Here is a 576716-nt window from a genome sequence, read left to right on the forward strand (position 1 = left end):
CACTTATTTGCAACCGTAGGTTTCTAACACTTGCTATTTATGGCAGCAGAGTGCCAGTTAGCAGAAACCTAACTTTCTTATTTTCATTTAACAGTTTCACTTTTTTTTTTTTTCTGTTGTGAAAAGATAAAAGACTCTTTTGGTTTGAAACTGATTCTCTAAGTTGTATCAGATGTGGCTTAGAGGGTGACAAGCATATGAGGATCTACTTAGAAACTAACTGGAAGATGCAGTGGGAGGTGTTGATGAATTAGTGTGGAACAGTAATAGCCCCGGTCTACAGAGAAGTAAGCCCCAAAGTGTGTGTTTAAGTGTTCATAAACAGATTTATCATAAAGAACTAGATATCGTAAGGGAGAAGGCTGGCAGCTACTGATATGGGATAGTATACTCACTCCACAGATCCCTGGTCTATCTTCATGGTTCTGCCTTTCCAAGAATGTTATAGTTGAAAACATGTACTAGAAAGTCTTCTTATAATGGCTTCTTCATTTAAAAACGTTTATTTATTTGTGTGTGTGTGTGTGTGTGCGCGCGCGCGCACGCGGGCACGCGGGCACGCACCAGTGTCTGTTGTTGCTGCCAGACACTTTCAACTCCTTTTTCTGTGTCCAGTGTATCTGAGTGGTTTGGGAGTTGAAGCTAAGCTGGTAGACTTCGCAAAAGTGCATCTTTAACTGAGGAGCCATCTTTTTAGGCCTCCCTTGTCAGCTCCTTCAATTAGTAAGCTACACTGAAGGCTTCTCCATGTTTTATCATAGTCTAATACACAGGACAAATTCGTTTTGTTTCCTAAATTCAGTGGGTTTAGTCCATAATCAGTTGTCTCTTTTGGACCTGTGGTGAGGCAATAGAGAGAGTGAACAGAAGAGGAAGCTGTTCGCCTCACTGTGTAGAGACAAAAGACCGAATCCTAAAAGCCTGTTCCAGAACATGGCCCAATGATGTCACTTCCTTCATCATGCCCTGCCCACCAACATTTCCACTGTCTTTTGATGCACCACAGGCTAGGACTCAAGGCCTCAAAGGATCTATGGGGAATGATTCAGATCCAAACTAGAGAAGAGGAAGGCAGGAGCCATGTCGTGTACTTTTTAAATCATTCTAATCGAAACATGGTTGGAACTTTCATCATTACTCTGCTTCGTGGTGGAGATTAAATTGAATCCAGGTCAGTGGTAGAACAGCTAAAATATCCTATTTAAAAGACTATTCATCAGTTTTACATAAGAAGCAACAAACACAGAGTTGTTGTCTTTATTAGCCTTGATTTCAGTAAGAATAAGGAGAAAGTAAAAGAAAAAAACCTCTGTCTCATTGATACAGCAATGAAGCAGAGGAACTCAAAGCAAATTTCAACCCTATTACCTTGAAGGTTTTACGTTTGATGTGTGATGCTTGTACTTACGCACTCATCATTCCGTTTGCCAAGTGCTTTCATTATTATAATGGGAAATTTTTTTTATGTTCTCATACTACATCTATATATTTTACACGTCTTTTATCTAACACATTGGATGTAACCTGATAATCAACAAAGAGTAAATTAAATTAAATTTCTGAATTTTAAACACACTTAAGCATATCTCCATGCGTATGTCATTATTGTGTGTAGTGATTTACCAATACTATTTACAGCTTAGAGATCGAAAACACTTAGATTTTCAGAAGCCAGTAATTTCAAACTCCTATTTAACATAAATTTGTTTTGGATGCCACATTACTTGCTCAAGTGAATTATAAATGTGTAATCAATTTGGAGACATTTCAAAGTTGTGTCAGTGGGTAATCACTAGAACTGGGATCATTGAAACACTTTATGGTGACATAAAGCATAGACAGAGATTTGACCTGTCAAGTGATCATGTGTAGACTGTGATACTTGGAGGACTCACAGAAGGCAGTTCATCCCACTCAGCCCTCATGGGGAAAGGGAAAGGCAGAAAGAGTGGTGGAGACTCTCCAATATAGCTTTATCTTTTATATCAACTTCCCACTAAAAAAATAATTATATAGCACTTTAAAAGTCTAAACGTATAAAGAAAATATCTCCCATTTTGCTCCTGAAACAATATTTAGTATCTTTCAAATACTGCTTTGCAAAAGATTTTGTCCAGATTTACCACTTCTTAGTCTTGTTCAACTTTTCTTCTTCCATTTCCTCCTCTTAGGCCATCTTCTATTCCTTTCTTCTCCTTCTTTCTCATTTTAGTGCTGGTAAAATGCACCAGTTAATGTCATTTCATTTTGCCCTAACTACCTCCTGCTCCCTTGTTCTCATCAGCATAATGCCATCAGTCAGTATAATGAACCAGTGGGATACCTTGTTGAAGAGTAAGGAAAACAATGTCCCTGTGAACTAAATAATGACACAGGGCTGGTGAAGTAATAGACCCTTGAGGGACAATAGTGAAAGTGTAATACTGGTCTTGCCAATAGAGAGTAAACAGCATCTGGTGGTCCTTATTTATAGGTTTGGAGAAGAAAGCATTTGAGAGGTCGATAGCTGCATACCAGGTACCAGGAAATATGCTCAGGAGGGGAAAGTGCATCTGGCGCAGCAGCTGCAGTTGGAGTCACTACTTGATGAATTAAGATAATCAACTTTAATTCTCCAAGGTCTATCTTACTGCACAGGCAAAATCCAGGAGTTAAAAGGAGACATGGTAGAAATTTCCACTTTCTTATCTTTCAAATCTGTATGGTGCCACTAACCTCTGAAATGCTTCCCATCTTACACTGATGCTCACAACAGCATATGGCTTTACGTGGAGTCTGGGGTCCGAGCTCAAGAGCTCATGCCTGCATGTCATTCACTTTATCCATTGTGCCATTTCCATAGCCACAGAGCGAACACAGGTGCTGTGGAGGTCTTTTCCTGAGGAGAGTTTTACCTTCCTTTCATTTGAGGGTTTCAACATCTATTAACTTGGGCAAGTCTGGACACTGGTCGAGGGGCCATGATTCTCTGTTGCTATAATTTGAGGTAACATTGTTAATTTGCTCTGGAATTTTTCTGCTTATATAGGGCAAGCCAAAACATATCAGGGTTCTCTTCTTTTTCATTTTGGGAACTCCATGACTAATTAGCCATTGCCAAAGTATGACACATGTAAAACCATGCTAACATTGCTTTGTCTATGCTGTCCATTTCAGTAAAATTACCTTGTCTTTGACAATTCAGTGCTTTCATGTGGCCCTTGCTACTCAAAACTCCAATTAGACATATTATATTTAGGTTATCTGATCGATTGGGCAGTTGTGGCTCCCACTTATGGTGAGGTATACAAAGAATAATGTCAGAAACGTTCAAGTATACCAGTTTTCCTCTTGTAATTCTTTTCAATATAGCATCAGTGAAGATCACATCTTCTATTATGAAGGAGCGGCTTTTACTTGGCAAATCCACCCCCAGCATTCTAATGTTCCTGAGTCTTTGAATCCCTTTATCAATAATAGGCCACAAGATATCAGGCATCTCCAGCTCATTCACATCAAGACTTCTTTTGACCCACACTTCAACCAAACAGTCAAATAAACTGGCAGCTTTTTTTTTTTTTTTTTTAATTGTGGAATGTGCGATGTTAAACCTAGATTCTCTGCTCACTGGACCCATATAGGTAAACTGAGCTTGATCACCATTATCCTACACCCTTACAATCCATTGCCACACATATGATACAGACCTCCGCTGGTACAACTTAGCTCAAGCAGTTCTTTAGGGGTGCAGTGTACCTCCTTGCGGGTTAAACCATGTTCCACACTTCCAAGGGAATACTGAGCCTTGGATCCATTTATCGGGCTACAGAAAAGATGGGTGAGGAGGGTGGCCCTAGAGGTGCGTCAGCAATGACTCACCTGGGATCTGTTTGGGGAACAATCACTGCTCCATAGATGATGTGGTTAATTCCCTAAGGCAAGGGAGGAGACGGCAATGCTGCAGGGATGGGAATGAATGCATGCCTCACTGAGTGTAGGAATGATTCTTCCTCTGGCAAAATAACCCATGGGAATCTGGAAACTCAAAGTCCTCAACCTGAGGGTCTCCCCACTTATCTCCATTCTTTGAGGCTTAAGCATAATCACTTGAGCCTAGGAGGAACCTTGACATTCAGATGCATTTAAAAGTTTTATAGACAGAGACACTTAAATTCCTTGCTCCTCACTGAGGGTCAGTTTCCAAGGCACTTGTATTTTATACTTCTCTAAACAGCTCACATCGTGGAGTAACAGTGTCTTCTGAACTACCAGGAGAGCTTTAGTGACTATAGGTTTGTCGAGGTGGATACCCAGCTCCAGATAGCACAAAGTATACTAAAAATATTCACCCTTACATTTATATTGCTCAAGCACTACTCTGGACAACACTATCTGTATAAGTTGGGGTGCTGAGATAAATAGAACTGATTATATTAAATTTAGTAAACAATGTGATTTTCAAGGTGTGATCAATTTAGTTAGGTTCAGTTTGCAAACTCTGACCTATACTCACTAGACTCTACTCCCCGATTATATTTGTGTGTTTCTGCACATATATATCCATTATAAAAGATGATATATTATATTTGCTTACATTATAGCTAGTAGTGAAATATGGCTTCTTCATACTAGTGAGGCTGCAAAACTGATAGCTACTCAATCCACAAAACTGGATGCCTCAGCAGTCTTAAAAAGGTGCTTGCCTGAGAAGCCTAAGGATCCAAGTTTGATTTTTCAGAACCTACATAAGCCAGATACACAAGGTGGCACATGCATCTGGAGTTTGTTTGCAGTGACTAGAGGCCCTGGTACACTCATTCTCTTTCTTTATCTGCCTCTTTCTCTCTTACTCTCAAATAAATAAATAAGAAAAATTTTAAAAGAAAACATTTTATCAAAAATATATAGTAAAAACATTTATATCTTTATTTTATTTATAATCCATCAACATTTCATTCTATCCCATCAAATTACTACCTGATTTATTTTTATTTATTTATTTAGAGAAAGAGAATGGCAGAGATAGAGAGAGATGGAGAGAGAGAGAGAGAAGAGAGAGAGAGAGAAGAGAGAGAGAGAGAAGAGAGAGAATGGGCATAGCAGGGCCTCCAGCCACTGCATACAAACTCTAGACACATGGAACACATGGTGTATCTGGCCTATGTGGGTCCTGCAAGTGCTTTAACCACTAAGCCATTCCTCCAGCCCCATTGATTTACTTTTAAACAACCTATGATATTTCTGACACAGAGGGAATATATGTAAACATTTTACCTAGTTTCTCTGGCTTATTTTTATGGTTTTTTTTTTGTACTTTTTATGAGTGAGAGAGAGTGAGGAAGACAGAGAGCAAGAGAGCAAATTGGTAAGCTAGATGCACAAGGTGATGCCAGTACACAAGGTCACACACGTGCACAAGAGGACACACATCTGGAGTTCAATTGCCATCTTGTGCACACGGGCGACCTCACACACTCGCATCACCTTCTGCACCTAGCTCACATGGAATTTAGAGAGTTGAACATGGGTCTTTAAGCTTCACAGGCAAGTGCCTTAACTGGAAAACCAACTTTCCAGCCAGTGGCTAATATTTTTAGACAATTTTTGAATCAGGGTTTCCCTGTTGCCCAGGCTGTCTAGAATTCATAATGATCTCTTTCTTTTTTTTTTTTTATCTCGGCCTATCAAGTGCTGAGATTAAAGGCATCAGCCATCAAGTCACTTGGCCTATTTTTGGCCTGATATCTAGAATCAAATTTATTATTGTTGCTATATAATTTTACATTTATTGGCAGCAAGCAGATTTTAAAAATATTATATGTAATATCTCAGAACTGAATAACATTTTTCAAAAAGTACAGCAATACAAAAGGCATACTTGGCAATGTTACTATAAGTTAATACATTGATTAAAATGCACAAAAGTACACAAATATCTCTTATAGTCATAGAATTGGGCATTTAATAAATCAGGTATACAAAACAATGTCCAGAAAACCCATGAGGAAGCTAAAATTTTGTTATTTAGGATTTTCTTTTCCTTACTTGACACTGAAAGCAGATTAATGACGAAAGTCATGTTCCTCAGCTTCCTGGATTCTTGCTGGGAGGCCCGCGGCAAAAGTCAGGTGACTGAGAGAGAAATGAAGGAGTGACCCATGAACACACGTCCACTACAAACACAGGAGCAAAACCCACAACATGAGTGACTGGCTCTTTGAGAAACCATTCAAAAGTTCATCTTATTTCCATAGAATCTTCAAAATACACATGTGTGCGCGCACACACACACACACACACACACACACACACACACCAACAGTAAATTTAAAGACGTGATAAAACAAGCTGGAAAAGATTTTGAGCTGCCATAACACAGTAACATATGGAAGCAGACGTGTGGAAATACAGGCTTGTGAGTAAAACTGGTTACACAGAGTCCCCGGGCCTTAATCTCTTCTATTGACAACTGTGGTTTCCCTTATAGAAAGAGGTGAGAAATTAATTTTTTATGTATAGGCACACATGGGGAGAACAGAGAGTTTTGCATCTTCTCAATTGCCTGTAAATAATCATAAAATAACGCTTATGAAGTGCTGTAATCTTCCACCTTTCAGAGCCACAACCATGTCATTGTTCAAGGCAAAGGTGATTAACAGAGCCACAGATACACACACACACACACACACACACACACACACACACACACGTATACACAAGCAAACATATCAAACAAAGTCAAGATTTTTTTTTTGCATTAATCGGGCTCTGGTTGTTATTCCTAAAATGCTTTGTTGAAATAGGAATCTTCTCTCCCTGCTCTTCCCAGCCTTGTGGGCCATGTGCTCAGAATGCCAGCTGTTCAACTGGCGTGCGCGCTGACTTCCATGCAGAGACTGGTGCCAGTTCCGGTTAAGTTGAAGCAATACAAGGGATTTCTAACATCCTTAATCAGACATGCCCATCACAGATAAATGCTGTCCTAATTTTCTTCCTGAAGTAAAGCTGGCAGGAAATTCTAAAGGAGAACCATGCATGTCATGGGGTTTAAACTTGCTTAGGTTGAGAGAAAGCCATCTTTGATAACCTTAATCCCATAACTTACACGTAGCATTTTAATAGTAACTATGGAATCTTTGAAATAAGTTTTATATGTTAACTATCATGTTCTCTTACTTGAATCCAATTTGAATTTAATGATCGAATATCATTCCTCATGGGAGCTATTCAATGTTTTCAGATATCTTCCACACAGTGTTCAATTTCTTCAATCTTGATTGGTGAAAATTTAATTCCTTAAATTATGCTTAATGCATTGACATTGTTTTCCCCTTTAAAATAGTACACTATTCACATTATCCACACAATTAAAGCACTGAAAATCAAATATCCAAAACTTTTAATTCAAGTTGAATTCAAATGACATCATTATGAAAGCCAAATAATACTTCATGGGACTAGTAAGATGGTTCAATGATTAAAAGCATTTGCTTGCAAAGCCTGCACATCCCGTATTCCTCAGCCACTCATGTAAGCTAGACGTGAAAAATGGAGCGACTGCCTATTGTCTGACTGTAGCAGCCAGAGGCCTTAGTGCACACACGCAACCACTCACTCACACATGGACGGTAAGTAACTGTGCACTGAAAGGGTCAACACACATGGGGTGCATGAGACAGCTTCTCTCACCATCTCATGAAGAATGAGCAAGAGTGCTTCCTGCCATTTTTGTGCATTATTTCTTTCCCTGACAATATGGGGATGATGCTTTTCACTGGGGTACTCGGATCTCTGTGAGCACCACAGACTGTGTTTCTTACAGAAGTACTTAACAGGAAGAGGCATACAACTGTTATTTACTGCATACTTCCTTATGGTTCTGGCCCAGGTAAAAAGAAACAAGTGGAAGTTTATATAGATATAGATAGATATAGATATAGATATAGATATAGATATAGATATAGATATAGATATAGATATAGATATAGATATAGATATAGATATAGATATAGATAGATAGGTATAGATAGATATAGATAGATATAGACAGATATAGATGCAGATGCAGATGCAGATTAGATAGAGATGGAGATGGAGATGGAGATAGAGATAGAGATAGAGATAGAGATAGAGATAGAGATAGAGATAGAGATAGAGATAGAGATAGAGATAGAGATAGAGATAGAGATAGAGATAGAGATAGAGATAGAGATAGATATGGTTGATAGCAGGAACCAAATTAAAAATAAAACTAGTTTCCATGTAATACAAGGTCACCAGGATCTGGCTTACATTAATGTGTGGCATTTCAGTCTTCTTCTCAGAGAACCCACTCTGTATATGATGGGCTTATTTTATTTAAGCATGCTTGTTACTTTAAGCACTGGCTTACTGTGAACTCTTGCTGTGTTTTAAAATACCTTATATTAATGCTATACAGAAATGGGCAATAAGAGGTTTTTCAACCAAAGCGTATGACCTTTAAATTTAAAATGATGATAAAAGAAATAGTGCAATCATCTGAAATTCTCAAAAATTTGGTATTCCTGCTTATGAAAGTCACAGCAGATGTTGCAAACCATTTAATTAAGATCTGAATTGGTCATCACATTTGAGATTTAAAAGAACATGCCTCATTTGAAAATAATTCGTTTCTAAAGAAGTGTTTTTACTTTGTGATACTTCCAATACATTCCTTCCAGGCACTTTTTTTGCTATTATAAAAAAAGAAAACTAAATTGTTGCAATTATCAATAGGTGGTTGCATCTTTAAAAACCCAGGAGATAAGACAATATTTGCTTTTGAATTTTCATTACAAGTAGCCATAAATACTTCATTTGCCTGAGGGCATGCTGCCTGTGGAAAAATTAAGATATATAGAAAAGTTTTAAGAGAGGAAATATGTATTTGGCTTACCGAGGAAAGTCAGCACTAGATGTCAGCGTTAGACGAACATGGAGACCCCACATTTAGATCACGATCTAAGTATTAGCAAGCAACTATAATAAAAAGTAACACCTGTGCTGGAGATATGGCTTAGAGGTCAAGGAACTTGCCTCCAAAGCCAAAAGACCCAGGTTCAACACCCCAGGACCCACGTAAGCCAGATGCACAAGGTGGTGCATTTGTCTGGCGTTCATTTGCAGCAGCTGGTGGTTCTGATTATACCCAATCTCTCTCTTTCTCTCTCTACCAGCCTATTTATCTCTCTCTCTCTCCTCCTCTCAAATAAATAAATAAAAATAATTTAAATAGCAATACCCACTCAAGGAACTTTGTGAAAACATCAGGTGAAGATGATGGCTGCACGCGTCTGTGCATTGCTGCTCCCTGTCCTGTGTCTCTGCATGGCTCTCTGGGTGTCAGAGAACAGGACCAAAAAGGTACTGTGGTGACCTACAGAAGGCAAAGAAGGAACTAGGAGCTGCATGAAAAACAACTGAGGTGGAGAATGAAAAAGTCAATGATCTTAAGCAGAGTGGAGAAGGGTTACTTTACAAATAAGATACAAGAACCCCAAGCAAAGCCCAAGAGATGACAAAAGGAACTCAGACACTGATAAAGGCTTCGTGCAGCCTCTGAACCAGGGTTGAATTTTGTCTATTTATACATGGAAATCAAATATTATCCCCAAGCTAATTCAACAAGAGTCTACTAAATAAGTTGTTCCTCATGCAAAGGAATTGCTCAATAATATTGTTCTAGTAGACAAATTTACTCTTGAGTATAAAAGCTTATTAATTTCAATGAAGCTGTTGTGGTTTGAAGGTACAATATTCCCTATAGCCTCATATATATGAATATTTATGTCCTCAGCTGATGGCAGTTTGGGAACATTGTGGATCCTTGAGGAAGTGGAGACTTGATAGAAGTGGGTCACTGAGGCTTGGTGTGGACGTTTTATACAGCTACTCCATTTCCTGTTTGCCCTCTGCTACCTGACTCCGCCTCAGCGTGACCAGCTGCTTCTCACTTCTGGTGCCATACTTTCTTCATCATGGTGGAATGTTTCCTGTAACTGTACAGTGATTTAAACCCTTTCCTCCATTACGTTGCTTCTGGTCATGCATTTGCTCACAGACATAAGAAAAAAAAAAAAATACGAAGGAACTTTTTTTTAAAATTTTTTTGTTGTTTACTTTTATTTATTTATTTGAAAGTGAAAGACAGAGAAAGAGGGAGAAAGAGAGGGAGAATAGGCATGCTAGGGCCACCAGCCACTGCAAACAAACTCCAGATGCATGCACCCCCTTGTACATCTGGCTAACGTGGGGAATCGAGCCTTGAACTGAGGTCCTTAGGCTTCACAGGCAAGTGCTTAACCACTAAGCCATCTCTCCAGCCTGAAGGAAAAATTTTTAAGGAGAGTAATTAAGTATATTTTAATGCACAGCATGGTACAAAGTTGTAAGTGAAGAGTGCCTTGCCTTCATCTGGCCCAAAATCTGTTCCTAGGTGCTCCTTGTTAAGATCCTACAAAGACAAGACCAGTTAATGATTGTGTGTGAGTCAGTGTGTGTGTGTTTGTGTGTGTGTGTATGTGTGTACTTTTAGTGCAGATGCCATAGATTGAGCACACTGGCTGTGTGTGCAGGAATCATATCAGAGGGAATGCATAACCCGGAAGGACAGAATTTGAAAGTAAATAGTTTCAGGTTGGCTAATGAAGACGATGAGAATTAATTAACCACCTAAATGGGCATGTGTTTGTCTTTTTCTTCCTCTTCCTCCTCCTCCTCCTCCTTCTCCTCTTCTTCTTCTTCGACTGACTGCACACAGTTTAAAATATTAGAAGTAGGCAAGAAGCCTTCTGGTCTGTTTTAGAACAGGAAAGTGAATTACCATTGTTCAGCGATCAAGTGAGTCCCTGTGGTTGTTTTCTCTCTCATTTTCCTCTCATCTCTGAGACTATTGCCCCCACACAAACTTGTGACAATAGTAACAATGAGAATTCCATATTCTGATGAGACACTGTTGTCCCCAAACCGTAGGAAATCAACCTTTCCCTGTCACCCTGTCATTCAGTATCCTGTGCTGTGTTCTAGGTACAGGCGGAGCTCTAGGTGTCCGTGTGTCCATCTAGACAGAGAACTGGGAGGAAGAAGCCCAGGACACTGGAACACACTGGGCAGTCAACAGACACGGTATCACTTAACTTTCTCAATGCCTGAAGGAAGTGACTGAGGGTGTGAAGGATGAAGGACTTCCTTTGGCTCACAGGTGAAGAGGGTGGACTCCTTCATAGGGAGAATATGTGGCAGAAGCAAATAAAGGCGATGGTAGTTGGAGTGTGAGGTGACGTGCTCATATCTCATCCCTCAGTGGTCAAGGCATTCAGCAGAGTACCACACCAGAACTAGATCCTTCCCCAAAAAACCACTTTCTCCAGTTTAGCACCACCTCCTAAAGGTTTCACAAAATAGAACAGCCAGCTGGGCAGTGTTCCAACATGTGATCCTGTGAGGGACAGTTCACATTAAATCTCAACAGAGAAGAGGGGACTCAAGAACAGAGCTAGTAAAGCTGCTTATTACATCTTGGGCATACGTGTCAGTAGTTACTGTGGAGATGTGATTAATGGGCATGAGATCCAAAACAAGAGACAATATCCAAGGCCAGACTGGACATAGGGTAGCACATGATTGGAAAGATCAAAATAACACTTGCAAAAGGAGTAAGTAAATGGAGCAACATTGGGAGTAAAGACGGTGAGCATGGGTTGAAGCAACATTGGGAGTAGAGCCTAGTGAGTATAGGTCAGAGTTTGCAAACTGAACCTAAATAAATTGATCACACCTTGAAAATCACATTGTTTACTAAATTTAAATGAGATTTATGTCATTGTAGTAAAAATGTATAAGATACTATCCTGAAGTATTAAGTATAGGAAGAAAAGGAATTAAGTCAATGCGACACACATATTAAAGCTAGCTGACAAAGACTAACATCAGATATCTTTAAAAGTAAGTCATTTCAAATAATTTTGAAACAACAGGAAAAGGAACAGCCTCTGAAAAGAAATAAAAGTTAGAAATAAGAACCCAATAACTAGGAAGCAGAGTTAAAAAATAAAAGAGAAATGGGAAAGGGGAGACACAAAAGGAGGTCAGAAGAAACAAGAAAAACTACTGTTTTACTGATGGAATGGACATATCATGAGGAGAGACACAAGGGAACATCATAGGGTTATAAAACTGCCTTATATCTACCTTTCCGAGTTCTCTAGTTTGACTATACACTAAGTTTATGTAAGATTGATGAAGAGAAACAGCCTTTGACTTACTTGTGCAAAGGGATCTCATAGACTATGGGACTCAAGAATGGTGCTGAGGCAATCATGCATAGGGAATGGCTGAGCTTCCCCCTGGGCTCTACTTGTCTTGGAAAATAGCATGCCCCATCCCTGGACAGTGCGCTTGACAAGCTGTTGGCAGTCCGAGACTCCTGCTCTACAGAGATGCACACAGACAGTGCCCCAAACAGTGAACCACGTCCTATCCAAACATGTTCTTACACACAGCGGGAGCCAAAATAGCAGGGGCCATGCAGTCTGGACTGGTTTTGGGTGCATGTCCAATATGGCAAACTATGTTCCCTAAGTGAACTTTTAGGTAGAAACCCATATTTATCATGGTATGCCTATTCATGTTCCTTCCCAAGATGCGTTGTAAAGGAGTGGGGACAGAAAAGAAATTAAAAAGGAGCGATGAGCAATACCTAGGGCTCTTTAGTACTTTCCACCCGAGTGCCCTAGTCCCTGGAACATTTGATTCAAGCCTTTGTCATTTTACTTTTAATAATGATTCCTGTTTCTTCACTACTTCTGTGTGCCCTGTCTTCAGCTCCTTGAGTAAGAGGGCAAGAATGGAAATACGCAGACAGACGCCACTGTGAAGATAACCTTCTTCATAAAGTCCACTTCGGACAGTGGAGTTCCCCAGCACCCTACTTAGCCAGAAGGGCTAGGTACTTTGGGTCCCGAGGTGATTGTCAGGCAAGTTAGAGGAGAGGGAGACAGGCGAATATGGATATGTGGGTGTCAGCATCTTCTTGTTCGTCAGATAAGTCTGTCGTGATAAGAGCTATATTTGGAAAACTTTCTGAGGAACGGGAGACAGCCCACCCAATGTGATGTAGCCTTTATGCCCGTGTTCGCTGGATCGATTCCTCAGGGAGGAAATGCATGAAAAATGAGCTCCCATTAGACGATGTAAGTTCCAGTAGAGAACGGGGCTCCAGGAGCGCCTTCTCCAGCTCTTTCACCAGTGTTCCCAGTTCCAATTCACCAGGGCACCAGAGCATATACACGCTGTGGGATCTCCCGCACTGTTCTACATTGGGCAAAAATGAGCCCAAATGAATAAAAGAAATCTAATGTGGACACCAGGGGACTTGCGGGAATACAACAAAATGCCATTCGTGCCCACAAAGGGGACCGCTCTGAGCACTAACTCCTGAGGCGACGGCGCGCTTCCATATCCGTGAGTGAGAAAGGGCAAGGACCGCGAGCCATCCGTGTCTCCAACGCGGCAGGAATGCGAACTCTGCAGATGCTCATTTCGCAAGGATAATGAGCTCGGCTTGCACGTTTTATTTTCAAATGTGTCGGTTTTGCACTGCAACAGTTAGGAGAATATTTTCCAGTAGGTCTCATGATGGAGAATTTTCCCTCATTGTAAGATAATAAAATATTGGATTGCAACATTGGAGCCATCAAATGCCCACTCTTATCTTCAAGAGGATAACTTCCTCTTTGCATAAAACTGAGTAGATAAATACACAAGAGGATGAGCTCATTACACAACCAAGGGTGAACTTGGAGAATAATAAAGTGTGGAGCTAGGCACATTTATAGGCTGAGTGAGATGAGCAGGGGAAGGGACGTGTTGCAGTCAGGTTCGCATTGCTGGCAGAAATCACCCAACCAAGAGCAGCTTTAGGGGGGAAAAAGAGAGTTATTTTGGCTTTCAGACTCAAGTGAAAGCTCCAAGATAACAGGGGGGAAAGATGGCATGAACAGAGGGTATACATCACCTCCTGGCTATATCAGGTGGACAACAGAAACAGGAGAGTATGCCAAACACCAGCAAGGGGGAGCTAGTTATAACACCCATAAACCCACCCCCAACAATACACTGCCTCCTGGAGGGTGTTAATTCCCAAATCTACATCAGCTGGGAACCTGGCATTCAGAACACCTAAGTTTATGGGGGACACCTGAATCAAACCACCACAGGAGGCAGCCTTGTTTCTGAACATAACAGAGAAACAGTCAGAACATAAGAATCTAATAAGATTTCCTTGTTTCTTCCTTTTTCCCCTTTACACAAATGTGCAGTGTGATATCTAAAGATTTCATCTTGGCATCACATGAGCTATTTTATGAGCATGTCTGTGTAGTGAATGCTGTGAGGGACTTCTTCTGCCCGGTATGTGCACAGGGCAAGACAGAAGCAGCCTTGCAGCAGAGCGAGTCTGAGCTTGGATGACAGCTTAAATGAGGAACTAAGACAGTCCTCTGAGCAACTACTATGGTTTGGACAAATGTCCCCCAAAAGGCCAATGTGTTAAAAGGTGTGGTCCCAGGATGGCACTGTGAAGAAAATGCAGGATCTTTAGAAGGTGGGGCTTCGTGAAGCATCTTTAGATCACAGAGAATTTGCCCCTGAAGGGGGCTGGGGGACTCTGGAGCCATTCTCTTTTCTTCACTTCTTGGCCATCAGCTAAGCAGTTTGTTCTGACCTGTGTCTTCTTGTGTTGGCATCCAGCACAACTACTAGACGCTGGAGCAATGGGGAACCCTCTACGTAGAACAGCCAGAATAAGTTTCTTCCATATCATTAACTATGAAGATAGGCTTATAAAATTATTCATGGGAGTTGGAAATGAGAGTTTTGATGCCAAAATGTATATTTTAAATGCCTAATCTCTTTCATTGAGGCCTCTAAGTGTATCCCCAAATAAGCCATTTATTAGCCAAGTGTGCAGGTACGTACTGGTGACTTACCACTTAGGAGGCTGAGAGACGTTCACGAGTTTAAGGCCAGACCAAGCTACATAGCGTCAATGAAAAAAAAAAATCTTAAAAAAAATATTTTATTTATTTATTTATTTGAAAGTGAGAGAGGGAGGGAGGGAGTGGGCATGCCAAGATTCCAGTCCCTGCAAACGAGTTTCAGACTCACGTGCCCCTTTGTGCATCTGATTTACGTGGCACCTGGGGAATTGAACAGAGAGCCTTTGCTTTGCAGGCAAACGCCTTAGCCACTAAGCTACCTCTCCAGCCCCAAAAAGAATTCATTATGAGTTAATTCTGTTGATAATTTAAATGTGTGATTGAAAGTTGACGAATAGGAAATTGACACAGAGCGTGAGACCGCAGACGACAGTAAACCTGTGGAAGGGGCCTTCGAGTCGCTTTGTAGGCGAGGGTAAAGAAGTGAGAGGAGCAGGCTAGAGAAGGGTAGGATCCCCAGGATGCTGAATGCAGGGCTTTGGGAATGATCCTGATGGAGGTTCAGCACTTACAGGTCATCTGTCAGGTTATCTGATGGCTCAGATATTAATGCAAGAATGCATTCACGACAAGGGACTGGCATGACTGCTGTAAGCAAGGCGTGCAATATAAATATTTGACTCAGAAAGAAGCAAAGAAGAAAGAAGTGATTTTTTTTTTTTCAGCTTGGCCAGGGAAGGAGTGTGTGTAAAGATCCAGCCAAGGAAGAATAATCTTGACACAAGCAGCCAGGTGCTTTGTGTTGGAATAACACAAACATGGATAAATGTATGTCAAAACCCAGAGAGGCAGCCCTAACAGCAGTGGGCTCAGAGGTAAAAATGAAGATTTGTTTCAAAAGCCTTTCAGGGTAAACTATTTCCACAAGAGTCCATGGCTGCTCTGGGATCACTGATGCACAATGCATTCAGCTGATGAAATGAGCTGAGGTGAACATATCCATGGTTCAAGTTGGCGGCCAACTTCAGTGCTGTACACTTGTTGCTGGTTTGCAGGCATGGTGAGTTTCTGCATCACAGTGGCTTCTCCTTCATTTCCATGGAAAGCTTAGGAGGCCAGCCAGGGTGCAGCAGTGCCCAGCAGCCTTGATGGAGTGTTGCTTGAGGCTGCAATGCAATGCAGAGCCCAGAGACCCAGACGTTCAGAGTGTTAGCAATGTGAAGCCTACCATGGGAAGCTTTAGACATAGAGCAAGCCATCCCCAGGGACTGTTCCAGAGGCTGCCCCATGTCATACAAGCAGGGCTGTTCCCACCTGCTGGGACTTACATTCTTCAGCCAGTGCCATAGAGACATGGTGCGCTAGTATTTGGTGTTTTCTCTGCTGGGCTTCTTCATTTACATGCTTGGATTTACTCTTATCATATCCCCATTATTTTCTTGAATGAGAATGTTTTACCTTGTGCTACTACTGTATCTTGGAACTATATAATTTATCTTTTCAATTTTTTTAGAAGATATCACCACTAGAAGTGGGTTGAATCTCAGAAAACACCAGCAAGCAGAAAAAATTAAGGTTTGGAGAACTGTTGGAAACTAACTGTCCTTTGCAGTTTGAGATGCATGGGTTCCTTTAGGACCAGGGATGGAAAGTTATAACTTGAATATGAAATGCTCCTCAAAGGCCAGTGAGTTAAAAAAAAAAATGTCTCTAAACTATGGCACTGTTGAGAGGTAGTGAATCATCAGGAGGTAGGGCCTAGTAGAAGGAAGTTGTAGATGGCATGTTGGGTGTGATCTTAAACAAGATACTGACTCCTTGTAGCCTCCATTCACTTCTTGCTTGCCAGGAGATGACCACATTCCTCTGGTACATACTACAAACATGATTCTCTTCCTTCTCATGTGTCAACCAACCATGCAGTAAAACCTCAAAAATTGTGAGTTAAAACAAACCTTTCTTCCCCCCATCTCCCAGGACCTGATAATATTCAATAATTTTCCACAGTGAAAGAATACAAGAATGCATGAAATTGAAGAAGAAATTGAACTGTCAAAATCTGGAGAAAGAGAGATGTGATGATCATATTGTCTAACCAAACTCAGAAACTCCTGAGGGACTGAGGTAGTAAGGGAATCATTTTGAGATGTTCTAGGTTTCTTCACCATGGCTAGTTGATGGAGCATTAATGTTTTAGCTACTATTCCTCATTGTTGTAATCAATTATATGACAAGAAGCAGCTTGAAGGAGGAAGGGCTTATTTGGGCTTATAGTTTCTGGGGATCATGGTCAAAAGAGGAGACAACTGCCACACTTCACCCCACAGTCAGGAGGCAGAGAGAGTGAACAGGAATTCCCCCAGAACATGTGACCTCACAGCCTGCCCCCACTGGCCACTTTCTATGGCAAGGCTCCACAAATTTACCACACTGTGCCACCAGTAGGTGAAAAATATGTTTCAATACATAAGGCTCTGAGGACTATTTCATATTCAAACCACAAAATGAGGAGAAATTCAGAGAAGGTATACACTTAACTGAACCACAGACCAAAACAACTAAACACTTCAACATGCCTGAACGTTTATAGGCTTATGATTCTCAAATCCAATCATGTTGATGACCATATCTAGTTTATGAATAAACGTTCCAGATTTCCAACCCAGGCAGACAGGAGCATTTTCTCTTAGTGGACTACCCTCCCATTCTCAATCTTCCAGTCTTTTCACCATAGCACTGGTATTACATATAGCCAACAAAGAGTCGATGTGGTCAATGCAAGCCTTCCCTAGGAAATACTAAACCAGGAGTGTTTGTACACATGCGTGTGCCACTTAAATACACTAGATGTTTTCCAAATTCTTTCACAGTGTCTTTGCCCTTTGTTTTTTTAGATTCCCTCTTTCTCTCATCTTTCTACACGTGTATAGTTTTGATGAACCATTTAAATAACCTTTCCCTCATCCATATATCTTTCCTTTGACTACACTACTGTTACCCTCCCACCTGCTCCCCCTCCCCATACATAAGATCTGCTACCTTGCCTGACCTCCTCTATTTGCCCCCTGTCATGAGCTCCTTTCTAGATGTCTGAGATTTCACCAACCCAGAATTTTTAGAATTTTTTTTGATCAACCCATGTTATATTCTCATCCTGTGACTGACATTTAAAGCTACACGCAACTTGGCTTTAAGATCAGATTTTTTAACCAATAATATAAGGTACTCTTTTGATTACCTTTATGAAGAATTAAGTAGTCCTTTACTTCATTCTTAGCAGTATCTTTTCTCTTGTGCCCATTCCACAGTCTAAGCTGTTACACAAAGAATATTTTCATTCTGATGTTATTGAACCTCTTTGTGCTGATTGCTATGTTAATTTTGGTGACAACTATAGATCAGTGTTTACAAGCTGTGCATAAGAATAAAGGAATACAATTGTTAGTAAGACAAATTTAGCTGTGTTGTCTCAAGTACGAAAAGTGAACGTTTTCACATGACAACAATGAACTGTCAAGGGACGGAACAACGCAGTACTATGTTTTCAGAATTTTTGTCTATTTTTTCTAGGTGTATGGTTATCAATCAAGATTGCCTCTTCTCAGGTGTGGTGACTCACATCTGCAATCCCAGCACTCAGGGAGCTGAGACAGGAGGATAGGGGTTCCAGGCCTGCCTAGGCTACATATGGATAGTTTGTGTAAAAACAAACCAATATAAAATGTCATCCTCTGGATTTGTTGCATTCAGTATTTGTTTGAAATGAGATTTTTCCTAATGTTCTTAGATGTATGTTTTTTTTCCCCTGTACATATTTGATTGAAAGATACAAAACAGTATTTTAAAATAGTGAAAATTTCTTGACTGGAGGCCATCCCCCTCACAATAAGAATATCTAAAGAAAGAGATGCATTTTTAACATGTTGCAAGGCAAGAATGTGTGGCAAGAATGCCTCACAGAGAGTTATGTAGACTTTAGAGCAACGGCACTATTTCCTTTATGAGGTAATACACGACCTAGGGCAGATGCAAACGTAAAGGATCCGTAGACAGTAAACATCAGTGACTTGGTCAGGTACCAGAAACACTGAAAAGAGCAGAACATATTTTAAGATGACTGAATCAAGAGAGGGCTAACATGCCAACTACAATATATTTTAAGCGTAATTCACATTCACTTATTGTATACACTTAAATGAGTATATAACAAAGGTATTTCTTCAATAATAGTATCAATAATTTGTATAAATATCAAAGTCACATATTAAAAATTAATCAAAATAGAGTGATATTACCAGAGTTCCAAAGCAAAACCTGGTGCTGGAAGTCCTAGCAGCCTATGCTTGGCCACATGTTCCCAGTACACCAATTAAAGAGGTGAGTAATGGTGAAAAGCACAGGAAGATATAATTGATGTGGCACATTGGGAAGGCAAACAGATACAGGTGTACTGGCCCTATGCCTGTCTTCATGCTCTGAGATAAGCTTTAGGCTTCCAGGTAGAAAAACTGCAACAGGAATATCAAGAGGTATCCATTAAGTAGTTATGACCAAGGTGTGGCTAGATGATAATTAATTCAGTTCTGGTTCTATGAGGTGGCTAGGAAAAGCCTTTCTTGCTTCAAAGGAGTTCATTGATCTCTACAAGATGATTACTCTTACTTCAAAATACAGTCCCACCATCAAAGATAATTTCCCAAGTTTGAGGATCGTGGTGGTTTGAATGTATGAGCACACAGACACAGGCTTCAACTTGAGTCTCCAGTGGGTGGAACCCTACTGGGGTCACTGAGGGTTGACCTTAAGGCCAACTCTAACTGTTTGTTTATGTGGTGTTGGCAACTAGGGACATTTCTCTGCTTGGATCTTTGGAAGTGAGCCAACTTCCTCCATCACTGACGATGTACCCATGGAACTCGTGACCCTGAAGCAAACCCTTTCCTCCTATAAGCTTCTTTGGTTGGGAATTTGTCCAGCAACATGACACTAACTGCAACAGGTGTGATCTGTCCTGTGAAGTTCTTCTGTTCCTGGAACTCAATGTGGCAATGTGACTTAGGACGGTGACTAGAGACCTTCAGCTGCCTTTTGGGGATTTTGAACAGGAAATTTTAAAGACATGACATTGTCTATATGTATGGAAGTTGTCAATAAAATTGTAAATAAAATAAGAATTAACAATAAGATGCTTTTGTTCCTCCATCTGTGAAAGAGAATCAATGTTCCAGGGCCTCTAGCCACTGCAAATGAACTTTAGACACACGCACCACCTTGTACATCTGGCTTATGTGGGTCCTGGGGAATAGAGCCTAGGTCCTTTGGCTTTGTAGGCAAGCAATTTAACCACTAAGCAATCTATCCATCCCTAAGTAGCTTCATTTTAAATGTGTTAGTCTTTCAGGAATATTCCTTTTCTACATTAACTGGGTTGATTTATTTGATTACCTTCAATAATGTCTATATAACCCCTTGTCAGCATTATATGGAGAGTTAAAGAAGTCACATAAATACATCGTGCGTTAATCAGGGTCCTCTAGAAGAAAGAATTGACATCATACAAAGAACCTATTAGATTGGATTGCAGCATGTGGGCTGAGCAGTCTAACAATGGCTGTCTGCAAGCTGAAAACTGAGAACTCAGTAGCTGGTTGGTCCATGAGGCCAGGTTCTTCCATATTCCAATCTGTCATTGAAGGTCCTGAAGGTCACTGGAGAGTGGCTGGTCCTGTCCCATTGGAAGGCTGCAGAAGCTGGGTTCAGGTGTCTGTGAAGGTAGATGCACTAACCAGCAAGTAACAAGGGCAGCCAGGAGAGAAGTAACTGCCTTTTCCTGGAGCCCTTTATGTACAGCTCTCAGTGGAAGGGCCGCTCACAGCTCGGCCAAGAGGCATGTCTCTTACTTGATTTCTGATCTGATCACGTTAACAGTAGAAATTGGCCGCCACACATCATAAGAGCATGTTTGGTGCCCTCCTGCTTGAGACCACAGGATGAACCAGGAGAGGTGAAGTCAGGAACAGAAATGCAAGCGATCTGCAGGCATATGCACCATGTATGTATTACGTGTTACTCAGGTGTAATCCCAGCATGAGGCAGAAGGGTGGCAAGTTCAAGGTCAGCCTATGCTACATAATGATACCCTGTCTCAGAAAGAAAATGAAGATACCTATACAACAATGAACCTTTGTCTCTCCATGAGAAAACAAAGCAAACTACAAACGTAGATGGATTTATAAGTATACAGGGAAGAAGAAGCGTAAATAATGATTAGCAGGAACTTTGAAATTAAGTATTAATATTTCTAATCTTTCCTGCACTGTTCTCTGCTGGCGGCCACAGCTTTACTGGAAGCTGTAAAGGGACGGCTAGAGTTCTGTTCTTCATGGAGTCTGTTTCCTCTCAGAACAATGGCTGTCACAGGGGTTCCTCCCTTGCCACCAGCCCGGCTGTGCTCCTTGAAGGGAACTAAGGAAATGTGTTTGTTCTTTCTTTTAGTAAAACAAAAGTAACAACTACTTTATCATCATCCTCGATATTCCTAGGAAGAAGACAGTGCTTCATCATATGCAAGTCACTTAGCAAGGCTTGTCTACACGGCATTTAAAGGGCAGGGATGTGTGGATGAGTGTGTATGTGTGGGTGGGAGACAGGGAGACACTCATTGTGTTATGCACTTTACACACATAGGTCTTAGACCCTTTGAGTACATGCTACAAGTTTCTGCCAGTTGTATTTGATTGCTATTGATTTTATTGAACTTTTAATCAATTTAATCCTCTTTTGTAACCTAAATCTCCTTCTGAGGACTTTGTTATATATTTGAGTTCATCAGCATCAACTAATCCCTCAGGGAACTTTAACATGCTAATATATTATAAATTTTTCTATTTATTTGCAAGGAGAGAGAGAGCAGAAGAGAGGGAGAGGGAGAGAGAGAATGGGTACACCAGGTCCCCCAGCTGCTGCAAACAGAAATCCAGATTCATGTGCCACTATTGTGCATCTGGCTTTATATGCGCACATGGGGAACTGAACCTGAGTTGTAGAGCCATCTCTTCAGCCTATAATATGCTAATATTATATTTATTATATAATGATTATTTCTTAATATTTCCCAGTCATCAATAAAAAAATCTGCATAACAGAAGAAGGCAATATTGCAAACTTCATACAGGTTATATGGTTCTTAGGCATGAAAAAAATCAAAATTACATATGTATATTTATTTATTTGTATATGTGATTGCTCTATATAGATAATGTAAAAGAAGAAAAAATTACATATGCTACATACAATATTCATATAAAATTGCCTGATATGTAAGCCTAAAAATAAAGCAAAACACATGAAATGCAAAAGAAACTTAATCACACATCATGGAGAACGTTTGTGAGCATTGGTAGGGTCTGAAGGGACCCTTAGGGAGGCAACCCTGAATGTGCAGAAGAGTCCTCACGTTGACTGGGTTGTTTCCAGGCACAGTCTTACATTATGACCTTCCAGAACATGCTAACTAACGCTGAATATCCTTGGTGTGCAAGAGCTGAGCTCCAGGAAGAGCACGACACGTAGGCACAGGTGCAAGCAGCCCTTGGCCTCCAAGCCAAAACCTCCCTCTGCCAGCCTCTCAGGCTTCCTCTTCTGCTCCCTTCTCTTCTTTTCCCCATCAGCTCTACAAGAAGGAGTGCAGACGGAATGGATGACAACCACTAGCCGGGAGCAGGAACTTTCCTATTGCATCTCTTAAAGCATCTTCAAGATGGATGTAAATTTTGTAGTTCCTGCCATTACATGTCCATGTCCACATCATAGTAAAATATAAGATTTCTAAGTAGCATAAACATGCATAAGGCCCTTCTTGAGCCTGTAATACCACCTAGTAGTTCAGGGATGAGACGATGGCTTTCTGCCGGGTGACAGTGGAGAGGAAACAGTTGTTAGGAAAATCCTCATAACTTGGCTTACAGGATGGGAAGATATCTGTTTAGTATCACTTAGAACCCAGTTTCTTAGTTAATTTTGTGTATTATTAATTTAACCAAGAGTTATAGGATTCCATACTGCACTTAGAATGCTATAACAAAATATCAGATGCTGTATATAGCTTATAAAAGTAATTTATTTCTCAGATTTGCAGAGGCTCTACTGTCGAAGATCACAGCTCCCTCGGGGTACATGGTTGATCAAGGTTCTTTGCATGGTCTCTGGTGCATTTTCTCTCTGAGTCCTTTCGTGGAGGATGAGGAAAGTAAGCTCTCCCAGCCCTCTTTGATAAAGACACTGAACTCATCCAGGAGGGCTATCCATTCATGAACCAATCGCCACCCCCAAACCCCAAGAAGACTCCTTCTTCTTCTATTCTTATTCTTCTTCTTCTCCTCCTCCTCCTTCTTCTTCTCCTTCTCCTCCTTCTCCTCTTCTTTCTCCTTCCCCTCCTCCTCCTCCTCCTCCTTCTTCTTCTTCTTCTTCTTCAATAAAGTGTTGAGGATGGCCTTTTGCCTGCTAGTCAGGCACACTGCCACCGAACTACACTCCCTGTCCCCCAAACATTTGCTCAGACATTTTTATTGAAAAGTAAGATATCCTCATCTTTCTAGAGAGGTTTTGTTTTATGGTGATATGATTTATACTCCCTTGGCCCAACAAGTGCAGCTGGGTGGGTTTCTCATTCCTCTTCTACAGATAGATACCAAATGAGAAGCAAAGGCAGCTCAGCTCATGTTGTCAGTACCAAGGCAAAACAGAGATAGGGTGAGGGGGCTGGAGAGATGGCTTGGCGGTTAAGTGCACAATTGTTTGTGAAGTCTAAGGACCCCAGTTTGAGGCTCAATTCCCCAATACCCACGTTAGCCAGATGCACAAGGGGGAACAAGCCTCTGGAGTTCGTTTGCAGTGGCTGGAGGCCCTGGCCTGCCCATTCTCTCTCTCTCTCTCTCTCTCTCTCTCTCTCTCTCTCTCTCTCTCTCTCTGTCTGCCTTTCTCTCTGTGTCTGTCACTCTCAAATAAATAAAAATTAAAAATAATAAGAAAAGAAAGAGGGTGAGGGAGGGAGAAAGGGAAAGAAGGAGGGAAGGAAGAAGGTGATACTGGGAAAGGGTGTGGTGCTCCTCAAAAACCTAAACTGTTCAGTCCCTGGGGTGCATGACTGCATCAGACTTCCCTTGTCTGCAATGACCTAATGTCCTGATACTTTGCAGAGTAAAACTGACTAGATGTAGACTTACATCAGAGGGAAAACTTTATTGACTATAGTTCTGCAAATATTATTTCTGTTTCTTTTAATAATGAACAAGCCTTAAGTTTTATCAAATAATTTTTCTAAACATATTGAGATTACCAGAGTTGGGTTTGTTTTGTTTGCTTTACTTTTCAATTTGATTAGTGTATAAAATAAATCTATTGATTTCTAAAAACACTTCATTAGTCTTAAATTCTTGGATAAATGGAAAACAAAGTTGCAGGGACAAATGATATGCTTCTATTTTATTTTATTTTATTTAGCTTGCTCTCATTACAGTGGTAGAATTTTGTCTTCCTGTTTACAATATTCTCAAAGCCAAGATCCTCAGTTCTCCCCTCACTGGCTTAGCAGAGCATGCTCAATGAACTAAATTCCTCAGCTGGATGGCCCTGAGTCACCGCTCACTTCTGAGACAATCTAACTGACTCAGCACATAGTAAGCACGTGTAAATGGGACTAGCAGGGAATCACTTCATCTTGTTCCTTACTTTCAGTCTTCCTAACAATTCCCTCCGAACAGAAGCTGAAGGTTACTTTTATAACATCCATCCTTTAATACACAAAATGGATGCTTTATACTCCTTTCATTTCCAGGATCTGTCAAATGGGCCTTCCTGTGGAACGTGAACCAGCTGTCTATACCACTCTGCTTGTTTGCTGAGAGCCTGAATCTTAGAGTTGGGGATTTCACATTCCAGTGGCTCTCAGAAATACAGCGGTTGATGAAGTAAAGTGCCATACCCACTTATGGTTTTGGAGAAGTCATCTGAGATTCATGCATTTCCGCAAGGCTCACTCAAAGTTAATAAAAGCGCAGTGGAGGGTGGTCTGCCATGCTCTTTGTTTTATTGTATCCAAGCGGAGCTTGGCTTGTACATTTTCAATAAAATATCATGCTGCTTCCATTACAAATTCCAATTTACATGAATTTACACCTCAGTTCTCAGGGTTCAAGATGGGCCCCAGCTTCCAAAGCAGCAGTAGCCCAGCAGCCAGATTTAAATTGCTGTCTTTTTTTTTTTCTGATTTCAAGGGAGAAGAAATAAAAAGACAAGTTTTATTGACTACATGGCTCCCTTTTCTGATAAAATACATGTCTATAACTGAAAATATGTGCTGGTATTTTTAATGCAGCATTGCAGTTCATTCCTGTGTGATATGCTGCAGGGTCCTTGCATAAGTTGTCAAAATAATGGTTTGTTTGAAAATGAAGTTCACAATAGCCTGAAGAACAGTCTAACAGAAACCCTTCCTTTCCTCTAAAATCAACAGTGTACCAATTCAGAATGTGGCACAGTTATAAATAGTATAGAGTATTTCTAATAAGGTTTTCTTAAGTTAATTTTTAAATAAACAGTAGGTTTCACTGTGACATATTCATGGATATATATATCACAGTAATTTGCTCATATTTTCCCTAGTTTACTCCTTTGTCCATCATCCCCTCACTCAGTCATCTTTTTCCTCCATTCAAGTTATCATCATTCTGCTTTTACATCATAAAAATATCATACACACACACACACACACACGAAATAGATTCTACATGTAAGGAGAATAAGCAATATTTATCTTCCTACTGTTGCCAGTATTTGCTCTTGTTCTCTATTCTTTCACACCTGTCCCATTTTATCACCCTTTCTACTTATGTCATACAAGCATATATTGACAGGTGTATTTAAGTCTATATTTCATATATGAAAGAATATGTGATATTTGTATTTCGGGGGCTGGGTTATTTTAAATTTAGCATGGTGATTTGAAATTCCATTCATTTTCCATGTGTAATTTCATTCCCTTAAAAATTGTTTATTGAAGCCAGGCATGGTGGCGCACACCTTCAATCCCAGCACTTGGGAGGCAGAGGTATGAGGATCACCTTGAGTTCGACGCCACCCTGAGACTCCTTAGTGAATTCCAGGTCAGCCTAGGCTACAGTGAGACCCTGCCTCAAAAAAACCAAAGAAAATTGTTTATTGGAGGGCTGGAGAGATGGCTTAGTGGTTAAGGTGCTTGTTTGTAAAGCCTAAGGATCCAGGTTCAATTCTCCAGGCCCCACATAAGCCAGATGCACATAGTGGCACATGTGTCTGGAGTTTATTTGCAGTGGCTAGGGATCTTGGCATGCCCATTCTCCCTCAATCTCTCTCTTTCCCTGTCTCTGTCTCAAATAAATAAAAATAAATCTTTTTAAAAATGTTTATTGGAGAGAGAGAGTGAGTGAGTGGTAGAGAGAGAGAAAGCATGGACACACCAGAAATTCTTTTCACTGTAAATGAACTCCAGATGCATATGTCACTTTGTGCTCTTGGCTTTTTGTGGATACTGAGGAATTGAACCTTGGCTGGCAGGTTTTGCAAACAAGTGCCTTTAACTTCGACTCATCTCCTTAGCACTTCATTCATTATGGTTGAAATATACGTATACATATATGTGCATTTATAAAATTGTCTTTATCCGCTCTCTGGTTGGTATGCATCTAGGCTGTTTTAATATCTTGGTGTTGTGAATAGCATCATAATAAACATTGATGTGCAAGTGTATCTGTAGCGTGCTGGCTTAGATTCCTCTGGATATATCCCCAGCATCGTCATATGGTAGTTCTATTTTTAGGCATCTCCTTATTGATTCCCACAATTCCTGTACCAGTTGACACTCCCACCAGTAGCTCACAAGTTTTCTCTGTGTCTTCATCTTCACCAATAACTGTTGCCATTTATTTTCTTGACATACATTATTATGACTTTGTAAGATAGAATCTCAGTATAGTTTTTATTTGCATTTCACTGATGCCTTTTTTTTTTTTTCAAATAGTTACTGGAAATTTGTATTTCATCTTTTTTTAAAGATTTTATTTTTATTTATTTATTTATTTATTACAGACAGACAGAGGAAGAGACAGATACAGAGAGAGAGTGAGAGAGAAGAAAAATGGGGACGCCAGGGCCTCTAGCCACTGCAAATGAGCTCCAGATGCATGTGCCACCATGTGCATCTGGCTTATGTTGGACCTGGAGAATAAAATATGGGTCCTTAGACTTTGCAGGCAAACACTTTAAGTGCTAAGCCCTGTATTTCATCTTATAAGTATTACCTATTTCATTCACAAACCCATTCATTGAAAGGAAGGTGTTTTTGATGCTAAGTTTTTGCAGTTCCTTCAATAGTGCAGATCTTGGCTCTACTGGTGTATAATTGGCAAAGATTTTAGCCCTCTTATCTTGTAGGCTCTCTCCTCACCCAAATAATTTTCTCCTCCTGTACAGAAGCTTTTGTATTTCATGCAATTTATCTTTTAGTTCTTGGGTTTTTTTTCCTTTGTTATTGAAATTCTTTTCAGAAAATTTATAGACATAAAATTATGTGTGTGTGTGTGTGTCTGTGTGTGTGTGTGTGTGTGTGTGTGTGTGTGTATGTGTGCATACTCATTCTCACCATGCTTTAATCTAGCAGTTTCAGAGTTCCAAGTATTGAATTATAGGCTTTGACCTAGTTTTAGTTAATTTTCAAGCCTGTTGAAATATATAGATCTAACACCATTCTCCCAAATGTGTCTAGTTTTCCAACACTATTTGTTGAAGACACTATCTTTTATCCAAAGTGTGTTCTGGGAATTCTATCAAAAATCAGGTGGCTACAATGTTGTGCAGTTTCTTGTTAATCCATGTTGAACTTTTCAATATGAACTCCATCTTAGAGTAAGATAATAACAAGCTTGAATAAAATATTAATTTCAAGAGCATTCTATGTGTAAGTTCACTGAACCTCAAGTATCTTATCTGTGGCATCCTGGATATAATTATGTCCAAACTAGGTTCAAGAAATTGAGACAACCTGATGAATCATCTTAGATATTAAGCATTGTAACTATTTCATCTGCAAACAAAATGAAATCAACCAAATCTACACCTTATGTGAAATTCAAGAACTTTAAAGCTGTATAATAAGTATATTAACTAGTGCAGATTCATAATTTCCCTTTAAGGAATAGACTTGCCATATACTATCACTTAAATACTGTAATTTTCTATTTATAGCTCCATATATTTATATTTACCGATTGTGTCAAGTGGATTCCAAACCAACATACGCTTTTGTTGTTGGAGTATTGACATTAAATATAACACATCTAATTGCTACTATATTCCAACTTTATAGAACATATCTTGCCTTTTTATTCATCATCTTTAACTTATTTCTTCAAACAACCAAATGGCATTATTAAAAGATCCATACTGATAATGTTTGTCTTTAAATGAAATATATGAATTGTAATCTAAAGAAGACTTTCTTGCTTTTTTATTGAGGTAGGGTCTCACTCAAGCCCTGGCTAACCTGAAATCACTATATAGTCCAAGGATGACCTATAACTCACTGCAATTCTCCTACCTGCAGAGTGCTGGTATGAAAGGGATTCACCACCACACCTGGCAAGAACTTTTTCATTTTAGAATTCAGAACCACCCTTGTACTTTATATGGATTAATTTTGTTTAGCATTATTAGATAAATAAAAATCAGAAAGTTATACATAATTTTTCAAAGGATTCTACAAGTAAACAAGCATATGAAAATTATTAGAAAGAAAAACAAAGACAGAATTTAAAGAGAGCATTTAAGGACACAGTGAGTACATTTCGTAGTACTGTGCATTTGTACTTCTGCAGTTCATTAAAAGACAATAGAGAAGTAAATGTGCTTTACAAACTTAGGTAGGCATATCACTCTGCAGACTGAGGTAGATATATCATCTTAACTACTCTTCCAACTTTATTGGGACCCATATCTTTTTGCATATCATATCCTGGTTTGTGTTTCTTTTAAAGTTTAATTAGATAATTACCAATAATAATTACATTTTATTTTTGCTTTACAGGTATTTTTAAAATACAAAATAATATTTTTAGGACTGGAGAGATGGCTCAGGGGTTAAGGTATTTGCTGCAAAATGCAAGAACCCAGGTTCAATTCCCCAGGATCCAGGTAAACCAGACACACAAGGTGGTGCATGAGTCTGGAGCTCGTTTTCAGGGGCTGGAGGCCCCAGTGCTACCATTGTCCTCACTCCCTCTCTTTAAAAGGGTTAGATGTAATTTCTGTCCACAGCACACCTGTCTGCCTCTAATGTTTGAAAATATTTTTTAAAATGAATGGAGTATGCTGGGTGTAATGTCAAATACCTTTAATCTTAGCATGTGGAAGGCAGTGGTAGAAAGATCTTTATGAGACTGAGGCCAGCCCAGGACTATAGAGTGAGTTCCAAGTTAGCCTGGGCTAGAGTGAGACCCTACCTTAAATACAAAACAACAACAACAAAAGGGGGTGGAATTCATCGCTTTTTCTTAGGGCAAAGCACTGAAAGAAGTGAAACCAATCTGCTATTTGTAAAGTGCACTGGCTATATTTGTAAATGGGACACAGTGTGCTTTTGTGTGCATTGCATGAAGAACCAAGGATAGTGAGCTGTAACAGGACAACCAGGAGCCCCAGTGTAGCATTTCTTGGTCTGAAAAACACCACTTCCAAATGATTTGAAATGAACCATTTCCTTGTGTGTTAGGATTGTCAGTTTGTTGTAGGTCATTCATAATCATACCCCCATAGGTTGATGGGAAACCAAAGCCCTTTCATGTGAGAAGAGCTCTTCCATTTCACTGAAAGTGACCAAGGATATTAAAATTTATAGTCAGAAGCCCAGTGTGGTGGTGTACGCCTTTAATCCCAGTGCTCTGGTGGCAGAGGTAGGAGGATCATCATGAGTTGGAGGCCACCCTGAGACTACATAGTGAATTTCCGGTCGGCCTGGACTGTATGGGCTATAGTAAGACCCTACCTCAAAAAAAAAAAAAAAAAAAAACAACAAGACAACAACATATATATATATGTATATATATATGTATATATATATATATATATATATATATATATGCAGACAGTGAAATATTCTACCAATGAGCTATATACCTACAAAGAGATAAAAACTTGGATAGTCCCAGAGGCTTATCTTTAACAGCATGGTGTTAACAGCAGAAAACTGAACTCGTGGATCTGAAGTGATTGGAAAGAAGTGCAGGGGCTGGTGATGTGGCTCACCAGATAAAGTACTTGGTTCCTGGAACACATGTGGGGCTGGACACAGTAGTGTGTCTATAATCCCAGTCCTGCTATAATGAGAGGGAAATCAGAAGCAGTGGCAGCCATGGGCAGTAGTAGGCCAACTAGCGTGGAGAACACAGTGGTGAACAATGAGAGAGCCTGCTTTAAATAAGGTGGGAGGGAAAGTCCAACACCTGAGGTACACACACACACACACACACACCATACACACATATACACACATATACACCATATATACACATACATCATACACCCAGCACACACACACACACACACACACACACACCATACACACATATACACCATATATACACATACATCATACACCCAGCACACACACACACACACACACACACCATACACACATATACACCATATATACACATACATCATACACCCAGCACACACACACACACACACACACACACACACACACCATATACATGTACACACCATACATGATCATGAAGACTAAAACAAAAACTAATAGGCAGGAGCAAACTGGACTGAGTCACTTTCCCTCTCCAAGAAGGGCACCTCCTACATAGGGTTTTTTCCTAGTACAGTCACATAGATGTGTGGTGGGCATGGATTGCCTATGTTTCTTTAAGTTGTTAATATTTTTGAAGAAGAACTAAGCAAGATTGAGGCCTTTTACTTTCCATTATGGAGAGTAAAGGAACTCACAACACTCTTCCCCCTCCCCAAGGACTTATAGACAGTGAATGGTTACTTGGGGAAGAGGGAGACAAAGGGATAGAGAGAAAGAAAATGAGAGGGGCAGAGATTTTTCTCCAGGGGATTGGACATTCATAAGTTGCCTGATTTCCTGTAGGCATTGTTTCACCAATGATCCTGTTAGTAACCCTGAATAAGCCCATTGCTTCACCCAGCTAGACCTATAGAATCATTTGATTCTATCAGTTATGCTTCATTTTGAGAGAGTAAACATTTGTTCACACCCCACAGGAAAAGGTCGTGCCCATGGAGTTCAATGATTGTGAGGGGGGCATTTGCATCACTTCTTCTCTGGATGATGAGGCATGCACCTGAGGCTGAGCAGCAAGAGGGTGGAGCGGCCGTCCTCTCCTGTGTGGCATGGAGTGGCTCACCTTCCTGCTGCAGCAGCATTTGCATCACGCTGGCTGAGTGAAAAGACACACAACTAAGGCAGCTGCTGCTGCTGCTGCTGAAGTATCTGTGGGGTCTGTGGGGGGAGCCCAGGGTAGTTATCTTCCTCTTTATGCTATGGAGTGGCCTGACCCCTTGGTGAATGGAATTCACCACATGAGTATAGGGATGTATCCTCAAATGACTAAAGAACTAGATACTATATTTCAATCCCTAAAAGTAACATGTATAAAACAGGATTGTGATCAGACTGTGACATCAGCCTCATGGTCTTTTCTCCAGCAATAAGATATGCATCTTCCCAGGAGGAACTTGCCCACATAAAGAGAGGAATTACAATAAGAAAAAGACATGGGGGTGCTCTCCTTTGCACTAGCTTCTGAACTTGTGAGGGAAGTGGGGCACAATAATGATAAGATGGAGGCTTAACACAGGATATATAAAACCTGGGGCAATATGAGGGAAATAATCCCTGGTGAACTATCTCAAAGGGTCACTGGGGACACTTGGTTATTCCCTTCTGAGATCCTCATGAATGTCAGGGTAAGGAAGACAAAGAGAAAAGACAGGAATTACTGAGGGATCTAGTCATGACAGAGGCAATGTTTGATGACAAGTTCATTGGGACAGATGGTGCTATGTTCACAGAAAAATAAATAAAGAAGTTGGTTCAACAGGGACTCTGGGACTGCTGGAGGACTTCAGTGGCTGTGGTGAGTCCCATGGTGACACATGGTCCTTAAAAGTTAGGGGAGACTCCCACTGACCTTAATAGTGGAATGTCAATGGCATGCAAATCAGGTTTTTAAGTGATTAAGCAATCAAGAAAGAAGGGTTATTTTTTGACAAAGTAGACGAGGCCCCTCTGGCTTCCTCAGAAACAAATGTAACAAAACTTGGTCAAGCCAGAGTTTCTAAGAAATGGGAAAAATGGATAGAAGCCAACTTTAGTACTTCTGAGCTTCTAGAAGACACAAAACCTAAGCAAGAGCTTAATGAAGGCATAAGTGAGAGAACAATATAGGTGAAATAAGGTCATCCCAAGGTATACTATTATACCCCAGGGTAATAATACAAGAACCATAATACAAAAAAAAAAAAAGAAGCCCCAAAACACATGTTAACATTCACACTGCAAAAGATGGCACCAGGCATAGCAAAGAAACATCTACCAGTACAAGATTTAAACAGAGCAAACATCATACTCTATAGCTGCAAGTCCAACATCTCTAGTCAATGACAAATCTCCAATTCTAACAATTCTAACCACTAACAAGCCTCTGGAGTTCCAATTCCTCCCTTCAACTAGGCTACTCACAATCCTGGAAAACTTCATCTGGCCAACATCTCTCCTTTGCAGCCATTTTGTGGTACCAGCATCTCCACTTTGTCTCCACTGCAACCCATGATCCAACTTCAGGGCTCCATTGGGTCTCCATGGAGGCATCCAGCAAACCTGCTTCACACTGCCCATGGCCATTTCCAAAACACAAGACTGTGTTACATATTCAACGATCCTTTGTTTCTTGCATGTCTTATCATGCAAAATATCAACTGGGGTGCCAACTTGGAAGAATAGGAAACTCCTTAAGCATTCAGTCTTCTCCAAGAGTCTACATTCTTCCTTTTGCCCCAGTCTCAAAGGCTGTAATCACTCATACAATTGTAGCTGAACTGGCAGAAAATTACAGCCCAAAGATTTAATTTTTCTCTTTACCATGTCCCTTGCCAGTCCATTTCTATGCAATGCAATCCTACACAAATTATCAGGACATGGGCATAACAACAAGCCTTTCACACAAACTGTTTCTAGCATAGTCCAAGTAAAGCTCTTTCTCACAGTCTATAGTTCTTTCTGCATTCAGGTCTTTCAACTCTGACTAGAATAGTCCATTAAGCTGTACTTGTAACATTGCAAGGTGTCTCTTAGGCCAAAGTTTCATCCACATTCCTCTTGAAAATCAGCTTCATCAGGCCAAAGCCACACACTCTGTTTTCAAGCAGCAAAGACCACACTCTTGCTAACAACTTTGCTGTCGCAGTCAGGTTTTTGGCTTGTGGGGAAAAAAGAAAAAAGAAAATAATAAAAAGGCTTATTTTGGCTTACAGACTCTAGGGGAAACTCTGTGATGGCAGAGATAATAACAGCATGAGCAAAGGGTGGATATCACTTCCTCACTGACATCAGATGGGCAACAGCAACAGGAGAGTGTGCCAAACACTGGCAAGGGGAAACTGGCTATAATACCCATAAGCCTGCCCCCGATAATGCAAAACCTCCAGGTGGCCTTAATTCCCAAATTGTCATTAGCTGGGTACCTAGCATTCAGAACACCTAAGTTTATGGTACATACCTGAATCAAACCACCACATACCATTAGATAGAATCCCCAGAAGAAATGCATGAAATTTATCAACAACTGTACAGAAGCAGGAGCCTCAAGGAACTGAAGGAGATGGTACACTTCATTATATTTTAACTATATTTTATCTTTGTTCTTATTTGTAATGCATGAAATATTTTTCTGCCTTGTTAATATGATATTAATCTTTGCTAACAAACAGCTGTTCTATAAATGTTCATTTAAAATATGTCAAAGTGTGTGGGGGGAATTAACATGGGATTTTTTTTTATAATCATGGAAAATGCTAATAAAAATTTTTTTAAAAATGTCAACGCTCATCTTCTATGTAATTATTTTTGAATAGTTTATGTTTTAAGAAATATAACCTATGAGAATCAGTAAGCAATTTTGTAAACATACACCTAGGCTCAAGATGTTTACCTATGTCATTATCCAATAAAGAATTCTTAGTTACTGTTTATTTTTCTCATTTCCTAAAATAATGCCTGTCTTCTATCAGAGTTTAGTAACCACTTAATAGCAGTGACTATGAATAATGAAGCCAATGGTTTTTATGACATATATTGTTTCTTTTGGAAAAACAGAAAGTGCTGTTAACTAATGAGCCACCTTCCAAGCCCCTTTGAAAAGATTGTTGACAAGATGTCCTACTATTCTCTCTCTGAATGTGTTTATCATGAATATGTGTGTGTGTGTGTGTGTGTGTGTGTGTGTGTGTGTGTGTAGAGAGAGAGAGAGAGAGATAAAAATACACACAAAAAACCCAATTATATGTATTCATATTACTATTGTGTTTCATATTTTCTTTTTTTATTATTTTATTTACTTTTTATTAGTTTTCTATTCAGCAAATACAGGCAATTTGGTACCATTATTAGGCTCATACATGACTTACCCCCGCCCCATTGGTCCCTCCTTGTTGATGTATATGGGTTGTGTATTGTGGAGTTAGCCCACAGTTATTGGTACGATAAATGTCTCTGCATATCCTGACTCAACATGTGGCTCTGACATTCTTTCCGCCTCCTCTTCCTCAAAATTTCCCTGAGCGATGTTGGGTTCATTTTTGGTCTGCTTCAGTGATGAGGTGTTGGGGGCCTCTGAGGCTCTGGCTCTCTGATTTGGTAGGAGTTGATTTTTCTCTGTGTTGGTCTCCCCCTTTGTGCTGGTATCCAGTTCATCAGGAAAACTTCAGCCTGGCTTGTTTTGCCAATTTTCCTTAGTTTCAGTCGGGGCCCTTTTGAGGTATGATGGGGTGGCTCTCTCCTTAGGATCTGCATTTATCTGAAAAAGAGAAGCAGATTCTCTAATGGAGAGTAAGTTAGCACCAGGACAAATGAGATAACCCTTACTTTTTTTTTATAGAGAATTTAATAGGTGTAGGCCCTCTTGTAGCCCATGATTGATGGTAGCTTGATATTGGAGAGTGGGGTTATGTTTGGATATGGTTCTGACTTGTTTCCCAGCTCCAGCTATGGGTCCCATTCCACTGAGGGGATCAGTTAGCCAAATCAGGAGCAGTTGGTTCCCCACCATGGCCGTGTGCCACTATTGCACTTGTGTGGGCATCACAACATTTTATTTGTTGCTAAGTAGGTTACCATGAGTTGCTTGGACAGATATTGGTCATTTCCCCCCGTCACCCATGTAGCACCTACTGGCTCTAGACACGCCGACTGTCTGGGGACTGACTCTCTCCTGGCTTCCAGCCATGCCATTCCATTTTACGTGTCAGCTGCATATGGTGTCTTCAGCAATAGGGTCTTACCACTGACCTTTGGTGGGTCATCAAGTGCTCTGACAGAAATCTGTCATTCTTTTAGGAAACACTGTAGGTTTCTCTGATCAAAAACTCATTGTGGATGATAGCCCCATGCTGGTATTGGGAGATACAGGTCACTGTCCACTAAGAAAATGAGGACAAATATCACTAATATACAGGCGTTGGGGGGGGGGGGAGAGGGAGGGAGGGAAGATGTAGACGATTTGGGTTAGACTTGATGCTGCCCTCTCCAGTGTCTGGTGGTTCAGGTGCTTCCTGTGAGGGCCTGTGAGGGTGAAAGTTCAGCCATTGTGTTTCATATTTTCAAAGATGAAAATAGTGTTATTACCCTCTAATTTTACATTTCTTTCATCACAGTTTTGATAATGGATATCTAGAACTGCAACTCTATTTTAAATATTTCATCTTATTACATGATTGAATATAAGTCAGAGTCATACAAAATACTTTCTGTATATAAAATGTAAGATGTTGTACATGTTTGATAACATGCTAATTCTATGGAAACTATACTTTCTGTCATATTAATGCTTTAACTTTTTTTTTTATTTCTTATATATTTATTTACTACAGACAGAGAGAGGGGTGGAGGAGAGAAAAGAAGTGAATGAGAATGGTCACACCAGGGACTCTAGCCACTTCAAATGAACTCCAGATGCATATGCCACCATGTGCATCTGGCTTACATGGGATCTGAAGAATTGAACCTGGGTCCTTAGGCTTCACAGGCATGTGCCTTAACTGCCAAGCCATCTCTGCAACAGAGCTATTTAATTTTTATTTCAACTTACTTATATAAAAAATTAAGCACAATATGGCTAGATGTTTAATTAACTGCCAAGGATAATATTAGTCCTAAAAATGGAATATTCTTTTTGCTACATAGCTGAACAGTATTCCTGCTTGTCCCTACCTTGATATTTGTAAATTGTCAATTAGGCTTATGATTTATGAGCAAGGCAACTTTGCGTCCTGCTCAGCACATCTGTACTTTAACCCAGTTCCAACATGACCACTGACCAGGCCTCCTTGATCTTTCTAAACACCTAGAAGTGAATTAGAGAGTTGCCGGCCATTGTTTTTAATATATTATGTTAATCATTGTGTCACTAAAGGAGCAAGCATAGACAAGTTGAAACCTGTGTATGATGCAAAAGTTTAGTGTGAGTTATATACTTGCATATGTTTTAGATGACTTTTAAATGTTGGCTCACATCTTTTAGTTATCAATCTCAGATGTTTCATTCTGATCCCACAGATCACTAATGGATGCTTTGAGAACATACACAGTGATGACCTAGGAGTGAACTTATGACTTCAATATTGGTGATTATTCTTAAACTTATATTAAGTGAATTGGCATGTCCTGAGTGAATGCCACCTTGTTGATGGGATTAATATAAAAAGAGGTAGCAATTGCCACCTCAGTAGGACATTCTAGGAGGTTTTATTTTTTCCATTATTGCTATTGTCATTTATGAATAGTTCTGTCATGAGACTAGTATGTACTAGAGAAAATGTGCTACTTTTAATGGAGAATAAAACTGTATTATCTTTCTGATGGAGAATAACCAATTATTATTAGGTTTTCCTGCTGTTATGGTAGCTTTCTTATATCATTGTTCATATCAAATGCTGGTGTAAGCAATCAAATAACCCACTTTTTCAGTATAATTTACTGAGGTAGTGACAGTGTTCAAAGGCTGAAGATGGTAAAGACCTTTAATATTCTCAAACTTTTGAGTGAATTTGTCTGCCTTCCAAATGTAACAGGTATGAATAGATAGCAAATTTCTTGGGATTTTAATGATGAGATTTAGTTCAAATCTTTTTTCTATGAGATTAAATTTCAAGGGTGAAACAAAATTTGTAATATGCCTAACTGGAAAATATCCCATTGCATTTAAATGAACTTAAATAACATTACATGACAGAAATATGTGCATCCTCTTAGTTGAAGTAGAAAATAATGATAAAAATATAAAGATAGGTTTATCCACCAATATTTTGAATTATAAAATTTATTTTGTTCTGAGAAGTAATCTTATGATGTTACAACAAAAATGAGAAGCTGAGACAAAAGAAAAACTGAGAGATAAATTTATGTATATTTTATTTCATTTATTTATTAAATCTTAAGGTTTAGCCAGTTTTAATAATGCCAGTTAAAACCCATAGAAATCTTTGTTTACAGAAGACAGATATCAATTTCAGAGAATTTCCACAATATGTGAAGGAACACATGGAGTCCTTGTAGCTAAGGAATCATTGATGACTTTGACCTCAGAAAGACAGAGATTAAAGTAGAACATGGAACCTGGTTTGCCAGAACTCATAGTCAGTGTTAGGAGAGACCCTCATTGTGGCCTGTGGTCTGGATAGCTTGTCACAGTGGTAAAGGCGTAAATTCTGCCCAACCTGCAAACTCTTTAAGGGACATACATGGTCCACGTATTTGTTGTACAAGACTACTCAATTGAATATGTTTCTAAGAATATGTTGAGTAGAAGGTAAGAAAATATTACAACTTTGTATTTTTAGAAGGGAAGGCATTATGAAGAAAAGAAATAAGAAATATCGAGAACACTCAGTGTCTAACACTTCTGCCAATGCTTCAGATTATATTAGAAACAAATAAAATACATGTTTACAGCTTCTTTAAGATATATTCTAGGTGATGCACTTTCTTCAAAAGTTTTGAAGCACAATTATTGATGTTTAACATTTAAACTTTTTGATTTTTTTATAAGTATATATATCACTAAATTGCAAACTAAATATTTTCTATCTTCCCAGTGTAACTCTAAAAACACAATCTCAGTGACTCATGCATAAAATGATTTAGATGAATAATTTATGTACATAATTAAAAGCAAAACCATTTTCACTCTGCATTTCATTCTGAATGTCCATCATCATTAGTAAGACAAAGAAGTTGTCACTACTCTGCATGCAAGCTGATTTTAGACTCCATTGTATTATCTATTTTATAACCAAGGTTCCATTCTTTTTCAAAAAAATAGTAATAAAAATAATGTTTAGGGCTGGATAGATGGCTTAGCGGTTAAGTGCTTGCCTGTGAAGCCTAAGGACCCCAGTTCGAGGCTTGATTCCCCAGGACCCACGTTAGCCAGATGCACAAGGGGGTGCACGTGTCTGGAGTTTGTTTGCAGTGGCTGGAGGCCGTAGCACGCCCATTCTCCCTCTCTCTCTCTCTGTGCCTCTTTCTCTGTCTGTCACTTTCAAATAAATAAATAAATATAAAACAAATTGTTTTTAAAATAATGTTTATATTTCCTTGAAAGTTTCAAATACTATCTTAGTCCTAAAGTTGGTTACTGGTTAATTTCCTAGAATAAATTTTTCTAATAATAATTAAAGGATGTTACTTAATATTCACACTTAACAGTTCTAAAAAAGTGTTGTTCAAATGTCTTTGTTTCACTGACATTCCCATTATATATTTACAGAAAAAAATTCTTGTGTCATGATCATGATGCAGTCTAATAACACTAAGTGGCTATGCACTCAGATGAGAAACTGAGTTTATATTTGGGGAATTACAAGTGATGGTCAGATCTCTCTCTCTAATAGGAAGCCTCAAGAATAGATATTGACTCATAATGTTCTTTACTATAGTAACAAGCAAAGGTATTTCCAAGATGCAATATACTTATTCAAGTTTTTGTTCTTTTTAAAAGTATAGTTAGTTGAATCACTCCTTGGTCTCATAACAATGTCAAAACATTATCCAAAAACCATGCCGGTTCTTAGGCATGAGTTAAATTGTACTTTAAGAAGTCACAAATATACATATTTTATGGCATTCTAACTGTCCTTTTAGTAGAAACACTTAGGGGAGGATTGAACTCAATTGTGTGAACCTGAAGTATTTTGCCCTTGTTTGCTCACCATTGCCCAGAAATATTTCAATTCCTGTATCCTGAGGTCAAGAAAGAGAAGTTAAAACCACTCAGAATATTACAAACAATGCATTAAGAACATAGTGGTTGAAAAAATAAAGTGCGTTGTCTAGTCTAGCTGGCTGCAATAACAGAAGAAGCTGTGTGAGCTTTGTCGAGTTGACAAGCTAACCAGAAGGATGAGCTAAAATTTAAGCAGTGGAAAACTGCATAATACAAAAATGCATTTTATAGACCTGGCCACACTTCTTATCTATGGAGTGTGTAAAAGGATTCATTATCAGGTGATAGCGGGGCAACGTAGCCCTGTTTGGGGACCATAAGGGATGGTATGTCTGAAGAGCTGAGACCTAAATGTGGTCAGGAATTAACTAGGTGAACGAGCACAGCTAAAGAGCTCTCTGGAAAATGGGAATGGCATGCACGAAGTCATAAAGACAGAAAATAATAAGAGGAAAAAGAAATGAAAGTTCGCAAGTGAGAAGAGGGAACAGAAAACATGCTTTAAATTTAAATCTGTTATAAGTGTTGTATAGCAAGTTCTTCCAACAGAAATATTCCTTCCTAGACAGAAGAGGGTATTTCAGAAGACTGAGGTCGAGTGTGGGAAGAGTGAGGCTTAAAGGCCAGAGGACTACTCCCCAAGGAACACTGAACAATTCTTGGGACAGACTCCAACCAGTGTTGTATAGCAGTTTCCTCTGAATTGAAGCATCCTACCCTTGGGGTGGTACACAGGAACTCAGAAGATAAGTGTGGAAGAAAAGGTTGCTGGATCCCTCCTTAAAGTTATATAAAGGTCAAACTACTGCTGGAGGTACCAGACTCTCCCCCCAGGCAGCTGTAGGAAAGTCTTTCAATGCGCTTCCAGAACTGTAGCTATCCCGAGTCATTACTTACATTGGGATAGCTTTTTCAGTGGTGCAACTTCCATTGAGTCACCTATGCTACTGAAAACATGTCACGTGCTCTGTAAGTAACCCCTAGAAATCCATTGCTTCACAAAGCTCGTTTTGGTGCATTCATACTTTGCTCTGTCCTCTGTGATGTATCTGGGGTGAATAGATATGTATTTATCTCTAATCCAGAAAAAAAAAAATGTTTCAAAATGTTTCATATGACTTAAGTCAAACATGCCTCCATACCAAGAACATAAACAATATTTATATGAACAAAAATATCCGAAATCTAGGAAAACAACAGGAGAGCAGGCAGAGTAAGCTACGACAAGCTAAACCATGAGTACTACAAATTTTTAACCAGGGGGATAGGTTGTGAATCGCGAATGTTGTCTCTTAGATCCCATCATACAGAGGCATGACTGAGAAGTACACTGTGAACTTTAGGTCTTCCACCAAGTACCTCATTTCTCACCGTACTGGTGTTATACTGCACCGGAAATTACTTCATAATAACTGCGTCAATGACATCAACCCCATGTGCTCCTCATCTGAAACATAATATTATGAAAAGACAAAACCAGGCTGGGAAAATGGCTTAGCATTTCAGGCATTTGCTTTTGAAGCCTAAGGATCCTGGTTTGATTCTCCTGGATCCACGTAAGCCAGATACACAAAGGGGTGCATGATTCTGGAGTTTATTTGCAATCTCTAGAGGCCCTGGTGTACCCTCTCTCTTTTCTCTTTCTGTCTCTTCCTCTCTCTTTCTCTCAAAAATAAAATAAAATAAAATAGAAAAGATTACAAAAAACCCACTGGAAAGATGGGAAGTAATAATTTGACCAAATGTTACCAAGTAGCTATATCAATATTGTTAGCTCTTTTTGATCCACACCCTTTTCCCCACAAATAGGTCTGCACCTAATGGCTAAGCTATAGGCACACCTTCATTCTTTATTTTGGTTGGATTTGGCCAAAGATAATTTCAGGACAGAAGATGGAAAGTGAGATAGTAAAGTCCAGTTTTCTATTTGGTATCCATGAATCATGGTCAACTTGCAGTGGATTCTGACTAAAGCTAATAGATTCTGACAAACTGTCATCCTAAACGCATGGCATCCCATCTCTCTGTGTCTCTGTATCTCTATCTCTCCCTTTCTGTCCTGATAACCACTCTTTCTTGTCCTTCTAGGATTAGCATGTTGATGGTTCTGAGTTTTGTTAATTCTGGCACTACTGTACTGAGTATTTTCTCCTCCATCACTGCCTACTGGACAGAGTTCCAGGCTCTCCCAAATCAGCCATGCACAACTTGTCATTGTGTCAGGCCATCCTTTGCCAGTTTATTGACTCATCCCAAGAGTGTCAGGAAACAGACATGGCCAGGACACTTGCCATTGACCTGATCTCATGTTTGAAGACCTTCTAGGTGTGTGTGGGAAAACCAGGACTGAGTTACAGTCTGCAGTGGACCACACCTGACACAGATGATCCACAGCCAGCAGTGGATCACACACGAGGCGGGGAAAACATTTTGAGCTGATAGCAACTTGTTCTACAGAATACAAATGAAATGATAAGATGCGTCCAGCCTTACCCAAGCTTCTGATGGCCCAAGTACCCAAGGAACAGAGAACTGGAAACATACTTTTGACACCTGGTTGATAAGTGAGGTGAAGTCAGAAGCCTCCCATGGCAGGTTTGAACACGCTTTGGTGTTCCAGAGCAGACACAGCTAAGGGTCATCTTAGGATCCGAGAAGAGTTTCTGCTGTGTGAGTAAGGGGACACTGGCGAAACTTGATCTCACAAAAGAGGCTTTCACATTTTTCTCATATCATCAACTCATTTTTCCACAGGATAAAATTTAGTCACATAGTTTGAGAATTTCCTCAGGTAAACAATGCACCAAATATGATTCGTACTATATTTCCAGGTAAACGCTTATAGGAGGCTTCTAAATTACCCAGATCCACCACTCTCGTTGAATGCTCATAATAATATTTAGAACCCTCCACAGCCCACGGAATCTGTGTGCATTCATTCACCCCTTATAAGTCATCCCGTCCTTCGTGATGTTGTAGACAAGGAGTCCGCAAGCAAGGATGATAGTGGACTGTGAGAGGATTAAGGAAAGGTAATGGTACACAAGGCTGGGTTAGGTAAAGTGAGCGCATTCACTTTGGGCGCTGTTGGCTTGAGAACTGAAATGTAGATGTAATGCTTACATAAGCTAGGTCATGATGCAAGGTATGAGGTTCAGGAGGGTTCGCTCACACTTGTGAACCCCAATTTTTGTGTCCTTACCCTATTTTAACAAAGAATTTTAAAATGTATTTGAGAAAGATAAATTATGAATTATTGAGTCTATTTTGGGAGAAATCACAAATTGGGAGGCTCATTTAAGACACATTAGGATCTAGGACAAGGCTGGAGCAGATTCACAAGCATGTAGAAGACAGGAACCAGAAGCCCATGCAAAAAAAAAAAAAAAAAAAATTAGGAGTGTGTGGAAGGCAAAGTGTCTATGCCAAGCCTGTGAATGGAAGAGTCGAGAGAGAGTGGGGACAGCTTAAACAAGCATAGCAGAGGAAAGGTACCAAAGCAGAGACTGTAATTCAGGTAAGAAATGCCCAGCACAAAGATTTAAGATAGTGATTACACCCATAGTAACCCTGAGTTAAAAAAACAAAAAACAAAAATCATAGATATCTAGCAGACACAGGATTTAGAGGAAATGCCCATGTGGCAGATCCAGAGTGAGAGGACGTACTCACATGGCAGACACAGAGATCAGTCACACATACAGTCAAAGTGTCAAGTTACCCCCAAAGCATGACAAAGATATACGACAATCAGAGAAACCCAGGCTGAGGGAGAGCACTTTCCCTGTCCCAACAAAGCTAAGGTGGAGAGAGGTGGACTGACATGTGTGCAGAGAGATGAAGTCACAGGACAGAGAGCATAAGTCCATACAGACAAGCCTTTATAGTCAATTAAAAGTGGATTTGGGGGCTGGAGAGGTGGCTTAGCATGGGCCACTTGCCCATGAAACCTAAGGACCCAGATTCAACTCCCCAGAACCCACGTAAGCCAACATGCTTGTCCTGTACCCTAAAATCCAGTCAGTGCTGGCATATCCACATCCAAATGAGAGATGCTTCCAAATGAATGTTGGCAAAAGGCAAATTAGATCTTTGCCAACTGATCAGAATCCTTGACACAGATATTTAATAGATACAATAGTAAGTGACAGTACAATCAGGAGAATAAACCAGTGATGGAGGGAGGGAAATGGATTGCTAAAATAGGCTAGGAGAAGAAGGACTGCCTCCATAGACCAAGATTCTCGAGGTTCCCCTAAGTTCCTTCCTCCCACCAGCCCTAAGCTCTAGGAATTTTTAACATTAAAACTAAGGCTAGACACTCAAGGTAAAGGGAGATCAGCAGATAAACAAGCTGCTCAGCCAGAGACCAACAGAGAATAGACATAAAACATGTAGTCCAATAAGTAGTCGCATAAGATTTATAAGAATCAACTGCTTTCCACCTACTCCTCTGACAACTGACATGAAGTACAGCCAGTGGAGAAGACTTCAGATGTTCAGGAAGGACCGTGACTGAACTGAAATCAGTCAGGTTGACTGAGTTGCTATGGAAATATTGTGCCACCTTAGATGGCCAGATATGAGGCTGGGCCGTGCCAGGGAGCTTCAGATGAGTTGTGACATCACCCTCCTCTCTTTTCAAGCTGCTGCTTCTAAGAAGGTTGTTGTATGTGCACAGGACTAGTGGCTCCAATTAGAGCCACGTGACAGGAGGTGATAGATCCCGGGGCGGAGATCCTGCCCTCAAGGATCTTTTGATTTTCTCTCATCTGCGTGACTCTGAGCCGGATAAACACCTCTGCTAAGGGTGGCACCCACTCCTCTGGGCTGATTGCCACAGTCCCAGGCCCTGGTATCGGCTTGACTTAAGGCCTCTTAGGTTCACTGTGTTTCATTCACTAGCCGCAGGTTACTGAACTATTTATCTTTCCTTCCCTGTGTCTTGTATTACTCTTTATTCCACCTCTTGAACTCTTCCCCTTACCATTTTGAGTGAGGTATCTATTGGGTTTTTGTTTTATTCTGTTGTTTTTCACATCTCTGACTGCTAGTTAGGGTCATTCACAGGGCTTTTATTGAATGAATTCGAAAGACAGAACTGTACGCCTGCTCCAACACTCTGCCCCACATTTGAACAGCTTTCTCTGTGTCTCGTGTAATAAAACATGTTTCTTTAGTTAATTCGACCAGAAGAAGGGTAAAATCCAAAACACAGAAATGAACACTCTCCAACTAAAAGGTTTTTTTTTTTTTTTTGGATAATTTTATAGTAAGTCATCAATAGAACAATAACAACAAAGAAAAAAAAAGTAGAGAAAAGAAACCCACAAGTATGATCTGAAAGCCACTTTGAAAATTTTAATTTCTGGTTTTTCATATGTATGTGTGTGAGTGGTGTGCACGTGTACATGCATGTAAGTGCATATGTGTGTATGTGGAGGCTAAAGGTTGATGTTGGATGTTAACCAACAAGTTAAGCTGTTTATTTACTGAAGCAGGGTCTCTCACTTGACCCCAGCACTTCTGGGCTCAGCTATTCTGTTTAGCCAGCTGGATTGGCCCAGGGTTCCACTCCTTCAGTCTCTACTTAGGTGTGGTTGAAATAACTGCTCTATATTCATTTTTTTCCTTCTAATGTTATCACATATAGGATAGATCATGCAGTCCTTCACTTTTTGTGAACTCTAGTTCTATCAGTTTTACAGCATAGGACAAGATTTTATTCTTTTAAAATAATAATTAAAGTGTTTTCTTTACCCAGCCATCTCTTGATAGCCTGACTCCATATCTTCCATACTGTGAAGAGCTGAGCAGTTACTATGGTGCTTGATCTCTTTCTCTCTCTCTCTCTCTGTTCTCAAATTTAACTTAAGAACATAAAGTCAAAGATTTTCATATTCAGGAGAAAAATGTTTAACATGAACAAAGCAAAAATTCTAAAGAGCATTCTTGGCGGGAAGAGAAGCCACACATTAGCATCTTCATGAACGGGAAGGATGTTGCCTTCAAAAAAGAGAAACACGACACCCTGAGAACATAAAAGAGCCCATGAGAATCACAATTGTGACACAGAAATAAAATCCAAAAAGCAAGTAAGATTTAGCACACAGTATGCGGCAGTGAATGGTGACCACAAGTGTTCCCTGTGAATGTCCATCTGCCCACAGCAGCTACTTTCTAATTCCAGGAGTCTGGAAGTTGGCAGGTGTTGGCATGCTCCAGCTTTCTGTCCTGTGGTGTACATGGAATGTACATGTGTGCTTTTTCCATTTTTTAATATATGGTAAAACTGCTAGAATTGTGACAACACACTTTAAGATACTTTGTAAAATACCTTGTTTTCACATCAACACAAGTTTAACACCAGAAGTCAAAACAAATTTCAAAGTAGATAGCAAATTCTGTTTGGAAATGGTTATATAAATATTGCATTAACACAGAGAAGCAGTATCCTCTACAAGAGAAAAAAAAATAAGACCTATATTTTGGTCTAAATGACTTTGTTTAAAGGAAAGTCTCTAAAAATTATCTATCAAGAATATTGCATACATTCTGTGACCGGGTAAATAGAGTAAGAAACTTAAGTAATAAAAACTGTCTAGTTTTTATGTAAACACTGAAATAAAGCCAGAACTGTTGGTTGTAAATAAAAGACCCATTGCTGCAGGGGTTTTGGGGAGTCCTCTGTGGTCATCATCTTATTTTACACGAGATAGAGTCATGCTCTCTTCTCTGTTACCCGAGTCAGGATGAAATTTATGCCTCAGTGAAATGAATTTGGAAAATTACACACTTTATTTATTTATGCACACAACCCTCAGCCTGGATTAGGAGGAGAGAATGAGAAAGGCCATGGTGAGTTCTTTTTTTAAATAAAATATAGTTTTCTTATTAGTTGCATACACAGTGTGTATACAGTCATACTGGCACCATCGTTAGCCTCCTCCCTGCCCCCACCCCACAGGGACCCTTCCCACTGTGGTTTGTGGGTCATGCGTTTGGGGAGTAGCCATCAGCTATGGGTAAGAGGCAATGTCCCTGTGCACAATGACTCAATGTGTGGCTCTGACATTCTTTCTGCACCCTTTTCTAAGGAATTCCCTAAGCCATGTTGGGTTCATTTTAGATCTGCTTCAGTGATGAGGTCTTGGGAGGCTCTGTGTCTCTGGATATCTGGTTTGGTAGGAGTTGAGTGTTCTCTGTGTCTATCTCCTTCACCCTTGTGCTGGTACCAGGTTCACCATGAAAGCAGCATTCTTGCTCATTTCCCCAATTACTCCTGGTTTTAGCTGGGGCCCTTTTGAGGTATGATGGGCTGGTTCTCTCCTTAGGATCTGCATCCATTTGAAAAAGAGTAAAGAATTATCCCAAAGAGAGTGAAGTTAGTGCCAGATAAATGGGAAAACCATTGTTACTTTAGAATTGTTCTTAAACTTCAAAGCTCTACAGCAGAAATTGTTTTACTTAAGCCTTCAATGAAATAGCATCTTCCTAAACATGTAACAAATAGCAAGTGTTTTAAAAAAATCTGAAAAATATAAACTATATTGGAATAAGGCCATTTCAAAATCAATATGAACTGGAACACTTTTATTAAACAAAATACCAAAATTATGACAATATCTTCCATATGTTGAACATGATTTTCTTTAATATTAAAAAGAAGGAAAATATGCCATGTATCTGTTGTATATATTTAAATCTTTTTTCCATGGAACATGAACATATGCTTGTGTATGTGTACTTACAATGCAGAGCCATCTATGCTTCTGCCAGGGCCACGAGTCCCTGGTGTGGGACCCAGCTGTCACCACTCTTAATGGGTTAGGCACTCTGCCCTCTGGTCCTTCAGGGCAGCACTCCATTTCCTCTCATGTGCCACCTTCCATGAGTTCATGTATACGAGTGGAAAATCACAAGTTCTAGACTTTATCTTCATCCTCTTTGGGTATATCTGGTGTAGTAAGCCCATGAAGAATATGTGTGATTGTGGAAAGCAGAGGAACTGGTTGTCTGGCCTTTCCAGGGGACATGGGATTTAGCCTATTCTATGAAAAAGTGAGAGGAAATCATTTGCTTTCTATCACACTGTTGCAATCAGGTTCATATTGCTGGTAGAAATGATTCAACCAAGAGCAGCTTGTGAGGAAAGAAGGTTCATTTTGGCTTACAGACTCAAGGGGGAAGCTCCACATGGAAGGGGGAAATGATGGCATGAGCAGAGGGTGGACATGACACCATGGACAACATCAGGTGGACAACAGGAACAGGAGAGTGCGCCAAACACTGGCAAAGGGGAACTGGCTGTAATAATCATAAGCCCACCCCAACAATACACCGCCTCCAGGAGGTGTTAATTCCCACACCCCCATCAGCTGGGAACCTAGCAGTCAGAACACCTAAGTTTATGGGGGACCCCTGAATCAAACTACCACACACATCCACCCTAATTCAGGAAAAAGAGAGGATTATCCTATATCTTACTTAGGACTTTAAAAATGTAATTTTAATTCAATAATGATTTCTGCACAAAACTACTAGTGACATCGTAGATGCTGGAGCTCATACACACAATTCAGATGTGATGAGAGTTTCGTTTTTTCTGGTTTTATATTTCTGGGTAAAAAGACTGTAACACAGGCCATGTTTATGATTATTCAACATGTAAATAGGAACTCTGAAGATTCTTCTAACATCTCCATATTGCTATGGCATTAAGAGAACTTTTCTAATGTCATGGTATTCATGTTAATAGACTTTTGTCTAAAGATAAAAATATTTAAAGTAAGTGTAATTTCTGCATTTGTTGATATATTTATAACATTTTCATTTTAGCATGTCAAACTACATTAATAAACGGAGAAAGAAATAACCTTAATTTCCTTGAATAAAATTAATGTTCTATGTAATTTCAATATGTACTTTATTTCTTTTTGTAATTATATTATAGTTCTGCATCTGAATTTATAAATGAGAATAATCTATACTATATATTTCTTATAAAGCCCTTATCCTATTTATTGACTAAAGTCACACTGTGTTCTTCAAATTACATAAAAATGCTTCCATTTTTACTTTTTTCTTTACTTTGGAAGAATTGATCAAATATCTGCATATTCTCTTGAAAACAAGCCTAGTGACAGTTTATTTTAGCAGAATTAACTCTCAGCACAGAGAAGGAAAATTTCACCTTCCTGTTCTTTGTTTTTAAATATTGTATCTATTTGTTTGCAAGGAGAGAGACAAGAAAGAAGGAGACAGTGAGCATGGGTGTGCCAGGGCCTCTAGCCACTACAAACAAACTCCAGACACATGCACAATTTTGTGCATCTAACTTCCGTGGGTACTAAGCACTCAAGCCCAGGTTGTTAGACGCTGCAGGCAAGTGCTGTAATCATTGAGCATCCCTCTAGCCCTGCTCTGTGGTTTTGATTATGCTGGTGTGGCAAATAGCTGAGAGCCATATCTTCTTCCTTTCTTTCTCTCTTTTTCTATGTCTCTGTGGCTCTCTCCCTCCCTTCCTGCCTTCCTTCCTTCTTTCTTTTTTTTTAAGTTTGATTGGGTCTTACTATGGTATATTCTAGGCTGCCCTCAAACTTAGTATTTCATCACAACCATCCAGCTGAGAATACTAAAATTACAGGCGTTGGCCTCCACACCTGGTTCCTCTCCTCCATTTTCCATGAAAATGTGAACGAGTTGGTGGCACACCTCCTTCGTCTTATGGCTCGTGACTGAACGCACCTGGGGCTGGGCTCTTCCTGACACAGTGATGTATCTGGAGAGCCTGTGCCCATTCAGATTGGTTCCACACACTTTTCCATGCAGCGTGCTGTTACTGAAGTTATAAAATGTGCTGTTTATATTTTCCTTCAGAATATCCTCTTATTCTTTCAGTGTCTGGGTTGTGTGGTAGCATTCTCTTTCATTACTAATGTTGGTAACTTATGGGTTGCACTTTTCTTAGTCTAGGTTTTATCAAACCTATTTTATAAAACTTGTCAAAGTATTCCACTGCTAACTTCATGGGCTCATTTTTCTCAGACTAATCCTCCCTTTCAGGACAACCGCCTCTGCTGTGCAGCTGCACGTGTGTCCGCAGATTTTCAAAGCAACTAGTTCACACAAGTCCTCACACCACACAGGGGTCTTTTTCTTCTTTTTTTGTCTCTCCTTTTTAATGGTTTTGAAGGTGGAAAATTCTGGTATCCCACCCACCAGTTATGCTTGTGTTCTTTGTTTTTGTTTTATTGTTACTGTTTAAGGGGCGCTTTCATGTGTCTATCCTAGGTTTTGCACATATATTCTTAATATTTTTATTTTTATTTATTTAGTTATTTGACAGACAAAGAGGGAGAGGGAGAGGGAAAGGGAGAGGGAGAGGGGGAAGGAGAGACAGAGAGAGAGAGAGAGAGAGAGAGAGAGAGAGAGAGAGAGAAGGAGAATGGGCACACCAGGGCCTCCAGCCACTGCAAACAAACTTCAGACAGCTAGGCCCCTTTGTGCATCTGGGAAACGTGGGTCCTGGGAAATTGAAGTTGGGTCCTTTGGCTTCACAGGCAAATGCTTTAACCACTAAACCATCCCTCTAGCACCTGAAAATATATCCATATAAATTCTTCCTAAATAATTTAACAAATTTGTTAAGAAAAAAAGTCATTTTTAAAAAATTTTACCTAACTAAATATTGGTTTAGACATGTGAAACCTTTTAATTATGATTAAGCTTTTAAAGAAATTATTATGATTTTATTACTCATTGCTGGGTATGCTGTTGTATTATTGACCACTAATAAATTTAGAAATAGTTTTAGCCTAATTTTAACATTTTTTCTCATATTTGAATATAGTAGCAAAATTCACTGAAACAATGTTAAATTATAGTGGACATCATTGGTTTTAAAAAATAAGCCTCTAGCATTATCCTCAGAAGTGCTTTGCTGGCTTTAAAATGAGAAATATTAGCACATTTATCATGTTAAAGAATTCCCCTTCAATTTTCATTTTATTGAACATTTTAAAAATGAGTAAGAATTCAAGGTTGTAAAGGCCACTTCACATGCTATGGAGAAAACTGTATTATTTTTATCATGGGTTAAATAATATGATGAATTATGTTAATGCCTTCATGGTACTAAGACAGTATTATGAAGTTCCATGAATAAATTCCTCTTCTTCTTGACATATTTTTAACATGCTATTAAATTTTGTTTGTAGAAGTTTTAATTAGGAAGTGACATTGTTATATAGAACTTGACTTTCCATAGAGTTTCTTGCTGTAGTGATCAGATGGAAGATCAGCATCTCCCTTGCTCCACGGCCATTTCCTTCCTGGACTTTTTTTTTTTTTTTTTTTTTTTTTTTTTCTTGGAGCAGTTTGTAGGTAATTATAACTACATTGAGAAGGATTTGCTGAAGTCTTGTATGAAATACCTAGGTTTGTTCATTTTTTGTAAAAGTCTTTAAATAAATAAATCTTTCAGTTTTCAATAAATTTTTCTATTCAGGCTCAATTACAGCATCCTAGAGTTTCCTAGAAAATTTTATCTGAACAGCTAAATTTATTTTGAAGGAGTTATTTGAATGAATCTCCTACATTTATGTATTTTTTTTCCATATTGGAGTCATTATTTTCCACTCTTCATGTCCTTTATATTTCCTGATTTTCCTCATCATGAGCATAGAGATTTATCTATATTGAAAACTTAAGAACCACCATTAGGATTTGTTCTATAATTTCTTTTTTGGTTCTTTCCATCATTTTGCCTTTATTATTTCTTTCTTTTCCTACTTTTCCTTTTTTATTTCTTATACATATGAAACATTATTTTTTTTTAATTTTTTTTTCTTCATTTTTATTTATTTGAGAGTGACAGAGACAGAAAGAAGCAGATAGAGAGAGAGAGAGGGAGAGAATGGGTGCTCCAGGGCTTCCAGCCACTGCAAACGAACTCCAGATGCGTGCGCCCCCTTGTGCATCTGGCTAACGTGGGTCCTGGAGAATTGAGCCTCGAACCGGGGTCCTTAGGCTTCACAGGCAAGCGCTTAACCGCTAAGCCATCTCTCCAGCCCTGAAACATTATTTTTTAATTTTCATTTTTCCATGTGTATCTCTGGAAGGATCATAATAAGGTTAAGAACTTTCTTCTATGGAATGGAGAGATAGCTTAGCAATTAAGGAATTTTCCTGCAAAGCCTAAGAACCCTGGTTCAATTCCCCTGGACCTACATAAGATAAATGCACAAGGTGTCATATGTGTCTGAAGTTTGTTTCCAGTGGCTAGAGGGCCTGGTGTGCCCATTCTCTCTCTCTGTCTCTCTCTCTCTTTGATAAATAAATTAATTGAATAAAGGAAAAAAAATAACTTTCTTCTAAAGAAGCTTCTTTATCTATTTTATTCATTTATATTTATTGAGAATTCCCAGGCATAAGCATACAGTACTTTGATCAGAATCCTCTCACATATTACTTTCTTTTATTCTTTTCCTCCATCCCCATTCTACTGAAGCATTTCTTTTTCCCAACTACTCCTATTGTGTTATGATGTCTCCCCCACCCTTTCTTCCTTGTCAAAAAGTCATCCAGACCTAGTGATACAAACAGTCAACTGCCGCTGTGGGGACATGAATGTGACGGCCACTTCACTCCACGTCTGGGTGACGGTGTCCTAAAGGGCTCTTCCCCACCCACTGGCTCTTGCATCCTTTCTGTTCCCTCTTCTCTGATGTTCCCTGGAGCCTTAGAGGCCAGGGTTGAGATGTTTCTTTTAGAGTTTATCACTCAATAGCCATCTACCACAGCCATTGTGGTAAATTTTGAATCTGCCCAGGATCCACCACCTTTTGCACAAACAAGTTTCCCTGGTTATTAAAAACATTTAAAAAGAATCTGAAAATTTCAATTTCATGTGTCTTCATAATAAAAAGTTGATCAGTAATGAATGTTTATACAATTTTGAAATAAACTATTTTTTAGAAAATATGAGTGTCTGACTTTACTGTATGAGTATGTTTCTACCCTTATATTTTGCTTATTGAAGTTTACTTCATGAAAATGGGCTATGAAAATTTTTGTGTGTTCTGCAGAAATACTAAAGTAGTCTTTTCAACAAGAAGGGCATAGTCACTCTGACTGAGGAAGAAACGCATCACATGTATGGTACATCTATTTGGTAAATATGAATTACTTATATCTTATAATTTAGTTATTTGTTGACATTTTATTTTGTTGGTTTGGGATGGAAATAAAATTCCATTTTGTTTATTTTCCATTGTGCCCTCTGTAGTTTCCATTTATGAAGTGAATGTGGTGTTTTCTGATGCATGGACACCCATAAATGCTTTATCTGCAGTGCCAGCTGCGTCTTTAATTCAGGAAATATTCTCTGGAGTCCCTAAGGTCTGGCTTCTCTTTGAAGGTATTAGGATCTTGTCAATTATTTTTAAGTTGTTTTCACTAACTTTATGGATCCTAATTTAGTTTATTTCTCAGTTAATTGTGTTTTGTGGGTCTTATAAATACCATCACATTAATTATTTGAATTAATTATAATTTTGCATGTATGTTGACTAAATTAGAATTTATAGAAATAGCAGGTATAGTTAGCCTCATGTGTGTCTTAATATGTTAGATCTCAAAATATACTGTTTATTTAATTGCATTTATTAAAATTTCCATTCATGTGTTTGCTTTGGAATATTTATAGTTCCTTTTAGTTATGTTCAAATTTAGGGAAATCCTTGAATAACACCTTTGCTAAAGTAACCATGTTTCTTTTTTTTTTTTTTTTACTTTTAGAATCTAATTTTTGTTTAATTATATTCAAATAATATTCTTTGATATGCATAAATTGCTTTAAATTAATAAGTTTGTACAATATTTGTTTTTTGACATTATTCTTTTCCTCTAATTTTAAATAGTTTTCCTTCTTATGCAAATATAATAATACTTTATGCTATTTTTAGACCCAAGAGCTGCTTTCTTTAAGTCTCATTTGCAATTGAGCTTAACCAATATTTATTGTCACTCAGGTGTCCTTAGTCACATTTTGGATGTTAAAATTATTTCTATTAAGTTATTTAGTAAGTTCTTTTCAAAGTATTCCACTGGCTTGGGAAAATGCACAATAAACCACATGAAGATATAACTACTTATATCTTAGGTGTATTATAAGCAAGAAATTTTCACTATGGCTTGAGTGGGATAAACTTTAAACATAGCAAATGGTGTAGCTGTTTTGTAACTGAGTTTGAACATTCTTGGAAAATGAAATATGTATTTATTGCATAAACTCAGCTGCCATATCACTCACTATTTACACAGAAAACAATGACACTTGTTGAGAATACATTTTTTTGTCTACTCTTTAGAATTTTATTTCCATGTAACTTTACAACATGTCAATCTTAATGAATTTAGATCGTTCTTGTTGTTTGCAAATAGATCAATCAAGCAATGCCTTCTAATAGCATGTGACAGATTTATTTGTATATGCACATACCATATGCCAAAAAGATGGTCAAATCAAACATTGACTTGCTTGTTCATTGAGCTTAGACACTGTGCTGAGTCTATTTCCAATCTACTCTAACTTCTTTGTTACCCCAACTTAATGTAACCCAGACTCATCTGCTTCCCTGTTGAGAATGATCCTGTCTTACTGGATTCACACGTGGGGGACATCTACACTCACTGTGTCTTCAGCTTCTAAGCACTTCTGCTGGCAGGAGAAGCTGCCAGGCACCACAAGTCTGCTGTCGTTTCTGTAGGAAACATGGTCCATGATGGAGGCTAATCTGTCCAAACATCCAGTCCTTTAGTATTTCAGGAATAATATTCATCTGACAATCAAATTACTACTAATACTATTTTGTTTCAATTCAAAGTTACATATTTTCAGATGGCATGCAGTAAAAAGATCACAGTATACTATTTCTGATCTTGCTGATCTTCACCAGTGAATCAAATTCTGAGCAACAAGAGACAAACTGCAATCTTCGAAGGGTCATTGTCAGATTGCCGCTTCCATGTCCTCAGGAAATGCATGGTATTTGTACTCTGATGAATCTGAATTCTGAGATGGGGGCATGCTTCAGAAATCAAACAGTGCTATGTATCCTGCAGAAATCCTTTAAATTAATTATAGTGATGAGCTCTCAGAAAATGCCTAGGTCAAAAAGGAAAATTCTTTCATTAATGATAATTATTTCATAATGAATTTGCAGGCTAGGTGCGTCTGATCATGGTAGAATGTCTTTAGTGTGAAGGTGTTCTATATAAACTTTTCATAAACTTTTCATTGAATACATTCACAAGGTAAAGGTAAATCAGGAAATATAAAAATCTTGGTGCAGAAACTTAGTAGTTTATAAGTAATAAGATCACAAGAGGCTCATCAGCTTTTCCTACCCCAGGATGAACTAATGACCCCCACAGCACAAGCATCCATCTGGTATACCCCACACTGATTGCTTGTTCTGTATTGGGGAAGGAGCTTGTATCTGCCTGCTCTTCAAGCATGAAAACAAGTCTTGAAGTAAAAGGAAATTCTCAAGAGTTAATTGCCATTACAGTAACTTATTACAGGTGACATTAATATTCACATAAGTAAAGAAATCAGTTCAGAAGCACTCTTAGGTTTGTTGGAAGGCACAGGAAGTGGTAGAACTTATATGAAACAAAAGAGTATATTGTTTCCAACAACATAAAGAAGACTATGCTAATAGCATATGTATGTAAATCCAAAGTTCCCTAAAGCACATGCACAATGGTAAAACGGCATAAAGGTAGAAAGGACAGAGAGGAACTGACAGTGTGGAGGAGGAGGCTTTAAATTTGGCCAGCCAGGCTAAATGAGTCAATAGGTGCAATAGTGGCACATCTTTCATAGTGGAAAATAACTGCCTTCTAATTGGACTGGATACTGCTCCATGGCAGGGAATACATCCCTAATACTAAAAACCTACAACAGGGGAAGTCATGAGCCCTAGGAGTATAATGTCTACTTATGCCTGGCTAAATGTATATACCATGCTCACTAAAATTCCCAGCAAGCACTTCACTTAATGTTCATACCCATGCATTAATGCTACTCTCACTTTTGATTACAGAAGCTTCTCTTTTCAGATGGCAGTGACCTTAGGATGATTCAGAAGGCACCATGGTGCTGAGAAGTGACAGAGGAATGCTCACACTGAAATATCTCTATCACACCTTTCAAGGCTCAGGGTCCATTGCAGAAGAGGTGGCAGAAAAAAATATAACAGCCAAAGGAAGGGTAGGAATCCCTACAATGTGCTCCTCCCGACAAGAAATGGCCTAGATATCCATGACCTCACAGTACCTGACACTACCTACACAAGACCATCATAATAGGAAGAAAAGATGATGCCATCAAAATAAAAGAGAGACTGATTAAAAGAGGGGCGAGGATATGATGGAAAGTGGAGTTTCAATGGGGAAAGTGGGGGAGGGAGGGGATTACCATGGGATATTGTTTACGATAATGGAAGTTGTCAATAAAAAATAAAACTAAATTTAAAAAATTTAAAAAAATAAAATGGAAAAGAAAATCTCTCATAAAATGGGAAAACTAATTACAACCTATAAAGCTTTCCTAATGTAAATACTGAAGGGTGTTCTGCTTGTAGAAGAAAGAATATCTTACATGTTTTTCTTCAGAGGCCAAAATAAAACATCATGTTTTCTTATTTCTTCCCCATAATAAAAAAAAAAAAATCCCATTTAATTTAATTCTAAGCCTTGAGAAGTGTTCCAATCACATCCCCAGAGGTCAGCTGGTATTTTATTAATAGCATTAGTGTCTACAACTGCCACTTTTTAGCTTAATTTTTCCCACACCTGTGTCTCAAAATTGAGATATGATTGATATTCCTATCTTTCAGAGCATTACTATTCCCAAAGATTTGAGGACTTGTAGTGTACACAGGATCAGAAATTCATGGAACAGTCAGTCTGGCTCAACTGCAGTCAATGGCCATTGTCAGAGTCCTGTCTAGGTAATCTGAGGTGTATGGCCCTAACCACCTTCCCGCTCCACCTCATAGTGGTGAAGAGGTGCGATTGGCGGCCTAACCTCACGATGTTGGTAAACGGAACAGGGGCCTGTTATTTCAATTGTGAAGCAATGTATTTTACTTCTTTCTTCAAGAAGGGCATTATTCTGTCTAATACATGACTGGACTGAGCTGAAGACACATTTTTCTCCGCTTAAAATTAGGATGCTATAATGTTGACATTTATGTTTGTGATTTAATCAAAATAGTTTTATTATTTGGCTATTTGGCTATAAATAACAAAAGTATCTGATAAAATATCTCAGAAGTAGAAGAGAAATAACAGAAAAAGTAAATGTTCTTGTTTGTTTATGTAGCTCAGGCTGGACTTGACATTGGGGTGCTCCTGCCTCAGCCTACTGATTGCTGGGAACATAGCTGTTGGTAACATGCCTGGCCAAAAGGTTTCATATTGAGCTTGTTCTTCACTTCATTCCTCATGGTGACAATCTATTCCTTTGACATAACACGCTGCCCTCCGCCCTCCCCAGCCAATCATCACCAGTTTGTTACAACTTCTCACCCAGGGATAATTGCTTCTCAAAGCAAAGGTGATATGCTGGTATGAGATGAAAGCCTTGTCCTTTTACTTTGGATAAAAATTACTTCATTTGGGGGCTGCAGAGATGGCTGAGCAGTTAAGGCATTTGCCTGCAAAGCTGAAGGACCTCAGTTTGACTCTCCAGGACCCACATAAGCCAGATATACAAGGTGGCACATGCATCTGGAGTTCATTTGCAGTGGCTGGAGGCCCTGGCACACCCATTCTCTCTTTCTCTTTCTCTCTCTGCCTTTTTCCCTCTCTCGCTCTCTCAAATAAATAAATAACAATTTAAAAAAATTAAAAATTACTTCATTTATTTTCAGAAAAATGTAACATCTAAATTTTGTTCAATTTCTTTATCATTGTATATACATGGAAGGTTTCATTCTAGCTGAAGTTCTTTTTATAATCCCAGACAGGGGATTAGGCCTTTCAGTTGGCCTTGTGTTTTGATATTTAAAATACTATGAAACCTTCTGACCTGCATGGAAACTTTCAGTTGTATTGAGAGTTGTCATGGGAAAGAAAGGGAAATCAAGTTAAATAATTGAATTTTCAACGGAGATTGTCATACATAGTACCATCTTTGATAACAAATAAAAACATACTGATTCTTTAAACTGCTTTAGTTCACAAAAACCTGTGTTAATGTGTAATTTATGTAATTATCATAAAGTGGTTTGTATTCTAGTTTGGATTCTCAATATATATATATAACATATGTGTATATAGAATATATATATATATATATATATATATATATATATATTCACAACATTATTATTTTAGTTGTTAAACTAATATCTGTCAAGGGCTCCTTTTAATTTCATAGAGTCCACACAACCTCCATTATATCCTTGTCTGTATTATGGAATGTGCTCAGAAATCATGACCTAGAAACACATGGGTGATTGTGGGTTGTTTGTTTCTGTGAGACTTTTTGATTTCTTTATAAGATAGCTTTACCAAATTAACATTTATTTTTAAATTCCAAAGGGCAACCCTCAAGAGATACGCATAAAAGATGCATTTGTTACTGGGGTACTACTTCAGGTGTCCTCTGCTATATTCAAATTTGCTGCTCTTGTGAGGACTCAAGGGAGTAATTTCACATTACATCTCTGTATTCCTTTCCTGAGAAAATGGTTTGTTCTACTCTTGAGAACATATTTTCCTCTTCTCTTCCACCCATAACAATTTTGTAAGACTCATGATGTCCTTCACCTCACTAGCCTTTACGTGTTTTCTAGTTTGCAGCCCTGTTGAATACTATAGAAATACAGCCGCTATTCCTATAGGTTATGCTGTAGCTTTATTTTCCTTAATTTACCATAAAGATGAAGAGTATGATCTGTTACCACTTTTAAAAAGTAAGCTCAGAAAGATTACTGAGCACACTGTGTTGGTTGAAGCTCTGACAATTACAACCTAGCTCAGATTCTAACCTGTAATCTCTACTCTCCTTTGCCTACAAAGCTGGAGGTCAGAAGCAAAAAACAATAAACAAACAAACAAAAACAGCTGGACAAGTTAAATTATAACATATTCTAAACCCATAAGCAGGATAAAGCAGGGATGGAGAGATGGTTTAGCATTTAAAGCATTTGCCTGAGAAGCCAAAGGACCCAGGTTCAATTATCCAGGACCCACATAAGCCAGATGTACAAGGGGCAGAGGCACCTGGAATTTTCAGTGGATAGAGGCCCTGGTGTGGCCATTATTTCTCCTCTCTCCCCCTTTCAAATATATATATGACAAAAAGGAGGAAGCAACAGGTCAAAGCAAAGCCTAAGGGGAGGAGAGGCTGCACAGATAAACCTGAGAGTGGAGAAGAGAACGCACAAAGAAACCTGAGAAGGGAGGAGGGCAGAACAAGGAAAGCCGGGCACAGCAAAGAGGAAGGAATGGATGCTCATGTGTGGATAGAAATAACTCAGACTAAGGCCCCCATGACTGCCAAGCTAGCTGATGGTGCACTCCTTCCTTTGTGTCTGCCAGCAGAACCAGCTGCTGAGAATTCCTGCAGACACTCAGGGGACTTAACAGCCACTCCCAGGCTCTTTTCCATCTATCCTTCATTAGGCCCTTGCAGAAAAGCAGAAAGGAGAACTGCATTCTAATTGAGTTTCTTCTTGTAAGGATCCCCTACTGCCTACCTTTATCTAACAGAAAATAATAATAGTAATAATAATAATTTCAGCATCAAGGGAAGAAGCAGCAGATTTCCAAATGCCCAGGGCACAAATGGAGACCTGTTGCCGATAAGAGATGATGAATGAAAAGTCAGACTATGAGTACTGAAGGAACAGAACGTTCTGTGACTCGGAGTTTGGTGTTTTTATAGGGTTCCTGACAGTAAAAGACAAGTGGGAAGCCCTGTTCCACAGATGCTCCATGAGAAATACCCGGCAAAGCTTGCTTCCCTTCGGCAAGAGAGGAGGGTGTGCTGATGGTAGGTCATCTTCACTGGCACCCCAAACATCCAAGCCAAGGTGGCCTGTGAACTGCCATGACAGCCAAGTTTCCTCTGCCTTCCACAATCAGTCTGCCAGCTAAAGATACAGGTAGCTGGCGGTTACTCCTGACCTCTGGTCTCACAGTGTGGAAGTGACCAAGCCATCCTCACGCAAACTGTAAACTATTGATGCTTTTTAGTTACTAAAGAGATGGAAAGACAAACAACTTCCCTGAAAACTGGAGACGCAAGAGAGCACAGAAAGCCCCCTTAGCAAGGGCAAATGTGTAGGAGCTGAAGCCAACTGCCAGGAGCTGTAGAGACAGGTACGCTGGCTGGAGGCTCCGTGTGAGTGTTGAGGAGCGAGTCATCAAAACGTCCTTCAGAAGATGGATGAATGAACAAATTGTCATATTGATATAAATGAAAAGTGTCAGCATGTTAAAATGAGCTTCCAAGGCATCTAAAGCAGGGGGATGTTTTCAATGTACATTTAAGGAAAAGAAGATAAGCAAAAGAACAAAGCATAATGAAATTTCAAATACATGGGATGCTAGAACAGAAAACTTTGAAGACAGCAACAATGTCAACAGTTTGCAGGGACTTGGGAGGAGGAATGTGGGAGCGGGAGGAACAGCTTGGATTGTTACAGTGCACCACCAACAGGCATACCACGATTAACCATCACTGCATTTATGTCAAGACCTAAGTCCTCAGAATAACCACAATATTCTTCCATTCATCATAGCAAGTGTTTCACATAAACACTAATGATGAGGGAAACTGTATATATGTATATATGGTATATTTCTGTTTATATATGTGTGCATGAGGAGAGGGAGAAGGAAAGGGAGAGAAAGATATTGTGGGTGTGGATAAATACATATTTCTCTCTCTCTCACATGTGTGTGTGTATGTGTGTGTGTGTGTCACTCAAGCAAAGAAAGAAATCTTAAACTTATAACTAATTTGCTAAAAACACCTCATCTAGTAAAGCACTGAAGAACATGAATACAAAATCCAAACATGGGTTGTATAACTGTCACAGTAGTGCTCATCTGCAATCTGAGGTCTCAGGAGACAGAGGTAGGATGATAAAAAGTGTGAGGCCAGACTGATGAACTATGTATATGCAGATGGTGGTTTTAAATTTTAAAAGAGAAATAAAAATGTTAATTTACTAAAATGTATAGGTATAGAATTTAGTAACAGAGAAAATTTTTCAGAGACTTATGAGAAATTCACACTACTTGAGAAAAATTAGTGCACTTGAAAGGATATAATATAAATCATATAAACTGAATCAGAGAAAGAAAAGTGAGGACTTAAAGGGAGAATTCAGAAGGATGGACAAAACAAAACATTTTACTACACTTAGAATACAGAAGCAAAGACAGAAAAAATACAAAGGAAAAGATGGTTGATAATGAGAAAAATTAATGCAAGATATCAGAACACAGATCCAAGAACCACAGACAGCCCCAAAGGGAGAAAATTCTTAATATGGCATACTTGTATCTAGAAATTATGTGAAATAACAGAGTAGCATCTTTGTAATGTTGTAACAAATTCTGAAATCCTGAACTGTGTTCAGTGAACCTTTTTTTGAATTAGGGTGATAAGAATTCCAAATCAAATGAATAAGTACATGAGTATCCATATCCTAGCAACATGAACTTTAAAATTTTATTTGGACAGTGTAGTAAAATACTGTATATAAATTAGATCTATAGAAATATATTATATATTATAGCTTAAGAAATGAAGGTAACAATATTAAAGCACTTGTGTCTTAGTTTTAATTTAAGAGATAATAGGTAACAAAGAGTAGTAAGTTTTAAGTATTTTATAACATGCCTGTTAACATTTCTGACAATCTAAATACAAAATTTAGAAGAAAATAAGTGGAAGAACACTATTATAAAATTGTATATAGTACTTTTGAACATTAATGGTAACAGATTCAAACCTTATAAGTTATGGGGCACCACTTTAAAAAAGCAAAAAAAAAAAAAAAAAAACAAAAAAAAAAAATGTGATAAGTTAATAAGCCATGGCGGAGAAAAAAAAATAAAACATAAAAATACCATTAAGTCAAAAATGGGGAAAAAAAAGAATAGATAAACAAAACTAAAGACCTCAGGAGGGTGGATTAAAGGTAGCCATATTAATAATATTACTGGGAAGCTGCCTCTAGGGAATCCAGTAAAAGGAGCGTAAGAATAGGAATCCAGTAAAGTGCCTTGCTAGTGCATACACATGTATCAGTTCTGTTAGCTGGAGAACCAGCCGGCCTGGGTCCATGCCCGAACAGGACACTGCATCAAACCACAAAGACGAAGCCAGGTTCAAATGGAGACCCCGTAATGTTCGAGAGGCCAGGACCATTGCAGAACCAATAAGTAAAATTACAACAGTTAAGTGGAGCTGAACACCAGATGACAGCCTATATATGATAGACAGTTTGAAGAGTTGCAGGAATAGACCCAAGCCCTGGCCAGCCCCAGTGATTCATGAGGAGCCTCAGATGTTGATATAAAGAGGCAGGATTTGGTGTTTGCCCTTCTTTGTTTCATTTGGACATTTACATTTTTGTTCTGCCTCCATTCCTCCCTTGTCAAATAAGAATATGTTCCATTGTGTGTTGGGAGTATGTAAATTTTTTTGTCATTATTAACACACAGAACACACTGACAATTAGGATACTATCTTGCATCTCATGTAGAAACTTTGTAGTTTTGAATAGTATGAGACTGTGGTAGTTTGAATGTATGTCCCCTATCATAGACTTGGGTGTTGGATGTTTTATTAAAGCTTATAACTTGAGTCTGCAGCTCCATGGCTGGAGGAAGTGTCTCTGGGGACAGATCTTGGGGTTCTGTTCAAAGATGTATTTGGGGGCAGATCTGAATTCCAACCGAAAGGTGTGTGGGGAGGTCTGAGCTCTGGGGTCCTGAGTGCTGCTACGTTGGTGTTGTTGGGTAGTGGGGTGCCTCTCTCCACTTGGCTTCATGAATGGGAGCCAAACTCTTCCACTATTAATAGACCTTCCTTGGGTCTGTAAGATAGAAATACATACCCTTCCTCGCCTAAATGGTGTCTGATTTGAAAATGTGTTCACCTCAGCAACAAGAAGCTGTCTACAGTGGAACTATGAATGAGTACAGAGGTTTTGAATGAAGAATGTCAGGCTTATCAAAGGCTGCAGAGGCTTACAGGCTAGAACGAATTATGACCTCACCATGATATTGGAGCCAGAGACAGAATGTTATGGTTTGAACATGAAATGTCCCCCATAGGCTTATGTATTCGAATATTGGGGCCCCCTAATTGCTTATTCTATTTTATAAGATTGTAGAGACATTTGGAAATGGACGTTTTCTGTAAAAAACAAAACAAACAAACAAACAAACAAAAAAACACTGCTAGAGGTTTGGCCTTGAAGTTTGATAAACTCCCGTGGTGGACTGTCGCTGTGCCTCCCCCACCACGGTGTGACACGATTTTCAAACCATAGCAGCAAATAAAACTCTCTTCCCTTACTTTTACTCTTCTAAGATATTTGGTCATTGTAACAAAACAAATTGATACATCCCTCTCTGTTTTCCTCAACCTACTACAATATCATAGCCCCCTTATGCCCAGAGTTTTGATTTCCATTTTTTCACACTAATGGACTGAAACATTATGCTTATAGTGTTGTTTTTTTTTCTAGACCTAAATGTAAGTTTTATGATAGCATATTGTTATAATTATTACTTTTAATCATCAGCTGCTAATATTTTAATGAGTCTAATACATGAACTAAATTTTATCATATAAATAGATAGATAGATAGATAGATTTATTTATGTGTGTGTGTAAATCATACTATATCTAAGGTTCAATATCATCTGCAGTTTCAAGTATCCGTTGGAAACATCTCCACAAATAAGAAGGCGGCGTGTAGTGTGACGGAGCACACAGCACAATAGCTGTGGTGCTTATATCATCGAACACGCTTGCCAACACTCCAGTTATTGTGCGATCAAAGAGCTGAACCCAAGTGGGAAACACTGAAAGCAGAAGTGTGTACAAATTCTACCTAATTAAACCTAACTTAAAATAAAATGAAGCCTTTTTTCATTTTCTATGCCCTAGAACAGGATAAGCATTTTGTATACAAAAATAAAACTTCCCTTTGTGTGAAACACCTGGAGAGTGGGTTTAGCTCTCCTCATCCTCAAGTGTGTAAACAGAAAGAAGGGGTAACATTTCCCTCAAAGTATAATGGTTTAGTTTTTAACACAAGATACAACATTGTATGTATAGTGAAGTCCAGGCCAGCTTGGGCAACAGCCAGACCCTACCTTGAAAAAAATCAAAACAATCAAAACAAAATATATACATGAAGTCAGTTATATTCTAAGAAAACACTGAATTTTTCTTTGCATTGAGTAGAACCAGCCAAGCAAGACAATTTTAAACTTGGTTTTATTTTTCTTCTTGGAAATGATAAAAAAAATATTATGCAGCATAGTGTGATTTCAAAACCCTGGAAGTAGCTGTTATTACTTCACAATTGCTCAAGATTATACCTGTTTAGGAGCATGTTCACGAAGCATCCAGAGTCTGTTCAGAAGCTTCCAGAGCCTTCAGGGATCTTAGCCCACCACAAAGCTACAGCTGCATGCTGCACCATCCCAGCATGAAGTGTGGAACCATTTGCACTCAGAATTTGTATTGAAATGTGAAGGAACTTCTAATTAACATTTCATTTTATAATTTTAGTATTTTTATATAATTGAAGGAGAAAGAAAGAGAGTCAGAGAAAGAATGGGCACATCAGTGTCTCCTGCCATTGCAAAGGAACTATAGATACATGTGCCACTTTCTGTGCCTGTCTTTATGTGTGAACTGGGAATTGAACCCATTCTGTCAGGTCATCAGACTTTATAAGCAAGAGCCCTTAACCACTAATCCATCTACACAGCCCTCATTTGTTTTGATATCAATTTCTTACTAAGTCTGCTGAAGACAAATTTATATAAAGTTCACAACAAAGTAACAAAAATCAGCAACATAAAACCCTTCATTTCCATAAATGAATTGCTGTAGTATGTTTAAAATTTGAATTTAACATGATTTTTAATATTCATTGGTGAATCTTCTTTCTGGTTAGTGGTTTAACCATTAATAATAATATAATTAAGTATTAATTTAGGAAACAAAGGATGATGAGTACATTGAGAGTTAAACTGCACAATAAATTCAAGGCCAAACTATTGGAGATATAACACGGGTAGACTACTTGCCCAGCATGCACAAGGCCTTCAGTTCAATTTTCAATACCATAAGAAGAAAATACACTTACAAATTCTATCAGTCATATTATAGCCAATCAAATTCAAGAAAAAGAACAACCTCAAGCTAAATTCAAGCTGAAACAAGCATGCCTTCACACTTGAACATCAAGTAATCACAACAGCAATGCCAGAAGTTCTCGGAAATGGAGCAGTATGCTGGGTTTTCCTGATCTCATCATTCTTAGGGCATCACTACCAAAATATCTATCTCTAAAGGTTGTTCTACTAAAGAGCAGTTAATTATAGCTATTTAATGCAATCTCCTCAAATTTTAAGGAAATATGACAAACATTTATGTTTCCATTTCTAATTTTTCAGACTATCAGAGTCCTTTCAAAATGAATAAATTGTATGCATTTAAAAAAGAAATTTCATATGGTGTGTAATTTTAATCTTTAAGTTATATGTGTGCTTGAAAGTATTACACTTTGGTAAATTTTAATAGCTTAAAATATTGAATCATACTTATAGTTTTAATTACAGGTTTGTTTATGCTCATTTTGCCTTATTTCTATATTTTTCTAGTGTTTTTTTTTTTTTTTTTTTTTTTTTTAAGGTAGGGTCTCCTGTAGCCCAGGATTACTTGGAATTTACAATGTAGTCTCAAGGTGGCCTTGAACTCACAGTGATTCTCCTACCTCTGCCTCCTGAGTGCTGTGATTACAGGCTGGATTTCTGTGTTTTAGTTGCATATTTTTTGTTTTCTTACTCTACTGAAGATAATAACCATTTCTCTCCCTTATGGTATGACATTTTCTCTAACATAGCTGTTTTAGTTTTATTTGCAATTTTATAATTTTACATACCAAATGATTTAAAATTTTGCTATTTTATTACCCTACTTGAAAGAATTATTTTTTTCCTGAAACAAATATTAATAATGACTTATATATTTGATATTTTACAATATTAATTATTCATTTATGGATTGGGTATTTTACTTTATTTTAAAACTAAATGCATATTTATTTAGTGTATAGCATTAATACATTTCTGTATGAGTGCATAGGCCTATAGAATATCAAATAGTTAAAACACAGACTTATGTGTTGTAAACAGGACTGCTATCAAGAAAATAGCTGTATTTGAACATTGGTAAATACTGTGAACCTGTACCAATATTTCCCAACAGAGATAGCTGAGGGTAGTAATGGTCATGTTTCCCGCAAGGTGACAGACATGGATATTAATGGTCACATGTTTCCCTCACAGTGACAATCATGGGTAGTAATGGTAATATTTCCCTCAAGGTGACAGTCATGGATACTCTGAGTTAGGTGCAATTTGGTGCAGTTTAATCAAAACATTTCTTGAACATGCTAAGATATACCTTTTCATATCTTTTCTGTATTTCTGTGGGAAATACAACCTCAGAGTGCAATTCGAGAAGTATTAATTACTACTATACTATCAACTTTATAAAGTGTGTATCAAATCAAAGCTAGTCAGTATGCAGGGCTCTACCTGATTCACATACTCCCTGGAAGGAGACTTTTAAAATATATTTATGTTTATTTATATATATATTTATTTATTTATTAGAAAGAGTGAGTAAAAAAGAAGATGGATGCACCAGGGCTTCTAGCCACTGCAAACAAACTCCAGATGTGTGCCCCACTTATTGCATCTGGCTTACATAGGTACTGGGGAATCAAACCTGGATCTTCAGGCTTTGCAGGCAAGTGCCTTAACCCCTAAGCAATCTCTTCACACTGTGCTGTTTGTTTTTATGGCTTCATTTCCATGCAGGTGTTGTTTAGAGTCATGAGAAAGTGCTGTCTAGTGGAGTAGTGTACGTGAACCACTTTGCATGTGAACATTAGAAAAGATTTAGATGAGCTCTGCAGCTTACACAAAAACTGCTTTCTTTCTTATTAGGAAGAGGACTCACTTGTAACCATCTCCAATAAGTCTCTCATTCTGAGGTTGTCTTGTACTTTCCCTTTCCCACATTTTACAGTTGGAGAAGCAGATGATCATGAAAAATTCATGGGTTTTCCTTCAGCACAAAGAAAACATGAAGCCTGAAAAATTTATATAGCTCCTTCTACTGGCTATGCACATGTAATTCTTACGTCTTCAAAACTCAGGCCCTTTTAAAGAGCATCCTAGTCTCGTGCTTTGCCATTCTGGCTGGAGAACCTTGAACTTAGTAAGTCCACCATGAAGGTTACTAGATAGTGTGGTGAAGTCCTTACCTCCCCAGCTGTTAAGGGGAGAACAAGGGAATTTCAGATCTGCTATTTCCTTTTTGCTTCACAGGTGGTATTTACTCCATACAAGTACCTAATTTCAGTCTAATTGATCTTTTTCTCATGATCAAGGGATTTGTTTCCTCTAAAATATTGTTTGATCCCCAACTCAGGGAAACACTCTTTAATGTGTTCTTGGAAAGTTGTATTCAGTCACCATTAAGATTCAGTACCACAGTCTACCTAGAATTGATTTTGTGTGATCTGTGAGCTTATAGTTAAAGGACATTTTTAGTAGTCAATAGACTCATATTTTCTTGAAAAGATCTCTCCTTACTGTAACTTTGAAGGTAATTTTATCACTATAGTATATTCATGCTCAATACTTTCTATTACTTTTTGTTGTTGACTAGTCTTAATCCAAAGATAAGTTACCCTAATTATTGTAAGCCTAACAATGTGTTTTTATCTGTTAGTAGAAACTGTCCATGTATGTTTTCCTTTTTAAGGTTTCCTTGACTATTCTTGAACTTCCTTGTATGTTTTATAATTCTTACCAACAGGAATTAAGTTCTGTTGGTACTAGAATGAATCCTTTGTTGAGAAATTATTGTATAAAATTGACATCTTTTCAGTATGCTGTTTCCAAAGTAGCAACCTGTTATGTGTGGGTCTTTCAGCATTTCTCACAATACTATTTTGTTGTGTCCATTGTTGGGAATTTTCATACATTACATCATATTTGATCTTAGTAATGTTATCTGATTAATACTATTTGAAGGTTAATGGGTATTTCATTGTGGCTATGTTGTGAAATAAAGGTTTTTGTCCACCGAATTTGAGTCTAAACATCATATTAAAAATTTTACTCTTTGAGTCTTATGTATATGCACATCCTTTAGACTTCATGTTCAGTCACATAAGATGCTGATATTCTTGCTTTCCTATATTTTATGTCTTCTTTTTCAACATTTAAGTCATTTGTCTTCTATTTATCCTATTGAAGAGACATCTGGAGGGGTGTTTTGTCAAAGTGGGGATAGTTTCTCTCACAGGTGGAGCTCTCCACAGAGCTGTCATGTTCCTGAATATCTTATAGATAAGCCACAGCTGCCCTTTTGTTCTAGATTTTTTTCTTAAACTCCAGCACATTTGAATTGTGAATAGCCTTGAAAACTGAACAGCATCCTCATGAGAACAGAAAGATTAGTTTGCTCTTTAGTGTAAGAAAAGAAATGTCTCCCTCCAGGGCAAATAGTAGGTTTGCTTTCAAACTCTACAAAACATTCCATTCCTTAACCTCAAGGTCAATGTGCTTTGAGACAAGCCTACCTTCTGCACAGCAGTGGATGGCTGCACTATGGTTTTGGCCCCAGACACAGGGAGCAGGGGCTGTCAAGAAAGAAGTTTTCCATGTGTGGCGGGGCATGTGGATGCAACCCTCCTCATCTACCCTCTCTGCTCTGTTCTGTCAGCAACATACCCCTTGTCAGCTTGTAATCGGGCCAACATCCCCATCCTTCAGGAAGTTTCTGATAATTTCTCCCATCTTCCCTCTATATCCTCCTGCATAGTTTGTTTCTGAATTTTCTAATGAGTTTGGAAATTTTCCTGATGTTTAAAATATTGTTGTCTATGTAAACTCTGCTGAGGTTGGAGAACATCATTTATATTATTCCAATTAATTTAGGGATTGTGTTATGTCCTTCCTACTATATTCTCTAACCTGTTATCATTACTTGGGACTGTTGACAGGAAAATGTGTCCTAATATGATTTACAGAAGTGTTACATATGTTATTTAAATAATTATTTGAATGGTGTTGCTAAGTTCTTCTACATCTTTAGTGATTTTTCAGTGACTTCCAACAATTTTCGAGAGATGTTTGATAAAGTTCCTAAGAGCACGGTTTTATCTCTCTAATCCCCCTTACAGATTTGTCACATTCTGTTTTGTAGAGCTTTAGGTCTGTTCTACGGCACATACATATTTAGGATTGTATAAGTGTTCTTGACGGTTTGATCTTTTAGACAAGTGACCCAATTTACTCAGTTTTCAAATAAGCAATCAACTGTGTATTGCCAGTCTTGGCCCTGGTAATTTGCTTTGCTTGGAAGTCAGCCTTACCTTACATGATATTAGCATAGCCCATCATCCTTGCTTTCTTTTAGTGAATATTTTCATGATAAACCCTTTTCCATTTTCGTGCTCTCTTTTTGCCTATATCAATGTACATAAAATGAGCTTCTTATGGATGGCACAGGAGTGTGTCATGTATTTTATAGCATTAGTGTCCCCGGTGTGTATTTAGATCATTTACACTAACATAATTAAGGATACATTAGTAATTTTATTTTATTTTTCAAGCTTTTCTTTCCATGGTTCATTTTCACATTCTTATGTTCCTGACTCTCACTTAAATTCTGTTGTAATTTTAAACTTAATTTTATGTTTTTTTTTTTTTTTTTGTAGTGTTGGCCCTAGGGTATATATAATGTCCTTTTGGTGTTAGTTTACATATTTTCATGCATACAAAAACTTTCCTTCCATTGGTTCCCCTTTATCTTCTCCAGATCATAGTGGAATCTTCTCAAACTGCCATTACATATCCACCATGTGTATGCTTCTTCAACAAATTCAATAGGAGAAGCTGAGGCTGAGGAGATGGTTTGATGAATGATTTCGTCTTTTTCTCAGAACCAAAGAGTGTGACTAATATGTTCCGAGACTGTGTACCTCATTTAAGCTACAGTTTTAGCTGAATTCTTGAGATATTATGACAGCAGGGGCTGTGGACAGTGTAGTCAGTACTGCCAGACATGGGGAGGACTTGATAGACACTCCCAAAGTGGTTTCCTCTGCCAGGAGAGGGCAGTACTGCTTCCCAGAACAGTGGTTAAAATCCTGACTACTCAGCACAGGGAAGTGGGCACAATCTTATAAATCTGGCAAGGACAGACTTCTAGTGTCCCCATTAGGTTGCTGCTTGAGCAAAGGAACATAGTTCTGTATTATTCTTTCTATCTTTGCTTTTCTTTGGGCAATGGATCAATTGTAGTCCAAAAGGCTATTGCCTTGCCAAGTTTCTACTTTCTACTCATTTGTCAAGAAAAATCAGGCTTACTTCTTCCTTAAGGTTTTGATTTTTGTTGGGTGTGGAGGTCCCTATATCAGTGTGGTAGCATGTTTGGCATTCTAACTGTTGTATGCAGCTGACAGAGAAGAGGCAGGACACTTACTATTGTGTCTATAGGACCAAGGTCCTTACTCTGTCTTTTATTGCCTCCTTCCACAAATTACTCATGCTTGTTTCACATGTAGTTTCCTAGATTTTTGGCTACGTTTGGAAAGTAGAATAGAAGAAATAAGCCTATTCCATCTGCCTAGTGATTTTCTTTAGCTTTTATGGTCATGAGAAAGGTAAGTCTACATTAAACCTTTTAAATAACATGCAAGTCTCATATGAATACTGAATTTATTTCCATCTTTATTTTATTTTTTTCATTTGTAATTATTTGCATATATATGGGAGAGGGCACCAGAGCCTCTTGCTATGGCAAACAAATGCCAGCTGCTTGTGCCACTTTTTGGATCTTGCTTAGGTGAGCATATTGGGAATTAAATGTAAACCCTCAGACTTTGCAAGCAAAAGCTCTTACTGGAGAGACAGCTTCTAGACCCTTATAATTTTATTGTTTTTATTTCTGTTCTTAGCTTCTGGACAATGAATTGCAATGAATGCTTTTCTTAAAAAAAAAAAAAAAACTTTATTGACAATTTCCGTAAATATAGGCAATAAACCATGATAAGTCCAAGCCACTACCCCCATTTTCCACCTCTCAAATCGACCTTCTATAGACTCCTCTCCCTCTTCTAGCTAGTCTCTTAACTATTTTGACATCATAATCTTTTCCCTCCTATTACAATGGTCAAGTGTAGATAGTGTCGTGCACTACAAGGTCATGAAAATCAATCATTTTGTGTCTGGACGAGTGAACTGTAAGGAGTCCTACACTTACTTTGGCTCTGACATGCTTTCTGCCACCTCTTCAACAATGGACCCTGAGTCTTGGAGGGTGTGATAGAGATGTCTCAGTGCTTAACTCTTCACTGTCACTTCTTCTCAGTACTATGATGACATCTGAGTCACCCCAGTGGTCACTGTCACCTGAAAAGAGAAGCTTCTCTAACCAAATTAAGAGTAGCAATAATATATGGGCATAAATATTGAAACAGTGCTTATAAGGCAGTTTGATGGGTGCAGTATGTGCACTTAGCCAGACAACATTTTGTGAATAATGTTGTGGGAATTTTAATGGAAGTTGCATTAAATTTGTAGATTGCTTTTGGTAAAATGGACATTTTTACAATGTTGATTCTTAAAAATCCAAGAATATGGAGTATGTTTCTGTTTCTTAGGATCTTTTGCAATCTCTCTTTTGAATGTTTTAAAGTTTTCACTGTAGAGATCCTTCACAGCCTTGGTTAGGTTTATTCCAAGGTGCTTCATTGCTTTGGCGGCAATTGTGTTTCCCTGATTTAATCCTCATCATATTTGTTGTTAGTATATAAGCAGGCTACGGATTACTGTGTGTTATTTATGTATTCTACCATGTTGCTAAAAGTGTTTATTAGTTCTAACAGTTGGCTGGTAGAGTCTTTTGGGTCCCTTACATACAGAATCATATCATCTGTGAAAAAACATAATTTGAACTCTTCCTGTATAATTTATACCCTTTTGTTTATTTCTCTTATTGCTATAGCTAAGATGTCCACTACTAGAATTATAATATCCTCTTATTGGATTGTAAATATGATCAATGTAAGGTGGTCTTCTTTATCTTTCCTAACTAATGTAGTTTGAAGTCTATCCTGTCAGGCTTTTGAATAGAAATGCCTGTTTTGTTTCCTAGGCCAATTTTCAAATACCATTTCCAATCCTTTCAACTGTACAGCAGTATATGCCTTTTATGGAGAGGGTAGTTTCTTAGAGGCAAAAAGAGTAGGGTCCTGCCTTTTAATCCCATCTGCATCTGTGTCTTTTAGTTAGGACATTGAGACCATTTATATTAAGAGTTATTATTGAAAAGTATGTATTTATTCCTACTATTTTTGATTTCATAATGTGTGCTGTTTTTCTATTATTCTTTGGACTTACTATTACTTTAACATACACCTTTTTCCCTTTTTTCTCATGCATGTGCTTTTCTTTCTTTTCAGTCTGAAAGATTGCTTCAAGTATTTTCTGTAGAGTTGGGTAGCTAGTTTTTGTTATGAAAAGTCCTTATTTATCTTTCAACTATGATGGCTAGCTTTGCTGGATATAGTAATCTTGGTTGACAGTTGTTGTCTTTCAGAATTTGGAATACATCATTCTCTAAGTCCTTCAGGCTTTGAAGTTTGTATTGGCTAATTCTGTTATCATGATGGCTCAGACAAGGCCAAGCAAGTAGGTCTTCGAATGGCTGAAGCAGATTGGAAGATTATGTGGTTGCTAGTAGCTCTTAGTTTCTCCTGCTTATCTGATGGGATTAGTAATTACTTTCACACCTCCAGCTTTTGATAGAAGAGTGTTGTGTGCATTTTCTGCTCTCCACATCCCTCAGGCTGCTTTGGTATGACTACTGTTCTGCCATCTTGAGCAGACATCTGTAATGCTTCTCTTCAATCCTAACTTTCCAACATATACATTAGGGCCATACAATTCCCTTTTACCTTCTATTTGCTCTATCATTTTATTCATCCATACCATCAATTTTACACTATCTCAAAACATTGGTAAATTTTATACATAATTTCTATTGTAACAATGGCCAAGTTTAGTATTTGAACAAATCTTAGGAAATGCTCAACAGAAATGAATTAGATAATAAATCCATGGTTCTAATCTCTTGCTTATAGAAATATCATGCATAATTTCCAAGAAGATAGATATTATCCAGTTATTTATTAATGTTTGTTCCATGTTTGGTTTTGCATAATTCTGCTGTGGACAACATCCTGTAATTGAGTCCCATTGTTTGAAGCAAATTGGAACTTCTATTACACATTGTTTTACAAATATTCTTTGTGCCTTGTGACATAATGGCTTGATTCTGTTCTGTGTGTCCATTAAGCAAAATTTGTCAGCTGTGCGGTGCAAATCTTATGTACTGTTACTGATTCTGTGTATACTCATTATATTTGCTAGTGCTTCATATGCTTAAATCTGTAATCCACTCTGGCTATTACAGCTATGAGTACTTACTTCACTCATTTGTGTTTTGAGATAGTTATACTCTGAGACATTACTTAAAATCTTGTTATTGTTGAATGGTGCTTTTCTTGTATAATAATTCTTATTTTAATTATACTTTTGATATTATTACTGTCACTACGTGAACTTTCCTTTAGTTTTTGAATGTATTTGACCATCTTCACATAACAGGGATTTGGGGTTCTGGAAGCATGTATCAACTCCAAATCCTGAGTTATTATCTGTTTTAAACAAAGAATTGGAATAAACAGATAGAAAGATAATTTATAAACTATTACAGTTATTCAGGAAAGTAAGGGAACCCAAGGGTTAGCCCACAAAGCAAGGAAAGGGGTGGATACACACCAGTATAGGTTTGAGAGCCCATGTGAGAGCTCAACATGGGCCTGGGGTGGAGGCAGGAAACATGGAAAGGAATTTTCTAAAACATCCTTAACTTTAAAAAAATTAAAAGGCCATGAAAATAGTAAAAAAAAAAAAGGAATATTCTTTCCCACTCTCACAACCATATGAACAGCTAAGGAGCCAGGTAAGGATTAGAGCTTGGTCCCAGAAAGTCTATTTGTAGATGGGGGCTGTATCTGCAAGACATTGGCAAATCCAGGGACAGCAGAAGAGCTGATTGTCTTGGATTCAGAGAGGGTCCACACCTACATATCTGGGTGAGGTGAGAGAAGAAGCTGATTGGGTTAGACTGGGACAAGTATTGAATTTTAGTTCTGCTGATGCAGCAGGGTGACTACGTGATGTAAGATTTCTCTCTCCATAAGCCATTTTCATAAGCTGCCTAACAAAGCTATCTGACCCCCTTTCACTTATATTTTCATTATTTATTTATTTATTTTTATTTTTATTAAGCAGAAACTTCTTATGGACATATCATGTGCTGGTACCATCTTCCCCCCCACCCCACTTCCACCATTCTGCTAAGGGCCCTTCTCAGTGGGATTGTGGCTGTTTACCCTGGGTTTGTGGGTTATGAGGTGTGAAAGCATCCGTTGGTCATTATATGGCAGGACAATTCTTCTGGACATTCCCACTACCTTCTACTCTGCGGCTCTTACCATCTTATCACACCATCTTCTATAAAATTCCCCAAGCTGCAGTGTGTTTTAAGTCCACTCTAGTGTTGTGCTCTCAGCAGGTTCTGAATTCCTGCTTTGGTGTATTCTGAATATCCTCAGTGCTCATCTCCATGCCCCTGGTGCTGGCTGACGGACTCACCACTGAAGCAACGTTCTTGCTCACCTCATCAGTTTTTCTGCAGTTGTACCTGGACCTTGGCTGATGTGCACTGGATGATTCATCTCTTTTCTAGCTGTCTTCTGAAAAAGAAAAAAAAAAAATCTCCAACCGAGAATGAGGTCAGTATAGATTCAACCAGATAAGCCTTGTTAATTAAAAGAGATTTTTCTGGGTGTAGCTTTCTTTTGCCTGAAGACTAGTGGGAGCTTCTTGTTGGAGTCCATGATCTTAGTCTCCATAGGATCGTGACTGGGTTCCCAGTTTCAGCGATGCATTCCTTTCCACCAAGTGGATCTCGTAGGCAATCCAAGAACCAGTGGTTGCTCACCTAGGATGGGTGCTGCTGTTGCAGAGCCATGTCCATCTTGACTGGCTGGTTCCTTTTGTGTAGCAGTGACCCCTGCTAGCACACAAGGTTACTGGCCATTTCCCCCCGGAAGTTCATGTCGTAGCACTTTCCAGCACTATACAGGACAGACCATCTGGAAACTGGCTTCCTTCCAACTTTCGTCCAGATCTTTCAATGTTCTGGGTTCACAATGTATGGTGTCTTCAGCAACAGGGTCTTTTACCTCAGGCTGGTAATAAAACACTTCGACAGAAGCCTGTCATTTGAAGCTCTCATGGGTCTCTCCAATCAACATCTCAGTGTGGGTTGATATTGATTTCTGAGGCTGGAACCTAGAATCTAGAGCCAAATGTTTTAGGGTTAGGCTTCATCCCTCACTCTCCAGGTCCCTACTTACCAGAAAACTCCTTGTATAATCCTGTTGGGAGTTATATCATTTAGTCTTCTATCCAGGAAAATATTTTCTATAGTAAAAATTCGTTTTGGCTGTAGTTTTCTGTGTTTTTCACCTTCCACTACCATCCCCCTTCCCTGAAAACCCATCACTACTATCTGAACCTCTACTTGTCTTTCAGGTGAGCCTACAACTCAAGCTGTTCCAAAGTTAGAAACTATACGTGAGGAAGAACATGAGACATTTGCCTTTCTGTGCCTGTGTTAGTATGATCTGTCCAATTCCATCCATTTTCTTGCAACTTTTACTGTATAATTTTTTCCTTACTATTGAGTACAATTCCATTGTGTACATGTGCCACATCTTCATTATCCAATTATCAAATGATGGGTGTATGGGTGGGTTTCAGTTCCTAGCTATTATTATTAGCAGCTATAAACATGGCTGAGCAAATATCTCTGCAGAAAAGAGTGGAATATTTAGGATATATGCCCAGTAAAAAAATGGCTAGATGTGTTGGTGGCTCTTTTTTCATCTTTTTCAGGGGTTGCCATATTTATTTCCATATTTGTTGTGCAACTTTGCACTACCACCAGCAGTAAATGAGGGTTCCTCTTTCCCCGCATCCTCACCAACATTTATTGTCTTTTTTAAAGAGTGTTTCATTTTATTTTATTTTATGATGTTTTATTTTATTTTATTTGTTTGACAGAGAGAATGGTCATGCTAGGGCTTTCAGCCACTGCAAATAATCTCTAGACACATGTGTTACCTTGCACATCTGGCTTACTTGGGTCCTGGTAAAACAAACCTGGGTCTTTTGGCTTCATAGACAAGCACTTTAACTGCTAAACCATCTCTCTAGTCCATATTTTTTTGTCTTTTTAATGATTGCAATCATTACTGGAATAAGGTGGAATTTCATAGCTGTTTTAATTAGCATTTCCTCAGTTGTGAAGAATGTTAAACTTTTTCTTGAGTATTAGCCATATGTATTCTTTTTTCCATTAAGAATGCCCTATTCAGTTCTCTGACCTATCTTTTGAGTGGATTATTTGATTTTTTTATTGTTTTTTTTTTTGAGTTATTTGTAAATTCTAGATATTAGGCCCCTCTCAGCAGTATAGCTCTTGAAGGTTTCTCCCCATTCTGTGGGTAGTCTCTTGGGTGTTTATAGTATGTGCAAAAGCTCTTTAGCTTCACGTTTGGTTGTTTTAAGGTATTTCACAGTTTTATAATATTCTGTTCGCATGATTTTTCAAACTTACCAGAGGTTTGGACTCCACTCAATTTCTTCCAGATCTGAGTATTTTTCCTCACATGACTGAGTCTGTTAGTGAGGGCTTCTAGAGTGGCTTGTAAAAGCTTTATTTGATTTTTGTTTTCTGTTGTCTTCTCTAAATTATTTTTGAGGTCCAATTTCAGTCATGGTTGATTGTCTTTATATGCTTCCTGGAGTTTAATCTTGTATTAGACCATGTCTTCATTAAGCTTAATCAGCTTATTGTTGGGATCTTCTATTGGTGGACTTAGCTTCAATCCATTTATCTCCCTATTCAAGTCTCTTTGGTTTCCCTCAATTAAATTGATCCTAGTGACAAAGGCTGTGTGGATTTCATTCATGCTATTATTGGCTTTTGGAAGATTTGCTTGCAGTTCAGCAATTTGCTTGGTCAGGGTCACATAGCTTATCATTTTCATTTTGGCATTCAATTTCTGTTATTGCCTCTATTTTTATTGGAGGCTTCCATTGTGGGACCAGGCATCCTTGGTAGAGATTTCACAGTTTATTGACTTTCATTTTTGCATTGGGGTACATGCATCTTAGAGTAAAAGTCTTATTGAGGAAGCAGGTATTCATTGTTGTGGGCTCTTTGGTGAGTGCTCTAATTTAGGGTTGAATGGGATTGGAGTGAGATGGGGTTATAACCACAGACAAGCAGGCTGTGCTAGTTGCAAGTGCACCAGCAGCTCCAGAGCTCTGGGCTGGTGGCTGATACAAGAGTTGTTTTGTAGGTCTGAAATCTCTTCAGCCCATGGTCACACCCATACCTTGCCTGTGAGGCTCAGAAGCAGTAGTACTTTTCTTTACTTCCCCACTGTGGCCCAGCTGAGTAGGTTGTGGAGAGGTGTCCGCCTGAGAGTGCCCAGTGCTCCTGTTTATCCTGTTGGAGGCAGAAGCGAGCTGCTAAAGGGGCAGTGGGGGAACCTGTTGGGAGATTGGGCCACAGTGTGTGGGTTCATGGTGGAGCTGGGTTCCACAGACCTGGCCTGCAAAGTGGCCAGTTTGAGGATGTCAGTCTCTGGAAATGGCCCAGGTAAGAATGCCAGAAGGTGGAAGCAGATGGAGGCATGATTTGAAGCCAATCAGTGCAGGTGGCCAAGCTGGAGATTGCTTGCCTGTGTCTGCCTGCCCCCCAAGACCAGGCTTTCCCCTGTTTCCTGCCTCCAGTGAGCACTTCGCCAGAAGGTATCTCTTCTCGGGAAGCAGGCTTGCTCCCTCTATCAATGCATTATTAAAGGTAGGACAGAACTCAATTTTGTGACTCATAAATTCTGGGGGGCTCCTCCTAAACCCCAAAATCCTACATCAACAACATATGTAGGGATCCAGTGGTCCCCTACCTGCCCCACTGGGGAATAGGAAGCAAGGGCCCCTAGTTGCACACATGTGCGAGTTCTCAGCCAACATACACCAGCAGCAGGGGTACGTGGATCTGGGGGTTCATGTATACTTTCAATATTTATACAATTTTATTCATTAGTTTTGTACTCAATAAGTATAGTCAAGTTGGCACCAATGTTAGCTTCCTCCATGTACTTCCCCCTCCACAGGGACCCTCCTCTTTGGGAATATGGGTCGTACATTGTGAGGTTAGCCATCAGTTATGGATAACGGGCAATGCCTCTGTGCATAATGACCCAAACATGTGACTCTGACATTCTTTCTGTCCCCTCTTCTGCAAATTTCACTGAGCCATGTTGGGTTCACTTTAGGTCTGCTTCAGTGATGAGGTCTTGGGAGCCTCTGTGTCTCTAGGTATCTGGTTTGGTAAGAGTTGATTGTTCTCTGGGTCTATCTACTTCCCCCTAGTGCTGGTACCAGGTTAATCAAGAAAACAGAACTCTTGCTTATTTCCCCATTTATTCTTAGTTTCAGCTGGGGCTCTTTTGAGTTGTGATGGGGTTTTTCTCTCTTTAGGATCTGCATCTATCTGAAAAACAGAAGCAAATTCTCCAATGGAGAATAAAATTAACACCAGATAAATGGGATAACCATTATTATTTTAGAGAGAATTTAATAAGTGTAGGCCCTCTTGTTATCCACGATTGGTGGGAACTTACAATGGAAAACGGCCTCATTTTTGGATATGATACTGACTTGATTTCCAGCACCAGCTAGGTTCCATTTCACTGAGCAGATCAGTTAGCCGAATCAAGAGCAGTTGGTTTCCCACCCTGGATGTGTGCCACTATTGCACTTGTGCATATCAGGTTGTTTGCTGCTGAGTAGCTTAGACCATGAGTTGCTTGGACAGATATTGGTCATTTTCCCCCAGTCACTTATGTAGCACCTTCTGGCACTAGACGTGCTGTGTGGGGATTGACTCTTGTCCAGTTTCCAGCCATGTCACTCCATGTTACATTCCAACAGCATGTGGTATCTTCAGCAGTAAGCTCTTACCACTAACTTTGGTGGGTCATCAAGTATTCTGACAGAAATCTCTCTTCTTTTGGGAAACCTTGTAGGCCTCTCTGATCAAAAGCTTATTGTGGATGATAGCCACATGCTGGTACTGGGAGTTACAGGTCAGTGCCCAAGAAAAGAAGGAAGAAAAAGGTAAGTAATATACAAGAGATAGATGAGAGAAAAGAGGGACAGAGAGAGAGAGAGAAATGGGAGAAGATTAAGGTCAGTCATCTGTCATCATTCCCTCTCTCCTCATTAATTGTTACAGATTCAAGTTACTTACTGCTAGAATTCTTTCACTTCCCAAATGAGCCATTTTTATAAACAGTTTTACTTGTAGATCCCTAAATGTCTATTCTTTGGTGTCATGATTTGAGTATGCAAAATCCCCCACAAGCTCAAATTTTGAGTACTAGGTTCCTCTGGTGGTCCTATTTTAGGAGGGAGTAGAAGCCCCAGAAGATGCATGCTGCCTGGGGAAAGTAGATCATTACAGGTGACCTTTTGAAGGTAGCAGCCCTACTCCAACATGGTGTCTGTTCTGCTCTGACCCCTGGTCTTTATGGGGTAAAAGGCCACCAACAAATATCCAGACACTTTGCAGGATGCTGTTCGGCCACACATTCTCCACCAAGATCAATTGAAGCACTCTAAAACCATGAGGGAAAGTAAACTTTTCCTTTCTTAACTTGTTTCTATCAGGTGCTATGATCTGATTAAGTCTGAAGCCATTTGTTTTGCTTTGCTTTTGTGGCTATCTTTGCTGGTTATAGAATTCTGGAGGTTAGAGGATTCTAGGGGTTTTCTTTATTTGTTTTGTGTATGTGATCCATTTTTCCCTTCTTCATGGTGGTGGGAACTCAACCCAGGTCCTTGTCATACTAACCAAGAAATATGTATCACAGGAAATTTGTAACTCTACCAATGAGCTACATTCCCCAGAGCTGTGAGATGACTCTTCCGTCATTTTAATTTTTTTGTTTACTTTTTATTTATTTATTTGAGAGTGAAAGAAAGAGGCAGATAGAGAGAGACAGAGATTGGGCATGCCAGGGCCTCCAGCTACTGCAAACGAACTCCAGATGCATGTGCTCCCTTGTGCATCTGGCTAACTTGGGTCCTGGAGAATCGAGCCTTGAACCAGGGTCCTTAGGCTTCACAGGCAAGCACTTAACCACTAAGCCATCTGTCCATCCCTCTTCCCTGTTTTTGACAGGGTTAATATTTCCTTCTTTTTGTTCTTATACTCTTTGGGGTTTGTGATAGTTAATCATCCTAGTAAATTTAACTGGATTTAGATGTATGATAGAAACCCATCTCTGTGCCTATGAGAGCACTTCCTGAAAGTTTTGTTTTATCAGAGAAGATGGGTGGCACCATTCCATAATCCAGAGTCTCAGACTAAATGATAAGGTGAAAATTTTCAACCTAGTTAGACATTTGTTACACATACTGTTTTCACCACCTTGACTGCAATGTGATATAGCTTACAACCTGACAGTTTTGGGGTTTTTTTTTTGTATGTACTTGATGTCCTGGTTAATTTTTCTAATTAATTTCTTTCTGTGAATCATATCTGCTATGTCTGTAACTTTGTGACATTTTCTTCATAGTCTCTAATTGGCTACTATAATCTCATCTAGTCTACATTTTCTTTCATGTTATTATTTCTGTCTTTAGAAGTTGCACTTGATTTTTTTTTATATTTCTCCACTTATTTGAATCTGGATTTCAAACAAAGATGGTTAGAGGTGCATGGAATACAAGAGCAATATTACACAGACAATAAATTCAGAAATGAAGATGACCACAGAAACTAGGACGTCACAGCATCTGTTATAGACACCGTGCATGTTGAAGGAAGTGAGGGAAAAGGTGGACGTGGCGAATCTGCTGTCTTGAAATCAGCTGACCATGCCAGCTTCATTGAAGCAGCATTTGTACTATACACCCTGACTCCGCTTTGTGTTTTAATTTTTTTTTTTTGCCTTTATAATTAAAATGCATCTTTTGTGGTTTTGGAGTTTGGTATATCTTTAAGCTGAGGGTTAGTTCCTTGTGTATGACTACAGATATATTTAGGTTTGCTAGTTTTCAAATTCGCAAATTTGCTTTTTCTGTAAAAATTTTTTGGTTTATTTTTATTTATTTGAGAGCAACAGACAGAGAAAGAGACAGAGACACAGAGAGAGAATGGGCATACCAGTGCTTCCAGTCACTGCTGAGGAACTCCAGATGCATGCACCCCCTTGTGAATCTGGCTAATGTGGGTCCTGGGGAATTAAGCCTCGAACCGGGGTCCTTAGGCTTTACCGGCAAGTGCTTAACCACTAAAACATCTCTTCAGCCCACAAATTTGCTTTTTAATCCATTCTTGAATTCTTTGATGAGTTGAATGTTTATAGTAGTCTATGCTAAAAGCTATTCCGATTTTTGTTTGAAATATTCTTGAAGGATTAATAGACTTCCCTGAAAACTAGAGGGAACTAAAGAGTTAATAACTCACCCAAAAACTAACAGGCAATAAAGAAGTCACAGAGACATGCAGCCTTGACAGGCCACTCCTGATAGATAAACTTCCCTTAGCTCAGAAAACCTTGAGGGAACAGAAACTATCTGCTGGGTTATCCTCCCTAAACAATTGGTCTAAAAAAGCTTTTTCTGAGCAAGGACACAAATAAGTACAGTTCCTTATCTATTTCGCTTGGATCTGCACCTGGTCCAGTCTGTTTTTATCTTAGAATCCTCCATATATGCTTGCACCCCAGCCTGGCCCAGTGCTTCAGCTTTCATCCCATGGAAAGGTTGCTGCCCCCCCTTAACAAACACTTCTGTCTTTAGAGATCAAGTCCGGTGTTCTCTTTTGCTTTTTTCTTACATTTTCCTTACAATTTTTAATCTGCACAGTAACTTTAGTGCCTGTATATTATCATAATTTTCATGAACTCATAACACTTCTCTTGCAATGCAATGACTTACAGAAGTGTGCCCACTCACAACCCACTGTCTCCACGGGACTGCCTTTATCCTCATCATTATTATTTTTTTTTCGAGTTAGGGTCTCACTCTGGCCCAGGCTGACCTGGAATTCACTATGTAGTCTCAGGGTGACCTCAGATTCATGGCAATCCTCCTATCTTGGCCTCCCCATTGCTGGGATTTAAGGCATGTGCCACCACGCCTGGCTATCCTTAATATTTCTACATTTACTGGGTGTTCCATAATGGATGGCTACTGATCTAACAGCTGACTTTCCTTGAGAATTCTTAAGGAAAAATGAAAACAGACAATATTCATTGTTCTCAATCCCTTTCAACATTTGTAGTTTTTCGTCTGCTTTCATTTTCCTTACCCAGGAGAACTCACTTCACAAATTATTGTAGTGAAAAGCTGCTCATTAAATATCAGAGTCTCAGGGCTTCTTTGGCTTGGCTTCTTTCTCTTGCTTCCCTTCAAGGATATTTCTCTGTTGTGTTGCTGGGCCCTCCTTGCTTTTGCTGTGAAAGCTGGCTTTCATGTTATTGCTGTTCCTATGTGTATAATTATATATAAATGTGAGTGACTGTATGAATATGATTATATGTAAATCTGTATAACTGTCAACTCAATCTTCTTCTGGCAGACTTTGTCTCGATTGGATTTTGTTGAGCTTTTTGGACCTGTCTGATATTTTGACTTGGGAAATATGTTTATTAGCTATTCTTTTTTCCCCACTCTAGTTGCCTTCCTCTGGCTCTCTGCCTGGGTCAAAAATTTCATAAATGCCAGGCATGGTGGCACACGCCTTTAATCCTAGCACTCAGGAGGCAGAGGTAGGAGGACTGCCATGAGTTTGAGGCCACCCTGAGTCTACATAGTAAATTCCAGGTCAGACTGGACCAGAGTGAGACCCTACCTCACCCCCCCCCCCGAAAAAAAAGCATAAATATTTGAGGCCAATACTTGCTTAAGGTCATCAATATTTTGCTGATTTTTTCCTAATTATTCCTCCATATTACAATGTTTATTAGTACTTTCATTTGAAGTTTCCATTATACAGCTAAATAGAATGGATAAATAATTCATAGATCCTGTTTTTCAGTTTTAGCATTTCAATGTGATTTCTATGACTCTGTTTCCCTATCAATATTGTGCTTTCTTCACTCATGTCCATTGTTTACTTTATTTCTTTAGATATGAATTTAATATGAACTTAAAATAACTCTCTTCTAATTCCAATATTTTCATTGATGCTTTTCTTTATATTGTTATTTTTCTAGTTATTTAATATATTTGCCCAAATTTTTGGTACAGTGCATTAAAGAATCTATATTTTTCACACCTGCCCTAAAAAGCTATTTCATCTTTGAAAGTAGTGAAACTGCTTGTTTCTGAAACTTTAGCCAGGTGATTTAAATGGATTTGCGATCTCCCACTTCAATAGCAGGAGCTTCAGCTCTGCCCACTCTGCTCAGGGAGTGAGAAGCACCTCGCCGGGGTAGGCTGTGTACTCTGCTCAGCTGTGCTGCCCAGCAGGAAGATAGCCACCCTGACCACTCATTTGCTTGGCATTTCCCAGAGATCATATTATCTCATATATAGACACTGTCCGTTTTTTATTATCCAAGTTTAGCATTTCTGAAGGTAGCGTGGCTAAGCTGAAGCAGATACTTTACTCAGGCCAGCTTCAATGACACTGACTTCCCATCCTGGTTCCCAGAAATGTTCTTTCTAAGGGTCTCTCAAAACAAGGTGTGGAGGGATTATCCCTTCTCTCCTAGTCTTTGGAAGAGCTAATGAATATAATCATCGTTTCATTTGGATACTCAATGATTAGTGGTGTCACAGCATGTTTAGAATTGGCTCTTTGTATTTTTTAAATTATAAATTTATTTTAATAGTTGTAGGACTATTAAGTAATTGAAAAATACAGGAATGTTTTAAAATACATTTATATAGAGTTAAATATGTTCGACTTATTCAGACATAAACAAATGCTAATATCCTCTCCTTCAAAGTGTCTTCCATTGTGAGGCAAATATTCTGTCCTCAGAGAAGCTCTTATTTATGAGTCAGAATAAAGAGGTACAGAACAGCAAGGATTAAGGAAGTATAGCACCCACATATTCATTCTAAAATATTCACTTGAAGCATTTCAGTAGCTTCAGAAAATAATTAACCCTGTAAGTGCCTTTTTTAAAACACAAATACGATAAAGAAAAAATACAGGGAATCAAAGTTGGCTATGAGAAACCAGCCTTTATGCATGCTTAAATAGTAAACCACAAATAACATAACAGAACTTAGGAGTATATTTGCCCTCACTTACTATTGCACAATCATTGTATGCGCATTCAAGATTTCAACTTGAATTGGGTCTAAGTGTTGATGGCAGAGGTATAAACAATGTGATCCTGAATCATTGAAACAGATGGCTGGACCTGTTTCTTCCATCACAAACAAAGCAGCTCAGTTTCAAACCTGCAAAGTGGACTGGAACAGAGCCAATTTAGTGGCTCAGAAAGTGTGGGCCGGATTCATTTTTCTCTTGCTTCCTGGACTCTGAGTATTCCTCAGTGACAGCAACCTATATGTAGACTAACTCCCCATGGCCAAAAGGAGTGTTGGGACCCCAGACTTAATGTAAATATGAAAAGATTTTTCAAAGTCTCTACGGGAGTTCATGAAGAAGTTCTGATTCCCAGTGCATGGTCACATGTGTTTAACATGTGTTATGGCTCTTGAAAGCCTAACCGTACTACTTGGTCACTCAGAATGGGTGGAATAACTCTATGTCACAAAGGTCAGCAGTACAGGAGGTTTCTGTGTACAATACAGGAGGATTCTCTGTGCAGATGACTGGAAATAATGACTCTAGGCCAACAGAATGATAAGGTAGACAAAAAGACCAAAGGAATTAAAGCAAATGAACATAATCATTTTATTTATGAATTGTAATTCTCAAGTCAACCTATTCTAGGAAAAATATTTGAAATACATTGTTATGCTATCTTGTATAATGGTGCCTTCTTTTATTTGATTTTATATATGAGAATTAGTAGTTAACTAATGATCAACATTATGATATTTAAGGAGTTTTTGCATATTTGTATGGGTGTATACTTGAAGACAGAGAGGGAGAGATAGAGGAAAAGGCCCATTTGTTTAATTGTATATGTAAAACTATACTAAAACAGAACATGTCTTAAAACTTTTGTAATATTTAGCTATTTTGTGAGATCTGGATAATTCAAAAATAATGACAAAATGTCTGTGAAATTTGGACTGTTTGGTGTGTAAGAAAATGCAAAAGTTTCCAAATGTTATTTTGGAAATGAAAAAGTTTTCCCCTTCCTGTCGAATGCAACAATGTTTAGAGGATTTGGTCAACTGGCCTAAAGCCTTAGAGGAGAGATTCTATATTCCTTACCTGACACAAACTACTTAGGCAAAGAAGGACTTATTTCAGCTGGTGGTTTCAGAGGGTTCAAGCTTTCATGACTAGTGCAGGAATGGTAGAAATTCACTGTTCGCAGTAAGCCAAGGAACAGAGAAAGGGGGAGTTCTGACAATCAGCTGAAGCACTCATCTTTTTTTTTTTTAATCTACCATATCGCTAACCACTGTATGGCTCCTCCCACCTTCAGGGTAGGTCTAGTCACTTCATGAAGTCTTTCTCGATACGCCCTTACAGGCACCCCCACTGTTGTGCCTCACCAGCCTCCTACTATATTCTGAGACCTTTCGAGTTCACAAAGAGCATTAGCTGTCACAGATGTCGAGCAGTGAAGTTGGATTATAACAGGTAGTAAACAGTGGCCCAGAGAGCAAGGCCCCAGAGCTGGAATAAGACACGGAAGCCACAAGGGATGAGCAGCTTTCATGGACCTGGATTGCTTGATATTTGAGCTGTGATTGTACTTAGTGAAGAGAATCAAAACCATCATCTCCAAGTCTGTTTGGAGGCATTGAGTTGACATGCATAAGACAGTCTACTTTAAATTAACATTACAAGTAGATAAAGAGAAATGCTGACCATCTAGGTAGTATGCAAACTGTTCACCAATGATTCCTTGCAAAGAAATAATTCAATGCCCTTCCATTGTGTCCAATTAATTCTGGTATTGTCAGTCAAATACTATTGGTAAAAGTGTCTGTAAATGTTCTTGTGCTCTAAATCTCAACTTCAAGTAACAAATAGCTTCCTTTTATGGTATTCAAAACTGTGTCTCCTAATGCTGTATAGACTCTGGATCTTACAGATACACCAGAGGTTTTACATGCATACTTCATAAGTGGATAGTATGTGCTAACAGTATGTCTAGGAGCTCTAACTCTTTGTTTCAAATTCCTATACAACAACACTAACCCAAATGCACTATAAACGTAACCTGTTTCTTTTTGGTTGGGTTTGTAGCTGGATTACTGTAAACAGTTCTCTACAGACCATGAGCTCTGTGGCTGGCTTATATCTGTGGTTGATTTCGGCCTTGTGCTCTCTCTATGTTACAATCTTGCTTTTCCCTAGGAACATTATTTAACCCCAAGACTTTTGTTCACTACTGCAGGTATATAAATTGTAAGGAAGCACTGTCAGATGTTAGAGACTTTTAAAAAATGGATTTTTACTTATTTGTAAGCAGTGAGAGAGAGGGGGGAAAGAAAGAGAGGAGGAGAGATAGCGTGAGATAATGGGTTCTCTGAGGCCTCTTGGCACTGCAAATGAACTCCTGATGTGTGCACCACTTTATGCATCTGGTTTTATGTGGGTGCTGCGGAATCAAACCTTGGCAGTCAGGCTTTGCAGGCAAGCTGATTAACCACTGACCCTTCTCCCCAGCCCCTTAGTGAGACTTGTTATTCACTTGCCTCTCATATCAAATTACCTTATGATTGAGTTGATGCTAAAATGTTCTTGTTTATTTTGAGACAAAATAAAAAAAAAAAAACAGGTACTTGCATGACTCGTGTTATCACCAGAATTTTTTTTTTTGTTGTTTCTAAAATGCATTAACATGTAATTTTGCTGGACATGGTGGCACACGCCTTTAATCCCAGCACTTGGGAGCAGAGGTAGAAGAATCACTGTGAGTTCGAGGCCACCCTGAGACTACAGAGTGAATTCTAGGTCAGCCTTGGCTACAGTGAGATACTACCTCAAAAAAAAAAAAAAAAAAAAAGGGTAATTTTATTCCTACTTCTGCATTAAAATTCCTTTGTAAACTTAGTTTGAAGGTTTTGTGTCACATGAAAATTGACCAAAATGCAAAGCTCAAAGATAAGTGCATGTAGATTGTTAGGGCAATCAACTCCATGGGTAACTGTCTTTCACAGGAAGAAAAGCCAGAAAGTCAAGGCTCTGACCCTGCCGGGACAAAGCGAGCCTCCTCAGCTCTCCCGCCCTCCGCCCATTCCAGAGGTGACAGCACCAGCCCACGAAAAGGCAGTCTGCTCGCTGGACACAGATGATAGAAAAGGCTCTGAAGATAAGCTGTGTCACTCACTGGTTGTTCTTGATTGAATGTTAACTGGTTATTGATTGTTATAACTTCACTATTATTCTGTAGCTCATTTACCCATTCCTGTGAAGATTCATTAGGGCTTTTAGCACTTTTCAGACATCATTAATACCGTCATACTCATCACTTCTATTTATTCATCTGCAGATGACCTTGTCTGTGAATTTAAGTTGATAAGTGGGAACCACATTAGCTCATCCCATATGAGATCACATGGCTCAGTCTTTACTATCTGCTACTTACAGTTTACTGTAGTTTTCTGTTTATACTGCTTATGGCAGGATTATTTATTTGTATAGAATTTCATGAATGAAACCACACTGAACAAATAAGAATCCCTTTCCTGCAGAATAGTTTGCTTCCCTGGAAGCTAACTTGCTAGTTTCTTCCCTGGCATATATGAACCTGGGCTCAGAGCTGCTGTATTAACCTCCCCCCCCAAGAATGCGTCGTTTTTCTCCCTAGCTAGTTTGCAAGAATTGGACATTCCTCTGGAAATTACCTGCATGAATAGATCAGAAGGTATTCCAGAAAAGATTCCCTCTCCCTGTGCCATTTTACAAGAGAAGGAGCCCTCCATGCCTCTGACCATTGAACAGCAGGAAGCTTGCATACCTCTGGCCACTGACCAAAACTTTAGTCAGGCTGAGAACCCTCCCTCATAGCCTAATCCCAGACTTGAACAGCTTAAAGTCAAATGCCAAAAGATGACCACAATCCTGTTCAAGCTGCTTGTGAGAGAAAAGTCACCACTGCTACAACATCTTTCTGTCTCTTCATCCAATGCCTGAACACTGAGCTGGTCTCCCAGCCTCCGTGGAAGGACAGACACTTAACTCAAGCAGTGCCAGCTAGTAAGTCCAGTTGGCCTTCCTATAGATCAGTTCTCCTTACTGATTTATGGAGTACTTACTTGCATGATGATGAAGGCCAGTTCCCTTCTTCATTTCCCCTTTGAAGGCCACAGACACCCCTGTACAAGCCAGGATGTGTCCCACGGATACTGGACTGTCTGTAACTATCACCATAGGACAAATTAAAATCTCCCACTTTCAACTTAGAGAGAATATAGACTTGCCCATTCATGATGACCTCTTATCAAATTCTTGCTGAGGAGGAATAGAGAGCATTAGAGCCACATCAACCAATTAGATTTCCCTTGTAGTCACATGGGTATGTATCTGTCAAAAATTAACATCAAGCTTGCATCATTTAGATGTCTTGAAAAATATAAAGTGAACAATTACCATTAAAAATTGACCTAGTTAAATTAAAAGTAAAGTCATTTCATAATACTTAAAACAATTTAAAAATTTATAAACAGTGAAAAAAATTATAAATATATATATAATATATAATGTTATATATAAAAGTATGAAATAAAAAAGTTAAAATGTCAGATTAGATTTTGATATGAATGATCATGATCAATGAATAATTGTTTGTGTTTCTCCAAAAAAAGATAAGGGGTTAGAGAGATGACGTACCTGTTATAGTGCTTGCCTGCAAAGCCTAAGGGCTCATGTTTGACTCTCCAGATCCCACATAAACCAGATGCACAAGGTGACGCAACCATGTGAGGTTGCCAAGGTGGTGTAAATGTTTAGAGTTTAATTGTAGTGACTGGGGACCCTGGCATTCCAGTTTTCTTTCTCTTTGCTGCTCTGACATTAAAAAAAAATAAAGGCAAGTTGAAAATTAATAAAGTAATAAGTCGTTCTAGAAAAAATGATAAGAAAAGGAAATCCAAGTCTTAGCTTACCTGTAATAATATATGACAGAATACACTTCAGTGGACTAATAAGTTGAATGTTGGGCTAGAGAGATGTCTTAGGAGATAAGGCACCTGCCAGCAAAGCCGGAAGACCCAGGTTAGCTTCCTCACATCCTACGTAAGCCAGATGTTCAAGGTAGTACATGCATCTGTAGATTATTTACAGTGGCTGAAGGCCCTAGAGTGCCCATTTCTCTCTCTCTCTCTCTCTTTCAAATAAATCAATAAAAATACAAAAACGTTGGAATGTTTACAAATAAGGAGCAATTTCATCAAGTATGAGCATTTCAGCATTTCAAAATGGCCCAAATCCTAATTTATATTATATTAAGTGGCATGACATGAAGGAATTCTGTTTTAGGGGTAGAATAATATATATCACATAATCAAAATATATTTTTAATTTTTCTGTTGTGTATTTTTATTTACTTATATAAGAGTGACAGACACAGAGAGAAAGAGGCAGAGAGAGAGAGAGAGAGAGGGAGAGAATGGGAGCACTAGGGCATCCAGCCACTGCAAATGAGCTCCACACGCATATGCCCTCTTGTACCGCAGACTAATGTGGGTCCTGGGAAATCGAGCCTGGACCTGGGGTCCTTAGGCTTCACAGGCAAGCACTTAACTGCTAAGCCATCTCTCTAGCCCTCAAAATACTTGTACTCTCACCATCAGTGAACGAGGCCACTTCCTTCCCCCATGCTCATCAATATTTATTGTTGCTTGATTGTTCGATGATTGTCATCCTGACTGGAGTAAAACGGAATCTCATACAATTTTTCAATTTGCATCTCCTTGATGTTTAAGGATGTTGAACATTTTTAAGTGAGTATTATCCATTTATATTTCTTCCTTAGAGAATCCCCTCTTGAGTTCCCTGCACCATGTTATTGAGCAGATTATTTAAGATATTTTTATTGCTTAGTTTTTGAGTTCTTTGTAGATTTTAGATATTAGGATTCTATCAGTGGTGTAGTTGGCAAAGATTTTCTCCCATCTTTTGGGTAGTTTCTTGGCTCTGTTTGTGGTATGATTGTCTGTGAAAAGCTTTTTAGCTTCATGATATCCCACTGGTTGAAATATTGTTTAATTTCTTGGGCTACTGGGGTATTATTTAGGAAGACTTTCCCCAATCATATATCTTGTAGAGTTTCCCAGTTTTTTTCCAGCCAGTAGTTTAAGAGTTTCAGTTCTTAAAATGAAGTCTTTCATCCATTTGGAGTTGATTTTTATTCACGGTGAGAGGAATGGTCCTAGTTTCATTTTTCGGTGTATGGTTATCCAATTTCTCCTGCATGATTTGATGAGGATGCCGCCTTTTCTCCAGTGTATGTTTCCAGTACCATTGTCAAAGATCAAGTAGTTGCAGCTACATGAACTAAAAGCTGTGTCTTCAGTTCTTTGGTTCATATGCCTGTTTTTATGCCAGTAACATGCTTTTTTGTATGACTCTGGGTTTGTAGTATAGCATTACTATGGTATGGTGATACCTCCAGAGGTGTTTCTTTTGCTGAGGATATTTTGAGATATCCAAGGCCTTCTGCCATTCCATAGGAATTTTGAGATTTTTTTTTCTATGTCTGTGAAGAATAATGATGGGATGTTTATTGGTATTGTATTGAATATCTGTATCTTTTTTGGTAGAATTGCCATTTTCAAGATATTAAGTCTACCTATCCAGGATCATGGGAGGGCTCTCCATATTCTCATGTCCTCCTCAATTTCTTTCTTGCATGCTTTTAGGTTTTAATTATATAGGTTTTTCATATCTTTGGTTAATGTTCTGCCAAGGTATTTGAATTTTTTGTATGAGTGTGAGTCTACTGAAAGCAGGACATGCTACCTGATTTCTTTCTCTGTGTATTCATCCTTTATTTATTTTGTGCATTTCTTTTGTGTCCTGGAACTTTGTTGAGTGAATTTATCACCTTTAGAAGGTTGATGGTATCTTTTTCACTTATATATAGGATCATATTATCTGCAAACAGGGAAATTTTGACTTCTTCCTTTCCCATTTGAATCTCTTTTATTTGTTTCTCTTGTCTTGTTGCCTGGGCTAGGACTTCTGCTACTGTGTTGCAGTGGTGAGAGGGCCACCGCTGTCTTCGTCCTGATAACAGTGGTAACTCCTTGAGCCTCTCCCAGTCAGTATAATTTAGGCCTTAGGTGCTTTGTATATAGCACTTATTAATTATGTCTCTCCAAGGTTTTGGTCAAGAAGTGATATTGTATTTTCAAAAAAAATTAAAAAACCCTTCTTTGTATCTATATAAATGATCTTGTCATTTTTATGTTTAAGTTTATTTATGTGGTATATTACATTACTCAATTTCTGTATGTTAGATTTGCCAGAGGTTTATCAATCCAGCTCACATTTTTTCAATTTTCTTGTTTTCTTACTTTCCAATTTATTAATTTCTACTCTGATCTTAATTATTTTTTTTTTCCATCTGGAATTCTTACATTGGTTTGTTTGTCCATCACATTTAGATGGATGATTAGGTTATTAATTTAAAATCTCTCTGTCTTTGTTATGAAGGCAATTGAGTGCTATGAATTTTCCCCTTAGGACTGCCTTCATTGTGTCCCATAAGATTTTGTATGTTGTGTTTTCATTATCATTCATTTCTCAAAATTTTACAATTTCGGCAAAACAAGTAAGGGTGCTGTTTTTCTGATGAACCGGATACCAGCACAAGGGGGAAGGAGACCAACACAGAGAAAAAAAACTCCTACCAAATCAGAGCCAGAGCCTCAGAGGCCCCCAACAACTCATCACTGAAGCAGACCAAAAATGAACCCAACATGGCTCAGGGAAATTTCGCGGAAGAGGGGGCGGAAAGAATGTCAGAGCCACATGTTGGGTCATGATATGCAGAGACATTTATCGTGCCAATAACTGTGGGCTAACTTCACAATGCACGACCCATATACCTCAACAAGGAGAGGCCAGTGGGGAGGGGGTAGGTCACAGATAAGCCTAATAATGGTACCAAACTGCCTGTATTTGCTGAATAAAATCTAATAAAAAAATTACAATTTCATTTTTGCTTTCTTTTATGATCCATTCATTGCTTAATAGTATGTTGCTCAGTCTCTAGGATCTATTACAATTTCTGTTGTTTATCTTATTGATAACTCTAGCTTTAATGCATTGGTTAAATATCATGCAGGAAGTTATGTCAATTTTCCTTAATTTATGGAGATATGCTTTATGCCTTAATATATGAGCTATTTTGAAGAAGGTGTCATCGGATTCTGAGAATATGTATTCTGTAGAATTGGGGTGGAATGTTCTGTAGTTTTCTTTTAGGTCTGGTTGATCTATGTTTCTGTCATGCTGTATTATTTTCCTGTGGATTTTCTGTTTAGATGATATGTCTATCAAATAGTGCAGTATTGAAGTTCCCAGCGATGTTATAAGGATTTATTTAATTTTTTTGTCAAGTAGATTTTGGTTTATAAAATATGATGCACCTGTGTTTAGTATATGTAGATTTATCATTGTGATGTTCTCTTATCTGATTGTTCCCTTGATGAGTTATGTCATTTTTTATTGCATTCAGTTTGATGTATATTTTTTTCAGATAATATAAATTCAACCCCTTGATCCTTAGTTCTATTTGTATAGAAAATTATTTTACATCTTTTCACTTTGAGAAGGTGTTTATCCTTAGGTGTGAGATGGTTTCTTGAAGATAGAAGATAGAAGGGTCCATTTTACTGATTCATCAATTACCTATGTCTTTTGTTGTATGATTTATAACCACTAATAGTTAAGGACCATATGACAGCAAAAAGTGTCACTAAACAAAATTCTAAGTCTAGGATAAAAAAATGACATGTGACTAAGGTATGAACTTGAACATTTTAGGAAATAATCATATATTGAATCACACCATGGACTTTGTCTACTGCCACACTCAATATTGAATAGCATTTAAATGTATATATGAATACCTTGGACCTCTAGAGAGGTTTTCACACACTAAGCAGCACATTTCAGGCAGTAGTTAGCCTTTCTTCTTCAGAAAAATGAATGCCAGTTTCTCAACATCTAAGAACACAGATCAGAGTTTTCAAGTTCACCTGTAGGTTGCCTGGTCTTTGGCACTATTGAGTTCTTCCTGGCATCAGAAAAAAAAAAAATTTGGAGTGACAGAGAGGCCTGCTGATAATAAGGCAGTAGTGAACAGTATTCTCCATGACTCTTAGAATTCTCTGTCTCCTTGTGTTCATGCATAAGTCCATTCTGCTTGGTTGTGGGTAGACACAGGGGTAAACCTTGGCTATCACTATAATACAGAACATCACTCCCATGATGGAGATACTAACAAATAGAGCGCAAATCAAAGAGTGAGCTATGCTACTTGCATCTGACTTAAAGGAAAAGCACATTACACCTGAAATCTCAAAGAGCTACTACACTCATGTCCTAGGGAGGAAACTGACGGCTGTGTTGTGAGGAAAGAGGCAGTCAGAAGGACCTGTATGTAGTCGGTAGACATTCAGGACTATGTAAGTGACATCCCACAAGAAAATAAGGACTTCCGTCACACAGCTGCAAGAGAATAGTCCTGTCAACATGGGTGAGACTGGAGGCGAAACAGGACCAGGATTTAGCCACAACATGCTCTTACCTCAAGGACGGGCCTGTGAAGCTGACTCTCCTTGCTCTGAAGTCCCAGAGCTCCAGTCTCAGTTTTCAAAACTCAGCTTATTTGACATAAAATGACCGGCTCAATGGCTAGAAATGAGTTTCAGATCCCTCCTGGTGGACTGTGGAATAGACTGAGGGTGTCAGCGTCGTCTGAAGCATTCACAAGCACGACAGAAAGCTCAACATCACATTGAATGCATCTCATATGGATCCTCAAGGAGCAAAGAGATTGCTCACTTCCTTTTTTGTACCACCATCTTGTCTTGTCAGTGAATGGGCATATTAACTTTGATACATAGGTCCGTAGATGAATAAGTTTATTGAACCCCTCTTTCAAAAAACTACTTTAAATAAAACGTTAACCATTTTATTTGTGTGTGTCATGCACAACGTAACCTTATAAAGTATGTAAGTTCATTCATATATCTATATGTATATGCACATGCATGCTTATATAATATAAAGTTCAGTTCAAAATTCCCTAAGGAGATAAAGGTCAAACCCACATGGTTGTCAGACAAACATTAATTATTCTTTTTTGCTTTTGGGGGGCAGGGAGGAGTTTCTAGGTAGGGCTTAATCCAGCCCCGGCTGACCTAAAATTCACTATGTCATCTCAGGCTGCCCTCAAATTCATGGTAATCCTCCTACCTTGTGTGCTGGAATTAAAAGCATGTGCCACCATGCCCAGCTTCATTATTCTTTTGCCTATTAGATGTAACCTATTTAATTTTCTACTTTAAATTAAATTTTAGCAAAAATTATCACTGTAAGCATATATATTTAATGTAAGTATCCAAAATGGTATGTAATAAAACTCTAAGTTTATTAAAATTCATCAGAGATACAAGAATCTAATACTACTTAAAGTCTTATTTCAAACAGAGAATAAAGGGAAGATAAGAATATAAAAATATATAAAAGATAAACATATATTCCATCCCTCATATATAATTCATCCTTTCCTACCTGCCAAAATATTTTATCTGAAACTTCCACTCTTCTTCACAAAACACACTTTGTATTCATCCTGATAGTATCCATATATCATGCTCTCCTTTCTTTATCTTTAATTTATATCATCCCATTAGGGTAGGATAAGCTTTACCATACTTTGATTTTATTTACAGACAGGTCTTTCTCATTTAGTTCATGGGAAGAATAAATAGCACAACAACCCTCCTCTACCCAACCTGGACTGTATCTGTGTGTTTTATCCTGAGAACCACCAGTGTTTCAGGTCTACCAGAGAGCAGTGCCAAGTAAAACCAGAAGTTCAATGACAGCAGTGACAACTGCTGGATTAGATCAGATATGGTTTTGGCAGTCTTGCCAGTCTCTCAGTGTCAATAAAAAGAAAATTATTCTATAGCCCCCCTTTCCCTGGACGCAGGCAGGCCCTCGCTTCCCGGCCTAGCACATATGGCTGTCCAGACATAATGAAGAGTGTCTCCAAAGTTCGTGGACTCACAATGCTCTGAAGTAGGATTGTGGAGTCATGAGCAAAAACTGTGTGAAGAAATGAGACCACATTCGATAAGATGAGGGGCCCGCATAACCTAACCTATTAGAATAAATTCAACTTCAGTGTTTCATTTGACTCAGGATTTGATGACTCTTTTTGAATCTTCTTCATTTTACTTTGGTTTTAAGAATTGTAACTTGTTTAGATTTTTTTTATTTTAAAAAGCATAAGAAAGTGGAAGGTTAAAAACCTGTTTAAAATTTATCTAGTTGTTTAATTTGGCAAGTCTGGAAAGTGTTATATTATAAATTTATTCACAGGTGCTAGAGAGATGGATTAGCAGTTAAGCACTTGCCTGTGAAGCCTAAGGACCCTGGTTTGAGGTTAGATTCCTTAGTACCCATGTAAGACAGATGCACAAGGTGGCACATGCATCTGGAGTTCGTTTGCAGTGGCTGGAAGCACTGATGCACCCATTTTTCTCTCTTTGTCTGCCTCTTTCTCTATCTGTCACTCTCAAATAAAGAACATAAGCAGATGGGGTGGGAACAGCTCATCTTGATTCTACAAACAAGATGTATTCATTGGCTTTTGAGAACCCAGCAACACAAACAAGCCAGTGCTCACCAAGCACCAGTTATCCCAAAGTATGACAGCCATGAAATAGTGAATAGGGCAAACTGTAGCCCCAAACTCTATTCTACGGAAAGTCTGGGGTGGAACCAAGAAAAGTTAAAAATAAAATTCTAGAGCTGTAGAGAGAAAACTCAGTGGTTAAAGTCACTTTCTTGCAAAGTCTGCTAACTTCGGTTCAGTTCCTCAGCATTTAAATATAGCCAGTTACACAAAGCAGCACATGCATCTGTAGTTCATTTTCAGAAGCAAGAGGCCTTACCATGCCCATTAATTCTCTCTCTCTTAAATAAATAAATAGTAAGAATTGAATAATAATAAAATTCTAAAACAGGGATACAGCTGACATGGAAAGTGATTATCAGCTGTAGCCCCACGGCTCCTGTAGTCTTAAACTCCCCAGAGTCAATGCTTGTGTCTTATATAAATGGAAATTCACACTCTCCTTCACCGCCAAAAATAAAAATAAATAAAAAGCATTTCAATCATCTACCAGCACTATTAGTGAGGACTTAGGCTCATATAGTTAATTTAATTAGCTTTTTATCCTAACAATACACAAATTGTGTTATGCAAGTTCATTTTTCTCAAAAAAAAAGAGTTTAATTTGCTTAATTCACTTCAAATATCATGCACTGAGTATTTGTTTCAATCCTCCTGCTATTCACCCACAGTAAATGGATTGGTATTAATTTGTCTCTATCTTGCTATCAGATTATTGTTGAGCATATGAAATGTACCATTATAGATCCATCAAGAAAAAAAAAAATCTGTGTAAAGATTATGGAGTCTTGTTTGATAAGAGAAAAAGAAGAAAAGGGTGATAAGGAATAATTATCTCAAGTAAGGTAAATTAAACTATAATTTATTTTATTTGGAAATAATGCCATGTAATGTGTCTTGGATGGTCCTTTGGAGAAAACAGATGCTCTTATGAGGGCTTCCTTGGCCTGTGAGACTGGCATCTTTGTTGTCTTCACCATCCTTCTCCTAAACAACTTCTGCCATTTGCTGGCTAAACAGAATCCACATTGCCTTTTCTGATGTCTTTGGAATCAAGGATAATGCTTTAAGATTTAGTTTCCTCTTTTTTTTTTTTTTTTCCCTTAGCATTTGAACGTTATAGGAATTAAGTCATGCATGGTTTCACCTGGCAAATTTTAGAAAGTACAAAATCCATCTTGCAAAGCATGGCTCTCGTGTGCGCTACTGTGTCCTGTAGCTCAAACACTGAATACCCAAAAATGAAATTGAATTACTGATGGCAAATGATTACTCTGATTCTTATAATTCACAGTTAAGCTGGTATGAAGGTGATTCCATTGCAACAAAATAAATAAACCATTTTGTTATATTCATAGAGAAGTTCTGTGTGGAAATGCCCTTTATTTTTACATATTCTGTAAATGAATCCAGTTCCTTTTATAGTTTAAAGACATTAAGAAATACAAGAGGAGAGCCAGACATGGTGGCCTTTAATCCCAGCACTTGGGAAGCAGAGATAGGAGGTTCACCATGAGTTTGAGGCTACTATGAGAGTACATAGTGAATTCCAGGTCAGCCTGGACTAGAGAACCTATCTCAAAACACCAAAAAGAAAGAAAGAAAGAAAGAAAGAAAGAAAGAAAGAAAGAAAGAAAGAAAGAAAGAAAGAGAGAGAAAGAAAAGAGAGAGAGAAAGAAGGAAAGAAAGAAAGAAAGAGGAAGGAAGGAAGGAAGGAAGGAAGGAAGGAAGGAAGGAAGGAAGGAAGGAAAGAAGGAAGGAGGGAGATAGGGAGGGAGGGAGGGAAGGAGGGAGGGAGGAAAGGAAGGCAGGAGGGAAGGAAAGAAAGAAAAGAAAAGAAAGAAAGAAAGAAAGAAAGAAAGAAAGAAAGAAAGAAAGAAAGAAAGAAAGAAAGAAAATAAAAGGGGAAACTGTTGTCAGCTAAAGCTCACGGATTCTAGTGTTAGTGGTCAAATGAACCTTCTGATTAGTCAATTGGCAGAAATAAGGACTTCAAAAGAGTGCATGCCTTTTCCTAACAGTGGAGCCAACCTTATTATCCTCTGAAGTAGGATTTTTCTTATGTTGTTGTGACAACAAGAAGTCACTACTGGTTGCAAGTTTCTAGGAAACCAATCCAAACATTCTCTCATTAAAATTGGGAAGGACTGGTGGCTACAGAAGGACAGAAGGACATACAGACTGTGTCTCCCTTCCAGTGCATATTGAAGTACTCTGTATTCCTTAGACAAGCCTATACTACAGGAAATATCACCCATTTTAACACTCATTTTTTCCCATTATATAATTTTGCCTGATACTCTGGAAATCACTGCCTTTTTCTTTTCCCAGAAATCCATGAAGGATAACGCTGCTTGCACAGGCAGAAGAAAGGTCAGAGTGGCCAGGCACTCATTGAAGCCATTGTTCCCCAGCATCCACGGCGTAGAAACAAAACTGCACGTTGAGAATGTAAGAACAGACATATATAATCCACCCAGAAGCCCTCAAGATCTCCAATATGGACAGCTTAGGACTGTGTTCATATAAGTGTGAACATAGCTAATCCACTCAGGTACCCTGGATACCTCCAGTGTGCAATCACCCTTGGGGATGCCTTCCTCCTGGAGATTGAACTACCCTTTCCTAATCAGCCTCAATAAACCTAAAATTAAACCTAGTCTTTTCAGACCCCCTTAGAATCTGAGCAGATATTGATAGATTTGTAACTTAGGAGAAAAGTGAAACATTTCATATTTATTAGAAAATTTGTGTCTCCCTTCTAAGCACTAGGACTAGTATGGAGGTCAGATGATTAGGGCTTTAAATACAGGTCAATAGTTGTTACTCTCAGAGAGACAGTGACAAGCATCACGATGCAAAAAGGTGGCCAGATTTTCACATGTTTCACTTGCATTGGGGATGACAAATGTGACCCACATAGGTAAATTTTACAAATCACTCCTTCTCCCTCCTCAGGGAGGCATTCATTATAAATTTTTCATATATTCTATATAGAATTATTACAAACATTTACAGATTTCATTATATTACATATGGTAATTTTCTCTAATACTTAAATATTACTTTTAGATTCTGTCAGAGAAACTGACTCAAGGAAAAACCTGTGGGATTGCTGAGGGAACTGCACCCATGTTCCTCAGCTCCATGCTAAGGGAAGTGCACCTATGTTCCTGAGCTCCATGCTAAGAGAACTGCACCCATGTTCCTGAGCTCCATGCTGAGGGAACTGCACCCATGTCCCTCTGTGCTCATGCCCCTCAGCTGCTTTGGCTTCATTTCTCTCCATGGCTCACACATTGCTCTCCATGTCACCACTGGCTTCCCTGAGAATGACCACTATACGCTCATGGATCAGATCATTCATGCAGGTCTCCTCCTTATACCTCTCTGCATTGCAGCTTGCTGCCCCTCTGACTCACTCCTTTGATGAAATGAGACACAGTTTGACTTCCAAGCCCCTAGACATATTGCTCTTTATTTTTTATTCCAGCCTTGTTCCATTATTCAAGGATGGATTTTGGAGTGGAGCTAAGAACTTCAATAGGAATTCAGAGGTTTGCTCCCTTAGACACTCAGGTACTCTATACTGAACACATCCCCAGGGAATGACAACAGCCAGAAATCTGACATGTCTCCTTCTTTAGTCAAGGACTGACCATCTAGTCAGGCATTCCTTTTACACCTACCATGAGCCAGATACTGGCACAGAGGATGCTGCTACAATGGTTCCCAACGTTCTGCCCTGCCTTTCTCTTATGAGGATGGCAGCAGCATGCATGTGATCATAAAAATTAGACAATACAATTTTATCAGCTTTTACACAGCACAAATAATAGTCACTGAGAATTATGAATCTTTGGAAGGAGAGTGGACAGTTTACCTGAGCAGATGCTCTAAAGAACTGGCCTCTAGTGCCATCTAAGGATATGGAGTATGAAAATAATTGCAGGCACCAAGACATGGGAATCAAATTAAATTTGTGGAACAACAGATACAAGACAGGGGGAGTTAGAGGGAAAGATTCAGAATGTTTAAAATTGTACATGAGATAGGTGGGCAAGGTCTGGTCATATGGACCTGGAAGACATGAATATCAATTCCCCTTTTGCTGCAAATGACTAATCAGAGCAGTAGAAGGAATATATCGCTTGATCTGATTTTTAGTTTAAGAAACTCATCCCAGACTTAGTACAGAGGCTAGGCTAAAGAAAAATGATTTGAGCTTGGATACACTTGCATATTAAGCCCTGCCCCCCCCCATCAGTGACTTCTGACTAGACACATGGGAGAATGACCAGCTCATACTTTGGTTTGTGACTTCATTCTCTTCTCTCCCTGCGTGGATGACGCACCACAGGGAAGCTCCACCCAGCACCCTCACTGCTATACCCAAGTGTTCATTAATATGGAAGAAAGCTCAGCCAATCATGTCGGAAACTTGAGTCCTGTGTCCCACACAGTGATCCAGAAGGGAAGGAACAGAAGTGACTCCCTGACATTGCTCCATTGTCCCTTATGGCAGAGCACAAACAAAAGAAGCTGTTCCTGAGCCCCAGACCCAGAGGGCCAAGATTAAAGACTGCCTTGACCCAAATGAGGGCGTCACCAAAGATGGAGTTCTCATGTCATCCGTAAGCTGCATGCTGTGGTACAGCTGTGGTTGCACAGCGAAGCCTTGTGCATGGGGCAGGGGCTTCTGTGAACCCCGGCAGGGTGTGACAGACAATCCATGCTCCATGAAATCCGGAAGTCACGCATGGACATCCAAATAGAGTGAAGATGAATAAAATCTCCCAATATTCTCAGAAACTCACCTTTTAAGATCCACAGACTAAACACAATCTTTCCTACTATCAAGCAAGTATGACTAGGCTAATTTCTCATACTAAAATTTGAATAAACTCCAAAATATTTATTTTCTTAACTCATACATGAGATAAACAATGAAAAGTAAAAAGATTCGCCAATGAATCTGTGTTTTACACCTACAACTTGCAGATCCTCTGTGTTTTACACCTACGACTTGCAGATCCTCTCTTCTAGCCTTCCTCAGAGAGTCAGAAGCCAAATCTGAAGTCACCACTGTAGCTTCCTGCTGACAGCTCTTACCTCACACTTCGACACTGTCCCAGCCATCCCTCGTTGCTCTGCTTGTCCTTCACGGTAGCCAGAGTATGGCTTATCTGTAATTTATTTTTCATTCATTAGGAACCATTGTTAGGATATGCTCGTCAAGGAGCACATAAAAAGGCATGCTCTGATTCCTGTAGGGGCCAGATTTGCAGGCAAGGTGAGAGTAGAGAGAGAGAACGCAGAGGCTGAAAAAAGCATCTTTTTTACATCTCCTTTACTTGGCAAGCAGATGGTTGGATCCTTACCCAAGTGTTGTGAAGAAACAGCTGGCAAATCAAAACACAGTGCAAGTGGTTAGAAGTGCTTATGAGCATTCGGAAGAAACACTATTTTTGAAAGAGGGGGAAAGTTCTAGCCATACTTAACATGCAAGTGATACTCTTGGATCAGGAAACTGGGCTGTTAAAGGTGCAGCACACAAAATCAGGTTCCTGTTCAGATTTTCAGACTCCTCCACAGGCTGCCATTGGGATAAGATGCAATGAGTCGGGTGGACCTAAAGGAAACTTAATTTAGTGACAATAAGAGAATGGGTAAAAGACAAAGAAGACAGACAAGGAGAGGCAGAGTACAGATTTTAAAAAAGAGTGCCCATTCTTCCAGGATTCCTTCCTTTTTTAAAAAATGATTTTTCTCATTATTTTATTGTTAAGGGAAAGATAGAAAGAGAGAAAGAGGCAGAGACAAGTTGGGCAGGAAACAATAGGCACAAGAGCTTTTCAGCTGCAGTGACCAAACTCCAGACACTTGCACACCCTTGCGTGCTTGTGCAACATTGCACACTTGTCTCACCGCATCTGGCTACGTGGGACTTGGAGATTCGAACATGCATTCTTGGGCTTTGCAGACAAGTGACTTAACCACAGAGACATCCTGAGCATTTAGCATAAAGCACATAAGCCCCAGGAGCAACTTCTTTCTGTGCAGAAGCTGGATGTTGACGCATAGATGCCCGGGAATCCCAGACTGGCACCGCAATCTGAAGTGTGAAATCATCAGTACATATCACTCTGACAGGCGACACAGAGGATCTGCAGACCCCCAAGGAAGGTGGTGACCTCCTAGGATTCATGAATGAAGAGCACAAATCACCACCAAAGTGTCACAGGCCAGAAAAGTGACCAGAGCTACTGGTGGGTGCTCTTGAAATCCTCACTTCAGCGTGGCCCATGAAGTCTTGTAGCTTGAGCGGGCATACTGTTTGAACGCTTCCTTCAGTTTCTCATGTGTTGGAGGCTTCATCCTCTTTGTGCGGGTGTGGCATGGTCTGTGCAGGGTGGTTTATGTCACAGGGAACACCCCCTCCTCAGAGACTTCTATAGTTCCCATAGGATCCCAGTTAATTCCACGGGACATCTTCCTCCCATGACCTCACCATAATGCCACCCACCATGAAGCCCTTACCAAAGACAGATAGATCTACCAGATATTAGACTGTTCAATTCCAAAGCTGTTACATGGGCCTCTTTTCTTTCTAAAGTACTCATTGTTAGGTTTTCTGTTATAGCAACAGAAAGTGAAAAAAAATTGATTACTTAATTTGCAATATAAAGAGAATAATACATTCCCTATATCTTAAAACATACAAATTGTCCCAAAAATGTTCTATTTTTTATTTTTTTTAATAATTTATTTGAGTTAAAGAGAGAGGGAGAGAGAACGAGAGAGAGAATGGGTGTGCCAGGGCTTCCAGCCACTACAAAGGAACTCCAGTCCTGTGCGCCTCCTTGTACATCTGGCTAACGTGGGCCCTGGGGAATGAAGCCTGGGTCCTTTGGCTTTGCAGGAAAGCGCATTAACCGCTAAGCCACCCTTCCAGCCCCAAATGTTCTGTTTTTTGCTGGAGATGATCCATAACACCATAAGTTTCAAAGCATGAGTTTTTCACCTACAGCCTCAGATATTAGTGAGGGAACATAGCAAAGAGAAACAGGAAGTGGACATTTGATACTGTGCATTACTCCACATTCGGAAGTACTGCTGCACTTTCCTCTGCCATTATGAAAGTAATTTGGAGTTCTGATCTATTTATTGAGTATCCAGTACACATGTTCTGTTAAGATATAAATAACATTTGATTCAAAATATAAGATAATGTGAAGGGATAATTTACAGGCAGGTCTGGATAAATTTAATTTCTAAATGTAACTTAATATCTAACTTTATCCCTAAGCAGAGATTCCACCTTAGGAACCGCTGGCCAACTTGACTCTTGCAAAATTAACACCTTTGCAACTCCAGACACAACTTTCTGGAATTAAAACTAGTTAGTTGTGAAGAAGGAGTTCAATGGAATGTGAAAGGAGACAAGAGAAGGTGATGGAAAGTGAATTTGATCAAAATACATTACATGGATGTATACATTAGCAAAATACAATACATATAAGTATGAAAAATGAGTAGTGGAAAAGTCTATATTCTTAAAGATATAATCACTAATTTTGTGAAAATTAACATATTTTAGTTTCATCCACCTAACTACTCTTTTCTCCGAGTTTAAAAGAAAACAAATACAATAAAAGTGGAATTTTTCATGGTTAGAAAGTTCTCCTTTTTTTCCAGCCTAACTTCACCTCCCTGCATATTCCACGTGCCGGCCCGGGTCTGCCCAGCGAGCAGCCCTGCGCTGTGTTCCGCGTGAGCACGTGTTCCATGCGTGGCGTGCTCTCCAGGAGTGCAATTACTCTGACCACCGATGTACTGAAAGATCTGTGCTGATATGTGCACACTTCCAGTACAAGCACATTTTCATTCTCTGAGACATACGGTCTCAGAATGAAGCTCAGGGGCTTGGGGATCAAGCTGGAGGCCTTCAGCTCAGTCCCCAGCACCACCCTTTGGGAGAGTAGAGGAGTCACCCACAGGAGGAAGGAAGGGAGCAGGGCAGGGAAAGGTGGGAGAGGGAGGGCGTATGTAAGATCCCTCATTCACTCACACATTCAGCCGCGTGTTCTTTATCGCCACCTGTATGCCAGCCCTATCGAATCTACTAAAGATACATTAGTGAGATTAGTGAGCAAGCCAGAGAAATTTACCCAGGAAATGAATGTCGTACTTTGAAGATAATATTTAGCAATGCATGGTGGTGCACGCCTTTGATCTCAGCACTAGGAAAGCAGAGGTAGGAGCATAACTGTGAGTTTGAGGCCACCCTGAGACTGTATAGTAAATTCTAGGCCAGACTGGGCTAAAGTGAGACCCTACCTCAAAAAAATTTTTAAAAACCAAGTAAATAAATAAATAAACCATTGATGTTGCTAGATTTTTACAAAATATATAAGCATGTCGAACAAACAAACTTAGCAACTATTGCCGTAGACTCCCTTGTATGGGGTGTAATAAACAGCCGTATCCTCCACTTCTGGGCAGTAGTGTTTCAGGCGCTATAGTATTCCCCTTTGCCATCTCATACTTCATAAACATATTTCTCCTTGACCTGCTGTGCACATCTCACACTTTATTAGCTGGTCACCATTAAACCCATATGTCAGAGCCAGAAAGAAAGGACAGAAACAGCTGAAAGACTGCGAGAAGTAAGAAATGACAAGTGTCAGGAAGCTGAAGATTAGAGCTGGAAAGGAGGATGGGCTTGGCAAGGCCAGCGGGCTGTGAGCAGGGAGTTACGGGGAAGATTGGCGATTGCCGCTATGCGCTGGCTCTGCTACTGTTCTTTCAAAGTTGAAGCGCAGACATGAGGATATTGTTTCCATGGAGCTCAATAACTAAGGTGCTTGCTTGCAAGCGTTAGGATCCAAGCTTGATCCCATTGTCCACGTGAGCGCTGGGCATGGCTCCGTGTGCACTAACCCCTGGAAATGGAGGCAGGCGGATCCCTGGAGTTTGATATCCAACCAGTCTAGCCTAATGGATGTGCTCCAGGCCAGTGGGAGAATCTGCCTACAAAGAAATGGATGGGTTACCTGCAGACACCCAAGGTTATCTTCTGGTCTACACACATGCACACATAGTCGCCCAGGCATCTTGCTGTCACAGACTGGTGCCCACACACATACACACAACCTTGTATATAAGACACAAATAGATAGGCAAAAGAAAACAAAAATAAAATGGCCAAACGATGCTACTGAAAGACTGACATGCTAGATGGTTCTGGCTTGGGCTGAGGAATGGGGTGGTTAAGCCTCAGCATAAATAAAACAGAGATTTATGTCACAACATGACCAATAAGAGTGAGTCAGTCATCAGTAGAGAGTTGTGTTTAAGTGACAGGAAACCCATATAACATACACAGTTCCTTCCTTGGCTAGAATAGTAATGGGTTTAGAGAAGTTAGAAGGACAGACGAATGACTCATAACATATAGATAGATAGATAGATAGATAGATAGATAGATAGATAGATAGATAGATAGATAGGCTTTGTAACAAGTTACCTACTATCTTAGGGTCTTCTGGAATACAGTATATGGTAGTATCAGGAAGGATTATGTTTATATTAAGATAAAAGAAAACAAAGTAAAGAATTTGAGGTTGTATTTCTCATGTATATTCTCCCACCAAGGGTGGAGGATAAGGAAAGCCAGCATGTGGGGCGGCTTCAGAAGCATATAGATTTGCAGGAGTGTATGTTGTTTCAGGAGCGTATATTGTTTTAAGAGCGTATGTCGTAGGAACATACACAGTTTTAGGAGCATATATAGCTGTGTGTGTGTTGTTGTAGGAGTGTACACAGTTGCAGGCTTATATATCTTATATCTGTAGGAGCATAGAAAGTTGCAGCTCTCCCTTCCCTAAGCTGAACAGCTGTTAGAGAGGGGTGTTTTTAATAACCAGAAGTATTAGACATGTCGTTTACAGTAACGCAGCAATTCTCGATGGCGCAGTGCACGAGGATAGGGAGAAAATGAGCCAGTGAACGCTGTGGGCACAGGTGAACAGTGGCAGAGAACCAGGTGTGGAGAGACTGACAAGAACGTCTAAGCCCTAGTTCAACACCTGTGCTAATTCCAGGGAACCCTCGGTAGCCGGAGCATGACAGAGCGGTCCCCTTTGATAACTAGACAGACGCCGGCACTAGCAGTATCCATGAAAGATGTTACAAGGGTATAAAACTTAAGGGACAGTATTCGTATGTCACCTTTCACAAGCTTCGTCGCTCAATCAATATTCTCTAGCTTCATCCGGTGAGCCACCACTCTGCTAGGAGTTAATCGTGAGGCCTTTTCTTTCTTTTTCCCGGGAAATGAAGCCCGAACGCCTGAGCTCAAATACAGCCAGCCAGAGTCCTGGAACATTTTTTTTGAAAACTGAAACAGGGTGTTAGGAGTTCAGAAATAGAAGTTTTGAACCCCAAACCCTAGGTTTGGGTTTGTATTTAGACTAAGAATAGGGCAAACCAGACTGAGAAGGATTATTGTTAAATTTTTATATTTATGTAGGAAAGTACAAAAAACCAAGGGTAGTAAAATGAATATACCCATATGGGCTCTGTGGAACCTAAAAGAAATGTGAAAAGAGATTTAGAGAGAGAGAGAGAGCGAAAGAGAAAGTGCAGAGATCTCCTTCTATGTGGAGGGAAGGGCGGAATAGAGAGGTGTCAGCGGAGTTCCCCCCTCATGCCAGCCCAGAAAACAGGGAGACTCACCAAACCTGGAAGTTCGGGAGTGATGAACTGGCAGCTAAGAGAGCTTGCCTTCCCCTGCTAATTGTATTTATGACCTTAGTATAGCGGGCTTTACCTTTTGGCTCAGGTGAGCTAGAGTGATATTTGATTGGTCTGAGCTAGGGGAAGGCTCAGGAAGAGATCAGCTATGGCACCAAATTCTGGGTACCAAACTTGACCAACCACAATATCAGGATTATATTTAAATGCTAGGGAAGGAGACCTGACCCAGGAGGAGCTCAAAAAGCAGATCTAGGGAACTCCTTTAGGCAAGAGATAAGAAAAAGCCAGCTTTCTCTCTGATCTCTAGCAAATCCCAAAGACAGGCCTGCTTTTTATTCTCAGGATCCCAGTCACACTAACTGCCTGACGAAGCTACCTGACTCCCTCGCAAAGCCATGTATGATTTTGTTCTGAGGATTTTATTTCTGACAGTTGCTTGCATGAAGCTTCAGGGGCTGACTGGCCAAATAGCAAGCTGGTGAAAATTTGCTAACAATGCATTGCTCATTACAAGTAGACTGCACCTGCAGGTTTCAAAGAAAATGAAAGGGTTCTACATCTCAATAGCTCCCCGGCCCCCAGCTGTCTAATCTGTCAGCATGTCCAGTGGGAACAGCTGCCCTGCCCATTGCCTTCCTCCTGTCCACACCCAGTATTAGCAGCAAAGGCACAGTGATGCCTTTAACCTTCCCATGCACAGCTACAGTATTGCCGGGCACGGTACCCCGGTCATGAGAGGAGCTGCCAGCTTCCAGCCCCTCCTCGGTCACAGCAGCTTCGCCCCTCAATGATAAAAACAAATGGCTTTTAGACCTACTTTCAGCTTTTGCTATTTTTTTCTAAGATTATATCAATTTATTTCATACATCTCTGCCAAGTAGACTTTATTTCTCTTTCACATTCTCAGTTTCTTAAGCATTATGTTTTCCAAATTCAACAGACATCTGCATGAGTGATTTGGGAAGTCAGAACGTATTAAGATATGATTCTGGCAAACAAATGCTTATGTCATCATGGGCTATGATGCCCTTGGGCTTGAATGGCAAAACTGAAAGGGTTTAAATTCTGACTACAGTAGTAATAATAGCCTCATGACCTCAATTATGTAGCAAAGACTTTGAAAAGTTAGTATATGATCTGTAAAAGAGGAAAAATGTTATTTGTTACTGAGCCATTGTGTGAGGCAAACATCTAAGATAATCCAAATGGATGGTCAGTGGAAATTATATTACCTTAATTAATTTTTCAGTTGGTGCCATATCTTCCATTTATAATATGATTTACATTTTTCCTTGTGGTTACATACTATAAATTTAGACACCTTATGCTCTGCCCATTCCAAGTTGCACATAATCGTTGTGAGTCTAAGGTCCTCTGTGTCTCCCTCACTACCCAAATCTGCTATCAGTGAAGAACTCATGAAATCTATAGTACCAAAAAAGTGCAAATATATATTTTTAATATTTTATTTACTCATTTATGAGGGAAAGAGACAGATAGAGGGAAAGATAGAATGGGCATACCAGAGCATCTAGTCTCTGTATACAATCTCCAGACACATGTGCCCCCTTGTGCACCTGGAACACGTGGGACCTGGGGAATGAATTGAACCCTGGTCCTTAGGCTTTGCAGGCAAATATCATAACTGCTAAGCCATTTCCCCAGTCCCTGGTGCAAATATCTTATTCCTCACTGTGCTCATGGACCAGAAGCACTTAACCCATAATAAAGATTTCCTATCTGGATACTCATTTCATTTGATAACTGGAAGAATGTTCATTGTTTTCTTCATGTTTGGTAAGACATTTCTTCTTGTTCTTCCCTTTTTAAATTGAGAACTGGATTGTAGTAGTTTATTGCATATTTGACATATCCCCACGGCATTATAGTCCTATGCTCCCTCCTGTCCCCCATTCCACAGAGGGTCCTCCCTCTTCAGTGGGATATCAGTATTCACTGTGTTCATGAATGCACTAGCCAGTCTCCATGGAGGAGGACAAGGCCTCAGGAGACTCCTGTCCACCCTGCTGCTCCTACATTCTTTCAGTCCTCTCTCCCATGCTGTTTCCTGACTCTTGGAGGCCGTTAAAAGTCTACTTTAGTGCTGAGCCCTCAGCGTCCCATGATTTTTGGTTTGCTGAGCTTTGAGTGTCCTCAGGGTCTACCGCCATCTTCCTGGAGCTGGTTCTCAGGCTAGCAGTGAGAGCAGCATCATGTGTAGCCCTCTATAGTGTTTCTGCTCTGTCAGATGTGAGAGAAATGACCCACCACTTGCTAAGCCACTGGCTTTCTTTTACTGTTGTGTTGATGGGTCTTGGGCCTTTCAGGCACTCACTGTCATCCAGAAAAAGCAGGTTCCTAGCCAAGAGCTTGCTTGTAATCTCTCTCTCATTTTATTTTTTATTTTATTTTATTTTATTTTATTTTAGCTTTTTGAGGTACGGTCTTGCTGTAGACCTGGAATGTAGTGTCAGGATGACCTCAAAATCTTAGTGATCCACCAACCTTGGCATCCCAAGGGTTGGAATGAAAGTCCTGTGCCACCATGCCTGGTGGCATCTCTTATTTCTTTGTTATCTGCCTTTCTTTATCTAGGGTCAAGAATTAGTATTATGGTTTGGATAAAAATGTCCTCCAAGCTCATGTGTTAAAAGTTTATTCCCAAGATTGAAGACCTTTGGAACCTTTAAGAGCCAGGGCCTGGTGGGAGGAACTTACATCTTCGGAGCTTCCCATGAAGGAGGCATTGAGACTCCGTCCTTCTGTGTCCTGGCCCCTAGGAGTTAAGCAGCGTTGCTCTGCCTAAGGTCCCTACCAGGATGCTCTGCCTCAGCAAAGGCCCAAAGTGTCAAGGCCAAGGGATAATGTACTGAAACTGCTGAACTTATCAGTCAAAGTATCATTTCTCATTTTACTTCAATAATCTCTTGTATTTTTTCACAGCAGAAATCTGAGTAATATACCTAGTGTTTCCCAGAGCTCATTATATCTCCCTCTTTTTCCCAGCTATTCTCAGTCCTTTCAGTATCTTCACAGTAAATGTATGAGCCTCTCCTTCCATCAACCATAATACTTTCTGCAACTTTAAAACTCATAGTTTTACATCTACATACATTTCCTCTTGAAAGAACATGAGATATCTCTGAATGACCTTACCTGCCTTTTCACCATTACAACCTAACCTCTGGAAGATCACAGGCCATCTTTATAAAAATTGTCAATTTAATGGTTGCCGATATATGGTATAATACTGTATATTTGTTGCCTTATTTTATAGCCTAAATTCACATAATCAATAAAGCTCATTAATTTTCTGTCTTTGAAACGTACTAAGAAGACAATTTCTTCTTTCTGTCAATGCCTCATTCTCCAGATTCAAACCATGTGCCTCTCCTTTTCTATGGCCTTGAATTATAATCTCTTCTCTTGCCACCTTTTCTGTCTTTAAATTGGTAAATCTCCACTTGTTAATCAAGCCACCCCTCAAAGTCAGAGGGCAAAGCATGCCAACCCTCTATACAAAATGCTTTCATATTATTGGAAAATGCCACGTTCCTACCTTCATCTCCTGTTATTTCACCCCTTGGTCACATCATTACCTTAATATCCTGTAAACACTCAAAATAGTCCAAATAATAAACCAGCAATTAATGTCATATTAAATGGGGAGGAACTACAAATACTCACTCTGTGATCTACAGGAATACAAGAGTAATAATTTTTATCACTTTTATTTAATACAATACTGAAATTACAACCCAGAATAATTAGAAAAGAGAGAAATTAAAGATATCTAAATGGAAAAAAAAATCAAATTGTCAATGCTTATAGATCATGTAGCATAATATTAAATTTTAAAAACTCTAAAGACTCTACAGAAATATTCTAAAATTTCCAAGAAAATTCAAAAGAATTATAGGATATAAATTCAACAAAAATGATTTAGACTCAGGGATGTAAGGGAGAGACCTGATTAATTTGTAGATCCAAGGCACTGACCCCAAAAGCCAGCTCACCTAGTGTGCTAGACTATGTAGGCAGCCACTGTGCATGAAACTGGATCAGATGCGTGTTCCTTCACTGCCAAAGCAGGGTAGCATCTGGCTTCATTTCGAGGTCCTGACCCTAGCTGGAAATGCCTAAAAAGAAGCCAGCTTTCTTCTGAGTCTCTTTAAAACAACAGCCATTAATTATAATCAATGGAACAAAATGAACAGCCAAAACCTTCAATTTGCTACACTGCAGGTATGATATTTTTATTTTAAAATATAATGAAATGCCATTAAGTCATGCTGAACTACAATATGTTAATAACTTTAATAAGATAAATAAGAAATTGTATCCAAATGTGACATTTAAAAATATATTAATATGTTATTCATTCCATTGTTTCACAAAATTCACTTTGCTTCAAATTTATCTCTAGAAATGACATAAGTTATAATAGTAATGCATAATTTTAAATAAAAATAATCACTAACTAAGGCATCTAAATTGTAATTGAGTTTATAAATAGACAAGATGTGCAGGAAAAGATGTGCTTAATTTTTTATCAAAAATTATTTCAAATAATATTCTGAGTTCATGGGTGCCCCCCCCCCCCACTGGCCACTATGACTATCCTCACTGCAGGCCTGCTCCTGTCTGTCCCTCTCCAACATTGTTGGGCTCTAGGTCTCCCCTGGGTACTGAGCCAATTCTAATGTTCGGGTGCACTGGGAATTTACTTACTGTCACACTAACACAGATGCCATCTTCGCCTTCCTATACACCAGATATATTCACATGTTGAAAGAACAGTAGTTCTCTGGCCCTGCATGCTCTCACTCATCAGAGCCTGTCCTAATCACCTCCTTCATCACACCTTGAGTACCTGTGCTATTTCTCTGTCTTCTCTTTGCTTGTCACAGGCAGACAATAAGCTCTTGCAGGTCAGAGAAACTCTGCCTTTGAACTTCCTAATCTGCCCTATATGTGTCTCTTTAAACATTATTAAATTATTTAAATGTAAAGAAGAAAAAAATGCAACCAACAAAAGCAAGGAATTCTACATACTTAACTGCTGCAACCTGCAAGTAGATTATGCCACTTGCCACTTACCCATCCACTCGTCGGTTTAATCCTCAGTCTATCCTGGTGAAGAAGATTATTCTAAGCAGTTGCATAACTGTTGTGTGATTAAAGGATTAGTAAATGTCAGAAGCAGAAAATAAACCATGCAATAATCATTCTCATCTTTGATGCCATTTCACAAGTGAAAAGACTCATGAATCAACAGTACCTGCTTATCTCTGATGTTGGTCATGTAATCTTTTGCTGAAAGCTTAAATTGGGCATTCGTTTAATATCTGATATTTTACAAATGCTTTAGTCTACCACAGAAAATAAATAGGACATTTGTGTTCTGACAAAAAAGAGATTATAATTAACAACCAATTTCAAAAAAATAAGATGCAAAATTTTAAAAGGCCATTGTCCTTTGAGGCCTTTAACTCAATAATCTTATCTAAATTAATAAGCAAGTGTATACTGCCCCTAGTTATTGAAATTGATGACAAAGTCATTCTTAGCTCCAAAAGAGCTTCAACATCCACAAACCAGTGGTTCCTAAGATCTTGTCTAACAAGTAACAAAGAATTGTAAGCGTTGTCATGAAGAAGGGTAAGTCATGGAAAAACGAGAGAGTCAAGTAAAGTGAAAATAAAGCAGAAAAGCTCCCAGATTGGTAGGGGTCCCAAGTGAAAACATTCACATGCTCACTTGAATCAAGTCTTCTTATAACCTTATGTATATAAATTTGCATCTAGTTGGGCTGAGCATCGTTGCCAAGTTCAAATGTGTATAGGGGACCTTGGATAGTTGGTGGACCAAAGGGGAAAGTACAGACTCGGAAAGGGCCTGCTAATGGGGGCGGGGGACCTACAGACCTACAGAAATCTAAGAAGAAGCAAGAAACTGTTCCCTATCATCATCTTGAATCAGACTGGAGTCCACTTGTAGTCTTACCAGAGTAGTGTGGCATCTATGTTTTGTGGGCCTGTGTCCCTAAACTGACTACCTATAAAAGAAAATATCATTGCTCCTATTCTATATCAAAATGACATGAGTGTTTCTTGATCATTCTCCTTCTCTGACTGGAATTTCCCAGAGAACCAGCTCTTCTGGCCAAGGGCAACTTGAAAAGTTGCATCTATTTCCCAAATAACAATCCAAAGACTATACCCATCGGGACATGCCCACCCCTTTATAGGTTAAGCTGTTGTGTTTTGCTATTACTTAGCCATTTAGAAACTTTGGGCTCAGTGGCGATTGTCTTTTTCCTCATCTTCCTCTCATAGCCCTTGAATTGTAGTTGTAAAGCTGGCTCAGGCCTGGCCTCGTGGGGACTCTTTGGCTCTTCACAGAAAGAAGTTACCCATCAGACTTGTGATCTCACACATTTTCCTCTTCATGGGCAGGGCATCTGTGACACAAAGAATTTGCAGTGTGGCTATCCTCACTGTTCTACCTTCCAAAACTACGTCTGGGGTGTACAACGTGTACTCAAAGCTGCCGTTGCAGCAACCATTTTGTCAGTGTAATTGCTCAGTCCATTACTGACGTTCTGTTACATTTTAAGTTCAATGCCAAAAGACAGGGCTTGCTATGGGAGCGAAACGTAGCCCCTGCTTTTCAGAAGTTTAAATTCCAACAGAAAAGCGAACAGTTGAACATGCAGTACTGTTTGAAGCATAGTTACAATTATAGAAGCAACATTAGGAGATGAAAAGTGATTATGTCAAGTCGTAAGTTTGAGGAGAGTTCACTGGGGCTAAAGAGTAAGTGCCCCCGAAGAGACAAACGAAAGACTCTTCATGGAAGTCCACGTGAGTCAGGAGAACAAAGAGAGTAAGGGGCTGACGTTCTGCAGTTCTCTTCAAGGGCGCGTCCCTAGTGACCGCAGACCTCCCACCAGGCCCTGCCTCTCTAAACTTCTGCCAGCCAACAGTTATGTCACTCCTGGACCATCTTTTAACACATGGTAGCTCAACATTCACATTACAAAATGCATAGCGCAGTTACCTTGTGAAGTTACTGCAGGAGCAGGCACATTTGACTGAAGTTGTCTCTGTGGCCTTTCCCTATGCACATACCTGCAATCCTGATCTTCACGTCTTTCAGGGAATAAGGCCCCCTCCATGATCAAAAAAACGACAAGCCATTAGGACTTGGGCTTTGGGCCAACAACAGTCAATAATCTTTCCATTTATTCTTGGACATTATTAGAAGTTCTCTTCAAGTTTTGAATGTAAAGACAGTGGATATATACAAATTAAAGTATTACTTTACCTATGGATGTTATTTATTTATTTGTTAGGTTTTTGAAGGTATGGTCTTGACATGGAATTCACTATGTAGTCTCAAGCTAACCTTGAACTCACAGCAGTCCTCCTACCTTGACCTCCTGAGTACTAGGAAGCCATTTTGATTGAATATTTGCTCTTGGAACCACAGCAGTGAGGAAAAGAGTGGGGCAGGGTTGATCTTGTGATGACAGAGAAATCATACAGTTCATGCTCAGGCTGAGGACCAAAAGCTGAGTTTGAAGGGATGATTTATAGTGAGTATGTCTTACAGGAGTCCTTCTATTTATTTAAGGTACCACAATGTAGCTTTCTATAATCATTACAGATAGTATAGCAGAGTTTGCCTGTCTCTGCATTTTTTTTAATTTTTATTAGCATTTTCCATGATTATAAAAGATATCCCATGTTAATTCCCTCCCCCCCCACTTTCTCCTTTGAAATTACATTCTCCATCATATTACCTCCCCATAACAATCATTGTACTTACATGTCTCTGCATTTTTGCCAGCATTTATGATGTTTTCTTGTTGCTAATAGCAGAGCAGTTTGAATACAGTCAGTAATTCTCAGTACATCTCAAATTAGTTATATTTTGAATGTATTTACCCCAAGAAATAATGAAAGTTTAAAGTGATGGATGTGCTAATTAACCTGATGTGAGTATTACATGAATCAAAACATCATACTGGGGGCTGAGAGGACAGGTCAGTGGTAGAGTACTTTCCTAGCACACCCAGGTCCTTAGTCCAATACCTAGCACTGATAAATAAATAAATACATAAATAAATACATGCATAAATTAATATCAATACATTGTGCCTTGTTCATATATATAATTTTTATGCTTTTAATATTCTATTTATTCATATGCAAGCAGAGAGGAAGAGATAGGGAGGGAGGCAGGGAGGGAGGAAGAAAGGGAGGGAGGGAGACCATGGGTGTACCAAGGCCTGCAGACACTAAAAATGAACTCCAGATACATACATGTACTGCTTTATGCATCTGACTTTTGTATATATATATATATCTTATGTGTCTGTCAAAAATTATTTTATAGGAGGCAATTTCTTCAGTTGAAGTAAGTTATGGTGCAAAATGCATGACCATAAATTTCTCTAGTCAATATATTTTTCAAAAATACTTTTTGTTGTAATTCAGAATTAAAAACTTCAAAGAAAATAGGGATTTCAAAATTATCAGTGGGCTCAACCACCACACTTTCCCCAACATACCAAAAGATTATTTTACTTCTCCATTAAGCATTTGAGATTGCACCTTGATAGGGAATTTATTACCTATATTATTACAGCTTCAAAGGTTCATCCAAAAATACCTTTCTTAAATTTAGCTTAAATATTCACATGTATATTCTACAGAGTAGTCTTATTTCTGTTTTTTTGTGAACACAAAACCATTTCATGAAATTCAAATACGTATTATGCAAATGAAACTGCTTAAGAAATTTAGCAACCTCAAGTTTTTCATTTCTACCCATATCATCAAATTATATTGTGTTCTTTTAAGATACAATGATTTTTTACACCCACATGATATCCAATGATGGTTGTGATGAACAAAAAAGCCAAGAGGTACCTTAGATGTAAATAAAATACACAGTGAAACAAGAAAAATTGATATTTGAAGCTGAGTAAGAGAAATTAGGTACTAAGTATGCCAGAGAGGAGGAGTTGGTTGGTGGTAGGAGCAAGTTAGAATTTTTTTTTTTTTTTTTTTAGGATTATGTGAAGAAATAAATGAAACTTTGAATGTTTGACTCAATATGATGTAGTTAGATGGAAGAATTTAATTAAAGAGAACATGTCCCAATATTTTGTTTGACAGACACCAAATTCCCAATGTGATCTTTGCATGTGAAGTCATTGAATCTTTACAGTAATTCAACAAGGCAGGTATTGGTGCTTCCATGCCCAGATCAGGGAAACGAACACTTGCCAGTCACTTATCCAAGGTCACCCGGTAGGTGAATGAGAAGTTAGGCTTAGTCTCTGCTCAGTGGTGAGGCTTTTAGTTACTCTGAGTTAAGTGGATTGACTCTTGCCAAATTTCCTGCTTTTTTCACATCCTGTCAACCAGGAGTAACACTACTTAAGGAGGTGGTACACGTTTACTCTAGAGAGTAAGACTTGAAAGGATTCCAGACAAAGCCCTCAAGATTCAATCAGGATGTAGTATAGAGCCCTAAGCAGGTAATTTCAAAGATCAACAGGATATGTTGAAAAAGAAATTGCAATACAAGCACCAAGAACAATCCGCAGCAAAGAAGGATAAATAAATACAAAACGTTTTCCTATAATCCATCTAGTATACAGCCAGAAAAAAATCAAATAAATCAAAGCTTCAAGTCTCAAGGAAGAGTAGGACTGAACAACAGAAGTATTTATCTCCCGCGTAAGCTTTTCTTCTGTGAAATGGTTGCACTGCCTCTCATCAGCTCACGATGAACTGCTGTCCTTTGGCCTGAGCCCTGGAAAGTGCCCCACCACCAGAGCTCTGAGACACAGGTTCTTTCCCTCTGAAAAGGTTTTAATTGATCTTCAACCTCACCGTGGCTGCATGCTGGAGTCATTTATCTTTTGGCCCTGTACCTGTCATCTGAACATCACCCAGCATCATTCACATCCAGTTTGAGCTTGATTCCTGGCTAGAGTGGAACTGTGCTTTGTGAGGCACAGATTTCGTCATAATCAAAGTTACCCTTCCCCTTCCCTACAACAATCGGAAGATAATAGGAATATCATTAAAGGCTCCTCATGACGTCTTTAAGTCACTCTATATATTTATCATAATAGGCAAAAGTATAGAATATTTAGTCTAAAAACCAAATGAAGAAATAAGAAAGAAAGAAAGAAAGAAAGAAAGAAAGAAAGAAAGAAAGAAAGAAAGAAAGAAAGAAAGAAAGAAAGAAAGAAAAAAAAACCCACTGGTGTGCTATGTATCCTCTCTTTCTCTTCAAGTCTGTCAGGGAATAATCCTGTATGGATCATCAGGCCATGATGAGTCCATATTCTTGCCAGTTTACATTCATACCACTCAAGTCATAAAACTGCTTTGAGTTTCAACTTTGCATACTAGAACTGAATGGCTCTAAATAGACCCCCATATGTCTCTGAAGAAGGATGAAGTCTGCATGGTACCCTAGAATCCCAAGGAAGAAAAGTCATACAGAAATTCCACCCACTTGGTCGCTAATGATGTGTTTGTTTAGTGTATGGAAATGACCAGAACCAATGTCAGACTGACAATGGGGACAGCTGCGGACTCTATATTCTATGGATACAAATACTTAATTAGGTATATGACCTGAAAATATTACCACCAATTTTAAGGATATTTCTTTCGCTTAGGGTCATAGGGAGAACTGTTCTAATTTGAAGACTTCTAGCTTTATCAATATTTTCTTTTTAATGCCTTTTAAGCAATGTCTTATCACTCATCCCAGAAGCTTTATTTATGTTCAAAGCCTGATAGTTTCATACATTGAAATTTCAATATCGTATGTTGAAAGCACGAATCTTTATCCACTAAAATGTTATGTAATTTTATCAAATACTAGTTGACATATTGTGAGGGTCTATATCTAGATGCTATATTTTGCCACACCTGCCTGACAGTGTCCTTTGGAATTACCACACCATCTGGGATGTTGTTGTTTTACAGAAAAACTCAAAACCAAGCAATAAGAGTCATCCAAACTTATTTTCCTTTTCAGAATTTTCTTCTGTCTTTCATAGAAATTTTCAAATATTTTTGTCTCCATCTAAAATAATACTTCTTTTGGGATTTTGATTGACATTTCTTCGGTCTTTGCATTTATTTAGAGGCAAATAATATCTTACTATATTGAGACTTTCAAACAAGTTATTCTCTCCATTTATTTAGTTTTGTGATTACCTTCATAAACATTTGCAGATTTCTCTATAAATCCAGTAGATAGAAGACAAACAGGCAGACAGATAGATTTATACCTGAATATTTTTCAGATATTAGAATTTATAGTCTTTGTTAAATATGTTGTTTCCATTTATGAATGGCTTGCATATAAAAGCACATAGTTTCCCTGTGTGTGGGTATGTGTGTGTATGCATACTTTTTATCTAGAGTACTTACTCAATGTACTACCCTATCTATGAATTTTTGATTGATTCCTTAGAATTTTCTTGAAAATAAGCATAACATTTGTGTCATATGCTTATCTCAGTTACCAGCTAGTTTGAATTTTAGTGAAAGAAAGAGGTGTGACAAGAAGAAGGAGAGAGATCTAAAAAACTCCAAATAAGTGACTTCAAACTCTGATTTCCTTACCCAAAACATCCTTGGTATTTACTGTTCAGCCTTCTCTCCCTCTCCAAGTTGTATGTTTTCAGTGAGAAGCAAGCGTGAAGTAAGCTTTCTCTCTCTCCCTCCAAATTGAAACAGGTCACTTGTTTTAATGATATGTTTTCTAAAGAAAACTTGACTTTTCATATTTACTATTGAGAATAGGGAGAAATTCACAAGCCAGCCTCCATGGTTGGGAAGTACCCTTCAATGTGGAAGTTACAAGGAAACAAACCCGGAGATCTGAAATCACAAAGTCATGAGTTGTGGTTATTTCTAAAATGAGCTCCACTGCTAAGGCATTGTTTTTCCCTGTTTGTAGCATGAAACGAAAAAAAAAAAAAAAGAAGAAGAATATTTTGAGATACTTTTGTGTCAAACTTAAAGATATTTTCAACACTGTCATAAAGAACCCACAAGTGTTATTATTTCAGCAAATTTTAGCATTTTGCCTCATTAAAGTTTTCTCCTCTTTTTATTCCATATTCATTACTCTTATTTACTTTGATATTCAAATGTTCCTAATCTAACATAAGACCCATTATTATTATTCTATTTTTCATTATTACTGAACATCACTTTTAATTTCATACTTACCTTATGACAGTAAGATGTCCCAGTCCTAAGCCATGAAGCCTATTATTTCTCCAAGTACCTAAAATTTCTTTTACTGAGAAATTTTATTTAGAAACCATGCTCTGGGTAAGTTTTTCATTTCGTTATTTATTTTCTGAATTGCCCTATCAGTTTAAGAAGGTGACTTTGATTGTGTCAGTGCATTCCGGTGGCTTCTTCCTCAACAGTGGGCTGCACCTGGGCCCCAGTGCCATGGGGTCCTCTGCTGCAGTTCCTGGCAATGGGCCAAACCACCCAACAAGTTATGTGGCTTCATGCTTCCATCCAAAGCTCCACAATGGAGACATGTGCTGAGGGTCTCAGGTTGAGCCAAATCCTAGACCTGACGCATCCTCCTGGGCCATTCACATCCGGGGCTGCTGCATGTCAACACACTCCAGAGTTCTGGTTTAGGATCAGCCAACAGAGGAACATGAAACTATCACCAACACATGTGCAGATGGGAAGTAGCCTTTGCTTATATGATTAACAAAAGCCTGACTGTCAGAGAATAATGATTTCCTCTCTGACTGGACAGAATTTCCATCTGGTACTGAATACCTAGTCAAAAGCCAGTGGCAGGGAAGGTCATAACCCCTAGAGAGGAAACGACTTCTGTTGCTTGGCTAAGTGTGTATGATATGCCCACCAAGTTGCTCTGTAAATATTTATGTATATGCCCCTAGATTAGTGCTGTTCACAATTTTGGTCAGAGAAGCTTCTCTTCCCAGATGGTAGAGACTCAAAACCTGTACAAGTGTTGAGAAGGGCCAGTGGATTGTTCAGCACTAAACAGGGCAGCTCTATCACATCCTGCAAGGCTAAGCAAACGCTGTGGAAGAGAGGTCAGAAAGAAAGCAAGAGTTAAGGGAAGGGGGGCACTACTTTGGAAAGCTGTCTTCTGGGCATGAGACCATTATTGTATTCATGACCTCATAGAAGTTGTCATGACCTGCACTAGATCTGCTCAATGCTGGGCTCATCATGAATGATGAAAAAGGTCATCATCAATGAAGGGGGAAATGCAATAAGATAAAAAAGAGGGATTTATGAAAAGAAAGAAGTTAACTCAGTGGAAGGTGGCAAAGTAATGAAAGGGGATTACGACCAAAATAATCAAAAGAAAGAATAATAAACAGAATGATAAAGAGCATAGCCATGCTTTCAATTCCACACAGCATAATTCATTCCAGTCTACCATAATACAAACAATTCCTTCCTTTCCTCTTGCCTTCCTTTCTAACAGTGAGAACTCCTAATAACCTAATCACTTGCTCAATTATAATAATCACTAATCAACACAAGTAGGAAAATAAACTAGATACAGGAGCTCAAAATACATTAGAAAGCCTTTTTATCTAGTTTTACATCACACACATGTTCAAGTCATTTGGGACCCAGCATGGTGGCTAACGGCTCTCCGTCCAACAATTAGGAGGCTAATGCAGTAGGACTGAGAGTTGGCAATCAGTCTAGGCTATATAGTGACACTACATCTCAAAAAATGTGCAACTAAATGATACAAATAACGATATTTGGCCAGGGGTGGTGGTGTGTTCCTTTAATTCCAGCACTCAGTAGTCAGAAGTAAAGGATCACTGAGAATGCCAGGCCAGCCTGAAACTACATAGTGAATTTCAGGTCATCCTGGGCTAGAGTGAGACCCTACCTTGAAAAAATATATAAAAACCAAAAGAAGCTATTTGGCTTATTTCAATTATTGAGTAATTCTAATTCAATGGACATAAAATTATGTTCATTTGTTTCTGATCATATTTCATTACAGTTCTATTTTCCTATTGCTTTGTTTTCACTGTTATCCATGGAATATCTACTGTTTTTCTTCTGACTCTGAAAAGAAAAGTCTTCCTAGTGTCAAAACTACAAAATTGTGTATATTAAAAAAAAACACACTTAAGACCTACTGTTTTCACATATTCCCCATCTATGACTAACCTGTTTATCATGTTTCCAATTTTCTTGTTTTTTTTTTTTGTTTGTTTGTTTGCCATAGATGCCATCCCATGTGAGCTAATAGGAATAGCCCACAGCCTTTATCATATTTACACAACACTTCATTACCAAATGTGCCAAATGTTACTCAACCACTTTTTAAAACATTTTTTGTTCATTTTTATTTATTTATTGGAGAGTGACAGAGAGAGAAAGAGGCATATATATATATATATATATATATATGGAGGGGGGGGAGAATGGGCACACCAGGGCTTCCAGCCACTGCAAACAAACTCTAGACGCGTGTGCCCCCTTGTGCATCTTGCTAACGTGGGTCATGGAGAATCGAGCCTCGAACCAGGGTCCTTAGGCTTCACAGGCAAGTGCTTAACCGCTAAGCCATCTCTCCAGCCCCTCAACCACATTTTTACTAAGAAATTTAATATATTAGTTTATTGAAAATTAGTCATATTCTCATTAGGTCATACTACTTTTTACCCTCACCCCAACCTACATTTCTGATAATAGAGTACAGTAGTTCTAATGTAAAGGATTAATTTATATTTTATAATTTTGTCAAATTGATTAATTTTTATTTTGACTAATTTTTTAATAATAAATAGAAATATTTCCTCTGCAATCAGATCATTGATGAATATATACTTAGGTTTTCTTCTTGGGGTTTTACAGGTCACAGCTTTGTATTTATATTTCCAGTTCTCAGAGGCACTCAGAGTATGACTTCTCAGCTATGCCACCATTATCAGTAGGGCCAGAAAGTTCTTCCCTATAGAACCTGTTCTGCACCATCAGATTTCTTTCAACATCTTTCGCCTTTACCCACTGGGTACCAGTAGAAATTCCATGCAGTGGTGTGATTCAGGTGTCCCCCATAAACCTCAGTGTTCTGAATGCTAGGTTCTCAGCTGATGGAGATTTGTGAATTAATGCCTGCTGGAAGCAGTGTATTGTTGGCGGTGGGCTTATTTATATTATAGCCAATTTCTCCTTGCAAGTGTTTGGCACTCTGTCCTGTTCCTGTTGTCCTGATGTTGGAAAGGAGGTAATGTCTGCCATCTGCTCATGCCATCATCTTTCCCTGCCATGATAGAGCTTCACCTCAAGACTGTAAGCTGAAATAAACCTTTTTTTCCCAAGCTGCTCTTGGTTGGTGATTTCTACCAGCAATGTGAACTTGACTGTAACACTTCTCAGTTATCACATCTAAATATCCCTGGATTCCTAGGTTGGAAGGTGGGCATTTTTCCAGTTAGAAATGCTGAGATAGTATACTCTTATGCATATCTTATAGACACAATTTTAAGATTTTTTTCTTTCTCCAGAAGAAATATCTCTTTGTCCCAGGATCATTTATGTAAAACTCCATCTTCGTTCTACTGATATGAGAGGATGCTTTCTTATGTATACAATTTGCATTTGACCTTGGGTCTATTTATTACTTGTTCTTTATTTTCAAACTTTTTGATTGGCACAGAGTAATTGTGCATGTTTATGTTGTTTAGTATGATAATTTGATGTATCTGATATAATCTGTAATGATCACATCAAGGTAATGAGCAGTTCTGATTTCTGAAACAATTATCAACTATTTTGGTGAGAACCTATAATCTCCTCTTTTCTAGTTCATTTTTAAATGTCACTATATAAATATTACAGTGTCAACATTGTTATAGTCACTCCACTGTAAGTGAACACCAGTACTGACTCCTCTTACATTTTGGTAATGTGCATTAGTCCACTTCATGCCAAACCACTTCTCAGCTTCTCACAACCACAATTCTAATGCCATTTTTATGATTTGGGCTCCCACACTTGAATGACAATGGGATTAGTCTTTTGTGCCACCTTATTTCACTTTCCATATCACATGAATTTATCTGTGTTATGGAAAATTACAGGATTTCAATCTTTGTAGCTGAATACCATTCCATTGTGTACATGGGACACAGTTTTTATATATCATTCATGGAGAAATAGCTCTGTTGATTTCATACCCTTCAAAATGAATAGTGCTACATTCCACAGGAGAGCAGAGACGTCATTGGCCTATTTCATTACTTTTGATAGGACACTTGGTAGTGAGAGTGGTATCACATATAAAAGCTGGATTTTCAATATCTTTGGCAACCTTCATGCTGTTCTCTGTAGCAACTGTACATATTAACTTTCCAACACTGTGTAAGAGTTCCCTTTCTTCACATCTTCACAAGCATTTCTTACCTTTTGCCTTTTTTATTATAGCTAATCTAACTGGGTGAAGGTGACATCTCACTGTAGTTTTGATGCCCTAGATTTTTATCCTGCTTTATATGTCTTCCTTTATATTTATATTCAATCCTATACTCTTGATTATAGAATTCTAGACTTTTTAAATACTTAATCAGATTAGTATATCCTTCCAATTTTATTTTTCAAGACTGTCTAATAGCTTTGTATGCTTTTAAAGTTTCCTAAAAGGTACATGCTGCAATTATGTTAAATTTATAAACTTAGAGAAAGCCAACATGAAAAACTAAAATAGCATATAAGATGAAAAACAATGGCATTAGTTCAAGTATAACCAAATACAGACATTATCATTCAAAGTAAGAAAAATCATGCCTGAAAATAAGTCTGCTGATTAAAATTATCACATTATCTTTTGTTAAAGAACATAAAATGAATCTTAGATGTAAGACATTACTCAACTTCAGTGAGATGATATCAAGATACTAGAAATTCCATATTACAATTACCCATTCCTATAAAATGAAGAATGCAGGGCTGGAGAGATGGCTTAGTGGTTAAGTGCTTGCCTGTGAAGCCTAAGGATCCCAGTTCAAGGCTCCATTCCCCAGGACCCATGTTAGCCAGATGCACAAGAGCACGCATGCATCTGGAATTTGTTTTCAGTGGCTGGAAGCCCTAGTCCACCTGTTCTCTCTTTCTCTCTCTTGCTCTCTGCCTCTTTCCCAATCTGTCTTTCACTCTCAAATAAATAAATAAAAATAAACAAAAATATTTAAAATGAAGAATGCATACATACAATCATAATGTATGATACAAAAAATATACCCTAACCAAAATGTATTGATCAACTCTAAATGTAGTTTAGTTTCAATAAAACAATCAGTGAATCTTCTAGACTAATGCTGTAGATTCACAGAATCTAGTAAAGCAAATGGATAAGAAAAAATCTTATGTACAGTTTTTTAATTTTTTTTTTATATGAGAGACAGGAGAGGGAAAAAGAGAGAGAGGACAGGTAGAGAAAAGGAGAATGGGTGCTGGACGCCCTCCTATTGCTGCAAACAAGCTGCAGACACACGCAATCCTCTGTGCATCTCGATTATGTGGGTACTGGGGAATTGAACCTGGCCTAGCAGGCTTTGCAAGCAAGCACCTTTAATTGCTGAGCAATTTCTATAACCCCATGATCTAGCTTTTGTTTTACCTACTTAGGAAACCACCTACTATATTTATATAAAAGCTTTAAATGATCTCTTCCTATCTCCATTCTATTCAAGATACATTTAGAAAAGTTGTCAGGGCTGGGAGAGAGCACAGTCAGTAAATGGCTTCCTCGCAGGCAGAAGGACTTGTTTTCCACCTGCAGAACCCACGTAAGAATGCTGATATGGTGGTTTGAGTGTAAAGTGCCCCGACAGGCTCACATGTCTGATAATTTAATTCACAGGTGGTGACACTGTCTCAGTAGGCCGTGGAACCTTTAAGAGATGGAGACCAAATGACCCTGGAGGGCAGAACTTGAGGCTTTGCAGGCTGAGCAGATTCCTTCTCTCTAAGCTTTCTGCCAGTGTTGCAATGTGTCTTCAGCTTCCTTCTCTAGCCTGCCACGGTGAAGGTGAACTGAATCCTCCCGTTCCTTAAATTGCTTCTGTTCGGGTGTTTTATTATATTCTCAGGAAGTAGTGGATACATGCAGGAATGCTGGCATGCTACTGGAAGGGAGAGACCTGGCTGGAATCAGGAAAAGAGCCAGAGTCCAGACAGTTAGTCAATCTAGCCCGGAAAAATGCTACAGGAGCTGCTAGGGAAAAGTAGTCAACAATGGTCTGACCAACCAGGTGTCTAAGCTGCTCAGAAGCAAACACCCTGACAAGATGAACATGCAAATACAATAATGGCACACAGCCTCAGTGACTAACCAATTATTTTCTCATTGACTAAGAGTTCTGCTCAGTGGAAAAGAACCCGTATCTAGATGTGGGAACCAGGCAAGAATCAATCCTATGGAGACAAAGATTATGCTGTCCAATGTCAAGATCCCACTAGTCTTTGGCTAAAAGAGGAGTCACAACCACCAAACACTCCCTAAATTAATAACATTTATCCCATTATTTAACCTGTGCTGTCCTCACTCTCCAATGGAAAAAATCTGTTTTTTTTTTTTTTTTTTCTTTTTCAGACTTTGGCAAAACCAAAGAAGATATAACATCCCTCACACTTCAGCCAAAGCCCAGCTGAAACCCTGAGGACTTGGGGAGACAGGCAAAACTTCCATGGTGAGCCTGACAATCAGCACCAGGGTGAAGAAGACAGACCCTGATAATGGTCAACATGAACCAAAGCAGAAACCCAGAGACACCTAAGAGCTCATAGCTGAAGGACGCTAAAACACCCTCATCATGGCTCAGGGAATTTTGAAGAAGAGGATGTGGAAAGACTGTACGAGCCTAAAGGCACTGCCTCCTCCCAAAAACTGACCGGTGCTCCCACGATGCATAAACCCAAACTCCACGGGGAATACCTGCAAGCCCACTGAGAAGGTCCCCAGTGGAATGAGGCAGGGATGAGGGAAAGTGTGGTAGCAACACATCATGTATCCATAATATATATGTTCGTAAAAAAATAAGTTCTCTGGAGCTTACTTGCAGTCATTCCAGCTTAACTGGAAAGCTTAAAGCCAGTGAGAGAAGTCATCATAATCCATCCTTTTGTAGACATTGTTTTTCTTTGGACACTTAAGAATTACAAAGTGTCTCTTGTCTAACATGATTGGCTATCTTGGAAATGTTAAGGTGCCATGACTTTTAAAGACATATATTAATAAAGACTTAAATTTGTCTACACAATTCTCTAAGATTTATTGTAGGACCAAAGCTTAAATTTAGCAAAGAAATTTATTTGGGAATTAAAAGTTTGGTACCATATCTTTCTTTTCCTTTTGTTTTGGTGTGTGTGCATGTGCATGAGTGTATTTTATGCGTGTGTGTGTGTGTGTGTATGTGTGTGTGAAGATGCGTGGGCCTCATCACACATATGCAGAGGCCAGAAGTGGCATGAGGGATCCTGCTCTATCACCTCCCCCTTAGTTCTTTGAATAGGGTCGCCCATTGAACCTGTCTCTTCCCCATCACTGAGTTTATAGGCACGAGAGGCTCTGCCCAGACTTTTACATGTGTTTCTTTTATATTCTCATTGCTGTGACAAATCAGTATAAGGAAGGGTTTGTTTTGGCTTACAGTTTGAGAACTTACTTCACCATGGAGAGGAAGCTATAGTGGCAGAAGTTTGAGCCAGCTGTTCATATTAGGCCACTGTGAGAAAACAGGGAGTTATAAATGTTCATGTTTAGTCAGTTTTTCTCTTTCTTATCCACTCCAGGACATCAGACCATTGAATAGAGTCATCATAGTCAAGGTGGGTCTTCTCACCTCAATTAAACTAATAAAGATAATTGCTCACACTCATGCCCAAATGACTCATTTCCCAGGTGAGTCTAGGTCCTACTAGTCGACAATGCAAATGAACCACCACAGTGTGGGTTGAAGGTGTGAACTCAGAGCCTCATTCTTCAGAGGCAGCTTCCTACCCCTCAGAGCCATCTCCCTACCTTGCCCATCCCTTTCAGACTTCTTAAATCACCACCACACCATGCTATTTTTCAGGAAGCCAATAAATTTTAAAATTTTCCATACAAATTATATTGTTTCTTGCTAAATGATTTCAAAAGCACCTTTTAAAGTTTGATAATTTATTTGAAAAATGATTAAATGGTCATATAATGTCAGTAAATTTATCTTTACTATGTAGGTACAAAGCCATTGCTGCACATGCAACAAAAAAATGGTTGTTTTTCCAAGCCTGATGTTGTCTGTAGCGTCACAGAGAGCTCTGCTATTTGGAAGAGACAAAAGAATAAATCACTTTGCAAGTTGTGACCTTTATTACTTTGACCATTAGCAGCAAATTAAATAAATGTCTCAGAAATGATTTCCCTATCTATTTTATCATTCAGTAAATGAGATTCATAAAGCTTTTGCATTTTCAATCTGTCTCAATTTTCAGGTAAGTTTATGAGATCCTCTCTTTGTGCTTCAAATACTCAGTGCTGCTTAAAACATGGATGAAGGTTTTCATTTTAATCTTCTTTTTAATGAGTTTCCAAGTAGCATGTAGAAATAGTTTCTTTTATTTCAGTATTTGTATTCCCAAATAATCACACATAACTGTCAGATTTCATTCCATTGTTTATGTATTAAATAAACATTTTATCTAAGTTGTAATTAATTACTTGGGATTTTTTGCCTTGTGCTGAAACTTTTGCAACAATAATATATGCTTGGTACATTGTCAAAGTGAGGAAAATTGGAACTAAAACATTAAACAAATTGCTTTCATTGTATTATTAATTAGTTCTCCAGAGTATATATGAAGATCTTGGATTTAATTTATGACAGCCACTTCAAAAGACCATTTTCAACAAATGCTTTCTTTCAGTGTTTTAAAAATTCAACATTTAGATGCTAATTGATATAGGATATAGCAGAGAAAAAGAAAGGAGTGAAAGAATGGAGGGACTGAGGAAAGGTAAGAAGGAAGAAAAGGAAGATAGAAGAATAAAATTTTGCCATAATTTATGATTTCTGAATACACATACTATGGTCTTCAAATTATTGCTGAATCCTATATGCGATTTGTTGATAGGAGGTAAAACAGATACAGTAAGGGATGGGTTAGGACTACTCCCTAGATGGAGTCACTATGTGGTGACAGAGACATAAGGAACTAGGTTATCCACATTCATCAAGAAACCACCCAGCCATTATCTCTTCCTTGCCAAACAATGCTGCCCCCAACCCTGTCAAGATTCCCTGCCCCCTTATCTTATGGTCATTGTTCTGGTGTCATACCCTGGCTATGTTAGATCTCCCCCAAAGAAACTTACAAAAAAAAAAAAAAAAAAAACTTTTCCTTTCCTCACCTTCCCCCAACGGGAGAGCCCTGCGTAGCACACTATCTGGAATTTCAAGCTGGCTGTCCTCCGCTCTTGAGACTCAGTCCTAACAGCACAGCCCCCTCACCACCAAACTAAAGCTTCCATCTTTGCCTCAGAATGGTTTCCGTGGTCTTGGTCAGCCCCAAACCTTACAATACAATGTTAAAACTATTAAATATTTATGCAGGACTTGCTGCGTCCCTTCTAGTTATAATTCCTAACAAGTATGGTATAAATTTTAATGGTTAAATATGAGTAGAATTTAAATATGTCCAATTATTTTGTTAAAATTTATATATCTGAAGACCCACATGGCTTGTTTTCAACCCTAAATGTTTTGAAGAACATTCTGGTTATATAAGATATTATAAGCAAAGAAAACAGCAATTCTCCATGTATAACAGAAAATGGTATAGACCTCAAGGAGCAAAGAAAAAATATATTAATCCTGCCATATAAAAGGTGTATTCTCAGGTCACTAAAAGCATGTCACGATTACTAGTGAGCTAGTCTGTGACTCACTGCAATGCAAGCCCGGGTGTTTCACCAAAACAGAGGAAACCACATACCTCAACTCTTCCCTGCAACCAAAGCATTTTGATTCCCTTCACTTTTAGCAGGGTATATATCAAAAGGATGGATTTATGGAGAATTATGTGTCAGGAACCTGCTCGCTGGAGGCAGCTGATGAGTCTGGGCCATCGAGCTAGTGAGTGCTTCCCAGTCTCCTTCAGTCTCCGGGACTCTGTGTGTCTCTGTGTTCGAGGTCCTCGGGGTTATGTGGCAATGGCTGTCCCAGTGTGGTGTAATCTACATTTTTTAGTCTCTGGACTTCTACAGAGTTGTAGGGGTCTACATTGGGCACTTGCTTATTTTCTTCAACTTTATTTCTCTGTAAAGCAACATATTTGGATTGTAGAAACCCTTGGAGAAGTCATGAAATTACTAATAGATGCAAGCATGTACTTTGACCATGACCTGTAAGAATCCGAAATCGAAGACCTGAAATGTTCTACTCAGTCCAGTATCATGGAGAATCAAATGGCTGTCATTGGGAGGGGCTGTGCTGTTCAGTTAAATCCATCAGGATAATCTTTAACACATTCCTTTCCCATCACAGTGATTCTGTTCTTTGTTTCAGTAATATGGAGTTCTTATGGAGATAAGCATGCTTGATGCAATTCTGGCCCATTTCCCCAATGTCTGAGTCCTGGTGGCATTAATCCATATCCATGTATGTGTTCACACATGCATGCACTCACACACATGCTGATCGTTACCAATCATGTTTCTTTTGTAGGAATCAAAGAGGCTTTGATCTCTGTGCATGAGCACACCATGGATAAAAGCATGGCCATTATAATTCTGGCAATTCTCCCCTTTTACGAAGAATCATGGGGGCATTAATTTGTGTGTACTCCATGTGTACACACATATGCACATGCACACGTAATTGCCAATCATATCATAGAAGGGATAAGCAAATACAAGCTAAGAGTAGTAGAAAGCAAAATAAATAAAAGGAAAATAAATACTTTTTAAAACATAAATTTCTTATTTTTCTGCATAGTAAATAGTGTATTATTTTTCAGTTGTAGCCAGTGCAGAATATGTATATACTATATACTTGAAAATCCTATGGACCCCAGTGTTCAGCACTTTCTGCGTTACTATATAAACCACAACTGCAGTGGTTTGAATGCAAACTACCCCCATATCTCCATGTGTTTGTGTTTAAGCCTCATACATGATGCCCAGTTGGTGGTGCTGTAGACAGCAAACATTATTGCTGGAAGTGGTCACAGGGGCAGACGGCGAACACTATCTGCCCACCCCATGGGATGTTCACTCTAGCCCACTTCTGCTGCTGCTTCTCTCCTGCTCTGGCAAGCTGTGATGCCCTGTTTGTCTGTTTGCCTTGTTGTTCCCACCATGAAGAAGCCACCGCTTGAACTGTAAGCTGAAATAAACCCCTCCTTTCCATTTTCTGTTTCTGGTAGGTGTTCGGTCCCCTTCACAAGAAGGTGACTGCTACAACAACCCATGTGTGTGTTTTCTTCATCATCTTCCCCAAGTATGTGCATCCTTCTCCCTACATAGAGCACAGTGACTGGAAGGCTAGAACAAACACCCCATGTGTAATGCATCTGAGAAGACAGGACTATCTGCCACCTATGGCGAGTTCTTAGCTTTTCTCGACCCTGTACACAGGTCAGAGCAAAAAGTCCATCCTTGATATCCTGCTGGGCTGCACTCACTTCTTTCATTACTGTAACTTCCTTGGGAAGGAATTTCAATGGCAGGTTTATGTGAACACGCATGAACTTGTTCACGGCTCACAAGGTACCAGTGTATCTCATTCTACTGCCTCTGTTTACCCCAGAGGCTCACGGTCGTGCTTCCTGATGACACCCTGCAACAAAACAAAGCTGTGTGTGGAAACCTTGGCACCAACAGGCATCACAAGTCTGGATGCATGAAAGCACTCACCAGACAAGAAAGAGCACACTCACTCAAGATCCCTGTGTAACGACAAGGGACACAGCACAAGGTCCCAGAGGCCTTAAAAAGCATATACAGCTCTGCCATTGGCTGAGTCACAGACACTATTCTAGGAATTTTGGCTTTTCAAAAGCTCATTAAGGCAAAAACGCCAGGAAACATTGTGATCCTTTAACACTTTTGGAAAAACACTGACAGTAGATCTATATATAAGAAATGTATCAGTAACTTCCACATGTAAATCACTTCTCTAAATTAAGTTGTGTGTAAAGCTATCTGTAAACTGGAAGGCTCTATGTACTCAGCATGACTCATTAATAGGTTAGTCTTTATTTAGCAACTAGTAAATGAAGTACCACCAAATATAATAAATAATAAATTTGTCTTTGTCTCTCAAACATGCACAAAAATTTGTAGTGGAGTTAATTGGGGGAGAGATCATTCTTTTATTCCATTTTGATGGAAACAATAGAAGGCCAGGGAATGAATTCACTGAAAGGATTTTAAATGTCTATAGATCATGTGAAAGTGATACTTGCCCAGAACTGCAGATGGTTTTAAATGAAAGGCTTTTTATCAATGGAATCATGATGAGAAGACTACTAAAGTTATTTTTGTGTTAAAGCACTCCCATGCATCAGTAAGTAAAAAATGTGAACTTACACCATATTGATTCTAAAATGCACAATGCTCTGAACATCACTGGATTAGACAATGAGCCCAATCCATGTTCACAGCAAACACATTCACGTGGAAGACTATTATGTGAGCAGAGGATGAGAATCACTTTAAAGTTAAGTGGAAATAAAAGTATCTTCCTGAACTTTGATGCAAAGTATCTCTGATGTGAAAGATGCCTTTAAATCGAAGTCACCTGAGATCTCACTTGAGCTGAATTCACCTCAGCAGATCACTCACTGAAGGCATTATGGATTCTGTCCTTTACTCTGCCACGTGCATCCTCAACAACCAGCCTCACTTCCAGACATAAAACCCTTCTGGGCCACAACATGGTAAAGAATGTGACCCCAGACCTCCCTCAACATGCTTGGTTGTTTATCTGACAATTTCAGATCTACTGTTTCAGATGAGTAAGAGACCTTAAAGGATTTTTTTTTTTAATCCTTAAACTTGGCTGCCAACCTACTACAAACAGCATCTAGTACCCTGGGACCATGTACTTCATTACCTCAGTGACCCAGAAAAGAAAACTGTAAGACATTCACACATACAGATGACTGAGCACTTTTTGTAGCTTATTCTTGCACAAAAGACCATGAATAATCAGGTAATTGTATGTAAAGAGAATGATGTGAATAGCAACATACTTGATTTCAAGTTTTATTATAGTTTCATAGTAAAATAACTAGAAAAGAAAGATAAAAAACAACAGTATGACACTGACACAAAACAGATTCCCAGATTAATGGGAGAGAAATACCCAATAAGGGATTATGCAATTTTAATCACCTGATTTTTGACAAAGGTGGCAAAAATACACACTGAAGAAAAGCGATCAAAATGATCAAACAGTGGAGGAACACTTCAAGATGTAAGCACAGGTTAAGACTTTGTTGATAGATTCTGGTCATTCATCAAATCAGGCCAATGATTAAAGAATGGGACCTGATGAAATGAACAAAGCCTTTGCACAAAAACAGAGAGGGAGAAGGAGAAAGAATGGTATGTTTGGTACAATAATGTGAACAAACATTTAGTTTGAAGTTAGGCGTATATAAAAAGAATTAATGATTTAAACATCATAACCAAGTAAGGTCTATTGTAGGAACACAAGGTGATTTTATTATTTCAAAAGCCAATTCATACAATACAGCGTATAAACAAGATAAAAAGTTGCATAAGGGGTTGGAGAGATGGCTTAGGAGCTAAGGCATGTCCTACAAAGCCTAAGAATGCATGTTTGAATCTCCACGTCCCACATAGCCAGACTCAGTGATGCAAATGTTCAATGTCTCACATGTGCCCAAGGGGGGCACATTCATCTGGAGTCTGTTCACAGTAGCTGGAAGGCCCTGGCATGCTCTCTCTCTCTGTCTCTCTCTGTCTCTCTCTCTCTCTCTCTCTCTCTCTCTCTCTCTCTCTCTCTTTCTCTCTCTCTCTCTCTCACCTCCTCACTCCCTCATTCCCTGCCTAATTTATATATGAACAGGAGCCTACAGGGATTGGATTTTCTGGTAAGAATGGCCCTGTGGAGATGGAGGGATGAAGCCTAAAACTAAAACATTTGGCTCTGGCTTGTAACTCCCAGCATCAGAATTTGGTTACAACCCATGTTGAGCTATTGATCAGATAACTATGAGGTTCCCAAAGTAAGTAAGACAGGCTTCTGTCAAAGCACTTAATCACCCACCTGAGGTAAAATGTAATACTGTATTGTACTATTGAAGACACCACATGGTGCAAACACAGAACAGAGAGATATGGCTGAATCTGGACGTAAGCCAGTTCCCAGATGGTTAGCCCATATAGTGCTGAAAAGCAATAAATGAGCTTCCAGGGGTAATGGCCAACAATTTTGTGAGCAATCAGTAAATCCTGCTATGTGAAAGCAACCAGTCTGACCAGATGTACACAATTGTGCAATAGTGGCGCCCAGCCTGGGAGGGTAACCAATGACTCTCTGATTATGAGATCTGCTCAGTGGAAAGAACCCATAGCTGGAACTGGGAACAAAGTCAGGATCCTATAGAGACCAATATTATGGACTCCAACAAGAAACTTCCACTAGTCTTTGGCCAAAAGGGAAATTACATCCATCAAAATCTCTCTAAATAAGCAATGTTCATATCTATTAACCGATCTTAATCTCACTCTCCATTGAAGAATCTTTTTCTCTCTTCCAGAAATCATTGAGAACAAAGGACAACCAAATTCTATCAACAAGACAAGAATAGCTAGCTTTCTCCATGGCAGGAGATTAACCACCCCTGGCATAGCAGTTTGGGCCCAAGTGAAACCACAGAGGATTTGGTAACATGAGCAAGGGTGCTGCTGCCCTGGTGAGCTTGACAAACTGCACCAGGTGATGGAAACAGTGAAGATGCTCAAAACTTACCAAAGAAGGGCTTAGTGGTTAAGCGCTTGCCTGTGAAGCCAAAGGAACCTGGTTCCAGGATTGATTCCCCAGGACCCATATTAGTCAGATGCACAAGGAGGTGCACATGTCTGGAGTTCGTTTGCTGTGGTTGAATACCATGCCATGCCCATTCTCTCTCTATATATGTATCTGCCTCTTTCTCTCTTTGTCTGTCGTTCTCAAATAAATCAATAAAACAAACAAACAAACCAAAAAATAACTTACGAAAGCAGAAATAGTGTGAGAAGTGATTGCAGTGGAAAATGAAACACGCCGGTAGATCACCGTGCTTCCCCTGCGAGAATGTGGGCCAGAAGAGGCCTGAGACCATCCACGTTTGCCCTCGAGAACCCACAGAGACAGCTGGGGGCTGCCGTGTCCCGCCAGTGATCCCAGTCTTGTACAGGACAGAAGAGACCAGAAATTGGCAAGGCTGGGGTGACAGGAAATGAAAGAAGCAAGATCCGGTGTCAGTGAACAGACTCCAGCTCAAAAAGACGCAGGTGGAAGAGACAACAAGCCCTACAGCCCGTGTTTGGCTCTGGCTGCCCCAAGCGACTGCCAACCCCCACCCAGCAAAAGCTCAGGGGAGCTGTGAGGGCACTTAAGGGCATACACCACAGTTGCCATGGTACACACACACACACACACACACACACACACACACATACAAAAGAAAGAAAGAAAATGAAATGTGGAATATGAAATCACCCTTTCATCTATTTGACAGATGAGGAAATGAGTTCACAGGGATGTTAAGAAGTCAACATGCATATGATTAATATGAAAGGCAGTCAGAATTTAATTCCACTTCTCTTTAGACTATATATATGGCTTTATGAAAGTGGGGCCCACAGAAAAGAATTCCAATTAGAATTATCTCATATTTAAACATGTCTCTTTAAATATAGAATACATATTTTCCTTATGTTTTAAGTAGGTAAATAACATCATTTAAAAATTTTAAATGGCTTAAAATTTTAGTAAAATTCTCATATGTAAATATAAATATAGACAGGTACACATATTTACATACATTTAAAATTTTAAAAACAAGTTGGGATGGTGATTCATTTGCCATTTTGCAAACTTAAAAATTGTATTAGTGCTGGAAAAGATGTACACACTTGTACAATAGTGGATCACAGTCTCTGCGGGTAACCAACTGTTCTTTGATTGTTCATGGGGCCTGCTCAGTGGGCGAGAAGTCATACCTGGTACTGGAAACCAGGTCAGATTTCCATAGTCAGGAAATTAATCCTCCAGAGAGAAGACCCACTGCTCTTTGGGAAAAAAAAATGGTTGGCCCACCAAAAATCTTTCAAGTAGTTTTGCATGTCCCCTTTAGCCTAAGCTGTTCTCACTCCCAGTTCTGAATCCCCTTTGTTTTACAGATAGAGAAAACGGAGGAGGGTAAAGATCCATAAATAAGGCAAAATGATAACCTACGACCCACCATGAGACTTGCCACCTCTTCCACATCTACCAGAACCCAGGAGAACTTGCAGTGGCAGCAGCAACATGAACACTGCTCTTACTTCTAGCCTGACAACCAGCTCCAGGGTGATGTTGGCAGACATAGTAATCAAGCCCAATCTATAAAAGCAGAAATCGAGAGGCTACAGAGAATTCAGAACTAAATCAGACTGACAACAGTCCTGTCATGGCTTAGGGAATATTGTGGAAGAGAGAGCAAAAAGAGTTTAAGAGCCACAGACTAGGTGGGAATACCCTCAGGCAAGGTTCCACCACTATCCCATTGGGACTGGTTGAGGCCTTCATGACCCACAGTGAATCCCATAACCTCACAGAGGAGGGCTCCAGGGAAATTGGGAATAGATAGGAGAAAGAGGAAAAAAGAGTATAACCTGTTAAAAAATAAATAAAATTTCCATTATTTAAAAAGTCCTCCATGAGGGACATGTCAAACAAGATGACATAAAACTCTTGATATTCTAGACACCTGACTGTCTCATCAGGGAACCTAATTGAAAGGGCAGGTTGTCTCCCTGCAAGAGCCTTAATGTGCTTTCCAGTGGCACTGTGTCCAGTCATAGGATCAAGTCACAGGTCCCTTGTTAATGTGAGCTTCCTCTTCAATAACAGATTAATGGTATCTGATCAGAAATATTGTTATTTCAATTAAAAATGGAATTACTCTTTTAATCCCAGCACTAGGGAGGCAGAGGTAGGAGGTGAGATTGAAGATACTTTGAAACTACATAGTGAATTCCAGGTCAGCCTGGGCTAGATCTTCAAAAAAAATGGAATTACTCTTCCCAATTACTTTTTCTTCCTCATAATGGGAAGTATAAAATTTGAATTATACTGCTTTCACATTTGGAGAAGAAGATGGACATTATTCTGTAGTCTATTATTTGAAGCATATGAAAATGTTAATTTCATGACTCAAAGCTAATAATATCAACCATATCTTGGCAAAATTACCATTTGTCATCTATAGTTTCCACTGTATGGGTTTTCCATGTTTATCATTCCCATGCAAGTATTGGCCATTTTAAATATATATGACCAGCCAGGCATGGTGGCACACACCTTTAATCCCAGCACTTGGGAGGCAGAGGTAGGAGGGTTGCCATGAGCTTGAGGCCACCCAGAGACTCCATAGTGAATTCCAGGTCAGCCTGGGCTAGAGTGAGACTCTACCTTGAAAAACCAAAATAAATCAGTATGTAAATAAATAAATAAATAAGACCATTTTAATGATATCCATATGATGAAGCATTTCTTCCCAAGCAATTGAATCCTCTAATCAGTTACCTTTAAGTAGGCATGGCTAAATGTGTGAATGTAAAAGGTAGGAGTTACTCATATGAGATTATGAGAAATATTTTTGTTTAAGTTAATAAAAAGGGCAAGGGAAAATTTGAAAATATCACCTTTCAAATGGAAAGATTCAATTATTTTAATACACACACACACAAACTCATACACAAACATACTTCTAGTTTGGAGACCTGAGAGAATTCTTTCCTCTGCTAGACATGCCCTCTATTTTATCTGAGCCTCAGAAATGGAAATGTTGCCAGCCATAGTGGTGTACCCCTTTAACTCCAGCACTCGGGAGGCAGAGGTAGGAGGATCACCATGAGTTCAAGGCCACCCTAAGACTACATAGTGAAGTCCAGGTCAGCCTGAGCTAGAGTGAGGCCCTAACATGAAAAATAAAAAAGAAATATAAATGTAAAATAAGGTAGTGATATTTCTACTTGGGTCAGATAGAGATGTATAATGTAGATCTGGATGATTCTTTTCAATTATAAATTATTATAAAATATGTATGCTCTTGTCTGTCTAGACATTGGGCAATTATTCCATATTTTACCACACAAAGTAGTTATTAAAACATCTTAGAAGGAATATTGCAAAAAGATCATTTGCATTATACATTGATATCCAAATTCAAATGTAGACATTATTTTGTCTGGCTTAAATTAATACTTTAAATCCATATAAAGTATAGTAACATTTACTCCAATAGGTAATGCTTATTCTTCTCTATAGACTGAGGACTTATAGCTTAAAATTTCCCTCTTCATCTTTCTACAGATGATTATTCAAATCTATATCAGCTGTGTTGTGTTTTTAAGAAAGTAAGGAGAAATAGTTACTGATGTTCATTTTCTTGTATTTAGGAGTTTCTTATCCTTCTGAACAGTAAAGATAAACGGACTGAAGGGAGGGAAAGTGCTTAAGAGGAGGAATTAACTTCCTGTTAAGTAATTTTCATAACTTATGTTATTTTTCACATATTTGACTTTTAATTCTAGTATAAAATTTAATAGAAGTTGCTTTATAAAGTAATTCCCAATCTTCACCTTTCACTATCCTTCTAACCCAAATCCTTGTTTGAGCTGCAGATTGAGAGCTGCTTTCAGGGCCGCTCTCTGTGTTTAGAGAGATATATTTGATCTGAGCTCTGAGCCAACAATACATATAAAAACAGAACATTAGACTGGTTATGAATTTAGGAAAAGCATATAATTGTGCTTTCATTTTTCTCTTGGTTTTATTCAAATTGCTGCATTAAGTAGACAAATCAATAAATTCTTGGATGATATCTTACATTTCAGCAAACCTAAAGAAATGGATTTGAGAGTGATGATGTCTGCTGAAAACTAGTCCTTTGCCTCCACTCAGCCTTGGAACCAGCTTCACTAAACTTCTTCCTGAGCATCACCTAAGGTGGCCTTGAAACTGAGGCTCATGACTCTCAGACCAAGCCAGGACCATGGAATCACCTGTGCAAAACTTGTATCTGAGTGAAGAGTCAGGAATCTGATTGTCTAGTATTTCTTGTTATCAAAGGTCATTCTGGTGAGGAAGGTGGTTTGAATAAATTGTGGTGCCAATCAAGCAAAATGAACCTACTGTAAAATGCCTGCTTATTTACTTACTCATGGCAACTAAATTAAAATTACCCTTCCATGTCTTGTATTGTAAAAGGCACAAATGCTCTGTACCTTTCATTAGACAGAAATGCAAATAAGCAAACGTAAGGGATTATCAAAAACATGTCCTATTTTCGGAGACAAGATGCAAAATGAAGAAGTAAAATTCTAAATATATCAAAAAGGAAAGGTTAATAAGGGCTATTAATACATGACAAAAATGTAAGCCTCCCAAATTTCTTCAAGAATATTTTTTTCAACTTAGATGACAAATATTTGTAATATTCCAGTTCTGTAGGACAGTCAGAGGCCTATGCTGTCTCAGCTGGTTTCCCTTCTCTGATTTTTCACATGGTTGAAATTAAGGTGAATGCTAGTCTTCAGAGCTGGTGATGTGCCTGGCTTTTCCCTCTAGATTGTGTCCCTGTGGCTGCAGCCATGGTTCTCTGCTGTTCCTTTTCAGACATGTATGTGTGTGTGTGTGTGTGTGTGTGTGTGTGTGTGTGTGTTTTAATCTCCATTTATCCTGAAGTCTCCTGTTCCCCAATGCCCTCCCTTTTTCTATTTAAATGTCACATGTACCCTTTGGCCCTTCCCTCACTCTTCTAGTTAATCTCCTTATACTCTTTGTTCATTCCCAAAACACAAACTTTATAGATTTACCCACATTTGGATGGATGGATGGATGGATGGATAGGTAGGTAGGTAGGTAGATAGATAGATAGATAGATAGATAGATAGATAGATAGATAGATAGATAGAAGATATATAGGTGATAGATATATATATGGATACAGATACAGGCATTACAAGCTAAGACTATGCACAGGAGAGAACATGCAGTTTTGAGCTGTCTAAATGTGGGTCACTTCACTTATTATAATTAATTCTTTCAAGGTCCATAAAAATTCGTGCAAATTTCATGTTTTCATTTCTCATAGTGTTCTGTAGAATTCAATTGTCTATGTACAGTTCATTTTCATTACCTCTTCATCTGTCAATGAGCATCTAGGTTTATTCCAATTATCAGGTGTTGTAAATAGTGCCAGAATAGGCGAGGATGTACAGTACGGAGATAACCTCCATTCTAATCTTTGTAATGGCTCTACTAGTTTGCCCTCTCATCTTCCAACAGTGAGGAAGAGTTCCTCTTTTCCTTTATCTTCATCAGAATTTGTTTCCAGTGTTCTTGTTGATAGCAATTCTCACTGGGATAAGGTCATATCTCAATGTGCTCTTAATTTGCATTTATCAGAAGAGAATGGGTGTTGAACATCTTTCATAGTATTTATTGACCATTTGTGTTTCTTCTTTGAACTGTTTATTCATTAGTCCATTAGTCTACTTGGTGACTGGCAGTTTTATTCCGGGGGTGTTTATTTTTGGCAGTACTTTGTTAATTCTGGCTATTAGCGCTTATCCTGGAATACAGCTGCCATTTTCTGCCATTGTTTAGTCTGTTTATACTCTGTTTCTTTTACTGGACAGAAAGATTGTAATTTCATGTAATCCCATTTGTTAAACCTTAGGTCTATTTTCTGTACTGCTGGAGACCTGTTCAGAAAGTTTTTTGCCTATATTGAGATGTCTTTTTAATTTTTGTTTTTCTGTAGCATTATTAGTGTTTTAGGTTTTAGACTCAGGTCTTTGATCCACTTCAATTTGGTATTGGTACAGGGTGAAAGATACAGACCCTGTTTTGCAGGTGGGTATCCAGCTCAATGAGGAGCATTATTGGAATTTCGATGGGGATTGCATTGAATCTGTTGATTGCTTTTAGTCAGATATACCTTTTCACTATATGAATTCTGCTAACCCAAGAGCAAAATGTTCTTGCTTCATTTCGTATTCTCTTTGGCATATTTTTTTCAATGTGTTAAGTTTTGAATTGTAGCACCTTTCACGGTTTTGATTAGGATGATTCCTAGATATTCACTTCATTTGCAGCTACTGTGAATGAGATGTTTTCTTGTTTGATTTTGTGTGAGTTGACTATTGGTGTGTAAAAAGGCTACTGATTTTTTTTTTTTGTATGTCGATTTTGTATCTTTCAACATTACTAAAAGTATATGTTAGTTCTATTTTCTTGTAGATTTTATTGTTTGTTTAAGTGTAGAAGCAAGTTGTCTGCCAACAGGGATTAATTGGCTTCTTCCTTTCCTAGTCTTTCCTTTTGTAACTCCTTCTCATTGCTTTAGCTAGGACGTAAAGCATGATATTAAATAGAAGTTGTGATGGAAGACCTCCTCAAATCACTCCTGATTTTAGAGGAAATAGTCTTAATGTTTCCTTTTAGTGTAATGACGGCTGTAGAATTGCTATATGTTGCCTTTTGCAACTTCAGAATGAATCTACTTGGTTTGGATGCATAAATGTGTTAATATGTCCTTGATTTTGGAATATGAAAACCATTTTGAGAAATGTTGCATCTCTGCTCATCATGGAAATGGATCTGCAGGTGTTTTTTTTTTTGTGATTTAGAAATCAGAATATTAGACATTGAGTCTTATTACCCCTTACTCCTTAGGGCTTTCTTTTGAGACCTGGGCATTTGTGGTGATGGTTCTCTCTACTCTATTTGGTTGTTTCTTTTGCCTTACATAGGTTTTATTTGTTTCATGCAGAAGTATGTTTCCATGAGTTTTTCTTTCTTTCTTTTTTTTTTTTTTTAAATGGGGATAAGCCCAGTGTTGCATCATGCAGATTTTTTGGAAGGTTTGATTCTGATCAGCTGAATGGTAACCTTTTGTGTTGCTATTGTGTGTCCTTTGATAACTTAAAAATTAACTTGTAATAATGCAGCTATTAATATCAACATAGTGTTAGATTAACTTAGCTAGGAGGGCTTTGACAACCATATTCAAAAATAATAACTACATCAATATTAATATAGGTAAGTGAACTGTGAATGCCAAATCAATTGGCCTAGAAAGATGAGAGAGCAAGAAAGGCAAGGAAAGAGAATAAAAGAGCACTAAAGAAGATAAACAGACCAAACAGAAATCAAACTAGCAAATATTGAACAAATAAAAGAAAGAAAGAAAAAGAAAAATGGTATCAACAGAACCCAACAACACTGAGAGGGAATTTGGTAGCTTAGTTTTCAGGTTGCTAATTAGAGGGTTCAAAGAGAACAAAATCAGGTATTACACCACTGCTTCAGCAGACCTGGAGGTCAGCATTCGATCTCGTCTCATCCAATCAGCTCTCAGCCCCTGCATATGTGTGCTGGCCTCTTCAGGAGTCACCCCCTGAGTCCAGACCAATCACCTCTCCCTGGCTCACCTGAGCCAGGCCTTGGGGTGGGGGCAGCTATACTTCCAGAGTGGGAAGAGATTTTTTTTTTCTCTAGTTCCTTATTATCTTTTAGATTTTTAAGCTCTGAACCTTTTAAAAGCTGTTTATTTATTTATTATTTCATAGAAGAAAGAGGAGAGAGAGAAAGAATTGGCATGCCAGGACCTCCAGCCACTGAAAACATCTCCAAATGCATGCAGTATCTTGTGCATCTGGTTTACGTGGGTCCTAGGGAATTGAACCTGGTCCTCTATATTTGTAGGCAAGCAACTTAACCACTAAACCATCCAGTTCTGACCATTTTTTTTAACTTCCCTAAAAGCTCCTTTCAAGTTTCCCTCCACACTCATGTTCAGCTTTCTACATAGGTTCTTGGGCTACATGGGTATATCCAGCCCCTCCCTTGATTCACAGACTCTACTGAATGAATGTAATAGTTTATAATCTATCCTCATCAGTCTATTTACTTCAATTATTTTTTAAAAAAGAAGACAAAAACCCAAGGTTTGTAGCTTAAGGACTTCCCATGAACTGCCAAAACCATGTAACACATACCATTGACAAAATTACACTCAGTACAATACCAAGAGAAAAGCATTAGGAAAAAATGAAGAAATACAGAAATACAAACCTACAACAACAACAACAAAATGCACTTCTTTTTCCTGTCTGATCTCAGATACAGGCTTAGGTGCTGGAGAAATGCAGATGTTTTCCCACTGAAGGCCTCCAGAGTGAGAAGCTGGGCTTCCCTATAGCTGCTGGGCAGGCACTGAGGGAGCTATGCACAGGGAGCAGGGCCTGGCAAGGGCACCCACATGGGTGCCCATGCCATCTGGTGCCAGCTTGAGGTGCTGGGAGCAACTGTACACAGATGGAGTCAGATTGGGAACTGCCATCTGATCGCAGATGCCAATCATGGTGGCGGGCCCAGGGACTAGTGTTCACTGCCAGCTGTGGAGAGCCTCCCTTAAATGCCCGTGATCACTTGATGCCTGGGAACAGGACCCAGCACCATCATGCCCCCTCATGTCTTTGTTCTGTTCCTCGAGGTTGACTCTGCTATGGCTCCTTTGGCTCGCAGTGACCACTAGGGAATGTGAGGTTGGGGATTTTCTGCCCAGATTGTGTAGTTGTTGCACCTGTCCTGGAGCTTGACCTGGTAGCTTAGCCAGACAGAGAAACCCCGAAGCCTGTTCTGCATAATTCTCTGTGTCGGCTGGTATCTGGAAATCCTCCAGATCTGCTTGCCAGGGTGTCTGTTCTCTCTTGGGCAGGCTGTCCTTGGCCTGCTGTTGCTGGAGGCTGATGCTTCAAGGCCTCTGAGCTCAGAAATTTGGCCGTAAGCCTGATAACTGGTTATGGATATGTCTACGCTGCTGGTTCACCTGAACAGAGGAGCTGCCCTGGACCTCTGTTTCTTCTGAATATTGGCTCATCTACTGTATAAACTTAGTATTTGATGAACAATCAAAATGAAAGCAAAAGGGTCAAATCTTCCCAGCAAACAAAGATGTAATTTTGAGATCCTACAACTGAATACAATGGTCATCTTTATTTTCCTAATAAAGCTGCTGCTCTAAAACAAACAAACAAACAAACAAAAAAAAAACATTGCTTGTACCTACCATGGAAAACTCTTTGCAAATCATACATTTGATCATTTTGAGAGTGAAAATTCAACAGTTTCTATACATAGGTGATTGCTTTCATCTTGCTACTGTTCTAATGTGAACACTTTGAAAAATGCTGAGTGCACCCCATGCGCAGCATGCACTCCTAAAATGCCAGCTGATTACTGGTTGGATTTGATTTAGGTGACATCCCTTAGAAGTGAATAGATTTTCAATGAAACAATTATGGCTTGACAGAAAATAGATGAATGAAGGAAGGCACAGTGTGTCTCCTTGTAGCCTGCAAGTAAGCTGTTGTAAGGTCTATTTTTAGATGGAGCTAGAATAAAGTACTTACAGTTGACTCCTGATAGTATAGCTCAAAAATAATTTACAAAAATACAAGTAGTTTTAGATGGATGCAAGAGGCACTTTGAGGTAGTTGAAACAAAACCAAACCCAATGTATCTGAATCTAATATGAAATGCCAGCAGCATTTCTGGAGAGACTTTATAAGGAAGTGCTCAGCCATTAGCTTTGTGGATCACCCAGCCCGTGGCAGTGCTTTCTTGTGTTAAAGAGTGAGGATCCATTTCCAGAATACTTGGTTTCATGTCTCTGTGCAGTTTCCTCACCTGCAAAATGGGATATTATAAATCAGGTCAACTTCAAAGTGTAGCTATGAGAATAACGTGTTCACCATGTCTGTACAATGCTTATCATAGTGTAAGGGGGGGGGAGAATCTTTTTTTTTCTGAGTTAGTAAGTCTTCAGGACAATATTGAAGTTTGAGAATGAAAAAAATTAAATTAAATTAAAAACAGGCAGATGAGCTGGGCCTGGTAGCTGCTGTGAAGAGAGATATGAATAAGAGAAAGAGGGAAAGTGTGGCTTTCTGAGGTACAGTTCTGGAAAGCTGGCAGGCTCACCACTGGTCATTGATGAGCAACTGCATGAGGGTAGGCTCAGCAGACAGAGATCACGAATGCCCAGAGCACCAGGGCAAGCAGACATAGGATTGGGCCATAAAAGAAGGAAAGATGGACCGGAGAAATAGCTTAGCACTTAAGGCACTTGCCTGCAAAGTCTAACAACCTGGATTCAATTCCCCAGTGCCCACATAAAGCCAGATGCACAAATTGGCACATTCACATGGAGTCCATTTGTAGCAGCTAGAGGTCCTTGAGTACCCAATTTGCCTGTCTCTCTTCTCTCTCAATCTCTCTCTCTCTCTTTCTCTCCTTGTAAATAAATAAATAAAATAGTTTTAAAAACAGAAAGGAGAGAATGAGGCAGGAAGTCTTCACAGTGAGGGTCAGTAATCACTGTGTCAATGAGTAGCCAATTACTGTGTGAGTCAGGACACAAGAGATGGGATATAATGCTATTGAAGGGAAGCATCAGCCATCAGTGTAATTTTAGTCTGGAATGGTCTAAATTTCTACTTAATTAAAGTTCCAAGAATATGTTAATGACTTATGTAAGGCCCATTACCACTTTCTTGAGTCACTGACATTAAATAAATATATTCAGAAGGTTAGAGTCATGATACCATTGGGATCTCCTTCCACTGGTCCTCATTCCCATGCATAATCTCCAGCCACTAAAGCTTGTGATGTACATAGTGATTTTGTTCTACCTAAAATTGTGTGACAGGTAGAATGTCAATCTATCTAAGAGTAGCCTCCCAAGAACTGTGGCTCCTGACGTGAGTGCTTTTATTGTTTTTGTCTTATTTGTTTGTTTTGTTTCTATATTCTCTGAAAAATGCTGGCTGCCATGTTGCCATCCCTCCTATGGGCAAACCCACATACCAAATATCTGAAAGAGAGGGGGGTAAAAGAGGCTGTGAGTCCAAGGAAGACAAGTAACTGAATCCTGTCACAACCACTTATTACAATCTTATCAAGACTTCAGAGGGTAAATCTCAGCCCAACAGCCTCTGTGCAGCCTATTGATACAAACAACTCCAGCTTGGCTGCACCAGGATCACAGCCAGTAAGAGACAATGCGTTCTGATGTTTCAGACTGCCAAACTTAGGACAATATATTACACGTCAGTAGATCATACGGAGCGATGTTTAGGTTAAAGGAACATCAGGGAGGGGCTCACTCAGCGATCTTACCGTAGGGGCCATTTGAGGAACAGAAGAGACACAAGCAGTAACACAGGTCTTGTAGTTCCTTTCATGATAGAACTATTTGACCTAGAAGTTCACTAAAAGCCAATACTCTTCTCTTGCCAAAGGCTGTGAATAATTCTCTAATCAGTATTTTAATTGTCTGTGGATGTGAAATATAGAGATACTTTATTAATCCATCATTTTCTACATACTATACTGGTTGCTGAAAATGTAGTTATGGCTTTGCTCTGGCCTGAGTGCTTAGTCCTGGGAAAGAGAAACCATAGCATCAGCAAAGAGTCAATAGCCACCAATACTGTGGATGCTAAAAGAGCAGTAGAGTACCTTCCACCATTATCATGGGAAAGTGAATTCACACAGGGTTTCCCAGAGAAGGCAGTGGAATGGAGTCTCACTGAATGACGAGAATTTACCCATGTTGTAGGAAAGGTTATTCCAGCCTGATATAGGTCCACATCAGATGGTCAACATGCATACAGATATGATCTGCTTAGGGACCTGAAAGTTATTCAGAAAGCCAGTAGAGAAGTGTGTAAGTGAGCCGGGTAGGAAGATTCAGGTGTGCTGAGACAGAGTGCGGTCATTGGCATCACCTGCATTATTCTTCTGCTGACATTAGTTCATGCTGTTGCTGAAAGGCTTGTATATATTTCAGTAGACTTCTTCAGAAATATGAAGAGAACAATGAGAAGAATCAAATCCAGAGATCCTTCCAGATGCATGATTTAAGAAATGGTTTTATAGGCAGAAAGGGGCTATTGGAACATGATAGAATATATTGTGTAAATAAAATTTAGGGATTTAAATAATAAAATCAGGACTGTTTAAATAGATAGATAAAATGTCTTATAGGTGGGATAGGAGATATCCAAGCTAACAGGATAATAGCGACAGAGTTCAGGGAAAAACAATGAAGCCTATCTCCAGCACCTCTGGCCAGCTTCAAAGGGTCCCTCCCTGAGAAGTACTCTAAGGCAACGTCACTTTTCCACTAGTCAATGTCTCGGGTTTATGGGTGGTCACACACGGATACATTAGGTTTTAGCAGACTGCACTGTGGTAAGGAAGGATAATATAAAAGCCTCCACCTGTTCTAAGAAGGGGTGGCTGGACAAGGGGAGGAGACATGGGACACCAACATGGCAACTCCAGACACTGGAGACAGCTCACTGTCTGTGTGGCTTGGCTCGAATCACTCTCCGTTCTGCTAAAATAAAAAATAAATAAAATAACCTCTGTCACTTACTCTATCTGTATCCTGGAATAAATTCACCGCATTCGAGAATGCAAGAGCAGAGATTCTTTCTACATTTGGGATGAGAGAGAATTTTAGATAGGGCATCTTTCCATCAGTAGAAATCCAGGGGGGGAGGTGACTTAGAAATATGCCCTTTAAAACTGCTCACCTGCTCCCTAAACAGTGAAAGCCAAAATTAGTTTGGACCACCATGCTCATCCTTGCTTTAAACTGGCACAAGAACACGGGGCTGCTAGAGTCTATGTTTACTCAAGGAATGTGTGAATGGAGGATGAAGGAAGTTGCCAGAAATGGGAAAAAATATAGGAAGGAATGAATTAATAAATGGAAAATAAACACTCGAGATTAGAAATCTGAGTGAGACAATAATGGAGGAACCATTAAAAGAGGCAAGACTTAAAGAAATTCAGAACTGGATACTTAATCACAGTAAATTCTACATTTTCTGTCTTATTGAATTTTCTAAAAACTTTTATATATGATAAAAGAAAAAATTACTCCATTTGTGAACTAGGACTATTATACATAAATAAAAAAGTCTGTTGTCCAAATGTTATAACTACAACCTCTACACATGTAGACTGAGCCAACATGTTACTGAAATCTCTGAGCTTCAAGTGACTTGGCGGTAATTACTTCCACCAATAGCAACTATTCTAATGAACATCAGCATGGGTTCAATGAGATATAAAGCTCTGACTAGTTGTTGACACATAATAAGGGAAAAATTATTAGTAGGAAATTTCTGTATGTTGTGTAAATGATAGAGTAGAAATGCTAGCCTCAATTTATGACAATCCTTTGAATTAATATGTTAATGAATATGTAAAATCAGTGTTTAAGACATCAACAGTTTAGGCGCAGACAGCTTCCAGTGTGCTTCCTGATGTTAAATCACACTATTTCACAGTGCATTAACTGCTTCCACCCTAGCATTTCCAGCCACATGAATTTATGATGAGATTAATATTGGTCTTGGGTTGTATTCTACTTGCTGTAGAATTTATGGTGCATCAGAAGTATACAAAATGAAGTATGTGACTATACAATTCAGATAAAAGATGGTCTACTATTCTCTAATATTGAAGCATGATCAGCATTTACTATAAGCCTGACAATTTAGAACAGTCTAATTTATTGTTCTGTGGTTGCACATGACATTACAAAAGTTCATGTGTAATCCAGGATGTATTGATGACAATCAATCATCATTTTTGTATAATTTAGCTCTCAAATATATTTCTAAAATAGTCCTGATGTTTTAGTTAGTTTCAACTTGGATTTCAATAAGGCTGTAGGTATGTTCTCAAAACGACACATCAAAATCTTTATTTTTATGAACACTTCATGTTTTGATTGAGGCATCAGTATTTTCATTGCACTGGTTTTATCATACAGTTTCTGAGGTGCATTTGATTGCCTATAGCCAACCTTCTGCAGTTATAGGTTTCCACCCATGGATCCAACCAACCACTGATTGAAAATATTGACTAAAACTTTATGTCCATCCTGAACACTTTTTGTCATTTATTTCTCAAAAATACCCTTTCAAAATTATTTACAAAGCACTATATTATACTCGGTACCATAAATAAGCTGCAGGTGATTTAAGTGAAGTAAGAAAATATAAGTAAATTAAACATTATTTTATATAAAAGACTTAAGCATTCATGGATTTATGTATCCACAGACATTCCTAGAACTACTCACTATCCCAAGATACCACTGTATTGTTATTAATTATGAAAATAAGATAGTAGTCATTTGATTACATTTCAGACATATATGTAATAAGAGAGCTGTGTTTCCTTTTGGCAACTCCAATATTAACTCACACTCACTAATTTAATATTTGTCCTATTAATCACCTACCTTTCAACTGTGTCCAACATGGTTTCTTCGGTCAATGTGACACCTACTTTCTGGAATTGTCTGTGATGAAAGCCTTGAAATCAGTAATATTTATATAATTCTTTTCCACATAATTTGCATGTAGCAGAGGTTTGAATTTTACAGTCTTAAGAACATACAAACCTAAACTTTTCTAATGGTCTGTATGGGACAAGAAACATTAATAAACATTTCTTAGCAGAATACATACATACAAACAGAGTCAACCATATATTAAAAAAGTGCGAAACATTACCAATCATCAGGGAATTGCAAGGTAAAATCCCCATGAAGTATTAGCTCACACCTATTAAAATGACATCAGCAAATAAAACAAAAGCTAATTGCTGGCAAGGACTTAGAGAAAAGGGAGTCCAGGTTCAGTGTTGACGGCAATATAAATGATGAGAGGTATTGGGGAAAACAGTACAGAAGTTCCTCAAAAGATTAAAGAGAGAATCCTTGAGGGTATATTTGTTTTAACCACCTGACATCTCTATGAGAAAATAAATATTATTGGCTCACAACTGTCAAAGCTCTTGCCTATGCCTCTTACATGACCACCTATATATCTATCTATAATTTTAGTTTGTAATTTTTATTTACTTATTATTTATGAGGGAGAGAGAAGGAGATACATATAGATAGAGAGAGCATGGGCATGCCAGGGCTTCTATACACTACAAACGAGCTCCAGACACATGTGCCGCCTTATGCATGTGGCATTACATGGGCAATGGGAAAACAAACCTGGCGACTTAGGTTTTCAGGCAAGCACTTTAACCAAAGAGTCATCACCCCAGCCCTTACTTTTTCATTAAAAGCATGAAATTCATTGCTACAAAAGTTGAACTTATAATGAGCATGTGCTATTAATGCATATGACTATAAGCCATTTTGATATGATTGATAGTTTCATGTGAAAAAAGGAAAAAGCAGGTATTTCTTAACCTACATACTAAAGAATTTTCTCTCTTAAAGACTCTTCCGAGGTTGCTTTTCAATGTTTTACAAATGACATAAACTATTAAAGGTAATACAGATAATATATGACAACAAAGTTGATCCACCATTGAATCACTCACAGATTTCTGGTTTGTGATCCAAGTTTTTTTTTTTTTAAATTTTAATATTTATTTATTTATTAATGAGAGAAACATATAAAAACAGAAAAAGAGGGAAAGAATGAGCATGATAGGGCCTCCAGCCACTGCAAACTCCAGACACATGTGCTTCCTAGTGCATTTGGCTTACATGGGTCTTAGGGAATCAAACCTGGATCCTTTGGCTTTGCAAAACAAGTGCCTTGACTGCTAAGCCATCTATGCAGCCTACAAGTTTTATATGTAGTAAATCAAACAAAAACAAGTTAAGGAAATCTTAGTAATTTTCAGGTTTATTTGTTCCTCATGTTTCCTACCTCCTAAATTAATATGTCTTCTATTCCCCCTACTGTGCTCTGGGTCACTGCCTCAGCAACTTTGTTGTTTTCATTAATAAATTAGTACATGATGTATGCATTTTTCCTTCTCTAAAATACCATAATTAAATTTTTCATCACTTACAGACTTATGCATGAGAGTTTATGAGCATCTACTTGTCTCTATCTGTTTGCTTACACATAAAGGAAAACTAGTGCACCGTGTTGTTCTACACCATAAAATGTCCAATGGTTGTCTTCATCCATCAAATTAATAGTGCAATCAAGAGCACACAGCATTCTGGGGTTCTGCCCACCAGACTCCCCTTGCCTGACAAACAAGTCTGCACTTTTTCTGCTTAGATTTCCAGCCTCACTGTTCTCCAAGAACCTGAGATGAGATCTAACCTTGCTCCTGTGTTAAAGATGCCAACTCGAACAGTTGAAGCAGTGAGGTGTGTACCGCAGCTCTCATTGTAAGGATACCTCAGACAAAAGCCAACTACGGTAGCTTTTCTGCTCATGTGAAACCACCTTGTTCTCAGGTGCTAATTATAAACTACTGTAGAGGTGACATCCTCCAATGCACATGCTTACACCTTTCTTGGGAGTTCTGATGGCAGCTCTAAGGGAACTGATTAAAATGATATCATTTGTCTGCCTGACACTGTTTCCTTGTAGTCTGTTTTACATTATTAGGCCATGGTGTAGTCTTCACAAAGCTAAAGCTTAATCTAAGTAATGAGCAACATTCATCAAAGTCCAACAGCATTAATCAAGTTTCAGACAATGCAATCGTTTAAAAAGTTTGCTAATGACTCTTTCAAGTGGAAGCGAACAATTTGATTCTAAGGTGTTTTATCACTATTCATGAGCACCTACTAGAAATATTAAACCCTAGGAGAAAGGTCAGCCCAGCAGCCTTTCACAATTACTATAATAACTTCTTAAACAATGGTTAGGAAGTGACTATCTTTGCATAATGCAAAGTAGTGTCCAATGTCTTGGGTCATAAGAATTAACCTGTCAAGCTTCACCTTAGGAGTGCACAAGTTGCTCTCTAGCCAATGAAAGAGGCCGAGGCATCTACTTTCAGTCACCAAATCAGATATGACGGAATCTCAAGTAAATGAAAGTCTTTGACTAAAGTAGGCACTTGAGTAAGAACTGCATGACTTTGCCTGCCCATTATTTACTTACTGCCTTTTGTTTACTTTCCTCGTCCTTGTGGTAGAAAGGACAATAATCCTATACACAAATGTCTACATCCTAGCCTCAGGAACAGGTATCTTCTATGAAAAAATGACTTTGTAACATGTGCAAAAATTAATAAGATCTTAAAAGTTACTAGTTTATATTCAATATACAAAATAATAGGCTTCCTTGTTCTAAACAATCCACTTCCATTATATATCTTAAAATTGTGCATAGGGCTGGAGAGATGGCTTAGCAGTTAAGCGCTTGCCTGTGAAGCCTAAGGACTCCGGTTCGAGGCTCAATTCCCCAGGTCCCACGTTAGCCAGATGCACAAGGGGGCGCATGCGTCTGGAGTTCGTTTGCAGAGGCTGGAAGCCCTGGCGCGCCCATTCTCTCTCTCTCCATCTATCTGTCTTTCTTTCTGTGTCTGTCGCTCTCAAATAAATAAATAAATAATTTTTAAAAAATTGTGCATAATGAAAAAATGTAGCATTTGTCTGAGTCTAGCTTGTTTCATGTAATACAATGATTTTAAATTCCATCCAAACTCTTGCAAATGATATGACTTTATTTTTCATTATGGGACAATAGCACTTCATTGTGTCTATACCACATTTTTAAGAATATTATTTATTTATTTATTACAGAGAGAGGAATTGGCAGAGAGAATGGGTGCACCAGGGCTTCCAGCCACTGCAAACTCCAGACACATGCGCCTCCTTGTGTCCTAGGGAATTGAGTCAGGGTCCTCAGGCTTCACAGGCAAATGCCTTAACCACTAAGCCATTAATTTCCCCAGACCTATATCAAGTTTTTTGTTATCTGTTCATCTGGTTGAAAATATCTTGGCTATTTTAAACAAGTCCATGATATATCCATGATATATGTGGATGTGCAGGCAACCCTATTATGTGCATAGATTAGAGTAGTATAAATGGATCATATAAAAGTTTTATTTGCAGGCTGGAGAGATGGGTTAGCAATTAAGCCACATGCCGGTGAAGCCTAAGCACCCAGATTTGATTCTCCAGGTCCTACACAAGCCAGATGCTTATAGCGGCACATGTGTCTGGAGTTGGTTTGCAGTGTTCAAAGGCTGTAGCATACCCATTCCCTCTCTCTCTCTCTCTCTCTTTCTCTCTCTTTCTCTCTTTCTCTCTCTCTCTCTCCATATATATATATTCTCAAATAATATAAATAAATATATTTTTTAAAATTATATTTTCCTATACATGTTTATCAGCATTTGTTTAAGTTAGTGATCTTGAGATGGGAGGAATACCCAAATGGGGCCCTGCAGGAAGGCAACAACAACTAAAGTAAGAGAACCGGAATAGTGATATTCTTCTAGTTGTAAGCATGGAGGAAGGAGTTACAGAGCAAAGAATGTAGATAGTCAGCAGAAAATAGAGTACAAGTAAATGAGGGTAAGGATGGTACCAACACATGCTGTTTACACACTGAGTATGTACCTAACTATTAAAGATAAAGTGATTAAACATGTAATAGAAAATAAAAACATTATGTAATTAAGAAAAAGAAAGCAAGTAAAGGGATAGATACTCCTTTGGACTTAAAAAGGAGCACAGGTCTGATAACTTCTTGATCTTAGCACAGTGTGAATTGTTTGGATGTATAACCTCCAAGCACTAAGATAATATATTTGTGATATGGTATGCCATTACATTAAGAATGCTTCTCAGGGTTAGAGACATGGTTCAGTGGTTAAGGCACTTGCCTGCAAAGCCTAAGGACTCTTGTTTGACTCTGCAAATCCCACATAAGCCAGACACACAAGGTGATGCAAGCACAAAAGATCACACATGAGCACAAGGTGGCGCATGCGTCTGGATTCCAGTTGTAGTAGTTTAGGCCCTCGTTCACCAGTTCTCCCTATCTCTCTCACTCCATCTCTCTCCTCCTCCCTCCCTACCTCTGTCTTATAAAAATAATAATAACAATAAAGCCAGGCAATGTGATGCACACCTTTAATCCCAGCACTCATGAGGCAGAGGTAGGAGGATCACTGTGAGTTCAAGGCCACCCTGAGACTTCATAGTGAATTCCAGGTCAGCCTGGGCTAGAGCAAGACCCTACCTCAAACACCAAAATAAATAAATAATGACAATGATAATAATAAAACAAAAAAGAATGGTAATCACATAGCAGCCATTGTCAATATCAACATATTACTGTGAATGTGTTGCATTTGCATCTTATATACCACCTTTTATTTTTAGTTTGATTAACAGATATTAGTTGAAAATATTGACAAGGCTCAGTGTGATTTACAAAAAAACATATATATTGGGGCTAGAAAGATGGCTTAGCAATTAAGTCATTTGCCTGCAAAGCCAAAGGATCCCAGTTCAATACTCCAGGTCCTAAGTAAGCCAGATGCACACAGGGACACATGCTTCTAGAGGTCATTTGCAGTGGCTGGAGGCCCTGGCTTGCTATTATCTCTCTCTTCTCTCTCTTTTTCTCTCTCAAATAACTAAATTAAGATATATTTTAAAAACATACATACAGCACACATAGATCAAATGCAGCCTCTCTTTCTATATCCCCCATCCTTCCCAATTATGAGTCATCATTGCTCTACCATCTGAGCATTTTGTTGTTATTTAAATCTTCATAAGTAAGAATATGCAGTATTTGTCTATATCTGGCTTATTTTACCTAATAAAATATTCTTTCTTACTGGCCAGAGCTTCTGAATATTTGACATCCTGCAATTTTTATTTTCTTTTTTAAAAAAATATTTTATTTATTTATTTGAGAGGGAGAGAGAGAGAAAAAAAATGGGCATGCCAGGGCCTCCAGCCATTGCAAATGAACTCCAGATGCATGAACCCTTGTGTGCATCTGGCTTACATGGGTCCTGGAGACTCAAACCAGGATTCTTTGGCTTTGCAGGCAAACACCTTAACTGCTAAGCAATTTCTGTAGCCCCATGCTGCAATTCTCATGAGAGCTGGTGTTTCCAGGGCTCAAAACCTTAGTAGAAAAAAAAAGAAAAGAAAAAAAGAAAGTTTCTTATTACGAGAGTCAGGGGATGTTTTGACAAGTATTATTGCTGTAGTCCTTGCTCATCTTTCTTTTAATTACACATGGGACTAAATCAGAGCCATTTCTTACCGAGTAAAGAAAAGCCCCGGGCTGGTGTGTTGAATGGCCTCCACATTCTTCTTCCAACAGTGCCATTCACTGGGAACAGCTACAGTGGCTGCTTCACACAAAAAATGGCTTGTTAGTGTCCTGATTGTGGTAAAGATAATTTGAGCAGCAGATATTGGAACAGGCTTTCCTCTGATCTATTCTCATTGATGTATACAGAAAGAAACAATTGTCTCCACTCCATTCCCTGAATTTTCACATAATAAGCTCAAATCACAGGGAGAAAAATCCACATTTATTAACATAACAAGCAAAGCTTCAGTAAGGAGAGATTAGTCTATCTTGGTCCCATTTTATATACCAAAGGCAGTCATTTATAATCAACTGTTTTAGCTAGAAGGCCAAGATCTTTGTTCCAGAAAAGTGTTTTTGTTTTCCCACACTCATTGAATTCCACCCCAAATTAACTATTCCCTAAAGATTATCTATATTTCCCATTGTTAGAAGTCCCTGTGGAAAAGAGAACTCCAAGTCTCTGAGTTCTGCTAGGATAGTACCAGTTAATGTGGGACTGTCTTCGAACCCTGATGAATGGTGTGCCTGTTCTCTGTATCCTGTTTATTGTGATTTCTTTTTCCCTCAGACCTTTAGATTGTATAGGACAGCTTTCTTACATCCCCAAAACTATATGCTATAAACTGAATAAAAATGATCCCCGAAGTAGGAAATCATATTGTCAAATAAATGGTGAGGCTTATCTATTTTTTTTTCTTTTCTAATCACCAAGTTTCTTTCAATATGTGGAGAAATAGAGACCCCAGAACATGGGAGACACATACATGTCCCCAGCACCAAGCACATGTCTTCTGCCTCTCCTTTGATGCTGCTAGCAGCGCAGTCTGAGTCTGCTGCCATCTGGTCCCTGCCACCCCTCAGTGCAGAAGGGAGAAATATTTGAAAGCTTCTCTGATTCATTTCAGCCTAGCCATGACTGATAAGGGTGGGCCAGAGTTCAGAAACACATAGCTTTATCCAAAATGCAAGGGCTACTCTTCCACATGCTGGAGGAACTGAATACATACACTGGCATCACTGTTCCAAATCTGATTAGACCATTATCATACCTCATAATAGTATCTGGCTACTAAACCCATTAAAGTACATGGGCCAGGCCATCTGGATGTTCACTGTTATGTCTCTAATTTCACAGACCCTGTTCCTTTTCCTGACTACAAGGACAATTTTACTCTAATTGATGCCGAAATTTTGGATTCAGAAGAGGTCCTCTAATTTTGTGTCCTGCCCTACCTTTAACAAAAAATTGAAAAAGATGCACTCAAGAAGGATAAACTATGAATTATTAAGCTTATTTATGGATAAATGACAAATTCTGTGGTTTATTTAAGGAGAACTGGGATATAGGAAGAAGGCTAAAGGAAAGTGATAAGCACCCAGAAAGTAGAAAACATGGATTCACATGGAACGCATGGCATAACTTATGGATCCATTTAAGAGAATTGGCTGGGGCAGAGGCATAAACACATGGAAGAAGGAATCTAGGTGCTTCTGTAGGAAGATCTGGAAAAGACACACAGCAGCCACTCTGAGCTTCGCTATGGATGGAAGCTAAGAAGAAAAAATGGTGATGGCTTAAGGCAGAAGAGCAGAGGGAAAATGTGTGTTGTAGCCAGATCCACATGACTGGCAGTAAACACCTGACCAAGAGCAGCTTGTGGGAAGGAAGGGTTTATTTTGGGTTAGAGACTCAAGGTAAGCTGTATGATGCCAAGGAAATCAATGTCATGTGCAGAAGTTGGGCATGACCTCCTGGCCAATATCAGGTGGACCACAGCAGCAGGAAGGTATGCAAAACACTGGCAATGGAAGCTGGCTGAGATACCCATAAGCCCATACCTAATTATACACTTCCTCCAGGAGGCTAAAATTCCCAAATTGCCACCAGCTGGGGAACTTAGCATTCAAGACCCAAGTTTATGGAGAACACTTGAATCAAACTATGACATCCCTTCCCTGACCCTCATAAATTGATAATCATCCATGGTATAAAATACTATGCATTCAGTCCAACTTTAAAAGTCCTTTTAGTTTTAATCAGGCCCAATGCTGGTCAAACATCCCCATAGTCCAAGGTATTTTAACTGAAATAAAATACTAAAAAGTATTTTAAAAACCCATAATGGCACAGAATAAACATTCACACTGCAAAATATAGCATTGGGCACAGCATTAAATGATTCAAAATAAACAGGAAACTCATTAAATTCTGTAGCTCTAAGTGTCACAACTATAGTCAGTGACAAGTCTCCAAGACTGATAATTTTATCCAGGCATGAATATCTGGAGATCTAATTCCAGCCCTCTAACTAGGCTATTCACAGTCCCAGAAAACCTCATCTTATGTGGGCAGCTCTCCTTGGCATCTATCCTGTAGTCCTGGCAACTCCACTGGTCTCTACTGCAACTCATGGTCAACCTTATGGCTCTACCCAGGTAAACCAACAAACCTGCCTCACACTGCCCATGGCCATTTCCAAAAGGCAAGTTGCTGACAGAAAACACCTGACCAAGAACAGCTTGTGGGAAGAAAGGGTTTATTTTGGCCTACAGACTTAAAGGCAAGCGTCATTAAGGCTGGGCGTAGTGGCACACACCTTTAATCCCAGCACTTGGGAGGCAGAGGTAGGAGGATCACTGTGAGTTCAAGGCCACTCTGAGACTACATAGTGAATTAGTAAATTCCAGGTCAGTCAGCCTGGGCTAGAGCAAGACACTGCCACCTTGAAAAACAAAACAAAACAAACAAAACAAAACCAAAAAATAAAAACAAGGCAAGCTCCAAGACAGCAGGGGAAATGATGGATGTCATGAGCAGAGGGTGGACACATCACCTCCTGGCCAACATCAGGTAGACAAAAGCAACAGGAGAGTGTGCCAAACCCTGAAATGGGGAAGTTGGCTGTAACATCCACAAGCCTCCAACAATACACTGCCTCTAGGAGGCTTCATTTCCCAAACTGCCACCCGCTAAACATTCAGAATACATAAGTTTATCAAGGACACCTGAATCAAGCCACCCCACTCTCAAAGCAGAGACGAAGACATTTATTTTGAATTTTCTCAACTACGCCAGTTTTATTCACTCCACAAGACATAAAACAGTAACAGCCTATGTAAGTTTTTTATAACTCCTAAATGTTTTTATTATGTCAAACTATGGGTGAAGACCGTCACTTTTATTTGTTAACTTTCACACATTTGACAAATTCTGTTAGTCTCAGGTACCTTAGAATTAACATAGAGATTATTGCCTAAGTGTTGACACTAATTAATAGTCTAAGCAATACAGTCAAAAAAAAATTTTTTTTGTTGGTTTTTCAAGGTAGGGTTTTGCTGTAGCCCAGGCTGACCTGGAATTTACTAGGTAGTCTCAGGGTGGCCTCAAACTCTTGGCGATCCTTTCTCGGCCTTCCAAGTGCTAGGGTCAAAGACATGTGCCTCTATGCCTAGCTGTACTGTCAAATTTTATGAGTCACTTTGTTTTAATTAAGGTTACAGACTTTCCTTTCTTTTCTTTTTCTTTACTTTTGTTTTTTATTAATTAGTTTTGTACTCAGTGAATACAGTCAAGTTGGTACCACTGTTAGGCTTGTCCATGTCCTATCTCCTCCCTCTGGCCCCTCATAGCTGAGGTATATGGGTCATGCATTGTGAAATTAGCCCACGGTTATGGGTAGGAGAAATGGCTCTATGTATCATGACCCAACATGTGGCTCTGACATTCTTTCCCTGAGCCATATTGGGTTCATTTTGGGTCTGCTTCAGTGATGCGGTGTAGGTAGCATCTGTGTCTCTGGGTATCTGATTAGGTAGGAGTTGGATTTCTTCTTCTTCACCATTGGGCTGGTTCACAGTTATGATGTGTGTTTCTGAATCTCATGGGCTTATGAAGTGCCTAGATCATTATGAAGGAGACAAAAGGAGATGGCTAGATACTTTTAGGCAGTTTCAGTTTAGAACAGGCCCAGAGAAAAGAGAAGTCACCTTGCCCTGGCATGAATGGAAACCTTAACAGTACCGAAACTTGTTTCTGCTCTGGATGCATCTGCAGTGCCCCCTGCTGGCAACAGTCCTGCATACTACCTAGTGGGGCTGCCCCCCTGGGTCTGCCCTTCAAATCTACAAACCACTCAGGTATTCCCCTTGCATGCCGGAAGATGGCAAAATAATCCATTTTCTACTGACGCTAAAGATCTGTTCTAGCCCTTTTAGTCAAGAGACTTAACAATCATAGTCACCCACAGTTTATGGACACTACACAGGCTGTAGACCCATCATTAGAGAAAATACCCATATGGCAGATCTAGAGTGTAAGAGAAATATGCATGTGGTAGATTCAAAGACTAGAGGAAAATCATACATGTAATTAAAGTGACAAGTTACCCCAAAGTATGAAGCAAAGTCAAGCAGAAATGCCACTCAGAACAAGAAGTAGTACTTTGCTCTTCCTGCATCCAGCTAGGCTGTGTGTGGACCGGGGGTGGGAAGGGGAGGCATACACTCACACACACACAAGCAGCACAAGGTAAGGCAAGGGGACTAGAACAGATCTTTATAGTCAGTAGTACAAGGCACAGCAGTTTCAGCCATACTCTGGCTCAAGGGATCTTTCCCTGTAACATATAATGATTATTTCCAAGAAAGTCTATCCATCAGTAGGGCTATCCAAAAGCCCCAATACAGAATCCTACTGTCTGACACAAATACAATATGAAGTCTCAATACGGAAGAAATAATCATTGTTTTGAGCCACTAAGATCTGGGGGTTGTACATCCATACATAAATTTATTGTCTTGACTGCTGTACAGTGATGTGCACACAGAAATGAGAATTAGAGTGTGAAAGCAAGTGTGAGTCTAGTTAGTGAGAAGGGACATAGAAATTAGCGAATCATTAGAAACAGCCCAGATGCATTGCTTGTGGAACTGGGCTCTTTGCTACTCGGATAATCTAGAGTTAGAGTACTAAACCTCCATGTGCATGACAACCTATCTCTGTCTCTCAGCCAGATAAGCTTGCAGATGTGGTAGAAGATGTGTCTTACATATTCATTGATTGAGAACATAAATGATGAAAATATACCTGCTATCACCCTAAAATGCATCAGTGTTTTTTATTTCAAACCACTTAAGTAAGCACTGCACATTAAGTAAATGAATGTACATAGGTATGAAAATCATTATTCAGTCTTCTAAAAATACATTAAGTATGAACAAAGGTTAATAATCTCGGATAACATTCTGTTCTCAAGCTGGGGAGATGGCTTAGCAGTTGAGGTGCTTACCTGCAAAGTCTAAGGTTGTAAGTTTGATTCCTCAGGACCCATACAAGCCAGAATGCACAAGGTGGCACATGTGTGTGTCTAGAGTTCATTTACAGTGGCTGAGGTCCTGGCATGCCCATTCTCTCTCTCTGTCTCTCTCTCTCTCTCTCTGTCTCCCTCCCTTCCTCTCTGATAAATAATGAATAAAACTCTATTCTATACTATAAATGGTTATCCCTTACTCCTTCCAAAGGACACACATCTTAGTATCTGGCCAGGAGTACCTTCCATAAGGCATTGTGGGAGAGCTCTGAACACATCTGTGCTCTCAATATCCCTTTCCTGCTTAATAAATACCCAAATACTATTTCCCTGAGACTTCACTATCTTGTTATTTCCCTAACTACTCTCCACAAAGGCAGCTTCTTTTCAGAATATTCTAACAAACCTAATGCGCTCTGTGTTTCTGAAAACCACAGACAGAAACTAAGTATCTCTCTGTGACTTTTCATCATTATGCTTGTCCTGGAGTTAGCACGGCAGCATAAAGATGACATGTAGGGAGGCTAAGTCGAGCCTGTGGTCAAATGTTCCACTTTGACATCATCTCAGCCCATTTCGCTAAGTTCATGGGGTTCCACCTGTTGTCAGTATCAGACATAATTTAGAGCTAAGAGCCAGGCCTCAATTTTCACCTGCCAAGACATCAGGCTCCCAAAATAAGTCACAGCAAGTGTAACCAAACTCATAAGATACAGGTTATAATAATGAGGGCAGTGTTTACTGGTCTGTCCTCAGAAACATGTCTTTAAGGGTCTCAGGTTGCTGAAGTCCACTACTCGGTATGAATGCTCCTTGTATGGTACCATTAATCTCAGTAGGGTGTTTGTTGAGCCTGATGGAAATGGAAATGGTGTAAGATGTACAATACTAAAGACTTACACGAATATAACATATACATTTGCCAAATAAGGTAAACATGGTAAGCTAAACAGTTGTAGATAGACAGTGACAGTCACATCTCATCATCTTAGTATCAGTGGCCAATGCTGTCCTCTCTACGTTGTTTCCATCCAGACCGAATACACATCTCCTTTTCAGGTAACTCAGTCTGTCTTTTCATGCCTACACCCAGGAGACCAAGGATTGCTGGCCCTTCATGACTTCAACACGACATTGCTTGCTAGCTCATAGCTTAAGAACAGTCTGCATTTCTACTAATACGATAAAAATTTTAAGCAGAGAGTCGTGATGGCATCTGTGGCCATCTGGAAATCACTGGTAATTTTCAAGGTGTATTTTACCACTACTGCTCCTTGTCATGTAATGTTTATGTGTGTCTAAGAGCCTTCCCTGGTAAACTTTGAATTAAAGCCCACTTAACAAAGTAAAAACAAATTGCACGTAGCAATTGATAGAAGATGTTATTTTTCCTTGAAAAGAATGAGTCTAAAATAGTCATAAATTCTATATCCATAGGTATTTGATTACTTTTAAGTGTAATAGTCATTAAAAAGAAATATTACAAGGATGCCAAATCAAACTATGAGTACAAATGACACTGTGCATTTTTGTGTATAAAAAATTAGTCAATATTCCCTTTAAAATATTTCCTAGGGCAGCAAACAAAATTAAAGGTCACAGGGATTTTTCACATTTTTGAAGTTATGAAAATTCATTTGTGTTACAGATATCTTCCTGTACAATTAAACAACTTTATCTCTCTCTCTCTCACACACACACACACACACACACACACACACACACACACACACACCCTTGTGATAGTTACATGCTGCAATGATAATATTGGTACTAATAATAGCTAACATGGATTAGGTATGAGACAATACACTCCAATCTGCTTTTCCATCTCACCATACACAGGTACACACATACACATATAGTAAAATAATGACTGTACAATTCACAATATACAGTTGCTCAACGTGATTTTTCAACTCTGAACTGGTAAATGCAATGCACTTTCAGTATAAACAATGCTATGAGTTTTGACCAATTACCAGAAACTGAAAGCCACAGTAATCACATAAGGGAAGCCTGTGTCTTTACAATGTGATACAATGCTCTGAAATGCTGTTCAACTCAGAAGTATTAAATATTACCCACTTATGGTATCTTCTGTTTATGATTAATCAGGATTTAATCCCATTGCATTGAAAGTTTTGCAGCTTCTGTATTCCAACATCTTGAACCAATGTGATTTTCTTTTGAAATTTTACTAATTGCATGAGTAATATTCTAACAATAATAGAGAAATAATGTAAAAGAAGCATGTCCACAGAAATACAGCTCTTAAGCTTTTTGCTATACATTAATTACTTAGAGCACAATCAAGTTTATGACATAAATTACATTATTTTTCATTTACTATTATGCAAACCTGTGAATATTGTTGTATTGATTATGCTACCCAATAATTCCACCATACTTTGAAGTAATTATTCTACAGTATTATATATTCATATACTCCATAATATATTTATATACCATTCCTATCTGATCCACTCTCTTTGGACATATATTTTAGTTTCTGTTTTATCACATAATGTTCCAAATGCCTGTGATAGATACTCTATAGTTTTGAACGAAATTGAGTACTTTTCCTAAGAAAGTAATTGCTGATATGAACTCATGAATTTTTATGCCATATTTTAACTTATAAGTGTGTCAGCTTACATATTTCTCCCCAACAATCAAGAGTAAATGAAGCTTCACCTTCATTTGGGAATGCCATCACACGAACCCACTCAATTCTACAGACCCTTGATTAGATAAGTTGGAGCAGGAAAGACAAGATGCACTAACAATCTAACCTCCAGCAGCCCTGGCCAGTGGGGTGCCAAAAATGTGCAGCTGACCAACAGCAGGTGCTCATGAGGAGAAAACTAGCATCTAAAAAACTCAGTGGCACCAGCAGGGGCTTTCTGCTTAACTAGAGATGAATCTTAAAGAAAGATATAACACACCCAACAAAGCTCAGAAAATTCTTCAGAAGAGGGGTTGGAAAGGCTGTAAGTCACAGGTTGGAACATTCTGCTCACAGGCATTGCCTTCCCCCAATAATTGACTACTGCTGCCACAATTCATAACGCAGAACCCCATGAGGAACACCACAACCACTCTGTGGAGGGCCCCCAGTGGAATGGGGACAGGGACAAGTGAAAGCATGGTACCAACACCTGATATATCCATACTAAGTATGTCTATAATAAAAATGAATAACACACACACACACATGCACACGTGTGTGTATGTGCAGGTACCATTAGTTAATTGTTTTATATTTCTTTTTTTTTTTCAGTCTGATGCCATCTCCACGGTAGTTGGCCCGATTAAAAAACTGCATATATTTGAAGTACACAGTCTGACAAGTGTTGATACATGCAGATTCCCAAAAACTTGAATCAGTTTATTAACAGAGACTGAGACAAGTTTAACTCATGAAATGAGAAATGAGCTTGGTGTTTTAAACTAATTTCTAGCTATGTTTTCCATGTACTATTTTGTGTTCTCCAAACTACAGACAATGATGCAGTTCTTGTGGAATCACTGGGATGACTACATGTCGAGAAGATAACGATGGTACTAATAACAGGTAGCATGCATTAGGTATGAGACAATGCATGCCGATTTGCTTTTCCATCTCCTCAGACAAGAGCATCGTAGTGTGCTATGATCATCCATGATCTGCCACTGAGAAAATGGAAGTTTAGTTAGGTTGAAATGAGGCAATGCTTTTCAGAAATACCCTTCCAAGCAGGGGCAAAGACCTGCCAGAAACACCTTCCTTGTTCTTTCATGGGTAGATTCCTTCTACACTTTGTCCCTTTCTGTGGTGTTTAATGTATTCATGTCTGGCTGTATTATTTATGATGATAGAGGAAATAAATGTTTCTCATTTAATATGAATGTTTTGATATTCAGTGATTTAATGTTCCATTTTAGATTTTCAATTTAAAATGCGCAATATATGATAAATTTTAAACCTCATTTGTCGTTTCCATTCTTTTCTTTAAAGCTTAAGAAGGCGCATTTTTTTCATATTGTCTCAAGTAAAACACAATGGACCATTATGTTATATTTAATCAGTCAGATGTAGGAATACAAATAGCATGCTTTCTTTCATATACAGCATCCAGCTAGATTTCATGTGTGCGTGTGTGTGTCATGATAGTATAAAGGGGAATGTATCAGTTACGTTGCATTAATGAAGCATAGTAACCAACCAGAAACAGCCAAAGGGAGTAAAGGGCTCATTTTGGCTCTCATTTTTGAGAATACTTTCGTGATAGGGAAGGCATGGCAGGAACATCCTATCCTCACTTTAGTAGAGAAGAAGTAGTGCTGCAAGGGGGTTGAGCTTGCAACACCTTAAGATCTGCCTCCGAAAGAAAGAAAGAAAGAAAGAAAGAAAGAAAGAAAGAAAGAAAGAAAGAAAGAAAGAAAGAAAGAAAAAACAACCTTCCAAAACAGCACCACTAACTGAGGATTAGGCATTAAAACATATGAGATTATGAGGGATATTTTATATTCAATCCACGCCATTCTAGTCCAAATTTATTCATGGCCTTCTCAGGATGAAAAATGCATTCAGTCCATCTTTAAAATTTTCCAGAGTCTATATCAGTGTTAACACTGCTCAAAAGCCCAAACTCTGAAGTCTCATCAGCTACTCAAAGCAGTCTCTTAATTGTGAACACTAAAAATTCAAAACACAAATTACATACTTTCAACAGATAATGGCACAGAATAAACATTCTCATTCCAAAAAGGAGAACTGGGGCACAGCAAGGAAAGGTTAGTCCAACACAGAACTGAATCATTAAATCCCACAGGTCCATCTCCAGTATTTGGGGCACGTGATAAAATTATCTTGGGTATTTCATGCCATGCAGTTCTGCTACCTGTGGCTAGATAGCCTCTCTCATGGGATGGACCTGCTCTAAGCTCACAGCTCGCCTTGGTGGGTATCCCATGGTCTTGGCATCTCCACGTCCAGGGATCTCCATTGCTACTTAAGTCTCACCTTCATAGTTTCACACCGTGGCTTCAGTAGGCCTCCTTCAGGTATTCTGACCCTCTTTAGTGCCTCCCTGAAACTATAAGGCAATACTCCATGATCCCTCATCCTTGCATTTTATTCTTTCAAAACCACAACCACATCATCGTCACTTCCCAGTTCTGCTGCCGGGTTGGCATAGCATCATAGTAGTTTGTGTATGCTAGTTCTAAGAAGCAGGAACCACCTCTGCTAGTCTCCCTTCAGATGTTCTCCTTGCAAAAGCATTTGACTGCTAGAGGGATTACTTAGTAGTTAAGACTCATGCCTGCAAAGCCAAATGACCCAGGTTCAATTCCACAGGTCCCATAAGCCAGATGCACAAAGTGATGTATGCATCTGGAGTTGGTGGGCAGTGGCTGAAGGCCCTGAGTACCCATTTCCTCTCCCCCCCAAGCTTCTTCATCTGTCTCTTAAATAAACAAATAAATAACATTTTTTAAAGCATTTGAATTCTTACACACTAGAGCCTCCAGAACATGTCCTGCCCTCAAGACATCTTTCCTTCTGTCATAGTGCAGAGCTGGTGTCTCCTCAAAAGTATTCATCTTTTTAATTGTTATAGCTAGGTTGGCTGAAGCTCTGCCTGGAGTTTTGAAGGTACTCACATTTCTTTCCTTGCAGAACTTCACACTTTTCACATCTTTTTGTTCTGCACTTTGTTCTCTTTCACTGTATATCTGAATTGTAGCAGCTAACAGAAGCCATGTCCTGAAATCTCCTCTCCCAAGCATATTTTTTCCATTGCCTTTAAATTTAACATTGCTCAGGTTCCCAGGACATGAGCTGAATGCAGCAAGATTCTTTGCCAGAATTTCACTCAACTGCCTTTATCCTAATTCCTAACGGAGTCCTTGCTTCTTTATAAAATCTCATGAACTGAGACTCTTTTAGCCACTTTTTTTTTTTTTTTTTTTGGCATTCTAACCTTCTAAACTCCCAAGGACCATTAATGTCTGCTTATAGAAAAGTGGGGCTTTATAAGTTCAGAGTTCCAAAATCTTACATATTATTCCCATAAACACATTATAAATGCTTCTGGACCACATAGCCTGCCACACTCTTCTATATTAGTTACTTTCTAGTTTCAGTGACTGAATACTAAGAAGAAAAAAGGTTTAATTTGGTTTAAAGTTATGGGGGGATGTTTTATTTCTGGGAGACATGGTTGCAGGAGCGGGAAGCTGGAATCTCACTGCAGCAGACAGGAAGCAGAGAATTACTAGGAAGTGAGTTGGGCTACAGAAACCTCAAATCCAACCACCAGATCCACTTGCTCCAGCAAGACTTTTTCTAATAGTTCCAGAATCTTGCCCAACAGCCACCTCCAGCTGGATAACAAGTATTCAAACACACTCAAGCCCCAGCATCACTGCATGAGGTTTGTCTCATTTTTTCAGCTTTGTGTAGATAACTGTTGGATTGGAATTAATGCCAGGAGATGATCATGAACAAGGGTGAGGGTCCCTTCACAGACTCACTTCTGCAGGGGTTTTCAGCCTCCCTCTCAATCTTATGTACTAGCAACCTTCTTAGTCTACTCTTTTCAATTTTTTAACTTTTTGATTTTTTGAAGCAGGGTCGAATTCTAGCCCAGGGGGACCTTGAATTCATGGTAATCTTCCTAACTCAGCCTCTGAAGTGCTGGACTTAAAGGCATGAGCCAACATATCTGTCTCACTTTTTCATTCATGTGTGTTGATGTGTGTGTGTGTGCACATGTGTGCTCACAAGCACATGTGTATGTGCACCTGTGTATGGGTATACCGTGGCCTCTCGCTACAGCAAACTAACACTAAACACTTGTATCACGTTTCGCATCCAATTTATGTGGGTGACTGGGAAACTAAGCCTGGCTGGAAGGCTTCACAAGCAAGTGTCTTTGGCTCTTAGGTTACAGAGACATGTTAAAGTAGTTCACAGGTGATGATCTTTCACTTTGTATACAGTAGTGATTTCAGCCCTGGAGCTACTTCTTGTAACCTTAGGGAGCTTTACATAGAAGGCAGAAGACAATTAATGTGGCCTTTCATATTGAACCATCTGTATCTTTCAAAACATTTTTCCTTGATTCGCCAATTATTCTCTAATTTATTTGCTTGTCAGTATGTGGTCATGTTACAATATTTTAAAGTATTTCATGGTTCAGTCTTTAAAACATCAAGTGTCAAACAGAAAAGTGATCCATTTCTCCTGAAAATTAAGACAGAGAAGACAGCACTCAGAGATTAGTTTAACTGTACACATACTAATTCAGTGCTCACCAGTACAAAACATTAACATTTCCTTCATAGTAATAACCTTTCCATGTCCAAGGCATTTGTAGAACTACCATCTGTTATCTGTGCCCCCACAATGACACTCCTGCTTACACTTCTGACAGCTGCTATGATTACATGTATAATGTGTCAACTATAAGCACCTATCTTTATCATTGTATGTGGCAGAGCCACAATTCAGAGTCATTAACTCTGGCTAAAAAACCATATTTTTATAATCTCATATATAACCATATTGAGAAAGTTGCAGGCAGTACAAAGATAATAAGAATAATTATCTGGAATTTTTAAACCACACAGGAATTGGATCTATAATTTTATAAGTTCCTTATGTGCATAAGATATACCTACCACCTATAACATATTTTTGCCTTTCAAGTAATTATTGTACTTTAAACAATGTGACAATAGTATTAATAACTTCAAATCCTCTAAATAATTTACCAACCCTGCCATATTGATTACCCATGGTTCAGTGACCATATAATTTTAAAATCAATATTTTAATGGTTTCAGTTGATGTCTGAAAAGTTACCAAAAGAAATTCATTTATAATTCCTGCACCTCAAGCTACTTTTGTTTTCATTAGAGTAAAAATATTTTTAAAATAAAATACACTGCAGAAAAAAATCCTATCAACATAAAAGACTATCACTTATAGCTGCTTCAGCAAAATAATGACCCCAAATTAGACAAGATCACCAAGTTTTAAGTTTGGAGGGACCACAAGAGTCAGCTTTTGTTAATACTTTGAAAACTGTACCATATTGAAAATAAAACAGAATCACTATTCTGAATTCACTTTAATCCACAAGACCATTACTCTTTATTTAACATGAGATTACAGTTATAGTAGAGATAGCTTGGTCTTTAGAGCAGAAACCTGGACATGACTCAGGGTTTCTAGTGTTTGTGTTTGTTTCATAGATGGTCTCTTTTAGATAACTGAGTTGGTCTTTATGAGATCGAGCTCCTGCATTTTCATGGTGACTTTAACAATGCGCCTCCTACAGGGCCATATGGAAACATAACTGACACTGACTCCACAGAGCTCCCACCCAAAGAACTTGGCTCCCATAAATGCAGTGCAGGAAGTTACCACCCTCATCTTGGCAGTCTTTTCTGCACCCATCTACTGTCAGTACTGGTAATGCTGGTCCTCCCTGTTAATCTCCATCTGTGTCTCCACCCTGATTATTAGAAACAGCATCACCATCACCCTTCTGTATAACACTCTTGTTATATCACAGTTATTGGAGATGTAATCACATCATAAACGTAATTATAAGCTGGGCATGTAGGTCATGTTTGTAATCATAGCAGCTGGGAGGGTGAGGCTAGAAGTTTATGAGTTCAAGCCCAGCATGGGCTACACAGTGAGACCTTGTCTAAAAAATAATAAGAATCATCACAAGGAGAAACAGACCTGTAGGAGGTAGGTCACCTAGCATTGCATGGTTACTTATCTCATACCTTTGGTCTCTTAATATAGAATTACCCAAGGACTCAGATTTTGAGGCTTTTCTGCAAGGATTATCTATCAATTCTTAGTCAATTAGCCATGATTAATCCCATACGCTTATATGCAACTTATGCACCAATAGAATATATGCAAGGGTGTCCATATAGGTATATATGCATATATGTATCTCAGACCATAAAAATGATTCATATATCTCAAATGTAGTAATCTTAAAATCTTCCGCACTCAAATGTAATAATCTTAAAAGAAAACCTCTGAACTTTGTCCGTGTTGTTTTCCATAGCCATACATTTAAATATACAGCTTATTATGATGCCAGAGTTTCTAAGCCTACTCCTAGTACTGCTAATTTTTAAATAAATTTTCTATGTTCTTGTATTCTTTCTCTGCCCTACAAGACTATCAAGACCATGAGATTAGAATTTTCTTTCAGTCGTGCTTATTACTATATCTAAAAAACCTGGAAAACAATACATGACAATCAATAAATATACTTGTAATAGATGGATCTTGCGGTGAGTACTAGCTCAAGTCACTAGAGGTACAGACATGGACATGTGGACAGCCAAGGCAGTGGACAAAGTATGCAACATTCGTCTAAGATATATGCTTTGGAAGGAGAAAGATGAAATAGGAAAAAAATACTACATGAGGATGTCATTATAATCACCCAGCTAAGAAAGAACATAATCTATATTCCAAGGGTACAAAAACAAGGCCAAGTTTAAGAGGAAACATGAGATATCACTTAAGTAGTGTGTTAAATGATTGAAAGTTAAGTGCACTTCCTGAACAAACATAAGGGCCTAATGTTCTTGAGATAGTCAGAGTTCAGACCTCCAGATCCCACACAAACAGCTGAGCATGGCCATGCACACCTGTAATCCCACTTCACGGGGTAATAGAGACCCTAGAATCAAAAAAGCTCCAATCAATCAAGACATTCTACCTCAAACACAGGACTGCATGTGTGACAGCTTCAGGTTCACTGAGATGAATTTCCTGACCAGGCACAGTTATGGAGGAAGGGATATTTATTGAAGCCTACAGATCCAGGGGAAGTTCCATAACGGCCAAAGAAGCCAGCCTGCCTTCACAGGTCTAAGCAGAGAGAGAGAGAGAACCACCAACCCAAAAACCAAAAGCCACAGCACACTTCAGAAACTCCAGCTAGGCACACTTTGCATATCTTTAGATTGAAATCTGAACCTACCACCACACCTTAAGATCCACCCAGTGACATAGCCTCCAGCCATGTGGCTGCAGATGCAAACTACAAACAAATAAAAAACTAAATATGTTGGGGGCCATCTGTTCAAACCACCACAGCATGGAAGAGTAATGGAACAGAATATCCAGTGTTCAACTCAGGCAACCATAGATAAGAACCTCCAGTACCATGAGCATATGGTCTCCAAACCACACCATAAACACACAAAACACACACACCTCATTACACATATAAGCCACAAAACTAAAAATTATAAAGAAATTGCAGAAGATATAATTATTACATAATTTCAAATCTTAGAAATATTCAAGATAATATCATTTTTAACAATGTTATAATTACAAAATTTATTAGTTCATTAAGAGTTCTATAAAATTAATTAGGTATAGAAATCAAATATGAATTTAAAATTATGTGATTGTTTTGTACAAAAATGATTCTGCATTCAGAGATCATATAAGCATATCCCAAGGCATTTTTTTCAGTCTTAATTGGTTGCAAATATAAAGTGCTAGTAGAGTATCCTATTATTCCTTGAATTATAGAACATGTACCCTACAAAATAACACAAAGTACATGGTACAAAATGTCATTAGTACCAGACCTGAGAAACCCAAGTGCTAGACTTGCTGAATTTATGATATCTACCACATCGTCATTCAAAAATCAAATCCATATTTCAGATAAGAAATTCTTTACTATAATATTTAATATTCATTGATTAAGTGTTTCTGTTTATGTAGTAGTTGAAAGAATGATTAAAGTCATCATGAAGCTACAGCTTGAAATGTAAGACACTCAACTTCAGCAAATACATTTACATGTGTCTTAATGAAAGACAGTAAGTTAGATGGAATGGCAGAAAATTTGGATGTGGATGGGAGGTGAGGGAAAATATTGGGAATGGCTTTTGAAGTGACAGGTGAGAATAATTTCTGTAGGGAAATAAACACTGGATGGGACACTGGTCACAGTTGGTTTAAGCAGTAGTAATTGCCCAGAGTTCCAGGAGACTCATGTGAGCACGGCTGTGATTAGAAGTAGGAAGAGAGAAGCTCTGAGGAAGTTTCTACGAGTGATCATGGGGCGAAACCACAAACACTGTACGTAGTCCAAATACGAAAATGCTATTGAATGGGTGCTTATTATTGTGCTTATTGCTTCTTTGACAGTCCCTCATGTTTCTTTCCTTAGCAAATCCTGATGACCCATTCACTGAAAATCAGAGGCCAGAGTGGAATGGGGGACTCTTCCCACACTTTCCCTAGACAGACTCTTTCTGCTGTTATACAAGAATGTATACACACTAGGATTTTATGTTGGCTTGTATTTTGAAGGTTGTGATGTCCAGTAGTTTGTAGAAGCATCTGCAAATCGTTCATGCTCTACAGCGTGTGGTGGAAGAGGAGAAGCAACCGAGGCTGTGGTGGGATGCTTGTCTGAGAAAAGAGGAGTGGAGACGTCAGTCGAGGTACACTGAGGGTCAAAGCTAGTGGGGAAGACTTCATGTACAGTGATATAACTTCAGGATAAGTAACTCAAATTTTGTGAGAATTAACTCATTCCTACCAGAAAATAATAATAATAATAATAATAATAATAATAATAATAATAATAATAAATCTCTCTACTTGACTTGATTCCCTCCTAAAAGTCCTATGCCTTCTCAATGACCACAATCAATGCTTAATGGCCACATGGGTGCCTGCTTCCCACAGCTCACACTGGCACACGTGTCCTAGCATCGTGCACATTGTTCCCAGGAGCCTCACAGGCCTTGAGGAGCTACTCCTGCGTGCTTCCCTGGCTCTGCTCTGCGCTGTGAAGACGGCCTAGCCCACACGGTGCTCGCTTCTGCTGGCGCATGCGTGCATACTGAACTGCTAAGACACCAGGGAACTCATACACATGACACAGTGTTAGGAATGTTGAAGTGGAAGTATTATCAGTGATCCCAGATGAAGCCGTGCAAATTGCCAGAGGTCAGCACTTAAAGGTCACCACACCAGTGCTGACATAACAACACGTGATGAATTTTCCCTCAGTTTCTCATACTCTCCTTTATGCTAAATGAAACCCACAAAATTGTTTTCAAGACAGTTTTCTCATGTGCAGATACATGGAAACTGTACCCCTTGAGTTTCTATGGAATCTAAACTGTATTTCCATTTCCAGAAGTTTCCAATACTTCAATGGATGTTCCTTACAAGAGCACTCAATAAAAGCTGATGGCAGAACAAGGAAGGTTTTGTGAGGGTGAAACTGTTCTGTACGTGTCTGAATTAATTTGGTCCGGGAGTGTGGATTTCTGCTGTTAACACTGAACACAGTGAGGTCTTCAGAAAACAAGTTAAGAAAAATGTTGGACATTCTTTATACCCTTCTTCATCTTTCCCGGATACCTAGACTACCAACCAAATCAAGCATCCAATGAAAGAGCTCTCTCTGTTGTCAGTTTTACCTGATTTTCCTTCACATTTAGGAATCCATGTGACAAGTACAATAGGTTGGCTTGACATGTCCTCCAAAGGGCTTATGTTCAAGGAGTGGACCCCAGTCTGCACCACCCCTGGGAAGTGGCCTACGTTTTACGGGATGGAGCTTCCTTGAAAGAGGTGATGTCAAGGGGGAGTGTGCTTTAAAGGATACTGAGACTCAGCCCTTTCTTTGATTACTGGCTCATTCCGTGAGCACACCTCTTGGCCACATGCTCCTGCCAGAACGCATGGTGTTGCCAAAACCACCAAAACAAATAAGACACGGAGAAGACCCTGAAGTCCTGAACCAAAATAAACCTTTTAACGGAGTGGGAGTACAAAGTGTGAACAGTGGGGAGCCCCCAAGATGAGAAAGCGAAAGAATACGAAAGTTGACCAGAGAGGCCGCCCCACCCCCGCCGGCTTATTGGCCTCGCCCCGCTGTTGCAGTTTCACTGCAGGCTTCACATTTCTGCAAAGCTTTTGGAACCTGCTCACCCGTCGTCTGTCACATACTGTTGTAACCCATGCTTGCTTATATTCTAAACTCCCTAACAAACTTGAGTCCAGGGCTGGTGCCAGTCCACAGAGATCCCGGTGCCAGTCCACTGGCTTAAATAAAATTTCTCTCCTTCACCTGACTTGGCTGCTGGTCTCTTGACTGCCATAAATTCCCATAACACCTCCCATCTTTATAAATTTATTCTTTCAGGCATTTTGTCATAGCTGTGGAAAGCTAATATACTCAAGTGATTTTATTTCAAACACGAAAATAATGACAAAGAGGACAAAGATTACTTCTCTAGTCCATAATTCACACAAGTACCCATGATACTTAAATGGGAAGGAAGGAACTCACCAAACATGAAGTGGCAGCCCTTGCCAACTCTTTCAGTTTGGATCTCTTGGAGGCTTTCACTAGTGTAGTTGATGACCAAAACACTGGGATAAAGAGATATAAATAAAAACAAATATTCAATGAATTTGCACAGGGAAGGAATACTAAAATACTGTTACTAACATAGTACTAAAATAAAATCTTTTTTTTTTTGCTTGTCTCATTTTTGTGAGGAAAACCGAGATATTAGAAACAAAATGCCTTAGATACAATGATAGACTAAATGTGGATTTTGTTCTAACTCATAATATCATGTTGTTAGTAGGTGGGAATTTTGGGAACTACTAATGAGGTCATGAAGGCTTAATGGGATTAGTTTCCTCATAGCAAAGATCCCAAGGGCTCCATTTCTTTCCCAGTATTTTGGGTCTCAGCAGGATACTTTCCACAGGAATAGGAGCCTTCCAAGCCCCTTGATATTTGGGCCTCCCAGACCTAGAACAGTGACTTTGTTGTACCAACTCAAGTAGACTAAGACAGATGTTACTCTGACCCTGGCACCTCTTGGTTGAGTCATTAATATCAATTTCTCTATTTGCTTATGTTAAGTGGCCATGAGAATAAGGACATCATTCACTTGCATTGAGAAACAATATAGGTGAACAGTTTCACTGCAGACACAAGTTTCAAAGCAGTGCAACCCAAAGCACTGACAATAAAGGACTTTTACTGTTGACAGCGAGGCTATGCAGAAAGTACATCTTGTGGAAATCTGTTATTCAATGGCCCCAGGCAAACTTACATCCACATAAACCCAATGTCCTATATATGTGTTTTTATTTTTTCCTACACCAATTGCAATAGTGATTATACAGGTTGAACAATTATCCAGTTTGGGTTCACAGGTCTTTAAACATGAGATGTAAAAATCAGAAAACTGCATTTAACTAACCATCACCACGGAGATGATTATGCAGCATTAGGCAGTACAGTAAAAGTATACTCAAAGAGGTGGAATCAAAGCTTTCCCACTATGCCTTCACCCACAGCCACGTTTAGCATCTGTGATTTCCATTATAGTTGATTAAATGAAAAAGAAATAAAAATGTCCTGATGAAGTTGTGGCAGACGTTCACAATTCCAGTTATTAGTGAAGTAGAGGGACCCGAAAACCACAAATGTGCGCAGAGAGGCAGTGGCGACTTCAGATCAGTGGTTCTGTGGCAGGACACGGTGGAAGTGGAGTGACAGCTGCTGTGGCACAGGCCCATGCCCTGAGTGCAGACCAACGTCACTGTCACAGCAGGGTGATGGAAATGAGGTCACTCAAGGGATACTTTAGGTCCTGGAGGGAACATTCCCTGAAGATCGACGGCCTTGGCATTTGATGTGCTTGATCTCATTTTTCCAGAAGGACTTGCGTGGCTACAGCAGGATGCAGATCAGCATGGAGAAACGAGAAATTTCTTCCACCTGGCTCCTAATTCACCCTGTGTGATCCTCACTCAAAGTTCCTGTGCCAGCTCTCTCTGAAGGACAGTGACTGGATGACCAAAGCTCTCTGAGGGCTTTCATAGTCTGAGGTGGGGAACTGCCCTGCAGCTGGCCGTTGCACCCCCCGCAGCCTGTGCTGCTCAGAGCCCAGGACCAAAGTTACCAGCACAGCTTCCCTCGGCTGCTGGGGGTGCCTGGCAGCACCCACCTCACACAATGATCCAGGAAACCCTCCACTCATACACGTTGGTAGCACAAGACTCTGTCATACTGAAGTACACCCCCCCCCACTCTTCTCTGTCATCTTCATTTCCTTCTTCCTGGACTCTGTTTTTCCATGGCCAAAGCTGTTTTCCTAAGGTTCCACTGTGTTTCTAAGTGCTGCCTGATTTTTCTGGCCTTCATAATTCTCCAAACTCTTAGCCCCCACCCTCCCACCCCCACATTGCAGATCTCCCCTGGTCTGGTCTTTGGACTCACAGCTGTCCCATGATATGCAGGGTCAGCCTCATCTGCTAGACCAAGTGGAGTCCAGTTGACACAGTGTTCTGATCATGAGAGCAACATGGGTATGGTGATACGTGTCTCATCATGAAGCTGGTAAGTTCTGAATTCTGGTCCAATTCTGCTACAGAATGTCTCTGAACCATGAGAGAAAGCATATGCTATATCTAGAGAGCATTTCTCTCTGCTACAAACAAGTCTTTTATGACATATTTTCCAGTTCTAAGAATTTTAGGTGCTGCATTTGTAAATGAACAGCTGACAAGCATAGGCCATGGGAGCTGATAACTCTCAGCCTGAAATAGAGCGTTAGGGCTCAGTGGTGCATGCCATTAGCTTCTTACAGGACAGACAAACCCAGACCTGTAGCCTAGTGGTAAATTTGGTCCCTGAGAAAGAGCTGTAACAGCATTTGTGTCTAACTATAGTAACTCAGAAGAATATATTGGAATTGAGAGTTTGCAAACAGAAGTCAATAAACATCACAGTGGCTGATGGTGCCTGGAGGAACCAAGAAAAACCCAGGAAGGAGAAGAGAAAACAGTCTTTAAACTTGCCAAGAAGAGATTGTGGTTGAATTCCAGAGACTGTAGGCTCCATGAAAACAAGACAAAATAAGAAAAGAGTATGAGAACACCATTAAATGATATTACCCCCTCAGCACAGTCAGAATTCTAACAAGCGGGACACTTCTGTGAAGAAGAAATGTGGAAAATTTTCAGCATAATCTAGATTCCAACCCGGTAGCTATAAGTAGGGGTTCCAGGAGCAATGGTGTGGATGCGTACTCTGTATCTTCTAGCCTCTAGCTGAAACAGGCTCTATCTTTCTCAGATGAGGTCCTAAGCAAATCCACCTATAGTCTTGGACACATGAAAAGAGGATAATTGCATGTGTATCCCATAGAATAATAGTGGTCACATAAGTTCTCAACATTTTGAGGACTTGACAAGCTTCAAAGGGCTCACAGCCTCCAGCTTCCCAGCCCGTCACCACCTTCTCTAACCCAATACCCTTCTCTCTTAATCCTTCTGGCATTCTTTGCTCTTCCCTCCTTTAAGTTCCCCACCTGCCTACCCTAATATGATTAATTGTCTATCAAATACCATGCCTGGCTCTTCCTCTCTTCTCTACTCTATGGTGCTATCTAGGACTACTTTGTGAGTCTATTAAAAGTTCTGGATATCTCATGAGAAAATTCACATATGCAGTGATGTTTATAATTTGTATATGCCGAACCTGGAAATTTCTCATGGATATGTCTGGCCAAATGGCTAAGTCTTATTTCATGTTATTTTTACATTCACTTTGTTCACAACTTGGCTCCTACATGTCTGTTTGACTTCAGGTAACCTCTTCATCAGAGCAAGCTAGGAAGAGTGCTGCAAGCCATCGACTCCCCCACCGGCCAGGATGCTGTCCTGTGATGTATTATGAAAATGGATGCAAACAGAACTGGTAGGCACACATGAGCACACAGAGATAGTTTTCATCTCCTTTTAGTAAATGAAGAATTGAAAGTGCAAAGTATGCTGCCAAGGTATTTGCACAAAACAGAGGCTTCTAAAACTTAGGCTTAGAATCAATAGTATTGCCAGTCCTCTTCTTGGCTCTGAAACTCTTTTTTTTTAATTTTTAATTTTTTTATTAATTAGTTTTGTATTCAGCAAATACAGTCAGTTTGGTACCATTATTAGGCTCATCTGTGACCTATCGCCTCCCCTTGGTACCTCCTTGTTGAGGTATATGGGTTATGCATTGTGGAGTTAGCCCTCAATTATGGGTAAGATAAATGTCTCTGCATATCATGACCCAACATGTGGCTCTGACATTCTTTCCGCCCCCTCTTCCACAAAATTTTCCTGAGCCAGGCTGGGTTTATTTTTGGTCTGCTTCAGTGATGAGGTGTTAGGGGCCTCTGGGTCTCTGGATGTCTGATTTGGTAGGAGTTTATTTTTCTCTGTGTTGATCTCCTTCACCCTTGTGCTCATACCTGGTTCACCAGGAAAACAGCACCTTTGCTTATTTCACCAATTTGTCTTAGTTTCAGCCAGGGCCCTTTTGAGGTATGATGGGGTGGCTCTCTTCTTAGGATCTACATTTATCTGAAAAAGAGAAGCAGATTCTCCAACAGAGAGTAAGTTATTGGCTCTGAAACTGTTAATGGGCCTCAAAGATGAAGGACTAGTCAGATAAACGCATCAGTTGTCATAAGCTTCCTGATGGCATGCCTATTTCAGTCTGAAGGCTAAGTATCAAAAAAGATGGGTTTTATTTTAAAGTATCTAACTTGAAGCAATTTCACCCATAACTAGAAAATGGGACTCACTGACTACTAAGGACACTTGGAGTTTGTGGAAAGGCAACCAGAGCCACATTGTTTCTTTGCCTCTGGCGGTAGATAGAAGTGGGTCTATGCTTGGTGACACCAACCAAGGGACTTCCTTTCTTCTGCTTCCTTGTCAGTATATTATATGGAGAAGAGCCTCCTCACCAGGACGGGGACAATGATATGAGTCTGCTAATGTTTGTTATCATGCCTGACCTAGGCTTCCAATGAATTGGGATTTACCATTCCCCTCCCCACCCAGCACATACACATAATATTCCTTCATCCTATGCTCCCCCACCAGCCTCTTTCTCCACTTGACTTGAAAAGAGTAGTGAGCCCTCGCCTGCACTCTGATTCCACACTGAATATCTCTGTCTACAGAGACATTGATTAAGCATTCTATGAAGGGGTGAGGTTACAATCTCATTACCAGTAGCAATTAAAATCCACTTAAAGAGAATACTGTTTGGCAAGGGATGATTCAAAATACTTGTGATCATGGAACATAGAAAAATAGCAACATCTGTTCTCCAAATAACATCTATACTCATAAACCAAACATTTTCTGTTGTGGAAGTCATTATCTGAAAAGGTTCTCTTGATATTACTTGTTTGTGTAAAATCCCCACCACACATTGAGGGAACTTAAATTTTCCTCTCTCATACTCAAGCTCTCTCTCTCTCTCTCTCTCTCTCTCTCTCTGTCTTTCTCTTGCTTTTATTAAAAATATAGCATCATTTTAATCTATATGATATTCCTGTTATTTATTCCAGCAGACTGCTCAATTTTATAAACATATTTGTTAGTATTTTTACCTCTAAGCTGGGCTTGAATATGATATTATTCTTTCTTATTACATGGAATGAATATCATCTGTTAGTTTGGGGGGGGGTCACCCACCAACCTATTGTACTTTGCTAGTCTCAAAAGTATAACCCCACATTAGAAGTTCCATATCCAGCTAGATGTATTAGTATTTAGGTGAGTCATTGTCCTCAGCCTGCATCAACTTGCAAACAAAGTGCCCCGACTCAGTCTATAGCGTCACAGTGAGGTAGAACCCCTTGAACAATAGCAGAACCATTTGTGGAGAGGTAGATGTGATTATTACCAACCGAACCATTAGTGCATTCATGGAGCCTGGCTTTGGAGATATGATTTAATATAACCACCATCCTCAAGCTCTGAGAACTTTCTGTAAAAGCATTGAAGAGCAGAAAAATACCAAATCCTATACTTTGTTATGCGTTTTAATGTTTGCTCTTTGCTAACAGACCTAATTAATTGTTCCAATTAGTAGTCATAATGGCTAGTTTCATATTTGTGTTAGCTATGAGATTAGCCTTGGGATGAACTGGTTTTGTTTCTGGAATGGCACTATGGTTTCCACGGTTATAAACACAGCAATAAAGTAGACAAGCCATGCAGGCAGCTGGGGGAATCCAACTGTGAGTAAGGATATTTTTCTGCTACATCTCAGATATATAGCATAAAAAGAGGGGAAAAAAATCAGTTCACTATAATTGTGCCAGATCCAGGCGACTGTCCTCTTACAGTTTTAAAATCTTCATTGCCTATGAAATAACAATAACTGAGATCATTATCTTATGACCCATTTCAAAGATTAGAATGTGGCTTTTTCTGAAAAATCTCCTAAGAGTTGAAAATCAGTCTTCCAATATGAGCACCATTCAAGCAGGCTGCTTTCTTTCCGGCAATATTCACTAGCACTGACAAGGTCTGAAGCACACAATGACTTCTCTCATCAATCTACTACACAATTAGGACTTTCTATGAATTGCTTGTAATCACCTTTATCTTGAAGTTCAAGTATGACATACAGATGTCAATGTTTTTATCTGAAACTTTCTCTTTTCAGATATGACAGATCCATACACTTCTGAGATACCACGTGCCAAGCACCTGCATTCCAGGACCTAAGATCCCAAACCACCACCCAGTGCCCAGTAAGCTGAAATCACAGCAATGAAGGATCCTCTCCTCACCCATGGCACTGCTGAGGATCAGGGGTGGCAAATAGAAATAAACAAATAAGGATTATCAATCAGGTAAGCAAAAATAAACTTTAACATTCTCTCAGACAATGACATGTTTTGGAAAATATCAAGTCACTAATTTTCTTACATGCCGTGTTACGGGATCTGTGTTCAATAATCACAGGAATTGAGTTCTCAGAGTAACCCATGTGACCCTGGGAGAGTTCTCAGGGCTCAGATGAGGACCCACATTGATTTCAAGCCCATACCACCCCAAGTAAAGCACACAGTTATCTCTTGCTTGGAATGTGTTTCAGTTGTGACTCTAAATTACCAATGCTTTTCTAAAGAAAGTAATCACTCCGGTGGGCATAAGGCATTGATTAGCTTTACTAGTTACTTTGCAGCAGGGCTTTCAAACACTACAAACAAACTAGATGCATGTGCCACTTTGTGCATTTGGATTCAAACGGGGGAATTGAGCTCTTGTTATTACTTTTGCAGGCATGAGCCTTGACTGTTGGGCCATCTCTCCAGCACATTAGTTACTTCCCTGTTGTTGCCAAATACCTAACAAGGAGAAATTCAAGGGAGAAAAAGTTTATTTTGGTTTACAATTCAAACTACAGGCCCTCTGGTCACTTTTTATCCAAAATCAAGAAGTAGAGAGCCATGAATGCCCATGCTCAGCCTGCTCTCTCTCCAATTTACATTCAAGCTGGACCTTACCATTTTAACTAACCTACTGTAGAAAATACCTCACAGACGTGCCCCAAATTTTGTTTCAATGGGATTCTAAATTCCAAAGTGTTGATAAACCCCATCAAATTCACAAGATTAACCATCACAACTCTGCCCATTGACAGACTGACACACAAAACCACCTCCCACCTTTGATCCCAGTACTCAGGTTCATGGCCATCTCATAATGCAAAATGCACTCAAACCTACTACATATGTTCCCAAAGTCTTTAACACTGTTCCAAGCTGATTTAGAAGAATAAGTGTAGAGGCTAGAGAGATGGCTCAGTGGTTAAAGGCCTTTACTTGCTTACCATGTCTGTAAGCCCAACAACCCGGGTTCAATTTCCCATGTAAAGCAAGAAGCACAAAGTGGCACAGGTGTATGGCGTTTGTTTGCAGTGGCGGGAGGCTCTGAAGTGCCCATCCTCACTCTCTGTCTATCACTTGCTCTGTGTGTGTTTCAAATAAATAAGAATCAAATAAAATATTTTTAAATGTTAAGTGCACAGTCTATGCTGAAACTTATGCTAACTAAAGAGTCAAGAAAACAAGTTTATCTGCTTTTTTATTAAGTAAAAACTTTCCATGCAAAGTCCATAGACATTTGTTAGTGCCGTTATTTCCCTCCTACCTACCCCCATTCCACTGAGGGCCCTCCTCAGTGGGATTGCTGGTACCACTATGGGGTTGTGGGTTATGAATGTGGCAGCATTGGTCCATTACTGTAAGGGGGGAAGTGGCAAAGCATCTGGCCCTTCCCTTTAACTCCCTTTAACTTCCAATTTTTCTGCATTCCCTCCCACAAAATTCCTTGAGCTGTGGTCTACTTTGGTGTTGTGCTCTCAGCAGACTCTTGATTTCTGCTTTGGTGAGTTTTGAGTGTCCTCAGCATCTGCCTCCATCATCTGGGCACAGACTGTTAGGCTTGCCATTGAACAGTGCTCTTGTTCATCTCACTAATTCCTCCGTGGCTTCGCTTGTGCCCTGGGTGATGGATGAAGGGTGGTTTATCTCCTCAGTTCTCACTGCCTTCCAAAAAGATAAGCAGATGCATTGATGCAAAGTAAACATTGCCATTTCAAATGGAATAATGGGGTCATATAGAAAAGATCAGAATAAAGCAAGGACAAAACCCAGCAGGGCAAACTGCAAATCCTCAAAGTCCATGTCTGTCATCAGGGCCCATGAAGATCACGCAGGAACCGGAAGGTTTGGATCGCCCCAGCCCTTCTGCTCTGTGACCTACTATTCTCATATCCCTGCTCTCGGGCTGACGCTGCTCTGGGCATGCAGCTTTCCTCGGGAGACATCCATCCCAGTATCCCCAGTGTAATTAAGTGTAACCTTCATAGCATCGCACAGCAGCATGCTGGGCGCTGACTGCAGGGACCCTGACACTTCCATGAGTTGCCTAGACTATGTGGTGGTCTGCAGCCGTAGTGAATACAATCCATGACACCCTCAATCTTGCATCTTTCATCTTCCATGTTTCCAAAAGCATGACCATGGGAACAGTGACTCCATCATCTTCTACTTCTTGGGATGAAGCCTGTGTCCCTTGGGCCACCGCTGCAGAGACCTCAGCATGCAGCCCACGCTGGTGAAGCAGTTGTGTTTGTGCTTATCATGACTTGAGATTTTCCTTGCCAGATAAATCAGTCCATTACTTTTGAGTTCAACATCATCCAAGTTTCCAAGGACACTGGAACAATGCAGCCCGGTTCTATGATAGCATGTAACATGACATGCCTGGAGATCAGTTCCAGGCAGAGTCCTTGCTCCCTGTGCACCCTCGTTATCCAGGCCTGTACTTTCCTCATTTCCGCCAGTGCTCTTGTCCTCAGAACTCCAACTGCCGTGGACCATTGAGTTCTACTTACATCTTCAGGGGCTCTTCTAGCCTAAAGTTCCAAGTTCTTCCACATTTCTTCGGTAAACCATGTCCCAAAACTTATGACCATATGGTCATGATTATCCTATATCCTAAAAGACAGACTAAAATGTTCATCAGGTCCTTAGAAGGAACACCTGAATGAAAGGGCCCTGGAGAGGGTATGATGGAAACTAACCTTATTTTTCTCCTGTTTCACTCTCTCTCTCTCTCTCTCTCTCTCTCTCTCTCTCTCTCTCCTCTATGTTTATATATTCACTATCTTTATATATTTTTATATTCACTATCTTTTTCTTCCTCCTTTTCCTTTGGTGTTGTCCTATAACTTAAAGTACCAGGATATTGTTAACACCCACAATGAGCTTTTGATCAGAGAAACCTTCAAGGTTTCCCAAAAGAAAACAGACTTCTGTCAGAGTACTTGATTACACACCACATGTTCTTGGTAAGACCATGGAAAGACCTGGCAGGAATCAGGAAGAGAGCCAGACCCCAGAGAGTGAGCTTGTCTTGTGACTTCAGATGCCACATGAGCTACAGGGGGAAAATGGCCAACATCTGTCCAAGCCACTCGTGGTCTAAGCTACTCAGCAGCAAATGACCTGACGTGATGTTCACACAAATGCAATAGTGACACACAACCATGGTGAGAAACCAACTGCTCTTGATTTGACTAACTGATCTGCTCAGTGAAACAGAACCCATAGCTGGAATTGTGAAACAAGTCAGAATCACATCCAAAAACAAGTTCACTCCCCAATATCAAGCTCCCACCAATCCTGGGCTACAAGGGGCCTATGCCTATAAAATTCCTCCTGAACTAGTAATGGTATCATATTATCCAGTGCTAACTTCACTCTATGTGTGGGAATCTGCTTCTCTGTCTCAGATGGATGCTGAACCTGAGGAGACAATCAGCTCATCGCACTAAACCAGAGCCCCAGCTGAAACCACAGAAAAATTGGGGACATGAGCAAGAGTGCTGCTTTCTTGGTCAACCTGGTATCAGCACAAGGGTGAAGGAGATACACACAGAGAACACTCAACTCCTACCAAACCAGATATCCAGAGACACAGAGGCTCCCAAGACTTCATCAGTGAAGTAGACCTAAAATGAACCCAATATGGCTCAGAAAAATTGTTGGAAGAGGGGACAGATGAATTGTTAGAGCCACAATTGAGGACATTGCACACAGAGACATTGCCTCTTTCCCATAACTGATGACTACCCCCACAATGCACCACTCACAATCCCCATGGCATCCCAAGGAGGAGGGTCCCTGTGGAGGGGATAGGACAGGGATGAGGGTAAGGATGGTACCTGCATGTGTTGTTTGCATACTAAGTATGTACATAACTAATATAGAAAAAAATGATATAAAACTTGAAAACACTTGTTTGCATCTTTGAGTATTATTCAATTGAGTCATAACAATCTCAATAACAGCAAGCAAATAAAGAAAAGGAAAAGAAAAGAAAGGTTCAAGCCAAGCAAAAGATCAGCAAAGCTTAGTGGAAAATTGGGTCAATGTCACAAACATAAAGCAAAGATTCATGAGATGGCCCTAAGTATTTGCTGAATTAGACAATGCCAAGGAACTCACTTGGTCTTACATAATTAACCTTTGGGGGGGGGGGGCGGGAAACAGGAGTGAAATTCAGTGAAATTCTACTTACTGGAATTCAATGAATGTAATTAAATTAGTTCCTATTCTTGAATATTCAGATTGGGTGGTTAGTGTGAAGGGAAAGTTTTACAATTCAAAAAGTTTGAAACTCCAGTTTCATGGACCAGAGTGTTATGTCTAAAGTCCACAAGGAAACTCAAGATTTGCTAATGAAGATGTAAGGAGGGAAGAAAGCACTGGTTAGAATAATCCTGGTTTTATTTGATAGATTTTGCATTTTTCCCAAAATGCTATATATCAACATTTAAAATTAATGTATCTAAACTTCTAATTAAACAAAAAACATCAACCATAAACTGTCAGCTTTGATCAGTGTGTTTCATTTTAATTTCAATCACATATGGAGGGATAGCTCAGAAGTTGCATTAGAGGAAATTTTGTCCACATGGGCACACATTCCAATTTCTGGGCATTTCCTCCCATGAAGCTGCTGTGGTCGCTCTTGGGTACCTTCTCCCATGACTCTGTGCTCCCTCTTGTATCTTTTCTTAAATAATGCTGTTCTCCCTTTTGGGTACCTTCTCCCATGACACTTTGCCCTCTCTTGGGTCTTTTCTCCCATGATGCCATGCCCTCTCTTGAGTCTTTTCTTCCAAGATGCTGTGGTGAACTCTCTTAGGTCACTTTTCCCATAATACCAGGCTCCCTTTAGATTTTTTGCTCCCACGTTGTAGGGCTCTCTGCGGTGCTGCCATTGGATATTTTCTCCCATGATGCTGTGGCGCACTCTCTTGGGTCTGTTGTCCCATGGTGTCATGCTTCCATTGGGTATTTTCTTCCACGGTGACGTGCCTTCTTCATTATTTTCTCCCATGCTGCTGTGCTCTCTAGGGACTTTCCTATCATGATGCCATGCCCTCTCTTGGGTCTCATCTCACATGCTGCTGAGCAATCTCTTCGGTCTTACCTCCCATGATGCTATACTCAATTTTGTACCTTATCTGCAATGAGGTGGTGTTCTGTTTTGGACCGATGACTGCTGCTCGGTCACATGCATGCACTGGCCCTCCCTCACTGCAGACACATGTGCTCACTGCCCCTCCCTCAGTGCAGACACATGCTCTCACTGCCCCTCCCTCACTGCAGACACATGCTCTCACTGCCCCTCCCTCACTGCAGACACATGCTCTCACTGCCCCTCCCTCACTGCAGACACATGCGCTCACTGCCCCTCCCTCACTGCAGACACATGCTCTCACTGCTCCTCCCTCACTGCAGACACATGCTCTCACTGCTCCTCCCTCAGTGCAGACACATGCACTCACTGCTCCTCCCTCAGTGCAGACACATGCTCTCACTGCCCCTTCCTCAGTGCAGACACATGCTCTCACTGCCCCTCCCTCACTGCAGACACATGCTCTCACTGCCCCTCCCTCAGTGCAGACACATGCTCTCACTGTTCCTCCCTCACTGCAGACTCATGCTCTCACTGCCCCTCCCTCAGTGCAGACACATGCACTCACTGCCCCTCCCTCAGTGCAGACACATGCACTCACTGCTCCTCCCTCAGTGCAGACACATGCTCTCACTGCCCCTCCCTCAGTGCAGACACATGCACTCACTGCTCCTCCCTCAGTGCAGACACATGCTCTCACTGCTCCTCCCTCACTGCAGACACATGCTCTCACTGCTCCTCCCTCAGTGCAGACACATGCTCTCACTGCTCCTCCCTCAGTGCAGACACATGCTCTCACTGCCCCTCCCTCAGTGCAGACACATGCTCTCACTGCTCCTCCCTCAGTGCAGACACATGCTCTCACTGCTCCTCCCTCAGTGCAGACACATGCTCTCACTGCTCCTCCCTCACTGCAGACACATGCTCTCACTGCCCCTCCCTCACTGCAGACACATGCTCTCACTGCCCCTCCCTCACTGCAGACACATGCTCTCACTGCCCCTCCCTCACTGCAGACACATGCTCTCACTGCTCCTCCCTCACTGCAGACACATGCACTCACTGCCCCTCCATCACTGCAGACACATGCTCTCACTGCTCCTCCCTCAGTGCAGACACATGCTCTCACTCTTCCTTCCTCAGTGCAGACACATGCTCTCACTGCCTCTCCTCAGTGCAGACACATGCTCTCACTGCTCCTCCCTCACTGCAGACACATGCACTCACTGCCCCTCCATTACTGCAGACACATGCTCTCACTGCCCCTCCCTCAGTGCAGACACATGCTCTCACTGCCCCTCCCTCAGTGCAGACACATGCTCTCACTGCTTCTCCCTCACTGCAGACACATGCACTCACTGCCCCTCCATCACTGCAGACACATGCTCTCACTGCCCCTCCATCAGTGCAGACACATGCACTCACTGCTCCTCCCTCACTGCAGACACATGCTCTCACTGCTCCTCCCTCAGTGCAGACACATGCTCTTACTGCTCCTCCCTCACTGCAGACACATGCTCTCACTGCTCCTCCCTCAGTGCAGACACATGCTCTCACTGCTCCTCCCTCACTGCAGACACATGCTCTCACTGCCCCTCCCTCAGTGCAAACACATGCTCTCACTGCCCCTCCCTCAGTGCACACACATGCTCTCATCGCTCCTCCCTCAGTGCAGACACATGCTCTCACTGCCCCTTCCTCAGTGCAGGCAGATGTTCTCACTGCTTCTCCCTCAGTGCTGACAGATCCTTTCACTGCTGCTCTTCAGTGCTGATAGATGCACTCACTCCTGCTCCTTGGTTGGCATTTGTACCTTTCTGGCCTTTGTTCCTATTATCTTCTTTCTGAATTTCTGCACATCTTCACCGGTCTGTATTCTTATAAGGAATTGTCTATATTAGGTGAGGATTCTATTCTGTCAGCCAACTCCTGTATGACCCCTCTGATCTCATTTCATTTGTAATGATCCTATTCCTGAGTGAGCCTTTTCCTGAGTTCTTGTTGGTTTGATCTTTGCCATTTTTTGGAGGATATATTTCACCTCCATATATCTTAGAGAACCTGAAATTTTATCTTCCTCTCACATTCTCTTTTGTTCAGGTTATCTTGGAGTCAACAGTTCTTCTATTCTCCAAATTGAGAGGTACTTAGGGACACAATCTGATGGTCATGAAGACCTTGGGCATCATTAGCACCAGAAAGGGTAGTGGATTTAAGCCATCCTAGCTACCCACCTCCTGGGCCTCATCCCATGTCTTCCTAAGGTTGAATCCACATCATACAATTTTTCTTACTTGTCTGTCATCTAATACTTCTTCCATACAGAAGCTACCTTCACACTGTGGGGACAAAACACACCATGTGATGGTGATGCTTATGGACAGACAGCATTTCTTTCAGACTCACAGTTTAGCAGGAAGTTTAATCATGGTGAAGAAAGTATGCCAGAGTTACTGACTCACCTCCTTATTTATCAAGAGAAGGGCAGAGCTGGAGGAGTGAGTTGGCTCTGAATAGTCGGTGGGCTGGCCCATAAACATCCCTGTGCCTTTCCTCCCCAGTGACACACTACCTCAGGCAAGGCTCCACCAGCTGGGAGTATGCAGGAGGCTTAATTGCAAACACTTGAGGCTATAGGGGCAATTACATTCAAACCACTACTCTCCTTTTCTAAGCCCCTCCATTTATTATCCACGCCATATACCTTCCAAAATTGTGTTGTGAAGGGCATATTATAGGAACTTTAATGTATACACACACCCACAAACACAACACACAATTGTCCTCCCTACTTCTTAAAGTCCAGTGCCATTTCATGTCCTCAGAGACTGCCTTTCTGGGTGAGACACTTCTCATGAAGTGGCTGTGACTTTTTTGATTCGTTCCTTTCTGTTTTGGAAGAGCTTTGTTTTTCTGTATGATTGTGCCTTTGGACCACCACCCAGGAGTGACACAGCTCTTTTCTGCACTTAATCCCTTAACTTTGATGGTTTTTAGGCTGAAAGTCTTGGGCTGCCATTGAAAAATGAATTAGGCATGTGTATGAGATGCAATTTAAAATAATTATTTTAAAGCAAACGTTCCTAAAGGATGTAATGATCCTCTAGCTTTTCATGCCACTGAGACAAGATGTGATATTAGTAGAAAAAAGAAAGTTCGTTTAATGCTGGTTTGTGTGATATGTGATGATGTCCTGAGTCAGAACTTTTACTCTGGCGCAGTGATACCTTTTAACCCCTGACTCTTGTGTGCACTCAGGCCAAGTGAGCGTCACTCCGTCGCTGCTGCCACTCAAGCTTCTCACGTGTAGCTTGGGATTCAGGGTCGGTGTGAAGCCATAACCCTGCCTCCTTTCTTAACACCTCTACCTCCTGAAGGAAAATCAAACAAAAATATGACCTCCGTTTTCCCAGAGACACTAATTTATCACACAGCAGAGATGAGAAATTCTGGGAGCTTTCCTTCCTTATGACAGACTAGCAAGTGTGCAGTATGTAGGTTTAAACAACAACAACAAAGTCATTGCTTTCCTAGTGGTTATCCCCCACATCACGGCATAAAAGAGGCTTGAGAGTGTTTCTTCACATTTAATTTTAAATTTTTTTGGCATATTATCAAAGCAGCACAGTATGATAAATAAATCCATAAAATTCTTAAATGTTTGTGAGTTTCCTTTCTTTATCCTTGACTTCTTAAGCTCCTCAAAGGGTACTCTGTTTTCCCATATGTTAGTCATCAGAGCTGAATTTATGTGAAAAACAAAACATTTTATAAGCAAATAGAAGTTAACTTTTGAAAACTTAGCGAATGTAATATTTCATGTAAAATACATGGGATCATCATAGAGTTCACATGAAGGGCTCAACTATCTCCAGGGAGCAGTAGTTAACTTGGTCTTTTGCCGGGAAAGTGACATCTATAGGCATGAACTCATCTATCGACTGCATTTCTCCTGTAGAACAGCGTTGATTTTCAACATTGAGAATGCTATTGCCCAAGAGAGAAGTCAACACAGCTGCTACTCTACCAGCAGCTAAGAACAGAAGAATTAAGGCAAAAGTCATTCCTAGGAAGAGAATCTTAATGGAGCATCCATGTTGACAAAAAAGAAAACAAAAACCAACCAAACAACAACAAAAATAAGTGTATCCTTCGTATTGTAGACAAGTGGCCAACATCCATCAGCAGAAGCAGCTGTGAAAGGTTAGATTGTACCTCAGAAAGCTGAAGATAAGCCAGCAATGTAAGCTCCCAGGCAGCATTGCGCAGGCTGGGATCACTGTGGACACCCTACTTCAGAATCATCTTAACTGTGGACACAGAAGCTCAAATGAAATCCTCGTAATTACAGATGTAAACACACTCCTGATGCTCAGTGTAGCATGGGATCCACAAGTTAACACAGTGATACCAACAATTGGAGAGAGAGAAGATCACACCAGTGCAGCACTGTCTACAGATTCCATGCTCTCCTTGTTCAGAGATGAAGCCTGAAGGTGTTTGTCTGCCACAGGTGAAAGTTAGGGAAAGGATAAGCACACACTGGAGAGAAAACCCAACAGGCAGAGGGAACTCTGTTAGCGGGAATAGGCAAGAGGGACCATGAGCGAGCCCCTATCTCCTGTCTGTGGATGGGCAGAAAGGAAAGACAAGACCCAGCAGATAGGATGCCAGTGAGGGAACTAGCAGCTGGGGGAAGCTAGATGACCTTCATTTCTGTGTAACATCAGTGACTTTACCACTTACGGAAAGAAGAGTTGTGAAAATGGATGCTTTCATCAAGAAAGTTGATGGCAGGGGGCACCTACACTGCTGTACCCCAGCACAAGTCCCCTGGCCTCCACCACCTGCTGTGAGTGCTGCGGCCCAGGGGAAAGGACACCGGCAGCTGTGGTCAGCAAGGAAGCTGATGGTCTGGTTCTCTTTAGGGAAGACTTTTCACTTTAGTTGACAAAAAAAAAAAAAAAAAAACAGAGATATGAAAAAAGAGATATTAAACTAAAACCCACAGATCAACCTGACACCACGTGGCTCATATAGAGCACAGGTAGAACAGAAGAGTAATAAACATGGAGCCAAAGGAAATCAATACTATAAAAACCATTTAGGGTGGTGTTGCAGTCCAGTTCACATTGCTGGTAGAAATCACCCAACAAGAGAAGCTTCTGGGAACAAAGATTTATTTTGGCTTACAGGCTCGAGGGGAAGCTTCACGATGGCAGGGGAAATCGATGGCATGAGCAGAGGGTGGACATCACCCCCTGGCCAACATAAGATGGACCACAGCAACAGGAGGGTGTGCCAAACACTGGCAAGGGGAAACTGGCTTTAATACCCATAAGCCCGCCCCCAACAATACACTCCCTCAAGGAGGCATTAATTCCCAAATATACATCACCTGGGAACCTAGCATTCAGAACACCTAAGTTTATGGGGGACACCTGAATCAAACCACCACAGGTGGTCACATACCTTGAGGGGTTTAATGAGTATGCCAGTTAGACTCTGAGGTAAAGAAGGTATATTTTAAGAATCTTGACTAATTGTAGGCATTATTCACTGACAATTTTTTCTTTGGTGTTATAAGAATATTTCTGCTAAAAATAAATCAGTAACATTAACATATGATATTTCAGGAATACTTTAATATATCCTATAGAAAATAAGAATCATTATCATTCTTGTGAAGGTTTTGAACCAAAGTTTCATAGAAAGAAGGCTCACTTGTCTCGTAGGTGTGCCCAATGACAGTCATGGGTGAGGATGTGAAGTACAAATAAGTAACAGTGTAAACACAGTGAGCCCGGCTAGACAATTAAGGGCAAAACCACCCACATGTTAGGAAAGTCCGGGATGAAAAATGACCCTATTACTTTTAACATCCATGCTGTGCACCTGATGAACCAATTTTAATTAGAAACAGACATAGTCATCTTTTAAAGCAATGTAATGAAATTTTAGTAACTACACACTTTATAAAGACTACAGAAAGAGCTGGGGGAGGGGAGGAAAGCACAATATATTGCCGAGTAAGTAAGAGCTTGTCTGTTTTATGCACCATTGAGCTTTTCTGAGTGATAAAACGAAAAAAAAAATACTGGAATACACACACACATATTATCTTTATATTCACACAATACACACACACACACACACATACGGTATTTACATGTATGTCACATGATTTACTAAAAAGAAAATATTCATATGTAATTTAAAGGTTTCTTACAGTATCCTCAATTCTCTTTGTAATAAGCAGCAGCCAATAAAATATTCTTTCATGTGAGTCAAAGACATTTCTTCTAGCACATGCTTTTCCTGCACAATCTTGTGATAGTGCTAGTCTACTGTCTAGATGCTTTGAAGTCAAATTTCTGTCTGTCTTTCCCCTCTCAACCTGCCCTCCATTTCTGCCTTGTCACTGTCACTTACAAACTCCCCATAGACACAGTTCCATGTTCTTTTTTTTTTCCGGAACAAATTTATTTTGATTTGTGAAAATATTAGGACCTTGAAAACAGCCTTAATATTTGACTATACCAAAAACAAAATGCATCCATGTTCTCTTAACTGAGCCACATGCACGCCCTTTGCTGTGCCCAGACCACAGTCTTCTGTGTGACATGGAGAACCCCCTTCCTGCCCGGGAAGGAGGGATGAACACTGCTCAGACTGGCTACCTGTCATCTTCGTGGCTACATTTCTCACCACTGCTATCAGCAACTTTGTGGTCACAAAGTTTTTAAAAAAAAAAATGTAGCTTAATATTTGCCTTGTTCATTGGCTCTGCTCACTTGGGAAGGCTGAGAGAACCCTTGTCTCCTTGCTTTATGTCCCACGTAACAAGTTTTTTCCTGGCTTTCCTTCTGCTGTGGTCTCTCTTCTCTGCCTCATCATTTGACCATGACCTGAGCTCTCTCTGCACCCATCTATCCTGCATGCTCATGTGCATATACATTTCTCTTCATGAATAAAATTTTGTGTACATATGTTGGTGCATGTTTGTATGTTTATGTATACATGTGTTTTTATATTTATGTAGTGAATGAATACCTGTGTTCTATCTCTGGCCCCTGCAGTCTAGTGGAAAGACAGGCAGTCAGCATAATTGCAAGAACAAGATGTAGTTACCTGGTGTTACAAGATGCAGTGCTTACTACTATGTGGAAGTCTGGTTGAGAATGGAGGAACCTGTTGGGAGATGGAGAGAATAAGCAGTTCATGTCAACGTGCTGAGAAGTGACAGCTCTGCACTACATAAGACACCTCGATCATGTCCTCCAAGGCTGAGGGAACATTGTGGACGAGATAAGCGGAAAGAATGTAAGAGCCAAAGGACGAGGAGAAGTGCTGTGGGATGCTGTCTTCTGGACCCAAAGTATCCATTGCGTTCAGAATTTCAGGGTCTTTTGTTAGCTGCACAATATTGTCCCTGTGAATGTCTTCTCATGGATTATGGAAAAGGGTGAGAAAAGGGCATCAAACTAGAAGAGGGATAAGTTGGAAAAAAGGAGTTCAGTGGAAGAGGCATGGTACTGGGGAAACGAAAGAAAGTAATGAGTTTAGATTAGAGAAAAAAGGTTACCAGTTCAAAGACTCAGGCACAGGGGTGAGGGGCAACCCTAGAACTCATTTGACAGCTTCTGTGGCTATTCAGTGGTGATCACCCAGCTTCCTACGATTTCTAGAGAATGTTCAGCAGAGAGCTGGTGGATATACATGTCCGTCTCTGGAATCAAGAGGGCATGTTGGAGCCGGGCATAGCGGTGCAATGCCTTTAATCCCAGCACTGGGGAGGTAGAGGTAGGAGGATTGCCATGAGTTTGAAGCCACCCTGAGAGTACATAGTGAGTTCTAGATCAGCCTGGGATAGAGTCAGACCCTACCTCGAAAAAAAAAAAAAATTAAAAAAAGAGGGCAGGATATTTTTAATGGTCACTGGGCTCAATAAGGATGTCCTAGGACTTCATACCCCATTCCCTTCCTTATGAGCACCAGAATATTTCCCTGGCTCCTCCCTTACAGTTCCCTAGAATCCCACAGTACTCGTACGGATTAGTGCCCTGTGCATATCTCAGCAGCACAGGAAATAAAGGTGTTGCCAATCATATATCATTAACAGGCTGTGTGGTGGTGTGATGTGTGTTTGTGTGTGTGTGTAAACATGCATACATGCTCACATAAATGTGGAAGCCAGAGGACAACCTTGTATGTCACCTCAGAAATATTATTCACTATTTTTGAGGCCAGGTCTTTCATAAGGATAGACTGGCTGGCCAGTGAACCTCAGGGATCCAGCTGTCACCACCTCCCTAGCACTGGACTGCAGACACACACTACCGTGCCTGACACCATGCGAGGAGGCTAGCGATCAAGCTGTGGTCATCATGCTTGCACAGTTGATCTATGGCCCCTCATTAGTGTTCCTGATTGAAATTCCATGATGGTAGTTAAAAACCAAAATATGTATACAAATCCAAATTAGTAAATTGTGAGAATCCTGTGGATTTTTTTTTTCTCATTATTGGCCTGTATCTTCCAAGCTTAACTGCCAAATTTTAATAATAGCTAGCATGCTTTGTGAAAATACACTTATGGTGATTAAAAACTGTTAAAGCAATAGCAATAGTAATCATTATGAGGTGATAAATAAATTCTCACAACACAAAATTCACCAGTGAAACTTCTATCAGGAATAACTAAGCTTAAATGCATGCAAAGCTTTCAAAGATACCCTAAATCTTCAGAACCATGCTGTCGTGATGTATAGATTTGAATAAATTAGCAGTCATAAGTCCAGAACCAATACTTTATAACAATATGCTTTATTTATTCACCAGTCTCTGGCTGAACTTGTCTCTGCTGGAAGCCCAGGCACTGAAGGAAACGGAATCCTGCTTATTCAGGAGCTCTTGGATACCTGCTGTACGAGTGTTATTGTGTAAGATGTATCATGCCAGACGCAGCAATGCACCGTGAAGTTAATCCATGGAAGGAGTTTTTTTAAAGAGAAGAAAGTAATTCTTGGATTCTCAGAATGCTTCCTGTGCCAGTTTAAACCACCTTTCCTCTCAGAATGGAAACACAGGCTGGAGCATGTGCAAAGGCCATGGGTTCATATGAGAGGAGTAGACATGCTTCAGGGACACCTTATATTTTCAGCAGCTGCCAGAGAGATATATACACTACAAAAATACTGGGTTTTTTTTGTCAATCTAAAAATAACAAAAAGTATATAATAGCATTCAAAAAAAAAAAAAGAACGAAAAGAAAAGAGGATGTCAGAACATCAAACGAAAAGCTGATGAATTGCACCTGTACTGGAAGATGGCTCTGCTCATAATTTCACGTGGCTCTGAGGGGCTCAGGACAGCAAGCCAGCCAAAGCCTAGTGTCTTGTTTTGTAAACAACCGGATCAAATCTATTCATAAATGAGTGCATCCAAAAATGTCCCTTTCCTTTCTCCTAGAGGAGCATGACTGGTCTGGGCACACATGGTGCTCTGGGCACAGGCCCACGTGCTGGTGGCATGGCCTGAAGCTCCTGGTGAGACTCCGGCCTACAGAAAGCTCAGAGGTCATATCCAGGAATCAATCATATTAGACCAGTATTTCCCCTTTTTATGACTATTCCTTGGAATGTGTACATACATGCCCCAAATATATTTTTTTCCAAAATATGCTCATTTAAATAGTTCAAACAACCTAATGGTAGTTCTTTTTTAAAAAAAAAAATTGTTCATTTTTTATTTATTTGAGAGTGACAGACACAGAGAGAAAGACATAAACAGAGAGAAAGAGAGAATGGGCGTGCCAGGACTTCTAGCCACTGCAAATGAACTCCAGACGCCTGCGCCCCCTTGTGCATCTGGCTAACTTGAGTCCTGGGGAAGCAAGCCTCGAACCGGGGTCCTTAGGCTTCACAGGCAAGCGCTTAACTGCTAAACCATATCTCCAGCCCCTAATAGTAGTTCTTGAATGTTGAATCTTTCAATGAAATTCCTCAGTCTCTATGTCAATCCTCACCTTATTCTATAATCCCTTATTAACTAATCCGGGTATACTGCCTTGCTAACAGAGGAGTACTGTGGCTGTTACATTGTTTTACTTGATAACTTGCACTCCATGGGATACCCAGGAACCAATAGAGTCTCTAAGCCGCGTTATGCTTACCTTTCACCTTTCTCTGTCTGGGTTCTGCAGTGGTGGTCATTACAGGGCAGATGCATTCCTGAATTTCTCACCTCAACCTCCAGTTCCCTTAGTTTCATCATCGCAGTGACCCTTGTCTGAGACAGGCAACATAGAGGAAGGGTGATCGTGGATCACAGCTGCAGAGGTTCCCCTCCATGGGCGCTTGGCCTGTATGAGGCCTGCAGCATGGCACTTGATGAAGGGAGCAAATGGTACCTCACCACAGCAGGAAGCAGAGCATGACAGGGCTTAAGTACCAATATTCCCCCAAGAACACACCTCTAGCAATCCACTTTCCGTCCACTAGACCTCACTTCTTAAAGATTCAACTGCCGCCTTGTCACACCATAGGGTGGGGCCCAATAATTTGGCATATAGACCTTAAGGAAACATTTCAGATACAAAATAAATGTATCATTAGTTAATCTAAATATTGTCAGGGAGCATTGCAGGACAAATAAAAGAGAAAGAGAAAAGTAGTTAACTTGAAAACACATATACACAAAATGAAAACAACGGTTAAATGTTGAGTTTAGGTACGAGTTCACTATATTCTAAAGATGTCTGCAATATGATTGCATCTGTACATATTTACAGATCAGATAAAGATAGGAGTCATAAATGTCTACATCTTGGCCAATTAAACACCTGCTCCTCTCATCCTAACTTTTTACTATGGTTTTGTTGTTTTAACATATTACTAAAGACACCAGCCAATGAATGGAACTGAGGGCCACAAATAAACTCAACAGTTCTGTTGTTCTGCTTAGGAAGATGACCCACAAGTTCATTGTGAATTGAAAATGTCAAAGTCAAAAAAGCTGGAATCAACCCAGATGTCCATCATTAGAAGAATGGATAACAAAGATGTGGTATATCTACACAATGGAATTCTATACAGCAGTAAGAAAAAACGACATAAAGAAATTTGAGGAAAAATGGTTGAACCTGGAACAGATCATTCTCAGAGAACTTACCCAATCACAGAAAAAAAATCGACACATAGTCTCACTCATCTGCAACACCTAACCTGAATCTGCCCAAGATGCCTTACATACCCACCAAGCACCTCATGGACTAGACAATAAGATGGATGGGAGGGCGGGGAGGGAATCAAAGGGTGGAAAACAGTAATCCGGACCCAAACAGCAATGGTACCATAAAATTCTACTTCCTAAAAGACAGACCAAATGGCTGAATCTTCACTAGACCCTTACAGGAAACACCTGAACCACAAGACACTGGAGAGGGTAGGATCAAGACTGACCTAAATCTCCTACATCTTCCCTCCCTCCCTCTCCCCCTCTCCCCTCTATCTCTCTCCTCTCTAACTCTTGTATATTAGTTATCTTTTTCCTCAATTTCTTATTGGACACTGACCTGTAACCCCCACTTCCAGCTTGGGCCTACCATCCACAATGAGCTTTTGATCAGAGAAACCTACAAGGTTTCTCCAAACAATGACAGACTTCTGTCAGAGTACTTGATGACCCACCAAAGGCCAGTGGTAAGACCCTATTGCTGAAGACTCCATATGCAGCTGACGCGTAAAATGGAATGACATGGCTGGAAGCCAGGAGAGAGTCAGTCCCCAGACAGTCAGCGTGTCTAGTGCCAGAAGGCGCTACATAGGCGACTGGGGGAAATGACCAAGATCTGTCCAAGCAACACATTGTTTAACCTAATTAGCAACAAATAACCGGATGTGATGCCCACACAAGTGCAATAGTGGTACACAGCCATGGTGAGGAATCAATTGCTCTTGATTTGGCTAACTGATCCACTCAGTGGTACTAGACCCTTAGCTGGAGCTGGGAAATAAGTCAGAACCATACCCAAACACAAGCCCACTCTACAATATCAAACTACCATCAATCACGGGGTATAAAAGGGCCTACACCTATCAAACTGTCTATCAAAAAAGTAAGTGTTATCTCAATTTTCCGGGTGCTAACTTACACTCAGTTGGAGAATCTGCTTCTCTTTTCCAGATAGATGCAGATCCTAAGAAGAGAGCTGCCCCAACATACCTCAAAAGGGGCCCAACTGAAACTAAGGACAACTGGCAAAATAAGCAAGGGTGATGTTTTCCTGTGAACTGGATAGCAGCACAAAGGGGAAGGAGATCAATGCAGAGAAAAATCAACTCCTACCAAATCAGAGAGCCAAAGCCTCAGAGGCCCCCAACACCTCAGCACTGAAGCAGACTAAAAATGAACCCAACATGGCTCAGGGAAATCTTGCGGAAGAGGGGGCGGAAAGAATGTCAGAGTCACATGTTGGGTCATGATTTGCAGAGACATTTATCATACTAATAAGTGGGGGCTAACTCCACAATGCACGACCCATTTTCATTAACAAGGAGGGTCTATTGGGAAGGGGTAGATCACACATGAGCCTAAATAATGGTACCAAACTGCCTGTGTTCACTGAAATGAAAACTAATAAATTAAATTAAAAAAAAAATTCACCGAATACATCCAATATATAGAACATCCTAGCTTGTCCAAACCAAAAGAGAAGCATTATTGCCATTTACCCCGTGATGCTATGGTTAAGTGGAACTGTGGCTCACTGCTGCCCGGCATCATGAGAGATTCAAGGCTGCAACCCCAGCTGCTACTGAGTCCTTGTGGCTTCTATGCCATGATCATGCCAAACTCATAACTCAAACAAGTACAAGTTAGGAACTGTGCATATTCAGTTGGCTTCAAATTCAGTAATTGCAAAAAAAAAAAAAAAAAAAACACATGTAGAGGAAGTATTTTAAAAGCACTCTTGATAAAAATATTCTCGTGGAGTGAGTCAGCTGCAGATATGCATGTGGAGGTGACAGCAGTGGTTTTTGTAATAATAACAGTAATTTGTCCAAGACTGAGGAAAAGGAAGAGGCAGAATCAATAGACAATATGGGATAATAACTGCACCAGGATGAAAGTATAAAATAAAGGCCACTGCTAGAGTGTGTCTGCAGTCATACAACAGCAAAGGACGCCATCTTCAACTTCAGACTTCAAAACAAGGTTCCCTGAGTCTGTCTTTTCCTCTGCCATTCCTCATCTTCCATTCTGGTCTGCCGAAGATACTGTCCGGTGGGTTCCTAGGTTTCCTAGTTCAAGATCCCAGATGCCTAACCAGGTTCCCTACCAGACTGAACTCCTTGACCTGATCACGGAGGAGACAGGTTCAGATCTGTGGAGGCAAGTCCGTGGTAACTGGGAGACCGAGCGAAGAAGATGGACGCCTGCAGGTAAGACAGAGAGAAACAGGCCAATGCTAAGAGATCAAAGGAAAAAATACACAGAAACGCAGGTTTCAGGGAGGTTTCTCTGGCCAGCTAAAATATGAGTGCAAGCTCCAGAATGGGTAGAGTTATAAATAAAATCCAGGCAGGGAAAAAATAAAAATTAAAAAAAAAATAAACCTTAGTTTCAAAAGCTTCAGGAAGCTGGCTACTGCAAGTTTCAAGTACAACCAGGATGCAACCTCCCTGAAACAGGAAAAAAAAAAAAAAAAAAAAAAAAAAACACTCCAAAGAACAACACCAGATGATCTCTGAATCTAGATATCAGGCATCTACTGATCAGGGTGCCTCCCCTCTGAGACTCTCTACATTAGCTCTCTGCAAGAAAAAAGGGGCTATTATAAACCCTGACACACAGTTCTCTCAGATAAACAAACAAAAATAAAAATGTTTTAAAATATATATTATTTTTTAAAGATATTTATTTAATTGGCAGAGGAAAAGGGAGGGGGAGAAAGAGAAAGGGGGGGGATTCCAGGGCCTCTAGTCACTGCAAACGAACTCCAGATGCATGCACCCCCTTGTGCATCTGGCATACATAGGTCCTGGGGAATCAGACCTGGGCCCTTTGGCTTTGCAGGCAAACACCTTAACTGCTAAGCCATCCATCCAGCCCCAAAATACATATTCTTATCAGGATATTCTCTTGTGTTCTCTCTTCTCTATCCCTACTACACTGATGGCTCTCTTCAGTGAGAGTATCCCACTGTGGAGTCAGAATAGAATTAAGCAGTGAATCAATTTTGGTCTGGAATTTATTGGTTGGGAAGTTTGTAATGACAGCTTCAATGTCATCTGATGTGATAGTTCTATTTAGATTTTTTTTTAATCTATCCTGGATTGAAATGTGATAGATCATATGACTCCAGAAGTTCATCTATTTCTTCCAGAATTTCCAATTTGGTAGACTATATTTTTGAAATAAGTCTTTATGATTCTTCCAATTTTATAGGTATCTTTTATAATATGTAATTTTCATCTATAGCATTATTGATTATGGTTTTCTTGCTCTTTGTGACAAAACAACTCTTTGATTCATTGCATTTTTAAGTTGTACTGCATTTCTAATTCATTGATTTCTTCCCAGATATTGGTTATTTCTGTATGGCGCTTTTGAATTTGGATTGTGTTTCCAAAGGCTTATGAAGGATCATTAACTCATTTATTTGAGATTTCTCTACTTTTGTAATGTAGGAGAGACCACCAGTATGCATAATACAAGGTAGATCCCACTGGAGCTGATGTTGCTGAATTCTCTGCAAGTAAAAGGGGCTATCATAAGATGGGCAAACCCTGACACACAGAAAATAACATAAGAGTAAACCTTGACACACAGCAAACAACAAGAATTGAAGGCATGATCTCCTCACCAAAGATGCCTAGTCCTATAATTGAAGCCTCCAATGCAAATTACTTAAGAAAACTCCACACAAGGAATTGCTATATGTAATTATGATAAGCATATACAACAAACTTAAAGAGGATCTGCATAAATAGGGCTGAATGAAATCAAGAGAATAATTAACAACAAAAACTGCATGAATTTAAAGAATTAAAAGATGAAATGATTGATTAAATGCCTGAATGAATTCCAAGACAGAACAATCAGCTAAATACAATGAGAAAATCAAACCAAGTAAAGAAAATGGAACACAATAGGGTGAAAGAGACACTTGGAGTTGGAGCTTCCAAGAGGTTATGTATTGTTGGGGATGGGCTTATGGGTGTGAGAACCAGCCTCCCCTTGGCAATGTTTGGCAGACTCTCCTGATGATGTTGTCCACCTGATGTTGGTTAGGAGGTGATATCTACCCTCTGTGCATGCCATGTTTTTTCCTGCTAACAAAGAGCATCCCCTTGAATTTGTAAGCCACAATAAACCATTTTTTTTCCCACAAGGTACTCTTTTTTCTGACAGAAATGTAAAGGTAACTGTGACAGTAATTTGGTACCAGAGGAGAGGGGTCAGTGATGCTAGAAACCTGATTCTGTGGCTTTGGCCTTTGGAAGTGATTTCCTGGAGGCAAGTAAAAGGATTTAAAACCTTGGCCTAAGAGATGCCTTGCAGTGCTGAAAGTACAGTTTAATGGACTATTCTAGTCAAAGTTGAAAGAACTGAATGCAGCAAGAACTATGGATGGTGAGGTTTGGCTTATTAGAAAAACAGTTTTGCTTAGACTAGGCAAGAAGGACTTTGTGTCAGAGACTTGCTATTGTACCCAGGTCCTGAGAACTTGTGCAAGGTCTCAGGGACTGGTGAGAGCAGAGAGATGTGGCACTAAAAGAAATGAAATCCTTGGGAACGAAATAGCTGTGTGGTTAGCTGCAATTGTTTGAGATATTACACCCATTGAGATTGGACCAGCTGATCTGAACTGGGACCACAGGAAGAGTGCAGACTCTTTTAAAGGGACCTGAATGCTGAAGGAGTGTTCTGTTCTTCAAAGTTTGTTTAATCCTCTGGTAGATTAGCAAGTTTGTAGTCCATCAGTTACTATGGACTATAACAAATTCAGGAAAGAGAAGGCCATTGAATTTGCAACATGGTTTTATATTTTGGAAATGGCCATGAGCAGTGTGAAGCAGGCTCATTGGATTACCTGCATGGACGCTGGATGGGGCCATGAGGATGAACTGTGAGTTGCAATAGAGACCCAGTGGAGATGTCAGGTCTCGGGGAGGGCTGCCAAGGACAGATGCCTATAGATGCATATACTGGGTGAAGTTTACTGGGACTCTCTAAGTAGGCTAGCTGGAGGGGCAGCATTAGAACTCTAGAGACTCATAACTGGTTAGAATTATCAAACTTGGACACTTGTCACTATCTAGAGTTATAAGACTTGGAGTTACAGAATTTGATATTTTCCTTGCTTGTTTTAAATCTTGCATTTTTTGAATATTTCTTTGCTATGCCCAATGCCATCTTTTATACTGTGAATGTTTATGCTATGCCATTATGTGGTTTTGTGTGTGTGTGTGTGTGTGTGTGTGTGTGTGTGTGTGTGTTTTGGTATTATGGCTCTGTTAAAAGAACTTGGAGTATGGGTATGACTGAACAGCATTGAAATTGATAAAATTTATGGGAATATTTAGTCGGACAGAATGAATTGCATTTTATATCATGGATGGTTATGTTCATGGGAGACAGGGGCAAAATGTGGTGGTTTGATTCAGGTGTCCCCAATAAAAGTATGTGTTCTGAATGCTTAGTTCCCAGCTGAGGGCAATTCAACAATTGGAGCCTCCTGGAGACAGTGTATTGTTGGGGCCAGGCATATGGGCATTATAGCCAGCTCCCACTTGGCAGTGTTTGGCACATTCTCCCAATGCTGTTGTCCACCTGATGTTGGCCAGGAGGTGATGTCCACTTTCTGCTCATGCCACATTTTTCACTGCCATCACAGAGTGTCCCCTCCAGTCTGAGAGTCAAATTAAATCCTTTCCTCCTACAAGCTGCTCTTGGTCAGTGAAGAGCAGCCACATGAAGCTAACTGAAACAGATGTAAGGATATTTTCCAGCATGAAAACACTTGCTTATAGTCCACAAAGAACTTGTGTCAAAATATCATATTTTAATGTTGATAGAAAAAGCAGAATTTCACTGAAGATTACTCTAAATAGGTTCATTGAAAATCATGTGATGGTTTTCTACCACTTTACTGATTTCTTTATTCATTAGAGGAAAAAGTCATTTGAAGGAAAACATAGTTCTGAAAGCTGAAAAGGATGTTAATTCCTTTTTGAGGCATTTTCTTGCTACATATACCAATCTGACCTTGAAGTTGAGATCCTCCAGGGCCACTGTATTCAATGCAAAAGTGCACACATTCCATAGTAAGATGTAACAGGATGACCATGCCAGATTTCAGCGTGGAAGCAACCTGTGGTGAGATATAACATATCTGCCAGCCTTTCTCTCCCTCCCTCCCCCCCCCCTCTCTCTTTCTTGACAAGAAACTGAAATAAGTGTTTTCTGAGAAGTCCCTTGTTTAATGATTCTGTGGTTGTGGTAAAACAGAGGGTCTGGAGGAACTTCAGACCTTCGTTGCACTTTTACAAATTTAATAATGAGTCAGAAAAAATGTGTGTGTGTGTAATTAAAAGAATATGAAATAACTATGCTTGAAAATTTGTCTGTAAACTAAGCCTGATATTGTAGCCTATAGAAAGAACATTTTCCCTCGCCCTTCATTAAATAAGCAGCCTGACCATTTGATTTTAGAATATTTGTTTTTTTCTTATTTTAAATATCATGATAACAATTATTTTTTTCCTTTGTATATAATTTAGAAAAAAAATTGCTACTTTGGGTAATAGTAAAAGGCAGTTCATAAGTGATTAAAACTTGACAAGTTGTGTCTTGCACACTTATAGCAGTGCTCAGGAAGATTCTTCTTAGCATATGGCCGAGGTGGTGGGGAACAGGTGGCATGGACAGAGGCATTTGGGTTTTCTCTATTATAAAGATGCATTTGTTCTCCACATTGTAGAAACAAAATCACACATCCACATTCTTAGTATTTTAGCATGTAAGCACTGCTAATGGTTTGTTTGTTGGATTAATCCTTCTCCTCAGGCTGAAGCCCCAGAGAAGCTTGAGGTTGCGACCAGCAGAAACACTCTAGACTCAGTATTTCAGGATGTGCCCGAGCTGAAACATCTAGAGAACAGTGGAACAATGCAAGATGATGGAAAATAAGAGAGCCACAGACATCACAAGTCTCCCAAATGTGACTGCTCACCTGACCAGAAGAGAACTCTGGGCACCAGAAAGTATTGACTGCCTGGGTTCCAATTCCACCTCCACCCTCAAGAAAGTCTGCTGGTTAGAGATGAAAAGCAAGATGTATAGTCGCCTTATTCTTAAAATGTGCTGCCTTATTCTTAAAATGTGCCAGATAGAGGGAGAGAGAGAATGGGTGCGCCAGGGCTTCCAGCCTCTGCAAACAAACTCCAGACACGTGCGCCCCCTTGTGCATCTGGCTAACGTGGGACCTGGGGAGCCGAGCCTCAAACCGGGGTCCTTAGGCTTCACAGGCAAGCGCTTAACCGCTAAGCCATCTCTCCAGCCCTGCTCAGTGGTTTTTGTGGTGACAAGTATCATAAGCTCTGGTAATGTAGTTATAAAGTCTTTAATTCTTCTTACAAAGCTATGGGATGCATTGCCACGCATTCCCACTACTCTGCAGAGCAATTCTGTGTATATATCAATTGATGAAGATGAACTATTTGATTTCAGAGAAATGGTAAACTACACCCCCTGTGGTGGTTTGATTCAGGTGTCCCCCATAAAGTTAGCTGTTCTAAATGCTAGGTTCCTAAATGATGGAGATTTAGGAATTAACACATTATAGAGGAAGTACATTTTGGGGGTCAGGCTTATGGGTGTTATAGCCAGTTTCCCCTTTCCAGTGTTTGGCACACTCTCCTGTTGCTATTGTCCACCTGATGTTGGCCAGGGGGTGAAGCCCACCCTCTGTTCATGACATCGTTTTCCCTGCCATCATGAAGCATCCCCCTCAAGCCTGTAAGCCAAAATAAACCATTTTTCCAAAACGTGTTCTTGGTTGGGTGATTTCTACCAGCAATGCGAACTTGACTGTCACAGTAAAGTGGTACTGAGGAGTGGTATTTCTGCTAGACATATGACTGTGTGGCTTTGGTTTTGGGGAGCTGATTTTCAAGAGGGATGTGGAAGGGTTTGAAACCTTGGCCTAAGAGATACCTTCCAGTGTTGTAAGTACAGTTTGATGGACTATTCTGGTAAGATTTGAAAGACTTGAATGCAGTAATAACTATGGACTGTGAGGTTTGGCTTATGAGGATGAGAAAGAGCTTTGCTTGGACTGGGCTAGAAGCAGTTTTCGAGGTTTGTTGTTATAGGTGTGTCCTGAGAAGTTGTACAGTGTTACATTGCATAAGAATGGACTGGTGTGAGCAGAGGGATATGGCACAGAAAAAATGAAATCTTTGGGCCTAAATTGCTGCCTATTCACCTGCAAATTATTTGAGAGATTACAACCATTGAGATTGGGCCAGATGACCTGCACTGAGGCAACAGGAAGAATGTAGGCTCTTTTTTGAAGGGGCCTGAGTGCTTAAGGAGTATTTTAGACTACAGCAATGTTTGAACATTATTGGGATTGATAAAAACTATGGGGACTTTTAAAGTTGGACTGAATGCATTATATTTTTACCTCATGTATAGATATCAATTTATGGGGGTCAGGGGAAGAATGTGGTGGTTTGATTCAGGTGTCCCCCATAAACTTAGGTGTACTGAATGCTAGGTTCCCAGCTGATGGAGATTTGGGAGTTAATACCTCCTGGAGAAAGTGTATTGTTGGGGGCAGGCTAATGAGTGTTATAGCCAGTGTCCCTTTGCCAGGGTTTGGCACACTCTCCTCTTCCTATGGTCCAACTTGAACTTGTGTGAGTGTGTGTGTGTGTGTGTGTGTGTGTGTGTGTGTATGGTATATAGAGAGAGAGAGAAAGAAAGGAAGAAAGAAACATAGATAGATAGATAGATAGATAGATAGATAGATAGATAGATAGATGATAGATAGATAGATAGATAGATAGATAGATAGATAGATAGATAGATAATCTACCTCTCCAACCCTCATTCTCTCTCTCTCTTTCTCTCCCCCCCCCCTCTCTCTCTCTCACACACACACACACACACACACACACAGACACACACACAGCCTATATGCATGTTCTATTATCCAGAAGGGAAGCTTAGCTTATGAGGCTCCTGGACCCATAATGGCTAAGGACTTGATCATCCAACACACACACACACACCCCACCACCACAAATGGACATTGGGCTTCACCAATCAGCTATGAAACCATCATGCAAAAGAGATTGTTCTGCCAACCTCTGCATCAGTTACCCTTATAAGAAAACTTCAATTTCAGCCTCCCTCTTCATGTCTATCTCTCTCTTTACCTCTTTTTTCCCCAATTAATAATTCTAATTCGGTTGATGTCCTAGCATATAAGTTAAATTTTAGTAATATCACTTAGTTACATATGAAAATTATTACATATATAGTTTAAAGACAACAATATGGTAAACATATATAAATGATATGTAGGAATTGAGGGATGATAACATTTGAAAATATTTAGTTTTTAAATATCTTAGAATGAGCAAATATTGTTTTAAAACTAGAAAATAATTAAAACATTTGAATATTTCATATTATATGAACTAAAACCTATCAAGATTCTGAGACATGCTATAATATAAAATAACCATAATGAAATTATGCTACCAGAAATACACATGTTTTAAAAAGACCAATGCTAAGTATCCTTCCTTTTACGAGATACCTAACAATATCAAACTCATGGATAATGAAAGTAGAATGATTATGTAGAATGATTATTAAAAAGCTTAGCAGAGAAAGTGGTATTGTGTAATTTTATATTCCCTGATATGAAACAGTTCTGGAGATCTATTACACACTAGTGTAGATATTCTTCACACTTCTAAAAATGACAATTTTTATTTGTGTTTTCTGATATAATTAATTATTTTATGTGATGTTACAGAAGTGTTTTAATATTTGTAATTTAGGAGAAGCAAAAGTAACAATTTCCACATGTTAAGTGTGCCATTCAAACTTGCCTTGTTCAAAGTGAACCACACAGAGCATGAGGGGTTATACAATCTCCTATAGCAAAACATGAATCCTATCACAGGAGTCCTATTGCAACTTCCTTTACTCTAGAATTCCAACCCCATGGTTGCTTTTGCTGGCTTTCTGTTAGACTTAACATTGGTTCTTACCATCTATTAAAACTTTGAAGATCGTAGTGTCTATCTGACAGTAGTCATGGTGGAATGCATCTCACCAGTGGGATTTCTCTCTGTGTGGTCTGTCCACATGTGAAGAGGTGAATGTTCTTGTTATGCCCAACCTTCTCCTCCTCTACCTTTGCCAGCTACTCACCCTAATAATGTTTGACACTGTATAACCATCTTTAAATATGTCTTCAGTGAGTCAATGAATATCACCTGAGATTACTTCTGTTTCTCTCCAGCAAATCTGCCACAGGTTTAGCATAGTGCTTTATTAGAATTTTAGTCACTGTTATGTGTAAGCACATATTTCTGAAAATAATATTTGTCAGAATGTTTTATTGAAAATGTAGGTATAATTCTGAGAAATAAAATAACTGTTATCATTTGAAAAGTCCTCATTAATTATTAAAAAAATATTTCAATGAGAGCCAGGCCTTTACTCCCAGCACTTGGGAGGAAGAGATAGAAGGATTGCCATGAGTTTGAAGTCACCCTGAGACTGCATAGTAAATTCTATGTCACTTTGGGTAGGCCCCACCTCAATAACTAAAGAAAAGCCTCATTGGGTGCCATGATGTGAGAGTTCCCTGTAGAAGCTAAAGTTTTGAAATGGATTTTCAAATTTTATAGAGAATCTTGGGAAAGAAGCCAACACTGCTTTTCTTTCATGACTCTCAGGTATGTGTGCCACTTGATGAGGCCACACCTCAAAATTGTACCAGTCCACATGTCCTAATAGTCAGTGATTTGATGTAAATGTACTTTGGAGGACAGCATTCGTACCCACTGAACAACTGTAATAACAATGATGCCTTATGACTTTATCAGACGAGGGCACGATTATCTTGAAATAGCAGCCTCTGGGAAATGGGGTGCAATGGATAGATTCCAGAGTTCCATGTCTGATAAGTGGGTTCCATGATCAAAGCCTCTCAGTGTTGTGTGGGACAGAGCCCGAGGACAGGGTCTAGGAGCGTGGGGGGGCAGGGTGTAGGAGCCCGGAGGTCAGGGTCTAGAAGCACGGGGTACAGGGTCTAGGAGCGCAGGGGGTAGGGTCTACGAGTGTGGAGGGGGTGGGGGAGGAAGGTCTAGGAGCCAGGGGGCAGAGTCTAAGAGTGCGGGGGGGGGTGAGGGGGGGACAGGGTCTAGGGGAGCAGGGATCAGGGTCTCTGCTCAGCTACATCAGTGACTCCATGCAGGCCTATCTTGTTCCCTTAAGTGTTCAATGTCCCATCATGGTGAATGCTCCTATGAAGGCCACTGTTTCAACACCAATGATCTTCAGTTTTTACCAAACTTTGGAGGCTCATACCTATTCTGCTTTCCTTCCACTACCCCTGAATGAGCTATTTTTTTTTCTGAGTTGCTATTTGTGGTTGTGTATATGCAGTTTCAGCACTTTCCCTTTATCACTTCCTCCTTAATTTACTTTATTTCTGAAGCCAAGGCATAAAGAAAGAGTCATGTCAAGCATAAAGCATATCTATACCAACTATATCCATAAAAATGTGGTCAGATAAAGCTAGATCTATGGACACTTTGATTCACTGTGACATAGGCTTAGTCCTGAGAGCCTATTTTCTTTAGATCTCCCAATGCAGGTGCCTCTCCTGTGTATTCATAGCTTTTGGTAGGTTATGAATTTCTGGGAAGGACTTGCCTGGAGACTCAGACTTCCATCTCTATCCATGTTCTTCCATGCAAGTATCTGTGTCTTTATATTCGGATGCTAGTCCCTTGGTTTCGGGCCCAGCCTAATCTCTTCTTAACTGACTGTATCTACATGGATGCACTTTCCAGGAACACTTTCCTGCTGCGTTGTAGGTGGGATGTTTTTCAGAGGGCACTGCTGAGCCAAGCACAGTCATATAGGAATATGGGATGGGCAAAAACAATCAAGAAGAGAAGTTCAGGGTTATAATCAACAAGACATTAACACAGCTTCTTGCATGAGTCACCCACATTAGACATGGGTTTAATTAATGTGATTTAATAAGCAACGTCTTGGGCAAGTATGCATCCTTATAAAAGACAGTATGGGGCTGGAGAGATGGCTTAGTGGTTAAACGCTTGCCTGTGAAGCCTAAGGACCCTGGTTCAAGGCTCAGTTCCCCAGGTCCCACGTTAGCCAGATGCACAAGGGGGCGCACACATCTGGAGTTCGTTTGCAGAGGCTTGAAGCCCTGGCGCGCCCATTCTCTCTCTCTCCCTCTATCTGTCCTTCTCTCTGTGTCTGTCACTCTCAAATAAATAAATAAATAAAAATTAAAAATAAAATAAAAGACAGTATGCCATTTTTTTCAGTCTAAATGTATATGACACTCTTCTTGCCTTTCATCCACACTAACTTCATGAACCCCCTTAACAATAGGATTCTCTTTTTGAAAAGGTCTCAGCTATGTAAAAGTTATTTAAGAACTAAATGCTTTTAAAGAAAGAGCCTAGACCACAAGTACCTGTTTGTCTTGACTTCACATCTAATACGGTTAAAACTGCAAAAGCGGAACATCACAGCTTCCAGTTTCAGGCTCAGTCTATACATCTAAATATTACTTTTACAGGGAGAAAATTATGAGGTAGAGCTTTGCATTGGCTCTAACTAATCTACTTTGCTGAAGCCAATTGCTTGAGATTTAGCATAGAGCTTTGCAGCAATATTCTAACGGTGAAAAATCAGTGCAGAGCAATGAGATTGATGTCTCAGGCAGCACCATATATTTCCTTTGCTGTATTTCCTCTCTTGGTGCTGCTTCAAAGAATTACCATACTTTAGAGTGAATCTAATTGCCGGAGAGAATGGAAGTTCATTTCCAAAGATGAGATAGCTCCTTGGGCCTCTGAAGGAAGTAGCTTTCCTCCAGCTTGATTTACATTCCTGAGACTTCAGACGCCTGAACTTACTGCTGCTCAGCTGCACAGGCAAGGCTTTTGTCTTCCGCCACTGATGGGCTCGGGGGTTTCTGTTCTCCCTGGCTATATTTGTATCAGAGAACAAAGAAAAGTGAACATTCCCATGACTGACACGGTGAAGACGACTTTGGTGATGACGCTGACGACAACAGCTGCTAAGTACAGAGATCTGAGATGCTGCACTGGGCATGTGGCACCAGGACTTCCCTTTGCCATTGTTTGTGCACATGGATGTAGAACTTCAGCAGCATCTTCAGTGAGAAAATAATTTGACAAAAGCAATTACTCAGGGCATGAAATGACACTTGTCCTCTGTGTTTCATTGTCTGTCCCTTGGCACAAGGAAGGTACTGTGCTGTATCTTAGATAACATGATCTAGCATGAGAGAAGAGCCAAAGGCATGCCTAGCGAGGGTATCCAGGCTGCACAGGAAACATGAACTGTATTCACACATAGTCTTAGGCTTTTAGAAATTAGGGATCAAAGGGAAATAGAAGTGAAGTGCATTTCCGAGATTCACACAGCAAGGTAGAAGACATTTCCAAGCTAAACACCGTGGCTGCCTGTGCTGCAGTCTGCAGTGACACCAGCCACGCGTGAAGCTTCTGAACTAACCGCGGCTGAGCACACAACAAATAGCAACTCACCAGGATCAGAAGATTCAGTCTGTTTCCTTGTTCTTGTGCCTGAAACTCCAGACCCAGACACAGATACTCACTGACAAGCTCAGGGGGCAGCTTTTTGGACCTTCCTTCCAGTCCATTGTCCCAGGTAACCCTTGTGACCACCAATACCTCTGCCTGATTCCCAGGAGGCACAGCTTCCTTTCCCTTCAGCATGGGTGGAAATTCACAGCAGTGTGGTATTTACGGAGATGCACAACCTGCTTGACAGAGACAGAAGGACCACGTAAGGTAAAGTGTAGAGCTAGCTGAAATGACTCTTGTACCGGGTACACGAAACCAAAATTTAGTGAATTTAATCTATAACAGCAAGAGCAGTTTCTGTGGTTTGAATGCTTTCACCAGGCAATGGTGACTTTGACCCAGATGCCACTGCCACATCACTAGCAGGTGGGGACTCGAGAGGTCATAAGTCTGGCAGGAGGGCTTCCACTTTCGATGGCAGAATCGGTGCTACCCCACAAAAGCCACGTTTCCTTCTTGCCCTCCCTTTGTATTTCGTCTCCAAAGAATAGAGTTCTTTCCTTCTGAAGCATGCAGTGTTCATGGTTCCTGTTGGCAGAAGAGACTTGGACCTCATGAGACAGCACACCTGGTGAACCCTTGATCTTAGACTTGCTATCCTATAGAAATATATGCCAGCATGTTTCTTTCTTTATAGGTTACCCAGTCTCAGGTGTTCCATTATAGTACCACAGAGAGGGAATTTTTGAAGCAATTCTTACTGTTTTTTAAATTTATTTATTTATTTATTTATTTATTTATTTATTTATTTGAGAGCGACAGACACAGAGAGAAAGACAGATAGAGGGAGAGAGAGAATGGGCACGCCAGGGCTTCCATCCTCTGCAAACGAATTCCAGACACGTGCACCCCTTGTGCATCTGGCTAACATGGGACCTGGGGAACCGAGCCTCGAACTGGGGTCCTTAGGCTTCACAGGCAAGCACTTAACCGCTAAGCCATCTCTCCAGCCCAATTCTAACTTTTAAATATCCTTACATCCAATTTATTTGCGTTTATCCATTCATAATCCAAACCAGTCTTCCCAACATTTATTATTCTTCATTATTTACATTTTCCTCTTTGTCTTAATATTGAAAAAGATAAACTTGAAGAAGTAAATAATAGAGTACGTAGCCACAACCAAGCATCATCCCATGTCCCTGGACACTAATTATTAACATTGGAGCAATTCTAATCTACAGGTGAAAACCACTATTGAAAACCGAAGCATATGGGATAATACATCCAGACATATAACAGAGGGAAGGCACAGATTGTTAAGTGACTGCTTGTTGATCAAGAGCAGGAGTCCTTCAAAAGGTTAAGATCTGAAATCTTGGTCTGAACCTTGGCATTCCCTCTGTGATTTTCTACCTTGAATAGAAATTCTTCTTGTTGTCATTTTTCTCATCAAGCAGTCACTGTGAGGTAGAAGAACTAGGACTTCAGGAGGTCTCACTCTCATAGCTCCCGCCTCGGTGCCCCATGGTGGACCTTAGTGACTAATTCACATGTGTTTTCATGAAACCTGTATACCAGGTGCTGAGCTGACATTTTGCCTCTTACTATTCTGATGTTCCTTTTTTACACTTCTTTATATTATGTGAAGTTAAAGAAAGTGTAGGCACTCTCAGGGGGTGAGATAGATAGACAGACAGAGAGAGAGAGAGAGAGAGATAAAGAGATAGAGAAAGAAAGAAAGATCTTCATAGAACTGAATTGGGGTTTGTAATTGATTTATGTGTAGGTTCAAGCCCTCAGTAGGCTCTATCTTTAAGTGAGCTATTGTTAGTTCCTCAGTGCAGCTATGCTAAAGGAATTATATCCCTTGCCATGACCCAAAGACAAACCCCTCAAGGGCAAGGCCACCTATCCCACCAAAGGTTCATGAGTAATGGACAGAACAGGGGTTGAATTGCCAAAGACATAAAGGTAGTCCTCAGTGCCATTCTCTCCATCCCACATCTGCCCACTGCTGATTGTCTTAGGCAGAAAGTATGCACAAAGCTGAAAAGATACAAAACCACATCACAGCACTCGTGAGAAGAAGCAGTCTCACTTCCCAACACCAAGTCCCAGGGACAATTACTGCCTTCAATTGTCTTTTTATACCTGGTCTTATGCCCATTTTCTCTCTCTTACTTCACTGAATAAATAAAAAAGTTTAAAAAATAAAAATAAGTAAATAATTTAAAAAATAAAAATAAGTAAACAATCCCCATGAATTAAAGCATACACACACACACACACACACACACACACATATATATTAGAAGTTTAAGAGAACTTTGTTCTTGGCCTGGATCCTGTGGAAGAGGGAATACAAGAGAAGAGGTTTGTCTTGTGTCTGATAAGGGCTCAGACTACATTAAGATTACACCTTTAAATGCCAATCAGAGTCTGGCAAGATGACTCAGTAGTTAAGTGTTCACCATGCACAATCACAAAGGACTGAGTGAACCTGACACCAACTTGAGATCTAATCTCTAGAGCTTAAAACAGCTGGCTTCTATGTTCATGCTCCTCTGTAATAACAAACATGTGGGAGCAGAGACAAGAGAATTGCTGGAGCTTTTAAATGGTGAGTAATGCGCTCTGTCACAAGAAAAACCAGGCAGATGCATTATGGAGGGGGACGCCTGGTGTTCTCCATCTGCTTCCTATCAGCTCCCAGGGTGCTGCATGAACATATATGTGAACACAACATGCATGTTTAAAAAAGACAACAAGATTAAGTTAAAGTTGACTCCATAGTAATGAATTTTGATACATAAATATGCACATATATAATTTTTCTAGTTTCTTTTATGATGCTATGATAAAATGCCTGAAGCTAGATGTTTGTAAGTGGAGACATTAATCTAACTTATGATTTTGGTAGGTGGAAGGCACGAACAGCATGGTACCATTGTCTGGGCATAGGGACCGCTTGGGAGTTTCACAGAGAGCAACAAAAGGCACCAGCTACGTGGGAAGACACCCGCACAGGGCTGCTCTTGCTTGTAACTGCTCTTGTGTGAACAGACCCACTCCTCACAACTGACACTAATGCATTCCTGAGGGTAGAGATCCATGCCTTCCTAATCTGCTGCTCCATGTTTCCAAGCTGCCTCTATCTTACTGTTACCATAGTCTAAGTACACAGCCCTTGAGCATTTCGGGTGCAAACTATAGCCAAACTATACTGGCGTGTGCACACTTTACTCCTCATTGGTGTACATTCACCTTACCTCATTTATATACAATTTATAAGGACTTTAAGCTTGTGAGCAAGTGAAAGCCATCTGTCTGTTTTAAAAGAACTAGAAACAAAGGTTAGTTGGGACAAAACACCTTCTTTCTTGTGAACATGCAGGAAAATTCCAGAATGTCAAAGGAAATTTTAAAAGATAATTTTGTTTCTTGGTAACTTAAGAGATTCTGAATTTCTTCCACATAAAAATCAGTTATTTATTGCATTTTACAATGACATAAAGTTTAATAAGCATATTGCTGCAATAATATTATCCCTGCATAATTGATTAATGGTATATTTTTACTTCTCAGTATAAAATCCGCTTACTAATGCTCTTCCAACTGACATTTTCTCCCACTCCACATGTCTCCTTAATAATGAATAATTTTAACATCTAACCTAGCATATTCTAGACCTTCATTCTCAGAGGAGGAGGAGAAAACTTTGTGGGCTATGGAGCAAAGATAGCTATACCAGGTTTACTGAAATAAAATTTATTCTTTGTGACCATGGAACTTAGCTTCTGTCTGTTCCTTCAAGGACACTTAAGTGATTCTCCAAACAAGATCAATAGAATCTGAAATAGAAAAGGATATTGCAATTCATTAAGCTAGGAATATGCAGCACTCTGCAATTAAATATGCCTAGTCCCACATGTCCATTATCTCCAATTTTCTAACTTGATTATTTCAGGACACAGAGGACAGAAGCAAGGAAGACTTACCTGAACATCACAACACTTTTCCTTCTTGGTACTTTCCAGACTTATTTCTGAAAATATGGTGACCTTTTTATGTGAAGACTATTAGAAAGGTGCATAATGCTTTGGGAAACTTATGATTTAAAATGCAACATTTACTCACACATTTTGGAGCTTTTGGTATACTGAGGATTATTTTCTGTCTGGCCAGTAACAGAAGCCAGTTTTGTGACATACTTTTTGGTATTATTTATTTATCCACTTAATCATTTAAAAAATACTATTCCTTGGCTCCTGCAACTCAAGCTTTGTGCAGGATCCATTTAAGCATGCAAAATTATGCCAGGCCACAGTTAAGGGGCCCCTGGATAAACAGGGGTGTGTGATGGCTAACCATGGTTTCCCTATTAGGTGGTGCGTGCCTTTAATCCCAGCGCTAGGGAGGCAGAGGTGGAAGAATCACCTTGAGTTACACCTACAACCCAGAGCTACAGAGTGAGCTCCAGGTCAGCCTGGGGTATAGAAAGACCTTATCTCAGCAACAACAAAACCACCTTGGAAACAGTTCACTAAGCATTTTCAGAGAAGTTTGACTGAGAGAAGATGACCTCCCACATGTGAGGGGAATCATTCCATGGGTTAACTCCTCAAACATGAGCTGTATAACTCAATAGGCTATCCCCCAAATGTGAGTGTTATCACTCAATAGGCTATCACCCAAATGTGAGTGGTATCATTCTGTAGTCTATATCCCAAATGTGAGCAGTATCACTCCATGGGCTACTCCCCCAATGTGTGTGGTATCACACTCCCCCACACAAATGTGAGTGGTATCATTCCATGGGCTAGCCCCCCAATGTGAGTGGTGTATGCCACCCCCACTGTGAGTGGTATCATTCCATGGTCTACCCTATCCCAAATGTAAGTGGTATCACTTCATTGGGTTCCCCACATACACAAATATCAGTGACTCCATTGACTAGGATCCAAGACAGAATAAAAAGGAGTGGGCAAGAATAGTACCATCATTCATTTCTCTAATCTTCCTGACTGAACAAACCCCCGGTGTTATTAGCCACCTCACTTTTCTACTGCTCTGACCCCCTGATAGAGTTTAAGCTGTAAGCCCAGGCATTCAACACATGAGAACCCGGAGAGTATAGCACAGTTGTCCCAAGGGAAGGCTGCTGCTCATAGGGGCCATCCTGGAGTCCAGCGCTTTGGGGGTCAGCCAAAGCTGCTGCCGGGCTCGTGTCACATCATGTGCTGCTCTTGTACCCCCACTCCTGCTCCTTCTGCTTATAAACGGATTCCCACAGTAGTTCCTCAAACACCACATGCTCACCAGACTCCACCATGGAGCCGGCTTCCCAGAGTGCCCCACCAGTCACATATAATCATGGAGGGACATGATTAAACTAGATACAAAGAAGTGTTGCCGTGGCACCAGCACTAGGAAATGTGAGCACTGCAGTGTGGAGGTGGGCTTTGCAATTCTATAAATCGGGTCATGGGTAATGAAGAACCATTCAAGGCTGACAGGCAAAGGCTGAGGCAACAAGGAGGAACATGACTCCCCATGACTTTAACACAGACACGTGGTTGAAGAACACAGGGAAGAAGCAGATAGACTTGACCTTGCGTGACTGACCTGGTACTGTCAGGAGATCGGCACAGAGAGGATAGGGGAGCACTGGGGAAAGATCTTCAAGTTGATCTTCAGGGCTACGGGGTCTGGACGGCCAAAGTGCACTCACGGGATTCAGAGGCTAAAATCTGGGAATAGGATTAAATGAGGCAGTTTTCCAAAATGATATGTACTTACTGAGAAAGGGAAGAATTGCCTGTGAAACAGAAGAGTGGTTCTTAAAGCTGCCTATAGTTGGGAAGCAAAGGAGGAAGAGGAATGAGAAACTGCTGAGGCATTTCTGATCTTAGATACAGGAAAGAGACAAGAGCACAGAGCACTGGGAGCCAGGGAGGCCAGGTGATTCCACAGAAGCCTGAGGAAGCTGAGAACAAATTCTCAGGGAGGTCAAGGGCCAGGTGGGCACTGGAGAGGGCAGAAAAGGCACAGTCTGCACTTTGGGTATCTGCTGGGAAAGGGTCAGAATTACTCAGGCACAGAGTGGCCTATTGGAAAGGCAGTTAAGGCATTATGCAAGTATGGAAGAATACAAAGTTCCAAGGAATATCTTTTTTGTGAAAAGAGGTATGTAGAAAAAAATTAGTCTCTAAATGTCCATTCTGAGGAAAGAGAAAGTGTCATAGGCTTGTCAGAGTGCCTGTACCCAGAAATTAAAGAGGGAAAGTTGGGTGGACAAGAGCTGATGCACTGTCTTCACTCTTGGGCTGGAGAGATGGCTTAGCAGTTAAGGCACTTGCCTGTGAAACCTAAGGAACAAGGTTCAATTCTCCAGGTCCTACACAAGCCAAATGTACATTGTGGTGAATGCATCTCTTTCTCTCACTCTCTTTCTCTCTCTCTCTACCCCCCTCCCTCTCTGTGTCTGTCTCTAATGAATAAATGAAAAGATAAAAAAGGTTCTTCACTCTTTGTAATAAACATTTAGAGATATACACTTCTCTAAGCATTGTCTTAGTTTTACCCTGCATCTCTATATCCTCATGGCTCTTTGATTAATAAAAACATGACAGTATTACTTCTGTTTTCACTCAACCCTTCCTTTATTAACTTACAAATATAATCAAATAATTACAGACCTTACAGCACTTATGTGACCTTGTTCTCTTTGGTCTTACGGTTTTTGTTTTTGTTTTTTTTTTTGTTGTTTGTTTGTTTCGTAGGCATCTTATATAAACCATAATCCATATTTATTTAAGTGGTTCCACCTCACCAAATATAGCATGTTTCTTTTTTTTTTAGCATAGCTCTTACTTATTTGGCATATTCCATTTTCTTTTTATGGGAATATAGCAAGGACATGATTATCTTCTATAAACTCTTTCATATTTAGACCCTTGGTCTTTCTTTATTGAGTAATACCATCCATCCTTTGAGCAGAATTGCCTGGCTACATTAAGGATTTCTCTCACATGAATGCACATGTCAAGCACAGCATGGGTACATAGCTACAATTCAGTTTCTTGGACTATATTCCAAACCATAAACCTATTCAACGACTCTGTCCAACTAAGTTTTTCTTCACTATTAAGTAACACAAACTGATCTAACCCCTAGTTAATTGTAAAGTAAATGGAAAATTGGCATAGAAGATAGGGTTAGGAAACATATCAGTCATTTGACAATTAACTTTGTTTTATTCATAACAAACTACTTTCAAGTTATACAAACTATTACATTATTTTTATCTTTCCATTCACCAGGATTTGGTTTAAGGTACCATGCATATTTCCTTTAAAATTCTCCATCTGCCCAGGATTTATTGGCAAATAAAATACAACAAAACAAAACATATGTCTGTATCTTCCTTAATCAGGTCATACTCAACACATTCAGATTACTGAAGAATTGTCCCTTGGTTATTCCACCTGACGGGTGGATGATTGGCTGGTTTTTAATTACTCCCTGTTCACCTTCTTTTCCAACTTCAATGAACCTTTAAATTATGTCATCCCACTAAGACTTTGTTCCATATGCATGCGTGCGCATCTGTGTGTGTGTGTGTGTGTGTGTGTGTGTGTGTGTGTGTGTGTTTTGCTCTTAGCAGCTTTTAATCATATCTTATTTGTAGTCTATGATTGATTCATTGAGAGAGTTTTTGTTTTGTTTTGTTTTGTTTCTTTTTAATTTGGAACAAATTTGTCTAATATTAAATCTGCAACAAGTATTCTTGAATTTTTTAAATTATTTTTGTACTGAGTTAATACAGTCAGGTTGTTGCCATTGTTAGCCTCCTCCCTGTCCTCCCACGTCCAAAAGGACCCTTCTTTTTGGGGTATATGGGTCGTGCATTGTGGAGTTAGTCATCAGTTTTTGATAGGAGGAAATGTCTCTGTGAATCATGATGCAACGTGTGGCTCTGGCATACTTTTCAACCCCTCTTCTGCAAATTTCCCTGAGCCATGTTGGGTTCATGTTAGGTCTGCTTCAGCGATGTCTTGGGAAGCTCTGAATCTCTGGATATCTGGCTTGGTAAGAGTTGATTGTTCTCTGGATCTATCTCCGTTGCCTTTGTGCTGGTACCAGGTTCATGAAGAAAACAGCACTCTGTTTCCCCAATTATTCTTAGTTTCATCTGGGGCCCTTTTAAAGTATGATGCAGGGGTTATTTCCTTAGAATCTGTGTGTATCTGAAAAAGAGAAGCAGATTCTCTGATGGAGAGTAAAGTTAGCAAAAGATAAATGGGATAACCATTATTTTTTAGAGGGAATTGAATAGGTGTAGGCCCTCTTGTACCCCAAAATTGGTGGAAGCTTGATAATGGAGAATGGGTTCATTTTTTGATATGGTTCTGACTTGTTTCCCAGCTCCAGTTATGGGTTCCATTCCACTGAGCAGATCAGTTAGCCAAAGCAAGAGCTGTTGGTTTCCCACCCTGGTTGTGCAGCACTATAGCACTTGTGTGAGCATCACGTCAGGTTGTTTGCTGCTAAATAGGTTAGACCATGAGTTTCTTGGACAGATATTGGTCACTTCCCCCCAGTCACCTCTGGCAGTGGACATGCTAACTGGGGACTGACTGTCTGCTGGAAGAAAATATAGGAGGAACTTTCCATGATATAGGAATGGGAAAAGACTTCCTGAAAAACAAAACAAAAAAAAAAAACAGTAGCACAGGATCTTAAACAGTCACACAACCAATAGGATCACATGAAGCTGAAAAGTTTCTTCACAGACAATCATTGTGACATTTTCAACTGCTTAACCATCTCTCCAGCCCCAAATGAACTCAAGACTTATGTACCATATGGCTTCTGGCTTAACCAGTGGGCACTGGAAAATTAAATCCTGGGCCAGCAGGCTTTGTAAGTAAAGGCCTTGAACTGCTGAGACAATTCACCAGACCAGTAACATTTTCATAGCTGTATATACTATCCTTTAATCATTTTAGTGTTTTGTTATTTTTTTGTTTTTTTTTTTTTTTTTACACATGAACTGAACAGAATTTAGAGCTAGGAGAGGACTTAAAAATATTTTCCGTAGCACTCTAAAACTTGAATACATGAACAGTGAAGACAAATGGTTATATGGTAAAGGGGGATCTGAAAAGCTTGTGCTGTGACTCAGAAGGACTTGTTTCAGTGAGATCTCCCTCAGGTTCTTCACTCAGCAGCATACACAGCTGTGGTCAGCAGGCTGCCTTGGAATTTCACATTGGTCTGATTGCAATATGGGCAACTGGATTTGTTGTTGTATGTTTGTTTGTTTGTTTGTTTTGAGGTAGAGATTCACTCTAGCCCAGGCTGAACAGGCACTGATTCTGTAGTCCCAGGCTGGCCTTGAACTCACAGTAGTCCTCCTACCTCTGCTTCCCCTGTTCCAGGATTAAATGCTTGGCAATTAAATTTTACCTTCATTTCAGACCTCTGAATACCCTTTAAGGACACAAATAATCACAATGTCATGGGAGATTTCCTAAAGGGAATGTATTTAAAGTCAGTGATTTTATGAGTAATTAACAATCTGTAAAAAAACTTAGTTTCACTTGATTCCTAATTGTTTTTTCTCACTCATATATACCATGAACATTTTCATTAAAACAAGAAACTTCGTAATTTATAGCTTAATTTACAACTATAAATCCATTTCTTTCCCTTAATATTGTGAAACATAATAGTTCTCCTAAAGAAATGCTCAGAGTAAATGCTAAAATGTTCCTGATAACCTACTTAATAAGCACAGGAACCAAATAGTCTGACAGTTATATTCCTTAAAATTATAACAGTAGAATCATCTCATCACAGGCAATCACACAGCTTCTAGAAGTTGTGAAAATGCCATAAATGTAATGAACATTCCATTTAATTTCATGATTTAAGAAGTCCAGCATGTGCCTGAAGCACAGTTTGCTAGAATGTACTGAGGACAGAGCTCCTTCAAGCAATTGGAATGCCCTTAGAGCAGCTCTCAAGCCTGGCTCTATGAGGGGGAGTCTTGTTGAAGCTATCCAGGACAAAAATTGAAGGGCTCTTGGATATCCCAGAGAAGCAAGTATCATATGCCATGATGTGTTTCTCCAATTAGATCTGAGTAGGTCTGCTGTCAAATTGGCCCCTTAACTCCTGCGTTGCAAAGAGTGTGGCTTTCTGGCTGAAAGTAGTGTTTCACTTATTTTATTATTATTGTTTTTGTTTCAGTGAACAAATACCTGACCAGATGGAGGGAAAGTCTTTAATTCATTTATAGTTTCAGTGTGTGGCGGGGGGGACTCCACTTTGGCAAAGACGGCATGGTGGCCAGAATCAGAAACTACCCTGTGGCAAAGACGGCATGGTGGCCAGAATCAGAAACTACCCTGTGGCAAAGACGGCATGGTGCCCAGAATCAGAAACTACCCTGTACCAGTTGCCATCATCTCGTTCAGCAATAGCTTTACGTGGTGACAGTGGCCACAGCTAACTAAGTTACTCGGCATGTTTGACTTTCAACAATGACAGAAATTGTTTTGGGTTTTGTTTTGATTTCCTAAAGAAATGTACAGAATGTCAAAGCTTCACATTTTATATACCAGTGTATGGCTACTAGTATTTTACAGAAACTATAGTTCTTGGTAACTGCACATACATATATATATTTTTGTGACTTTTGTAAACTACGTGCTTAGCTTCTGGAGCCTACATTAAACAAATGTTATTAATAAGATATTTTGTATGGATATGTCATATGTTGGTACCCTCTTCTCACTCATCCCTGCACCCATTCTGCTGGGGACCCTCCTCAGTTGGGTTCAGGTTTTCCCCATGCAGTTGTGGGGTATGCATTTTGGGAACAGCTCAGCTGTTGGGGGCAGGCAATGCCTCTGGGCATGATGTCCCAACCTGTGGCTTTTACCATTTTTCCATCCCCTCTTCTACAAAATGCCCTGATCTGTGGTAGGTGTGTTTTAAGTCTACTTTAGTGATGGGCTCTGAGGAGTCTCTGAATCTCTGCTTTGGTAACTGTTAAGTATCCTCAGGGTCTGTCTCCTTCACCCTGGCACTGATTGTAAGGTGTATGACCACATCCCTGACACAAAACACAGTGATGGGAAACCTCATTCAAGACCTGGTGTTTTAGGTAGAACCTCTGGAACTGTCTTCTTGTGCTCGTGGAATGGCCCCTTGAACTCAGAAAAAGTGCTAATCTCCAAAACAAGACAAATCCAGCTTGGCCTCATGATGGATGGAGAAAATCTAGCAAAACATAAACTCTGAAAGAATGTGTGGTCAAAGCACCCCATGAGTACTTTCTCAAACCCATTGAGCTACCCCACAGGGCATAGTGTAGTGACAGAGCATTTAATTAAAAGCAGTTATGTGAAATAAGGTCCTGTTAGGTACTGGGCAAATGAGTAAATCTCATCAGAGAAGAGTCTAGATGCTGTGGTTACACTGATAAAATTGATACTAATTTTGAAGACTTCCAGTGGCCAACTGACAGATAATCAAAGCAAAATGTGTGATTGTACTGCTGGAATCCACTGGATATTGCTGGGATGAGGATTTGGTTTCTGCATTGTAGATCACACAGGGCTTACACTTTGCCTACAAGACCTCATTTAACACTGCCATCTGAAGACCTAGAAAATGTTTATTCTATGAAGCATCATGTGGCATCATGTTATCCAGACCACAATGTTCCATTTTTCATCAAGAGAAGAGGAAAATTAACATATGTATTGAAACACGCCATTTCCATCACTAAGACATGCTAGCCTAGCAGAGTACTGAGTCACATTTCCAAGCACAGGTAAGGCTTTCCTCATTCTCCAGCCTGCCTCGCTTTGCCACTTTGAGTTGGGAAAACTAGATTAAATCTTCCTTGAGCTGTTTGCTCTTCTCAGCACATACCTGCATGGAGACTCACTGGTCTTAGATAGGCCCCCCAGGGTCTGGATGAGTGCTCCCCCTGACACTCATTTAGCATGACAAGTACAACTGTTACTGTCACCAAGTTAGATTGGGGATCAAGGCCATTGGGAGCTGTTCTCACCCCTGAGTCTTCCCTCTAGCAACTTCCCTAAGTAGAAACTAGATAAGGCCTTCCTTATATTGCTCTCACTTCATACAATACTTGGGGCACCCAGGCCAGACCCTTGTGGACACTGTCCATGAATAAATTAAGTAGACATCTAAGCTTCCAATGTGTCAAACCCAGACCTGTAGATAATACCAGTCTATGCCCACCTATAGATATTAACCTTCTGTGCCCAACAAATCAAAACTGACCAGTGACTCTACAAACTTTATGAGAGCCACCATTGCTGCAGTCTCAACAAGATAGATGGTATCTCCAAATGGATAAATTCCTCTGCAAAATAAATAACACAAGAAACCAAGGCACAATAACACCACAAAGAATGCCTATTACCATAGTGGAAGCCTCCAGTTAAAACTACTTAGAGAAAACTCCAGAAAAAAAAAGATCCAAAATGCAATTATAATAAGAACATTCAGCAAACTTAATGAGACTATGAACAAATGGCTGAATGTAATGGAAAGGTATTGACAAAAGAACTTGAATAAATAGGTGAATGAAATGGAAACAAATTAACAGAGAGAGTCCAATAGAACACGGATATACTCAAAGGGGCATGATCAAATCCATGAGTGAATTCCAAGAGAGCACAGTCAACTAAATGCATGGGAATGTAAGCCAAGGAATGAAAACAGAACTCAAAAAGAGATGGTGAAGCTGAAGAGAGACCAAGTGGAAAGAAAAAAAGAAACAACTCAATTAAAAGACTCCAAAGAAAGCCTCCTCGACAGAATAATTCATGTGGAGGGCATATTACCAGGATTAGGACAAGAGTGATGAAAGAGATTGGGAGGTCAAATCAATAACAAGTTCATAAAACCTTATGAGAAAAATATGAAGGAAATGTAGGACACCTTAAAAAGAGAAAGTAATCTTACCATAAGCAAACAAAAAAGGGGAAGAACTATAGTCCAAGGGCCTGGAGAATATCTTAAATAAGATGATAGAAAATATTTTTTTCTCAATTTTACTAAAGAAAAGATCATACTGGCACACATAACACCAATATACAGGACCAGATAAAAAAAACCTCTATGCCACACTATTGTTAAAACACTACATAAAGAAAGTAAAGTGAGGACTAAAAGATATGAGAGAAAAACAGCTTGTCACTTATAAAGGTAAGCCCATAGAAAATACCCAGAAAAATCCTTCCACAATAGAAGCCAACTTCAAGAATATATAAGCACTAATACAGTCCTACAAAGAATACTGGGTAGAATATTTCATGCTTTAGAGAAGAATAAAAATATACTCAAGAGACTACAGGAGAAGAAAAAAAAAAGAAAACTCAAATAGACCTGAAAGCAAATTAAGTTCTAGAAAACCCTAAACTCCCCAAAGTTTCAACTTGACCAGTTGTTATAGTTACCTTCTTGTTGCTGGAACACACATCTGGCCAGAAGCAGCTTATGGAAGCAGAAGGTTGGTTCCAGGTTTACAGATTCCAGAGGAAAATCCATCAGTGTCAGAGGAACTAGCTCACCTCAGCATCCACAAAAGAGAGAAAAATGCAACACAAGCCAGCAAGTGCAAATAGTCATGGCTCACACTGCATCTGCACACACCTGAGGCCTGGACGATCTACACAGTGACATATCTTCCAGCAGGGATTTGCCTGATGTAGACTTAGGTTTCAAGCTTAATCAAAATTATCACAAGCTGCCAGGCATGGTGGTGCACACCTTTAATTTCACCACTTGGGAGGCAGAGGTATGAGGATAGCTATGAGTTCAAGGTCAACCTGAGACTACAGTGTGAATTCCAGGTCAGCCTGGGCTAGAGTTTGACCCTGCCTCATAAAGGAGGAGTGGGTACAGAGATGGCTTAGTGGTTAAGTTATTTGCCAGCAAAGCCAAAGGACCCCGGATGCACAAAAGGGAGCATGCAGCTGGAGTTTGTTTGCTGGAGGCCCTGACATAACCATTATCTTTCTCCTTCTCTGCCTCTTCTCTCTCATTCTGTCAAATAAATAAAAGTAAAAAGAAAAAGGAAGAAAGAAAGAGAGAGAGAGAGAGAGAGAGAAGGAAAGAAAGAAACAAGGGAAGGAGAAGACCACAAGCTATAGAGAACATGTATTTACATTCAAACCACCACATTCCATCCCTGGTTCCCATAGACTCATGATCCAATCACAATGTAACTTCAGAAGTCCCCATAGTACTTGCCAATGTTAACACTGCTCACAAGTCCAAAGTCTCATCTGAGATTCAAGACTGTCTCTTAACTGTGGCCCTGCAGGTTCAAAACTCATATTACATACTTCTGACACATAATGGCATGTAGTAAATTTTCCCATTGCAAAATGGCATAATAAGGAGAGACTGGAACAATGAAAATCAATAACCAAAGGTAGGGCTGGAGAGATGGCTTAGCGGTTAAGCACTTGCCTGTGAAGCCTAAGGACCCCGGTTCGAGGCTCGGTTCCCCAGGTCCCACGTTAGCCAGATGCACAAGGGGGCGCACGCGTCTGGAGTTCATTTGCAGAGGCTGGAAGCCCTGGCGCACCCATTCTATCTCTCTCCCTCTATCTATCTTTCTCTCTGTGTCTGTCGCTCTCAATAAATAAATAAAAATTAAAAAAAAATAACCAAAGGTAAACATCAATTATCTGCAGTTCAAATTCAAATATCCATAACCAGTGACAAAAACCTCTGTATTTCCAATTCTGCTCTGCCAGCAGGAATGGTCTCAGCCTGGGGAAAATTCCATCCAGAGCCAGTGGCTCTCTATGTCAGCTGTTCTGCAGCCCTACTATATCCAAACATCTTTAGGTCTACACTGCAAACCACAGATTATCTTCACACTTCAATACAAGGGCCTACATGGTCTCCCCATAGGAATCTGATCGTCCTTTACATTGCTGTCTACATGGCTCTTGGAACTGGTTAAACTTCATGCAATGGGTTTTCTTGGTCTCCATACAGCGATTTCAACCCTGCCTCATTTCCTTTGAATGGTGTGCATTTCATGACCTGCTTCCCTGCAGTTTTCATGCTTCTAAAACTCAGTACCAGATGTGTAGAATAGCCAAATTTGTAAATCCAGGGGAGAATAAATGTTGACCTTGAAGAGTGAATGTCTGTAATAACACAGTATTGCCAATAGGAAGATAATCTAAACAGAAAGTATAGAGAAACACTGGAGCTAAATAAGACCAAAGATCAACTAGGCTTAACATATATCTACAGAACATGTCTTTCACACTGTACAAACTAAGCATTTTTCTCAGCATTTCATCAGCCTTCTCTGAAATAGATCATATGTCAGGTATAAAGAAAGTCCCAATAAATTCAGGTAAATTGGCATAACCCTTGTATTATACCTAACCATAATGCAATAAACCTAGAAACCAACAAGAAAGACAACAGAAAATACTCAACCTCCTGGAGACTGAACAACCTACTACTAAGTAATGAATATGTTATTAAAGAAATCTACATGGAAATCAGTAGATTCCTAGATCTGGATGAAATAGAAGAGAACATCACACCATAACTTATGGGAGAGAGTGAAAGCGAACTTAAGAGCTAATTTTTTAGCGCAGAACTAGTACATTTCAAAATAGAGAGATACCAAACAAATAATTGGATAACCTATTAGACAGCTTTTGAAACACAAAAACAATCCCAACATACAAGTTTCATACAGAAGGAAATGTTTCTGATAAGTGCAGAAATCAGTGAATTAGAGATGAAGGAAATAATTAAAAGAATTCATGAAATGAAGAAAAGAACTGGAGCTGGTTCTTCAAAATAATATACAATACTGATAAACTCTTAGCCAAGTTGATAATTAAGAAATGGAAGACTCTAATAAAAAAGATTAGGAATTAAAAAGCAGTTGTTACAACTGAACTGAATGAAATCAGGAGCATCATCAGGACATATTTCAAAAACCTACATTCCACAAAATAGGAAAATCTGGAAGAAATTGATGAACATCTTGACTCTTCTCCCCTACCAAACCAAACCCAGAAGAGATAAATTACCTGAATAAAATATAATGTGATTTAAAGAGTAACTACAACACTCCCAAACTAAAAAAAAAAAAAAAAAAAAAAAAAATCCAGGCCCAAATGGATCCACTGTCAAATTGATCACAACTTTGTAGAAAACCTAAAACCATATTATTAAGTTATTTCATGAAAGTGATATGGAGGGAATTCTCCCTAACTCCTTCTAGGAAGCAAGAATTGCAGTAACACCAAAACCAGACACGCAACAAGAAAAGAGCACTACCTGTAATGAGATAGTTGCTGAAACCCCATGCCTATGTCCCCTCTCCCAGGCCTCCTGACATTCTTCCTATAAAACCAATCCACACGCTCCACTTGTGAGGGGACAGGTCCCAATGGTTTGTTGTTATCACTTCAGGCTTAACATATATCTACAGAACATGACATATGATCTATTTCAGAGAAGGCTGATGAAATGCTGAGAAAAATGCTTAGTTTGTACAGTGTGAAAGACATGTTCTGTCTCTTTGTACAAACTCACAACACAGCACAAGCTCTGTCTCCTCAAGCATAGAATAGATATTCCCAAATCTAAGGAAAAAAAAAAAAAATCAGTTTGTTGTCCTTCAGACCACATTACTGCTCTCAAGTAGAGGACCCAAATAGTGATTAAGCAACCAGCAGTCACAACTCTGAGGGAGTCTTTTCCTTGGATGTTTCTCTGGATTGTTGCTGTGTTTTGGGGCAGAACTATAAGTTCTTCAAAAAGCTTTACCTTACTTAGCATTATATGTTGTTTGTATTTGTAAGATTTATTTTTGTTTATTTATTGGAGACAGAGAGTGAGAGGGCCTCTAGCCACTGCAAATGAATTCCAGACGGAGGTGTCACCTTGTGCACTTGACTTACCTGGGACCTGGAGAATCGAACCTGGATCCTTAGGCTTCACAGGCATAAGCCTTAACCACTAAGCCATCTCTCCAACCCAGCATTATCTATTTTAATGCCCTTGTGCTTATTAACTTGTCTTTTCTGTGGAGGAGAGACTGTTTGTCCTGCCAGTGAGTCTCCTGTGTATTATTAGGACGGCACCAGATATGTAGAGAAGGATGACGTAGAAGTCCATAAAGGCTATACACATTTTGGGTCTTTTTAAAAATTCTTTTTCTTTATTTGCTTTTAGTTTTTCTTTTTTTCTCAATTTTTTAAACATTTTCCATGATTATAAAAAAAATCCCAGGCTAGAGAGATGGCTTAGCGGTTAAGCGCTTGCCTGTGAAGCCTAAGGACTCCGGTTCGAAGCTCGGTTCCCCAGGTCCCATGTTAGCCAGATGCACAAGGGGGGCGCACGCGTCTGGAGTTCGTTTGCAGAGGCTGGAAGCCCTGGCGCACCCATTCTCTCTCTCTCCCTCTATCTGTCTTTCTCTCTGTGTCTGTCGCTTCAAATAAATAAATAAAAAAAATTTAAAAAAAATCCCATGGTAATTCCCTCCCTCCCCCCCATTTTCCCCTTTGAAATTCCATTCTCCATCATATTACCTCCCCATCTCAAACATTGCACTTACATATATGCAATATACCAACCTATTAAGTACCCTCCTCCCTTTCTTTCTCTTCCCTTTATACCTCCTTTTAAACTTACTGGCCTCTGCTACTGAGTTTTTTGTTTTTTTGTTTTTTTCCTTCTCATGCAGAAGCCCAATCATCTGTAGCTAGGATCCACATATGAGAGAGAATATGTCACTTGGCTTTCTGGGCCTGGGTTACCTCACTTAGTATAATCCTTTCCAGATCCATCCATTTTTCTGCAAATTTCATCACTTCATTTTTCTTTACCGCTGAGTAGAACGCCATTGTATAAATGTGCCACATCTTCATTATCCACTCATCAGTTGAGGGACATCTAGGCTGGTTCCATTTCCCAGCTATTATAAATTGAGCAGCAATAAACATGGTTGAGCACGTACTTCTAAGGAAATGAGATGAGTCCTTAGGATATATGCCTAGGAGTGCTATAGCTGGGTCATATGGCAGATCAATTTTTTAAAAAAAAAAAAGTAACTCAACACTCCCCAGGTAAGATAGGCATATGCTGACGTGTTGCACCAAAGTTTATTAGCAATCATCTCAGTTCAGCTTTGGAGGTTCCGTGATCACTGTGGCCTCAGAGCCTCCTGCTTTCTTTTCTCCATCTCGTCATAGCATGAGTCTTCAAGGTTACTCCACGGGGGGAAGATGGCTTCACAGGCTTCTGACATCATGAATGCATTCCACACATCGGGAGGGACATGGTCCTTCCCCTGTACTGCGATTCCAAAGAAGCTCTACACACTTTTTCTTTCTTCTGATTGACAAAATCTTTACTTACAGGCAGACACGTCTCCAAGCAAATGAGTGTAGGAAAATGTGGCACTCAGTTTTAACACAACATAAAGAAGAGTCGTAGAAGAATTGGTTACAGCCAGCTACTAGCAGGCCATGCTGCATGATCTACTAATATACTTGCTATTCTTTTAAATACCTTCTCACCTATATCTCACCGTCGATATTTTGAGAATCTAGGGTGGCTCTGTAGCTCAATTAATATTTTGAGAATCTCGAGGACAGGGGCATCATGCATTGGAATAAGTGTCAACAGAATCTAGTTTAGTAAATTGTCAACTAGGAGACATGCACTTTACTGAAGGGATGATTAAAAGAATGAATAAATAATTTAATCAACAAACAAACAGATGTTTGAAATTAGAGACATCTTGTAAATCCACTTTAGTAGTCTTGTTCTATTTGAATATTTTTGAAATACTAAGTCTAATGTGCACTACCATTTAAAGTTTAATAAATTGCTTAACAAGAGATCTGAGATTATTCTGACATTTCAATTGAGAGCTTCTTTTTTTCCTTTGCAAACATTACAAGGCTATAAATTTTCATTAGTTCAGTTTGCCTAATCCCTAATATGAATGAGGCTTTACTCCTCAAAGGCTAATTGTGCTCTTAAATGTCTACTATTTTTCTAACTCATATAAAATAGATTATTTAAACATTTTGACCTCACTAATTTTCAAACTTTCTTACCATTTATTCTAATTGTGTCACTAATGGGGTTTGAACATAACATTTTACAAAGTTAACTTTGTTGCTTTCAAACAATATTGATTAAATTTATTTTAAAATTTATTTTGAAATTCTAAACATTTTTCAAGATTATCTATAATATTTCTTTCAACATAAAGCAGTGAATTTAGTTGAAATGTGAAGACACAAATAAGAGGTGAAAACAACATAAAAGTTCTTCTAAATCTTTTAAGTTTGAAAAATAGAAATTCAGAGTGCTGAATTTCAAACATATTTTGATTTCAAATTAATAGCTGATTTAGATTCTAGGGCTTTTATCATCTGTCCATATTCAATTAGAAATTCACTTGGAAGTGTAGCAAATTCCATGCATCATTATGTATTTTAAATAATTAATGGTTGAATTTTATCTCTTCTAAAAATGGCCTCATTTGTGATGCTGCCTCAACAATGAGACTGAACTTCAGGTTAAAATCTAGTTGTATTCCTATTTAGAAAATAAATCTTTACATCGAGTGTATAGAAAGTGACTCTCAGGCTTTACGCTATATAAAGTAGGAAAGGCTTAGACAATGTCACACAAGCGTTAAATGAATGATAACAATTATTTGGTAATGTGATGCTTAAGTGGATGTTTCTGCTGCCTGACACCTAAGGCCCTCTGCGAAGTCTTTGGCTGAAAGTTGGTAAATAATGCACGTCTCTTTGTAGGTGCTTAGATAGCATCAGTAATCCAGGCCACAGAGAGAACCACCTTCTCACTGCAGTGCTGGAAACAGGAGGGCTCGTGTCCTTCCTTCATGTCTTCTTTCCTTGATTGGTGAGTGCAACTTAGTGAGCTTTGACAAAGGAAGTGAACAGATGGGGTTGAGAGTCACAGACAGTAAAACACTTCTCCAGAATAATTTTAACAAAATTGAAGTCCATGGAGGAGCTTTGGACTCCACCTTCTGTTTCTCTGGTAGCACACCAAGTTTAGAAAGAGAAGTATCACAAATTCCATCCTGAAGCTTTAAAATTCCACATCAACAAGAGGAGGGTGAAGGTGTCATGGATCTGTTGAGGACAAGTAAAGTTAAGCTACTTCCACCTGATCTACAAAACAACATCTGAACACTATCTTGAATTTTAGGTAAGAGCATGACATTCTTCACTGCTCCAAAATCATTAGATTACAAATTCATACTGGCCAGGAAAGCTGATATACTTGACAACATGTTTTAAAAAAGATGGGTATAGTTCAGTGGATAAAATGTTTGCTTTAAAACCTGAGTACCCAAGTTCAGATCCTCAGACACTTCTGAAAAAATGGAACTGCATCAAGCTTTTATAATCCCAGAATAGCAAGAAGGGAAACATAGACAGAAGAATTTTCCAGGAACTTACAAAATACACAGTGAACAACAATCTGAGAACCTGCCCCAAAATGAAGTGGGAGGCAAGGACTTGCCCAAAAGTTATTCCCTTCCCTTAACACATATGGTATGGCATGGAGCACCCACACTCACACAAATGAACATGCTCACAGACAAACATATGCATGGATACACACACACACACACAGAGAGAGAGAGAGAGAGAGAGAGAGAGAGAGAGAGAGAGAGAGAGAGAATTAGTAAATAAATTAAAATTGTTTGGAAGAATAATTGTCCTCTTAATACTGTAATATACTTACACATCCTAGAACCTCCTCCCTTGATGTAGTTTCTTATATACAGCTAACATTTCCTAGAGTGATGCTGTGGTGGCCTGAAGGTAAAAATGTTCCCCATAGACTCATGTGTTTGAATATTTAATCCCCACTTGTTGGCACTGTTCAGGAAGGCTTTGTAACCTTTTTAAGAAGGTAAAATGTCTTCCCCCATGTAGCCTATTCTATCCCAGAATAGGATCACTGCTATATTAAATTCATTCAATCTTTTTAACAGCTCTGTAGGGAAAATATTACCATTCCCAATTTTCAAATTATTATGATTAGAAAACTTAATAATTATAATATATATATATATCAGTAAATGGCTATAACCCTGTGACTCCATAATATGTTGCAGTGATAGCTGAAAAGAAAAAATGCAGTTTTAGAATTGTGACAAAATTAAACACAGTGCATAATTTATGAAAATCAGATGATGGTATAGTGAATATAATAAAGAAAGAAAACAGTCTCCAGCTTTTGTTTCATAGACAGGAATTTTGGCTTGTTCAGTTCACGAATTGGCAATGCTTGTTTATACTTCCCAAAGATTCTTAGTTGTGAAATACTATTCTCAGAATACAGAGGTTTAATTTCTTGCATGTGATTTTTTAGGATGCTTAGGTCAGTGGCTGCCAGACATGTAGACTGTGCTTCAAACTTATTTCCTCCCTTTAGCCTATCGGGTTCTGCTTGATAGGTGAGGAACCCTTACTCATGTCATGTGAAAAACACATAAATAGTAAAGCCCTGACATAGTCTTCTGGGAGATACTGGCTTTTTATAGAGTTAATTATTTTATGAATGATCATGTTTTATGCCTTGCAGTGATATTCCATGGTGAGTTATGGTTTCAATATATTGATGTGTTCACAGATCCTATAGTTGACAAACATTTCTAGGCCACGGTGGCAAACTGTTGGGATGAGGAGATTTTGATGAAAAAGAAACCACAGAGAATCTCTGATATTCAGTCAGCAGAGAGGCATCTGGGTGAGTGAGCCGGCTCTGCATTCATACAACCCAACCTTTGAAAGAAAGATAAACAGAAGAAATTTTTTTTCTGTGATTGGGTAAGTTCACTGAGGATGATCTGTTCCAGGTTCACCTATTTTTCCTCAAATTTATTTGTGTCATTTTTTTCTTACTGCTGTGTAGAATTCCATTGTGTAGATATACCACATCTTAGTTATCCATTCTTCTAGTGATGGACATCTGGATTGATTACAGCTCTTAGCTATTACTAATTGAGCAGCTACAACCATGGTTGAGCAAATCTCTCTGGCCTGTGGTTTGAAGGTTTTAGGGTAGGTTTAAGGGTATAACTGGGTCTGTTGGTATCTTTATAGTCAGCTTTATCAGGAGTCTCCATATTGCTTTCTAAAGTGGTTGTACCATCCTACATTCCCACCAACAGGGGATGAGTGTTCCTGCTTCTCCACATCCTCACCAAAATTCATTTTCGTTTGATTTTTTGATGTTTGCTGTCCCTATTGGGGTAAGATAGAATCTCATAGTTGTTTTAATTTGCATTTCTCTGATGATTAGGGATGATGAACATTTTCTTAAGTGTGTGTTTGCCATTTGTGTTTCTTCCTCTGTGAACTGCCTGTTCAGCTCTTTGCCCCATTTTGTGAGTGGGGTGTTAGTCTTCTTACTGTTTAGATTTTTGAGTTCTTTGTAGATTCTAGAGATTAGGCCTCTATCAGTTGAATTACCCACAAATATTTTCTCCCATTCTGTGGGTAATTTATTGGCTTTGCTTATTGTATGCTTGTCTGTAAAGAAACTCTTCAGCTTCATGTGATCCCATTGGTTGAGTGACTGTTTAAGATCATGAGCTACTGGGGTTTTGTTCAGGAAGTCTTTTTCCATTCCTATATCATGGAAAGTACTTCCTAAATTTTCTCCCAGTACTATTCGAGTTTCTGGTCTTATATTGAGGTCTTTGATCCATCTGGATTTGAGTGTAGTGCATGGTGAAATGTGTGGATCAAGTTTTAGTTTCCTGCATGTGGTTATCCAGTTTGTCCATTGCCATTTGTTGAAGATGCTGTCTTTTTTCCATCCTATATTGTTTGAGCCTTTGTCGAATATAAAGTAGCTATAGTTGCTTGACCCAAAGCCCAGGTCCTCAAGTCTATTCCATTGGTCTATACTCCTGTTTTTGTGCCAGTACCATGCTGTTTTTATTACTATGGCTTGGTAATATAGGTTTAGATCAGGTATGGTGATGCCACCAGAGGTATGTTTTTTGCTGAGGATATGTTTGGATATGCGAGGCCTTCTGCCTTTCCATATAAAATTTGAGATCATTTTAAAATCATGGCAGACAGAGCCTGTGATGGAGAAGAGCTGTTAACCTCAGGACGCCAAGTGGGAAGTTAGGAAGGAACCATAGACAGTATCCACTAAGGTTCCACTCAGCGATATCTTTAACTAGGTCACACCTAAATTTTTCAGAAAACTCACAAATAGTGCCACTATCTGTGAACTTAACCCTAAACTTTGAGTGTTTGGGGGAAACACTTCATCTGAAAACATAACAGTCAGACTATGGTGCTGGTGGAGCCAACTTGGTACATCTTTCAGTGGAGTGGAAAGGAAATTGTCATGAAACTCATTTGAAAGATCAGTGGTGAGTGCAGTTGGGCTTAGAAATGACAGTTTCACACAAAGACACTTCATTCTTCAGAGTTCTTTTTCTTGGGAAGTGGCTACAAGGAATGCTCTACGGCTAAACCAACAGAAAACATGTGAGTATGGACTGAATTCTGGGCCGCATCAGCAGATGGTAAATTTCTCAATTAGGTAGTGTTTTATACCTAGTTCCTCAATATTGAAACTTTCCTTCTGCTGGAGGTATACCCGATCTAAGGAAATGTGGCAGACTCAGGAAGCTGAGGAAACTGTTAAGATGCCAGAATCAGGAAATGACCAGATTCATGAGGTCACTCTATCAGATTTTATGAACAATAAACAGTTGTTGGGGTCAGCAGTCTTCAGAGGAGCTTCCTGTAAGGCAAACTTGGAGCTTCGTGGAACAGCTTTCTTGAGTCCTCACCCATGCTGGAGGGGACCTTTTATAACTGTGTATGAGTCCTTCATACTCCTGGAAATACCCCCTCATTGATGTACCTATAAGTAGCTAGCAACACCTCTCTTTTTCCACTAAGCTCCACTTGGGGGCTATCATTACTTCAGTCTGTTAACAGTTTCATATCTTTATTTAAGTTTAATACATGAATGTTCCTGTCTCCCCAGAAAGAGTAACAAAACAAAAGAATGTCATTGTAGTAGCAAAGACAACTTTCCTGAACCAGTGGCCCATGCAATAGGCAGGAAGCAAAGACTGCCATACCTCAAGTCCATGTATAACTGCCCTAAATGAAAATCCAATATACAAGTTTTGCTGATGGTCCTACAAATGAATTTATTTTGTAATTTCTGTCAGTCACCTTCCAGAGCATAGATCACTGATCTAGAACTAGAAGGCCCAGACATTTGAGTTAAAGGAGAAGGATGATTTCATTGGACCTCAGATAAGAAAAAACAAGGTTCAAAAATAATCCACCCACATGATGGGACAAATAAATTTCCAATTACTAAAGAAATAAATGCCTTTGTTTCAGTTACCTGGGAAAGTATTTCATTATAGTATCTTAGAAAATTGTGAAACAAAAGACAGAGATAAATATGGAACTTCCTGAAACAATGATTTAAAACAGCATTTATTCAGTTTATGGTCCTGTCAGAAAAGCTTCCTAGTGAGTGTTCTTTCACATTGTTTTATCCACGAGTTGGCCAGCCATGTCAGGGATGATGGGAGCAATCTGTCTGAGCCATCTCTTTATCGAGCCACTGACAGTTGGGACAGTTGGCATGTTCTCTGAAAGAAGCGGAGAGAGGGAGGAGTGAGGAGTGATTACACAGACAGTCAGGAGAGGCCCAAAGAGCAAACACTCAGTCTTCCTGCTCAGACAAAACCAAAGCTCAGCTCAGATGCAGCTGTCCAATCATCAGTCTCTCCCCTACTGCAGAGCCAGCCTCTAGACCAGAGGACTCAGCTGAGTCTGAGGGGAAGCCCACCACAACAGGATAATAAGTAGGTCTTTACCAGGTGGTCCCCTTTCCTGAACATCCAGGTCCCTGCTCTGATAACCCCCCTCCTCTGTGCCCTGCTGGGCTGAGATAGGGAAAGGGACCGCCCCCCCCCCCTCGTGGGCTCCCTGCCCCCTTTATCTTTCACACAGCACAGGTGGTCTGTATTTTCTCCTTTTACCTGCTCTTAATCTAATACATCTCTTTAGGTCTTCCCATCTAGTCTGTGGAGGCTTTATGCGAAAGAGGGGGCAGAAAGATTGTTAGAGCCACAAGTTGGGACATTAGGCACAGAGACATTTCCTCTTCCCTACAAATGATGGCTTGCCCCACAATGCATGACCCACAATCCCCATGGAGATAACCAGCATCCCCAACCAGGAGGGTGTCTGTGGGAAAGGGGCAGGGATGAAGGTAAGGGTGGTCCCAACATGTGCTGTTTACATACTAAGTATGTCTATAACTAATAAAAATTTCTTTCAATTTGTAAGATAAGAATCTGAGAATACCCTAAATGTATTGGCTCGTTGGTTTTGCTACAAACTCCCATTTCGTAAGATCCAAGGCCTACTTTTTTTAAAAAAAATTATTGTATTTTATATTATTTTTTTATTTGAGAGCGACAGAGACAGAGAGAGGCAGATATATATATAGAGAGAGAATGGGCGCACCAGGGCCTCCAGCCACTGCAAACGAACTCCAGACGCGTGCGCCCCCTTGTGCATGTGGCTAACGTGGGACCTGGGGAATCGAGCCTCGAACGGGGGTCCTTAGGCTTCACAAGCAAGAGCTTAACCACTAAGCCATCTCTCCTGCCCCCAAGGCCTTCTTAAGATTAAGCTTACAACACACATTGATTGCACTTCTCTTAACCAAAGTGTCCCTCACAACCCAGACTCAAGGGAAGGAGGAGACTTCACTTTCCAACGAAGGAAATGCAAGACAGCGCTATGAAAGGAACAGATACACGAGAGAGCAAGAAAAGGAGCCAGTTTTGCAATCAGCATATCAACATGATGACATAAGCAAACTGAAAATGAAATTTATAAAGGATTTATCATAAGAAATAATTCATGGAAAACATTCACCTGTTCTCTGAAAGAATATAAAGAAAATGTGGATCCTGGGAGAGTAAAACTAGATTAATTATGAAATTTTATGTGAAAAGGCAGGTGATTTATGAAGTAGAGAGTGACAAGGAAAGACAGATATTGCCACGCTATACTTATGCTAATATCTCCCCAGCTCAGCATAAGTTATGCTTATGAAGGGGTATAGGGTAGAGTTGATGTTGCACATGGCTCAGCATAAGCAAGCGAGCAGTGGAACTCAGGAACATAGAGAAAAGGGACAGACAGAATTCACTTACAGCAGAAGAAATCAGGAGTGACAGCATTAGAGCTCTTCCGCCCACATGATACTTCTGGAAAGCAAAAGGCACAAAGACAGAGAAATATTAGTATAACATTCAAAGGAAAGTACCCCTTTTTCTTTGTTTTTAATTCTCTTTCATGGCTGGAGAGGTGGCTTAGTGGTTAAGGTGTCTGCCTGTGAAGCCTAAGAACTCATGTTGAAATATGCAATTCACATGTAGCCACGTAGCTGGACAGTGATACAAGCGTGCAATGGGGTTGTGGGTTATGCCTTTTGGGAGCAGCAATATGTTATTGCGGGGAGGCAGTGCCTGTGGGCATGATGCCCAAATGTATAGCTCTAACAATCTTTCTGCCCCCTCTTCCACAAAATTCCCTGAGCCACGTTGGGTGTGTTTTAAGTCTACTTCAGTGATGGGCTCTTAGGAGCCTCTGGATGTCTGCTTTGGTAGGTGTTGAATGTCCTCAGCATCTGCCTCCTTCACCGTGGCACTGATTGTCAGGCTCACTATGGAAAGTGCATTCTTGCTCATCTCCCCAGTTCCTCTAACTTTTTACATGTGGGTCCTGGAGAATCCAACATAGGACCACATTGCATCTAGTGAAGATAGCTTTGCAGGTACACTGCATTCAAATGTATATGTGAGTGTCATAGCTATAGCTTAAACATGTGTTTTTATGTATTATGTTAACATAGTAATGCATTATAACCAAGATTTAATAATTCATTAATTCAGCATTGTCTAATACCAACAGAAAACTAGTAATATTAATGCCTCCATACAACAATGTAAAAAGTAAAAAGAAAAAAATTAACCTGAGCTGAGTGTGGTGGTGCACCCCTTTAATCCCAGCATTGGGGAGGCAGGGGTAGGAGGATATCTGTGAGATTGAGGCCACCCTGAGACTACAATATGAATTCCAGGTCAGCCTGAGCTAGAGTGAGACTCTACCTCAAAAATAAAAACGTCTATGTACAATGTAGAAGTTGTTTATAAAACAAACAATGTAAAAAGTATTTGAGGGTTCTAAATAATTCTGAAAGGCATCTCATAAGAATATATGTATATCACTAGCAAATATGTGACTAAAGTAATATTGTATTAATACAACCCTAACATGGTAAAAGGAATACAAGTTAAAATAATCAAATTTAAGATTAAAAGAAGCATTACTACAAGTCTTGGCAAACAACAAAATGACTTTTTTCCCATTCCATTTAATACTGTTTCAAATATCTATTTAAAAATTAGATATGAAGAACATAAATTTCAAAACATAGTCATTATTTAGAGATTTAGGATAGATACAAAAAGGACAAATGGGCTCTTAGAAGTACTAAGACCATTAATGAGGCCATATACAAAAGATTCTGAAATTATTCTTTTTGAAAAATATTTATTTATTTATTTATTTATTTATTTATTTACATGGAAAGACCAAGAGCAAAGGGCACTCCAGGGCCTCCAGCCACTGCAAACAAATTCTAGATACATGTGCCACTTTGTGCATCTGGCTTTAAATGGGCATTGGGGAATTGAACCTGGATCATTAGGCTTTGCAGGCAAGTGCCTCAACAGCTGAGACATCTCTCTAGCCCTGAAGTTATTTTTTGTGAAAATATGTAATTTCTAAGCTTAAAAGATGCAAACTAAATGGAATCAAACGAAAGATACAAATATATGTGAAAAATTTTAAACACATGCTATATAACAAAATTAATACCAGAAGATAAGCTTACCCTAAATTAGCTCCAAATGAGTAATGAGATTGAAGTAGTGATTAAAAATCTCCATATACAGAAACTTCTGGGACCAGTTGCATTGACTTTGGAATTTTATCCAGCTTTTGAGTCAGATCTAATAACAATATTTTTTTAACTGTTCCACAAAATAGAAAGGAAAGGAATACTTCCAAACTCATTTTTAAAAGCAAGTTTCATGTTGGGAATATGGCTTAGTGGTTAAGGTGCTTCTCTGTGAAGCCTGAGAATGCATGTTCGAATCTCCAGGTCCCACGTAGCCAGGCACACAGGACACAAGCATGCAATGCTACTACAAGCGGCCCACACATCTGCAGTTCATTGGCAGTGGCCAAAGGTCGACATGACCCTTCTCTCCCTCCCTCTCTCTCTCAAAATAAATTAAAAACAAAACAAAATGGACAGCTAGTTTCCCTTAATCTCCATGCCAGATATATTTATTTTTTTTATTTGAGAGAGCGACAAAGAGAGTGAGTATGGGCTTGTGGGTGTACCAGACTCTTGCCACTGCAATTGAACTCCAGATGCACATGCCACTTTGTGCATCTGACTTTACGTGGGTAATGGGGAATTGAATCCAGGACATTAGGCTTTCCAAGAAAGCAACTGTAACAGCTGGGTCATCTCTCTAGCCCTAAAAGCATTATTTAAATGAGGTGACCCAGCCTCAGAAAAACAGATAGAGATACTCGCCATGTGTTTGATGAGGGGAGCGGGAGTAATACACTAGAGAAGGACCATGTGAAAGAGAACAGAGTTGTTTTACAAGGAAGGAAAGTGCTAGAACCCATCAGCATGAAATCAGAAAGTAAGCTACTGAATGTAAAGGGTATAATGTAGGGCCATGGGAGAGAAAGGAGGAGGATAACCTTAAAACGGACAAATTTTGTTTGAAAATTCTATAATGAAACCTAATTATTCATAAGCTATTTAAAAAATATGAAAAACACAGTGCAAAGTTTATAGAAATCTGAGCAAGCATCAATCTTTGAAAGAGTCAAACTGATTGACTTTGTGTGCAGTGAATGGAACCACAGGGGACTTCCTGAAATCCTCCCTTGTGTGCCTACTAGAAAGCCTGGTGGACTGCTCATGTGAACGGTAAGGGAATTGGAATCATTTCCTTCCCTGTAACTGGGAAGATTTATCTGAAAGAACTCATTGGGCAATTATATCAACACAAGTGATTTGGATGAAGGTAACAAGGTTTCTATAAGGGGAAATGCGAGGCATTAATCTAGCCTAGGATCCATCTGAAAATGAGTAAATAAGTATGGTGACACAAATTATTTCTCCCCATTTGGCAAAATTTCAACTGGAAAGCTATAAAATGAATTATCATTAAGGTTTGGAGCCATGAATAAGGAACTGGAAATTGAAATATGCCTCTGCCACTAGATTAATCTTCCATTGGTATTCTATTTTATTCCTCTACTCAAAAATCAATGAATTCTTGCCACCTGGCAAGTACTATATGCATTACTTAGTCAGAATTTAATGTCCTTGATGCACTTGTGCTAACTTGCACCTCTCTGCCCACAATGACCTCACGTCATGCTCTGGCCAACCTTGCCCATCAAAATACGATGTGAACTGCATATGTAATCTTTAATATTCTAGTAGCTACATTAAAAAAATAAAAAGTGAATTGAAGTATGGCTTTTTCTCAATAGCATAGCACTTGTATATCATGCGAGAGTCTTTGGCTTGATCCCTAGCATCCTAAAGGTGAAAATAAAATAAAAGGTAAAGAACTGTTTGACACAACTTTTAATAACAGGACAGGGCGGCTGGGGTTAGCAGAGGGCCTGGGGGGCATTTTCCATAACGATCACTTATTGATTTCTGTGGACACACTTACCCAGATCGTGTTTCTAGGTTTCAAGCCCCGGGCTACGTTTGAGACCCACTTATGTGAGCCTCGCAAGGCTGAATGGGCCATAAGCTCAAACTTAGCCTTTGTTTAATAGAATTGAATTTTTCCTAGATTTCTAAATTTTCTTAAATCTAACTAAATTTCCTAATCAAGTACAGTTTGATGTTTCCTCCCTTTCAGATATCTGTTCCTTGTAAGTTCTGTGTCTGAAATGCCTGCCCAGAGGTAGCTTATGAAGGAAAAGTTTTTCAGCTCACAGTTGCAAGGGGAAGCTTCATCATGGTGGAGAAAGCATGCAGTATCAGGAAGCTGGTTCACATCATCACATATCAACAGGGAAGAAATGAGAGTGAGCTATATAGCCAGGCATGGTAGCACACGCCTTTAATCCCAGCACTCAGGAGGCAGAGGTAGGAGGATCGCGAAGAGTTCGAGGCCATCCTGAGATTACATAATAAATTCCAGGTCAGCCTGAGCTACAGTGAGACACTATCTCGAAAAACTTAAAAAAAAAAAAAAAGTGAGCTATATAGAGCTGGCAAGTGGGGCTAGATCATAAAATCCCAAGACCTGCCTGTTGTGACACACCTTCTCCACCTCCCAACGGCTACAGCAGCTGGGGACTAAGTAGAAGGTTTAAACTTAAGCATATGAGTCAATGAATGACATTCTTTTTTAACATTTTTTTTTTTTTATTACAGACATACTTAGTGTGGATAGATCATCTGTTGGTACCATCCTCTCACAACACCAGTGGGTTGTGCCCACCATTGACTCATGGGCATTTTATTATGCAAATAATATTCAGTGCAAGTTTAAAAATCTTCATAGTCTTTATATTTTTCACACTGGTTAAGAGTCGCAAATTTCAACTGAGATTCAAGATAGTCTCTTATAAGTGAGGTCTGTGAAAACAAAACAAAAGTTACACATGTAGATCACGTAATGGCACAGAGCAAGCAGCCACATCAGAAAAGGAGGAATGCGGGCCCAGTGAGATTGAAAGCCAGCAGAGGAAACTGCAAGTCCCACAGCACCTGGGACTCATGATGCTGTCCTCTCCCTGGGCTCCAAAATGTTTGTGAAGCTCTGTCCTCCAAATGTGCCATTTTTTTTCTGGGAAGAATCCACCTTGAGCCAACAGCTTTTCTTGGAAGGCATCTCATAATCTTGGCATCTCCTACATCATGGGGGCTCTCCTGAAACCCACCATTCACATTCATAGCTTCATGCCATGCTCCCCATGGCCTCTATGCAAAACTTTAATCCTGTCTCACATCACACAACAGTTGTCTCCATAAATATGTTATAATTCAACAATTTTCTTATTTCCTGAGTCTGTCATACTTTCACAAGCACTACCAGGTGGAAATACTGGCAATATTTGTTCATGCAAAGAGGGCTTGTTGCAGTCATCTCCATGGGGCTATTGCTATGATAAACCTGAACATGTAACTCACAGGGCATTCCTGTTGTGAAGTGATAATATTTACTTTGTACCATTATACATTGGAAATATATAACTCAGTTGTAATTATTTTACTTCAATTATTTGAAGGAGAGAAAGAAAGAGAGAGACAGAGAGAAAGAGAGAGAGAGGGAGAGAGAATAGTCACATTAGGTCCTCTAACCACTGCAAACAAATTCCAGATACATGCATCACTTCGTAATCTGGCTTAACATGGGTACTGGGGAAGTGGACTCAATTCATTTGGCTTTGCAGGCAAGCACCTTAACTGCTGATTCATCTCTCCAGCCAATGTTTTTTGTTTTTTTTTTTTTCTTTTTAATTGTGTTCCCCAACTCTTTTACTTTTTCTGATTTTATTTTATTATTTATTTGCAAGCAGAAATAGAGAGAATGGGTGCACCAGGGCCTCTAGCCACTACAAACAAACTCCAGATGAATAGGCTTCTTTGTGCACCTGGCTTTACATGGGTACTGGGAAATCGAATGAGGGTCACTAGGCTTTACAGGGAAGTGTTTTAACCACTGTGCAATTTCTCTAGCCTTTATAACATTTTATAGGGTTTCACAGTTATGAAACTGCCTGAGTCCCAGAAGAAATGCTATTCTTACTCCATTGAATACTATTGACATCACTAAAGTCTATAGGGACTTTTGAAATTGAACTAAATGCATTTTTTTGTTGTTGTTGTTGTTGTAGGGTTTCACTCTACCCCAGGCTGACCTAGAATTCACTATGTAGTCTCGGGGTAGCCTTGACAAGGGTTAGAAATGTGATGGTTAATAAGACCTGGGTGTGTTTCTGAAGGAGTTTCTGGAATGTAGATTCTAGGAGTTTCTAGATTAAGATAAATAAGGGGTGAAGATCTACCCACGAATTTGGGTGAAAGAAAGACTGTATAGCAAAAAAGCAAGGTGATCACCAGCAATCTTCCCAAGGTTTCCCACAGAGCTTCAAGGTTGGGGAGGTACATATACCATCAGTGTCAGGCTAGGCTGTGTTGGGCTTAGGGACTGGTAATGACAGGCAAATTCTTATTCTCCTATGTTCTTGATCTGACTACTAATTATCAGAACTACCTCATTCAAGCAAACAGCATGAACTCCCAAATTGTACTTAGACATAGGACAGAGAGAGGCTAGATTATTAACCAGAACCAGAAGGAGAGCCAGCAGGGTTTGGAAGCGAAGTCTCGCCTGGATGATTTTGCTGTGTCAACACAGTTTCATCACATAAGCAGAGGGAAGCAGCAGGCACAGCTATTGGGACTCAGTTATAAAGACACATTTGTACAGCAGGACAGGCTCTCTGCACTTAGAGTGCTCTATTCCTGACCAGTGTGTGATGTAGTTTGCTTCACAACAACAGCTACTTCGACAATTTTGTTATTGTGAAAGCGCTGTACATTGTTTTCCACAAATCTTGATGGTATAGCCCAAAACACGTATACTTTACATATTGTATGCAGTGGCTTGCTTTGACTAGTATTTCCACAGGAATGGGAGTGATGCATTGCTCTGTGTCAACGGCTACAATGTTAAGAGGAAGGGAGTTTTCAGCTTCATTATAATTTTATTGAGCCTGTTACATACGTAGCCTGCCATAGACCAAAATAAATATGAGGGGCATGATGATAGTTACATACGGAAGTAATAAAAATATACATAGGGTATTCTGTGCGTAAAGTTGTATCTTGTCATAGCCAACTCCTCCTTTCCCATGTCTATTTCTACTAGCAAAATGCCCTGTAAATCGCCCAATTTTTATTACAAAATCAAGGTGCAATACACAGAGAGTGCAAAATAATCAGAGCACTACACTGGGTAAAAATTCTGCAAATAGCTACATTGAAGGTGGGTCTGTAGCTGCATCAGGAAAGAGGCAATACGCTCATGCTTTTCACTAAAGATGTCAAACAGCTTACGTACAAAGTTAGCTGTGTGCGGCCACCCTGAAGGGAGCGCATAAAAGTCAGTGGGAATATAAAACTGGGAACAAAATCTCAAGTTTCTAGTATGCCTTCAGCAAACACAAAGAATAAATTGCATAGACCTCAATTCTCTACCAGGAAAATATATTTCTACCAATATCTTTAATATCATCAAAGTGAGAGCTGGTTAAACAGAGATCATAAATTGAACTCAATTATCTTTTCAGCTAAAATGCATTGAAAAATGCATCAAAATGAAATGAACTTCACAATGAGATAATCCAAAGAGAATATAACCTCTCTTCTCATGACTGTACCTGGAGTTTATTTAAGAATAATTAACTTTAAAATGTTAATTGCTATCAGTTACCTAATATTCTTCAGTAAATAAAAGGAGAAAGTCAAAGCAATTTGATCACATTGGACTGGAGAGAAAGTTTAGTTGTTAAGGCACTTGACTGCAAAGCCAAAAGACCAAGGTTCAATTCCCCAGTATCCACATAAAGCCAGATGCATAAGGTATTGCATGCATCTGAAGTTCATTTGCAGAGGCTGGAGACCATGGTATGCCCATTCTCCCTCTCTCTATCTGCCGTTTTCTCTCTCTTTCTCTCAAATAAATAATAAATATAATATTTTTTTAAATAAGTGATCACATTGAAATGTGCTTGGAACAGGTTCTAAATGTCTAGTAATTAGCCACAGTATTGTATGGCAAGGCACTTGAAAAGCACGCCAATAAAACAATATACTGGTTTAGGAACTGAGCACAAAAATGTGTCCGAAGATTTTCAACTAGTTATAAACTCAATTCAGTGGAAAAACACAATCTTTTCAACAAACTGTAATGAAAAATAAAAAACAAAAAACCCCAAACCAAAGCAAAAAAACAAAAAAACAAAAAAACAAAAACAAAAACACCACAGAGACATTCCTGAGTGCTAAGTGTGCACTTGATGTAAGTAGGTGTCAGTGCACGAGCCCCAGCCATCTGTCCACTGCTCCAGTCAGAGCTGGGTCACAGTGAAAAGCAAAGGACGGATAATCCATTGATGAGAGGCAAATAAAGGGACCCGGGCACCCCGAGCTTAGTCCTCAGTCTACTGATAGGAGCCGTAGATTTAAGCAGAAGGACTGGCTTTGGGAAGGGAAGAGAAATGCATCGCTAAGCAGGTCTGGTCAAGGTGTGGCCAGACTTATCATTGTCTGGTACTAGCTTGGACTTTAGTCCTACAAATCGTTATTTCCAGTCATCACCCAAAGGAACAGATATGGTTTCTCCTGCAAGATGATCTGTCCATCGTAGATAGGTGTGACAATCTTGGGGCTAGTCCATCCTGCAGGCTTTGCTGTTCTTAGAAGCAACAGTGACAGTACAAGTTTGGGATAATGACTTACCTGTGTGGTTTTCACCCACAAAGGGGGATGAGGTAAGTGTGGAACACACACTCCTTAGTGGCAATCATACCTAGGCAGAGTCAGCTGGAGTTAGGCTTCTAGTAAACTTACTGGCTCAAATGAGAATCTTTTTTAAGTAAAATCAGCTTCTAAGTGTTTGTAACAGTTATATTTCACAAATTATTTGCTAAAGTTTAGTCATAACACTAAACAGGAAATGCAAATATATATTAAGGAAATATTAAGAACATCATAATTCATAATGTCTGGTTAGGCAAAGCATTAATTTATAATTTACCAAAATCACAATTCAGAAAGACAAACAGTAATAAATAGCACTTCATCAAAATTTTAAACTTTTGTTTTGCAAATGACATGGTTTTAAGAGTGAAGCATTAAGCTATATATGGGAATAAAATATTTGCAAATCAAAAAATACTCTTATTATTAATTTATGAAGGATTTGCAAAACAATCTATTTGAAAATAAGAAAAATGTAAAATAGCATAGATAATAAATGAAAAGAAGCCTAACATCATTAGACACTAGAGAAATTGGAATAAAATCATGAAGACATAAAACTTCAAAAATAACAAATCTTGTATATTGCAACCTTGCTGCAAGACCAAAAAATGGTACAATAATCTGAACAAAAACAATGTAGTTCTTCAGTTTCCTACAAAATGTAGTATGCATTACTGTGTGAACAGCAAACACACACACACACACACACACACACACACACACACACACACACTTCTATTTACCCTAGAGAAATAATATGCAGGTTTACGCTGACAGAACCACTTGTACCCAAGAATTCAGAAAGCCATCGAAGGAAGGAATGTGAGAATTCCTATCAGATCCAACAGCCAGACTGATCATATCCTCTGTCTCTACCTAGCTTTTCACCCTCTATACCTAGTCTGTCTTCTATCCTCAACATTTGTTCTGTATTTGTTTAAAATTCAATGTCTTTTTAATGGACCCTCTTGGCTCTGCTCTTGTCCACTACTGATTCTTCTGTTTTTGTTCTGTTTGCTTTCTCTGTTGTTGTGTTCTTCTTCTCCCAAAGAATACAGTGTGACCTGTTTTTCAGGATGTCTCTGTGTCAAAATCTTGTGAGAGGGAACCATTTTACATTATCTGACAGCATATCTTTACCTTTACTGTTCAATCTACTGTGAGCCAAAATTCACTCATCATCTTATATTTTTTCCCTGATAATTCCCCCTTCTACCAACCTTCCACTTTGTAATTTCTCTGTATGGCATCAATAGTAATCAATTGTCTTGTTATATTTTTCCCTTGCTTTTTATGTCCATGCACATTCACAATAACTACTGCATTAGTACTCAAAGTACTATCCATGCCACTTAGTCCCTCAAAGGATTAGTTTTTAAGGAATGATTTTATTACAGTACAATATTGCTCTATTTTAACAGATTATATACCTCTGGAAGTGATTGTTGTTATAGACAGTCACAAGGAAAAGTGGGTATAGTAATTCTTATTCTGATCATGAGTTTAACAGAAAAAAAACAACACCTTGACTCTATGAAAACCAAATTCCAAACATTGCAAAGACTTCCATTGAAAAATAAAAGGTGACCTAAATTATTCTTTTCTTTTTGATGAGACATAGTGAGAGAAAAAGCAGGATACAAAATAAACACACAGAAATTAGTAGCCTTCCTATATGCTAACAACAAACACACTGAGGATAAAATCAGTGAATCACTCCCATTCACAAATGCATCAAAAAATATTAAGATACCTTGGAATAAACCTAACCAAGGAAGTGAAGGATCTCTACAATGAAAACTTCAAAACACTCAGTCATAATTTAAAAAGAAAGGAATATATCCCATGATGAAAGCAGATAAAATAAATTTATGACAACCTGACAAAATGGACCTCAAACCATAGCTAATTATAGGAGTAAAATAGGTCACGTCATATTGGTTAAAGAAAAATCTGGGCAGGAAAAGTGGTTTAGCAGTTAAGGACCTTGCCCTTTGAGGCCTATGCACCCAGGTTCACCCTGGCACTCACAAAAGCCAGACGCACATGGTGGCACATGCATCTGGAGTTTGTTTGCAGAGGTTAGAGGTCCTAGCATTCCCATTTTTTTCTCTCTCTCAAATAAATAAAAATAAAAATTTAAAAAGAACAATTTAGAAAGAGGACATTGTAATTCTAAATGTGTATGCATTGGCAGAGATGTATTTAATTTTATTTTTTAAAAAGTGCTACAGAGATTATCACTATGACAATAATAGTAAATGACTTCAATATCCCACTCTCACAAATAAAGAAAATATAGAGAAACATCATAAATAAATACATCATGTTTCAACTGGATCTAACAGAACTTTACCAAACATTGTACCCAAACACCTCAGCATTCACATTTTACTCATTAGCACTTGGAAGCAACTCTAAAATAAATCACATGTTAGAACACAAATTAAGCATCAATAATATAAAAAAAAGAAAGTAACATCCTGTGTTCTAAGTACAACAGAATAAATATAGAAATAAATAGCAAGATAAATTACACAAGTATGCAAACTCATGGACATTAAAAAGCATTCTACTAAATGGTGAACTGATTATTGAGGAAATCATGAAAAACAAAATTTCAAGGTTTGAATGAAGAAAACAAAATATACCAAGCTACATACAACACAATGAAGGCAGTCCTAAGAGAGAACTTTATTTCTGTAAATGCCTACATTTTTAAAATAACATAAAAACAAGTTAATAATTTATCTTAGTGGGAGGAACGCCAATACCCAAACTGTAAACAAATATAAATAATTATTTTTAGTGTAGATCTTATTGATATAAAAAAAGAAACAGAACAAACAATGAATGAAATACAGAATTGGTTGGTTCTTTGAACAACATAAATAAGATTGAAAACTCATTAGCCATATTCACAGGAAAAGACAAAGAAAGAGAACAAAAATAAATAAAATTAGTGAAGAAAAGGGAAACAATTGAAGCGATACTATCAAGATTCAAGAAATCATTAGACCATACCTTTAAAACATATATTCCCTAAAATTTGAAAGTCTAAATGAAATAGATACATTTCTACCAAAGATAAAGAAAATTTAGATAAATGATTTAAACACACTTATAAAAAGCAATGAGCTTGAAATGATAATAAAAGTTCCCCAACTTAAAAAAAAAAAAAAAATACAGACCAGGACCAGATGGAATCACTATAATTCTAGCAGATATTTAAAGAATTTTAAACAAATACTTCTAAATTATTCCATAACTTCCAAACATGTTTAAAGCCAGAGTTATTCTGATACAAAAAATAAAGACACAATAAAAAGGATAAAATTATAGATCAATATCCCTTATGAATATCTGTACAAAAATTTTAAATAAAATACTTGCAAACTGTTCACATCAAAATATTACACACTCTGGTTCAGTTGGCTTCAATCTAAATATTCAGGGGTAGTTTACAATATATAAATCAACAGCTATTAATTCACATAAATGGAAAAATAGGGATAGAAATAACATGATCATCTCAATTAATGAAGCAATGACCTTTGACAAAATCCAAAATCTAATCATGGTAGAACCCTTGAGTGAAGGAATGCACCTCTGTATAAAAAGGGCTATATACAAAAACCTACAACCAAAATCATGCTAAATGGAGAAAAAGTTAAACATGCCTACCAAGATCAGGAAGTTATCAAATGCATCCAGTCTCTTAACTCCTACTGAATATAGTGTTTGAAGTCTTATCTAGAGCAATATAAAAAGAAAAGGCAAGGAAATGATACAAAAGTTGGGCTGAGGCTGGAGACTTTGCTCAGTGTTAAGGTGCTTGTCTGCAAACTTAGTGATCCAGGATTGATGCCCCGGTACCCACATAAGCCACAGGCATTACGTGGTATAGGCACTTGGAGATCTTTTGCAGCAGCTTGAGGCTCTGGCATGCCCATCCTCTCTCTTTCTCTCCCCCTCTCTCTCTCTCCTCTCCCCTCTCCTTGCAAATCATGTTTTAAAAAGCATGGCTGGAAGCCGGGCGTGGTGGCGCACGTCTTTAATCCCAGCACTCGGGAGGCAGAGGTAGGAGGATCGCCGTGAGTTCGAGGCCACCCTGAGACTACATAGTGAATTCCAGGTCAGCCTGAGCCAGAGTGAGACCCTGCCTCGAAAAACCAAAAAAAAAAAAAAAAAAAAAAAAAAAAAAAAAGCATGGCTGGAGAGATAGCATAGCAGTTAATTGTGCTTCCTATGCAAGTAAGATGGTCTGAGGGGGATGGAAACTGCCTACATAGATGTAAGTGTGGCCACACATACCTGTAACCCCAGTCTCACCAAGGGGAGCAGAGACAGGACAGTCACTTGGGTTTGCAGAAAGCTAGAAAGCTCAGGAATAAGTAAGAGACTGGCTCAAACCAGAATGGGTGGGAGGGTTATGAAGCAGGATACCCAGCATTCAGTTCTGGCAAACACAGGTTAGCAGCCCTGCCACAGGAAAGCACATGGGACCATGAAAGGACAACACACATGCACCCACATGCCACACACTACACATGCCACACACCCCATTGCCTACACATGTACATGCAAGCAAAAAAATAAGGAAGAAGTCAAAGTACTCTTACTCACTGGTGTTATGCTTCTATACATAAAAGACCACAAAGACCCCACTAGAAATTCCAAGAGCTTAAACACAGTTTTTGAAAATCTGACAAAATTAATGTGTCAAAATCAGTAGATTTTCTATATAACAATGAAAAACATGTTCCGAAAGAAATCAGATAAATAATACCATTTGAGATGGCCTCAAAAAATATCTCACAATAAACCTAACCAAGGAAGTGAGAGATGGATACACTAAAATCTATAAAACACTGAAAAAAGAAATTGAGGAAGACACTAGAAGTTGGAAAGACCTTCCATGTTCATGGATCAGAAGAAGTAACATTGTGAAAACAGCTTCCTACCAAATGTAATCATGCATTCAATGAAATCTCAATCAAATTTATAGAACCACTCATTCCCCACATCAATATAAAACTATACTAAATTTTACATTGAAGTATAAAAATCCCTGGATAGCCATAAAAAAATCCTGAGCCAAAAGAAATAATGCTATATTTGATTTCAAATTATACTACAGATTCATAGTAATAAAAATAGAATGGAACTGCTACAAAACAAGTTCACAGATCAATAGAATAGAATAAAAGATCCAGGTATTTCTCTTCAGAAGTTTCTTTTTTGTTGTTGTTTGACAAAGATGCTAGGGAATTCTATCATCTATATGTAGAATGATGAAACTAGATCTTTAGCTCTCACCTTCCACAAAAACCAACTCTAAGTGGATCAAGAACCTCAATGTGAGCCCTGACATTCAGAAACTGTTTATAGAAAAAGAAGACATACTTTAGGATAAAAGTGTCAGTAAGGACTTTATAAATAAGATTATTGCTGCTCAGGAAATGGGGACAATAATTCACAAATGGGACCTCTTTAAATTCAGAGCTATCGTGTAGCAAAGAAAATCGCCATCAAGGGAAAAGGCTGGCCACAGAACATCTTTTCCAGTTCTACATCAATTGAGGATTCATATACAGAATATACAGAGAAATCAAAATGTTCTTGGTTATGCAGCTGATTAGAGAATTTTGAGAGAAGAAATATGAATGGCCCACCCCTAGACATATCTATCCCAATGATTCAGTCTTAGAGTATGGGAAAACCATAGGATGAGTTCAGGGGCCCGATGAATCCACCTCCAGCTGAATATTTGCCATGACTCCATCAATCACCTGAGCTCAGTAAACACCGGCTTGAACTGCAGGGCCATGGTGTATTTGGCGTCTCCAGGAATCAATGTCAATTCTCAGCCAGTGTCAGTCAGCCTTGAAAGTTCTATTTCCTGTCCTCCAGTGTAGTTACCCTGGTGAAAAGGCTGTAGGTCTCTTTGAGGAAGGAGTAAACTTAAGACTTTTTAGCACTGTAGAAGAGTCCTTCCTCAATGGGACATAGTCACTCTGTTCAGTGGGTTTTGGGCCTGTAAACTGGCTCAAGTATGGAAATTGAAGAAGAGTCAATGATCTTCTGTTTCTATGATGCAAAGTAGCTTTTTTATTTCTTTGCTCTAGAACTTTACTGTTTATACAGAACAAGCCATAACTTAGTAGGCTTCTTATCTATTTTACTTCTGGGAACACAATGATTAATCAACCAGTGCCAAAGCTCCGCACATTGCTTGGTCTAAGCTGTCCATTATGGGAAATATGCTCTCCTCGCCCTTGCAAGTTCAGTGCCACCACTTGACTGGTTACTCTGGGATCCAGTTTTATGCATTATTTATAAATCATCCAATTTGTCAGCCAAGGTTTCCACTGTAAGGTCTGCAGTACCTAGAAGAGCCATGGCTGAGCTCCTCACGGATGCTCCTGCTCTCGTCACAAACTGGGTTCTTGTAGTCAGGATGAAGGACACATCTTCTGCTCCATCTCACTGTGGAGGATAAGGTAATGTTACATGGCAAATCTACTCCAGCATTCCAAGTTCTCTGAACCTTTTAATCCTTTCATCAACATTAAGTCAAGTAATATCAGTCAGCTACACCTCATTTACAGTAGGCCGACTTCTGACCCATGCTTCAAACAACTAAATGAACTCCAAATACATTTTTAACTACACAAGCTGCACTATTAAACCTCTGCTCATATCAATAAACTCAGCCTGATATAATTTTATAGTCCTTCCCACATTAGATCTGTTCCACAGAATTCTGCTTGAATGTGTCATAAATCTCTTTAAGTTCTTTTGAGGTGTATCACACCTTCACATCTCTTTCAGGGACTGTTGCTTACTACCAGTTCTGCAGACAATGGAGGGTTAACTTCCTCAGGCAAGAGCAGAGAGGATATTACTTCAAGGGGATGGGAGTAGGGATGTATCCCCAGATAGGAGCGGAGATGATATTTTCTTAGGCACAATAGATACATAAGTATCTGAGAGTCTGGTCCCCTAGCTTCTTCAAGGTCTTTCCTCACCTCTACTTCCCAAGCTACAGGATACTACTCTTATCCAGTCAGTTCTCTCACTTTAACTACAGACACCCTTCCAGAATATTTTGAACTTGCATTGTAAATCAGTCCTATGGTAAGGGCTTGAGTTGGGTTTTCTGCAATTTGAGTCCTATGGCTGCTGGGGAAAGAAGTCTCTTCTAGGAATACTTAGAAATCTTCAGATTGCTACTGTGTGTCTTAAGCTGGGAACTTTCCTTGCTCATGTGCTTTCCTGAATAGTTTATTCAGTGGTACTCAAAGCAGCCATGCAGCATCATTAGTTTTCTTACTATTCCATAAATATTCAAATGTTTTATGTAGTCACTAAATTCCTTGCAGCTCAGAAGACATGACTCAGGATATCAAATACATCCATCTCTCAGGGTTCATTAACTAGATCCCACCATAGGTTATCGGTATTCTTGCTACCAGCACCATCTTCAGTTGCTCTGAAGTTGGAGAGCCAGTTCCAGATAAGACCATGCCCACTGGAGAAATCTGTCCTAATTCTCCAGAACTTCTCCTGGTACTATAATGTACATGAGTCACAATTTACTAGAAGAATAGAACTAACAAAATTAATTTGTAATATAAAGGGGACTTGTTAGATTACTGTACAGGATATGAACTTGGCAGTCCAACCATAGTGGTGTGCAGGCCTGAACATAATGGAACCAGAAAACCTGGCATCTGCTCAATCTACAAGGCTGGGTGGGTGCCTGAGGCCCAAGCTGACAATGAAGGCCCACGCAACCCCATGAGTCCACATTAGAAGGCTGATGAAACTTGGTTCCAATGTCCACAAAGTATACTCAAAACAGGGTAGATGTACATATGAGTGAACAGCTAGGGTAGACAACTCTTACCAGAAAGTACCAAAGCATGCAGACAACGTGACACTGTGGCTTCCTGAAGTTTTGGTATACGTAGTAGCTCAGCACCACAAGTGTGACCCACTCTGGAGAAAGGACGATAAAGAAAATTAAAAGGCAGCGCAAGTGTAGTGGTAATTAAAATTGGAAAACTGTATTGGAACAAATGTGTAAGGGCATTTTAAAAACTTGATAATATATATAAATATTGAAGGAAAAACACAAGTTAACTATTTGGAATAAATAGAAATCATATAATGGCTATCTTGAAAAAGTTTAATTTTGAGTAGAGTAATTTAAATAAATTGAAGATAGTAATAAACACATTCCTTCAAATACTTTTCAAGGAATTGACAATCTATGGAACTTTGCAAAAACATACAAAAATGCAAAGTAATCCAGTTTATTTTGGCAGACAACAATAAAGGAAAACAAAAGTTTTAGTTAAAAATAAATTATCTATGGCTGGAGAGATTACTCCATGGCTAAGGCACTTATCTGCATAGCCTAATGACCCAGTTTGATCCCCCAGTAAGCCATAACCCATATATAAACCATATGCACAGGGAGACTCATGCATCTGAAATTAATTTGCAATGGCTTCTGTATTTTTGATAACAGTTTCTTACTAATTTTGCAAAAATTTTCTCTCAGTATATGCATTTTTCAGTCCACTTTCACTGTCCGTCTCAGAAGGAAAGTTTTTAATTTTAGTAATGAGAAAGTTATTCAGTTCTTGCTCATGAGTCATGCTTTTGGACTAAATCTGAATATATATATATATCTCAAAGCCAAGGTCTTCTAGACTTTCTTTATATTATTTTCAAAGAGATTATATTAAGCATTTTTTACATCTTAAATATTTTAGTTGTTTATTTGTGAGTATAGACACAGAGGAGACAGAAAGAGAGAGAGAACGGGATGGAGACATGGGCATGCCAGGGCCTGTTGACTACAAGTGAGCTTGACACTGCGCAAGACTCTCTCGTCTTTCTTTCTGTGGGCACTAGGGAATGGAACCTGAGAAAACAGGGTTCACCTTTAACTGCTAAGCCATTCCCAGATCCTCAAGCATTTTAAACTCCATTTTGAGTCTGCAATATTGAAAAGTGTAACCAGTGCCTAAATTCACTCTATTATTTGCAAACGGATACCTCTGTGATGTCCTCGTCTCTGACTTCCCGACTATGTAACCCTCACTGATGTTACCGAACTGGCTGTGAGCACTGACCTGCTTCTGCTGCCCCTGCAATAAAAGAAGTTGTTTAATTTTTATTCAGTTCATTATTTCTTCAATCCATGTTACTGGAAAAATGTGTTTTCTCTTTCCTTTTACTCTTTATTGTTGAGAATGGGTCTCACTGTAACCAAGGTTGGCCTTAGATGCATGGCAATCCATTTTCCTCAGCTTTTTCAGTGTGAGAACTAAGTGTGCCTGGGTAGACATGTATTCTGGAATGCCAAGGCACTTGAGCTTACCAGCCGTCTTTCTGCTATTGATGTATAGTTTGATTCTGTTGTGTTCTAACAATAGAACTTGCACGCTTTCTGTTCTTTTTAATTTGCCCATAATGTGGTCAGCTTAATGAATTTTCATGCTTAAGATTATGTTTATTCTCCTCTTATTAAATGAAGTATTCTACATGTGTTAATTAAATTCAATAATTAATTGGTGCTACTCAGTTCACCCTATGCTGTGGATTCACTGGATATATTCCTAACAGACGGATACTAGTGCTTCCAACAACATTTTGTAGTGTTTCTTCTTATAGTGCAACAGTTTATTCTCCAGTATGTCACTCTATTGTACATGTTTATTAAGGGTATTACAGCTTCATGTGACATTAAACCCTTGCACATTATGCATTACCACTGCATTGCATAAGTGCAAGAAATTAATACAGCCAACCCTGAATTCATTTCATTGGCATTAGCTTGCTATACATTTCTGCAAATCTTGCTTTTAACCTGAGTCCTTATATTTAAAATGAGACTTTTGTAGACAACATGAAATAGGGACATTGGCTTTGTTTTACACTTGAAAAGAGACTGCTTTGGCATTCTCTGACTTTTAACTTGTGTACTTAGATTAATGGCAGATTAATTAATTCTTGAATTACTCTATGAGCTTAGTAAACATTTGTTACTGTTTTCTACGTGTTTTTCTTGGTCATGTGTGTGTGTGGGGGGGGAAGTTCTACTGTTTTCTGACTTGTTTTCCATTTGTTATAATCATCCACTATTCTAAATCCTAGTGAAAGAACTATTTTCCACTTTCCTCCATAACACAAGTAATGTATGACAGAGTATTCTCTCCTTATCACAAAGCAACATGTGAATTCGTCTGGCTTATTCTTAAACTATACTCAGTAAATGCAGTGTTACTGTTATTATTTTGAGCAGAATATTGTTTGGTCAAAATGTTGTTAGGCTGAGAATAAGAAAAACATAAATTTTCATTTATTCCTCCCCGATGTTCCCTCTACATACCTGTAGGGTTATATGTACATGTGATGTGTCATCTGAATTTCTTCACTATATCATTGACCTTTTAAATTTTATTTTATTTTTTTTTTAAATTTATTTATTTGATAGCGACAGACACAGAGAGAAAGACAGATAGAGGGAGAGAGAGAGAATGGGCGCGCCAGGGCTTCCAGCCTCTGCAAACGAACTCCAGACGCGTGCGCCCCCTTGTGCATCTGGCTAACGTGGGACCTGGGGAACCGAGCCTCGAACCGGGGTCCTTAGGCTTCACAGGCAAGCGCTTAACCGCTAAGCCATCTCTCCAGCCCATATCATTGACCTTTTATCTGAAGAATTTTTTTAAACATTTATTACAAGCCAGATCTATTGTTTATAATTCTTCTTAGACTTTGTTTATATACCATCTTTATTACTCTTATTGTAAAGAATACATAATGGGTGATTCTTCTGTTTAAACTCTTTTTAATTTTATTATTTACTTATGAGAGAGAGAGAGAAAAAGAGAAAGAGTATGTGAGAGAGAACTAGAGACTATGAACATGCTAGGGCCTCCAGCCACTGCAAATGAACTCTAGACACAGATGGGTACTGGGGAATCAAACCAGGTCTTGCAGGCAAGTGCCTTAACTGCTTGAGCCATCTCTTCATTCCCTTCAATTTTATGTCTTTAAATAGTTCATACCCATCTTGTCTTATCCCTGGTATTTCTTTGTTTAAAATCACATATGAGGGCTGAAGAGATGGCTCAGCAATTAAAGGTGCTTCCTTGCAAAGCCTAAAAAAAGGAGTTCAATTTCTTAGTACCCACATAAAGCCAAATGCAAAAAAAAAAAAAAAAATGATGCATGTATCTGGAGTTCATTTGCAGTGGCTAGAGGCTCTTGTGCAGCCATATTCTTTCTAGCACTCTCTGTCTTATACTTTCTGCCTCTAATTAATAATTTTTTAAACCACATTTGAGTATTATCATTATCTTTAGTATTTTTCCCACTGATTTCTTTGAAATTTTTCTCTTTATTATTTTCTGTAGCTTGAATATTATATCTCAATGTATTTTCTATTTATTTTTTGATATTCTTTGTGCTTTCTGTATCTATGCTTTGATATCTATAACCAAGTTTGGTAAATTATTAGCCATGATTGTTTTGAATGGATTTCCTGCGTCTGTCTCTTTCTATTTCCTTTTGACACCCCGTCAGGCTTCATAGTTGTTCCCCGTATCATGTGGCACCATCCACATTGCTCTGGCTTTCCCATTTCTTTTTATCTTTGAAAGATTCTGTTGAGAGCCATAGAGATGATTACTAATTACAAAGACTTGCTTGAAAACCCTTCCAGTCTGGGTTCAATTACCCAGCCACCTGTATAAAGCCAGATCCAAAAAGTGATGCAAGCATCTGGCATTCCTTTTGCAGTTGCAGGGCCTCTGGCGTACACACAAAAATAATAATAATACATTTTTAAGGTTTCCATTGGTATTTCTTCAAATCACTGTTTCAACGATTGTGTTCAATGTGGGATGAGGTGCTTCTCATATCTCACAGTGCTTTCCTTCCAAGCGGTTCCTTGACATCCGCTATTAGAGTTTATGTTTATTTCTCTGCTTCCATTACCCACTGTTTTCATACACTGCTCATGTTTCCAGTAGAATTGAGTTTATTAACTTAAATAGTTTTGACTTCCCATGCTGATAATTCTGAAATCTCTGCCATGATTGAGTCAGCCTGTTTGGCAATGTCCAGTCACTATACCCAATAGCTCAGATAATCTACTTTGTGAAAGAAAGGAGTGATTTTTGGTTCATAATTAGGAAGTTTCAGTTTGTACTGGGCTTTTTTACTTCTGGTAGTGAGAAAGCAACTCATGTTGGGAACAGATGGTAAATAAAACCTTATGCCAGGAAGCAAAAGCAAAAGAAAGAGACCAGATTGCTCCTGTTCCTTGCAAGGGCACTCTGCCCAAACTCTGAGCTCCTGCAGTAGGTGTCACCTGATCAGTTAGCGCCACTTTCTCATCGAGCCACACCTAGAACCACACCCTCCACCCGGTCAGGTGAGTCATTAAGAGGGGAGTCATCACAGATTCTTAGGCTCCAACCTCACTTGTCTGTTACTGTTTGGAATTTTTGTTGATAAGAACATAAGGCACAGAATACCAAGCCTTGATGTGGACTTAGGCTGTGTGCTGCTCACTCTCACCATCCCTGACCCTCCAGTGTCTCTCCTGCCCTCCTGGGAAATCCCTTGGGACTTCCTACCTTTTGGCACAAGCATGGGGCAGCTGTGGCTCCCCTGCAGGCTTCTTGCCTAGGTCTCCTCTTCTAGCAGGTTGAAACTCTGTCTCTGCCAATCTGTCTGAGTGCTAGCCTCAGACCTAGGACAGATGTAAGAAGAGTTTGTTGGCCTTCAGTTTGCTCACTGTTTGTTTTCTCGCTTATACAAGTACTTCCCCGTCCCTTCCACGCTGGAGAAGTAACCGGCGTGTGATGCCACCCCTTCAGTGGAAGCAGGACAGTGAGCTTTGGACACCAGAGTCCCAAAGAACCACTGTCACCTGCAGGAGAAGAAAAGCACCAAAGGGTTGGGAAAAATAAACAAATTAAATGCTAATTGCAATTGCTCACCATTTAATTCAACTATATAAATGTATCATGGTTTTAATACACTAGAAGTAAGAAAAAATCATTTGCTAACATGATTTTAATATGAAATCCCTCAGGATCTGCATTAGGAAATAAAAACTGTACATAAGGGCACACAGCCATGGTGGGGAACCAACTGCTCTTGATTTGGCTAACTGATCCCCTCAGTGGTGTGGGACCCATAGCTGGAGTTGGGAAACCAGTCAGAACCATATCCAAACATAATCCCACCCTCCAATATCAAGCTACCATCAATCATGGGGTACAAGAGGGCCTACACCCTATTAAACTCGCTACTAAAAAAGTAAGGGCTATCTCATTTGTCCTGGTGCTAACTCACTGTCCGTTGGAGATTCTGCTTCTCTTTTTCAGATAGATGCAGATCCTAAGGAGAGAGTCATCCCATCATACCTCAAAAAGGCCCCAACTGAAACTAAGGAAAATTGGCAAAACAAGAAAGGGTGCTGTTTTCCTGATGAACCGGATACCAGCTCAAGGGGGAAGGAGACCAACACAGAGAAAAATCAACTTCTACCAAATCAGAGAGCCAGAGCCTCAGAGGCCCCCAACACCTCATCACTGAAGCAGACCAAAAATGAACCCAACATAGCTCAGGGAAATCTTGCGGAAGAGGGGGTGGAAAGAATGTCAGAGCCACATGTTGGATCATGATATGCAGAGACATTTGTCGTACCAATAACTGGGGGCTAACTCCACAATGCATGACCCATATACATCAACAAGGAGGGTCCATTGGGGAGGAGGTAGGTCACGGATGAGCCTAATAATGGTACCAAACACCCTGTATTTGCTGAACAGAAAACTAATTTTAAAAAATTAAAAAAAAAAAACTGTACATAAGGAACTGTATTCATACATAGAAAGTACACCATTCCAGAAAGAAATATTTTAATATTTTATCAGATAATAAGAAAAATAAAACATAATCATTTAAGTACAAATTAATACATAAATTTACAAAATAATGAAATCATACATAAAACTCAGCTGGATGGTTTTTAATTGCTCAACAAAGTTATTTTTAAAATTACATGAATGAAAAAGAGCAAAATTAGTGTTAAGAAAGTAAAACCTTGTCATATGTCTTCAAGATATTATAATAATAATGTTGACAATAAAAGTTCTGCAATCACTGTACTTATATAGGATATAGGCTTCTTTGTAATAAAATCACAAGGTTATAAATAAAATCCCATAAAACTTGTAATTGAATATGAAATAAATATGGCACTAACAAGTTAATAATAAAAGAAAAAACTATTTAACAGTGAATTTGGACAAAACTGTAACCTTGCATCAAACAAAGTCTGACTCTATATCTTACAGTGATTATGAAGTAGGTACAATATTAAATCTTTAATCATACAACATAAAGTAAGAGCTGGATATGTACGAATGGTGTGGGTTTTGAGAGCAGCGTAGCATTCTTGGACAGGCTTAGCATGGGTTTTAGATGGCTGGACACGCAAGGGTCACTGAAACTCCCCAAGCCAATGTCTCTAGAATTCATTGTGTCTTGGACACCTGAAACATCAAGTGAAGACAGCCGGGCCACAGGCAAAGATGAGTGTGCAAACACAAGTTACTGACGAGAGCAGGAACAGCACTCCCGGTGGGGCGGGGCACTCGAAAGTGTTGCTGCAGGAACTTGTGGTTTCTGAGTCCTTTACACGCGTGGAAAAAGTCTGAGTGGTGACTCACGTGTAAAGTAGGCATTGGACAGCACCCAGGTCATGACATGTCTAGATAAAAACACCTGGGAGGGTGTCTGACTGTTGAAGAAGTTAGTTAAGACTGTGCAGGTTCAAGCAGAACACACCAAGCTCTAAGGAAGTCAAAGAATAGGAAGCTTTCCAAAATTCTAAGGAAACTGTGGACTCAGGAAACAGGCAAGGCAGGTAGTCAGAATGCATTGTGATGAGACAGTGTCTGATGTCTGAGCAAGTCCGTGTTCATTTCTTCTTGAGGGTCTGTTACTCTAGCGAAGTGGCCTACAATGCAATGTCTAGCTTTAAGACAGGTTCATGGTCTAAAGATGGGAACTTACCTTTTAAGCAATAATAGGTAGTCAAGAAACATGAAGATTAAAGAAATTATTGGAATTTACTGCATCAAAACTTAAAATATTCATTCAACCAGGATACATAAGTATGAGAAAAATACTGGGAAAAACATAATTAAGGTGTACACAATTGGCAGATTAATATTTACAACAGGTAAAACCTTTCTAAAATCATAATCATAAGCCTAAATAAGTGAAGCTCAGTAAAGACAGAAAGAAATATTGTTAAAAGGGAAACCCAAGTAGCTAATCAATTTAGGAAATGATGTTCAGATCCATTAGAAGTAACACAATTTTGAAGATAAATAAGATTAGGCATATGACATAGTTCCATAGGGGTTAAGTCCTTAAAGGCAAGAAATGTAAGATTTAGAGGAAATGAGGGTATCTTCATATGCTGGGTAAGATTTCAAACTTGTATCTTATTATCAAAAAAGAATCTTGGAGTAGCTATGGAAATTAAACATTCATATGACCAGTGACTTCTATTTCCTAGTTGTGGGTATTCATTCTTACTGAAGAATTCGCAAATCCATGATGATCTATTCATGGTAATTTTCCTGGCTTCACTGTCTTGCTGTTCACAATTGGAAGCAGTCTAAAAGTGTTCAGTGGCAATAGACAAATAAAATGCATTTTGTCCATGATACAGTCCACTATGTGGTGTCACAGCAATCAATCATACCCATGCATAAACAGATGGTCTTATAGGTTGAAAATTGTTTACAAAATAGGAAATATAGAAATATTACACAATAGTATTTATAAAATGTTTAAAACATCAAAAGACTGAATTACTTTCTTTCATGCAGCAAAGTATTGACAACTGATAGGATCACGCACTGTTCTAGATGCTGCTGTTTATCCAGTGAGTGAACAACCGTAAAGTCACGGATGTGGTAATGATGGAAAGTAAGGAGACTCTGGGGAACAGGAAAGCAGGAAAGGGCTGAGCCAGCAATGGGGATTGAAAGCAACAGCCACTGAAGTAGGAAGAAACTCCAGACTTAGATTAGAGCATTTTCAGAAAGGCACGCAACCAGCTCTGCAAATGGTGCTAAGTTTGGACAGGAGGACCAGAGGAGAGGTGTCAAGTTGTGTAACTTTTCATCTGTAAACTTCCTCTCAAGAGCAGATTCATGGGAGCTGAAGGAACTATGGCCCTGTGGAAAGACCAGGAACAGACAGAGAATATGGACGGGATAACACAGATGTCATCAACTCCCAAAGAAGTGCTAAAAGGGGAGCAGAGGAACAGCCATGGCTGGAGTGGAAACTATGTCCAGGAAGGAGGTCTGTGGCTACAGAGGAAGCAAGCATAACAACTGATGCAAAAATCAACAAGGTTCAGGCCAGGCTAGAGGGATGGCTTAGCAGTTAAGGGGCTGGCCTTCAAAGCTAAAGAACACAAGTTCAATTCCTCAGGACCCACGTAAGCAAGATACACAAGGTGGTGCATGCTTCCGGAGTTCTTTTGCAACAGCTAAAGGCCCCGGCATGCCCATTCTCTCCCTCTCTCCCTCTCTCTTTCTCTCAAGTAAATAAACATTTTTTAAAAAATTAAAGAAAGGTTCAGTCTTTTAATCCAAGCTAACCTATTGAGAAAGATAACTTTAACCATGAAAATAAGGCAGAAGCCAGAGGATGCAGGTATGGATGCAGTGGACCTGGAAGATTTGAGTGGAAAAATGAATTCTATCATTCATTTTCTTTTCTCTTGTCAAATGTAAGGCAAAGCCACCAGCTGTGACATATGTATTTTTGAGAGGAATATGCAAATTAATTTCTAGTCATTGGAGATCTTTGGCGAATACTGCTATAAGACTAACAAAGTTTTAGAGAGATGGGCCCTAGGTTCTTGGAAAAATAACATACTTGTAGGAGGTCTAAGTCAGGGATCAACTATGACACATTTTCTAGAAGCTTCCTTCTCTTTTTCAGCCCAAAGATAGGCCTCTCACTGCCACTGCATGAGCCTATGCACCACATGTTATAAGTGCTGCCATTTTCAGTGTTGGTAATTCCTCCACATTTATTTTCCTGACATCATTTTATGATTATAAAATGCTGCTGGAAATATGGCATGTTATGCTTTCTGATAAAACCATTGCTTATTGCAAATATTAGCCAGCAATATGCACCAGCTATCATGAGTTCAAGAAAACTGGAAGATGGTACTGATTTGTAATATTGATAAAAATAAAGAAATCTATAGGCTACTTTTTTTCAATCATTCCAACAATGAATTTGATCACTGTCATACAAAGTTCACAGAAATGGCCTTTGGGTTAGCCTGAACTTAAACAGCTATCTTCAGTCACTACATTTAGAGAAAAGCAGGACAACTAAATGAGCACATATTTCACAGGTGTTTTGAGACAAAGGATTTCACCAGAGAAGCGACAGCAGCTTAAGTATAATCCCTTCCCTTTCCAAAATGACTATATTTTCTCGAGAGTCTTTACCTCTCCTTATTCTTGCATGCTCATATTTTCTGCGAAGGACATCACAGACATCTGAATGCTGAATTTCAGGGACTATCCTCATGAACTGCCTCGCTGGGGCTCATCCACTGCACTTGGAAATGGGCTTGCAGAGGCAGCACACTGGCTGATTTCCTAATACTCATGCAGGGATTCATTTTCGTGTTAGTATTTCAGTTCTTTTAAGATTCTGATTATTTTTACTCCAAAATTACACAGGATATTCTCTAGATTTCATTTTTTTTCTCCTTTCTGCATTGTAGGATCAAAGTGAGGCACTCCCGCCCTCGCGTCCATGCTCAGGACCCCAGCTAGAGCACGTTGCAGTCCCAACGTGGCTGCTCTCAGAGCTAGCCTGTTATTTAGATTCCCATGTCACTGTCACAGTTGCTTGTTTAATATTTTCAGGATCAACACAAAAGCCTGTTTGAGACATAGCTGTCTTTTGAAACAACTTTATACTTTACTTCATCTACAATCTGAAATGTCCAGGACAGTAAGATCTTCTCTCAAAATTTAGAAGTATGTACTAAGTCAAGGGGGAAAATGTAGAAGTGTGTTTTTAATAAGTCAGCTGTGCTGGTGGACAGGCGGACCTGGAGCGATTCCTTTAGAAGATAAATGGAGCCTGGGTTTTCCTGACTGTAGAAGTGGGATAGGCACCAGAGTCAGGGCGGTCCAGGTGATCTGCTGGACCGACAGATGTCCCTCCCTGATGGTGAGCAGACCTCTGCTTTGGAGCCAATAAGTCATCTATACAGGTGGATGATTTTCCTTTTATTAAACAGGATCAAATCAATCAACTTCTGCTTTTTATCTTTAGACTGTCTCTCAGTCAGGGCTCTTCTTCCTGATTAAAATACCCCAGGTCACGGTCAGCCCTCACTGACCCTGCTGCGTAACTCTGAATGCAGCCTTTGCCATGTCCTCTGCGCCATGCGCCATCACCCTGACAGGATGTGCTGCCTGGGAGCATGAACCCACACCACTGTCTGTGGGCCAGGAGACCAAGGGGACTTTCTGCTGCCAATGGAACCCATGTATGCCCTCCGACATGTGCCATCCGACACAAATGGCTGCAAGATGTGTTCTCCGACAGATCGTATCATCCCTGCGAGTGATAGCGCAGGTCTTGTCAAAATCTCAGTGCTTCCAGAGTCATCTAGTATTATGGATGTCACTGGGAACCAGTAATGTGTAATTGACAGAAAGCCCAGTTTTCCAAAACTTCCCTTTTCCTAATCTAATTGGAAACATAATTCTTTTGTTTCCTCCTATATTCTGTCTGTGTTATAAATGAGTACACACTGGAAAACTATGAATATCTGTTCTATCCATTGAACTCTGAGTAGGAGATGAAGGTCATGTTCGTCTGTCTGTCTGTGTGTCAGAGTTTCACATGGTAGATGGAGGTAACCTGCATGAGGTTCTCATTCTTGCTCAGATATAGCTGTGACATGGGACTAGAAAGACAGGCATTGCAACCTCTCACTTGAGAGCTTCACGTGTCATATCCATGTAAGAAAGTCACATTTTATATATATTAAATGTTTAAGCTAACAAGTAGTTAGAAATGAAAACTAAAACTTTCTCTTAGAAATAGTATAGGTAAGGTAAGTCCTCACAGGCCTTGTTTGAACAGTCAATGTGGAGGAAGCAGCTTCCATCCCCAGCCTTACTGCTGAGGCCCTGTGCTGTGTGGGGAAAAACTGGAGCACAGGGCTTGGGTATGTGCATCAGGAGCTGCAGCCTGAGGAAGAGGAGGAACAGCTCCATCATCCACATCAATTCTGCTTCCATTAGCCTATGACTTCTCCAAAGTCTGGAGTCTTCCCTGAGGGAAACATCCAAAATAAATCACCTACTGGCAACCTCTACTCCACTTATTTTGTGCCTTTGGAAAGTTAACAAAACAAAACAACAACAACAACAACAACAACAAAAACCTCTTTCCTGGCATGGAAAACTTTAGCTTCATAATCTAAGGTTTGTTTTCTCCTTCTACACTGGTACCCTTTGAGTATATAAGAAAAGGGACTTTTATTTCTTTTGTATTGCCAATTTTTCACATCCTTAGCATCTTTGATAACCAGCCAAAGATGATTCAACTGCCTCAGTAAACACAACACTGATTTAATATTCAGATTAAAAGGAAATGAGGGCTCCATTTAAATAGTTTGAAAGGAAGGAGGAACCAATGCAGACACTGCTTCCTGGAATGTGATCCAACAAACAGACTATCTAGACAAGGAATTTGGCAGGAGAAATCTGAACAACCTTGTGGCTTGATAAAAATGAAAAATCATAAGAGCAGCACTGATTGGTAGGAAGATAGCATAGATCCTTAAGGTGTTCACCCCAGGACCCTGCAAAGTGACCACACCTACTTCCGAATGCAAGCGCAGTCTGCACACACTCTTCTACCCCAGTAACTCCTGCGATGGATGGTAGCAGATGGGACACTTGGCAATAATGGGCACAGCTGTGACAGAACCAGGACAAAAGAAGATAGAAATCATTACATTCCAAGTAAGCAGTTCTAATTATCTGTTTCTTTTTAATATGAGAAATTGTATTGCAGCCCAGTCTCCTAAATACTGGACACAAAGAATTATTTGCTTTCATTTATGACCACAAGATGCTATCTATTCTGTGCAAAGAAGCCCCCAATTTCCTGGTATTATCAGTGTATTTTTATCATGACAATGTGCCTGGTTTCTAGAATACACGTTCATAATGTACCTTATCAGGCCACTTCTTCTAAAGCTGTTGCTGTGTGGACAGAACAGAAATAAAAGCTTAATAGATGCTGTTATTCTTTAGGGTAACTTTCTTTTCCTTTCATTTATTACTATTATTTCTATCATGGATGCAAAATAGAGTTGATGGGAAAAAAAAACAGAAAATCATGCAATTTAAAGTAAGCTCTATGATATCATATTGCAGGGTATTTATTTAACTTTTCAGAGATACACTTTGAAAAAAAATCAAGTTCGGTTCCTTATAAATTTAGTTTGAAGGTTTAACTAATGATTATTTGTTAAGGTATAAAAAAGTGGGACAGCAAGTGCCTCAAACGAATCTGTCAGACATAGGAACCAGTATGTTTTCATGGTGACAACTGTGAACATCCCCATTTTTGCTGTGAGGATGTTCAGATGAAGAGGTGGATGTTTCTTCCTTGCACTTTTCCTCTGACATAGACCAGAGATGTTGTGCCCCCAGTGGATGTCCTGCTGAGCCGGACCTTAGTGAGGGTGACCTCAGGTTCGGTGCCTCTTCCTTTCCTTAGAAGTTTGGTGTCCTGTCTCTAAGCTAATGGAAACATGTAGCCAACTGGGCTGTGTGCCCTAACTGAAGGAGTACTCTCTGCAGTCACACACACCTCACTAGAAGTACCAGCTCTGCTGCTCAGTGCAGAACATCCTCCATGTAGCTCTGTTTCTACTTCCTGAACAGTAAATGGAAACCATGGAAATGGATGCACAATGGATGCACAGACAGATTCCATCATGGTGCATGGCACACAGCCCCAATCAATGCTGGCCATTGTCAATATTGATTATATTACTCAATATTGATTATATTACTCTAAGCTTGACTTTGATCTTGTGCCCAAATATTTCAACTCACCACAAATCAAATGTGATGTAGATATACAACACACACACACACACACACACTCCACACATACAACACACACATGGTGTACACTTTGTATATACCACACCACAATTTAACACAACATCTGCAAATGTGCTAGGTACAACACACAAGGAACAATACAACACACATTAGAACATACAAAACAGGTACCATGTCACATACACATGTGCCACATACTAAAATCCCCCCCACACATACTGCTGTTGTTTTATTATTATTATTATTTAGTTCACATATGAAGGATAGTTTTCACTGTGACATTCTCATTTTCATACACATGTCATTACAATTTGGTCTTATTTGCTTCCAGCCTCCCTCCACCATTCTCCCCCCTGACTCTCAATAATCCCTTTTCTCACTGGGAATGTACCCTCTGATCTCTTGTCATATCACATATATTCCCTCATCCTCACTTCTTCCCTCACCTCCTCCCTTTATCCCGTACCCTTCCCCCCTTTCACAAGTCATTTCCTATTTTCATTCTATGCATAGTTATATATATACTTCTATACATATATATGTGTATATATATATACACACATACATACATACATACATACATACATATACATATATATACATATATATATGACATATTAAATCTATGTTTTAATATAGATTAATGCATTTAAACCTAGACTCTAGGAAAATTATTCAAAGAAAGATAATATGTAATACATTTCTTCCTTATCATTATTCTGGCTTATATTTTTAACATGATGAGGAATTTTCCTGCAAATTTGTGGCAGTCAGGTTCACACTGCTGGTAGAAATCATCTGACCAAGAGCACATTTTGGGACTTAAAAAAAAGGTTTATTTTGGTTGCAGTCTCAAGGGGAAGCTCCATCATGGCAGGGGAAAACAATGGCAGGAGCAGAAGGTGGACATCAACCCTGGCCAACATAAGGCAGACAATAGCAACAGGAGAGTGTGCCAAACACTGGTGAGGGAAAACTGGCTATAATATCCTTAAGCCCTCCCCCAATAATACACTGCCCCCAGGAAGTGTTAGTTCTCAAATCCCCATCAGCTAGGAACCTAGCATTCAGAACCCCTAAGTTTATGGGGGACACATGAATCAAACCACCACATGTTACAAGTACACTCATTATAGCTGAATAAAAATACATTGTGTATAGGTGCCATCTTACTCTTGCATCATCTTTTGATGAGCCTATAGACTAATGCTATATCTTGGTGACTGTGCCTGGTACCCAGTAGTTTTATTTTTAGTCTTTTGAGAAACGTGCTTCCTGCTTCCCCTCCTGGCCACAAACCAGGTGTGAGTGTTCCTCTTCTACCATATGCTCACCAACCTTTATCTGTGTCTGTCTTGTTAATGAGAGCTTTTCTGAGGAGGGCAAAGGGAGATCTCAATGTAGTTTTAATTCGTATTTCCTTGATGGCTTTTTTTTTTCAAACATTGATTGGCCATTTTTATTTATTTCTTTGTGAACTGTCCACTCAAATCACTATCCATCCCATTTATTGGTGAGATGGATGGAGGGTTGTTTTAATTTTTGGAGTTCTTTGTAGACTTTTAGGTGTTTTTATGCTCTTGTCAAATACAGAGTTGACAAAGGTTTTCTCTCTGTGCACTGACTTTCACTTGTGTGATTGGTTCCTCTTGGGCTTAGAAGCATTTTGGTTTCAGGAAACCCCACTTGTCAAGTCTTGGTATTAGTTCCTGGAAAGCAGTCCTATTTCATAAGGGTCCTTTCATGTTCATATTTCTTAATTTCCTCCTAATTTCCTCAGGGCTTCAGGTCTTAGTTTAAGGTTTTGATCTATTTTGAGTTGATTTTTGTGCAGGGTGAGAGACATAAATGTACTTTTATCCTGGTACATGTACTTAGCTAGTTGCTTGATGCCATTTGTAGCAGAGACTCTCTTAGTGTCTAATATATGTTTTTTAATATTTTTGTGAAAGATTATGGGGCTATAGTTGTGTGTTTGTTTCTGTGACATCTATTCTACTTCATTGGTCTCCATGTGTATTTTGTGCCATCATCATGCTGGCTTTCATAACATGTATTGGTAGCATTGATTATGATTTTTGGGGTTCAGAAAGGGTTCCCCAAACTTGTGAACCCCAATTTTGGGTCATTATCCTATTTTTACAAACAATTGATAAAATGAACTCAAGAAGACTAATGGATTACCGGGTTTATTTAGGGAGAAATCATAATCCTTGATGATCATTTAGGGTAAAACGATATCTAGGAAAAAGTTTGGGCATTTAAACACACATTTGGGAGATAACTCCGTGTGTGTGTGTGTGTGTGTGTGTGTGTTTGTGTGATGCTTCATATGGGCTTTCAACGTTACAGGACCTAGAATCACCAGTGAGGGGGTATCTAGATGAGATTCGCCTCTGGACATACCTGTGGGGAATTAGAGGTTAACTGAGGGGTGAAAGAAGCACATTGAGGATGAGTGGACCACGCCGTGGGGGGAGGGTGTAAGTGTGTGAGAGAGCAGTCTGAGCCCCGGTGCTCATCACCCTCGGCTTCCCCACTGCAGACTGAATGTGACCGGTTTCTTTACTCACATGCCACCTTACTTCCCCTTCTGTGAAGGAAATATGAATTGGAAATAGTCCTTTTCTCCTTTGAACTAATTTTTGTCAGGTATTTGGTCCCAGCAACAAGAAAGTAGTTAACACAGTGACATTATGAGTTGTAAGTATGGTTCTTCTCATGAACATGGGATGGAAGTTTTCACAGAACATGGGCTATGTCTGAGTGGCTACGGCACCGAAGAACATGCCTCTTCGCCTCCCAGCAATGACCAACCACCAACATCTCCTTCTGAAAGGTTGGAGCTCCACGAATTCCTCCCCAGTCTATGACAAAATGTCCTGTGTTGTTACCTGACAACAATCTTGGTGAGCTGATGAAACCAATGGTCCTGCCGTCATCAGAGGACAGCCTCCCACAACAGTCATCCCAGCCTCCCGCTCCTATTTCCTGCTCTCTCTCTCCTTCAGAATTCCACAATTTTTAATGTAACTATTCATAACTATAAACTTTCTCCTTAGAATTGTCTTAGCTAAGTTTCAGAGAGTCTGATGAGTTATGAAATCATTTTCATTTGATTCTAGCAATTTCTAAATTTCCTGTCTGATTATCCAATGGCACGCTCATCATTCAAAACTGTTTTGTTTAATCTACAAATATTTGTGTAGTTTCTTAATTTATCTTGATATTGATTCCTACTTTTATTCTGCTATGACCTGATAAAAGGGAAGCACATTTTTGACAGGTATAAGGTGATTTATTGGATCATTTGTTGTGAAGCATTGCTAGGAAAGAAACACCTTTTCAATGCACCTTATTTTTCTTCATACAAGCAATTCAGCAGGAAAATATACTATTTTAATAGCTATCACTTCTCATAAGTCTCTAGTTCTACAAAGGAAACATTTTGATTCTTATGGGCTTAATAATTCCTTTGATGTAGTTTAGAATGTGATTTATTTGAGAGAATATTTTATCAGCTTCTGATAAAAAAAAACTGCATCTAATCTCCCTAAGATGCACTATTCTATAGATATGTGTTACATAGATGCTCTTTAATTTTGGTTTAAACTCTACCTTATTACACTTCAAAATAGCCTGGCCAGCTTGTTTTCACTTACCCCTTGTTTGACAGATAGACTCATGTCCTTTGACTCTGAGATTGTCAGTGTGTTTGCAGCGTGGTCTTGAAGACACCCGATAGTTGGATCCGGTGATTAGCCCAGTCTGCCAGTTTCCTTCTCTTTATTGCTATGTTGAACTCATTAACATGTAAGATTATTATTGAGAGTTGCTTACTGATTTTTTTTTATCACTGATTAGAGCTTTGCTGGTTTATTTTGTTGATCATGATAGATTTGTTAAGTCTTACATATCCTGTATTACTCTCATTTTATCTTTGCTGTGTTCATGTGGTTGAGACTGTGTTCTCTTCCTCTGCCATTTATAGTATTTCTTGAACTATTTTTTTTTTTTTTTTGCAGTGTTGGCCATTATGGCCATTAATGGTTTTAGCTTGTGTTTTTCTTATAATGCCCATATTTTTCTGTCTGCTATAGAATCTCATTTTGCTGGATATTTTGATTGGCAGTTATTTATTTTCTGGGATTGAAATATATTTTCCATGCTTTTCTTTTGGATTTCAGGATTGCTAATGAAATATGCAATGTTATTCTGATATATTTTGTTCCATATGTGAATTGGTATTTTTCCCTCACACTTTCTTTGTTCTATAGGTGAATTGGTATTTTTCCCTCAGACTTTCTTTGCTCCACAGGTGAATTGGTATTTTTCCCTCACACTTTCTTTGTTCCACGGGTGAATTGGTATTTTTCCCTCACACTTTATTTGCTTTGTGTGCTTGACATTCAACTATAATCTGCTGTGAAGAAGTTTTTTACTAGTGTTACAGTTACCTTCTCATTGCAGAAAATACCTGATCACATCAAAACCCAACTCAGGAGGGCCTGAGTGTAAAGGAAATTGGGAGTTATATGTAAAACATATTTTATTTTCATTTATTTATTTGAGAGAGAAAGGTGTGTGCCTCCCGCCACAACAAATGAACTCCAGACACATACATGCACTAACTTTTGCATATGACTTAACTGAGTTGTGGGCAATTGAACCTAGGTCCTTAGTCTTCACAGGTGTTGATAACAAGGAATGTTGTCATTTCCTGCTAGACACTTGACTGTGTGGCTTTTGCCTTTTGGAGCCAATTTTCAAAAGGCATGTGGAAGTATTTGAAACCTTGGCTTAAGAGACACCTTGAAGTGCTGTAAGTACAGCTTTATGGACTATTCTGGAATTACTTTTGACTGTAAGGTTTGGCTTATGAGAGTGAGATAGAGCATTGCCCGGACTGGGCTAGAATCAGGGTGTGTGCTGTTATGCCTGTGTCCTGAGAATTTGTGCAGGGTTGCAGTGAGTAGAAATGGGCTGATGTGTACAGAGGGATATGGCACAGAAAGAACTATCTGGGCCAAAACTGCTGCCTATTCAACTGTAATTATATGAGAGATTACAACCATTGAGATTGGCCTAGCTGCCCTGCATTAGCACAACAGGAAGACTGTAGACTCTTTTGAAGGGGCTTGAATGCTCAAAGAGTGTCCTGTTCTTCAAAGTCTGCTTTAACCCCCTCCCTCTGGATTAACAAACTGTCACCATACCTGGTATTGTGGAGTATAATAAATGCAGTAAAAACAGGGTCATTGAGTTTGCAATGCAGTCTTGTGTTTTGGAAATGACCATGGGCAGTATGAAGCAGATTTGCTGCATTGCATGCATGGAGACCTGATGGAACCTGAGAATGAACTGTGGGTTACTGGGGAGACCCAGTGGTGATGATGGGACCACATGACAGCTGCTAAGGAATGCTGCTGGCCATGAAGTTTTCCAGGACTATGAGTAGCCTAGCTAGAGGGGCAGAATTGGAACGCTGGAGACTTGTTGCTGGTTAGAATTATCAGACTTGGAGATTAGCACTGGCTAGATTTGTTGTACTTGGAGCTACAGAGTTTGATGTTTGCCCTTGTTGTTTTAAATCTCATATTGGTTGAACATTTCTTTGATATGCCCAATGCCATCTTTTGCAGTGTGTTTGTTCTGTGCCATTATGGGTTTTTTTGGGGGGGGTATTTTTTGGTATTATGGCTCAGTTAAAAGAGCTCACCCTAAGGGGACTTTTAAAGTTTGACTGAATTTTACATCATGTATGGTGGGCAGTTTATGGGAGCCAGGAGAGGAATGCGGTGGCTTGATTCAGGTGTCCCCCATAAACTTAGGTGTTCTGAATGCTAAGTTCCCAGCTGAGGGAGGTTTGGGAATTAACACCTCCTCGGGTCAGTGTAATACTGGGGGTGGGCTTATGGGTGTTCTAGCCAGTGTCCCCTTGCCAGTGTTTGGCATTAGACATAAAATGGATGTTCAAACATAAGAAGTATTTAGAACCCCAAATAGTCATGACCAGATGTCACATGTCCTGTTGCTAATGTCCACCTTATGTTGGCCAAGGGGTGATATCCACCCTCTGCTCAAGTTATTATTTTCCCCTGCCATCACAAATCTGCTACTTTCAAGTCTGTAAGCCAAAATAAACCTTCCCCCCGCCCAAAGCTGCTCTTGATCGGGTGGTTTCTGCCAGCAATGAGAAGCTGACTGCAACAACAGAGAAGCACCTTAACCACTAAGCCATCTCTCCAGCCCATATAAGATAAAGTTAAAACAATGAGAGACCATGCCTTAAATGAGGTAGAAGCTAAGGACTAACTGGAAAGTAATCCTCTGGCTCTCACAGGCACGCACACGCATACAAAATAAATAACTTTTTAAAAGAAGAAAAAGAGAAGCTAATGGAAAGAAAGTTTTTTTCTTCTTCTTATAGTTTCAAGGGGAAGATTCATGATGCAAGAAAATGCATGGAAAGAGAAGCAGCTGAACATCACCTGAGCCACGGCAGGTGGAAAACAGTAGCAATAGAGTAAGCCAAGCTGTGGCAAAGGAGAGCTGGCCCTAGCACCTCAAAGCCTAACCCCAGGAACACATCTTTCCCAGCAAGGTTTCAGCTCTCAAATTACCACCAGCTGCAGACCAAACACTGAGAACACATGAGTTTATGAGGAACATCTGATTCAAACCACCACACCTGGTCATGTCTATTTGGGTCTCTAAATGTTTCTTATGTTTGTACATCCATCTACATGTCTAGATTCAGAACATGTATAGGCTTGATCTTTCAGTGATTTTCTACAGTTCATAATTAGTATATTCATGCTCTTTTTTCTTATTCATCTTTGAATATAGTATTTCTTCATCCCAGTCATCCATTCCTAATAAGTTTACTTCTGTTTAGTTGAGCCTGTTGTTGGTCCTTTCCAGTGTGTGTGTGTGTGTGTGTGTGTGTGTGTGTGTGTGTGTGTGTGTAGAATACGTGTTGTGTAATATGTGTGGTATGTGTATACATACATGTACATGCAGATATGTATGCCCAGGCCAGAAAAAGATGACCACGGCTTGTTTTTTCATGGGTTCTGAGGATCAAACTCAGGTCCCCATGCTTGTAGAACAAGTGCTTTTCCCCATGGATCTATCTTCTAGCCTGTTCTTTATTAGGTTAATTCATTTTTTTCATCCCCAAGATTTCCAAAGGTTTTTTGTGTGTGTTCTATCCATTTCCTGGCTGAATATCTAATATTACTAACGATTTTGTACAGATTGCTTATTTTCTCTTCTGCATTGCTGACTCTTCTCCAGTTCCAGGATTGAGTTCATCTGCTGGTCTCTATTCTCTTCAAAGTCACAGATCATTTTCCTTGGTAATTTTTTGAGCTCTTCATGCAGCATTCCATCAATTTCATCATCCTTGAATTTGAAGAGTTATGATATTTTGAAGAAGTCATGTGTTGTGAATTTCCATATCAGTGTGGTTCATGTGTCTATCAATTTCGATAGCTCTAATGGTCTTTATATGTGTGTGTGTGTGTGTGTGTGTGTGTGTGTGTGTGAGAGAGAGAGAGAGAGAGAGAGAGAGAGAGAGAGAGAGAGAGAGAGGATATGTTGTATGTACTGCATGCACCTTTATATGCCCTGACAACAATCATGCCTCACTTGTCATGAGGTGGTACTCACCTGTGGCTGAAAAGGAACATTTGGTGTCCTATTCTATCACTACTCTGCCTATTATAATTTTGAGCTGCAGTATGTTAATGGTAGCTGAGATTGCCATTATACCTAAGCCTGAATGATACCCTCCTTTGCAGGACTGTGGATCTAGGTTCATATGACCATACTCAGCTATTAGCTATCTTCCTATTAAGCAACTACTCTTGAGGGTTCAATTCCCAAAATCTCTAGCTGGGGAGCGAACAAGCTGATATGATTCAATCCATCTATATAAGATACAAAAATGCACTGAAAACCAATTGGAGACCACCATCAGGTCACCAATAACCACAGAGCAAGATATGGGAAAACTAAGAATGTGCTAAAAATTATCTAGGATAAATATGGCAATAGTAAGTCAATTAAATAATGGAAGGAGGAAGAGAATAAGAAAAAGTAAATACACACAAGCTAGATAAATAAGAGAAAGAAAATAAGGGGAGAAGACTGCTCTGAAGGCAAAGATAGTAAAATTCTAGAAAAAAATAGAAAACAAACCCCATGGCTGACGTCCAAATGCCCTGTGCTCTCTGGGGTGATCGCACTTGCTCTCCTCAACCGGCGCCTCTGTGAATACCACGAGTTCCTAGACCCACAGTGGAAATCTCCAATGAAAACCTGGAGGAAATACAATCCCCACATGAAAGAACGGTAAGCTATGTGACCTTGACAAAATGAATCACTGAAGTGGAAGCACAATCGCATAAGTGAAGGACAGCAGGATCATCTCTTACAACACACAGCTTCTGTCACTAGGCTTACCTTATTTGACAAAGACCACAGAGACCTCAAAAGAAAGAAAGATAAATGAATTAAAAGTGAGTCAACAAATAGAAGATCTCAATAACCAGCTGATGAAACTTAATGAAGACATCATGATTGAATGCAAGAATAAATTCCAAGAAACATCAAGAAAATTGGGAAATGGAGAGGTGGATTAGTAGTTGAGCACTTACCTGTGAAGCCTAAGGACCCCAGTTCAAGGCTCAATCCCCTAGTATCCATGTAAGTCAGATGCATAAGGTGGCACATGTGTCTGGATTTCATTTGCAGGAGCCCTGATGTGCCCATTCCCCCCCTTCTCTCTTTTTCTATCTGTCTGTCACTCTCTAATTAATTAATTAAGGAAATACAACTAAGGCTGGATAGATGGCTTAGTGGTTAAGGCACTTGGCTGCAAAGCCAAGTAATCAAGGTTCTATTCCCCAGGACCCACATAAAACAGATGCACAAGGTGGTGCATGCATCTGAAGTTCATCTGCAGTGGCTTAAGGCCCTGGCATGCACATTCATTCTCTCTCTCTCTCTCTCTCTCTCTCTCTCTCTCTCTCTCTCTCTCTCTCTCCTACACACTATAGTTCTTTAGTTCTTTCTCTCTGTGTGTCCATAAACAAATAAATAAAAATCAAACCATGACCTGAAATTGTAACTCAACAAAGGGATGGATAGAATGAAAAATAAAACTAAAACAGAAAACAAATGTGAAATAAACTTATAAAATTTTATCTAGAAGCCCTCAAAAATAGAGTTAATCAGGAAAATAATAGAACGTCAGATCTGGAACACAAGACAGAAGAAATTTTTCAGGGGTCCAAAAACTTTAATAAGTTCAAAAACTCAAGCAAAAAGAATATGAAGGAATTATGAACTACAGATCACGGGTATACCAGAAGGGGAAGAAACTCAGGCCAAAGGCACAAGAGAACACAGTCAACAAAATTATTGATGAAAACTTCTGACTTCTGAAAAGAGAGACTTATCCAGATACAAGATGCTCACAATATACCAGATGAAAAGGACAAAAAGAATCATTCCAAGACACATAATAGTTAAAATTTTAAATCAAAACAAAGAAATAGTGCTAAAGTAGCAAGAGAGAAACAGCTCATTAGATACAAAGGCAGTCCTACCAGAATTAGCTCATGTTTTTTTTAATGAAAACCCTGAAAGCCAGAAATGCTTAGAATGGAGCACTTCAGAGTCTAAACTACTATGTCTTCTAACCCAAAGTACTAAGCTAAGCCATTTCTGCAGCCCTGAAGCCCAGAATTAAAACATATGCACCATGGCTCAGGGAATTTTGTGGACAATCTAAAGACTATAAGAGCCATAGAGTGAGAAGGAATATACACAGGCAAATCACCCACCCTCCTCTTATAATGATTGACTGTTGCTCTCATAGGTCATAACCCATAACCCCATGGTGAATACCAATAATCTCTCTGTGGAGGGCCCTTAGTGGACTGGTAGTGGGGAGGAGGGAAATAATGGTACCCATATATGGTGTGTCCACACAAAGTTCCTACTTAATAAAGAATAAAATAAAATGTTATATTTATCTGTAAAAAGAAAACGAAAAAATCCAGGCATGGTGGCACACGCCTTTAATCCCAGCACTGGGGAGGCAGAAGTAGGATAATCGCCATGAATTCGAGGCCACCCTGAGACTCCATAGTGAATTGCAGGTCAACCTGAGCTAGATTGAGACCCTACCTCAAAAAACAAAACAAAACAACAAACACAAACAAACAACAACAAAAAAAAAATGAAAATAATGGGTTCTGTCTAGGGATAGTGTCTCACCATTCTCTTCCCAGTCATCAAGAATGGCAGGCTGGGATCCTTCTCCACTGCCGACATGCCTGTGAAGGGACCACTGTCTCGCCAGAATGTGCAGGTGGCTGTGAGAGGTGGGATGGTGTCCTTTGTGTGGGACTCTCAGTCACTGCTGGGACCTCCTGCCTCACCTTCATGTGAAGCTTCTGCTTAGTTTCTCCCATGCTTGGGAGCCACACAGCTGGAGCTGAGCTTGGTTTGGCTGACCTCTTTCCATGCTAAGCTCATCTTTATATTTATTTATTTAAGAGAGAGAAAAAGAGGGAGAATGGGTGCACCAGGGTCCCTGCAAATCATTATCAGACACATGTGCCACCATGTGTGCCTGGTTTACATCGAACCAGGGAGCTTGGATATTGCAGGTAAGTGCCTTAACTGCTAAGTCATATTTCCAGCCTTTTTTTTTTTTTTTACAGCCCATCTTTTGCCCATACTTTCCAAATATACTTTCACTTCCTTTGTTAATCTCCAAAGCTGTTTTATCTTTCTCTTTGGAAGAATTCTCAGGTCTACTCTGTTTCCCAGGAGACGGACCATCACGAACCATTGCTAATGCTTTTGTTAATTAAAATTGCAAATTCCAGAAATTATTCCATTTATTGTGTTCAGCACCAATAAAAAGCCATAGTGCTGAAAAGATGTGACAGCGGAGTGTTCAGCACACAAACATCCCTGTCACACCTTCCAAGGCACAGGGTCCTTTGCAGACGAGGTGGCAGGGAGAATGTAAGAGCATGAGGAAGGAGAGGCTTGCTGACAATGCAACTGAGCAGACAGAAGTTGTCCTTGATATCCATGACCTCGCAGTGCCTAGCACTATCTTCACAAGCTCCTCATAATAGGAGGAAATGATGATGACATAAAAATAAGAGAGAGACTAATGGAGAGAGGGAGAGGATATGATAGAGTGTAGAACTGTGAAGGGGAAAATGGGAAAGGGGAGGGAATTATCATCATTTATTTTGGTGGTTTTTTTTTTGGTTTATTTTCTAAAAGTATGGAAGCTGTCAATAAATAGGGAAAAATACCTTCATTCAAATACCATATTTTTTGTATTTTTCTGAAAGTACAGTTTTATGGGTATACAGATAAATCCTCAAAAGCTGGAAAATATAGGGCTGGAGATATGGCTTAGTGGTTAAGCTCTTGCTTGTGAAGCCTAAGGACCCTGGTTCAAGGCTCGTTTCCCCAGGACCCACATTAGCCAGATGCACATTGGGGCTTATGTGTCTGGAGTTCGTTTGCAGTGGCTGGAGGCCCTAGCAATCCCATTCTGGAAGTCTATTGAGATGAAAACGTAAAATTTATGGAGGGGATTAAAAAATGATTCTTGTCCTGGCCCGCCCATTCTCTCTCTCTCTATCTGCCTCTTTCTCTGTCTATTACTTTCAAATAAATAAATAAAAATAAACCTTTTTTTAAAAAAGTTAGACAATATATATTTTGCTCCTGAGCCAAAATATGTTACTATACACCCAAGGGTTTCTGAAATGTGGATTTGTAAGGCTACCATCGATGCCTTGTTGAAAAATATGAATTGAGCGAACTTGTTCTAGTACTACTGGAATGATAATAACAAATTTGGGATCATGAAGGAATAGAAGCCGTGGAGTATGAGCAAAAGAAGTGCAAAGCACTAAGACTTCACCTGAGGCTGAAAGTCCACCGAGGAAGCCCAGCTGCCATCCACCATCGTCATCAACTCAGGTGGGAGGTAATGAGTGTCAGAAGAGCCTCAGAGAACAGCATGTGGAGAGAACAGAGGGCCACTGGACAGAGGCAACGCATCCGTACTTCTTAGACTTTTCGGAAAGAAATCTGGATGAAAAAGAAGAAATGAGCTGGGCGTGGTGGTACACGCCTTTAATCCCAGCACTCGGGAGGCAGAGGTAGGAGGATTGCTGTGAGTTCAAGGCCACCCTGAGAATACAGAGTTAATTCCAGGTTAGCCTGGGCTAGAGTGAGACCCTACCTTGGGAAAAAAAAAAAAAAGAAAGAAAGAAAGAAAGAAAAAGAAGAAATGGAGAGTGAAGAAAATTATCAATATGAAGCTGCAGAAATTCACTGTTCTGGTGACACTTCAGATACAGGAATAATTGACCTAGCATGGCCAGGCTTCTCACAGAAAATATATCACAATTTGCTCACCGGAGACAACCTGATTTGATCTACTGGTTTGAAACATGAACATGAATGTGGTAGAGAACAACAGCAACAACAACAAAAAAAAAAAAAAAACCTCTGTAATAAATCAGCAAAGCCTGATGCAGTGGACTTCACCTTCTGAGAAACATAAATAAGACATGAGCAAACCCCAGGATTCTAGTGACAAAGACAAAGGAAGGAGAATTGGGTCAGAGAACACCCAGAAGCCATGTGTTGCTGATAGTGAATGACTTCACAGCACAGCAATGCAGTTGTACACAGAGCACCGGGCATGTTAAGAGGAGTCTTGTAATTGGTAGAAGTCATGGGATTGAGAAGAATGAAAGAAACATATTTTATTCAAAAATCACAGTCCTAACAGGGGAGTGTTGGCATGGGATAATTACCAAGGAATACTGTCAGGATTTACCGAAATTGTCAATAAAATGTTTTTAAAAATCATAGTTCTGTAGAAAGAGAGTAAAATGATTATATATCAGTAATAGATGAGGATGGACATGTATGACTTGGAAATCTCTCCCTTTATAGGTAGACAGAAGAGTGGAGGAGCCTGTAATAAGCAGTGTGTTCCAGATTGATCCACAGTTTCTTGAGGAAGCCAGAGTATGTAAGGGGTCCTTCACAACATGATTTAATGCAGTGTCCATGAGTAGCTCAAAACTCAACATTCCCATCCCTTTACTGGCCCATCATTACTCTATTTCCATGACCTTGGTAACCGGAAGGAGGAGGAACAGGGAAAATTTCCCCTTGGATGCTTTTCAAGTCTGACTGTAACCAGGAGATTGACTTCTAAATCATAACTTCCTAGCTTAATGTGGTTCATGAAACACTTTGACTTCCTGTGCTCATTATGTGTGGATGCTATAGAAACCCACGATAATCTCTGTCTACCTGCCCCTGAATCTTTTCTTGTGATCTGAAATTCATCACCCTTGGGTGCCCTGCATCTCTGTGGCCTCTGAGGAGGCTGTAGCCAAAGCAGAACCTCCTGCCGGCTGCACTGCTGGGCCCTGTTTCCTTTACTTGGCATCACGATGGACCAAATATTCACCAGAGGAAAAGCAGAAGCAGGTCCATTAGAAATCAGCAGATTGAGAAGTCTCAGGAAACTAAAGTACAGTGTAAATCAATACTTTTGAGCTTGCAGTTCAAGGTTATTCATTCAGGCAAAGGTCTTGTACATTTCAAGTTTCTTTTCTTTAAGTTCAAAGAGTTCATGCATTTGAAACTTGGAAGAAGATAAAAGGTCAAATTTTACATTTTCCCAGAAGGTGGTATCTTCGGAGCAATCACTATTTGGCATCACATGTTTTGTAACATTTATTCTGAGGAGTTTAGTTTTCTAGTTTGTTCAAGAACTGCTGGGAGGATGTGGATGCTTCACTGGGGTGCAGAACTCATAATGGTGATGTGTATTGGTCTCTTTGGGATGTCTAGATCCCATCTTCTTTGTAATGAGTCAACTCTTCAGTCATATGCTCCACTTGATTATCATGATTTGCTCATTTAAATGAAAAGTGGCTTAAGGACATATACAAAATGAATGTACTTCTTTGATTGTTGAAAAAAAAAAAACCTTCCAAGGCTAGAAAAACAACTTGATCCCAGGCTCATAGCAGCCTTCCTTGCTGATAATTGGAAACCATTTTCTAGAATGGTTGCATATGTCACCCATGGGTATGTCAGCACAGAGGAAGTTATTGCAATAACAGTAAATGAAACAAGAGCCTTTATGTAACAAGACCAGAAGAATTTTGTCTTTGAGATATAGCACAGACCATGGAACAGCCTGTGTCTTGGTTGATTCCCACAGACAGTGAGCTCCCCCAGAAGTGAAAACAGTAGCTATCTCCAGGTCAGAATAAGGAAAAGTGGGGGTGCTGGCCAGGATTATTTGCTCTGAACTACTTCAGTTTCTTTATCCGTAGGACTGTTGTTAACATTGTATCTCTATTGTTAGGTTATTTTGAGAGATAACTACACTGAAAAGGATTCAGACATGATATTGCTAAAATCCTCATCCTAATCAAAGCTGGGAAAATATTGAAGCACTATGCAGTAAGATTTTTTTTAATGTGGATATAAAATCCTATAAGGGTATCAAACATGATCAAAAATGGTCCTGGAAGAAGAAGGTGAACTGGAACTTAACTAGAAAGAAAATAACCGGTGTTATTGGTGTTTTCTTTCTGAGTGTTGCAAAGTTCTTGGAGCCTTTCTCAAGAACTTGGAGAAAGGTACAAACAGTGAGGCAGCAAAATACTTTACTAAGAGCAGAGTGATAAGAAAGGTTGGAAATACACTGCCAAGAGAGGCAGAAGGTCACGAGAGTGCTCACAGACATGAGGAAGTGGAGCAGAGAGCCTCTTTATAGGATTGTTCGGGGAAGATAGCTCTGTTGCTTTATAGTTTGGACATCCACTAGTTTGGTTGATAGGTTTTGGTTACATAACAATATTTTTCTACTGTGCATGTTCCCTCCTATGAGGAATCTGATTTTTATCATATGTATGCCAAGTTATATATAGGTATAAGCTGGTAAATAGGTGTTTCTCCCAAAAGTTTAGAGGACATTTTTTTTTTTTTTTACTACACATGTACCCCAAACCATCCAGGCTGAATGTCCCCTTCTGCTTTGATCATGGGTGTATGGACAAACATGTTTGAGGGTTGGAGGCATGGTTCATTGGGTCTGAGTGCTTCTGGTGCAGGAATGAGTATCTGGGAGGCTGGGACCACCAGATTTGAATCTTTAGAACCTTTGTAAACAGTTGGATAGGGTCACGTATATCTGAATTCCCAATCCTGTGTGGAGTAAACACTGGGAGAACCACTGGGGCTCATGAATGAAAAGCTACAAAATCAGTAAGAGACTCCATCGCAAGGAAGAACACGAAAGTGGGTGATGGCGGGGTCGCTCGGCCTTCTCCTCTGGCTGTTGCAGGCAAGCCTACAGGGAGCTGCAGACCAGCACATGGGACACTGCATCAACACACACACATGCACACATTGCACATACCATGTGTGTGCCACTCACATACCATACAAATCACACTACACATAATCATCACGTGCAAAAATAACATATTTTAATTGGAAGTGATCATGAATATTGGTCATTAAGGTGGAGAGAGGAAACGCAGTCCATTGTCTGGAGAGTAAGTGTGGAGCTTGTACAGTTGCAGGCCCCAGGTTCCCACCAGGTTTCTGGGTGCATTGTTTAGGAGAGGGGTGTATTTACTACCCAAGCCAAGCAATGCCTGCCTCACCATGAGAGAAGTACACGTTTCTCTTTTACCCAAAGCACCATTGGATTAGAGATCAGGAGGCCTGAGGGCTCAAACCTGTGTCACCATAGTCTGATCAGTAACAGTGGTACACTGCTCAGATGTGTTCTGCCATCTGATCATCCATTAAATGCTTGTCTGCCTCCTAGGATTGCTAAAAGTATTTAAACATATATATATATATATATATATATATATATATATATATATATATATGTTTAAATACATTGCATGCATATATATATATATATATATATATATATATATATATATATGCAATGGAAATGACTCTGAAAATTATAAAACACCATGGAAATAATTATAAGGTTATTGTGCTTTAAATTCATAAGAACCTGGTTCTTTTCCAAATTATTTCCCCATACCAATAATCTGGGCATTTGGAATACTGCTATAAAATATGTGGATATGAAATCCCAGAAGGATATCAAACATGACCAAAAATGATCCAGGAAGAATAAGGTGACCTGGAACTTAACTAGAAAGAAAATGACCACTGTTACTGGTGGTCACTGTCTCAAAGTTCTTGGAGCCTTACTTACTTCTACCATCAAACAGATGAGTTCAGGGTTAAATATCATGCTCACAGCCATGAAGGTAGTAAACTAACATTTCAATATAAATAGTCTGGCACCAAGACCTGGATTTCACGACTTCACTCACTTATCTATAAGAGACTGACTGATGATTAGCTTATGTAAAGCAAAATGTGTGCTGATTTCATATCTTCCATTGGCAGGCACTGTCATGAGTACTTAAGTTGTAACAGTGAAGAAATGAATGGTGAACTGGCCAGGTTCGGTGGTTCATACTTGCAATCCAAGCACTCAGGAAGCTGAGGTAGGAGAATTATCATGAGTTTGAAGCCATACTGGGCTACAGAGTGAGATCCAGTGAGAAATTCTGCTTCAAAAATCCAAAAATAAAGTGATAAGCAAGTAGCTGTGATGTCAGATGATGGAAGGTGTGAGAAGAACGTGAAAGGGTAACATATTTCCAGCCCTTCATTACTTATACATGGATTCAACCAGCTATGGATAAAATTTATGCAGGAACAGAAAATTTGTGTTGAGCATGTAATAAGCTTGTTTTTTTTTCTTGACATTATTACTTAAATAACAGTATAACAGTGATTTGCATAGTAGTTATGCTAGAGTAATTATTGTAAGTGATCCAGAGATGATTTAAAGTATGGTAGACAAAGTTACATAGATTATATACGAATACTGTCATTTCATACAAGGCATGGATTTTGGTATTGTACCTGAAAAAAAAAAATGTTTCTTTTTTCCACATCCTTCACTGTACTAGGATGGAAGCTAGTCAGAGAGTCATTATTAGAAGCATTCATTACCAGGTCATTTTCTAAAGGCCACTCACTCACCAGCTAGATTGAACCATATTGCTCCAGGGGTCCCTATTACCTAGTAGTTAACTGTCTCCATGATGCCATTTCATTATTCAAAGAGTTCCCAACATTTATCAGTGAAAACAGAGATTAATGTCCTGATAGAGATTTTTTTTCAGTGTGTGAGCATGTATGTGCATGAGGAAAAAATGGTGTGTGTGCGTGCGTGCGCGTATGTGTGTGTGTGTAAGTACAGGTGTGTCTGTCACAAGTGTGCATGTGTGGCAGTCAGAGGACAACCTTCAGTGTTGGTTTTCACCATCCTACTCATTGTTCACCACAGGATTCAACAGGATATGTGGCCTAGAAGCTTCCAGTGGGTTCTCCAGTATCTACTTCCCACAGGCATACTGGCATTCCAGATACTCACCTCACCACATCTGGCTTTACTGGGAATCCACTCTCAGGTCCTCACACTTGCTTGGTGTGTTTGAATGTAAAATGCCCTCCATAGCCACAGTGTTTGTGATGAAGCCTCCTGCTCATATCCACTCTTGGGCTGGTGGTGCCGTGCTGGAAGAGGGACTGTGTTGCTAGACGTGGAGGCTGGGGGTTCACTAGTCCAGTCCTCTGGGGTGTTCACAGATAGTTCATTCAGGCAATGTCCTCCCTGCTTGATGTGGAGACGTGATGCCTCAGATGCCTGCTCTGCCATGCTTTCCTCTACCATGATGACATGATGAGGCTTCCCCCAAAACTATGCACATGAAGTAAGCCATTTCTTTCATAAGCTATGTCAGGTCAGGTATTACCCTAGCAGCAAGAAGGCAACTGTTACACATGGCAAGCTCCTTACCCACCAAGCCATATCCACAGCCCTTGAAAGAAATTAGCATGCCTTTTCTAGAGACACCCAGGGATATTCATATGAATTAGTTTACTAATGAGTTACATTTTGTAAAACCAGTTTTCAAATGTGGACATGTTTATCAAGTGAGGATAGCTCCTAATTTATCAAATACCCAGATAATATTTCCAACGTAATTGATTAAGTGTCTCAATAAAATGCCAGTACTTTGGGGTGCTAAAAATATCATAAGGCATCCATCTGCTTAGACTTTTAAACATTGAAGAGAAGGACCTATCTGCCCTCTTGCTTCAAATGTTGATCTTTCTAACAAAGGAAAGCAAAGTAATGAAGTACTGGCAAGCAAAAGATATGGTGTCAAATGCAGAATCAGTTGCTTTAAAGCAGCAGAGAGCATCATGGGAACTCAGCTGTAATCTTGTGAGGAGTGTACTCCTCCTTGGCTTTGAATAGATTTGCGTTTGAGGACTCAAGTTAGCAGTGGACCTGACATCAAGTTCGCGCTTGCTACCCAGTATCGTAGACTCAGTGTTCACACAGGACTTCTTAGTCAGATGTGCTTATCACAGAACCACTGGGAACTGACAAAGGAGATGCTGTACAGGACTTCCATTGTTCTGATTCTCACTGGTCACCACCTTGGAGGGCTGCGCCTTTCGGAAATGGTTAACTGAAGAAAATGCCTCAGAGTGTCACAGGAGATGCTAAGGTTTTGAGGCATTTGGGCAGCTTCCTCATTGCCAGAGGTTAGCGACACCTTGACCCTGATGTGGAGAGCAGAGAGAGCTTTGAGTGTGTTTTGAAGAGCCAAACCTCCAGGATTCTAGTATAGCATGGGGCTCGGACTGAAGAGCCAAGGCAGACTGTGCTGAAATTCCAATTTCTTTCCTCTGACGTTACCCAACTTCCTGCCCCAGAGCTTCCATAATGAGAAAGGGATTAAGCATCATTAAGGAACTTCATGGAGCTACTGGAAGAAATAGGCAATTTTTAAATTAGATTATTTCTAGAACAGAAGGCACACTGGGTGAAATAATAATTTTAATGCAAAATAAGCTGTCACTAAGTCATAAAAGACTAACAAAGCATTATGGATGAGCAGAAGACCACTTTTAGATGACAGTAGTCAAGGAGTCTTTAAAGAGGAAGCAACATATGTGCCAAAATTTAAATGACAAACTGAATGTCAAAAGCAGAGTTAATGTCAATCCATTTGGGCTAGAAGAAGAAAGGTTTGATGTCAGAGTATACGGTGCATTTTTAATAGAATTCATCTGGCCTCACTCAGTTGTGGCCTTAACTATGATAGCAAGGGTGACTGAAATTTTCATGGTGTGTAAAAGTCTTTCTAACTGATTTACATATATTATTATTCTCAAAATGTCTGTCATATAGGAACCATTCTTATCTCCATCTTTCACATGAAAAACAGGGGCACAAGAAGTTTCCTACATTGTCAAAGCTTCCAGGAGCAGTTAACAGAGCTGAAACCAAGCAGAGAGGGGCTGTGTCCAACATTTAAACTTGTCAGCACTAGAGTCTGAAATAGGAAAAGACCACACTGACACTTCATTCTCTCCTGGATTAGCGTATCTGGTATAGGCAAAGGGGGAGGGGGAGTTCTAAAACATCCCTTTGAAACATTCTCTGTGGTTTTACAGTTTATGATTGTTTTTACTCCTAAGGCAGAATGTGATGATTTTGGGATGCTTCCTTGTTCTTTGTATAAGCTAGTGCTGCAGAAAGAAAAAAATATTAGGGAGTATTGAGCATCATTTATCATTGGTACTTGTATCCCCATAGGATGTATTTCTCTGCTCAAACTGAGTATTTAAAAGCCACTGAAAGGTCTTTGAACTAAAACAGGGTTCATCTGGGTTTATCATCCTCTCACAAGATATGGACTAAATTAAAAGATCACCTTGTTGTAGTACAAAATAACCATCTTCTGGATTTCTCTGATTGCATTCTGACATCATTTGTTCTATCTATTATGTGTACTTCAAACAGAAAGATAAATACAGGGTTATAGAGGTGACTCAGCAGTTAACGGCGCTTGCTACAAGACCTGCACGTACAGGGCTGGCGCCCAAGTACCCACATTCAGCCAGATGCACAAATTGGCGCTGTCATCTGCAGTTCATTGACAGTGGCAAGGGGCCCCGGCATGCACATGCTCAATCTTTCTCCCTCTCTCTCTTTTTCTCTTTCTCTCTCCATCTCTCTTTTTCTCTCCCTGTCAATCTCAAATAACTATAATAATTTTTTTTAACAAAGATGATTCCAAAGGTTTGAGAACAACAAATCACATGGTTCAAAAAGAAACTGTGTTCACAGGGTAAGCTAAATATATGGTCTACGTCCCATTAGGGGGCACATTTCATGGTGTAAGATCACGGGCAGGGCTGCTGCTGGTCATCTCCGTGAGCCTGTGGAGGTGATGTGGGGCTCCTCGCGACTATCCAGGACTCTGCAAAATCCTAACCTTGCACAAGATGCCATTCTTGAGGAATGAAAAATAATTTTTATTTGATGACAACAGTCTGGATTGATGATTGCATCAAAATTTATTAAATGAATGCAATTAAGTCCAGCAATTCTGTAACATATACAAAAAAATAGCTATACTCAAGAAATAGACATTTAGTTTCCTTGAAATAAAATTGTATTGGAAGAACAATAATTTTTGTTGAATTTACATTTTAGCATATGTTAATTGGGCAAGTAAATGAATGTGCCATTTTTATGCACATATATATCACCCATTAATCATGTTCATCCATACTTCTAGTTCTCGCCATTCCCACCCAGCATTTTTCCTAGTGGATACAAGTAGAGACATGATGGAGGAAGAACATCAGTGGGGTCAGGCCCTTAGATGAAAACAGCCAGTCCTACTTGCCCTCATCTCTCAACATCCTCCGGCTGATTTGACTGTGAAGCTGGCTTCCAGCCCTGCCTTGCTTTCCTCACCATGATGGAGTCCCCTTGACACAGTAAGTTTTCCTGCTTACACTGCTTCTGGTCAGTCTTTTGTCCCAGCAATGAAAAAGTAACTGATATGGAGGTGCAGGGAAGAACGATTCCTAAATTACCTTGAACTGTAAAATGATACTAGTACATCACAATAATAAAACAATTATCAAGAATTTTATTTATATAGAACTTACTAAAATGCTAAAAGAAAGAATTAACTTAATAATACTTTAGGAAAACAAAAAGTAATATCTAAATACAGGACAAGTAATGCATAAGGAGGAAAGAAAATGACTCTGGCTTTCACTAAAAGTTTTGCCAAGACAAAATAAAAAATTAGGGAACAAGCAAACAAACAAACCTGGAAAATGAAGCATAAAATTGGAAAATCATCATGTCAATAATTATATTAAGGATAGACAGCATAAGCACACTATTGAATTGAGAAATAGTTTCCAAGTCAAAGTTTTTTTCAAAGAACTGACCCAAGTAAATATTGGAAAAGACTGAAACTAAAAGAATAGAAAAAGACTGGTGAGGTAGACATTACTCAATCAGGAAGAAGAGAAGAGTAGATAAAATAGGCTTCAAAGAAAAAAAGGTGTTAATCAGTAACAATGAGAGTCAAAATAATAAAACCAAGATGGATCTAATAAGCTATAACAATCTGAAATGTATGTGTAGCAAACAAAAGTTTTGAAATGCAAGAAGAAAACACCAGAGTAAGTAAAGCCTCAACCACAGAAAGAGAGTTCACACTTGACCTTCTCTCTTGAAATTGGTGGCACAGCTAGAGAGAACATAAATAAGAAATTTGAAGAGCTCAAGAATATTATCACCCAGCAGGAGATAGGTAATTCAGTGACTAAAATGGCATGCCGCAAGGTACTTACAAATACTTCGGCAAGCATGTAGCACTCGTGAGAAATGCCATAATTACATGTGTATATGATTTGTTCATTAAAGCTTTAAATTTTCCTACATGCATAAAATTTTGCCTAATAAAAGTTAAAAAAATAATAAATATAACTAATTGCTTGTCTTCATTAGATTCACTTGCTTTAGATTTGTATGATGGTCTGTATGAACCTAATAGATTTTTAAAAATATTTGTTTACTTAGGAAAGAGAGGAAGAGAGGCAGAGAAGGAGAGCACACCATGGCATACATCCAGCCACTGCAAGTGAAGTCCAGATGCATGTGCCACTTTGTGCATCTGACTTTACATGGGTACTGGGGAATCAAACTCAGGTCACTAGGCTTTTCAGGCAAACACCATAACCACTGTGCAATCATTTCAGATCCCCCTAGTAGATTTTTTAAAGTGTTGAATTATATATATATATATATATATATATATATATATATATATATATATATATATATGGAGAGAGAGAGAGAGTACAGTCTTCAAATGTTTCAACATAGAGAACCATGGTCTCTCTTGTTTTTCTTCAGCCTTTTGACAGAGAGAAATCTTTTCTGAATATATGTTAGGCCAAGCTAAGATAGTCAAAGGCCTATTTTCTAAATGATCTTATAATCTAGGAGACATATATGAAGAAATATGTAAAATTTGCTATAATTCTGATGATGAAAATATACAAGGGTTCCACAGATCAGATTACTATGGAATAAAGGTATGGTATTGAAATGGCCTATGCTTGAGCTAAGTTTTGAGGAATGAAGAGGAACAAGCCAGAAGTGAAGCATGAGTAATGTCAGTATAAATAGAAAGACAAGTATAAGATGAAGAGAAATTAGCAATAAACTTTAGAAAATATCAGGATTTCCAAATGAGCAACAACAGTGTCTGAGAATAGGATAAGTAAACACTAATTATATACTGGAAGAAATTCCTACCATATTGCAAGCAGTTCCTGAAATCTATGAGCATTCTTGTTTCCCAAGAGGAAGAGGGCATTCAACTGACCCAGTTTGCATGTTGACAATGGGACATCATGGTAGCTCCATATAATTGGCACAGAATAAATTAGATCATCATTTACAATATTTATAATGTAACTTATCACTACTTCCTGGTGGATACCTAGAATAGGGAACATCTAAGTCATTCTAATTTATCTGTTTTATTCCCTTAGGGGACAACTAACTGCAGAGAAAGCCTGTGTGCCTATTTTCAGTGTACCTCAAAGACCTTATCCAGCCTCTGTACAATCACCTTTGATCTATGCTTCTCTGTGCATATTTATCGGTGCTGCAATTAGTATGTTTTCCACATGAACACTAAGGGTTCTAAAATTACAAGAAAATTATCAACACTCTAACAGACAGATGAGTAATTATTGTGAGTGAAACTATCAAAACATAGAAAATAGAAACAATTAGAAAGTACATAGAAAATACCCAGGAACATTTTCAGTGAAAACATAAAAATTTAAGCATCAATGAAATTCAATTTTATATCCATTAAATTAATATAAATCTAAGTACATGATAGGATTTAATCCAAAAGAAGACACAGAGAATTGCACTGATTCCTTCCTGGTAACATTGTAAATTGGAACAATTTTGGAAAGCATAAAGGGAATATATTTCAAGAGCTAAGAGGAATTTGTTTATCTTTGACCCACTAATCCAACTCCTGGGTATTTATTCCTAACAAATAATTCAACTGAAGTCCCCTGGAGCTAAATATTATGTTTCCAATGCTTGCATTAATTGAAATCTAGCCTTATTAAGGTATCTGCCCATTCACAGCATAGCCCAGAGGTACTGGAGGTGTGCTCCAATGTCTCCTCCTCTACAGCCCTAGCAGCTACTGCAGGTAATTGAGTCATTTCTGGAACAACCTGAGCTTGCAGTGACTACTTCTTAAGTGACTTGATTAAAATTCTCATTATATGGAAATAATCTTGATGGTGAGACCATAGTACCCAAGAATGTGATCTGTGACTTGGCCAAATTACTCAGTTTGAAAAGTAAAGATTAGGCCTATAAAGAGTAGTTTGAAAGAATGAAACAATTATCATTCAGCAAAGCAAGGTAATTACTGAGAAATTCTTTCCTGTGCCAAAGAAGAAAGAAAGAGAAAGAACTAAAGAGAAAAGTGAAGTCAGGGAGGGAGCGAGGGAGGGCAGGAAGGAGGGCGAGAGCAAATAGAGGAGTAGAGATGAGAGTTATAATTCTGTGGCAAAGGGGGCGTTGTCTGTAAAGTAAGCTTGCTTAAGTGTTACCAGTCTGTCTGTCTCTATATGTCCTGTATAGTTCTTGCATAGGATCTTTGAAGGATGGTTTTCTGCACTCAGCATTTCTGTACTTCTCACCCAAGTTGTGAACTGAGTTCACCATGAGTAAACTGCTGACTGGACTCTGGGAAGAATTCAACACATTCCATTTCTAAACTTTTGATTAATTGTTATCACACTCCATCTTGGACAAGCAATTGACTTAAATTGCAAATATCTTCAACCTGAAGTTTTGAAGACATTACAATATCACTCCAGCTCTCTTATTTTTCATTTTCTGCACTTAATGGAACTCAGTTCCTTATCTGAATTGAGTCTACTCTGACTGCTGCAGTTAATGTTTTTTTGTCTTAGCATCTTCATTAGCTCCCTGCACAGGCATCAGTGCCTGGCCCTATAAATCTCCGCGAGTTCATGGTCATTCCTTCTGCGTCCTGTCAGGCTGCCCACCAGTTGATAAATTTCCAGGGGAAACACCTGAATCATCTATTCTTTTCTTCTGAATGTGGGTAAGTGAGTGTCATTATTTCCATCTTCTCAAGTGATATAGAAAGTGACATAGATTACAGGTGGCGTGCTTTGTGCACTCTGTAATTCTACCTCACAAGTCCATCCATTCTTTTCTAGAGAACTTTCTTTTAGGAGTAATTTCCAAATATGTCAAATCAGAAAGTAACCCCAAATACTTAACTATTGTCCTCAACTAATGTTCACTTTTTCGAGGATTTCAGACACTAAATTATACTTTTGAAATATTGCATTAAATTTGTTTTTCTGTCAGAAAACCACAGATACTAAATTGGATTACTCTTTTTTTATACTGGCTTCTGGTCATTTTTTTATTTTATATTTAATTGTCAAGAAGTCCTGAGTTTCCATTCCCAATGCCTGCCTTTCCCAGAGCCCCTTGTTTTCCATGTGCAGTCTTTTTCATCCAACTCATTTGTCATGGTTTTTAACCTCTTTCACCAACCATGATGTGATTTCAGAATACAATCTGAAAATCATGAAAAAAACAAAGTGTCAAAGTAGCTGATTGACCTGGATTGAGTAAATTACAAAAAGTAAAGTGTTTCTGATAGGTGCAGAATTCATGATCAACCAGCTGCCTCGGGTGAGGTCATTCTAATTGGTGTTTCTGATAGGTGCAGAGTTCATAATCAACCAGCTGCCTCGGGTGAGGTGGCTCTAATGGGTGGGTACCTTCTGCTGCCTCCCAAGGAGGCTCAGGGAACTATAGGAACATACTGTCCCAGCTTGGGAATCTCTCTTCCTTCTTAGAAAGCCATGGAATTAGGGCACCTTGTTTGGCCTCCTTTGACGTAATCACCTCTCTTTGATCATCTTCAAATACCAAGGATTAAGTTTTCACCCTCCCTGTGCCACAACATAGGAATTAAATTTCAACATGCATGTGAATGATATTTTTGAGTATAAGAGTTTCAAGCACAAGGAAGAGGTTGAGGGGATCAGCTCAAGATGGAAGAAGCTCAGGTTATGGCTCCCAGCTACTGGCAAGGATATATAAGAATGCCAACCACAAACTGCTAAAAGCATGGGCTCATTGGTCATGAGATCCAAGGGCTTCAAATTTCTCAGATTTTCAGGCTTTGCAAAGATCCTAGAGTTATTTCCTTATTCTCATATGCCATCACGTTGAGATACACAGAGGAATATTTAGATCATGGATGATTAAAAAACATGAACACCAGACCTAGACAGTCTGGTAAGAGTGGCTAAGAAAGAAATGGGAAAATATCTTAATTACACAACATGAACATCATAAATCATAATATCATAATAATAGAATATGGAGGGAATAATGTAACTAATTCCCAATGTATATGAAGTACCAGAGCTGTGATCTATAAATGTAATAATCACTGATATTTTTGATCATTTTTATATTTCATGCAGTAACTTTATGCCAAGAGACACAAGATATAATATATTTCCTAAGATTGTAGAATAAAAACAATACCTGAGCACTATTCAATTCTTACTCTATGCTGGCTGCTCTGTAATGTACTTTCCTGAAAACAGTCACCTGGTTAATAAAGGGCATGTGAAATTTAGAGTCAAGAAAGCTGATTACAGGGGTTAGACAGCCAGCTTGTACCCTAAACAATTGATCGGAATGGCTTGAGAGGGTCTGTCCACCAGACATGCTGATTCTAGCATGTCAAGGCTCTTCTGAGCATGATTTTAGGAAGAAAAACTCCGTAATAAAGACATATCACTAGAATTCATGCATTTTTCAAAAGTACCTCATTTCCACCAAGGGAATAATTTTAGGAGTGAGAAAACATGTGTATGTAGCTGTTTTAACCAGTAATGATTTATTTAAATGTTTCCTCCTTTTGTTCCTTCCCTTTTAATATTAATATTTCATGTAACTATGACTGGGATGTAAGCACAATTTAATTCTGTATTCTCTTCACACTGTTCTCTCCACTCATTTGTTCTGTGTCTGCCCCAGGGCCCATTGACTTGGGGCTCCAGCGTTTAGAACCAATGCTCAGGAATAGTTCAAAGAATTTAGCTGTTTACAGTTCAGAGACAGCTTCCCATGCAGGCTCTCAGTTGAACTTTACCCTGATCTGTGGGATAATCTGGGATCAGGTATTTCCATTTAGCAAGTGGAATGCATACTAAAGCAGGAATCAAATATGAAACAAATATTCATTAATTCAAACTCAGAGCTTAGAAAAAAAATTGAGAGCTATCTCCATTTCTAACATATTCAGCATGTTAGAAAATGAAATAGGTCTAAAATTTTGTGACCACAGAATGAGCAAATGCAACTATGAATCTACAGGCTTCTTGGTTTTAGAATAGTATCCCTGGACCCAGTAGCATCTGCCTCCCCTGTGAACCTGTGAGGCCTCCAAATCCTTAAGGCCCTCACACCTCCTGAGGGTAGGGCGTAGTGCCTGTAACGAGTGCTGCAGCTGAGTTATAGGCCTCAGGGGTAAACAGTCTTTGGTTTGGCAACCAAGTAAGAATTCAGTACTTTAAAAGTGGATCATTGCTTTGAAACCTGTCATACCCCTGAAATATGTAGGCTTGGAAGATTGTACCTTTAGTCAATATATTCAAACTAGGGGAAGTGGAAAGAGGATTGCTAGATCATGTATCTGCCTTTCACTTTCAGTAAGGAAGTCTCTCCTGAGAGGACTGCTTCTGGTCACATCCTTGGTAGGACAGTCAGACGTTACTCCAGTTGGTCCAGTGTTTTGGGAAAGTCACTAGTGATTAAAGGAGTCAGTGATGAAATAAGGCATCAAATGTTGCTGAGTCTGACTTTAGAAAGTTGGTTAACATAGGTCTCTAAATACATGCAACTTGATGACACAGAATCTCTGTGAAGCATCATTGCCAAATATATAAGTCTATCTTGCTAAGCCCATGGGTTGTACTTGAAATTGATGAAGAGATAGAGAAGCAAACGAGAGACACCATGGAACTCCCTCAGAGAACTGGCAGGATATGGGGAGGCCCCAAATCTGCTACTGTCTGAGGGGGAAGTGACAGACATGAGGTTTCTGCAATGCCAGGCTTGAGGCACAGCAAAGGGGTCAGTATGGCTGCACAAATGAGAGCAAGGAGGTCACGGGAAGAGCCACAGTGGCAGAGGAGACAGGCCAGCCCACTTACCCCACCATGAGGACTGCACACTGCACAGAGTGAGTTTGAACGCCTCAGAAGTTTGACATAGCGGCGTAACATTTCTTGAAGTACATTTTAAAGTAGCCTACAAAGTAATTTAAATGTTAAAAGAAGGAATTTAAATGTAGGTTTGTGGCTTCTGAGTGTTAAAAAAAATAAATACTTTTATAGAAATATCCAAACATACAGTGTTATCAGCTGAACATGTGTTTGATTTTGGACCGACAATGGTGTCATCTCAGTGGTGAACTAAGCACATTCAGTTTGGGGCATCCTCCTAGCCACACAGCTAACTTATAAAAGAGAAAATAATGTCTTCACCAGAAAAACCTTGCTGAAGAAATCGCATTCCTGAAAACAGTGGCCCAGGCGATGACATATACTCTCTCAGCAGAAGGCCACTAGAGGCTGGGTCAGAAGGAGTATGCTGGACATGAAGTCAAGCACTTAAACATGCCAGGTTAAACTAGAAAATCAGGGTCCACACAAGGCACTGTATAGAAATATTAGGCGATACCAGATACTTCTCATGAGTATAAACTCAATCCAATCAGATTCACCTCCAAGTAGAGAAGGGTGATGTGGATGAGGTGGCTTTAAGAGGAATTAGCATAACTTAGAGAAGATGCATCCAAGGGAGCCAGACTGAACCCCTGAGCTAATACCTCTTCTGCTGTGTCTGAGACAAGTCAAGTTTAATAACCTCCAAAAGCAAAGGAACAGTTGTATTAAGAAGAATGAGATGGCCATTTATGACAATATTGCTTTTCTTATTTTTCCTATCTTCCCTCATATTAAATTTTAATTTTTTTAATTTTTGTAGTCAGTGAATATGGTCAAGTTGGTACCATTGTTAGACTACTCCTTGTCCTTCCCCCTCCACGGGGACCCTCCTTATTGGGGTATATGGGTCGTGCATTGTGAGGTTAGCCTTTAGTTTTGAGTAGGAGGAAATGCCCCTGTGTGTCATGACCCAACGTGGTGCTCTGACTTTCTTTCCTCCCCCTCTTCCACAAATTTCCCTGAACCAGTTGGGTTCATATTAGGTCTGCTTCTGTGTTGAGATCTTGGGCACCTCAGTGTCTCTGGATATCTGGTTTAGTAAGGGTTGATTGTTCTCTGTGTCTATCTCCTTCACCATTGTGCTGTTTCCCAGTTCACCAAGAAAACAGCATTCTTGCATGTTTCCCCCATTATTCTTAGTTTTAGCTGGGGCCCTTTTGAGGTATGCTGGGGTAGTTCTCTCCCTAGGATCTGCATCTATCTGAAAAAGAGAAGCAGATTCTCTAATGGAGAGTAAAGTTAGCACCAAGTAAATGTGATAACCATTGTTTTATAGAAATTGTTTAATGGACAGTGGGATCATTTTTGGATACGATTCTGACTTGTTTCCCAGTTACAGCTATGGGTTCCATTCCACTGAGTAGATCAGTATGCCAAATCGAGAGCGGCTGGTGTTCCACCATGGCTATGCGCCACTATCACACTTGTATGAGCATCACATCAGGTTGTTTGCTGCTAAGTAGATTAGACCATGAGATGCTTGGACAGATATTGGTCATTATCCCCCAATTGCTCATGCAGCACCTTCCAGCACTAGATGTGCTGTCTGGGGACTACACCCTTTCAGCTTCCCGCCATGTCACTCCATGATAAGTGCCAACAGTGTACGGTGTCTTCAGCAGTGGGGTCTCACCACTAACCTATGGTGGGTCATCAAGCACTCTGACATAATATGTCTTCTTTGGGGAGACCTTGTAGTTCTCTGTGATCAAAAGCTCATCGTGAATGATATCCACCTGCTGGTACCAGGAGTTAGAGGTCAGTACCCAAGAAGAGAAGGAAGAAAAGGATAAGTGATATAAAATAGATAGAGAGATGAGAGAGAAGAGAAAGAGAGTGAAAGAAGCAGAAACAGGAGGAGATAATGGGCAGTTTTTGTAATACACTCTCCAAGACTTTGTGAATCTGGTGTTCTCTCAAGGGCTTGGTGAAGGATCAGCCATTTTGTCTGTCTTTTAGGAGGTAGAGTTTGGTGAAGGATCAGCCATTTTGTCTGTCTTTTAGGAGGTAGAGTTTGGTGAAGGATCAGCCATTTTGTCTGTCTTTTAGGAGGTAGAGTTTTAAGGTACCATTGCCTTTTGGGTCTAGTTTTGTGTCCCCCGCCCCCACTCTTACCCTCCCCTCCCTCCCCACCCTCCCTATTGTCCAGTCTTCAAGATGCTTGGTAGGTATGTCGACAATTTGAGTAGATTTAGGTTAGGAACTGTAGATGTGTGAAACCATGTGGCAGTTATCTTTCTGTGATTGAGTGAGTTCACTGAGAATGATCTGTTCCAAGTTCAACAATTTTTCTTCAAATTTAATTGTGTTGTTTTTCCTTACTGCTGTGTAGAATTCCATCATGTAGATATACCACATCTTAATTATCCATTCGTCTAATGATGGACATCTGGATAGATTTCAGCTCTTGGCTATTATGAATTGAGCAGCTATAAAGATGGTTGAGCAAATCTATCTGAGATGGTCATGCTTGGGCCTTTGGAAGAGAATCTTAATAAAAATAACAAAGTGCATTGCCTTTGCTGTTGGAGATTTTAATAACACCATGAATGACCACCATTGGTTAAAGTATGTCAGTGTTTTAAAAAATAAATAAAATAAAATAAAACCTTGCTGAGGAAATGGCCCAGGTTTTTAACAACATTTGCAACTTAAGCACGAGTTTGGACCCAAGTCCACCTGAGTTTCAGCCTCCCATCATCTATGTAAAGAGCTTGGCATGTCAACAAAACACTTATAATCCCGTTCCGCAGGCAAGCGGAGATAGGAGAACCCCTGGGTTTCTCCAACCAAAGGCACATGAGCTTCTCTGAATTGAGGAAGATGTGGTCTCTAGGAAGTAAATGAATGAGCAATAGAAAAGGCTACTGGAAGTTCTGCTCTGACTTAAGCATGTGTGTGTGCGCACACACACACACACACACACACACACACACACACACACAGAGAGAGAGAGAGAGAGAGATTTAGAGAGAGAGAAGGAAAGAGTCAACTGAAAAGGTAAAAGGACATAAAGATTTATTTTAGTTCATGATTTCAAAAGTTTCAGCACATAGTCACTTATACTCATGAGTTCATCATGATCATAGCAGAGAATATGTGGTGTGGCAAATCTATTCACCCAATGTAATAAAAGGAGAGACAGCAGCAACAGGGGTCCCGATGGCCCCCGCAAGTACATGCTCCCGTGGCCCGACGTCCCTTCACTGCCGGTCTTCTAGTGGCCCCCCTTCCCAGTAGTGCCTCTGGAGGACAATCAAACCTTTATTACATAAGCTTTTCAGGAATCTTTGAGATTCAAAACATTATTTAAGAAAACATATGTGTAATTTATTGAAACAAGCCTGGTGTGTCTAAATGAATGAAAGCCAGTGGGCATTGTGTGGCATGCAGTATGAATAAGTGCCAACTGGACCTGCAGCACATCACACAGCTCGCTGATGGCCAATCTTCTAAGACTTTGTAAGGCTTGTACTTTCCAAAATAGACAATTTGAGAAAACAGTTACACATTGGAAGACTAATGAAAGATGGGCAAAACCTCCATTGTTATTGTGATTCTGCTGTCCACTTATTATTATCAAATAATATCACAGAATCCCCAAGCAAGCATACACTCTTCTTACCAGAGGAGACGCTTCATCGTTTTAGCCATTGAATGAACTGCATCCCTGTAATATTCCAAATTCCGTTTTCTGCCTGGCCATTTCTTTGGGAAAACATACAAATGGTCAATGATGAGAACACTACTGCTTGGGATGCATCTAGATTTTTTGTTTTTGGGTTTTTGTTGTTGTTGTTGTTGTTTTACCTTTCTCCTTTATAAACTTTGCCTTAAAATATAAGCTTGTGTAAATATATTTCCAAGAGTTTTGGGGTTTGACCACATTTGAAATTTAATGGAGAATATTTTCCAATGTATTTATATTACAAGATCTAAAGCTATTGCCAGCCTTACCAATAAAATGTCAGTGAAATTGGATAAGCTGCAACAACCCTGTCTCCGCATATCTTATCCTGTTTGAGTAGAAAACAAAGAAACCTCACCCGCAGGCATGTCTGTTCCTATGGAACTGTGTGATGATGTGCAAAGGCTTCCTTGTTTTACTCTCCAGTGCTTTTCTGCTGTATCTGTCTATGCATTCTATCTCCCTCCATCTGTGATTAATTCTGACTTTGGTATGCAGCTGGGGGATAGCCTTGTGAAGGCAGATCCCTCTTGCCCTGCCTCTCTGCATCTCTATTGATCTCTGGATGCACCTGTACTTGTACCGTTTCAAAGAACCTGAGGTAATCTGATTTCGTTTCCTTTCATTCTATACACATTGAAGGCAGGAATCAGATTCCCCATTGTGTGTTCACCAAACATCACTCCGTAGTGGTGACACCAAAGTTGTCCCTGAGCCCGATGGGGGCTCAGAGCTCAGCAACCAACATGGCCCAACCCCTTTTCACACGACTTAGTAAAATCAAAAGGGCTAGGTTTGAAACTACTCCATATCTTCCATGACTTCTAACTTTAACTTTAAAAAAAACAAACAACACCCAGAGAGAAAGCAAAATATTTATTTCTTTGACTTTGATCTATAATTAAAATTATTTTTTTTCCTATCTGTAAGGCAATATAAACTCTGTTCTTGACTTGAATTCTGGACAAAAGTGTGAGATACATATGTTTCCATGTCCAAATGCTTTGTCATAAGTCTTACTGCGGATATTTGAAGTTTGTAATGTTATGTTACCAGGTGTATCCAGATAGTAAAATGGTAAATATAGTGACAAAATTAACATGTCTATCAATTCACATAATTACATTTTTGTTGTGACAAATAACTAAAATCCACTTGGTTAACAAAAATCCCTAATAAAAGACTAACACAAACGATTGACTATAGTTATCTTGCTATACATTGGGTGTCTAGCTTGTCCATACTACATGTCTGCTACATTGTATCCTATTAATTACATCTACTAATGGTAACAATTGCTTAATTCTCTTGCTCTTTGCACTTGAATTGACTTGTGTGTATATAATGTGCACCTGAAATAACCAACTTGGAAAGAAGGAATCTCACAAATTTGGAGTTTTCAGGCCATGATCTGTTTAGTGTTCACCCTATAGTCACGCAGCTCCACATGGTAGAGAGTGAGCGATAGGAGAAGCTGTGAAAGAGGCAAGAGGAGGAGATGCTGGATTCCCAAAGACCTAATATTCACTGGTCCCCATCTTATAAAGCTTCCTCACCTCCTGAGAATGCTACCCACTGAGGAAAGAAGCTGCAACATAGACCTTACATTACAGCAACATAGGAACTGAGATCTTATAATGTGTATCCCTTCATATTTATTCTGGGTCCAACCAAATTGTGATAAATAGCAGGATCTCCTCTTTTTTTTTTTTTAAGACTGGAGAATACATATATATAAAATCTCCACATAATTCATAATTCCTACATTTTCATGGTCAGTTGGTTTATCCTAAGCTATTTCCATGTTTTGGCTATTCTAAATATTACTGCAAATGGCATGAGAATTGGGACACCCTAATAAAATGATGATTCCTACACAATTCCCCAAAACACCACCTACAAAAAACAAGTGATGTTGGTAGGATGCAGACTGGATTACATGACACAAAGAAACACAACAATGTTTCTAAACCACTGCACATCTGCTTTTCTCTCTAGCAAGATTTCAAAGGCGCAAATTTTGACTTTGAATTTTCATGGGTAGCACAGACCCTGTGCTTGGTGATGACGACATCACCATGCCTTCCACCCCAGGCCAGGGACAGCTGTCTGTTGTCCTGCTGAGGTTTCCCTCCCGCAACCCCTGCTTGGCCTTTAGTATACTCTCATCACTATAGAGCAACATTATGCTTTAAATGCCCTGTTGTTTTTATCTGTTATGTTTTCCAGTAGAAAGACCATGGTGTCTTCCAGAGACCACATTTCTGTTGATAGCTGCTGATCCTTCATCCCTGTGTAATGGCAAAATGAGGGTGAAACCTTGTTTTTGTTTTATTAAAAGCTAGACTGTCTATTTGTTGAATGGTTGTCCAAAGCCACCTTTGACCTACAATGAAGAGTAATTCAACAGTAGAGCCTCTACAACCTAAAATCACTGACGGCCCAGTCCTTCATAGGAGCAGCCCCCACCCCACCCAAGGAATGTCCTCACTTTCTCTGTGTGGCTCTGCTGTCTAGCACACCTACCAGCAAACCTAGGGAGGCAGAAGGAGGAAGAGGAGAGCCAGCAACTGCAGTCTTACAGACCTCACCTTTGTCAAATGATCGAACGTAGCTGTAAGGGGCACTATGGGATTTTTTTTTTGTGGAGTGATGGACTCAGCAGACAAGACTGAGCATGGGTCCGCTGTGTGAGCAGGTGAGCACTGCGACTCCGGGCATGAGAACAGAGGCATCCTTCACTCGCGCGCAGACAAGACACACACGGGCTGAGTGCCTTGTCCGTTTGTGAAGCTGAACAAGTGTTGTTGTGGACCTGGACACAGCACAGCAGGTTTCCCTCGGCCTGTGCAGCAGGCCCGCCTCCTTCTCCCCCAGGCACGGCTGGCGCAGGCAGCGAACTCCGTTTTCTGCATAGGTTTGTCCCTTAGGATGGAAAACATTCTTTAAGTATTTCCATCCTTCCTGTCTGGTGATGCTTCCATAATGACAGGTGTATGGCCATTACCAGAGGACACTCCAAGTGCAGGGCATACAGGATGTATTCAGCAGCTCCTAGTACCCAGGACTTTCAGGAGTTCCAAGGAAAGCATATTTCAGTCATGATCATTACCCACTTTCTTAAGTCAATGCTAAATGCAGCATCAAGGTCGGAGCGCAGTTACTACAGGTAGGGTCTTATGTGTTTAAAGCAGTAGAGAAGGGGGACAGTACTGCTCCTTGCTGACTCCCCACTGTGTCATGGGCAGTGTTCTCCCGATGAACTCAGTGGTTTTGTCTTTACAGTAACATTCCATTTCCAAGATGGGGAAAACGAGGTTCAGGAAAGTTAAGCAGCTTGCTAATGTTAAGTTAGCTGAAATGGCTGAATTTAAAGCATACTGATCTTAGAAGGCTTTTCTGGTGGAAGAGTGTGGACACAGATCCCAATGTGATATTAGGTGCAGGAGATTTTGAACAAATGCCTGCCTGCTCACAGCTATCCCAGACCAAGGCATGATGGTAAGAGGAGCCTCACTCACTGAAACGAGCTCAGCACCCCAGCATTGCTTCCAAGGAGAAGAGAAGCTGCAAGTTAGTCTTGTTGAAGGACTCTTAACTGCATCTCATTGTGCCTATGCTCGGTGCCCAGTTCAGCTCCCATTATGTGGGTTCCTGTGTCTTCTGGGGCCACCGGTGGTTCCCCTGAAGGAGTCCCAGGCAAGCAGGGAGACCAAGGTTGTGCACGAGTGAGGAGAAAGAATCACTCACGCCCCCCCCACCTCCCCCTCCCCCACACACACACCAGTGGGCTTCAGTGAACAGCTCTCAGCTTATTGTCAGGGAAATGAATTTTTAAGCAGTTGAAGGTGGGAAGAGAACCCTAAGAGGACTGGTGGGTTTAAAGGTTGCTAGGCTATGCCTAATATGGGGACATTCGTTCCAGCATGTAGGCAGTGGCAAAGGGAAGGTTTGCAAAGGTGCTGGCTGATACCATATAAGGAGTTTCCTAGGCAACTGGCCAAAGACCACAGTGTTATGGTCAAAGCCTAAGTCTTATCTGAATGTCCAGGTATCCCGTGCTTGGAGAGGTAGTGGCCTTACTTCCTGCCAATTTAGGGGGTTCAAGATTTTGTAGATGGGTCCGGGCTCACTGTCATCCCCAAGAATGGAGGGAGGATCCTGGCTCACTGCAACCCCAAGAATGGGGGAAGGAGCTCCCTTGTCCGTCTGGTCCCCACCATATGACCAGCAGGGGTTCAGGCTGCTGCAACCCTCCCATAGCCTGGGGCTTCATGTCAGACAGCCTAGGTTTGCTTTAATGCAGGGCCCTGCCTATGTCCAAAACCTCTAGGTGGTAACAAGACTGTACACTGAGGTGAAATAATTAATGTAACTTGAAGTTGAGGCCAGTGGGTCTTAATTAATCAGAACCAAGACCTTAGAGTTTGAAGAAACAGTGTGGCATTACCAAAGTCCACTGTTCCAGGGCAGTCATCCAGGCATCTATCAAATGAGCTTCATCCAAGGGAGTTAAAAAGATGAAACGTGATTCTCGGCAGCCTTGGAGCCAGCTTGGCAGTGCAGCGTATTTGAGACAGAAGGCACTATGGATTCTGCAGTTGTTCTACATGTTCATGATCGACTCATGACATGAATTCGAATGTGGGTTTGTGTTTGGTCCCCATCAATATCCCAACATCCCTAACCAAGAAGTAAGTAGCCCGGGAATGCCTCATGGTTGGTCTCACCAAGCTGGAATGGATCATTCTCAATTCTGAAACATAAAACTCTGTGGCATTGTTCGGCGGAGACAATCTTGGGTGTTTTCAGGCTCAGCTTCATTAAACTCTGCTCAGGTGCCTCAGCCAAATCAGGTTTGTTCCCATGAGTAGGTGGGGGCGTATTTAGCTTGGAAATCTAGTGTAAGCAGATCGTCCTGACTGTAGTGGTTTGGGCACTAGGAATATGTTTCGCCTGGGTGTTAGCCACGCTGAAGCAGAAATTGCTGAGAGAGACTAACCGAGCCAGGATTTGGGATAGCTTCTGCTCTGCCAAGGTCATTCTGTCCGAAAGGGGCTCATCTGGCTACCTTCAAGGAGCATACATAGTGTGTGAATAAAACAAAGAGGCAGAAAGAAGCCATGGAGCTGAAGGTGCATTGGGAGCCACAACAGCTCCCATCCTGTGTGGCAAGACTCACAACAATGTGCCTCATGCTTCCTCTCAGAGCGGAACACACACAGTGGCAGCTACAGCCCAGTGAGCTGGAGGCATTGCATTTCATAGACAATTTTATTTAATCAGAAACTATGAAGTCAGAAGATAATAGGAGAATGCTTATATGACAAGTCATTCTGAAGTCGCAGTGACAAGGCCCCTGTGAAGCACGGCAGGGAAGGACAATTTGCCCCAGCCCCGGGGGAGCTGCTCTGAAAAGTGCTCTTCCCTCCTTGTCTCTCCAGGCAGGTTCCTAATCACACTGAGGTTCACAAAACTCCTAATGATGCCTGAACCATCCAGCCATAGGAGGACATAAAAGAAGTATAGGTGAACATTGCCGAACACTACAGTTGCATGTCCATCAAGACTTTCTTACTTGCCTCTCACTAAACCTGTGGGATGTGAAGACGCGTGGGTCTAAGAGAGTGGGAATCACTGACTTTGTTTGGTATCAGGTGTGTGGTTGCTGATTACAGCTAACTGACTTGAAGTTTATCATAGGAATGGCGGGAGTAAAAATTCTCTGCTTTTGGGAAATGTGTTGAGACAATCAAAAGTTAAAGAGATGCCTGCAAGTTTTGAGACCTGAGACTAGAGACAGCCAGGTTCTTGGGCCCCACGTTCTCCTTGACACCAGAGAGGACAGCAGGGTCCCAGACAACAGGAAAGAGGCTTCCGATCATCCTTTGTGCAAAAGGGTTCCCGACGTGCTGTGAGGGAGGGCCCTTGCATTTCAGACATGGCAAGGGATGGGAGATGATGGCTGGGAGGAGGTAGCATTCCCTCCCTGGCCAAGTTTTGTAACATTGGGGATGCCGAAATCCCAGATCTGGTCACTTTGGGGAAGCCACCTGTAGCAGTTGTGGGGAGGGAGAAGGAGAACCAGCTCCTCTGCTTCAATCTCACCATGCCCGCAGCTCCTTGTAGGTCTCTGGGCATGCGGAGCATTGTCCACAGTGCACAGCAAGCATGGCATGGAGCACGGGATGATTTCAATTGTCATTCCAGACCTTTCTGCCTCTGGCTTCACTTTACTTGAATTCTCAAGGGGGGAAAATAAACAATAAAAACTCCCTAAACACTCAAATCTTTATATCTTTTACTGAAGGTGGTAAATGCTCCCCTTTTTTTCTGTGTAGATATGAGAAAGATATGGTCTTGCCTCTGGTGTTATTTGCACTGTGAGAGGAAAGCTGAAATAATATTTGGGACACAAATAAACTACAAATGACTTGAGCCCTTTGAAAAATCCCTCGTTCAGTATTGATTCTCTCTGGAAACATAGGCCAGTCCTGGACAGACAAAGACCCAGACCTGTGGCCACAGAAATTTGCAGGAAAAGTGGAGTCTCTGGGAAACTAGAGCTGCCAAAGGCATTTAGCAACATGCCACCAGCAGGGCACACTTCAGCTTTGTGCCAGGTTTGGAAAGGTGTTCCATTCGCGCTGCACATTGTCTCTCATTTTCAAGTGACAAGCCTGGAAAGCAGAATGAAATTAAGCCAGTGTAGGGGTAACAGGACCCCCTGAAAGTAATTTAAAGTGGCCAGAGGTGGGAGAAGTGCTTGAGCTTATGGAAGCATCTGGTCCTCCCTTTTTTCTTTTCCCTGAAAGGGAGTCCTTGCAGCCTCCACTTAGCTAGAGGCCAGAAATGGTAAGGGGTGGGGGGGGTCACCAGGGGCCTCACTTAGTTTCCTTCTCTTAAGCTGGATAATGAAATATTTCTAAATGTCTCCTCTATGGTCTGTGGCTTTTATTTATCAAAAATCATAATATAAGAACTTGAAGGCATTGACTCAGTAGAGGTTTTGTGTTGCTAGGAACATTGGATCCCTTAGCTCCTGAGTCACAGCCAAACCAGGAGCTGCTTTGAGGCTCTGAGAGACACTGTGGATTTCTGAACCAAAGCCAAGATGAACCACATGGCTGGGATGAGCAGTGGCATCACAAAACTTTGCCTCTTACTGTTCTTGAAGCCTCTGACCTGTGAGTTAAGTATCTTTATTAAGTGGTGCAACTCCAGCAAAAAGGAGGTTTCAACATGAGCTTGTTGAGTCAAGCATATGGGACAATGAAATTATTATAATACCTTCACTCATCACAGCCATGTTTCTAATTATGGGCACTTGGGTAGAGACAGGATTTGACCTGCTATTTTCTAACACTTGCTGAGAAACCTGTGATTCATCCACAGCTTCCAAGCCTTCTGTCAAAACAAAAAGAACACCACTCATCAGTGGTGATTAGCAAGTGGTGCTAGTGACACATAATGGAAACCTACATAGTCATTTGGAATGATGAGCTTGACTGCAGAACTGACATTGGATCCAGTCCGTGTTGGAGCAAGCAGTGAAACGAGGCCTTACAACATGGCTCAAGTTTGGTGTGGAAGAGTGTGTCTACGTTGCACATGTCTGTGCAGAGAAAATTAGAAAAAGATTCGCAACACGCGTCACTGAAAATGTGGTTTCTCCTGGTAAGAAAAGCACCGCTGGGTTCAGGGCTGGGTGGAGAAATGGTTAGCAGTGTTGATGTTTTCCAAGGGACAGAAGAGCCTCCCTGGCTCTGCGCTCCCCCATAACCGCCAGTTCTACTGGAGTCAAGATGCCTCACAGTTCCTCCCAGTGTATTTGAAAAGGAAACATGGATTTTATTTATTTACATTTTATTTATTCATTACTTTTAACAATTTCGTCTGTCTCCTCCTCCCAGCCTCCTTTGACAGAACTCCTTCTTGCCAACTTGTTCCTCTGCCATTCTGATGTCAGTATTTCATTCCCTCACCACCTGTGATGATATCCAGAGGAGCGGGGGAGAATCATGTAAGACGAATTTTTAAGTAAAGCTACTGGTGCAGAGCCCACCTGGGTGCCAGGCACTAATGCACTAGCTTTTATTCTTTGCCTCTGACCTGTAAGCGGCACATCAGCATGAAAACAGTTCTTCTGCATAAATTCTTGGTGAACAGGAGAGCTGCCTGTGCACAGGTTCTGAGTTTATACAGTAGACCTGGCCCTCACGCTGCAAAGTAGGGATCATCTTATCATTTAACATGATGAAAACTGAGCTTCCCCAAAACCATTACGTGTGTGTTAGGATTACTCAGAACTGGAATCCAGATTTGCAACCTCTGAGTGCACATTCTGGCTTGTTAATGTTAAGGTGGATCTAGCATCAGTGTTTCATGCCCAGTACTTGTAGGATTATTATGTAACCCTCAGGCTTAAGGGACATGCAAGAGATGAAGCCAAAAAGTCATGAGATCAGATCTGTGAAGTGATCATGTTGTCTTCAGATGTGGCTTTCAAATACAGACCTGAGCTCTCCCACCACCACCCAGATATGTGACACCCCATCACACATCCCTCTTCTGCTGAGATCAGGCATAGTTCACTGCTACAGCTCACACATTAGAAAGTTTCTCTTCTATTTCCTCCTAATTTTTATTTATTTATTTAAAAGAGAAAGAGGGGTGGGGAAAGAATGGGCCACTGCAAACAAACACCAGGTGTATGCGCCCCCTTGTGCATCTGCCTAACGTGGGCCCTGGGGAATCAAACATAGGTCCTTTGGCTTTGCAGACAAACGCCTTAACCCCTAAGCCATCCGTCCAGCTCTACTTCCTCCTAATTTTCACTGTACAATTAGAATTATGTTACATCCAGAACAGGACAGTGCACGAGGAGAGAACATAGTTAGTATGGGGAGGGGTTTAAGAGACAGGCTGCGGCAGCTGGCAGGTACATGATTTCCTTTTGTGGGGAAGATTTTTTTTAACAGATATTTTATTTTTAATTGACCCATAATAAATATACATATTCTATGAAAATGAGTGTTATGTTTTCTAAGTGTGATTATTAAATAAAGGTCACCTCAAATATCATTTGCATGTTGGGAATAAGCAGAAACCTTTCCTCTGGCTGTTTTGAAATATACAATCCGTTGTGGTCATCCATAGCTATTCTAATGTGCTGAATGGCATTGCAAGTTACCCCTTCCACCCAGATCCACCCCTGGATCAGTCGTTCATCATTCTCTCCTTTCTCTACCTATTCGCTTTCCTACTGCTCTGGTTGCTATCATTTCTCATCTTACAAGGTTGACAATTTTAAATTGCAAAAATGAAAGCACGTAGTATTTGAGTTTCTCTGTCTGAATTATTTCACTTAATACTTTCCAAACTCATCGAGGATATTCAAAATGAGAGGATTTCATCCTTTGGTATGACTGAAGAGCATTCTTCTTTGCATATATGCCACATTTCCTTTGTACACTCATTAACGTATGGGCACCGGCCAGTTACACTTCTTGGCTATCGTGAATAGCGCTGCAAAGAGCACGGGAGAACAAAAGTCTTCAATGTGTGGCGTTAGTGCTGGAGAAGCAGATGCCTTATTTGCTGAAGCACTGGGTTTCAAAGCCAAGAGACCCAGGTTTCATTGACCAAGAACCATGTAAGCCAGATGCACAAGGAGGCACATGCATTTGGAGTTCATTTGCAGTGGCTAGAGGCCCTGGTGCATCCATTAACTCTTTCTCTCTCTCTCTCTCACTCTCTCTCTCTGTCTCTCTCTCTCTCTCTCTTTCTCTTCTCTCTCCCTCTCAAATAAATAAATATTTTAAAAATAAAATAAATGGTGTTAATTTTCACTGGGGCTAAAGAGATTGCTTAGTGGTTAAGGCACTTGCCTGCAAAGTCTAATGATCCAGGTTCAATTCTCCAGGTCCCACGTAAGCCACGCGCACATGGTAGAGGCCCTGGCATGCTCATTCTCTCTCTGTCCTGTCTTTCTCTCCCTCTCTCTGTCTCTAGTGAGTGAATAAAAATAAATCTTTAAAAAATTACATTGAATTCATTCCTAGTTATGGCATTGTATGAATATGGTCTCCGTGAGTTGGCACCCTGAGTCTGACTGCATTTTCTGCAGCCTCTGAGGCTGAGTTAGTCACTTCGTCACTGACCACACACCCTGTCTTCCCCACAGTAGAGCAAACAGGGGAAACCAGCCTTTCTTATGTACTCCAAAGCAAACCAAGCTCCCAGTCAACTACTCAGAATACAGTGGTGGGTTTTGCATGACACACTTGTCAGCAGAATTATGCCACTGTCGGCCATTCTGTCCTCAGGACCAGGCAGTTCTAGTGCTCAAAAACTCCATAAGAGGCCTGGGTACTGCTGTTTTCTCTTCCCTCAGAATCTTGGATAGCCCTTCAAGGAGGATCACTAAGTCCACTGTCCTCCATTTCTGTAGCAGGAATCAAAGTAGAGTGGAAGATGGCACTAAAGTATGGCTCCTTATAGCATCATCATCTAGACAGGTTAGAAATGCAAACTCTGTGTCCTAAAGACACCCACAAGACAAGAATCTTGACAATGTGCCCAGAAGTCTTCATTATAATAGACACTGCATGGAATGCCACTGCTCACTTGAGAACATCAGGCATATATCACCATTAGCTTGCTTTTCTAACACTTGTTCCCCAAAAGACACTTGTTTTACTCATAAAGCTTATTCTATTATCTTCATGTTGCCTAAGTGGAGAACTACTTCCCCCCTTAACTCTTGTCAGTGAGAAAAAGTGAACCCAGGTTGGGTTCTACTTCAACTTGATTGTGGGCAAAATTCAGCACCTGAATCATTTTATGCTGATGCATGTTCACACATGTGTGTACCTATACATGTTGCACACGTTACAGTGTCAGAAGAAAGGTAAGCAGATCCCATTGTCTCCAGTAACTGCCACAAATTAGCATTTGCTATACTTCTAATTACACTAAAGAAGCACAATTTCTACTGCTCCAAGTCCCAACCTATCCCATATTATTTCATATGAATGAGTACCTGGATATGTAGGAAGATTTTTGAGTGCCAAGAGACTTTCTGAAGAGTGTTTACTCTGCTTGAGAAAAGCCTCCTACCCATTTTCCTCTCTATGATTCTGTACAATGTTCTTTACTTCCTGTTGAAGAACTAGAGAGATAGATTATAGATAGATAGGTAGATACATAGATCAGATCAATTGACCTAATGGTAGATGGAAGATAGATAGATAGTAATCCTGATGATAGGTAATATTTATAGATACATAACAGATAGATAAGAAGAGTGATGACAGATAGATAATAATACAGATGATAGATAAAGATAATTGATTAGATAGATGATAGATAGATAGATAGATAGATAGATGAGGATAAATATAAATATATCATCATATGAACCTGATAAATACCTATCCCCAGGTAATTCAGGCAAGGCTCTGGAAGAGGAGAATATCTGAGCCTGGTGGAGAAATTGTGAAGTGGACTCCTTGCCTCACTTGCAGAAGCGGCTGCTCTCAGAGGAGCTGGTCATGGGAGGGTGACAAGGTGGTCTGGGTCCATTTCACGATGTGATCCACAAGCAGAGAGACCAGTGCTCTAGTCAATTCATTCACAGAAGGAAAAGAGGGACTTAGATGTGCGCGGGTGGGCATCAGAGCTACTGACACATCACTCAAGCCCTCAAGGCTGATATTTCATCCAGTTCATACCCTTAGTAGATCTCTTCAGTAACCCAAGACTAATTTAAGTTGCAACAGGATTCAGTGGATGAAAGCAGAGAAAGCTGGTATTAGCATTTTGGATCCTGTAGCTGCAAAATCCCATTGTATGTGAAAAGTACAGAGAAAAACAATTGGAATCATTTCAGGCTTTGAAAACTTATAATTACAGGTGAATGGCTATTATGTTATTGGAACAGCCATTATAACTGAAAGGTACAATTTGAGATAATATATGTGAGGACATTAATACACCATCAGATTTTTACAGCACAAGCATCACAATGCATCCAATTTCAAATTAGAGGTTACCTTCCTTTTTTGTGGTTCTCTGCCTCTATTTTTAAGTAAAGCATTCATGTGAAATAATGGCATCATTTCAAAAAATCATAATAATTTTTGGTTGTTCACATTTCACTATCAGTTAAAACTCTCTCAGTCTTTAACATTTTAGGAAAATAACAGCTCTCAAAATCACACATCCATACATTCTCTACATGACTATCTTGTCTAAATTGCTTAATCTAATTGAACAGCACAATGACACAGCTAATCCAGATAGAGAAGAACCTAGAAACCATCTTCATTTACATTTACCACTCACATTACCATGCAAATGCATTTAGTACTTTGGAAGTCTGCAGACACTGGTTGAAGAATTTCAGCAAGACTAAACACATAAGCCATAAAAAAGACCAACAAAATTATGTCCTGGACTTTACCCCTTTGTATTTTATGATGTTCTTACAATCCCTGGGCCTCTATAGTATTGTGACTCATATCTGTCAGGAGAGTATTTCAAGAATGATCAAGATGAAAGGCAGAGAAGACAAGGTAAAATTAGAGGTCCACCAGGGTCTACAATGGCACTTGCAATGAGCCCTTCCCACCTGAAGGTGCTTCCTTTAGCTGAGTGTCCCATACATGTGCCATGAGATTGAAGATTTCAGGACAAGACCCCATGGGAAGGTCCCTATGCTCTTATTATAGGGTGTTTTGATTTTCCCAACTCTTCTTAACCACACTAGCATTTATAGTAGTATGTTAATTTGGTTACTTCTGAGAATAACTGGAAAATGAATAACAGCAACCCAACCCTTGCCTGAATTTCATTTTTAGATTGGGTAAATTCTTCATCCATTTCAGGTGTTTCTTCCTTAAGTGAGTTGAATTTACAGGTAAAGAAATTCATCTTAGTTCAATGTTCCACCTGCTATAACATCTTGGTATGTGTTAGTTTTATCATTTAAGAAAATTGCAAATGTTCCCATTCTTCAACCTCCCTAACAGAAATTCCACAGAAAATCTCATCCCCTAAGAGCTTCCCTGTTTGTGAAAATGCTAGCCTAACTGAACTTGTCTTCTCTAACTCTTTCTTATGTGTACTGCATGTGTTGCTCATGGGGGACACACAATATGCTTTAGTGGTGGCAAGGTGAAGGATAACTATGGTGACAACAGATTTAATTAGGTAAGCCTCAGTGAAAGTAAGATGGCCTAAAAGTGACAAAAAGATTAAGAAAGATATTGGTTATGGATGATTGAGAGCTCAAAATGTCTTTTGTCTTCTTAAGATATATGTTTATTGCATACATGTTTTCTGGATGATATTGAACATGAAAGTCTTCCACTGAGATTTTTTTCATATCCAGGCACATAAAAAATGTTTTATAATAAAATTGACTCATAAATAGTTTTCTTGAGCTACATCAAGTATGTGGGTAGTAAGGTACATTTCCTCATGAGACATGAACAACTTGGCTAGAGCAATATATGAAAAGTAAAACAGAAATAATAACAGCTTATAATAACAGCCTTTTATAGTTATTAAATCTCTATCAAAAATTATTAGAGATATTGGCTATGGAGAATGGACATGCTGGTGGTATACATTAGTTGAATGCTTATTTGATATAAGGGTTTCTATGAATATTCAGTAATACCTTTATGAAAACAACTATGCACTATGTGGGCCATAAAAATGCTACAGCAAATCCATAATAAAATGTACCTGCTCATTCTCAAAGTAAAATCAGAACATGGAAAAGTAAAACTTTTTGCACAAACTACTGGCCATCTCCTGGGTGTCATTTCCAAGGAGAGGCAGTTTCTTCGCAGGCCCTCCATGGGCTCCCAGCTACTCATTTCTCTGTGTCAGGGAATATAGGACAGAAACACTCGGAGGTGGCACCACTCAATTCCCTCCCTCTCTTTATCTTGTCTCTCACTTACACTTCTTAGTGCCTGGGGGAAATTGAAAGAACTCCTTAACTACTGTAAGTATTTAAGTGCATTGATTAAGCTAGCTATAAAAAATTTTAAACACAAGTTGAATACTGATAATAAAGATGTAAGTACAAAATGGAATACTTAATACTCAAGAAACATTCTTTCCAAGTGTCCACATATTAGCTGAAAGAATGTTGTTTTCAAAACCTTTCAAAAGGAAAGTATTTTTCTTCTTCTAGCCAGTCATATAAAAATATTCTATAAAAGTGGCAGAGACTGCTCACAAGGTCCACAGTCTCAATTCACATGTGCAGGCATTGACATGTGGTATTCCATTTTCAGAACATATTTGATAGACAATATGGCAAAATTGCAGAAATACTTCCAAAGCATGTGTGCCCATAATGTACAGATATCTATGGTGTAAATTAGCTGAATTATTCATTGAGGTGCAGTGCCAAACAACATGATATAGACTTGAACTTGGATTCATTTCCAGAAACAAAAATCAGCAGTTCAAAAAGCAGTTCAGAAATAAAAATCAGCAGTGAATACACATGTCACATCTGAAATAATATAATGCTAAAGCATTCATAGGGAAAATAAAATACCCAGCCAGCCATCCCCTGCATTTCTGTATTAAGGCCAGGCACAGCTGGATGAAGATTGTGGACAAAAATATTCAGTTGATTGACTATAATGTTAAGGTAAAAACTAGAAATAAGATTCATTTTTGACTGTTTTGTAGAATACAATTCAAAAACTTTAGTTTTATATGTAATAAAAGAAGTTCAAGAACTGAATGTGGGGGCAAATTCCTTTAATCCCAGCACTCAGGAGGCAGAGCTAGGAAGATTGCTGTGAGTTCCAGGCCAGCTTGAGACTACATAGTGAATTCCAGGTCAGCCTATTTTAGAGCGAGATCCTACCAAAAAAAGGGGGGTGCATCCAGAGAAGATTGTCCACTTACCCAGCCAGGGAACCCACATCTCTTATGCCCAGAAGAGCCTGGTAATGCTAGTTAGAGCTCAAGGTCCTCATCCGAAGAGACAGGCCTTTGATTGCTGCTTGCTCCAGGCCTTTTTGTAAAGAAAGAGGAGGCATTTCAGACATTATGAAACGTCTTCTCATGGAGAAGTGCATCACTACTTTATAGTGTGCAGGCTTTTCACGTGTGCACGTACCTGCGTGCTTGTTCATGGAGGCCAGAAGATAATCACAGATCCCATCCTTAGAAATTCTATCCACCTTTTTTTGAGAAAGGGTCTCTCATGAGTATAAAACTACTCATTCATCTAGACTGGCTGGCCCTCTTGTTCTGGGGATCCCTCCTGATTCCACATACCCAGTGCTGGGATTATAGGCACTGGACAGTTTTATGTGGGTGCAAGGATCAAACTTGGGTCCTCATGCTTATAAAGCATGATCTTTATCATCTAAGTATCTCTGCAGGTGTAGATTATCTTTAAAAGAATCTTAGACTATTAACAAGCGTGCTTCTTATGCTACGGGAGAATCTGCCTAAGACAAATTAGATGAGCTGATCTTGTCTTGTGTTTGGTGTGTGACCTCTATGAAAACAAAGTCCCTCATTTGACCCTCACTCTGGGGTTGGGGTTCTGGAAGGATCTCTGAATTAGAGTGGAGTGCAGGATATGTCTTTGGTAACAGCCTCTTCTATCAATTGCTCCCTGGTGTGTAGATGTGTGCTATCTCGCTTTAATAAGGAAATCTAAAGTGGGACCTCATGAAATTCAAAGTCAAAGGTAAAAACTGAGTGAACAGACAGGCTGCTAAATAAAAGCAAATATCTTTGCTAGTTACATATCCGACAGAGAACTAATATCTGGAATATGCAAAGCATTCAAAAGCTAAACACAAGAAATCAAGCAGCCCAGTCAATGAATGGGCTAGTGAAATGAACAGGCAGTTCTCAAAAGATAAAATACAAATATCCAGTAAACATATGAAGTATATTGCTCAGCCATCAAAGAAATGCAAATTAAAACTAGGTAGATTCCCATCTGCCCTCGTCAGAATGGCCATCATTAAGAAAACAAACAACACATGCTAGTGAGGATGTGGATAAAGGAGGCGCTTAAACACTGCTGATAGGAATACAAACTAGTCGAACTATTGGGTATGAGGAAGAAGGTTTCTCACAAAACATGAAATAGATGATCATATGACTTAGTTGTGCAGTTTCTGCATATTTACCCAACGATTCTAAACCACAAAGATTCTTGTGCATCAATGTTGTCTGCAACACTATTCACGGTGGCTAAAGAATGGAACCATGCCAGGCATCGACCAACAGAGGAGTCGACTAGGAAAATATGGTATATAGACACTGTGGATATTATCTGAGAAATGAAGGAGAATAAACTCATATCATTTATAAAAATCTGGATGTACCTAGAGCTAATCATATTAAATGGAATAAGCCAATCTCAAAAAGGCAGTGCATTTTTTATTTATAGTTCTTATATTCTTTATAGATACATAAATTATCTCTGTATATATGACATGAAAGTAGAAGTGAAATTTTCTAAGGGGACCAAATGGACTAATGAAGGGGAGGCAGGCAAAGAAGGAGGGTGGCAGAGTATATGGAAATGCAATATAGACATGAACAAATATCTGTTTACAACTAAGAAAAGAAATGGGGTCATTTTTCTTCCCGATGAACCCATATTAACCTGGGGACTTACTTGACAAAATTCCAGTCTGAGGTCTAGTCCTTAATGGGCCTGGCAATGTCTGCCTTGACAGTGAGTGCCGGTTACTGTGCCATGAGGAAGCAAGTCAAAATGCTGAAGGAAGAGTCGTCTCTAAAGCAGTACCAGCAGATGCATGTGATTGAGTTCTGAAAGTTCTGGACAGTGGACATGTTAGCAGTATCATAAGAAACAGGAACTAGTTCGTGAGGTTAGCAAGCCACATACAGAATAATGAGAAATAATAACATTAAATAACAGTAAACTACTGCTGATTTAATCTTCTAAACTTGATATTTTTTTAATGCAAGAGACCATTGAAACACTTGCATCCAAGAGAAAACACACACACACATACACAAAAATTGGGCATCACAATTTTTACCTATGGAGGTTTTATCCAGAATTGCCATGTCACATGAAAAACAGAATGAGGGATTACCCTCAGCGCATGGCAAAGCATGCTGAGAGATGAGTAAAGAAAGGCTGTCTACTGACGCTAAGAGACGAAGTGACAAAGATGGCAAAGGCTCTTTGGGGGAACCATGGAAGCTCAGTGAATCAGGTCACAGGGTGAGCCTACAGAAACTCCCAAACTAATGAAACTACTCAACTGGCTCAGAGGCATTCACTAGCTCAAGTGTTAAAGTCTCTCGCGTGCATCCTTTGGAATCTGATTCCAAGGAGTAAAAGAATATGCATCAGTAAAAATGTCAACATTAACTCCATTACTGAAGTAGACTTAAAACACACACCACATGGCTCAGAAAATTTTGCAGAAGAGAGGGCAGAAAGAGTGTTAGAGCTACAAGCTGGGACATTAAGCACAGAGACATTGCCTCTCCCCAGTAACTGACTGGTGCCCCCACAATGCATGACCCACAATCCTCATGGCATTGACCTGCATCCCCAACAGGGAGGACCTCTTTGGAAAAGAGGCAGGGAGGAGGGGAAGGGTGGTACCAACATGTGTTGTTCACATGCTAAGTATGTCTATAACTAATAAAAGTAAATTTTAAAAATAGTCTTCTATCCTCCTTCCTTTGGCCATTTCTAATAAACAGGGCTGGGGACAGGGAGGATTGGACTTGTACTAGAAAGACATAAAGTAATATTGTCATATAGAGCAATGTGTTTTCTCATGTCCAGTATTACTTGTCCCCAGAATATATCATAGAAACAATAAGGTTTCATTCAACAATGGTATTCTTTTGTAACTAACTACTTATATAGCAGAATAATTTTGCAAAGACTTTATGCAGATTTTATATAGTCAGGGATTATATTGGAATGTGATCTATACTATGTTTAAAGTTCTATCTCATAATAATTTTAAATGGGAATATTGATATGTGCAAGTCCCAAAATACTTAAACATGAATCTATCTTAAGTTGTGACAGAATTTGCTGATTACTGAGCAGTCCAAAAATTAAATCAAAAGATAATAACCTGACAGAGTCTTAAAGGGAAATTCTCTCCCCTTCAACACATTGAGCAAAAGAACAATATTGGTTCTTGCTTCAGGGCCCAAAGACATGTGTGTGGTCAAAGACACTTAGAGTAAAATAGACAAGGCTGAAGTCAATTTGATTCATAAAAACTTGGCTAGTTCTTCCACTTTGTTTAAAAATGTGTGTGTGTGTGTGTATGTGTGTGTGTGTGTGTGTGTGTGTGTGTGTGTGTGTGTATGGCCGCGTTACACATATGAAAGTCAGAGGACAAATTCAAGGTATCTGAGCTCTGTCTTCTTTGAGATAGGTCTCTTGTCACATGAGCCTTGCCCTCTCCTGCTGTTGTGTCCCATTGTCTTAGGCACACTGGGATCACAGCTGTGTATAGTCCCTTTTATATGGCTTTATAGTATGACATGGAAGATCTCAGAAAGGAACTAGCTGCTGAAAGATTGGTATTATATGATTCTATTTAGATGAGTTGTTTAAGATAATCAAATTCATAGAGACAGAAAGTTGAGTGGTATTTTCAAGAGCTAGGGAAGGGAAAGAATGTAGAATTAATGTTTATGGTTATTCAGTTAAGTTTTAGATGACAGCAATAGTTATGGAGATGGACATTAACACAACAAAAGGAATAACTAATTCACTGGACAAGTTAAGTGCTAGGTTTTATGTTCACGTAGTGTAATGTATTCACCCGCAATAAAGTGTTATGCAGATAACATGAGCATTATTTTTATTTTGCATATTTATTTATTTGAGTCAGAGAGGGAGAGAGAGAGAGAGAGAGAGAGAGAGAGAGAGAGAGAGAGAATGGGCACACCAGGGTTTCTAGCCACTGCAAATAAACTCCAGAGACATGCACCACCATGTGTATGTGGCTTACATGGGTCCTTGAGGATCAAATATGGGTCCTTAGGCTTTGCAGGTAAGCACCTCAACCAATAAGCTCTCTCTTTAGCCCACAATGGGGTTTTAGAGCAAAGAATTTTATAATTTTCTCTGTATTTAGGACAATATATAAGCATTGGTGACAAAAGACTAGAAGTAAACAAAACAGAAAAATTGATCCAAAGGCATAAATGAACCCATGAACTTCTCTGTAAGACGAGATGCTACACCCCACAGACCATGGTGGGAGATGATTAACAAGAGTTTGGGAATAAAGTGAAAGATGATCAAGGGAGAGAAGTAGATGGATGGCTGCAGGATCTTCAAGAAGCATAAATAAAGGCAGCGGCTCAGCAATATGAGGAACACGAATCAGAATTGGAAAAGAGGATGTGAGCTCAGAGAAGCTTTAAATGATCCAGTGTGTGGTGGTCATATATATGAAAGTTTTTAACAAGGACATGAGAGTGTTTGGACTGAATGTTCATTCCTCCTACAAATTCAAATATCCAAGCTACTGTGCCCCTGGGTGTGTAAGGTATGGTTTTCAGGAAGTGGTTAGGAAATAGGTCATAGAAGTGGAACCTGGATAATAAGATAGTTTCCTTCTGTCTCTTCTTCTTTTTCCTATTCCTCTTCTTTTCTCTCCTTCTCTCTCTCTCTCTCTCTCTCTCTCTCTCTCTCTCTCTCTCTCTCTCTCTTTCTCTCTCTCTCGTACACACACACACACACACACACATACAAACAAGAAGTCAGTTATCAGCAAACCAAAAAGCAGAACCTCACCAGATAATGAATTCATCTTCCATTTATCCTAGGCTTCTCAGAGTACAAATCTAATAGAAATTAAAGGCTCTTTAAATCTATGATAATTTACTATAGCATCCCTGAGTTGACTAAGATGTTTCATGCTCAGAAATGTCTTGAGAAAAGAAATATATATGTGAGAACTTGAGGAGGTAGATAGGAAAAACTTGAATATGAGAGGAATGCTTCTAGACAGACCCAGTCTTTCACCCAAGGTGGCCCCTAAAAGCCAAAAGCCCATATCATGCCTGGATACAATCTTCTACTAAAGTTTTCCTTATGTAATTAATTAATCATCATTCTTACAAAAAATTCTGACTATACTTTTGCAGGGATTATTATTAGTCAAAACAGGGTTTTACTATGTGTCCCAGGCTGGCCTCAAATGTACTGCAATCCTCATACCTCAATATTAGAAATGCTGGGATTATAGGCATGAGCCACCATGCCCAACTGGAATCATTCTCTATACAACCAATTTGCAAGTCAAAACCCTTCTGAACATGAAAACAGAGCTTATGAGGGGCAAGCATAGTAACCTCAATTTTTAAAAGAAAATATTCCATTAACCTCTGTGGATGTTACATGTTTGGGAGTAGTTCAGTCATCTCACAGCATGCACCAGCATACACCCCCAGGAAATCTAGACCTGAGTGGTTTTCCTACATGAGGCCAGAAATTAATAGCTCTAACATTCATTTACTGGGAACACCTAATTCCATTAAAAGGGCAGCAACTGGTCGAATCATACTTTTGTCTATGATGAAGAAGCTGGGCTGCCTGCAGGCTAAGCTGCTATGAAAATTATTTTCATCCTAATAAAATACTTAAGTCTTGGGTTTCTGATCCACATTTTGACATGTTTCTCTCAGCAGAAGCTATCACTTAGGAAGGAGTCAACCACAGCTTATGTCTGGGGTTTATGTTGGTAAATGTTCATTGCTGAAACACCATGGTGAGATGTTGCTCACATCTGAATCGGAATCTGAATCTGAATGACGGAGCGGCTACAGAATCCTCAGGAATACACCTGAGGAAAAGAAATAAACTAGAAGGATTTAAGGTTAAGTGAGCTTTCTTCTGGGATTAGGGGTCAAAGTGAGGTTGTTGGGATAGCCGCCCCACGAGAAGATCTGGCCCCACGTGGAGTGAAAGGAAGGGTCATCTAGTGGAGCAGAATTGGGACACGTAGAATCGGATAGGCGAAGAGCTATTCTTCGTCTGGACAATTAACTGAGCTGAATACCCATGGGTGCATGAGTATCATGTCTGTGTTCCTCCTTTACTCTCTTAGAAAACACATGAGGACCTTGCTCTCCTAAAATCCTTGTAATGAAATTACACCAAGACAGTGCAACCTCCTCAGAATCTGTGTTGTTGTGTTTTGAGCCAGTCTCCTGTGCAGTGCAAGGTGGCCTCATGCTTGCACTCTTTTGCCTCGGATGCTAAAGCGCTATTTGTGCCCTCTAACACCCAGTCCCCATCCAGAACTTATAAGAAGAGAACAAAATGGCAAATGGGTGTTCTTAAAAAAATATGTCCCCATTTGTAATGTAAATGTATTTGGTGATTACAATCTAAAAATATTTAAACTGAAGAATTCCAATTAATTTTTACACTTCAAATTTCCTATTTCCCTGACAGAGAAGATGATACAGTAACATTATGTTGTTTGCACTCATACAATCTAAATTCAATTATACTTCTCTCTTTTCTTCTGTTTAAACTGAAATATTAAGCTCTTAGCTGCACTTGTAATTTAAGGATAATTCTTCACATCTTGCCTAGCATTTAAAAATTAAGAGTTACATAAATGAAAACTGTAATTCTGAAATATGAAAGCAAGGTGAAAATCAACAGCTCCTTACCCACCGCTGGCATAAAATCCCACACATTAAGCAAATACAAGCAGTGCTGACCTGTACATTTCATGATCATAGGATCCATGATCACAGACCTTCAGAATTAAAACACATACTCTAATTAAAATGCCTGTTGGAAAAGAGCTTTGTATCACTTTTCTCTTTCTCTTTTTAAGGAACGATAGATAAAGCATTCAAAAGAATACTGTTTTATGTCTTCAAGAAGAACTGGAACTTCCAAATCGGTGGAATCCAGGAACACACCAGTGTACACCATCCAGCCAAAAGCTGTGAGCTGATTATTTAGTGGTTTTGCAGGGCTTACTAGCAAGGCAGAACTTGGAACCAAAAGAAGCAGAACAGGCCAGCAATGTCAAATTATCTTGATTAGAATTTGACATGTTAGGCACAGATGTATTATTCCTGGGGGCTCCTTGTATAACATCAAGCCAGAGGGAGCTATGTAAGAGAAATCCTTCTCAGACACTAAGAAAAGAGCTAAGGATCTATTGTTGAAAATAACTCTCATGAGCAGAAACAATGTGCTGGCTGCAAGGCAGTTGGCAGATACAAAATTTTGTAGCACAATTAAGACAAAATGAGGTAGAAAAAATAGAGGAGTGGGCTGAAGGGATGGCTTAGCAGTTAAGACATTTTCCTGCAAAGCCAAAGGACACAGGTTTGATTCCCCAGCACCCACGTTAGCCAGATGCACAAGGGATGCATGTGTCTGTAGTTCCTTTGCAGTGTCTGGAGGCCCTGCCATGCTTGCTCGCTCTCTCTCTCTCGCTCGCTCTCTCTCTCTCTCTCCCTCCCCCTCTCCCTCTTTCTCTGTCAAATAAATAAATAACAATAAATTTTTAAAAAAATAGAGGGGAAAATGAAGCAATGGTGAGACTATTTGTTCTATGACAATGAAAGCCTAGTGTTTAGATGAATAAAACCTGAGTGATTTCAGTTTCTTAGAATGAAGTATAATGAATGAAAGTAAAGAAGATGGGATTATGTTACAGTCTGGTTCGCATTGCTGGTAGAAATCACCCAACCAAGAGCAGCTTCTGGGAAAAAGAGTTTTATTTTGGCTTACAGGCTCGAGGGGAAGCTCCACAATGGCAGGGGAAAACGATGGCATAAGCAGAGGGTGGACAACACCCCTGGCCAACAGAAGGTGGACCACAGCAACAGGAGGGTGTGCCAAACACTGGCAAGGGGAAACTGGCAGTAAAGCCCATAAGCCCGCCCCCAACAATACACTCCCTCCAGGAGGCATTAATTCCCAAATCTCCATCAGCTGGGAACCTAGCATTCAGAACACCTAAGTTTATGGGGGACACCTGCATCAAACCACCACAGATTCCATGCAAGTCAGCTGAAACCTTTATACATTCCTCAACAATTTCAAAATTGTTCTTATATCTCCCATTGGGAAGAAAAATTTGGATTGACATATTTATTGCATTCCAAAGAAATATTGTGAATCTATCATGTCTTGTTTTAACGTGATAAAATATTTGGCTGTTGGCCCTGAAATCGTCATTGTCATTTGATACCAGATAGGACAAATTACAGGTCACAAAGTCTGCAGATTTCTAATTTCTGAGGAGTTTCCCTGCTATCCAGGTTCTCCTCTGCACCATCAAAAACTCTGGTAAATAACTACATTTCTTTCATTTACTCAACAAGAAAATCCCTAAAGGCTAGACACTGTCATAGACGAAGAAGGCTCATAGACCTGGAAGATCTACACCTTTCTTTCCCCCACTGTGAAGGGAAAGATGAATTTTAATGCATATGATTAAAATGTCAGTTCTGAGAAGACCTATTGGAGATACTAATGAGTTCTTTGAGAACACAAAACAAGAGAGATCAAAGTTTCCATGAAGGGGAATCAGAGCAATGCAGACACAATTAGACTGAATGGTGAAAGTTGGTGACTCCATTAAGACCTGGTAGGAGAAGCTGCCCCAGGGAAGAGCTGTCAACTAGAGACCACTGCCATGCCTCCTGGTGAGCCCACACTGTGATTTGAGCTTACTGCCCATGCAATCTCAAATGTATTGTATCCAATGCACCATATCAAAACAAAGGCCATAATAAATGTATATTTAGTAATAAGTCAATTTATAAATTAAATATTTTTAATATGACATCTTCAATTTAATATCAAGCAATTCATAATACCCTAATATTCTTTTGGATGTTTTACGCCCAAGTACACTTATTCTTTGTTGTTTATTCTTGGCCCAAAATAATGGAAATGGAAATGATGAGAAGCTAGTAATTTTTTTCAATTTTCTGTGAGTGCCATTTCAACAGTTGTTTCTCCAGAAATGGTGTTCTAGAACAAGAGATGGGAAAGAGAACTCCAACAGATTATTGCACAATTTATGACATACCAAAGATGACCATAGCATTCCACAAATTAAGGTTTAGGAATCATGGAGTTGAATTAGCTCAGTCTTGACTGCCCTCTTGGTGGCCAGTGATAACACGATATGACTGTTTCTATCTCTCACCCAACCCCCTAACATTTCCATTACTGCCTCCTTGATAATCCTCCAGATAGAGACTATGCAGTCCTGCCTCCCTAAAGTGCAAATCTATATTTACTTTGAAGAGGTCTAACACAGGCTGAGTGTATCACCCAGCTTGTAAGGCCTTGCTTAGCATGCACAAAACCCGGTTTCAGTCTCCAATACTGTATGCAAAGAAAGGGGGAGCGGGATCTAGGCAAAAGCAGCAGGAGTTTGAAGTCACTCTGGGATGCAAAACAAGTTCCAGGTCATTCTGTGATTCATCTGATTGCATATCAAAATAAGTCTAAAACACTAAGCTGCAAACTTGTAATAATGATTTGTATTGCCTACACCAAAATGTAACAAAAATAATTATGTTAAAATGCCCACCTGGGTGCAAATCATTTTCATAGGCAAAACCTTTCTCCAATAAATAGTTACCTGAAATCAACTGAAGATAACTGAGACTCGTGTTGGATGGGTTCAGTTTAAGAGGAATATGGAAGATAAGGTAAAGAAAGTGTTTATGATCAAAGTACATTACATACACCTATGAGAATTGTCCACAAGTAAAATATAAAAAAATAAATGAGTCTACAAAAGCATTTATGGGAAAACTAACCATAGCAACATAATCGTTAATGTACACATATCTCCACCGTTCAATTTGATTGTGAAAGGGTAATTTCAGCGAAGTGTTTGTTTACACATTTTTAACAACCTAGGTTTCATTTGATATTAGCTTTATTTCCAAGGGAGATTATTTTTCCCAAACCACATATATTCCTAAATGAACTTCAAATATCTACTCCCTCTCATATCTGTCCTCTCAGTTTTTTACATAGTTCTTTCTGTCTGATATGTTTTTTGTAAATAACATCTCTCCAATGTAAATATAGAGTGTATGTATGTATATATATATATATATATATATATATATATGTGTGTGTGTGTGTGTGTGTGTGTGTGTGTGTGTGTGTGTGTGTGTAAATTTTGGAATATCAACTGATGCATGATTCCATTCATTTCCCCAGCACTCTAGAGCCATACTACTCAAAGACAAAACCAGAAGCCATTGCTGGCTCCAAGGAACTATCTTTACAAAACAAATGATAAATGAAAACACAATAAGCAAAATTAACTTAAAAGGTTTTAGAAACTAAGTATACTCATAGGTCAGTAAGACCTGGGTGACTTTGGGTCCTTAGAACTCTGACTGAGACTGTAAGCAAAAAGTGATTGTGGGTTGTAGACATGGCTCTAAAATTCTTAGAGGCATCTGCAATTTCAGAATTCCATGCCAATTCTCATTTCAGACCACAGCTAAACTCCAATTACAAAATTATCAAGCAACTGCATAAAAGCAATTAACAGAAAGTGAAGGTCACTCTCTAATTTGGAAATGCCAATGTAATCATGAAGAACAACGAGGGAAAGAGAAGTCCGCTGCCCAGCTCCCTTTGTCTCCTTCGTCGGTGATAGTGAAAGAAAATGTTTCTAATTCCCATAATGAGACTCACAAACTGTGGAATTCAGCTCTGAAACTGAAAATCCTGACACTCAGAGGCAGCACCATGGTTCTGGTAGCATCGCCAGTAGCCTCAAACTTTCATAGATCCTAGTGAAAACACGGCACGGCCGTATTGGAAAGATGTGAGGACAGCTAGTCTCCCATTCGCAGCTGGGGTAAGAAGGGATCAAGGTCACCAGAGCTCTCAAAGTGAATCGCAGGCTGATACCAAGAAGAAGCTGCAGTGGGGGCTGAAAGCTCTGAGATCTGAGACACTGTGACTGATATGCCCAGTAGGCTAGGGAGGCAAAGGCCAGTGACACGACACAGGGTTATTTGGGCAGAAAACCTGGAAAAGCCCAATAAACTCACATAAATTTGTCTTCAATAACAAAATATTCAAAGGTGCTCAGTTTCTGAATGACTATTTAGCTCCAGCAGTGGCTTGGTCAACCTTTAAGGAAAATGTAGTAAACTCAAGTTCCCTATGGAAAGCAAAGAGGTTCAAATTTGAAGTTATATACCCAAAGCCAGTGATGGCCCAATAAGGATTGTAGGTCAGACATGTCCACAGTGGGTGGTTTCTTTCCTCAGAAACACTGCACCCAGGGAAGGAGAGATGGCTTAGCAGTTGAGACACTTGCCTACAAAGCCTAAGGACCAAGGTTCAACTCCGCAGAACCCACATAAGCCAGATGCACAAGTTGACACATGCACATAAGGTGGCTAACACATCTGGAGTTCAACTGCCGTAGCTAAGGCCTTAGAGTGCCAATTCACTCTCCTCTCTCTCTCTCTCTCTCTCATATGTAAAATATGTAAAAATGTGTAAAAGAAACACTCAACCAAAGAAAACACATGCAGCATAAATATCTGTCTGTTGCATAAACATGCAGATTTACATTTGTGTGCATTAATATGTGAAAGTAAATGAAAATCTAAATAGACATCATCCAAGGGAGACTGTTGCTTTGGAGTAATCACTCTAAGAATAAGATCTGAAGCCACATGATCCAACTCTACCCCTTGATGCTTGCACTGTCTTGGTCAAGTCCTTTAAGCTGTGACTTAGTCCTTGTACTCCCTAATATGAAGGAAAAATTATTGCTATCCTCAACAGATCTACTGAGTAAGCAATTGTATGCATCTAAGTGCTTACAATGCTCCCTGCCTCATTGGAATTGATGTAAAATTTTCAGCTATTGTTATTGCCTGTTACTATTGGTAGGTTTCTTTGACAAACAGGCTTTCTGCTTCATTTATTTTAAGTTTCTTATTGTTTCATTGCTTATGTTTTGTTTCCTATTCCCCCCTAAAAATCTCCAGCAGGATTTGTAAGCCAAATTTACATGAAGCAACAAAAGATTCAACTAACTCCCAGAACAGAAATTTCTATATTGTCAGAATCACACCTCCCACAGTTGGCAGACACACCCAAAATGCCACAGAGTTGAGACATAGGGCAACAAGGCTTACCTTCATCTTCATGATGTTATTATTCACTTAGAAATAACAGAGTGTCCTTAGAAGACAAAGTCTGCCTATGTAGTGCTCACCTCAGGACCTGCAGTCTCAATAGCTTCCCAGAGCCCTGGTCAAATTTACAATTGACCCACAATAATCAAATGCCATCTAGTTGCCTTGACCTTGGATGGTTCCAGAATACAGATGTTCACCTTTTGTCTCCAGTTCATAAAAGCATGCCAAACCTATTTCATACTCAATAAACTATTTATTCTTCTTAGTTTCCTAATAATTCAAATGTATTTCTACAACCAACTCTCAATTTTTCCACATGTGTATTTAAACAGAAGGATGTGTAATAGTCAAGAATAGGATTTGCTAAAATTTCATAATAAATTTATTCCACCTTTCTCTGCATCAAAACATGTCCCAGTCACTAGAAAACCAAATTCTAAGCAAAAGTATTCTCTATGATTTTGCAGACTGAAAATGGAGCAACCATATCCAGGTGCTCAGAAGACCACTATTTGCTGGAGCAAATTACCATGCACAGAAAGACGGGTGACAAGTTGCCCAGGTGCAATGCTGAGCTCAACCACTCCCCATACAGAAAGGCCAGCCTGGTGTTCTTGGCATTCAATGAATTCATGAACACCTGGGAATATGTTTACAATTCATTAAAGCCATATCCAACACACACACACACACACACACACACACATGCTATCCTCATGCACACAACACACATGTACACACACACAGGCACATGTACACATGTGCACACAAGGTTAAGGTGTAATGATATATGCCCATAACACACATGCATTATCACACACTCGTGGTCACACAAACAAAGGAAGAGACAGTAGAAGCTCCCCCAACTTGACACAAAGATTATTCAGCTGCACTGCTTATGACTACCACACTATTTCTCCAGGTCATTTCTTGCACTTTTTTGTTTGTTTGTTTGTTTTTCAAGGTAAGGTCTTGCTCTAGCCCAAGCTGACCTGGAATTCTCTATGTAGTCTCAGGTTAGCCTCGAACTCTCAGCCATTCTTCTACCTCTGCTTCCCGAGTGCTGGAATTAGAGGTGTGCGCCACCACCACCTGGCAACATCTTGCACTTTTTATCTTCTTCATCCAAAGTTACATAAAAAGTCTCAAAATAAAATTTATAACAGTCTTTGGAAGCTATAATTATTAGTAAACCTTACCATATAAAATTGCTATCTTTATACCTAAATGTGGTTGAAAAATAACTTAATATGTATTAAGTTATTTTGTTTTTCAAATATTTATTTAAGAGAGAGACAGATACACATATAGGCAAGTAGAGAGAGAGCACAGAGCACCGGGGTCTGTAGCCACTGCAAATTAACTCCGGATGTGTGCACTCCCTTGTGCTTCTGGCTTAAGTGGGGGAGTCGAACCTGTATCCTTTGGCTTTGTAGGCAAGTGCCTTAAATGCTAAGCCATCTCTCCAGCCCTAGTTTTTCATCTTATTTATTCAGGTAAAACATGCAATAAATTCATAGATCACAAGCTGAATTTAGTACATGTGCTGTCTGACAGCTAAGCCAGACAAGTTGTAAACATTTTCATCCTATTTCCTCAGCCTTTGTTTCAGTCCATCTCATGCCTTGCACAATGACCAACGTACTTCATCCTCCCAGATGCCCTTGGCTTGTCTCCAAACTACACATAAGTGAAATGGTAAGGATTCCTTCATGTGCAGCTTCTCTCACTCAGCTTACTTCTTAATCAGTCAGTACTCCTGACATGCCACAATTCATCCTGCCGATTGATGAGCAGCACCCCTTGAAGTAAACAGACCAAGGTTTCCTGGTGTTTCTTCAGTGAGCATCTAGATTGTCCACAGGTTGAGATTTTTATGCAAAGAAAAACTATGTTGTGAAAATTCTTGAACAGTTCTCCATGAAGATATATGTGATCAGTTTTGTTTCTTTTTTTAATTTATGTTTGGAGTTTTTAGAAGAAACTGTTTGTTGACCAAAACAACTCACCAGCTTCTTAAAGTGACCATGAAGTCTCCCTGGAACTGTGTCCAAGTTGAAATCGCCGTATATCATCATCAACATTGATTTTTAACAGACTTGAGAATTCAGTCATCTTCCTGGGTCTGAATTACTATCTAACTGTGCTTCCTTCAGGAATAATCATGTTGAACGCTACTTGTGCATTGAGAATTTGTGCTTCTTCTGGTAACTGAGATTCCTGTTATAACCACTTCATTTTCACACAGGACTAAGTCATAAGCCGGGAGTGGAGGATCATTATTTCCACACAAGAATGGAAAATAATCAAATGAAGCTCAGCAGAAAACAGAAAGGAAGTAGGATTCATATAGTGCAGAACAGCACGGGTGTCCTGAAGCTTTTGTCATGTGCCTGGTTCTCTCCATGCATCATCATTGTCTTCACCGTGAGCTCTGTCCAGTGATAACCTTCCTTTTCTGGCTCAGATCGTAAGTTCTTGCTAACCAAAACAAATAAAATAAAAAGCCAAAATTTGACACTTAAAAATAGCAATATTGTCTGACTATTGAATTTTGAAAGGATGCATTCCTGAATGTAAATAGTTGTGCTAATTTGACCAGTCTCCCTTTATTTAAAAGAAACAAAATCCATATATGTAACCACCCCTCCATCACACACACACGCACATACTCTATAGTATTCTAATGATTTTTGAGGAAGTTTCAAAAACTTCTCATATATATACATTGTTGTTGTTTTGGTTTTTCAAGGTAGAGTCTCTCTCTGGCCCAGGCTGACCTGGAATTAATTATGTAGTCTCAGGGTTGCTCAAACTCACGGCAATCCTCCTATCTCTACCTCCCAGAGTGCTAGGATTAAAGGCATGTGCCACCATGCCCAGCCATAATTTTTTAAGTATTTATTAGCACAGGTGTATGAGAGAGAGAAAAGTAGGAGAGAGGGAGAGAGAGAGAGAGAGAGAGAGAACAAAGGTCTCTCAGTACTACAAATGAACACCTATCCATCTTTAAGTGAATGGCTGGGAAATTGAACCCAGACTGACAGGCTTTATAAGCAAGCACCTTGTACCACTAAAGCATCTTCCAGTCCTTTTGTAAATATTTGAGAAAAATGTTAATACAAAAAGAGAAATAAAATAAAAATGTATGTTACTAAACCATATATTCAGTAGGGTTTTTTCAAGTTTTTTAAAAAATATTTTGGGGCTGGAGAGATGGCTTAGCGGTTAAGCGCTTGCCTGTGAAGCTTAAGGACCCCGGTTCGAGGCTCGGTTCCCCAGGTCCCACGTTAGCCAGATGCACAAGGGGGCGCACACGTCTGGAGTTCGTTTGCAGAGGCTGGAAGCCCTGGCGCGCCCATTCTCTCTCTCCCTCTATCTGTCTTTCTCTCTGTGTCTGTGGTTCTCAAATAAATAAATAAAAAATTTTAAAAAAATATTTTGTGTGTAACTGGCAAACATCTATGAATGCTTCATTGCTATTGTGTTTATACTTTTCTTCTCTTATTGCATTATATCAGTGTTAACATGATATTGAGTTGTGATTTAGAATTTAACTTAGGAAATTATGACAAATGCTAGCATGTGTTCCTACTACAACTTTCTTAGGAAGGAGAATCCTAGAAGAGGGTTAAAGCAGTAAGTGGTTGTAACACTTATTCTTGGTCATAAACAAAAGCCTTTGTCTGTTCCAGAGGTCCCTTGGTGAATTTTTAGTAGAGCAGAAAAAGGTGCTCATAGCTTTTATCAATTATTATCTAAGGAGTTAGATAATAATGAAATGAATAGGGTTCACTGCTAACATATACCTATTTGTTGTTGTAGGCCAAAGTGAATAAACACAACATGTAATAGCCACTCACTCAGCAACATGGCACTTATGATGGGGTCCATGAATGGGCTCCAGAGGACCCCTGGACCCCGGGTAGCTTTAGTACATGTTTATATAAAAAGATCCATGCTTTGGGGTTTCTACTGAAAAGACTATGAAATGTAAGAGTATCCAAAAATGTCCATTTGTAAATTACCCATCTTTTCCAGCAAGGAGTTGGCAGATACTTTCAGAAAACAAGGACAGACAGGAAACCTGGGCACTGCTCTGAAACTGTGGGAGGGAGAGCAAATTCACTCATCAGTGCAGAGGTGCTTCAGGCTTGCGTCGCTGAGGCGTGCCGTCACAGGCACAATAGACGAGTATAGATACAAAGCCATGTTCTCTAGTTTTTAAATACGATTGTGTAACTGGAAATTTTACTGTGATATGGTACACTTTTGCAAATTTTAATTTTGGTTTATTCCCTTTATTTATTTGTAAGTGCTGCTTGCAAACATCTGTGAATAAAGTCATTTTTTTATTTTTTTGTTTATTTATTTGAGAGAGGGAAAGAAGCAGTGTGTGTGTGAGAGAGAGAATGGGTGTTCCAGGGCTTCCAACCACTGCAAATGAACTCCAGATGCATGTGCCACCTTGTGTATATAGCTTGCATGAGTACTGGGGAATTGAACCTACGTCCTTTGGCTTTGCTGGCAAGCGCCTTAGCGGCTAAGCCATCTCTCCATCCCCGAATAAAGTCACTTTTATTGTTTCCTTAAAATATATATATATATATATATATATATATATATATATATATATATTACATGTATATATGTATATATGTATGTATAGAATATATATTTTGAACAAAATATGATTATCTTTAAATTCTAGGTATAAAATACCAAATTAACAATCATTCTCATTAAACACTTGCATCACAGAAAAAATTGAATATATTGAAAATTTATCATTTCTCTCAGAGTAGAGTTAGGAACTCTTCCAGATTCTGGTAGTGTGGCATTTTAAGTAACATTTCCTAGCATCTGGGTCTTCCCTGCTTGCTAGCTTCTTGAAATTTTTTTAGTCATCCTTCTTCCATCATCTTTACCCTCTGGGGCAAACAAGGCTGAAATCACGTGACTTCCTTCACCTGGAACAGGTAAACACGTGCAGGCATTAAAGGCCAAAGGTACAATTCAGGGCACCAGATGAGAATGTGACTCAGTGACCTCAAAGAGATGTAGAAAGCCATCATGAAGGGAAGTTCAGCGACTTCCCCAACCACAGCAGCCAAAGACGGCTCACTCAGTACATGGTTTACTCCCCAGATCTGTGACCAGTGGTTTTCACCACAGTCCTCAGACTTTAAAGCACCTCAGTTGGTCTGGGTAGATGGGTGAGAAAAATGGCTCTGCTAATTAGCACTGACAGATTCCACCAGACATAACTTTACCCTCAGCAGTCCTCCTGGGAAGCAGAAAGGTATGTCTATTTGGTGGATAGGAACAAGTACTTAGGGGGAAAGTAAACAATTGTTACAAGCAAATCTGGTACCCTTGGACTATTGGGCAGGGTTCTGACTTTGAATTTCATAGCCATTCATCTGTTGGGACAGTTTCCCCGAGTATGATTTTTGGAGATTGCTGAGCATAGCCATGTCTCTTTCTAAAAGGGAAAGGTTACCACACCACTGAGCTTCAGCTCGTGCCTTTGTGATCTTTTTTATTTTATTTATTTTATTTATTTTTTTTTTTTTGAGGGAAGAGGGAGTGTTTGGGGGGATTGTGTATTCATGTGTGTTAGGGCAGGTAATTAGAACCACGGCACAGATGGAGAGGGTCAGAGGACAATCCAAGTGTCAGTCCTGGCCTTGCACCACCCCTCCCGGGCAGGGCCACCTAGTCAGTATTCAAATGCTTCCTCACCAGGCTGCTGGCTGCTGAGTTTGGCGGCTCTCCTGTCCCCTTCCTGCCCCGCTCCTTGCCTGTAGAAGTGCCTAGATCTCCAAAGGTGCCCTGATGTCAGACTTTTCACGTGGGTGCCGTGCTTCCAAACTCATTCTTGCGTGCTGGACCCACGGAGCCAACTCCTCAGCGCCTTCTCCATGGTCTTCGGTTACTAGACAGTGCTGCTTCTTAGGAAAAAAGAAAAACAAACATGCTATCCACGTTATCACTTTCCTAGAATAAAACATTGTAAACGAACCCTCTCTTCACCAGCATCAGACCTAAGAAAGCTGAGAAGGTCCTATGAGAAAGCCTAGGGGATGAACACTGTAAATGGCACCCCGGTTGAACTGGTAGGAGGAAGGAATAACTTCCCAGGGAAGGAAACAAAAAGGACACAGTGGAAACAAATGACGTGCCCCTCTTGGAGAGACAAGAGCTGAAAGTAAGGGGTTCAAACAGCAAGTCTGATCCTGGACGTAACTGAAAGCATTCAGCCCCAGGCCAGGTGTATCCGTGGATCTGGGTAGCAGAATTTCTGGATGTGGACTCAGCACTGACATTAACACAGGCATGACTAGGAAAGGTCCCGCACCCAGCGTTGTGGAGCCATGAACAGACACAGTAAGCCCTGCTCCAGGGAAGAGTCTGTGCCCTAAGTGAAATCCACAGGAAATTTAATCTTTCCCCATCAAGAACCAATCTGCAGAGCATCAACTGGTGTCCCTTCTTAAAAAGCATAGACTTTCCTCTCCAGAAGTACACATTTTAAAGGGCTGATATGAAATACAAGCACATGCTAGAGAAATCGCTGCAGACATCTAGATAACTTTTTTTTTTTTTTCCTTGAGAAACAAGAGGAGATATGAAACATTCTGAGCAGCAGCTGCCACAGCTCCCTGGGATTTATGCTGCAAGCATCATCATGAAGATGAAGCAATCTTACAGTTGTGAAATTTAAAGTTGTGACTTGGATAAGGTATGTTTAATTGGATTCCCAGAAGTTGCTAGAACACACATGAAAGAAATGATCCCAAAGCACACAAGAAAGGGACAACATGTTTAATTTAGAAGTGTGCACACAGAACTGCATAAAAGAGACCGTACAAAATTGCAAGCAGGGAAATCCATTCTGCTTAAATGACAGGCAACACATGAAGGAAAGGGAAAAATCGAGAATAATCAGAGATGATGTTCTACATCTTCTGACCCAAGGAGGTCCATCAGGTTTTCTTCTTTCTGGAAGTCGACTCCCTGCCTCGCCCACCGAGGACTCTGGCATCCTCTTTGAGCTGCCACACCAATGTCCGGCACTGGCCTTCTCGAAGCCACTCCCACCCTCACTTCTCATTCAATGCCCTGCAGGTGTCCGCTGACTCCACATCCTTACTGACCCACACCTTTCTCCTCCCAAAGGATCCCTCATTCTCCTGACCTGCTCCACCTGTCTCCTCAGGTAATTCCAGACAGCAAAGCATGTATGTTTTATTTTTTCACTTCTTCATTCGATTATCCAGTGAGAGCAGGGATATTGTCTTTTATTCCCTGGTTTTGGACTCCATACCTGGGCATCATTTTGCCATCAAAGAAACATTAGTAGACAATGCCTGGAAAAAAAATGTTAGGTTTAAGACAACTTGAAAACAGAAGTTGGCACTGGTTCACAGAAGAACTGGGAGCAGAAATGCTATGAAACACTTTGCAATGTACAGGGCAGTTCACCATAAGCAGTTTACCCTGTCTGCAGCACTGATATATGGAATCTCTAACACCTAGATCTTCAGCACGTATGTGAGTGTAAGTGTGTGAAAACTGAGAATAAATATGTTAAATAATTAAGAAAAAAATTGAACATTCAGATGAAAGTTGAATCAAGGAAATAAATTCACACATGTATTTAAATGGCCAATACATATTTTAAAGTTTTTACTATTTCCCAGTAATAACTATACCATTTCCCATGTTATTTTCCCACATAAGCATAATTGAAATAATAATTTCAGTGTCATAGAGTACAAAGAAAGGAAAATGGACACACACTTATTCCTGCAATAAGACTGTGACTTAGAACAGACTGCCTGGAGGGCGGTTACACAGTACAGGAGAAAGCTTCAAAGATAGCAGGAACTTTGATGAAGGAGTTTTATTTATAACATTTTTCCTGAGGAATCAATCACAGATGTTTAAAAAGATGCATGTGCGATGCTGTTCTTTGCAGCATAATTTATAACAGTGAAGAATTGGAAACAATCTAAACAGCTGCCAATAAGAAATTGGTTTTTAAAATATGGGGCATATAAGCTATGATGGAATCCCAGAGAGTGGTTAGCATATGAACAAGAACACTAAGTTAAATGGGAAAAGGATTAGGAAAGAGATTATAGATAATATATGGAATAGCCTAAATTTGTTTAAACTCTGTGGAAACATAATGCTAATTGCAAACAAAATTGTACTAATGTAGCCTCTTTAAATCATTGTTGGAAAATAAGAATAAAGTGAAAAGACATTCCTCACAAAGTATTAAGACATATTCCTAAATCTTAGTAAGATAATACCTCTATTGGACCTCAAAAGCAATCTCATATGACAATGGAACAAGATGGATGTACATTACATATATATTATGTTGAATGCATATACCACCAGAGTTAAATGGAGAAATGATGAATAGTTTAAGATCTTGTTGAGAAATTTTATTTATTGAATAGAGAAAAATAAACATCATCTTTACCTAATGTCATTCCTAAAACTGAATCCTAGATGAACTAAAGACTCAAATATTTAAATATATTTCAAAGTTAGAGAATATTGTAAGTAAGTTTTTTTTTAGCATAGATCAGAAGACTTAAAACTGCACAAGTATGTTGTATAATCAAAGCAATGGTGGATTTGTTTACATAAAATTTATCAAGTTCTCTATTCATTAAGAGCTATGTAGGAGTGTTATTGATATAGAAAGAACTGTACCTATACAGTGAATACACTTTGTTTTTGCAGTACAATAGCTCTCTGGAACTTCTTCACCTAGCATAACTGAAGCTTTACAGCCATTCATCAGGGTTTGTGCAAAATTCTCAGATTGGGAGAAGATATCTCTATTGGCTCAAATGCAGGGGGTTACGATCTATAAATGCAGGGTTGGACAGATGGCGTAGCAGTTAAGGCATTTATCTGCAAAGCTAAAGGACCCAAGTTGTCTTCCCCAGGACCCATGTAGTTCAGATGCACAAGGTGACACATGCATCTAGATTTTGTTTGCAGTGGCTGGAGGCTCTCGTGCATCAATTTTTTTTTTCTCTCTCTCTCATAAATAAAAATTTTAGAATATCTAGATATTCATAAAAATCTTTTAATAAATAAAGACAATTACTAAAATTAAAAATTGGTATTTGAAATGAAACTTTAAGTCACACAAAAGAAGACCTGAATATCAAACAAAATATGAAATGATCCTCAAATTAAATACTACAATCAGGCATTTATATGTAAGGGTTCCACATTCATCTATTTAATGTAACCATAGATCAAAAATATAAATGGTGTCAGGCATAGTGGCGCATGCCTTTAATCCCAGCACTCAGGAGGCAGAGGTAAGAGGATCACCATGAGTTCCAGGCCACCCTGAGACTACATAGTAGAAAATCCAGGTCAGCCTGGGCTAGAGTGAGACCCTACTTGAATATATGGCAAAATTTTTCATCTGTATTAACCTTTACATTCATCATGTAATGACCTTGTTTTCTGCCTAAACAATACAGTATAATAACTTCTCTACATATAATTTATGTGGTTCCATGTATGAGAAGTTATCCACAAGGTAAATATTATAGTACAGAGGCTGATATGCCTTGGTTATCTGGAATTATCAAGGTCACCAAAACAAGACAGACTTGTCAAAGTACTTGATTATCTGCCTGGGGTAAATGGTAAGACCCTATTGCTGAAGGCACCATATGCTGCTGGCAGAGAACATGGAGAGACCTGACCAGAATCTGGAAGAGAGCCAGACCCCAGGTAGTTAGCCCATCTAGTGTTGGAAAGCACTACAGGAGCTACTTGGAGAAAGTGTCCAACAACTGTCCGAGCAACAGGGGTCTAAACTACTCAAACGTAAGCAGTCTGATGAGAGGTACAAACAAGTGCAATATGGCAAACAGCCTTGTTGGGTAACCAATATCTTTCTGATTGACTAAGAGATCTGCTCAGTGGAAAGGAACTTGGAACCAGGTAAAAATCCTATGGAGATGAAGACTATGCACTCCAGTGCCAAGCTCCCACTAATCTTGGGCTAAAAGAGTAACTACATCCATCAAAATCCCCCTAAACTAATAATGCTTAACCTATTTAGCCTGTGCTGACTCCACTCTCCATTGGTAAATCTGCTTTCCATTTTTAGGTGATAGTGAGATCAGAGCAGACAAACTACGCCTTGTGCTTCAGCCAAGCCCCAGCTGAAACCACAGAGGAATTGGAGAGATGAGCAAGAATTCAGCTTCCACGGTGAGCCTGACAATCAGCGCCAGGGTGAAGAAGACAACTGGGGACACTCAACACTCACCGAAGCAGAGATCCAGAGGCTCCTGAAAGCCCGTCACTGAAGTAGACTTACAACACACTCAAAATGGGCCAGGGAATTTTGTGGACGAGGAGGAAGAAATATTGTTAGAGCTACAAGTTGGGTCATCACTGCCTTGCTCCAGCGTTCGGACTGCTGCTCCCACAATGCATAAGCCACAACTGCACTGGGAAAACCTCCAATGCCACTGAGCAGGGCCCCAGGGGGATGGGGGCAGGGATGAGGGAAAGGATGGTACCAAGACATGATGTATCCATATTAAGTATTCCGTAATTAATAAAAAAGAACAATGATGAAAGAAGATCATTGTGAACTTGTGTACATTGAGAGATACATCCCCAAAATATATAATAAAAATTATAAGAAAGAATCAAAAATTTGGGGGGGGGGCTGCAGAGATAGTTCCATGGTGAAGGCACTTGCCTGCAAAGCCCAGGACCTGGGTTTAGTTCTCTAGAACCCACATAAAGCCAGGCAGACAAGATGGTACATGTGTCCGGAGTTCGTTCACAGTGGCTAGAGGCCCTGGAACAACCATTCTCTTGCTCTCTCTCTCTCTATCTCTCTCTAACTTTCTGAAATAAACAAAATATTTAAAAAATTAATTGTAGCATACATTATAAAACTATAATATTTCATAGACCAGATAACCAAACTAACAGAATAGCAGACAGCTACAGAAGAATAGAAAATATGAACAATTTTGTCCTTTCAAAACCCAAGTCTTTGTTTCATTGATTCTTTATATGGGAGGGGGGTCTACTTCATTAATTTATGCTCTGATCTACATTAGTATTTTGTCTAATAACTTTTTGGTTTGGCTTGTTTTCCTCCAAGGCTTTGAGGTGTATCATTATTATTTTGTGATCTTTCTAATTTCTTACTACAGGCACTTATAGCTATAAATTTCCCTTGTATTGCCTTAACTCTATCCTGTGTGTTTTGTATGTTATATTTTCATTATCATTTGATTCTAGAAAGTTCTTTAGTTTTTCTTGATTCATTCAATGACCAATTCACCATTCAGTAGCATTCAGTGCACTCTTTAATTTCCATGAGTTTTTTGTATATTCTATAACCTTTCTATTGATTAGATGTTTTATCCAATGTGGAAAGATAGGATGCAAGAATTTTTTTTCAATTTTCCTGTATTTGTTAAGATTTGGTCTTTTTAAAAGATAGTTCTATGTGCTGCAAAAAAAAAAAAAAAAAAAAGAATGTATTCTGAGTTTCAATGGAGTGATGTCTGTTATGTCCATTTGTTCTATGACACTACTGTGCTTCTCTCTTTACTTTTTTCCCCCCCAGGGTGAGTTGAGATATGGTGGTTTGAATACAAATTAGGTGTTTTATTAAGCTTGTAACTTGGGTCTCCAGACACCTGGATAGCGGAGGTGGCACCAGGGACAGCAGGTCCTGGGGTCAAGCCCAAAAATGTGTTTGGGGGCAGATCTGATGCCAAACCAAAGGTGTGTGAAGGGAGTTTGAGCTCAGGCTATGCGTGCTTGTGGTGCTGTTTGCTGGTGTTAGCGTTTTTGCGGTCTGTCTGGATGTACGAAAGCAGCTTCCTCCACCATTGGTGGACCTGCCCTTGGATCTATCCACCTGAAATAAATCCCTTCCCCCCATAAACTGTGTCTGGTTTCGCTGGTCATCCCAGCAGTGTTGGACTGACTATAATAAATGCTGAGAGTGGGGCATTGTTGGGCATGCTGATTGTGTTTGGGGTAACTTGTGAATTTACTTCTAAGTGTCTGATTTATGAAATTGGGTGCACCCATGCTCAGTTCATGTTTGTTTAGATTGCAATGCCCTCCTGTTAGATTGTTCTATTGGATAGTTGGCACCAGGTGACTTTTTTTTTTTTTTTTTTTTTTTTTTTGCTTTTGACTAATGTTGGTTTGCAGTCTGTTCTGTCAGTTATTAGAACAGTAACACCTGCTTGTCTCCTGTGCCCATTGGATTAAACACTATTTTGTATCCTTTCACCCTCAGGTAGTGTCTTGTCTTTCATGGCAGCAACAAACATAAGGATCCTGCTTTTTAATTTATTCTGTTAGTCTGTGTCTTTTGATTGGGGAATTAAGATGAATAATATTCAGAGTAATTATTGAAAGGCATGTATTAATTCCTGCCATTCCTGTTGATTTTTTTTAAGTTCTTAATGTTGTGTTTTTCTTTTTCAAACCTTGTTCATTCTTTCCTGTGGCCTCACCCATGGGCATTACCTTCTCTTCAGCCTGAAGGGTCCTTTCAAGTATATTCTATACAGCTGGCTTAGTGGCCATGCAGGCCTTTGGTTTATTTTTATCATAGAAAGTTCAATTTTCTTTTTAAATTATTACCCATATATTTGCTAGATATAGTAGTCTAGGTGGCAGTTTTTTATAACTTAGAACACATCAATCCATGGCTTTTAAAGTCTCTGTTGAATGATTTGTTGTTATTCTAATGGACTTATCTTTATTGGTATCTAGGTGCTTCTCTTTCACTGCTTTCAACATCTTATTTGGTCTGAGTATTTAGTAGCTTAATTATAATATGGCAAAGAGAGCTCTTCCCTGATCTTGATTGTTTGGCATTCTAAATGCCTTATATCATTTTGTGGAAGATACTATGTGTTTAGGTGGAAATATTCCTCCCCCTTCTCTGCCCAGAATTCTTAGATTTGATCTCTTCTTGATGTCACAAATGTCTGGAAATTCCCATTCATACCTTCTTATAGGCTTATCATGCTCTTTGTTGGAATGTCCCAGTCTTCCGTTTTGTCTTCCGGTTCAGATATTATGTCCATGCTACTGGTGAGACTTTCAATGTAATTTTCTTTTCACTATACTTACTATGTGCTTTGTTGTTTTTTTTGTTTTTTTTTTTCATGTTCAGGATTTCAGATTGAATTTTCTTCAGTGTTTCTTTTTTATTTATTTATTTTCAATCAGAGAGTGGGGGCCAGAAGAGAGAATAGACGCATCATAGCTTCTAGCTGCTGCAAATGAATTCCAGATGCATGTGCCACTTTGTGCATCTGGCTTTCTGTGGTTACTGGGGAATAAAACTCAGGATTTGTAGGCAGTGCCTTAACTGCTGAGCCATCTTTCCAGCCCCTTTTTATAGTATTTCTATTCCCTTACTTATATCTAGCATAAACCTCCTTATTTTGTGGCCCCTTAGGCTTCTTTCAACAGATTATTTTCTTATTTGATTTCTTTGAGCATGCTTCAAATAACCCTTTTGAATTAACTGTCTGGCATTTTGTCTAATTCAGTCTCACTGGAGGTCAGTATTGTGGGCTTTATAGATTCTGGAAGAGTTATGTTGTCTTGATTTTTGTGTTTCTTACATTGCTGCATTGGGATTTGCACATTCATTTCATTGCTTAGATTTCCTGCTTTTTTTCCCCCAACTGTATTCTTAGACGTGTAGAAAGCATATCATCTGGGTAGAAGCTAAAGGTACAAGTTTTTGCTTTCATATTTTTCCCACAGTACTATACCAGTATCAGGAGAGACCTAAGCTGTTGGATCTGCCTGTCCTAGCACTAAATTAACAACCATAGCCTATTTGACTTCAATAATTTCTAGTGGGTTGTGGTAGTTTGAGTTAAGTGTCCCTCTTAAACTCATATGTTTTGTATATTTGGCTGTTAGCTGACAATAATTTGGGAAGTGGTGAGCAGGTGTGTTGTAAAGGGTGGAAATTGAGGTTTACTAAACTCTAGCCTGTCAGAGTTCATCCATATAACTCTCCTGCTACTGATATTTACCTGCTGTGGCAGAGATAATGTCCAGCCTTTCCTCATGAAGCTTCCCCTCAAGACTGCATGTGAAAATAAATACCTTCCTCCCATTAGCTCTTTCTGGTCAGGGGTTTTGTCCCAGGAATGCAAAAGTAATAACAACAGAGAATCTGTGACAATGGAGTTGGGTTGTTCCTCCCTGGGATGTCATTTTAGCAACCTAGTCTAATATGTGAGATGCTATTAGCACTTCTAGTTCAAGCCTACATAGCCAGCTTTGAGGGAGGCGTTTCCTTGGTGTAAGTCAGTCAAATTACTTTTTAGGGTACCTTTCTGTCTCACCTACATTGAGTTTTTTGTTGTTGTTGTTGTTCATTTTTATTTATTTATTTGAGAGCAACAGACACAGAGAGAAAGAGAGAGAGAGAGAGAGAGAGAGAGAGAGAGAGAGAGAGAATGAGTGCACCAGGGCCTCCAGCCACTGCAAACGATCTCCAGACACATGTGCCCCCTTGTGCATCTTGATAATGAGGGTCCTGGGGAGTCAAGCCTCAAACCAGGGTCCTTAGGCTTCACAGGGGTCCTTAGGCTTCACAGGCAAGCGCTTAACTGCTAAGCCATTTCTCCAGCCCCTACATTGAGTTTTAAAGCCATTTCCCTCTTTGGTGCACTATGAGTTTGACTCAGGTGGCTAGCTTAACTTCTATCATGTGTATCATGGAATGTTATGTACTATCAGGAAAGATAAAGTGTGTTGTTTTGAACTAAAATTAAAATTCTAGCAAAAATAATTAAGCAAATTTCATGATCCTAATAAAAACAGTATTATGGCCAGGCATGGTGAGCACACCTTTAATTCTAGGACTTGAGAGGTAGAGGTTGGAGGATCACCATGAATTCAAGGCCACCCTGACACTGCTTAGTGAATTCCAGGTCAGCCTGGACTATAGTGAAACCCTACCTCCAAAAACAGGGTATTATGAATAAAAAGACCTATATAATTTTATATGGAAGTTTGTAATTCCTTCCAATGAATCACTGAACTAGTGGGTGGTCCTATAACCCCTGTAAGATTGTGATAATAAGTACGTAAATTTAGTTGAAGTGAAATCTTAAAATTTACAGTTAGACTAGTGTTGTTTGGATAAATGGAAATGTTATGCCCAACAAATTACTCTGCCAATATTTATGTATATATCCATAGGTTGCTGTTGTTCTCATTTTTGGTAGGAGAAGCTCCTATTTGCAGATGACAGTGACGACTGGGGAGGCTCAGAACTTACCAGGTGCAGAGAGAAAGTGACTGCTGAGTGGTGGTGCTACGTGAGACATCTGTGTCATTCTCTCCAAAGCTCAGGGGATGTTTCAGAAGAGGGGAAGAAAGAATGCATTTGTCAGAGGATAGGAAAGTGGACTATGAGCTGGGAGGAACGTGGTACAAGAGCAGACATCCACCAAGAAGAACATCAGGAAGACATTAGCAGGTAACATTTTGTAAGTTGTGATCTTTGGATCACTGGTCTTTTGCTTTCTTGTCAAAATGAAATAAATACTTAAGAGGTCCTCAAGCTTTGTAAGTGGCAGGATCATACTAGCAGTTGTGGTATTGGTAGAGAGTGAAGGACATACTGATGGAAGTAGAGAGTTCATAAATACCAGAAGGTGATGAGAGTGGCTTAGAACAGGCAGCAGCAGAAACGTTTTCAGGTTCCAAATATATTTTCACAGTGGGGCTTACTGGATCTACTGACAGATTACACGTCCAGTAGGAGAACCACAAAGGAGTACAGGCTAACTCCAAAGGGACACATGGGGAAGCTCAGAAATGGCTGGAGCATTTGCAAATGTCTATGACAAATTCAAGTGCAATACAGGTTAATTGTTAGATATGGAATCTTTAGAAGTTAGGACATAAATCGGAACCAGCTAATACAGTCTTGATTAAGAGAGAAATAAACTTAAGGTAGGGAGAACCAAATGAACACATGTAAAATTGAAGGCATGACGATAAATTTACAAAGGATACCTTTATTTTTCATTACATGCTAACGTAGATATATAGAGGTGAAACCAGACACAGAGAAAAATGAATATATAATGTTGTATGGTTCACTGTCAGTATACAGCTAGGAAACAAAGTTATTAATGTTTTTGAATAATTCATTATGTCTCTCAGAAGTGACTCATATTATGGAGAGTAATTACATGGACAATATTCTCATTTAAGTATTATGTATCTTAGTCAAAACTACAAAAGGCCAAAAATAAAGGAATGGTTAAATAAATGAATTATATTTACTCATTAGAATTTTAAAGGATTATTTAAATACTAAATCACATAGGAAAAGTGTTTAATAAATAATATAACACCCTGATAAAATAGAGATAAATGGTGTGCTGATTAGCACTATAAAATAAAACAGGAAAGAAGGGCTTAGTAAGCAATGGAATGGTGCTTAGCTGAAGAGCAGGACACTGTTGATGTGCTGAAGCGAGACTGTGGGCTTGGGCCCCCCTCCTGCAGCAGCTCATGAAGCTGAGGAACACTCAGCACATGACCTCCGACAACTAAAATCCATGATTGATGGGAAGATGTGATGCTCAAGATAAGCTCTCAGTGATGAAGTAGCATGCTGCTGTGAACCCAGGTTATACCTCACAGCAAAGCTGTGCAGTTAAGTCACTGGTTACAACATGAAAACAATTTGCACATTAGTCATTCTAAAGGTTGGACTGCAGCTTTGCAATGTGATAAGTCAAAATTATTATACTTACAGCATTTAAGTCTCAAAGAAAATAAGGGATGTGCCCATGTGATCCCTCCTGATGCATCAGGCTCCTGGAGATGCTCAGTCTCCATGTTGATCAGTTCTCCTGCTGTCTTCATCCCCAGTGGAAAGTGCAGACAGCATGTCTATGTTTCACATTTCCAATGTAAAATCAAACAACCATAGGATGATAACATAAATTTATCTAAAGGATAGTGTTACAGATTTACTTACACCAAATCATCCTGGAAAGAGAATGAAGCAGAGACAAAAGGGAAAGTGAACCCAACTTCTTCATATCCAGTCTTCTCAAGGAATTTACACCTTTGTAAATGCAGTAGGTCTGTGTTGCAGGACAGAGCCTTAAAAGTCTCATTTAACCAAACCAACAATGCAAAGAAAGTGTGGCTGAGTGAAGAGTAAGTTCACGCAGTAAGAACATGGACAAAAAGCAGGAGCAAATAGAGAATAATCAGTTCCTATTCTAGAAGCAGGATTGCCAGAACTAGGTTTTCTAGATTGTTAATTGACCACCGCAGTGAATTATCCATGTTGTGTGATTCAGCTTTCTACTCTCAATAATCCTTTTCTTTCCTTCTAAGTTTTTAAGAATGGAAGACTAAGGTGTCTATGACTCCTTTATTATGCCAAGTATCTCACACACATTATTTATAATAACATATGTCTGGTTATTTCTCATTTGGTTCAAATAATGTACTCCTGCATTGTAGAAAAGAAATGATTTGTCCCTGTGCCCTACAAAGACATTTTCTTTCTAGATTTGAAAACATCCCCACACTGCACAGGTGACTGTCTTCTTTCATAGTGGATGACAGTGAAGTTAGAGAGAAGCAGGTTCTTGGAAGTTCACAGCCAGTCAGCCACCAGAGCTGTATTCCATGTGGTGTCCCCTTCCTCCTGCTCCCCAGGGATGAGCTCCTGTCACGGGCATTTGGCACTTCAGACACTAGCAGACCTCGAGTTATTCCCTCCAGAAGGGCTGAAGTTCTGCCAATCTCTTCTATGATCTGAAGAGCTTGGGAAACCCTGGAAGTCACACTGACATTACTACCATCAATGTCCTCAGAGACCCAGTAGAACTGGGAAGCAAGCAAATTGAAGGCAGCTCTGGAAACCCATACAGCTGTGCAATTCCACTCTTCCAGCTGTGCATACTGACTCCCTCTGTAACTTAGGGGTACATTTAAATTTACTTCTCAATTATACATGTGGCATTGCTTTGAGATTACATACAGTTGACATAGACCCAAGGTGAAGACCAAAGAATTTAAAACAAAGAAAAAAAAAAAAAAAGCTTGTATATGTCAAAGTTTGCTCAGGATAGAGTCTAGAGAATGAGTGCAATTAAGGCTCTACTTTACCCGGCAAATCCAGCTGAGAACAAAGAAGTCAGGGCCATAAACATAAGTAGAGGCAGCACCTGAGTGGATTTTCTCAAGACCCACAATGAAAGCAAAACATGCCAGAGCCATGTACATCTGGGAAACTCAACACGTCAAGCAGTGAAGGGGAGAGAGTGCAATCAAATGTGAAAAGCCACGGAAGTAAACATTCAAATGAAGCTTGTAAACCCAACTGCAATAGGATGAAAGCAGATGTTTACTTCTCTTCCCATTTCCACTCTCGCTCTGACCTTTCAATTGGACTTTCTAAATTTAACTATAAGTTGATATCTTAATGACAATTTTTGTTGTCTAATTTTTCCACAGCACTTTAGAACTCCTACCTTCCTGAAAATGTTTTGATATGTAGCTTAAGGAGATAATTATGTACATTCTCTTCCCACATTCTGATACAAGGCTCTACAAGGCTAAGTGCAAGCCCCTGGAGAGTGAAGGCTTTCCACAGGAAAGCACCCTTGGGATTGCAGGATAGGGCCCGTCGCTTCCCCAGGTGGTAAGAGAGATGATATCCCAGAGTGGCCTCCCACGTGCCTTTCATGCATCTTAACAATAGCAAACTTGCCCAATATCAGGTCAGGCATGGTGATGCATGCCTATAATCCCTGTGCTGGGAAATCTGAGTCAGGACGAGTGCCATGAGTTCCAGGCCACCCTAAACTATATAGTAAGTTCAATGTCAGCCTGGGTTACAGAGTGAGACATGTCTCAAAAACATAAAAGTTAAAAAAAAATACTTTGTCTATCTCAAGGTGAACATGATCCAGCCAAGCCAGAACTCTCCATTAACACACATCTTCACCTGCTCAACATGATGAAGATGGTGCCTAAACCCTCACTTTTCAACTCTCACCAATTTTGGGTGAAAAAGATGACTTCTACCCCATGCTCAGCAGTACCTATCCCAGCCAAAGTGATTGAAATTGCTGTAGCTCCTTTGTGTCTGTGGGGAACATTCCAAGACTACCAGCAGATAAGAGTGAACCTTATGATTCCATGTTATTTTTTTCCATCTCAGCTAAGCATTTCTCACACTGTGCCTCTAAACTTTTTTAATTTGAGGTATAATAACACAAGCAAGAGCAATAACACAATTTGGTTTTCTTTCCTCACAATTTCACTGATACAAGATGAGTTCTAACCATAGCTCCTATGGCTTCTCTGTTATCACTGAGTTGCCAGCATCATTGGTCTGACTGCAGAAGTTTTACTAAGGAATCTTAATTACATAACTGCACACCATGCAATACTGTGATGGTCAGTTACTGCTGGGTGAGCAATAGGCAGGTAGTGTACACTGTGTGGATACATGAAACAGAGAGGGAAATCACGTCCTCTATGAGGGATGTGAGTGGTGATCCCATTGCACTGTTCAGAATACTGCACAGCCCAAAATGTATGGGTTGCTTATTTCTGGAATTTTCCATTTAATACAAACGGTGAATGAACATGGATAAGATCCTTGGAAAATGAAACCTAAAATAAGGGGAATTACCATGTTTGTTAAAATTCTTCCAGCTTTTAAATTATATATATTATTGAAAACTTCCATAATTACAGACAATGAGCCATGTTAATTGCCTCCCCCCAGTTTCTCCTTTGCAATTCCACTATCCATTATAACTATTTTCCTCTTAGTCTGTCTATTATTTCAATGTCATCATTTTTTCCTCCTATTATGATGGTCTTATGTAGGTAGTATCAGGTACTATGAAGGCATGGATATCAAAGCCATTTCGTGTCTGGAAGAGCCCAATGTAAGGAGTCCTACCCTGGCATTGGCTCTTAATGTTTTTCCGCCACCTCTTCCGCAATGGACCCTGAGCCTTGGAAGGTAGGATAGAGATGTTTCAGTACCTCTCTGTAACTTCTTCTCAGCATCATGTTGCCTTCTGGGTCATCCCAAGGTCACTGCCATCTGAAAAGAGAATCTTCTCTAATCAAATGTGGAAGTAGCATTAATATATGGATATGAACATTAAGAGAAGTGCTCATTTTTGTTTTAAATATGTACTCTCTTCTCAGTTCCTTATTCATTTCTCATCTCTATCACTTTTCTTACTACACCAAAAAAAAATTCTGAACTGTGTCGCTGATTTTTCTGGGAATTCTGATTACTATTCTCATTAACACCATGCCCACATTGTCATCCCCTTAATATGAAGGTACAACAATGGATACATAAGAAACTTTAATATTCAGGAAGCCCCATATGAAAAAAATAAATAAAAGGAATGAGCGTGTCTGGAGAGATGGCTTAGTGGTTAAGGCACTTGCCTGTGATGCCTAAGGACCAAGGTTTGATTGCCTAGAACCCATGTAAGCTAGATACACATGATGGTGCATGTGTCTGGAGTGCATTTGCATTGGCTAGAGTCCTTGAATTACCCATTTTCTCCCTCCTTTCTGTTTCTCTCTCTCATAAAAAAAAATCAAATTGCTTTTTAAAAAGATGAAAGAAAGTAAATTAACAACATATTTGAGTTGATATACTCAAAATATCATTCCTTCCATAGGTGACACAGTCCACATCCAAGGACTCAGTAACACGTGTGCCAAGTGGCCACCTTAATGGTCAGGGGAGCCCTAGAAGATGCCAATCTCTGCCTGTGTAGGAGTAACCTTACATACATTATCTGACAGTCTGCTAACCCAGTATCACCATAAGCAATCAAGGAAATAAGAGTAATGTAACCTACCTAATTTCCCATGGTTTGTAGACTATGGACTTGAAGGTCAAATTTAGGTCTAAACAAAGGAGCGACATCTTTCTGTTACCAAGCACCCCCTAATTCCCGAGGGAGAGGTGCCAGTTTCCCGCCTTGGTCATTTACTTTAATGATACAATGACCTTCTTCTCTCTAAGTACAGACTATGCATCAAACACCACTATCCCACCAAATGGCTTTGTTGCTCACATATGCACACACATTCTTAAACACACCATAGGAAAAGGGAAAGAACCTGAACCCTGTAAATTATATGAGTCAAAGTCATTTCACTCCAGAGCTGCTTGAACCATTGCTTCCCGCTGACTTCTTCCTCAGCCATGGATAACCACCAACCTACTCTTTATTTTACGTTCTTGTCTCTTGCCTGTTCCACAGACAACTGAGCCATGCAGCATTTGTCTTTGTGTGTCTGGCTTATTTCACTTATCAGAATATCCTACAAATTCATCCATGTTCAAATTGGAGTTTCTCTTTCTGCTTAATTTATTCTCTGTAGGTTTAATGCTCCTAGAAACATTCATTTCGTCAAAGTTATCAAATTAGTAAGAGTATAGTTGCTCCTTTAGTTGTTTGAATATAAAATGTCCCCATAGGCTCATGTGCTTGAATTCTCAGTCCCCAACTGGTGGTGCTGTTTTGGAAGGTTGTGGAGCCCTTAAGAAATAAAGCCTTTTAGGAGGACCAGTGTCACCAGAGGTGGTCCATGCCTCCTTGCTATCTACTGTTTCTCCTTCCTACCTGCTAATGTGACAAAGTGATTCTGGCTGACTGTTCCTACCATGCTTGCCCTGCCATCACGGACTTCCCCTCAAAACAGTAAACCCAGTTAAATTCTTGCCTGCCCAGAGTGCTTCTGGGTGGATATTTTGTTCCATCAACAAGAAAATAATTGATATACCTCATATTAGCTCCTTTTGGTTCTTTGCGCTCCTGCAGCATTTGTTTTAATATATCTTCTTTTGTTTATGAATTAAGGAAAATATTCAGATTTTAGCAGCTTGTCTAGGACACTAGCAGCACTTCTTTCCAGCCCTAGGTGAATTTTCACTCTGCTTACCAGAGTGGGTTTCCTTGTGTCCCTCAGGCCTCATTGAGTACCTGGCATATAGTTGGTGGGTAGGACATTAAACGAATGGACATAGGACATACTTAGCTTAACTTAAGTAAATCGATCTTAGAAGCTACTCAACCATAAGAATTTCATAGGCAAGTAATTTTGGAATTCTTTTATGTGTCATTTCGGAGCAAAGTGCTTGAAAAAATTGAAAGATGATTGAGGGTCTGTATGACTCCAACCTGTAAGCTATTAAGACCGAGACCTCAGGACACTGCAGTGCAGTAATGAGGCCATATGGCAGCTGTAAGTGATGCACCCCAGAGGTCAGTGCCATCCTGTAGCCATAGTGAGGACATGGAGGTAAATCATGAAACTTCTCTACTTACAAAGTGTTCTTATCTCCATGAAGCACCTCGGAGACGCACACCACCTCCAGGTGTGTTTTCAGGCCTCTGCTATTTGAGAAGCCTCTGGTGGGGCTCAGTGCAGCACAGACTTGCTGTGCAGAGGGAAACAGCCACTGTGCTTTCAGATTTCCCTACACTCAACATTTAACTAGGCACCAGACAGACAGCCAGGGGAGAGAGTAAGCATGTATATACTTGGAAGGTCTAGGTCTGAACGATTTAATTATTTTACTTACAAAGATGAAATATGTGTGTATAAGACTTATGCCACGTGGTCTATTTATTATGCTAGATACAGGGAGCATGATGTGTATGTCTGCACTATATATGTGCATCTGTATCTGATTATATTCTTCAAAAGCAAGGTCTTCAGATGAACCTTCTTTCCACGCTGTGTCTGACCCGGCTTGTGTATTTGCCCGTCCTTCAATACCAGATGTCCTCGTAGATGTTATTTCAAAAGAAGCTGTAACAGGAAAACCTGATTTTACCACACTCTGATTTAATTCTTGCATAGGCAAAGGTTGTATTGATTTCAGTGTATGAAGTGAACTGAACAACTCTAATATTCAGTTGATGGTGAGAGCATGGGAGAAGTGTGCTGCAAAAGTGCTAGAAAGACACTCAATTCGAAACAAGAGTGAAGCAGTATGAAGCGGCATGAAGCAGGTGTGGTGTCAGTTCCTCTTCCACGGAGACACAGGCCTGGCAAGAAAGCTGTGTATTTTCTTAACAGTGCAATGTATAACTCAGCACACACATATTGTTCTCTGCTGTCATGCCTTATTAGGCATAAAATAATAAGATAAGATGTTTGACATCAAAAGGGAGGAAGGTGAAAGAAGTCTGGGAAGAAACACGGGAAGAGAGCAAAGACATGGGGAGATGGAAGTGGTGGCCCCCCACAAAAAAGAGAGAAGCTTGTGGTAAGAAGAAGTTGCATTTTTCTGTCACAATTAAATGATAGGCAATAACTTTCAGGAAATAAAAAAAGTATGGTGATATAACCAAGACAAAAGATTTTAAACAAAATGATATATCCTTGTATTTGAATGGGGCCCAATGTGAGGCCAGCTTCAAAGAAAATGAGGGAGAAAGTTAATGTCTTTTTATCCTCAAGATGTACTGTAATACTTTCAATTAATCGATGTGAGTGAGAGTCGTGGATAACTAATGAGCTGCAGATGTCCAACACCAGCATAGCGGGCAGGAAACATGGCTCGCGGGTTCTTCCCCAGACTAGACAGGAGTTTATCTCCCCAGCTTTTCTCATAAACTCTGCTGTCTTTGTGAAATATCTCTGGCTCCATCTTCAGAGAATTAATATGTGTGCAGCCTTGAAAGAGGCAGATCTGAGAAAGCAGAGGCCTGTTTATCAAAGCAGTTCTGTTCACGACCTGCCTTTGCAGCAGAGACCAGATTCTTGGATGGTCTGACAGCCTGAGACAGACTTTATTTCCTAAGTATAGCTTTCAACACTGAGATAATCCTTCCTAGTTGATAATCTATCTGTTTCCAAGATATGTGCATAAGCTAGTAGGAAAGTCATACAATGGGGATATTGGTGAATAGTGTGCATGCTTCCAGAGATAACTGGAAGTGGGTGGAAATTGCAAAGCAGGCTCTGGTGGCTGGCTGGTGAGCTTGAAGACCTAAATTGTCTTAGGAAGGTTACGAATCAGCTGATAGGGGCAAATATGAAAAGTGAGAAGTCCTCTCCAATTCAGAGGCGGAAAATATTGCTACATCATTCTAGACAAGATGTTTTGTTCAGAGGGTGACCAGTGACCTTCTGAATTATGGGTAGAGCCCAGCTAACAACTGGCAGCCAAGATGACTAGAATGGTTCAGACAGGGACCTTAAGTGTCAGGATTCTGTCTAGCTGTCACCCCAGAGACTTGGATTCACAATTTGCTTCATCCAGCCAGTCCTAAAATGTATGTGGGTTTCTATCCTCAGGATTCTTAGGTTTTGACATAAGGACTAGGGTGCTATTCAAGGTCACAGAATCACACAGAACAGAAGCCATTTCCCTTCATGAGGTGAACTTGAAACAGATTTAAACTGTTAAGCTCACAATTACAAGGATGGCTCAGCTTTTAGTGGAACCTCATATAACAGACCAGGGAACTGTTATGGGGTATCTTTAAAAAGCTATCCCACAGTGATTCAGCAGCCACTCAGCAGCAGCAAAAACAAAAGTACTGGGATGCCTTACTATTTCCAATAACTGAAATTTAAGTCTAATCTAATCAATACTTACATTATTGAGGTCCTTCAGTAAAATGAATTAATGCTACTTATTTTTGTAGCAATGGTCCAGGAAATGCAACTGAGCAGGTTCACATTTAGCAGGCCATTAACTAAGCTCTCAATGTAGATTCAAAGGAAGAAGGAATCAGTTGCTTCTAAATTTGAGCCCTTCCCCCCATCCCACCCCACATCCCACAGCAGGCAAGGAGGGAAGATCAAGGTCTCTCTGTCTTTTCTCTCAGATTATGTGAAAATAAGACACCTGGAAGAGGCTTTGTCTGGTCTCTCAGAGATGAGATGGGCTCAAGAGTAGGTTTGTCATTATTTGTTCAGCTGTGTCATGATTCCTGAGATGGCCACATGTAGCAAATGCCAATCACCGAACATAGAAAGAAGGAAGAATCAGTCACAAGACGTTTAGGTCACTTTTAGCTCCATTTTTTTTTTTTCTGTAAAGCTGCCTAGAAAGCACTCTAGCTCTATTTCTAAACTGTCTTTTCAGTCACAAAAGGCAATGGCACATGCTTGCTACTGGCTACTGTGAAGGGAAATTCAAATGCTGGCAAATAGCTGCTTTCATCTGATCCTTGCACAATGAAGCTGGTCGGAAATTCAAATAACATCCTTGTGTGGGGGGGGACAAGATATGACCCCAAATTTAGAATATAAAGTCAGCTCATTGTCTAAATAAGTCTGAATATAGTATATCCTATCCCAAGGAAAAATGTAAAAGCCATATGCCCCCATCCTGAACTTCTTGAATTATGATGATATTCAAAGCAAAGACAATGCTTTCATGGTAAATCAGTGTTTTTTTCCAGTCCAAGAACTCAAGCCACAGCTCACCCGAGACCGTGCCCGCTCTCCCTGTGACATGACACATGCCTGACAATGCAAAGCAGCCCTGGGGCTCACAAGGTGGAGGGGAGTGTCAGCTACAGTTCGCAGTAGCACACTTCAGGTCTGCTTTACAGGACCCCTGCCCTCACCTAACCCAGCTTCTTTTGCAGGAATCATGCAGGGGGATTCTAATCAAAATCTCTAATTGTCCAATTTTATTCACCTCACAAACAAGTCCAATAACAGCTACATCAAGCTTGCTCATATCCTAACCTTTCTTGGCTGGTAGAAATCTCCTGCTCTTCTCAACCCACACCATGTCTGTGTCTATCCCTTGGAACTATCATGCAATGGCTTGTGACATCCCTTCATTCTCCCCTGCACTGAAACCTGAATGCGTCTCACTTCGCACCTATACCTGCAGCCGCCATGTCTACTCGCCCTTCTGTCTTGGAAACGGGATGGAGCAGAAGACAATGAAGGATGAATGTGAGGCAACATCCACCGTCCAGCACATCACAAGAATCAAATCACATATTGGTTTACAGAACAGTGAATCCTGAGACAGGGGATTTTTCCCATGATTAGATTATAATATCCTTAAGACTGATCACGCTGTGTGACACCCTGTGTACGCCTGTGAGCCTCCAAACCAGAATCTGATGTGGACTGGCTTTTTTGTTTGTTTGTTGTTTTGTTTTTGAGGTAGATTCTCACTCTAGCTCAGGTTGAACTAAAATTCATTATGAAGTAGACTAAGGGTGGCCTCGAACTCATGGCAATACTCCTACCCCGGCAGCCTGAGTGCTGGGATGAAAGGTGTGCACCACCACACCCGGCTTAGGAATCCAAATCATTTCTCCCAAGATTCTGCAATTTGGTGATTCTCTTTCTACAAAGGTTGTTCTAAGACAATGCCTACTGATGTTACCAATTTCCTTTCTATGAAAGCATCCAGTTATGCATGGTATTCTGCAGTGTGAGGCATTACTACACCAGTGATTTGGCCTCAGTGTCTGGGAAAGTGTGAGCAGCATGGTGTCCCCACCCTGGCAGAGCCCTCTTTTCTCAGTGATCTAAGTCCTGGTCCAGCTTTCACAATGAACTCAGAGCACAGAGAAAGTGGTATCTGCATAGTTTTGGAGATCTGATCAGTTTACAGTGTAACCAGATGCAGAAACTGCCTGCTCTTCTGTCTGTGGCTAATTGTTGTTCATTGCTATTTGAGGCCCCTGTTGTTATTTTACTAATTTTTGAAGGACAAAAACATTATATGCCTATAGTCACAGTATCACATGTGGACTAAAGCAGAATAGAGACTTCTATTGCTACACACACTTAAATAGAAAAAAAAAAAAATCCCAACAGAAGAACATCAAAGCTATATTAATAAATATTCTTCCTATGCATCTTAAGAAAATTGGATAATTCTGGCATTTCTAACTGACTAACTTTAGGCTATGGCTTCTCCACTGGGGTTCTAATGACTTTTCAGGTAAAGTATTCATCATAGTGTCTGTTGTGATTTAAGTGTGGAACGTCCCCCATCAGCTCACGTGTTTAACCCTTGGTCTCCAAGTTTATCAGGCTATTCTGGAAGGTTGCTGAAACTGTAGGAGGTAGAGCCTTGCTTTCCTAACTTAATTCTCAGGTCCCACTTCCTACCCTCTCTGCACTTCCTGGATATAGATGACACAGTGTGACCAACTCCTTCACGCTCCTTCTACCGTGACTTCCCTGCCACTATGATCATCCTCCTCTCAAACTGGCAGCCAAAAGAATCCCTTCCTCCCTTCAGTTGCTTCTTGCCAGGTATTTGATAGCAACATAAATAAATAAATAAATAAATAAATAAATAAATAAATGTGTCTAAGGCAGGATCAGACCTATCCATTGAATGATTTTTAACTTTATGCTAAATACTTATTGCTTCTTAAACAGTGCCCAGTAGACACAAACCACCACTTACTTGCGACATTCAAAAGTATGGGAATATTCAGAGACATCTCCAGCCCCACCACGGCCCCTGACAATGGCTATCTGCTGCTCTCACAACTCATAACCCATAAATCCATGGTGAACACCGGCAATCCCACTGAGGGCCCTCAGTGGAGTGGGGGCAGGGAGGAGGGAAACGATGGTACCAACACATGGTGTGTTCATAACAAGCTTCTATTTAACAACAAAATGAATCAATAAATAAAAGAATAAAAAGTATCTTTAGATTGCTAGACATGTTCTAGGGAGAAATTCTGAATCACTCTGCTTGAGAACCATTGGTCTCATGCTATAGTAAAAAAAAAAAAGAAAAAGAAAAAAGAAAAAAAAATGATAAGCTTATAAAGCACATAAAAGCTAGCTAAACTGTAGCTAACAATAGCTAAGCTAATAAAACACACACAAGCTATGTCCCCAGCCTTTGCTTCCGTTGGCATGCTGCTGGTGTCTTGTTCTAAGCAGTCAGCAAGGAGGACATCGGGCCAGACCAAGTTTCTTCCATAACAACTGTTACCTAAAGTTAAGACAGACACGATTTCAGTAGTTCGTAACTCAGACTCTTCCTGAACCACACGGAATTCTTTCTGGGTAAAGCAGCGCATCTACACATGCTCCCCACGTTCTACACTTGACAGAAATGATGTCGTCTCTCAGCGGGACTTGCAAAGAGAGTAGTGGTCTCGGTGTTTACATACAAATGACAGAAAGGCTTGGTGTTGTCTAGGACTTGCCCTAGGTTACACAGCCAGAGCAACAACAAGCCTTTAGGGTTTCTTCTCTTCCGTGTGTTACATTCACATTTCAGAGGAATTACCTTAGTTCACAGATATCCTGCCATGATGCTGAGACACGTTAGGGGAAGCGTAGGTGGGCATCAGGCCTGAGGCAGGACATCTCTTCGCTAACTTGGCTGGCTTCTCCTTCAGCTTATCTTGAGCTCTGGGTGCCTCCAGCCCGTGAGCCTTTCACTGCCTCCACCCCCCTGCCTTTTATCCAACCTTCTCCCCAGACTTGATCTCATGGAGGACAACTCTGTAGGGTGGAGAGTGTGCTCGTTAAGTGGAAAGCCATCGTGCTGCCTAGATGCAAGAGACCTTGGGCTTCTATTTACCATGGCCTTTCACAGTCTGCCCCACTGCACATTAAAATGCTTTTGCTGCTGAGCTCCAATGATGATCAACCAGCTAAGGCCCTAAGGTAGTTTCCAGGGTAGGAAAGGGCTTTCTCAGGCTCTGTGTTCCTTATCCCATCCTATCCTTCCATTGCTTGCTTTAAACACCATTGCCTTTCTTCAACCTAGTGTGTTTTCACGGGGGCTCTGCAGATGAGAGTAACAAGAAAGGGAGGCTGTGTCTGTCTCAGGGGCCCTGTGCCAGAACTCAGCATCACCACCATCTAAGAAGCCCCAGTGCCAAGTCTGGGTCCTTTAGTCCTACTAGCCACCTTGGGCTTGTCACTGTTAGCATCCAGTCACCTTTTTCAGTAACTTTGAACCGTGCACTGAGAAGGAAAGCAGGATTTTCTTTTTTAACCAGGATAAAAGGTGCTGTGCCTCTGGGCCCTGGTAAAGGAACCACACTTACCATCGGAACACGAGGTTAGTCCAGGCGGCTCCCTCCTGACACCCAGCGCGGCTCCTGGAAGGGCGGCTGGGCTTCGTCAGCTTGCAGTCTTCTACAACCGGAAACTGTCTGCAATTCATCAAAGCCAGCTAACCCTGCTAATCAGCGACAGCAGCCCCAGCACGTCACCATCTGTCCGGCCAAGAACCTTATATGAAATGGGCAGAGAACTCGGGCCTTGAGTAAGCTTATTAGTAACCATTAGCAAATGCGCCCGCAGCTGTGTTCCGCTTTTCCTGGGTACCCTCAGCTCGTGCCTCTCCCACCATGGCACAGCAGCAAGGGACATGTAGAATCCTGCCAGCCCTGAGCCAGACAGGCCCCCCGGTCACCGATCCAGGTAAGCCCTGCTGCTGCCCTCCAGTCCAGATAGCTGTCACAAACCTTCTACCTCATGTGCCAGATGTTCCTCAGAGACTGTAGGCCCTGCTTCTTTGAGTGGGTCCTTGGAAAAGACACAGGGCCTTGTCAATCACAGGCAGCCCAGCCCTCCCCAGTCCAAAGGGTCTGAAACTGCATTGTGTGAAAACCCCAGTCAACTCACTCGGATCTTTAACTTTGTGAAGTGCTAGTTTAGCTAGGAGAAAGCACTGTGTGTTAGGCTGGTATCAACTTTCTCTGTGGTCTTCATATAATATATATCGCCAATGGAATATGTTAATTTAATAGTATAATATAATGTAATATAATTCAATATAATATATTTCCAGTGGAAATAGTTGTTATAGGTTAAGTGGTAAGCCATCCTCCAAAAGTATGATCTTATTTGGAAATAGGATCATTGCAGATGGAATTAGGATGAGGCCGCACTGGAGGAGAGCTCCTGATCCAAGACATCTGGGGAGTCTGAACACAGAGCCTTGCACAGAGAAAGAGCACCGTGTGAAAACAAAGATAGAGCTCAAGTCAAGAAGCACAAGACTGCCAGCAAGTCTCCAGGAGCTGGGGGAGGCCTGAAAGAAGTCCATCCTCACAGCCTAAGGAAGAGCCCAACCTTCCCACTCTGTGACCTTGGGCTTGGGGCCTGCTGAACTGTGAGGGATGAATCCTGTCACCTAGGCCACCCAGTCCTAACAAGCACCTATTGGAAATCAACTAAACAGGTCTTAGAGAGTCAACACAGTTTTCTAGAAGTGCTGTACTCCATTACTTTCATTAAAAAAAAAAAAACTATGAAAATCCATATACTAAGTTTTAAATGTTTTAGTTATGAATTTTATTATGAAAGATAGAGAAATGTCAGGTGACTTCCATTTCAACCACTGCATCATTAACCCTTCACAACTCATTACCTTCTGAGAGCTCTATTTGCAAGTTGCCTTTTCTATGTTTTCTTCATTCTCATAAAGGCAAATTATTGTCCAAGAAGAGACAGAAGCAGAGTGATATCTATAATAGCAGCACAAAGTAAGTTTATAATTCTAGTATTGGACATGATGTTAGAGACAGGTGATGCTGAAACGATGCAGTATGCCTAGGAAACTAACAGCGCCCTCCCACAACAGGAGCTCTTGCTAGCCACTTCTTCACAGCAACTCAATACCTAATTTTGCATCTATGTGGTTAAAAGACAATGGCTATTATCCATTAAAAATATGACATGTCACATTGTGCTACAGACTTTAAGTGTATGGGAAAAATTCTTAAAGCAAGTCTCCCAAAAGTAGCTTATATCCTCTTATGACTTGAGAATTCAAGGTCAGTAAATATAAATTGTCTGAAGAACATATTGCAACTTCTTTACTCAGGTTTCCTTTCCTTTCCCTGTATGAAAATCAATGTCTTATATTTGCACACTCAAGCCCTGGCACAATTCTTGTCCACAACAGGCATTTAATAAAATGGATGCCAGTGGAAATGGAAGATTGCTCATCTGGACTGAATGCCTAGCCTCCCTCCCTCTTCTGAACCAGGAATGACAACGTCTCATGCAAGAATAAAAAGGAGCCCAGTGAATAAAATGGTGGCCAGTGGGACAGCTCTGGATACCCAGCAGCAGTCACAGCCTCCAGGGTTATGATTCGGGGCATGCTAGCCAGTGGAGTGAGAGCTTGGATAGGAGGGACAAGGACATATGATGGTATCTGTAGCAGTCAGGCTCCCAAAGCAGGAGCTTTGATCTGCCAGCCAGATGCACAAGGACACTGGAGAGTGAGGCAGGAGAGTGTAGCAGTAAGGGTGTGCTAGTTAGTATCTTGTGTCTTCTGCACCTCAGATTTCTCCTGAATGAAATGGGCTCTCGAAGTACTGATGAGGATCAATGAGGTATAGGCACTTGGCCTTAATGTTAGGCCTTGTCTTGTCCTGGACAGAGGCCTGTATTGATCCATGACAATAGTATTGTTTCTCTGGAGGTCCTTCCAGGACAGGAAGTCTGTGGAATAGGACTGTGGGTCATCCATCCCCAGGAGCTGAGAAATGAGCTCCTAGTAGGTCCCTTGCAAACCCTACACGCAGCACACTCCTATAGCCCCTACTGCAATTGCTCCCTCAGAAATGAATTGAAAATGGCTCTATCAGAAGCACAGCACTAGATTGGCTAAAGGATGTTATAAGCTAACTTTTTCCCAGAAATCTCAAAGAACCAACTTCCTCAATGTCCGGCCTCCTTGGGCTGTGTGGTCTCTTTGCCCAGCTTCATAGGGCTCATTGAGGAACAAAAGCTTTATTTCCATGACCGTTTTCCACCTGTTGTTCCCCATGGCCTAACAGTTGCCTTAAGATGTGTTGAATACCTACAATGCACAAAAAGAATGGCTTCCCGTGATAACTATTCTGCACATTACTGTTTGCTATTCTTTAAGCGGTCTCCATTGTATTTGTAAACAGAGATGGTCAGGCACACTGTCACACTTCCCTCTAGTTCACAAACTAAAACAAGCAGCGAGAGTGAGCCTATGCCAGCTTTGCAGGAGCAACAGATTGAATGTGGCTCCCAAGTCCTGATTATGAGTGAGCCATGAGCAGTTAGCTCCTGAGACACCCAAGTCACTAGCCTTGCTCTTAGGAATAGACTTAAATCCAACCAAGAACATGAATTCACTTTTGAGTAACTATTAGGAGAGCAGGGTACATTCTTTCCCATTCTGTGACTTTTGGACATTTCCACATGCTTCATCACAGAACATGGTTCAAGTGGCATCTTTTCACTACTGCCAACAGTTTTTTTTTTTTTCTCTTTACTTTTGTTTTGTTTTTAAGATAAGATCTCACTCTAGCCCAGACTAAACTGGAATTCACTATGTAGTCTCAGGTGGATTTGAACTCACAGTGAACCTCCTACCTCTGCCTCCCAAGTCCTGGGGTTAAAAAAGGTGTGTGTCACCATGACCATCTAGAACTCAACATTTTTTAAATCCCTCCCTTTGAAAAGAGAATTTCAGTGTCTGGATAGGATTGATCTATTTATACACTACACTTAACATTTTTTTATGAAACTTATTTCCCTAGCAGGGACATAAACTGTTGAAGCAAAAAGGTAGTTTCTTAGCAAAATGGTAAAAAAATAACATGAATCAAAATTGCCTTGAATATCTTGGTCTTTTATCCTGCGGCACTTCAAAAATCATCTTTCTTCATGGAACATGCTTAAGTTTGTCAGCACTATGGACTCTAGAAAATTCTAAATATCTTAGAGTTCTCCAGGCAGACAGCAGCTTGCCTGGTGTCTACATTTGCACCCTCTGACTGACCCAACGACAAGCGAGGGCAGTGGAGTCTGTTCTGTTTGTGTCATTAGTTTCCTCCCCATGAAAGACGCCGGTTCACCCTGTAGTCTGAGCCTCCCTTCTGAGCCATATTCTTCCATGGTCTCAGAAAGGAGTCGGTGCAGATGTGAAACACCCGTTCCCTTCATGCCTTCAACCCAGTTCATAACGCCAATCCCTTAGTATAACAAAGTGCGACATCACTCTTCATGTCGTTCCTCTCCTGTCTAGATCTTGAGCAAGTAACAAAGCCTTTCATCGCTTGTGTTTAGCTATCACAGACAAACTTTTCTTCTCTTTTCCTCATTCCCATCCTTAGTATGTGGTTTGCATTCTGATATGTCCTATATTCACTTGAATATTTTTGATTTTTCATTCTAAGATTCAAACTGTTATAAAATTAAATGTACACTGTAACTTAAAAGATACCTTTTGCATTTGTTAACTTTCCAGATAAAGATAAGGCCTCACAAGGCATCTAATGTCTGAAGAACTTGGCTACCCCAACCATGAGAGCATTTCAGTGTGTCCTCAGCTTTGGTCTCCAAAGACATCCCATATCCAATGGAGGACTTTGAATAGATACTTAACGCAATGCTCGGCTGACTGACCTCTTAAGCTAATGAAATGGTATTTACAAAATTTGGTTTCTCTCATCACACAATTTTCTAATGTACTTTAACATAATAAACTCCTATAAAGTAGATAAACCTAAGAAATATTTATGTGTGTAGCTCTGTACATGCATACAAGATACACTATTTCATGTTACAGATATACTCCTTCCACATCTTAGTTAGAATGATTACAAATGAGTGAAAATATTTAAAAACACTGTATTTAGTAATTTCTAAATATGACTTTAATATAATATTTGTATGAAATGCCTTACTACCTTGGAAAACCAATTATAGCCACAAAACAGTATAAAAAAAAAAAAAAGAGTTAGCAGAGCATGGTGGTGCACGCCTTTAATCCAGCACTCGAGAGGCAGAGGTAGGAGGATTGCCATGACTTCAAGGCCACCCTGAGACTCCATCGTGAATTCCAGGTCAGCCTGGGTAGAGTGCGACCCTATCGCAAAAAAAAAAGCTTAAATTTACCTATCTTCTTGGAATAAAAATGTCCTACAAATAAGGTGTGCATTCTATGATTGAAACCCCTGACCAAGTTATGCAACTAAGATGTAAACTTAGATTTCTTTATCATTGCTGGCAAGTCTAGAAATTGCTTTGTATCAATAACTTGGAAGACAGAAACATCTGTCAACTTTTAACAACAGCTTTCTAACGTAAACGCTTCAGCGAGGGAAAGTAACTAACTAACTAATGCCACATTGGCTTCTCTGCTTCTCTTCACCTGGCCAACGTGGTCACCTCTGAGTAGGCGATATTTTAAGATAGGTCTATTTTCCATCTTTAAAAATAGTCCAGTGGAAAGGATACAAGTCCAATCAGAAATTCAATGTTTAACAGTCATCTTGATTTAACTTGTTTGTTTCTAACAAATTATTCTAACAAATAAAATTCAAGTCTGTTAAAGTGCACATGGAAGCAAAGCTTGTCATTAGAAGGCACAAAACACCTGTCAACAATGCTCGGGAATACGGGAAGTCTACCTGTGAGGGAGGTGCAGCCATCTTGGAAAAAACAGCACCCCTAGAGGCAGGGTCTTCTGTCAGAGAAATATCTCCCCAAAAGTGGGAAGAGTGCATACCAGTGGCCCTTGCTTCAGGATCTAGGGCCTGTGGCCACCTGCTAATAGTTAGGGCTCCACAGCAAAGCAGATGTATGTTCAAATCCATTTTCTTACATTTATTCCCTGGATGAGCTTTATTATTTGTGCTATTTTATAATTTTTGAACCTTTGAGTCATGCTTATTTCACCAACAAAATGAAGGTAACAGGAAATACCTATACTTAGCCACCAGGATGTGGGAGGACTAAAGTAAATATTTCATTTCAAATATCAAAGAAGTTGTTGTTGTTATTTGGTTTTAAAAAAAAATCCCAATACATAGTTGTTAACACTATGACTACCTGGGTCCCCTGACTCTTCTGTAAATGCAAGGAGTCATAGGCCATGGTCAGTAATGACTTCAGCCCAGCCTCCTCCTCTAGCTGCCTCTTCTCACCTGTATTCAAAGGAGAATTGCTATCCCATTCCCTCCCAGAAAGCCTCTAATGTCTGTGACCACCCAATGATTTCAAACCAGATGCAAGCTCCCATTCTCCATAACATCTGCTTTCCTGAAGATCATAAGCACAAATCCTGAGGAAAACAATTTCATTTAGCATATGAATTGCTGCAAAACCACAGCTTCTCCAAATAGCTAGCCATCAAAGTAGAGTTTGCTCTGAGGCAGCTCGTAGCCTATGGGAAACAGAGCGAAGGTCTGGGCCAACTGCAGCCCTGGAGACTTTGGACATTTTGGTTTTTAGAACTTTACCACCATAGCATCACAACATATCTCAATGACGGAGTACTTGCCTAAGATGCATGAGGGCCTGGGTTTGATCTCCAACACTGTAGTGGGGGGAAGAAATACATTAAAATATCCTCACAACCTACATTACTTATAATTTACATCGAGTTACAGGAGTTGAGTTATGGTTGGCTATTCAACTAATTGTTATCCTGTATAGACAGTTAAATGATTAATTTATATTTTAGAATCTTTTCATATTTAGAGCCACTTTTCTGAAGAGTTTGAAGCTATAACAAGTCTACTGTGCCTTTGGCCAATGCTAAACAGGGTCATATGCCACATGACAATGATCTTGCACCAGGACTGAAGTCAACATGCTACTTTCTTCAATGAGGAAGCCTTAATAACTAAAAGAAAAGTCAACTGAGTGAAAAAATGAGTTCACTGAGGCAACCGGATTGTATTTTGACTCACATCTCTTGTGGCCTTGGAGACTAGTAGCAGTCACTCCTCAGAAATCAAATCAAGTGTCAGTGCTTTAGACACAATGACACTCCTTACTAAATAACTCAGAAATGTTTCCTGATGACCCCGTAGACTGATGCTATGATGTCCCATCCTTCTCCTGACCCTGTCTGCACACAGGCACATACACACTGCAATGTCATTCATTTCTAAAGATTCAACTAACGCAGGAAGTATGATGCTAATCTGTGAGACCTCCTACCTCCTTTAAGATAAACCATCAAAAGGACTTATGCTTCATTTATGAAAATATACTTCCTTTACAGGAATAACCACAAAGGGAAATGTTAACAACCATAAAAGAGGTCAATGTTGATGCCATGGACAGGTTGGACCATTAGTAGCATTCTCACTCTTTCAGAATCCTCTTTCTAGGAGAAAAATAAACCATACATTGTGTTATTTCCTATGTAGTTCCAAGCACAATCCTCACTAAGACATGGCATTACAATTTGTTTTAACCATGAAGCACCTTTCTTGAAAGTCTCTTGATTCCTCAACTCCCTGTGTCCTGATGCCCTCCTCTGCAAGATAGATGCCTGTGCTGGCAGGGGACAGTAGTGGAGGTGAATTTGAAAGCTCTCTAAGATCCATTCTTACTCTCATATTCAACAATACGTTATTCTTCCTCAGAATGTCATCAAACTGAGACATTGTAAGGACTGAACAGATACACTTTTATTTTCCTGTTGTTTTCCTGTGTGCACCAGATTAGAGAAGAGATGGACTGAAATGTGGCAACAAGAGCATTAAGAATCCTGAAAAGATCTCCCAAGATGCACGATGGCAAGTAGCTTGAATGTGAGAATCTTTCACAATTAGCTGTCTTGGAAATACATGCAGTACTTTGATCTCTGTCAATGCCTTTGGGACACTTCATCTTTAATTTTGAGTATGATTTCCTAGCATAAATTTGAAGCAACTTTGAACACAACCTTAAAAGTACTGCTGCTTTCAGTGAAAGCATTAAAATTTAAAAAAGCAAATGTTTTCCATCACTATGCTGTACATAGCCTACATATTACAATTTATATTTAAAAATGAAACTGTTTGAAGACTTTCCTAGCATGGCTAAGAAGAGGCATGTGATAAAAGGCTTTGTACAAAACCAGCCTCATTTCATAAAGAAGATATTTTCTTGTAATGACTTTCTGACAAAACTAACTAATGCTTTGCCTACTGCATTAAGAAATAATGTAATTCTCACTGTGATACATTCTGACCAGGATAAGTCTCTCCATGTGGCTTCCCCATGGGGAGATAATTGATTGGCTGGAAATGTGGGCAGCTACATTTTTCATTTCATGATAATTAAAATTATTTTTTGACTTCACAAAGAATCAATGGTATTTTATTACATTTAATCTTGCAAAAGAAAATAGGGAAAATTATTTTATTACAATAGCCCTCCAGATTTCCTTTGGTGTTCTCAGCACCCCATGACCAAACCCAAAGGGTAATAAAAAGTCTATATCAACCCTGTCCTCATGAAGCCTGCAAAAAAAAAAAAAAAAAACTCTCATGCAGGGGCATCAATCAAAGTTACTCAAAAGTAGAAAAGACTCAGAATTGAATCTCACATCAAAGTCTCTTGAGGAAATTGTTGGGGTGATGGGAAATACTGCATAATTCTATTGTATTGTAATCAGTGTGCTCTGTGCTTTCCAAAATATCCATAAAATAAATTGTAAGTATGGTGATGCTGAGGCTTTGGAAACTGAACACTGGTTACATGGGAAGTGGGCCAAAGTGCAACACTCCTTTGAGGGACTGTGGTCTTCTGATGTGGCCAGCACAGGGGAGTAGTGAAGAGACTAAGCACAGACTCCACAGAAAAAGAGCAGAGGCAATCTGCAAAGGGGGGAGAGACACACACAACAGGTACAGGCTGGAGATGGCAATGCGCAGCCTCTTCCAAGTGCTGGGCCAGCTGCTACAGAGGAGCCTGAGAGGCCTCCTAAGGGGAATTCTGAAGTGTAGGAATTTTCCAACCTGAAATGGAGCCCAAGACAGGAGCCCAGGATCTGGTAGCACGTACACCAGCAGGCTCTTCAGTCATGTACTGATTGTGAAGCTGAGGGAGGGGGTCCTCACCAGCCTTAGTTAGGTTAGGGAGGAGGAGGGAAGAGACTGCAGTTCTAAACGCTAGTCAGTTCATGAATCATGTTTTACAACTGTGGAACCCATCATCTCTGAGAGAGGAAGTCTCTCTTTGCCTAAAGTCAGCAGCAATTACTGGCTACACAGCCAAGACTCTGTTCTAAGACTATGTCAGGTTCACATATGAAAAAGTCCATTGTACAAGTCTTTTATCAGGCTCCTTACTAGATTACTCTATTCAAACATTAAAAGAAAAAAGTTAGAAATGTGGAATGCTTTGAGGCTGGAAGAGCCAGCAGCGATCAGCAAGACAAGAAAAAGAGTTCCTTCCTCTGGTCCCTTGAGACAAGAGCTCTTTTACATAACTTCTTTTAAAACCAAAAATAATATTTCCTTATTTCTCCTTTTCTTTGCAATAAAAGCAATAACAATCATTATAACTTATAAAGCATAACATATACAAAAGAATGATAGAAATCAAATGGCAGAAAATCACATTTATGGCCCTATGAATTATTAAATTTGTTCTGTTATTTATTTTCTGGATCTTTATTATTGATGTGTGTGTGTGTGTCACGTGCAGACTCACAGTGTTTCCTTTCTGGAAGAGAAATAGCGACAAAACTTGAGACACATAAAGGGGACTCTTGAAAGAAAGAGTAGCTGACAGTAGAAGAATAAGTGAAATCTATAGGAAAATGGATGGATCTGGAAAAATTATGCTAAATGAGGTAACACAGGCTCAGACAATGTCATGTTTTCTGTCATATGTGGGTCCTAACTTTGTATTTGCAGATTTCTATCTAAGGTGGAGTAAGAGTCAGTGGAGACCAGAAAGCTAGGCAGGAGGCAGGAGGAGGAGAGGAAAGCGCTTAAGGGAAAGGGGTAGTAGATTTGTGCGCAGAATACTGGAGCTGAAAAGTGTTAAGTGGGATCAAGGGAGGACGATGGGAGAGGGAAGGCAAATGGGGCAACGTTAACCAAAACCAAACATAAGGAAAAGGCTAATGGATGCATTCTTCATTAACTAATTAAAAACATAGTTTAAAAAGTGTGAAAGCTTGGACAGAAGTGCTGTGGGGGTGCACAATGCTGCTTCCAAAAGCCATGGGTTATTACAAGAAAATCCTAGTGCCAGCACTGGGACATCTCCCAGTGTGTTGTTGGTCGGGGATGTCCCTGAGGCCCCCAAACCACGCTATAGTCAGTGCCCTTAGTTATTCATCAGAACTAGATGGTAAGATTCTAGTGCTAAAAATAACACGTGTTTCGGTTGTAAGACGACTGAGTAGTCAAGCTAGAGAGGAGCTGAAAGGCTCCTCCCTGATGGCTGTTGATCACTGTGCTGAGAAGTGCTAAGCAGCCTGCTGGTGGAGAAAAGTCATCGCTAGTAATGGCCACTGAGCAACACAGCCAGCCAGCGAGGGAAGATGCCGCCACTGCTGCTATGTGGTAGACAACTGCTCTGTGATTGGATTACAGACTTGCTCCACAGACGGGAAATCACACAGAGTATGCAGGACCCAGCCATATTCTTAATTCAGGAATGAAGTAAATCGGGACCTTGAAGAGCAGGTTCCTTCTCCAGTCAATTCTTATCCAAAAGACTTTGCATTTCTATCATAGGATTTCCACAGGCATCCTCACCACAGATTGCTAATGTATTTGACAATAGCAGCTTCAGCAACATAAAACTAGTCTTAGTGCCTATACTTTTAACTTGCTTGCATTTTTCCAACTTAAAATCTTAAATCTCTCAGTTCAACATCTCTAGCCATGGACATCAGTCCATTACACGTTTAACCTGGATCCAGCTCTCCGGGCACGGGCAGCAGAATGTAGCCAGCCTTCGATCTGGTAGCCCAGTTCCAGCAAGGTTTTCTGCCACCTTCCCTTCCTCGTAGAAAGTGCAAAAACCAAGACCAAAGTTCAATTCCCTCTGTGCTTAGCATCCATAAACATAACAGTCCACAATGCTTGGCTTACCACTCAAGAAGGTGTCTTCAGTTGGAAACACCGCCTCTCCTGAGTGCTCAGTGAAACATGGGCTCTCCTGGGAAAGCTTAAAAATCCCTGACACTGCCTCAAGTCCTAACAGTCCACTTCCAGACATTCTCCTCTGCTCTCCGTGAGCATTCCAACCACACTCAACTGCTAGATTAGAGGGAGGAAACTGCCATAAGATGGAACTCAGAATAGCGTGCATCACAAGTCTATGTCCTGCCTGCTTGTGTCTACACAGGAGGGTGGACTACAACCTGAGCCTTACTTACACCCAGCCTGGGCGGGCTTGCCAGAAGGTTGGGACACTACCTGGGTGCTTCACTGTGAGCAAAGAGCTTACAGTACATCTAGGCTCTGCGTTTGTTCATGAGGCTTTTGCATAACTCCACATGCTTATGAAACATGGCATGTGTCCAGGTTTGGCCTTGTTTCCATGCAGCACAATGTGAATAACACTACATTAGCCACAGCTTAAAGCCTGCATCACTATCATGACCTGTTGAAGACTTAATAGTGTTGACTGAGGACTTCACAAAGGTGTGTGTGTGTGTGTGTGTGTGTGTGTGTGTGTGTGCGTGTTTGTATGTGAAATGCAGCCCAAGCCAGCCTAGCAACTGTCGCTAACGGGCTTGGAGCCTAACCGTGCCAACGCAAAATCATTGGATTTTGTTAGGGATTGGGCAGGTCTGCTCTGAAAAAATTAGAAGATTCTAACCAAAGAAAGCAAACTGCTGTCTTCCCAGATAGACAAAGGCAATAGCAGGCCAGCTGCTGAGAGGTCTTGTGGTTCATAGCAGCTTTGGGCAGGGAGGGAATTCAGTGGTATGGTCAATTGTCAGACCAAACTGTAGGAGTTGGTGTTAGGACAAAAACATTAGCAATTGGTACTAATCACCCACAGACATTTGTTGTGATGCAAAGATGTCTGAGCAGGGGCTGATGTGACCACCATGTTCCAGCTGCCCATCTCGGTGGCCATGGAGCTCACCCTTTGCAGATCCAGCAGCTCCTATCTGCTCTACTGTACTTGTGACCCTTGTCCACCAACATCTTGTGAGAAACTTCCCATTATCCTTACCAGACCCACTTCCAGGACTCTTCTTGTGTTTACTCACTTGCTATGAAGGAAAGTCAGTTGCTTTTCTTGTCAGCAGTTGCATTTTGCTTTTTGGTCATCTCTGTAATGGAAAAATGGAAGGACACTGTTGCAGTTAGCTTCATGTTGCTGGCGGAAAACACCCAACCAAGAGCATCTTGTGGGAGGAAAAGGTTGATTTGGGCTTGCAGACTTGAGGGGAGGCTCTACAATTTCAGGAGGAAATGATGGCATGAGCAGAGGGTGGAAAATACCTTCTGGCCAATATCATGTAGAAAATAGCAGAAGAGAATGTTCCAAACTGGCCATGGAAAGCTGGCTATAATACCCATAAGCCCACCCCCAACAACATATTACCTCTAGGAGGCTCTAATACCCAAATTTCTACCAGCTGGGGACCTAGAATTCAGAACACCTAAGTTTAAGAGGGACACATGAATCAAACCAACACACTCCACACTTGGCACCCATAAAATGATAACTATCCATGATGTAAAATTCAGTGTAATTCATTCAGTACAATTGTAAAAGTCTCCATAGTTTTTATCAATCTCAATGTTATTCAAATATCACCATATACCAAGTTTTCTTAACTGAGACATATTACCAAAGGAAAAAATACATAATGTCACAGAATAAACATTGACATTACACAGGAATGGCATTTGGAATAACAAGGAAAAACTGAACCAATGAAAGATTTAAAATAGCAGGGCAAACATCAAATTCTGTAACTCCAAACCTGATAACTCTAAAAAGTGATGATTCTCCAAGTCTGATAATTCTAGTCAGTGATGAGTCTCTGGAGTTACAATTCTACCCCTCTAGGCTAGGGAACTCACAGTCCTGTAAAACATCATCCAGTGCTGGCAGCTCTCCTTGGCAGTCATCCCATAATCCTGGCTTCTCCATTGGGTCTCCACTGCAAAGCAGGGTTTATCCTCATGGCTCCACTGGGCCTCGACGCAGGTTATCCAACAAGCCTGCTTCAAACTGCCCATAGTCATTTCCAAAATACACAACCACATTGAAAATTCAATAACACTCTCTTTCCAGATTTCTTACACTCCATAGTACCAGGTGGGATACCAATGTGTTAATCCAGAGGGAATAAAGCAGCTTTTAAAGAGCAGGAAAACTCCAGCAGCATTCAGACACCTTCAAACTCAGAAGATTCTGCTTTCTTCCTCTTACGCCAATGCAGGTCAGCTGGCCAATCTCAATAGTTGTAATCTCTCAAACAATGGCACCTGAATGGGAAAATTTTCAGCCCAAGCTTTCACTCATTCTCTGCCATATCCCTCTTCTCACGCTATTCCATTTCTACGCAATGTGACTCTGCACAAGTTCTCAGGGCACAGCATAAGAACTTCTTCTAGCCCAGTCCAGGCAAAGCTCTTTCTTCCTCTCATAAACCAAACTTCATAGTCCATAGTTCTTACTGCGTTCAGGTCTTTCAACTTTGACCTGAATAGTCCATCAAGCTGTACTTACAGCACTGCAAGACATCTCTTAGAACAAGATTTCAGATACATCCGCACCCTACCTGCAATTCAGTTCCAAAAGGCCAAAAGCCACACAGTCAGGTTTCTAGCAATAATTACACCACTTCACGGTGCCAACATTACTGCTGAAATCAGTTTCATGTTGCTGTCAGAAAACACCCCACCAACAGCTGCTTGTAAAGGAAAGGGTTTATTTTGGTTTACAGACTTGAAGGGAAGCTCCATGAGGTCAGGATAAAATGATGACATGAGCAGAGATGTCCATCACTTCCTGGCCAACATCAGGTGGACAACAGCATCAGAAGAGTTTGCCAAAAACTGGCAAAGGGAAGCTGGCTTTAGCACCCATCAGCCCACTCTCAATAATACATCACCTCTAGGAGGCACAAATTCCCTACTTCCCACCACTTAAGGACCTAGCCCTTAGAACACATAAGTTTATGGGAGTCACCTGAATCAAACCACCACAGACACCATTCCTACTAGTAGCAATTTCAGATACAAACTATCCCATGTCTGGAGACAAGAGCTAAGTTCCAATTCTACCTAAGTGCTAGATTTCGGTGGTCTGTGAGATACCTGCATGCCCACATTCCCACGCTAGGTAGAAGTCTTCTAGTGACTTATGCTTTGTTAGCTGTAAAGGTTTCTCAGGTGTGACATTTTTGTTATTTTTTAAACTTTTTGGTGTCCCTCCAAACTCTTAAGAAAAATGCCATGTCTGGGCTGGAGAGATGTCTTAGCAGTTAAGGCGTGTGTCTGAGAAACCTAAAGACCCAGGTTCGATTTTCCAGGTACCAGTAAGCCAGACTCACATGGTGGCACATGCAACTGGAGTTCGTTTTCAGTGGCTAGAGGCCCTGGTGTGCCCATTCTCTCTCTCTCTCTCTCTCTCTCTCTCTCTCTCTCTCTCTCTCTCTCTCTCCAATAAATAAATAATTTTTTTAATCTTAAAAAATAGAAAAATGTCATGTCTAAGAAGTCAAGTCTAATTCTTACTGAGGTCATGATATTTTCAAAACCCTCATGGGAAAGCTATTTCCTAGTCAAGAAGGCAGTCTGGTGGCAAGAGTTGTGGAAATGGGTGAGTTCAATCTTAACACCCTCCTGTCTGTGAAACTCCTTGAAGACCTCTTTGCTGTGCCTCCTAGACAGATGGAAACTGGCCAGGTGGCAGTGGACCAGTTCAGTATCACCACCAGGTTCCAGAATGTGCTTTCCTCTGCCAAGGTTTGCTTTCTGATCTCTCCACCTGTGTTCTTCATCTAATTCCTTGATGTTTCATCACCATTAAAGTTGGAGCCTACAGTAGAAACTATAACTGCCATTGCTGATGCAGCTTTCTGGATTTGTCCTGAGAAATCAGGCTGGGAAGAGAAGTCGGTGAGTGTGAGTTCAGATGCCCAGTTCCCCGCCCCTGACTCCTGTTTCATCCTTCTGTTCCCTGGCACCTCTCTTCTGCCCGCACTCACATTCTCCATCAAGGTAAGTACTGATGACAGGTTTTTTTTTCTCCTCCTGTTTTACTGTTTTCCTGTGCCCACCTCCTCACACACAGTTTCTGTTACAGTACCACAAAGCTCTGAGAATCCTGAGGAGTCAGTCTTGACTTCCGGAAGGACCTGGGGATTCCTGAGAATTCATTTGATTCAGATCTAGGCGCCCAGCTGGAGCAAATTAACAAGAGCAGCATGGAGCAACACTGCCACCTAGAGGCGGGTCTTGTCTAGGCGGGGCTTTCAGGTGAAGGCTGCTGTCTGTCTGTCTGTCCTTTCTGCCTACCTGATGAACAGAAACCTCTAGGCATACACCAGCTCTTGCATGCAGAATAGCCAGATGGGAACCCTCAGCTCTTGGGATTAGGAAATTCTCTGTGAAAAGGGTCAGAGACTTGTTACCTTCTAATTGCTGGGACAAAATACCCTACCAGAAGCAGTTTATGGGAGGAAAGGATGTATGTATCATGGTGGAGGCAGCTGGCTCACTTCGTCTCACATTCACCTCAAAAACAGAACAGCAAGCACTAGCTACCTCCGAATTCACAATAAGACTTAAGGTCTGTCCCCCAACAATACACATCCTACAACAAGGCTCCACCTCCCAAATTCCTCACCTCATCTTCACAGCACCATGCAAGGACCTTACTGAGCCTTCATACAGGGATTTTAACCCTGCTTCACACTGGCACATCTTAGCAGCTCCTGGAATTGTGTGAACTTTGTGAGACATTTTCCTTCATTTCTCTAGCTTCCAGAACCAGTACCAGATGGGCAGCCCAGCCATATTTGTAAACCCAGTGGGGGAGGAATAAACCTTGACCTCGAGTACTAGGTTATTCCATTAGCATTCTCCCTCTAGGCCCTTCCCATTGAAAAGAATTTGCATTATTAATAGCCTGAGCCTCCCATGGGTTATGTTTCACCCATCAGGGCAACTTTTCTGTTGTCCCAGTGTGAAACAGTTTGCTCACCTGTAATGGTGGTAATTACTTCAACAATTGCAGCTTAAATACCCTAAACCAGTCTCCTAGCCAGTAAATTCAAACTTTGTTCAACTTTCTTTCTATAATAAGCTATACATCTTTCATGTCCTTCTGTTCTATATTTTCTCCCATGTATGGCAGTTCATAAGTTTTAAATTGAATTTTTCTCAAATTCTCAGGATATGTGCAGAATGCAGCCAGATTGTCTGTCAATGCCCCAGTTCTAAGAAAGCACTCTCCTTCCCCTTTGAACCTTATAAGCCAAGCCTCCACAGTATGCAATTCTTTCTGCATTTAACATTTTCAAAACAGAATAGTCCACCAAGCTGTATTTACAGAAGTGCAAGTTTCCTCAGTCCAAATTACCAAACCCTTCCACATTCCTCATGCAAATACTTCCAAAAGACTAAAACAACACCAGTCAGATTCATCAGAGAAATCACCTCATACTTGGGACCATTTTTTTTTTCAGTTACCTTCTTGAAACTGATATGAAAATACCCAACCAAAAAGCCACTCATCAGAGGAAAGAATTTATTTCAGACTCACAGTTCCGAAGGAAAGCTCCATGATGGTGGACAAGCTGTCCCACTTTATCACATGTCCATAGCAGAGACAGAACAGCAAGCAATATGCTGCCTATAGCAAGGATATACCTCCAAATGACTCCACCAGCTACAGACCAAGTAGGAAAATTAATAAAAATTAAATGAGGCTCTGGGGGCCATACACATTCAAAGCACCACAGCCAGTCACCAAGCAGCAGAAGGAGATGGCTAGCTAAGGCCAGAACCACTCTATCGGACTCTACCAGGGGGCCTACTTCTAGCCAGCCGGGGAAAGTTCCTCATAGGAAAATGTGGACAGTGTGATCCCACAAATAAGTAAATTGCTCCACTCAGGGACCACACTTGGCCCACCTGAATCACTGCAAGAACCCAGAACACAAAGGCAATTCAAATTATCTATGGCTTGGGCTTGAGAGATGGCTTAGTGGTTAAGGCACTTGCCTATGAAGCCTCAGGACCCATGTCCAACTCTCTAGATCCCACCTAAGCCAGATGCACAAAGGTGAGGGAAGTGCAAGGTTTTGCATGATCACTAGGTGGCACAAGTATCTGGAGTTTGATTTCAATGGCTGAGGCCCTGGCATGCAAATTCTCATTTTCTCTCTCTCTCTCTCATTATAAAAATTAAATTAAAAAAATAAAAATAATCTATGGCTTTACAGCCTTCTCAGGGGTCTGGAAGCACTGAAGTTGATGTCTTCTATAGAGATAGCTTTACATGATGAAAGAAGCAACTTAACTGCCAAATTACATCCCAGAGAGTATCATGTATCAGCCTATCAGAAGCCCCGCCCCCATATATTTCCTAAGTAACCAATCAAATTCACCCTAACTGGATATTAATTGATATCCACAAGGTTGTAAAATTAATTGATCCACATCCCTGGGTGGCTTCCTGCTCAGGAAGCCTCCCAGTTCAGGGGTTCCTCCACTCCTTCCTTTTCCTTTGTGCTTTATGCTGTAATAAACCACATTTAATCTAGAAAAGTAGCCTTCTACTGGTCTGCATTTGCCATTCCTCAAGGCAAGACAGAGAACTAGAGAGCCACTGGTTTGGGGAATATCAGTGAGTGTCGTGTGTACAGCACTCTGACCTCTAAGCTAAGCCAAGAAAGGCTCCCTAGGTCTCAAAACCAACAACACTAAGAAATCTCAAACAGGCCTCAGAGCCCACAGTGGCAGACACCTTATTACAGGAAACTTCAAAGGCTTCCAGCTATAAGCCCAGCAGGGAGACAAAACTGAGGGCAAGAACTATAACCCCCCCCCCAAAAAAAAGAGCTATAACCCCTATTCAAGATGACCAGAAGCCTCCTAGTTAGTGTAGAATTGGGCACACGAGCTATAGCTATAAGGGACCCTGAAACTTCTTACAGGAAAGTCACATGATCAAATCATAGCCCCAAATACTTCAGAATGAGACTTTACTCAAAGTAAGGCCTTTGCACATAGAATTAATAAAGGTCATACTGAGCTAAGACAGCATGGGAACTAATATGGTTACCTTCCTAATTAAAATGAGGAATTTGGAGACAGTCGCTTTCATGAGGATGAAATGATGTTTAGAATGGGGTGTTATGCCATGAGAGACTACCGGATTACCCATAGCCAGGAAAGAGGCTTGTAACAGATCCTACCCAGCTCCTTCAGAAGGCCAAGGCCCTGCCCACATCCTCCCGTCCTCCACTGCCAGCCTCTAGAACTGCGACGCGCTGCATTCCCACTGCTTAAACGGCCCATCCTAAGACGCTTTGAAGCGGCGGCACTTGACGGCTACTAGAACTGGATCAATGCGATGACGAGAGCTGGACTGAACGAAGGGCGGTGAGGCACGTGCGCACCTGCACGTGGGAAGCTGGGAAGTGTTAGAGCGCTCCACATCTCGACCGGGATACCCGGAGCATGAAGTTTACCATTTCTTAAGAGAAACTGTTTGCCTGTCTTTGGTGCCCCTAAGCTAGCAGAAAGGGTAGGTGTACTATTTGAAAACCCTGCCTTACACATGAGTGTTTCCTTTTGACTGTGGCTATTCAAGCCATCTAAAGCCATTGTTGCAAACAGCTTTGCATGCCTTCCCCTATGGCCTCAGATGAATGACAACATGATTACAAGAGTGAGGAGCCCAAGAGAGGCAGAGGTAGAGACAATGAGGCAGAAACTCAAAGAGAGGAGGAGAATGACATGAAATAAGAGACAAAGCTAGAGATAGCTACAGCCGGGAGAAATCTGAACCCTACCATGACCCATCCTTGGAAATTATCCTTGACCCCCCCCCCCATCATGTTTTGTTGATATCAAGCCTATCAGACTTAACGGAAAACAGATCATTGTCCCTGGAAGCTAAAGGCAAGCTGCTGGAAGAACTTGTAGCAGCAAAATATTGCCATGACCGTTGTAGGAAAGCATCTTATATGACAGTCTGCTTTCTGGATTTGAGAGTTCATATTGTATACTGTTATACATTTAACTACATTAAGAACATCTTAAGGCTAGAGAGATGGCTTAGTGGCTAAGCGCTTGCCTGTGATGCCTAAGGACCCCGGTTTGAGGCTTGATACCCCAGGACCCACAATATCCAGATGCACAAGGGGGTGCATGCATCTGGAGTTCATTTGCAGTGACTGGAGGCCCTGGCACGCCCATTCTCTCTCCCTCCCTCCCTCTCTCTCCCTCTCTCTCTCTCTCTCTCTCTCTTTTACTGCCTCTTTCTCTCTGTCTGTCACTCTCAAATAAATAAATGAAAATATTTTTTAAAAAACTTTTTAAAAAGGAACATCTTACCTGGTAAGTGGATAGTGAAAGTATTCAGTATGAAAGTTACAGAGAAAGTAATTTGCTCTGTTAGACATGGAACAAATGAACAATAATACTTTCACTTTTTAAATAAAAAAATAATCAACAGTTGTATTTCAGGTGTTTTTCTTATGAACAATCAGCTCTCATTATCTATGAGTTCATTCTACTTTATTTGTTCTGAGTTTCACATCCAACTTCCTTCTCTACATTATGTCTGATCTAAATCATCCTTCTATTTGTTTAATACCCCATAAGAATAGATATAGCAGACTGTCAAAATGATTTGGTGGATCTGTAAAGTCTGGCTTTCAAATTATGGTGAGAGCAGAGCTCTAATAATCTCTTCAGTATACCAAGTTTGCAGTTTTATGGCAGCATTCACATTCACTAGGTTATTTCCAATTAGGTTACCCTCAGTGCTAGCCTCCGGTTCAATGAGAGATTGCAGCAGTTTGGATCAGTTCCCTCCCCCCCCCATAAACTCATGTGTTTTGTATACTTGGTCTCCAGTTGATGGTGATGTGCACAGGCGGTGGAGCCTTGCTGGGCTGTGTGCTGCTGGGTGCGGAACTTGAGGATTATTAGCCCTTGTTTGTGTCAGTTTAGCTCATTCTCCTGCTGCTGCTTTCTGCCTGCTGTGGCCGTGGTGATGGGCATGCTCTGTCCATGACATGCACTGCAGTCAGCTTCATGTTGGTAGCAGAAAACACCCACTGAACAGCCGTTTATGAGAGAAAAAGGTTTATTTCGGCTTACAGGCTTGAGGGGAAGCTCTTGGATAGAAGGGAAAAATGATGGCATGAGCAGATGGTGAACATCACCCCCTGGCCAACATCAGGCAGACAACAGCATCAGGAGTTGGGTGGCAAACACTGGCAGGGGACACTGCCGATAACATTCATAAGTCCACCCCCAACAACGCATCACCTCCATAGGGTGCCAGTTCCTAAATTGCCATGACCTAGGAACATAACATTCAGAACGCATAAGTTTATGGGGACACCTGACTTAAACCACCGCATTCAACCTTTTACTCTCATAAACTGATAACCACCTATAATGTAAAATGAAATACATTTAGTCCAACAGTGAAAGTGCTCATGGTTTTTGTCAATTCCCATGATGCTCAAACATCCCCATAGTCTATAGTCTTTCAACTGAGCCATAATGCCAAAAAAGAAAAAGAAAACATAATGGCATATTCACACTGCAAAATATGGCATTGGTGGGCTGGAGAGATGGCTTAGTGGTTAAGTGCTTGCCTGTGAAGCCTAAGAACCCCGGTTTGAGGCTCGGTTCTCCAGGTCCCACATTAGCCAGATGCACAAGGGGGCGCACGTGTCTGGAGTTCGTTTGCAGAGGCTGGAAGCCCTGGCGCCCCCATTCTCTCTCTCTCCCTCTATCTGTCTTTCTCTCTGTGTCTGTCGCTCTCAAATAAATAAACAAATAAAAATTTTTAAAAAATATGGCATTGGGCGTAATAAACAAATAGTTAGCCAACACAAGATTTAGAATAACAGGGTATAAAACAAACTCTGTAGCTCCAAGTCCAAAAACTGTACCCAGTGATGGGTCTCTAAGTCCAACAATTGTAACCAATGATGAGTCACTGCAGCCCAATTCTGCCCCCCCCCCCAGCTAGGCTACTCGCAATCCGAGAGAACTTTACCTGGTGCTGGCAGCTCCCCTTGTACACGTCCCATAGTCCCAGAACTTCCACTGGGCCTCCACTACAGCCCACAGGCCATCTCCACAGCTCCACTGGGCCTCCACCAAAGAAATGCAGCAAGCCTGCTTCATACTGCCCATGTCCAAAAGACAAAACCACACTTCAAATTCAATGACCCTCTCTTTCCTGAATTTGTTATACTGCAATGTACCAGCTGGGCTACCACTTTGTTAATCTTTGAAGATCAGTCTTTGAAGAACAGGACACTCCTTCAATATTCAGTCCCCTTCAAAAGAGTCTACATTCTTTTTGTTGTCCAAATGGACATCAGTTAGCCTAATCTCAATGGTTATAATCTCTAAAGCAATTGCAGTTGAATGAACAGGTCTTTTGCAAATCAGTTCCCAAAGGCCAACACCACAGAATCAAGTTTCTAGAAGAAATGACCCCACCCCTGGTACCAATTTTATTGTTGCAGTCAGCTTCACTTCGCTGGCAGAAAATGCCAGGCCAAGAGAAGTCTGTGGGAGGTAAAGGGTTTAATTCAGGCTTACAGAATCACGGGGAAACTCCACGATGGCAGGGCAATGAAGACATGAGCAGCCATCCAACTTTGAAGAACGGGACATGCCAACATTTAGGCCACTTCAAAATAGTCTGCACTCTTCCTGTTCTCCTAATGTACGTCACCTCTTGACCAACATAAGGTGGACAACGTCAACAGGATAGTGTGCCAAACGCTGGCAAAGGGAAGCTGGCTATAGCACGCATAAGTCACCCCTAGCACTGCCTCACATGCAAGAGGCTCCTGTTCCAAACTGCCACCACGTGGTGGCCCAGCCTTCAGAAGACACGGGTTTATGAGGGACCCTCAGATCAAACCACCACACCACGTTGTGCTCTGTCATCGTGCAGCATCCCCTGGAGAGTGAACCAACATGAATCCTTTCCTCCTTTGAGCACCTTTTGGTTGGACATTTTGTGCCAGCAACTAGAAGGTAAATGCAATATGGATTAAAGGTTTTAGTTTCCCTCTTTATAATTCAAGCCACGCAGTAACATCCTAATGCTTGTCCTGCTTGTTCCATTGTGTCCTTTGCCCTCAACTTTTCAGACAGACAAGAACCATCCAATAAAACAGTTAAGGCAAAAACAAAGAGCACTCCTGTCTTCTAAAATACACAGAAGAACATGCACTGAAATACACATCATCTCTCACTGCCTCCCTTGAGCCTCAACCATTGCATGCTCCTGCAAAGTAGGGAAAGTGGGCTTATCAGTAATGAGCACGCAGAGAAACCTATGCAAGCATAATGGATTTTACTGGGAATGCGTTTCATCCGCTGACTTGTACAGGGTTGTTATTTCAACAGTAAGTCTCTCCTCTTCCCAGCAGTCCCTCAAACCTGCCATATTTCTCCTACTGGCTGCTTGGAACTCTGTGGTGTGGATAATACAGCTGGTTCCCTATGGAAGATCATTCAGTTTTCTCATCCCCTAGATTTCCAGCCACATGGAGCAGCACTTTCCCATTTTACTATCATGGAGACTTGACGTGCAGTTTATCAGGGACATGTTGGTGTGCACTGTGGCTAGAAGCAGGTCTGGAAACATATGAGGCTCTACAGTACTGTATAAAGTACCTATGTTCCTCCAGATGGCCTGAGCAGCAGGAGGGGATGCCACAGCTGCTGCTGGAATATTAATTTATATTTTCAGAATTCTGGAAACGCATCACAGAGTACTGACCCCTCACAGGAAGATCTCCTGCCCTCAGACATATTTTAAGTTGCTGAGAACTATCCACATTATGGTGATCCGTTTGCAGTGAAGTCTCACCGACACTAGTTCAGGCTTGGTGGATGTGTAGTATGAGTCCCAGAGGCCTTTCCAGCCTCTTCTTGTGGCCTGGCATGAGGAAGGGTCGAGACTCAAAGAAATGCCGGCTCCATGAGATTACGCTTTTCTTTTTTCAGAAAGGCCAGAGAAAGGCAAAGTGGTATTGTCACCCACACATGGCTTTATGTGAGCTGTGATCTTGAAGTTCACTGTGCCCATGCTTGAGAATTGGGCCGAGATAGGAAGGAATGGCCTCTTAGTAAGTCCTCTGTGGCACCATTACCTGCTATATTAGTTATTTTCTTATTGCTATAACCAGATATCTAACAGGAAGCAGCTTAGGGAAGTAAAGGGTTTATTATGGTTTTTAGTTTCAAAAGGTTACGTTTCATCTGGGGCAGGGGAGAGGGAGTTGGCAGCTATATATACATGCCACCAGCTAGGGATCAAGCATTCAAGCACATGAGCCTATGGGGAACGTTTCACATTCAGATCACAACATCCGCCTATGGGCTGTGTGCTTGGAATTACAGGTTGAATTTATAACATTTGAGCCAGACTGAATTGGCCCAACAGTGCACTATTTTGAGGAAAGCATTGGCAAAACCATTCCCACAGGGCCATGCTCATTGGACGTTGGCTCAGTATAATGGAATTGATGACTTTTCTCTCCTTTCACACCAAATTTGGGCTTTAGATTCTAAAGTCATGTCTATGGGCAATTCCAAGCTACTTTGTGAACAATTCTGTGTGAGTTCTATGTAACTCACAGAGGTCTGTGGTTCATTGAAGGCATGACTTAAACGTGTAGCCTGCTCTACCCTCTCCAGTCCACATGAGTCCCACCGTCCCAAGGAAGCTAAGGAGATCCTGCCCATGGTTCTACCATTAGGGATCCATGAGGAGGAGAAACTGGCCTCTTGCTGTTTGCTTCTCAGGCTCTGTTAGAAGTCAGAGCCAATGAACTAGTCTGAGATCCTTCCGCGTAAGTGGGTAACTTTGGTGAATTACATAAGCAAATGACACACTGGCCTCTTTGCTTGTTACATAGAGTTGAATTCACTCACCTGCCAAAGCTGCTGTAACATGTGAGCTGCTCACAGTGAGAGGCTGGTTCCATGGATCATTAAATACATGTCTTGGGCCTCTTCTCTCATCCTCACTCCTGGCAACTGCCAACATGCTTCATGGCTCTCTTTGGTCCCACAGATACCTGCCTGCTACCAACTAGTTAGTCAGGCAAACTGATAAGCCTATTGCACACCATAAAGAAACAAGGTTGAAGCATAGGAAGATGCAAAAGCCACATCTTGAGCCCTAAGTGGCTGACACTCCAGCACTGAGAAGAAAGCCTCCTAACACTTTCTTACTTACACTACAGGAGGCAGGGAAGTACATGCTGGCATTTGAAAGGGCCAGAAGACAGTTTGCGAAGCTTCCTGGCCACGCAGAAATCATGTTTATTATTTGACAGAAAACATTGACATTCTTCTATGTTTTATGGAAAACTCAATGCTGTCTGTGAAGGTTATACAAACTCTTATTCAAATGTTGGGCACACTAGACATTACTTCATACCAGTCTCCCAGAACACAGTTCAAGAATCTTATTGTAGGACCTCTCTGTAGTGGGCAAGATGGTTATGCCTAGATTTATGCCCAAGACATACCCAATTTCTTTATACCCCTAGGAAGCTTGCTTTGAAAGTTTGGTCTTTTCCACTTTGCAGAAGAATAAGTCACGAGGATCATGCACATCAGAGAGACATGAGGTATGTTGGCAGTTTTTCTTTCTTCTTTTTTTTTCTTCTTTCTTTTGGGTTCAACAGATATTTATTGGAAGGGGCAGTTTTTGAATTTAGCTTTCACAACGGAGATGGAGACCAACGGTTTCTTGCACCCAAGGTTTTGTTTCATTCCTGAGAGTGGTGAGTGGCCAGAGAAAGGGGAGAGGGGAGAGGGGAGAGGGGAGGTCCCAATCAGCTGCTTGTTAAGCCTTTTTGCATAAAGGAAGGAAAAGGGAAGACCCTGCCTGCAGTGCTGCATGGGTGACAGGAAGGAGGACCGGCTCAAGCCCGCAGTGACCAAAACCACAGCAGGCGGCAGCTTCAGAATTCCTGGCCTAGGGATAGGACGGCCAGGTGTGAGGGAGGAAAGGAGATGCAGCCACAGAGCTCTGGAGGGAGTTGCCGGGAATGAGGACGACAGAAGAGGCCTGAGACATTCATTTCCTGTCACCATTGACATCTTGGAGGCTGCATTAGCTGGAAAGCTGAGAGAAGGAATTGGAAGGGAGGCGCCGGGTGCCTGTGGCCACGCAGAACCTGGCACCTGGCACGCTGGCAGGTAAGAGGTGAACCTTGTCTGTGCGGCTCCGTTACTCGTTGCCTGGTTTCCCATGGCTCAGAGTCACAGAGCACACGGAAAGAGAGGAGATGAGCTCTCAGCTACGCCGCACACTCCCCATGTCGGCCCCATTCTCTTCTCGCCTGAGTGGTCCTTCTCACACCCCACAGGAATGGATCCCAGCTTGAAGAAGCTCTCCACATTGATCTTCTTTGCGCCATGTCCCAGCTGAACTCTTCTAGAGTCTTCGACTCTGATCCCTGGACAAACAGAGCAGCAGAAATGTGCACAGGATCAAGTTCTTGGGGCGCTCTCCTAGGCCACCATCAATATGATTGTCCGACCTCCCCAGGTGCGCTTCCGTCGGCTATGATTAGCAGAGACCCTGATTCGGAGTATGAGAGAGTCATATATCCCTTCTGCCTGGTCCCTTCTGTGCCCAGGTACCCAATCTGACACCCTGTCAATTCAAAGGTGTTGAGGAAGTGTCGCTGCTGATCGCGAAGTGCACACAGAGTGTGTATGTGAAGCAATCAGGGAATTTTAGTTTTAGAGACATTTCCTTCATTATTCAGAGGTTCTTGTGTATAGTTCTATCTTTCCATGAGGTTCTTTTTAAATATTTTAATTATTATTTATTAGAGAGGGGGGGAAGGGAGGGAGAAAGGCTGTGCCAGGGCCTCCTGATACTGCAGACCAACTCCAGACATTGGCACCATCTTGTGCATCTGGCTTTACAGGGGTACTCAGGAATTGAACCTGGGTCCTAAGGATTTGTAGGCAAGAGCCTTGATCATTAAGCCATCTCTCCAGCCCTCCATGAGGAGTTTTCACTCATCTACATGGGTCACTCTTGAAGACACAAGGTAGGATCACATGAGACACGGTTTGAAGAACAGGCATGGCGGCCCCTAGCCCAGATTCTGAAGAGCCCAGGAATATGCACTTCTGCCAACTTTCCAGGTCATGCCAAAGTTGCTGTCCCTGAGACCAGGCTTCAACAATTAACCATCGCTGTCAACTGCACTAGCAATCATCAGTGATGCTAAGAGTCACCAAGAAAGCAAGACAGAAGGAGAGGGAGCAGAGAGAGGGAGGGAAGGAAGGAAGGCTCACCCAACCCTAACCATTAAATGAGAATGTCTGGATAGCTACTAGCGGGTGGACTGATATTTTGTCTTCTGAGATCTGAAATCCAGCCAGTGTGGATGTTACCTACAAACCTCCAGTTAGCAAAATACTCAGCTGTAGGTCCCCTAAATGCACACAGAGAGGCTGCCTTCTTCACCTTCACTGGTTTTACTGTCTTTTTGGTATGAAAGGCAGACCCCCTGGGGAGAATTAAGGGGTCTGAAGAGGGGACAATCAGGAAACTTGGGCTCCTGGTGCCTGCTTCCTTCCAGACAGCTAGACAGCATGAAAGAAGACAAACTGTCTTCTTCCTTCTCATGCCGCTGCTTCCGGCCTGGGAGGATACTTCCCAGACACCCAGCTTGTTCCTTCCACTCCAGTGAGAGGTCAGGAAGCAGGAAGACTGGAATGAGTGCTGGAAGATCTATAGAGCTGGGGCCCAGATGGCACAAGAGTTTTAAAAATGGAAAGAGAAGGCTGAGAAGCCCAGTTTGGCATCTTCGGGCTCAGCAGTGTAATGGAATACTTCAGAGCAGTAAGTTGATATGTCCCTTGCCCATTTTATTCTGATTTCAGACTAAAGAAACAAGATCACTTCCTAATAGTGGTCACTAACTATGCACCCAGAAGAGTGAGAACAAGTTATACTTTATACTTGTAAAACATATTGTACCTCTTCTTTTTATATGTTATTCTTTTTGCTAGGTTTTCAAGCACAAGTATTTTAAGTAGACATGGCTGTATGTCTTCTTGTATCTCCTTGACTCTGAAATGATATATAAACACAACCATGATCAAAGCAATAGCATAACATTTTACCATGATGCCAAGGCAACCTTGGTGAAAATGTCTGCAGTCCGTGAGTTTCATGTAATGCGGGCAGAATTCTTCCAGTGTGGAAACCTGCAGTGAACAGAGCCATGCACGCCCGCAGTGTGTCCACAATCATAGTGAGCCAATGACCACGAGCGCAGCAAAGCTGCCGGCTCTGAAGTGGAGGCCCGCAGAAGCGCTGACCTCAGGCCTCGTTGCAAGGCGGCTTCTTGGGACACACCAAAGCCTGAACAAATCAGGCAGCCTGGGGAAAGCCAGTTGAGAAGCACCGTCCAGCATCATGTTTATGCCCCCTAGTGCTAAGTCCCCCCTCCGCGTCCTTATCGACTTCTGCTACGTCCATCTTGCCTTGAGACCACGGGGACTGAAGTGTGTGGACAGGGAAGAATGAGTGGGACACAGTGAGGGTTTACTAAGTCAAAGTGAAAGCTCTTGGAGGCCAAAAGCAGGTTGCCAGCCAAGAAGGTCTGAAAGGAGGCTGCCTAGCTGAGAACTGTATTAATAAATTTGGTAAACAAGGACTGAGTAACAGGAACTAGAGGAACATTAATAAAATGCCTGCGAAGTGAAGTAGCAAAGCCTCCACATTTAGACCAAACCCCCATGATCACTACTTGTCAGAGCATCTTGAAGGTCACTCAGTTAACTTTTATATGCACACCTAACGATTCCTGAGTGACATCAAAGCACCATCCCTCCTCCAGGAGGAGGTGCACCCCCCCTCCCGCCCTTTTCAGTAGTTTGATCTATCTGGCTTTGGAGTGCATCAGTACAGGCTGTGCAGTCTTGTCCAGGCCAGCGGAGATATCATCAGACATGCTCTGGTAAATAGATGCCTACCCCACCATTACTTCTGATGCCATAAGGAGAGAAATGACCTATACAGGTCACTTGGTCCCAATGTCTACTGTCAAATGAGTAAGCTAAGATTGACTGCTGGAAACTCTGTTCTGTTTTACAGAATAAACAAACACACATATAACCCCCCACACCATCAACTGGGAGGCAGTAGTATGAATTCATTCTACCTAGAGAGAACATATTCCCGACATCTAAAGCAGAAGTTGTTTATAATGGAGGACATGTGAGTAAATCTATTACTTATACTTCCCCAGGTGAGCAGAGCTTCCGCTAGTACAGCCCTATCGCAGCTGCAAGGGGTCCTGAGACATTGCCACTGCTTTACCCGGAGTTTTTTATTTGTTTTTTTTCTTTTTCCCCAGTGTATGTGATTTATCTTGATGTCTATAATAAATGCTAACCCAAAAAGATCAGTAGTGTAAGATAGCTCCCACTGATTTAAACAGATGTTTTGTATCAGTGTATTGAATGTTGACCTTAGGAACTTTAATCACTTTTACCATCATGTACATGCTGCCCTCAGGTTTTGTCCTCTGTGAGGGTTTCATGTGACTTACTCTGACCTTGTTAGGTATGCTTAAGCTTTATAGTTTTCCCTTCATTTTGCCTTTAACATTTTAGAAAAAAATCCAGTCATGTTTTTCCTTAGAACAAAAATCTTCCTTTAGCATTCAAAAATCACTCCTTACCAAAAAGACATCCTCGTGCTTACATTCTTAACATTTTTTATCTCCTGCTTGTTAGTTTCCTTACTTTATTTGTTAAGATCATGATGTATGGTAACATAAATTTAGCAACCTGCTAAGAGTTTATACTGTTCTCTGAGGAGGGAAGGAAGTGATCCTTGGGATGGGTCCACAAAGGAATCGTGCTTGAGCAAATTTTTCCCAGAGTTGCCCAGACTTTCAGATTTCATTTCTGTTTTTAACCAGCAGTAGACAAAATGAGCCTGTCAGTCATTAGAACAATGGTACACATTCAAATCAAAATATCCTCTCCTAGAAGGGGAACTGAATTTTCTTGCATGCATGTCTTGTAAGAACAAAAGATTTCCCCGGTTTCAGCTAAGGAGTTTACAGAAGTGCTTCGTTAAGGGTGTTCTTCAGACGCCCTTCACAGTCACACTAAGTGAGGGAGGGACGCCTGTATTAGAAAGAAATACTAGAAATGTTACTGCAGTATCCAAAAGGATCACCCAAGTCACCTAGAATTGCTGAATGTTTATATCAGTCTAAACTAGAGGAGGCAAACAGCAAAAGTCCCTGGAACTTTTAGTCCTGTTGGGCCATTTGTAAGGAAGGTTCTAGACCATTGCTTTCAGGAAGCCTGCCCTTTGGGGATTCCAACTGCACATAGGACAGGATTTAGGTGACTTTATCTGCTAATGAAGTGCCTGGCTAAGGCTCAGCCATAGCAGTAAGCCACGGGAGCCTTCTGGGGATCCATAGGTCTACATGTTTGTAGATCAGCCACCAGTGTTGCCATATTTTAAAATCTCTCCTCACCCACTGTTAGACTTCCTCTTGCTCCTGGTTATGAAGCACAAGCATTGCAAGATTATCTAAAGGAGTAATGGCCACTCTGGTTACTAATTTCTATAGATTCTAACACTTCAAACAGACCAAATTGTACATTACCTTTTAAAATTAATTTTCCCTCTGGAGTTAGAAGACAGAGAGATATGTTTAATTAGAACATCCCTCAATTGTTCTAAAAAGGCAGAAGCCTTTATATTATTGGTTGTTTAGAATCACTTGAGGGTTTTGTATTTGTTCCACTAAATACTTTGAGTACACATGACTGGAAGCGCCTCCACTGCCCTTCTGCACAGGAGCAGCGAGAGTCCTCCAGGGACACTGTCTGAACACCCTTTAGGGAAACAGCAGAGTTCTGACATAATCATAATCAGAGTCATGTGGCATCAAAAAAATACCCCCGAAGGTCTCAGCTGCCTGCAAAGTCAACTGTTTCTCTGACTAACGAAGACTCTGATTGAAGACCGCATCATAGCCTTTCAATTTGTCAAATACCTGGTTTATGTTGAAACACTTCTATACACTGGTCACAGTCATCTAAAAATATCCTTAGGTCCCCCTTTGTCTGTCTCAAATCTTGTAGAGAGAAAGGAAGCTGCATTTTTTTGGATCCAGGCTTACTTGGCATCTCCTGTAGAGCAAGAAGTGATGCCAGGGCACTTCTGAGTCAGGCTCATTAGAGTATCGAGCGGGCTAGGTAAGGGACAAGGTAGCCGGAGGAATGCTTACATAGGGGCCTCACCCCCTTTATCTGCAGAGAGAGGCCAGGTGCTGACAGATTCTATGTTAATTTTGCTAGTCACCCTGTCTAGTAAGGTTGTGTCAATTCTGCACTGCTGACAAAGTTCAGATTTGTGCTTCAGGAAAAAGAACTTCTGTATGGAAAGGACCTCAAAAAAAAAAAATCTAATTATCAGATAGTATTGTCGTTAATATTTCTCTCAGGAGGCCGGCTTTCACTGTCTTCCAGCTTATATGCAGTCCAGGCTATGGTACAGAAAAGAAGGGAAAGGCATCCCTCAAACCTGTAGGCAATGGGCTCTTAATAAGGAGACTGAACCTGCCAGGTGTAGTTGTCTCCACTTGTGCCCAACTTTGACCCCCCTTGTCATCTCCCTTTATATTGTATCTCAACTCAGTGTGGCCAGCTCTTCAGATTTCACATGCCTGTGTCCACCCGGCCTGATCTTGCGACCCAGTGACAGAGCCAGTGACTAATGTCTCAAAATTACCTTCTACCCAGATTGCCGCTTTGCTGTGTCATATGCCCTCACTTGGTTGACCTCCATGATTTTTAAGTCCACACTTTCCCCTTCCCTCATAATTCGACCCCTGAAACCATTTCCCATTTTTCTAAGAAGTAGATTATGTTCAAAGTCCATTGATGCTTGAAGGAGTCAGCAAATAGCTCCGAGACAAACACCAGAGGATTCGTCTAGAGATCACAGACTTGCAAACAAGCTTGAGCCACAGTCAGCCTGGGAGTAACTGACTTCTGTCTTAGGCTGCAAGAAGCCACTTGTGACACCAGGAAGCTAAAACAACTGTTCAGACAGCTTGTAGCTTCTAATTCCTCACTTCCCCCTCCTTCATTTTGAAGTCAGAACATCCTAAAGGCCAATGAAAACTCTAAGCAACACACCACCAAGTGCACACTCTTGTTTCCAAGGCCACGGTTTCACTGAAATCTGCAGCATCAATCTCCTGTGCCCTGTGCTTGAAAGAAAGCTTGCTCTTTGCTGTTGAGATTCCTAGGAATTTCTTCCTTTCATACTCATCTCAAAAGTTTTCCCTTATAATACTGTCCCTGTTGGGCCATACTAAAAGATTGGGTTAAGTAGGAAAGACATTCATATTGGGGTTCTGGTTCTGGGAACAAGAAATAAAATGAGCTAATTTTTACAGTCCAACATTTCCATGATTCTAACTCAGAGGAGAAGTTTTAGAGAAACAGTAGTTTTCTGTTGATTTGAGGGAATTTTTATTTTATTTTTTTAATAATTTTATTTATTTATTTATTTGAGAGCGACAGACACAGAGAGAAAGACAGATAGAGGGAGAGAGAAGAGAATGGGCGCGCCAGGGCTTCCAGCCTCTGCAAATGAACTCCAGACGCGTGCGCCCCCTTGTGCATCTGGCTAACGTGGGACCTGGGGAACCGAGCCTCGAACCGGGGTCCTTAGGCTTCACAGGCAAGCGCTTAACCGCTAAGCCATCTCTCCAGCCCGGGAATTTTTATTTTCAATGGAATCCGCATCCAGATTGGACACCAGTGACGGGCTAGGGTTTCATCCTGTCCCACTGACCATAAACCACGTGCCCCTATGTGAAATTTATGGTACTCATTTGAGACCTGTTTCCAGAGTTTCTTAAAGTATGTACCAAATCATAACTCTCAAGTTGTGAAAACAAATTTTACACAGCATAGTATAATCCATACACAAGTTAGTGGGAAAACCCACTTTAAAAATGGAGTTGGAGTAGAGGATGTTATCCACTGTTACAGAAAATTCCTTCTAACTGAAACATTCTCTCCTAAGGAAATCAAATGGTCAGCAAGTCTGGAAGAACTGTAGCTTGGAAGGTCTCACATCCACTCACCAAGGTTACAGGAGCAGGAACCAACTGTCGGAGGTGAACAGGTGATTGTAGAAGAGACTTTCCGACCAGGCACGCCGCCTGCAATCCTTGCAGTGTGCACCTGAGATGCAGCTTCCTTGGGGTTTCACATATGCTGAGGGCACTTTTCCATGGTGCAGCTGCCCTTGAGTCACCCGTTGCTTCTGTCGGTGCCCCTCACCCTGCTCCATGAGCAATCCCAACGAACTCATTGAAGGGCTAAAACTTTTTTTTTTTCACAGTGTTATTTTGCTCTGTTGTCTGAGCCCTATCTGGAGTGAATATATGTGTATTCCACTCATCCCCAGGGGGAAAAAAAGTTTGCTATGACATATATCTTTGGGAAAATTCAGTGAGCCCATTCTTACCTCATATTGATAATGGGCCATTGGGTCCAGCACATTACCATAGTGATGACAAGGCGCAACAGAGCGTGGGCTAAGGGGTCCACTGCAACCAGCCCTGGCCATGGAGGTCGCCGCCAATGGCACCTAACACTGCATTCCTAGGGCCAGAGTCCTCAGGTGAATGTCCTGTCATGAATCGAGCACACCTGGGTAGCATGCATATGGGTCCCCCATCGACCATCCTGGGCTGCTTCATGGCACATCTGGAAGTTGAGTAGGAAGAGAAAGGGGAGTCCTGCTGTCAGACGCCCCTGAAGAGGAAGCTGGCTTCTCCCAACCCAGGTTCACCTGGGCACATGAGACAAGGAGGGCATAGAGGAAGCTGCCCTATGCCAAACAGACCGGAATGGAAACACTCAGCCAGTGAGGGAAAACGCGCACTGACAACAGAGGCCAAGGAGAAGCTGAGGGCCAGATTCATCATGACTGTAGTGGGAGAGAAGAGGAAAGGGGGCAACCCCACCCCCCTGTAAAGCCCCTATCCTGGAGCCTGCTCAGGTGGATTCCAAGCTCTGTGACCATAGGAGCTTCTGTTCATAGTAGATCAGTTACTGTTTAATCTCTTTGAATCTCTGAGTTTCTGTCCACTCTGGGATGTCTAATAATTTGTTCACTTTAAGACATAAATGTGAACCCCTAGGTGGCTAGACAGCACCAGGTCCTCCAACCCCTAACTAGCCCCCAAAGAAACCCTACATCCCTGAGGAAGAATTCCCATCACCCATCTGTGAGGCAAGTGCCAGGCTCCTGCTCAGCTCAACACTAGCATCTCGGCCTCAGAGCCTCAGCCCCAGCTTCCTGAGGGCCACCGGCCTCTTAATGACCCCCGGCATGCAATAGGAGACCCCACAGACCCGCAGCCCAAGCCTCTCGTGTTCAGGCTCCCAGACCTGTGGCACCAAGTGGCTGCATGCCTGCCAGGGACCAAGCCAAGCCCAGAAACCCGCGGATCCTGCCGCGTGACAGCCCATGCTCCGGGAAGAGTTGTCAAAGGAAGAGGGCCACCAGGGAGAGTTTTTGACCAGATGCCATTCAGAGAAAGTGGAAGACATGTAAGGAAACAGTATGAATCCTTCCCAACGCCTTAGCCAATGACTGGGGGCCGGATGTAGCCTAGGAGCCTTCTAACAGAAACCTTCAGTTGGCCCGGGACGTGACTGCTCAGCCTCTTGTGACAGGAAGCTTCCCACAAACATAAACTGAAGCAGGATGAGACCAACATTCCCAGTACTACAGGCTGAGGTGGACCAACAACATTCAATTCAGTAAGCCTGGTGTGTTTGTTTGTTTGCTTGCTTGCTTGCTTGTTTGTTGAGTCTAAGCTGTTAGCTAAAAGTGCTATAGTCTGTTAACTGCATGTTGTGTTCCCAGTGTCTTTGTTCAAAAGAGAAAAATGAATGCACATAGAAATTCTGGAAAGGAGGACCAGAGGAAGGTCTATTTTATTTAACTTTCTGAAGAGGCTTCCTGGTATTACACCACCAAAATGTCGCAGACTTTCATCCTGTGCCAGGTTCTTACCACAGGGCCATGAAGAAGTGGAGCAAGATGGATTTATTGTGAATGTGAAAGTGAAAGGCATTGGCAGCCAACAGCAGCTTGCCAGCTGAGAGGGAACCTGAGGAAGAGCTGCTGTGAGAGGCTACCTAGGGATTTTGGTAGGCTTAGGTGGGCCCCAGTTGACTATGTGTATGCAAATAAAGGGAAAAGACAGAATCAATGAGAGAGAGCCTATCAAACCAGGAAGGGTTAGCAATTCGGGTCGGGGCTCTGCCTCCCTCTTTATTGAGACTCGGTGGGGAAAGTAGTTGCGGGTCAGTCTCAAGGTTGGAGGTAGGAAGCACTCTTCGGGTTCTATCCTCTGTCTGCAGCCACATAATGTTCCTAGCTGCTGGCTTATGTCACAAACAGTGGCCCCTCATCTCTATCCTATGTTACCCCAACTTTCACCTGTTCTAGTTGTTCGTTAAATGTGCTGGTTCTGCACTCCTCCAGGATCCCGGAAAATGTCCCCATGTTCCCACGGCTGTTCTCACCACATGAGAAGAGCTATGCCCATGAGTTCCTATTGTACTCCCTTTTACTTTCAAGAATCTCTTCATATTTCCCTTAAGGGGGACTAGTGAAGAAGCCAGTATGCTTATTCCCAACACATATAATTAACTTTCCTATTTATGCTAGGTTAAATTTTTGTAACATGCTGAGCTGGAACAGATATATACAGGTGGAAAATCTATCCAGTCAAGCAACTGTTTTAAGTTTTAAGTTGTGCATCTTGAGACCAGCAGTGCTTTGGGTTTCAATAATTTTTTTCAGATTTTAGAATATTTTCCAATACATAATGGTATATCTTGGGAATAGAGCCCAAGGCAAAACATAAGATTTATTTACATTTAACATACATTTTATACACACAGCCTGTAATTGTGTACAATGGTGTCATAACTGTGTACATGAAACAAAATTTGGTAACGTCAACTGGTGGCATCATGTTTGTGTTTTCAGAAGTTTCAGATTTTGAGGTGCTTGAGATTTCAAGTTTGGGGTGTTTAAGATGATTCAACTATTATAATGATAGAATGATGGTGAGGAAAATGGTTAGGATGGTGGTAGGAGAAAATGTCTTGCTTGTGTTTCAGTGTTGTTTCCTCGGATGAATTTTATCTGCTCATTTTCTTCATAGTCTAGGGAGGTTGAAGGTGAGTCTGATTCAAATTGTCCCTTGCAGTTATAACTGTCCCAAGGAGCCCTCATGTATTTGCAAAGTCATGCTGGGAAGAAAGTTGCAAATAAAATGTAATTTGAAAACCAATTGAACAGTTGATCTTTTAAGTCTCCTTATGTGAGATTTTTATGACCGTGGAGATTTCGAAGAGGAATATAACAACCAGAATCTTCCTGGGCTCAGCAGTCCTGGTTGAGCCAAACAAACCAGCATGAGCCCAACATTTACACAGAATTAGGCTGAGGTGGGCAGCTTGAGAGAACAGAAGGGCAGAATTATCCACCAGTCAGGGTGAAGTTATGGTAGTTGGTGATAGCAATGGGAAGTGAGGTTACAATGATGCTTGGAAGCAGAACCTGGCCTGACCGCCCAATGGAGCTCATCACTGAGGGAACCGTGGAGACAGATCCTCCCTCTATGAAGACATGGCATGTGATGATGTCACTATGATGATGGCATCTGTGTATGTGCCTATTCTTTGGTGTTCCAGTCATCGAGTCCTGAATGGACACTGAGCCATCCTGGAGACATCGATTCATCCTAAAGCCTTTGTCTCTATTTCTTGTTATTCTTGGATTATACTTGCGAAAAAAAGTTAGTGTGTATTTAATACTGACAAGCATAAGCAGGGATGTGCATAAACATACATCTGAGTAACTTAATGTTTATGTCATTTAATGGTCTCTATTTCCCAGCAACACAAATTATTATAGCACCAAAAATCCCTAAACACTGAAGATATTTAATGAAAAGCAGAACAAAAGTCATGACCAGTGGTGGTAAGTTCTAGGTTCAAGGCCCAGGATAGATGAATGAAGGGAAGCAGCAGATGCAGAATGGGTGTGATGTATGAGAAGCAATAGCCCTAGGCCAGATCCTCATTTTTAAGAAAAAAAATTCTGTAACTGAAGGACAAGATTTGCGTGATGTACTGCAGGCCACAGTGAGATTGAGCAATGAGGAAACATTTGGTTGTTGTTTATTTTGGTAACAAAATTAAAATCTCTGACAGAAATGTAACCTCAAAAAGTTCTCAACCTCTTTACCAACAGGAAAAGGTGAATCAAACTTCACTGAGGTTTCATCTCACCCCACTCAAAACACCTGTGATTAAGAAGGAAAACTGCAACAAATGCTAGCAAAGATGTGATGCTTATAAGAATGTGAACTGACATAGGCCCTATGGGAGTCAATACAGTATTTCCAAAAAATTAAAAACTGAACTGTAATATGGCCTAGTTATCTTAAATATGGGCATTTGCACAAAGGACTCTAAGTTGATAGGTCACAGATATTCTTGTATACCAATGTTGATTACAGCACCAGTCACAATGACTGAAACCTAACTATGGGCCCATCAACAGAGGAACAGATAAGGTAAATGTGGCACATGTCCACCATGGAACTTTATTCAGGCCAAAAAAAAAAAAAAAAAAAAGAGAAAACAATTACTTCATATGTAGAAAAATAGATGCAGCTGAAAATGATCATATGAATCAAGTCAAACTCATACAGACAATATCATATGTTTTCTCTCATGTGTGGATCTTAGAATTTATATAGATATGTAAAATACACATATACTGAAAATAGAATACAAACTTTAGAGTGGAGGGGACTAATGAGAGAAAGGAGAGAGAAAAAGAAGAGAGGAGTGGGGTACAAGTATAACATGGTCAAAAAAGCCATTATATATACATGCAAAAAATGCCCTCATAAATGCCAGTACTATGTATAACAAACATGTACAAGTAAAAATGAAACAAATACTAAAAATTAGAACTACCACATACTCTAGCTACACCATCAGTTATCAAGCTGGAGGAACTGAAATCAGCATACCAAACAGAAACATGGGCATCCATGTTCATCGTAGCTCCATTCACAATGACTAAAATATATGCCTACCAACAGATGAGTAGACAAAGAAAATGAAATGTGTACACAAAATTGGGTATTACTCTGCTATGTAAAGAGTGAAATGACACCATTTGCAGCAAAATCGATGGACAGAGAACTGATCAGTGAAAGAAGCTAAACTCGCAGACAAGGACCATGTGTTTTCTCTCACACATGGAGTATGAGAATGACAGTATGTTTCCTCTCATGCATGGACTATAGGAGGGGCCATGTGTTTTCTCTCACATGTGGAATATAAAGGGGGATAAAATCATGAAACTAAGAGAAACTATTACAGATGTGGAAGGGGACAGAGAGAAAGAGGAAGGAGAAAAACAGAGTAAGTGAATATGATCAAAGCATACCATGTGCTTGTTTGTGTCATAATGAAACTTTTTTCTTTGCACAATTAGCATGTACTTTGACAAAGCTGCTAATGAGAAGCAGGAGGTAGGTGCATTATTGTTCATGCTCTCATCTGTCCTCTGTGTGAGAACGAGTAGCTTTGCCTTCCAACAAGTAGCTCAGTAAAGTGATTGCCACTGAACACGCAGGCTGCGGAGCTGACACTGGTTGTCCTGTGTTTTTGGTGTCACAGCTTTCTGTCACGTTCTCCAGAGTAAAATGTGTGTGTGTTATTAGACCTGGCATTGTCATAGGACTGTCAGTGACTGGAGGCTCCATACAGAAAACTGTCATTTCCTATGCCTGGTGACAATGTAGACCATTGTATGCTATGGCTAAATTAATTTTACTTGCAATAATTTTCTCCACACTCTTTGAACAAGAAGTGCTGGAAAATTAATGATTATTTTTTCATAATCTTTAGTTTTGGACCTGGCTTTATTCTCAATAATACCTATACCTTTGTCCTGTCCACAGTCTTCACTAAATATAGACGGGCTCCTCACCTGTCACTAACAATGAGCTTTGCTCTGTGGTTTTGCTCCTTTCCTCCTCCTGTTTGTTCTGATCTTCACTGTCCAAAGAAGAAAACATGCACTCCTAATGAATAATATGGAAAAAATGGTTTATAACAACTTCATCTGAAGCTATGATAATTTTAACATATACTGGCTTCTTGGCTCTCTCTGCCTCTCTCATGTTTCGCCACTTATGAAATTAAGGTGTCATCAAGCTCGCTTTCATAGCCTCCCTCATCAAGGCTCATCATAAGACTTATCTATCTGTTCCTGCTCATTATCATGTCCATGCCAACCTTATAAAAGAAAAGAAAAAAAAGCTGTCAATCACATAAAAGAGAACAAGCCAAAAAGGGACATTCACTGTACCGTATGCTACCTCAGGCAAAATTAAACTCAAAAACAAAAGCAGATGGACACCTTAATTGGGAAAGCTGATGACACACCTTTTGTTAAAGTCACTTCATATCTGAATGTAGATTGGAATAAGCATTCCATGGGGTCTTGAGATTCCTTAACAAGCAATAGTAGTTCTTCCTCGTGGCTTGTGTAATTATTATGAAATTAATTAAGATAGTTCAAGCTATATAATTTTCTTCTAAGGAAAGTGGCCTATAAGAAATTAAACAATATGAGAACAAAGGTTAACTTTTTTACTGAAAGTTTGCATATATATATAAAATTTGGTAAGCTAGGTTTCCAACAATTATCTGTAATTTGAAGACAGACAATAAGGATGTGTTGTTATCAAAACTTTACCACCCACTCAATGACACATTCAGCTAGGTGAAGTCGTAGCCTGCCTGTATTTGCTATTGCTAGGTAGCTAGGTGGTTAATGATCCATATTCAGTGTCCTCATTTTGTGCATCTTCTAAGGGAATGCCCAATCTCACCCACTCCTGTCCACATACAAAATTCACACAAACCAATCACATCATCTCTCAGGAGTAGGACGGCAAAAGTGTCTTGTTCAGCACTTGGATCGTTGCTTGGAAATTGGGTTGGAAGGTGACTCAGAGCAAGATGTACGGTAGCTGCATGTTGCAGTTACCCTCTTGTTCCTGACACACAGCACCTGTCCATAATCAGCTAATGGGTGAACAGTTTACTCTGGCTTACAGGCTTGGGGAGGTATGGCAGTTTAAGTAGATGGCCCCAGTATAGTCAGTGTTTTATTAGCTTGTAGTTTCCATCTGCAGCCACCTGGCTGGAGGTGGTGTCACTGGAGGGATCTTAAGATGTGGGGGTGGGTTTGAGATTTCAATATAAAGTTATATAAATTGTGCCTAGTTGGAGTTCCTGATGTGTGCTGTGTTGTGTGGATTTTGGCTTTTAGGCTGGTGCTTCCCTTTCTGTGTTTGGTCCTGTGAAAGCAGGCCAGCTTCTTCTGCCATTATGGAACTTCCCATGGATATATAAGCTTCAATAAATCCCTTCCACCATAACTGTACCTAGACTGGAAGTTCATCTCAGCAACCTGAAGCTGTCTGCTATAGGAGGGAAACTCCATGATGGTATGGAAAGATGGTACAGCAGAGGCTGGACATCACTTCCCGGCCAGCATCAGGTAGACAACAGCAGCAAGGGAGTAAGCCATGTTCTAGCAAGGAAAAACTTGATATAACACCCATAAGCCCACCCCAACCCAAAAAATTTTCCAATAAGAACTAACCACCTAAATTGCCACCATCTAAGAGCCAAGCACTCAAAACACATTAGCTTATAGAGAACACCTAGTTCAAACCACCACAGTGCATTTACACTGTTGGGAAATGGAGTCAGAGGAAGCCATCAGCATATGGTAAAGGTACCACCACCCAGGTTGAAGGATACCAATGAGAGTATGTGCTATGCATCCTGAGAATAGCATGCAATGGAAATCTCATGACACTGCAAGAACTCAATGGATGTAAATAAATCAGAGGGCTGTATGCCCAGCCTGGAGTGAGAGCTAATACTGAGTTATTTAAATCCTTTATATCCTGTAACACATTAAACCCACCTGTTGTGATCAAGCACCACAGATGCTGTTGCTGGATGAGAAGAAGAGTCAATACACATGCCTTAGGGAAGGAAAGCATCACCATTTTCTTCTGTGTTCAGAGAATGTAACACAGAACACTAAAGAAATTCTGATGACGGTCTCTTCACAATCTCTCCTCCTCTCATGCAGCTCAAATGCATTCTTCCTTAATCAGCCGATATGGGCTTTTCCTGTTATCTGCAACCAGCTCACAGATCTGCAGTCTTCCTACTTCTGGTTGTCACTGAAATTCATGCTGAGTTTATGAGACCCCACCCTGAGTAGGTGGAAACGTAATTTCTCTTGATTCTGAGCTACTACACAGTGTAACTATTTTTATCCTTTTAAAAATAAATGGGATAAAGAGCTGTGTGGCCTTCCATATGTCATAAAGTAGGCCTATACCAAGACAATAGAAAATGTATTGCAGGAAGGCTATCATAGTCCATTTTTTTGTTATTTGTCACATGATGCCACCAATTGCATACATTATTTTAAATACATGTTTTGGGGACTCATGTTTCAGTTTAAGGACATATCATATCTAATGATCACTTTCTTGCTTTCAGTGTCCCAAGGTAGCATAAGAAATCACATGGCAAGAGACTGGGACCTAACCAACCTGGCCTTTGCAGCACATTTACTCATCATTTGCATGAGTGAATTAATATGTTCAAGGCAAGAGAACTAACCATCGCTTTAAGGTCCCAACTAGTTTAGAAGCTGTGGTAGCTTAGGAGCTGTGGTGGTTTGAATTTGTGTCCCCCAGTAGACTCGGGAGCTTATTATAGCTTGTAACTTGGATTTGTAGACACCTAGCTCGAGGAGGTGTCACTGTGGGAGGCTCCCAGTGTCCAGCCCTCAGGTGCTACAGGGGCAGATCTGAATTCCAGCCTATTGCACGCAGAGTGTTGAGCACTTCCTAGTTTCTCATAGTGTACTTGCCTGTGGTGCTTCAGGCGGTTTTTCTCTCTGAATGGATTTGGTAAAAGGAACCGGCTTTCTCCACCATTATGTAACTTCCCCTGGAGCTGTAAGTCTGAAATAAATGCCATTCTTCACATAAATGGTGTCTAGTTTGGGGTTCATCCCAGCAGTGTGGAGCTGGCTCTGACAGAAATTGGTACCACAGAGTGAGATGTTATTACATGATGGATCTAAGCCAAGTTTTTGTAGACCATTCTTTTCAGGGTTTGAAAAGGCTAAATGAAGATAGAATTGTATTTGGAGGCTATGCTTATGATCTTTAAAATTGGAAGGAAAGACCACAGAGGAACTTTTGATGGAACTGGGCTACTGGCATAAGGGCTGGCTACATTCTGCTACCCATGCCCATAGTTTGATCATGATTAAAATGGTAATGGACTGATGTGTTTAGCTAAAGTTAAGTGTAATTGACAGATACAAGGTTTAAAATTGGAGAAATTCAAACAGGTTTGAAGTGTACAGGCACAGAGACTGGTTTTAGATGACTAAAGAGGCTATTGTCAAATACATTAGCAATCTAAAGGAAGAAACAACAGAAAGGATGCCTGAGGAAAGACTGAATGGTAGAAATGAAAATTTTGTTGAAAGGTGATGGCTGAATGGAAGTAACCTGCTCTTCAAGGTCATAATTTATTCCTCTCTGAACTAACAACACAGCTGTGCCCTACACACCTGGTATGGGTTTGAGGAAGCATGAAAATATGTGTGGAATGGGTCATGGAGGGCCCACAGCTCCCGAAGCTGCTGCTGAGGTATGGCCTATGGGCAAGGCATGATGACCCTAGTAAGGTAAGTGGGGAAGCCGTTGAAAGAGGGGCTGTTGTTTGCATGAGACCTGAAGATGTTTGGGGTAGATATGGCCTGTGAAAGGGCTACAATGGAGCACTGTTGGCTCAGGGTAGATGGTTTCCCTGGTTACTCAGCCCAGACAGAGGGGTGGAATTGGAAAATGCAGACACTTGTCACTGGCCACTGGTTATGGATAACAGGTTGAGCTTTCATTGGTCCAGTCTCTCCTTGTTATGTCTTATAACAATGGAAATGTCCATTCTGTTACATTATACATTGGAAGAATGTAACTTGTTTGATTGTGCAGGACAGTTAGGAGACAGTCTTAGATCACAGCTGAGACTTAGAACTTTGGAACAATCTTAAGTTGGTAATGACCATGGGGATCTTTGAAGTTGGACCGAATACAATTTACAATATTAGATGGATAAGAGTGTCTTTGGGATGGTGTAGAATATGGTAGTTTGAATTTATGTTCCTCAATAGACTGGAGTTTCTTAAGGCTGATGGATTGGATTTCAAGTCACCTGGCTGGAGGAGGTGTCACTGTGGATAGATCCTGTGGTCTAGCCCTAGGGTGTTACTGTGGGAGCATATGAATTCCAGCCTAAGGTATACAAAGTACTTGAGCTGTACATGGGTTTCCCAGAGTGTGATTGCTTGTGGATTTTCACCATGTATGGATTTGGTAAAGGGGGCCAGTTGTTTTCTGCCACTATGGGACCTACCCTGGAGCTGTAAGCCTGAAGTAAATGCCATTCCTCCATGAACTGACTGTGGCTTAGAGGTTCATCCCAGCACTGTGGAGCTGCCTGCAACAGGAGACTTCTTGAAGAAAATCCACATATTTTACTCTACTTCTTCCCATGTGTTACTAGTCTATGGGAAAGTACTATCAGAACAAACTGTGAGATGGACTATAAGAACGAACTATATAACTTATATATGAGCTATATAAGAGTGAACTATATGTTCCTGTCTTGTAACTTGCCCACTTAAAGCAATGTGACTTTATTTTCTATGTATATTTTTGGTCTGAACAGAACAGATGACCAATAATGACAAGGAATGTTTAGAGACACTAACTGATCTTAAGCTATGCTCTTTGCCCAGTTGCCCTGGTTGTCTGGTTAATATCTTGACACAGAACAAGTTGTGCATGCATGAGAAATGTTAACCACAGAGTTGAAGACAATGCGGTCAGTAACAAATTACCACAGATTTACAGCTGGTAAGTGCGATTACATTTGTGAATGGAGTGTGTGAGCTCTAGATCAGCATATTCCAGAAGGTCACACCCCTAAATCTCTTCCATTAGCAAATGTTTAATTATTATTTGAAGTCAAATCTCCTTACCCTTTGTTCATGCAGTGTTCAACTTGTTCATATATCAGTTTTTTAGCTGCTCAATAAAAATACCAATGAGTGCCTTCCAGCTAAGCTACAGCCACAAAACACCAGAGCAGCAGTGATGACAAATGCAGCAGCTCATCCTTGGCTTAAATGACTTCCAAGGTCAGCTTCCTTTCCTCGGGCTCTGCTTGTGGAGCCAGCGAGCCCACTGTTTGGTAACTCTAAGGGTCAGTCTCCTATCCCTCAGGTTCTGTAATAACAAGCAGCTTACCTGCTTTTGGATAAATGATTCCAAGGATTGGTTTCTATAATTCTAGGCCTATGCCCCCCAGTTGGGAACTAGAAATAGACAAAGACAGAAATCTTACATCAGATCTGTTGAAAACACTAACATTTCAATTTATTAGTACCTCGCTGGTTCAGATAATTAACAGGCTTGCCATTTTACCTCCTGTGACAGTCTCTAGGCTTGTCTTGTTATGCTCTGTATATGTTCATGCTTTAAAGCTAAGACAAAACAAAAAGCCAAGAAAAGAAAGACATGAGGGAGGGGAAAGGGAACAAACAGGACGAGAGAGAGAGAAGAGGTATCTTATAACACTATGAGGAATTTTGTGAAGGAAATAAAAAAGTTTTTACAAGGGAAAAAAAAATGATCTCAATGTGGGCTTTCCATTCCCAGGAGAAACCAACTGTGTTATTTTCAAAGGAAAAGAGGAGGGAGAAGAGTATCCACAAGCTAACGTGAAACCTACCAGCTTGACTTTAGGTTATTCAGGTAAAGGAGCAATCCTTTCAGGTGCTCTGGGCTTCCCCTGGATCTCCAGCATGAGATGTGGTGGCATGTGTCTGCTGGCTACAACTGAACATGGCAGCCAAAGCCACCTACGTCACTAATTAAGGAAAGCTATTCAACAGTTCAAGTCACATAATGACACCAGCATCCAGCAAGGGACTTAGAGGAAAGAATCACTCTGAGCAGATTCCAGCCACACCTCTGTGGCTGGGGAAGACCTAGCCTTCCTATCGCTCGGGGACAACTAACCCTATGCTAGGATATCACTGATATATTGCCAATGACCCTTCAAGAAACACCCAGAAGTGGGTCACAAAAGATAAGGCATGCCTAGAAACCAAAGTCTTGTTTTGTTCTCAGGATTAGCCTCTTGGAATATTATTTTGGCATATTGGTAGATGGTCTGTGGCCTTACTGAGAAGAAACAGCCTTTTGCCAGGTGAAAGTACAAACATGAGTTTAAAATAGCTATGAGCCGTCTAATACTTGACTTTGAATGGCCTGAATGCATCATCCTGAGCAGTGTTTCATCCCTACCCACAGGTCAAGCTATTTTCCATGCTGCTGCTCCTATCTGTAGCTGCTTTAAGAAATCATGTGCCCTCTGCTGGTCTGTTAATACTCTAGGAACTTGAACTGCAGCTCAAAGGTAGAACCTCTGCTTGGTATGTTCAGGTCTCTGGGTTCAGTGCCCAGCACCACAAAATAAAAGAGGAAAGGAGGGACGAAAATGTTAGGGAAGTTTCTCAAGTTCCTTTTTTTTTTTCAAGTACTGCATCTCTTCTTCCATCGTGAATTTAAAAAATTGAACATAATAATAAATTGTTATTTAAAAAACTCTTCAATATATTTAGCACTTTCTAATCAAGATGTGTGAAAGTTCCTGCTGTTAACTGTAGGGCCCTCCACTTCCTCAGAGGATGTATGTGTCTTCCTGTCTGTACGTTTCCTTATGAAATCTTAGAAAGCTCCTGCACCAACAAGAAAGAGAATGAGTCAGCTTGTTAATACACATGGTTCATTATGAAAGCAGGTGCAGAATGAGAGAATTACGTACCAAACAGATATAGAACTATAATAATTCAGGCTGGAAAGACAGGTTGGAGAGAGAAACTACCAGAATCCAGAGCCCACAGTCCTGGTCTGGAGATGAGGAGTGACTCTCAGAGGAGGCGTCCATGGTGTGAAACCTGCCTGAATCTTCCCCTTCCTGCTGACATCCCGCAGGACTAAGGAGACTGTTCAGTATTTTTTTAACCTTTTAACGGATAATCAAAATCTGCACATATCTGTAAGGTGTGGCATCCATGTGATACATTGTTAAGGACTTGTCTGCCACATCCATTACCTCATGGAACTGTAATTTCTTTATGGGGAGCTAACTTGAAACATACATTGCATTACTATGAACTACAGCCTCCACGTTGCGCACTAGATCTCCAGAACTCACGCCTCTCTGGTCTCCTGGACTGTCGATTCACTCTCCTCTGCGCATCCTACGCACTCCACCACGCATACCTGTAAACAACACGACTATTCTCCCTGTTCTTGTACGTTCTACTTCTTTAGATTCCACTCGTAAGAGAAAGTATGTGGTTTTTGTCTTTCTGTGCCTGGCTTAACTACCTGCAAGAAAATAAACTTGAGCACTTATGTCATCCAAGACGCAAAAGTCAACATAAAATTAATTAAAAACTTACAAACCAGAATATGTAAAACCAGCTGAAGGAATCGCTACACATTAATCTGGGCATTAGCTCTTAGACATGGCCCAAAGCACAAGCAACCCAAACAAACACAGGCAAGTGGGGTCGAATGGAACGCAAAACCTTCTTCAAAGCAATTCGCAGAGTGAAAGGACAGCTATTGTAACAGGAGGAAGTGTCTTCAAGTCCTACATCTTCTAGGGGCCTCATGTGCCAAGTGTGTGAGACACTCAAAGAACTCAGCATCAAGCAGTGAACAGAAAATTTATTTTAATGTACAAAGGAACCACATAGATATTTCTCAAACTACGCAATACAAATAGCTAGGAGATCTATGCAAAAAATACCCAACATAAATAACAATCAGAGAAACATAAGTTAAAATCAAAATGATGTGTCACTTTATACTTGCTACCACACGTTTTATCTAAAAAGATGAGGAGTTTGGGAGTTGACGCAGTGGATACTATGTTTGCTGTGCAAGCAAAGGTACCGAGCACACAGTGTTGGGCGGGCATGGCAGCCTGCTTGTCAACCAAACGTTCAGGAGGCAGAGCTAGAGGATGCCAGGGGCAAACTAGACTAGCTGTGTCACTGAGATGTCGATATACGTGAGAGACCCTGCGTCCGTAAATCAGTTGGAGAGTGATCAAAGAAGACACTCGTCATTAACCTCTGACATACACACTCATACACACTCACTTGCACACATGAGAAAATGCACGCACAGGTGCACATGCACAAACACAAAGATGAAAGATAAGTGTAAGTGAATAGGTGAAAAAAAAAATAGAACCCTTGCCTACTCTTTTAGGAACACAACTTAGTATAGCCATTAGGGAAAACATTGTGGAATTTGCTCCAAAAAAAAGTAGAATTTGCAATATGGTCCAGCAATTCATTTTCTGGTACTTACTCAAAGGAAATAAAATCACAATATTCCATGTTCACTGAAGCATTACTCATCATAGCCAACACATGGACAGAAACAGGGTCTGTCAGTAGGATGGGTGAAGAAAATGTGTTGGGTCTACACAATGAAATACTTTCTATCCTTTAAGAAGGAGATTCTATCAACTGCAGGGATGTGGATAGATCCAGAGAGACATTAAAGTTGAATCTACCCAGGAGACTTAAGAATGCCACCCTGGTCACCTGCCCTCTGGCTACCACAGTGAGGGTATCAGCTGGCCACTAGCATTGTGAAGCCCTTCCGACAGGATCACTACTACTCACAAATCAGGATTTCTCTGCAACTTGCGTTTCCCTTGGCTCTCAAAGCGACTCTGTTCCCCGTGACACGAGCTAGGCTCTTTCCCAAGCAGCATGTCCTTCCATGGTGACACTCCATCCTGGAGCTTGTTTGACCCACGCCTCGCTGGTCACTATGGAACTGCTCAGATCGGTTACTCACTTCTCTTGGCCTGAGTTTCCAGAGCCTCAGTTTCCACCAGCACAAACAGAATTGATCTTCTGCCCCATTCTCTAGCATGGAAAGTCCAACAGCCTGAATGTAGAAGAACGACTCTCGTCTTCCAGTGTACTGATGTACATAACTCATGTTAATGTGGATTCTGAGTTCCCTTCATGCTGCTGCTGTGAGGACAGCTCAGCCTCTCACTTCACCTTCTAGGTCCAACTCTCAAATGCTCCTGCAGAGGCTAAATTAAAGTTGATGACAAAAATGGATCCCACCACAGTGGAAGAGGGAAAAGAGATGCTTTTTTTATTGTGGATGGCTCAATTCAAGAGGCTTCCATCCAGGTGAGGGAGAATCACATATAATTAGGAGCTTCCCTGCTGGGACTTGTTGGTAGTCAGAAGAAACTCCTTTTATTTCCTGAGCAAGCTTGCCCTGTGACATCACTTGAGTGTTCAATCTGTTCAAAGAAACATTACAGCTTGGGGAGAGGCCTATAGAAAAACACAAGTGGAAAAGTTTATTCAATACATTTTACTAAGAGATTTTTAATTATATTCCCAGTTTGGGAGTTGAAAACTTTCAATATTGTAAGACAATTCCTTTCTAATGTTCTTTCTGCCCTTGTTTTCTCCTCATCAATTGTCCCTTGGGATTAACAACATCACTGCTGGTTTGAGAGGATGCTGAAGGAATGGCAGAGGGAGAGACATTCAGGGCAAGAAAATCATGCCTGCCCGTGCTTTTGTTCTAAGTGTCTCTATGATTTCCAGATTTAAGGAAAACCACGCCATGCCAGTACGCCCATCTCGGTCTCAGAAAAGTGACCGTGTTACTGAAGATGAATGACTGCAGGCAAGGCGGGTACAATGTCTCTCAGCACTCCACCGCATTTCTGGGCTGTTCATAGGTTTGCCTATTAAGAGCCCATTAGCTCCTGAAAGAGCCAAGCCTCTCCACAAGGGGCCCCACCGAAGGCTCTCTGAAGGGACAGTTTGCCGTGGTGGAGCTTGGCCCCAGCGCCTTCTCTCTTCTATTTATACATTTCCATTCAGCCTTATTCTTACCTACTGGCTTTTGGTCTTTTAGCCAAAGTGTAGACAGCATAACATTTGCTCCTTTGGTCAGAAATCCCCCATGGTCACCTAAGGTGTGCTTCAACCCCTTTCTATGCTTTATTACTGGCATTTGATTCAAGGATTTTGTGACACCTTTTGACATTTCTCCCCCACGTTTTCCACGTATCATGCAAGGCAAGAACGCTTTTAGAGTTTTACAGTTTGCTGAGCATGGTAAATGACTCAGCCATCTGCTGTTTATATGTTTGTGTACAATGAAAGTTTCTGACAAGAAATAAGCCTTTCCAAGCCCGGAGTTTATGACCAAATTCTGTAGCTATTAAACAAGGTCATACACTGTTTTAAAAAGTCTACCTATGACTTGGTTGTCAGTTACAGTTGATGGGTGCAGAAAGTTATTTTCTAACATCATGAATGAATAATACTCCAGGGATAACGCACTGGTCTCTATATTTTTAAATGAAATTTGGACTTGAAAGTAGGCGCAGGGCGTAGTTCACATGTGCTTCTAGGATGCCTGTCTGATGTCCAGCTCCCTCAGATGACTCAAGGCAGTCTTTGTGCCCTATCCCGTGAGGGGAAAAGTAGCAGTCTAGTATGGGAAAATCTGCAGATATTTCTTAGTGCAATCATCATCAAGAAAGGAGCTTGGTGAAATTTTTGAAGATAAATAATGGCTTTCTTACCCATTTTTATCACCTTCCCTGCTACCTGCTGTAGGTCTCTGGATCCATGATCACCCAGAAACGTTCAGGCAACCTGCAGAGCAGGGTCTTGAGTGGGCATGAGTGCAATGGGAGGAAGTACCTAGGAGATGGGAGACAGCTTCAGAGAACAGCTCGTTTATTTGTCTGGGGACTGAGTTTTTATAAGTAGTTGAAAGAGCAGGAAGATGGTCCTAAGGGGATCAGTGGATTCAGAGGTTTCTAGCCATGCCTAGGAAAGCTCATTCCAGCATGTAGGGGGAGTCAGGTGCTCTACCTAGTGCTGGGAAGAGGGTGGCAGGGGGATGGTCTGTGTGAAGGCTGCTGGCTGACACCACATAGGGAGTTAAGGCAACTGGCCAAAGGTCACAGGGCTATAAGCAAAGCCTAAGTCTTACTGAATGTCCAAGTATCCCAGACGTGGAGAGGGAATGGTCCTACTTCCTGCCAAAAATGGCGGGAGGAGCCTGACTCAGTGCGACCCCCAAAAATGGAGGGAGCAGCTGCCCTGTCGGTCTGGTCCGCGGTTCAGTCTGCTACAACCTCTCCATAGCCTGGGGCCCTTAGTCGTGTCTGACACTTATGCTTGCTTTAACGCAGGGCCCTGCCTGCACTTGGCAACCTGATAGATGAGCATGAACATCACACGTGCGATCATATTGACACTGGGCAGGAGCAAGGCAGCCTGTTTTGCTCTACTGAGGTGCTGGCTAGGGACTGGCCCCTGGAAAACGAACACTGCCTAGCCTGCCGCGGCAGGACTGGAGCCCACATTGGGTACAATCTCCTCTAAGATGGCTGCAAGCAACAGCTCCAGAGCAGTGCTTCCTGCTTAGGCTCAGCACACCGGGTGCTGGTCCTTCCTTAGCCAGCATCGTGAGTGCACCGATCCTTGAGACGCCGGACTCTCATGATGGGGCTCAATGTAGTTGGAACACATGTGTGTAAGCTTTTTTGGTCCCTGGCCCCTTTGCTTCTCGATTCTTGGTCCTTGGTCCTCTTGGCCCCTTTGATAAGCTATAGGCCTCCTCCCTATGTGAGGGGGATATTCTCCCTCCATATCCTCTCTTCCTTAACAACAAGTTGGTAAAAGGGAGAATTTCTTTCTGCCTGGGCATTTCCTGATTCATTATGGGTGCTTTCAGAACGTTTAAGTCTCTTCCCCAGATGCTCTTTCCCAAGAGATCTCTCTCAGTGAGGGAGATCTCTTCCATTTCTCCTATTTCTTCTAAGTTTGGCTGGGAATAGGGAAAATTTCTTTTGGCTTGGGCTTTCCTCTTTGCCCTCCCACTGGCTCCTAACTCTCCCTAAAATGATTCTCATAATTCATGATTTATCCTTCTCTGAGTCCACATTTCCAATCCTCTGATGCCTTGGACAAGGATCCAGAGTTAGAGTCTAAGGGCCTGGCGTCCATTGTATCTATATGGCTATCTAATCCCTCCCCGGGCTTCACCAATCCTGCATCAGTATTTCAGGAATAAAAATTCAGCAAAACACTGACTAAAATGCACTGGCTTCTTGGAGACGGGCTTTGGTGACCCACTTCTGCTACCCAACAGCAACTCAGACACAGCAGAACCCTTTGGGAATCAAAGACCCCTTCCACACAGGGCTGTCATCGCCAGTATTCGGAAAAGTCAGACTCGAACTGCTCAGACCTTTTGTTCCTTTAAACTGATCACTTCAGCTGGCCCAAATAAGTTTAGCCAAAAGGATTATTTGCTCCATGCTCCAAGTTCATAAACAAATGTAGGATTATATTTTTTCCTTGGTATAAGCTCTGCTTGATTATCAGTTTCCTGGAAACAGATAGGAAGGCTATCTGCCAAGTTCTGACAACAGCCTGAGGCTCTGGGCTTTTTGGCTTACCCAAACTGGCAGACATGTACTTACACACCCAAGATCTAGTCACAAGGGAGGTGACCGTACACTGGAGGAAGGATGATGTTGGCAGAGACCATGGCTTCCCTTGGTAGCTTCTCCCTGTACAGTATCTATGACTTAGACAGAAAAGAATATTCATGGGAAAAAAAAAAAAAACTGTTCTTAATCCCTCACAACTCATTCACAAAAACCAGTGGAATTCATTGCACATTAGAAGACCTGTCCAGTACATACCTACAGCTACACCATGGGGAGGCTTCCATGACTGGACAGTCCCCCAGAAGTGCCATCTCCTGGGATGGACCCCAGGGGGGGCTGATCTTTTCATAATTTTACTATAGTGCAGAGTTATGGCAACTGATATTGCACTACCATTGGAGACAAAGGGGATATAGATCATTATGTGGCATCAATTCTCATCCAATGTCCTGACAATTCTTTCAGGATAACCTTTCCGCTCATCTGTTTTTTTTATTTATTAATTTTTTTTTTTGAGAAACAACTCAAGGACAAGTTGTATTGATTCTCAAGCTCTGCTGATCTGTGAACTACCATCTGAGTCTGATTTGGAGGATTTTTCAAGGTTAATTCTCAGCCTACAGGTTTTAAGTATATCTTCATCACATCTGCCATAACAACTGATATTTTGCCACATTCTTTGCTATATATATATATATTTAGTGTCACACATTTTCTTTGATTTGGGCACTTTCATAATTGAATGCACTAAAAATCTGCATAAGTGAAGAAAGGATTCAATTGCAGTTAAGGATTCTCCATTGTGATATATCTGCAACTGACAATTTGAAGATGGAGAGCCAGAGCTGCTAAAGTAGAAGATTCCCCTGGGTTGCTATTCATTTCCAGGCCAACGTGTCTTATCTTCTGTTCGGGCTGCTAGGAAACACACGTCTTACCTTCTGTTCTCACTTCTTTTTGATCTCCATCAACCTGTTGCATAATACCATTAGTTCTTCTTTGTGAATATTGTCCTAAATCCATTCTGTGACAATGGAATTCAAATTTAAGAAAACAAAATCACAAGATTTTAAGGAGAATAAAGAATTCAGAGTCTTTCAGACTGGCAAACAGCTACCATTTCCAAGGTTTTGTTTTGAAGGAAGGATTAACAGTTAAGTCAGTCATTCAAAGGAACAGTATGTTTTTTCACCAAGTAAAAGAAAAGATACCACTGCTCAGGAGCAACATGGCTGAGAGACAGAGGATTACTTGGGGAGGCCTTCAGAGCATGGGTTACACAAGGAGGGGCCTGGAACCACACACCATGGGGTAGACACAGGGTCTAGTTTGGGAGTCTTAACATCGTAGCAGATGGAGAGGAGAAACAGCCTACAGGGCTTCTAAGTTCACCATAAACTTCCCTAGTTTCTGAGGAATATCATCTTTGCTTTTAGTGTTAGGTGTTTCTGGCTGCTGTCACCTTAAACCCAGGCTGTGTCCACCTGTATTATTTTATTGTATTAGTTACTTTTTTTTTTGCTAGAACCAAATACTTGACAAGAAGCAACTTAGAAAGAAAAGGTTTACTTCAGCCTATGGTTGAGGTTACATTCCATCATGGAGAGGAACACATGGCAAACAAGAGATTGAGGTATTCATGTTCTGTCCACCGATTGAGCAGAGGGTGATAGATTCCAATGCTCAGCTAGTTCTCTCTTGTTTATTTAGCCCAGGACCTCAGCTATGGTGACTTGAAAGCTAATGTTCCCAATTGCTTCAAGTATCTGTGAATAGGCGTCCCACTTTGTCCCAAGGTGGTGGCTTCTTTGGGAGGTCGACCTGTGCTGAAGGAGATATGTTGCTGGGAGCATAACCTGGGGTTGATTAGTGTCGTCCTACTGTGTGTTTAGAGTCAATTTATTCAGGCTGCTTTTTCTCTCTTCTATGGATGTGTGATGAAGTAAGCTAGTTTCCTCTGCCATAATGAAGCTTCCCCTCAAAACTGTGAGCCTGAAATAAACCCTTTCCTTCTGTGAACTGAAATTCCTAACCAAAGAAAGAAAGAGAAAACTGAAACTACTTTAAACAAGGCCAAATGCACTGATAGAGCTCCTGTGACAACTGGGAGATATAATGTTACAGGATCAGAGCCATATTACCTTGGCTCCTTAATAGCCATTTGTTGTGCATCTCTATGTCTGACTAAGAGCCTTGGGACATTGGACTATGCAGGCACCAGTTTCCACCAAGCCAGGTCTAAGAATGTCATCAGATAACATCTGAAGCCCATAGCAGAGACTTCCCCACTTTGCTATAACCCACCCTCCTGATGTTTCCACCAACGTGTTTGCAAAATGCCTTGGTTTGTAATTTTATGTTGTTCTGTAAATATAAAATATGTTTTTAACATTTTTATTTATATTTATTGATCTGAGATAGAGAGATAAAGAGGCAAAGAGGGAGACAGAGAATAAGAGAGGGAGAATGAGCATTCCTCTAGCCACCACAAACAAACTCCAGATGCATGCACCAGCTTGTGAATCTGGTTTACATGGGTGCTGAGGGGAAAAAAAAAAAAAAAAACACCTGGGTCCTTGGGCTTCACATGCAAGAGCTTTAACTGCTAATACATCTCTTCAGCCCGAATATAAAATCTTAATGAAATTCTTAAGACATTGAAACACTGAATTTGGATAACCTAATTCACTCATATTTAGCTCTAGAACTCTCTTATTACAGGTATTTGGGGGCTCATTGATAATATAAATCATAACAATAAATTTAGGGTACTCCGGATCTTTGTCTGGTGAATTTAAAGAATTATACTCATATATCAGAGGGTGATATTTAGAATGACTTTGTTATATTTAGAGAAGAAAAGAAAATTAAGGAAAGCTCCTTTTGTGGGGAAGGCATGAGGGAGCAGGATCCCAAGTGGGAGTCAGCATCAGGGTCCTCCCTAGTAAGTCCAAGATGATGGAGCCCTACCAGAGCAGGGACCTGGAAGTTCAGGAAAGGTAAAAAACCTAAAATAGACCTTGCCCGCCTGGCAAAGATCTACTTATAATCTTATTGTTGTGGGCTTTATCCAGAGACTCAGGTGAGTCTCAGAGCTTGCTGATTGGTCTGGGATAGGGCCTGGCTCCAGAGTCTCAGAGAGAGAGCTGATTGGATGGCTTTGTCAGCTTAACTCTGGTTCTGGTGAAGCAGAAAGGCATGCTGTTCTCTCTTTGGCCCTTTTTCCTGACTGGATACCTAATTCTGCCTCACTCTTGTCCCCTCTGAGTTGCAGGCTGTATATTTTGTGTCAAACTACCATAGGCTGCTTTTGGTTGGGTGTTTTTTCCAAGCAACATGAAGTTAACTGCTACATAAAATTGGTACTGAGAACTGAGATAGTTGTTGCTATGAACCTGATTTTGTGATGTCCGGAACAGGATTGTTGGAGGAATATGGAAGAGTTTACTGCTTTGCACTAGGGAAGCCAGGTAGTACTGCAAGCAGAGCTTAAGAGGCCATACTGGAGTGAGTCTGAAAGTCCTAAATGCAGAGAAAAGTGAGAAGTATAAAGACTTGGCTTATGAGGTTTCAGAGAAAGAAGAAAAGATTTTGGCTGAACTGGGCTACAGACGGAAAGGCTGCAAAGTTTACCCATGTCCTGAGAACTTGAACAAAGTTGAATTTAAAAGTAATGGTGTGGTAGGTTTGTGGAAGAAAGAGTAGAGCAAAAAAGATATGAAAGTAATAAAGTTTGATGCAGAAAAATTCTAAGTAAGTTTAAATTCCTAGGCCCAGAGTCCGGTTTAAGTCTGCATAAACCTCAATTGTTAGACAGATTACCACTATTAAAGATTGGTCACCTTCTCTGCATTGAAACAATGGATTTTCTGAGCATGAAATCAAACACACTGAAGGCCTGAGTATTATTATAGGAAATGGAGTCACACAGAGATGACACAGAGACAGGGTGGAGAAGCAGAAGACCCATTCCTGTTGACACGGACGGACTCAGGGCAGGAGCCTCCAAAGCCTGAGTTCTGAGCTTGGATAGCTCACAGGTCTTATAGACAGCATGGCAAGCAGTTTGGCATCATTCTGAATTATTTACACTATTGGTAGGTAAAATCTTTCTAAAGTTACATGATTTGGGGGCACAAACAGAAAATTTGTGAAAAGAAAGCACAAATGTGGAAGAGAAACTTCTCTCTTTTTAAGGGTGTTTGTGTCCATGGCTTCTCTAATCAGATCACAGGCTGTCTGCAGCTGCATAGGCTGAGCGGAGACACAGGGCCGCTCTGTATCCATGGTAAAGTCCTGTACAGTAGAAACTCGTGTTTTAGAGTATTGTTTGAGTCTGGCTAGTTTGTTAAATTTCTTTTACCACACTATTAATAATGCAATGTTTTTAAAAGGAGAGGGTCTCTAGCCAGGCATGGTGGTTCAGTCCTTTAATTCCAGCACTCAGGAGGAAGATGTAGGAGGATCGCCATGAGTTCAAGGCCACCCTGACACTACATAGTGAATTTTAGGTTAGCCGGGCTAGAGTGAGACCCTACCTCAAAAAAAAAAAAAAAAAAAAAGGAGAGGGTCTGGAGGAAGAATGGCTGAAGGAGTATATTGACCAAGCTTTATTTCTAATGATTTTACAAATTTAATGGTAAAATCTACCTGATTATGTTGTAGAAGAGATCTCTGGGCAGGATTAGAACACCCAACCCAGTGGTTCTTACGTCTTGAGTTCTGTTCATCGTTAGAAAATAAGTGAAATAGCGTGGAAGTAGTTTTTTACACCAGCCCATAAAACAGTGCTGCCAGCACTTAACGTCGGTCTTCCCACCTCAATTAACCTAATCAACCTAATCCCTCACAGATCGGGGCAGGAGCACATATCCTAGGTCCTCTTGATTTGGCAGTAGGTATAAACCATCACAGTCATTTTTCTGTCCATTGTGAAAAAAGGCCGGAGAAAATGAGCATTAACTCATGACTCTGGGTGTTTCACACGAGGCTGGCTGGCCTCCCGGTTTGGACTCAGTGGTGAAGCAGAACGCCGCTGCGGGGAACACATGGGTCAAAGCTCGACTGTGGCTTGAACCGAAGCGACCTTCACACGCTCACGAGGTGAACTCTGTCTCCCCTTCTCGCACCCTGTCGATCAGGCTGACCTCAAGCGTGCAAAGATATTCTGCCTCTGCCTCCAAAGTGCAGTGATTATGCGTGTGCTGCCCCCACTTCGGACTGAAAGGTGGGCTTTTGCTCAGGGTTCAGAACATCTCCACCCATCGCGGCGAGGAAGGAGTACTGGCACAAGCTTTTCAGGCTTACGTTGGAGGCCATAGAGCCTTCCTGGTAGAAGTCAGCAGACCTTTGACATGTACACCTGGCTTCTCATTCTTACTGTCTTTCTGGCTGGTCTGCATGACATGAACAGCTTCTGCCAATACTCCCCCCTCGCCGTGATGGACTGAGACATTCTGAAAGCTAAGCAAAAACCCACCTTTCAGTCAGGTGTGGTGGCACACTTACAGTCACAGCACTTTGGAGGCAGAGGCGGAATATCTTTGCAAGTTTGAGGTCAGCCTGATAGACCTACTGCTTTCTAGTCAGCTCTGCAAAGTAAGAACCTGTTTCAAAAAAAGAAAACCTTTCCTTCCCTTATTTTTTTCCCATTAGGTATGGTGAATGTGTTCAGTGTGTTACAGATGGTCTTCATCTGGTTGTTTCCAAGTTCATGGCACTTTACTCAATGAATTGAAAGTACCCACAAGTAATAAAGCAACAAAAACTTCATTAAGAGAAAAACGATATTAAATTTTTAAAATATACTGCTAAAGGGGCAGCAGGCCACTCAAGGGGAGAGTACTTACAGCAGCTGCCTTCTTATTACTGTGACAAAACACTTGACAAGAATTAGTTTCTGGTAGAAAATGTTTTTCTTTTAGGCTTACCATTTTAAGGAGACGTTTCATAGTGGTGTGGAAAGCTTGGGAAAGCAGACAGTCAGTCATCATATATTGACAAGACAGAAAGAAGCAGTCTGAGTAAGCTAGTCAAGACGTTTTCTGTGGCTTCTACTAATAAGAGTTTTTAAAAAAATGAGGCAGGCATGGTGGCGCAAACCTTGAATCCCAGCATTCAGGAAGCAGAGGTAGGAGGATTGCCGTGAGTTCAAGGCCACCCTGAGACTCCATAGTGAATTCCAGGTCAGCCTAGGCTAGAGTGAGACCCTACCTCGAAAAAACAAACAAACAAAAAAAAAAAAAAAACATGATGAACAAGTTGCTAGCTACATAGTGTGGGTGGTATTGTAGTTGGATTGACAGGTTTGGGTTACATAACATTGTTTCTACTGTATATGCTCCTTTGCACAATGACTCTGATTTTAATCATGCAAGCTTCAATTTATAACACAGGCATTTGATGGTAAATAGAGGTTTCTCCATAATAGTTCACTTAGAGGACACAGTTTGTCTTACTGTGCATAGACCCAAAAACCAGTCCAGGCTGGATGTGCCCCTGCTGACCCAAACCAGATCTCTCTAAAACCATATTTGAATAAGAACTGCTCACAAGCAATAGTCAATAAGAGCAGGAGAAAGTCAGATCAGCGCTCGGAGGAGGCATGCATGCAAATCAACACAGGTGGGGTCCCAAGGAGTCAGCCGGCTTCCGCACACGCTACTCAAGGGCTAGGGTGTATTCACTAATCATGCCAAGTGGTGCTGAGGGGCTAAGCTTCCCTGTGTTTTCCTGCCTCTCTCCCAGTGATGTAAAAGTAACCAATACAGCTTTTCACACACTGGTAGCTGGGAAATTAGAGGGAGAAAGAAAAGGAAAAGGAGACAGACAGGGTCTCAGTGCACCTTCAAAGGTATGCTCGCAGTGGCTCAGCTTGCTCTAACTGGGCCCCACCTCCCTTGGCTTGTGCCACCTCCCAACAGAGCCAAGACTTCAAAATGTGAGCTTCGGAAGGACTTAAGATCGAGACCATACGTGACTGCAGGGGTGGTGATGCAGGGGCCCATGCCAGTTCAGGTGCACTAAACTGAATGGGAATGGTACCTACTGACCTTCCCACATAGGGCATCATAGGATGGCAGAGAGATGGGGCCTTCCCTTCAGCATGTTGACGCATCTCCCATGTGATATTCTCTAGGTTTGGTTCCCAGGATCTGCAAATAGAATATTGTCAGAAAGGATTATAAGCAGATGCCTGGCTTTGTAAGCATGTTCCCTTGTTGGTCTGTAAGCCCATGGAAGCCTGGATCCTGGTTACCTTTACACTTGGTGCCTACGCCACAGTGGGCTCTTAATCAAGACACGTCAGAGAGGGGTGACAGACTCCAGCACCAGCCTAATGCATGCACTCTGGAACTAAAGGAAGGGGCAAGGTGTGATATTCCTTATGCAATGCACATTGCTTAACTGTGTTGTACCAATTTTACCAACTATAGAATGGAGATCCTGGTCCATTCCTCAGAGGACTTAAGAAGGATTGAGTCCATACTTATAAATTCTTTAAACTGGCACATGGTGCATGGGAAACAGTAAGTGGTAGTGAGACCTTTGCACTCGATGCACATCATGAAGTAATGTTGTTATGTTTTCACCCATGCTTCACTCACATTTGCAAAATGGGAGCTCTGGTTCTGGGAGCCCTATCACGTCAGTGTCCTGACGATTCCAGTCTTGATGTCAGAACCCTGCACACAATACAGGTGCCATGTTTCTAGCCAATAGTCGCAATGCATACTGCACTGGACTTTCTCTCCTCTTTGGGCAGAATTTCAATTTAAAATAGGGAACTCATTTTTTCTTTAGTCCTCCCAAAGTAAAAAGTATAATGGTAAGACGATATAAAGCCAGACCAAACACTTCCATTTTTCCCTTAGCCTCAATTTTCTCTGTAAAATGAAAGTAAAGTGTGATTCCACTTATCTTCTGGGATGTGTATAGAGATGAAGTAAGAAAATGTGTGTGATAATAGACACCATGACCAGCAGGTTTGTCCATTGTCATCATCATGATACAGTATGATTTGAGTGTCTGTTCCATCTCATGCTACTGAATTGTGTTCCTTTCAAAGGTGAGGCCTGAGTTTTTTTTGCAGCCATCATACTTCTTAACCCTTGTACCAACTGGCTAAAGTTGTCACAACTTTATTAAATTGAATAGTGTATTTGGATTATCAGTCCTATCTGTTTTACCATGGCACATAGAGGGTGCTCAGAACTTACCATGTGCAGGGTCCTGTGAAAGAACTGGGTATCATTTCTACACACCCAAAGGAGGGGCTTCTGCATGGTGAACTGACTCGCAGGAGGTATTTGATTTGACTGCATTGCAAATAGCAAAAGTCTAACAAAAGATGATGATCGCAAATGTCACAGTACTAAGAATAAGCAGACCGCCTAGACATCAGGGAAGAATATGCAAATGGACAGAGTTAAGGTCCAAATAAATTCTGATGAACCCCATTCATACCAGCTACAAGACACACAGGGTGCTGCACATTGTCTCTCTCCACTTTCTTTTTTTCCCTCTTTTTTTTTTGTTGTTTGTTTGTTTGTTTTATTTTGTTTTGTTTTTTAAATTTTTTTGTTGTTGTTCATTTTTATTTACTTATTTGAGAGTGACAGAGAGAGAAAGAGGCAGATAGAGAGAGTGAGATTGAGAATGGGCGCACCAGGGCTTTCAGCCACTGCAAACGAACTCCAGACGCGTGCGCCCCCTTGTGCATCTGGCTAATGTGGGTCCTGGGGAATCGAGCCTCAAACCGGGGTCCTTAGGCTTCACAGGCAAGCATTTAACCGCTAAGCCATCTCTCCAGCCCTGTTTGTTTGTTTTTGAGGCAGGGTCTCACTCTAGCCCAAGGTGACCTGGAATTCACTATGGAATATCAGGGTGGCCTCGAACTCATGGCAATCCTCCTACCTCTGCCTCCCGAGTGCTGGGATTAAAGGCGTGAGCCACCACACGCGGCTTCTCACCACTTTTTGTAAGTGATGAGCAGTCAGGTCAGCCAGTGTGAACACTGTAAAGTTAGAGTTAAGGTCTGTTCAGCCACTGATTTCAAATAATCCACATTTAAAATGAGACATTCCAGGAGAATCAGTGGCTAGGCTGCATTCAAAAGCACAACACATTCACAAAGAAGTTGGCGCGTTTCCCGTATGATTTCCAGTGGCTTCTGTTCGTTTCTTCGGCTTGATTATCTGAGAGTTTCTGTGGCTCCTGATGATCTGCTTAGCTCGGCCTCCTTGTCAGTCTAGTGAGTTTGAAGATGTGACTTCGTGGCCCCAGGGAGATGGTGCTGATGGTGAATGAGGGGTCTCACAGGAATCCATTCTGAATGAAAACATGGATTTAATCATGCATGAATACAACCGAAGTTTCATTGCCCTGGATATTTTGACAGCATAATTTGAAGAGTTAAGAGCATCCTTTACTTGAAACCAGAGAAAAATTGTCAGTAAAGTATAATCTCAGCCCAAATCCCAAAGTTTCAGATTTTTTTTAGCATCATTATAAATATGACTAAATTCTGCTTTGTGTCCCACTGGGAATGGCTCATTTTCAACTTCCCATTTATCTGGTGTTACCTTTACTCCCAGTTGGAGAATTTGTTTCTCTTTTTCAGATAGATGCAGATCATAAGGAGAGAACCAGCCCATTACACCTCAAAAAGGACCCTAGCTGAAACTAAGAATAATTGGGGAAATGAGCAAGAATGCAGCTTTCTTGGTGAACCTGGCACCAGCACCAGGGTGAAGGAGATCGACATAGAGAACACTCAACCCCTACCAAACCAGACATCCAGAGACACAGAGAACCTTCAACCCCTACCAAACCAGACATCCAGAGACACAGAGAACACTCAACCCCTACCAATCCAGAGATCCAGAGACACAGAGAACACTCAACCCCTACCAAACCAGAGATCCAGAGACACAGAGAACACTCAACCCCTACCAAACCAGAGATCCAGAGACACAGAGAACACTCAACTCCTACCAAACCAGACATCCAGAGACACAGAGAACACTCAACCCCTACCAAACCAGAGATCCAGAGACACAGAGGCTCCCCAGACCTCATCACTGAAGCAGACCTAAAATGAGCCCAACATGGCTCAAGGAAATTTGGAGAAGACTGGTCAGTAAGTGTTAGAGCCACACATTGGATCATTATACACAGAGATATTGCCTCTTACCAATAATTGATGGCTAAACCCAACAAACATGACCCACATTCTCCAACAAGGCGGCTCTCTGCAGAGAGGGGAGGACAGGGAGGAGGCTAACAATGGTGTCAATATGACTGTATACACAGTATGTACATAACTAATAAATAATTATATCAGCTGGTCTACATGGAGAAGGTTATCAGCTCAGTTCCAGCAGGATTTCTCAGTGGCCTTGCAGCCCGAGTATATGGAATCCTCAGCAATAGGGTCTTACCATCTATTCCTGATGGGAAACCGATGGCCTATAATATTTTGGGGGCATCAGGGACCTCCCTGGCCAACAACTCACTGAAAGATATCCCATCCATGGCACTGAAAATTTTCTAACAACAACCTATGGCTCCTGAGTGTTCCATTGTCCAAAAAAGTAGGATTCCATATGATTTACTTATATCCTCTTAGATTTTGATTAGCTGTCTCTCCACGTTTCCTTTACTCAATCTCTTCCCCAGACCTCATTTTGGGCCTTTTCACCCCCATTAATCTATTCTTCTACTTACATATATACAATATAATCCTATTAAGTACCCCCTTCCTTCCTTTCTCTTCCCTTTATATCTCTTTTCTAGCTCACTGGCCTCTGCTACTGAGTTTTTTCCTTCTCACACAGAAGCCCAGTCATCTGTAGCTAGGATCCACATATGAGAGAGAACATGCAACACTTGACTTTCTGGGTCTGGGTGACCTCACTCAGTATAATCCTTTCTAGTTCCATCCATTTTGTATGCAGTTCAATGGGAGAGAGAGAAATCACTAGAGAAGATACTCAGCAGTGGACACTGCAAGCCAGGCCAAGTGAGCCAATGGTGCAAGTGGCACATCTTTTATGGGGGAAACCAACTGCCCTCTAACTGGACAGGAGGCCCGTACCATGGGAGGGAATACATCCCTAATACTGAAAACTTAAAACAAGGGTAGTCATGAACCCTAGGGGTGTAACATCTGCTGTTGTCTGGCTAAATGTATATACTATGTTTATCAAACTGCCCAGTAAGCACTTCTGTCAATGTTCATACCCTTATATTAGTGCTACTCTCACTTTTGGTAGAGAATCTTCTCTTTTCAGATGGCAGTGACCTTGAGACGACTCAGAAGGTATCATGGTGATGCAAAGAAATGACCACAGTGCTCAGTACTGCAATAGCTATATCACACCCTCCAAGGTTCAGGGTCTAATGTGGAAGAGGTGGCAGAAAGAATGTAAGAGCCAAAGGAAGGGTAGGACTCCATACAACATACTCCCTCCAGACACAAAATGGCCTGGATATACATGGCCTCACAGTGCCTGCATAAGACCATCATAAGAGGAGGAAAAAATCATGACATTGAAATTAAAAGAGAGACTGATTGAGATGGGAAGAGGTACGATGGAGAGTGGAGTTTCAAAGAGGAAAGAGGGGGGAGAGAGGGCATTACCATGGGGCATTTTTTATAATTATGGAAGTTGTTAATAAAAATCTGGAAGAAAAAAAATTATATCGTTTCTGTTTGGTTTATACTAGAGGGTGTGTGACTAATTGTAAAAAGGAACCTTACTTATCAGTTACAATATGAATCTGGCAGCAAGAATATTTTATTTATTTATTTATTTATTTATTTATTTATTTATTTATTTATTTGAGAGAAACAGACAGAGAGAGAAAGAGGCAGATAGAGAGAGAGAGAGAGAGAGAGAGAGAGAGAATGGGCACGCCAGGGCAAGAATCATTTTTTAATCCCTTCCATAAATTTTACATGTTTTCATCTCGATAGACTTCCAGAAGCTCAAATATTTCCCCCTCTGAAAGATCAAGCCCAGGGCATAAATGCTAAAACCAAAGTCCCACCTGCTTTGGGCACTGTTGATGAGAAGGATATTCAGCATGTGAAAGTCTACACACTGTTAGGATTTTAATAATCGGGGACAGTTGAGTCAGTTATGTCTAGTTCGTCATGTTTAGTTCTTTTTCTAAGCAAAATGGAAGTGGGTGCCTGGCAGTAAAGAAAGGCTATTTTAGGTTGGAAAGATGGTTCAGTGCTTAAGGCATTTGCCTGTGAAGCCAAAGGACCCAGGTTTGATTCCCCAGGTCCCACATTAACCAGATGTACAAGGAGCACATGCATCTGGAGTGGCTAGAGGCCCTGGGGTGCCCATTCTCTGTCTGTCTGTCTGTCTGTCTTTCTGTCTGTCTGTCTGTCTCTCTCTCTCCCTCTCTCTTTCTCTCTCTCTCTCTCTCTCTCTCTCTCTCTCTCTCTCTCTCTCTCTGATTACACATAAATAAACAAAAATTTTAAAAAAGAAAGGCTGTCTAGTTCTAAAGAGGGGAGCTGTTGGAATTCCCAACAAAATCATAAGCTAAACAGCAAGTCCCCCCATGGAAATGATTCATGAATTTATCATATCGGTGGGTATGGGACACACAGGAAATGAATACTTTAAGGAGCTTGGCAATTTGGTCCATGTGAATAAGAGGCTTGGACTCAAGCCAGGGCCAGTGCCCCTGGGTTATACTGCAAAGTATTAAAATAGGCTTAGAAGCAGGGCATAGCGGCACACACCTTTAATCCCAGCACTCAGGAGGCAGAGGTAGGAGGATCTCTATGAGTTTGAGACCACCCTGAGACTACACAGTGAATTCCAGGTCAGACTGGGCTAGAGTGATACCCTACCTTGAAAAACCAAAATAATAATGACACTATTAAATAGGTTTAGAAGTGAGCCCTAGTAGAAAGTCAGTGAGAGCCAGGTTAGGCTCTGTGGTTGTGATAAGCACTGTGATAAGATCTGCCATCCAGATAAGGTATATGTGGCAAAGGGCTGGCTCACTGCAAACCGACTTAGGCTTACATCTTCATTGTGCTCCCCAGCAAGTGCAGGACAAGGAACAGGGAAAGGGATTATTTTTAGTCCCAGTTCTCAGTTCAACCAGGGACTATTGCTCTCCAGACACAGCAGATGGTGGACCAGACAATTTTTTCTGATGATCTAATTATTTTTCAGCACCTCATTATCACCTCACAATGGAATCTAGAATAAAAGCTTAACATGGAGAGTATTTAAAGGGCTTATTTGAAAGCAGAAGAGTGAGTTCCCTAAGTTAAATTCTGTCATCAAAATGGGCTTTGTCTACTCAGGAGACATCCAAGTCTTGGGAGAAAAATTGTTTATAGAGCAGCATGTCTCATATCAAAGCATGATGTCCCTTCCAGATAAAACACAGTGGATCCACATACACAGAAACTGGGTAAGCAGAAGACCTGATTCAAGTTTCATCTCTACCACTAATTAGCAATAAGTCTGGAGGCAAGTTGATTTCTGGAGCTCTGTGCTCTTGATGTGTAAAATAAAAATACTGAGCCACACAGATGAACAGTAAAGTACTATTCAAAGTATGAAATCATCCTATTTTAGTACGGTTTATGTAAGTTAACTCTGTAGCCTCTATGTCACACTTAACAAGATATAATCTTTGAGACAAAATAATTTTCAAAATTGCTAACCATTAGAAAGCTTTATTTTTAAACAGAGCATGATTGCTGTGGTAGATCCATCTGTCTACAGCAACAGCATGCCACCCACACTTGTGCCCAACCACACTGGCTGAGCTGGCAAAGGCAGCAGAGAGTCATAAGGTAAAAGTCAAGCATAAGACCCGCTGCAGGACAGCGGCATCAACGAGGACTGCAAGTGGTCGAGGATTCCCAGCGTGCGCAGTGGGCGTGCTGAGCTCAGGAGAAACTAGACATGATGCTGCGTTCTCTGGCTTCAACGTCTGGCTCCCGCTCAGTGCTTGACAAATGTTGCCTAGAGACACAATACAAAGTACCTCTGCACAGTGGTTAATATGCATCCTAGATGGAAAATGTTCCTGGTTGGCAACATCCTTTTTTTTTTTTTTTTCCTGACATGATACAAAATCTCCTAACACTTCCAAACAAGTGCCTCCCTCCTCACTCTGTCAACACTCCGGACATGCTCTTTCCCAATATGGTGGTCATTAGTCATGTATACCAATTTAGATTTATGTTAACCAATATAAAATGAAGTTAAAATTGCCTATTCAGTTGTACTAGCCAAGAGTCCAACATGTATCCAGTGAGGTGCTTACCACACAGTATGGTGCATCTCGAATCATTCCATTACCCCATAAAATTCTGGCTTACACTGGCCATCCTTGACTCCCTGAAATTTCTTTTTGAACACAACAAAAATATTACCATCTTTTCAATTTTTTTTTAATTTAATTTATTAGTTTTCTTTTCAGTAAATACAGGCAGTTTGGTACCATTATTTAGGCTCATCTGTGATCTACCCCCTCCCATTAAACCCTCCTTGTTATTGAAAATGGGTCGTGCATTGTGGAGTCAAATTTTTATTTATGTGTGTGTGTGTATGTGTGTACACATACAAACACACCAGGGCCTCTTGCTATTGCAAATGAACACTAGATGTATTTCATCACTTTTTGTGTTTAGCTTATGTGGGTAGCTCGGAAATTGGACCCAGGCATGCAGATTTTGCATGCAAGCGTTTATGAATACTGAATCACCTTCCCCCACACACCCATTTTAATGCATTAGTACTGTATGAGATTGAATATAGTCACTTGGGGGCTTGCAACAAATTATTTATCTTATGGTATATCTTAATTTCTTTTATATGTCTTTGGGGAAATGTCAAATGCTGTCACCAGAAAAGGTCCAAAGTAACTACTGCTTTAAAAAAGTCTCAGTAGAAGTTGAACTCTTTATTATTCAACAAAATATCACATCACGTTTACTTGCATACTTACGTACAAACAGCTCCACCTGAATAATGGCTCAGCTTACAATCCTCTATTTGATGGTAGTGTGAAAACAACACATATTCAGTAGGACTCATACTTTTTAAAAATTTATTTGCATTAGTTATGGACAAACAGTATGGAAAGACCTATGCTTTTAATTTTTAATTTCAACTTTTACCCAAATAGTTTCTTCAAATTATGTGAAGCATCCACCATTGTGGTGATGAGTGGAAGAGGGAGTGAATCTCAGCAATGTACTACGATGCCAAGCCAGGATGTCAGTTTCGCAGAACTGAATAGATGAATGACCTTTCCTGCCTACCTGGGTCATGGCCAACACTCCTGTTCCATAAGGCAAGCTAAGGACAAAAGCCCAACACATTCCTTGTTGGTGGTGTTGCTGACTCAGAAGCCTTCAGAGTGGCGGTCCCCAGCCACAGGATGCGTACTGTTGTACTTTGAGGAGCACAGCCAACCACGTCGAGGTGGGGTTGGGCAGAAAGGGGAAGATTTAACAGCAGTGCAGGGAATGGTCTCTACAGTGTGATAGTTCTCCTGGGTGTGGGGCGGGACTTTCTGAAATGGAAAGTTTAATTTCTTTATAGCCAACATTTACACAGAGAATGGAGGGTTCAGAGCCATAATCTCAGGCTGTCTGGCTGAGCTTCAGGGATCAGGATTTCCAGCTTTTGTGGCTGGCTTGGCAGGGAGAGGTGCAGAGGAGGAAGCAGGAGAAAACCAAAGAGAAGCTTTGTTTCTGAGCTTTCATTTAGAGGTGTCATTCTCTGCACCCTGCAGCACATTAAATGATCTTTCGTGAGCAATACTTTCAGTTCTCAGCATGTTGTGGGACATGTCCCATTGTCAGTGAGGGAGCCTCTGCCGGGGTGTGTGCAGCCACTTCCACGAGCCATGGGCAGGTTCGTATACTGTGCTGAGCTGCCTCAGAGCAGAATTCTGGTAAACCACCATTTTACTCTCTGTCTTCCTGGTGTTTACTTCTCTCCCATTTGAGTCTCTTGCAGCCTCTTTTCCTATTCAATCCACTGAAAACCTTGGGCTGTTGTTCTTTTTGGTTTTCCATCATCCAGGAGTCCTTCAAACCTTTTCATCTTTCTTTCTGCAAAGAGTTAACTCATTGAAAAAATAAATGAGTGAATCATTACTGTTCCTTTACCATTGGGACTTTACTGCATTCTTTGCCACCTTTTATTCTTTCATTTGAATAATTATTTTCAGAATACAACACAACACAACATACTTTGGCTGCCTTAGTTAAACGTAGGAACTGTTTGAAATGTCTAACACCTTCTTGTACAAAATATAAAGCTATGAAATGCTAATGTATGTAAGAAGTCAGTCCAACACTGGGCATGAGTGATAGAGTTGTCCTCATTTCATTCCTGGAACCCCTATGGCCACCAAAGCCTGTGGAAGTTCAGGGCCATTGTATAAAATGGTGCAGTTTGCACAGAACCGGCAAACATGAAATATAATTAAACCATCTCTAAATTCCTTCTAAACCTGAGAAATTATAAATGTAATGTATAAGTTGTTATATAATATTAATTCCTGAATAATACTAAGCATAAAATGTTGATGCTTTTGACTAGAGGCACATTTTTTTTTTTTACAATATTCTTGAATTACAGTTAATTAAGTCCTCTGGCATCACACACAAGGGTACTAAGAGCTGGTAGGTGTGTGCTCTTTGAAGTTCTTCTGTTCTTTAGTTGAGTTAGTCACTCTTGGGATTTCTCCTAAATGAAAATTCCCACATGCTTATGCAAAGGGTTGGTTCAAAATGACCACATGCTGACAAGAACCCAGTAGAGATGAGTCCTGTCTTACAAGAGCCACGTTATCCAGGAAGACCAAAGCCCGAGCTTCTGCCCCAGCTGTGTGGACTAGGATTATGCACAAAACCAAAGCGTGGAACCAATGTAGCCTAGAGGCAGATATGAGATGTCAACAGAAACTGCAGGCTGCAGTTACCTTCGGAGACCCTGACTTCAGCCATAGTGGCAGCTGATCTCCACTGCAGGATCCTTTTCTAACCTAATGTTTGAAACATTTGAAGAATTTCAGTAAAACTTTTTTAAAAAATCCTCTTGCATGACATCCTAATTTGGTAATAAATTCCATGAAAATTATGTTTTGAAAACTAGTAAGTATTTTAACAAAGGAAAAATCTTCCTCAAACTGTTAAATTTTCAATAGTACAAGAAGATAGTTTCTGGGATCCTGCTGCAATTAAGTCATGTGGTTAAGTAAATTGCACAATATTAAAATATCACCAAAGCGACAGAGCCAAAGACAAATGTCCTCATAGCTGGATAAGCTTTTCCAATATAACCATGTTATAAACTCTTTTAATTAAAAAATTACATTTTTAAGGCCTAATATTTTCAGAAAAACAAATAATGTGACTCAGTAAGAAATACAGATTTAAGGGGTTGCACTCAGGGGCCTGGTCAGCGGCTGTGCATCCGTGTCAAGTGCAAGGAATCAAGCCTCCACATTGGTGCCCAGATCAACAGTGAGCATGCGAATAGAAAAAGTATCCTTGAGCAGCACCAAAGCTGAGATGCTGTGTGCCTACTCTCAGGCTGGCACTTGGCCTGGGGACACTCCCTGGTACATGTGGTGCTATAATATAGGCTCTGTGATTAGATGCGGCGAAGCCAAGATCAGAAGACGGCATCATGAAGAGATAGACGGCTGTATTCACAGACACAAAGGATGAATGCTTCATGCAGGGGAACACCAGGGCCACTCGGAGAGCAGAGGACACACGGTGCAAACTTGAATGAGAGCCCTGAATATGGTGTCTAGAGGAAGGAATGGGTGGAGCAGGATTGTCTTGCAGTGATCCCTGCAGGACCTTTAACATACATCTGTCCTCACGGGTGCTGCTGGAATGCATGGACGAGGACAAGTCAAGAATTTGTGTGCGTGGTGGGTGCTGTGTATGGGCTCCTGTGTGTTTGGTGAGTCCACTCATCTGTGACCACAAATAAGCCTTATACTGGTGACTTAAACAAAAACAAAAATATCATGCTGAAGAGATGGTTTTCTGGTAAAGGCACTTGCCCACAGTGCCAAAGGACCCAGGTTTAATTCTCCAGGATCCACATAAACCAGATGCACAAGATGGCAAATGAGTCTGGATTTCCTTTGCAGTGGCTGGGGGCCCTGGCATGCCCATTCTCCCTCTCTCTCTCTCTCTCTCTCTCTCTCTCTCTCTCTCTCTCTCTCTCTGTCTGTCTCTGTCTCTGTCTCTCTCTCTCTCTATCTCTGTCTCCACCTGTCTCTTTCTCTCTCTCTCAAAATAAATAAATGAATAAAATGACATATTTTTAAAAGAGATAAAATTGTTTTTCACAATTCTGGAAGCTGGAAAGGCCAAGATCAAGGGCCAGTACATGTGCGGTTTGGTGAGAGTCCACTTTCAGGTTGGCTAATGATCATGCCCTCACTCTATGGTCACAAGCAGGAGAAAAGAACTAGATAAGCTCTTACATTTCTTGTAGGCATTAATCGTATTAGTGGGGTTCTATCTTCATAACCAACTGACTTCCTGGAGGCTCTACATTTAATACCATCCAAGTGGGCAAAGGAGCTTCAGCATATGAATCTGGAGTAAACATATACATAGAATCCATCATAGTGGAGTTTTATTTAAAAGTCATGCCCACGCATATGTTATCAACTAGTTCTAGGAATGGAATAACCTGGGTAAGGCTGGTCTCCGTGATCAGGGACTCAGATGTCAAAGCATCAGGGGACAGAAAGTAAATAGTTCCCTTTCTCTACCTCTAGTTAATGTCACCCTTTCAGTAGAGGAATGGTGAGGGTCATAAGAGACGTCCTGTAAGTGGTATCAAGGTTAATCTGACTCTGGCTGTGAGGATATTTCCTGAGGCTGATAACAAAGGTTTTTAGTTAACCAAAAGCTTAATTCATTACTGGATTCAAAATCTGTACAGAGCATTGAGAAGTAGTAAGCTGTAAGAGGGAGGGCTTGGCTAGAGAAGGCATGTCCTGGGCAGGGCTTTGGTGAGTAATCTTGGCCTTGGTCCCTTTCTGCTCCACTTTCTCTGCTTCCTGCCGTGAGGTGCCATATGCACTCTTCTGCCACCATGACACTCTGCCTTATCCCAGGCCCACAGGCAATGGAAAGGGCCAACTATAGCTCAAACCATGGCCAGAGTGAATGCTATTGTCTAAAGTATTCATCATGTCAACAAAAATAGCCGCCAACATGAGTATTAACAAGGATTTCATGTCTTCTAAAGAGACCAAATTTTAAAAAGTGAACTGACAGACAACCCCATGCAGGGTCACTCTGTGAACCTCAGTGTTTTCGACTCTTGGCACCTGAAATGCATCAAGAGTATTCTGCTTGTGTGGGTTCTGGAGACCTGAACCTATGAACAAACCTTTCCTGCTCACCTCAAAACCCCTCACAAGAAAATTCTAACAATATCTCGGACTTGTGTCATGGCAAGTCCCCCTCATCACATCCACAGTCCTTATGATTCCACACTATCTGAAAAGACTGGGGTCCTATAAAGACTTGCGGGCCAAGGAAGAACTGTGTCTCTCGTTATTCCCAGGGCGTGGAGCTGCACACGGATTGAGGATGATCTGGAACTCAACCATTGCTCTAGCTCTCCAGACAGACTGTGTAGTTCAGAAACACTTCTCCTCCCTGCAGCTGGTAAAGGACTCTCCTTTCCTGTCCCTGCTCCAGGAGAAGTTCTGTGAGACCTCTTGCCTGTCCTCCTTACTTCTCAAGGTAAAAAACAAAACTTGCAGCCTATCCACATACAGTTATCTGTCCCTTTTCCTCCAGTCAAAGAAAAAAAGTTAGCACAAACAAAAAAGACTATTCTCTCATTTTTAATCTGCTACTGCTCAGAGGCCCCTTGCAGCCTGTGCAAGAAGTATTAAATCATCTAGATGCTCATTAACCTGCAGGAGACACAGAAAACTAAGTGAGATGACTGTGCTGAGGTCAAGAAGAGCCAGAGAATGCTCCTATGGTGCAGACTGGATACACAGTTCAGTCACCTAAGGGAATTCCGAGGATTCTGATTTATCCAGTGTGAGCTGCAGCCTGGGCATTTGAGCTTCAGAAAAGTCCGGGGAGACTGAGGGGCCTGCAGGTCAGGCTGGCTTAGCTGTGGAAATTAACGGTCATGACAAGGAGGCTGGAAGTAGCACACAAACCATTGCCTCCTCTACTCGTCTCCCGGCAGCATCTCTGTGCGCCGCCGGCACCTCTGCACAGTGGGACCTGCATGCACATTCAGCACCATGGGGCGGACAGCGACGGCAGAGGCAGCCACCACCCAGTGGCCTTTTCACAGCAAGTCTTGGAAAGAGCAATTCTTTAATTCAGGACTCATGACAACAAGGAAAAAATAGTCTGCTTAAAGTTTCTGAACTCATAAAATTGAACAAGAAATCTAGGTAACTTTGTATATATTAACTTACCCGTCATTGTGATATTCTTTTGACATTCACAAAAGTTACAGGTCCCGATACATTTGAACATTCTCACGTTTATGAATACATAAATGCTTGGACAGCCTACCAGATATTCCCTGGGAACCTTTCCATTAACATCCATTTGTTTCCTTGGAATTTACTTATGTTAAAAAATAACCATGTTTCAACCCACATTATGTTATAGCTCTCAATAAATAAATAAATAAATAAATAAATAAAATGCATCCTGGGCAGAATTGGCTGGGGAATTCTGTTAATTTTTTCACCAATCAACTAAACTAGCCACACTTGTGGGTTGGGAGCCAGACTGGGAATAGGCACAGGAGCATGCACGCCACAGGCCCCGCTCTGGCCTTCAGGAGACCTGGCTGCCCAGCCAATGCTAGAGCCTCAAAGAGAAGGAGCCACCCCATCCATAGTGCCCCCTTAACAGAATTCAGACCCATAAAAGCTCTGTCCAAAGGCAAATTATCAGTCAGTGGAGTCTTCAAACAAGAAAACGGAGCAGAATTTCCAGCAGAGTGATTTCTAAGAATCTGCTTCAATCCCGGCCTTTACAAAGTCCATTTACAGTACTCTTCCATACAAACAAAGATACAATCCGGGTATATTAAATGCATCAAATTGCTTTTCACTTTCTTTTAGAGTGAGATAGGGAAAATTCTGCCAAAAAACATTCCTCACCCATGGCTGGTAAATTGCTTCCTGAACACCCCACTGCCCGCAGTGGAGCTGAGCTGGCTGAGGGCCTCTCACCAGCCCACTCCACCTGGGCCACGCCACCTTGGTCTGAGCACATTGAGGTCCTTGAATGTGAAACAAAAGCCTCAGCAGGGGGAAGTGCCACACTCCTGAGGACATGGCAACATCAGTTGGTATGTTGCCCAGCTTTATGCTGCTGCATAATCAACTGATAAAGAGAAGTTCTTTGACGTTTTGGCAGGTGGAGAGTTCAGTCCGTATTTGTCAGCCTCAGTATTTTGGGCCTGTTAGGAAAGCATAGGAGAACCATACTCATCTAAAAACCAACAAACAGAATAGAGAAGAGGGTTGTAGGGTCCCACAGTTCCTTTCACTGGCCCGTCTCTAATGACATAACGACCACCTACCAGTTCCTACTTCCTGAAGGTTCCACTACCTCTCAATAGACAATAAAACGTGGGCTTTAAAGGATATTTAAAATCCAATCTATTTTATAATACATAAAGTCTCTGGGAATTTTAAGCTCACTTAGAGAGCTAGGCCTCTATTAGATCTCTTGAAAGCAAGCAGCCCACTAACTCTGGTCCACCCAAACAGAGGTCCTTGACTGTTGAACCATTCCTGCCATTCTCTGGGAAATCAAACTTCTAGAAGTCTGAAGAGTCATTTATCCAGCTTTGCTCTGTTCCCTTCTGAAGCTGTCATTGCTAAAGTGTTGTATGGGAAAACATGAGCTAGGAGCATGTCAGTAGAATCGACAATGCCACTGGCTCAGGACACTGGGCCACTCAGTCTCTTTGCTTTCCAAGGGTTGGTGAGTGTCAATAAGATTATAATAAACAGAATAAAAAGGCTAATATTTTTTTCACTACTTGATTTGATGCATATACTATTCTGGATATTTTCCAAGTATTAAATTATATCATGAGTGTTTAGGGGAGAAAGGGATGATAAGATCTTGGAGGACTCTAAAGAGAATCCCTGCTGGAGGGGAATCTGACCCCAGGGCAAGCCCAGATATTCTATCAATCTCAAAGTAATATTATCTTACAAGATATAACTGTAAATAGAAATCATGAAGTTCAGTGTGAACAATTTCAAATACATAACTCAGAACATCAGTTCAAACAGAGGGTGAGACTCAGAGCCTGGCAGCTGCAGCCCTGGACCTCAGGGACCAGTGTGACAGCCCATCTGTGTGTGTTCTACATCACCCAGCCAGAAGAAACACAAAGAAACTCCTACTGCTTCTTCTTTCATGGGATGCTGCTTGGGTTCCTTTCTTCTGTACTGCTTCAAATATTGTTTTTCCCTTAGAGCTCCTCAGGGTAACTTTTCTTCTGGGTTTAGTGAGATGTTCTCACTAGGTGGTCTCACTGCTTCCTGGGGCTCATCTAGCTGTAATTTATATTATGATACATCCTAAATGAATACATCAGTCCAGACTCATTGTCCACATTCACCAGCTGAAAATGAGGCAGCTTCATGCATGCACCAATTGGAGTCACTGTGTGATCTCCAACGTGGCTCAGGGAAATTCACGGAAGAAGGGACATAAAGATTGTTACAAGCACAAGTTGGGACATTACGCACAGAGACATTGCCTTTTCCCCATTATTCCCCATGCATTGTGGCTTCTCCCACAATGCATGACCCACAATACCAAGGGTGATAACTGGCATCCTCAACGAGGAGGGTCCCTTTGGTGGGAGGAGACGGGAATGAGGGTAAGGATGTTATTAACATGTGCTGTTCTCACACAGAGTATGTACATAACTAATTTTAAAAAGGCATGGTTAGCCAGGCATGGTAGCTCCCGCCTTTAATCCCAGCACTTGGGAGGCCAAAGGTAGGAGGATCGCTATGAGTTCAAGGCCACCCTGAGAACACAGAGTGAATTCCAGGTCAGCCTGGACTACAGTGAAACCCTACCTCAAAAACCAGAAAAAAAAAAAAAAAGCCGTGGTCATTCCTCTCAAGGCCTAAACACATGGATGTTCACCCCTAACTAAAAGTTCTTTTCTGTACCTTCTCTATCTCCCTCATCAAATAGATATCAAATCCTGTCAGCTACGTCTCTGTTCCTCCAGATGCACAATATACCTCATTTTAAACTGAACAAATTCAATCATTCATCTCTCCGTTACTTACTCCAGTAAACAGTATTTTTACTTTTTTCTAAACCTGAGCCAGAATGACATATTACTAAACTGAAAATCTACTCTCACATGCCCATTGAAAATTGTCCTCTAGCGTCTCAGCCTTTCAAAATGTATGCATTCTTGTATGCCAGCTCCTTTTATAGCTAGTTCTCATGTCCCCTATAGCCTAACCTTTATTTCACTTTTCTTCTTCTCCTACCTTCCATTATTCTCACAGCAACTCATTAAGCCAAACATACCTTGCTCTGCTCGACTCTGCTACTGGAGAGATCCCTTCCCAAGCCAAGCGAGGTGGTACATGCCTTTAATCCCAGCACTTGAGAGGCAGAGGTAAGAGGATCTCTAAAAGTCTGAGGCCACCCTGAGACTACAAAGTAAATTCCAGGTTAGCCTGGGCTAGAGCAGGACCGTATCTCAAAAAACCAAAATTCAAACAATAAAGCTGTGGCCAAGCTCTTTTCATCCTTTGACATATGAATTCCATTTCCCTCTTCTGCACTGGCTTTTCCTATTAGAGCTGTGATTATGTTAATAGTAATTGATGCGCTGGAAAGACAGAGGCACACAGGAAGCCTCTCCAGTGTCTACCTTGGTTATCCTGTCCCGGGTTTTGTGGTATAGGCCACAAAGAAAATGCAGGGAAAGAAAAATCCACATGTTCCCAAAAGCCTTTTCAGAAATTGAATAAATTAATTTATGGATTTTGTGGGTTGAATATTGGCAAGTTGGATAATTCCGTTTTTATTTTTCTAAATTCAAGATAAAAAAAATGTTATTCTTTCTGCCAATGTCTCACAGGAATGTTGTGCTGCCTTAGATTCCATTTTCCGTCTTTCAGTATATTGCTGAATGGGTGAGAGGTTTGGCAAGTGTAGGTAAGCACTCCCCGTTCCTGTTTCCTGTGGAGTTCCTTACCTTGGATCATATTGTTATGCCTCAACAAACAGTCACAACAGACTGTGGCAGCAGATGCGCTTCCCAAATGGCAAATATTCAGAATGGCTTCTGGAAATCAGCCCCCATTTTACAAGCTGCGAGAACATGAGCAACGTTGCTAATGTGGGAGTCTGGAACTTGTCTAAGTGTTGGCACTGATTCTAGGGGCATTATCAAAGAAGGACAGCTGAGTCTGTGGTGAGGGCAGGCTAGGTATGTGCACCTTCTCCATTACCATCTTGCTCCTTGGCTCCAGAGAAGCACTGGTAAGCAATCGCCTCAGAGCCGTGCTGACTACAGAAAATCAGAAACTTAGCAACTCCTGGAAGGGACAGACTGGATTTGAACTTCCCCAGAAGTTTTACCACCCCAAATGTTACAATTTGAAGTCTATAGTAGCTCCCTAAAAAGCTCTGTCCTTAGAATTTTCCTCATCAATAGAAACTGTTAAGTACTACAGCTACCCATGACAACATCCACACAGGTATTAACACGCAGCGGTCCAAAAATCTGAAAAAGAGAAAGCACAGGATGAGACCATTGCACAGATATTTGAATGCTCTAGTGGATTTCTGGAAAACCCATGTGGAGAAGCTTGGGCCTGGCTCAGGAAGTCCTGAGATGTCACTCTGGGGTGGCCCTGAGCCTGGACCAAAGCGCGGTATAGCTTAAAAGGAAGAGCAGCCCATCCTGTGTCCCGCACTGGAGAGAGGCGGAAGAGCTGCACACCCTCAATGCAAGTGTCCACTCAAAAGTGTGGAGGAATTGCTTCAGGGAATTTGAAGAAATATTTCCCCATAACTAACTGAACAGAACTAACTAATCAGAAGCTTGGCATAACAAACAACAGGGTCTTCAGGTTTAATCCAAGAATATCACTAAATAAATTACAATGAAAAATATTGCAGAAACAATAGGTGTCCACTTCTCTAAATTATATCACTTTAAATCTGCATTTTCCACAGACATTTAAAAGTTGCACACAGAAACTGACCTTGCAGAAGCCCAAACCCTGGTTTATAAAAGGACTTAAAATCATTTGTTAAAATTACACTGAAAGAACAACCGGAAATGATGTCCATAGAATTAGAGAATAATAATTATCAGATCCAAAAATACTATAAATAAAAATTATAAAAAATAGAAATTCCAAACTTGAAAGCATAAAAACTGGCATGTGAAATTCACTAAAACTCACCAGAGATTTGAAGTAACAGTAGAAAATTTTAGAATATTTTTGTTATTTTGTTTTATTTATTTACTTGAGAGTGACAGACAGAGAGAGAAAGAGGCAGATAAAGAGAGAATGGGCACGCCAGGGCCTCCAGCCACTGCAAACGAATTCCAGACATGTGCGCCCCCTTGTGCATCTGGCTAATGTGGGTCCTGTGGAGTTGAGCCTTGAACCAGGGTCCTTAAGCTTCACAGGCCAGCGTTTAACAGCTAAGCCATCTCTCCAGCCCAAATTTTCGAAATTTTTAACCTATAGGACCAGTAAACTGAGGTTATTCATTCTGAATGACAGGAAGATAAAAGACTGAAAAAACATAGTGAACAGAGATTCAGTAACCCATGGATCACCATCAAGCGTCCAACACATGCGAGGATATGAGCACCAGAGCCAGAGGAGCAGAGGAAAGACGGGGAGCCTTCGCCAGAGCCAGAGGAGCAGAGGAAAGATGGGGAGCCTTCGCCAGAGCCAGAGGAGCAGAGGAAAGATGGGGAGCCTTCGCCAGAGCCAGAGGAGCAGAGGAAAGACGGGGAGCCTTCGCCAGAGCCAGAGGAGCAGAGGAAAGACGGGGAGCCTTCTCCAGAGCCAGAGGAGCAGAGGAAAGACAGGGAGCCTTCGCCAGAGCCAGAGGAGCAGAGGAAAGACGGGGAGCCTTCGCCAGAGCCAGAGGAGCAGAGGAAAGACGGGGAGCCTTCGCCAGAGCCAGAGGAGCAGAGGAAAGACGGGGAGCCTTCGCCAGAGCTAAGAGGAAGAATACGCAGTGACACACCGCAAGAGTAAGGAGAGTGCAGACAGCATGGTTCTTTATAACGAAATGCAAAGGTTTTACTAAAAGACAACGACAAGTGAATTCACTAATGTTTCAGCGTACAAAATCAACATGCAAAAACAAGTGGCATTTTTATACACCAAAAATGAGAATACTTGGGTAGAAATTATGATAGGAATTCCATTCAAAATAACTCACAAAAATGAAATGCAAGGCTGGAGAGATGACTTAGTGGTTAAGGTATTCGCCTATAAAGCCAAAGGATCCTGGTTCAATTCTCCAGGACCCACATAAGCCAGATGCACATGAGGGCGCATGCATCTGGAGTTTGCTTGCAGTGACTGGAGGCCATGGCTGGCCTATTCTCTCTTTTTCTCTCTCTCTGCCAGTTTCTCTCTCTCAATAAATAAATAAAATATATTTTGAAAAATGAAATATGTAGAAATGAGTTTCTTATGAAAATTAAAGATAGCTATATGAACATCATAAAATACAACTAAAAAATGAATAAGATGGAAGAAAGGATCTAACATGTTTGAGTTAGAAAAAATAATATACTTAAATATCTACCCTCCAAGTGATTTATCAATTTAATGAAAGCCTTGTAAAAGTAGTGACATCCTTCACAGAACTAGGAAATCAGCCCTAAATATATACAGGACAAAAGATTCTGATAAGTCAAAGTCATTAACAAGAGAAGAAAACTGGACATACCTCCATGCCTGACACAGGTTTCTTTCTCGTTGTTGGAACAAATGCCCAGCCAGACAGTTTATGGAAGGAAAATGGTTTAATTCACCCTACAGTCTCTAAGAAAAGTGTCGTCATGGTGGAGATGGCATGGCAGACTAGAACAGGAAGCCAGTGACACATTAGCTCAGTGGTCAGGAAAGGAAGAGAGGACATCAAGTGGGGCTGGTCTACAAAACTTCAAGGCCTGCCTGAAGCAACCAACTTCCTTCATCAAAGTCCACCTCCTAATGGCTTCAGAACTTTCTCAAATATCACCACCCACAGAGTGCCAAATGTCCAAGCTCCTGTGATAAGCCAGAGGTGGGCATTTTACATTCAAACAACAATGTTGACCTCAACATTCAAAAAGTCATGCTAATAAAAACATACAATATTTCCATAAAAAAATGACAAACAAACCAGCAAAAACTAACTGCATGCCTAGTAATAACTGCCAACTGAATTGCAAATAACATGCAGTGGGGAGAGGATAATCTTTTTAATAAATGGCGTTTGAAATTTAAATATCCACAAGAAGACAAATAAGGCTAGATCTCTACCCTTCAGTACTAACAAGAATAAGTCAAGACATTATCAGTTACTCAGGCTGTATTAGTGATGTAAATGGACAATAGAAACAGTGAAACTACTAGAATAGGGGAAATGTTTCAGAACATTGGAAAAATGAGACTATTAGAATAGGGAAAATGTTTCAGAAAATTGGAACAATGAAACTAGTAGAATAGGGGAAGTGTTTCAGAACATGGGACTGAGCAAGGATTTTTGTCAAGACTTCAGTAGAACAGGAAACAAAACCACCAGGAGATAAACAGGATTTCTTCAAACCAAGATGCTCCAGCACAACAAAGGAAGCTGTCTGAGAGCAGAGCAGCCTGGAGAGCGGGAGAGTGGGAGAGCGTCTTCGCAAAACACCTCATCAGGCGATCTAGGATGTATCAGGAATCCTCCCTTCAAAAATCTCAACAGAAAAAAAAAAAAATTAAAGTCCAACAATATAGATCAATAGATTCAAACAGACATTTCTCCAAAGAAGATGTACAAATGATTAACACATAAATGAAAAAAACGTGAATGTAAACCACATTTATGGAGCTGGTGAGATGGATCAGCAGTTAAAGGTTCCTGCTTGCAAAACCTGCTGCTGCAAATTCAATTCCCAAGCCACCCAGTAAGCCAGATGGATGTTCATTTGTAGCAGCAAGAGACATTGGCATGCCCATATAACACACACACACACACACACACACACACACACAGAGGCAGAGAGAGAGAGAGAGAGAGAGAGAGAGAGAGAGAGAGAGAGAGAGAAAGAGAAAGAGAGAATGGGTGCATCAGCGGCCTCCAGCCACTGCAAATGAATTCTCACTGCATGCACAACCTTGTACATCTGGCTTACATGGGTACTGGGGACTCGAGCCTCGAACCAGGGTTCTTAGGCTTCATAGGCAAGCATGTAACCACTAAGCCATCACTCCAGCTTCACACAAATAATTTTGAAAATATAGCTAGTTATCAACTAAAAATCTAAAAGAATGGCTATTCCCTAGTAACTAAATCTTCAAAGGAAAGTTTAGATCTGAATCATAGGAAATAGACAAAGCAAACAGAACATGTACTCAATGAAGTACTAATCTGTCATATAAAAGAATAAAATCTGTCATTAGTGCCTTGATGGAGGCTATAGTGCACTGTAGTATTGGAGTGGAATATTCTGTGGGTATTAGGTCCATTTGATATAAGACATCGTTCAATTCAAACATTTCTCTTTTTGCTAGGATGAGCCATCAATTTGTGAGAGTGGGGTGTTGAAGTAAGCCACTGTTAATGTTCTGAGGTTAATCGGTGACTTGACATCTAGTCGTATTAGTTTTATGAAATTAGGTGCACCTGTGTTTGGTGCATACAGGTTTGGAATTATAATGTGCTCTTGATGGGTTGATCCCTTAATCAGTATCTCTTTGGGCTAGTTTTGTTTCAAGGTCTATTTTGTCAAATATTAAAGAAGTGACCTATTGTTGTTTCCTAACTTCATTTGTTTGGAATAGCGTTTCCCATTCTTTCACTCTAAGGCAGCAGCTGTCTTTTATGGTGAAGTGTGTTTCATTAATGCCCTAGCTTTTATTAATATTTTTGAGGCTTTTCTTTCTGACATTGGTTTTCTGGGTTACATTTGTATGTATATGTGTGTATATGTGTACAGGATTACATGGAGTGGTGTGTGTGGTGCCTACACATGCGTGTACAGGTACAGACACCTCACATGCATGCATGAGTAGGCCAGAAGGGATTATCAGGTGTGCTTTTATCATCCATCTGCATACTTAATGTCTCAACTTGTGGTAACCAGCTGCTCTTGAATTGGCTAACAGCTCTGTTCAGTGGAACGGAACCCATAACTGGAACTGAGAAACAAATCAGGACCGTAATCTGTCCACATACTTTCTTGAGACAGGTTGCCGTTCACTAGTGAGTTCCAGTGACTTTCGCTCTGCGTCCTTCATGCACTGGGGTTATAGACCTGCAGAAAACTGCGCAGGTTTTTTCTGAGTTCTTTGGAATCTTAGAGGTCACCGGCCCAAGTGGCCTTCATGCTTAAGTGGCAAAAGCTATTCATCCCTAAGCCCATGGATTTTACTTACTTATTTTTCAATATCTTACATAGTAATAGTTTCTACACAGGATCTTCACAAATATTTAATTTTGTTGACTCTCCCTTCCACTCACCCATCTACCTGTCTCACTGTCCCTTCCGACCTGTATGTCCCTTTCACTTTGTTCCCTTGTCCTCACCACAGACCACTCTAAAGCCTCTTTTCTTCCCATCACATGGGAACATTTTTGGTTTTCTGGACTTTACTCACATTTATTCCCCTGGATATGCATATTTTAGTGTTAGAAGACAGGATCTTTATATGAAGGAGAACATACAGTATTTGTCTGCATCTGTCTTTCTGCACCTTACTTAGTATGTTTTCTAGTTCTATTCATTTTCATGCAAACTTCATAATTTCACATTTATTTACAGCTGAATAAAATTCTAACATATATATGTGCTGTATGTTCGTTATTCACTCAATGAACATGCACAGTCATGTATCTCTGTTACAGGGCGTGGTCCTCCAGGTGTGTACGGGGAACAGTATAGCTGGGTCGTATATTAGTTCAATTTTTAGTGTTTTGAAGACCATGCACACTAATTTTTTTTACCAGGTGCACAGGTTTAAATTCCTACCAACAGTATATAAAAGTTTCTCTCACACTCCCTTTCACCACATTCTCACCCGCGTTTGTTGTTTGTTTCCTTAACAGTGATCATTTTGACTGGGATGAGATGGAATCTCAAAGTCATTTTAGTTTTTTTTTTTTTTTTTTTTTTTTGAGATAGGGTCTCACTCTAGCTCAGGCCTACCTGAAATGGACTATGTAGTCTCAGGGTGGCCTCACACTCACAGCGATCCTCCTATCCATGCCTCCCATGTGCTGGGATTAAAGGCATACACCTCCACGTGCACCCTTAGTTTGCATTTCTGTAATGGCCTGAGATGTTGGACATTCTTCAGATACTAATTGTCTATTAGCATTTTCTCCTTTACATGTCTAGCTCATTGGCAGGTTCTTGTAGGACGGGGTCATTTTTGCGGTTATTTATATATTCCAGATATTAATCTCCTGTATAACTAGCAGATTTTTTTACTATTGTGTAGCTGTCTGTTTATTCTGTTTATAGTTTCTTTAGCTCAGTAGAAGCTTCTTAATATCACATAATCCCATTTGTCAATTCTTGGAGCTGTTTCTTATGCTTTGGGGGGTTCTATTCAGAACCTATATCTTGAGACATATTCACTATATTGCCCTTCAACAGTTTCAGTGTTTCTGGTTTTACATTAATAGCTTTGACCCAGTTTGAGTTGATTTTTGTTCAGAGTGAAAGAAATGGATGCACTTTCATTGTTCTGCACATGCATGTCAAGTTTTGTCAGCACCATCGGCTGCAAAGCCTGTCTCTTTTTGTTTGTTTTTTGTTTCACTGCATGTTTTTGACACCAGGAGCTGAGAAGAATTTCTCAATCTTAGAATAATTGGCATCTTTTGTTAGGCAAGGTTCTCTCTCTGTCTCTCTGTCTTTCTGTCTCTGTCTCTGTCTCTCTCTCTCTCTCTCTCTCTCTCTCTCTCTCTCTCTCTCTCTCTCTCTCTGTGTGTGTGTGTGTGTGTGTGTGTGTGTGTGTGTGTGTGTAGCCTTGGCAGTACCAGACACTTTCTAATGGAATGACCTCAGCTATATTATGTCCTTGATTATAAAGTGGGGACTTTTTCTGGGAAAACTATGCATGTTAAATGATGTGAAGCCCTTAGTATGGTGCCTGGTCATGTGCAAGTGAATGAGAGTTAAGAACACAGTGTGGGGTCATGACCAGGTGATAGGACAGGAGAAGCAGCGTCAGCACTATAGTCTTGTGGGTCATACACACATTTCCCTTTGGAAAGATGTCTAGAGGTTGTGTAGAAGGTCACCTGAAGGGATTCAAGAATGTATGTGGGAAAATGAAGGGGCCATTCTTGCAGCCAGGTAGGGGCTGATGGAAGCAAGTACAGTGTTGCCTGGGAGATGCTTCTGTGTGGAGGAGGGACAGAGCTCTTGTTTCCCACATGATATTTCTATTGGAAGAACTTAGTGTGACACAAAACACAGCAAAAAGCTATGCTCTGTTTACTAAGTCCAAGTTTCTGGTTCATTTTGTGTTATGTGGGTTGCTGGTAAGTGCCTGCCCTCAAATGTTCACATTCTCAGGCCAGAAGCACCTGACAACTCCCGCCAGGTACAGTACAATAGAACTGCTCATTTTGCTGTGGCTGTCTCATCCACAAGAGCCTTCCCTGCAGGGCCGCAGTGGTACTCCCAGCTGTACTTCTACCAGCACATGCTAGGCCTTCTCGTTTGTCTGAGCATTTCACACCAACTAAAATTGACACAAAACATCAGAGTTCTCAAAACTCTGATTCCAACCAAATCTACAAACCCTAGTTTTCCATGTGCATGTGAAAGGTGTAAACATTGGTGTGAAATGGTAGCCATGTTATGGTGGCCTTTACAGTGAGAACAGGAGATCACATCTGTCAGGCATCCAGGACTGCAGTGTCCTGGGATAAAATTCAGGTCATTAGGCTCCATTCTCAGCATTTTTGATTCAGTCTGTTTGGGCGTGATTAGGGAATCTGCACTTCCCACAAGTTTCCTGTAGATACCATTCCTCCAACATTCAGGAAAACCCAAGGATGCTCTTTCTCCACAGCCCTCACTCCTCTCATGGTAAGGAAATTTGCCCCTTGCACCAACTGTTTACCTTTCTCCATGGAATCTAGGCCATAAATTCACCCTAGCTGGCATGACACATCTGTTCTTCTTAAGGCCAACCTGAAGCTATCCCAAACTCCACAGAATTCTATTTCCCCTGGGGAGAAATTGCTCCCATCATAACCACGTGGCCAGAACCTGGCTCAGACTCCAACCACACCAGCACTGCATTAAACTGTGTTGCCCTCCTTCAGTCCTTTCTAGTGCCAGCTGAGCCGTCCTTTCCGAAGTCCAAGATGAAGAGATGTGTGTTTGACCAGCACCCTTCAGCATCAACACAATTGGTTCTCAACAAAAGTTCCACAAGCCTGCACCTGGCTATTTGAGAGATCACCACCATAAGGAGGAAGTCAAACGCCTCATGCTGCCCTAAGTGGGGAGGTGCTAGGAGTGGAAGTGGGGTCAGACTAGGGCCTTTACATATTTTTGAGTCCCCACCGCCTGTTATGGCCAGTGAAGGTAGACTTCTGATTATGTCTTTAATAAGCCTCAGCTGGCTTTTAAAGTTACTGAGTCCAGCTTTGTCCAATGTGGTCACAGACCACATCCAGCTCTATTTATAGATAAATAATGTCATATCACAATGTCAAGAGGTATGACAGCCCTAGAGAAACATTAGTTAACCCCAGACCAACAGCTTCTACCTCTGACTTTAACCTAAGCCTATAATGTGGGGAAGAAGTTAGATTAAAACCTTGTCTCAAAAAAACTAAGCAATAGTAAATCAGTTAACCCAGTCCCAAAACAGAGAAAATAGGGAAGAGAACTGGACAGGGATTTCTTAAAGGAAGAAATACAAATGACCAATAAACACCTTGGAAAAATGTTCAATACTCTAGTGATTAGGAAAATAAAAATTGAAACTATTTTGAAATCCCACATACCTCCAGGAAAAATGGCTATCATTAAAAAAATCAAATGACAATAAGTGCTAGTGAAGATGGGGGGGGGAGGCTTTTTTACTGCTGGTGTGACTGGACTGGTACAGCCACTTTGGGAAACTGGAGAGTGTTTTCTCAAATATCTAAAAATAGATATGCCATACCAATCCTGGGCATATACTCGAAAGACTGCATTTTACTGTAGAGATACTTCCTCGCCCAAGCTTGTTGCTACTCTATTCACAATAGCAAGGAAGTGGAATTAGCCCAGATGCTCAACAACTGATAAATGAATAATGAAGAGGTGGTACATATGCACAGTGAAATTTTATTCAGTGGTAAATAAAAATGAAATTGTGAAACCCACAGAAAAATGAATGGCTCTGGAAAACATATATACTAAATGAAGGTAACTCTGGCTCAGAAAAACAAACGCCATATGTCCTCTCTCACCTGCAGATCCTTACTTGAAATAGACTTGAGCTCAGTGAGGGGGAGGGTCGGTAGACAGGCATGCGGAGGGATGGAATACAGGGACTGGGAAGGTCCGAAGGGCGACAGGGAACAGGCAGGTGGGAAGGTACAGGATTACACGAAACTGAAGATGATATGTAAAGTAATGCAGAAACCTACTTTGTTAGCCAATTAAAAGAACAACTTAAGCCGGGCGTGGTGGCGCACGCCTTTAACCCCAGCACTCGGGAGGCAGAGGTAGGAGGATTGCCATGAGTTCAAGGCCACCCTGAGACTACAAAGTTAATACCAGGTCAGCCTGGACCAGAATGAGACCCTACCTCAAAAAAAAAAAAAAAAAATCAACTTAAAAACACAGAGTTTGAGTGGAAGTTCCGTCATGGTGTGTACAATGAACGTTTCCACTTAAGCTATAGGTTGTGGCAGGTAAATCCCAGCACCAGAGATGGGTCATCTCCACAGTGAGCGATGTGGGGGGGATGAGGCCCCAAAACAACAAGACCATTTACAGCACTTGGTTATCCACTAGAAGTGCATGTAAAGACCATGTGGCTGAGGATAACACAGGCTGTGATCACAGGACGCGGCAAAATCAAGCTGGAACCCAGATGGTGGCCACCCCCGCCATCTTCTAGCTCGCACAGGGCGAGAAAGTGCTGCACCAGCTGCTGGGGATGGAAGTCATATGCAGTCGGAGCAAGCAGGGGATGCCACAAGCTGCAATCAACCAGTCAGGCAAGATGTACCACAAGTGTAATAGTGACACGTAAGTCATGGAGGTAATCACCTGCTTTCTGGCTGGATATGAGGCCCCGTTCAGTGAAAGAGAAATCATGGCTGGTACAGAGAGCAGACTCAAAATCCTATGACTTGGAAGGTGACAGAACCCATGGACAATCTTCCACTCCTCTGTGGCTAAACAGAGATGTTACGTCCATCGAAAAGCCTCCTAACGCTATTAAACAGGCCATTTAAGTAGTGGTGGTTTCACTTTTCTTGGACAGCCCTCTCGTGGATGGCAGCAAATACCAGAAAGAACCAAGGTTCAGCCAAATGACGAGACGAGAAGGCCCTGTGCTCACGGCAAGGGTCACCACTACCAGCCCCTCCCCGGGGCTCAGTGCACATCGCAGGGGAGGCAGTGGGAAGAACGAGAGCTGCTCTCGAAGCTAGCCAGAGAAGCTGCCACCCTGACGTGAACTCCTTTGTACGTTCATAACCCGAGTGGTTACTGACGCCCCTATGTGACCAGCATGGTCTACATCCATCAATATTTTGACCTGGAGGATGGAGGAGAATAAAAATAACGGACAACAAAACATAGGCGCTGCTGCCTTGAAAGAAAAGGGTCGTCAAGGATGGGGCACGAAGGAGAGGGGCCAACAGAGGATGACAGGAAGAGAACAAAATCAAATTAGTGTATGTTCATAAATTGAAGTTCAATAAATAAGTAAATAACAGATTTGGACTGCTGGCTTGCAAGCTGCCTGCATTCTTTCAAATGGTTTTATCCAGGATTGCAAGAAAGGGCTTGAAACCGCCACAGATTACTCTTTTCAGGGTGGCTACAGAGACCCAGACGTCAAGGCTCTTTTGTCTAAATTTTCAATGCTGGGGGGCTGGAGATAAGGCTCAGCAGTTAATGGTGCATGCTTGCCTGCAAAGCCTGTATCCTGGGTTCAATTCTCAAGTGCCCATGTATAGACAGATACAAAAAGTGGCACATGTACCTGGAGTTCATTTGCAGTGGCAGAAGGACCTAGCAAGTCCAAGTCCATACTTTCTCTCCCTCTCCTCTCCTCTCCTCTCCTCCTCTCTCCTCCTCTGACACTCAATAAATAAAAGTTAAATTCATTATGCTGACCACTCTGCATGTGTAATCCTCAAGACTTCATCCATCCCATTTTATTTCAAATAGCTTCAGAGCCAGACTGAGGAGGAAGCAAATCTCCTGGTCCTTGGACTTTGTCCTCATACTGAAAGCCACACTGCCCAATGAGGGGCTTTGCCAGCCTATTGTTAGTTAAAAATAAACAAACTATAAACCTGATGCCACATGTCCTTGGATTTTAAAGATTCATATGGTGAGCTTAGCCAGAAATCAATAACATATGTGACCCAGGAGCTGATAATTATGAAAGGCTGATTTTATGATTATACAGAAAATGTTTTTTCCAGAGCAAAGCACTCACCCAGCTCAAAAGTAAAGGTACTCTCTGAAAAGTATACAGCTATCACATTGCCTGAGAAAACTATTTCCTCAGGAAATCAATGAGACTGGATGATACGCTGTCATTACTGTCAAAAAAGAGACAGGTGCCAGACATGGTGGAGCACGACTTTAATCCTAGCACTTAGGAGGCAGAGGCAGGAAGATCACAGTGAGTTTGAGGCCCACCTGAGGCTACACAGTGAATTCCAGGTCACACTACTGCTGCTCCTTCCTCGGTGCTAAATGCGGATTCATGCTACGAATGAAGCTCTTCTAGGACATAATCCTCAGTTAGACTTACACACAGATGGAAATGACAACAACCATTTGTCCCTATCTTTATCACAGAGATGCAAATATCTTACACACAGTGAATCAAACACCTTTATGAGTTACTGATTTAAATTCCCCATCCCAGTCTGTCTTTCGGAGTGGCCCATAGTAACAGGACCTAGTGGTAGAAGTAGCATGGACGACCTCACAGTATGGCTCCAGCACTCATTGGTCACATATTCAACCCTACAATACCTTCCCAGGATATAGATAAGAGTCTACGTAGTTTGCAGGTGAGAAAACTAGCCCCTAGAACTTCTGGTCATGCTGGCATCCGCCTAACCATGCATCACCTCACAGGAAACTAAAGGCAAGATATTCAGGGTTCATTGGGATTTTAGGAAGTTGCAGATCCTAGGAAACCTCCAGTGGGAGGCAGGAGGAGGAAAGCAGGGAATCCAGGGAGTCCCACGCTCTCCGGCAGCCCCCCAGTCCCACAGTCTCCCCAAGCATCTGTCCCGGCCACGTCCCAGGTGTGGGTTCCTCCTGCACGAACCGCAGGCTAAGTGGACTCAGCCAGCAGGGTAGCTTCCCCACCCAACCACCTCACCCTCGGCATTCCAGCCGCTGTGGAACTCCACTCGCTGTAGCGCCTCCAGCACGGACCCAAGCCAGCAGCAGAACTCCACAAGCCATGGCCACTACCCCTCCATGGACCCTGGCTAGCAGCCTAGGGTTCTCTCCAACCTAGGCTTTCCACCACCTCAGAGCTTCTTGGGTTGGATTCATGATATCAGATCACAATGCTGTATTGCTAGAAATTAACAACAAATGATGTGCAAGGAATCCCACCAGTTCCTGGAAACTGGGCAACACACTTTTAAACAATAAATGGGTAGTGGATGAAATAAAAAAAAAAAAATGAAATTGCAAAATTTCATGAATTGAATGGCAATGAAAACACATAGTATCAAAACTTACGGGACACAATGAAGGCAGTCTTTAGGAGAAAATTCAGAGCACTAAATGTCATCATAACAAAGTCACGGAGACCCCAAATCAATAACCTAGCCATCCATCTAAAGACAATGGAAAAACAAGAAGAATCTAACCCAAAAAGCTCCACATGGAAATAAATAATTAAGATCAGAGCAGAAATTAATGAATTGGAAACTAAGAAAACAGCTAAGAAAGCTAATGAAACAAAGGGCTGGTTTTTAGACAAAACAAACAATATTGATAAACCCCTGGCCAATTTAAACAACTTAAAAAAAGACACACTTAGCTGAGTGTGGTGGTGCATGCCTTTAATCCCAGCACTCAGGAGGCAGAGGTAGGAGGATCACCATGAGTTCAAGGCCACCCTGAGACTACATAGTTAATTCCAGGTCAGCCTGAACTAGAGTGAGACTCTACCTCAAAATAAAGTGGGGGGGGGACACTTCAAATTATAAAAATTAGAAATGGAAAAAGGAGAGATCACAACAGACAAGTGAAACTGGGAGAATCATCAGGACTTATTTCAAAAACATCTACTCCACAAATCTGGATAATATGGAGGAAGTGGATGAATTCCTGGACACATACCACATACCAAAGCTAAATTTAGAGCAGATTAATCTCCTAAACAAACCTGAAACACCCATCGAGATTGTAAAGGTAATCAAAAACTCCCCCAAAATAAGAGTCCAGTACCAGAGTACTTCTCAGCTGAATTCTATCAAACCTTCATGGAAGAACAGAAATCATTGTCTTTTTCAAACCGTGCCATATAATCAGAGAACAGAGAAAGCTCCTCAACTCATTTTATGAAGCTAGAATCACATTAATATCAAAACCAGGCAGAGATGCCACAAGAAAAGAAAACTACAGGCCTACTTCCCCAATGAACCGGACACAAAGATCCTGAACAAAATCCTCGCAAACCAAATTAAACAATGAATCAAAAGCATTATCCACCTTGATCAAGTAGGCTTTATCCCAGGAACACAGGGTTGGTTCAACATAGGGAAATCTGTCAATAAATAAATAAGCTTAAACACAAAAACCATATGATCATTTCAATAGATACAGAAAAGGCCTTCAACAAAAACCAATATCACTTCATGATAAAAAATATTGGTGAGAATAGGCATGGACAGTTTATATCTCAATATAATAAAGACTATATATAAAGGTCCTAACGCCCAAATGAAACTTAATGGGGAGAGACAGAAGGAATTCCCTTTGAGATCAGGAACAAGACAGGAGTGTCCACTGTCACCTCTGCTCTTCAACATAGAACTGGAAGTCCTAGCTCAGGCAATAAGACAGGAAAAATAGAAGCTAAAGGAATACAAATTGGAAAGGATGAAATTAAGTTAGCCCTATTCACAGGTGACATGATTCTAAATGTAAGTGACCTGAGAAGCTCCATCTCAAAACTCTTCAAGGTTATTAACTCCTTCATCAAAGTAGCAGGATACAAAATCAACAAACAAAAGTCAGTCACCTTTCTATATGCAAAAGACAAAGATACAGAGAAAGAAATTAGTAAAATTGTCCTGTTTTTAATAGCAACAAAAAAGATAAAATACCTTGGAATAACAATAACCAAGGATATGAAAGACTTATATAATGAAAACATAAAAACACTCAAGAAAGAAATTGAGAAGGACTTGATAAAATGGAAAGACCTCTTATGCTCTTGGATAGGCGGAATTAACATTGTAAAAATGGCAATCTTATCAAAAGCAATATACAGATTTAATGCAATATCTGTAAAAAATACCAACAGTTTTCTTCACAGAGATAAAAAGAAAAGGATCTCAAAATTCATATGGAACAGCAGAAAGCTTTGGATATCCAAGAACACCATCATCAAAATAAATATTTCTGGAGGCATCACCATACCTGATCTAAAACTATATTACAAATCCATAGTAACAAAAACAACTTGGTACTGGCATAAAAACAGTATTACAGACCAATGGAACAGAATTGAGGACATCGACTTTGGGCCAAGTAACGACAGCTATGTAATATTCAACAAAAAAAAATTGCCATTTTTACAATGTTAATTCCGCCTATCCAAGAGCATAAGAGGTCTTTCCATTTTATCAAGTCTTTCTCAATTTCTTTCTTGAGTGTTTTTATGTTTTCATTATATAAGTCTTTCATATCCTTGGTTATTGTTATTCAAAGGTATTTTATCTTTTTTGTTGCTATTAAAAACAGGACAATTTTGCTAACAATGTAGACTGGAAAAAAAAAAAAAAACAGCATCTTCAACAAACTGTGCTGGACAAACTGGATAACCATATGCAGGAAAATGAAATTAGATCCACACATCTTGCAAGCACAAAAATCAAGTCCAAATGGATCAAAGACCTCAATATAAGACCAGAAACTCACTTTGCTATGACTAGAAGAAAAAATAAGAGGAGGTGGAGGGATGGCTTAGAAGTTAAGGCATTTGCCTGCAAAGCCAAAGGACCCAGGTTCAATTCCCCAGGACCTATCTTAGCCAGATACATGGCAGGGGTGGGGGGAGTGCATGTATATCTGGAGTTTGTTTAGAGTGGGTGGAGGTCCTGGTGTGCAAATTTTCTTTCTCTCTCTCTCTCCCTCTCTCTATTTCTCTCCCTCTTTCTCTGCAAAATAAATAAATAAATAATAAAATATTTTTAAAAAAATAGGAGGAACTTTTCAAGATATAGGAGTGATAAAAGACTTCCTGAACAAAACCCTAGCAGTTTGTGAAATTGAAAAAATCACTCAACCATTGGGATCTCATGAAGCTGAAAAATTTTTTTCACAGACAAACATATGATAAGCAGAGCCAATATATTACCCACAGAATGCAAGGAAATTTTTGTCAGCTATACAACTGACAGAGGCCTAATTTCTAGAATCTAAAAAGTGTCCAAAAAACTAAACAATAACAATTCAAACAACCAACTCTCCAAATAGGGCAGAGAACTAAACAGGGAAATGTCAGAAGAAGAAATACAAATGGCAAACACACACTCAAGAAAATGTTTAACATCCCTAACCATCAGGGAAATGACAACCATGAGATTCTACCTTACCCCAGTAAGGATAGCAAAAATTTTAAAAAAATGAAATGAAAACAAATGTTGATGAGAATGTTGAGAAATAGTAACACTCATTTACTGTTGGTGGGAAGGTAAGATGGTACAATCACTATGGAAAGCAATATGGAGACTGCTAAAAGGATAACTACGGAGTTGCCAACAGACCCATTTATTACCTTACTGGGCATTTACCCTCAAGGTTCCATGCCTCCATTCAGGGAGATTCACTCAACTATGTTTATAGCTGCTCAATTCATAATATATAATAACTGGAATCAACCCAGATGCCATCATTAGGTGAGTGGATAACCAAGTTGTGGTATATCTACACGATGGAATTCTACAAAGCAGTAAGCAAAAAAATGATACAATGAAATTTGAAGAAAATATGATCAAACTTGGAACAGATCATTCTCAGCAAACTCACCCAATCACAAAAAGACAATTATCACATAGTCTCACTCATCTGTGGCTCCTAACCTGAACCTGCCCCAGATGCTAACATCCCCAAAATAGACATCTTGAGGACTGAACAATAGGAAGGGTGGGGCAGGAGGGGAGAATAAGGTTGGGGGCACAAAACTGAACCCAAATGGAGCTGGTACCATAGAATCCTATATCCTCAAAGGCAGACTAAATGGTTGAACCTTCATCAGGTCCTTAGAGGGAACACCTGAGCCACAGGGCCCGAGAGAGGGTATGATGAAGACTGACCTTAATCTTCTCCTATCTTCTCCTGTTCCTCTCTCTGTGTCTCTCTCTTCTCTTTTTACTTTCTCTTGTATATTACCTATATTTTTCTTCCTTCATTTCCCTTCGCACTAGCCTATTACTCCCAGTACCAGGATGTGGTTAACAACCATAATGTGCGGGTGATCAGAGAGACCTACAAGGTTTCCCGAAAGAAGACATATTTATGTCTGAGCACTTGATCACTCACCAAGTGTTGATGGTAAGACCCTACTGCCAAAGATACCATATGCTGTTGGTATGGAACATGGAGAGATATGGCTGGAATCTGGAAGAGAGTCAGTCCCCTGACAGTTAGCTTGTCTAGTGCCAGAAGGTGCTACATGAGTGGCTGGGGGGAAATTGCCAATATTTATCATAGAAGCTCATGGTCTAAGCTACTCAGCAGAAAACAACCTAACACGTTGCTCACCCAAGTGCTATAGTGGCACACAGCCATGGTGGGAAGCCAACTGCTCTTGATTTGGCTAACTGATCTGCTTAGTGGAATAGAACCCATAGCTAGAGCTGGAAAACAAGCCAGAACCATATCCTAAAATGAGCCTGTTCTATATTATCAAGCTCCAGCAATCATGGGCTACCAAGGACCTGCACCTATGTAATTCTCCCTAAACTAATAATGGTTAGCCCATCTATCTGGTGCTGACTTCACTCTTTGTTGGAAAATCTGCTTCTTTTTCTCACATGGACGCAGAATTTGAGGAGAGAATCAGCCCATCGCACTTCACCAGGCCCCCAGCTGAAACCATAGAGTAATTGGGGAAATGAGCAAGAGTGCTGCTTTCTTGGTGAACCTGGTATCACTGCAAGGGTGAAGGAGATAGAAACAGAGAATACTCAACTCCTACTAAACCAGATATCCAGAGACACAAAGGCTCCCAAGACCTCATCAATGAAGCAGACCTAAATGAACCCAACATGCCTCAGGGAAATTCACAGAAGAGGGGGCGGAAAGACTGTTAGAGCCACAAGTTTGGACATTATGCACAGAGACATTGCCTCTGCCCCATAACTGATGACTGCCCCCACAGTGGATGGTCTGCATTCCCCAATAAGGATGATCCCCTCGGACATGGGAGGACAAGAAGGAGGCTAATGATGGTACCAACATTGCTGTTTACACACTGAGTATGTACATAACTAATAAAGAAAAAAAAAAAGAAAACTAGCAGCTGTCTTTAGACTTGTTGTTCCATCAATTCTCTCTGAATTTTTCTACATATTTTTATTAAGATGCATTACCAAACAAACCCTCCAAGCAGTCATACAAAATAAGTTCACTGTCATTTGAAATTTCTTCAAAACCCTTGAATGGATTATAAACCACATCAACTTCAAGGTCCAGAGTTGGTGTTTCTAACCTACAGAATCACCAGTGCATGCCGAGTGCTCCTCCTCTTCCTTTCCTCCCTTGCCTCTGCACTGTGAACACAGTGATGCTTCTGGAGATCAGAGGCTGCTCAATGTTCATATCTCTGAGATGTGATAGCATCTTCCACACGCCTGCCTGTTTCCAGTGGTTGATGTGGCATGGAAAAATCACCAAGACAAACTTGCTGCTGCCAAATACAGGATCTGTCTTTATGCTATACTATATCCGGAGAGCTTGCTTTTAACTGTGACTTATTGTCAAGCATGGAATGACCTATTTAGTCTGCATTTTTCTAGGATTCTGATCTAATTTGCAAAGCATAGAATTAATGGAAGAATGCCTTCTGGGTAAGTGAGCTGAAATCTCAATTATTATTACTTTCCTGCTAGGTAATCATAGTTCAAGTACTGAATGACTTCAAACCTCAGTTGTTCTTGACTGAAATAATTAGCAAAAGCAGAAGGCGAGCAATCACCTGCTCCTGAGAGATTGTGTGTCATTGCACGATTGTGCCTGTTTTGCATTTCATGTTACGAAAAAATTCATTTCAAGGATTCGCCTCCATGTTCCCTTTAGAAACCTCAGCACACAGTTGACTATTATTAAATAGAAATTAGTATCCATGGTTAGTAAAATAGATCTTCCTTTCTCTAATTCAACAATTTAGAACCTGACTCAAGGTGTGCCAAGAAAAATAGCAGAGGGCCTCTTTTGCCTAGAGTCTACTCTGCAGTCATCCTGAGTTCTCACCTGTCAGGATCTAAATTCTCCTTCACTGAACAAATCAGCTAGGCCTCCCCTTGTCATTGCACATGTGCAATCTCCATCTTGGGGATCCTCACTTTCCTGCACTTCTTTTTTTTTTAATTTTTATTAACATTTTCCATGATTATAAAATATATCCCATGGTAATTCCCTCCCTCCCCACCCCCACACTTTCCCATTTGAAATTCCATTCTCCATCATATTACCTCCCCATTACAATCATTGTAATTACATATATACAATATCAACCTATTAAGTACCCTTCTCCCTTCCTTTCTCTTCCCTTTATGTCTCCTTTTCAACTTACTGGCCTCTGCTACTAAGTATTTTCATTCTCACGCAGAAGCCCAGTCATCTGTAGCTAGGATCCAAATATGAGAAAGAACATGTGGCGCTTGGCTTTCTGGGCCTGGGTTACCTGACTTAGTATAATACTTTCCAGGTCCATCCATTTTTCTGCAAATTTCATAACTTCATTTTTCTTTACCGCTGAGTAGAACTCCATTGTATAAATGTGCCACATCTTCATTATCCACTCATCTGTTGAGGGACATCTAGGCTGGTTCCATTTCCCAGCTATTATAAATTGAGCAGCAATAAACATGGTTGAGCATGTACTTCTAAGGAAATGAGATGAGTCCTTTGGATATATGCCTAGGAGTGCTATAGCTGGGTCATATGGTATATCAATCTCTAGCTGTTTTAGGAACCTCCACACTGTTTTCCACAATGGCTGGACCAGATTGAATTCCCACCAGCAGTGCAGAAGGGTTCCTTTTTTTCCACATTTCCTGCATTTCTTACCTCCAACAGTGTTTAATGTTGAATGGATTCGGAAAACACAATGATGGGTTTGCCTAAATGGAGTCAGTGCTGTATTTTCTTCCCCCACTCCCAATGGACTAGGGGAACGCTCCCTGGCTAGGATACTAGCCACCACAATGTGAAAAGAAAAACAAGGGTATCTCAACCCAGATTTTCTGCCATCAATACAACTTCCCCTGGATTTGTAAGCTTGAAGTAAATATTTTCCTCCCATAAACTATGTCTGTTGGGAGGTTCATCCCAGCAATGCAAAGCTGTCTCCAATAACGAATAAAGCAATGATTAGTAGTAAGAGAGACTACAGGAATGAGACAAATACATGGAGATTGAATGTGCTCTTGAATGATCAATGAAGAAACAATGGAGAAAATCTAAAAGCACTGGAAATAAGATGAAAATGAAACCAAAACCTACCATCACTTCTGAGATATGAGTGCTTACATTAGCAAATCACAGAGGGCTGGGGAAATGGGTCAGCAGTTAGGGACATTTGCTTGCAAAGCCTGCTTGTCCAGGTTTGATTCTTCAGCTCCCACACGAAGCCAGGCACAAAAGTGGCACATGCATCTGGAATTCATTTGCAGCATCAGGAAATACTAACACACCTATACATGTATAAATACATACATTCACACATGTACAAATAAATAAATGTTTCTAAAACAATCAAAAAGCTTTCCATAAAAAATGGCGTACCACAAGATTTTGGAAAACAAAAGCAATCTATACAGGAAATCAGTTCATGGAGAGGATTAGTGAGCATCAGCACATGGGCAGAGATAGGGAGGATCAGCACATGGGCAGAGATAGGGAGGATCAGCACATGGACAGATTGAGAACGGTGGCAGCAGTGGAGGTAAGTGTTACTAAACAGCAGTGCAAAGAAACAAAGTTACACAGGATTTGTTCTCAGAAATGATTTTAAATGTTGATAAGCAGACACAATATAAAAAAGACCTAAATTTGTAAAATTAGAGATGAAAAGAGAGCCATTAATATAGATATGAAATGTCTTGATTTTTATTTAATAATTGAACACTCAATTCCAACAAGCTAGAAAATCTAGAAAAAAAAATGGACAAAGTCCAAAACATATAAATGATCCAAAATTATGTCAAGAGTCTATAAGCAACTTAACTTGGTTCGTAACCAGACACAGGACTGAATGTCCAAGGAAAAGAGAAGACCATTTGTATTCTCCATCAAACTCTAGCCGACCTGTACACAGAGTGCACACTGGTGACCCTCCAGCTAGATGAGGCGGGGCAGGCCATGCTCGCTGTGTGAGGCCAATGACATCAAACACAAAGGAGAAAACTGTAGGCAAATTTCCTGGATAAACACAGATGCACAAAGCTTTAATAAAATAAATGCAAAGTAATTTCAACAGCATATTTAAAATAGCATTGTGATGGAGAAGCCATTTTCCTTCCAGGGACACAAGTATGTTTCACTACATAAACCAGTGCTTGTAGTACAGGATAAAGAACAATATAAACAGAAATCACATATCAGCTCAGTAGATTCAGAAGAGGCCTTTAGCAATGTTCATCATATGTTTTTATATAATCCTGGAAGAAACTAGGTATAGAATGAACCTACATCAATATTATAAAAGTTATATATTATAAATCTATTTCCATTATACTTAATGGGGGGAAACTGAAAACATTTTCTCTAAAATCAGGAATAAACAATTGCATACACCACACCTTCTCTTATTCAATATATTACTCAAGTCTTAGCTAGAGTAATAAGACAAAAGAAAAATATAATAGTGATATAAACAGAGGTAAAAGTCAGTTCATCCTTATTCATAGAAAATATAATCCTAAATACCCCACCTGAGTGCTTTTAAGTCTAATAAACACTATCATAAAAGTAGCTGGATATAAAATAAGTATGCAAAATTCAGTTGCTTTTCTATATACTAATAACTTGATCAAAAAGAAATTGGAAGGTGTGATCTCTTTTACAATATCTTCAACAAGTATTTAAGAATAAATGTAACCAATGAAGTGAAATACTTCTATAATGAAATTTTACATCTCTGAAGACAGAAACCTGAGAATTCACAGGATGCAAAGACGTCCTCTTCATGGATCTGCAGGATAAATGTAGTAGCAATGACTATGTTGCAAAAAAAAAGCAGTTTATGAGGTGCTAGGATTCCCATGAAAATTCCAAACAAATTCTTCACAGAACTAGAAAAATATCTTAAAATTCATATGAAATCACAAAAGGTCACAAATAGTCTAAGGAATCCTAAGCAGAAAACACACCAATAGAGGCCTCACCGTTTTTCATGTCAAATTATGCAGCACAGCCTTGGTCATGCAATCAGAATGGTACCAGCCCAGAAACTGATTATGGGACAGAAGGATAACAACATCCAGTCATCAACTCAGGCAGTCATCTGACTTATTTTGACAAATGTGTCAAAATATACATTGAGAAAAAAGCCTCTTTAACTTGATGCTAGGAAAAGTGAATATTCACAAATAAAACAATGAAATTATATTTCTATCTTTTATCATGCACAAAAATCTATTTAAACCAATTCAAAGACATCAATTATTGACCTGACACTTTTAAACAGCTAGAAGGGAAAATGTAGGGAAAACATGTTAAAATACATGCATAAGTAGGGATTTTCTGAAAAGACTCTAAAAGCTCAGGAAAGAATAGCAAAAATGGACACATACAATTACAATAAAGAAAAAGACATCGGCATGTGGCTAAAGAAACTACAGCGTAAAGACACTGCCTCAGGACTGGGAGAACATCTTGGGCAACTATACACCTGATGTTGACTACTGTCCACAGTCTAAAAAGAAATCAAGTTTAAGCACACCATAAAACAAATCATCTCAGCAATAGGTGAGTAACTGAATTAAACAGAGTCCAAAAAAGATGAAATGTAAGCGACCAAAACAACAAGTTCAAATTAAAGCTATACTGAGATTCACTTGCTCTGCAGTCAGAATAGCTAGCATGAGGACAGCAAGGCACAAATGGTCTGTTGATGGTAATGCAGATTAGTTCAGCCACTGTGGAAATCAGCTTGTAGGCTCTTCAAAATGTCAGTATCATAATACTGCCCAGCTACACTGCTCCTGGGCATATGCTCAAGAGTGTCTAAGGCAGCATAGCAGAGATACCAGCGCATCCATGCTGGCTACAGCCTTCTTCCCAGTGGTCAAGACATGGAACCCAGAGGCTCACCAACAGATGGTATGGATAAAGGAAATTTGAGATTGTAGTGAGGGGGGGGGGGGATGCAAAAGGGTTTTACTTAGCCATAAAGAGTAAAATTATGTAATTTGTAAGAAAATGGATGGAACTGGAGCTTATCCTGTTAAATAAAATTTGACAAAATCCAAAGACAATTATCATTTTTCTTTCATTTACAGAAACAAGAGAAAGTAAGGAGTACAGAAAGAAAGACAGCCTATTTCTCTCGTAGATAGAAGACACACACACACACACACACACACACACACACACACACACACACCATTAAACAGGAAGAGAAGTCATGAGGAAGGAAAAGGCTTTAACCGGAGAACTGGGTAAAGCTAAAAGAGTATAGTGGAGGAGAAAACATAAGGAAAACACGGGTATGTGTATGTATAAAAATATTTTCACAAAATCTATTATTTTGTATACTAATGAAAACCCTTGAAAAATAAGGCAAGGCAATGGAAAGCAAAGATAACATTAGTGGATGAATTGCTTTGTCCAAGGACTCTGAGTGAGGAACAAATATGGTCATGTTTGTTCCTGAAGCTCAAAGTAGAGGAATATTGGTAAGATTGACAGCTTTAACAGTCATGGTGAATTAGGAAAATGGAAACAAAAAGAAACCCCACAGAACATCCTGTTAAACTCACATAGTTCCGTCTTCTTGTGGACCCCACAGGGCCCCCCTTATTTAGATCCCACAGAACATCCTGTTAAACTCACATAGTTCTGTCTTCTTGTGGACCCCACAGGCCCCCCCTTTTTAGACCCCATAGAACATCCTGTTAAACTTACATAATTCCATTCTCTTGTGGACCCCACAGAACCGCCCCCTTATTTACCCGTGCTTCTCCCTCATCCAAGCACTTTGGCCATTGGCTGACTTTCCTTCCCTCTGTCAGCAGTGTGACCTACGCTGAGCAACTTCAGCGTCCACGTGGGTGACAAACAGCACTGCGGTTCCACCATTTCTTCTTGCCTTAAAGCAGCAGTGCAATTTCATCACAGAATGAGGCCATGACTCAGAATGTCAGGGCCTCACAGATGTGAACAAGACATCCCACTCTTGAGCTTCAATCTGAGGTCATCTTCATCAACCATCCCTATCGCATTTGTCCTTGAAACTCATCAAAATCTCTGTCCTGGAGTCAGGAATTTCCTGGGTTCATTTTTAAACCCAACCGTCTAAATCCGAGGAGCTGGCGTTCCCTTGTTCGCAGTAGCACTGCCTGGCCTGGCTGCCCACCCCTCTCTGGATACTTGAGTTCTGCCGCTCTCCGACTGTTCTCTATCTAGAGGCTTGTGTCCATGGGTGAGATTCAGACATTTTTATACTTTCAGTGCCTTTCCATGAGCAATGCTGAAATGAAGGCATTGACTGTCGCTGGGTTCTGTTAGGATCCGTGGAGGCATGTTGCATGTTTGCATTAGAGGTGGAATGGTGCTGGTCTCTGTCAAGAATTGAGGTACATGGTACATGAAGAAGTGAGCAGGCCCAGCCCTTGACAATGCCACTGATAATTGGTGTCGGCAGCCTGAGCAGCGAGAGCTCAGTGAACATGGCCTCAACTGTGTGGGCCCTATAGCTCCAGAATCACAGTAGTCCATAGATCCAGGAGCTGCAAGCCTTGCATGGATAAATCTACCTCAGAAGCCACATGCTGTGAGAGAAGAGAAACGGACAATTGTTTCAGCTGCAAGAGTAATAATTAATGATAATAATAATGGTAATGAGAAAGGAGGGCCTTCCATCAGTCTGTAACCATCCAGCGACAATTATTCATTCAAACATGCGCGGAAGGCAGAGAAATGAGAGTAACAGAGACGGGCCCTCAGCACGCGAGCTGCGTGTTAGCGCACGCCGTGGCACATTTGCCTCATCTACCAAGAGCCCGCTGCCCTGCCTATGTCAGTCTAGTTGGGGCAGAACCTCCACAGTAACTGAAATCCAGTGAACTTGTCAACTACATGCAATTAATTGACAACAGCTAAGTGTACTCATTTAATTTAAGATGCCATGGTGGTGATTTGATTGCATGACCCCATACACACAGGCATTTTTGTAATTAAGCTTGAGCTTCCAAGCTGAGACTCCAGTGGGCAAAGCCCCGCGGGGCAGGAGGCGCCTGGGTGGATCTTGCTGTCCAGCCCTGAGGTGCGCAAAAGAGCAGTGTGAGCGCTGCCTGTTACTGCTTCCCAGCTATCTGGTGGTGTCTCTCTGCTGTGAGCTATGGAAGGACGCCAGCTTCTTCCAGCACTGATGGCTTTTCCCCTGGATTCTACAAGCCTTAAAGAAACCCCATCCTCCCATAAGCTGCTTCTAGTAGGATGTTTGTCCAGAAACCTAAAAGAAACTGCGATAGCGCTCATTAAGCCTCTCCCTATACCACGTTAGAGGCAAGCCACCAAATTCACTCTGTGGTTCCCAGGGACAAAACTAACAGAGAAATACGATTAATGAGCTGCTCTAGACTGCGTCTCTTAATTCCTCCAAGACTCTGCGAGATAAGGATGTGCAGAGTTAACTATCTAAAATCTCAGTGTAACGACTAGCTGGGTCTGATGGTGCATACCTGTCATGCCAGCACTAGGAAGGCTGAGACAGGAATATCACAAGTTCAAGGCCAGCCTGGGCTACACAAGGGACAAAACCAAACCAAACAAACAAACAAACAAAAAACCAATAATGTTCACATCATTAATTTGGCAGCTGCCATTTGTTAGGTAACTTGGGCATGATCCCTGCTGGTCCATAGGGCTGGCACTGAGGAGAGACTCTAAAGTGCTCATGGCAGCTGAGACTCCAGCCTAAGCCCCCTTCATCCCAATGCTCATGATGACGTCACATGCAGGTAGGAACAGGTGTTCCTATGGCCTCTGTTAGGTCACATTCACAGTGATCGGAATTCCTTATTTCTGTGTCCAAACTTTTGTCTAAAGCAAGTGGCCCCTGTACTGGAAGAATGTTTCCCTGCAGTGCAGATGAGCATATACACAACCCACAGGTGGTCTCACCAGGTCGTGTCAAATGCACAGGCTCTGGAACACTGAAGACAGGCTGGACATCTACTTACTACTCCTTATTTAAGTCCAGTTGCCTTAATTGAAAAGCAACTATATTATAAGGTAGGCAAACAAATACATTAAAAATGAGTTTCTATTCTGCCTATAAATAAAACTAACAAAAGACATGAGGCAAAAAAAAATTGTATTTAAGGTTAATATTTTATTTTTATGGTAAAGAAATCTTCATGCCAAAAAAGACCCTACAGAGGTAGTTAAATTTAATAGATTTACATGCCATTTTAATGAAGAGAGATAAATTATGTAGAAGTGATAGGAGAAAGGAAAGGGAATGTGTATTTCTGGGATAGGTCATTGTACAAAGGCTCCTGTGGTTGAGAACCTAATGCAACATGAGAAGCATTTTAGCAATGTTTGTTATACAGACTCTCAGGAATGACCTTCTCCCTTCAGTTATCTGAGTGGCTGCTTTGCCTGGCCCTGATATGGGAAAGGGGCAGGAATAAAGGATTTAGCAAAGGGAAACTTGTATGCTTTTCAGGTGGCCAGAGGGAAGGAAGAGGCTCTTTCTATGTCTGCTGCTTTTTATGTGCATTGAGCTCAAAGAAACACTAACCCTAAAGTGTCATCTTCTGAAAATCTTCAATGCCAACCATACTGATCAGGATTAAAAGTGACTATGGGGGCTGGAGAGATGGCTTAGCGGTTAAACGCTTGCCTGTGAAGCCTAAGGACCCCGCTTTGAGGCTCAATTCCCCAGGACCCACGTTAGCCAAATGCACAAGGGGGCACACGCGTCTGGAGTTCGTTTGCAGTGGCTGGAGGCCCTGGCACACCCATTCTCTCTCTCCCTCTCTGTCTGTCTGCCTCTTTCTCTCTGTCTGTCACTCTCAAATAAATAAAAGTGAACAACAAAATTTTTTTTTTTAAAGTGACAGTGTGTGAGTTGTACAGGAAAAGTAGGTGATGAGTTAATGCTGCTATCATCAATGTTTCTTCAGCACTGACTTTCAGTGTTGGAAAACTTTTGGAAAAAAAATAAAGCATACCACGGAGTTGCCAGATGGGCATTGAAGGAGTCCTCTGCAAGGGATTTAGATATTCTCTCACCAAATTAAACGGTATTCTCTTAATAATATCGCAACTCATACCGATTCTAACTCGTGCTTAGGAAAGGAGAGAGCTGCAGCGGCGGCGTGCTTGCATTTTCGTTCTGATGTTGTTCCTTGACCACCTCCTGCCAGCAGAGCACGCTTTAATCCCCCACTCGGTTCTCATTCTCTTGTCATCTCCACGGAGCAGCCAGAGTCCCCAGCAAGACATTCTCTTTTCAAACATTTCACTTCTCCTTGGAGCCCAAGTTCAAAACAAAGTCCATGTCCGTGCCCCGCAGGACACAATGCGCAGACACAATCTTTCAAGAAAATACCTGAAAGCAGGAAGCAGTCAGGCCTGACACTTCTGAATCTAACCCGCGTGCCTTTCGCGTGCAGAAGAAAGAGAACAGCGACATCTCTCGTTCCCTCGCTGGATCTTAGGTCCCAAAAAGATTGTTTCTCATGAGTCGAGACAGGTAGAGGTGGGAGAGAGGAGGAGCGGCCTTGGTGAAATACGGCTCTCTTTGGAGCTCATCCCCCCACTCTGTGGACAGACCCCGATGACACGTGACCACATCCACGACACCCCAGACAACCCAGCTGCACCAAGCTCTGCCGCAAAGAGAGTACGAAAAAAAAAAAAAAAACTTTTGTTTCAAAATTCAGCATTTAAGGGCTGGAGAGATGGCTTAGCAGTTCAGGCATTTGCCTGCAAAGCCAAAGGACCCCATTTAAATTCTCCAGGTCCCAAGTAAGCCAGATGCTCTCTGGGGCACATGTGTCTGGAGTTCATTTGCACTGGCTGAAGGCCCTGGTGTGCCCATTCTCTCTTTCTCTCTCTCAGTCTCTCTTTCTCTCTCAAATAAATAAATTTTATATATTTATATATATATTTATTTATTTATTTATTTATTTATTTTAATTCAGCATTTAATTGTTTTTCTTTGAATCACATTCAATCCTTGCAGACCATCAGTCTTCCAGATGCTCTTGACTTCCAGGAAAGAAACAGGACAATAAGCAGCCTTAACTCAGAGGCGATTCCCCCACTTCAAGTCCTTCCACCATCTCCACCCAGTCCTTGTGGTGGTTTGAGGGTAAAACGTGGGCCATACCCTCCGGCTCGTGACTAAGCCTCGCACTTACTCCCCTACTTGAGGACCTTGAGGTGTGTCACTCATGTTGGGCGTAGAGATGTATCATTAGTCCAGCCTCACTGGGTGTTCACAGACAGCGCACTCTTTTTGCTGCCTCCCCCGATGACATGACGAGATGCGATCTAGCCATAAGCCACACTATGCTTTTTCCACCATCACAAAACCTCCCCTTGAAGCCTTGAAATCAAAATGAACCCTTTTCCTCCATAAACTGCTTCTAGCTGGGTGTTTTTGCCCCAGCAAGAAAAAGATAAGTACATTTTTCATTTCGTGTGGCATGTTGGAAGTTCCCTTCTTGCTAGGTGAGGTTGACTATGTCATTTCTCCACATTAAGATAATTTTAGCTTCACTGTGTACAATAGTTGCTTATATTTTGTCATGCATGTACCCGTTAGGAAACAAGGAAAGGAAAGAGACAGAAATAAGTACTAGAGAAAAGAATTTTATCTTTATCTACCAGGGAACCAGCTTTCACGTTTGTACTGTAAAGTTGCTGAAGAGCCCAGAGCTAAAGAAAGTTTATTAGCTCACATGTCCTAGAATTTATTTCATCATGGTACACATTTCTGTTTGCAGAAGAGTTGCAACTGGTTAAGCAACCATAGTTCAGCTAAAGTTAAGAGATCCACATACATTTTGCCCTTACACACAGAACACCATCAGAATTTTCAGCAACTGCAAGGAAAAGAAGTAACCCTCTGTGGAGTCTGTAGCTATACAAATGACCCTAATGAGCCCACGGCTTTCCTGTTTCCTTTTTGCCCTTGTTTATGTGTGGACCTGTGTTTGTGCGGAGGTGGACATACATATGGAAGCCAAAAGACAACCTTAGCATTCCTCAGGTGCCAAACACCTTTGCTGAGACAAGGCCTCCCACTGGCTTGGTACTCACCAACTATGTTAGACTTGCCCTCTGAGACCCAGCCTGTCTCTGCCTTGACAGTGCTGGCATGACAGGCGTGTGCCACCAAGCCTAGATTTAAAAAAAAAAAAAAAAAAAAACAGAAGTACTGGGGGTCGAACTGAAGTTCTCATGTAGCAAGGCGAGCTCTTTAATGGCTGAGTCATCTTCCCAGCCCCACCTTTTTGTCTTAAAAAAATAAAAAATAAAAACCAAGGTCTCACTATGTAACCTAGGCTGTTCTCAAACTCATGGTCTTCTTGCTGCAGCTTTGTAAATGGCAGGATTACCGATGTGACCATCATGACCAGCCTAGTGAGTCTGCTTTCTCTGTGTCACTAGGTGGATGACACTTTGAAATCAGAGCTCAGCAACCTCTCTCAATGAACAGTCAAGTAGAGCATGTTTGAGGCTTTCCAAGCCATATTGTTGCATATTTTGAAAATGTGGTGGGGCTTTTCTCAGCCCAGTGGCTAAGGCTATCAAACAAGACAAGAGATGAGGAAGGCAAATGTCGACTTTATTCAGGAAAACGTAGAAAAAGGCTCCCAAGAGATGGGAAGCATTCTCCAGAAAAGCGAAAGGGTTGTGACCAGAAATATAAAGGTGGAAAAGCCCAAAGTGTCAGAACATGAATACTTAATATTTTCTACAGGTATCTAAAAAATAGAAACAATAAAACAGTTACACTTTTTGAGTTAGAACTCAGAAAACTCGACAAGGTCTGTAGCAAAGGTCTATCAGCAGCTGCACCAAGGGAGGAGCTCCCTGGGAATGTCATATAAGATCTCATTGAATCTCCTTAGCATGTCTGCAAGTGAGGGGTGGTCTCCTAGTCAGGGGAATGATTGGCAGGCTCAATCAAGCACCAGAAGACTTCATTTCTTTGGTCAGGAATGTGACTCTTCTCTTTCTAAGGTTACCAGATAAATAGGGTCCTTCCTTCAATAACCTCTAAGCATAATGTCTTCCTACCTACAACAAAATAATTTCTTTCACTACTCAACTTGGATGGAATAGCACTATAGAAAATAAATTGGTAAATAAATGAACACAGTTTTATTCTGATACAAGTTTAGTTCAAGAACAAATGGCAGACTAGATTTACCCTGCTGTAAATAGTGTGATTTCTCCTGTCTTGGACTAGAGCTATGCAGTGGAGCTTTCTGAAATGATATAAATATATCGTTTACCATCCAAGGTTTTATGCATATTGATTGTAGGTCAACTAAAGGACTGACTCACATTTTATCTAAAATTAATTAGCTAGAATTTGAATGGCTATATATAGTGCAGGCTACTGTATTCGGAACCTACAATTCTGCATTAAGTCATTGGTTATAAGTAGTTCCTGCAATGACTGGTTTCTATTAGTAGCCTAGAGGTCAGGGAAGGAATGATTGTGTTAAATTATCTGCAAAAATAAGCCATAGAGGCTGGAGAAACAGAGTAGCGGTTTGGCAGTTGCCTGCGAAGTCCAAGGATCCATGTTCAGTCTCTTTCCAGATCCTACGTAAGCCAGATGCACAAAGCTAATGCCAGCGAAAGGTTGAACATGGGCACTAGGTGGCAAAAGCATCTGGAGTTTGACTGCACTAGCTGAGGCCCTGGCATGCCAATTCTCTCTCTCTCTAAAAAAGGAAAGAAGAAAATAAGCCATAAGTCATGAGAGTGCTCTGAAGAAAGGAAAGGTTTTCTTTTTTCTTTTTACCATAGGGCTTTGAGAAAGGAAATGGCATCTAGAAAAACAGGTGCCTGAGCAAGGTGAAATAAGAAAACAGTTGATATTATCTGTTGACAAAGACTCTTTTCTGTTCAAAGCTTTGCCAGGTTCTGATTAGATTTGACCTCAGGTTTCTTCTCTGTCCTTCTGGAATCCAACTTGATCAGGAGTCATGCAATTATGTGAAAGTGTCTATCTTGGAATTCAACCTCCTCTGAGTTATCTTATAAGCCTAGCCTGCCTTCAGCAATAATCCTGCTGAGATGGTACAACAGATAGCCTACTAGACCATGAAGTTTCTTAATTTGTCACCCACTGACACCTTTCCTGCTCCTTGACTAGAATGTTTTATTTGCCCAGACTGGTGGTGGGCAAGAGCAGAGCCCCATCTCTGTCCCGTGTGGAAAGCCTCATCATACTGCTTCTCTCACCCACTTCATAACTCCTCCTTAATAAAGCCTGTTTTTTTTTTTTTAATTTAACAAGTATTTTGAACATTAAAGGATTCCTTTCATAGTGTCACTTTGCACCTTAGCCTTCATGGTTAGTCATAGGAAGAAACCACTGGATTATTTTTCTTCTTTTATACCATAATTCCTGATTGTCAACCTCAGTTCTCTGGTGAACTCATATGCACAAAACATCAGACTCTATATGAACATATTATGAAGAACACGGGACAGGGGTGTAGACCCTGCCCTGACCTTCTGTAATTATTCCCTTTCTGGTGGCCATGTGAGGAAAATGATCCCCTTGGAAGGGAGGATAAGAGCCCAGGAGCTCTTGCCTATTACCTGGAGCCAAGAACATCCTGACTCAGATGGGTAAGAAGAAGTGAAGGCTGACGTGGTTTGATTCAGGTGTTCTGAATGCTAGGTTCCCAGCTGATGGAGATTTGGGAATCAGTGGCCCCTGGAGGCAGTGTGTTGTTGGGGGCTGGCTTATGGGTGTTATAGCCAGTTTCCCCTTGCCAGTGTTTGGTATACTCTCCTGTTGCTTTTGTCCATGTGATGTTGGCGAGGAGATGTTGTCCACCCTTTGCTCATGCCATTGTTTTCCCATGCCATCATGGAGCTTCCCCTAGAGTCTGTAAGCCAATATAAACCTTTCCCCCTCTCAAAAATCTGCTCTTGGTCGGGTGACTTCTGGCAGCGATGTGAATCTGACTGCAACAGCTGAAATCACAGTGAAAAGGCACAGTGGGCAGCAGGCAACTTGAGGGCAATGCCAGATGCAATAGCGAGGAGGCCTCGCATTGAGCAGACCAATGCGTGGGTTACGTGACAGTTACCGTCGCAAGGAAAGGGAGGAAGCATCTACACATTTACAAACTAAACACTTAGAGGGCTGAGGATATGGCTGGGTCAGTAATGTGCTTACTGCATAAACGAAAGGACCTGAGTTTGAATCCCTAGAACCCATGTGAAGGCCTCCACATACAATACATATGACCCCCCCACACATGCGTATGAACAGGAATAGACACACATAAGCATGGAGAATGATTGAAGGCAAAGACACTAGTTCTGAGGGAAGAAATGTAGAGTATACAATCATTTTCCTCTGTGGATATCAAAACTCACATACAAGCCAGGCATGGTGGTGCACACCTTTAATCCCAGCCCTTGGGAGGCAAAGGCAGGAGGATCACCTCGAGTTCAAGGCCACCCTGAGACTACATAGTGAATTTCAGGTCAGCCTGAGCTAGAGTAAGACCCTACCTTGAAAAATAAAAAAAGGAAAGGAAAGAAAAGAAAGGAAAAGAAAAGAAAAATCTCACAGTCAAAATAGAAACAAATGGAACCAACCCATAATATTCCATTCTCTATTTCAAAAATATTTCCCCTTAGTTTCTTTCTCCAAGCAAAACAAAAGGAAGTGCCTAGTCCAAGCCTGTCCGTTATAAGGCCAGAAGAATTTCCATCACAGGGAAAAATGTAGTTCCAGTTAAGTCCAATAATGCTTTCACAGAACTGGCCTTACCACGTGACTCTGCCTTGATCCATCTTGAGGCTCTCTTCCTCTCAGTGCTGGCAGAAATGAGACTCAGCCTCAAATGCAGAATCACATGCATTCTCGTTCCCTAAGCAGACCAGTTCCCCGTGAACCGCGATTACAGGGACTCACACAAGAACAGACTAAGGAAGCCTTGCACCAAGGAGACTAATGGGTGAGTTACATGCCCATTATCTTCCCAGGGAAATTCCTTTATAGCACACACAAGTGGTAGGATGTAAAGAAAACGTCTTTACAGTGCACACAGTGGTAGAGTATCTGGATTGTTACTGCACCAAAACCATAGTCCACTTAAGAGACCCAGTTTCCAATAAGCTCAAATTGAACCTGCCATGAATTGGCAGTCTTTAGCTTCTCCAGTGTTCTCTCCCGGGCTGCACTCAACAATAATGCTTTACTTAAAACCAATGTTGAGCCACTTATTAAGTTGTGCAACAGACAAATATTACATGCCTACCAGTGGTTTCTGGCACATAGCAATGGGCTAGAACCAGAGCCCTTCCTAAGGAATGGAAAATCAGACAGAGAGAAGGTGAAGCTGGTGCCCCGCACAGGAAGATGGGCTGGCTCTGCAGTTGTCAGCCAGGGCACGAGTTGTTAACAGAGGCTAAAACCAAAGCATTCAATGGAGTATCAAACCCATAATGAAGTACAAGTAAACTGTACTGAGAAAAAAGTTATAGCTTTTTCTCAGTTATATAAATGCTAAATTTATTCCTCTTTATTTTGTATTTTATTTATTTGAAGGAGAGAAAGAGACAGACTGAGAGAAAGAGAGAAAGAGAAAGGGAGAATGGGTATGCCGGGGCCTATAGCTGTTCAGACAAACTCCAGATGCATATGCCACCTTGTTCATCTGGTGTTACGTGAGTAATGGGTAATTGAATCTGGGTTCTTTGGTTTTGTAGGCAAGTGTCTTAACCTCCAAGCCATCTCTCCAGTCCTATATGGTAAATTTAAAGACTTACCTCACTGCTCAATAGTGCGATCAGTAGGTTTTTATCAAAAGTAGACACACTAATTCAAAATTCACAAAACTTATCTATATAGTAAGTAATTCTTTATGATAGATTATCAAAGAACATAAAGAGAAAGAAAATCACATACTTAGGCAAGAGAATTGATCAAAACAAAATGAGTGAGCATAAATTCAGTGAGGAACAAGTTATTTACATAGCCTCAAAATATGTTTAACAGGCCTAAGGAAGTAAATGACCTAGTAGAATGTTTGTCTAGCATGTAGAAAACTCTGGGTTCCATCTCCAGCAAAGAATAAAACTGGGTTTGGTGGAACACCCCTGTAATTTCCAGCACTTAGGAGGTGGACGCAGAAAGATTAGAAGTTCCAAGTCACTCACAGCTATACAGCAAGTTCAAGGCTATACAGCAAGTTGATACCCTGTTTTAAAAACAATATTTTAGAAATGGCTTAACTCTTAAGGCTCTTGACTATGGAGCCTAAGGCCTCAGGTTCAAATCCCCAGTACCCACATAAGCCAGATGTACAAGGTGGTACGTGCATCTGGAGTTCATTTGCAGTGGTGACAGCCATGGACTGCCCATAGATCATACATCATATTCTCTCTCTCTCTCTCTCTCTCTCTCTCTCTCTCTCTCTCTCTCACTGTATATATGTGTGTGTATGTATATATATATATATGTATGTATATGTATTTGTGTGTGTCTTTCTCTCAAATAAATAAAATATTTAAAACAATATTTAATAAGTAGTTGATACATTAAAAAATAATAAATATATTTTTTATTTGGATAATCAGGATCAAAGTTAACATTGGAACCAAGTCCATGTGCAAAGCAGACACAATGTCCCTTATTGGTGATCTGAATGATCTCAAACATCAGACAAATGCAAGCCAAAAAAAATGTCCTAAAAATAACTGGCCTGTCATTTTTTTAACTTTTTTTAAATTTTTATTTCTTCATTTATTTTACAAAGACAGAAAGAGGGAGAACAGGACCACCAGGACCACCGGACACTGCAAACAAACTCCAGATGTGTGCACCCCTTGTGCACCTGGCTAATGTGGGTCCTGGATAATCAAACCTGGGGCCTTTGGCTTTGCAGGCAAACACCATAACCACTAAAGCTATCCCTCCAGGTCTGGCCTGTCATTTTTGAATGTCAATATTATAAAAAACAAAAGCCAAACATCTTCAAAATTCTAGGAGTCTAAAAGGATACATCAAAAAATACAGTAAGTGGTGAGTGCTCCAGGACTGAGTCTCGGCAAGAAGTTAAATTGAATAAAAGGTATGTTGGAGCAACAGAGAAATTGAATATATACTATATGTCCATAAATATATTGTGTGATGGAGAGATGCTTAACAGTGAAGGTGCTTGCCTACAAAGCCAAAGGTCCCAGGTTCAATTCCCAAGACCCACGTAAGCCAGATTCACAAGGTGGCACATGTGTCTGGAGTTTGTTGGCAGTGGCTGGAAACCCTGACACACCCATTCTCATTTTCTCTCTTCCTTTCTCGCTCTCCCTTTCAAATAAATAAATAAAATGAAAATATTTAATAAAGGAAGAATATTTTGTGAATGTTAAATATCCTGATTTTGATAAATTTTTGTGGTGATACTAGACAATATCCTTAATCTCAGGAAATACACACTAAAGTATTAAAGGATAAATGATACCAGCAATTCATACTCAAGTTATTCATAGAAACAGTGAAAAACAAAATTATGTTATTATAGATTTAGGGTCAGAGCCTGGGTCCTGGCAGTATAGAAAGCTATGCTTGGCCTCAATATAGCATTTAAGGAAACCAGAAAGAATAAAAATTAGAGAAAGAAGATTTATTCAGTCTGGTATCATTGGGAAATGTAGCAAAGGTGTCTATCGATAGCCCCTCAGTCCAGCTGTGGGGTCTTGCCATGAGGGTTAGTTCTCATGATGGAGATAAAGTAAGCAGTCCTGGGCAAGGTGTGTGCCCATCCACCATCCTCTGTGCTCCAGTCTTCCCTGCAAGAGGGTCTGACAAATTGTCAAAACTGTGCAAAATGTTTTCCTGAGACACGAGTTCCTCCAGCAGCTGGTGCCAGGGCTTCAAACCTTTGCTTCTTCAAGCACTAGATTCCTGGGAAAACTGTAGCCCTTTATGAGCCATTGCTTTAATCATCTTATAGCCAAAGGGAGAGCACACGTGTCTCTTTAGAATAGCTCCATTCCTGCCAGGATGATTATGTTTCCATATTCAAAACATAATGGAGTTGATTCTTATAAAATTCCATAGTTCTTTCTTTTCTCTCTGAGTCTCAATTTCTTCATAAACATAATAGGAAAATAATATTCTCTTATGTACTGCTGAGGAACATTAAATAAAACATGAAAACACCATTACAGGATTTCACAAATAATAATGGACATTCAAGGAATGTAAATTGACTCTGAGATGTTGAGTAATTAACTCCAAGATGTAGATCAAGGACAAGTGGAGGAGAGCCGGCAGCTCACCCTCCTTGTGAGTGAGGAAAAAGGCTTTGTGCGCTCAGACTCTGCCCGCTGAAGTCAGTTAAGTGCCAGTTTGCTTTCTCTCTGTTGTGATGTTTCTAATCATTGTTTAGCTTCATTCCATATATAAACGTACATCCGTTCCTTCTGCTGGCTTTAGAAAATGTTCAGCATGTGATCAGCCTCTAAATTCAAACAACCAAATACCTGGTCTTTACAATAAGACCTGAACAGAAGTGGCCCTTGTGGTCTAAACAGCTCTGTACTCTTCAGGAAACGGGCATCAATGCCTTGATACTGTTTTAGAAAATTAAGTAGAAGACGATAACATTCACAGTGGGCCAATACAGGTAGAATAAAAGAAAAAAAAAAAAAAACATACTGACAGAGCTGTTCATCTAGTGCTCTGGGAATCGCTGGCACATCTGGAATTGACATGCAGGTGGGGGACACTCCAGGCTGTCATTCCCACTGTAAAGTAAACTCAGCGAGGAACATACTTGCTTAAATCTCACTTTTTTCCCCTAAATGAACACAATTCAGTCTAGAGCAGTCTTCTTTTCTGACTCCCAGAAGGAAGTCAATACTTCTACTTCTCTTCGGAGCCTGCACAGCCCCTTGCTCCTCCCACAGCACTGTGTCATGGATCTGGCTCCTCTCCAAGGGAAAGTCAGGAGTTAGGAATAATGCGGGCTAACACGATGTGGAGGGGCTTTATTCTCCCCAGCGGTTTCCCTGGCTTTTCGTGTTAGCAGTGACTCAGCATAGTAAAAACAAGGCCACAGTGGAGTCCAGATTGAGGTCTGTGCCCAGCTCGCAGCACCTCGCTTTGGCTTACGTTTGCCTGTCATTCTCCTTCGTGCTCTAAGGAATTGGACCCCCTGGCATTATATCTTCCAACTCAGAACTGTTGAGGAGGTGCAGCAGGGACACTGCCACACCAAGCTCTCCCAAACCCAGGCTCTGAGAGATTCCTCTGAGAGTGAGAAACAGAAAAGACTTTGAAGCCAGGTGGTGGTGGCGCACGCCTTTAATCCCAGCACTCGGGAGGCAGAGGGAGAAGCATTGCCATGAGTTTGAGGCCATGCTGAGACTACACAGTGAATTCCAGGTCAGCCTGAGCAAGATTGAGGCCCTACCTCAAAAACAGACAAGAAACAAACAAACAACAACAAAAAAAATTATGCCCATTGAGAAAGACTAGAATTCATGAAGCCAGCATGGAGTATTTAACCATTTCTCATCTTCTAAGTGACATCAGCCCTAGGGGAAGGAATGAGGCTCACTAGTGGAGAATCAAGGTTCCAAGTCAAACAAAGGGTGGGAAACTACCTGGCTGGAATCTCTGCTTTGAGTATTCCCACTCCTTCTTTTCAGACAGGGTCTCACTCTGTACTCTAGGCTGTTCTTAAGCTCACAATCCTCCTGCCACAGCCCTCCAAATGCTGGGATTCTAGGCATGTATCACCATACTAGAATATTTCCCACTATTTTAATGTGCAGCTTTTAGCTATTTTTCAAGTCCAAAAAAATCTTCAGAAAAGTATAGACCATGGTCTCCTCACATCTGTCCTCCTGAAAAACATAATCCATGTGGTCTATTTTAGGCTTTCAAGAACTTGAATATTTATTGCCTCATGACACATAGAAGTTTTTTTCTTTCTGAGATAACTTAGTGTAGATCGCAATGCTCAAACGATGCTGGAGAAAGCCGAATCCAGTTTATGAGTCCATTTCCTTTTCGAGTCCAATTCTTTCTCTATTCTTTTTATTTTTATTTTTTTTTATTTTTTATTTATTTATTTGAGAGCGACAGACACAGAGAGAAAGACAGATAGAGGGAGAGAGAGAGAATGGGTGCGCCAGGGCTTCCAGCCTCTGCAAACGAACTCCAGACACGTGCGCCCCCTTGTGCATCTGGCTAACGTGGAACCTGGGGAACCGAGCCTCGAACCGGGGTCCTTAGGCTTCACAGGCAAGCGCTTAACCGCTAAGCCATCTCTCCAGCCCTCTCTATTCTTTTTAAAGTAGCAGCTTTCGACAAGTTGAACTCAACACTATCAGGGATAATTTATCCCCACCCTTGCTTTTATATTAAGTCAAAAGCATGGTAGTCATCAAGGCAGGACGCCATCAAGAAATACACATGCCCCTGTCTGTCCCTTCCTAGGGAAACTGTCTTTACTGTCTGTAACACCTTATGTGAGAAACCTGACTACTTCTATCCTCCTACTCACTGAAATTGCCTGAGGCATCAAGGATTTATTGACAACAATTATCCTTTGCATAATAAAGCAGCCAGGGAGCAGCTCTCATTTACACACTCAGCCGCCACAGAGGTAAGCGGCCCGCGTGACTGGGCTTCGCGTGCTTTTCAAATCTGATGGAACACACGAGTGTTCAGAGTGGCCCCACTACAGAGCCAGAGCCGGGCACTTTACGGGCTCCACTGGTGATACCTGAAAATAAGAAATAGAAAGCCACCTGCAGCCTCACTTACCTTCTAGCTTTTCCTAAACTCCTCCTAATACCAGTGGAGTGATTTCCTGGTGTATACGTAGAGTGTGTGTGTGTGTGTGTGTGTGTGTGTGTGTGTGTGTGTGTGTACGCACGTGTGTGTGTACACGCACGTGTGTGTGCATGCACAGAGGCCACAGAAGGATGTGGGTTGCCCTCCTTCATCACTCTTACCATGCTTCTCTGAAATACAGTATCTTACTGACCCAGGAGCTTCTCATTTACCAGTCAGATTGGCTGGTAAGGGAGGAAAAACCAAACATCCTCCTGTCTCTGCCCACACTCCAGCACTTGGGTCACAGGTGTGCATGGCCACGCCCAGCTTTTTATGCAAGCACTGAATTCGAACTCACGTTCTAATGCTTGTGAAGCAAGCTCTCTTACTCACCAAGCCATCTCTTGGCCTCCAGCAAAGTAACTAAGTTAAGTGGCACTGGTTATGAAGCGCTACCTCTGAATTCCAGGTCGGTGACAGACAGTAATTTTCCTAGTGCATCACCTCTGCCACCAGACTATGGACTTAAATACTTAGACGTCCTCGCTTAGCAGACCTAGTGTTTCCCAGATAGTGTAGACAAGGCACCTGGAAGTGACTGTCTCCAGAAGTCAGATTAGGAGTTGCATTTGTCCGTGGCTTTCACACCCTTGCCTCGGAACCCCCCCGCATGAGAAAACAACACCTTCTCATGGGCTATAAGTAATGATGGCTGACCAGGGAGACACATCAAACTCACTCAAGGTTGTGACTTTTATCCCAAGTAGAGAACATTTCTCAGTTACCTTCCCAACCTCAGAGAGGCAATGGTTCTGAGGGAGTGTACAAGCTAAGGGCGCCCACATGGAAGTGATCAAAAATGCAAAGCAGAGCCCGGAGTGGTGGTGCACGCCTTTAATCCCAGCACTCAGGAGGCAGAGGAAGGAGAGTTCAAGGCCACGCTGAGACTATGTAGTGAATTCCAGGTCATCCTGAGCCAGAGACCGTACCTCAAAAAACCAAAAATAAAAATGCAAAGCAGGCCGAGAGGGTGATGAAGATAAGGCAATGTGCTGTCTACCCCTTTATTTAATCAACATGTTAATGAAGAATTTCTACTTTGTTGAGATAACATCAAATAGAATTTGCCAATGAACATCAGAAATGGTTTTAAATACGAGTAATTAACATAGTTGGTGCTATTTTACTAGGAACAAGAGGAGAATGAATGTGGAGGCAGGCTCACATTTTTTGAGTCCTAAATTTTGTGTAAGGTGGAGTTATACCACAAGAGTGTGTTATGCTTCAACTGGCAGCCAGCCTCCGAGAAACCCCCCGTCATCCCCACCTCCTTGTCTTCCTCTCCCACAAACAGATGATAATAGGAAGAGTGGGAAGTTGGTGGCTAGAAAGCACACTGTGGCTTCTACCCAAACAGTCCTTTGCCTGCCTGGACATTTTCTGGTGCTATTGTAAGCAACCCTGAGGAGAGACACAGGTGAGACAGTGACACTTGGGGGTGGGCGCCATCAAGATCTATCTACAGCCTCACGAGAGAGCCAGGCTGGAACCACCCAGCAGAGCTGTCTGGAGTGCCTGGCCCCTGGACACTGAATGAGATTTCATGTGTTTATTGTCTTCTGCTTTGTTGCGGTAGTTTGTTTCAGGGCATTAGATAACCAATCATACAAGATGATGGTGAGAACTCAGCCAGTGAAAACCACCACTGCACGTGGAAAGTGGGAGGCACGTTCAGGAGATACCCATAGGGATCTGGAAGCTGCTTTCAAGAGTGCTGGAGGGAACGCCTGTGACACCTGCCCAGGTGAGTTTGCTCAGCCTGCAGGAGCCAAGTAACACAGAAAGGCTGGCCTAAACAACACAAATGCCTTGTCTCATCACATGCCTGGGAGGCTGGAAGCCTGAGATAAGGGTGCTGGCAGAGTCAGTCTTCACTGCAGGGCATGAGGGAAGGATCTGCCTCCAGCTGCTCTCTTCAGTTTGCAGTCAGTCTCACCACCCTGCCCTGTCTTTCCTCTGTGCACATCTCAATTTGCCATTAAAGGGACACCAGCCCTACTGGATTAAGGTTCATCTTTTTTTCCTTTTTTGTCCCCCCCCCCCCAAGGTAGAGTCTTACTCTAGCCCATGCTGACCTGGAACTCACTGTAGTTCTAGGCTGCCCTTAAATTCATGGTGATCCTCCTGCCTCCGCCTCTCAAGTGCCGGGATTAAAGGCATGCAGCAACACGCCCAGTTGAAGGTTCAGCTCAGTGATTTATTTCACTTGTCGCTTCTGTAAAGATCCTATCTACACATGTCGCAGTCACAGTTTCTACTACTTCAGCATATGTGTTGAATTCACCCCATAAGACTTCAACATTGTGTATCCGACAGCGCACCTGCCTCAGTGCTGTTTGGTAACCAGGAAGGAGGCAGAAAGCAGACACTATGGCTCAGGAAGTCCCCTATCTCAGGCTTTGGTGCCACAATTATAGTCTCTGTGCACAAATAGAGCCCCTGTGCACAACTATAGTTCCTATGCCCAACAAAAAAAAAAATCTGCTCTATTCTTTAAAAACTCACCCACTGAGCTGGAGAGATGGCTTAGCAGTTAAGCACTTGCCTGTGAAGCCTAAGAACAATGGTTAGAGGCTCGATTCCCCAGGACCCACATTAGCCAGATGCACAAGGGGGCACACATGTCTGGAGATCATTTGCAGAGGCTGGAGGCCCTGGCGTGCCCATTCTCTCTCTGTCTGTTGCTCTCAAATAAATAAATAAAAATAAACAAAAAAAAAATTTAAAAACTCACCCACTAACAGCAAACACTAGTAGGATGAACAGAGTCTTTCTATCACAGTCCTACACAACTACCTTTCAGACTAACGCCACCGTCAGCCTCATACGGGTGACATTCAAAACGAAAGTCAATGCCAGTGAGTAATTAATAGGTAAATGAGACCTTTTAATTTGTGGTTTAGAATAGAAATCTATAATACCATTTCTTGTGTTTTTATTGCCCTTCGAAATGTGTTCCCAGAGGATATTCCATGATGGCTACCTAAAACAAATGTTTCCATAACCATTGCTGTTGTTCAGATATAAGAGAAAAATATACTTTCTTGAAGATTACATTTTGAAGATCATTTTATGTTTTAAGATTCAAAATTCTGGCTGGAGCAATGGCTTAGTGGTTAAGGTACTTGCCTGAAAAGCCTAACACTATCTCTTTTTGCTTGCAAATAAATAAGTAAAGATATTTTAAAAGATTCAAAATTCACCTATGAATGGCTATAAAAGGTACAAGTCTTTACTGTTTCGAATGTCTAACTGACGATAGAGACTTGTTAATGTCTACCACGATTAGGCGACTTTGAAGGTTGCTAGGCTTTGCTGAGGTAGTAATGTCCCCACATGACCATACTTCAATTTAATCTACACAGCTGGAGAGACTGAAAGAAAGGCCCCTTCCCCACTGCTTTTCTCAGCCTTCAACTGTAGCACCTGGTGCTAGAAGGCCACAGATTCATCTCAGACTTAGAAGGAATTTGTGGACTATTTTTATGAGAAAATATAACAAATTTCAAAGAAAGTAATGCATACCCTTGAAATTAGAGCAGGTTTTGAAGTAATGTGCAAGTGAAATTCTAAGATGGATCATGGACCAGATACTAGTAAGGAAAGTGACTTAATGGGAAGGTCCTCCCTGGGCTTCCAAAAGCTGAATGAGAACATAGAAGAAATGAAGAATCAAGTACCTCCTGGTTCTGATACACACTGTATGCTGAAGCTTCCTCCAACAGCCTTGAGTTTTGCCTTCCTCCTATGTGTGCTGACATTGAACATTGGTGAAATAGACAAGAACTAGAAATAAAAACACAAAGAGACCATTGACCTTCAAAGGCATCAGAAATCATAAACAGAACCAGCAGCTTCCTGCAGGTGAGTGAGCCAGCTCAGGTGAGTCCATAAGCTCCTGGTTCCACAATCCCACTCTCAAGCCCTGCCTCCACATCTACATGGGCACCCAGTCTGGCACCCACTTGATGGTGAGGGATGGAGCTCCTGATCAACACCTACCCATAGAACCACTGCAGCGCGTCAGCACTGGCACCCAGTTCAGCAACTATGATCAAATGAATGAGCGCCAGGCAGGCCAATCCACAAACCTCCAATCCCACCAACTACCCCCTGGGGGACAGTCACTGCTGCCACTGTAAGCCAATGAACTCCAGGTCAGCCACTCCACGCCAGGTCATCAGCCTGTCACTGCAAGTGCTGTAAGGCATTCTCAGTCCCTCCCATAACTACATGTAGTATCCCTCTGGTGGGTGCCAGGTCTCTGGCCCAAGGCCAGATGTACCTCTCTGGATTTCTAGTGAAGCTGCTACTGTGACCCCGACATTCTTTACAAGTGAAGCAGATTATTTCCCCATCGGTGAATCACAGTGCAAAATGAGGAACACAAAAATACATAACCCCACCAAGAATGCCTGGCCCCATGGCAGAAGACACCCATGAGAGCTGCTTAGAGGAAACACAAAGATTTCCAAAGCAAGATTATCATAAACACATACAATGAACTTAAGGAGAATATGGATGGATGCCTTGATGAAATCCAAGACAGCTCAAGTGTTCAACTGAAAGAACTCGGTGGGCACTTGAAAGAATTTTAAGAGAACATGAGCGAACTCCACTGGGAAACTCAGTGGATGAGAAAGTCAAACTAAGATAAGAAAATGGAACTTGATATGGCGATAGCGATGCTGAAGGAGAATCCAACAGAAACAAACTTGCAGTGACACGAGAGAAAGAGAAAGAGAAAGCAGCCTGGCAGCCCCACCGACAGAACAGCCTGTGTGGAGGATGGAACGCCAGTACCAGAGGACAAAGGTCAGGAGCCAAAGTCAATGACAACATCAAAAAAAAAGTATGCAAAAGACACGAGACAAATGTGGGACACCTTGCAACAACAAAATGTTTGAATCATGGGCATGACGAAGACCCTCAGCTCAAGAGCATACAAAGTATCTTCAATAAAATTACAGAAGAGAATCTCCAAGTCTAGGGAAAGAGGCATATGCAGGTATAAGAAGCATATAGACAGGACCAGAAGAGAAATCCCCCATGTCGTATTGTAGTCAAAATGCTAAGTACCCAGAACAAAGAGAAGGCACAGAAGGAAGCAGGAAAGAAATAACTCATCATGTGTAAATACAAGCCCCACAGAATTATAGCCAATTTTTCAATAGAAACTCTAAAAGGAATGGAGGGTTTAAAGTGCTGAAAGACCATCATGGCAGTGACCTCAAACTACTATACCTAGAAAAATGGTCACTCAAAATAGAAGCCGAAGAGAAAAAAAAAAAACTTCCCATGATCAAAGCCCTGCATAGAATGCTGGAAGAAATACTTCACATTGAAGGTAAGAAAATACACTCATGTGTCTACAAGAGGGAAAAGAATAATCAAAGCTGGAATATTTGTTGAACAAATCAAGACCAAGAAAACACAAAACTCCCTAATATCATCAGCATCACAGGGACTTACTCTCATGTTTCAGTAACTCTGAATATTATAGGACTTAACTCCCCAATTGAAAGACCAGACTAGCAGCCTGGACCAGAAAACATAATCCATCTTTTTTATGTCTTTAAGAAAATCACCTCATTATCAAACTACCTTAGGGTAAAAGGAAAGAAAATAATATTCTAAGCAAATTGAAACAGGACACAAGTAGAGGTGACTATACTAAATATCTTAGAAAATAGACTTCAAACCAAAAGTATGCAGAATATATAAAGAAGGCTACTCTTTTTTTGAACAAGAGGACAATTAAAAAAGAGGACATTTGGGCTGGAGATATTACTTAATGGTTAAGGGGCTTCCCTGCCAAAGCCAAAGGACCCAGGTTCGATTCCCCAGGACTCACATGTACAAGGTAACACATGTGTCTGGAGTTCGTTTGCAGAGGTTGGGGACTCTGATGTGCCCATTCTCTGTGTGTGTGTCTTTCTCTCAAATAAATAAATAATATATATGTATTATAATTCTAAATATATATTCACCAAACACAGCACACTCAACTTTATTGGACAAAATCTACTATAAAATCATAGATAAATCCTAAAATAATAGTAGGAGGTAATTTCAATACCTTACCATCACCAATAGACAAATCGCCTAAACAGAAAATAAACAGAGAAAAACATCTAGTTAAATGGCACATTAGATCAAACGGACCTAATAGATATTTATAGATCATTCCATCTGAACACCACAGAATACACGTTCTTAACACCCATGGAACTTTCTCTAAAACAGATCACATTAGAACACAAAGGTGGTCTCAGTACCACCACCTGCCCCCTTGGGGACCCAGTGGAGTCACTGCTGCCACTGTAAGCCAGTGAACTCCAGGTCAGCCACATCACCCCAGAGAGGAGTTTAGGCAGAAATACCCTATGGGGGGAGAATGCTATGCTCTGAAGCCATGTGACATTGCGGGTAAGTCTGAGATGGGTCAACTCCTCTCCCTACCCAATGAGTTATGGCTCAGAGAGTCACACGAGTGCTCCAAAAACTGCAAGTTATGGCTAAAGCAATTGGTTACCCACCAGAAGTATATGGCCAGACCCTCTTGCTGAACGCACCATATGTTGCTATGGTAGGATGTTGAGAAATCAAGCTGGACCTGAAGTGGAAGCCACTTACCTACCTAGTCATACCTGGCTGGCTGTCATAGAGCTGGAAAGTGCTATGCGGGCTACTGGGGGATAAAAGTCAACAGAGATCTTAACTAACAGTAGATTCTGCATGTGTTGTGATAAACCAGCCAGGAAAGATGTGCCTACAAGTACAATGGTGCAGGTAAGTTATGGGGGGTAAGCATCTGCTCTCTGACTGAATCCAATGCCTGCTCCATGGGAAGGAACTGGAAACTGAGTCAAAAGCCTATGACTTTGAAGATTATAGGCCCTTGGGTGAAACCATCACTGTTCTTTGGCCAAATTGATTATGTTGTGCTCATCAAACTGGCTTCTAAATATACATTTATGCTCTTTGAGTATTATCCTCCTTTTTCCTTTGGAAGGCTTCTTCTACAAATGGTGGACAATACTGGGGAGACCTGAGAGTCATCAAGGTAATGAAAGGTAGAGAAAGCCCAGTGCTTCATACTGGACAAGTCACTCATCTCCATTACACCCACCAAGGCTCAGGGGACATTTCAGAGGAGGTGGTAGGAAGAATATTGGCGTTTCTCTCACTGCTAGCCAGAGAAGCTTCTTTATGGAGCTGGTGGTAGTCACTGAGGTGATTAGTCATAATTAATCAAAGTGCTGAAAATGAGACTGGTGAGAGCTTGGCACTAAATGAGACCTCTCTATCAGGCTGTCCAGTGACCACTAAACCCTGGGGTCATCAGGTGGAAAAGAATATTTTGAAGCACGGTTCTTCAGACATGAATTGACTGGTACATTCATGACCTCACAGAGGTTATGGTTACCCCTATGGAAGACCAGCAAAATATTGAGCCCATCAACATTCTTGCTTAGAGGACAGAGGAGGACAAGAGAATGAGACATCAAAATGAGAGAACTACTGAGAAAGAGGAGTGTGCTTTGTGGTAGAGGTAGAGGAGACAAAAAAAAAAAGAGGGTCATAGGAAAGGAATAATGATAAAATTACGGTATATTCATTATCGAAATCATCAATGCAAAGGAAACCATACATGGAAACAGTATTCAGTTGTTGACTCAGTCAGTACTACAGGGTGCATGCTGTTAACAGTTTCAGAAAGGCAGAAGGGAGGTGCTCATACTTTCAACACATAGCAGTGCTCTGCACCACTTCTGTAGTTTGGGAGTTATTTCCCCTGACAAAAAGTCCTATGTGTTGATAATTTGGCCCTCCAGTGATTTGGCTTCCCAAGTGCTATTGGGAGGCTGTTGAAAACTGTGAGGAGAGGATCAGCATTAGGTCATCAGCCTTTTATCATTGGGACATATTCTGAAAGGGTCTGTACCATGCTGGCCCATTCTGCTTTCTCAGCCAGCTGATTCATCGCTGAAGCGGTTGAGTTCCTCCACACATCCCACCACACTGAGCTACCTCATCACTGGCCCAAAGCAACAGGACAAGTCCACCATTCACCAGGAACTCCAAAGCTGTGAGCCAAATAAACGCTTTCTCCTTATAAGCTACTTGTGTCAGGTATTTTGTTATAGTATTAGAAAGCTGACTAACTGTCAAAAACTGTCAAGTACCAGTGCTACAGACACTCTCTATAAGAAAGGCCCTGCTTCTACTTAGTGGAACTTGGGGTTCTTACTAGGAAATGAAGCAATTAAACAAGAAACTAAAAGCAAAGTATTAGCTACAACTGAGCTTAATTTCATAGAGAAAGTCATGACTGGGAAAAGTCAGCTGCATGATAAATGCCTAGCAGAGTATGAACTCAAAATTCTTGCTACTTTATTGAGGTGAGACAGCTTTATTTGCATTTGAAGAGAATTAATAAGCAATTGAGTGTTGTAATGATCTCAGGAGCAAAGAAAGTTGTGACAGATTCTATATAACCTTGAATTAAGTATAAGCTTCTTGTTCCTCATCTCTGGGGACATTTATTTGTCCACACCACACCAAATTTTCTCTCCTAATTTCACTGTCTAAAAGAGCTCATTAAGGGATTTACCTGATCAGGCTAAATGGTTCTTTCCTTAATCCATCTCATTACCCTTCCAATACCCCCATACTGGCCTAAACATTTGAATTTCATAGCACCATTAATGCAAATAGCATCTCATCAAGGTCTAAAAATTGCTAGGCGAGCTGGGCTTGAATGACTTCATTTGAATGCATGAAATAGCAGAATCCCCTGGATAGTCCCCTTGTTTACAATATTTCCCTTGGTCAGGGGTGAGATGATCAGTGTGCTGCAAAACCAGCGAAAACATTTCAGACTCCCTGAGAGCATGAAAGAATCAGACACCTTTATTCAACTCCAGACAAGTTCAATAAAGCACTTAGGAGGAGATGAGGTGACACAGAACAGTGACCTGCAGAGTTGTTAGCATTCAAATGAAATTGATCATCAAGCCAAAATGAAGAACCATGAGAGAGAAAATGATGAAGAGGGAGAAGTTACTGTCAAAACCAGGGCAGCAGTTTAACAGGCGGCAGGGGAGCGTCTGAGGACAGAGCCTGGACTCTTGCTTCGTTTCTTACTGGCTAAGAGACCTCGAAAGAGCCGATTAACATACCTGCCATCATTCTCCACCTAAACACAGACACCATAAGCCCACCTCACAGCTACAGTGAGGAGTCAGAACAACAGCAGACTAGCTTTACACAGAACTTGTAAAACAAAGGACAAAAAATAATATACTACAGAAACTAAATTTCTATAACCATGTGCACACATGTACATGCTGCTAATAAGTGCAGTAAACAATTTTCATAATAATATAAACTGCTAAATTGACCAAAAAGAAACAGACAAAATAATAATTATTTAAAACAGTGAATTAAAATAAAACCACCTATACACACCCAACACATACAAAAAAAAAAAAAAAAAAACAGGAAAGGATTCCCTTCTTGTATAAACTGAAGAAAAAGATTTGAAAAAGTTTGAAAAGCATCTGGTCATTACTTGACAACTGTGGTCGTGATACCAGAATTAGAAAGGAATAGTATAAGAAGGTTTATTTAGAGGTCAATCCTATTAAGGCCAACTAAGTAATTTTTTTTTTTTTAAAGACATCAGACATTAGTTCTACAAAGCATTTGAAGCACACAAAGAAGCAGCACTTTTCTGAAGAGCACAGATGGTTCAACATCAGTCTTCATAATACTTCATATCTGCAGGCCAGAGAAGAAAGCTCCATTTCAAAGGTAAAAGCAAAGTATATTTATAATAAAAATAAATGTTCCCAGAATGCTGGAAGTGAATTGAGTTTGTGCATCCTGGTAAATTGGAGCCTGAGCACCTGTACAACTGCTGGTGAAGCAATAGGCACATTGAGTGTAGACACAACATGAGGGTGCAAATTCCTACCACTTCCCTTGAGCATTTCACGGGAGGTCCAGCCAATGCAAACAGAAATTTTTCCTTAAAAACTCAGAGGGGAAAGAAGAAGCTGGGGAGATAACTCAGTGGTTAAAAGCATTTGCTGCACAAACCTGAAAACTGGAGTCCCCAACAATCACATAAATCCAGATGCAAACATCTGTAATCTCACTATGACTAAGACGATGAGAGGAGGAGACGGGACTATCCTGAAACTTACAGGCCAGCTAGTCAGTGATAATCAAGAGAAACCCCGTCGCACACAAAGTGGAATGCCAGAACTACTAACAGCTCAAGGTTGTCCTTTGATCTCCACAAGTTCACCATGGTGTGTGTTCCCCCATACATGCACATGAAAGTACACACACACACAATGAAAAGAAATAGAAATAAATCAAACCACCTTTGCAAACAGTACAGATTTTAGGTTTACATGCAAATAATGTAGTATCTCCAGGGGAAAGTCTACTAAAAACACTTCTAAGAAAACTGCAAGGCTGCAAGAACCTGGGGAGATGGCTCAGCATATAAAGATGAGTTCAGTTCCTGAGCCACCCACGTAAAGCTGGATAGGCATTCATTTACAAGAGACACTGGCATGCACATGCATGCGCACACACACACACACACACACACACGCACACACACACACACGGAAATGAAGAAAGTTTTAAAATAAGATCTTGAACTTTAAAAATAAACTACAACAATATGGGATATTAGATAAGCACAAAATTTCAGACATACTCCTGTATAGCAAACAAAATTTAAAACAAATTTATAAAATATATCCCTTTTCATAATCATAACTAGAAGCCTAAGACATCTTGAATAAATATTTTAAGATGTTTTAAAATTTAATTTAAGAATTGGAAATGAGAACTAAAATGTAGAAATGTATAAAGACAGATGCATCCCTGCAACTTTCAACAAAATCATAAAGGTGTGCACACAGAGAGATGTAGGTTCAGACACAGAATACGTATAGCTGGATACAGAGAGAGAAAGAGCAAGATGATGGATATAAATATAGACAGATATTAATGCAGACTTTCAGGGCTCAGGAGGGGTCCCCAAGAATTTATAAACCCCAGGTTTTGGGTTCTGTACTACCTTTAATAATGAATTACTAAAGATGGACTCCAGAAGGATAAATTATGAATTATTCAGTTTTATTTAGGGGGAAATCACAAATTGTGGGTATTATTAGATTGGAATTTAAGAGAAAATAAGGCCTTTAAAGAGAGATTAAAGCTGCAAGTATTTGGAAAAGAAATCGAGGCCTTTGCAAGGGGAATGAAGCTGCAAGCAGGTGGGGAGCTCACTGGAGAGAAGCTGAGGCCTTTGAAGAGAGGCTAGGCTGGAGCTGCGGGCTCCAGGAGACAGAATGCAGGAGTCTGTGCAAGGAGATTCAGGAGGAACTCCCTTGGCATCCACCCTGGGCTTCTCCATGAGTTCAAGGCCACCCTGAGAGTACATACTGAATTCCAGGTCAGCCTGGGCTAGGGTAAGATCCTACAAAAAAAAAAAAAAAAAAAACAAAGGAAAGAAATAAAGAGAAAAAGGAAAAAAGAAAACACAACATCAGGATGCAATTAATTTGTAATTTTTTTTTTTTTTGAGAACGACAGACACAGAGAGAAAGACAGATAGAGAGAGAATGGGTGCGCCAGGGCTTCCAGCCTCTGCCAACAAACTCCAGACGCGTGCGCCCCTTGTGCATCTGGCTAACGTGGGACCTGGGGAGCCGAGCCTCGAACCGGGGTCCTTAGGCTTCACAGGCAAGCGCTTAACCGCTAAGCCATCTCTCCAGCCCTAATTTGTAAATTTTGAGGAGGATCCCAGAGCCACGCCACCTGGGCGTTCTCTCCAGGCGGCGCGCTAGACTGTGGGCAGCAGGGGGCGCTGTAGATGGTGCTGACACAAGTTCTGTTTTGGTCCAGAGTTCTGTTCTTGTGCCAGGGCAAGGAGGCATGTGGGGCAGCATCTCTTGAATCTCTTTGGGCTTCAGTTTCTAACTAAGACTGCCAAAAAAAAAAAAAAAACTAACCTTTTCCTATCCTCCTTCAGTGTCACTAATGAAAATGTTAAATATAATGAAGAAATAAGTGTTTCCCCTTTATCACCAAATTAATTGAAATTGTGGTCAAAATGCAATGAAGTAATTTTTGGAACTTGACCAGCTGAAATTTCTAAAGAGTAATGAACCAGGATTAGGTAAGACAGTTTTGAATAAAGACTGCAGAGATGTAGGACTTACCTTATGAGGTACTGCTTTGGTTCATTTGGGCTGCTACAGTAAAATATTCAAGACTTGGTAATTTATGAACAATGGAATTTTACATCTCCTCATGCTGAGGGCGGAGAAATCCAAGATCAAGGGAGACCAGATTCAGCACTGGACACAAGACCTCGGGTGGAAAGACGCTGCCTTGCTGCCGAAGCAGGAGGGGGATGTTCCCTTGTCATGAAGCACCGGTTTGGTCTGGGCCAGCTCAACTCCTACAGCCTGCGCCTCGGCCTGTGTCCACTAGAGAGCTTTTTCAACATGAGCACTGGAGGGATATGAACATTTAAAGCAAACAAATATCTTTTGCTCTTAAAAATAGGAAAATCTCACATAGTACCACAAAAACTGTGTGTGGGTGTGGGTGGGTGGGTGTATGAGTGTGTGTAATAAAGCTGATATTACAGCCACCTGGATAGGATGATTAATTGACAAAAAATTCAGGGGACTTGGATTATTCAGTTTGAAGGAAAACATATCGTAATACACAAATATAAAAAATTTATAAAATAAACGTTACTTATGTGCAAAAAAATTCAAACAGTAAGAAGAAAGTAAAATAGCTATAAGTACACCATAATGTGTTAAACAAGACACAGTAAACAAAAGCCATAAATAAAAGATTGGTAAATATGGCTATATTAAATTTTAAAATGTCTACTCAGAAAAAGACAAAGATGAGCCGTGTTTTGTAAAAATAAAACAGGTCAAAAATGTTTAAATATGCATATCTTTTTGTGTGGAACATGGCTCAGTTGTTAAAGACACTTGCTTGCAAAGCTTACAACCTAGGTTTCATTCTATAATACCCACATATAGCCAGATGCAAAAGGTGGTGCAAGTATCTGGTGTCTGCAGTGGCAAGGGACCCTTGCTTGCCAATACATGTGTGTGCATGCACACACACAAAGTAGTTTTTAAAAAATACATGCACATATTTTTGTATATGCTTTACAAAAAGTACATGTAAGCAAATATAAAGATATATACATTGATATAGAGTAACAATATTTACATTTTAAAAAGCAGGGAGGGGGGCTGGAGAGATGGCTTAGCGGTTAAGCGCTTGCCTGTGAAGCCTAAGGACCCCGGTTCGAGGCTCGGTTCCCCAGGTCCCACGTTAGCCAGATGCACAAGGGGGCGCACGCGTCTGGAGTTTGTTTGCAGAGGCTGGAAGCCCTGGCGCGCCCATTCTCTCTCTCTCCCTCTACCTGTCTTTCTCTCTGTGTCTGTCACGCTCAAACAAATAAAATTAAAAAAAAAAAAAAGTAAAAAGCAGGGAGGGGCTGGAGAGATGGCTTAGCTGTTAAGCGCTTGCCTGTGAAGCCTAAGGACCCCGGTTCAAGGCTCGATTCCCCAGGACCCACGTTAGCCAGATGCACAAGGGGGCGCACGCGTCTGGAGTTCATTTGCAGTGGCTGGAACCCCTGGCGCGCCCATTCTCTCTCTCTATATATCTGCCTCTTTCTCTCTCTGTCACTCTCAAGTAAATAAATAAAAATGAACAAAAAAAATTAAAAAAATAAATAAATAAAAAGCAGGGAGGATATAAAAGAAATAATTCAATAATATTTCAACAGGAAGCTGGGTAAAGGAAAATTTTGATCTATGAATATAAATATGTAGCAATTAAATTTAATAAAATAGAGATATATGTATCTACATGCATAATTCACAAAAATTAAGGAAAAAAGAGCAAGTTTAAAAAGTATATGTGCACTTACCATTCAACAGAGAAAATTACAAAATCATAATGAATGTGCAACATGATAATTATGCATGTAAGAAAGTTCTTCTGACATAGAAAATTAGCCTCTTTTGGAGAAAGTGTTTAAACTAGCTGAAGAAAGTAGATACTAAATACAAGCTAGCAAAAACTAGAGAAAAGTTAACCCTTGGAAGGAAAATGAATAAATAGTCTACTTCCAGGGTTTTTATCCTGAAGGTAGTCCCAAGTCTAGCTTCATAAAACATGGCTAAAACATGAACGAAGAAAAAGTTAACAATGTTGTTAGTATAAAAACAAAAACAAAAACAAACAAAAAAAATGGTTGAAAGGAGCTCTGCAATGGGGGCTTGCGTTAATTACTGTTCTCATGGCGGCGATCAAGTACTTCACAGAAACGATCTGTTACAGGCAGGTTCGCACTGCTGGTACAAATCACCTGACCAAGAGCAGCTTGTGAGGAAAAAGTGGTTTATTTTGGCTTACAGGCTTGAGCAGAAGCTCCACGACAGCAAGGGAAAAGGATGGCATGAGCAGAGGGTGGACATCACCCCCTGGCCAACATAAGGTGGACAATATCAACAGGAGAGAGTGCCAAACACTGGCATTGAGACACTGGCTATAACACCCATAAGCCCACCCCCAAAAGTATACTCCCTCCAGGAAACGTTAATTCCCAAATCTCCATCAGCTGGGAGCCTAGCATTCAGAACCCCTAAGTTTATGGGGGACTCCTGAATCAAACTACCATACCATCTGAGGCAGGAGGTCTTATTTTAGTTGACAGGTTAAGGGGACATAGTCCATTGTGTCCAGGAATGCATTGCAAGGAGAGTTTCAAGCAGGGGATCACATTACATGGGTAGTAAGCATGTGAGCAGCAATGAATGTTGATACATAGCTAGCATTATTCTATTTATGTGCTCTGGGATCCCAACCCAAGGAATCTTGTCTCCCACAGTTACAATGGGTCTTCCAGCCTCACTTTGCCTAATTGAGAAACTCCCTGGCAGACATGCCCAGAGATTCATTTCCATGGTTTTCTAAATCCTGTCAAGCTAGCAATTGATGGTAGTCATCAGGAGTCCACACATCGCCTTTAAGTCAAGCCCTTCCTCCCTTTGTCCACATAGGCTTGCGACTGTCTCTCAGTGCAAATGCAGTAAGTTCACCTGTAAACCATGCCTCCCAGGTCATCCTGTAGTGACCTCCCAGCTGTGAAAGGTTGTACCCTCAAACTGTGAGCCACAATACATTATCTTCCTCACATTGCTTCGTCATGTATTTTATCACACCATCAAGTAAAGAAGCTAATTCAGCAAGCATAACAAATGTTTGAATGCTGCCATGGTGAAAATCAGGAGCCAATAAATAAACTGGGTCAGTTTAAAGTTAATTATTCAAATCATACAGACATACACGAAGCCAGCTTTGTTTATTGACTATAGAATTCATGAATTATGTATGCCATAGTACGTATGCTACTGCACATGATAGTTTAATGACTTAAAAGAAAAACATGATAATCTGGGCTAGAGAGATGGCTTAACGGTTAAGGCATGTGCCTGCAAAGCCTAAGGACCCAGGTTCGATTCTCCAGGTCCCACGTAAGCCAGATGCACATGGTGACACATGCGTCTAGAGTTCATTTGCATTGGCAAGGGGACATGGTGTGTCCATTCTCACTCTCTCTTTCTCTCCCCCTCTTGTCTCAAATAAATAAAATAAAATAGTTAAATAAAGCATTAATAAAATATGATATTCCTTATTTATATTCAACCTGTGTTTTCACTTTTCTAGCACATATCTTCAGACCCTCCCCACACGCTCTTCGCCTCATTTCTCTTCTGTACTTATTCTCTGAAGTTTCTCATTTACCCATTATTCTCTGTTCCTCCCACTGTCTGCTCAAGTGACTGCACTGCTTCCCTTCACCCACTTCCTCCTCACCCCCTGTGGTATATACATCTTGTCCCTTTCACCCTGCTGGTGAAATGAAGAGAATGGAAAACGGAAAAGAGGGAAGGTCTCCACAGTATTCACAACTCACACAAGTATGCAAGCATACCAGGAATCTTGAATTGCTGATGACACAACTTTCACATGAGTTTGATAGAAATCTTCCATTCACAAAACCCAAAGAAAGGGCAAGAGCCTTCCAAGTAATTTTTAACTAGAAGAACTTTGTCAAAATCCTCTTTCACAATTACTCATACTAACCCAGAGGGAATTAAATAAACAAGGGAGGCAAAACACAGTGGCATACGAACACTAGCTTTGTTTCAGAAAAATAGGTCAACACTGCACAGCTCTGAGCTGCTGATGGGATTGCAACCATCACAAAGTGGCTACGTAACCAGTGGGATCCACCCTAAACAAGGGGAAAGTCAGGACTCAAGCATTATTAAGGGCATTGTGCCTGGTGGGAAATGTGACAGCCACTGAACATTGCTTATGCTGCATTTGGTAATCTGGACTATGAGAGAATCAGCTACAAACCTCAACCACGAGTTCTCCTGATGTAAAATGCTATGGCTCTGGACAAACTTTCAGAATCTACAAGAAATTTTCTTCTAGTCAATATAAAATAAAAGCTCCTCTTTTGGAAAAGTAATCATATATTAAAAGAGGAACTTGTTTAAGACTCAGAACCAATGATGATTACAGTGCAGAGGGAAAGGGGATGATGAACACAGAAGGGAGGATAGGAAGTGGGGAAATGCACAAACAAGGAAGTGAGTAACTCAGGCACCAGAGGTGAGCAGGGAGCCGACGCAGGTGGACGATCTGCCTCAGCCGTTAGCAGCCAGATATCCTACAAGCTACTTGGGTTTTGTGTGTTAATTTATTTTTTAAAAAATGTATATGTGAACCCACATACACATACGTATGTGTATACATGGATTTTTAATGTTTTATTTTTATTTATATATTTATTTGCAGAGAAAGAAGGAGAGAGAGAGAATGGGTGCAGCACCAGGGCCTCCAGCCACTATAAATGAACTCCAGACACATGCACTTCCTTGTGCATCTGGCTAATGTGGTTCTGGTGAATCAAACTGCGTCCTTTGGCTTTACAGGCAAATGCCTTACCTGCTAAGCCATCCCTCCAGGCCTACACATATGTTTAAGTGTCAAATTGATTTCTGCTCATTGTAATTAAAGTTTAAAGGTAACTATCTCAATTCCTTTCACTGGTATTCCTAATATTTATGTTTGCTGGTCCTGCTGGGAGATATGTCTATGCACATGTGCACATGCTGTTAGTTATTTTGTCATATTTCTGTCATATATTATTACTGGATTCCACAGGAAGATGAGGATGTGAGACTCCAGTATTGCAGTGACATAGTATAACTTTGGCAAATGTTCCAAAATCTATGTTCACCTCAACATGTGCATTTTTCTATGAATACATGTGTCAGAGTAGAATCATGCAGATTATTGCATTTATTCTGACAAGTTTATTTTTTCCTAAGGGCATGTAATTCCCTCTCCCAAACTACTCTGTTTCTTTTTCTCCCTTCCATTAAAAAAAAAAAATACAAATTTGTTAAAGTTTGTTGACCATTTAAGACATCCCCATAATTGCATATGTGAATAGGTCCTACCTCAGTGTCTCCAAGAATATAAAATCCTTCTACTTCTACTTGTCAAAGCCATCATGCTTCAACTTCCTTCTCCATCTAGTTGTGATTTCCTTCACATCTCTCCTCTGTGTGATGACTAAAACAGAGTGAATGATCGAGTTTATTATCAGGATAGAATATATATGTTGAATTCTAATCCCCAGGTGAGCTGTAGCTGTATTTGGAGTAAGGAGGCAATTAAAATTAAATGAGTTCACAGGGTATAATTTGGAGCCAATAGGCTTAGTGACCTTGCTAAGCTCTATCGGTCTGTCTGTCTAACTATTATCTATCTGTCTATTTATCATCTATCTACCTATCTATTTATCTCTATTTCACTCTTCTTCTCGGTCTTTCTTTATCTCTCTCCCTCTCTCTGTCTGTCTCCCCCCCCCCCCCCCGGCTAAGAAGACAGTCATCTAGCTAGAAGCCAGGGAAAGAGTTTTCACCAGAAATTGAACTTTCCTGGCCATTGATATCAAACCTCCAGCCACTTCAATTGTGAGAAAATAAATGTCTATTGGTTATTGTGCAGTCCTGTAGTATTTTGTTACTGATTCCTATGGTAGTTTGACTATGAGATGTCCCCCATAGCATTATGTATTTTTTTTAATTATTCAATTTTTATTTATTCATTTGATGGAGACAGACCAAGAAAGAAAGAGAGAGAGAGAATAGGCATGCCAGGGCCTCCAGCCACTGGAAACAAACTCCAGATGCGTGAGACCCCTTGTTCATCTGGCTAATGTGGGTCATGGGGAATTGAGCCTAGAACCGGGGTCCTTAGGCTTCACAGGCAAGCGCTTAACCACTAAGCCGTCTCTCCAGCCTGCCTTATATATTTTTGATTAAGCTTCAAACAATCCCAAGATAGAGGCAATCTGAGAGGTGGAGCATTTCTGCAAGAGGTGTGTCACTGGGGGGCCACCCTTGGGCTTCACTAGCCCAGTGCTGAGAGCACTCCCACCCAGACAATGCGAAGCCCAGCCTCTGTGCTGCCGTGCTTTCCTGCACTAACGAAACTTCCCCTTAAGACTACAAGCTACACTAACCCTTTCCTAACATCAGCTGCTATTGGTCAGTTATTTTGTTTGAGAAAACATAGCTAACTACAATACTGCCAGAGCCCTGTCACTGTGGCACTGCCCGGATACAGCCGCTGTGGCTCTGCCCGGATACAGTTGCTGTGGCTCTGCCCGGATACAGTCACTGCGGCACTGCCCAGATACAGTTGCTATGGCTCTGTCTGGATACAGTCACTGCGGCACTGCCCAGATACAGTTGCTATGGCTCTGCCCGGATACAGTCACTGCGGCACTGCTCAGATACAGTCGCTGCGGCACTGCCCAGATACAGTCGCTGCAGCACTGCCCAGATACAGTCGCTGCGGCACTGCCCAGATACAGTCGCCGCGGCACTGCCCGGATACAGTCGCTGCGGCACTGCCTGGATACAGTCACTGGGGCACTGCCCGGATACAGTCGCTATGGCACAACCCGGATACAGTCACTGCAGCTCTGCCCGGATACAGTCGCTACGGCACTGCCCGGATACAGTCACTGGGGCACTGCCCGGATACAGTCGCTATGGCACTGCCCGGATACAGTCGCTGTGGCACTGCCTGGATACAGTCACTGGGGCACTGCCCGGATACAGTCGCTATGGCACTGCCCGGATACAGTCACTGCAGCTCTGCCCGGATACAGTCGCTACAGCACTGCCCGGATACAGCCGCTGCGGCACTGCCCGGATACAGCCGCTGCGGCACTGCCCGGATACAGTTGCTATGGCTCTGCCCGGATACAGTCACTGTGGCACTGCCCAGATACAGCCGCTGCGGCACTGCCCGGATACAGTCGCTGCAGCACTGCCCGGATACAGTCGCTGCGGCACTGCCCAGATACAGTCGCTGCGGCACTGCCTGGATACAGTCACTGGGGCACTGCCCGGATACAGTCACTGCAGCACTGTCCAGATACAGTCGCCGCGGCACTGCCCGGATACAGTCGCTGCGGCACTGCCCGGATACAGTCGCTGCAGCACTGCCCGGATACAGTTGCTGCGGCACTGCCCAGATACAGTCGCTGCGGCACTGCCTGGATACAGTCACTGGGGCACTGCCCGGATACAGTCACTGCAGCACTGTCCAGATACAGTTGCTGTGGCACTTCCCGGACATAGTCACTGCGGCACTGCGTTGGCATCGTCACTGCACAGTCACTGTAATAATGATTTTGGAATGAATCAGTTGCCTTTATAAAAAAAATGCCTAAAAGTATGGCTTTGGGACTGAGTCATGAATGAAACTTATAAGGTCTTCAAGATACATACAAAACAAAGTCAAGATTATCTTAAATAGGCTCTATCTCTGTGGGGGGCAATGATTGATTGCTTGCAAATAAGTTAACACGTTGAAAAATGCAGAGGAACCAAAAGTTTAACCAATCAACCATCTCATCAGAATATAAGAAAAGAGATGAGATCATGCTAGCAGAAACATTGCCAAATGAAAGTGAAGTGGACAGAGAAAATCACAATGAAATCATTCCACCAGACTTTTGGATTCTATAGAGAAGTGGAAGAGCTATCCTGCTGTGAGTAGGCATTATCCTTCAAGAAAGTAAGAGAATGGACAAAAGATGGCTCAGACATCCTCAGGACCACCATTCCCACATCAGACCACAGCAAGGCTTGTTTCCTCTCAGTTTCAAACTGTGAACTTTTCACACTTTAGGTTGGGGGGGGCATGATACCATCATGTAAAGAGACCTCAATGATAAGACCTCAACATCACCTAGCCATGGGAACAGTTAGTCCACACAGAGTGATGGAGGCAGGTTACCACCCCAGTGGTCCCAGAACATGAAGCAATGAGCCACCAGGGATGAATCCTGAGCTTTCAACTCTACTAGAATTTGCTTCACTGATTTTTCATTTTTCTGGAACCTGTCATTTCTTCTTTCTAACTTCTGCCTTCTAAAACTAGAACTATCTTCTACCTCTTGTACCATTGTGCTTTAGAAGGTTATCACTTCTCTGATTGCAGAAGTTTCCAGCAATATAGGAATATTACTTCAAAATGAATTATACCTAGAATTGCAAGCCTATTTGATTTGGATGATATTAAATAAGATTTGGGGCTTTAGACTTTAGAGTTGCTGATAGGATGATTTAAGACTTTTGAGGCTATTGGTATGGAATTGATAAATTTGGAATCTTAAATGGGCATGACTTTAGAAAAGTGAGGAGTAGGGTGTTACAGGTGAAATTTGCCAGCAGTAATTCATATGCACCTAAAGCTCAAAACCCCAGAAGGACGTGTCTGAGTACTACACGGCATGCTTCATTCAACAGCAGGCTGCTCAGACGACAATGTCCATGTATTTCCCAGGTTTCTTAATTGCATAGTTTTCTCTTTTGCTCAGCATTGTGTCTTTATAATGGCTCCTAAATGTACCAAGTTCACTGTTAATAATGTCAGTAAGTGTTCCTGTAGCATGATTGACCGGGAAATAAAACTAAAAGTGAAAGATGCTGTGAGGGTGGAGAATCAGCAACGGTTATCACACACCAGCCAGGCACATCCTCTTTCACCATATCTGTAGTGCTAACAAGAACAAAGCAACGGAAATCATTGAAGGATTTGCTTGATTAAAGGGAATAAAATTAACAAAAACTTGAGAAGGGACTATTTCAGTATGGGAAAACTTCCGATGGCCGGCCTTGGACATCAGACGCAGAAGATGTGAGGCACAAAGGGTCAGTGCGTGTGACTGTGCGTCATGTGGCAGGCAACACTAGGACCAAGCCACCACCACCACCAGCAAGGATTATCCCTGAACTCTCCAGGATTATCTGCTGGGTTGTACTAATTCCATCAATCAAACAACAAAATAATTAAAATCTAACCATAGTTAGAGTAAAATTCAATAAGGGATTCCCCTAGAGCCCACATGCACACTAAGGTAAAGGTTGTCCCAAGGTGACCTTTGAGGCACCACAGTCCACTCAAGGGTTAATGCATATGGACTGCATCTCATGTACGTGATTACAGCGGAGAGTGTCACAGGATGGCACATATACAGTAACATATCATCTAAAGATATTAGTCACCTACATCTGCAAAGAAAGGTTCTCCCCATCAGATAATTCCCTCTTCTATTTAAAAGCCCTCGTATGTGGAAAAGGAGATTCTTGCTTGATCTATGGAGCATTCTTAATTTCTCTTTTAAATTCAGTTAATCCCCTCTTTCACTACTGCTTTGCTGTGCCCTGCTTACTTCTTTGTTTGAATTACAAAGAACCCGAGCATTGTGTCACAGAAGAACTCCCACCAAGACCTCTCAGAGTGTCTCATCTGCGCCTGTGTGCGTTCTATGACATACATTCTCACAACCATGAAGCAGTTTGCCAACACTTTTCTTAGAACACACCCTTCTTACTAAGTAATACGTCATTCTATTTGTAAGAAGGGAGTAATTAAGGTGGAGAGAGGCAAGTGAGAGTAGGGCCCTGGTCCTGTGGTGTCCATACACAAGGAGACACTAATGTTCACTCATCCTCCTGCTTGCGCACACAGTGGGGAAAAGACACCTGCAGACATCACAGTAGCACATTGTCTTGTGACCAGGCATGAGCAGTGACACTCTTTTTTGTGTTTTTATTTTATTTATTTGAGAGAGAGAGAGAGGCAGAGGTGGTGGGGAGAGAACTCCAAAAACATGTGCCACCATGTACATCTGACTTAACACGGGTTATGGGGAATTGAACCTGGATCCTTTGGCTTTGCAGGAAAGCGTCTTAACTACTAAGCCATCTCTCCAGCTCAGCAGTGACATTCTTAAAATCACTCTGGCTAAGAAGAAAGCCCCTATCAAAATTAACCCTTTGTAGTCTTATTCTAAATTCTGGAAGTATGATAAAATAAGCTCTTGTTATTTTAGCTAACCAGTCTATGTTATGTTATTATGGGAGCCCAAGAAGACTGTCACCATCCTACCTACTTATTTGGGCCTTATGACTTCCTCAGTATTGCTTACAGTCTCTAAAATCATGGCAAAATGCAGTTTCTAGTAACTTCTTGGGAAAATGAAAGCAAAGTTTGGAAAAGTACATACCTGGGTATATTCGTAATCTACTCCCACAACTAAATAAACATCACAATTGGGTATAAGAGTCTAATTTGGAGGCACTTTTCTTAGAATGCTGATGATAATTCATTGATTTTAGTAAATATGTCCTTCTGGCCAATATTTTGCAGTGGGTGAAACCCCTATGATCTTCCAAATTTAGAGTGTGAGAGCTTCCAGGTCCCTCAAGGTTAGGTAAGGATCCAAAGAGAAAAGCTATCACTTAGCCCTCCACCTCCCATCTGTAGTTCTACAAGAGCTTGTTTCCTCAAGTGCCTGAGCTCTGGATTGTAACAAAATGAGTCAGCTAAAGTTAGGTCTGCCCACTTGCTGACTTGGGCCTACTCTCCTCTCATAGTTTACTGCCTGAGAAACATTACTTATATCTTCCCATCCATTATCTTTGACCTTGGCAGAAGACACCCATTAAAAATCAATTTAAAAATCACTGTTAAAAATCAATTTACCATCACTGTCCTTATTTCGGGAAGAAGCTGGTAGACCTCTAGATCACACGCTATTCAGGAGCCCTGCTACACATGCGCGGTCACGCAAGTTGTCACCTGCCTGTGACTCGGATTTTTATTTATGAAGTTAAATACTGATAGTACTAAAGTGTGTAAGGTGTTTTGAAGACTAGTCAGCATGCGTATCAAGGCTTTGAAAAGGAAATTATAAAGCACAACCATAATGGCACAAGTGTGGAAAAAAAGCTATCATACCAGGTGTTTAAAGAAAAGTTGCAAGAAGTATTTTTCTTTTCAAGAGTCAAGGTTCCATCTCCTTTTCAGGAGAAGGAGAAGGCTTTAAATGTTATTTATATATTCGTTTATTCATTCTTTTTTTGAATTCTAGAACTTCAAAAGTGCATGCATTTAAACAGAGAAACAAATATACCACAGAAGTGTAGTTATAAGAGCTGGGGAAATGTCTTGGGGTTAAAAGGTGCTTGCTTGCAAAGCCTCTGATCTATGGTTCCATTCCGCGGACGCTATGAAGCCCACAGGGCCAGGCAGGACATTTGCACCAACAGCAGACCCTGGCATGTGCACACTTTCACTGTGGTTAGAAGCCCCCAATGCCAAGGGTTCTCTCCTGGAAGTGAGGGGCGCCCTGTCCACGGCCGCTCGCTCAGCATACACGTCATAGTCTGTGTCGAGAAGGAGCACAACGGTCAAAGGCAGAGCATGGCTCTGAGGCAGAGAACCTGCAGCGAAACACGACTTCAGTGCTGACCAAGTGCATTGACTTCAGTGAGGTTTTTACCTGTCCATACCTGTACTTTGCAGGCATGATGCAGAAAACACAGTAGCTCCCACATTTGAAGGCTAAATGAGATAGTATTTAAAATACTTAAAATCTGGTATATAAGTAGTTCTTTGAACTTAAGCTGCGGTATCATTTTTATTTTAGTTCATGAACATATTTCTAAAATCTTTTTCACTCAAGAATTTCTGTTTGTATATCTTCTCTTTGAATCTTACATCATGCCACAAGCAGAACTTCAGAATCATATCTGGGATGTTTTGGAAGGAAATACATTTCAGTAGAGAAATATTCTTTCTTTTGGTTTTGGGAGGAAATACATTTCAGTAGAGAAATATTCTTTCTTTCAGTTTTGGGAAAAAATACATTTCAGTAGAGAAACATTCTTTCTTTCGGTTTTGGGAGGAAATCATTTGAGCAGAGACATACCCTCTCTGTGTTTGCTGCGCGGCAGGACACGCTGGCCGAGGTGGACTGAGCAGCCTCGCCGCAGCCTCATGCTGGATAAGACGCAGCAGGGCCGGGGCGGCTTGAGAAATGTTTCCCTTCATCACATGAGTGAGTTTAGAAAGTTAGACAATTTCATGAATAAATAAGATTTGAAAAGGTCACTAGCCTCCGAGACACCCAGCCGCGAGCATAATAATGAAAAATGAGGCAAAGACATTAAGGAAGAGTCGATGGAAATACATGGCTCGGTAACAGAAATTCAGAAACATCACAAAAGTGGGGCTGCGCATTTTCTCCCAACAGCCCAGCACTCAGAGCCGTATGAGCGTCTCCAACCTTCCCTGAAGCAGAACATGACAACGTGCCTGTCACACCAAGTCAGCACACGACTGGCCAGGCCGTCCCTATGCCCCAGCCCTGTCCGCCGTCCCTCACACTTCTGAACCTGGAGGCGGCCTTGGTTCTGGGGCCACGCTCACTCTCGCAGCCACAGCGGGGGCCTTGCCAGAGCCTCCCCTCAGCTCCTCCCTGGGCAGTGCCAGGGTGGTGACCTGGATGACAACTAACTTGGAAATTGGTTTGACATTGTCTTGCCTGGTGGTTTTCCATTTTAACATTATTTGTTTATTTATTACTTTAAAATAAGTTCATTGTTGGAAATTTGAAAATATAAGGAATTCAAGTGCAAGGCCGCACGTGCACACTAGGTGGCACACACATCCGGAGCTTAGTTGCACTGGTTGAAGGCCCTTGCATGCTAATTCTCAATCTCAATCTCTCTCTCTCTCTCTTACTTTCTCTCAACCTCTCATAAAATAATTTAAAAGAAGACATATTTAACTAGCTCCACAGAGTCATATGTCATATCAACTTGGTGCATATGTTTTCATAAATGAGTTCATGTTGTGTGTGTTTATTATATGATAAACATTATCCTGTTCTCACTTTTCATTTACCACATAGCTTCTATTAACCACTATGAAGTCTAACATCCCAAGATGTTCTTTCTTTTCTTAGTTTATTTTTATTTTTATTTATCTGAGAAAAAGAGAGAGGGGGAGAGAGAATGGGCACACCAGGACCTCAAGCCACAGCAAAGGAACTCCAGACACATGTGCCACCTTATGCATCTGGCTTATGTGGGTACTGGGGGCTTAAACCTTGGTCCTTATGCTTCACAAGCAAGTGCCTTAACCATAAAGCCATTTCTCCAGACCAAGATGTTCTTTTTTAACATGCTTCATCACTACAGAGAATGCCAAAACATCTTCTCCTGTCTCCTCTAATGTAAGCAGTGCATACTTAGGCTTTCCTAACATTCCACGTCATAGTTTATAAAAAAAAAAAAAAATTAAGCCCATATTCTCTGATTTGAAAGGCAGTTCCTTCCTGGCTAACACTCGTAGTGGTGGAAAGTGCTATGGAAGCTGCTGAGGGACAAGGGTCACCAACCAGCAGGGGATCCTTTAAGCTACAAAATTAACTACCTGGGCAAGGAGTAAACTTTTGTGCAACAGTGGCACACAGCTTTTATGGGTATCCAACTGTTCTCTAATTGGACATGAGGCCCATTCATTGGGAGTGAACTCATATCTGGTACTGGAAACCAGGTCAGAATCCTATGCACAGAAAACTATAGACTTTAGAGAGAAGTCGCCACAGCTCTCTGGAGAAGAAGTGGGATTGCACACCAAACAAAATCTCTCAGATTACAATGCATATACAAATATTCCCAAGCTGCTTGCACTATTGGTTAGAGAATCAGTCTTACTTTGAAGATGGCAGAGAAAATGAAGGAGAATCAAGAACCATCAATTCAACAAGGATAGGGAGTCAACTGCCACCACAGGATGTGCCAGCTCTACCACATCTGCTGGGCTCAGGAGAACTGCAGAGGAAGTGCCACATGGGTACTTCTGTCACTGCTAGCCTCACAAACAGCATGCATCTGATGTTCATTTGCAGTGGCGCTCTCTCGCTCTCTCTCTCTCTCTCTCTCTCTCTCTCTCTCTCTCCCTACCTCTTTATATCTCTCTCAGAGAAATAAATAAAAATAAAATATATTTTTTAAAAGTAATTATCTAATTTAATTCATTATTACCTTTGTTCTTAGAGAAGCAAGATCACTCCCCAAGTCTCTGTGCGTCCTTAATTGAAAACATGCTGTGGTGCTCGATTCCCAATGTCTCAGTAAAAATGATTTAACCCCAGGTAATAGCATTGGAATCTGTTATGTACACACAATGCTGATAGTAATAGGTAAAACATAATATTGCTTTATGTGAATCAAAATACCTCTAATAAACAACAGCTTAATTACTATAGATGTTGCTTTCAGGATTAAGTAATTTTAAAGCCAAGTTCATCAATTTACCAATAACCAGGTTCTGCTTTGCTTTTATTAAGATGTATGTAACCAGTTTCAGTCAAGATTGTATTTAAGTAACTGGTTCATTTCTGATATCTCAGGCTCCTACTGCTTAAAAGTAAAGAAGTTAACTCTAGACATAATATCTCCTGCTCCAGGGTATAGCCTCACACTGAAACAATGGTCTTCATTTGAGAAAAATGGCTCTTTGAGCCCCTGTTCCTAAAATCTAAAGATTATCTTCTCTGATCTCAACTTTCCTTGAGTAAATTGATATACTCACCTACAAAGGTATACAGATTAACATAAAAAGTTTAATTACAATTATTAGATATTTAATGATAAAATATACATGCTTTCCATATTTTATATAAGGCTTAGAGTGACATCAGACAACAAATTTAAATGTTAGATAGATTGATTAAGCTTCTACACAATTCTTTAACTAGGTCCTATTTAGATAAAGGCAGAAGTGATTGGTTAAAGATGGAAGGGATTGGTTGTATTCTGTCTGCACTTTTCTTGAAGGCTGCTTAACTGTGGTAAGTTGAATAGATGCCTCCAATAGATTCAGGAATTTAATAAAGCTTCTTAGATTCCCAGTTACCTTGCTGGAGGAGGCACCACTGGGTGGATTCTGGGGTTCAGCCCTAAGGTGTGATGGTAGAACTGGAATTTCACTCTAAAGATAGACAAAGTGCCTGGGTTTCCACTGGAATTCCTAAGTATGCTCCTATTGAGTGGCTTTGGGCTTTGCTGCAGGTTTTCCTTCTCTTGGTCCTGTGAAAAGAAAGCCAGCTTCTTCTGCCATGATGGAGATCCCCCTGAATCTGTAAGACTCTATAAATACCCATTCTTTACTCATCCCAGCAGCTGACCCAAATGCTGAGGGAGCTACAGAGTTCCTCAGAGGTCCCTATGAATCATTCCAAAAGAACCACAATTGACTTTCAAAAATTCATGTATAATTTAATTTTGGCCTTATACACCCAGCAAAAGTATGACTATATATGTATATGTATATGTATATGTATATGTATATGTATATGTATATGTATGTATGTATATATATATATAATGTAAACAAAGGTTATAGGCTTCCCTATTTGAATTGAAATATATATCCACCTCTCTTGGTCATGTTAAGGGTTCATAGTACATAAGTTCTTTTTTTGTAAAAAAATTTTTATTTTTATTTTTTTATTTGAGAGAGAGAAAGAGGGGGAGAGAGAGAGAATGGGCATATCAGGGCCTCCAGCCACTGCAAGCAAACTCCAGACACAGGTGCCACCTTGTGCATCTGGCTTATGTGGGTCCTGGGGAATCGAACCTGGGTCCTTTGGCTTTGCAGGCAAACGCCTTAAGTGCTAAGCCATCTCTCCAGCCCAGTACATAAGTTCTTACAGACTTACGCCTACTTCTAACAAGGTCCTCTGTTACTAACTTGATAACAGTTTTGTGCTTCTGGTGAATTTATTGGTGAATAACATCTAATTCATATCAATGGAACTGATCTAAATCTTCAAACAAGAGAGATGTTTTCCTTCTCCCCTAGGCTTGGGAGCTTACATGCAACTCTTCTCCCTTAACTCTAACTTTTAAATTTGTTTGTTTTTATTTATTTGAGAGCAACAGACAGAGAGAGAAAGGCAGAGAGAGAGAGAGACTGAGAATGGGCACGCCAGGGCCTCCAGCCACTGCAAACAAACTCCAGATGCATGCGCCCCCTTGTGCATCTGGCTAACATGGGTCCCGGGGAACCGAGCCTCAAACCGGGGTCCTTAGGCTTCACAGGCAGCGCTTAACCACTAAGCCATCTCTCCAGCCCAACTCTAACTTTTAATAAATCTTTCCTAATTTACTTTTCTCTATGTCCATGTTTTTTCCTTCTATAATAAACATGATGTAAGAGTCCACCCTCTGTCTCCACATCATCATGGAGCTAAACCCACATCAAATGCACAGGTAAAAGCCAGATGTTATGGCAGGCATCTGTCATCCCAACACACCTACAATGAGAAGGAAGGTGGGGAAAGGGGACTTTCCACTGGTAGACAACACAAGAGACCTTGCCTCCAACAAGGTGGAAGTTGAGAGCCACCAAACTTGTCACCTGACCTACATATACAAGCTGTGGCGTGCACATAACTACCTACCTTTGATAGATGTAGGGCAGATCTTTAGTCTTTCCTTCAAGCTCTAACTCCTGCATGGCTTTAAAGCACATTAATTTTACCTCTGACTGAGTAGTCTGTCACAGATATATAAGAGTAGTCATAGAAGCCAGGTGTTGTTAAATAAAAGCCTCAAGAAGCCATTGTTTTGGACTAAGCTCTCACACTTGCCACATTGGATTAGGCTAAAAATCAAAATGGAGTCACTCATGCTAAAATTACATATCACGAACCTGAAACTAAGCTGTTTATCTGAACTTCCCAGAAATCAGGATTAAAGAGACAAGAGCTAAATTTTGCAAATAGACCAATTTCAGTTGGCATGGTAACAAAGTTCCCTTCCCATTAATCTTAACACACACATAAAAGAACTTGTTAACCAATCTATTGTTTTTCTATTCTTCTCTCCCTGCCCCTGCCTTACTCAGAAAAGTCGCCTGTGGTGGTTTGATTCAGGTGTCCCCCATAAATGCTGGGTTCCCAGCTGATGGAGATTTGGGAATTTACACCTCCTGGAGGCAGAGTATTGTTGGGGGTTGGTTTATAACTATCATAGCCAGTCTTCGCTTGCCAATGTTTAGGCACATTGTCACTGTTGTCCATCTGATCGTGGACAGGAGGTGATTGGTGTCTACCTCTGCTCATGCTGTTTTCTTCCCTGCCATAATGGAGCATCCCTAGAGTTTATAAGCCAAATAAACCTTTTCTTCTCACAAGCTCTGGCTTGAATGATTTCTGCAAGTATTGCAAACCTGACTACAACATGACCCATCTGCTTCTTAGACTTTGTTGATGAATTTTTCAACCCTCTCCTGTGTATAAAACCAAACTTCTCTGTTCAGATATTTGAAGAATTTATTCTATTTTGTGAAATGAGATGTCAGATTGCATCATCATACATAAAGTCAATTAAGAGCTGTAATATAAATTGTCTAATATTGTTTTAGGGTTTGTTGTTGTTGTTTTGTTGTTGCTTTTTAGGTAGGGTCTCACTCTGGTCCAGGCTGACCTAGAATTAACTATGTAATCTCAGGGTGGCCTCAAACCCACCATGATCCTCCTACCTCTGCCTCCTGAATGCTGGGATTAAAGGTATGTGCCACCAAGCTTGGCAATATTTTTTTTTTTTACATCCATTAGCATCAGGATAAAATGTCAGCCACAGAGAACAAATTTCATGAGAGATTTTGACAAATCACTGGAAGACACCTGCTTAGAGCTAACCTGCTGTCCATCAGTCATTATTCAGGTCTGGAGGTCATGGCCAAGCCACATCTCATCATACTTAGTCTAGTCCCCATCATCCAACAGCCATGAATTAAGTGAAGTTGATCTCAAGCGTCCACTACATGCGAAGCTGTGCAATAAGCATGACCATGCGCCTGGGGGGCATGTGGGCTGGTGAAGGACGTACAATGACATATAACTTCATGAAAGAGATGACATTCCAACCAGGTGACAAAGGTTGATAGGTTTTACCAGGTGAAGGAATGTCACAAAAAGCCAATGCAAGTAACCTCAAGACGTGGCATTTTCTGTGAGTACCAGGGAGTACAGACACTGTGACCAAGGGAGCAAGGTCCTGCGGGGGAATGGCTTCCGGCTGCCTCTGTGACAGCTGGCTCTGAGGAATCTATTCTTTCTGCAAACCTGGCACAGTGAAGGTTTTAAAATCGAGATTTGACCCTGGCTTTATTCAGATATTTCTGGCATCTTAGTGGAGGATTGATTGACGCAGGAAATAGAGGCACTGCGCCTTGGCCAGGGATTGTGAAAGCTCCAGGGAGAGGGCGTGTGAGGGAGCACCGACAAAGCGGCCCCCCGCGGCTCCCAGCTCCCGCTGTGGGCTGCATTTGCTGCCCGCACATGAAGAGTAAACTCCAATGTCAAGTCCCAGCTCAGACGGGGGAAACATTGGCCTTTTTAAAATGCCTCTCCACAGCATGGTGAGACAATCAGGAATCAAATCTTTTATACGAGTTGATTTTCTGCTCAGTGAACTAGTGAATTGATAGTTTCTTACAAATCACTAACCAAATTACTACTTAGGCCAACCTGACCTTGGTTATGTATGTTCAAATCTGAATCCTCATCTTCGTGACAAGCAGTCCACCTTTCAACCCTCAGGAGCCATTAGTAGCTGTTGAACTTTAGTTCAGAATAGGCTAGCCTAGCCTAAATCCCATATTCCCTGAGCCATCCCCCAGCACCATACACAATTTTTAAAAATATTTTAGTTATGAATGAGAAAGGGAAAGAGAATGGGCACACCAGAGCCTCTAGCCTCTGCCCACAAACTCCAGAGGCAGACACCACCTTGTGGCTTTATGTGGTACTAGGGATGTGAACCCAGGTCATTGGGCATTGCAGGCAAGTGCCTTAATCACTGAGCCATCTCTGTAGCCCACCACACACAACGTTTAAGAGGGAAAAATATCTCAATTGCCCACCTTGGATATATCATGTAAAATGGGGGGAAATATCACTGCTGTACTGTCCTACGACTTAAATACAAAGTGCAGGTAGAAAGGCAGAGGTCGCAGGGCTTTGTTGAGGACCCCCTTAAGGGAAGGCTAGATCCTGCGGGTAAAGAAGGACTATTATGTGGATTTTATATCTTTACTTCTTCACAATATGCTCTGTTCCATGATTTCTCATTAAAAAACTAACAAGTCAGAGTTGTATTGTTATTGGTAATGTTGTCTGGATTGGCTGTTTTAAGATTCTTGGCATCTTACTCAAAGAACTGAAATGTATACACAAATGGAAATGCAGTAGGAAGTTAAATTTAAATGGACAGAACCTTTATTCTTAACTTTCTATTTATTTTTGAGACAACGGGAGGGACATGAAGATGATGAGCGCATCAGAGCCTTCTGCTAACACATGACCTACAGACGCATGTGATGCTCTGCACCTGGCATTACATGGGTGCTTGGGAATCGATCCTGGACAAGCTGAGGAAATCTGATAAATCATCTCCCCAGCCCTAAACAGCATTGTTAAAGAGACATGCTGTCTGAGAACAGCAGGTTATTCACACAGAGTTGCCCAAAGTTTCCTTTTGAGGGTCCAGAAAAAGGATCTGGTGGCTAGGGGTGCGTCGTGAGTGGTTTTCTACAATGATTGTCAGATTTCCTATGATATACCTGATTGTATAAGCACACTCAATCGTGCATAGCTACAGAACAGTAAAGAAGGGATTTTTTCCTAAAGATTCATTTTGAGGACACAGTTTACTTTACTGAGCATGCACCTAAAACCAGTGCACGCTGGATCCACCCAATGCCTCTCAACCCAGCTTGGGCTCCAGAATGTGTCTGAATGGAAACTAACCACAAACTAACAACACCCCTGTCATCAGAGTTGGGACTGCTTTGTTTCCAGACAGCTGAGTATAATTCTATGCAGGTAAGGTTCCAACCTGCCAAACGACCTCTGTAAGCTACCTATCTCAGTATCTCTGACTTGGGTGGAAACACGGCATGCTAGGGCTAGAGAGATGGCCTACTGCCTCAGGTGCTTGCCTGTGAAGCATAAAGATCCAGGTTACATTCACTAGTACCCACATAAAACCAGATGTACAAGGTGACACATGCGAATGGAGTTCCTTTGCAGTTCCTGGAGGCCCTGGCATGCCTATTCCCCTCCCCTCCTCTCTCTTTCTGTTTCATAAATAAATTAAATCTAATTAAATAAAACATAGTTTAAAAGTCATGGCATCCAGCCAGGTATGGTGGCACACATCTTTAATCCCAGCACTAGGGAGGCAGAGGTAAGAAGATCACCATGAGTTCAAGGCCACCTTGAGACTACATAGTGAATTCCAGATCAGCCTGGGCTAGAGTGAAACCTCAAAAAAGAAAAAAAATGAAAAAAAGTCATGGCATCCTAAACTGGCAAAAATGTTAAATATTACAAAGGCATACTATTGTCTTGCTTTAAGAGGAAGTCCAAACCCCAATGGAACTGTAAGACTTCCTCTCAAAACAGTTCAAGTTCAAGAAACCTAATGCACCTCAAGAATGTTAAGAAGATGGGAGAAATACTCATCCCCATAATGAGATAATGCACTCATACCACACCAGAAGCCTCTTCCTTGATACAGTTGCTCACAAATCTTTATTACTAAATTTCTTTTATTCAATTCTAACTCTGAAGCCATAAGTTTTTCTTTCCTTCTTTCTGTCTCACATAATGGCCAAAATCCCAAGCCCACTTGCCCTAACACTGACTCTCCCTTCCCTTTCTCTGAAGACGCTCCTCTCCCAGCCAAGTAGCTGACTCACAGACAGCATGGCTTCAGAAATCATGGCTTTCTTGCTTCCTCTTTTTCCATCTCCCTCCTGCCAGAAGCTGCTAAGATTTAGAAATTGCCTGTCCTGTTGTTTTTTACTCTCTTGAATTCCAATATGATTATCAAGTTTTCTTCTGTGTCTATTTTTAAAACTTGGTATCTAACCAACTGTGAATCCATAAAAGAGGACCCTGTATTTCTCGGTAACAAAAACAAGACCGTGTCAGGAGCTTTGCGCATTCCACTTGTCATAAACCTTCCCTTGGGGCTCAGACTGTGCTGAATGTGGTTAGAATAATGAAGAGCTTTTGAACTGTATCTTAAAGTATTGGGATAACTTTTGGAGGGGTAAGATTAAGCCACATGTACTTTTGTACAATTTTATCTTCTACCAAGTCACCATGAGATGTTCATAGCTTCACCTTTTTATTACTTTTAGGCATTAAATAATCAGTGAATTCTGTTATTAATCTTCACTTCATTTCCTGGCAACTGAGACGGATGGCATTTCTAAGGAGGGGTAGTGAAAGGTTCTGGAACTAGTATGTGGTCTATAGGTCAGAAAAGCCTTGATACAACCCCTCCTGCAAGATGAATTAATTTTAACTTTAGGAATTCTACTTAGTGCGTACCATCCTCATTTTTCCCATTTAATGAAGTTGGAACAATAGTATATACTTTATAGAAGTCTTATAAAAAGGAGTTTTCATATATGTCAAAAATCTCAGCCTGGTTTTTAGGCGAGTAATCTGAATAAGCAAACTCATGAATATTTTGCTATGAAGCGACTTTTTAAAAAATCCTCATAATTGTGTTAGTTAACCTCTTCTCACTGGGACAAAATATCTGACAAAAACTGGTTTAAGAGAGAAAGGATTTATTTCAGCATATGGTCATGCCAAGCCCCTCACTGTGGAGAAAGCTCAGTTGGAGTGAGGAGCTGTCTTACATCATCACACCGGCAGGGAGGAAGCAGAGAGTGATGAGTGCTGGGTCCCAGCTAGCTGATCTAGAATGCCCCTAATAGCTATCCCAAGATATGTGTTTCCATGGTGATTATAAGTCCTGTCAAGTGGACAACTAGAGATTAATTATCACAAGTCCACCCCTTGTCAACTTGATACTCAAACATAATATTTTGAAATCCTAACCTTCCACCTTTTCCCCCACAGACTAATGGTCATCTCATAATGCAAAATGCATTCAGTCCAACTTCAAAGTTCCTCATTGTCTTTAACAGTTCCGACACTGTTCAAAAGTGTCAGTGCAGAGTCTCTTCTGGGAGTCAGGGAAACTCTTAAATGTGAGATTCTATAACATACAAATGAGTTGCATGTTTCCAACATGCATCAGCACAAAATAAATATTCTCAAGCCAAAAGGGAAAAATGGGGGCATAGCAAGTAATAATACAAAAGCAATACTGCGCAGAGCAAACTCCAAATCTTACAGTCTATGTCTGGAGAGCAGGAATCATTACAGCACCAGCTGGGCTCCAAAGGCATTGGGCGACACTAGCCTGCCTCTCCTGGGAAAGCGCCACTCAAACTCTCTAGCTTCCCCACAGCCATCGTATAGTCTGACTTCTCCAACATCTTAGGGTCTGCAAGAAACATTATGGTTTATCTTCATAGCTTCATGGAGCAACCTTCAGGGCCTCTTTGAAGGGACTCTGATCCTGCCATACATTGCTGGGGTCCAAATGCTCTCTGTAACTTGGTGAAATGTTCCATGATTGCCTCAATGTTGTAAATTTCATTCCTCCAAAACCATTGTCACATGGACATCACTGCCAAGTTATGTTGTCATCTTGGAATAAAGTTTGCAACCCTCCCCCTTTGATCTTACCTATAGTGGTCTCCATATATCTCTTAGGCTAAACTTAGTGAAACATCTCCCTGGACAGTTGTGTCTGAGCAGGGAACCCACTCAATTTAGTCTTTCTTCCATCAAACGAATCTGGCATGTCACAAGATGGATCCCACAAGGAGGGTTTTGCCCTCAGGACACGTCTTATCATCCTAGCACAGCACAGAAAGTTTCTTTACACTGGCATTGATCTCTTTAACAATGATATCTGCTTCCTTAGAACCAGCCTGAATGCTTGCCTGTCCTGAGATTTAATACACCAAATAAATGATTCCATTATATTTAAGATCAGCATCAAATTTTTAGTACATGGGCAGAATGTAGTCAATTTTTTGAAGGTATGAAGCATAAACTGCCTTTACCCCAGTACCTGATAGAGTCCTTATTTCCCTCTGAATCCTCATGAAGTCCTTCATTATCTGTGTTTCTCTCAGCATTCTTGCCTTCCAGGATCCCACTGGACTGCCCATTGTGTTGCAAATTCTTCCACATTTCTCCTGAAAACCAGTTCCACAGGTCTATGAGCCCCGTGGTCAGGTTCATCACAACATAACCCTGCTGTAAGTATGAATTTTCCATATTAGTCAACCTTTCATTGCTGGGACAGAGTACCTAACAAAAATGGAGAGGAATGGTTTCTTTCAGCTTCCATTTCCAGAGAGTCGAGTTCATCAGAGTGGAGTAAACACAGCAGGAGGAAGAAGCTGACTCACATCATCATATCATCACACCATCAAGGAAAAAGTACAGAAAGATGGGTGGTGGTTCTCTGTTAGTTTTCTTCTTTTTATTCTGTCCAAGGACCCCAGCCCATACTTTGTTTGGGTCTTCATATCTTGATTAATCTGATCTGGAAAATTCTTAAAAGACATGCTAATATTTTTTTTTCCCATGATGATTTTAAATCCTGTCAAGTTAACAATCAGAGATTAATCATCACAATAACCTTTAGACCAGCACTTTTAGATACAGTGCAATGGATTTCAATATATGAAAAGTGTCACATAAAGAACAAGCTATGGTCATTTTCCCCAAAGATGACTCATGGTTTTTGTTTTTATTTCTGATAAGTCAAATACAAACACATCTGGCAACAGAGTGGTGTCTGTGGCCCCTAAGGATGCTCTGTGTGTTATAAATACTAAACAGGACAGCTTACAATGAAATTACTACCTTGCTACCAAATGTCAGTATGAACGCATGAAGGTATAACTTCCTCACTTTAGGAAAAGAAATGAAACTATAAATCAAAGACCCTGGGGGCAAAATTATTGGAATTGTTGGGCCCTTCATATGTGGAGATGGTCAGCCATTATAATAACAAATGTGTCCACCTTAAATATCAAAGAAATAGCTGTTATTTCAAAGGAAATAAATTCAGTCTACCTCTGCCCTTCCAAATAGCATTCGAATGGCAATGTGAAACTAAACTTTCATGAATTAGGTACTCAGTGACTGAATTTCAAATGGGATGTTGCTATCAGGTCCATATCCACTGGCTTCAATTCATGGTGAGAAATCTGAATTTGAAAGCTCACAGCTATAGCTTCTGTGTCATACAAATTATCCACATTTATATATTTTTCACATTTGCATATTTTTTATCAAAACTATAGTTGCTCATATGTTCTATCTCTCATCAATGACAGGACACAGAGCTACAACTAAAGGGAAGTTGCTTCTCATATTGGCACCGGGCAGCAAGCTCAGTGTCTTCAAGTTCACAGAGCTGTGCTGAGGATGTAGCTCAGGGGTAGAGCCCATGATTAGCTCACACATAGCTCTCTGCTCTATTCCATCAGCCAGTAATAAGTATACCAGTGTTTACAAAGTGCTTGATGGCTCAGAATATGATGCACAGGGAGCTTGATAGCTCCTTCAAATATGGGCAAATAGGTTTTATAAAGTTCAAGGGCTTCTTAAAAACCGAAGAGCAAGGAACAAAGAAATGCAGAACTGTATCAAAATGAATCCTGCTACTTGAAATAGATGCTTATCAGGGATAAATGGTACAATTAAGATAAAAGACCCAAAATACTGATGGATCTATGCAACTGAAGTCAAAGTCATCAGCAGCCCTCCTCAGATGGGACTGACTGTATATATGAACTTCCCCAAAGTGATCTGATCTCAGAAAGTATTAGAATGGAGTTACATCACACCTACACGTTGCCCAGCACTGGAACCCAGGCGACAGCACATCCTCTGCTACACCTGACTCTCCATTTCGATGGGGAAACATGAAGGAAAATAGCTCTGTCCTTTCAATACTCTCATTAACAAGCTGACCAAGCCACCATTGCAGAAATGACTGTATTAATCGGGCTTAATTAATCACTCTGTGGGTTCTCTGCAGATGGGACAAGAACTTTCCTGCAAGGTCATAGGGTATCATCCATTAAGAGGCTATTTCCAAGAAAAAGGAAATCAGAGTATTTATCCTAATTGTCAAAATTACTGCAATTCACTGAATAATCTGAAGCAGATGGCTATCTATTTAGAAGACAATTTCCCATCATCACGTAAAGTCAATGCCAAGATCACCACATCTGCTTATTCTTGAGGGCGCTGACTCAGAGTTGGGGCAGCTACTATTAGTTGTGGGTGCCTGTCTACATCAGAGTCGTCCTGCCCGTGCCAACTGTGGACATAACACCAGGGGGTTTTCACAGACTTCGGGATGTAAACCAGCGAGGGCACATTAAGACTCTTAGATAAAGAGCCTCACTTCTACCCTATTGCTGAAGACTTCACACCCTTTGGGTTCAGAACATATAGGAATCAAGCTGGAGCTTAGGTGGAAACTTCCTTCCTGCTGGCTAGTTCTAATAGTGCCAGAAGGTGCCTCAAAGGCTGCTGGTAGAGAAAAGTCATTCATAACATCACCCAACAGGGAATCATGCACTGTGTAATACTGGTGTACCAAGAAAGATATGTCCTCTACTACAATAATAGTATGACTATCACTGCAGACACATAACCAACCACTCTATAATTGGATTGGAAGCCTGCTCCAAAAGGGAGAATTGGATTTGGGGCCTACTCCATGGGAGGGAATTCATGTCTGACACTGAAAACTCAAATCAAAAGCTTATTGGCTGGGAAATTCATAAGCCCTAGAGTGGGTGGGGTAGGGAAAGCTACTGCTGTTGCCTGGCTAAATGGATATATTATGCCCACAAAATTTCCCTCCAAATATTTATGTGTATGTCCATACATTGGTGTTGCTCTCACTTTTTGTCAAGGAAGCCTTTCACATGGTAGTGACTACTAAGGAAACTCAAAATTCTGAGAAGTGGCAATGGAGTGTTCAGCACTAAATACAACATCTTTATCAGGTCTCTAAGGTTCTGGGACCATACCAGAAGATGTAGTTTAAAAAAAAATGTGAGAGCCAAAAGATACAGAGGAGTGCTTTGGAATGCTGTCTTCCAGACAGAAAGAGGTCATTGCATTCCTGGCCTTACTGTGGTCATCATTACCTACAAAAGATCGGGGTCATATACAAAGAACTCAAAAAGATATCTAATAAGGAATCAAACAGGCCAATCAAAAAATGGGCTAAGGAGCTAAATAGAGAGTTCTCAAAGGAAGAAATACGAATGGCATATAAGCACCTAAAAAAATGTTCTACGTCACTAGTCATCAGGGAAATGCAGATTAAAACTACATTGAGATTCCATCTCACTCCTGTCAGATTGGCCACCATCATGAAAACAAATGATCATAAATGTTGGCGGGGATGTGGAAAAAAAGGAACCCTTCTGCACTGCTGGTGGGAATGCAATCTGGTCCAGCCATTGTGGAAAACAGTGTGGAGGTTCCTAAAGCAGCTAGAGATTGATCTACCATATGACCCAGCTATAGCACTCCTAGGCATATATCCAAAGGATTCATCTCATTTCCTTAGAAGTACATGCTCAACCATGTTTATTGCTGCTCAATTTATAATAGCTGGGAAATGGAACCAGCCTAGATGTCCCTCAACAGATGAGTGGATAATGAAGATGTGGTACATTTATACAATGGAGTTCTACTCAGCGGTAAAGAAAAATGAAGTTATGAAATTTGCAGAAAAATGGATGGACCTGGAAAGTATTATACTAAGTCAGGTAACCCAGGCCCAGAAAGCCAAGCGCCACATGTTCTCCCTCATATGGGGATCCTAGCTACAGATGACTGGGCTTCTGTGTGAGAATGAAAATACTTAGTAGCAGAGGCCAGTAAGTTGAAAAGGAGACATAAAGGGTGGAGAAAGGAAGGGAGGAGGATACTTAATAGGTTGATATTGTATATATGTAATTACAATGATTGTAATGGGGAGGTAATATGATTGAGAATGGAATTTCAAACGGGAAAGTGTGGGGGTGGGGAGGGAGGGAATTACCATGGGATATATTTTATAATCATGGAAAATGTTAATAAAAATTAAAAAAAAAAAAAAAAAAAAAAGATCGGGGTCATGTTGGGCCCATCAGCACGTTGTCATGGGTGATGGAGAAGGAGGAGCGACATCAAAATCGAGGTGGGAAAGTAGAGGGTTCAGTGGTGGGGGAAGGAGAGTGGTTAAAGGATAATGTAAAGTTTTAACAATTTCTGGACTAAAAAAGCCACATTTCTAAATGTTTACCTTTATACAAACAGATTAGTCTTGGTCTCAGCCTTGGTTAGGAAAAGCATTCTCTTTTTCTCTACAGTGCAAGGCAGTTAATGTGAAGAAATTCATAACTGGTCAAAGTATTATATATCAATCTCCTCTAGGGCTCAAGGAATATCCTGGAGGGGGGAATGGAAAAATTGCAATAGGGCCTGCGAAGGAAACTACTATAATTTTGTTTTTATTTTTGTATTTTGCATTTGTATTTACTGTTTTGTTTTAATTTGGGAGAGAAAGAGAAAGAGAGAGAGGATGAGCACACCAGGGCCTCTAGCCACTGCATGTGCCACCTTATGCATTTGACTTACATGGGCACTGGGAAATCAAACCTGGATCCTTAGGCATCACAGACAAGCACATTAACCATTAAGCCATCTGCCCATCCCTGAATGATAAGTTTTTTATTCATCAAATTGCCATCTAAGTAGGTATGTCTATGCCTACAGATAAAATAAATAAATAAATATGGAAAGAGTAGTTTAGACCCCTGCTTACTCATTCTTGGCCACCTTCCCCAGTAGCTCATGGAGCACTTTCCAGCATTATATGGGCTAGCTGTCTGGGGTCTGGCTGTCTTCCAGATCCCAGCCATGTCTGTCCGTGTTCCATGCTAGCATCACATGGGTCTTCAGCAGTAGGATCTTACCATTTACTTCAGGCGGGTAATCAAGTTCTTTGACGGAAGCCAGTCTTGCTTTGGGGACCTTGTAGATCTCTCCAATCAACAGCTCCCTGTAACTGCCTTCTGGTACTGGGAGTTAAAGGTCAGAGCTAAAATTAAAAAAAATAAATAAATAAATCCAAAAAAAAAAAAGAACAGGGCGTGGTGGCTCACGCCTTTAATTCCATCACTCAGAAGGCAGAGGTAGGAGGATCACCATAAGTTCAAGGCCACCAAGATTAGCCTGGGCTGGAGTGAAACCCTACCTCAAAAAAACAAAAATGAATAAATAAATAAATAAATAAATAAAAATAAAGTTAGGCTTTATACCACCCTTTCCAGGGCCTTTCTTTCCAGGTGCTATACAAGTATGAGGAAATGAGCTCAGATCTTTCACCCCATGTAAATGTTAGGCAGGAATAGTAGCCACATGTAATCCCAGTGCTCAGAAGACAGAGAGGGGATTCTCCAGAGCAAGCAGGATAGATAAGCTAGCAAAATCAGTGGTTCCAGGATTCAATGAAGAGGCCTTGTTTCAATAAACAAGGTGGATCATGAACATTAACCCCTGAACAGCGCAAACGCATGCACACATACATGTGTGTGCATACCCACTCACATGTATGTGCCTGTACACATATTATGCATACATGCATGCATGTATGAGACACATGAAAAAAGTAGAAAATAATCAGAGACCCATGTATCTTTTTATTACCCTCAGGTTCAATCATTAAACTTTAAATTCGATCTTTAAACAGGGAAGGAAAGAAGGAAGAATGGATGGGAGGGAAGGAGGAAATGAGAAAGAAAAGAAAGAAAAGTTTTAAGACACAACAGTGAGTAAGATGAGCTGTAGTGGTAGATAGAGATGGCAGACCCTAGGAAGGCGAGGCACAGGTTCAGCGCTCTCACCTGTGCACTCTGAAACTCCACCAAAATGCACCCAGGTCTCGGAGGATCGCGAAAGGCTCCCGGTCTACACTCAGCCTGCATCTCCTGCAAGCATGCTGGTGCAAACACTATGTAAATACTCACTATCACATACTCAAAAACACACAACTCACTACATATCCTCACAGCGAGACTATATGCAGATGTATTCTTATACAAACACATACCAGCCCTTAAAAACGCACATCCACTCATTCATGTACTCACACCTTCACATGCAATTATCTTGGTGGAGCCATGACATGGGTAATATAGAGCCCTCAGATCTTATTTTGTGGTAAAGAGCTATATGGAACATTTCTCTTCTTTTTTTTTTTTTTTTTTAATTCTTACTAATGCATTGAGTCTTCTATGGCTTAGCTAAAGACTTAAGGAAAAGAAAATGATCTCCACTGGAGCTAAGAAAATGCCCACTGGCCAGAATGTGTGATCAAATGTTGACCTTGCAACCTTTCTTGCTTCTTCATAGAGAGACAGGGCAGAAGGAGGACATTGGGGATGATCTGGAGAAGGCCTCGTCCACTGCTTCTCATGGCCTGTATAGACTCACGGAGCCCTTCTGACTCACACTTTTTTTCTGGGGGAACGAATTAATTACAATTTGCCTGTAGTCATTTGTACAAATAAGTGTGGACAAGAACTCATAACCTATTAAAAAATCAGGAGTTTGGAATTTTCTTAACTATTCTCTTGAAAAGGATGGATTCTTCATGGTAACAATCAAGTGGTGGATAACTATGGAAATCCCAACAGAGAGATCATTTTCTTCTCTGCTCACAGGACCACTAAAGGCAAGACTTTCATTTCCTGCACTGTAAGTTTCATAAGCTGACATTTAGAGAAAGGCTGAGGATGGTGTTTGCCTATGAACAGGTTTTACCTGATCTGATTTTCTCATCACCCCCAGACATCCTGTGGGGCAGGCCTGAGTATTAATGAACGTGGCACAGAATCAACCTGGCTCCCTGGTGAGGCACTTTAACAATGGTTTCTCACCATTTGGGTCTTAAAATAAGTTTAAAGAGAAGCAGACAGCCTAGGATTTTCTGGGAGCTTCCAAATGGATATCCAACCCAGACTCCAGGTCTCCCTTGTTGGAGAAAGCTGACAAGGAGACCCCAGACACCTGCTTGCATGTCCTGTGGGGATCAACTAGCAGTGTGGCAGGAGAGTTCTGCAGAGAGTGAGGTCTGGAAGGTATTTTATACAGGCAGCAACATATATCCATATATATGATATATATATAAATATATATATATATATGTATCACATATATATGTATCATATACATACATATATATATATATATATATATATATATATATATCAGACAGCTTCAGGTTCATGAGATGAACTTCCAGACCAGGCACAGTTATGGAGGAAGGGATACTTATTGAAGCCTACAGATCCAGGGGAAGATCCATAAATGGCAGAAGAAGCTGGTCTCCCTTCACAGGACCAAGCAGAGAAAGAGAGAGAAGCACAGCCAAAAAGCCAAAGGCCACAGCACACTTTAGGAACTCCAGCTAGGCATACTTTGCATATCTTTAGATTGAAATTTGAAACCCACCTCTACACCTCTAAGATCCACCCAGTGGGCTGGAGAAATGGCTTAGTGGTTAAGCGCTTGCCTGTGAAGCCTAAGGACCCCGGTTTGAGGCTCGATTCCCCAGGACCCATGTTAGCCAGATGCACAAGGGGGCGCATGTGTCTGGAGTTCATTTGCACCCATTAACCCATTATCTCTCTCTCTCTCTCTCTCTCTCTCTCTCTCTCTCTCTCTCTCTCTCTCTCTCTCTTTCCCTCTCTGTCTGTTGCTCTCAAATAAATAAATAAGCTTTTTAAAAGATCCACCCAGTGATACTGCCTCCAGCCAGGTGGCTGCATATGCAAACTACAAACAATAAAAAAACTGAATATATTGGGGGCCATCTATTCAAACTAATATATACATATGTTATATATATAATATATATATATATATTCTTCAGACAAATAGGAAGGCTGAAAACTTACCCCTATTACCATTACCCCACTTTTACCAGAATAGAACTGGCTGGAGCCACCACTGGGGTGACCAGAGGCAACCTGGAATGTCTAAACGCAAGCTTGACTCATGATGATGTGAAAACACATGGCCCAGGAGTGGTCTTAAGGTGTTAGTAAGACACGTAATGCATAAAGTTGCATGTAGAGATCTGAGCGTGGCTAAAGAGTCTTGCTTTGCAAATGACATCAAAAACCTTAAAAGTGTGGCATAAAATCCCAAAACTTTGTACAATGCTGCCTTGGGCTGCTCAACATTCCCCTGCCCTAGCCCTCCTCTTCTTCTCAAGGTAAACGACACAGACCTCACTTCAAGGGGAATAACACATAGTTTATTCTGTAACCAAATGTAAGTGACCATGGTCTGGGAGTAAGGTGTATATTACTCCCAATTCCATGTTCCAACACGGGAACAGTTTCATGAAGTTTTTATAGCAATAGAACAAAGAGAGTCACAAATAAAAGCACATTCGAATACATTTGTGAAGTCTTCATGTAGGTGGGTTGCAGCAACGTGAGAAAAATTCCGCTACAGGCCTCAGATGCTATCTGGTGACATAGTCTTAGCTTTTGGGTTGGTGGAAGCTACAGGTCTGCTTGTACATTTCCAAAGCAAAACTGAACCAATAGTCACAAGATGTCGGGTCACATGCATAGGCATGCAGTAAGTGGCCACTTCTGGGACTAAGAGAGCTGGAAATAACTTAGCTGCAGGCCTGCCGCAAGCCACCCTCTCTACAGTCCCTGAAGGGTTCTCGTCTCTCAATCAGCCTTCAGTTGCAGCTTCAAGCTCCCCTGTTGGCCAAGCACTGCATTTTGTGCGTGCATCAGACACACATCATGTCACATTTGGCCTTCTTATCAAGGCTCTTCCTACTATCTAACACTGATGAGGCTGAGTCATGGGAAGAGGGGCAGTCTTTAGGAGAGAGGAGTAGCTGGCAAAGCCATTAAAGTAGAAACTGCTGGTTCATGTCAAATCTATTAGCCATCCTGATCCAGGTCTGAGATTTTAATCTCTTTATCTGATATAACATTTATATGTAAAATATAACATAAGCGTTAAAACTTACCTTACATTTCTAGGTTTTTGTTTTGTTGGTTTGATTCCACAGGTAGAAGCTCCTATCAAGTGGCTGAATCTAACCTTTAGGAAAGTTGGTCTGTAATACACGCATTGGGAAAGGCTAATAAATCACCTCCCCTCCATAGTAGCTGATGGCAGGAAGTGGTGGGTGGGAGAAGGGGTCATGTTCTTTGTACCCAACATTTCTTCCTTCCTCGAACCAGTTGGAGGAGTGCTGGGGAGGGGGGCAGGGAAAGCCTATTGCTGGAAAATTACCAAACTGGCCAGTCAGAAACCAAAATGCTTTCAAAGCAAACAAAATGGATTCCTTAAACCAAACATTTTAAAAGCAAACTAAAAAGAAGCTGTACAACAAGCAAGATCCTTCAAAAACAGCTCAGAATAAACCTTTTACTGAAACAAGGGAGATTCCGGCCTCAGAAAGAGTCACCAGTGTCCCTCTGGGGAAGCAGCACTGGACACTGGACACAGGGTCTCAAGCTGATATCTGGCACTGATCACAGTAATTCTTCAGTGAAAGTGGCTTCTCCTTGGGGCCCAGCACAGAAATCCCAGCTCTCATCTCAAAGGGAATAAGAGATGCCCCCCCCCCAACCTCTCACACTTGAAAATAAATAAAATATTTTTAAAATCTTAAAATGGAGGAAATTATGATGCTTTCTCACATAGTATTTTCAAATTATAGGGAGGGCAATTGTGATATTTTCCCATTTTCAAAATCTGTAGGTTACCATGGAAATAAGAGATGCTTGACTTAGGCAGTAACAATGCTTAGCAACCCATTGGCATCCTGAGACCATCACCTGCATTGGGTTGCACGCACATTCTGCTTCAAATTATGGAATTTCTCTACTTCTCTAGAAACCTTCTGAAATAATCCTTTTGTGTCAGTTTAAGTTCAAATATGTCACAAATATATCTATGAGTGGGAAAGAGGGTGCTATCAAGTCTGGATTAGTCTTGGGTGCATGCTCACTAAGGCAAACCATCCTTTCAGTGAGTATTTTGGGAAAATTGCCTATTTGCTATTTTATGGCTGTTCATAATGTGATTAAAATCAGATACATTATGGGAAGGAACATGTATAGTACAGAAAATGTTATATGACTCAAACCTATCATTCAAATTAATGAACCACCCAAATTATGCCCCACAGTAGCAAGAACCTCACTTCTCCTGGACCCCAGTCATGAAGACCCAGTCACCCAAGGCTCATGGGCGATTTTCATCCAGGACTCCACCGCTGTCTTGCCGTGCGTGGCATACTCTGCTCCTTTCATGCCACTGTACTCTAAGAAAGTTTCTTGCCACTTTACTTTCTGTGTGAGTCTTTTACATTTCTCTGAATAAGATGCCAAACCCCTAGGAACACTTAGATAGAGGCCACTGGTACCACTTTCTAGGTCCACGTGAAATCTAGTTTCCACATATGAAATAAAGCATGTTATGTGATACTTCTCTTTTCTCGCAATATTTATTTCACATAGAATGATGATCTCCATCTTTGTACATTTTTCTGAAAAATAGAAGTTATGTTCTTCTTAATGGCTGAATAATATGCTATAGTTATATCTACCACATTTCCTTTCTAAAAAGATATTTATTTATTTATTTATTTATTTATTTATTTATTTGGGAGAGAAACTGAGAATGAGCACACCAGGGCATCCTGGTCCTGCATAGAAACTCCAAATGCACATGCCACTTGGTATATCTGGCTTTACATGGGTACTGAGGAATTAAACCTAGGCTGTCAGGATTTGTTATAAAGTGCCTTTAACCACTGGTCAATCACTCTAGCTGCCACATTTTGTTGATTCATTCATCTTTCCTGATGGACAAATAAGCTGGTTCTATATCTCGACTATTGTAAATAATGTTATAATAAAAATAGGTGTGCAACAATCTTACTTGTATGGGGATTTGAATTCCTTCAGGAATGGTATATCTGGATCATATGAGAGTTCTAGTTTTAGTGTTTGTGGAAGCTTTATACTGATTTCTATAGTAGTTACACTAACTTATATTCCCAACATACTGTATAAGGGCTCCTTACTCCACTATTTAGCTTCTGTAAGACTTGTTGTTTGTTTTCTTTAGTTGTTGTTCTGGAGGAAATTCTAACTTTTATTTATATTTTCCATTAAAAAATATATATATATGTATATATATATATAGATAGATAGATAGATAGATAGATAGATAGATAGATATACACATATATATGCATATATATAATTTATTTTTATCTTATTCCCTTCAATTACCCTCTTCTGCTTCAATTAGTATCCTTTTTGTCCATTAATCCCATCTTACTTTCATTCCTTCTTTTTAATGATTTTTAAAAATATTTTATTTATTTATTTTAGAGAGATAACAAGAGAATGGGTGTGCCAGGGTGTCCATCCACTTGTACGTGAGCTCCAGATGCATGCACCCCCTTGTGCATCTGGCTTACGTGGGTTCTGGAGAGTCGAACTGGGATCCTTTAGCTTTGCAGGCAAATGCCTTAACTGCTAAGCCATCTCTCCAGCTCCTCATTCCTTCTTTTTAACCTATTGAGTTGAATTAGGGTTGCTTGCAGAACCATGGGTAGAAGGTTATTTATAGTGAAATGGGCAACTCACTAGTGGCTACAGCACTGATGAACCTGACTCTCCCTCCCCCAGCAACCACTAGCAGCTACCATTAGGCAGTCTGTCAGGTCTTGAGTATCTTTTATGCTAACCATTGATGATGAAGTATTGAAAGGCTCAATCTTGTGCTGAAGACCAACTGCTGTGAGTTTATGAAGCCAACGGTCATGTGCTATCCAAATGACAGCACTTTATAATCCTCCTTCCCATCCCCCTGCTCTTAAATTTTTTTCCAGCCCCTTTTCCAAGGTGTTCCCTGAGCCTTACAGGGGTGATTTAAGCCCTTTGTGAAGCTTAACACATAGGATTCACCTATTCTCGGCAATTTTGCCAGCTACGCATCTTGGCATTAACCACTGCCTGCTGTAGTAAGACACTTCTGTGACCCAGACATCAGGCAGTACAATGTCTGGAAACAAATATTTAAGGTCAGTTTAACATGTTGTCCACTTAGCATGACCATAGTAGTAGTCCCCCGGGGCCAACGTCCCAGCCATAGGCTTCTAGACAGGTTTATGCTACCAGACATGAATTCCCATGCACGGACTGAGTCACAAATCCAATTAGAAAGCAGCTGGTTACCCCCATAAATTTCATCTCACTACTGCACCAATGGACATCTTGTCTGGCAAGTCAGTCACAGAGCACCAAAGATCCACTGCTGGGTAAGACTGATAATGACTTCTCTCCCCTGGCAGCTTTCATGGCGTCTTCTGGTATGAAGAAAGCTGGGAAGGAAGCCTCCAGCTCAGTCCAACTTAGTTTTTCTATATCACAAACTGAAGTATGTGCTGTCTTTACATACAGGTTCGTAACATCTAGTTGTGGTTGGGCAAGCAAGAACAATGTCAATATTCCATATAATCTGAGGGGTCTCTGTACCCTTCCTGACCAAAACTTAATTGGGACCTATCTCATTCCTGACACTGGAATTCATAATTCTCCACCTCCTCTGAGGACCTTTATTCAAATATTTTTAAAAGTATTCAATTGGCTTACAAGTAGTAGGCATCTACATGGCTTATTCATACATATTCAAAGTGATTCATCATTCTCCCACTTTCCCTTCTTTCCCTCACACCCGTTTCCCCATTACTAATTAAACATTTCCCTCCCACTATTACCCCTTCTGTTTTCACATCCCATGTGTTCTCCTGCCCCTCATTAAATGCCCCTTGACCTGGATATATATATACCACTCTCACATGTAACGACTGATCTAGATGCTTGAAATTAGCATCTGAATTTGAGAAAGAATGGGTAGTGTTTGTGTCCCTGTGCCTGTGCTGCTTTACTCAGTATGAGTTTCTCCAGTTCCATTTTCTTGCAAATCTCATAATTTCATTTTTTACATCTGAATAAAACTCCTCTGTGTATATTCATCATAATCCATTCATCTGTTGATGGACATGTTGTCTGATATCAGTTCCTACCTGTTGGGAATAGAGGAGCAACAAACATAACTGAGAAAGTATTTCTAAATAGATTGGAGAGCCTTTAGTATACACCCAGGAATGGTATAGCTGGGCTTGGTCAAAAGGTATTTCTACTTTTAGCTTTATAAGAAACCTTCACTCTGATTTCCATAGTGACTGCACCAGCCTGCATTCTGACCAACAGTGAATAAGGGTATCTATTTATCTATACCATCACCAGAAATCATTGTCATTTGTTTCTTGTTTGTTTGTTTGTTGATAGCCATTCTGACTTGAGTAAGATTGACTACACAAGGTGGTTTAATTTAATGGCTGAATGCTGAACATGTTTGAAAATACTTATAAGCCATTTGTATTTCTTCTTTTAGAACTCTGTTCAGTTCCATCACCCATTTTCTGATTGTGTTGGTTGTTTTCTTTGTATTTCTTTGTTTAGTTTTTTATACATTGTATATATTAATCCTCTGTCAGACATGTAGCTGCCTCTTCATTTGATTGACACTTTTGTGTCTTGTACCAAAGCTATTTGTTGGAACCAGTTCTCCACTGTGGCATTAGAGTGCATGAGGTTTTTTATTCTCTGGTCACATGTCTTGCGAGCCTAAGGCTCACTCAGATACTGCTTTATTTCTTTTGGCACAAAAAGCTTCTTTGTTGGGTCTTGTCTCAATCCCACTGGGAGGCATATGGTTTACTTGTATCTTTCTCATAATGACACAAGTCAGAGATTAGAATTGAGATCAATCCAATTTTCAAAAAGTGGGTTCCCATCACTCTTTCAAATGACAATTATAGCACTCATGATTTCATACCACTAAAGGTCTCAAAACTGTGATATTATGAGTTCTACATTTAACCTCTCCTTGTGAATTATGTAAAATGATAATCACTCACAATTATTTAGTCACCTTGAATGCAGTTTGTCCAGCACGGGGAAACATAATGATTGACAAGCATGATGTAATAATGAATGGGGCTCTCAGAACCCCCAAATAGAAACAAATGTACTCTGGTTCTATATTTAGAAGTCTTGTATATTTATATTTTTGTCAAATACAATTTAAATATGAGTTACTGATAGTTATATCAATTTTCAAGTCTCAAGGTTTTTTTTAGCCTCTCCAAGGTGAATTTTCAGTCTTACTGCTATGCTCCCATGGTATCTTATGCTTCTTTGTTTTCTGCTATCATGATATCTCCCAGGCTCCTTTTCTCTTTTCCCTGGCTAAGGAAGGCCTGTGTGTTCATAGAGGACAGTCAGAGCATTAAGGATTGCCCATGAATTGTGGTTTTAATTGTTTCCATGTCTTTTCATAAGCAAAGCCATAAGTATACAAGGAAGGACAAAAATTCGTTTTACCCTGAGGTAGTGTCTGTCTTCTATAGTGAGATGAGTTTCTTGGAGACAACAAAGAGATGAATTTGTGTTCTCCTCTTTAGGCTGTCTCTTCACTTGATTTTCTTGTGTTGTACAAAAGCTTTTTAATATCATGTGTTCCCATTTGTTGCAGTTACTTTTACATTGCTGGCTCAAACACCTGGCCATAGGCAGCTTATGGGAGGAAATGGCTTATTTCAAGCTTTCAAATTCCAGGGGAAGCTCCATCATGATAGAAGAAGTTGCCTCACTTCCACACATCCATGACAGAAAGAAAGAAATGAATACCACTAAGCCTGACCAGTCATAGCTCAGACTGGCTCTCAAACACCCTAGGCCTGGACTCAAGATCCACCCCAGTGACTGACTTCATCCGGCAGGACTACACCTGCTGAAGACTACGCATGAACTTTAATTTAAAAAATATCTGAGTCTATGAGAGTGATACATTTACATTCAAACCTCCATACCATTTTCCACTGTAGATTTTATTTCCTGAGCAACAGAGTCCTATTGAGAAAATCGTTACCTATGTCTATATATAGTATATTCCCTTCTTTTTCCTTTAGCAATTTCATATATTTACATGGTCTTGCCTTTTTGTATACCTGCAACTTGATTGTCTCTTGGATTAGCACCCTCTGTAATGACCTCAGATAATCAAAATGCTCTAGGTAATGGCCCCTTTCCAAATACAATCATATTCAGAGTCTTGAGGATCAGGACTTCTTTACTATGAAGTGTTACAGACACTTGTATACTGTGCACAGGGCACTGAAATGGACACAGCAAAGAGTGAAGGCACTTTCTCCCTGTTGCTGAGCAACTTCACTTCATCAGTAGTCTATTGGAACTGTAGTCATGATGATGGAGCACCATGTAATAGAAGTGAAGAGATCTACCCTTAGGCACATGCAAGGTGGGGCACAGGGTGGGGGTAGAGAACTCTTTTGTCTTTGGAGCATTAGGAAATATTAATGATAAGGACACTCATGATAAAACTTTGTCATTCTTTGAGTCCTTTCTGATTCAGCCTGACTTTTGTCTTCCTTTTCTGTCTTAGTAGAATCTAGTTTTAGCTACAATCCTGCTAAATCAGTTGAGCAAAAATTCCCACCATTTGTATATGATTTCAGCAGTTAATTTTTCATTGTTGGAACAAAATACTAAACAGATGCAGCTTAGCAGGCTAAGGGTCTATTTCCAGCTAACAGAAGTTTCATCACGGCAGGAGCAGACAGCCCAGTGTCCCACCTCCACATCAGCATGAAGGAAAGAAGCCTGGTGTCTCACCTCCACATTAACAGGAAATAGAGAAAGTGAGCTAAATGGGGAGATTGGAGCTGGGACATAGCACCCCAAGGCAACACCTTCAGAAACACACCCCATTTAGTAGGATCCACATCCCAAAGGCTCTTCCAATAGAGGGGTAATTATGACTTAACTGCAAACTCATGAGGTTATAGAGGCTATTTCCCATTCACATCATCCAGTGTCTGTTTAAAAAAAAAAAAAAAAGCCTTAGTGTGATTGCTAATTCTTCTATCATGTGGGGACACAAAGTCACAAACTAATGGGGCTGTACCCTTGTCATTCACTGCTTTTTCATCTCGGACTTCCCTTTTGCAAATGGAAATGTCTCTTGTTTGCAAATTAATTACTCGGTCTAAGGTATTTCACTGCAGCAGCCCAAACGGAAGACAGAGGCTAAAATCAGAAATTCAGATCAGCTTTATCCTCATGAAAATTTCTAAAGAAGGAATGTGTGTGGAGATGTGGTCAGCACAAAACAGGAAGTTGAGGATGCAGAGAAGCATAGCCAAGGGACATGACCGAAGGAGAGAATATTGAGGTGTATCTCATGGTGCTTGCATTGGAATCAGAAGGCAAGCAACAGGCATTTATGAGAACTGTTCTCAACCCCCAGCACCAAGACACCTACGTAGAAGAAAAATGGGTGGGTTGCCTTTCTTCTCTTTTCCTCTGCCATGGATGTGTGAGCTCCATGTCCCTGGTGTCTTTGCCACAGAGGCAGTCACCCTGCAGTTTGGGGATGCTCCACACGAAGGAGCTCAAAGGTGTGCTTTCATTCCACTATAGGATCCAGCTCTCTGTAGCCATCCATTCAGCCTAGAGGCCAGAAGCATAGCTCATGCATCTGACTGTCTTTCCTCAACATAAGCTTCCTATCAACATGCTTCAACTTGCATGGTATCATAGATAGGGTGGAACTGAGGTTCTGGCTGTTACGTGGAAGTTGGTATATGAGCCACACTGAGTAAGCTCCTGGCACTAAATGTAAAGGTCTCCAGCCCAGTCACAGATGCTACCATGGCATCTGAGGTGGCACTTTCTTCTCTGGGTGGTGTAGCTTGCCCTCGTTTGATGGGTGGCTTTGGTTTACTTTTTCTCGGTGGTTTGTTCTGAAGGGAAACCTCTAGCTCTCCATATTGACAGATTCCTCATTGGCCTGAGTGAAAAAGCAAACCTGAAAAATGACTGACACCCAAAGATAATACAACTTGGCCATTTGGTGTCTATCAAAACCCATGACCTATGGGCTGGAGAGATGGCTTAGCAGTTAAGTGCTTGCCTATGAAGCCTAAGGACACTGGTTCGAGGCTCAATTCCCCAGGACCCATGTTATCCAGATGCACAAGTGGGCACACATACCTGGCTTTTGTTTGCAGTGGCTGGAGGCCCTGGCACGCCCATTCTCCCTATCTATCTATCTATCTATCTATCTATCTATCTATCTATCTATCTTTCTCTCTGCCTCTTTCACTCTCTGATGCTCTGAAATAAATAAATATTAAAAAAAAAGACACCCATGTCCTAGATGCAAAATTGGAATCTGAAAGAATGTAGCCACATAAGGAGTTATATCATTTTCATATGGAGATGAATTTAATTATAGGAGGAACAGTCTGACAATTTGAATTTATGCTTAATGTCCAACAGCTAAGGACGGTAAGGTTTTGTTTGATAGGTTGGTTGACAAAATTTGAAATGAAAAACTGTTACACTAAATAAGATGGAATTACACACACACACACACACACACACACACACACACACACATATACATACATCATTCTTATCTAGGGGACACAGAAGTGTAGTTCTGTTTTGTTTTGCATTTTATTATATCTGGTTTTTATCCCTTCCTAATGCTGCAGCATTAAAAAATAGCACTGGGGAAATAGCACTATATTTGAGAAAGAAAAGTTTCCCTGGAGGTCAGGGATAAGGAAGACAACCACTCGAGAAAGATCTATTCTTGGTAGTGACATTAATTTCTCTGGGTGAAATGTGCTTAGACACTAGAGATGAGAAGACATTGCTACTAGACCAGGCAGCTGAATTGGATTGGAACTCAGAAGAGATTGACCTTAGAGATGTTCAGTAGTGGAGTAATTAGATACAGTTCCCAGGAATGAAACTTATGATCAACGCAGGACTAAACTGCATAGTTTATTCTTCTTTTTGGTGATACTTGGACTTGAACATAGGGCCTCTCACATGTGAGGCAAGAACACTGCCACTGAGCTACATCCCCAGCTCACTAAGCTCATCCTTGATAAATAGTAGCTCTCTTTTATCCATAGGGTATATCCCAAGACCCTCAGCAGATGTCTAAAACCACCCTTATGTTTACTGTTTGTTTCTGTACACTCATTCCTATGATACATTTAATTTATACATTAGGCACCATATGAGATTAACAACAATAACTATGATGGGTAATTTTTATTGTCAGATTGGCGTATTTTGAGAGCGACAGACACAGAGAGAAAGACAGGTAGAGGGAGAGAGAGAGAGAATGGGCGCGCCAGGGCTTCCAGCCTCTGCAAAGGAACTCCAGACGCGTGCGCCCCCTTGTGCATCTGGCTAACGTGGGACCTGGGGAACCGAGCCTCGTACCGGGGTCCTTAGGCTTCACAGGCAAGCGCTTAACCGCTACGAGATTGGCGTATTTTGGAGATTAGTAAAACACACTCTAGGCCATGTCTGCGAGGCCATTTCTGCAGATAGAAGACCTAACATGAATGTGGATGGCACCATCCAAAAGGCCCACACTGAATGTTCCAGGAAGAAGTGCAAAGGCAGATAGTGCAGGCATTACCTCTCCTTGCTTCCTGGGTGCTGTAAGATGACCTGTTCCATTACGCCCTCCACAGCACCATAGAGTGGTCCATGAGCTAAAATAAATCCTTCTTTGCCTTACATTGTTGTTTGGCTCAAGTATTTTGTCACAATGACAACAGACTGGCAGGAACAAAATATTGGTCCTTAAGGTAAGATCATTGCTATGACTACCAGATCATGTGGGTCAGAAGCCTTTGTTACTGAGTGTAGGGGCGAATATGGAGAGGTTAACTAGAAAAACCTTAAAGTGTTGTAAGCAGAGCTTAATGGGAGATTCTAGTGTGAGCTCAGAAAGCCAGAATGGTTATAGCAGCCTGGAGAGTAAAGATTGCTCATAAGGTTTAAGCTGGGAACCAGAACTTCTTGGGAAATACAGGAGAGTTCATTCATGACACATTGTATAAAAGAAGTTGTCTATATTTCCTCTATGCCTTAAGACTTTGTGAGAGGCCAAATGTAAAGGCAGCAGACTAGTCAGTTCAGAAGAGTAACTTTCAAGCCTGCCTAGGATTCTGGTTGAGTATAGGCTATTAACAGTTGCAGTTTATAATGACAATTATGAATAAAAATGACGGTGAAAAGTTTGGAAAATGTATCTTGTTCTGAAAAACTATGCGTGTTGGGCCTAAGGAAGACATGGCTTCTGAAAATATTTGTACTATTGAAAAGAAAATAGGGGCCAGGTGTAGTGGCACATGCCTTTAATCCCAAACTCAAGAGGCAGAGGTAGGAGAATCATCATGAGTTTGAGACCAGCCTGGGACTACAGAGTGAGTTCCAGGTCAGCCTGGATTACAATAAGACCCTACCTTGAAAAAGCAAACAAACAAAAAATAACTAAAGAGCATAATGCCTTGGGGAACATATGAGGAACATGCTGGACCCTACCCATCTTGGGCCCCAGGAGATAAGTAAGCTCTTGAAAGACCAGATGGTTCCTTGAGAAGAGTCTCTCCAGGAGAGCACCCACATGCAGGCCTGACTAGGAGGCACTTCCCCACATTTAGCCTAGAGCTATAGTCCAAAAGGAACTAAAGTCCCATACAGCTCAAGCTGCAAGTATTGATTTCACATGCACACAGAATGCCAGAGTGATGACATCGTGGAGACTTTGACCTAGCTCTCAAAGGCAGACATGGGAGCTAATACAATGTATAGCAAGGTCTGGATTCTTGTAGGCACTCCCTCTCAATGGCAGTGCATGAAGCTAAGTAAGGGGGGAGCCTTGGGAACACTGATATCCCAGGAACATGAACATCTGCAAAGGAAAACTTCGGGCACCATGAGCATATCCAGCTCCAGAGAGAGCAAGGCCCTATGAGTGGGATTACCCAGGAATAGGAAAGTTCATATCACATCGCCATGTGGGGCCTCTAGTCACTGCAAATGAACTCCAGATGCATGCACCACCTTGTGCATCAGGCTTACGTGGGTACTGGGGAATCGAACCTCAAACCAGGATCCTTACACTTCACGGGCAAGCGCTTAACTGCTAAGACATCTCTCCAGACAGAGATTTTGAACTAGGGCTTTTGAAGAATGGAATGATTACAACTATAGGACTTATATTTTAGAGATGGACTGAATGCATTTGGACATGAACTGCGTTCATTTACTTTTCTCATTACTGTGACAAAATACCTGAAAAGAAACAACTTAAAGGAGAAAAGGCTTATTTAAGCTCATAGTTTAAAAGGCTATCATCACTCATGATGGAGAGCCAGGGAAGCAGGAGCAGGAAGCAGCTGCTCAAGTTAATCTGCAGTCAGGAAGCAGAGAGATGAATGCTGCTGCTCAGTTCCCATTCCTCTTTATATTTAGTCCAAGGCCTCAGACCATGCAATGGTGCCACCTACAATTAAAGGAAATATGACCCCTCAGTTAACCTAATCTAGAAACTTCTTAGACATGCCCAGGGACTTGTTTCCATGGTGATTCCAAATCCTATCAAACTGACAAAATCACTCGTCATGTGAACCTTTAGGGGCCAGCAGCATAATGTTATGGGCTAAAGGGATGTGTGGGTATCAGTTTGGCGATGGGCAGGCTTCTGATGGTTAATCTCAGTTATAAATTTTATGGGGTGACAAAATGGCTGGGGGTTGGTAAATCGCACTACTGTGTGTGTCTGAGAGGCGTTTGCATTGAGGACTAACTACAGAGAGAAGACCCACTTGAAAGTGCAAATTCTTCCAAAGGCTAGGGAGTGGAGGCATTCATTCTCTCTTCTCTTCCTTCCATACTTTCTCTCCCCTTCTCTCCTCCTTCCTCTCTCCTTCCTCTCTCTCTCTCTTCCTCTCTCTCCCTTCCTTCTCTGTCTCTCTCTCCTAGATATCACAGAGTCAGCTGCTCTGCTCTGCTAACACTCCTTACCATTATGGACTGAAACTGTTACCTAAAATAAATCACTCTTGTCTTAAGTTTTTGCTCAGGCATTTGCTGCAGTGACAGAATATGACTAAAGGAGTAAGTAATAATAAAATAGAACTATAGTTGCAGTATGCTGTAATAGACATAACGTGAATGTGGCCTGCTATGTTCCCCAATCTTCTATACTAACTCTTCTTGGGATGGGATGATACTTAAAGGAAACACACTATGGCTTCCCTGTGGTACAACTGACTGTCAGCATCACTACTCTTGTGCTTAGGGACTTGGTTACGTATGCAGGAAAAAACAGAATGTGATGATGATCCATTTTCAATATATATATATATATATGTGCATACATATACCTTACATAAGGCTTGAGTTTACAAGCTAAACAAATAAGACACATTGAGCCCCTGCCATTTAGATTCCTTTGTCCACAGTGAAAATTTATGACAGGCTTCTATGCAACTCAGTGGATGCTGGTTTACTTTAGAGTCTTTAAATAGCAGAGATGCAAGACATAGATAAAAACCTCATCTTTCCAGAATACAGAATTAGAACCAAGGTCACCTAAACAAAAAGGCTAAAGAGACTCAAGGCGGGGATTCCGTCAGAACACCAGGAGCACTGTATGTCTCTAAGTTCCCAGCCAATAGGAAAGAGGGAGGAGGGACCCATGTTCAGCGACTGGAAAAGTCACTTCCTGTCCTCAGGTAGCACACTACCATTTTTTCTGAGCTTCCCTTACCTTACCCTTAAGCTCAGTAACTTGAATCCAAACCTTTCAATACTGTGACAGTTAAGCTAATTACTAAGAAAGCCACTGAGAAGGTGATCAGTGTGTGTGCAGGGTGGAAAGGCTGGGAATGATGACTCATACCTTAGAGGGGATGGAGTGGAATAGCATGAGACTTCGCTGCACTGTTCATAATGATGCACAGTTGAAAAGTTATTGTTTATTTACTATTTTATATTTTCTGATTGCTATATAAGGAAACTAAACTACATAGAAAAATTGCAATAAGGGAGTCTACTGCGTTTGAGAAGCATGTTAAAGGCTTGATTTTGGAGTCTATGATCTTTCACTCAGTTTCTCCATCTGACTCAGTTCACTGACTGTTTTAGTTATAGCAGGTTAGGCTACAATGACATCATTAAAATTTGGCTGGCCTAGTTGAATGAAAAACATATTCTCTAGATCACCACTTTCCAGTTATCAAACTACATTATGGAAGGACGGAAAAGGTGGCTTCTGGCACTCCATTTCTGTCAGGCAGCGCCATATCCTTTGAAAAATATATTTATTTGCAAGGAGGGAGAGAGAGAGAGAGAGAGAGAGAGAATGGGCACCCTGGTGCTTCTTGCCAGTGCAAGCGACTCCAGACACATGTTCCACTTTGTGCATCTTGTTTTATGTGGGTACAGGGGACTCAAACTCAAGACAACAAGCTTTGCAAGCTAGTGCCTTTAACACTGAGACATCTCTCCAGCAACATACCAGCTTTTAAAACTATTCTTATTATTTTAGCTTTTTGGTTTGTTTTTCGAGGTACGGTCTCACTGGCTCAGGCTGACCTGGAATTCACTATGTAGTCTCAGGGTGGCCTCCAACTCAGTGGCCCTCCTAACACTGACAGATACTGACATGATTTCCATTTTACAGGAGAAACTGAAATTAAGAACTAAAGTGAAATACCTTGTTTAAGACAACCCACATTTGCAGAGCCAGGATCATAAGAGAGGTTTATAAGAAATTGAACCAATAAAAGAGAAACTTAGCTGGCACTTTATTTGCCTCCCTTCCTTCATTGTGTTTTCTCACTCCCCAATTCTGTTTGCTTTTAATACTTTTAAGCCCGTGCTTGGCTTTCAGTTAACTCTGCACAGGAGGGCGGCATCCTTGTGGTGACCCTGCTTGGATCTGCGGTAGGAAAGGAGCCAAAAGTTGGATTGACTCACTGAGTTGCTGTAAGAGTTCATTGCTGAAGAGCTAAAATTTATTTTTGTCAGCAGATGGAAAGATCGCAAAGAAGGAACTGTCCTAAAAGGGCCCAAAGGGATGATAAGAAGGAAAGGCACTTTAGGCTAAAACAAAGCACAATGGAGTTCATTGTTGGGGTGACCTGAGTACAGACACGGTTGACATGCAAAGTGCCATGTCTTGTTTGTTCAATTATCCCTCCCCTCAGCTATGAAAACTATAAAATGGAAATAAAATCTCAGATGGGGCCAAAGTTTCTTTGGAGGGCTACCTCAAGCCTTTTGGCCCCCAGGTAATAAACTCTACTTTCACTCATCCAGGTGTTGGAGTGGCCTTTCCAGAGAACTTCTACAACAGATCCAGAAATTCCCACCTCAGCGCAAAGCGGCCCCAGCAGACACTGTCACCCCTCACACAGCGTGGAAATGGAATGAAGGACTGCCGAAGGGCATATGACCATGGAGGTAGAAGCCACATTTATACTAAAAATGTGAAAGTATTAGTAAATATCTACAATAACACAGTTAACTACTTTGTTTATTTCAGAAAATTCGGATATGAAGGATTGCATAGCAATTTCCTCTGAACTGAAAACACTGGAGTCCTACAGAGAGGCTGGGTTAAGGGTCAGGAAGTAAGGCTCAGGATGCAAATAACTCACAAGTCTAGGGAAGTTGTTGAAATTTACAGGATACACAAAGCACCCCCCTCCTCCCCCCATCACCTAATGAGAGCCAGCTGAGCTCCTTCGAGTCCTGTAGTGAGCTCCGGGGAAGGGGCATTCACGAGTGGTTACGGATGGTACGGTGGGCTTTGCAGAGACGCAGCTGCCTTCGAGCTGCACGCTGTCCTGTAAGCACATTTCCCCAGGGGCAGGCCTTCTCTGCTGACTGATAACAAGTCTAGCATTAGGAGGCAAAGATGGGAGTGGGCTTTGTGTTCACCTCCTTCAGGCCCCTTCCTGACTCCGCAAGTTGGAACTCTGCCAGTATAGAAAACTCAGTGCTCAGGAGGTAGAATATTTCAACTGAACAACTTCATCAAAAAGGACACTTTTAAGTCCTGCTGTGTCACCAGAGGAGGCAAGTCACTGCAACAAGTCTACAGTGTCCCTTGGAATAATTGCTCCTGATTTGTAATGGGGAGGTAGAACTGTATTTAAGAAGTCCCATGCAATTTCCTGATACTATAAAGGAAGACATCCAGTGACAACATTAAAATGAAATTATAGCATCATATACCTCTATACCATGAAGGCCACCAAACCCTTCAGAAAAGAAGTTTTGCTTACTAATCATGAATAATTCTGAGAAGTGAAGACACTACCAAGTACAAAAGAAACATGAGTTTGGATTAAAAATAGGCTACTTGTGAATTCAGGGCTTACAGAGAGTAGAAATCAAGGGAGACTGGGTCTGCTCCATCTTATCTCTTGCTTAGCCTATACTCATTCACTTCTCTTCCTCTCATCTATCTTTCATTAAAAGGATACTAACATTGTTTGCTTGGTCCATTCATCAACAGCTACAAAATAGCAAAGCGCCATTCCTAAGAGGGTGATCACCCCTACTTGCCGTGAGAGCACTCAGCTCCCTCTATCTTCATCACTTCATCACTTCATACCTTCTCCACTCTCTCTTCTATCTCTACATTTTCTTATATGTACATCTGCTGTGGTCACCTTCACATTGCTGGGACAAAACACGTGGCAGAGAGGATGGGACAGCAGTGGGTCACATCACATCGTGCGTGATGGTTGGCAGAAAGCAACATGAGTGAGCTAGCTCTGGCAAGGAGGAAGACCTGCCCAGCAACACACCCTCTCCAGAAAGCTCCACCTCCCAAACCACCACCAGTTGAGATCCATGTATTCAAAACTCTTGAGTCTGAGGGGTTAATAAAGTTCCAGAGTTGCTGAGACAAGCTGGCCCTAAAACAGAGGCTTGAGAATGAAGGACAGATTCCTTGGAAATAACATTTTTGCAGACCTTGGGCCTGAAGGAGAAACACAACACCTGTCCAATGAACGGCTGCCGCTAACTGTCTCGTTAGCAGGGGAAGAGGCCTTGCTCCTATCTCGCTTACCCCGCTCACATCCTGGCTTAGTTCTGCTCACCCTCATTGTGCATAAGTCTGCTCAGCTGCAAATGAGTCACTGCAGCCTCGAGCCCCCGAAGAGGTTTCCAGTCCCTTCACTGCTTCAGCCGTCCCTGCTCAGGGCTTCAGCCTCCCTCCCGTGGGAGTGATGCAGGCCTTGCTGTGCTTCAGTAAACAGTCTCTGTTGAGATCAAGTCAAGCGTGCTTTCTTTTAGTTCTTTTTCTTCTCCTCCTCCTCCATCTCCTCCTCCTCCTCCTCCTTCTTCTTCACAGCATATTTTGCATGGATACACCATATGTTGGCACCCTCTTTTCCCTTGTCCCTGCCCCCCTTCCACTGGGGAAATTCCTCTGTGGGTTTGCAGGTATTCACCATGGGGATGTGGGTTATGTGTTGTGAGAGCAGCAGTCAGTTATTTGTGGGGGAAGGACATTATGTCTCAACCTGTGGCTCTTATAATCTTTCCACCCCCTCTTCCACAAAATTCCCTGAGCCATGGTGGGTAAGTTTTAAGTCTACTTCAGTGATGAGCTCTTAGGAACCTCTAGATCTCTGTTTTGGTGGGTGTTGAGTGTCCTCAGGGTCTGTCTCCTTCACCCTGGTGCTAATTACTAGGGTTACCATGGATGCAGCACTCTTGCTCATCTCCCCATTCCTCCGTGGATTCAGCTGTGGCTTGGCTGAAGTGTGGAGAATAGTTTATCTCTTCCAGTTTTGCTACCTTCTGAAAAACACAAACATATTCGCCAATGGACAGTAAAGTCAGCATAATTTAAATGGAATAAGCATTGTTAATTAGGGATAATTTGATGTACATAACCCCTCTTTTAGCCAAACACTAGCAAGAATTTGATAGTGAAGAGAATAATCTTTGTCTCCATAGAATTCTGACCTGGTTCTAGATGGTGTCCTTCACACTGAGTGGATCTCCTGGTCAATCTCAAAGCTACTAGTTACCCACCTAGACTGTGGGCCACTACTGTCCTGGCATGTACATCCGGTCAGGGTGTTTGCTTCTGAGTAGCTTAGACCTCTGATTGCTCAGACCGTTGTCGGCCACTTTCTCCCAGTGGCTCTTGTCGTGCTTTCCAGCACTAGTCAGGCTCACTGGGGACTGGCTTTCTTCTGAATTCCAGCCAGGTGTCTCCATGCTTTGTGTCAGCAATATATGGTGTCTTCAGCAATGCAGTCTTACACTTTGCTTCAAGCAGGTAATAAAGTTCTTTGATAGAAACCTGTCTTATTTTGGGAACCTCACAGGTCTCTCTGACTCTCTGATCAACAGTTCATTGTGGGTTGTAACCAATTTCTGGTACTGGGAATTACACACAGACAGACAGACAGATAGATAGATAGATAGATAGATAGATAGATAGATAGATAGATAGATAGATAGATAGATAGAACTTTTTAAAGTTTAGGCTTCATCCCACTCTCCAGGGCCCTTCATTCAAGTGCTTCCCCTTACTCCTGTTGAGGATTATATTTTTTAATCTTTCTCCAAGGATAAATGTTTTTAATGGTACTAGTTCATTTTGGATTTAGTTTTGTGTTTGTTTTTCCCCATCTTCCCTTTCCCCTTCCCCCAGACCTTTCCATTCCTACTGTCTGAATCTTGAGCTGCCTATCAAGTATGTCAGCAACTCCAACTGATCCAGGTTAGAAACCACCGATGAGTGAGACCATGTGGTGTTTGTCTTTCTGTGATTGTGTGAGTTTGCTGAGTATGATCTGTTCCAAGCCTGTCCATTTATCTACAAATTTCATTGCATTGTTTTTTCTTACCGCTTAGGAGAATTCCATTGTGTAAATACACCATAGCTTCATTATCTATTCATCTAATTATGGGCACCTGGGTTGATTCCAGTTCTGAGCTATAATGAATTGAGCAGCAATAAACATGGTTGAGCAAACATCTCAGTAGCGAAGCATGGAACACTTAGGATAAATGTGTGCCTTCTCCTTCACTTTCCTCACAGAGTCTGTAAAGGCATCTAATTCAAACCACCATAGCATTTTCCAGTATCCATAATCTCTTGAATCACCATCTGATTATAAAAATTAGTCCTACGATATGATATTGATGTTCCCTAAAAACTGTTAATACCACCTTACCTCAGTGCAATAGCATTAATAATTGGGGACTGCAGAACATCGTGAGGCCCGCACCCCCATCCCTCTTACAAAAAGAAGGCTTCTGCCCCTGCCATGCAACCACTTTCTTTGAATAGCTTCTTTCCATGCCTTGATGAATGTGGACAGGATGTCTCAACTAATGATGGTGTCAGCTGTATCAGAATGAGAGATGTTTTCTAACTACATGAAATTTTGTATAATTTATTCAGGAACATTCTATTTTATACTGACACATTGTCAACTCTCCATATCTGTGAGTAATATGTCCATGTATTTATGCTCCCTGAATTCAACAACCACAGAATGATTTTTTTATTACTTCTGTTTATTTTTTATTTTTTCATTTAGTAGAGAGACAGACAGACAGAGGATTGCATTCCAGGGCCTCTAACCACTGCACATGAACTCCAGATATATATGTCATGTGCATCTGGATTACATAGGTTCTGAGGAATCAAACCTGGCTCCTTAGGTTTCACAGGCAAGTGCCTTAATCACTGAGCCATCTCTCCAAACCTGAAAATATTTTTTGAAAGTTGTGCCAATGTTGAACATGTGCTAATGTGTTTTCTTATTAGTATTCCCTCAACACTGAAGTATAACAGGTATTCACATAACATCTACATCCCATCAGGTGTTATGGGTACTTGAGAGATTATTTAAAGTGTGCAGTTTCTATGGAAATACTATGTCATTTTACATAAGAGATTTGCGCATCTGGATTTTGGAGTCCACCGTGAGCCTTAGAACCAATCCTGTAGAGATTCTAGAGGTTGACTATCCTTATAACAATTCAAAGCATCCTTATTAAAGAAATAACTATAATGAAAAGATCTGCCCATGTGTTCTTTATGTCTCCATCCCTGAATCATCCTTTCCTCCTTAAACTGGTTGTCTTTGAAATGTAAATTTTAAATCCACAACATAGGACAACCCTGCCTCATGTGCATTTGATACTCTGAAGACATTTTGGTTGTCACAACTGAGAAATGAGTGCTACATGCTTTGGGACCGAGGAAACTGCTGAATGTCCTCCAGTGTATATAACATCCTCTCCCCCAACACACAAACATGCACAAGTGTGCACGTGCACGCACACGCACACACACACACACACACACACACACACACACACAAACATTATAGATTGTTTGGCACCAAAATGTCAATAATGCCAACCTAGCTTAGATTCCCTTTTGAGCTTAATATTAAATAAAGTTTATATAAAGGATGACAAGGACAGTTCACATCTCTGCCTTAGTGAAATATGACCAATTGACAGATAAAGGACATAGGATTCAATACATCATTCAACTTGCCCAAGTTTTATGGATCCTAGATGTGAAGTGCAGTGGAGGAATGGAGGTCTCCCATATACCATCAGTCTTACAAAGGCCTTCTGCATAAGATAAGTGACAGATATAGCCATAACACCACCCCTTATCAGCCAATACCATTCATATCTATAATAAAACAGTTTAATACAACTAATAGGTACTTTGCCTGATTATTAAATACACATTCATTCAGTTGTGGTCTTGGGGCCTTTCTCTAGTTTACAAAGTAACAAAACACTTGGCATTATAGATCCAGGCACAGCTGTAAATCTCTGAGAGTCTGGGTTAAATCTGCAGCAGTAACTAAAATGTTCTCATCTCCTCCTTACCTGTTCAGCTTGGGAAGAAACCTTATTCTTCCGGAGGAAGCTCCTGAGATTGCACATAGGGTCTCAAGGCCCCAACTAGAATGTTTTTCTGCCTCCATATTTTTACTAAGGAATTAGAATTTTTTAATTTATCTAGTGCTGTTGATCACTTGCTTCAAACTTCCTTCTGCAGTAAGGAGACCATATTTTCTTTGTACAGTGTTAGTACTGTAAGCTTGATATGATTTGAAATAGAAGGAAAATGAGTAGACACACAGCATACACTTTTTGAGTTTCTTTCTTTCTTGCTCTATGACTGCGTATCCCAACTAAGCTCTATGAAATGCTCTTCTGAGAGAGGAGCAGGAAAAACAAGAAGGATTGACATTAAAAAATTCAGAAATGTATGTATGAAATTTGCTGATAGAAATTCAGAAAGCATGTTAGCTGACTATAGTCTCTGAGAAACTCAAGCATGGACAAATCAACAATTATGACTTGTCAATTAATGTAACTTGCATTTTCTTGGGCATCTTTGATTAATAAGCCAATTTTTGCATGGATTAGCAAATAGCATACTATTGATTCACAGTACATCAAAGATGTTACTCTGAGGGACACATGTCACTGAAGCATGAGGAACAGAGTTCATATCCCCAGCACTCATAAATGACAGGTGACTGCGTGCACCTGTAATGCCAGCACTGGGGAGTTGGAAACAGCTCCTGCTGCATACTGGCTAACTAGACTAGGAGAACAAGTGAGCTCCAGGTTTAGTGAGAGATGCATGTCAGTAAATGGAGGAAAAAGCAACTGAAGTCAACCTCTGTCCTCTACATGCATGCACATATATGTACATGTGCACTTGCATACATGCATGTGCCCACATACATACAAACATACAAATCACACACATGCAAATATGCTACTCTGAGACAGAGAAAATGAAAACATTATAATCTGTTATACAGAAGCATCTTAGAGTTCAAAGAATCCACACAATCAAGTGCATTGTTGCTTAATAGGTCAGCTTCACACTGAGACTTGCATTTTCATATATACCACAGTACTTTTATTACCCATGCCTCACTTTTGTATATTCCTTATATATTTTTGTATGTTCACTTTTGTATATTTTTTTTGTATATTCACTTTTGTATATTCCTTATATATTTCCACAAAACCATAACCTGTAGTCCATGAATGGGCACTCATCCATCCCTTAAAACTTCCATACACAAAACCCTGACGCCTTCCACTCCCACAAAATTCAAAGCCATGGATACCCTCACAGCTATCCCTCAAACAGCAGAACCAATCTTGGCCCTGTCCATAGGATTCAAAATAGACATTTTGTTGAAAATCGCTGATGTACAACTATCGTCCTCAGCATTAAGCTATTTAGGGGTGTTGGCCAAGCCTTGGGATTGCTTCTGAGTTGGAACAACTGTTTTTCTGTTGCATTCCTAAATATAAAATATTGTCATTCCCTTGTACTCAGGCCACAGTGACAGGGCTCCTGCCTTCATTCCTGGTGAAATGTCCATGCAAATTCCCTTTCAGAATCCTTGGGTGATCTTGGAGAGAGAGAGCAGCTTTTATGCTCGTTCCAGCACTTCTGCTACTTCTGATTGGATCTTGAATATCCCCAAAGGGCCCACGTATTGGAGATGTAGCACTCAGGCTATGGTGCTACCGGGAGGTGGCTTGAGATGCTAGAGGAAGTAGGGAGGCAGTTATGTGGCTGCAGACACGCCTTGGAGGAGGCCATCTAGACCTTGCCCGCATTCCTTTCTTTTTGTATTCTGGCCACCACGGGATGAGCGCTTTCCCATGGCCAGTTCTGCCGTCATGCCTTATCCAACTGCAGGCTCAAAGGCAAAGAATCAGCTAGCAATGGGATGGCACCTCCAAAACTGCGAAGCAAAATAAGTTTTGTCTCGGGCTGGAGAGATGGCTTAGCGGTTAAGCGCTTGCCTGTGAAACCTAAGGACCCCGGTTCGAGGCTCGGTTCCCCAGGTCCCACGTTAGCCAGATGCACAAGGGGGCACACGCGTCTGGAGTTCGTTTGCAGAGGCTGGAAGCCCTGGCGCGCCCATTCTCTCTCTCTCCCTCTATCTGTCTTTCTCTCTGTGTCTGTCGCTCTCAAATAAATAAATAAATAATTTAAAAAAAAATAAGCTTTGTCTCCATCAAAGTTGATTATCTTGGGCATTTGGGGAGAATAATTGAGAGCTAACTAAAGACCACTTCACAAGAGAGGGCATAGGTCATGCCTTCAAAGATTTACTGTGCCAAGGACATATTAGGTACTGCCCATCTGAGGTTTTGTAAGTCATGGCCTATCATTCTATTGACCAGGCATCATGGGAACAAGGATATTAATGAGCAATGTCATTCGCTTACTAAATTCCATAGCTATTTTGTGGTTTTTTTTCTTTCCAATTCCTCTAGAATGACATATCTCAATAGTTCTTGACTTCCCTGCTCCCCAGAAAAGAAACTTGGTCCTTACCCATCCTCTCCCCAAAAAAGGTTTTCACTCATCATTTTAAACTAAGCACTCTAAATAATAGCTGAAACTAGTGATTAATTCAACAGTGACTGGGCTTCCATATATCTTAGTCGTGGGTACCAGAGTACAACTGAGAGGCAGGCCAAGTTCCTGCCCATGAATTAGTTCACAAAACAAGGTCAGACTACACAGATAGATGATGATAAATGATAGAAAGGTAGATAGATAGACCTATGTAGAATGATGATAGATAGATAGATAGATAGATAGATAGATAGATAGATAGAAGATAGATAGATAGATAGATAGATAGATAGATAGATAGATAGATAGATAGACAGACAGATAGAGGATAGATTAGATAAATAGATGATTGACTAGATAGATAGATAATAGATTAGATAGATGATACATAGATAGATGATAGACTAGATAGATGATAGATAGATAGATAGATAGATAGATAGATGATAGATTAGATAGAAAGGTAGATGATAGACTAGAAAGATAGATGATAAATAGATGAAAGATTAGATAGATGGTAGATAGATAATAGATTAGATACATCCATAGATAATGGATTAGATAGATAGATAGATGATAGATAGATAGATAGATAGATAGATAGATAGATAGATAGATAGATCGAACATCAGATATGAGATTGGAAAGCCAGTCAAGATGAAAGTGGAGAAAGGAGGAGGCCAGAGTGGACCTATTGTCAGAAATACTCAGGCAAGGTAACTGATGATGGAGTACTGGGGTGGATCTGATCAATGGACAGCAGGCTGGGTCTCTGCCTGATCTTGCAAGGATTTATTTCCATTTTAAAGAAACAAAAGAAAACAAGGCCAGAAGACAGAAACCCGTGGCAATGAATATGAACTCTGTTTGGATGCATTTAAAATAGGTACCAACAGAGAAACGAGAGAGAGAGAGAGAAACCAAGAACTGCACATATTTACATAGCGAAGAAAAATCTAATCTTCCTTCTCCCTTAATATCCTCCCCCTATTCTGCATTCCTTTTCTTTTTGAACATTTTGCAATAGAAGAAAAACAGGGCTCTGTTACATTACGGCTATGACTAAAATGATTCAAAGTGATTAGGACAGTAAGATTGCCAGGCATCACGTTCAAAAGTACGCATTTGTGCCAAATGAAAGGGAGTAATTTCATTCTTTCCTAGCCTCATAAGAATATATGCACATGGTTAAAAGGGTCATTCAATTTTCAAGAAAATAATAAGCTCAGATTTTCAGAATAAATAACATTTTAGTCTATGTTCCAATTCACAATATCAAGATCACCAGTGTTTGCCCTGCCTGCCTTCAGATGAATTTACAGTGCTTACACATGAAGTTTAATTTACCAGCATAATAAAACAGGAGTGGGTGTCTCAAAGTCTGTTTTTCAAGCAGTAAAGACATAAACTGAAAATGTTGGTATTGTTCAAGGTCACACAGACCCTCAGCAGTTCCACTTTCAGTGGACATAAATGTGCACTGTAGCAGGATTTCAAACAAACAAAAAAGAAAAATGGTTCTTTAGTCTAGAACCAATATTTTATAGACCCTTCACTATACATATCTCTGTTTTTTTTCTGATAAAGTGACCATATACATATATATATATATATATATATATATATATATATATATATAATTTCCTTATCAATCATGGTTCTCACACTCCTTGAAGTGATATTCCAATGCCATAGAGAAAAATTGATTGTGATGGGTTTGAAAGAATTAGGTCTCCAATTTAGAAAGCAATTATTCTCATTGACATCTTATTTGGCAGAAAGCCAGGAGTTAGGGCCCTGGGCTGCGAGGATAAAATCAAAAGCATGGGATGAAGCCAGGAGCAGAGGCACACAGAGGCCTCTGCCCTCAGGACTGGCCACTACCCTAGACAAGCCCCATGGCTGAGTCTCAGGCTTCTTGCTATAAAGGTGCCTCGGTCTTCAGAGCAGTGGTTAGTCCTTAAAATTTGTCAACAAAAGCAGGATGTTAGAATTATTTCAATATTCTCCAAACTTTTTAATGCTGACAACTGTCTGGGTTTCTTTTCAGGTCACACTTTTAGCCAAAATAAACCCATCTACAGGTCAAATCTCAAAGGCCCTTGGTGTGCAGTCTGTATTAGGTCAAGTCCTGCTTTAGGCCCTCTGAGTCTCAGTGTGGCTGATAGCCTCCTTCGAAGAATCCATGCTGGGAAAGTGTGCCCTTGGCTCTCCCTGTGAACAGCTGCTCGGGAGATGGGCTTGAACTGGAGCGCTCCAGTTACAGGCTGCAAAGCTGAGTCTGGGGTGCTTGGTCAGCTGGGACCTACTGTGTAAGGTCCAATCACTGCCATTCTTGGCTCTGCCCCTTAATGTAGCAAATGGAAGAATCATTCCAAGGAGCCCATATCATTTACAATAAAGTGATGTTTTTCTTGTGGAATTGTCTTGGGCTCCACTAAAACACTGGTCAAGCAAGCACTTGTTCCATGGTTTGCTTGCACTAATTTTCAAATGAACTCTTTACCACATGCCTCTCACCTTGGCTACAGAAATGCGAAAGGCAGAGAACTCAAAAAAGAAACATGAGCCAGGTGTGGTGGTGCACACCTTTAATCCCAGCACTCGGGAGGCAGAGGTAGGAGGATCACTGTGAGTTCGAGGTCACCCTGAGACTCCATAGTGAATTCTAGATCAGCCTGGGCTAGAGTGAGACCCTACTTCAAAAAGCAAAATAAAACAAAAAAAAAAAAAAAGAAAAGAAAGAAAGAAAAGAAGCATAAGTTTCCAAAGCCAGAAGATGGCATTGTGGCAACCCCAGCCTGCAAAGAACATTCCACTTATATTACCAAGCAGGCGCCATAGACTTAGCCTCTCAACTAAGACTCAAGTAAACCAATCCCACTGGTTGTGTGTCCACACTTCTTATTTTCTGTACCCACACTCCATCTTCATGAATCCACCTTTTCTCTAAGTGACATCTGCTGGGGAGATAGAATATGCATGTGAAAAAAAAAAAAAAAAAAAAAAAAGTTATATTGAACAAGAGAAAACTACATTTTTGTATATTGAAAACCCAGAACAAACCCACTTTCTCTACAACTACAACTCTTCTGATACCACATGTGGATTCTTCACACACGGAAATTCTTCAACTCCCAGTGGACACCAACCGGGTGTCCTATACATTAACTCAACTCTTGCCCCAGCCACACTTGCAGCTGACCACACGGACTTGACCAAACAGATTGCCCCCACCTCCAATGCCCATCCCAAGGCTGACTTCTCACTGATTGGCTACAAATGTGGGATTCACGTGTCCTTCTCCCATTCAATGATTAGCTCAGAGAACTCAAGAAAGCTGTGTGCTTACTATGGCTGCTTTATGTAAAGGACACATTGCAGAAACAGACAAATAGAGAACATCCAAAGGGTACGCTGAGGGGGCGGCTTTTCAGATGCACCCAGAAGTTTCTGAACTCCATTGCTATGGAGGTTTCTGCTCCGGTTTGGAAGTGTCCCCCAAAGCCTGCATGTTGACGGCTATCTGCTGGCATCACTGTGAAGTGCTAGAGCCTTTAAGAAGTGGGACCTAGGTCACTGGGTGTTTGCTCTTGAAAGAGATAATGGGGCCCAGACCTCTTCATTTCTCTCTGCTTTCCAGGTGCCATGCAGCAAGCAGCTCTGCTCTGTCCTGTGCTCTGCACCAAGACCCACTGCCTCACAGCAGACACACATGCAGCGGAGCCAGCCAGACATGTGTTGAAGCCTCTGAACCCGCAGTCCTTTCTCCTTGCTGGCTGATCTTTCTCAGGTGTCCATTGGTGGTGGGAAGTCAAGATAGATGCACCACATGTGCTTCTGAGTACAGAGCTCCTCACCAAACTGCTCTTCACAAGGCTGGTTCCAGTGGTAACAAGTGCCCAGGCCTCAAGAGTTTTCTCAAGAGAATAAACTCAAGGATGGTTGAAAAGCACTCATTACAAGTATCTGAAGACATTCCTCTCAACTTGACCTGCTCAAGAAATCACAAGGGATTGAGAAGCTCTGTGCCAGGAACCAGAGGCCGACATTGAAGACTCACTTCCTCTGCTGCCACAGCTCTCACAGCATCACTCTTCCCCTCCAGCATGAGGCCCAGAATTCACACCTCTCAGTGAGCTCTACAAATCAGGTAGCACGTGTCAGTGCAAAAAGTGACTTGTGACTTGTCAGTCTAAAGGAAGAGCTCTAGCCTTCCAAAGCCCACAACCCTTGGACCGTGACAGGCATTTGAACCCCAGGCTCCCATGTAATCTTCTGCCGTCTAACCCCAGCAAGTCATGGTGGCGATAAGAGTCCACCTTTGACTCTTCCTCCCATCTTGTGATGGCCTCTGTGCGCCCTCGAGAGGGAGCTAGTTAGCTAGCTTTGCTAGGCAGTCACTTAGGGAAAACTCCCAAGAGAGAACTCTTAAAGGATGTCACACTGCTGGCCTACTGCAGCAGAACCGGGATTCAGCATTTGCCCCAGTCTCATCCACTCATTTCACCCTCCCTCCCTCCCTCCCTCCCTCCCTCTCTCTCTCTCATCACCTAACCCAGGTATGTGTGGACCACTCGGTGAGGTCAGACCAACCAGCTCTCTCCTTTCTCTCCCTCCCTCATTCTCCCTCTCTCTCTCTCTCTCTCTCTCCCTCGCTCGCTCAGTACTCAGTTGTGTGGGCCTCTTTCTGATCCCAGGCCAATTGGCTCTCATGCCCTATTCATGTGTGCCAATCTCTTCCTGTGACAGCCCCCCGCCCGGCTGCAGCCCACTAAGTAGAAGCTTACCAGGGGCACCCTGTCTACCCTTTTCTGGCTCCTTGGGTGTTGGTCTCTCCACACCTGGGTCTGAAGGGTCCCATGTCCAATAAGACCATGCCCTTTGTACTCTGGTAGCCTGGTGACCAGAATGGAAAGGAATATTCTTTTTCGTTTATGGCCTTTTAATTTTTTAGAAAAATGCCTTTTTATGTTTCTTTCCCAGGCGCATGCTCAAGTCCCCCATGGGCTCTCAGACAACGTGGGTGCATGCAGCCTCTTTCCATGCTTCCTGGACTTCCCTCATGCCCATGAATAAACGTAAAAGTTTATAAACTACCCTTCTCGTTCTGTTTATTCCATTATATTGTTTAAGAAAAACAGATTAAAAACCCAGGATTTTGAGTTCAAGGACTTTCCTGAACCTCACCCCCCCCCAAAAAAAAAAAAAAACCCATTGCACCTTGACCAGCCAAACTACAGGCAGAATGAGAGACAGATAGAGGACTGGAATGGGGTCTTTACCATCAAGAAGGGACTGAGTAGTCAGAAAGACAACCCAAGTTCCGCATCAATTCACTTTGCTCACCACCCAAAGTGAGTCACAACAAATCTTACCGCACATAAAACCTACTATGGGCGCTGGTTAGCGTCACCTTCATGTGAGTGCGAGGTATGATTTTAAAGAAGATGGGGAAATTAACTTTCAGCTCCTCTAGAACTCCTCTGCGCAGTCCCGCCTGTGTGCTGAGGCACCTAAATTCCTGTTACTGCCTCTGCATCTCTCCTTAGGTCAGCTGGCTATGGAGCGCCATGGACGCTGGCAGCGTGCCTGGGCTGGGACCCGGCTAGCACCTGCCAGGTTGCTTGTCTTTATGCCCACTACCCGTAATGGACATATTTACCATTTGTGAAAGTCCCAATTCAACTACTACCAGAAGGGAAAAAAAAAAAAATCTACAGACCGACCCCGTCACTACAGGTACAGCCCTTTAAATCCAGAGGGTCTCTCCCGCAGCACCACAGCCTCTGGGACCGGGAGAGCCCTCTGGATGTGTCTTCACAAGGTCACATGTACGTAGGTGCACGCGCGCATTGTTCTGGAAGCAGATGCTGAACACCAGCAAGGCGGAGCATGTTCCATGCCCTGAACAAGTCCAAGCAGCTCAGCTAAAACAAGGCTTTGTGTCCTCAAGGTACTTCAGGAAGATTCCCACCTGCTTCCCTGTGGATATGAGAAAGTTAGATCAGGTGTGAGGACTCAGGCCGTTCCCCCAATAGGAAAGCGAGGTGATTAGCACATGGCAGGGACCCCTGTGAAAACATAATGAGACCCACTGCGTCTGCAATTCCCTGCTCCCAGGTCAGGACCCCGAGGGCTTGAAACATGTTAGGCCCTGGCCCTCTCCGGCTGTTGCTTTCCCAATTAGCCAGTCCTCACCACCTGAATGCTCCTCGCTGCAGTGCTTTGCAATTTCCAGCAGCTTTAGCAGCGTGACCCCCCGGGCCCGGAGATACGTCGCAGAGGAATCGCCTATGCCACAGTGATCTGTGGTCCCCATGCGGTGTATTACCACGTCAGCCCTCAGCGGCGTCAGCAACTCCGTCCACCTGCCCTCTGCTCCATTCCGCGTGCTCTGTGGCCTGGCCGAGGGGGCATCTTGCTCGCCGGTGAGGGGCATAAGCTTCCTCCGCATTTAACCAGCCTGCAGCGCCTCGGCGGGCGCGGAGCCCTGCGCTCCCGGGAGAGCGCGCAGCTCCCGCCGTGGCTGCGCCCGGCTCCGGCTGTCGGCCCAGGGAAGAGGCCATTCTGTGGGTACTAGGAAGGCAGCTGCGGGGAATGGACTCTCGGGTCCATTCCTCCACGAGTCCGGAGCCTCAGGATAAGTCCTCTTTAAGCAATGCTACTGGCGCAGGACGTGCGTAGAGCTCTCTTTCTGTGGAAAGCCTGCTTCTCATCACGCCGGCCCCAAACCCAACATCAGCACAGCGTCATCGGGAGATGTGCTGCCAACGGTCCCGAAACCGGTTTGACCCAGTCCTTTCAAGATGCTGGTGGTTGAGGCCCATGGTCAGGGACCACGTTTCTGACGAGTCTTCTAAGATTGGTCTGCTTGGTCCCTTCCAATCTCTCTCCCTTATTGACTTCTTTAGGCCCGTCCAGCTGGTGACATGGCCTTATTACACAGCCCAGACTGGCTTTGAATTCATGTTCACTCTACTTCAGCTTCCTCAGTGTCAGGACTACAGGGTGTATCAACCACTTTCTTGTTGCTGGAACAAAATGCCTAACTAGAAGCAACTTAAGGGAGGAAAGGGCTTATTGTGGCTTACATTTTAATATACTCAAGGGGATAGAGTCCACAATGGTATGAAAGGTGCAGTAGGCCAGCTCATCACATTTCAGAAAGAGGGGAGGCAGTAAGGTAGAAGATGAACACATATATATTAATTTTCTAACAGGGTCATGCCATGTGGCTCAGAGTGGCTTTGAATTTGTGTGCCTCCCCCTTCTGTCTCCCCAGTGCTGGGACGATGAGCACACATTGCTAGGAGTTTAGCATTTCAAATAATCACATTTTCTCTTCAGGTCAGTTTTAGCCATCCTAGCATTCCAGGCACACGTGGACCCCTGTCTCCATGTTCAGTGTTGCCTCTGGCCTGACACCGAAGGAATAAACAGTCTAAAATTCTGACCATCATGTTCCCAAACTCCCAGCACGAAAACAGCTGCTCTTACTCAAGTTACTTCACCTCTCTGAGCATGAGGTGTGTTGAGGAGCGTAAAGTGACAGCATTGTCACAACGGACCAAAAGGTTCCTGCAGTTAGGTCTGAGTTCTACAAAAGCCACCTACCTACTTACTACTGACTGTATTTCCTTGCAGGGACACCCCGCTTTAATGTGGGGGCAGTATCCCCAGGTATTCCCAGCAGGCAAATAGCACATTCATGCATTCTGTTCCACTCTCTATGATTGAAATGCTTCCTTGCCCATACCTCAGAGCGAAGAGCCCAGGGCCACTTCCTGAGAGCCACACACGCCTCGGACCTTGAGAACTAAGTACCTGTGCTTCTCGCCAGCTTTATGAGAGGACTAGAAGTCCTTCTGACATCTCTGCTTCTTTATTTTTATGCAACCATTTCCTCAACAAAAAAAAGGTTAAAAGTTAGGTGTAAAACAGAAGGTTAGCTAGGCAGGGTGGCACACATCTGTAATCTCAGCATCCAGGAGGCTGAGGAAGGAAGATCAGCATTCAAATCCAGCTTTGGCTACACAGCAAGCCCAACACAAAGCTACGGTTGAAACAGGCAGACAGAACAGAACAAGGACTTCTGTGCTCAGCACTCTTGCCTATGATTCCATGGTGCTCATCTTCCAACATATGCTGCTCTGTTGTCGTGAAAGGGAAATGATCCTCTTAGGACTTCAGGATCTATTTCACATAAAAACATTTATACCTAGGAACAATTATTCCTTGGGCCCTTATGAAAGGATGTTGTGCAAAATACCAGATGCCTCTGGCCCATTGTCATGTATCCATTATAGATTGATTGATTTATAGTCTTTCATTTTCTTACCTAACAACATTAAATGAAAATAATAACACAAAAGATTTTCTTTCGTTTGATCTCTACATAATCCTCTACCTCCCTTTACATGAAAACAAAGTTTTAACCTGAAGGCATGTTATTCAAGCAAGTGCCTGTAACTGCTGGTTTTTAAAACATATTTGTATTTGCTTACTTGTAAGGAGAGGGAGAGAGAGAGAGATAGTATGGGTGCACCAGGGTCTCTTGCCATGGCACCCCCCCCCCAACACACACACAAACCACCTTGTGCATCTGGCTCTACATGAACACTGGGAACCGAACCCCTGGCCAGCAGGCTTAGCATCTTCAGCCACTAAGCCACCTCCCCAGTGCAAAAGCCTGTTGTCACGTGAGTCTGTCTCCTGGCCCACATTTTTCCAGGTCCTGTCTTTTTCTGTGCCTCTGTTAACATTATCCATAATCACACCTAGACAGCAGATGACAGCTTGTGATTATGAAGTTTTCAGGATTAATGCTGTGTGCACGATATGTACTTTCATTTTAATGCATATGGGCATTTTCTTATACATACATTATTTTGGCAAAGTGCAGTCTTCAGAGAACATGATGTAGCCAAAGGGATAAAAACTCGCTCTCTGGATCTGAGTGGTCAGATGGATCCGAGCAACTTGAGCTGTATTTAGATGGGTTCTTTCAGAGTGATGCCATTTCCAAAAATCAGCACCTTCTAGTCTCTCCAAATCCCACCCTCATTTACTTTGGATGAATTCAACTCAGGTAGTGTGAAATATATGCACATACAATACCTGGATCAACCTGATCACAGCAAGTCTCAGCAAACAAAGAGTGAAGCTGTCCACTATTATACATACCACATAGAATCTTCAGCGAGTTTCAGAGTAAGAAAGATTTATCCTGATGTTTACTGAGAATAGAAAAATCACTACAGTTCTCTATGTTTAACCACTCCCAAACAAATACAAATTCCCTCTCCCCCTGCACCAACCCTCCAGGAAACACTGCTGCTTCCCTGCATTCCTTCTAGTTAGAAGCTCCTGGGGAGATGCTCAGACCTGTTTCAGCATCAGCCAAGTTCCACCAGAACATCTTCCCACAAAGAGACTTCCTAGCCTTGTGGTTTAGAAAAGAATATTTATGCTGAACAAGTGATTTAAATAGTTCCAAGTGAAAACATCTTGGAGCCTTTTCTAAAGGGTTTCTGCGGTCCAGCAGCGACACCCAGTGGTTAAATCACATCAGCATTAAAAAAAAAAAAAGCTCATTGTGAATGATAGCCACCTGCTGGTACTGGGAGTTACAGGTTAGTGCCTACAAAGAGAAGGAAGAAAAAAGATAAGTAATATAGAAGAGTTAGAGAGAAGAGGGGGAGAGAGAGAGAGAGAAGCAGTAGAAGATTAAGGTCAGTCTTCTTTGTACCCTCTCCAGGGCCTTGTGACTCAGGTGTTCCCTCTAAGGGACTGGTAAAGGTTCAACCATATGGTCTGTCTTTTATGATGTAGAATTTTATGGTACCATTGCCTTTTGAGTCCATATTTGTGTCCCCCACCCCCTCCCTTGCCCTCCCCTCCTTCCCCACCCCCCCACCCACCCTATTGTCAGGGTCCCCGAGATGCTTGCTGGGTATGTCAGCATCTTGGGTAGATTCAGGTTAGGTGCTGTAGATGAGTGAGACTATGCGATGATTATCTTTCTGTGATTTGGTGAGTTCACTGAGAATGATCTGTTCCAGGTTCAACCATTTTTCTTCAAATTTCATTGTGTTGTTTTTTTTCTTACTGCTGTATAGAATTCCATCATGTAGATATACTGTATCTTAGTTATCCATTCATCTAGTGATGCACATCTGGGTTGATTTCAGCTCTTAGCTAATACGAATTGAGCCACTATAAACATGGTTGAGCAAATATCTCTGGACTGAGGCTTGAAGATTTTAGGGTACATGCCCAGTACGGAAGCAGACCTAAAATTAACCCAATGTGGCTCAGGGAAATTTGCAGAAGAGGGGGTGGAAAGAATGTCAGAGCCACACATTGGGTCATGATACACAGAGACATTTCCTCCTACCCATAACTGAGGGCCAACCCCACAATGCATGACCCATGTAACCCCACAAGGAGGGGCCAGGGGGAGGACAGGGAGGAGGCTAACAATGGTACCAACTTGACTGTATTCACTTCACGCAAAACTAATTAAGACAAAACAAAACAATTAAAACCTCCCCTTTATTTTGTGGTAATGAAGGAAATTGCACCCCCCAAAAAAGTGTCTTTGAGAAACAAGGGGTGTGAGGCAGCAACAGAGTGGGAAGGAAGCGGCTAACACAAGTAGGACAGAGGATTCGAGGACGGTGCCGACGCCATAGCCGAAGCTCTCTACGGCGAAGCCGGCCTCTAACTGAGATCCAAGTAGAGAGACGCGAACAGCAACCAGCCCCGCCAGAGAGCACAAACCACCCGCATTCAAACTCCTGCCTCCATACCTTTGAGCTGGAATCAAGATCTGCTCCCCAAAACACCTTAGGGCTGGACCCCAGGTTCCCTCCCCGGGACACGTTCTCCAGCTGGCTGCTGAAGACTTAAGCAGGAAGCTTAACCTCAATCCAAAATCACTGAGGCTATGAGGAACAAACATTACCATCCAGACCATCACAGTACATAATAAAAAATAAATGAAAATAAAAACACTCAGAAGGTGGATGCAAGATGTACAGTTCAATTCCAGCCTGAGCTACATAGTGAGGCATTGTCAGGAAGGAAGGAAGGTACGTAGGAAGGAAGGACGGAAGGAAGGAAGGAAGGAAGAAAGGAAGGAAGGAAGGGAGGGGGAAAGAGGGAAGGAAAGAAAGAAAACAAGGAAGGAAGAAAGAAAGGGAGGGAGGAAGGTAAGAAAAAGAAAAAGAGGGAGATAAAACAATAAGAATGTGCTTTTGATCACTACATGGCTTCAAACTATTGTAATGCTAAAATTCTTAATGCTGAGAATTAGTAGTTTTATGCATAAATGGAGTGGGAGATTAGATGTAGTACCAGAAATAGTTTATTTGTAAATTACAATTAAGGAGGAAACTGTGCCTGTAACTTAAAGGTAGAGATGCTCTGGGATTTTTCACACGTTGTTGCCTTACTCAGTGGTCAGCTGTGCTTTCTACAGGAGAAGTTCTCAGTGAATTTCTCCCAACAAGCCAGGTTCAGCCACCCATCATCAATAAGCCAATTAATAAGCATGAGTGAAAAGCTCAGAAAAGATTTGTTAAATGTGTTCACACTGGGAAGAGGGACAAAGACATCTAGCGACACCCCCAACTCCCACCCCTGCAGGCCCATCTTTGGGATCCTGACCTGAGGTTTAGGGTTAAGTAGAGGGACAGAGGCATGCATCCCTAAACAGTCCTGGGTGAAGTATGGTCCGGCCCATCCCTGGCTTCAGTCGCTCCTGCAAGCTGGATCTACCAAGCCAAGTACTGAGCACTGTGTGAAGCTTTCTGAAGATGAGTTTCCCCTCGAGCTGACCTCAGGCTTCCTTCCAATAAAGACTCTCCAACTCTTTGTTTCAACAGTCTGGAAAAAACAAAAACGCATAGTGTCTCTAGAAAATCTTCATGTTTTCCGGGAAGGTTCCACCAGGAGCTCAGAGCATTGCTTCTCCTCCAACAGAATAGACCTATTCTACTGAGAAAAGAGCAAGGTAGCTGAGGACTAGGCCACAGAAGCTCAGATGCCCCTTGCCCGCCTTGACAGGACCAGCGCTGGCCCAGAAGTCAGTCTTCCCCAGATGGACGCGGGCAGCAGCTCAGCAGCGGCTCCCCATTTCTTCCTCAGCTTCCTGGGCTGGGTCTGCATGAAGCTTAGTTAACTTCCCCTGAGGGCCAACAGCCAATCAGGTCTTTCCCTCCACACTTGAGCCGTTAGCAGGGTGATGAGGCTCATTCTAATTGGATCCTGATTCATATAAATGGACCTGAAACATGTGCTGTTTACCCTTCTTCCCTCCTCCCCTTCTTCTCTTTCTTTCCTTTCCCCAGGAGCTTCTTTCCTGGAGAGAGACCTTTCCTTGTGTGAGGGTCATTTTCCTGGTCCCCCACCCCACTTCCCAGCCTTGCTTCTTTTGGCTAAGGCACGCTCTTGTTTTGTTTCCCCTCTTATCTTAGCTTTCCCTACAATAAATCTCATAACTTGCCCCTCTCTGAGTCTACCGTGCACAGATAAGAACTCAAAACTTGAGAGCTCTTGGCATGTGAGTTCCAATCCCACAGAGCTCTCTCTCTCCCACATAACTGCCACCTTTACCCAGCAACGATCTGGTCTCTTAGTGAGTAGGAAAGAAGGCAGTCAAGAGGGAAAAACCACAAAGGTTGGGCCCAGATCACATGGGTATGAATGCCACTCTCTTAGCCATTACTTGTGTAACATAATCCCCTTCTTTAACTTTCTGAAACCCAGGTTTTATTTTTGGTGTATAATAAATCGATACTGCTACTTACGTCCGAGAGTAACGAACTCAGGAAGAAACAGAAGCAAGATAGTTTTATTATAGGCTGTCAGCCAAGGACAAAGGCCCAAGGATGGCACCTGCCCTGCCCTGCCCTGGTGGGACCAGCATCCACACTTGAGCCAGTCTCCTCCACGATGGCCACACTCCGTCCCTCAGCATCAGTGTGCCCTGCTTCGCCCCCTAGCACGCGGGGTGAACTGGCCCCTGCGCTGCCAACCCCATGGTCCACGAACCAGTCAGGTCTCTCCTTACACACCCGAGCCTGGTGGCAAGGCTCACCCTAACCGAGCGCGGCCTGCCGCGAGTGTCCTCTCGCGCCTGTAGCTCCTTCTTCCCTCCGGCACCTGAATCCCTGGTCCCTGCCCAGGCGCGCTATTGCCCTTTGTCAGCCAGGGAGGGAGGAGCGGTGACTTCTCCTCTGGGCATTTTTCCTGCCTTGGTCTTGGGTATTTTCTCACTTTGTTACATGAACGGGTTTCCTCTAAGATCAGGACACTTTACCACCCAGTCTCACGGTGTTATACATGGAGGGGAAGAGCTTGTGTTCTCAAGCTTTACTCTCCGTGTGTGTGCTCGTGTGTGTGTGTGTGTGTGCATGCATGTGCGCGTGCATGTGTGTGCACGTGTGTGCTTGTGTGCATGTGTATGCATGTGTGTGTACGTGCATGTGTGTGCATGTGCATGTGCGTGTGAGTGCATGTGTTTGCGTGTTTGTGTGCTTCTGAATCTGTTTGCCTGGACTTTGGTGAGTTGTACCCACGTGATGTACTTGTGAGCCCTTTCGTGGGATTCTCCCTTGGGGGCCCCCCTGTCTCTTCATCCCCCTCTCCATTTCCAGCTAGGCAAGGAGGAGAATTCCCTTCTGACTTGAGTCTCCCTAGGCTTCCCCTGAGTGCTAATTCTCCCTAAAATACACCTCATTATTCATAATGTACCCTTCTTGCAATCTGTTTTCTCAATGCTTTAACTGGGTAAGAACCTAAAAGTCAGGGTTAAAAGATCTTGGCCCACCCTGAACCCCCAAATCCTGCATCCATATGAGCTCAAGTTGAAAGAACTCAGCATTTAATAAATAATTATTCATTTTCCAACATTGTAAACTTCCCAACATGTAGAAAAATTGGAAGTATTTCCCTTTGATTGCACATATATCTATCAATGTGTTTCTCCAATTATTTGCTACAGTTATTTTGGAACAAGCCATCTCTATCAACTGTTTTACATACATTGATTAATCCATCTTATTGGTGTTTTGTTTTTATGTACTTATTTGCATGTGTGTGTGGGGGGGGTCCCCAGGGCCTCTTGCTGCCGCTTTTGCTTTAGCTCACAAGGTGGCTTGGGAATGCTTTGCAAGCAAGCTCCTTGAGCACCTGAGCTGCCTTCCCCGCCACTCCGCGTCTTCCTGCATTGCGAGGCCTTCCCAGCCTCAGACCCCAGTCGTTTTCCATGAGTCATTTCATTTTGGAGGTAAAGTTCTTATACATACAATGAAATGCATGTATCTTTAAAATGTGCCATTTTGGAGAATTCTGAGGGAAAAAAACACCTCCCATAACACAATTCCCTGTCATGGCACAAAACATTAGCGTTGCCTTCTAGAGAGTTCCCACAGACCCCTTCGGGTAAACTCCTGACTCAGTCCCCACAAGGTAGCTGCCATCCTGATCCCTTGGATCACACATGCGTTTTGCTCTCATGGAAAGCTGTCACAAAGGGACCCAGAGGGTCACTTCAACTGAAGGATTTTATTAATTAGTCAACAAGACAATACCCAGGCAGTTGCATTCTCCTATTGGTTTTCTCTTTGTTCCTAAGACAAATTATGTTTACAAGGTGACAAGTGCAGTCCCACGGACAAGCCAAGCCTCCAGGGAGAGGACGGACTTGTCTTCTTTACACTGACAGTGAAGAATTCGACCACTAGATGGCAGTAGGAACTCATGTCCCATCAGCTCTGCGATCCAGAATCCCATTCCCAATGCCCAGAAGCAGACATTCGATTAGAACAAAGATGTAAATCCAGTATAAGCAGCTACACCAATAAATAGTTTCTGAGCAGGTAAACTAATGGTATACTGAAGAAACCCACAGACTTCTATTAATACGTGAGAGATTCTTGAGGTCATGTTCAAGTGTTCTAGGGCTCTGGGCAACGCCAGATTCAGTAGATGATGTTGTTCGGAGGACCAAGGTACTGCTGATTATAGCCAGAGGCCAGAAGTTGCTGATATTGAACAGAGTTAAGACAAGGCACCTTTATGAAGCTTAAAAGAAAAAGACTGAAGCCTGGCTTGCTGCACATTGTCTCTCAAATTGTGATTGAAGTGTTGGAAAGCTTGCCTCTGGGCTGGACCCTCATAATCATAATAAAAAACTGATTGAAGAAGGAGTTCAACACAGAAGGAGGGAAGTCAGAGGAAATTTTTGAATAGTTTGTGATGTCCAGGGAAAGGTAGGTTCCCCCCCTACACATGTCCCCAGAGGAGAGAAGGAGACGCAATGTGAAAGACCTGCCAGCAACTACAGACAGTTAGGCAGCCCTGAGCCCGAGCTCCTCCTTAACACCCCATTCTCCTCTGCAGAAATGCTTAAGCCGAAGTCACACACACACACACAGTGGCAGTGCCTGTGCCCAGGATGGTTAGAACACATCAGTGTCAGCAAACTGTGAGGCTGGTGTCTTCAGTGGCCTGCACCATGATTTCCATGTAAAAAAAAGAGTGGATCCTGGCAGGTGCGTAGGCACACATTAAATAACAATAGCACAGGGCGGCAAGTGCTGCCTAGAAAACCAGCAACTCGCCCTGAAGCCTAGAATCACACACAGCAATTAGCCACCCACAGCTGGAATCAAACCACTAGAAAGATCCCTGACCTCACCCCTCCATCACCTCTGACAGCCCAGATGGCCTCCCTCGCTCAGGCACACCCTCCCAAAGACCCTGCTGGCTCCCAGGTACACAAACAGTTCTCTTAGCAAACCATCATATATAAGTGAAAAGGTATAAATCAGTTTTAAAGGATAGTGACAAAATTTCCACAAGTGATAGTCAGAAAGGCTGAAGCATAAAGGGGATGCAGTCATAACACAGAGGTGAGAGATAACTGCGGATGGAAATTTTCAACTAGGTCTACCTGGATGGTCTTCTTCCAAACTCTCATAAAATTGTTCTGAGTTTCTTCTGAGTTTGCTTCCAAATTCCTTTAACAATGAGAGTAAGAGCATATAAGAGTGAATCCCAGTTCTCTACTAACAAAAGAGAGAGCCCTAGAGGTTTTATTATGTGGTCACTTGTTTAAAAAAAAAATAATTTCAACCCAGACTATTACCATCCATACTTTTTTATTATTTTATTTATTTATTAGATACAGAGGGAGAGTGGGAGGGAGAGAGAGAGAGAGAGAGAGAGAGAGAGAGAGAGAGAGAGAGAGCGCGCCAGGGCCTTTAGCCACTGCAGATGAACTCCAGATGCATATGCCACAATGTGCATCTGGCTAACGTGGGACCTGGAGAATTGAACCTGGATCCTTAGGCTTAGTATACAAGTGTGCTAACCACTAAGCCATCTCCCCAGCCTGCCATCCATTTTTTTAAACTTAAATCAATGTACATGCTATTTGTTCCAACTTTTTTTTTTCTCTTCAGAAGACAAATGCATACAAATGTTTCCCACCTACAAGCACATCCCACAATGTATTAGTGGAATGATGTGCTTCAAATTCCCCTGAGGATTAAGTTCATGACAATAAAGACCAGAGCTGGGGATGTAGCTCAGACAGTGGAGAGCTTGTCTGCCGTGTGTGAAGTCCTGGGCTCAATCCCCAGCACTACACAAAACCAGATGTGGTGTTACCTGCCTATAATCTCTGCACTAGTGACGTGGAAGCAGGAAGATCCGAGATTCAAGATCATCGTCATCTAGACAGTGAACTCAAGGCCACCCTGGACTACATGAGCACCTGTGTGAAAAACCCCTACTAAAGTAGTCTCACCCACCCAAGCTATCCATGTGGATTTTGAGTGATATGTTGGCCTGGTGCATAATTTTGGGGGCTCAATGTGTTCCCTTGGGTCTGAGAACCCCAACTTTTAGGTTCTTTTCCATTTTAACGAGGAATTGAGAAAGCGTACCCTGAGAAGGGTAAATTAGGAATTCTGAGGTTTCTCTTAGGGAGAATTACTTTCCACAGGAAGACTCAGGCCAGATGGGAGGATGGAGAGAGGAAAATCTTCCAGAGAGAAGCCCGCTGAATGGGCACAGGTGAGAGCCCAGGCAAAGCACTTTGAGAAGCGCATGTGTGCACACATGGCCACACAGCACAGGCCCTTCACCCTCGCACAGAAGAAGCCTGAGAGAGTGGAGAGTAAAGTGCCTGGAGCTCAGAGGAAAGTCACACAAGCCACAGTGAGAAAGCATCTGGAAACAAGCAGACAGCAGGAGGACCATACCCAAGCAAAACAACATTCCCCGCCTTTCCCACCAGGAAAGGGAAAAGGGATTTTCACACTGGTGTTCAGCGAAAAACCAAAGGACTGAGCAAGCCAAGACGGAAGGAGAAGATCATACACACGTAGTGAGCCCTTCTCCATCTGACGGTGTGGTGGTTTGACCCCGTAAACTCTGGTGTTCTGAATGCTGGGTTCCCAGCTGATGGAGATTTGGGAATTAACACCTCCAGGAGGCAGTGTATTGTTGGGGGAGGGCTTATGGGTGTTATAGCCAGTCTCCCCAGGCCAGTGTTTGACACGCTCTCCTGTTGCTGTTGTCCATCTAATGTGAACCAGGGGGTGATTTCTACCCTCTGTTCATGCCATCATTTTCTCCTGACATAATGGAGCTTCCCCTTGAGCTTGTAAGCCAAAATAAAACATTTTTTCCCCACAAGTTGCTCTTGGTTGGGTGATTTCTACAGCAATGTGGATCAGAGTTCAACAGAGGGTGAGCCTTGTCACCAGACTCAAGTGTGTAAGGAGAGACCTGATTGGCTCGCAGACCCCAGGGCTGAGGAGGAGCCAGCCCACTCATGGAAGCGGAAAGAAGTAGAGGGCGCTACTGCTGGGGAATTGTTTGTAGCCATCTCAGGGAGACTGAGTCAGACACAAGCTCATGTTTTGTCAGGGCAGGTGAGGTGGCACCTCCATGTTCTCTCTTGGCCCTTGTCCCTGGCTGATGGCCTCTTGTTCCTCAGCATGCCTCACCATAAGTGTCCCTCTTCAGTGACCTATAAATGCACCAACCATTGGCAACAAGAGCTAACATCACCTTAACACAAACTCGTAATATGTTAGGAACATGTTCATCTTCTTTTGCAGCTACTTAAATAGGGATACCGGCCTGAAAGAAAAGAGTTGCTACCGTGGTTTGAATCAGATGTCCTCCATAAACTCATGTGCTTTGAATGCCTGGTACCCAGCTGGTGCCAGTTTGGGAGGTGGAGGCTTTCTACAGGAGGTCTGATACTGGGGACAGGTTTGGGGCTGTTATAGCCAAGTTCGCCCTTGCCAGACTCAGCTCACGTTCTTACTGCTGTGGCCAGAAATGATGTTGAGCCTCTGCTTGTGTCGTGCTTTCCCCTGACATCATGAAACTTCCCATAACGACTGTGAGGCCAAAATAAACTCTTTTCCTTCTCTGAACTGCTTGTGGTCAGGTGTGTTTTTTTTTTTTTCCCAAGCAACAGAAAGGTAACCACAGCAGATGCTTACTTGCCCTGGCAAGAATCAAAAGACTTGCCAACTAACCAGTCAAGTTCCTCCATATACATTTTAACTTGACAATGAAGCTCATCGCCCTGGATGCCTAGGCTACATCTCCAGTCTTATAAGATGACTGGATCCAAGCCAACATGCAATTTTTCCCTCTCAGGGTCCCGTCCAGCAGATGAGCTTCTGCTCGCTTATCTCTACTGTGTGTTAAGCTCAACCTTTTATAATCTGCCCTTCTCTCTGCGCACTTGTGCCAACCCCGCGCTGTCATGACACAAGAGCACAGACGGGCTTCATTCCGCTCAGCTCTCATGACACGAAGATGGTGACTTTGACTTTGATTCTTCAGGCTGGAAAGAGCCCCATGCTAATGGATCGTGACGAGTAAAGTGAACACAGTGAAGAGGGAGCAGTGAACGTTCCAACGAGCCTCCGTCAGAGACTTTGGACTCAGCAACTTCATTCATCAGGACCCTGAAGCAGGAACTCAAGTGTACACTGACTACTCTGCCCAGTTCAGATCGCACAGTTTCATAAACATGAACACGTGCATGTGCATTGTTCTCCACAGAGACAGAAAAAATGATGCATATTTCCTTTGGCTACAGTTTGATATCCAGGGCAGCATCTCTCACCGCAACTAACTGTGGCCTGCGCGGTACTCAGTTGTTCAGGAAGGGTGACTAATGTCATGTCTTCTTGGAGCAAAGGCACCTGCTATTTCACAGGAGTCATCTCATTTCACATTGAGGTAGTTTAGGAGTAGCAGCCACCACCCCCCCCCCCCACTGAAAATTAACTAAAAGTGGATGAAGATGAGAAATATCCTTGAGCCAGAAGGGAGGGAATATCTGGTTTGTAGCTTCCACTTTACTAGAGGCCAGACAAATAAGAGGGGGGACTAGTTTTTCCTTATCTATCTTTTTTTTTTTCTTAGAAGAGAAAATTACTCTTTCCAAGAACTATCTGGATTTGGCATGGGAGGTAGACTACTCAGCTCAGGCCACATCCAATAAATTCCTATAAAAGACCCCAACACCATGTGGGCTTTCCCATTTGTGAGGACCCCTTCTGCTTATAGCAAGAGCGCCACCATCCTGCCCTCTCTTGAGCGCTGTCGTGGAATCGGTCTGAAGTTTACTCTCGGCAGAAGACGGCCGGGGCTGGGTGGCCGAGGCTCCACTGATGCTGCATGGCGTCCTACGACATCAGCCGTGCTGACAAACCTGAGGGTCAGAAAAGGCAAGCTTGCAGATAGAAACAAACTGCTTGGTTCCCTTGTGGTCACGGCAGAAGTACATGGTTTATATAACATCAGAACTTTCAAGTTCTTCTGCTTTGAAAAAGTTGACTCATCTTTCCATTGCTCCTACCACCAAATATTTTAGCCCAAGGAAGCATACCACTTTACCATGACAGCGGGTATAAAAGGGTCTAAACATGATCTGTTACAGTGATGCAGAAATATACCCCACATCCAACAGAGCCTTTACTGGAGGAAAGAAAACAGTCTTTTCTTGGCAAGGGCTTTATCTGCTTACTTGCCTGCCTGCTTCCTTATTTGCTTCAGGAAACTGGCCTTGCTGCGTAGCCCAGGCTGGCCTTAACCCAAGGTCCTCCAGTCCCAGATCCCCAAATGCTGGGATTGGCGCGCATCACCATGTTCAGCTACATTAGAATGTTTCTGACAGTCTTCCTGGCAGTTTCCTGCCTCCCATCAGTGTTGCTGTGATTATTCAGTAAAAATGGCCCGATGTCTTGGAGTAGTAAGGAGCTCTGTCAAGTTCTCATGTCAACGTCAGCAATACAAAATGCTTTATTTTAGTCGGGTGTGGTGGTGCTCACCTTTAATCCCAGCACTTGGGAGGCAGAGGTAGGAGGATCGCCGTGAGTTCGAGGCCACCCTGAGACTACATAGTGAATTCCAGGTCAGCCTGGGCTAGAGTGACACCCTACCTCGAAAAACCAAAAAAAAAAAAGCTTTATTTTATAGCCATAAATCAGTGATTTATTTTCAGAACATGCCTTAAATTTTGCTTTGTTTTATTTACTTGTTTTTTTTGGGGGGGCAGGGGGAGCTATTTGTTTTGTTTTATTTTGGCTTTTTTTCACAATTTGTATTAACATTTTCCATGATTATAAAAAAAAAAATCCCATGGTAATACCCTCCCCTCTCCACTTTCCCCTTTGAAATTCATAGGTGAAACTGGGAATTAAACCTGGGGCTCGGCATGTCCTCCACCACTGAGCTACAGCCACGGGCTCTCTCGGCGTTGTAGAGGGAAAACATCAGTTTCACGGGGAGCCCCACTACCTAAGCCAGAGTACACAACTGTCTAGAAGATTGTCCTAAATATCCCATAATTGCAATTTCTTATAAAGGAAAATTTGTAGCTCATGACTGCTGAAAAATTTGCTTATTTTATGAAGTATTGCATAGATCTAGACATTAATAGACAACTATTTTTTGAGAGAGTGTTACTACATAGTCGAGGCTAACCTCAAACTTGTGATCTTTCTGTCCAAGTCTCTCAAGTGCTGGCTGCTGACTGCACCCTCTGGCCCAGTTCATTGTAGACAATCGAAAGGTCTTTCACTGATGTAAGAATTTGACAGAGCTAAGTCATTAGTACATTTTTAAAATATTTTATTTAATTATTTATTTGAGAGAGAAGAGAGAGAGAGAGAGAGAGAGAGAGAATGGGCATGCCAGGGCCTCCAGCTACTGCAAATGAACTCCAGATGCATGTGCCTGCTTGTGCATCTGGCTTATATGGGTTCTGAATAATCGAACTGGGGTCCTTAGGCTTTGCTAGCAAACACCTTAACCACTAATCCATCTCTCCAGCCCCATTAGTACATTTTTTTTTTATTAGTTTTGTATTCAGTGTATATAATCAAGTTGGTACCATCATTACCTTCTCCCTGTCTTCCCCCCTCAGCAGGGACCCTCCTCATTGAGGAATATGGGTCGTGCATCATAGGGTTAGCCATCAGTAATGGGTAGGAGGCAATGTCTCTGTGTATCATGACCCAACGTGTGGCTCTGACATTCTTTCTGCCCCCCTCTTCCTCAAATTTCCCTGAGACATGTTGGGTTCATTTTAGGTCTGCTTCAGTGTTGAGGTCTTGTAAGCCTCTGTGTCTCTGGATATCCAGTTTGATAGGAGTTGTGTGTTCTCTGTTTCTATCTCCTTCACCCTTGTGCTGGTATCAGGTTCAGCAGGAAAGCAGCACTCTTACTCATTTTTCCAATTATTCTTAGTTTCAGCTGGAGCCCTTTTGAGGTATGATGGGCTGGTTCTCTCCTTAGAATTTGTCCATCTGAAAAAGAGAAGCAAATTCTCCAAGGGAGAGTGAAGTCTGTATCAGATAAATGAGATAACTATTGTTATTTTAGAGAGAATTTAATAGGTTTAGGCACATGATCTTGTAGCACACGATTGGTGGAAGCTTGGTAATGGAGAGCAGGCTGATTTTGGATATGGTTCTGAATTTATTTCCAGCTCCAGCTTTGGAATTCATTCCACCGAGCAGATCAGTTAGCTAAATCAAGAGCAGTCGGTTTCCCACAATGGCTGTGCACCACTATTGCACTTGTGTGAGCATCATGTCAGGTTATTTGCTGCTAAGTATCTTAGACCACAAGTTGCTTGGACAGATGTTGGTCATTTTCCCCCAGTCACTCATGTAGCACCTTCTGGCACTAGATGAACTAACTGTCTGGGGTCTGACTCTCTTCCAGATTCCAGCCAGGTCACTCCATGTTCCATACTAGCAGCATATGGTGTCTTCAGCAGTAGGGTCTTACCACCAAGCTTTGGTGGGTCCGCAAGTACTCTGACAGAAATTTGTCTTCTTTTGGTAAATCTTGTAGGTCTCTCTGATCAAGAGCTCATTGTGGATGATAGCCACATACTGGTACTGGGAGTTACATGTCAATGCTCAAGAAGAGAAGCAAGAAAAAATAAATAATATAAAAGAGATAGAAGAGGGAGAGAGAGAGCGAGACAGAAACAGAAGATTAAGGTCAGTCTTCATTGTACCCTATCCAGGGCCTTATGATTCAGATGTTACTTCCAAGGGCCTGGTGAAGGTTCAACTATTTAGTCTGTCTTTTAGGATATAGAATTTTATGGTACCTTTGCCGTTTGGGTCCAGTTTTATGTCCCCCACTCTTACCCTCCTCTCCTTCCCCCACCCACCCTATTGTGCATTCCTTGAGATCCTTGTTAGGTATGTCAACATCTCAGGTAGATTCAGGTTAGGAGCCATAGATGAGTGAGATTATGCAGTGATTATCTTTCTGTGATTGGGTGAGTTCACTGAATGTTCTGGTCCAGGTTCTCCCATTTTCCGTCAAATTTCTTTGTGTCATTTTTCCTTACTGCTGTTTATAATTCCATCATGTAGATATTCCACATCTTGGTTGTCCATTCATCTAATTATGGACATCTGAGTTTATTCCAGCTCTTAGCTACTATGAATTGAGCAGCTATATACATGTTTGAGCAAACCTCTCTGAATTGAGGCTTGGAGCTTTTTAGGATAAATGCCCAGTAGGGGAATAACTGTATCTGTTGGTAACTCTATAGTCAATTTTTTAGGAGTCTCTGTATTACTTTCCAAAGTGGTTGTACCATCTTACATTCCCACCAACAGTGGATGGATGTTCCTATTTCTCCACATCCTTGCCAGCATTTCTTTTCATTTGATTATTTTAATATTTGCTATCCTTACTGGGGTAAGGTGGAATCTCATAGTTGTTTCAATTTGCATTTCCCTGATGATTAGGGATGATGAACATTGTCTTAAGTGTGTGTTTACCATGTGTATTCCTTCCTCTGAGAACTGCCTGTCTAGTTGCCTCACTAAATGAGTGGGTTGTTTGACCTTAATTGCTTAGGTTTTTGAGTTCTTTGTAGATTCTAGAAATTAGACCTCTGTCAGTTGTATAGTTAGTAAATATTTTCTACCACTCTGTGGGTAATCTATTGGCTGGGCTTATTGTATGCTTGTCTGTGAAGAAACTTTTCAGCTTCATGTGATCCATTGGTTGAGTGATTGTTTAAGATCCTGTGCTACTGAGGTTTTGTTCAGGAAGTCTTTTCCCATTCCTATATCATGGAAAGTTCCTCCTATTTTTTTTTCTGCCAGTAGTAGCCAAGTTTTTGGTCTTATGTTGAGGTTTGTGATCCATTTGAACTTGATTGTTGTGCATGGCGAGATGTGTGGATCAAGTTTCAATTTCCTGCATATGGTTATCAAGTCTGTTGAGCACCATGTGTTGAAGATACTGTCCTTTTTTTCCAGCCTATATTGTTAGGGACTTTGTCAAAGATCTTGTTACTTGACCCAATGTCGGGGTCCTCAATTCTGTTCCATTGGTCTATACTCCTGTTTTTATGCCAGTACCATGCTGTTTTTATTACTATGGCTTTATAATATAGCTTTAGATCAGGTATGGTGATGGCTCCAGAGGTGTTTCTTTTGCTGAGGATATGTTTGTATATCTGAGGCCTTCTGCCTTTCCATATGAATTTTGAGATCATTTTCTCTGTCTCTGTGAAGAATAATGTTGGTATTTTGATTGGAATTGCATTAAATCTCTATATTGCCTTTGGTCGGATTGCCATTTTCACAATGTTAATCCTGTCTATCCAGGAGCATGGGAGGTCTTTCCATTTTCTCAAGTTCTCCTCAATATTTTGGGGGGGTGTTTTTTTATGTTTTCATTTCATAGAGCTTTCACATGCTTAGTTAATATTATTCCAAGGTATTTTTGTTGTTGTCGCTATTGAAATTGGGACAAAGTCACTTATTTGTTTCTGTGTATCTTTTTCATTTGCATATAGAAAGGCTACTGGTTTTTGTGCATTGGTTTTGTATCCTACTACTTTGCTGAAGGAGTTAATCACCTTTAGAGTTTTGAGATGTAGGCTTTCGGGTATCTTTATGTATAGAATAATGTTGTTTGCAAATAGAGCTAACTTTACTTCTTCCTCTCCAATTTGTATTCCTTTTATTTCTTTCTCCTGTCTTATTGCTTGAGCTAGGACATCCAGTACTTTATTAAAGAGCAGAGGTGAGAGTGGACACCCCCATCTTGTTTTGATCTCAGTGGGAATTCCTTTAATCTCTTTCTGTTAAGTATTATTTGGGCTTTAGGAGCCTTATATATAGCCTTTATTATGCTGAGATATCAACCAACCATGTCAATTCTCTCCAATGTTTTGATCATGAAGTGGTGTATTTTGTCAAAGGCCTTTTCTGCATCTATCAAAATGATCATGTGGTTTTTGTGTTTAAGCTTACTTAAGTGGTGTATTACATTTACAGATTTCCATATATTGAACCACCCCTGCATTCCTGGGATGAAGCCTACTTGATCAAGATGAATAATGCTTTTGATGTGTTGTTGGATTCAGTATGTGGGGATTTTGTTCAGGATTTGTATGTCTGAGTTCATCAGGAAAATATGTCTGTGGTTTTCTTGTGACATCTCTGTCTGGTACAATACTATATATATATTACTGATACTAACTTCACCCCTGCCCAATTTGATCAAGCTAAAAAAAGAAGAAATGCTTCAAATTAACAAAATTAGAAATGAAAAAGGAGAGATCACAACAGACAAGTGAAATTGGGAGAATCAACAGGACTTATTTCAAAAACCTCTACTTCAAAAAAGTGAATAATATGTGGTAAATGGATAAATTCATAGATATATATCACCTATCAAAGCTAAACTCAGAGCAGATTAATCTCCTAAACAAACCTACCACACTCATCAAGATTGAAAAGCTAATCAAAAACCTCCCCAAAAAGAAGAGTCTAGGACCAAAGGGCTTCTCATCAGAATTCTATCAAGCGTTAATGGAAGAACTGAAACCAATCTTTCTCAAACTGTGACACACAATCAGAGAACAAGGAAAGCTCCCCATTAGTACATTTAAATATTTTATCTTTATTTATTTGAGAGAAAAGGAGGCACCTACAAAGAGATTGACAGAGATTGAGAGAGAGAGAGAGAGAGAATGGGCACACTAGGCTCCAGCTGTTGCACATAAACTCTAGATGCATGTGTCACCTTGTGCAACTGGCTTACATAGGTCCTAGGGAATCGAACCTGGGTCCTTTGGCTTTGCAGGCAAGTGCCTCAACCACTAAGCAATCTCTGCAGTCCCATTAGTACTTGTTAATTAACTCTGTTACTGGCAATATTCTTTGGGAAAGGAGTCTAACCCTTATAAGGTAAAGTAAAGAAGCCCCCATTTGAAAGTTAATGTTGGAATGATGGAAACCATGCTTCCTTAGAGTTGGTAAGAGAGGATGAAAATTAAGTTGGACCAAAACCAGATAGCCCTCAAGCAAAAGCAATTTGTCCACATATCATGTTAACCATTCCTATTGTGCCTATTTTTTATAACTGGTAACCCTGATATTGTAAAACATGAGGGTCCAGGAAAAGTACTTGTTATTTTCTTGTATACATCCACAATTAAGTATTGGTGTGGTTTAAATGTAGAATGTCCTTATCCTTTCTGCCCACGGAGGAGAGAAGCTAAAGAATAGGAGAGGCAGGCTCCTGTCCTCCAGGCTGGCTGCCCCAGGTAGCAGAGTCCACTGATGTCTTCTCAGTCACATACAATGAGTGTCTGCCTCTCCTGCACTGAAACCACTGTGCAGGCACAGCCCTGGGCTTTTCTCTACTGCGGCACTAGACGCAGGGTCAGTGTTCTATGAGATCATGAGGCCAATGGCTGGTAGCCAGCTTTGTGGGACTGGACCCTACAGTAGACCAGAGCATGGCTTCATGGAAGGATCAGTCAGCGATGACAGGAGACCTGCCTGGAGAAGTTTCATATGCTTCTCACTGGGAAAGAATTTTAATCCTCTTAAAGCCATAACCCATGGAATTTATCACATACTTTGTAGCAAATTTAATCAGATAAATGGAACATCTTGGGCTTAAGTAGAATGAAGAGCTTAGTTGTGAAATTCCTGTGAAAATTAATTTGAAAGTTAAATATTTAAAGTTTCCACTACCTTGCACCATTAGCATAGATGCCATCGTTAGAAAAATGAAATAAAATAAAATGCATAGGCAAGAATTAGAGAATTAGAACTTTTGTTCACTTCTTGTGATAAAAAAGTGTTGCAATACCAATAGCAAATAGTGTGGTGGTCCCTCAAAACCTATGGTATAACAATGTTACATCTGGTAATATTCCTCAAGAAATTATTAAAAACAGAGACACACAGAGATATTTATACATACATGTTTGTAACAAGTCTATCCACAATAACAAAAAGATGTAAGCATCCTGAGTGCTCATCCGTGGATGAATGTGAGAAATAGTTTACAGTACAATGTATTGTGTACAATGTAATACTGCTTAGCCTTATGGAGAAGGACTATGCTAACATGCTGACAACCATGCTACAGCATGGATCAAGCTTGACCACAGTATGCCAAGTAAATAAACCACCAATGGGCTGGAGAGATGGCTTAGCAGTTAAGACACTTGCCTGCAAAGCAAAAGGACCCAGGCTTGATTCTCCAGGTCCCACGTAAGCCAGATGCACACGGTGGTGCATGCATCTTGAGTTCATTTGCGGTGGCTAGAGGCCTTGGCGTGCCCGTTCTCAGTCTCTATCTCTTTCTCTCTCCCTCTCTCTGTTGCAAATAAATAAATAAATAAATAGATCTTTAACAAACACTAACAAAACATATTATATGATCTTGCTTACAAGCAGTGTCTAAAATAGTCAAATTCATAGAAACAGAAAGTGTAATGGTGAGGGACAGGACTCGGGGCAAGGAGAGTTAATGTTTCATGATATAGAGTTACATTTTTCAACTTCTCAAGACAAAGAGTTAGGTATATGAGAAGTGCTGATATCACAAATACAGCAGGTTAATGCTCCTAATATCAGTGAAACATATGCTTTCGGCATGATAAAGACACTGTGTTAGTGATGGTTCTCCAAAGGAGCAGAACCACAAATATGCATGTATGTGTGTGTGTGTGCATACACAGTAAGATTTATTATAAAACATTGACTCATGGGCTTACTAATGCTAAGTGTTAAGACTTGGAGTTGACAAGCAGGAGGGTTTAAGCTGTAGTCCAAAGCTGCAGGCACAAGACACAGAAAAACCAACTGTCAGTTCAGAGGCCAGCAAACAGGAAATCTAGTGCTGTTTAGCAGGGAAAAGCCTACTTTTCATTCTCCCTTTACCTGGTTATACGAGGCTCATCCACTCTGAGAAAGGCTTTACTCTGCCTACTAATTAAAATGTCAACACTTTCCAGAAACACCCTCACAGAAACAGACCAAATATCCAAGAGCTTCACGATACAGTCACTTACACACAGTTAACTGTCAGGGATGATAACTTCTGTGATCTATATTTCATTGCAATTAAGAAACTTTTTATTAAAACATCAAGTTCATACAAAGAAAAGGACCAACCAAAAGATATATGAGAAAAGTATAATTGCATGAAGAAAGGGCATAAAGCAAAACATGATCTCATATTAATATTGTCTTATATAACTCATGGCCACACAAGACATTTCTTTTGTTCTGTTTTCCTCAATGTTGTTTATGTATTCATTGCTTGGCTGATATATTTGAATAAATAATACAGACCTATGGCACCATGTTCATAAAGGCAGATGTGTATGCAAAGGCAGTGTGCAACTGGATTACTGTGTCATTTAAAGAATTCCTCTACTATACCTCCCTGCAGCTTGGCATCAAAGCCCATCAAGGCAGCTCCTGGAGCAGGGCAGTTCTCAGTTTACTATAACTTGGCTGAAAATATCCCTGGCATGGTTCTGAGTGATGTCCCTCTGCACACAGTTGACCTTTAGGTAAACTCATATCTCTTTCGCTAGCATTCTCTTCTCCTGTGGTCTCCTGGACACTCACTCCCAGAGTCACAGGGTGCTCTGCCCTACTGTTAATGGCAGCTCCTCCATAAACTCAATCTGTACCCAAAACCTCCGACCTTTTCTTCCAGTTACCTCTAGCACACTCTGCTGCCTGCCTCCCTGGCATCCTGCCATGAGTGGATGTGAGTGTGTGCTCAGAACCAGAGATCATGTGGAAGAACAGGACAGCTGATCCAGAGATAGAGTGAACATGTCTGGCCTTACTCTCCTTCAAGGTTGAGTATTGCACCAGACACCAGAGCCTGGCCTCAGGAGCAGGCATGCAGCAGGGCATAGCAGCTCTCAGAATCCAACGCATCACCTCACCAGCTTTCTGCCAGTGCTTGACTTCAGACTGCAGTGGCAGATACCGCCCAGCAATGTTCAACATCAGCCCCCAGCCCGCGCATTTGCTTTCCACACTCACATATGTGAGGTTAACCTACTTACTAATTCTAATGTCCCTTTCTCCAAGAGGGTCCAGGAGATGAGGGGCCTCAACTATCTGGGATTTCCAGACCTGGAATGGCTCCCTGCTGAAAGAAATTGCACCAATGGAGGAAATAACAAAGGAAATGAGTAAGAATCCATGTCTTATTTTTCCAACCAAGAAACTACATAAAACTTTGAAATTTCAGGATACTTTCTGGGCATCTTGTCTCTCCATTGTGGAGTCAAACATTCAAGGAGACGTTTACTGTGAATTATTGTTTGCTATGCCATGTGCTCTCTGCCCTTCCATGCCACAGTAGAAGTCTCTGGGGACATGGTTGTCTTATAATTGTTCACCTGCATTTCATTTTGCTAATGAAGTTGAAAAGAAATGATTCTTGTCAATAACAACATGAGTGTAGAGGAGAGCCCCATGCCTCAGATGACATGCCAGCCCTAGCCAGTTTTGTAATTACAGCCTTGCTACATCCTGAGCTCAGGAAATAACTAAGGCATTATCCCTTTCCTGACCCTCAGACACTGAGATTAAAAATGTATGTTGTCTAAGCTGTTAAATTATAGTAATTTGTCACCCAGCAGTAGAAAACAAATACAAGCAGTGAGCAATATGGTGCCATTATAGTGGGGACAAATTCTCATTCATATATACATATACATATACATATACACATACATATACATACATATATATTATATATACATACATATATATATTATATATACATATATATATGTATGTATATGTGTATGTATCTTTAGTAACAACCTCTATTTTAAGGAACATTTCTTCTGCTGAGAAAAAGTAATTAATTTCTGGGTGCTCTTATGTTATGTTCAAGTTAAACCTGAGTCACTAGATTTCCAGCCTGTCTCACAGGCTCCCATTGTTGCAGTCAGGTTCACATTGCCTGCAGAAATGACCCAACAAACAGCAGATTTTGGGAAAAATGGGGGGTTTATTTTGGCTTACAGACTTTAGGGGACACTCCACAATGGCAGAGAAAATGATGGCATGAGCAGAGGGTGGACAACATAAGGTGGACAATAGGAACAGGAGAGTGTGTTAAACACTGGCTGTAACACCCATCAGCCCGCCCCCAACAATACACTGCCTCCAGGAGACTTTAATTTCCAATTGCCATCAGCTGGGGAGACTTGCATTCAGAACACCTAAGCTTATGGGGGACACCTAAATCAAACCACCACACCCATGAACTTCTCCAGGGTTTGGGTAGCATGAGAAGTGGGGAAGGGAGGATGGGACAAGTGTCACTGTTGTGGATTATCTGTGGTCCATGGACCTCTTGTCTTGCACACACGCAGAGGGCCTGTCCTCCGTGTTGGCTGGCCTGTCACTATCAGACTTCCAACCACATGCCAGGCCGCCTCTGCACAAGTGTCCTCAAGGCACTGCTCCAGGACCATGCCTGTGAAGACTATGGCCCTCATCCGGGCCTGGATTTAAGAAGGCTTTTGTACAAGGCAAGAGGTTCCCGCTTCTCACACTTGGTGCAGCATGTGAGCGTCTGGTCCTCTCTTCAAGTGCACTGTCTATGTGCGAAGTGCACAAGAGCCTTTTCTTTCTCTCAATGGCTTCTGCCTCCATCACACTTCAAATAGCAATAGAGACAGCATCTCCAAGTTGTTGTTTTTTTGTTTGTTTGTTTGTTTGTTTGTTTTCCAGTGCTGGGAACTGAACCCTAGACCTCACATACGCTAGGCATTCCTTCTACCACTGAACTACATTCTCAGCCTAAGATACACTTTGCCAATCTTTTGTTTTCCACTGGACCCAAACATTTCAACATTAAGAACAAGGATTTAGGGAGCTGTGAAGAAGGCCCAATGGAGAAAGACACTTACTGTAGTAACGTGAGGCTTCAAAACCAGGGATTATTCACAAAGCCAGGAGTAGCCACTCATGTCTGCAACCTCAGTGCTGAGGGTGGGGAGAGAGGAGAAACAGTGGGACTTGTCAATCAGGCTGCTGGGAAAATTTCTGCTCTAGGTTCAGCAGGAGAATCTACCTCAAAGAAATAAAAGAGAAGAGCACAAAAGGGAGATGTTTAACATTCTCCTCTGGCCTCCATGCGAGGGCACGTGGGCTTCATGCATCAGTGTGTGCACACGCACACACACATGCACACGCACACGCACACACACATGCGCGCACACACACACACACACACACACACACACACACACATTATAAAAGAGGCTTCAGAGTTGTCCTGCCTTTTTGTCCTTTCTGCTATATCAGGACACAGCATTGATCCCTCCAGAAATGCAGCAACATGCTGCCTTCTTGACAGGAGAAAGACTGGGGTTTTGGCAATTCTAAATCTCCTGGTGCCTTGACTTCAAAGATTGCAGAGATTTGAGGAATAAATTCTTATTCATGAAAAATTATGCACTCTAGGCCATTCTGTTGCAGTAGCAAGAGCAGTATATTATAGGAGGATTTCAACTTACTAGGTATTGTATTGAAGTGGATAAAAGGGGTGTCTTCAAATTTAAATTTGGTGTTTGGATATGGCTAAATATTAAAATGAAATAGGATGGAAATGGAAAATTGCAGGAGAACCTTTAAAGAGGAATTCTTTCAACTTAGATTATTAGTCAAAGAAGGCTTCACTGGACTAATATTGAATGGTAATGAAAATGACAAAAAAGACATGTCAGATATACACAGGATCCAGGGGACAGAAATTCTATGCCAAAATGTTGTAGGTACAAATATAGCTATCCAGTGAGGTGCCCCTGGGGCTAAAGTCCCAAAGGAGAGTCATTGTGTTCAGATCAGGATTTCTATGTCCCAGTGGCTCCAAAATTCAGTGACTGTTGATAATTTGGTGTGTGCTTGGGAACCAAGTGGACAGTTGTTTGTGTCAAGGCAAAAGACACATCTCTTGCCACAAGGAGAATAAGAGATCATTTATTCTGGAGCCAAATATGAGTGACTATGGACCAGCATCATAGATGGAGGTTACACCAACTCCGTGTTCCAACATGTTACTATTTCATTCAGGTTTTACTTATAATCATAGATCAAGGCACTTTTCAAACACATTGGTTCACCATTAGGTGTAGGAGGGTTATAATAAAGCGGGAAATCTCCACCATAGGTTTTAGATGCTATCTGATGACCTTCCTAGCCCTTGGGTTGGTGGAAACTGGTGGTCTGTTAATATATTCCAGAAAGGTCACATCTAATAAAATGATAGTTACGTGGATGTTAGGTCAGACACAGAGGTGGGCAATAGTAGCTATTGAGAGATTAGAGATAGCCCTAGGTAATTTGGCTCTGATCTTGCAATATTCCATCCCTCTGTAGTTTTATCAGTCCGTCCTGCCTTGATGGAAGCAGGTGCCGCAGATGCAGCACTTTTCTGGGAACTTTGGTTCACATTTGGCAACTGGAAAAGAAAAAAAAGAAAGAAAGAAAGGAAAGGCGATGGCTGGATATTCTTACCCCAGCCTTGGTTAGACTTGCCACTACCTACTGATCGTGGAGTGTGAGGAGAGCAGAGAGAACCTGGGCTGCTTAGGACTGTCCCCTCTAGGGGTAACAAATTAAATAGGGGGACATAAATAATTACTCAAATAGCCTCCTAGCCAAACACTCCCGTGATCGCGGACGCTGGATGGCCCAAAGGCTTCACCCGGAAGGCGGCAGGGGGCTTCCGCATAGGCCAGGCTGCTGTTCTCCAGGAGCATCTGCAGAACAGGCGCTCACCGCAGTCTGGAGTCTGAATTTATCTCAGCTGCCACTAGATGGAAGTGTTCTCCCAGAGTAATTCCCAAGGGCTTCCAGCTGAGCTCAACTGGGTGCAGCGCCACGCGCTTGGGAGCGCCACGACCACCCACCACCCACCACCCAGGCCTTCTCTCCTGTGCAGAGCTGCCGCTCCGCTGCTCGCCCCTCCGTCCCTACTCCCCGGTGCCCCTGGCACCCCAATGTGCAGATCCAGACAGCGCACAGCCATCACCACCTCTAGGGCCTTGTTCCCACGGTGGTCCTCACACACGCTGGAATCCTGCCTTCCCAGAATGCCTCTGCAGTTGGCACAGATCCTGAGTCCCAGAGCTCGGGAATTACTGAGCGGGGGAACAAGGGCTGCAGGGCTCACGCAGGCAAACCTGGCTCCACGTGAGCTGCTGGCTGCTGTCCTCCGCGCTGACTTCAGGCTGTCTTTAAACCACTTAGCCCTGTTTCCTGTGACTGCCCAGCTGCCAACCCCTTGCCCCAGTCCTGGCTATGACACTGCTTCCTACCCTGTTCATTATTTCCCAGACTGTCCTGTCATCTCAGCCTCCCTGGCTCTGCCCAAACTTCATACCTTTAAGCCTGGCTTCTTCTCCGCACCCACTCTAAACCGTGATGAAGTGGACAGCTTCCCTGCAGCCTAGCCCGTTATGCACGGGCAGTCAAAGTCACCGCTGAGGTTTCAAAAAAATTGCCTTCTATCATCAGTTCTTATACCCAGATGCCAACTATCTCTCTCCTATTGGGTCCACACCTGAAAACGTCTGTAGACTGATGGGCTCTTGAAAGCAGGGCTGCACATGCTGTGGCCGCAGCAGACAGAAATGGTTGCTCCCTCCTAAACTGGCCAAAGTGCTGAGACTAAGTGACAGCTAAGTGCTGAGCACTAAATGTGACATGTGTCCAAGGCTCAGGGGAACAGTAAAGGAAGACTGGGTGAAAAGAATGTAAGAGCCCATGGGCTGAAGGGATGGCTTAGTGGTTAACACATTTGCCTGCAAAGCCAAAGGACCTCGGTTCGATTCCCCAGGACACACGAAAGCCAGATGCACAAGGTGGCACATGCAACTTTCACTTTCTCAAGTAAATTAATAAATTAAATTTAAAAAATGAAAGAACGTAAGAGCCCACGGTAGAAGAGGAGCGCCGTGGAACCCTGTCGGGTGGCCCTGTCACGGCCTTGCATTCGTGACCTCCCAGGGTCTGCTTTAGCTGCACAAGCCTTGCTGCCTCCTCAGCCCATTGTGGATGGTGGAGAGGATCGTGAGTCCCCATCCCTCAGGAGAAGTTCCTGGCAGTTAACGATGGCAGGAGGAAAGGGAGACACGTTGTTCAGTTACATAGTAACATAGTAAGTTGTCCGTGCTCTGGTAAATAACCCCCCCTGGTGTTCAGGAAAGCAAGTTTATCTAAACTCAATAGGTCACAACAGCAACAGAAGAAACACAAGAGGGGCTAACTGGGAAGAAGAAAGACTTCAGCAGGAGAGGTCAAGAGAAGGTAATGGGAGGAAATCATGATCGAAAGCAAACCACACCATATATATGTATAAAACGTGTTGACTTTAATTTTTTTAAGTTAATTTTTAAACAAAGAGTGTTTGCTCCTTCTTTTGCTCTCCATTCAGCAGAGGGCAGGGGCGCTCCCGAGCACCAGTCACATACAGGTGCATCAGGTGGGACACGATACCGCCATGCTGGCCATCCCCACTTCCCACCACAGGTGACCCCTCCCACGATCTGGCAGCAATGCAACTGCTGCTCCATTTTTTGAATGTTTCTGATGGTGCCTTAATCATGAAACCCAGTAAGCATTTCTCCACCGGGAAAGTTTAATCAAACTTTCAGTGTGTCCTGTTAGGATGTTAATCTATTTTAAAATTGACCAATTCAGTTGATGTGCACACGAGGCTTAGAAACAATGGTGCACGTCAGAGAAAAGAGAGTGGGAGCTACCAGCAAGGGACAGCTAACAAGCAGTGGAGTTCTGACAGAAACGCCAGCAAGATGGGAGAGGAGATTCTGAAAGTTCTTGAAAGGAATGAGATCGAGACAAGTATACATTTCTGTCACAGAGCATGCCTGCACCCAGAGCCTGTTATCACTGGTGTTTCACTTTCTTGTGCCCAAATTTGTAGTTCCATAAATCTTATTGTTTATAAATGCAAAAGTTATGGAAATCCTACTTTGAATATAAGATATCAGTGTCAAATAACTCATTATTTCATTAATCTAAACATTTCACTTGGTTATTTTGGTTTGTTTTTAGTCCTTTAGTCTTTATTCCCTCAGACTGTTGATTATCAGCTCTATCTAGCCTCCTCCTGCTTTTCTTTTCCCTTCCTTCATCCTTCCCTCCTTCTTTCATCCTTCCCTCCTTCCTTCATCCTTCCCTCCTTCTCTTCATCCTTCCCTCCTTCCTTCATCCTTCCCTCCTTCTCTTCATCCTTCCCTTCTTCTCTTCATCCTTCCTTCCTTCCCTCTTTTCTTCCTTCCCTTTCTCTCCCCTTTTCCTTCTTTCTTCTCACTTGTTTGTTTTGCTTTTTATTTCCACTTGTATCTGATATATTTTTAAAATTTTATTAGTAATGGACATACTCGGTATGTAAGCAGCACTTGTTGGTACCATCCTTACCCTCATTCCTGCCCCACCTCCAAAGGAGCCTTCCTCATTGAGGACACCTGTCATCCCCATGGGAATTGTGGGTGCAGCTGTCGGTTATGGGGAAGAGGCAACGTCCCTGTGCATATTGTTCCAACTTGTGGCTCTAAGAATCTTTCTGACCCCTCACCCCCCAAGGCTGTTCCAACTCCTCCAGCCTGAGCAGACAGGCCCCCTTGCCATCAAACCTTATCTAGTCAAGCATAAAACGGAAAAATCTCTGAAGACAGCTCAAGTGTAGACTACAGCTTCCTCCTGAAGTAAATAAGACTCCCGCACTGCGATGGGCAGACCACAGCACAAAAGGAACAACACAAAACCTCAAATGGATGGAACCCAACAAACTTGCCTTAGTCCCACAATGGAAGTCTCTAATCAAAACACAGAATAAACAACAGGATCAGAACCCAAAATGAAGACACAAGAAAAAATTTTTTAAAAAATGAAAACACAAGGTGTGTGACCCTGTCCAAGCAATTGGCAGAACTTGCAGAAAGTCAACAAAAGACCATCAATTGTGTGAATGTTTTACTTTTAATATGAACATTTAAACCAGACAGAGAAAACAGTAAAACAAGCTTCCTTGTGGTGATCATCCAACTTCAGCAACTTTACCACTAACTCTATCCTTGCTCCAGATTACACTGAAGCAACTCCCCAGAATCAGATAATTCATCTAAAAGAAAAACCTACCAGACCTGAGGAGATGCCTCCATTTGAATAGTGACTGACTTGCAAACTGAGCACCTAGGTTCAATCTCCAGGCCTGGTGGGAACTGTAAGCCCAGAGCTGGGGAAGGGAAGACAGGAGGATCCCTGGGCTTGCTGGCCAGCGGTCCAGTCTAACTGGTGAGTTAAACCCAGTAAGAGACCCTGTCTCAAAATGAGCCCACTCTCCACGATCAAGTTCCCACCAAATGTGGGCTACAAGACAGCCTACACCTATTCAATTCTCTCTAAAATAATAACTGTTATCTATCCAGTGCTGACTTCACTCTCCATTGGCGAATTTGATTCTACTTTTCAGATGGACTCAAAATGTAAGGAGAGAATCACCCATCACACCTCACCAGGGCCCCAGCTGAAACTAAGAGTTATTGGGGAAATGAGCAAGAGTTCTGCTTTCTTGGTGAGCTTGGTGCCAGCACAAGGGTGAAGGAGATAGACACAGAGAACACTCAACTCCTACCAAACCACATATCCAGAGACACAGAGGTTCCCAAGACCTCATCACTGAAATAGATCTAAATGAACCCAACATAGCTCAGGGAAATTTGTGAAAGAGGGGATGAAAGATTGTTAGAGCCACAAGTTGGGACATTATGCACAGAGACATTGCCTCTTCCCCATAACTGATGGCTAAATCCACAATGCACGACCCATGTTCCCCATTAAGGAGGGTCCCTGCAGAGGGGGAAGGGCAGGGAGGAGGCTGACGATGGTACCAACATGGCTGTGTACACACTGTGTATGTAAATAATAAAGAAAAAGTGAACAACATTCCTGAAGATGACACCTGAGGTGGAACTCCCACTTTCACATGCACGTGCACGTGCACACACATGCTCTCAACAACACACACACACAAATATGCACACATATACACACAGAAAAAGAGTGTCTTTCAAAGAGATGAATACCCTTTCCAAAAAGCATACCCAATTGTTTTGAAAAAAAATTAGTAATTATTTCTAGTACCATCTACTATCCAGGAAATTTTTGAAGATGAAGCTATTGGAATTTCTCTTTATTTCTGAGTTTTTTTTATTTTTCTTTGTAACTTTTTAGCTTTTATTTTAGCATACAAAATTCTGAATTGTATTATATCTTCAGGTATGTGTGTCATGTTCGTCAATGAGTTTTTTCAGTGACCTGCACTTAAGAGCTGGGTAGCAATGGCTTCCAATGGTTTCTTTAACCTGAATGTTTTCTCTTCCTCTCCATCTCCCCCACAGATAGACTTATTAAGGGGACACAGTCTTTTGCTCACACTGTGCTTTGCTGATGGCACATTTCTACCATTTTGCTCTACGGCATCTCCTGGCCTTGCATTTTCTGTTACTCAAACACTGAACCAATAATTCAACTCAAAATATTCTGGTTAAAAAAAATACACAGGCAGGGTCAGTGTGTAGGTCAGCGTGCACTTAGCACGCCCAGGGCTTCATGGCTAACCCCCCGCACCAAGACGAACACAGTCAAACACGGGTGGTTTTGTGCACTTGTCCCACAATGGCCGGTTGTCACTCGGTGTGATGTACACAGCCACTGGAGATTACTTTTAGATGCAGAACAATTGTTTTTCAATTCTCCAGTATTAAAAAAATTAAGAATACACTGGGCATGGTGGCGCACACCTTTAATCCAAGCACTCGGGAGGCAGACATAGGAGGATCGCTGTGAGTTCAAGGCCACCCTGAAACTACATAGTGAATTCCAGGCCAGCCTGGGCCAGAGTGAGACCCTACCTCGAAAAAAAAAAAATTAAGAATAGAATTATTGTGGTGGTTTCATTCAGGTGTCCCCCACAAACTCAGGTGTTCTGGATGCTAGGTTCCCAGCTGATGGAGATTTGGGAATTAACACTTCCTAGAGGCAGTGCATTGTTGGGGAGAGCTTATGGGTGTAATAGCCAGTTTCCCCTTGCCAGTGTTTGGCACACTCTCCTGTTGCCATGGTCCACCTTATGTTGGCCAGGGGGTGATGTCCACCCTCTTCTCATACCTTCATTTTCCCTGTCATCGTGGAGCTTCTCCCTCAAGCCTATAAGCCAAAATAAACCTCTTTTTTTTTCCCCCACAAGCTGCTCTTGATTGGGTGATTTCTACCAGCAATGTGAACCTGATTGCAACAGTAAAGGTTTGGTTTATTTGCATAAACATTCCAAATTCAAAAAGGATTCAAGGCCAATACGACACGCAAGTATTCTGAGACACACCACAGTCCAGTATAACTCTGGGGTCACTATTTCACCCTTATGAGCAGAAAGAAATGTAAACCCGGAAAATTTTATACTGGCCCAAGTCTCTTAGGCTTGTTTCTTGTCAGTAGGGCATTAGTAGCTCTGGAGTCCAGGAGCAGGGCCAGGGTGGAGGTAAACTAAACAGGACACACCTGTGATACGGCAGTGGGGAGTCTCATAAAGATGCGTTAAAAGGGGAGTAAGTAGGGCTGGAGAGATGGCTTAATAGTTAAGATATTTGCCTGCAAAGCCAAAGGGTCCAGGTTCGATTCCCCAGGACCCATGTTAGCCAGATGCACAAGGGGCCGCATGGTTCTGAGGTTTATTTGCAGTGGCTGGAGGCCATTCTCTCTCTCCCTGTGTCTCTGCCAAATAAGTAAATAGGGAGCAATAGCCAAATCAGGGAGAGGAAGACTGACAGAAGAATGGAGTCTGAACACTGGATCAGCCCACAAGCATGTGCAGAAGGCAAGCGAGGAAGCTGTAATGGAGCTGTAATGTAAAGGCCTATGCAGAAGGGATGTGGTGAGTCTTCACATTGCATCAGCCCCCAGGAATGTGCGCGTGGTGAGAATGGAAGCTGTGATGGTGCATAAGATAGTTCCTCTCCCCTCCAGAGAGCCGTGCGAAGGTGATGAGGTGAGCCTTCTGGGGCTTCCTGAGCCCTCACACAGCTCCGCCTCCCCACACTATGGCAGGAGAGAGGTTGCTGATACTTTCATCTCCTTCGGTGGAAGTTCAGAGGGTTGTGGATGTCCGCTAGACTACCACTCTCCTCCCTGGCCACCGTAGGCGCTGCCTTCCCAAGGACCACCCTAGAGCTTGACAGCCAATCTCCTGCCTGTCCTACTTCAAGGCAGGCCATTGAGCTCTGAGTAGATTCAGGTAATCCATAGGTCAAGTAAGGTGTAAAAGAGTTCACAAGTGGGTTTTGTGAAAGATACAATTGGATATAGAAGAATAGAGTGTTCAAGACCTACAGGTCTGAAGGACCTGGTGACACAGTCCCTCAGTATCTGCCACCAATAATGCTAGCTAGATAAGGAGTAGAGATATATATTCTATTTTCCAAAGAAAAGGGTTGTCCTGTGGCTTAATATTGATGGGCACAGAAATGGATGATGACAAGGCTTGATGATGATGGTGGTGATGGTGGAGGCAGGAAAGATGGTGGAGGAGGTGGCTGAGGCAGTGGTGAGAAAAATGTCTGTGATGACTGTATCTGCACGTTGTCTGCCACCATCTGAGTCAGCTTATCCTCATAAAGAAATTTGCTTAATTCGGAGCTTTGAAAGTTTACAAACAGAAGACTGGCATTAACGCAGCCGTGATAGGCGGCTTCTCGGCAGCAGCGTCGATTCCCCCTCGGGGGCTGAGTGGAGCGGTCCCCGGGCCTGCGGCTCAGCCTGGGCTACTTGCTGGGGCCCTGAGCTGCGCCCCGAGCATCTCCCGCACTGTCATGAGCGGTCGGGCACTGGGTGCATTGCCAATTGCTCAAATGCCAGACTCCAGAAAAATATACTTAATAGAATCTCTCCCTTTTGTGTTGTTCCCCACGGAGACTAATCAGCAAACAGAATGTGGCTTTTGTAACATGAATAACACAAAACACGTTAATAAAAACATGCAACAAAGTAAGAACCTCTCCAGTTGTCAAAGAAATGATGGTACAAAAATCAGAAGATATCTTCACCTATCCACATAATTTTTTAATTATTTTATTTATTTCTTTGCAAGAAGAGGGAAACATAAAGAGAGCCAGGGCCGCCTACCACTGCGAATAAACTCCAACACATGAACTACTTTTTGCATCTGGCTTTTTATGGGAACTGGGGAATCAAACCCAGGCAGTTAGGTTTGCAAGCAAGCACTTTTAACTGCTGAGCCATCTCTCCAACCCTGCTTTATTTTTCTTTAACATGCAGAATAAAATGGGATTTTAAAGGTAGCTTAATACCAATAAATGTTTCAGTGAGGAAAAACTTACCACCCTTAATCTTCAGAGGGCAATATAAATTAATCTGTTCAACAGTTAATTAAAACAAGTCTGATAAATGATAAACATTAAGCCATAAGTCGGGCATTCAAACCGAGAATGGCGCGAGGGAGCGGCTGTGGTGACGACCTTAGTGCTCCTCCTCAGGGCGCGTGCATGTCACGCCGGCCCAAAGGGGAGAATTGTAGCTGGCATGTGCAGAATGAGTGGAAAGGTAGCCAAATATGTCCTATCCTGTCTACGTGAATTACGTGTGCATATCAGTAAATCCGAAGGGAACCTGGACACGCATTGCCCTTTATCTTTAAGAAAAAAGCAGAGTCTGGGCACGTGACAAAGCCCCTGTGACTCCTTTTGGCACTCCCTGAACCTTGTTACAATTTGCTAGGAAGGACGTGTGGGGCGAACAAGAGGTAACACATTTCCCCTGCTTATCGCCTCAGAGGTCAAACCTAAGGAATGAATAACTGGTTGTAATACATTAAATGACAAACACGGATGAGGGGAGGAAAAAGCAAGGGAGGAAGTCTCACAATTGCACTGTGATTTATTATCAATGAAAAGGGGAGTGGTGATTTATGATAAAAGATCCTGAGCCAGGAGCAATTTTCTGAGAAGAAAATGGTAGGCCGGCGGCCTTCTGCTCTTCCAAGCGCTACTGTTTCTTGAGTGTCCACAAGTCAGTCCTGCCCATGGGCCTCCATAGTGACCATCAGGACCTCTGGACACACACCAGCAACTGCTTAGCTTTGCAGTGAACAGAAAAGAGCAAAGGTAGTCCCACGCCCAGGTGACATCTCCACCCTTGTGCCAGTGGCCTGGGGACTGTGACCCGAAGGAGCAAAGTGAGTTTCTGGCGGCAGCAGTGGAGCAGCACGCATTCCTCCTGACGCAGCGCTCGGCAAACGAGGCTTGAGCTCAGAAGGCAAAAGCAATGGAGCTAATGGACAGACTCAAAGGTTATTTCGCAACCACTTCAGCACGCCTAGGAATAACATAAAGAAAAAAAAAATTTAGGTTGGCTTGCTTTTCTATGGAAGAATCATAGAAATGGACACTTCTCTTCTGCTCTGGATAAAACACATAGACCATGGGCTGGAGAGGTGACTTAGTGGTTAAAGCAATTGCTTGGGAAGCCTGAGGATGCAAGTTTGATTCCTCAGGACCCGTGTAAGCCAGATGCACAAGGTGGCACTCCAGATGCAGCTTATGTGGGTCCTGGGAAATCGAGCCTCAAACTGGGGTCCTTAGGCTTCACAGTCAAGTGCTTAACCACTAAGCCATCTCTCTAGCTTGCACTCTTATTTATTCCTTAACCACAAGATGTATGTGCATTGGCTAAAAGCCAAATCTGCACAATATCCAAGGCGATTTTTGTAAATCAAGTTTAATCTTGAACAAGACATAGTATCTTAATCCAAACCACCAGGGTCCAAGAGGAAGTAATAAAAAAAAAAAAAAAAAAAACTTGTCATTACCAAAGGCACCACATATTTTGGTTTCAGGACACTGAGAAATTAAACAGGAACTAAGCTAGATGCCTCCTCCCTGCAACCTACATGGTCAAAACTTGCTGCCTAAGAAATCACTCAAAACACATACCTGTTCTCTGGCACACTGGGAAGGGGCACCGAGGACTTTCTGAGGTCCTTGCAATACACTCCGTTCTCTATCTTGACTCAGTATGATAACACAGGAACATACGTGGCACATGATTTTTTTTTAAATTATTTATTTATTTATTTATTTGAGAGTGACAGACACAGAGAGAAAGACAGATAGAGGGAGAGAGAAAATGGGTGCACCAGGGCCTCTAGCCACTGCAAACGAACTCCAGACGCATGCGCCCCCTTGTGCATCTGGCTAACGTGGGACCTGGGGAACGGAGCCTCAAACTGGGGCCTTAAGCTTCACAGGCAAGCGTATAACCGCTAAGCCATCTCTCCAGCC

This window comes from Jaculus jaculus, chromosome 16 (assembly GCF_020740685.1).
Source record: "Jaculus jaculus isolate mJacJac1 chromosome 16, mJacJac1.mat.Y.cur, whole genome shotgun sequence".
NCBI classification, from domain to species: domain Eukaryota; kingdom Metazoa; phylum Chordata; class Mammalia; order Rodentia; family Dipodidae; genus Jaculus; species Jaculus jaculus.